The 576,716-nt window shown below is 36.3% G+C and overlaps 1 protein-coding gene and 2 long non-coding RNA genes across 3 annotated transcripts in view; 1 reads left to right on the top strand and 2 right to left on the bottom strand.

Moving 5' to 3' along the window:
- The window catches only part of LOC110257538, a 25,402-nt gene extending 21,507 nt beyond the window's left edge, over positions 1–3,895 (bottom strand). The window contains exon 1 of the long non-coding RNA XR_002340290.1: positions 2,599–3,895. This is a non-coding gene — a long non-coding RNA (uncharacterized LOC110257538). The remainder of the gene's footprint in view (positions 1–2,598) is intronic.
- LOC110257537 lies at positions 49,674–60,516 on the bottom strand. Its single transcript, XR_002340289.1, has 3 exons — positions 60,156–60,516; positions 51,012–51,084; positions 49,674–50,261 (listed from the first exon to the last, which is right to left on the bottom strand). It is a non-coding gene; the product is annotated as an uncharacterized LOC110257537 (long non-coding RNA).
- Positions 90,648–575,401, top strand: KCND2 (potassium voltage-gated channel subfamily D member 2). Its single transcript, XM_021078791.1, has 6 exons — positions 90,648–92,938; positions 560,323–560,485; positions 566,676–566,771; positions 567,671–567,763; positions 570,597–570,844; positions 572,723–575,401. Exons 1-6 carry the CDS (start codon positions 91,824–91,826, stop codon positions 572,898–572,900), a joined length of 1,893 nt encoding a protein of 630 aa, XP_020934450.1. The 5' UTR covers positions 90,648–91,823; the 3' UTR covers positions 572,901–575,401.

Below are 576,716 nucleotides of genomic sequence, written 5' to 3'. Positions count from 1 at the left end.
GATTCTCAAGACATTTGGGGGCCCTTAAGAAGAGAGTAATTCCCTCAAATCTAAAGATGAGCAGAATCTGTGACAAGACCTTGCTATGGCTTTCCTGGCCCTGAGAGGCTTTTTAAAAATTTAGTCTGAGATTTCTTATGAAAAGTGTCAGCATAGCCTATGTGATCAATTAACCAGAATTATTTTGCAAATAAATCTAAATTTAGCTACTTGGTAGAAATGAGGGTAATTTTAGAGACAAAAAGATTATGTTTCAGTGGATATTAAATTCTAGTTTTGTTAATTGAGGTCTATATTCTACTGCCTAAGATATTTCCTAGATGGTGCCTTGTTGCTATGTTACATTATGATAAAGTTTAATTGATTAGAGTGTTTGTTTCTAAAGTTCATCATAGGAATCTACTTTTGGATGAAGATTAAATCTCCATGACTTGCAACCAGGAGATTATGCATACTAGAAAAGGTATCATTTAAAGAATTGTCTCTAACCTAGATAAAAGGACACTTTCTAGGTACTCTTAACTACCTCATGCACAGTGAAAGAGGGAATTGCTCCCTGAATTTATATTCCCCACTTAAGAAGGGCCTCGTAATGGACTGGTCTATAGAAAGAACTACTGACCTCAAATGACACCCAAACTAGGATGAAAGAAGTTGACAGCAGCGGTAGGCAGCTGATCCAAGAATCCAGACCAGGTCTGTCCAACCCATCCTACTAATTCATTTGAACTCTTTACCAAATAATGTTTGTCTGCCTAGCAATAGTGAAAGTTACTGTGTTACTTCTAACTATACTACTGTCCTCAGTGTTCAGAATGGAAAGAAAACTCCCAAGAGAAGTTATCACAGAGTAGAACTACTCATGACATGTATCACTACTTGTGGTAGGTCTACCGCTAAAAAGCACATGTGCAAGTTTGTGTGACAATTGGGTATAAATGATAAAATGTATAGCCTATAATGTTTCCCATTAGCATACCTCTAAGTTTGTCTACTGTATCTGATTAGTTTTCCCCAGTGTAGAAAACAAAGTAAATATGTATGTGTATGCACACACACAAACAGACCTAGCACCAAAGAACAGCACAGGCAGCAGCCACCCTAGCACTAGTGGACAAATATTTTGATTATCAATGCTTTCTATCAAAAGATTTGAAAACAAAAAGGGGAAATGATGGAAGAAATTTTCACATATTGAGGTATGGGGAAGTCATTTTGGCTTATATATGACTTAAACGAAAATAGCCTATTTTGTGGCTATCAAATATGCATTGCACATCTGCTTTACCATTAAGGAAAAGAATCCATTTAAAAATCAAAATAGAGTAACTATGGTTCTGGCATTTACAGAGAACTTGAATTTCTGTATCACACTCAAGGACACCACCAGCCATTCTCAAGACAGTATCTGCTAGCACCTTCCAACTGCAGCCTTATGGTCTGAAGATCTCCCTTATAATTATGAAATCTCTTACTTTAGGACCTATAGCAGCCAAAGAGACAGCCCAAGCCTTAGCCTGCCAACAGAAGGCACTAGATTCTTTAGCCAGAATAGTACTAGACAATAAAACTGCTTTGGATTAGATTTTAGCAGAAAAAGTAGACATGTCTTTAGTGGCCAATAGCTCCTGTTGTATACATGTTAATACTACATCAGAAGTTAACACCTTCTTAGATCAAATTAGGTAACTGACTACCTAGTTACAACAAGTCTCCCCATAAGTGGTTGACAGGTTTATTCTTCTGAATTCCTCAGGGGATGAGATTGTCCCAAAGATTGTAAAAGTTCAGGTTATCACTCCTCTTCCTATTTCTAATCAAGTCTGTTGCACCAAAACAGTAGACAAAGGGTCTAAAGTATTAAGCAAGATTCAGATCCAAGACCTGGAACTCGAGAGTATTTCTGTGTCCATTCCCAAATTGAGGCAGGACTGGGAACCTCTTTCAGCAGGACGTACTGAGAGTAGTCATCACCTCCTTCCCTCAAAGATTTGGGAAAAGTTAAAACAGGAGTGGGGATTGAATGAAATCCTCTCAAAACTGAGTTCCCTTGCCCAGCTTTTGATTGACCTCTACCCAAAATCCTATTCTCTTTCTTGTTTCGCCCCTGTTCCCCTTAGGACTGAGGAGTATCAAAGAAAAGGGGGGACTGAAACCAAGCAGGATCCTGTGGAGCCCCCCAGCACAATTCTTCTGTGTTCCCCACCTCCTGCTTGTTGAGAAAGCTTTATATCCTAAGCCTCCCTGAGTTCAGATGATGAACAGGCTTAAGCAGTTAATCATTTAAGAAAGGCCATAAATAGAAACAAAGCAGTAGTAGTTGAGCAAGGAACCTAAAAGTCACATTACAAGATGGAGTCCTAGGACCTTGGCTCTCCTTTAGCAGAACAGATAACAATGTCTCATACACATTAAGTTGTTTTTACAGAAACCAAACCCAGACCAGGTGGAAACTGCTGATCTCAAATACATAGATCCAAGACTGGTTGGAGTCAGAAGGTTATAAACACCACTCACTACCTTACCACCAACCAATCAGAAAATTGCTGATCATGCCGACAACCCTCTCCCCATAACATTGTTTTTAAAAACCCTCACCTGAATACTGCGGGGGAGTTCAGTTCTTTTGAGCACTAGCTGCACATTCTCCTTGCTTGACACCCTGCAGTAAATATTGTACGTTGCTTCACCACAACCTGGTGTCAGTAGGTTTGCTGCATGTTGGATGAGCAGATACAAGTTTTGTTCCATTTGGTACCACAGAAAGAATCCAAAGTAATTACAATTGCATAAAACATCATAAAAGGTTAACATGACAAAAGAATTAAACCAATCCCTACATATTATAACCCCATATTGTAATCCCAAAGTTTCAATTTATACCTCTTATTCTGACTCTACATTCAAACTTTCTTGCACTGGTTTTCATTATTTTGTTTTCATATTATATCTAGAGTAGAGGAAGAAATGCATTCACTTTGCCTTTTCAGGAGCCTAAGTTTTGATTTTTAGTAAATAAGTGTTCATAACTTTAAAGTTGAAATAAGTGACCGGTGGGATACTAAAATGAATGCAATTTTAAAGGAAGTATGACAATATAATCAGTAAGTTAGGATAGCTTATGAAAGAAAATATAAAGACAGTTGAAATTTTAAATGGTGAGTGCAATCTTAAAATGGTAGTTGTGCTGGATTAACTTTTTTAAAGCACTAAATAGCATATTACTTTCCTAAAATATCTAGCCATAGAATCTATCTAGAATGCAGCACAAAGTAAAAGTGTGGGGGGATAAAGAAGACAAAGGAGATTAAGAAATGGAAGCAGATATTATAAATCCCTCTAAAAAGAGTGAAAGAGAAAAGAGAAAATAAGAAATGTTCTCTGTAAAGAAGTAAGAGGCTAATACTCCAAAACTGGGGGAAATGTGCGCAGATGGAAAAGACCAGGAAGTGCTGGGCAGAAAAATAGATACAAACATACAAAAATGTGTAGATTTGTTAATATCAAAAAAAAAAATCTGGACCCTTTCAGACAAAAGAATATTAAAAATAAACTGGAATAAATTTGGCATCAGACTTCATCAAAATAAAATCTAAAATATTTTACAAATGCAAAATATTTATGAAAATATTTAATGAATATTTGAGTATTTTTAAGAAGAAATAAGTCTATACCTAAAGCATATATGAAGTTTAAAATAATTCAAGCATGAAAAATTCTAAAGAGTATATCACCTATAAATTCTTAATGAAAGAATTTCTAGAGTATATAATTCTTTGATGCAAGACAGAAATAGGTTTTGTTTTTGTTTTTTGTGTATTTTTTTGTTGTTGTTGAATCAGAGCTGCAACTGAGGCCTATGCCACAGCCACTATGGCAACACTGGATTGTGAGTCGCATCTATGACCTACATCACACTTTGCAGGCACACCAGATCCTTAACCCATGGAGCATCCTCACAGATACAATGTTGAGTCCCTTAACCTGGTGAGCCACAATGGGAACTCTGAGAGTTGGATTTTAGGAAGAAAATGAGCAATGAAATTAGAAAAGCTAATTTGATGTATAAATACAAGTAAATGGGACAGATTAATAAATCTGAAAGTAAACTGACCAAATCAGCAGGCTAAGTAAAGACTAATGGTAAGAAGTGACAACTAACCAAATTTGACACAAGATAGCTAAGAGAATCAAAGGGTGATTAGTCATTGTTTTTCTAAGAATACAGATGCCAATTAATTCTACATACACTTTGAAAATGTAAGTTTAAGTATTTTTGAATTACGGCTTTCTCCAGATAGAAGCCCAGGAGTGGGGTCACTGCATTATATGGTAGTTCTATAGTTTTGAAGGAATCTCCATACTGTTTTCCAGAGTGGTTGCACCAGCTTACATTCTCACCAACAGTATAGGAGGGTTACCTTATCTCCACACGCTCTCCAACAATTATTGTTTGTAGACTTTTTGATGATGGCCAGTCTGACTGGTGTGAGGCCTTACCTCATTGTAGTTTTTGATTTGCATGTCTCTAAATAATTAGTGATGTTGAGCAACTTTTCATGTGCTTTTTGGCTATTTGTCCATTTTCTTTGGAGAAAGGTCTGCTTAGATCTTCTGACCATTTTTAATTGAGTATATATATATATATGTGTGTGTGTGCATGTATAAATATATATATACACACACACTATATATATACACACACACACACACATATATATATATATATATATACACACACACACACATATATATATATATATATAAAGCTCCATGAGATGTATCCCTTGTCAGTCACTTTGCAAAAAAATTTTTTTCCCATTCTGTGGGTTGTCTTTTTGTTTTGTTAATGGGTTCCTTTTATGTGCAAAAGCTTTTAAGTTTAATTAGGTCCCATTTGCTTATTTTTGTTCTCATTACTCCATGTGGTAGATCCAAAAAGATATTGCTGCAACTTATGTCAAAGGTTGTTCTATGTTTCCCTCTAAGAATTTTATAGTGTTGTCTTACATGTACATCTTTAATTCACTTTGTATTTACTTTTGTGTATGTTGTTAGAGTGTGTTCCAATTTCATTCTTTTACATGTAGCTGTCCAGCTTTCCCAGCACCACTTATTGAAGAGATTGTCTTTTCACCATTGTATATTTCACCTAGTTTAGTTGACCATAGGTCTGTGTGTTTATTTCTGGGCTTCCTATCCTGTTCCATTGATCTGTACCATACTGTCTTATTAGCTGTAGCTTTGCAGTGTAATTTAAAGTCAGGGAGCCTGATTCCTCCATCTCCATTTTTTTTTCTCAAGATTGCTTTGGCTTTTCAAGGTCTTTGTATTTCCATGAAAATTTAAAAATTTTTTTGTTCTAGTTATATGAAAAAAGCCTTCAGTAATTTGCTAGGGATTGTACTGAATCTGTAGATTGCCTTAGGTTTTTTAGTCATTTCAATGATCCAAGGACATGGTTTGTCTTTCCATTTCTTTCAACATCTTCAACTTTTTTCAACAGCATCTTAGTTTTCAGAGTACAGGTCTTTTGCTTCCTTAGGTAGGTTTATTCCTGGACATTTTATTCTTTTTGACTTGGTGGCAAATGGGATTGTTTCCTTAATTTCTCTTTCTGATCTTTCCTTGTTAGTGTATAGGAATGCAGATTTCTGTGTATTAATTTTGTATCTTGAAACTTTACCAAATTCATTGATAAGCTTTAGTAGTCTTCTGGTAGCATCTTTAGGGTTTCCTATGTATAGTATTGTGCCATCTGCAAATAGTGACAATTCTACTTCTTTTCCAATTTTGTATTGCTTTTCCTTTGTAGCCAGGACTTCCAAAACTATGTTGAAGAAAAGGGGTGAGAGTGGACATCTTCGTCTTGCTCCTGATCTTAGTGGAAACGCTTTTAGCTTTTCACCACTGAGAATATTAACTATGGGTTTGCCTGATATATGGCCTTTATTTTGTTGAGGTAGGTTCCCTCTATGTCCACTTTCTGGAGAGTTTTTATAATAAATGGGTGTTGAATTTGTTTTTTCAGCATCTATTGAACTGACCGTATTGTTTTTATTCTTCAGTTTTCTGACATGGTGTATAACATTGATTTGTGTATATTGAAAAATCCTTGCATCCTTGGGATAAATCCCACTTGATCATGGCATATAATCCTTTTAATGTACTGTTGGACTTCATTTGTTAACATTTGAGGATTCTTGCATCTATGGTCATCAGTGATAAAGGTGTGCACTTTTTTTGGTTTTTGGTGGAATCTTTGGTTTTGCTATCAGGGTGATGGTGGCCTCATAGAATGTGCTTGAGAATATTGCTTCCTCTGCAATTTTTTTGGAAGAGTTTCAGAAGGATAGGTTTCAATGCTTCTCTAAATGTTTGATAGAATTCGCCTATGTAGCCATCAAGTCCTGGGCTTCTGTTTTTTTGGAGGTTTTTTAAACTCACTTTTTCAATTTCAGTATTTCTAACAGGCCTATTCAAATGTTTTGTTTCTTCCTGGTTCAGTCTTAGAAGGGTATGTCTTTCTAAGAATTTGTCAATTTCTTCTAGGTTGTCCATTTTACAGGCATATATTTTCATGAGTAGTCTCTTACGATCCTTTTTTATTTGTGCTATTAGTTGTAATTCTTTTTCATTTCTAATTTTATTGATTTGACTCCTTTCCTTTTCTTTATGAGTATGGCTAAAGGTTGATCAATTTTATCTTTACAAAGAACCAGCTTTAACTTTCACTGATCTTTTCTATTGTTTTCTTAATCTTTATCTCATTTACTTCTGCTTTGATCTTCATGATTTCTTTCCTTCTGCTAACTTTGGATTTTGTTTGTTCTTCTTTCTCTAGTTGCTGTAGGTGTAAAGTTAGGTTGTTTATTTGGGATTTATCTTATTTCCTGAAGTGAGATTGTATTGCTATAAACTTCCCTTTCAGAACTGCTTTTGCTACATCCCATAAGTTTTGGATCCTCATATCTTTGTTGTCATTTGTCTTTAGGTATTTGATTTCCTCTTTGATTTCTTCACATTGGTTGTTTAGTAACATATTGTTTAGCCTCCATGTTTTTTTTCTTGTTGTTGATTTCTAGACTCATGGTATGGTAGTTAGAAAAAATGCTTAATATGATTTCAATTTTTTAAAGTTTACTGATGTTACTTTTGGCCCTAGTTGTTATCTATCCTGGAGAATGTTAGGTGTGCACTTAAGAATCTGTATTCTACTGCTTTTTTATGTTCTATAAATATCAAGTATATCTGATCTAATATATCACTTAAGGCCTATGTTTATTGATTTTCTGTTTGGATGATCTGTCCATAGATGTAAGTGGGTGTAAAAGTCCCCCAATATTACTGTATTACTGTTGGTTTCTCCTTTTATGGCTGTAGCAGTTGCCCTTCCATCATGTGGAAGGAGCACATATCTTTTACATGAAAAATGGACAAAAAAACCAAACTGATCAGGAAAACATTGCTCAAACTCTTGTTGCTAGAAAAAACTTTTTCCTACAGAAGTCCAGCCAAGCCAGGAGCTCTAAAATCTGAGCTTCTCTAGTTTCATGGTTAGTCTGTCTCTATTGCCCTGCCTTTGTTCCTCCTCCCCACATACACTTTCAATCCATGTACCGTTGAAGTTAGCCTAGCACTGCAAAGGCACTGGAAGGAGACTAAGCATATTAATCTTCAATTTGTTAGAATATATATAGAAATATTCCAGTTCAGATATACTTATTTTAATTTATTGTCCATAGCTTATAATTGTTAGCTCTGAAAAGAACATAAAGTGGACTATGAAAAAAGGAGGCTTTAAGTTCTAATGTCATTCAACACTCAACATACTAACTTTCTAAAACAAGTAACTTACCTGAGTTTTTTTTTTTTTTTTTTTTTTTTTAGTAAAGGAAAAATGAAAAACTGGGTGAAGAAAACAATAAGAAACCAAGCATATTTAATGGGAAAAAAAATCTATGATATAAACCCTCTGAGACATGTTACAAAGAGAGCAAAGGAAACATGTTACCAATGACACAGTAGCTTATCTAATAAAATAGAATCAGAAACAGCAAAGGAGAATAGTTATTGATGAAATCTATATTCTCACTTCAAACACTGAGGAAAATGACAAAGAGATTAAAATGATAAGACTAAGATAATAGGTACAAAGAGACTGATGATCCAACAGAAATATCCTAAAATGGAGAATACATCAATGGAAATCTTAAAAATGAATTCAGAGAAATGACACAGCAAAATTTCCCTGAAATGAAAAGTCGCATAAGTAGATTAAACATGCCAATTATGCCAAAATGAATTAAAAGATAAAAATCAACATTGAATTATATACTAGATGTTAAAAAGGTCAAATATTTTAAAAGTATACTTTAGGTAGAGAAAAAGTCACTCATAAAGGCAAAATCAGGCTAGACTCAGACTCAGTCACAAAACCAGATATAGTACAGCAAAGTTTTGAGAGTTATGAGGAAATATTGTTACCAAGAAAATTATGTTCACCCTAATTCATTCAAATATAAGAACAAAAGGAATATATTCTCAAATATGATGAAACTCAAAGAAGACAGCATTATGAGCCCTTTTGGAAAAATTGCTTATTGAAATTTAGTTAAGAGAAAGTCAAAATACACAATTCAAATATACAATTCAGAAATGGAGAAGCCATTTAGAAGGAGTGGTGGTATTTCTTCACATAAATATAGAACAAAGATTTTGAAACATGGAGAACTTAAGATACAGACCACAAATATAAGTGCTAAAAACTCCAACTAGGTACAAATAATTCTTTAAAAAAGTTGTAGGGAGGGAGAAATTGGAGGGAAAGTTATAGTTATAATAACCTCATCTTTCCGAGTGGGGAGTTAATAACAACAATTATTAAATATAAATATAGACTGGTTATCATAAAGAATAATGCATTATTAGAAAACAGAAGATTTTAAGAAGAAATGATTTCAACCCACTAGAGAAAAACTAGAGAAGAAGTTGCATAAGTAGATTAAACATGCCCACTAGAGAAAAACTCTGAAAATGTCTGTTTTCTCTCCCGAACCTGACATTATCAGTCCTTTCCTCCTACTACCCCACAGGAACTGCTTTTGCTAACATCACTAGTGAACTCTGTTGTTATCCTACCCAAAGGCCATCTCTCAGCCTGCATTTTATTTGCCCTATCTCTAGCATTTGACCCTTGGATTACATACTTCTGGCAAAACTTTCTTTACATAAGCTATCAGAGTGGTATCTGCTGATTTTTCTTTGACCTCATGGCCTATAACTTCTTAACATTTTAATGACTCTTTCTCACTGTAGCAGCCATAAAGTTTATAGTGTTCCTAGATTATGTCCTTGAAAAACTTCTCTGTCTACATTGACTTCTTTGGGAATCATATGTAATTTCCTCAACACACATAATAAATTAACGCTAATATAGTGTCAATTTTACAAAGTTTGCATCCAGCCAAAACCTGTCTGAATTCTAGACTCAGATATTCAACCATTTCCTTGACATCTAAATTTGAATATCTAATAGACATCTCAAAATTAACATGTCAAAAGTGGACTCCCAATAGCACCCCATTCCCCTTTTCTCATGATATTGCTCATCCAGTCTTCCCCATATTAGTAACTGGCAACATTATCTTTTTCATTGGCTCCTCTCTCTATCTCATCTGCAATTACTCATCAAATCCTGTTTGCTCTACATTTAAAAGATAACCATCTCTACTGCAGTTTGTACAAACCACTATTGCCTGTCACCGTATCATTCCAGTGGATTTCTTACTGGCCTCTCTGCTTTTACCTCTGTTCCTATAATCTACTATAAGTAGAACATAGACAAAGAACCTATTAAAAATTAAATCATTTTGTTTTCCTTTTTTGCTCAAAACCAACATATATTCCTACTGGTCTCATAGTAAAATGTAATAAGAAAATAATAATACAGCTCTCATTTTTTTTTAGCCAATGTGAATCTGACCTTGTCATTGTAGTTAATAAATTTTGGTCATTTGGAATAAAGGGAAGGCCTCATTGAAATCAAGACTGAAGAATACTAAACCACTATAATAGAAAAATATGTAATGAATAACAAGACAAGAATGTAATGATTTGCTGGTTGTTTCTAACCATACTGAATCTTTTACAGACAATGATTTATAAATTTGAAGTAAAAAATCTTGGCTCAAAATCTAACCAGGAGGCGAGGGGTTTCTCCAAGTTTGTGTAAGAATTAATTGTAGCCACTGCATTTAATCTACATTTCAACTCAATTATAATATCAGCTATATTCACAGCTTTGAGCAGATTCATATATGAAAAAGGCTTGTAAAGAGACAGAGGAATCAGAGCATCTCTTTGCAACAGAAAAAAAATTCCTTTTCTATTTTATGAGATCTTAATACCTTCTTTGAAGATATGTGATGATGCATCTAAGTCACTTTCCTGGCAAAGAGAAGCACTTTTAATTCATTACTTCCAAACAACGTCAAGGGTTCTAGAATCAGAAACCAGTTTTCCTCAAAGGAATATTATAAATTTAAGCCCCCCAAAAGCAAAAACTCAAATCTCAAGATTTCTATCACTTTATATAATTATCACTTTTTTGTGGTGGGAAACTTTCAAGTATATATTACTGTTAACTAAAGTCATCATGTTATACATTAGACTCTTAGACATTATTCATCTTATAACTGCAAGTTATATCCTATAACCATCGTCTCCCCATTTTCCCCATCCCCCAGCTCTTGGCAACTACAGTTCTACTGTTTCTATGAGTTTGGATTTTTAGATTCCACATATAAAAGAGATGATACAATATTTTTCTTTCTCTGATTTAACTTACAATAACCTCAAGGTCCATACATGTTGTCACAGATGACAAGATTTCCTTTGTTTTATAGTTCGATAACATACTCTGTATACGTGTGTGTATCACATGTACACACATTCTCTTTATGCATTCATCCATCAGTAGTCAACTTAGGCTATTTCCATGTCTTGGCTATTATGAATGATACTGCAATGAACATGGGGGTATAGATCTCTCTTTGAGAGAGTGCTTTCTTTCTTCACATCCATAGGAAGATGTGGGATTGCTGGATCATGTGGTAGTTCTATTTGTAATTTCTTGAGAGATCTCCAAATTGTTCTCCATAATAGGTACACCAATTTACATTCCTACCAACAGTGTACCAGGTTTCAATTATTTTCATATCCTTGTCAGCAATATTACCTCTTGATTTGTTAATAGCCGTTCAAATAAATGTGAGGTGATATGTCACTGTGGTTTTTGACTTGCAATTCTGTGATGATTAGTGATGCTGAACATTATTTCATATGCCTATATAGGTCATCTGAGTGTCTTTGGAGAAATGTCTCTTCAGTTCTGCTGTCCATTTTTTCAGATTTTTTGGTTTTTGCTATTGAGTTCTTTACATACTCAACTTTCCTCTCTCCTTCTGTTCTTTCTGTGACATCTGAGGCTGAGCTCAGCCCTAAATGTAAAAGATAATGTTTTAAAATAATGTTTTAGAAGAAAACAAAGATTATCTGCAGGCCTGAGGTATGCAAAGAATTCTTAAAGCACAAAAAACTATGAGCATATAAGAACTCATAAATATGACCTCATCAAAATTAATAAATTGTTTATCAAAATAAACCAATGATTATGCCATATAATAGATTCTATATAAACAGACTCACAGACAGAGAACAGACTTGTGGTTGCCAAGGGGGTGGGGGGAGGGAGTGGAATGGACTGGGAGTTTGGGGTTGGTAGATGCAAACTATTATATTTAGAATGGATAAGCAATGAAGTCCTACTGTATAGCACAGGGAACTATAGCCAGTCTCTATACTGGCTGTGTCCATCATCAATGGACCATTTTGGAAGATAATATAAAAAAGGGAATATATATATCTATGATTGGATCCCTTTGCTGTACAGCAGAAATTGGCTCAACACTGTAAATCAACTATACTTTAAAAATAAATCATTAAGAAATGATTAAGCCATAGATTTAGAGAAAACATTCCCAACTCCTATGTCTGACAAACCAACCCATATGCAGAATATATTTAAACAAACTTAAAACTTCATAAATTTAGGACCATTTGAACAGGTAAAATTAGCTGTGTTGACTTACAGTTAAGTGTAAATTGAATTTGGATAACTGTAGTAGACTTCATAAATAGCCTTCAGTCTTAAATTATCCTTTGCAATATGACTTTAGAACCTTTCCCATTGAGAGGGGCTTGTACTATGACTTCCATTGGCCAATAAAATGTAGGGTAATTATGATGTGCCATTTCTAAGCTCATGCACCAGGGAACCTTGCATGGTTCTTCTCTTATGTAATTTTGGCTAGTTTCCATGAAAATGAGCTCAAGCACACCTGCTGGAAATTAAGAGACCACAAGAAGAAATGATCCTTCTCACTTTAGGCCCTCCTAGACCAGCCCAACTTCACCCACTCAGCAGCTGACTACAAATGCAAGCATGAGTTCAGCAAAGATCAAAAAACAAAAAAACAAAAACCTACCCATCAGAGCCCAGCACAAATTGTTTACTCACAGAATTATAAGCCAAACAAATGATTGTTTTAAACCATCTTTTATAAAGCTAGCTCTTTACTTGTTAAAGATCTATTCATATATTCTGCTATTCTTCTTTATTTTTTTTTATTTTTTTTTCTTTTCCCACTGTACAGCAAGGGGGTCAGGTTATCCTTAGATGTATACATTGCAGTTACAGTTTTTTCCCCCATGTGTTAGAATTCACCAGGGAAGCCATCTAGGTCTGGACTTTATGGGAGCAATCCCTCTTTATTGTGTTGGATTTGTCCCCCTACTGTATTTCCAGCAGTTAAAGCAGAATTTAGCAATAAAATGCTCTCAGAACAGTCTCCCAGCAGGAAATGGGTGACACATACAATATGAGATAATTCAAGGAATGTTTAATGAAGGACAAACTCAATAGATATGATGAGGTAGCAGGGATCATAAGGGATATTTTAGGTCTACATTTAGGTTCTAAGTTCTAGCAGCACTAATACTCGTATAACACTGATATTCAATGGATTGAGGGAATAGCGATTACTAGAATCTGGAAGAAGAGAGGAGGTATGCAGTCCTTTTAAGGGAAACACTCAGCCCAAAGAAACCAAACAGAAAGGGAGGCTCAATTGAACTTTCCTCCTTCCTGCTTTTCTGTCATGTCTAAGTTTGAGCTTAGTTGGAAACCAAAGGGTAGGGAAACTCATTCACATGGTTAAATAGATGATCCTCTTGGGGCAAAGAACATGGCACAAAAAGGGTATATAAAGATATGGGAAAGCAAAATGATACTATAGCTGGTACAGCACTCAAGAAAATACTTTTTAATTATATATTTTAATAAATTGATTAATGGATGGATGTTGCTCTATAAACTACTGCAGTCACTCTGAAGGCAATTTAGAAGCATTCATTGGAATTTAAAATATTTGATTTCATGTTTCAGAATCTAAAAACGTATAGTACAAATGCACCAAAAGGTAAGTTCTGGCACAGTCCTGAAGAGACAGCTTTGGGTGCCATCTGGGATTAATGTAAACTTTAAGGAAAATCTTTACATTTATCTACAACTTTTTCTTAAAAATTGAAAGGATGTTTTGTACACATATTGTTTGGATAATTAAAATAATTTTAATTTTAGAGAAACAATTACAATAATTGTACTAGAGACAAGATGAATTCATTCTTGCCATTAATCACTCCATCCATGTGGCTTTTCAGTTCCTGGCTTCCAAAGGAAAATTAACAGTATAAAAGATTACATAGTATTGTCTAATGAAATAGACCAGTTAAAATATTTCTACTAAGCTCCTCCCAGTATTCAATACTATGCTTCTATAAAATTTTTTGTATGAACTTCCCAGTAAATGACAGAAATAACATTCAGGTTACTATCTTATCAGAAGTATGAAAAAATGCAGAAGCATTCTTCATGAAATTTTCTTTCACCAAGTAGTTAAAATGATAGACATTACTATTTGACATCTCAGTGAAGTAATTAATGTAATCCAGATACACTATATTCAAGTAATATAATCTGAATAAAGATACTGTATTTTCATTATTTTTATACAATATGATTTATTAAGGTATGATAGGAACATAAACCTCACCTTTTTTATTAAACATTCTCACCAAAAACAATGGTAGTCCAAAAATAAAACTCACACTAAGAGGTAGTAGATGCTGTTTTTCAATTGTTCATCTTTCATGTATGGGTAGAAAAAGTAATTGATAAACTAACACATGGGCAACAAGATATGATTTAAAACAAAATGAGATTTTTCATTTTTTTAAATGTATCCACCTCTTCTCACCTTTGCAGTTCACGTTTAAGCAATCCTTAATAGAATGCATTTCTGATATCTATAGCAGAGATAATGTTTTACAATCATTATGCATATTTTAGAATAGCAACATAACCAAACTACTTTTGGCATACCATACAAAGGCAATTATATTTTGATGGTCTTCAAGGGTTTTATTACTGAAAGCACCAGATGGAATTGTTGTTGTACTTAGAACATTACTGAAGCATGATTTTTTTGTAAAGGGTTGTATTTAATCTGCTTACAAATATGAAAAACACAAGTCTGAAAAACACAAATAGCAGAATATAAAAATGAGGTTCTCCCCCTTAAATAAAAAACATTAAGATTATGAATAAATAAGCTACAACTTTTGGATTTCTTACAAAAATGTAACTTCTCATATCCATAATTTTTGATTATATTATTTTGATAATAGAATATTCTAAGTGCTAGTTTATCTTCCATGTCTACAAACATTTGCAAAAATATCAAAGTTTAATACATTAAACCTTTTAAAATTTTTCAGGTGCAACAGCCCACCCTCACCCCCGGTAAATGATCTTAGAAAGTGGCAAATCTACATTCATACTGCCTCTCTATACCCCCTGTATATTGCCTCAGATGGCAAGGAATGTATGTGTATCCTATCTGGTTTTTTTTTTTTTTTTAAATAGAACTTATGAATAAAGTCAAGTCTGAAAGAATTTTTAAAAGTAAACATCGTAGAAAGTTTGTCGACTAAGTCAAATAAGCCATTATTTTAAATAGTCACATAGAGAAATAAACAAAAGTATAAATCAATTCGATAACTCACTATTGGAATTTCTAAAGATATAATGAAAGGACCAGAGTCTTTGCTGAGTCCTGATCTGGCATTGCCAAGAATGGAAAGATAAGAACATGGCCTGAATCCAAGATGTCAAATTCGACTGCATGGTGTCAGAAATCTACCCTGGGTCTGGTTAAACTGATAAGAGAGGGAAACCTAGATGATCTTCATCAGTGCAGTACGAGGAGGGCTGACTAGATTGATAGGGGCATTCAGTCAGGATGCGCTATTAAAATTTTTTTTTAAATCAAGGTAAGAGAGTAGGTGGAGTAACAATTGTCCACTTGACTGGAAAAACAATTGTCCCAAGTCAGAGGCACTGAGAATGTGATGGGTTGAATGCTTTAGTACAGTAGGATTTTACTCCAAGGAGACTTAGAAGTAATCATGAGTCATCCATTAGTAATTACCTGCAGTTTCTTTAAAAATCCCTTTACAGATCACACCATGTCTTTATTCCAGACAAATAAAAAATGAATATTAACTGCATTATTGATGCTTGAGTCACTTCTGGAGGATGAGGTAAAAAATCTCAGCATCAGGAGGTTTTAACAGAATCTTGACAATTTCAAATCTTAGGCTAGTGCCCAGGAGAACAGGAGTTTTTGCATGGCAATTGTTCTCCCATTCTAAAGGCAGATTTCCTTTAGGATTATTTTCCTTATAGAAAATACATTATTTACACTTTCTTAACATATGAACTCATTCCAAATAGCTTTATAATGTTGCATATCTTCCCCAACTTGACACAAGAATCACTTCTTTGTCCCTAAGTAGATGTTACAGTCTCTCATCGTTTAGGAAATATGATACTCTTTATCATCTCCTTGCCATAGGAAGGAGATGGCTTATATTCCCCATTGTTTTGTTTTAAATGAATCAGTCAGTGTACCTGACATCACCTAAGATAGTTGTTATCCAGATATTACAAAGGACAGTGGATCACTAACTGGCCCAAGATCAAAGAGAAGGAAGGAATTTGTACCCATATCTGATTCCAAAGGTTTTTCTTTTCTAATAAATGACAATTTTCAAATAAAACATTGAATTTAGTACTTCAAGCTAAAAATAATGTTTTACTAGATTGAATAGTGTCCCATAAAAATCCACATCTACCCAGAATCTCAGGATGTGACCTTATTTGGAAATAGAGCCTTTGAAAATATAGCTAAAATGAGGTTATATGGGTCAGAGTCAGCCCTAAATGCAAAGCTTTATATCCTTATTATAAGGTCATGCGAAGGCACAGAGATACATACACATAGCACAGAGGGAAGAAGGCCATGTGAAAACAGAGGCAGAAATTGATGCAGCTATAATCCAAGGCATGCCAGAGATTCCCAACAACCCCCAGAAACTAGGAAGCAACAAGGAAGAATTCTTTCCTGGAATTTCAAAGGAAGCATGGCCTGGCTAGTACCTTGATTGCAGACTTCTAGAATGTAAGAGAATAAATTTGTTATCTTAAGCCACCAAGTTTGTGGTATTTTATAGGCAGCTTTAGGAAATTAATACAAAGCCCAGTTAACAGAGAAGGTATGACTTGCCTATCACAGTGCTGCTAGAAATAAAAGTTCTGTTAATAACTTAGAGGCTTTATGATCTAGTTATTTCCTCAAAATCATAATTAAAATTATTGATTACCAATCATAGTACTTATTGTTTTTTGTTGTCTATTGCCTCATTTGACTACCAGATTCCTCCTGTATAGCCAAACCCAAGCATTCAACCCAACACATTCTCAGTGCTCAAACATTTATTGGAGAAATGATTTAATGAAAGGTTGGCAGAATTTATCACTGAAACTCTCCGAGTATATGTACGGAAAAGCTGACTAGTTCAAAGTCTTAATAAAATTTTTGGCAAAACATTCTAAGCAAATATGGGACTTATGTCACTGACTTTTCCTTTTACATAATATGAAAAACATAAAGATGATGAAATGGCTAAATAACTAAACTCCATCATTTTTACTCACAGCTACTGCCACTTGAAAGAATACTAGCCAAAGTGGCAGACAAAGTAAGAATGGAATATACGGTTTAAGAAAAATTAACTTTCAGATTGCCCCATCTCAGTAAAAGAGAAATATTACTGGCAATAAATGCACACAGGAGTCATGCCTTTGGCATCTTCAAAATCTTAGTAACAACAAAAGATGGAAAATTAAAGCTATTCAATCCAAGTTGATACATTTCTCCATAATATTTAAACTTTAAACAAATGCAAAAACAAACAAAAAAATATCATTCTTTGCAATTATGAAGCTTCTCTCATCCAAGGAGCTACCTGGGAAGATGTGAACTGGCTTCTAGAAGAGAAGTTGATTTCAAGAATAAAGGAAAAGAGCTCTAGACAGGACCAAGATACAAGAGGTCTCCATTGCCCTTAGTTCGGTAGTTATTTCCACAACCACAGCTTTAGATATATCTGTATGCTGGGTTTTTGTTTGTTTTCTTGCCTTTTACATTTATGTTTACATTATCTCTTTAAACACTGTGTCTTTCACAGCATGTGTTTTCTATAGTCAGTAAAACTCTTCTCAGCAGGCAACTCACCATCTTTAAAACAGGGAGAAGAGATCGGCTAAATCTACTCCTACGCTTTTTCTTAGTTTTAGCCTTCTGTAAAAAAAGAATCCTCTCTTCCATTCATAGATTGAACTTATGCAGTAGCCGTCAGCTCTTCACCCCCCCACAATTTATCACTTTTAATCAATCTTGAACAAAAAGATCCTATGTCATAACTGGACAGATGATTTAAATTTTCTTCTCATTAGCCCTCTTGTTTCCATAGCTGCTCTTAACCCTAGGAGCAGAGTGTTAGGAGTCACTGAGTGTGGCTGACATCACGTTTTGTGGGTGTTCAGAGCATCCTTGATGCTAACAATGCAGGACAAGATAGATCTGTCCTTGTACACAGTACTGATCTTCAGAGACAGATTATTTCCTTTTGTTTTCCAAAGTGCTAAAAAACACAATCTTCTTTTTTAACACCAAGCTGTAGAAAAAATAAGTTGTCTGCAGTTGAACATTAATAAACACTCTACTTATATTTTATTGAACTTGATTAGATTATCTCAAAAGTCTCAGTGTTTTTGACAATTTAAATAAGAAAATACAAAGTGGGTAAAATGTTTCATCTGCTTTGACATATTATACAGGTATTCCATAATTGAAATAAAGCAATGTATACAGACATTGCAATCAGTGATATTCTTGTGTAGAGAGCATATTAAAATAGCAACTGAAATCCGCATAGCAATGTATTTAAATAGAATACTCGGAATTCCCTTTGTGGCTCAGCGGGTTGTCAACCAGACTGGTATCCATGAGAATTCAGATTTGATCCCTGGCCTCAATCAGTGGGTTAAGGATGTCATGTTGCCATAAGCTGTGGTATAGGTCACAGATATGGCTTGGATCCAGCACTGATGTGGCGCAGACCAGCAGCTACAGCTCTGATTTGACCCCTAGCCTGGGAAATTCCATACGCTTCAGGTGCAGCCCTAAAATGCAAAATAAAAACAAATAAAAATAACCCAGAGGACAACTCAGCTTCTACATCTTGTACCACTTATGAAAATGTAACCTGGCAGCAGGATCAAGATCATGGAAGAGTAAGACATGGTGCTCACCTTCTCCCACAAACATTAAAAAAAAAAAATCTACATGTAGGATTGGCACAGAATAGCTACTGAACACTGGCAGAAGACCTTAAACCCCCAAAGAGGGCAAGAAACATTCCATATAACTGGGTAGAAAAGGAAAAAACAAAGAGAGAAGAGAAGAAAAAGGGAATCAGGACAGGACATGCCCTCCTGAGAGGGAACTGTGAAAGAGGAAAAGAACCCACACCCTGGGAGGCCACAGCCCCAGAGGGAGAACCTCAAAGCCTCAGAGAAAAGCCCAGAAGTTGGACTAAGTAGGGCAAAGCAGAAAGAGAGCCACACAGACCATTGGTACCACCACCCTCAGACACCACAGCCTGAGGCACTCAGGCTGGCGCTGGGCACTGAGACTCAGGCTTTGGAGGTCAGTTCCCGAGAGAGGACTAGGGTAGGCTATGTGGAGACAGCCTGAGGAGCTAAGGAGTAGTATGCCACAGCCGAGGGAGCACAGGAGGAGACTTGGGTCTCCAGGAGAAGCAAGGTGCCATTGTTGGGGAGGGCAAGAGGAGGAGGGACAGGACCACCATAGGAACATCCCTCTTGAGCATGCATGTGCTCTTAGGCAACAGAGCACCTCTTGCATGGGCTATGGGTGGCAGTCCCTTGGATGGCAGGGTACCTCTTGCTAGGGCAATGGGGGAAAACTGCCTTAGGCATCTCAGACGCCAAAGGTGGGCATTGCCTGCCACCACTAGGGGTCCATGAAGGCACTACCTTTGGCCCCAGGTACCTCTTGGCTCACCATGGAGGAAGGCACTACAACCGAGTGCCACCAGTTGCAGTCGCTCCCCTGGGAAAGCACATGCCCTGTTGTTGCTGCTGCCAAAGGTTCTGGGAATTGCCTGCACACCCCTGAGGGTCACTGCCACTTCCCAGGGCCTGCAACCAGGAACAGCCTGCACCACCTCCCTGTGAGTCCTCACCACTGTCAAGGGTCTAGCAAGCAGATACTGGCTACTAGCCCTGTCCATTGCCTCCATCTTCCTGGAAGCAAGCACAGGCCTTACACTGTCACATCCCATATCAAGGGGTTAAGAGCCTACACATACTGAGGAAAGAGACAGAAAGCATCGAAACCAAAAGCAGCCCCCCTCATCACCCCCCCATACACACACAATAAGCCCTCACAAACTACCCAGGGGCTCTCTTGCATATAAATAGCCCTCCAAGACTACAGAAGTTGTCTTCCCTAAGCTCACAGAATAAGAAAAATATAAGCAAAATGAAGATGCTTGGGAACCATTCCCAGTTATAAGAACAAAATTAACCTGAAGGAGCAAACAGTGAAACAGACCTCTGAAGCCAAACAGACACCAAGTTCAAAGAGGGGATAGTGAAAATTCTGAAGGAATTAAGAGTAAATATGAAGGAATTAAGAGTGGATAAGAGCAGTAAATCAGATTACTTTAGAAAGGAACTAGAAAATAAGGAGGAGCCAAGAAAAATTAGAAAATTCATTTGCAGAGATGCAAGCCGAGTTAAAGGCACTAAAGAGCAGAATGAATCATGCAAGGAACACATCAGTGACTTGGAAGAAAGAATAATGGAAATCACCCAATCAGGACAGTGGACAGAAAACCAAATGGAAAACAAACAAAAGCAATATGAGAGATCTATGGGATAATATAAAGTGGGCCAATCTGTGCATAATAGGTATTCCAGGAGGAGAAGAAAAAGAAAAGGGGATTGGAAATATATTTAGAGAAATTATGGTTGAAAACTTTACAAATCTAAAGGAAACAGGCTCACACCAAGACATATTATAATAAAAAGGTCAAAAGTTAACAAAAGGATTCTTAAGGCATAAAAAGAAAAACAGAGTTAATTAAAAGGGAACTCCCATAAGGCTATCAGCTGATTTCTCTACAGAAACACTAAAGGCCAGAAGAGAGTGGCAAGATATATTCAAAGTTCTAAAAGGGAAAAAATTTCAGCCTAGAATATTCTACCCAGCAATAATGTCATTTAAAATAGAAGGAAAAATGAAGAATTTCTCCAACAAACAAAAATTTTAAAAGCACAGCAGTACTAAACCCATTCAAAAAGAAAACTGAAAGTGTTTCTCTAAATAAAAAAGAGCTAAGAAGAAATATATTGGAGGAGATTGCAGCTGGAAAATAATCACTTAAAATAATCCAGTATAAAGATTTAAAAGGAAAAAAAAAATCCTATTGTAAAAGCAGTGACAATGACAAGGAACAGCAAAAGGAGAAATAAGATGTTTAAAAAAAAAAAGACATCAAAAATCAAAATGTGGGGAAGGGAAGCAAGAAAATCTAGATTCTATTTTTTAGAATGTGTTTGAACCTATATGACTCTCAGGGCAGATAGGGGTTAAATTACTTGAAAAACAGGGCAACGAGCAAATCAAACCAAAAATATGCTCATAAGAACTAAAAAGAAGAGGACACAAGAATAAAAGGAAATCATCCAACCAAAAAAAAAATAGGAGGAACAAAGAAGAAACATAGAATCAATTGGAAAACAAGTTTTAAAATGGCAATAAATACATTATTTATCAGTAATTACTTTAAATGTCAATGGGCTGAATGCTCCAATCAAAAGACATAGAGTGGCAGACTGGATAAGAAAAAGCCTACAATATTTTGCCCACAAGGGACTCACCTTAAGGCAAAGGACACACATAAATTGAAAGTGAGGTGATGGAAAAATATATTTCATATGAATGGAAAATAGGAAAGCAGGAGTTACAATACCCATATCAAACAAAACAGACTTAAAAACAAAGGCCATAAAGAAAGACAAAGGATACTATTTAATGATAAATGGATTAAAGAAGAGGATATTACATTTGTCAACATATATGCCCCAATACATGAGCACCCAAATACCATACGACAAATCCTAACAGACATAAAAGGAGAAATTGATGGGAATACGATAATAGTAGGAGATTTTAGCACCACGCTCACATCAATGGACAGATCCTCTAGACAGAAAATCAGCAAAGCAACAGCGTCTAAATGACACAATGGAACAGGTGCACTTAACTGATATTTCCAGGACATTATTTCCCCCAAAAAATCACAATACATATCCTTTTCAAGTACACATGGAACATTCTCAAGGACTGACCATATACTGGGGCACAAAATATACCTCAAAATTTAAGGGTTTAAAAATTATTTCAAGTATCTTCTCTGATCGCATGGCATAAAACTAGAAATCAACCATGGGAAAAGAAATGAGAAAAAATGATTACATGGAGACTAAACAACATGCTACTTAAAAAAAAAAAAAAACAACAAAGAGTCAATGAGGAAATCCAAAAGGAAATTAAAAATACCTTGAGACTAATGAAAATGAAAACACAACCATTCAAAATCTATGGAATGATGCAAAAGCAGTAGAGGTAAGTTCATAGTGATACAGGCTTCCCTCAAAAAAGAAAAATCTCAAATTTATAACCTAACCTACCACCTAAAACAATTAGAAAAGAGGAACAAACAAAGCCTAAAGTCAGCAGGAGGAAGGAAATCATAAAAATCAGAGAGGAAATCAATAAAATAGATTTAAAAAACAGGAGTTCCTGTCATGATGCAGCAGAAACGAATCCGACCAGGAACAATGAGGTTGTGGGTTCAATCCCTGGCCTTGCTCAGAGGGTTAAGGATCTGGCATTGCCGTGAGCTGTGGTGCAGGTCGCAGACGTGGCTTGGATCTGGCATTGCTGTTGCTGTGGCGTAGGCCAGCAGCTATAGCTCCACCTGGACCCCTAGCCTGGGAACCTCCATATGTCATGGGTGCGGCCCTAAAAAAGCAAAAAAAATCAATAAAACCAAGAGCTGGTTATTTGAAAGGGTAAACAAAATTGACAAACCGCTGGCCACACTCACGAAGAAGAGAGAGCAAACCTAAATAAAATAAGAAATGAAAAAAGAGAACTCTCGATGGATACCACATAAATATGAAACACCATAAGATAACACTACAATTATATGCCAATAAATTTGATAACCTAAAAGAAATGGACAACTTTTTAAAGACATACAGCGCATCAAAACTGAATCAAGAAGAAATAGATCATTTAAACAGACCCACCACTAGAAATTAAATGGAATAAGCAATAAAAATACCCCCTACAAACAAAAGACCAGGACCAGATGGCTTCACAGGCAGATTCTACCAAACATACAAAGAACTTATAGCCATCCTTCTTAAACTTCTCCAAAAGACTGAAGAAGAAACACTCCCAAAGACATACTATGAAGCCACCATCACCATAATACCAAAACCAGACAGATACTACCAAAAAAGAAAATGATAGGCTAATATCTTTGATGAATATGGATGCAAAAATTCTCAAAGTTTTAGCCAGCAAAATCCCAACAACGCATAAAAAGGATCATACACAATTCACAAGGATGTTTCACCATATGCAAACCAATCGACAACATAAACCACATTAACAAAAGTCAAAACCCACATGATCAGATCATCTTGATTGATGCAAAAAAATATGACAAAATCCAACATCCATTTATGTTAAAAACTCTTACCAATGTGGGTATAGAGGGACTATATCTTAACAAAATAAAAAGTCATTTATGACAAACACACAGCCCGTGTAATGCTCCATGGAGAAGCACTGAAAGCCTTCCTGCTAAAATCTGGAAAAAGACAAGGATGCCCACTCTCACCACTTTCATTCAACATAGTATTGGAAGTCCTAGCCACAGTAATCAGACAAACAAAAGAAATAAAATGTATCCAAAACTGGAAGAGAAGAGGTAAAATTATCACTGTACGCAGACAACATGATACAGAAAACCCTAAGGACTCCACACAAACACTCCTCAAACTGATCAACAAATTCAGCAAAGTAGCTGGTTATAAGATTAACATTCAGAAATCAGTTGCTTTTCTGTATACTAATAATGAAATATTAGAAGAGTAATATAAAAATACAATACTTTTTAAAATTACACCCCCAAAAATTAAATGCCTAGGAATAAACCTGGCCAAGGAGGTGAAAGAATTATATGCTTAGAACTATAAAATATTAATAAAGGAAATTAAGTAGAATTCAAAGAAATGGAAAGATATCCCATGCTCCTGGATTGGAAGAACATCATTAAAATGGCCATACTACCCAAAACAATTTACAGATTTAATACAATCCCTATCAAATTATCCATGGCATTTTTCACAGAACTAGAACACAAAAATTTATATGGAACCACAAAAGACCCAGAATTGCCAAAACGTTCCTAACAAAAAATTTAAAAAAATAGCAGGAGGCATAACTTTCCCAGACTTTAAGACAAAACTACAAAGCTACAGTAATCAAGAGCGCATAGTACAAAAACAGAAATATACACCAATGGAACAGAATAGAGACCCCAGAAATAAACCCAGACACCTATGATCAATTAATCTTCAATAAAGGAGGCAAGAATATAAAATGGAAAATACAGTTTCTTCAGCAAGTGGTGTAGTCAAAACTGGACAGCTGCATGTAAATCAATGAAACTAGACACCCTTACACCATGCACAAAAACACTTAACAGGGCTTAAAGACTTAAACATAAAACCAGACACCATAAAATTCCTAGAAGCGAACATAGGCAAAGTATTCTCTGACATCAACTGTACAAATGTTTTCATAGGTCAGTCACCCAAGACAAGAGAAATAAAAACAAAAATAAACCAATAGAAACTCATCAAACTTACAAGCTTTTGCACTGCAAAGGAAACCATAAAAAGAAGACAACCTACAGAATGGGAGAAAATAGTTGCTTACGATGCAACTGACAAGGGCTTAATCTCCAAAATATACAAACTACTCATATAACTCTAGACCAAAAAGAAAAAAAATTGAAAAGTTAGCAGAAGCCCTAAATAGACATTTCTACAAAGAAGACATACAGATGGCTAACAGACACATGAAAAAATGTTCAACATCACTAATTATTAGAGAAATGCAAATCAAAACACTAATTATTAGAGAAATGCAAATCAAAACTACAATTAGGTACCATCTCACACTGGTCAGAATAGCTATCATTAATAAGGCTGCAAAAAAAAAAAAATGCTGGAGAGGGTGTAGAAAAAAGGGAACCCTCCTGCACTGTTTGTTTGGAATGTAAATTGGTATAACTACTTTTGGAAAACAATATGGAGGTCCCTCAGAAAACTAAATGAGAAACTGCCATTGATCCAGCAATCCCACTCCTGGGCAAATAACCAAACGCATCTTTCTTTCAAAAAAGATACATGTATCCCTATGTTCATTGCAGCACTATTCATAATACCCAAGACACGAAAACAACCTAAATATACATCGACAGATGAGGAATTAAGAAGATGTCATATATATACCCAACGGAATATTACTCAGCCATTATAAAGAACAAGATAATGCCATCTGCAGCAACATGGATGGAACTAGAGATTCTCATACTAAGTAATGTGATGTGAGTCAGAAAGAGAAAGACAAATACTATATCACTTATATGTGGAACGCAGTATGTGTCACAAATGAACCTATCTACAGAACAGAAACAGACTCACAGACATGGAGAGCAGACTTGTGTTCACCAAGTGTGAAGAGGAGGTGGAGGGAGTGGAATGGACTGGGAGTTTGGGGTTAATAGAAGCAAACTTAATTTAAAACGGATAGACAATGAGGTACTGCTGTATAGCACAGGGAACTATGTCCAATCACTTGTGATGGAACATGATGAAAGATAACCAGAAAGAGAATGTTTAATAGATGTATAAATGGTTTACTTTGCTGTACAGCAGAAATTGACAGAACAATGTAAATCTAATAAAAATTTTAAAAAAAGAAAATGTAACCCTAGGCAATTTAACTTCTTTGAGACTCAAACTCTTATATGAAAACTCTGAATAAGAAGCTATGCCCTATCAAACTTTATTAACTCATAACTATGTTGTTAGCATTAAATAGGATGTTAATGACATGAAATAAATGCATACTTAAATATAGATATTTCACAATTAAAAATTTTTGGAGTTCCTTGGTGGCCCAGTGCTTAAGGATTCAGTGTTGTCACTGCTGTGACTTGGGTTTGATCTCCGGCCCCGGAATTTTCACATGCCATCAGCAAAATAATTTTTAAAAATAAAGCACATATTTAAAAAACTGACTAGTATTCCCAACATGTCAAAAATAATGATCTTCTCCATACTTCTCCATCCCTTAGTCTCACTTCCCAATAGTCAGCAATTAGCAATGCTCTCATTCCTTCTGCCATTAATCTCCATATTTCAAAGTAATATGCTTATATAATTATTCCCATATTTATAAATTTCATAGAATATTGATATTCTGTTACGAGTCACTTTTTTTTTTTCCCCTCTTATGGCCAAACTCGCGACATATGAAGTTTCCAGGCCAGAGATTGAATACAAGCCACAGAAGTGGCAATGCCATATCCTTTAACCCACTGCACTGGGCCATGGATTGAACCTGAACCTTCACAGCAACCCAAGCTGCTGCAGATTCTTCACTCACTGTATTACAGTGGGAACTTTTGGGTCCTCTGTTCTACCCTAGATTTTAAACCCCAAACTTACCCTATTCAAACCATCAAAATTGAAATTTTGGATGGTTTCAGTACTATTGACTATATAATGTACTAGGATTAAGTTTCCAGTCATAAAATTTTGTTTATCGACTTCTGTAACTAATTTTTATATGCTCTAATATATCTGTAAAAGCATAATTATTCCAAATGCCCAAGTACCTCAGATTCCTTTTTTACCCCTTGGATAACCCCCTTCCTTAACTGTCTTCCTACTCTAACTTCTTTTGGTCAATATTAGGAATCCCTTCCACGGTTCACCCTGGGGAATATCTTGTTTCATGAATGCCATCTCCTTTATGTATTTTCCTTAACATATTTTCCAGTCTCTTCTAAAAGAGGGGTTCCAGCAGACATACTGTTTTCTGATTCCCTGCATACTTAAAAAATGTTACGTTGCATCCTGTTGCTTGAGGGAACTTGGCCAACTATAGCTCTCTCTCTCTCCTTACTGTATGGTCTCTCTCCTCAGAGGCTGTAAGCAACATTCAGCTATTGAGCATGACAGTTTTTTTGTTTTGTTTTGTTTTACCTTTTATTCTGTTCTACTGTACAGCATGGTGACCCAGTTACACATGTATGTATACATTCTTTTTTCTCACATTATCATGCTCCATCATAAGTGACTAGACATGGTTCCCAGTGCTACACAGCAGGATCTCATTGCTAATCCATTCCAAAGGCAGTAGTCTGCAGACTAGCACTACAGTCTTGATTCAGCTGATAAGTATGCCCAAAGGCATGGACCATAGTGCCTTCCAGCATAAACCCTGTCCTTGCAGTGATACAGATAGGTGGCAGAAAAAGCACTGTAAATCTGCTAACATTGAAAAATGTTATACTCACCAGCCTCCATGCAGTGAAGGTAAAAATAGAGGTTTACAATACCCAGAAGTTCCCAAAAGCACAGACTAGAATTCTTCAGAAACAAATCATTCTTTCTGCCCCAGGTTTTGACATTATCAAACTTTCTATCCAATGTCTCACCTAGGGTAGGGCCTCAGATCTTACTCCTCCCCCCAAATCAGCCTGCTCACTTATAATGTCGTAACATACTGAATAGGCTAGGGTTTTAGGCTGTTTTTCATGCCTCTACAGTCATTTCTCATCATGCTGTGTATCTCTTTAAAAACTCTGCAGAGAAGGAGAACATCCTTCTCTTAATATATTATAGATGACAGCTCATATTAAATGGAATCTTTTTTTTCCCCTACTGTCAGTACTTTGGGTACAATTTTTTAATGCAAATAATTTTCCCCCTTCAGATTGTTAGCATACCTCTAAAATGCTGTGTGAAGTTGAAATTGCTTAGTACATTTTATTGTTGATTTTACTCCAATTTCTTGTCCATGGTTTAAAAATGAAATACCTTCAGGGATTTGAAGTCATTATTCCACTGACTTCTAGGACCCAGTATTGCTATTCCACTCCAATTCCTAGTTCAAATGTTTACTTGCTATATCAGTGTGGACTTCACTGAAGAGCAAGCAATAGTAAGCTGATCTTTTTTTAGAGGGCATCCAGAAACTTCAAGGTAAAAGGGTAAAATAAACCATTCAGATTTAGAAATATCTTTGCAAGCAGACCTTGGGTTTCAATTACTTCTATTTTTGCTAACTTAACCTTTAATATTTTATAAGTATACTAAAAAATAAAATTTATAAACCAAACACATGTAGACAGCAAAAGTGTCGCTTTAGTAGCCAAAGGATTCTGCATTTTCTAACTTAAATAGAAATATATATATGTATACACACATACACACACATATATATATATGACTGGGTCATTTTGCTGTACAGCAGAAATCAACATTGTAAACCAATTATACTTCAATTTAAAAATTAAAGGAAAAATGTGATTCCTTAGAATAAAACTAACCTTTTATCATTAAAACATAAAATACCAATAAGTCTGGCTAAATTAAATATGAATCAAATCTGTTTATTGGCCTGTTTTCCTGCTTCTTGGTAACTGCCTCTGCTTATCACTTATTTCCTTTTCCATGAATCCAACTCAAAGATACCTATGAGACTAAAACTATTTTAAACAATTGAGGAAAACGGTTAATTGTAAAAGAGAACTAAATATGAATATATAAAATTCAAAATTAAAAAATACATAAAAGTACATATCCAAAATCTTATATATTGACCATCTAAACAGTCTTAATTCACCAAACAACTGGTCAGATTTTAACCTCATTTTCAACACATTCTCACTGAGTAAGAGTGAGGGTAAGAAATTTCCAAGTTCCTGCCCTTTCTGATCCATTGATTTGATCTATGACCTTTCTGTCTTGACACTGTTGAACCCCAATTTTACAATCTATAAAACCATTCCTTCTAGATTTACTATTCGACAAAATATTCTGGTCTTCATATACTTTAGAAAAAAATGATGCAACCAACCTGCCTCTTTACAGTATGCAGTTCAAAATGATGCATGCCTTCTATATTACTTATGTCACTCGATGATCTAAAATTTATTATACTTCAGTTATTTTTATGTATCTTATATAACTAAAATATTGCATTAGTGGTGACTGCAAAAGAATCTTCAACCTAAATTTAAATAATTTAAAGTAGAATTGGAAAACTACCGAAAACATCGTGAAATATATAATACCCAACATTCCTACAATAAATTTTTTTCTCCTCTTGGGAAAAAAGGTTTTATGCTAATAGCAGTGAAGAAAAAGATACTATCTAGAATTCTCATCACAAAATACAACTCTCATGGACGCCTTCCATAGACTGATATACTTCTGCCTTTGATATTCTCTTTGCAGTTATGAGCATTTTTAGTTCTCAAATACATGTATTATAAAGCAAAGAAACTGAAAGGAAAGTTTAGGGATAATGAAGATTGGGCTTTTCCTCCCAAGATGCACAGAGTAAATATTTTGTATAAATTTGGTGCAAAATATTTCAAAGTTGAGATGTGCTATCCTCTCAACACTAGTCTATTCATGCCTTTGGATGATCTGTGCAAGCATTGTAATGGAGACACTTAGCACCTTCCCAAACTTTATTTGTCCTTCTACAATCCTAATTATTATTACATGAATGTAGCAATATCACAAGAGGATTTAAAAATTATTTAATTCATAATTCAGGATTGTCATGAGATCAGTGTAATTGAATATTTAAATATTAGACAGTAGCTTCACAATGAAAAAGCACTTTCAATTTTGTTAAAAAGTGGAAACTTCAACATTTCCCTTGTTTTAATCATCGATATTTTTTCCCTTGAATGTTAAGTCAGTATAACTAGCTAGGTAGGACTGTTAAATTAAGAACGCAGAAAATAAGCACATATGCCCCCAGTATAACCACCATTCTACTTCAAGCATATTTTTGAGAAAGGCTTCCTCACTAACCATAGAAATAGGATTAAGATAGTCGTGTGAAGTAAGGAAATTTGTTCAGCCTAAGTATCTGGAATCCTTGCCCCCGTCCCTAAGGAAACTAACAGTACCTCCTGATTCTTAAAATATTTATAGGCCATTTATTAAGAACCACAAAATTTCAGTAGGTAGATTGAAAATAAAAAGATATTAATGTTCAATACCTATGCATAATTTAGCAAGAATAAACTTGATTTCATAAAATAGACATTAACTAGGATATTAATTCTATATTAATTTTATAGTTAAATAATACATTTGTATACAGTTTATCTATGCTAATACAAATACAACATAATTCGTATAAATGAAATACAACTGAGTCAAACAACTGAAATACAATATAGATAGCTAATACAATATATTTAGTAAAAGAAATTTAGGGAGCAAAGCTTTCCATTGATGGAAGTATCTCTGAGTTTAAAAATCTAAAATCATTTTCCTAAAGGGTTCCTCCTAAAGTATCTAATTGTAATTCTGTGACCCTAAGCGATAACATACCTGTATGAAATCAATTTTTATTTAAATATGACCCAAATTTGAGTCTTAAGTATACAGGTACAGTACCCCTAGAATCTATATAATTATTTGTTTGAAGGGTTATCAAGAGGAATAACTATTTCTCTAAAATATAGACATTTTAGGCTGACTTTTCAAAAAGCAATGCTTTAGATTCTCAGAGATATTCTGCAGATTTCATGACTTAGATTGAGGGTTAAAAATATTTAGATACAAATGTTATACTACAATAAGAAAACTGTGAACAATGTTAAGATTTCATCACAATTTATTGATCCAAGATTCATAGCTCTTGATTAAATGGTCAGGAATGTCCGTCAGTTAACCAGATGACTCACACATCAGGTTACTGATTTACTTTTATGTTCAGTGTTTTGATGTTGTTTCAAGAGTAAAGAAAAGACGGTTCCTGGTAAATGAAATCCTAATTTGTAATTGTAAAATTGTGCGATTCAGGGCTGAGTTATCACTTTGCTTCATTTGACCAAGCAATTAAGACACATATTTTAATTGTGCTGGATACTTGCCCTCTTGCCATAACATAATGTCCTCAATGCTGCCTACATGGTTTTATCATCCTAATTATCAACAGCCTCAGCAAAGAGGCTAACCATTTATCATCTCCATATTTCACTTATGTTCTGACTTTTTGTGTACCCCCACCACATTTGAGACACTTCTGATAGAGGGATTTTTCCAGGCATCTCTCTATAAGCAACAGGACCATCTTAGGCCCTGATGTCTTTGCATGATGTATCTTAACAAGTACCAGAGAGAATAAATTGTCTAGGGTTTGCATGTACAGCTACTATATAACATTACGATAACATAAGGCTAGGCAGATCCCAGCTTTATATGATGTATGCCTAGCAATCAAGATTTTTAGAATTGACTTCAGTCTACATTAGCTCCAGGTTGCGATTCCCCTGTCAATTGCATAAGATGGCAATTTTGTTGAAAATTTGGCAATTGTTTGGAATTTAATCTTTTTAATTTTCAGTGTTTTGATTTTGATGAATCTTCACAGATACTCTAGGGGGAAAATTAAATACCATAGAAGCAAAACTATCATAGTCAACTAGCTGTCGAATGGAGATATGATTCCTATTCCTATTAACTGATGCTGACCTCAAGATTCAAGTACTATATTAACATAGAATTGGTTGATAATCTTTAGTCTGGGCTAATATTGGAATAGTTGTATGTAATGTTTTATGGAGTATAAGATAGAAATTTCTTTTAAAACATTCACATGCATGTATTCACACACATCCACACAAAATGTTCTATTTTATATGCACTATATCTGAAATCCACATTGGAGATAGTAAATAACAAAAACATTTTTCTTGAATCAGCAGCTGTCATGAAGTACAAATGTGTGGATTTTTCCAGAATGGATAGGAAATGAAAAATAAGGTAACAATAAACACAAGGACATCAAAGAAGGGAAATCAGAAAATTTCAAAATAATTATAGATTGTTTTTCAGAATACCTAGAGGCATACAGTCTATCCCAACTGAATCATAAAGAAATAGAAAATCTGAAAAGACCCTTTATGAGTAAGGAGATTGGATTAGTAATCAAACATAGCCCAACAAAGAGAAATCTAGGACCAGATGGCCTCACTAGTGAATTCTATCAAATATTTAAAGAATAACTATTGTAAATTCTTTTCAAACTCTTCCAAAAATTGAAAGGTAGGGAATACATCCAAACACACTTAGGCCAGCATTACCCTAATACCAAACCCAGATAAGGACACTAAAAGAAAAGAAAATTACAGGCCAATATCCCTGATGAACTTAGATGCAAAAATCCTCAAAAAAATATTAGCAAACTGAATTCTACAGCATATTAAAAGGATCACACACCTTGATCAAGTGAGATTTATTTCTCAAATGCAACTATGGTTCAACATTTGTAAATCGACTGACCTCATACAGGATGACACAGTAAGATGAACTTGAATTCACCTCATCTCATGGGTATACCAAAATTAAAACTAATTTCAAAGCAGTTATTTATGAGAAATATAGTCTACCAGATAGTATCTCTAAAAACTAAAGATATAAAGAAACCAAAAGGAGACAGGTATAAGAAGCAGAGTCACAGAACAGTCAAGGCCCATACCCTTGGGTGAGTGACCCACAAATGGGAGAGTAATTAGAACTTCAGAGGTCCTTCCTAAGGAGTGAGGAGACTGAGCACCACAATAGGCTCCCAAGCCTGAGTGTCCTGCACGAGGAAAATGAGCCCCCAAAATATTTAGCTTTGAAGGCCAGCTTACTTAGGCAAGATGTGGAAGGATATGGGAAATAGAGATTCCATTCTTAAAGAGTTCACACAAAATTCTCACACACTGCAGGAACCAAGATAAAAGCAGTAATTTAGAGGGAGGCTGGGTCAGACCCACCTGCTGATACGACAGAGTCTCCTGGAGAGGCAAGGGTCAACTGAAACTCACCTTGGGGACAAAGACAAAGGTAGGCTGCCTTTTTGGGGAGCTCATCCTACCACGTGGACACCAGTAGTGGAAAGTGACATTTTGGAGGCCTCGCTCCAGATTTTTAACCTTGGGACACATCCTTACCCCCACCAACCAGCCTGTTGGGTTGTTACTGGTTGGCCTAAAGCCAGACAACTAGCTGGGTAGGGCACAGCTCCACTCACTGGTAGGAAGGCTTGCTATAAGACCCCCGAGCTCATAGCAACCCCCTAGACATAGTTCTATGCACCAGAGGGCCCAGCTCCCAGCCCCACACACTAGCACACAGGCACTAGACCCAGGACCCCCAGGGCCCTGCAGCCAGAGACCTGTTACTCAGTGCCACCCACTAGTGGGCAGACACCAGCAGCAGGACATCATGGGCCCTAGCACTACTCATCATCAGGCAGAATACCACCCCCAGAACCACAGCACTTGGTTTTACCTACCAGTGGGTGGCCCTAGGCTTGGGAATCTCCTGGAAACCAACCCTATACACCATAGGATACACACCAGCCCAAGAATCACAGCAGCCCCACAGCTTGGATTATCAGGACCCAGCCAACACACCAGCAGGTCAGCACCAGCTCCAGGATTCCCCAGGCTCCAGCCCTGCCTGCCAGCAGGCCAAATCCAGTTCTGGGACACCTTGTCCCCTGGATCTAGGCCACCAACGAGCATTCTGACACCAACTTCAGGAGCCCCGCGAGCCTGTAGGCAGAGACCTTGGGCCAGGCCAACACCAGTCCCAAGACCCCCAGGTCTCTAGCTTCCCCACTATTAGGTCAACACCAGCTCTCAAATAGCTTCAATTCCTTAGCCAGCCACCCTAGGACTCAGTTCTCACTCATCAGAGTGCCAGCATGAGCTTCAGAACACCTCAGAATTTATAGCCAGCCATGTCAAGAAACAGACCCAGGAAAATCAGGCCAACACTAGATTTGGGAACACTACTGCCCCCATCTCAGAATGCAGCTCTCCCTTCCAGTGAGCCAGCACTAACCTGAAGAACCTCCCCCACAACCCCAGATTCTGCAGTTGCATGTCTCATGACCCAGCCCTAACAAACACTGGCTGGCAGTCTCCACACCAGGCAGAGCCCAGATACCAATTGGAGGGAGGTTAGCCATCCCTACCAGACAACCTGCAGTACTCAGACCACAAAAGACCCAAGAAGCTCACATAAGGGGCACCACTAGAGCATACAGCTCTGCTGGCCAGAAGAGAGCATGCTTCTGGGACATAGGGCTTCTCCTATAAAAGGCTATTTCTCCAAAGTCAGGAAATGCAATCAACATACACCACACACAGAAACAGAAGTTGCAAATTAAGAGAAATGAGATGACAGAAGTTTATTAGACAGATGTTCCAATAAAGTAATAGGATAAAATCCTAAAAGAAAAATTAAGTGAAGTGGGGCTAGGCAATCTATAATAAAGGGTTTAAAGTAAGGATCACAAAGGTGATCAAAGAGGTAGAAATTATTAAAAAATCCAAACAGAGAAGAAGAAAACAATAACTAAAATGAAAAGTACATTAGAAGGAATAGTGGATTAAAATGATACAGAGGAATGCTGGAAGACAGTGGTGGAAATCAAAGAAGCTGAACAAAGAATAAAAAGACATGAAAACAGTTTCAGAGACCTGTGGGACAATACCAAGCATACTATAATTCACATTATAAGAGCCCCAGAAGGAGAAGTAAGAGAAAGGGGCAGGGGACATATTTGAAGACATAAATAGCTGAAAACTTCCCTAACCTGGTAAAGTAAGTAAACACCCAGGTTCAGGAAGGGCAGACAGTGCCAAACAGGATCAACCCAAAGAGGACCACACAAGAAAGACACACTGTAATTAAAACGGCAAAAAATAAAAATAAAGACTATTAAAAGCAAGCAAAAAGCAACAAGTTACATACAAGGGAACTCCCATAAAGGCAAGCAACTGACTTTTCATCAGAACCTCTGCAGTACAGAAGAGAGTGACATCATATATTTAAAGTGATGAAAGGGAAAACCCTACAACCAAGAATACTCTACCCAGCAAGGCTTTTCTTCAGATTTGATGGAAAAATCAAACGTTTACTGATAGGCAGAAGCTATCAGAGTCAGTACCACCAAATCAGTTTCATAAGAAAGGATAAGGTGACTTCTCTACATGAAAAAGAAAAGGCCAGCACTGGAAACATGAAAATTAGGAAAGGAAAAAAAATCTCATTGGTAAGGGCAAATATACAATAATGGTAGTAAATTAGCTACAGACAAAGCTAGTTGGAAAGTTAAAAGACAAATGTAGGAAATCATCTGTATCCACAATAAGTAGTGAAAGGATAAACACAACAAAAAGATGTAAAATATGATGTTAAAACCAGTAAATCGGAGGGGGAGTAAAAATGCAAGGTTATTAAAATACATTTGAAGAGATCAGCTACTTAAAATAATCATACTTAGTGAGATTGCTGTATCTAAACCTCATGGGAAACGCAAACCAAAAATCTATAAAATATATGCATACAAAAGTGAAAGGAACCCACTATTTAAGACAGTCATCAAATAACAGGGAAAAGAACTATAAAAACAACCCCAAAATAATCAACAAAATGGCAATAAATGTATATGGATCAATGACTTTAAATGTAAATGGACTAAGGCCGATGGCTTAAGAGATTTGTGTTCCACTGGTATGACCATTTAGCAGCTATTTTTGTTCCTTCAATAGGATTGATGAGTATTATCAGCCATATTTAAGCCTTAACAAAATCCACTCAACAGGCTTTAAATGACAGTAATCAGTCTATTAGCCTACTGAATTCTGAAGTTCCTATGCTGCCTTAAGTGACCTAATCTTGACATCTTCTTCAAAAATTGGTTTGGTATAGGAAGCTCTTTGCTTAAATGTTTACTTATAACTCTATTAATGTTATTAGCTATATTGTTTGTATTTTGCCTGTTTTACAAGAGTATTGTTTCTTATATTACCAAATGTTTTGGTCTTCAACAAAAATAATAATGACTAGGTTACCTAAAGCAGTTGATTGAATATATAGTTCTTTACCAGATCACTGATTTTAACAGTAAAGCTCTAAATATGGGAAGATGCAACAGAGGGAATATTTTCCTGGACCAAAACAGACTAGTAAGACAGGTGGTCTGGAGATATTTCGCTACTATTAATAAGGCCTAATCCAGTAATAGCACACTAAGTGGCCTATTAACAAAATCTTTGCCAGACCTAGGAATAAGCATTCCTAGCACCACAGGACAAATGGTCATGAAATGTATCCCAAACCATGGTGGAATTTGTGGGACTTTAGGGGAGCACTGTGAACTAAAGTTTGACATTTTTCATCTGCCTCTACAAGGGTTGAATCATAAGCCACCACAGCTACTGACATTCAACACCCCCTGAAAGGAGCTCATGGTGGAGATGAGGAGTGAGGTACTCTGTGCTCTGCAAAAACTGACCTTCAGATAGTTATTTTCAGGAGAAGGCTTTATGAGCCCAATTCTTATATCTCTTCATATCTAGAGAAGCACTAAAATCCTTTATGATGACGTCTGCTCCTCATCACTAGCAGCAACCTTCTGCAAAATGTATGCTTGGATTTTACATACCTCCCCTTCACCAAAATCACACATATACTGACATTCCCCCCTAACTCTTTGGAGTGGTTTTTCACTATCTGAAATGCTGCCTCCCAGCTGAAGTCCTTATTTTGCCACAAATAAAACTCAACTTTTAGGTTGTGCATATTTTTTTAAGTTGACAATGCATATATATGCTGCCTATAAGAGTCTCACTTCAGATCTAAAGAAAGACACAGACTGAGAGTGAGGGGGGTGAAAAAGGTATTTCATGCAAGTGGAAATCAAAAGCCAGGGTAGCAATATGTATATAAGACAAAGTAGACTTCCACACATCAGCTGTAAACAAAAGACAAAGATCGACATTACATAATGATCAAGCAATCAATCCAAGAGGGCAAAGAACAGTCAATATATATATACAGAAAATAGGAATACGTAAATACATAAAGCAACATTTCATAGCCATAAAGGGAGATATTAACAATAATGTAATAATAGGAGAGTTTAAAACCCCACTTACATCAATGGATAGATCATTCAGACAGAAAATCAATAAATATTAGCAGCCTTAAATGATACATTGGATGAACTGGACTTAAAGGATATACATAAATATAAAACATTTTATCTAAAAGCAGAACACATTTAGGTGCACATGTATCATTCTCTAGGATTGATTACATGCTAGGCTACAAAACAATACTGGTAAATTTAAGAAAACTGAAGTCATATTAAGCATCTTTTCTGACCATAATATATGAGACTAGAGATTCCAAAGGAAAAACTGCAAAAAAAAAAAAAAAACATGAACACACAGAGACTAAACAGTATGCTACTAAACAACCAATGGATTACTGAATCAAGAGAAAATTAAAAAAAAAATCTAGAAACAAAAGGAAAACACAACAATCTAAAATCTATGGGAGGCAGCAAAAGTTGTTCTAAGTTTTTTTTTTTTTTTTTTGGTCTTTTTGCCATTTCTTGGGCCGCTCCCATGGCATATGGAAGTTCCCAGGTTAGGGGTCGAATTGGAGCTGTAGCCACTGGCCTATGCCAGAGCCACAGCAACTTGGGATCCGACCCACATCTGCAAGCTACACCACAGCTCACAGCAACACCGGATCCTTAACCCACTGAGCAAGGCCAGGATTGAACCCACAGCCTCATGGTTCCTAGTCAGATTCCTTAACCACTTAGCCACAATGGGAACTCCTAAGAGGAAGTTTTGCATGATAAAAATCTACCTCAGGAATCAAGAAAATCTCAGATAAAACAACCTAATTTTATACCTAAAAAAACAACGTAAGAACAAACAAAACCCAAAATTAGAAGGAAACAAATCATAAAGATCAGAGCAGAAATAAATAAAATAGGGACTTTAAAAAAAAACTATAGAAATGATAAATGAAACTAAAACCTGTTTCTTTGAAAAGACTTTTTTAAATGATAAACTTTTAGCCAGACTCATCATGGGGAGAAAAAAAAAAAAAAAAGGCTCAAATGAAAATCAGAAATGAAAAAGAAGTTAGGAATTCCCATTGTGGCGCAGTGGTTAACGAATCCAACTAGGAACCATGAGGTTGCAGGTTCGGTCCCTGGCCTTGCTTAGTGGATTAAGGATCTGGCATTGCCATGAGCTGTGGTGTAGGTTGCAGAGGTGGGTCGGATCCCAAGTTGCTGTGGCGTAGGCCAGTGGCTGCAGCTCTGATTTGACCCCTAGCCTGGGAACCTCCATATGCCGAGGTAGCGGCCCTAGAAAAAGACAAAGACCAAAAAAAAAAAAAGTTAAATTGGACATCATGGAAATGCAAAGGATCATAAGAGATTACTATGAATAACCATACACCAATAAATGGACAACCTTGACGAAACAGATAATGCCTAGGAATGTGTAATCTCCTAAGACTGAACCAGGGAGAAATAGAAAATATGAATAAACCAATTGCCAGTAATGAAATTGAGTCAGTAATTTAAAAATTCCCAACAAAAGTCCAGGACAAGATGGCTTCACAGGTGAATTAGTGAAGGGCAACAACCCTATGCAATCTATCCTTCTCAAACTATTCCAAAAAATTATAGGAATAAAACCTTCCAAATTCATTCTATGAGGCCAGCATCACCCTGATACCAAAACTAGACAAAGTAATCACAAAAAAGAAAATTACCGACCAATATTACTGATGAACATAGACATAAAAAAAATCCTCAGGAAAATATTAGCAACCCAAATCCACAATACATTAAAAGGATCATACACCACAACCAAGTTTTATTTATCCCACTGAAGCAAGGATGATTCACCATCTACAAATGTGATGTATACATTAACAAACTGAATAAAAATCATGATTATCTCAATATACGCAGAAAAGGCTTTTGAAAAAATTCAACATTCATGATAAAATTTTAAAAATTCTCCAAAAGTTGGTATAGAGGGAAGATACTTCAACATAATAAAGGCCATATATGATAAGCCCACAGCTATCATCATACTCAACAGTGAAAAGCTAAAAGTTTTTCCTCTCAGATCAAGACAAGGAAGCCCACTCTGACCACTTTTATCCAACATAGTATTGGAGGTCCTAGTCATAGCAATCAAAGCAAAAAAAAAAAAAAAAAAAGAATCCAAATTGGAAACAAAGAAGTAAAACTTTTATTTTGCAGATAATACTATATGATATTTTATGACATGATACTATATATATAAAATCCTAAAGATGCTACCAGTATACTACTAGAGCTCATCAATGAATTTGGTAAATTCAAAAGATAAAAATTAATATACATAAATATATTTCATTTCTATGCATTAACAATGAACTATCAGAAAGGAAAGTTAGAGAAACAACCCTATTTGCAATCTCAACAAGAAAAATATTTAGGAATAAATCTAAGGAAGTAAAAGACCTGTACTCAGAAAACTATAAGACACTGATGAAAGAAATTGAAGATGACAACAGATGAAAAGATATACCATATTCATGCCTTGGAAGAATGCTATTAAAATGACTATACTGCCCAAAGCTATCTACAAATTCAATGAAATCCCTATCAAAATACTAATAGCATTTTTCACAGAACTGGAACAAGTAATTTTAAAATTTGTATGGAAATACAGAGACCCAAAAAAGCAAAAACAATCTTAAGAAAAACAGAGCTGGAGGCGTCATGCTCCCTGACTTCAAACTATTCTAGAAAGCCACAATAATCAAAGCAGTATGGTGCTGGCACAAAAAAAGGGGCACACAGATGAATGTAATACTGTAGAAACTCGAGAAATAAACCCATGCACTTACGACCAATTAATCTGTGACAAATGAGGCAAGACTAAACCATGAGGAAGGACAGTCTCTTCAACAAGTGTTGCTGGGAAAACTGGACCGCTACATGTAAAATAATGAATTAGAATATTTTCTCACACTATATACAAAAGTAAATTCAAAATAGATTAAAGACATAAGTGTAAACCTGGAAATTATAAGACCTTTAGAATAAAACATAGGCAGAACACTCTTTGACATAGTCATAGCAGTATTTTTTGGATCCATCTTCTGAGGCAAAGGAAACAATAGCAACAACAAAATGGGACCTAATTAAACTTGTAAGCTTTTGCACAAAGGAAACCATCAAGAAGAAAAAAACAGATGAAAAGATATACCATGCTCTTGGATTGGAAGAATGAGTATTTCCAAAATGACTACGCCACCCAAAGCAAATCTACAGATTTAATGCAATTCCTATCAAATTACCAAGGACATTCCTCACAGAACTAGAATATTTTAAAAATTGTATGGAAACACAGAAGACCCCATATAGCCAAAGCAATACTAAAAAAATAGCACTGGAGGAATCAGCTTCCTGACCTCAAATAATATTACAAAACTACAGTAATCAAAACAGTATAGTGTTGGCACAAAAGCAGAAATATAGATCAGTGGAACAGGATAGAAAGCCCAGAAATAAAACCAAGCACTTGTGGTCCACTAATCTATGACAAAGGAGGCAAAACATACAGGGGAGGAAGGAGAGTCTCTACAGTAAATAGTGCTGGGAAAACCAGACAGCTACATGGAAAAGAATGAAATTAGAATGTTCACTAACACACTAGACAAAAATAAACTCAAAATGGATTAATGAGCTAAATCTAAGGCCATATACTGTAAAACTTCTTGAGGAAGATATAGGCAATATGCTCTTTGACATAAATTGCAGCAATATCTTGTTTGATCCACCTCCTAGAATAATGACAATAAAAACAAAAATAAACCCATGGGACCTAATTACACTCAAAAGCTTTGGCATAGCAAAGGACACCATTAAAAAGTGAAAAGACAACCCACAGAATGGGAGAAAATCTTTGCAAATTATACAACTGATAATGTCTTAATCTCCAAAATATACAAATAACAAAAAACCCAACTGAAAAATGGGCAAAAGACCTAAATAGATATTTCTCCAAAGACGACATATGGCAGGCACATGAAAAGATGATCATCAAAATTAGAGAAATGCAATGAAAACTATGATAAGGTACCTCACACCAGTCAGACTGGCCATCATTAATGCTGGCAAGGGTGTGGAGAAAAGGAAACCCTCCTACAGTGTTGATGGGAGTGTAAACTGGTACAACCACTACGGAAAACAGTATGGAAATACCTCAGAAGACTAAATACAGAACTACCATATGATCTAGCAATCCTGCTCCTGGGCATATATCCAGACAAAACTATAATTCAAAAAGAAACATACACCCATATGTTCACCACTGCACTATTCACGATAGCCAAGACATGGAAACAACCTCAATGTCCATCGACAGGTGAATGGATTAAGAAGATGTGGTACATGTACAATGGAATACTACTGAGCCATAAAACAATAACAAAGTAATGCCATTTGCAGCAACATAAATGGAACTAGAGATTCTCATGCTAAGTGAATCAGAAAGACAAATACCATATGATATCACTTAGATGTGGAATCTACCATATGGCGCAAATGAACCTATCTATAAAACAGAAACAGATTTGCAGACGTGGATAACAGACTTATGGTTGCCAAGGGAGAGAGGGGAAGGAGTGGGATAGACTGGGAGTATGTTGTTAGTGGATGCAAACTATTACATGTAGAATGTATGAGCAATGAGGTCCTACTGTATAGCACAGGGAACTATATCCATCTCTTGGGGACAATAGAAGACAATGTACATATATTTATGATTGGATCACTTCTCAACAGCAGAAATTGACACAACATTGTAAATCAACTTTATGTTAAAAAATTTAAAAAATAAAAACACTGCTGCATTAAAAAAGAAAAAAAGGCAACCTACCTGGAGAAATTATTTGCAAATTATATGACCAATAAAGGATTAGTATAAAAATATGTATAAACAATTCATACAACTCAATATCAAAAAACAATTAAAAAGTGGTAAGATTTAAATAGACATTTCTCCAAAGATGACAGATGGCCAAAAAGCACACGAAAAGATGCTCAACATCACTAATTATTAGAGAAATTCAAATCAAAACTATGAGTCATCACCTCACACCTGTCAGAATGTCTATCAACAAAAAGACCACAAATTTTAAATGTTGGCAAGGATGCAGAGAAAGGGAACCCTAGTACACTACTGGTGGGAATGTAAATTGATGCAGCCACTGTAGAAAACATTATGGAAGTTCCTCACAAAGCTAAAATGTATAACTAATGTCTGATCCAGCAACTCCACTCCTGTATACATATCCAAAGAAAACAAAAACACTACTTCGAAAAGATACATATATCCCTAATGTTTGCAGCAACATTTTTCACAATAGCAAATATATGGAAGCAGCCTAAGTGTCCATCAACAGATGAATGGATGAGGGAGAGGGAGAAAGTGAGTGAGAGAGGAATACTACTCGGCTATAAAAAGAATGAAATTTTGACATTTGCAACAATATGGATGAAACTGGAGGGTATTATGCTAGTGAAATAAACTGATGTATCATCACTTATATGAGAAATATAAAAATATATAATAAATGAATATAATAAAACAAACAGATACAGTGAACAAACAGCGGTTACCAACGAGGAGCAGGAAAGGGAGACATGCAAGATTGGGGTAGAGAATTAAGAGGTACAAACTACTATTTCTAAAGTAAATAAGCTACCAAAATGTATTCAGCAAAAGAATATAGCCAATATTTTATCATCACTTTAAATGGAGTATACTCCATAAAAATTTTGAATCACTATATTGTAAGCCAGAAATATATTCTAAATCAACCATATCTCAAGAAAGAATAATTTATATAAAATTTTCAAACAAATTAATGTGATAACATTAACAAAATGAAGGATAAAAATGATATAATGATTCAATAGATGCAGAGAAATTTGACAAAATACCACATCCGTTCATAAAAATTCAACCAATTATGTATAAATGGATATATCACAACATAATGAAGACCATATATGACAAGACCACAGCTATCATCCTTCTCAATGTTGAAAGACTAAAAGCTTTTCCTCTAGGATCAGGAATAAGATAAGGGTTCCACTCTGCCACAATACATACACAAAATAGTATTACAAGTTCTAGCCTGAGCAATTAGGAATGAAAAAGAATTAAAGGACATCCAAATTGGACATCTGTTTTCAGATGATATGATCTTATATGTAGGGAACCCTAAATAGTCCACCTTAAAACTGTCAGAACTAATTCAGTAAAGTTTCAGGATTAAAAAAAAATCAATATACAAAAATGTGTTGCATTTCCACACTGTGAGGACAAAAGAACAAAAATATATCGAATATTAATTGTTGATAGTAAATGCAGGGGTAGTGGGCAAACTTGTCCTATAAAATTTATAAGAACATGGCTGAATTTAAACTATTATACCAATTTCAAACTGCTATTCCAAACTACTATTCATGGCTGAATTCAAACTACTATTTTCTTCATTTTATCTTCTTTCACATATATTTGCATGATGATAAGATTTTATGGGGGAGGATGTCTATTGCTTTTTCCGTCTATAAACTTAAGCAAAGGCATCTCTTCAAGGTAAACAAAGGGAATCCAAAAGAAACGACCACTCATACAAGGTGGGGCTGGGGGCACAAAAGAGAGGAGGAGACTGGCACTTAATATGCATTGTTCTGTGCCTCCTGTGTTCATTTGAGCAATAGCTGAAGACAGCTGGAGAAAACAAACAGAGGAATCCACAGAGCAGGCTGCAGTACCCCCATTGATAAGAGGTATATAGCTGGGATTCCTGTAGGTCAAGTGTAGGGTATTGTGGCAATGGGAGGGGTGGCCTGGGGGAGTGAAGAAATCTGATCACAGACAAGGTGTAAAGATAGTGCGCTGTGCAGCTGGAGGTTCCCCGTGGTCCTCCCATAACAATTATGCATGCTGCTCAGCATGTGGAACGTTGCCCCACAATGTGTCCTGTTAGATTGTTAGTGAAGTCATCTTTCTTTCCTCTTCTCCACCCCAACCCGCTGGAAAGGGGGGAGGCATCTAGTATGTCAGGAAGTGGACTTCCTTGCATTCCAGGTCATGTGAGCAGAAGTCGATGCAGATGGGAAAAGAGGAACGACAAAGATTTAAACTGGGTATGAGTTGGAGCTTTTAAACAGACAAGTTTATGAAAATTGTAAGATTTAAAATCTATAATACATTCCAAAGGCGTCACATAGGAAGAAAAATAAGGAACTTCGCCAGCATGATAAAAGGCTGTGATCAAAGAAAACTAAAACCATTTATTTTTTGCAGCCCACTGATTTCATAGTTTAATAATTGCTTAAAGTAACTGCTTGACAAGAAGATGAATAACAGAAAAATAGCCTAACATTAGCACCTGTACCAAAACGCCACATAATTTTGGCTGAAATCTAGGAAAGGACTGTGCAAAATAATTTCATTCAGATAGGTTACTTAGGTCAATTATTTAATAACCTAGGTATAAGGATGGAACTTTTTACAATTTGCATTTCATGACAGGCCCTAAGTTTTTAGGCATAATTGGTTTCTATTTCAGTTAAGGTAGCTAACATCTAATACCTAGCTTTAGAATTTTAAATACTAAATTGTTCCATCTATAACATGGAGATTAAAGTTTTTAACCAGTTATCTGAATAAATATAAAGCTATTTCTTAGGACAGCTTTGGCCTAGTCTACAGGCCTCCTTGAAACTTTGTTAGGTTAGAGGGGATAACGATTCCTAGAAGCAAATGCAGGCTCATGATTTTACGACTTCAATTATGCCTCTGCTAAAGCACAGGCATCACCCGCCAGGCAGTAACTAGAACATGTCTTTACCCAGATCTTCATGATTCATGAGAGCACAGAAATCTGAGGCAACTCTCCTAGAGCCAAACTTCCTGAGACAAAACTCCAGCATTGCCTCTTCCAACAAGTTACTTAAAAACTGTATACCTCAATTTCCTCACTTTTTAGAAAAGGAGCTGATAGCTATTTTATTTTACAGTGTTATCATAAAGGGGAAAATCAAATAATGTACAAAAGTAATTCAGAATATTAACCAACTAGTTTTGAATCTGGTATAAGCAGCTCTTGCCAAAATCCAAATAAAATAACTATTTAAGACAAATAAGGGGGGAATTCCCATTGTGGCTCAGCAGACATGTCCGATTAGGAACCATGAGGTTGCAGGTTTGATCCCTGGCCTCACTCAGTGGGTTGAGGATCCAGTGTTGCCGTGAGCTGCAGTGTAAGTTGCAGACACAGCTCAGATCTGGCATTGCTGTGGCTGAGGTGTAGGCCGGCAGCTACAGCTCTGATTAGACCCCTAGCCTGGGAACCTCCATATGCTGTGGATGTGGCCCTAAAAAGACAAAAAAAAGAACAAAGGGAAAAGTGTATATAGTTCTACCTTCTTCTAAATTTTATTCTTGTTTTAATTCTTATACCTACACAATATTATTTTAAACACCCTGACATCTTTCTGGATTGTATTTCAATTCCTATTTGAGTATAAGAAATGGGTAATAAGGACTGCATAGGCATGTCCTTTTATAAATATGGACATGATACTTCTATAAATAGAAAATTATTTTTCTTCTCCTAATGAAAGGGTATATACTACCTTTTAACCAGCAACAAGACTATGTCCTTAAAAAAAAAAAAAACCAACAAGGAAGGAGTTCCCATCATTGGTTCAGTGGAAACGAATCTGACACTAGCATCCATGAGAATGCAGGTTTGATCCCTGGCCTCACTCAGTGGGTTAAGGATCCAGTGTTTCTATAAGCTGCAGTGTAGGTGGCAGACACAGCTCAGATCCAGCATTGCTGTGGCTCTGGCATAGCCCAGCAGCTACAGCTCAGATTTGACCCTGAGCCTGGGAACTTCCATATGGCATGGGTGCAGGCCTAAAAAGACAAGATTATGTCTTGTTCTTTCAGTTTGATAAATGGGGAAAAAAAAATATCAATTGAAACCCCCCCCTTTTTTTTTTTTTGCTTTTTTAGGGCCATACCCACGACATATAGAGATTCCCAGGGTAGGGGTCTAATCAGAGCCGCAGCTGCTAGAATACACCACAGCAACTCCAGATCCGAGCCATGGCTGCAACCCACACCACAGCTCACGTCAAGGTGGGATCCCTAACCCACTGAGCAAGGCCAGGCATTGAACTCACAACCTCGTGTCTCCTAGTCGGATTCGTTTCTGCTGTGCCACAATGGGAACTTCCAGATTGTAATTTTTATATAATAATCTCTCCCCTTCTTCAAACACTTTACATTTTATTATTGCAATTAAAAGAATTTAAGTTAACTCAAATCCTGTTGTTGAAGCAAGAGGAATTTAAATTTTAAAAGTAATTTAGAGGACTATGTGTAAACTAATATTGAGGTAGACTTCCCCATTCTATAGACCTATCACTTTTTTGTAGAGTAAAATGTAGTCAATTCACATTAGATTACCAGTAATCTACATAAATAAAGTACAGATCAATATCTAATACAATTTGCCTATGATAAGTTGCCCAGCTAATTTTTCTATTTCTGGTGACCTAGAAATACACACACACACACACACACATATTGGGGGGAGGAGAAAGAGAAAGGGAGAAGACAGAGCTTAATGATTAGGTTCAAATATCATAGATTACAGCTTCCACAGTCAGTCGTGGGCTACGAGTTAGTGAAAATTATCTTTTTGTCTCACTGCAAACTTCCTTAAGAACAGAGGCCTTGGGATTATTTTTAACTGACAGCATACAGTTAAATGGATTTGCTTTCCTTAAAAAAATAAACTCATATTTTTAAAAATAGTATTAAATACATTAATATAAGCCTTGGTATTACACAACCCCTGACTGAATTTCAACTTGTCCCTGGTTGGGAATTTCAAAGAAGATTCACAGGACACAGAATGTACTCAATTCACTTAAATTCAAAGTACACAAAGTAGTATAACATTCAGACAAACAGCAACCACATCAGGAATTCGTGAAACATCTCCGGTGCAGATTCGAGGCTCTCTGCTTCAGGAAGAACATTCCTTTGCAAGAGACGAATTGAAGAGCATGGGGACCACTTTAATTTAGGAATGGGGCCCCTCTCATCCCTCATCTAATAACCCTTCTTGGAGAATGTGCCAATTCCATACAGCTAAAACCCACCAACTAGAGGTTTAGCAAAGGAACACTTCTGATCCCTGAGTATAACCGGCTTGATACAGCAAGAACCAATAACATTCTACATCTTAACTCAGTAATTTTCAGAAGGCAGAGGTGCAAGAAGGCCAATCCAGTCATATTGACAGATCTTCCTGGAGTTCAGACCAAATGAATGAAACATTCAAAACTAAATTCTTAAGAATTTAAGCATTACCTACAGATTTTTTTGGTTAAAAACCCCTAGACAATTTAAATTGAATACAAAATTTTTATTCGGGGTGCCTTTTAATATTTCAAACATCCTAAATAGCAAGTAAAACATACTGTAAAAACAAGACAAAAATACTTAAAATATTATTTATATATAACCATCAAATATACTTCATTATATCAAATATTTCATTCATAATTTTGTTTCTAGATTTTAGTAACTTTTATAGTTCTAATAACATAAATTAGATAATTAGATACTTGCTAAGGGCTTGCAATATTTTTACTAGAAGTCAAGGTAAAAGAATATCAAATCAATCTAGCCATGGTTCTGAGTTACCCATCTGCTGATTTTTGGTCAAAATATGGGATTATTTTTTCCTTGGAGACATTTGCCATCATGCTGACATCTACTTTAATAGTGAAACTTACTAAAATATAAAATGTGGGCACCCAAACATGGAAAGCAAATTCTGATGAGTGCTCGATTTAAAAAAATGTGTTAAAATTATTAATTTGTTAGATTTTTGTTCAACCATTATCAGTTGTGTTTTTTGAAACCTAGTCTGAATCTCAAAATATGTCATCTATACCCAACTTTGTTTTACCAGGATTATAAAATCCATTGCCCTAACATCATGATATGTTGACATATGCTGCCGGCACCATTAAGATTATATTCATGCCTCATTAGTATTTTAAGATAATAGTATCACTTAGAAAATTCATCTCCTAGGAGACGTGGACTTTGTGTCTTATCAATTTTCCTTTCTTGAGACATTTGGCCAAGGAAGCACTTTGGTCAAAATATTTAAGCTTTTAGTATTTGCTCACTGTGTCAACCAATGCTGATTAACTGCTGGACCCCAGAACAATCTGTTCCAATTGATATTACCATTACTTATCAAGTTTTTCACCTGAGACAGTTGTGACTGGGACAGTTATACTCAGTTCCCAGTCTTTACTGGTTCATGCACGTTCTACAGCTTTTTGTATCACAACTGCCTTCTGTAATCACAATTACTAGTACATCTTTCTATTTGAGTATGTACTCTCATCATGATAAGTCATGTTAGCTGTATAATAAACAACCCTCATATACTGGAGGATTGACAATATAAGTGTTAACTGTTTGCCCATGCCAAAAGTATGAGATAGTCCTCAGAGTGTGATGAAAAGGTTTTAATATGTGGAGAATCTCAGAGAGCCAGTACAACTGACACTTGCCCATTTTTAATCCATGGCTTCAAATTCACATCTAGTCAACAGACCATGAAAGAGATTGTGGAGCAACTCTTAACTGCCTTTACCATAAGTGACACCTCTCTTCTGCTCACATTTCATTGGTGGCAACCAGTCTTGTGACCCCATCTGTAATCAAAAGGACTAGAAAACCATTTGTGCTCAAGAAAAGGGAAAAATCTAATAAGGATCTAACAAATCTTTGACCCAAATTTCTCGTTCCAAATAATTATTTTTTTTACCATTATCTTGATAGAAAACTTGTCATGACATTTCCAGTGGAAGCTTTCAAACCACTTCCTGAAAAGATGTTAAGTCTGAAAAAAATCCTTTCATTCTAGGCAGTGATAAGATATAAAAGAACCCTACTGATCTTTTCTTTACTCAAGACAGGGATTCAGTTAAGCTCCCAATTCCTTTCAAATGGAGAATACTTGTAAAATCCAAGGTAAAGGCACCAGGGAGACCTGGGCCAAGATTGCTGCAACTGCTAGGTCAGATTTAGCAGTGACATAATGAAAGACACGTATTTAAGATAATAAATTGAAATGTATTTTTAAATTTAATATATTCTGTCACTATACATTTTTCATATAGTAATAAGGTTTTATTGACGGCTAAGAATTTCTGCAACTTTTGACCATAGTTATTTTGGACTTTAGTTAAAGCCTTTCTGGGTTCAGTTGAGAGCATAATTAAAGTATTTCCCAGTGAATGATGCTTGGGTCCAGTCATTTTTGAAATATACCTTTCCACTTATGACTATAATGAGAAAGTTGATCCAACGCTGGTAGGTACAGCAAAACTGTTAAAATTTTCTTTATAAGATAAATGGTAAATTGTACTAAAGACATATCCCCTTAAAGGAAAAATTCAGCTTACAATGCTATCACAAGTTGTTATAAAATTCTAAAACTAAGTTTCTGGTTTCCTTTTTCCCTTCACACTTTGATCAGAAAAGCATCATCACTTATTTTTATTACTGAAGCCTGAAATTCTAAGTTATTTTGTGTATTTCACTTGCTGGGCCTTTTCTGTTCCAAAATTCATTCATATGCAGAATTACCCATGATATTCTGAAGAAAACAGGATGTCATTCTCTAAATGAAACACTTGGAAGGAGGATTATTTCTATTTCAAGCCGCCAGTTTATTTTAATTTATTTGCTGATGGAGCCAAGATCTGCAAGAACAGTCCCACATTCTCATGCTGATTCTAAGTGCAAAAATCTGCATCATGACCTTTGTATTAACAGACACAATATATCTTTAAAAATAGAGTATTCCAGCTGTATGTGCCAGGGCCCTAGTGGCTTCAAATCTAAACAGACAATATTACTACAGAAAAGCGTCAGTCTTGAGAAGAGTGGCTTTCACACAATTGAATGAGAGGGGGAAAAAAGTGAACGCTGAGCTTAAAATACATTGTCAGAGTACCAGCACCCAAAATAGAGTGAAAATGTATGCCTCAACTTACACAGTTTTTGTCTGTCATTCATTTCATGGTTTACCATCATTCTTGAGTGAATATTATCAAGAAGGTGCTTTTGTCTCCATCTCCCCTGCATACCCTTCTGTATCTCCATGAACAATCCTCAGAGGTGTCTTAGAGGGAGCATTTGCTATTCACTCTTGGATTGCACAGGCTCCAGGGATGGGGGTCAAATCAGTGATTTAGCTGCCTTTCTCTCTTCTCTTTCTTACTCTTCTCACTCTTCTAGAGCCACAGAAGATAAATAACTACTAGCAGGTTTAGAGTAAGTTATAGGACATCAAGATACAGCTGATGGCTTGTTAGAATATAGATTGTCACTCATATATTCTTAGAGGCCAATGTAATCATTTTAAAGAGGGAACTGTTCAAATTGTTCAGACCAAAGAGGTTCTTAAAGCAGTTTGGATCCTCTCAGAATGTGGGGAAATAGATGCCAATTACAATAATGGTTAACAGCATATAGCATTGCAGATAGGTGATTTCTCTCTTTCAATACATGAACCTTTTAAGTTAGAGGGCATAGGTATTATCTACTGTTCTCAGCTGAAGAAATGAAGATTTAGAGAATTTAAGTGATTTAGCCTGTCTTGAAGTTAGTATATGCCCAAGTCGGCATTTAATAGAATACTTATGATTCAAAATCCTATGCATTTTTTAAACACTATACCAGTGATTTTCAGACTGTATTCTGCAGTAATGCAGGTCTCTAGAAAGGAACTTCGAGGGTCTTCATAAGGAGAAAGCAGAGGGAATCCAAGCAAGTGGGAATGCCAATATATCTTACCTGACTTCAATCAAAGCGACACCATTTATTTTGTTTGTTTAAATTGGGATTTGATGTTAAGATTACATTTTCAAAACAACACAGTTCCAATAATGCCAGTTTTCAGGAGAAAACATTATTTCATATTTCATTTTCCCAATCAAGACTACCCAAAGTGATAAGGTAAAAAGTTCATCTATCAAGCTTACCTAGAACTTGACACCTTCAGGTTGTGAGACTTAGGCACTGCTGGCTACACCAAGATGGAAGCTCTAAGTTTACCTAGAGAAACACAAGAATTATTAAGATGAGGGTACTTTAAGACTAATAAATTTGTGTACATCTCTTCTGTGTGAGCCTCAAGATCAAGTTGTAGTTAATTTATTAGATTTAGCAAGTGTCCTAGGCACCTACCAGGGTCGGGGGGGGGGGGTCTGCACATTAGTTCTCTTATGAGAAAAGCAATAGATCCTTCCATTTCAGAACCCTAAATCCTGGCCACCTCCGACTAAATTAAGGTTAACATATAACTCAACTTGGGTCAATTTCACAATTCCACATATAAAAACCAAGTAGATACAGCAAGCTGAAGCAGAAGTCACATTAGTAGTATTCCTTCACAAACTACAAAACTGCCCAGGTTTCTTCCCATTCTGAAGTTTTTTCAATGTTTCCTTTGATTCATCCACATTCTCTTTTATGTTTAAATTAGTTCAAGCTTTGGTTTTTCCCTTTTGCAACCAAACAATATTTTATCCAAGAGAGTAGTAATTAAAAAAAAATATTTGTGGAAGCAGTTGTGTTCTATGATTCAGGGTTTGTTTTTTTCTTTTTATCCTCCCTTATTAATGAGCATAAGAAAAATACTGTTACCTTTTACAGAAAGTCAAAAATCCATCAACAAATTTAAGAATTTTCTTAATTTGTTTCCAGTGTATTTTTATAATAATTATGATCTAAATAATTAGATTTAATAGACTTTCTCTCCGTAAAGTCTATTAAATAAACCACAATTAAATGACAACTTTTTCAGATACTAAATTCAATTTCTCTTTTCTCAACTTCTACCACTAATCCTAGAAATGCATTTCTGTATTTGAGGACTTTTTAGTTTTTGTAAGGTTATTACTCTGCTAAAGTATTTGAAAACAGACAATCTACTTAATTTTACAATATCGTCTCAAATATGATCATTACTGCATACGGCATTTTATCTGAGTACATTATCTAAAATAAGACTATACTGAAATGATCACCATATGAAATCTCATTTTTACATCACATTATTAGCAGAAATGTGGACCATACAAAGTGAGTAGTTGTATATAAAGGAAGGTTTTACTGATGATGATTAAACTTCTGAAATTATATTGTATTTCCCAGTACATTATTTTATTAACATGGGGAAAAGAGGACACTTTGCACATCTTTTAGCACCCATCATTTTTCACTGAAGCAGACTATTTGAAAAATACATTTTACATGGTAAACTGCTGAACTGGGACATTCTGAAAGTCTTCTAATCATTTTTATGGTTTGTTCTTAATAGTTTTACGTTACTGCCTCATATTCCCTTGGTTCAGGTACCTATCAGTTCTCAGTTGATAACGTCTCACCTGTCCTCCATATCTCTGTCTCCACCCTTTATTGTCACCCCAAATCCAATTCAACCAGTACCCAACTTCCAATCCTCATAAACACCCTATTCACTTCTCAACCTATTAAAAATAGTTTAACATCATTTTAAGACAACAATTTGGAATTCCCGTAGTGGCTCAACGGAAAGGAATCTGACTAGCATCCATGAGGATGCAAGTTCCATCCCAGGTCTCGCTCAGTGGGTTAAGGATCCAGTGTTGCTGTGCTGTGGTGTAGGTTGCAGACATGGCTCAGATCTGGCGTTGCTGTAGCTGTGACATAGGCCAGCAGCTACACCTTCAATTTGACCCATAGCCTGGGAACATCTCAATGTCGTGGGTGTGGCCCTAAAAAGAAAAAAGAAAACAATTTAACACTTTGGGAAGCGTTCAAGAGTCTCCAAATCGATACTAGCTTTTCTAATACAAACTACATTTACAGGGTCAAGCATTTGTAATACACTTTCTCAAATCCCCATAATAAACATGGTAAGTACACTTAGCTTTTCCACTTTGTCAGCTGAAGAAAGTGAGGCCCAAAGAATGTAACCAATTTTCCAAAGTTAAATAACGGAATGCGCAGTGGCATCTTTTTGCAGCCGAGTACATCTGGATTCCATAAAATACTTCATTAAAAAGATTCCCAGTTCATATAAATTTAGGAAAATAATGTATAACATATCTTGGAAACTCAAAGGTTTCATTAGCATTTTAAGGAACTGACTAGTTCTACATCAAATAATGCTTTTCAATTTGATTAATTCAGCATTTTCCAAACATACTGGATCTTTTTTTTTGTTCTACTAATAGCGTCAATAGTAGCTTAAAAAAGTATTTTTGTCTGCCTGGCATACTTTCACATGCAGTTTCATGGCTTCACTATGAACTTTTTTCTCCATGTGGCCAGAGTTGTGCTGTATTGACACAGAACTACCCAGGCTATTCAATGAGAGCACCACACACCATGGGACACAGCGATTACCTCAAAGCCAGCAAATGACCTAGGCAAGACCATGTAGAGTCTTTCTTAGGCATTTGGAAAGTTACCTTTACGAATCATCTTTATATGTGTATAGAATATGTCAAAGTCAAAGGATGCAGAGAGCAAGTAACTAAAACCCTGAGGTTCAACTGTCTAAAGTAAACTTGACCCTTGAACACCACAAAGGACAATGAATTTTCTCTTTTGGATTAAACTAATTTGAATTAAGTCTATCATTTGCAACCAAAAATAGTCCTGAAAAATAAAACCTTGTAAAATTTATGTACTATCCAATGTACTTTGGCAAACACTGCATACTCTATGCTAAAAGTTAATGCTTTTAATCTTCAGAACATCGTAGAGCTCAATAACCAAATTTTCTAGATTATGTGTTTTCAACTATCATTTCTCTGTGATAGGATACATACTTAACTACATATGAAAAAGCTGCTAGTTTTTTTTGTATCATTATATTTTTTTGTATCATTATATTTGCCTTTAATAAGCCTGAGTCATATTACCATTTAGCTAGTTCATACAACCTTGTCTTAGAGCAGATTCTCTAGAAGTTTAGTCCCTGGGTGGGAATTTTTGAACCAGTGATTTGAGATATTATTCTCAAATGAAACATCTTAAAGGAGTGAGAAAGATGGGAAAGGGGAAGGAGCTCAAAACATATTCACACATGCAGACAAAATCCAGCCTCAGTCTGATCTCACAGGGAGTTCCAACACAAGGATGTGCACAGAGTCATCCTACTCTAACGCAAGGTGCCTCCCACCTTCTACGGAGAATTCTAGGGAGAAGCGTTTAACTGCAACTGTTAACTGCCAACACTCACAGAACTTGGGAGATGGGTGACCTCAGACCAGTAAAGGGGATCTTGGTAAGGCAACACAACCACCAACTGCTCCCCAAACACACTTAAACTGCACAGTATAACCTAGAAAGGTTAACGGACAAATTCCAAGTTAAATTCCAGCTCTGGAATTTCTGGATTACACAAACAAGTTGCTTCACACCTCTTGGCCTAGAAACATTCCTTTATCATGACTCAAGATAATTAAAACTTTATGGTATATAGTAGATGCTCAATAGCTAATGACTGTTAATATGTACATGTAAAATCATGCACTTAGTCGCTTTTCTAATCTACCAATTCAGAGACCATGCATTTGGTATACAAAAAATTAAATTCTTTACAGCAGCCTCTTCAAAAAAAAAAGCCAAGATGACGAATAGGGTTACATACTTGATGAATGCCAAAATGCTTTACAATCTTTTTTTTTTTTTTTTTTTTTTTTTTTTTTGTCTTTTGTTGTTGTTGCTATTTCTTGGGCCGCTCCCGCGGCACATGGAGGTTCCCAGGCTAGGGGTTGAATCGGAGCTGTAGCCACCGGCCTACGCCAGAGCCACAGCAACGCGGGATCCGAGCCGCGTCTGCAACCTATACCACAGGTCATGGCAACGCCGGATCGTTAACCCACTGAGCAAGGGCAGGGATCGAACCCGCAACCTCATGGTTCCTAGTCGGATTCATTAACCACTGCACCACGACGGGAACTCCTTTATTCTTAAACTCTAAACTAAAGCAGAAGCAGTTTCTCTTAAAAGTCTGTCATTTCTTCTGGAAAACCCTAAACTACCTCCAAGAAGTCTTTTATTTGGCCATTTTGAGTTTTTCCTTTTGTATTAGTTTGCAAGGGTTACCATAATTAAGTACTAAAAGCTAGATGATTTAAAATATATCTTCTCACAAGTCTGGAGGCTGGAAGTCTGATAACATGTTGGCAGGGTTGGTTTCTTCTGAAGCATCTCCTCCCGGCTCTTAGCTGTCTTATACATGTTTTCACATAGTCTTTTCTGAGAGGTTTGCCCTAATCTCTTATAGGGGCACTAGTCACGTTAGATTAGGGACCACCCTAATTATCTTATTTTAGCTCAATTTTTTTTCTTTTTAGGGCTGCAACTGCATATGGAAGCTCCCAGCTTAGGGGTCAAATTAGAGCTGTCGCTGCCAGCCTACACCACAGCAATGAGGGATCCAAGTGGCATCTGTAACCTACACCATAGCATGGCAATGCTGGATCCTTAGCCCACTGAGAAAGGCCAGGGAACAAACGCACGTCCTTATGGATACTAGTCGGGTTCTTAACCTGCTGAGCCACAACAGGAACTTCTCATTACCTTCTTAAAAGCTCAATCTCCAACTACGGTCACATGGTGAAGTACTAGGGTTAGAACTTCAGTATATGAATTGGGGGACACAAGCTGGACCTTAACGCATTCACTTGTCCTGCAGCTACTCCGCAGGTCCTGAGACATACTCTGTTCTTTCCAGAGTAAATCCTATCAGCCTTTTAAGCTTCATGATATTGCTTGTTACTCTTTATTGTGATGTATAAAAGGTAGCCCAGGTATCAGTCTGGCAAAGGCAAACTACTGGGCACTTCTTGAGCAGATGAGAGTTAGCAATACGAATGGTCATGAATTAAATTTTTTGTCACATTTTATAGTAGGCTAAAACTGTAAAAAGGATCTTACAGTGAAACATCGAGATTCAACATTGGTAGCGGTGATATGTAGGTTAAAACCTTACCAGGGAAGTGAGAGAGAATTGAAAGAAAACTTAGCCTGTGAACATGAGATTATTAGCTGAAGATAGTAGGACTACTTCACCTTTTTCTTGGGCAAAGTTTTGTTTTAATTTCATATCCAGAGTGTAAAATAGACTGAACTCTTACAGAGACGTTATTTACTTTTTAAGTTATTGAGAACCCTTGCAAACAGATATGATGACTGGAAAGAAAATTACTCGATCAAGATTTTGTTTACATATATATCATGTCATGGGTCTAGAGAGGTTAGTGTTACATCTGCCTGAAGACAATGCCAGGCTGGGCAAACACAGGTCAGAGTATCTCCGACATTTTTTGTAGTGGAAGAGTCAGCTACTGGGCTGCCTGCCAGGCAAAAGAAGTCACTTGTCTGAGTAGAACTGTGTATTCTACGACTCAGAAGAATGGAAATCACTGTTGAAATAGCTTAAGGATCAAAATCCAGAGCCAAATAATGATGAGATGAGAGGTAGAGGCTATAACTTTACCAATTATTCAAAGCAGAGAGAGACCTAAGAGCTGTTATTAATGTTTTTAACATTCATTTCTTCTATAATGGAGAAATTCACCATATTTTCTTATTAAATAAGTCTTCCAAGATCTGCTGGATTATTGATAAATAATCCAAAGCTCTCCATTCCTTTATTTCTTCCCAGTATGAATTTTTTAAAATGAGCTCAATGGCTCAGAACCCTCAGAATCATTAACTTACCAGTCTTTATTTATTAATGTTCCTTCCTTACATCCTGTGCTCCCTTTTCTCCCAAGTATTTGTAAAATTCTATTCTCTTCAAACCCTTTGGCTACCATGAATTATTTCTGCCTTTTTCTTGTACTGAAAACTACAAATAATGTAACATGTCTTTAAGTTTCTTTTTTCCCATTTTCAACATCAGCTTTTTAAATAAGAACCATAATCCGAATTTTAGAAAATACTAATGATTTAATAGTACAATTTATCATAATTACCTACATTATCTCCAGGCTTTGAAAAATATAAACATTTGAGACTTGTGCAATTTATGCTGCAAGTATCTACACACATAAACTTATATAGAATGGTAATTCACATGTTGTTGACATCATATACTAATACTGGCAATATGTGCTGGGACTATTTTGACAAGGTATTTAAAACAGATCCTTGTCAATCTCCCTTAAAACATTTTCTGGGGTGGTGATGTGTGCCACCTAGATTCCCCTTCTAAAATAGGGCAAAACTTCCCCCAGCTGATTGGAATGTTGGCGACTGATGGCTGTTACCTGATTCCATCTCAGAAAATTGTTCTCAGCTAAGAAGAATATGCTTATTTGAGGTCCATCTCCCTCCTGAAGGTCAGCATGCAGGCAATGACTGTTGATGTTGGGATAGAGAACAGCTGGTGCCCTTGCCTCGTGTTGGAGCAATTCTAAATTTGTTCCATCACTAGAGCTCCCAAAGGATAGAATGAGACCTATGGGTCTCCATCACAGTTCAGTTCTTCTGTTTAATCTCATTTCCTTTTCTCTTCCACAGATGTTGACCCTGAGGGTAGTCCATTGTAAGTTTTCAGCCTAAAACTCTCTGCCTCAGATTTTATAATCTGTTTCCTAAGCAAACCACCACAAAACTGATGGTACCAGGAGTGGTCAAAGGAAGCAGGCTCTCAAAGAGTTTTGGAGCTGGACCACCCGACACCCAGGTGCAAAAAATAAAACCCCATTGGTTGCTGACTGTTGCCAACTGATAAATTTTGCAATAGTATTTTAAGATATATACCAGCAGGTTTAATTTGTTCCTTATTGTATCTTAAATTTAGGTCCCATTTATGTACTGGAGGAAGATATTAAAAATCGGGTGGTTAATCACTGAATAAAAAGTGTGCAAGGCAGAAGTCCTTCTTAGTAGCATAAAAAGACTCTCATCTCCTAGAGCCAGAGGGCAGTAACGATAAGGAAGAAACCCATGACTTAATTATAAAGAGTAGTAGAGTTCCAGGGAAGAAAGGAAAAAAAATCTAATTAATTGGTTCACTAAGTAGCAAAGTTTAGGGAAGGTTAAGTATTAGCCCCATCTACATACCCCATATTTGCTATGCCAAGTGTGGAGGGGGAAAATAGAATATTAAGACCTGGCTTGAGCAAACATGTTTTAGTGCATTCAATCCTTGAGACTCCAGAGAGCACTGAACTTCTCTGGACCTACCAAAGGGGACCACCCCTTAGCATCAGAAGGTAGAGCTACCTTCTTGTTAAAAGCTATAGTGGAAGCCTCTGGCTTTCAAAACATTATGTGTACCCTTTCACACTTCCCCTCATGGCCCACCACCAATTAACAAAGCCAAGTCACAACAATGGGGAGAATCTGGACATTCTCCTACAACACAGGATATAATGCTTTAGCAGGGGTCTCAGGAAACTATTAACATGCTGCTCTTGAAGTGGAGAATGAAATCAACACCAAGCTAAACAGAAATGCCTGTGGTAGATGCTGAAAGGATCCAGGGCTCAGAAGGAGGAATATTAGAGTGAATATACCCTGTAAGACTAGAAAATCCAGTTGCAAACTGTTTTACTACTTGGGGTGAAGGGTACCTAGGTACTAAAATAGTACAGAATGCACTAATGAGAGGAACATAGTATGACTGTAAATGTCAATCGTTGTTGTCCTCTGTTGCAGGGAAGAGTAGTACTGTTAAGAGAATCAAGCCCACTGATGGTAATGAGGATTGCACCACCCCCATAACAGAGGCCAGATGGAAACATTTAACCAGAAACAAGTAGGGCGATAGTTCTCTTAATGAGAAACCAGGTTGGAGAAAAAGCCAAGAAAGCCTGATTGCAAAGAGGAATGGATGTGCTTAATAGAATAACATCTCTAGGATCAGGAAAGTTGGTCCCCCAGTGAGGTCATTGTTCAATTTATACAACAGATGGAGGAGGGTGAGAGAGAGACAAGGGGACACAGGGAGAGTGAAAGAGAGAGGGAGAAAGGGGAGAAGAGGGAGAGATTTATCAGGAGAGTGAAGCCCACTATCTCAAAGTCATGACCCTTTGTCAAGTTTACCAACCTAAGCCTATTTCCCTCCAGACTCAGATCTCACTCACAAAAAGTACTTAAAAGAGAACCCTGCAACACCACATCAGAAGCATGTAGCCTAGATCCTCACAGTATTTACCACTGTCACCCTCAAGTCTCTATTTTTCCTCTGTGGCCACATAGAGGTAGGGTGCAGTATCATGTCCCCAGATGACAGAGGAGGAAACAGCCAAGATTAGTTCAGGGTTGGATTAGCTCAGTACGTGGATACAGGCTGAGAAGATTTGCTGCTGTACTCTGGGCCCAACTGAAGACAGCAGTAAGGGGAATTCTCTCATTGAGCAGAACTTCAAGTGGCATGTTTAGTTATCACTATGAAAAAGGCCCAGAGTTCCCGTCGTGGCGCAGTGGTTAACGAATCCGACTAGGAACCATGAAGTTGCGGGTTCCATCCCTGCCCATGCTCAGTGGGTTAAGGATCCGGCATTGCCGTGAGCGTGGTGTAGGTTGCTCAGATCCCGCGTTGCTGCAGCTGGGCTGTGGCGTAGGCCGTGGCTACAGCTCGATTAGACCCCTAGCCTGGGAAACTCCATATGCCGCGGAAGCGGCCAAGAAATGGCAAAAGAGACAAAATAAGAAAAAGGGCCCAAGGTACAAATACCTAAAACACATGCAGTGACAAAGACTGATTTGGTGCAGGCTAGAAAGTAAAAACCCCGAAGATCAGAGATAAGGAGGTACAGGGAAGAGGCATGTTAATGGCATTATTAAACTAGGCACAAAGGGTGAGTTTCCTTGTGTTTCTTGTTACCCTCCACTGAAAAGTATCCACTATAGAATGGGTACTAAACCAAGACGACAGAATTACTTGAACAGTAATTCTGATTTGATCAGTCAGCCTCTTTTATCGTCTGCCCGGACGCAGGCACAAAAGATTCACCCAAGACTCATGGTAGTAAGGATGGAGGCCATGAGAGGACCAACTGCATAAACTCCGACTCCACAAAGCTGATTTAGTGCTAAACATACAACTTGTCAGTGCTAAAGCCAACACTTGTGTCCTGCTACAGCACCCCACCTGAAGGAAACAAACGTACCCCTTGGTGTTACCAAACCAGGTTCCTCTTGGTGGAACACAGCAAGCTGAGATACCAAAACATCGAGGTTTGCAGCAACGTGAGGGTTTACTTACAAGGCAGCCAAGCAAGGAGACAGAACAAGCCTCAAAACCACCTCCCTGAAGGCAAGGGGAGGGGACTAGGAGTATTTATGGGACGCCCAATAAAGGAGCAGCGTGGTTGGTGTGTGGAGAGCACGGGAAGCAGGGAGAAAGGTGATTGGCAAAAGGTGCGGTGATTATCTTTTTGCGCAGGCGTTAACACAGCTACTGGCTCTGCACTTTCAAAAGGTCCACCAAACGGCCACTCAGGCGCATGCCCAGTTGGAGGACTCATGATCCTATCCAGTCTTAACCAGCTCAGCAGGAATTAGGTAGATTCAGGTGATTCCACGTTCCTAGAACCTGGAAAACAACTCAGGCAAACATCATGTTGTTTAGGCTACCTGCCATTTGGAGGACATGCAATTCTTAAAGGTCCTTCATGAGTTAAGGCAGGTGAAATGGGTTTAGATTAACTCATGGTTTCAGTAACACATTGATTACATTCAACTCCTACTCTGAAAAACCCAAAAGTTAATTTTGAACAGAAAGAATGTTTACTTTTTCTGCACCACTATTTTAAAATTATTTAATCCACTGACAGACCCAGCATGGCATTGCATTGAACTTGGACAAAGGAACCACTTTATACCAAAGGGGTGCAGTAGTATGCACATAACTTTTGAATCCTCTGGTTTTATCTGATATCACACCTCCTAGCAGCTCTTGACCTACTATGTGCTCAAGAGGTGTAATATATACATTTAGCAGCCATGCGTGGAAGTAAAAAACAAAAAAGCCTATACATAGTCTTATCAAATGTTTACTTTTCATGTTAAAGAGTAAGTAAATCCTCCGTGATGAAACACCTAGAAAGAAGAGTGAGGATTTCAACCATGAAGTCTTGGACTTACCATTTGTCTTTCCACTATGCATCACTGCCTTTCCATATTTACACCAAAATCAAAGGACTTAATAAAGAGGCAGAAAAATAGCAGTGAAACAGCGTGCAAAACATCGAGCACCTGAAACTGGTTTTGCTTCCCTGAAACAGGCTGTTGACTAATCAAACCTCGAGTAAGTTTACAGAGACACCACTGCGCATGTGCAAGACGGGAACCGTGTCTCCAAGATGACCCGGAACCTAGAATCTTCAGAATATGAAACTCAAGGAATAGAATGTTGCCACCTGAGCCCTTTATAAAAAGAGAAATTCCTCAGTAAGGAAAAATCCAGTTTTCAGCAACCTGAGTAGCTTGAGTACTACACATGGCTGATTTGAGACTAGCTAATCAGCTTCTGTCAAGTTTGAAATTTCCATAACCCCATAAATGTTACCCCGACCCTGGAAGAGGAGACAGATTTGGGCTCTGCCTCCTATTTCCTTGCCTATTAACTTCACGTTAAAGCTCTTTTCTCAAAAGTGGGTGCCATAACACTGGCTTCTAGGAGCTTCAGGCAGCAATCCCTTGCTTGGTATCAGCAGAATGAGAGTCTCGCAGGAATACGTGATCATGATTGTGCCTCAGGGCCTCATTTATATACAACAATGTTCATATTTGTTTCAATACTGACAAACTGGAGTTAATCTAAATATCCATCAATAGGGAATTTGTTATATAAAATATGGTATATATACTGATGGATAAGCATGCAGCCACTTAAAATTTTATTTTTCTACTGATTGATTTACCCAGATTGTACGTAGTTAGTGGTAGAACCTAGCCTAGAACACAGGGTGTTTAATGTCTGATCCAGTGAGCTCTTGACCATATATTTCGGATTGGTCTTGATCTCTTTAGATATAATACGCAAACACCATCACTCTCCCATCCATAATCCATTACCTGTCCTTCCAAATTATGTATTTTTAGGTTGAAAGTCCTGATTAGTAATCATTTATTTGCCTATAATTCACAAATAAATTTCCTATCTTCCATTATTAAAAATAAATACATGTTTTTATTGTTTCTCAAAGTACATAATGGCATAGTTATCACTATATAGCAATATAAAAAAGAATAAACATAATTTGTATAATATGGTCTCACAAACACTGGGTATGAACATGATTGATAAAATTTGGTGAATATATTAGTTCCTTCTTATACTTTTCCATATTTTTCAAATAATTTTTCAATTGCATAATTTGAAAATAAGGACTATATTAAAACAAAAATTTTAAAAAGGAAGAAAGAATGCAAAAAAAAAAAAAAGCTAAATGATATAAAGCCCTACCCAAGATCGCTTGTGTACCTGATTTCCAGCATTTTAAACACATTTTTGGAAATGGTGTTTCTCTGTTGAGCATATTTCAATAATCTCTAAGTGAATTGAAGTAAATAGCATTTCTTCTAAATGAATGCTAGCAAAGTTGTTCTCCAGGGGAAAAAATTTCCTTGAAGAAAAAGCAGGGTCCATTAGGATTTAGAAAGAACACACAAGTTAGTACACTAGGTCAAATGTAAGCAGAAATTGCTTGCCAGGCCTGATACTGCCTCCTTCAATCTCCTAATTCTTACCAAAGAAAGAGAAATGGATGTTTGTCATGCTCTTTCTCAATTAACAAGAATTAAAGCTCCAATTGATATATATAAGAAAGAAAGAAGGACTTAAATCAGGCAATGTATTAATTAGAAAGCCACTTTAGTCTACAGCTTTCTGTCTGTGTTCTACCCAAGTGAGTTACATTGAAAACAAAGCTTTTCCCTGCAAATTTTAAGCAATTGGCATAAATACTTAAACACACACATACATACACACATACTACACTGGACATGCATGATAATTATATGCCTCCTCTTTTCATGTGATGATACGTTGTAGTAGCTACATCAAAGAACCCAATCCTCTACTCTTACCTCACCACTTACATGAAGTAAATTATTGCATTTTCTTTGCTCATTTATATAATTAACAAATCTTGTCATATTAATAAATACTGTTACCTAAATAGCCACACTAAAGTTCAAAATAGCTTTGAAATTACTACCCATAATAAAACAAGCCATAAAATCAGAAGGCAAGGAAGTGCTTGTTTAATGTCTAATACACTTAATCATATTTTAAATTATTAGATTCCCAACAGAAATCCATTAGCACACTCAAACAAGGATATACCTCAAGGACTGTTTATAGAGGGGTTATTTATAAAAAAAAAAAAAACAAGCTGAGGATAGTGTAGTTACCTGGAGTCAGTAGTGAGCTTGGAGATCAAGGGAGGATATAGACTTGTTGCTAGAATCTGAGAGGAAAGCAGCTTACAGAATCAATAGCCTTGGGAGGAAGAGAAACCTTCAACTGAGAGGTACAGCCAAGCGAAGGCATCCTGGCAGGGGCAAAGTTAGATTTAATCCCTGATCTCACTCTCCAACTTCCATCTGACTTTCTGCTTTGCTTGCCCATTTTCAAAATCCGTCTGGTCCAGAAGGCAAGGAAGCTCATAGATACAATCTATAAAGTTCAGTTCTTCAGGGCAGAGAGCAAAGGGAAGCATGAAATGTTTATCTGGAGGGACAGAAGGAAACATCCCTCACAATCAGTGAACATGAAAATATATAATGGATAATGACAATAATAACAGTTTATATTTAGGTAGATCTTTAGTTAATATATATGTATTTTTAGAGAGTTCAGACTGGTTTTTTATGATTTCTTCATCTAATACAATGTCATATGATATCCAGAGTGGAATTTAGTTTTCTAGAAGCCTCTTAGATTTCCAAGAACAAAGTCAGAAAAAAAAAAAAAAATGTATGTTACATTTGTTTAACCAGTGAGGGAAAGTCTACATTTTTTTCTTCTTTTTTTTTTTTTTTTGGCCATGCCCACAGAATGTGGAAGTTTCCCAGCCAGGGATCAAACCCCTGCCACAGCAACAACCTGAACCACAGCTATGACAATGCCAGGTCCTTAATCCACGGCACCACAGGTCAACTCCAAGAAAAGTCTATATTTTTAGGGGTTAGTTTTAATTGCTGCCAAAATTATTCATGTTAATAGTTATGTAAAGTTTACCGTGAAAAATAATACTTCCGCCTACCCTCCTCAATTAGCCCTCTTTTAGAATTTTTCTTGTTCTTTGTTGTATTAGCATTCTTTTGACCTCTTGATTGTCCAATTTCAGGTATTCCTTGGTAAACCAATCCCCACTTATCCTCATGTGCTCCAGTGCAAAGGTCTGCTGTTGTACCTGCTCTTCTTGGGTCTGGGAATTCATGCCAGCTCTGATGAAGAGAGAGGAGATCTATGGATCTCTGACTATGGCTAAGATTTCTGACTGCTTGTGAAACAGACTTAAAGGAATCCTCCTTCTTTCAAACTCCTCTCATTTCAGAAATACCACTGGGTCATGAGAATCCTTGAGAGTTTGGGGGATTGTATGATATAAATTGGATTACTTTTTGGTATTCCCCATTGCTGAATTAATTCTCACTCTTGACAGCATGCTGAGTAATTTACCACTTGCCTTTCTGCATTTCAGCATTGAAAACTGTGTTGCTCAAGTTTCTTTTCCTTTTCTCCCGACTTTGTGACTCTGTGTCCTAGCAAATATGTCCTTTTATTGGTTTAGTGGGTTTTCTGGAGAAAGCAAAAGAATATGTGAGATTGGTTTGCCAACTTTAGCTGAATGTCTGCTATTTTTTTCTTGTTGTTTAAGAACTAAATATATTCATAGTTAGCAAAAATGCTAAGACAATGTTACAGTCCACTCAACAACTACCTTCCATATTTTATTTTGTTACTAATTTAACAGGCACAGACCTTTTTAAAAAAAAAAATGGGGTTAAAATTCTCTCAAGCTCATCCTGCTTCTTTTCCTTACTTCATTCATAATATGGGCAACTCAATATTTCTTAATATTTATTGATAATGAGAATTATTGCCCTGAAGTTTAGTAAAGATAAACTTCACCCAGGTCTTTTTGCTAGTACCTTTTCATCTTTCCCTCCTCAAAAATACACTTCTACTCTGACCTTTGCATTCCAGGATCTCGGTATTTTGGCCTCATTGCAGTTATTTTCAAAACTTGCCAGTTCTTTGTGTTTGATTTTCACCTAAGTATGGATGATGTAATCACATATATCCCTCTCACTGGTCATACAACTTTACATTCACATGGCTTATGTGACGTTGCCATATTCAAAATAAGCTACTGAATATGCTATTTCAGAATAAGCATGCACATACATTAGCTCCTTTTCCCTTCCAAGATATGTCTCTTTCCCTATCCATAAATTTTCCTTTAAGAAAGTATCATTCTTTGGATGACTGAGGTTGGGCGGTAGACCTTTGCTTGTTTCCTTCTTCATTTTGCTTCATCTAACATGCCAATCAGTCCTACCATATAGTTCTTTTAATAGTCTCTCAAGATTTTCACTTCCTCTGCTTTCTCGATATCACTGTTCTGGTTCATCTTCATGTCACTAAAATCCCCTCTCAGTAAACATGAGGCCATTTAATAAATTTGTGCTATACTGTCTAAATGATAGATTTTGCACCTACAATAACCCAAAGTGAATGTTGGAAATGTTTCAACCTCAAATTAAGGTAAAACCTGCTCCTATTAATTTAATCTATGTAAGTATCACAATTTATTGATATCTGAAAGGAGGAGAAGAATCAAGAACTAAGTGAACAAATAGTGTTTTATTATTATTACATCATCAATTTAATTCATATGGACTTTGGAAAACCCTTTCCCTGGTATCTATTAAGGTAAAAGCATATTAATATTGATGCAACATTGATTAATTTATTCTGTACCTACTATGTGTCAATTACTGTCCTGGGTTTGGTTGTGCTTGGATAAGGGATAAATAATAAATAATTTAAATAATAAAACTGGAATATGACCTCCCAATGTTCCAAGTCTAGCAAGAATGACAAGCTCTTACACAACAGGATGTTATATGGTGTCCAAAATAGAGGTAGAGACAAGTCAGATGGGGATAGAAAGAGGATAATTTTAAACTCCATCCAACAAGGTCCTGCTGTTAAGGAAGGCTTTCCAATGGAGGGAGGGCTTGAAATGAATATGGATTATTATGGGGGAGGGTATTCCAAGCAAAGACATCAAAGAGACAGGATGACATGTTTACACAGCTGTGTATTAATTATCTTTTCACAATTCATCTTTGTATTTCTGTCACCTGGGATTCACAGCTCATACCTGTACTGATTAAAATGTTTTTGAAAATTTATTACATTTTATTAATTTAAATGGATGCACCATACATGCTAATTAAAAAAATATATATATACTATAGGCTATTGCCCTTGGTTTCTTGATAGGTATAATTTCTCTTTGATCTTGAAACTATGCCCTGTATGTTGTAGTTCTCTCCTTCTGAATGATGAATCTCCCTGTTGAAAATGACCGAGACTCATGCAAATGGCACATAATAGAACAATCTGTACAGTATGTATGCAAAGTAGGAGGTTTTGTAGAAAGAGCTCTGAACCAGAAATCAAGAAACCTAGGTTCTATTCCCAGACTTCTCTCTAATTAGTGGAGTGACCTTTTTAGAATCAATTATCATTTGTGTCCCATGTTCTTAAAGAGTGACTTGCACTAGATAACGACTACGTTTCTTTTCAGCTCCTAAGTTACATATGTCAGTAAAATGACAAATGGACAATTTCCCTTGCCTCTACTCCTTCATAATTGTGTCTGGCAAGGTTTGACCTTTGTTTCTAAAGTCAGCACAGAAGCCAACTTGTCTCTCTTCTGAACTCCCATAGAATTGTATTTCTAGCTCTTAAGGTTTAGTGTAGAATAAGACTTAGAGTACAGGCTCTGGTGCCAGACTGCCTGGTTTTATGATCCGGTTTTGCACTTTCTGGCTGTATAATCTTGGAAAATTTTCTTATTCTGTTTATTTGTTTCCTCAACTATTTATGAGGATTCTAGTAATATCTACCTTATCAAGTTGTTGCGAGGCTGAAATGCGTGAATGTTCTCAAAGTGTTTAGAAGTGGCCTTAGCACAGAGTAACTGCTCAGTAGAGAATAAACTCTTACTAATTAAGATAACATTCACCTGTGACTGAGTGATAATGTACATGAATATTTTTTGACAGCAAATATTATGTCCTTTCACTATTTTTTTGCCTTGGCATTAATCACTGTTTAACCTACTACATATAATTTATCTATTATCTCTGTCCCTACTAGAACATTACTATTGCCTAGACATGTGCCAAGTGCACAGTAGTACTCAATTTCAATTTCTGAATTAATTTACAAAAACACAATAAAAAATGACACTCAGAACATGCCCTGTAAAAAGAACTGGTAAGTTGCAATGTAAACAGCTGAACCCATTTGTAGATGTAGAAAACCCTGAAGTAAAATCTTGTTTGCGCCTGCTCCATAGCACACATGAATTCACTCTACTTAGATGTCTGATGTAGGCATGTGGTGTCTACTCCCTCCCCCACAAAAAATCCTTGAATGGGGCCCTGATTTCTTTTTGTCCCTTGGAGTATCCAATAAAGGACCTTCATCTGATCATTCATCCCTGTATGTGAGGAAAAGCTGGGAAATAAGAGTCACGAATAGAACCAGCTACGCAATTTGTGGGCCCTGGCACAAAAATGCAAACATGGGGACCCTTGTTCAAAAACATAGGAAGTTCTAAAGTATAAAAATCTTTCTTTTGCTTACCTCCTCTTTCCATGCATATGCACCCACGCTGCATCAGATTTCACTTAAAAGGCACCAGTTCAAAGATAAAATTAAGAATTTCAAGACAGTTACAGCAGAGCCTTAAACCAGAGAATTGAAACCTGCAAATCTGCACAAGTGAAAGTTCCACAAAGGTGAATTTATAATTCAGAGAGAAAGAGAGAGAGGGAGAGATGGAGAGAAAGACAGGGAGGAGAAATAGAATGGAGAGGGAGGGAGCTGATGAAGGTGTTCTCCAAACATATCAACCTAGTGCTTTAAGGTTGCCAGGGTCTTGTGCTATTAACGACAACTTAAAGAGGGAGAAAAAGATATAAAATTGAGCTTAGCAGAGTTCTCCAGTAGCTCAGTGGGTTATGGATCTGGTGTTGTCACTGTTGTGGCTGGAATCATCGCTGTGGTTTGGGTTCGATCCCTGGCTGGGGAATCTTTGTTGCAGGCACAGCCAAAATTAATTGAACCTAGCATCTAGCATATTAAGTTCATCATGTAACTCTTCCCTTGTTCAGTGGTCCCCCAACATATCTGGGTAAAAATCTAAGTTTCTGAATTAGTTACAACACTCTGCTGACCTGAGCCTCTTTTACTCTGTCCTCAAGCCCTACCATTTTCTTCCTATTTCAGTCTATTCCGAGCACACTAGCCTCCCTCCTGTTGCTCAAAAAAGCCACTGCAGCCTCTTGTCTCCTGACCTTAGCATTTTATCTTAAATTGGCCTGGAATTTTTTCCCAAATGTCCACATGACCCATTCTTTTACTTTTCTCTTATTTCTCTGTTAAACTGGCACATGTTAGAGAAGTCCTCTCTGACTTTCCTAGCAAAAAAATCTCCCTCCTTCTCTGCCTCTTTTTCTGTCTCTGTCTCTATCACTTCTATCTCTCCCTACTCCCTCTTGCTTCACCTCCTTATAGCATTGATCACTACCTTTGTATTTTTATATTTATTTATTTATTTATTGCCTTATCACAGTAAACTCTAAGTTCCGGGAACCCAGAGACTTGACTTTATTCACTGCTATATCCTCCTTGCATAGAACTCTGTCTACCATGCAGTTGATGGTCAATGACTATTTTGAGGCATAAAAAAATCATATGAAGTAATATAGTCTATAGTCGCTAGAGCTTTATAATAAAGAGATAGACAAAAGAAGTAGAGAAATTTAAATAATATTATGTATCAGGTCCTGGAGACCTGATGCCATCCACCTTAATAAGATTTTTTAAAAATCAAATTACAACCCAAAATAACCATAAGGAAGGAAGTAGTAAAAAGCAAAACCAACAAAAATGCAAATGAACAAGAAATAGAAAAAGACAATGAAAAGTTATTTCCTGGAAAAATCCACAGAATTTACAAGCCTGTAGGTAGAATTATCAAGATAAAAAGAGATAAGACACATTTCAATATAATGAAGGAAAGAGAAAGGTCACTACAGATCCTACTGACATTGAATAAAATAAATATAAACACATTATACCCAACAAATATTTGATTAACTTTTATAATATTCATAATTTCTTTGAAAGACATATACTGCTACACAAAGTTCACTCAATATGAGAGAAGTAACAGCACTCTATCTATCTAAAAAGTGAATTTTTAATTAAATATCTTCTCATAGAGAAAACTCCATACCAAGATGGTTTCCTTGGTGAATTTTATCAACTTTTAAGGCAGAAGTTAAAATTTTTACAGCTGTTATAGAAAACAGAGGAAAAGAAATCTCATTTTGGAGTTCACTGGTGGTGCCGCGGGTTAGGGATTCAGCATTGTCACTGCTGTGGCTCAGTTTATAGCTGTGATGAAGGTTTGAGCCCTGGTCTGGGAACTTCTGCATGACTCGGGCATGACCAAAAAGAAAAAAAAAAAAAAACTCATTTTATGAGGCCAGCATTATCCTGATAACAAAACCAGACATAGTTAGTATAAGAAAAGAAAACTAAAGATCAGTATCTTTTCTCATCCTGGATGCATAAATCTTTACTAAACATTAGAAAATCTAATCCAGCATTATGTAAAAGGGAAAATAAACCATGAACAAGTGTATTTTGGTATGGCATGTCAGTTTAACATTCCAAAATTAAATAGTGTATTTTATCATATTATCAGTACAAGGGAGAAGAACCATATTATTTCAAAAGACACAGAAAATTACTTTCACAAATTGAATATTCATTCATGGTAAAAAAAAAATATCCAGCCTATTAATAAAAAGGAATTACTTCAACCTAGCAATGGTAATCCAGGAAAAACATGGCACTTAACATGATATATAAGGGTAAAGACTGAATGTTTTTTCTCCATTCATCAGCAAGACAAGAATGCCCATTTTCACCACGTCAATTGAACATTATGTTAGAGACTGGAACTAAGAAAGGTAAGAAAAATAAAAATTTTACAAGTTGGAAAAGAATTCAAGTCATCTTTATAAGGAGACCAGAGCAACATGTACATTGAAAATCTAAATCAGTCAGTCAGTCAATTGATCAGTTAAATAAGCAAGGAAGCAAGCTACAAAAAAGCTACTAGGCTACTTAGCTTAGCAAGGTTTCATGACACAAGGTCAAAACAAATTAGACTGTGTTTCTATATACTTGCAAGGAACAACTGAAAATAAATAAATTTAGGAGTTCCCATGTGGCTCAGTGGATTGAGGATCCAGCATTGTCACTGCAGTGGTTGCTGCTATGGTACAGGTTCACTCCTTGGCTGGGGAACTTCTGCATGCCATAGAGGTGGAAACAAAATAAATAAATAAAACATTTTACAATAGCATTCGAAAATACAAAATAATTAGGTGTGAATTCACAAAATTCCCTACAAATTACAAAACACTGAGAGAAATTAAAGGAGATCTAAATCACTGGAGAGCTACATTATATTCATTTATTTTAAATTGACAATTATTCTCAATTGATCCATAGATTCATTGCATTCCAAAAAACAATTCCACAGTCTCTTCATGTAGAAATTAGCAAAGGATTCTGAAATTTATATGGATATACAACAGATCTGGTGTAAGCAAAACAATTTTGAAGTTATGAACCTAGTAGGAGGACTATAACTACTTGCATTTGAGACCTATACACTACCTATAATAAAGCTGCTACTGTAGTCAAAGAAGTACAGTGCTGCTGTTAAGGATGCAGATCAGCTACAGATGAATAGAACAGAACACAGAATCCAGAGATAGACACACATATATGACCAATTAATTTTCAAAAGGTACCAAGGTGCTTTGATTAGGAAAAACACATCTTCAATAAATGTTCCTGGAACAAACTACATATCATATAGAAAATAATAAACTTTGACCATTACCTCATGGTCACACACATGCTACACACACGAATTGGCTCAAAATGAGCCACATATCCAAATATAAAATCTAAAACTAAAATAAAAGAACAAAATGTAGGAGAAAAACCACAAAACTTTGGAATAGGCAAAATTTTCTTAGGACAAAAAAGCATTAACATGAAAAGTAACTGATAGACTGAACAATAAAATTACAAACTTTTCAAAAGAATCTGTAAAGAAAATGAAAAGGCAAGTCATAGAATGAGAAATGTACAATACATGTATCAAACTTTTAATTTACATAATGAACTTTTTTAATGTTATAACTCAAAAATGAGTAAGTAACCCAATTAAAATAGGCAAGGGATTTAAACAGTTGCCTTGCAAAAAATGTTAGAAAAGTGGACAAAATGTATGTGAAAATACTCTACATAATCTGTCATTAGGGAAATGCAAATGAAATCCACAATTAGATACAAGTACGTACTCATTAAAATGGCTAAAATTGAAAAGATTTACCATACCAACTGTTGGTGAGGTTGTGGAGAATCTAGACCTGAACCACTTTGTAAAACAGTTTTGGCATTTTGCTAAATAATACATGTCATAAAACCTAGCAATTCCTCTCCTGACATTCATGCAAGAGAAATGAAGATCTATGTCCCCCAACACTCATGAAAAAAAAAAATCTTCCTAGAGCTTTATTCAAACATCAAAGATATGTCCAATGAATGCTTTTACAGGAAACTTTAGAAATGAGAAATTTAATTTATAATGAGAAAAACCAGATCAGTGATATTCTGTGGATGATTATGTACTTATAGGGGCTTTGAATTGACTGAGAGGATCCATGGGAAATATTTTTGGGTGCTGGCAGTTTCCATAGTTTGATTGTGGTTACTTATTAAACTAAGTACTTGTGGGGAAATTGTATTGTATCTCAGTCAAACTGAATTTACTTTATTTTAAGAAGATTTCGGGGTGTGTTTTTTGCGTATGATATTGAATGAAGTCAACTGATCATCTCCAAATTTATCACAGCCTTTCATATCCCATGGTGTGAACTTTGCCTAGACCAGCCCTGCAACTAAGCTAGTCCTTTAGCCCCGTTCTTCAAGCCGTCCTTCTCTTTACTAAGATTCCAAGATGCTTCCTAATGGAAGTCTCAGATTTTTGGAAGAAAAAAAAAATTCATGTCCTGGGAGTTTCCACTGTGGTGCAATGGGTAAAGAATCTGACTTCAGGGGCTTGGGGCTCCACAGAGGTGTAGGTTTGAGCCCCTGGAAATTTCCACATGCTGCAGGTGTGACAATAAAGTAAAAAAATTTTTTTTAATTAAAAAAATCCATATCGTCACATGCAGCAGCATTTCTGATGTCGTATTTCCTCTGGAAATAAATTTGCTGATATTAAAGTTTGTATTTAGAAGATATATTCTGTTTAAGCTCTTCGTGTACTCCACTGTATTTCAAATGAGAATTATTCTGATTGAATATTTTAAAAACTGAAATGCTGAGAACTCTAGAAATAACCCATGGTTATATTCTATATAACCTGAAATATATTTCAAAGGTATCTGGAGAAATTTATAAAGAAATTCTATCAAAAATATAAATTTAAATTAGAATTATCTTCAAATGTTTGACCCTCCTTTCTCTTCCCAGAAATTACCTCCTCTGCTAGGTCCATAGGCATAATCATGAATTAGTAATTAGGCCAATATAGTCTAGACTAGACAAGTTGTGTAGTTATTAATCAACTTCCTGTATAAAACATTAATAACTTTTACTTTATTTCCATCAAGTATTTTTGATGGAAAATCCATAGTATTTTTTCTAATAATTATATTTGCCCTTATTAGAAGTGTTTCCACTTTATTGTAAAAGGCAAAACTCAGATAAGTTTTTCTCATACTCCATCAGAAAGTGATATAGGGATTAAAGTAGAACATATCCAGTTTCACACTCCCTAAAAATGAGAATTATGTGGTATGTGATGCTGGCTGATTCCGCTTTTTAACATATTACCGAACATACTACCGAGATAATTTATTGTGGAATTCAACTGAGTGATACACATAGTAAAGAGAGGCTGTTGTTGGACTGAGTGGCTTATATTCATTTTTGTCTATATGTCCAATTAAAAAAACCTTTGATAAATTAGTTTCTAATCATTACTTTCTTGTTGCATATTTTAAAAATCTACATTTATGACTTAGTATAATATCCGTTCAATTTTTCAAACTCTCACATTGCCATTTTGTAAATTGTAGAATTTTTATTTTATTCAAATAAATATAAAATTGCATGTAGCTGGAGATATCCCTATTGACTATACATATGAACAGGCTCAACAGCTTAATGGAATCCCTCTAAAGATTATAAGACTTTGCCTAGACATAAAAATGAGCATGTTTTATAAACTGAAATTGATGAAAGACTAGATCTATGTAGAGTCTAAATACTTTGCAGCTTGTTACGTGAAGTCAAATTTTCTTTCCTCTCATAAAATATATACTTTCTGACTGTAAGTATCAACCCATTAATGATATTCTACTCACGAATAAAAATAATGCTGCCAAAAGTGTGGAGGAAGGAGAAGTATGTAACAGTCTAATGAATTTGGAAAATTATTTGCCAGCCCTAATTCCAATTTGAAATAATATAACTAATTATATAGCATAAATCCATATGCAAGCAATGCTTTAAATTTATATTGGTAAACTATTTTATAGTGCCTTCTAAGGCACTATAAAGTCCCTTAGTCAATTCTGAAATCTTTCATTAATATCTATGCCTATAAACATGACTTTAAATTGATGGCTAAAGTCAAAGTTCTTTTAAGATGGTGTTTTATTACCTTTTTGTAACTTAGCTTGCTTTAAATTATGTTTAACCACTTGATAAATGATTCTCATGTTTTTCTTTTCTCAAGGAGTAACGTGGAATGGAGCAGTAAAAAAACACTGTATTTAAGGGTAGAAGACCTACTATGGGTGTGTCAAGTGAGATGCAAATATACGGTGAATACCATTCCATCCGTGCAGAATTTAAAACAGAGTAAATACTATTATGCATGTATAAGAGTCTATGGAAGTAAAGAGGAGGAAGCAGGCAGTTTATGGCTTTAAAGAAAACTTTTAAATAGTCAGAGATACATAAGTTAGAAGTTGCCAGATAGAGAAGAATGGCATTTAAATCAGAGACACAACAGACACAACAACAAAGAAATACAAAGAAAATCTGGAAATGGCAAGTATCCTGGCAGCATGTGTGTGTGTTAGCGTCATTTGCTGGTTATGGGGAGACAAGGAATGTGTGCAGATTGCAGGAAATGAAATGCAACCACTGCAGAGGGCACTGTGACTTTATGTGCCGGATAATGACGAGCTCTTCAAAGTTTAGCAGAGTTGTGCAGTACATGTTTTGTTCTGCTTTTTAATTTTTAATTTCCAATATAGCACTGTGCACTGTAGACTTTGGGTGGAAAAAGAACTTGTGTCAGGGAGGCCGGTTAGGAGACTATAGCCTTGGGCCACATGGAAGAAAACTGTTCCTAGAAAGAATAGGGATGGAAAGGAGTGCCTGCATGGATTTGAGAATTACTTTGCACCTTGTTATAAGCACTTCACCTTTCCTCACAAAACTAGCTAGTAAACTTTTCATTGACTCAACACAGAGACACTAGACGTATTTCAACTCAAATTTTACCATATTCAATTAACCTTTCTCATACACCCAAGGGCCACATTGTTACTTCAGGAAGAAATGCTGTTTTTTTCCTCATCCAAGCTTTCTACCTCATATCTAAAAATGACTCCTCTTGTTAGGATCACTCACACTCTAATATATATCATTATGCTTCTCTTTATTTCCCCACCTACATCAAAATTCATTTCTCCTTCTTCTTCGCTCCTGTGTATGAATGGCTTATACCTTCTGTTCTAGCTTTTATTTTCTTTGTAACCTTTACTATCTTATGGAATCCTTGAGGGTAGGGCTCCTGTTTTGTTTGACAAACTGTGACACAGATTTCTTTGATCATAAACACTGGATAAAAATATGTTGGAAAAAAAAAAGTGACTCAAACTCAATCCTAACCTCATCATTTTATCTTCAAGTGATAAAAACTGCCACATGATACCTGTGTTATAACACAGAAATCCCTAGTCTATGGTTTTTATGGGTATATTTATCTTTATTCATATTTATATACAAAAGATAAGCATACTTTGAATTCCATCCCTAAATGTGAGAGTTAACTCTTGTTCTCAAATATGTTCATGTATAATCTTTCATATTTATTTTAATTTTGATTGTATGAGTTTTTTCATAATATCTAACTTTTACATTGATTTATTCAAGTTATCATTACTACCATAGCAAACTATTGCTTATATCAAGTTTGACTACATTTAGACAATGTTACTTCAATGACTAAAATAGAACACTAGAATGAAGTTTATACTTAATTGTATCATAGTTTATTTAACAAGATTTGAGTAATTAATCCTGACAAGTTACTCTAACTGTACCTTCATTATAAAAGCTCTTTTGATAGGAGACCTTATTTTGATTTTTTTTTTTTTAATTCAAGTCTTTCATAGAAAACAGCCTTATGGTTACCAAAGGAGAAAGGTGGGGGGAGGGATAAATTAGGAGTTTGGGATTAGCAGATACAAATTACTGTATATAAAGCAGATAAACAACAAAGTCCTGTTGTATAGCACAGGGAACACTATTCAGTGTCTTGTAATAAATGGTAATAGCAAAGAATATGAAACAGAATATATAAGTTCACTTTTATAAGAATATATACATCACTTATATGTAAGTGACATAGTACATATATACTTATATATGTTCTTATATATCACTTTTCTGTATACCAGAAACATTGTAAATCAGCTATATTTCAATTAAAAAAAATTATTCAAGTCCTCAACATGTGGCCATCCATTATTTCATAGACACTGCAATACTTTATACCTCAAAAATGTGGTAATGTTTTCCCATACATTACAGTTGTGATATTTTGTACTTTATAAAAGTGGCTATAACAACATTTTTAGGCCCAGACAATCTTCTAGTATCTTACCCCTCTTGCATCAAAGGTTGGAATCTATGTCCTCTTCCTTGACCTTGGAAGAGCCTATTGAGGCAATAATAAAGTAGAGGAGCACGATGTGACAGCCAAGTTGAGACATGAAAGCAATAAAGCTTCTGTCTAGATCTTGTTCTGGATGCTTGCCCTGGGAATCCAGCCATCATGCTGTGAGGAAGACCTGGCCACACTGGGGAGGTCTGCATGTCTGAGCCCCCAACCAATAACTAGCACCAACTGTCAGCTACATGAGTTTATGTCACATGGCTTAGAGACAAGCCTTCCTCGCCAATCCCTAACCACACTACTGATTATGAACAAAATAAAATGACTGTGATTGTTTGAGGCCATGCAGGCTTGTTAAAAAGCGAGAGTATCATGGAAAAAAGTAAGTAAAGCATTTATAAGAGGTACATCTTTCATTATAGAGCATCTCCTTTTAATGCGAATGTAACCTCCAGAACATCAGTGTTTACTCTGTTCGGTTGGCTTCTGTATTCTTGGTACTTAGAGCAGGACTTGGCTCAGAGTATTCAGTACATAAAAGAATAATAAATTTCTGATGAGATCCATATAAATCAAGGATAATAAAGGCTTTTGAAAAATATATGCAAGCAAAAATATTTGCAAAGTGAAATGTGTCAGAATGTTCCCCCAAATTCATGAAAATGTTAGGATACTTAAGAATCAGCAAAAAAAAAATTTTTTTGTATATTTAGGGCTATAAGAATCTCAAAATACAGCACATATCCTTTACATTCAAGTCACGTTTTGTTTCAAATATATATTACTTAGGCTTACCCTCAACAGTACTGCTAAGTTGGTATACCAATTTTTGATTTTGTTATCTACATTTGTTCATTTAATATTTTACTAGTACCTGAGATATAGGAATTTATTTAAATATCTTTAAAATGTATTTTCGTGTGCTCTTTCAAATATCAGGTAATACCTGTAATTTTGATTTCAATGTGCCATTATCTTCCCAGAGCAACTATTCTTCTGAATTCTTGATTTGTAATATAGGTTGCAAGGTGTGTCTTTCTTAATGTTTTCTCCTAGATGAAAAGGTCCCTGCAGATATTAACCAGCCAAAGTCTCAGATTCAGCAAAGATTCAGGTTTTCAGCCATGTGTTTTTCACTTTATTGACTTAATGCAAAGCATATCTTCTCTAAGCAACACCAGGCTTTAGGGAAAAATTCTGTAACTATGAAAAATGTTTTATTATTTACTCTGCATTGTGATGCAGAACTCATTCCAAGGATGATTGACAAGCACAAACATTAACTAAATAGGCAAAGGCACACAAAACTCAGTGTGAGAAAAATTATTGAGTAAAAATTCATTGAATATGATATTATAAGCCATTTTATATTTCTATAATGTAAATTTATCTATGATGAACCTTAAAAACCTCTCACAAAGATATTCAAATATGTCCTAAAAAATAGCAAAAGTATTCATTGATTTCTTGTCGTATAATAATTGGGCTCAGTACATTCAGAGAAAATTCTGCAATTTAAATATTTTTAACTGAAACATTAAAATATCAGAAACATCATCCTACTTATGGAAATACTTTGTTGAACAAAAGGAAATATTCATGAATTAATGTAAAATCTTATTGAAATATATTTCTTTTTTATGTTATTCAAATAATTATCTAGATATGGCAAATTCCTTAAAATATGTCAAATGACAAGATTTGTGTTTTAAAAACTAGAGAGATGGTTAATGTTAAATTGCAAAGTTCATAATGTTTCTCTTTGCAATTATCTACTTTGGGAAGTTTATGGAATTAAAAAAATAAAAAAATAAAATAACAACATCAAAAACCTACCACATTTGGATTTAGTTCTAACCTACTGCTCTTAATATTTTTCCCCAGGTGGTCTAGCAAATAATGATGATAAACAGCCTGTTTTTCAAAGCAAATGTTTAAGAGCCTTATCCATACAGACACTATATTTTAAGTTGTTGGCACGGTACTTTATATTGCATACAATATATGTGACAAATTTCATTTTGTAGATGTATTATATTTGGAAACATATTAAGGTGATTCTTAAACTGACAGATACCCCAAAACACATAAGACAAAAGCTAATATCACTAGTAAAGAATGGTGAATTTATTGCCTCTTCTAATATTTATCAGAATTTATGAATAGGATAAAAATGTACCAGTTTACTGCAAGGAACTCTTAAGTTGAAGAGAACTTCAATATTTTCTCTTTTAGAAAATGTAGACTACTGGGAGTTCCCCGTTTGCACAGCAGGTTAAGATTCTGGCGTTGTCAGTGCAGTGGCTCAGGTCACTGCTGTGGCATAGGTTCAATGCTGGGCCCAGGAAGGGAACTTCCACATGCAACAGGAATATCCAAAAAAAAGAAAAGCAGGAAAGAAAAAGAAAGTGTAGAATGCTAAATAGTTAATTGGCTAACAATTTTCCAGACTAATAATTTATTAATAATAACATAAATAATTTTACTCAAAAAATGTGAAAAAGGATAAAAACCCCTTATTCTTTTACTGTCACAAGTATCAGCCAAAAGCACTGAATCTTTCAATTTTATTTACTCTTTATCCTGAATACTTCATAAAGTATTAAGAAGTGATACTAAATAGAGGGGCTTCTGAGACCTACTTTCTGCTTGGTATTTTCTGACACAGCTTCCTTAAACTTACTGCTTAGGAAAAAAAATGAGTTGTAAATCCTCATTTTTTTTTTCCCTGCTAATCTTCCAGAAATGCTCTGAATACCTCCTTCACTTGACTAAATTTGACTCAGGGAACTTACAATTCAGGACAGTGGTGTGTTGGGTATCTCCAAGCCCACGCCCACCATCAGAGATTGACTAGAAAGACTTAACAGGAGTCAGCAGATAGGTGTACTCACCACAAACATTTGATACAGCACCGGTGTTAAGACTGCACGGCTGGATCATACGGGAAAAATGCATAGTGTCTGGGGGAATCCTGCGGTGGCTTTCTTATGTCCTTCTATTCCCTGAGTTGCCATACAAAGTATCCTCTTCATCCTGTAACAAAGTACAGCAACACCGTGTGATGTTTCTGCTCGTAGAAGCCCACGAGAGACCTAGCTGGAGGTTGGTCACCCAGGCACCCTCTGCCCAGCATGTAGGAACACTTCAGACACCCAGAGAAGAATAGCGTTCAGCATAAATCATATTTTTACACAGTCTAGACAGGGTGAATCTTTTAACTTCTGACTGGGGACCAAGTTTCCAGATGCCAATCAAAGGCCAATTTTATTTTTTTAATCATTTATTGATTTCCTTATTTAATTATATATTTTTGGGCCGTACCCATGGCATTTTGGAAATTCCCGGGCCAGGGACTGAACCCGCACCACAGCTATAGCCAGAGCTACAGCAGTGACAGTGCTGGATCCTTAACCTGCTGGGCCACGAGAGATAATGAGATATAGGACTCTCATTGTCACAGAAAGGCACTCCAACCATGGTAAGGAAGATCAGAAAGCTGGGCAGGAGTATCAGAATGAAGTCATATCTGGTAAAATGGAGAGAGAAAGAGACAGAGAGAAAAAGACAGAAAGATTTACAGGTATATATTTAAATTATTTATAACAATAGGTTACATATTTATTGCTATTCTTCATGGTACTACTATTTGAGTATGAGAGAATTTTAAATATTTTTAATGTCCCTTAACCAAATATATTTTGATGAAAATATATTTCTCTATCAGGGAGAGAGAAGTTATTTAGGAACTAGAATATGAGCCCCAGTGAAATGTATTATGACTCTTAACATCTAACACATTCTTAAAGTTTTTTATTTTCCCCCTTTTAAGGTTAAATTCACTGCCTCTGAGAGAATGAGAAGTGAAATTAGAGATCTAGAACAGGATACTAATATCTAAAAATTTAGTACTGGAACCATCATCTCTGGTCTTCCATTAAAGCCATATTATCTTGTGCACAGAAAGCCTACTGAAACATTTGTCTTAACATGCCAGTGTGGAGGTTAGCTTCTTCTTTTCCTAAATAAAATTTCCTCCTATTTTCCTATTTCTTATTTTTATTTTCCCATTTACTGGGCACAAAATCAGTGTCACATATCTTTTCCTCCTTAGTTTACTATGCCCGGCATTCAAATAATCATATTACTACTTTTTTTCTCATAATTTGCCTTATGTCCATCCTTCATTTGCTATTTTATTGTACATTTTATTTAGAGTAGCTGTTTTTTTCCTATCAATTTCTTCTCTTTTTATCTTTCTCCTGCATGCAGCTATAATGAAATAAACATATTTGGTATTTTCTCTTTAAATCAATTATAGAGATAGGCACAGTCAAGAAAAGATGGAATATCTCTGAACTGCTTTCTCCTCTAACTTGGCGATTTCTTTTCCAGGCAAGCAATACCTGCTTCCCCTACCTTCACCTCACATCATGCATTATTCAGCTTCATTTGTCATATTTTATGTTTTAAATTTATATATTGTAAAATATGTTTTAAATATTTATGTAATTCTTTATGCTTCCTTCTTACTACAAAATCTTCTGTTAGGGTAGAAAAGCTGAGCTTCCCAAATTTTCCTCTTTAGTACAATTCATGTTTCCTAAAAACGGTACTGAAAATAGACCCCTCGGAATTCCCGTTGTGGCACAGTGACAATGAATCCAACTAGGGACCATGAGGTTGAAGGTTCAATCCCTGGCATTGCTGTGGCTGTGGTGTAGGCTGGCAGCTGTAGCTCCAATTTGACCCCTAGCCTGGGAACCTCCATATGCTGCGGGTGTGGCCTGAAAAAAAAGAAAAAGAAAAAAGAAAATTAGACAACTGTATATCAAAACTGCAAAGGCAATTACTTAAAAAGCATTCCAAGCTTGCAGTCCTCCCCCAATCTATATCCCAGAACTCTGGATTGTGATGATCATTGTACAACTATAAATGCAATAAATTCATTGAGGAGTTCCCGTCGTGGCTCAGTGGTTAACCAATCTGACTAGGAACCATGAGATTGCAGGTTCGATCCCTGGCCTTGCTCAGTGGGTTAAGGATCTGGCGTTGCTGTGAGCTGTGGTGCAGGTCACAGACGCAGCTCGGATCCCACGTTGCTGTGGCTCTGGCATAGGCTGGTGGCTACAGCTCCGATTCAACCCCTAGCCTGGGAACCTCCATATGCCACGGGAGCGGCCCTAGAAATGGCAAAAAGACAAATAAATAAATTCACTCATTCATTCATTGAGTAATTAAAAAAATAAAGAAAAAAGAAAAAAAGAAAAAAGATTAACCAATCCTTTAAAAAAAATAAAAATAAAAAAATAAGTCAGTAGGAGTTTTGCCCCAAAAAAGGCTTTACACAAGGAAAAGAAAAAGAATTTAAATATAAATAAGTAGAACAAACTTTAATAAGCTGTCTCAGTAAGTAGTTACCTGAGGGACTGGAACAGCTGCAATGTAAAAAGCTATTTAATAACCCTCTATTAAATAATTTTCTTTATTTAAATTAAAACCAAATGCAGGCGAAGTTGTAAACAAACAAGATTTACATACTATCAATTTCTAAAAGTAGGGCAATATAGCAATCATCTATTAACCAAATATTTAAAAGTATTATATTGCTCTGCTTTTATTATGCTCTACTATTTTGAGTGATTTATTTGTCAACTACATAATTGTGTGTAGAAATAATGAAGCAAATATACTTTGTGTAGCAAAGTGGCTTGCTAGAGCATATCAAGTAGTTTTAAAGAAAGTAAACAAATTAATTGCTAATTTTCTCACAGAATGTGGCTTCTTAAATGATAAAAACCTTACAAGACTTCTTTCAAATTTTCAATGACTATAAACTATAGAGAAGTAATTTATCTTTTTTGTCAGTGTTAATAACATATGCAAGAATTTACTTTTCTCCAGTTTCAGATAAATAGAACTTCTGTTTCTTCAGAACTCTTGCTGCTTCTTTCTCATTTGTAGTCACAATTCTCAATTTATGGCACTGGAATTATTCCATAGCAATTAATCCCAAAGTTATAACTATGATAATGAGTTCAAGAAGCAAATTTATACGTTCCCTCTTTTCCCATTTTTAACAAATAAACAGTTTCTCAGAATAAAACGTGTGGGGAAAATACTCTGAAGTAAAACTCAGAAGCAAGGTTACCTTCGAATTGAAAGACATTTCCACCCTTTTTTTTCATCCTAGATGTCAAGCTTCCTGAGGGCAGGCTGACCTTGAAGAGCTTGGGTCATACCAATGTCCAACTTGATGCCTTGCCCATTGTAACTGATCAATAATAACAATGTGTTAAAAACTAATTTTTCCCTCTATTTTGCCCCCTGCTTTCTTAAATCATAGGGGCAACATATGCATCACCACTCATGAGCTCATGAATATTTTAACAACAGAAGTATAAAACATTCCTTCATCATAACAGGCACCCCATGAGACAGAATCTAATCTCATGAGGGTTAGATTTTGTACAGCTATTTACAAAATTTGTTAGCTTTCACAGAGTTCCAGTCACATAGAATGTGACAGGGTTTCAGGGCAGCATAGTGGGAACTTCGAAAGTCTAGTCTTTTTTTGTGATAAAAAATATATTTAAGATTTTCTGTATATGAGGAATAAAGCTCCTGAAAATGGGTTGCTTTTAATAGGAGATGTTCAAAGTCTAAAACCTAAAAAGGGGATGATCCTTTGAAGAGGAATTTGAAAAGGACACTTTGACAGTACTAATAAAGGGAAAAAGAAGTTAAGCTCAGGTTGTCAACTTATCTTTTAAATAGTGGTCCAAAAAAAGACATGGGGTCATTGCCCTTTCCTTGATGACCATATTTTGGTATTTTGGGGACACTGTGAGGTATTTGAAATCACAGGTGTGTTTTAGGCATTTAACTAACCTTACCTATGCTGTGACTTTCTCATGCCCCCTTTATCTTACTAGTATGTCAGCTTTTATTTCTTAGGGGAACAAAAGCCAAAAAAAAAAAAAAAAAAAAAAAAAAAAAAGACATCTGTACATCTGTACATCTTCCAATAAATAAAGAATCCAAACCAGAATTACCACTGGATAAAGTACAGTTGCTAAACACAAAATAATATGGAACCTAGAAAGCTGATAAAAATAAACCATGTATTTTTCCACAGAATCATAGTATTTGTGAATTTGCAATTTGTAATCAAATATTTCAGAATAAAAATGTTGATTATTTTCTTAATACTTAACACTAAAACAAATGTGTTGTTTTTTAAAAAATTCAATATATAAAATTTGAAGCTGCTAGACCTTAAGATTTAATTCACAACATTTCAATTACTGGCTAAAGGTTTTGCTTATTTTACCTGTTGGTTGAATTTCTTAACTCAGGACTTTTTCCTTTTCCATATGACATGATACTATGTCAAAATAACCTAACAGAGGGTTATTAGGAAATGAGTGGATGTATTCAAATGGTACATACATCCAGTTATAAGATAAGTCCTGAAGTTATGATGTGCAGCATGATGACTATAGTTAACAACATTGCACTGCATATTTAAAAGTTGCAAAAATATAAATACGGTATAGTTGCAAACAGATCTCATCACCAGAAAAAATTATAACTATGTGTGGTGATGGATGTTAACAAAACTTATAAATTTATTTTGTAGATCATTTCACAATGTATTCATAAGTTGTTCACTTAAAACTAATACAATGTTATATGTCAATTATATCTCAATAAAAACATAAGAATTAAACAAAATAATCTAATCTACACTCAGAGCTGTCTCAGAAGAGGGTCTAAGAATGTAGCATGATATACCGAATATCTATCTGTCTCTCTAGATACTCTAGATTTTAAAAGTTGCTTATCACTCTGGAAAGTTGACATAACTGGTTACAATATGGGATGAACAGCTGCAGTGCTCCCCCCTCTACATGGTCACTGACTGATTTCCTGCCCTGACCAGAGACCTCACAGAGATGTGCCATGGGGGATGAGTGAGAGAGAAGGGACCTGTGCAAATTCATCCTCAGTACTGAAAAACAACAAATTGGCAAAGAGAATTAACTGCTGCAGATATTGGTGTGTTTATAGACCTAAAAGGATCTGTGATTTAGAGTCAGAGGGCCTGGGAATGAGTCAGCTTCTGTGACTTAGATGTACAACATAATCTTATAAAATCACTTAATTTCTCAAAGAAGTTTCCTTTTGGTTAAAATAAACATAAGAATAACATCCACCTCACAAGGTCTTTTTAAGAATCAACTATAGTAAGTACATTGAGAAGGCAGTTTTTCATAGCTATACAAATGTAGAGCATTAGTCTCATTGTTAAAGTAATTTCTTTTCTATAGTACATATTGGTATTAGATCAGCTTGATTCTCTATGAATCTTTTGGAAAATTATTATGATAATCTATAATGGAAAAGGGTACATGTTAACAATTATTTGCTCATTCATTCATTCAGCATTCACCGTATTTCTACTGAGTGCCAAGACAACAGAAGATACAGAGATAAAAGACCATTGCCTTTCTTTAAAGAGGTTAGAGTCTAGTGGCTAGGAAAAAGAAGGAAAGACACAAATCTTGTCTAAGCTATTCTAGTCTCCGGTGGAGCATTTGAGATGGACATCACTTTGAAGGGTTTAGGAAATAGTTCCTGGAGGACGTGATTCCTGAGCTGATTACTTGAGACATGGGAAAGAGAAGCATGAATTGAGATCCAGATTCCAGATAAAATACACCTAATTCTGAAAACTAAAAATAGCTGAGCAAGACTGTGACTAAGCCAGTATTAGACAGCCTGCGATGGGGCTTAACAGGTAGAGTAAGCTGAGAACCTGAAGTGTTCTAGATTCTCTGCTAAGGACCCATTTCTTAAAAAGGTGGAATACAATGGAAAGCAGTAGTGACATGATTAGAAGTGCATTTTTTAAAAATCGTCTAAATAAAAGACATGCACACTGCAAAGGAAGAAAAAATATTGACTTTGTCTTCAGGTAACATTAATTGTCCACGTAAAAAAACCCAAGAATTAATATGGAACTGCAACAAAATTGCAGTTACAAAATCAATACACAACCAACTGCATTTCTATACACTAACAATGAACATATAGAAACCAACATTTTTGAAAACATACAATACTATTTATAATTGCCTCAAAGAAAATGAAATATTTAGTTATAAAGACAATAAAACATGTACAGGATCTGAAATGCTGATGAAGGAAATAAAAAAAAAGAGAAAGAAAGACCTAAATAAATAGCGAGACAAACTGAGCTCCTGTATTGAAAGATTCAACACAGTAAATCATCATGTCCATTTTCCCAAACTGATTTATAGTTGTAATTCAATGCCTATTAAAATCCCAGAAAGATTTTTTTATAAACTTAACAATTAAATTTTAAAATTTATATAGAAAGGCAAGGACCTAGAATAGCTAAATCAATTTTGAAAAAGTATAAATTAGGTAGAAGGAATAACTTTACTTGATGTTAAGAGCTGTAGTGGCTCAGGTCGCTATGGAGGCATGGGTTTGATCCCCAGCCCAGCACGGTGGGTCAAAGGATCTGGTTTTGTCAAGGCTGTGGTGTAGGTTGTAGCTGAGGCCTGGATTCAATCCCTGGCCCAGAAATTTCTTTATGCCATGAGGCCGTGAAAAACTAAAAAAAAAATGCAATCATAGTAGTCAGAAAAGAGTGGTATTAGTGAGGGGATAACACATATCAGTGGAAGAAAATAGAAAACCTAAAAATAAACCATAAAAATACACCCAACTGATTTTTGAACACGCTGCAAAAGCAATTTGATACAGGGAGGAGATGCTTTTCAAGAAATGGTGTTGAAGCAATTAGCTAGCCATGGGGGGAAAAAAAGAATCTTATCCTAAACTTTATATTTTATACAAAAATTAACTCAAAATAGGACATGAACTTAAATTTAAAATGTAAAACTACAAAACATTTAGAAAAAAATAGAGAACTTCTTTGGAACATAGGACAAGATAGAATTGTTACTTTTGACACCAACAGCATGATCAGTAAAAAGGAAAAACAGCATGATCCATAAAAACATAAGAAAAGGAAAAATTCAATATACTATTCTGTTTTTATGTATGTTCACAATTTTCCATAATGAGTTTTGGAGTTTTTTGGTCTGCTTTACAAAAAGGAAAATTTGATATATTGGACCTTAACAGAGTTAGATCAAAAAACTTTTGCTTTGCAAAACTTCCTGCGAGGAGGATAAGAAGACAAACTATGGACCAGGAGAAAATATTTGGAAACAATATATCTGACAAACGACAATTATTTAGAATATATAGAAAGCTTTCAGAACTTAGCAGTCAAAAAAAAAAAAAAACCCACAAAAAAACTAAACAAAGCAAAAACAAGCAATCCAATTTAAAAATAAGCAAAAAACAGGAACATACATTTTGCTGAAGAATATACAGATGGCAAATACGTGCATAAAAATAGTTCAACAAAATCAGCCATTAGGGAAATGCAAATTAAAATCACAATAAGATGTCATTACACACTATCGAATGGCTAAAAAAAAACAGAGAAAATGCCAAATTGGTTAGGATGCTGAGAAACCTTATTGGTAGTATGTACAATGGTATAGCTTCCCTGTGAAAGATTATAGCAGCGTCTCAGAAAACTAAGTATATACTTTCCATACAACCCAGCAATTGCACCCTTGGGCATGTAACTCAAAGAAATGAAAATTTATGAACATATGAATGTTCATGGTAGCTTTATTCATAATAGCCCCATACAAGAATGAACGCAAGTGTCCTCCTGTGGGTGAATGTTTAATCCAAGTGCTATACCAGTTGGCAATGAAAGGATTGAGCTATTGACAGAAGCAAGGACTTGGATGGATTGCAACACAACTCAACTGAGTGAAAAAGACAACCTCAAAAGGTTACATATTGCATGATTTCCTTCATTAACATTCTTGAATTGACACATTTTAGAGGAGAACAGATTACTGGTTGACAAGAGATAGAAAAGAGAAAGTGAAGGAGATAGCTGTGGTTATAAAAGGGGGCCCTTGTGATGGAAATCTATGTTGACTGTGACAGTGGTCACATAAATCCACACGTATGATACATTTAGACAGGACTGAGTATAAACACACAAAAACTAGTGTATATAAAACTGGTGAACTCTTAAGTTCTATGGATTCTATAAATGTTGATTTCCTGGTTGTGAAATTGTACTACATAGGCAAGAGGTCACCTTTTAGGGAAACTGTGTAATAGGTACAAGGGATCCCTATTATTCCTCACATTTGCATGTGAATCTATAATTATCTCAAAATAGTTTTTAAAAGTCAGTAAGTGTAGTGTAAGGATAGAATGGTGATGAGCATGGAATATACAAAGGTCCTTGGATGTTTGTGTTTATTGGGGGCAAGTACTGAAAAACAGGACATGAAGTATGGTGACAGTCAAGTTTCTTCCTTGAGCTTTATTCACCCCCAGGAGAGAAAACAGGAATATAAGACTAGAGAAGAGAAGTGATAAATTCAATTTTAATTTTGGTGTGTTTATTTTCTAGTAGCCAAGCAGAGTGTGTAAAACGATATAATACAAGGAGAAAAAAAAAAGGAATTTCTGGACACGGGAAGAATATACAGTGTTCTACTGTATTTTGTATACATACATTTCATATAGCATTTCTACACATGAATGAATATAAAAATATCGGGTACCAACAAATCATGAAACGGGGATTTTTGAACTCAGAGGCAAGAGTAAATGTATAGAAATATCCTTGGGGATTTCCAAAATAGCTGGATAAAATGAATTGCATTTCCATTATGCATTAAAATTAACAGGAACTAAGTTATTGTCCATGTGTGCCAAGCTCTACATTGGTATTCAGAAGTATTATTCTGCTTAATCCTGACAGTAGGCCCAAAATGTTGTCTTATCGTTTATAATTTTGAAACAGAGAAGTTAAGTAATTTGCCAAATAAAACAAAACCAAAGAGTAAATTATTGGGCTAGGATTTGAATCTAACCTCTAAGCCCACATCTTTCTACTGTTTCAAGAAGCTAGTGGAGAGTTGGGGAGAACAGACCATAAAACCTTTTAAAAAAAACTGCGGGCTCTATATTCTTGCTTTCTTAGGGGTTTTGTAGGGTTAAACATTTTATTTATAAGTGTTCAGTTTCCTACAGAGACGTTTTAAAGGTTCTATTTAGGTCACTTGCCTCATGTCTACAGGATGGCATGCCACTTCGGCATCAGTTGATTTTTCATGGCTTTCCATTCCCCCAATATATCTGTCATGTCTGGGTTAGGAAGGAGTTAATTTTCTTATATTAATAGGTAAGTTATTCCCTTTTTTTATTTTCCAATTAACATGTTGTTGCTGTTGTTTTCAGGTATTCAGGCCATATAGATTCGTTAACAAGCATCTTTCAGCTCAACTAACACAAACAGATAAACAGTGGGTGTCTTCAGTTCTCTGTTCTCAAACTTACGTGGAGCTTTAGTTCTGACTCCATTAACTACTAACTTGGGATTCCCTAAGCCTCTTCATCAGTAAACAAGTAAACAAACAAAAAATATCTTTCCATCTCCGCAGAAAATCTTCTGCATTATAAGGTTTGTTTTTCTCCTTCTCTGGTGATTTTCTATATATGCCGTTTTTTAGTTCGCATCTTTTCTTTGAGGTATTCTATTTCAAATTTTTAAGGTGGACACATTATGCCTAAGATATTTAGGGCCTGAAAGTCAATTCAATTTACGACTATACACAGCCACTCTACAAACCAAGAAGAGTAAAACCAAGCCTTGAAAAGGTAATTTTCAGATAGAAATTAGGCTTCTCTCCTTCATCAACATATATGAAGCGCTACTGTTTTCAAACACTTATTTATATTATTACTATTATTATTACCGTCATCATTACCAGTACTGCTACTACCACCACTCAGTGATCTAGATTTAATTTTAAAAGGCATTTCAACAGAAACTCTCCACGTCTCATTTCATATCCATCAAAATGCAGGCTTAGGCCTGACTAATATACCTCCTATAAATACTAAAAGGAGTGGGGAGTGGATTTGAGGATATTTATGTGATCTGATGCTCTGGTGGGTCAGTTTTGATCCTTCACCTTTCCAAAGCGTCCAAACCTGAGATGTCGATTTAACTTTTCGCCGTTTTCGCCATCTAGTGGTTATAAATGTTACACGTTTGGTTTTAAGGAAGATTCCTAATGATTGGGGGGCGGGGTACACGAAAAACAAAACGGTTGGCCGGATACACGAAAAACAAAACGGTTGGCCGCGACAATTTCCTAGTCACTCGCATCACTTACCCCTCACAGGGACACCTTTAACTACTTTAACCATTGTAGATGTGCGCAGACATATGCAGGGAGAATGAAGGGGACACACACTTACGGAGACACACGGCCCTTGACGCTGACATTTAGAAAAGGGTTCTAAATCCTTCCTGTCATTTGCAAAGGACGGGAAAAGGAGTTGTGGAAAAACCTAGACCAAGGAGACTGTCTGACTTTTCCGCAAGTTGGACCGAGGACATATTAACTTCTGCAACGTTAACATCTGGTCTGAACAAATAAAAAGAAAGAGGAAAAAGCACTTAAAAATTCCGCCGTGGGGCTTTGCAGGTCTTGCTACCCGGTAGACCCCAGAAGACAACCAATTCCTGCGCGTTCCGCTCCGCTCACCCTCCTTCCCAGCCTCTCTCGCTTTTTTTTTTTTTTTTTTTTTTTTCCCTTCCTATTTTTTTTTTTTTTTTTTTTTTTTTTCCCACGCTCGCCTTGAACCGGGACCCAGGGAGGCAGAAGCAAGGCACCGGTCCCCTTCCTCCTCTCCTCCACCAAACCACCGCAGCCGAGCGCGTCAAGCTTCCCTTTGTTCAACGAAGCTCCTTCTCCTCCCGGCAGATCCACCTGGATGCTCTCCCTCGGTGACATTTTGCGCCGGGGCTGGTGGGTGGCTGGGGTGGAGCGAGAGGAGCCCGAGGGGGCGGGGGCGGAGAAAGGTCAAGCTGAGGGAAAGGCAGGAGACGCCTTTCATAACCCGCGTGGCGGGGCGTGCGCGCGGTTATTTATTTATTTTCTCCTTATTTGTTGATCGCACGAGCAGAGCGGTGCGGGGAGCCCGGGGAGATGCAGGACCACCCACTGGCGGGGAAGCAGCTAGCAGCCCTCCCGCGCCCCCGCGCTGCCGAGCGCCTCTTGCCTCCGCGCTCGGGTGACTGCCCGCGCCCGCCCCGGCTCCGGCCCCGCCGCGCCGCCGCCCGCCCGGCCGCCCCGCAGCCCCGCAGCCCCGCAACCCCGCACCGCGCCGCTCGGGCCCGGGCGACAGCCGCGGCGCAGTAAGTTGGCAGGAGCTAGTCCCCTCCGTTCTCGCCTCCCCCGCACCTTTTGAACTTGTTGCTGCTGCTCTGCTAGCCTGCGCCTGGCTTTTGGAAGGTGAAAAGGAGGAGGGAGGCACGGAAGGATGGGGGAAGGGGAAGAAGAGCTCGCTTGAGCTTTATTTATGCTCCCCCGGCGCATCGGATTCGGCTGCTCGCGAGCTGCTTTCTGGGCTTTTCCCTTTCCGGGTGCACGGCGAGGAGAAAGTCTCTATGCAACTCAGCCCCGGCGCGCACTTTGCCAGGTATGTACCGCGGGCGAGGCGCGTTCTACGCGGAAGCAGAGGCTGCTGCCGCCGTTGCCGCGGCGGCTGCCAGCTCCCGGGCTCTGTAACTGCCGCACTATACCTGAGCTGAACTTGAAAAGAGAGTCAAGGGGAGGTTGGGCGAACGTTTTTGGCTGACACAGGGGGTGCTTGTAGATGGAGGGAAGGAGGATTTATTAACGCCCCCCAGCCGTGCCCACAGCACAGCATCAGCACCTCTGCAAATACGGCCCGAGGAGTAGAGACGGCGACCGGCTCCCAAAGAGACATGGGGCAGCGGCTGTGACCGCATCTCGGAAGCTACAACAACAGGTCGCCTCTTTGAGACTCCTTTGGCGGGAAGGGCCACTTGGAAAGGGAAGGTTTGAAACAGCTAAAAGGGAAGGTGGAAGGGCTCTCTAATTCGTCAAAAGAATACCACTGACTGTCCTTCGTCTCTTCTCTGTTACACGACACATACTGACCCCACATTATCCAGACTGTCAGGGGAGAAATCAAAGACACCTGTTTGAAGAAATTGCGGTATCTAAAGTCATCTTATTTGTACTTATTTGTGCCAGGGGTGGCCTGGTCCAACTGCTGGAAAAGCTTTGATAAGGTTCCGTCGGGGTGATTCTGAGGACATTGTATTTTTTCCCCTGTTACTCCAAATACCTGTCTTTGAGGGAAGCTTGCCCTTCTGCAAACTGTGACTTCACCAGGGAGCCCTATCTTGGAATAGGGGTGATCTCTCTGGACCACATTTCTCACTAGTAATTTGTTTGAGGGGAGGAAGTGGGTGATTGTGGCTACTTTGAGTGACCCACTGTAGAGGCTTGCGTGCCCTTCTGGCCTCCACTTGAAGGAACCATGGCGGCGGGGGTAGCAGCGTGGCTGCCCTTTGCAAGGGCAGCGGCCATTGGGTGGATGCCTGTGGCCTCGGGGCCCATGCCAGCTCCCCCAAGGCAGGAGAGGAAAAGGACTCAGGATGCCCTAATTGTGCTGAATGTGAGTGGCACCCGTTTCCAGACATGGCAGGACACTCTGGAACGTTACCCAGACACTCTGCTGGGCAGTTCTGAGAGGGACTTTTTCTACCATCCAGAGACTCAGCAGTATTTTTTTGACCGTGACCCAGACATCTTCCGCCACATCCTGAATTTCTACCGCACTGGGAAGCTCCACTATCCTCGCCATGAATGCATCTCAGCTTATGATGAAGAATTGGCCTTCTTTGGCCTCATCCCAGAAATTATTGGCGACTGCTGTTATGAGGAGTACAAGGATCGGAGGCGAGAGAACGCGGAGCGTCTTCAAGATGATGCTGACACCGACAACACCGGAGAGAGCACGCTGCCCACTATGACGGCTCGGCAGAGGGTCTGGCGGGCGTTTGAGAACCCCCACACCAGCACGATGGCCCTGGTGTTCTACTATGTCACAGGGTTCTTCATTGCTGTGTCCGTCATCGCTAATGTGGTAGAAACAGTGCCGTGTGGGTCTAGTCCCGGTCACATTAAAGAACTGCCCTGTGGGGAACGGTATGCGGTGGCCTTCTTCTGCCTGGATACAGCCTGCGTCATGATCTTCACGGTTGAGTACTTGCTTCGCCTGGCGGCAGCACCCAGTCGCTACCGTTTTGTGCGTAGCGTCATGAGTATCATCGACGTGGTGGCCATCCTGCCTTATTACATCGGGCTGGTGATGACGGACAATGAGGATGTCAGTGGCGCCTTTGTCACACTCCGAGTCTTCCGGGTCTTCCGGATCTTTAAGTTTTCCCGCCACTCTCAAGGCCTGCGCATCCTGGGGTACACGCTGAAGAGCTGTGCCTCGGAATTGGGCTTCTTGCTCTTCTCTCTCACCATGGCTATCATCATCTTCGCTACAGTTATGTTCTACGCAGAGAAGGGGTCTTCGGCCAGCAAGTTCACCAGCATCCCTGCTGCCTTCTGGTACACCATCGTCACCATGACAACACTAGGGTAGGTGCCACCAAGGGAAACGGGGTGGAGGTTGATTACGTATGAAGTGGTTGTGGACCCATTAAGGTTATGTAATTATTCAGAGGAAATAATTCTTCTCTTTCTTAAGTGGGTTTAAGAAGGTATTATCGAGATGGTTTTGAAGAACTCTTTTGATGGGCGAAATGAGTATGATATAGTGATTGAGGTATTTAGGAAGTTGCTGGCAAATGTTGAGTACTGATGCTTGAAAGTGATAAATACGCAAAGAAATTTTAGAATTCCTGAATATAGGGAATGATCCTCGATATTAGATGTACAAATACATAAAGATATAATGAATGAAAAACACAAAATTTCTGTCCAGGTAAAGGTATGAAAATACACACTACATATTGAAATGCCTAGAAAGTGCTTTAGTGTATTGCAATGAAAAGTTTACATGTATATTTGAAGTATTATTTTCATATGAATACTTTTGGCAGTCCTTTTCCATCTGAGAACCATAATTCTCATTTTACAGCATTTTAAAACGTAGATTATAGATATTACCAAAGGATTTTGTAATATATATGCACATATTCATATACATATGCATTTTAATTATGGCTGATAATTATGCAGTGTTTTAGAATATCAGGGCTGAAATTGATCAACTCTACAAAATGCAGTGGAATGATATTTGCAACATATTTAAGATTCTAGGTTCATAGTTTCAAATAAGGAAGCACATGACTGCTATCCATACACTGCTTTTTTTTTTTTTTTTTTTTTTTAAAGAAACTACAGATCCCATCAGGCAATGGACTCATGCCCACTAAATACACATAGAAGGCATAGCAGCATCTCTTGATGTTCACTAAGTGCTGTTTGCATTATAGAATTTGGGAGCCTATTTCCTTCTAGAATTCTTTTCTTCATTATTTTATTCGGTGGGAATGGTGTTCTGCAACCAAGGGACACATTCTGTATTAATGTGGTTTTTTCAAAATAAAATTTAAGCTAGAATGAAGATTTCTAGATGATTGAAGAAAGATGAAATTATTAATAATGTTAATCAAAAGTGCAGCAAAGTAGCAGCATTTATATATTAGAGAATCTAATAAAATAAAATGGTAAGAGCCTTTTACTGTTAGGAGTTCTTGGATAAGCCAGGTAGTGATGTTAGGGTCCTTTTCAGCTTTGTGCTGCTTTTCTTGCATAGTTAATCAGTTCAATGAGGATTTGGTAATGGCTGTAAGAAAAAAAGTTATACCCAAGGCTGCTTCTTAAATTTTGTGTTTCTGGCTAATTTAATTGCCTTCTTTAAATGACAGTATGGTTAAAGTCAACTTAATTTTATTAGACATATTGTGTTGAACAGAATTTCTCATGTTGTCATATGGCCAATAATGGAATATTTTATATGTGAAGAAGTTTTGGCTAAGTTAATTAAGAAATTATGGTAAAGTAATACATAATGACTTATGAGTTTGATCTCATCTCATGTATTTTTGAAGACCTACTGGTGGCTTTTCAAAAATTAATTAGTGAAAATTCTATGTCCTGCTGCTTATATTTCCCTTTTATCTTGTTGGTAATTTTGTGACACATTTTGAAGAATATGCAAAATACCTTAGCAATGTAGGTACTTGGATCTAACCAAGAGGTTTGTGTGTATATATTTGGTCTTTGTTGTCTTTATGTCATTTGAAATCTGTATTAAGGACAATTGGATAGTGCAAATCATTATCAAGACTTCAAATTAGAAGTACACATGAATTAAAAGAGAACCTGTGTTAAGAGGAAATAAAGGAAGAGAATTGAAAGGAGATCTGTTTTTTAAAAATGTAGTGTCTGTGGCAGAGTTTTTCGTGAAGTATCAGTAAGTCATTGTAATACTATACTCTCTATATGATTGAATATAGACATTATTAAAATAAATGTTGATGCGATGCTAATTTTACCTGGCTAGGAAGTTCTAGACATGAGAAGTTAGTATTATTTTAAACCTTGTTTTCTGAAAGGACTTGCAAATTTTCATTTTATTTTGAAGTTTATTTTTGTTTTCAGGAAAAAAATGAGGAAATGTTAGCCATTAAAGACAGTTTTTATAATATAAGTAAAATCCTTAGAAGCATCTACTTTTTGAAATGATTTAAGAAACTGAATCATAATACCTGAGTAAAATCTATGAAATTGTTTTAGCCTACATTTTCTATATGTTGGTATGTAAGAAGAATTAAATATATACACTTTCTCAGAACTTGGAAGCAAAATGGGAGTTACTTTTAATACTTAAGTTCCACTGAGGTTGAAAATTTTAATTTTCAGGAAATTGAGCTAATTAATGATCCTGATGAAATATAGCAGTCATACTATTTTTAGATTTAGGAATGTTGGAATCGAGATACAATCCATTTATTGGAGAATATATATGAGCATTTAACAAAGCATATGCTTTATAATGTAATAAAGTTTCTTCAGAAAATGTCTTCTGTTTCTCATCAAAATATATTTATAGTGTTTTATACTTTTCTAGGAGAGAGATTTTTTTTTTTTTTTCCAATTCCTGCCTTTGTGGTAGCTTAACTTTGGTTACATTGTGACTCAACAGCTTTATTTAAGAATAGAATATATTCAACAAAAGCAATGGCTTGAGTTTATTTTTTTTACACTGTAGCCTAATATGATGAAGTATAAGATACAAACTTTTTAGGCAGTAGTTGAAGCTAAAATCAATCTGTGTCTGATTGATGACCAGGAATTTCCAATTACACTCTATGAGCTCTTTTTACATGGCTATTATTTTTAATGGAGCTAATGTTCATCAATTTATGATAATAGGAGTGAGAATGGAATCCTAGACAGTAGTTATCAAAAGTTCCAGTTCACACAGAGATTATCTACATGAGAAGAAAGAGCCAAGAATTTATTAATTCAGGACTGGCAGAATTATCTGCAGCCTCTCAGGTCATTATAGACAATATTCAGTTGTTTTTTTGGTCTGAAGAAATGAGTGGGTCTGTCTTACTATTACATGTGTATTCATCTAGTCATTTTTGCACTCTCCTGAGATAGCAAATATATCATTATTCTCTTTTAATTATGCTTATTATATAAGTAATTATTTAATTTACCAGTAAAATGAATGCTTTAAAATATGTTTTTAAGCCTACCCCTTTACTATTAATTCAAGTAGGAAACTCAAAAGCATAATTTTAAAAATCAATGAGAGAATGTCAGAAAGATTTTTTAAAACAGTGTTTAAATTGAATGGCTGTACGTATCTGTTCTTCCATTTCATCCTTTCCTTCTGAGCATATTTCTTGACCTGCATGGGGCCCTGAATACTGCCTCCCTCCTTTGCATAATGTAAATTCTAGTTACTGCCCTAAACTGCTTTGGGGGAGTAAGAACCTGGAACTCTTGTCATTATGACCTCTAGGTGATGATATCACTTTGTTATTTTTTATTCAGGTGGTAGTATGTAAATGTTGTCAAGTTTCTGAAATTTTCAGAAATCATCAGTAATCAAAAATGATTTTGCAAACATATATTTAACAAGGTCCAGCTACAGTTTACCATTGTACCTTAGGTTCATGACTTGTGAATTAGAAGTGGTACCAGGAGATGCATTAAATATTCAAGGGGCTATTATTTTAGGCAATACCTGCATTCTTGGTTATGATTAGACTCTTTTTAGAAACAGCAATTGGGGAGTTCCCGTCATGGATCAATGGTTAACGAACCTTACCAGTGTCCATGAGTTCGATCCCTGGCCTCGCTCAGTGGGTTAAGGATCTGGCGTTGCCTTGAGCTGTGTAGGTTGCAGACGCAGCTCGAATCCGCATAACTGTGGGTTGTGGCATAGGCCGGCAGGCAGCTATAGCGCTGATTGCGCTGATTGGACCCCCAGCCTGGGAACCTTCTTATGCCACGTGCCCTAGGAAGAAAAGACAAAAAAAAAAAAAAAAAAAAAAAAAAAGACAAAAAACCAAAACCAAAAACAGCGATTGAATTTACTCATGACATAAAACTTAAGAAGTTGAGAAATGTTATTTCTGCAGTCCAGACCACTTCAATTTTAAAATGAAGTTGTTTTTATCAAAGTTTTCCAAATGGGAAAGAAAGATACTACATGGCATTTCTGTAAAGTTTCATGTTTAGAATGAAATTTTATGATTTTAACTTCATACATCACAGATCATCATCTGATTTCTGGACAGATATAGGAAATTGAAGATTTCATTTCATTTATAGTGTGCATTCATAAGAAATAAATATGGTAGAATTATATCTGTGCTTCTAGAAAATATAGTGTAGTTGTCTACTTATGTGACTCTCAAAATTATATTTTACTTTTAATATTTTGGTAAATTGCTACTTTAAGAGACACAAAAGCAAAAAAGGTTTTTCATTGTAATCTCCCAACAATGTATCAGAAAAATGACTCTTTTTATTTTTATTTATTTTTTGCTATTTTAGGGCCACACTTGTGGCATATGGAAGTTCCCAGGCTGGGTGTCAAATGGAAGTTGCAGCTGCCGGCCTATACCACAGCCATAGCAACATGGGATCTGAGCTGCTCCTGTGACCTACCTACACCACACTTCAGGGCAACACCAGATCCTTAACCTACTGAGCGAGGCCAGGGATAGAACCTACATCCTCATGGATCCTGGTTGGGTTCATTAACCGCTGAGCCACTAAGGGAACTCCTGGAAAATTCCTCTTTTTTAGAATGACATAATATAAAGTATATATGAAATTGTGTATTTACCAAGATTTCTACTTTTTTCTACAAGCATTTGCTTGGTTGCCAGAGAGAGATATATCAGGAAGAGATGATATGTGTTCTCTTGGCATAGCACCCTAGAAAATGGGCCACTATCTAGTTTTCACTGGATCTCTTGTGATTTTTTTTTCTTTTTAGGATTTCCCTTTATACTACAGGTTAACTTGGTCTTATACATATTTTATTTGTATAGTTACTTACTTACTTACTTCATTTAATTCTGATGTCATGTATTTTGTATTTGTGTAAACTTTCCTCCAATTATACTCATCTTTGAAAACAAGTTGATGATGTTCAGATTTCTTATTACTTAATTTCTGAATTCTTGGTGGCAGGAAACTTAGCTGTTATCTATTTAAAATCTATCATTTTACACATACAAGATTTTTCGTGACTTGCTCATAGTTACATTATTAAGTATCAGTACTTTCTGAAATATCTTTTTTTTTAAACTCATTTTTTTTTTTTCCTAAAGACCTTAAACATTATCTAGGAATGCACCATAATAATTATCTGGGGATTACTGTTGATGCTATAGCGATGAGAAAGGGCATAGATTTGTTCTTTATTCCATTATTATAATGCGTTTCTCTTCTAGTTCTGCTCGCTGTGACTCACTCTTTCCACATTCGTCAGTATCACTGCTAGCTCTGCATTTATTCACACAGTAGGAGGGTCTATCATGAGGTGCTCAGCTGATAGAACACTACCATGTGTTCTCATCTGATGAACTTTTAGGCCACTTGGGGGCAAACTATCTGGCCAGATGGGGAACAAAGTAAGTCTATTATTTTGCCTGGAGTTCCTACGGTGGCACAATGGAAATGAATCTGACTAGTAACCATGAGGTTGTGGGTTTGATCCCTGGCCTCGCTCAGTGAATTAAGGATCTGGCGTTTCTCTGAGCTGTGGTGTAGGCTGGCAGCCTATTCAACCCCTAGCCTTGGAACCTCCACATGCCATGGGTGTGTCCCTAAAAACAAAACAAAACAAAAAATTATTTTGCCTGAATTACCTAAAAAAGAGTTGGCCTGTGGATTGTTAAAACTGTACTGTTTAGGAGTTCCAGTCGTGGCTCAGTGGTTAACGAATCTGACTAGGAACCACGAGGTTGCAGGTTCGATCCCTGGCCTTGCTCAGTGGGTTAAGGATCCGGCGTTGCCATGATCTGTGGTGTAGGTTGCAGACGCGGCTTGGATCCCGAGTTGCTGTGGCTGTGGTGTAGGCCAGCAGCTACAGCTCCGATTCGACCCCTAGCCTGGGAACCTCCATATGCCGCAGGGGCGGCCCAAGAAATGGCAAAAAGACAAAAAACAAAACAAAACAAAACAAACAAAAAAAACCTGTACGGTTTAACTTCTCTTTTACTGAAAGATAAAAGAGGTATTATTCTTCCTTCACAGCTGTAAGAGTGATTTCACTCTCCCCCTGCCCCTGACTCTCCATATGTCTTATATTGTTTTCTGAGCATGAATCTGTATCTATCTATCCATCTATCTATATAGAAATGGACATTGTTCTTTCACTAACTTCAGCAGCTAGATTTGACCGTGTGAGGAATGACCTGGTATTGAAAAGACACCCAGCAGTGAAATGCCATCTCTGCCATCTGTACATTTCTGTGTACATTTGCCATTCTCCTTGCATTAGTAGATTCCATTTGGAATTTTTTGCCCTTTAGTTTTCTCCCTTGAGAGCCAACCTTTATACTGACCTTCTCCATGAAGCCTTCTCAGCCTCCCGAGCCTGCATCATCTATAGTTGGAATTACACATGACATTAGTAATAAGTACTATTTTTTATATGATTTATGGTTTTACTTCTTGCCTGCCTAACTAGACTGAAAGGCTTTTGAGGTTTGGGTCTTTACCTTTTGGGGACTCATTACCTCTTTAATGTGCTGCTATTCAATCAAGGTGTGAGATGATATGTGCAACCCATGGAGAGGTCCTTAGCCATGGACCAGTGCCATCTCAACATTAGCAAGAATCGACTAATCTAATCTTATGTTGATGTTATGTTCAACAAATCTGATGTTCAGTGTTAAAAAAAAAAAAAACCTTGAAATTTATTATTTGAACATTTGGTCTTTGAATGTTTTATTTTATTTTTTTCCGCTAGGATGGGCTGTAACTCATTCTTCTCTGCAAAGGTTAGAATTAATGGCTGTTGATGGCTGTTTCCTTAATCAGTTTGCTTTCTGGTGAAGACTGGCTAACTGCAGGGGCCTCCAGGAAGCTTATGGAGATACTGTATAGTGGAAGTGAATCTGCATTGAAATTTATTGCCTTCTCTTTAAAACTCAGTCCCCTATCTAAGTATGAGTAGCCTAAGGGGCCCATGGGTAAAAAAAATACCTGGATACCTGGATGACACTAAGGTACTAGATAAGTGTTATGCATAAAATGAAATTGTTTAAAAACACAACTATTGTCTCTAAATGACATATGGATGATGTATTCTCTGTCCGGGAAGACGTTCTCATTCTAAGCGGTTTAAAGGCAGGTATATGAAACATAAATATACATGTAGGTACATATCCTGGCGTGGTGCGATCTATTTTGTATTGGAGATTTTGACAAGTCTATTATGTAAAGAAGGTCTGAATCATAAAAAGTGTGGGGAGGATGGGAAGTAAGTTATCAGAAGTTAATAATGAGAAAAAAACAACATAAAAGAGTGTGATGACAGTTGAAATAATGTTAAATAGAATGGGAAGGTTTTGTTCTAAAAGTAAACAGTCTTGTCTTGTTTACTCTTACATGGGCCTGATTGTTCCATCTTCCTCACTTTCTTTACTTTTAAGAATACTAGTGAGAGTGCTTTTGGGAACCCAAACCTTACCAGTAACTTATGCTCTCAGGAAATCAAAATGTGACTCATATAGAGTTTAATTTAATTTAATAGACTTTTGCTGTTCACTTACTACCTTTCACTGACCACAGCCATAGCATGACTGCCACCTTCCAGACCTTAAGAACTGTGTATCTTGTAGGAAAGGGGGAATGTGAATGAAAATATATATTATAATTCCAGGTAGTGGCGGGTGCTATGAACAAAATAATTTAGAGTAAGAAATGTGGTAGTTTGAATAGGGGACAGACAAAGCCTTTCCCAGGGGAGTATTTGAGCTGACAGCCAGCTGAAAGACCAAAGGGATGCCTGTGAACATCTGGATGAAGAATTTAGAAGTTGAGAGAAAAGTAGTACAAAGACTACAGGTGGGAGGAGGCTTGCTATATTCTCCCAAAGGCCGGTGTAACTGACACAAAGCCAAGGAGGGGCTTAGCAGCAGATACTCTCTGAAAGGTAGTTGCGATGAGATGAGGTAGGACATTGTAGATCATAGTAGAGAACTTTGGTTTCATTTGAGACATCTTCAGAGACACGAGACGGTTGTGAACATGATAGGCAGGCATAGGGTGTGGTTTCTATATTAAAATGAACACAAGCCTTGACACCTTTAAAACATTTTAAATCCCCATTTTTAACATTAGTTTCTTTACCATATATAAATTCTTTTCTTTGCTGGATCCATTATACGTATCTTAACTTAAAATTTATATCCAATTATTCATGATATTTTCCAGAAAAATGGGTATTTTATGAGTGCATGCTTAAATTTTTGCTACCTGACGAAAATAAATCTTGTTCAAATGAAAAAATTGAGTCCACATTTTAGCTGAAAAGACAAAATTGGTTCTCTATAGAAATAGAGCTAGTTGGGAAATGACTGAAGAGAGTTCTTTATTTTGAATATAGATTTGCAGAGTTGTCAATTCTAATGTTAGTGTTTAAGAATCTCACATATGTTTTGGATTCTAATTAAAGAATTTTCGTTTCTTTTTTTTTTCTATTTTGCAGTAGGTACATATATATCTTTTTCAGGTGTTTTGTTATTTTTGTGAGTTTGAAAGTAAAAATGGTGTACGTGTTTTGAAATCTGTGAAAATTACCAGAGGATATGTATTTTTAAACCCAAATTAAATAGGGCCTGTGTGTAGCAAATGTATAATGAAAACCAACAGAGGCGCAATGCTTTATTAAGGTTCGCTGTTCTAGAGAGTAAAACATAATCATGAATGGATAATTGGACAGAATTTGGGTTTGGGAGGACAGAATTGAATTAACAGCATAAAAGTTATATACATATATAAAAGTTATATACATATAAGATACATATATATACACATGTAAGATACACACACACACACACACACACACATATCTTTTATGTACGTAACTTTCCCAGATGAGCCACTTGTGAAAATACTCCCTATACCTAAAGGAACCAGTGTGACATCTCACTTGGACATGCTGTTTTCATTAAAATATTTGCCCTCCAGATGATTCTGCATCCTACCCAGAAGTTCTACCCAGAGGCTTGATTCCTGATGGAGCAAACTAGGGTTCATGGGGGCTGTTACAAAGGAAGTCCTAGAATATCCTATCCTTTGCATTGATGAAGTTAATAATGCCAATCACACTCTCATATTTGCTATCTTTTATATATTTTGAATGAAGAACTGGTTTCCTTTCATTGTGCTACAGAAGTTAAGCTTTCCAACCCTATAGCAATTTTAATGTGTTTTGGAGAAAAATCCCTATGTATATTATTTTGGATAACTCTTTGGGACTTATGAAAATGTTTCCAGTTCTTATTAAATGTGATGTTTTTGGAATGAAAGATAACCATATGTGCTTATATTCTTCTTAAATTAGATGAACCCAGAAATAGACCTTAGGCACTTTGTTGGGTCAGAAAAGAATGTACTTCTGGACTTTCCCTAATGTCTGATTTTCTGCTTTGGTATAAAGGTATTAAAATCGTGGAATGTTGATGTGCAGTGCTCTTTGGACATCATCTTGTAGAAATTTCTTTATACTTGAGGAAACTAGGAAAAATAAAAATTACAGAGCTAGCTAGTGGAAGAATAGAAGCTAGATTTCTGGGATCCATTGAGGTCTCATGCTTTTTAGAACACAATGGATTGAAAGTCTTTTTTTAAATCCATATTTCTCTCTCTACTGTGTATCTGTTCTTATCATTAAATAAAATATTACAAACAAAACCAAATAGTATATATGCATGCTAAAAAGGCCTGTAGATGATTATGGAGTTTCCTTATAATATAATTAAACCTCTAGTAATGACTTCATATTATATATATGTATTTATATATGTATATTCATGTATATGCATATATATATAGATTATATTTCATAGTCCCACATAGATTATAAGTTATATGTGTAAAAATGAGTGAAGGGATTATGAACTAGTAACTCAGATAATCAAATTCATGTATTCTGTCTCATTTTATCGTTCTTCCCCTGGTAATCTACTAATTGTTAAATCTTGCTGAAACTGAAGAAAATTCATTATTGAAGTTTCAATTCGGAATTTTAGACAGTTATCTAAAGCTCTGTTTTTGTTGTTTTTAATGTCAGTGATTTTGAAAGCAGTCTGTGAAGCTAATATCAAATTGTTTGACTTGTTTTGGTCTAAAGAGCAGAAATTGAAAATTCAGAATATAAGATACATTTATATTTTCATCTGAAAATATGTTATGTTTTATTCATTACATGAAAACACACAGTAAGGCTCACATGTAATAATATTTTATAATATTTTTCAATTGAACATTATAACATGGAATATATTTTGAAGTGATACTATCAAGCTTGTTTGATTAGTACATTTCTACTCTGAAAAACATATACAAATTTTGTTTTAATAACTGGAATTATTAAGGGGAAAACAACCCCTCTAATTCCCTCACATTTTCTGAAAGTTAATATTCTGGAAAATTAAGTAGTAAGCACATACCTATAACACTTTACAGGAAGTCTTCAAATGAAGCTAAATTGATAAACTATAAGAAAGAACCTTCCATTTCTTTTTTTTTTTTAATTGTTATTTCCCCAATACAATTTTTTTTTCTACTATACAGCATGGTGACCCAGTTACACATACATGTATACATTCTCTTTTTTCTCCCATTATCATGCTCCATCATAAGTGTCTAGACATATTTCTCAGTGCTACAGAGCAGGATCTCATTGCTAATCCATTCCAAAAGCAATAGTTTGCATCCATTAACCCCAAGCTCCCAGTCCATCTCACTCCCTCCCCCACCCCCTAAGCAACCACAACTCTATTCTCCAAGTCCATGATTTTCTTTTCTGTGGAAAGGTTCATTTGTGCTGTATATTAGATTCCAGATATGTGCTATCATATGGTATTTGTCTTTCTCTTTCTGACTCACTTCACTCAGGATGACAGTCTCTAGTTCCATCCATGTTGCTGCAAATGTCATTATTTTGTTCTTTCTAATGGCTGAGTAGTATTCCATTGTGTATATATACCACATCTTCTTAGTCTAATCATCTGTCGATGGACATTTGGGTTGTTTCCATGAAGGACGTTACATTTCAATAGAATTAAAGACTTAAGTCTTTGATGCTAACCACTTAGAGAGCTAAGTCAAAATATATTGCTTTTATTTTACTCCAGGTACATAGAATTTAACTAATTGTTATCCTTTTTCACTTCTATCATTCATCCATTCATGATCCTCCTTATTTTATTTATTTAATAACTTTTAATGGTATAATATGCACAGGTGAACCTACTACCAAAATAATGCTATGTTTTTGATGTTTATCTACCACTAATCATAAGTACTTCCTCTCCATTCTGTCTCATTGTGCTATAGATAGCCATCATCCTGTATCCTGTATTTATCATTCTAAAAGCTGTATTTTTAGTTGGAAGATTTGTTAACTTTATAAAAGGATATCATACTACATGCACTCTTTTTGGCTCTCATGTGTAATGTTATATAACCAAGGTTCATCCATATAGTTGCCATGCACTACAATTCATTTCTATATAAATTTTTATTCCATTGTGTGAATATACCACAGTTTATTCAACCACTCTGTTGATGATATTCGGTTTGGTTCTAGGTTTTTCAGAAGAGTTCTGATATGCAAATTGTTGACATGTAAAAATGTTTCTCTGTTGTATATAACTGTGTATATAGATTGGTAGATCATGGGAATGATTGTACAACTTTTTTTTTTACAATTTGCCAATAAAGGCAAATTTTTCCAAAGTTGCTGCATTGATTGACACTTTCACTAGCTAAGGATAAATAAATAAGTAAATAGATAAGCAAGTAAATAAAATTTCCCAAAAAATGACTTCGATGAGGCAGCGGGACTCAGTGATGAGCAGACGTGGATATGGTTAGAGGTAGGTTAAACTGAAGATATTAAGATATTAACCACTTAGAGAGCTAAGTCAAGATATATTGCTTTTTTTTCCCATTGATATTGCTTATAACTTGATGTTTTTGGAGATTAGAAGTCAATATAGTTGTAGTAATTGTAACTGGCATTTTATTAAACTACTTGACTTATGGTTGGATTCTTTTTACTTCTTAGCCTGAAAAGGTTTACTCTGATAAACATTGCATTTATATTTTTATAATATGAAGTACTTTATTAACTTCAACTATGTGTTTGAACTCAAGGCCAACCCATATCCAAGCCAATAATATGAAAAACATAAAACTTGAACATGTCTAACTAGGCTTTGCTTTACTCATCTTTGTGAAATTAAAAATGAGTATTTAAGTTGATATTCAATTGATTTTTCTGATATTTCATAGTATTTAAAAAATGTTGCATATAGCCTTTTGCAAACATATACCATCAAGAAAGAATTCACATCCTTTCCATTCATATTGTCCAATTTATCAGAACATTGCTGTAGTTAGAAAAAAATGTGCTAATTTCAGGGCATCTCTTAGGCATTCAGAAGGGGATACATCATTGTGAAATCGGATAGAAGAATAAATGTCAACAGGAAATTACTTCCATTTCAGGAAATTCTTAATTATGGAAATCAAAATGAACATTATTTACAATCCTTCATAGATAACCTTGTAATTTTTTTCATGTTTGCAGTAAAAAACACTTGTTTTGAAAAGCATAATGAATTTACAGTGTATTCATGTTCATCTCTTTTTTAAAAATAGAGCATTGGTGCTTTAAACTTTAAAATTACATGAATTTGATACAAAATGTCAGAAGACATCGCTGTAAATATTCTCATAAAAATGTAATTTAGAAAATGACTATAAACTTTTCTTTATGGAAATAGGGTACTTTATTCAGGATTGGCATGGTCCAAGGGTAGTAATAAGTAAAGTGCCTATTGATTTCTCAAAGAACTTTATTATTTTTGTGTAAAGCATCCAGATATCTATAATAATCACTAAATGAAAAGTAAGATTCTTTTATTTCAAAAAATTAAAGAGAAGTATTTTTTTTTAGTCAAGTAGTAAATTTTGGCACTATGTTATGAAATATATTAAGCCAAATTTTGAATAAATTAAGAAATCACTTTACAGACCACTCATTCCTTTTATTCTGTCTCCTTGTTATTTCCCACATCATTTGGTGCCCTGTTTCTGGATTGATATTTGTTATGTTAAATATTACCAAGGTATGTGTGAATGCATAATACTTATATATATTTAAGAAACACAAATATGTTCATCAATGCAAAATGTATGGATATGTATGTATCATACACATGTGCGTATGTTGATATGCACATACTTCTTTTATTTTTCTGGGAGGACACAAAATTGAAAATCGACCAAAAATCTGGACATGTGGGATATAGGAAGAATGATTTTATATTTCATTGTTTACCTTTTGTATTACATTTTTTTCCATTAACCTATAGAATTTCTCTTTGAAGAGGGCTCTCTTGTCTTTATTTTCACATTTTTCTATGTAAAAATAATACTAAATGTTATTTAGAATTAGATACCTTCTCTTACCATAACTCTTTGATAATTAACAACAACAAAAAATCTGTAATATATAGACCGTTAAGTCAGAGCCAGCTTGGATTTGCAGTGACATTGATCAAGTTACTTAAAATCTATCTGAGATTCCCCATCTATAAAAATAGGTTAGTAATAGCTACCTCATAGGACTTTTATAAAAATTCAGTATAGATATGTTAAATTCTTAAAATGTTACCTTCTATATAGGTGCCATACAAGGAATTGCTACTATATTATTATTATAAATATATGCTATTAAGTATATTATTATATGTATTACATATTTTATTGCATAAGAGAAAGTAGTAAAGGAGCAGGAGGAAGCTTTGGGAGGGTATGAGTATGTCTGTGGCCTTGGTGGTGACAGTTTCATGGGTATATACTTATCCCCCCAACTCATCAGATTGTATATATTAAGTATATACGGTTTTAAAGAGAGAGCGAGAAGAAGAGGGGGAGGAGGGGGAGAGAGAGGAAGAAAGGAAGGAAGGAAGAAGCAAAGAAAGAGAAACTCCTGATGAGAAAAAGGAAAAAAATCTCTAATGGGTCACCCAATAAATAATTAGGCAGGAAATAATTGTTGAAGATGAGGAGCTATTGATTGAAGACACACATTAAATCGAGAGGCATTTTCTATTTAGAAACTTGAATTTTGAGTCACCTATAAAATGTTTTGTTGTTGAAAATTTAATAGGTAATAAATTTTAGTTACCAAATTGTAAAAATCATCTCTCTCTGGCAAACTTGTTTTGAAATTATAAACTTAATCAATCATACCTTTATTCTTTTTTACTTTGCCAATTTTTAAAGAGAATTTGAAACAATTTAGTGTCAAACGGACCAAAAAGATTAAATAAAGAAGTGCCAAGTATTAAAGATGAAGGGGATATGATGGAGAACAGAAAACTCTGTTAAGTAAAGCTTTACTAAGCATAAATTCAGCTCTGGATTTCCTGGCAGCCAAAGAAAGGAAGGGAAGTGTTGCATATTTCACAGTTTTATGTAGCCAAGAAAGGAAAGTATCTCACTTTATAGGGTTTTTTTGTTTTGTTTTTTGCTTTTTTTTTTTTTAGAAGAATAGAGTCTAAGAGGAATTTATCATGTGGGTCTTTATAAGCAGGTTATTTATCAACATAATGATCAGAATCTGCACCAGCAGTTTCACAAAATATTTAGAAGTATTTTTATTTGACCCTATAGTATATACATTTTTATAATGGAAAGTATCTAATAATATCATAAGAACATAAAGGTATTTTCATAGGAAATTTAAATTGTTTGATACAATATATAACTTCTAGATAATTGCAAGATTCATTTGTAGAGTTTACAAAATTCGGAGTGATATTATCTAGTGTGGATGAAAGACCAACAGAATTAGGACCACCTGGGACACTTACTAAAAATGTAGACCCTTAGCGTTCACCTGATAATTTAAATAACGCCTGGAGGTGGGAACCATGACAACTGCATTTTCACTTCTCAAATAAAATTTTAAGAACTGGTGATCTGGAAGAATATATGCTGAGGATATCTCTAATAGTCTCATCTGGAATAGTATTGACCTTGAGCTGGTATTTTGAAAGGAAGTAAAACCACTATTTAAAACAAAGGAGCAGAAGTACTAGTTTTCAATATTACATAATGAATATATATTAGAAAGATAGATAGGAATTCATTAATCTTCCCTAGAGGTGATAAATGGATTCTTTTTTGCAAAAGCCCCGTCCTATCTTGTGCCAAGGAACAAGGTTTTGTGCATAATGCAGAACTAGGGTTCTGCAGAGCAATGGGAATAAAGAAGATACAACTCTTTCCTTTCAGGAGTCTGGGATTGTGAGTTTGTAAAGTCACTGATTCCTAAATTATCAGGTAAGAGGGGATTGAGCTTTGCTTAGTGAGGGCACAGCTAACTGACCAATAGCTATAATGAAGATAAGGAACATGGGAGTCTTAGGTCAGAGTCTCTGAGGAAGGAAAGCGTTTATGAGAAGGCATGACAGTGCCAAGTATAAAGACAATGTAAATCTCATGAGACTAGAATTTTCTTTGAGTACTTTTTCTCCTTTTCCTCTTTTTTTTTCTTTCTCTTCTATATAAGCAGAAAATTGATTTGAAAGGATTTACTTTCCAAAGAGGATAATTTTTAATCACATGTTAGGGATTTCAACTGTGGAGGACCTAAAGATAGAAAACAAATTACTAGTGCATTCTTAGATTATAATTGAGCATAAAGGAAGTTTTATGTAAAAATCCCCAGAATGGCTGATTTGAAGTTGAGTTTTCTAATTGGGTTTTCATGGCTGCTAGCCTGTCCAAAATGACTTCGTACTCTTTCCTGGTAAATTTAGGGAAATATGTATGTAGTAAACCTTTTCCCATGAGGTCTAGATGCAAAGAGAATGGTCTTGTGAAAGGCTGATTGAAGATTCAGATGGCCAGGAATTGAAATTCACTTCCCGTCTTTGGAGGGTGCTGTCCAATTAGCTCGGCTATAGGATGTCTGGTTATTAACTTTGGTAAAAGGAAGAAACTTTTGGTCAAAGTTATGACTCAATCATAGAAGTCCTGATACATGTAATCCCATGGAAATTTAAATGTCCCTTAGTGTCAAGATCAAGAGACCTGCCATGACATTTCGAAATCTTGGTTTGAAGTGAGATTAGTTAGAAGATGCAGGTTTATTCCAAGTCAGATAAATAGGAAGGACAGTCTTATAAACTTTCTGTAATGTCTCTTTTCCTGAACAAAATATGTATGGGAAGAGAAAGGGAGAGAAGGGACCTGGGAAAAGAAAGAATGAATAAATGAATGAATGAATGAACGTGTAAGGAGATAATCTGACTCTTACAATGAGACAGGGAAGAGTCTATTGGGCCCATACTCTGTGGCAGGCACCACCTTCATAGACATAGCAATGCTATTTTTTTTTTTTTTGTCATGCATGGTCTGTCCTCCTTGCTTTGCCACATTTTCATTCCCATTGGCAAGAATGATAAGTGAAAATAAGCTAATTATTCAATGAAATGGAAAAGATGAAACAAAAGTAAGGCCTCTCCTTTAAAAGTGTGTTTTAGTTCTGACAGCTAGAACTAGTATTAAAAAATTAAGCAAAATTTTTTTTGGTTGAAATAGGAAGATGGAACCAAAAACAATAGAACATGTTCAAGAAGCAAGTCTGAATTTAGATATGAAGTTCTTCCAGGAGAAAATCAGAGAATAGTCCATAAAAATTCATGTTCCTGATCAGGTATCCCAGGAAAAGAACCTCATGCTTCTACCAAAGATTTGAGCCTCGAGCCATGAAATAAACAAGTCTTTTTATTTTTCTGCAAAAAGGATCAGTGGACTGGCAAGGGCAGCAGCTGTCCTTTTCCTGCCCCATAGGCCAGGCATAAACATCAGGCAAATATCACACACATACCACACGTCAAAGTTCTGACCTGCTATTGAAATCTGAAATATTAAAAAGCAAAATGGAATTTAAACTTTTAATCCAGAATGTATTTTAATTGTGTCTATAATTTTTGGTCACCTTTATTTTAGTTGATTTAGAAGAATCTGTTTTATTAAAGAGCTGCCCATGCAATTTATTTTTAATAATTTGTTTCTAAGCTCACACTGTATTTCTGTTTATTTGCAGTATCCCTAGGAACCAATTAAAAAAAAAATCCATAGATCTAAAATGCTCTATCTGTAGCCTTGTGTGTAAGGTGCTTCAGTATGCCTGCTGACAAAAATGCTCTCGTTAAAGAACCTCAGACGTTAGTGGAAATCTCCCCTGCGGGTTTTATAACAATGCCTAGAACATTGCTTGCAGATCATAGATCCTGAATAAAGATTTTTTTTTCCTTTTTACTGTAGTTAAATGTCCAACCCACTTTAGGTGCTTAGATCACTCGCAATACTTTCTAGCTACTTCTCTCTCGGCTATACATTCTCTGACAAACATACATCTGCATCCAGAAATAAAATTCTCACAAACGCAGTCTTTAGAACAACATACATTAAAAAATTACACATGAAATAAACATATACAGTGTTGACACTTTTGAATATGCTGATATATTCCTCTGTAAAACTAATTTTCCAAATCTGTATTAATTTTCCTTAACCTTCTAAAGAAAACCCCTACTTTCCCTACTATTTCTCATCTCGATGCTGTTAGCTGATAGCTATACATATCTACCCTGGGCCATTCTTCTGCGTTTGTGACAACAATTTCCAGATTTATGCCATCAGGAAATATTATGGTCTTGGCTTTTACAGACAATCAGCATAAGAAATGGCCATATAGAGAATATTTCCAAATCTAATGCAAAACCATTAGGCATAGAGTATTCTCTAGCTAGCACATTACTCACTATCCCACATATTAAGAGCTATGGAAGTATTATATATATATTTTTTTTTTTCCTTGTATGCTAACTCCATTAGAATTTGAATGTTTCCTGTATGACTGATGAGAAGAGTTCTCAGGCATGTCCAGGGTCACCAGTAATGGGTGCCATGGCCAATTAGTGATGTCAGCCATAGTGGGGCATAGAGGAGTGTTTCCTTACCTGGCATAAGTAGTCTCAGTGGCAGAAAAATGCAGAGTGTATTCTGGGCATGGTGCATAGATTCCTTTGGCACTCAACTATCTGTTGAATGTTGACTCAACAAAAATCTGGAATCACTTGTCACATTTTGAATCTTCATAAATTCTGCCATAAATGAATTTGAAAGTAATTACTGCAGCACAAATAATAACCCCTTTACTTATAAGTTATATTTGGACTCATATTTGTATTCTTACTTTTCTTATGTGTTTTGACCTCATAAGGGATCAGTAAACATTCTTGAAATAATTGAAAGAATAAATTAAAAATATTGATCTGAATGCATAGAAATTCAACTCATTTATGAAATTCAGGAAATCATTCTAGCAGGAGGTTGGAATAGAGATTGAATTAGATGACCTTTGAATCTTGTTTTATGGTCTTAACACAAACACCCCATATAATCTGTGACACATGACATATAAGTTTACCTGTCTGTAATATTGTTCTCTGTAGCTATCTTGCCATCACCTCAGCATTGATATTTGTCAGTAACCTCTGAAATTGGTGTATGTCAGATGTTGGATACAGTTGGACATGCTGGAACATTATTGTTTGACAGAAATAACTATGAAAAACAGAAAAACACATGCACAGCCCAGAAAACAGAAAAGCACGTGTACGGTCGTATACAAAACCTAGCAAATAAACACAGAATCAAGCTCTCATTTAACGCAATTTATTGACTATTGCAATGTGCCAGGCAATATGCCTGGCACTACGGAGAAAAGATATACATGTGAGAGAATAATTTCTGGGCAGAACTGGGATTTTAAATCCTGGCTCTTCTCGCTGGCTGACTCTACAGAGCCTGGATGCAGTTTAAAGATATATTTGTGTTTGCATGATATAAAATGTGTGGGGAACTTTCTAATGCTCTGAAATGAGCGATTGTTTGCCTGGGTTGGAAGGAACAAAAGTCAACCATCAATCCTTGTAGTTGAGTTAGAGTCTGGAGCATATGAAATTGCAAGGATGTTTGGCCATAGTTATTCTTCTGTCAGAGTCTCCCCTCCTCCTTTGAGGCTTGTCCTAGTAAGTAGGGAAGAATGGCTAGAATGCATGGAAGTGAACCTTTGAGTTGATTTCTGTAGCTGTTGTTTCTGTCTTAAGTTTTTGTTGGTGAAACGTAATTGATATGTGCTTTTTTCCAAATGGTTTAAGATTGCCTATATCCATGGTCGTTTTATTTATTTATTTATTTATTTATTTATTGTGTCTTTGCCTTTTCTAGGGCTGCTCCTGCGGCATATGGAGGTTCCCAGGCTAGGGGTCTAATTGGAGCTGTTGCTTACAGCCTACGCCAGAGCCACAGCATGCTGGATCTGAGCCGCGTCTGGGACCTACACCATAGCTCATGGCAACGCCAGATCCTTAACCCACTGAGCAAGGCCAGGGACCGAACCTGCAACTTCATGTTTCCTAGTCAGGTTCTTTAACCACTGAGCCACGACGGGAACTCCCGTGGTTGTTTTAAATGATGCAAAACGTAAATTGATAAATAGTGCAGTCTTACCATTAAGAATATTATCATATTTGCTCTCTAAAATAAATACGTTGTTTCAGAGATAAGTACACTGGAATATATTAAATGTCTTGACTGTAAATGTTCTAGTTATATTTTGAAAGACACATTTCTATGAGAGAAAGCAATTAATTAAAATATGACTTTTCGATTTTCCTAGTGCTTCTTCTGTTGTCCTAGTTAGCTTTTACTCATTGGCAGTGGTATCCAAACCCCTCTTGATTTCATGTTATTTGTTAAGCCATCATATTCCAGGATACTTTTGTAATTCAGTAACACAATCTTAGATATAGATCCTATTTAAGTGAGATTTTTCAAATAGTATTTCTTTATATTCTTAGAACCATAGACTCTTGACACCAAAAATTTCCTTGTAGGTTATTTGGCACAAATTTCTACTAATTGAAGGCCTCTCTTTCTAATTTATTCTCTATATTTATTTGGCCTTCTGTGACCTTTGTTGAATCTTCTGTTCAATTGGAAGTTTAAGGCAGCCCATTTCTTTGCAGCACAACTCACATTTTTATCATTTTTTTTTTTTAAGTTGAGCTGACATGGAACACCTTCCTCCATCACCCATTCATCCAAATTAGGTTTTAGGTAGTGAACAGTGTATGTTTTCTTTTTCACATCCTTTCCAGGGCCCTACTTGAAAAAGAGATATCATGTGCCCCCTTAGGCTTTTCTCTGCTGGGGTGAACTTCCTTAAGTCATTCAAACTTCGTCATGTAATGTGATTTCTGGACCCCCTGTTTGTCTTGATCTCAGATCCTCTGGAGTTGATCTGACTGGAGGAAAGTACATGGAGATCATGACCTACAGTGACACTAATATTGTGTGTCTTTGAATAGACCCTAAATGCAGTGACTCGTATCCATCTTGTGGTAAAATTATAGGTCTTTTACTTGAAATGTTATAAAACCTCTCTTTTCTTTCTTTATACTATTTACTACTTAAGGATAAATTCTACCAGATTTTTTTTTTAATTCTTGCTAAATTTCATTTTGTGAGCTAATAAAAATGCATTGTTTGAATGTTACCTAGCTACATGGCTCAAACTTCTCCATGAGTCTGTTTAATTGTGTTATAAAAAATGAAACAGAACACACAGTAGACAGTGTTCTTCCGGGAAAGTTACAAAGGAGTCCTTCTCATCAGTGGAAGTATTTATCCATATCATTGTACCCCAAAGCATCTATCCAGTGCAAATAGACATTTCGAATCCAGTAGAGGAGGCAGAAGAAAAGGAGCGAGTACATTAAAAATCCTAATTGAATTGTTCCAACACCCAAGGGCTCTTCTGGTTCTGTTTGACCAGAGGCTGAGGTACATTCAGGTTTCTGATGATTTTTCCCTTCACTTCCTGGGAGGATCATCAATAATGAGCCTATTAAGACACCTGGAATGGAGAGAGGCAAAGGGTCAGACACAGGCAGCTTTCTCCAGTTCCTCCTTATGTGATCAGATTCATTCCAAAGGAGAAAAAGGAGAGTTTGTCATCATCATTATCATGACAGAAGCTTGCATGTAATGAGGAATTACCCAGGGTCAGGCACTATGCTCAGGTCTGTTTCACATACACTTCTTCTTACTCCACGTCATTCTCCATCATAGGCATTACTCTTATTTCACAGGTAAACAAAATGTGATTTAGAAAAACTTGATGCCGTCTCCAAAACATACATTATCCACAGAAACCGCAGGTCTAGACATTACTTATATTTGTCAAATAGCTGGGAATATAAATGTTTTTCTAGAGGTAGGAGTGCTGTAGAAAGGTTGGATCACCCTATGTCAGGACCAGCACTGACAAAACTAAATTTCCTGCCCTTGAAGTTTATTTACAAAGACTCAGAGTGTTCTAGGCCTGTGTTGGTTTGTGACTTGCAGTTTTCCTAATTGGAGACTCTCAAGATGAAACACGATCTTCGTCCCAGCCTTTCTCAAACTGTTTAGTGAAAAGGTGGGTAGGTTGTAGAGCCTTGTTTACTTTATCTTATTAGAGAAGGAAAAAACCACTAGGATGTTTTCTAACATCTTCTGTTTGAAGTTGTCATCTAAGCATCTTTGAAATAATGCATGACTGAATAAAATATGCATTCAGTAAAGCAGAGAAGAAGATTATGTCATTACTTTAGAAATAGACTTATGTTGGCTACAAGAAGCTAGTGTAGGCTCTCATCTGACTTGCTTATTAGTATGTCATGTCAGCAGTAATGAACATACACTGTCAAAATGATAAGAATTTACATTGACTGAGTGGGCAAACAGGAGTTCCCACTGTGGCTCAGCAGGTTAAGAACCTGACATAGTGTCCCTGAGGATGGGGGTTTGATCCCTGGGCTTGCTCAGTGGGTTAAGGATCTGGTGTTGCGGCCAGCATAGGTCTCAGATCCAGTATTGCAGTGGCTATGGTGTAGGCCTGCCACTGCAGCTTCAATTCAACCCCTAGCCCAGGAACTTCCATACGCTGCATGTATGGCATAAAAAGAATAAAAGAAAAAAAAAGTGGACAAACAATTTTTTCAATAATCTTAACTTTTTTATCTTTCTGAAAGTAACTTATTACATTATCTCTCATTTGTAAGATCACTAGATTATTAGTGTCATATAAAATAAAAAGGTATGATTACAAAATATATAAAGATATCTTCATTAAGTTAAAATTTAGAGACAACATACATTTATGCTATAAAAAGCATCTTAGAATGGTTTCAAACTTTGCTTAAAATTAATTAGGATTTGGAAGTTCCCGTCGTGGCGCAGTGGTTAACAAATCCGACTGGGAACCATGAGGTTGCGGGTTCGGTCCCTGCCCTTGCTCAGTGGGTTGAGGATCTGGCGTTGCCGAGAGCTGTGGTGTAGGTTGCAGACGCGGCTCGGATCCCGTGTTGCTGTGGCTCTGGCGTAGGCCTGGGGCTGCAGCTCCGATTCGACCCCTAGCCTGGGAACCTCCATATGCCGCGGGAGCAGCCCAAAGAAATAGCAAAAGATAATAAATAAATAAATAAATAAAAATAAAATTAAAAAATTAATTAGGATTTGATTAAAAGCCAGTCCTACAATGAAACAGTTTTTAAAAATCACTAATGTAGTGAAGATTTGCAAGGAAAATATGATTGTTAGGTAAATGCTTTGTCCTGATACTGTATATTTAACTTCTCTACATTTCTATTATATATATTGTAGCTGTGTACATAGATGCACACACACACACACACACACACACATAAAAATATGTTTGAAAGGTGTCTATGTTTATTTATCTTGTACTCGCTCTTCCCTGTGTTAAAAACTCTTAGGGGTCAGGACCTGTATCTAACTTAATTTGATCTAATACTCTGAGCACTGAATACATTTTTTGCTGATTTTTGTGTTGGTTTTGATTAAAATATGCAGTATACTATTTATAAAGGGAAATTATCTTACTTGGAGATAATGATTTTCAATATGTAGCACTAAGAATTCATATTGATGCCAAGGAAGCAAACTCAATAAAACATTAGTTTATTCAGCTTTGGCTGTAAGAATATTAAAATGTTCTGTTTCAGTAGTTATTAAAAAATATCAAGATCCTATCCTTTCATTTATTCAGCAAATATTTGAGTGCCTACTCTGGGCATGCTCTTACTAAGTGTTAAGGATACAAAGATTAATGAGGCATAGTTTCTGCCTTGAAGGCATATGTCACAGTGTAATCTCTCCCTCTCTCCCTCTACACACACACACACACACACACAGACACACACACACTACCCCCTCCCCAAAGAAGATAATTGTCTATTACAGTGTAAAGAGTACAGTGTTAAAAGTTACGCCAAGGAATTATAGGAGCCCTGGAGGGGGACATCTAATCTAGCTGGGAGTTTCATAGAAGGCTTGCCGATAGTCTTGAATGAAAAATTTAGGGTTAAGTATGGGCTATGGAAAGAAATGAGGGTAGAGAATGGGAAGATCATCCCAGATTCAGGGAATAAGAAAACCAAAGGCATAAGTAGGGCATTTTAACAGTAAAATAAATATTAGATATTAGGTGTTCAGTGTTCACCATGTTCTAGTAACTATGACAGTGGTTTTACATGGGTCCTCTAATTTTTGTCTTCCCAATTGGAAACACTGAACATTCAGGTGTAACCTAAAACAACCTGACTTTTTCCTAACATATAGTCCTAAAGATTTAATTCTGTTTTTCACACACTGAAAAGGTTGGCATAACTCTTTCTAGTGCTGGAGTATTTATATATAGTCATTCAGTCTCCTTTTGGCAGGTCGGGATTGCATTCATGTACAGTATTTAAGAAGTGTAAGTGTTGCATTTGGAGTTGATATTTCTTCCAGTTGTGGAAAGCTGGGTTTTACCAAACATGTTCTTCTGACTGAAGGGTTAGAGGTTATACTTATAATTGTGACTTTTGCCTCACAAAATTTCAAAAAGAGTCAAAGTGCTGGATCTCATTAAGTAATTCCCCGGACCATGGAGAGAAAATCTCTATTTCAATTTAATGTCTTACACGTGAATTTCTGAGCGAATTCTCCTGAGAAACACTTTGTCCTAATACTTCGTTTTGTATTATCCTTCATTTTTACAAACACAGAACTCAGTGTATGCCTATACAGCGATCATATGGGAATATTAATTGTTTATTTGAGAAAACCTCTTTTAGTGCATAGTGAAGTGGTCTAAGAGTGAATTCTTCATGGTCATCCTAATTATCTGGGCGGTACTCATTGCATACATTTGGAAGGATACTTTGAATGCATTACTGTACTCTGCATAGTTACTGAGAGAAGCCGTTTCCTAATACTTAGGGAAATGAAGACTCAAACATTTGAAGTATCTTTGGATCTGTTGGCTAGGGTAGAGGAAACCAGAGCCAGACGTGAAAAAGAGACATCAATTCAAGGAGCCAAGAAAGAACAATTAGAATTCCCAAACACTAAGCCTTTCATCCAGTTAGCAATTATTTTCTAAGAATTTTTGGTTTGACTCTTGGTTTTTAAGAATTATAATTTTGATATGATAAGGAGACACGATCCCACTGTTCTTTTTATGAGTAGAAAGCTCTTACTTGACATTTATATTTCCATGATGCCTCTTTTAAATCAGATTATTTTTAAAATGCCTTTTCTGTATCTCTTCAGAAATAAGTTTTTTAAAACATTTCTATTCGTGGCTAGTTTATGGATAGTGATCATTTCTCATGTAGTTTCAAGCCTCCTGGCCTATAGCTGAAATATTTTGGATGCTGTGTGTGTGTGTGCGTGTGCGTGTGCGTGTGCGTGTGTGTGTTTTCTAGGTTTGTTCTATTGAGTAAATGTTCTTAAGTTAATACTCTTTCAAAGTGTGGGTTGATATGTGAAATTTCAGTTCAGTGTGGTCCAGTAGTACTTTCTGTGATGATGATGTTCTGTATCTTTTGTTTAAAACAGTAGCCACGAGGCCCATGTGGCTACCGAGTACATGCAATGTGGCTAGGATGACCAAGGAAGTGAATTTTTAATACTCTTTAATATCAGCTATTTAAAATTTAAAAAGTCGTATGTGGTTAGGAGTCTCTTTTATAGAGCAGTTCTAGTTACTGCATTTTAACTGTGACTAGTAACATTTTGTATTTCTAAAGATGTATCATTGAGATATTAATTTAGACAGACAAGCACATCATAAAAAGGTGTCTGTAGATTGTGTCACATGCTTCTCCAAGGACTACCCTCTCCCTAGGTAATTTTTTTTTTTTTGTAAAATTGGAACAATCACCAAAAAGGGAAACTCATTTAACTAGAATACCCTGATCACGCAACTATGCTATGTTGTTGAAAACAGAAAATTGTCTCATTGAGAACAACCAGAAATATAAGCTGTATCAGTCCACTGACTAAAATTTTCTGGCCACTTATGCTTTTCAGTCTAGCTGTTTAGTGATTGATGAGTTCGTGATTTTAAATTGAATATTCAGAGTGATTCAGATGATGAATGATTGAGAATACCTCCTTATCTCGCCATACATTTTTGGTACTCCTGCTAATAAACTCTAAAAATAAGTGTTGAGAACCAGCCCAAAAAAGTTTTCTGAGGGGAGGATGTTAATTTAAGCTTGTCTTTTAATTTCTGCTTTAATGCATTTAAAACAAGTTAGAGCAAAGTAGGAAATGTTTCTCTAAGAGCCTAATCTTGGAGAAACCACACAGAGCATTGAGACCCATTTTTATTCTTCTCATGCACGTTAATAGTAATTGACTACTGCTATTAGAAAGGGTAGCTCTTAAGCTATGTCCATATGGCTGTTAGCTCTTGATCCATGTAAAAGGGTTAAGATAGATTTGCTGGTTGAGGTAGTATGTATCGTTTAGCCTTACCTGTTATTACTATTTGGTTCTGTTTCATCTTGTTTTCTTAGTAATACTTCGTACTGTCAGTAAAAGAAACCATCAGGCAAATGTCATTCATAAACATAACTAAATAAATGAGTCACAATCAATGAGTTAAGAGCTTAGTAAGGAGTAAGACTGTCCTAGCTATTACACTTTCATCTTTCTATGTTTGTGTTGTGTGTATGCATGTGAGAGAGGGAGAGAGAAGGAGAGACAGAGAAATTTGCATGTGAAAATTCTCCTGGGTAGCTGAGGTTTTCCCTATCTTGTTATTTTATTATTATTCACTCATTTTTAAATATCACCTTCTTAGATTAGATTGAGACTTCGATTTAGCTATGAGTAACAAAAAACCTGAAATAAAAATGGCTTAAAGAAGAGAGAGATTTTGTATTTCTCAAATAAATGAAGTCAGTATTCCAGCGCTATTCTGACTATTTCTTCTTCAGAGACACGGCCTTCTTTTAATCTAGTTCTTTACCAAATTTAACACATGGCTTCTACTTTATGTTCAAGATGGCTATAGCACATCTGCATTCCAGAGAGGAAGAAGAAGAAAAAGAAACGGGCGAGGTCCTTCCATTCGGTGCCTTTCAAGAACTTCCTGATAGTTTCCACAGTCAGTTTTTGTTTACAGGCCTGAATATGACCCCCCCTTCCCTGTGAGGTAGCTGATCAAGGGCTTTTGAGAAAAGAGATGGAACATTTAACTTCCAATAATAAGATTTCCTTTTGAAGGTTAATGTTGAACTAGCATGACTTTCCTGCCTTATTTTAGAAATAGGCTATTATTTTGGTACATACTAGAACTAGTCATGATATATACAAAGCTCTGCAAATGAACATATAGAAGTGGCTCTCTGCTGTAGCAAAGTTGGCTTTAAGAAAGAGGCACTGTAAGAGGGATTGGTCCCATTAAGGGGAACAATGAACCCTAATAAAAATGTACTTGATAACAGACAACTTCTCTTAAAACAGTTGGAAAAAATTCACTTTGCTAAGTTGAATTAACTTAGAATGGACTAATTCGTGTTTGTAGGATATTTATAAATTTATAATTCCGTTATATTGCATCCAGAAATAAGAGGCAGTGATAAAACTTAAAACTGATGATGAACTCCTCGCAACCAGTAAATAAAAGAACCAAATGGTGTTTCCACAACAAGGAATCATAAATTCATATAATATCCTTGAGTATGGGATTTGCATTCTGATGCTGACTTGGCAGAAAGATTTAGAGAATAAACTAAGGGCATTTGGATTGCTATTTAAGAATACTGGTAAGTGTTTTCATTTTGAAATTATCTGAAGCATATTGTTTATCTTTAAAATATGTAATGAACATGGAAATTACTCAGGAAAAAAAACACTGAGTGGTGAACATATGTTAAAATTATATTTTCTTTTAAAGTTATTTTTATAGTGACTTAGCTATTGTAAAATACTCTCAAAAATTTAACAACACAAACTGTATTTCAGTGAAAGTCTTCATTATCATCTAGGAACTTAACTGCTAAAAACTATTCTCTCTCCCATATACTCCAAGTACACTAAGACTCTGATATCTACAGACCAACCTCATATTAAGCACAGTAGACGAGGTTCCTATGGCCCACATTACTTTTAGGGGGTTCATGAGAATGATTTACTTACTTTTAACATAAGAAGGAAAAATGGGACTTTTAGGTTAAAATTTAAATATTTAATATTTATATATTCATATTTATACCAACAGTTGTAAAATGTCATTTTTAATTTTTTTTGGTCTTTTTGTCTTTTAGGGCTGCACCCTCGGCATATGGAGGTTCCCAGGCTAGGGGTCGAATTGGAGCTGTAGCTGCTGGCCTACACCACAGCCACAGCAACGCCAGATCCAAGCCTCGTCTGCGACCTACACCACAGTTCATGGCAATGCCAAACCCTTGACCTACTGAGCGAGGCCAGGGATCGAACCCGTGTCCTCATGGATGCTAGTCATTTTTGCTAACCACTGACCCACTACGGGAACTCCTCGTTTTTAATTTTTTTAAGGGAGGAAAGGGCCAACGAAAGTTATAAAGTCCACTTGGATAATCAGTTAAGAATCTGAAAAATACCTCCATCCATTGGACATGAAGAATTGTACATAACAATTAACATAACAAACAATAGCTAAAGCTTCTGTAATATTAACTACCGAGCCAGTGATGTTGTGTTTTATATTCATTAACTCATTTCGTCCTTACAACAAGCTTCTGGAGCAATTAGTGTTATTGTAACTGTTCTATTTTATGTGGTCTAGACCATACCTGCTTCTGAACAATAAACATAAAAATCCTGCAACCACTGCATCATTATCTGCTCAGTAAAGCAGTGATGCAGAATTAGTCATCAGGTGAATATTTAATTTTTCCTTCCACATTTTCCAAAGATCTCTTTATTTGGGGGTACATCGCCATCCAAAAGCTTAAACAGGCTCTAAAGGTTTTTTTTGTTTTTTTTTTTTTCCTTCTGTTGTTTATGAGCTTAATGAAATATTAGAATGATTTTTACTAATTTCTTAAATCCTGGCATCCCTTACTTTCTTTATAAAAAGTACTATAGAAGTTCCCATCATGGTTTAGTGGTTAGCAAAACTGACTAGCATCCAAGAGGACAGGGGTTCAATCCCTGGTCTCGCTCGATGGATTAAGGCTCCAGCATTGCCGTGAGCTGTGGTGTAGGTTGCAGATGTGGCTTGGATCTGTTGCTGCGGCTCTGGCGTAGGCTGGCGGCTATAGCTCAGATTAGATCCCTAGCCTGGGAACCTCCATATGCCACGGGTGCGGCCCTAAAATAAAAGACAAAAAAAAAAAAAAGTACTATAAAAATTACTTACTGCCACTATTTTGGGTCCAATTTCATGGTAGCTCAGTTTCTTCAGAGGAATAAAATATGGCAACTCTGAAATTGAATTATCCCAAGGCTGTGTGAGTTTTTCAACTTAGAAATTTTGCTTGAGTTGTGTATATAAGGAAGTATTTGTATAACTCAGATTTAAATAGAGAGTCTAAACTGAATGTATTTTAATTAATCAACAAAAATGACATGATTGTGCTGCTGTCATATTACGCATGACCCCCATAATGCTAACTTGAATAACAGAACAGGGCAAACTGAAACAAGTAACTAGATGACTATTTCTTACTAAGATGCGTGTTTGCTAGAATCATATTGTGTAATTTCAGTATTCCTGCATTACTTGTTTCATCTCTAAATATAGCTTTAATTTACTGGTTAGGAATTAGAACACCAAAGCTACACAAGAGCTAATATTTTGACATGTTGCTATGAGGTTTTATCTTATATATTTACATTTATGATATACAGAATACAGGGAACTATTTATCTAGTCAATTCACCTGCAATAACCAGTATCACTAGTGAAGACTCCCTAAAAGTTCAAACTAATTCTCTAATAACTTATCTGGCTGCATTATTACTGTAATGGAATGAATTATTGAATAGTCTATGCACTTTAAAAAATAATAATGGAACACGAAAACTGCTACTAAAAAGTCTTACCATGTTTTATGTATGTGAAATCTTTAATCTAAAAGAGTGATGTAAAAAACAGCATATTAATTTTGTTCTACCAGAGAGTGTAATGTCTTCTTTAGAACTCATGCACAGACTGAATTTAAAAGCATATTTCTGAACTGAGAAATATGGAGTGTGTTTTAATCAGAAACCATACCAGGATCACAGCCAGTTTATCAGAATTAAGCATATATTTGGAAAGCTTGAGCAGATTTTTGGAGGTTACCTTGTCTAATGCTCTCATTTTACATATGAGCAAAATAAGATGCATAAAGGTGAGATGGTCTTTCTAAGGTTGCACAGCTGTTTAGAGGCAGAGCTAGAGTAGAAGTAAAAACTAGATATTAGAATTTCAGTTTCATCCCCATCCTTTACAGTACACTTCGATACTTGTGCTACATGTTGTCCAATTCAGAGTGCTGTTGCTAATATATTTTACATTGTTTGGCAAACATGTGTTATAAAGAAAAGATGAGAGATGGAACATTACAAGTCAAAATGACTTGAGAGCTGTCTTTTGGCAATAAAATTTCTGTAGATTATAGCAGGGCGAGATGAGGCAATTACTTCATGAAAGGAGGTATCGTTTTCTGGAAAGGTAGATAATGAGGTTTATTCTCATAGATCTATGATCAAACATCTATAATTGTGAAGAAAACAGCTAGTCTTACCTCTGTGGATTATGAATCAACTAAATTGGTAATCTTTTCCCATAGAAGTAGAGAACTGCATTTCCAAACAGAGCTACTATTTACTTCTTCTGAAATAAGAGGTTTTAGGAGGCTAAAGATCAGATCATTAAATACTTGTCCTTGAAAACATAGAAAATTCATTACAGTCCGGCTTTCATATCCATGGGTTCTGCATCCGAATGCACAATGCCATTTTATATAAGGGGCTTAAGGATCCTCAGATTTTGGTATCCACTGGGGGCCTGGAACCAATTCCCAGAGGATACTGAAGACAAGTTTGCTTATTGCTTCTCAATACTCTTCCAAGGACAAAGTTTTGATTTTGGCAGAATTAAGGAAATGTCTTTTATGACTTCAGCCTCTCTTTGGACATTCCAAGATTTAGAACAGTTTTCATGAATATTCATCTGGAGCAGGAGAAAGTAAGTTCAGTCTCTGTCCTCCTAAGTGTCTTGAGATGGGTGAAGTAGAATATGCACCCTTCTGCTCTCATTATGAATACACACACACACACACACACACACACACACACACACATCCTTCTTCTGTCTGTCAATGTCCCTTTAAAATAATGTCTGTGTAAGTGAATAACTGAAAAATTGATCTGACCAAGAAAAAGCACAGTGGGATTCTTTTTTTCTCTTAGGGCTATTGGGAGGATTAAATATTGTAACACATGTAAAATAAAGCACTTAGTCAAATGCCTGGCACAGAGTGAGTGTTCAATTATTGTTATTAATTGTGGTTGCAGTGGTACCTTTAGCTGTTGAGTTAATAAGGCTTTTTTTTTCACATAGCACCAAAAGATATTCTGCAACACCTGGGCCAAACTATACTTGCACTAGCAATGAATGAGAATGCCCATTTTATCTGTCACTACCTCATCAGCATAAATATGCACTGCTTTCTTGGGCTTTTTTGCACCTCTGATAAGTAGTGAAATATGAAATAAATCCATTGAATCATAGCACAAATATAAGTAATAATATGCATTCTATCTTGTGCGTAGGTAGGAGAAATTCAGTATCTTAAAACAAAATAATATAGCAAATACAAAGAATAATGACTTTTAGGAAGATGGTTATTGAGACAAATTTTCTTAGGTAAAGAACAAATCAAATAACACTTTTTTTAAGGTTCCATGTAGATGGAGACCTAGAGCAGTGTTTTCAAATTATGGTTCCCCAGATCAGGTCCACTGGCAAATGCAAACGCTCCACCCCAGAAAGTCTGCCTTAAAAACTGGGAGTGGGGGGGTGGAGTTCCCATTGTGGCACAGTGGTTAATGAATCCTACTAGGAACCATGAGGTTGTGGTTTTGATCCCTGGCCTCGCTCAGTGGGTTAAGGATCAGGTGTTGCCGTGGACTATGGTGTAGGTTGCAGACACGGCTCAGATCCCGCGTTGCTGTGACAGTGGTGTAGGCTGGCGGCTGCAGCTCCAATTCGATCCCCAGCCTGGAAACCTCCATATGCCGCAGAAGCGACCCTAGAAAAGGCAAAAAGACAAAAAAACAAAATAAAGCAAAACTCTCCAGCTTATTGACGCCTGTTAAAGTTAAGAACCACTAATATGTAAAATGGCCTCTCTCACTCCCTTCTTCCTTCCACGTCTCCTTTTGAGCCTCCCTTTGCTTTACTGCCATCTCTTCTCTCTCTCTCCATCCATTTCCCTCTTTCTCCCTCCATTCTTCCCTTTCTGTCCCTCCTATCCTCCTCCTTCTGTGAATTGGTGATCAGATCTAGGCAGTTCATCATTATTAAACCAGAGAAGTTGACTAATTTGACCTAAATACTCAGCCGATAATTAAAAGAGCCTGGCAAGGAGTGTCTGTCTCCTCGCCTTCAGCCCGACATTCTTTTCACTGCACCAGTCTGTTAATAGGTTGAAATGCTCTTGAAGAAACCTCCTTCTATTGTCAATATTATTGTCCTTGGAGACATTGTCTCTCTGAATATAATAGAATTTCAAAGCTTACTGATTTAATCTTTCATGCTTCAGATCCAGACGCTGTGCTATATTCTAGGTGAAAAATTGCTATTTCTTTATTATTAAGGGAGGAATTGTGTCTTCCTAGCTATAATTAGTTACATCAGCCTTCACATCAAAAGGGTAGTAATTTTCTGAACCAGAGCTTTGAAAAGTAGCAAGAAAATAATTTTACAAGTGTCTTTTTCAAGAGCATGAAAATTATGAGGCTGTAGGTTCAAACTGTTCAGTTGAAAATGTGTCCAAGTTAAGCCAGACATAAATTTATACTCTTTCTAACTTTTTTTTCTTCTTTTGGCCCTTACTATGTTGCTGTGACATTTTATCTTACCCTGAAGGAATCATGAGGAGATGGCCAGATAAGTAAAAAAGTAGACAACCTGTAATAAAGGAAATAAAGCAGGTGACATCTTCAACCCAGAGACAATAAGAGATTTTTTTTCTCTTAAATCTTAATGAAGCAACGATAAAGCCTTCCCTGACTTGGTGCTTCCCACTTCAGTATCCTTTATGCTCAACCAAGAGCTCATTGTTCTCAAACAATTCCACTTGCATTTTCCTGCTCGAAATCCTCCGTAGCTTTGCAACATCAGTGGGTTCATTACTCTACCTTCAACCCTCCAAAATATTTCCTTCCTAGATCTCTATCTTTAAATTTAAATTCTCTTCCCCTAATTGAAGCCAAACTTGTCAGTACCACGTTTAGCCCATGTTTTCCTGGAGGCATCTTGAGAATTAAAGTCATTGTAAGCTCTTAGTAATAAACCTTGTTACCGATAACTTAACTTTGATTTTGTGAGCAGAGGCTTAAATTCTGAATTTGAATGCAGTCCAGTATGTAAGACTATTCAAACTTAACCTGGTTTTCACCTTTGGCAAGGTTTGTAACATCTTTAAGAATGGTACTAATATTAATATGTGGGCAAAAATATTTTTAGGGTTGAGAAGTTTGAAGATTGTTGATATATGTAAAATGACTAGTGTATAGTAGACCCAGACCTGTTCCTCCACCAAGAATTTTGTGGCCCTTTCCTTAGTGTTGGAAACCCTGTGTCACCTTATAATCAATTTTCAATATCCCCTCCATAAAACACTATTTAGACACTGTCTTACAAAATATACAGATATTTTTATGACCACACTTCACTGTATTTATTAGTAGTCAACTATATTCTTTTCCAAACCCAATTAATGATGTCTTATTAAAAATTAATATTTTATGGAGTTCCCGTAGTAGCTCAGTGGAGACGAATCTGACTAGCATCCATGAGGACACAGGTTTGATCCTTGGCCTCCCTCAGTGGGTTAAGGATCTAGTGTTGCTGTGAACTATGGTGTAGGTCGCAGACGTGGTTTGGATCTGGCATTGCTAAGGCCGGCAGCTACAGCTCCAGTTGGACCTCTAGCCTGGGAACCTCCATATGCCTCGGGTACAGCCCTAAAAAAAAAAATAATATTTTTGAACAGTCATTTAGTCATTGTTTTGCACTCTTTATGATACCCTTTTATAGAAAATATTCAATAATATTTGATGAATTAAATGTTATATTAAATAAGTAAAATTTACATAGCAAAGTTTTGAAGACAGTGAAACAAAACCAGTTGAAGTATTACTTGGCGCTCTCTACATAAATGAAATATTTAGCACAAGTCCGTTGCTTCTGTTTCTTATCACCATTGTAAAAAACAAAGCTTTTTATAAAAAATATTTTTAACTTACTGAGGCCATGTTCTTCATCAACTATATAATTATCAGATTCCTCAAAACATCTATAAACCTCCAGGTTTCTGTGTGTGTATGTGGGGGAGGGAATCATGTGTATAGAACTTTTTCAAATATTGACTTCTAAAACTTCTGCATATTTTCCCTTTCCTTCAACCCCAATTTTTGATGTTTATAATTACTTAAAAAAATATGGCAAGGCATGAAAAAGCATCAGGGATAGCTCAAGATGGGACAGAAGAGATACATCTAGGAGTAGGATAAAGTAGAGAAATAGAGAATATTTATAGCACTTTTTAGATGGGTAGCTTAATGCTTTACCTTCCAAGATATTGTATTATCACAATCTTCAGCTTAATAAAAATGACTAGAAAGTGAAAATTTCAAAGATGGATAAAATAGTAAATCGCAAATCACATATGAGTAGCAACTCTTAAGATTAGGGATACATAATAACACATAATCCTAAAACTGGAGTTCCTGCTGTGGTGTGATGGGTTAAGGATCTGCTCTTGTCTCTGCCACAGCTTGAGCTTGACCCCTGGCCCAGCTTCGTGGGTTAAGTTTCCTGCGTTGTTGGAGTTGTGGTGTAGGTCACAGGTGTGGCTGGAAAATTGTCCCTGGAAAAGGAACTTCCATATGCCATAGGTGCAGACAAAAAAAAAGTCTTAAAACTGATAAATAGTTCTAAAGTAATAATAATATATAATCCTAAAACTAATAATAATCCTACAACTAAGACCTATGGCTTCTGATATTTCTAAATATCTGAGATAGAGTTTACAGAAGAGAATTTTGTAAAACAATAATTTCAAAAATACTTTGAAATGAATGAATGGATCTTAATCATGTTTAAATATCAATTATTTGTATTTAAAATGGGGACTCTTTGAAGAACATAAAATAAAATGGTGTAATATATAAGCTGTTCTGTATTAAATTGTTAGGCTATCTAGTTGACTTTATAAATGAGTTAGGTAAGATATTATTAACCATTTCTATAACAGAAACTATACAGAAATATTAATTACCACCCTGATGAAAGTCTTAGTCAAAACAATATTTATGTTAATGGTTATTATTGTATCCACTGTAAAAAATACATGTTTTCACAATTGCCTAAATGTATGTTTACTACTATTAAAATCAAATAAAGGTGGTAAATATTCATTTCTTATATAATTGACTAAAAAAATGGTAGGGTCTTGAAAGTTACCTAACTATATGTTAATAACATTGAATATTTCAGACAAATCCAAGGGAATATTATTTGTTCATAAATGATACACAACATCAAAATTATTGAAACATGCATGTACCAAATATCCTCCAGATTTTCACAGTGTAGTCTTTCATACACATTATTAATCTGAGCCAATATCCCACCCCAACCCTGGCAAAAAATAAAATATTTTTTTAGAGGAAATCAAACTGCATTTTAAATAGTGAAAAATACTCAGACCTAACACTATGGTTTGATTAAAATTAAGATTCATTTTCATGGATTCACTTTTAAATCCATGATGTTTTTAAGATTAGAAGTAAGTTTTCATGTCTTCTCTCATATGTTTCTTTCCTCCACTAGACATTTTTTTTTTTCAAAATCTCATGTGATCAGATAAAGAAGCCTATATCCTTGGGGGGAACTTCACTTTTACAGGGGAAATAAAATTTTCATATCAAATAAGGGGGGTGTACATTATTATAACTAGCCTTTTCCCTGTATTTATTTCTTTCAACAATGGAAATTGTCGGGAAAAGATAAGTGATGTTAGAACATAGCTTGTGAGTATTTTTGTCGTTACTCTTTTCCAAGGGGGTTTCAAAGCATAGAAATATGCAGACAGTGAGGTGCGTGCTTACTCTGTTTCTCTTATAGGTTTCCTGTCACTTGTACTGAAATACTATTATCTCCTAAACATAGTATATTCATAGCATCTTTGTATTTGGGTTAAAAACTACAAGCATGATATTTTTCTCTTTTTCTTGAAAATAATTCCAAGAACTGGAAATTCTGCAGCCACCTCCCTTCTGAAGTGAGACAGTCTTGCCAGTAACAGAAGAGGGTGGAACAAGTGGAGAGAGGTGTTTAAACATGCCTGTGTGTCCGGTATCTGTTGTATCACAGCATGCGTTACTCGTGCTGCATAATCTACTCAGGAAGCATGCCTCAGCCATCTGAGTGCAGCATATCAATGTGTAAAAATTGGAGTTGCTCTGTAGAACTGCAGCAAGCTTTAATAGATGCTGCGCAAGCTTCTGAGACCAGGCACCGTGAAGATTCTCTGGGCTATTTCATTAACAAATTGTATCTCTGCAGCCTGCATTTCTCTACTTATTTATTGAACAGATAATAGGAAATAACTACTTTCTTTGTGAAGTCGTAAATAATATGGCAGAAGGATATTAAAGGCACTGAGATGTGACAGAAGAGCTAAAACTTGTGGGTTTTGGAATTTTATGATGCAAGCCTTTTTTTCATGAGTACATGTAAAGTAAACAGATATATTTGAGTTGTTTATGTGGGCAATTACCAATTTAACATTGCAGCTGCTGAAATGCCACTATCTTAAACCCAGAACTTCTTCTTGTACTTTTTCCTGGAATACCACGTGCTGAAGGGCTTTACTAAAGAGGGGGGAAAAAAAAAAGTTATCTCTTAGCCTTATCCACAGTCCAGCTTCAAATGGTATAAAACCTTTTATGATTATAAAGGTGGTTTTATGTCTGTGCTTCTCATAATCACTGTATGGCTCCTATAAAGGTGATAGGAGGGCACCAGCTCTTCTGGTCTAACATAGCTTTATCCTGTTTACTGAAATAGTTCCAAGCAGTGCCATGCCGAGATGATACATTACCATTCTCACGGCTACCAGCATGAGCGCTCTTTTGGTTTGTCTTCTGAGGGCTTAGTAGGATTTTACAATTATTTTTTTAACAGTAAGGGACCAAAAAGTCAAGTAAAGGTAAAATTATAGAATTCCGGTTTCCAGGGTCCTAGGCATTGCATTTTTTATTATGAAAATTATCTCAAATTAATATTGGTCCGCATAATTTGTTGATTCAAGCATCGTTTTCAGTTGTTACTGATTACTGAAACATGATCTTAGATATATGATCATTTCGGTTTCCTTATCAAGAAGTCGTATTCATTTTGTTCAAAGAAGTATGGGATAGGAGAAAAATGGCCTTGGAGGTAGGTAGTGCATCTGAAATTAATTTTGTCTTTGACCGATATCAGCTGCATAAATGACATGTTACTTAACTTCTCTGAGACTCAGTTTTCTTACCGGAATACAACCAAGAAAGGTTTCTAGTAGAAGATTTATCTCTACTTCTTTCTGAGACCTCATTCAACTGAAAGCAAAGACTGGGAGAGGAAGTGACAACAAATGAATGTTTATTACAAGTGTTATGGGATGGGAAATGTAGGGACAGTGGTAAATGACTCAGTAGATCAGGTAAGCTGAGACCTAAGTGTTTTCTAGAAGGAACACCAGCAGAAAACAAACCAATGTGGGGAAGAGGAAGGGCTTGGGTGGGGGTGAGTGTGAAAGGTCTTTCTTAGGGATAGTTGTGAAGTACTTAGAATAGAGCTTGAGACAAACAAGCAGATAATAAATAAGCAGACAAACCAGTACTTAATATTATATTTGAACTATCTACTAGAGAATCTCTCTCTCTCTCTCTCTTTGTTTTTGTTTTTGTCTTTTTAATGCAGCACCCGAGGCATATGGAAGTTCCCAGTCTTGGGGTCGATTTGGAGTTGCAGGTGCTGGCCTATGCCACAGCCGCAGCAACACGGCATCTGAGCAAGCAATGTCTTTGCCTTACACCAAAGTTCATAGCAACACCAGATCCTTAACCCACCTATCGAGGCCAGGGATCGAGCCTGAAACTTCATGGTTGCTAGTCGGGTTCATTACAGCTGAGCCACAATGGGAACTCCTAGAGAAAATCTCTTACTCTTATGCATGTTACTTTCTTTTTTTCTCTAGGGATCTATCCAGTTAACATTTAAAATACTATTTCAACCTTCTATAAATGCTTTTCTTTATATGGAGCCTCACTTCTATTCTGTTGCACCAAGCATCTCTTTTTATAAAAGTTTTCTGGATGAATTTCCAAGGAGAATAATTATCTTACTTTTTTTCTGGGATCAAGAAGAAGTAGTTGCTTGGATGCACTGCATGAAACCTTGGGTTGGAAGTTTAATGATTCATGTAATCCCCAGATCAGCCTTTTGAGGTGGTGTTACTCATTGGTCTCCTACTTTCAGAGTAACCTAGCCCCTCTTAGTCCCTCTAATCCCACCTCTTGCCACTTTCTAATTTAAAACTGTTTAATAACAATTTTGTGTATACAGAAATCCAACCTTTTTATTTTGGCCTTCAAGAAAAGCTCTTCATGGTCTGCATACCAGCCACAGGTAATTCTTTACTGCAAACAAGATTCTTTCATATGTTTTTGTCTTTATACATGCTGTTTCTTCTGCTTTTCAGTCTTTAAATTCTTGTTCACTTGAAAGATTTCTATAATTTCTTCAAATTGTATTTCAGTGTTTTCTTCTTCTATGACTGCTTTCCTTACTTTCCCAAGAGGAACTGGTGGATAGTTTTTTTTTTTCCCCATTTGCAGAGCACATGGAACCTTTCAAAGAAAAGGAGAGAAAACGAGAAAGAGAATAACATTAACAACACACAATGTTAATTTTAAGATTAAAAAGAGCTTTAAAATGTGTAAATAAAGAATAAATGATGTATCAGACACTAAGTCATTTGCATTAACCTAAAATTTTGAAATTTATAATTCTCTTTCAGCTGGGAGCACACCATGTATTATTTATAGTTTCTAAGGACAATGAAGAACAATTTAACCTGGTTTATCCTCCATTATATTTTTCTTTAAAAGAAAAAAAATTTTATACATAGATAATTGAGACCTGCCAACTATTATTTGGAAAAAGCTCACATTGATATCTGGCTTAAATTACGCAGAATGACACAATCAGAATATTGATTCTTTATGTGCCTTTATTTCCCTCGGTAGAATTACTAGTAAATATAATTGTGTTTAAATGATGATGTGATTGAAGAAAAGCTAATGTATGTTATAGAAAGTTAAAGTATATATTGCAATTTATATTTTGCTTGGTTAGTGGGTACCTTAGACTCATTGTATTCTTATTTTCATAGCATGTACAGTTTTTTTTTTCTTTTTTTCTCTTGTTTATTTAGATTCCTGGTAAACAGCATAGAGGCATGCCACATCCTCTCATTTAGCAGAACTGTGCTCTTTGGGAAAATTTGCTAACAAGTCCATGATTCTTAGTAGAAATTTTAAGAAGTTGAGATAACAATGCATATTTTAAATATCTTTTATGTGTTTTGTAGATAATTATTCAAGTGGTCTATGTAATAAGGAAAAAAATCAGAGAAAACAATGTAAATATTTTAAATATGTCAGAATGTCCCATTATAATGATAGTAGGTATTTTAATTAATTATAAGGACAAATGGGATAGAATGGGACTTTTTAATTTGAGGAAGGCTTAGGAATGAACCCAAGGTTTCTAAACTGTCTCCTTTCGGTAACAGCAATGACTGATACTAGGTAAACACCTACAGTCTTGCTGTAACTGTCTTGAATGGATTATTTTATATTCTTAGAACTCTTAAGCTACAGGGACTTCTTTTACTCACATTTTTTAGATGAGTAAACTGATACATAAATTTAAAGCAATTTCTGAGTGCCTGCAGTTAGAATGTGTTTGTGTAGAAGATATTTAGAAGGGGTCTTTGATTCAGTTGTGGATATTAAAAATTAACATTCATGGCTATGACAACAAACATGCTTACATAGGACCTCAAGGGATTATGTAAATGCTTAACTACTTTCTCAAGTGTCATTCATTGCCTAAATCATTAAATGATAGATCTGGCTAAGTCTTGAATAGATGAGCAAAAAGAAGCATTTATCACCATTGGATTAACAGAAAATCAACTCAAATGAATTGAAATTGATAGTAGTAAGCATAATAACCACAAAATAATGTTGAATAAATGAATATACATGAATGGTAAATGGATAGGTATATGGGTCTCCATCAACTGTTTTAAGAAGATCCAAAGGGCGCTCTCTCTCTCTTTTTTTTTTTTTTTTTTTTTTTTTTTGTCTGATGGGATCCTTCCCAACATTTTCATAGATCTTGGGTTTCTAACTCTCACAGCATTTCCTGATCTAGAAAGATCTAACATGGCACAGGGCAGTTAAAGAAATGTTAGGGGCTCTTCCATTGTATACATTCGAAAAAGTGAATTTACTTAACGGTAATTTGTTGACTCATTTGAAACTTTATTAACCACCTCTGCACCCAGGAAGCCAAGAATTATATGCTTATGTACACATTTCCATTTTTCTTTGTGATCACATGAAAATTTCACTGAACTGTATTGTCTGGTTCAGCAAAATGTTGCATTGAAGTATACTTGCATATAGATGCTTGTGGAATAGAACTTAGCCTCTGTTACTGTTGATTGGGAGATTATCATAAATGAATCAATAAAGATAATTGTTCATCTTATTCTAACAGATACTATACTTCTATTGTATAAGTGTATACATTTATGCATGAAAATTAGTGAATAGCTTGTTTCATTATTAAGGGAAGGAATTTTGGGGACTAAAAGCAATTTGTTCTTAAATGTTTCCTTGTGAAAAGAAATATATCTAAAATTTTTAAAAATATGTTGTACGTCATAGACCACATTAACAAAAGAAAAGTCAAAAACCACATGATCATTTCAATAGATGCAGGAAAAGCATTTGACAAAATCTAACATCCATTCATGATCAAAACTCTTACCAAAGTGGGTATAGAGGGAACATACCTTAACATAATCAAAGCCATTTATGACAAACCCACAGCAATTCTCATACTTAATGGAGAAAAGCTGAAAGCCTTTCCACTAAAATCTGGAACAAGACAAGGATGTCCACTCTCACCACTGTTATTCAACATAGTACTGGAAGTCTTAACCACAGCAATCAGACAAACAAAAGAAATAAGAGGCACCCAAATAGGAAGAGAAGAGGGAAAACTGTCACTGTGTGCTGATGACATGACACTATACATAGAAAACCCTAAGGACTCAACCCAAAAACTAATTGAACTGATCAAAATTCATCAAAGTAGCAGGATATAAGATGAACATTCAGAAATCAGTCGCATTTCTGGATACTAACAATGAACTATTAGAAAAGGAATACAAAAATACAATACCTTTTAAAACTACACCTCACAAAATCAAATACCTGGGAATACATCTGACCAAGGAGGTAAAGGACTTATATGCTGAGAACTATAAAACATTAATCAAGGAAATTAAAGAAGATGTAAAGAAATGGAAAGGTATTCCATGCTCCTGGGTTGGAAAAATTAATATTATAAAAATGGCTATACTGCCCAAAGCAATCTACAGTTTCAATGCAATCCCTATCAAATTACCCATGACATTTTTCACAGAACTAGAACAAACAATCCGAAAATTTATATGGAACCACAAAGCTAAAGCAATCCTGAGGAACAAAAACCAAGCAGGAGGCATCACTCTCCCAGACTTCAGGCAATATTACAGAGCCGCAGTCATCAAGACAGTGTGGTACTGGTACCAAAACTGAGAGACAGACCAATGGAACAGAATAAAGAACCCAGAAATAAACCCAGACACCTATGGTGAATTAATCTTTGACAAAGGAGGCAAGAACATAAAGTGGGAAAAAGACAGTCTTTCCAGTAAGCATTGCTGGCAAACCTGGACAGCTGCATGTAAATCAATGAAACTAGAACACACCCTCACACCATGCATGAAAATAAATTCAAAATGGCTTAAAGACTTAAATATAGGATAAGACACCATCAAACTCCTGGAAGAGAACATAGGCAAAACATTCTCTGACATCAACCTTATGAATATTTCTCAGGTCAGTCTCACAAAGCCACAGAAATAAGAGCAAAAATAAACCAATGGGACCTAATCAAACTGAGAAGCTTTTGTACAGCAAAGGAAACCAAAAAGAAACCAAAAAGACAACTTACAGAATGGGAGAAAATAATTTCAAATGAAGCAACTGACAAGGGCCTAATCTCTAAAATATGCAAATAACTTATACAACCCAACAGCAAAAAAGCCAACAACCCAATGGAAAAATGGGCAAAAGACCTGAATAGACATTTTTCCAAGGAAGATGTACAGATGGCCAATAAGCACATGAAAAAATGCTCAGCATCCCTGATTATTAGAGAAATGCAAATCTACCATGAGATACCACCTCACACCAGGCAGAATGGCCATCATTAATAAGTTCACAAATAACAAATGCTGGAGGTGGTGTGGAGAAAAGGGAACCCTCCTGCACTGTTGGTGGGAATGTAAGCTGGTACAACCACTATGGAGATACCTTAGAAATCTATACATAGAACTTCCATATGACCCAGCAATCCCACTCTTGGGTATATATCTGGACAAAACTCTACTTAAAAAAGACACATGTACCGACATGTTCATTGCAGGACTATTCACAATAGAGAAGACATGGAAACAACCCAAATATCCATTGACAGAGGATTGGATTAGGAAGATATTGGATATATACAAAATGGAATATTACTCAGCCATCAAAAAGAATGAAATAATGCCATTTGCAGCAACATGGATGGAACTAGAGACTCTCATCCTGAGTGAAGTAAGTCAGAAAGAGAAGGACGAATACCATATGACACCACTTATATCTGGAATCTAATATATGGCACAAATGAACCTTTCCACAGAAAAGAAAATCATGGACTTGGAGAATAGACTTGTGGTTGCCAAGGGGAGGGAGGGAGTGGGGTGGTTGGGGAGCTTGGGGTTAATAGATACAAACTATTGCCTTTGGAAGGAATTAGCAATGAGATCCTGCAGTGTAGCACTGGGGACTATGTCTGGTCACTTATGATGGGGCATGATAGTGTGTGAAAATAGAATGTGTACATGTGTGTGTAACTAGGTCACCATGCTGTACAGTAGAAAAAAAATTATACTGGGGAAATTATTAAAGTAATGATAATAATAATAATAATAATAATAATAAAAGATGTGGTCCATATATACAATGGAATATTATTTCACCATGAAAAGAATGAAGTTCTGCAATTTGAAGCCACATGGATGGACCAAGAGATGATCATACTAAGTAATGTCAGAATAAGAAAGACAAATACTATATAATATCACTTATATTCTACTGGAATCTAAAACATGGCACAAATGAACCTGTCTGAAACTGAAGTGGACTCAGACATAGAGAACAGACTTGTGGTTGCAAGGGAGAGGGAGGAGGCTTGTGATAAAGTGGGATTTTTGTGTTAGGAGATGCAAACTATTGCATACAGGATGGCTAAACAACAAAGTCCTACTGTATAGCACAGGGAACTATCAATATCCTATGATAAACCATAATGGAAAATAATATGAAAAAATACATTGTAATAATATTAAATTTAGAAAGCATAGCAGCTATAGTTAATTGAACTCCAGCCACGTTTCTGTCTTCTGTTTTTCCTTTCAGTAGTAATTATAAGACATAGATAGATAGCAAAGATAGGAAGACTTCTTGAAGTGGTAGCAGCTGAGTCTTTGTTGAATTCCTGTTGGTTTTCAAATTGCTTCTAGGTCTGTACCTGCTGGTAGCCTGCCTAAGTTTTGTTGTTCTTTAGAAAATTCTGCTCAAGATGTCTATAGGGAATTTTTTATAAATTTAAAGAACAGTGTCCTTCTTTGGAAATATGCAATATTTTTAGAATCCTTGATATTATACTGTAAGATATAAGCCAACAGTTTACGCATCCCTGTCTAGGAAGTTGAATAATAAGTATTCCTGGGAATTTAAACCTCTATTTTAAGCCTTGGAAAGGACACTCTCATTTCTTTTGTATAAATTCAAAAAAAGCATAGCCTGATCTTTGACTTACTTCAAAAAGATCCCTATAGCAGGGTAGAAAAAAATGAATGAATAGAGGTGGAAAGAGCATTAGTTAGATTGAGTGAACTTACTTCCTATTTTTTGAAATTGCTTTTGTAAAAGATTATAGGTAATACGGGAGATATATTTGTTTACTTTCCAAATGAATTTTTTTGTTTTTGTTACTTGATCGTTTAAGGTCAAATACAAGCAAAGACCATATGGACCTTTTCCTTTTCTCTAAGTCTTAGTTTAAAAGGCTAATTAGTAAGATAGGTAATTTATAGACAGTATGAGGGAATAAATGCATAATCAAATTAATACTTAGTAATTCTTTGGCATTTCATATATTTTACTCTGATTAGCCTACAGTACCATAAAGAAGAAATTATAAATCCCATTTAATGCATGGGGAAACAGACTTTAGAGGCTTGACTGGCCATTCATTCAGCTAATATGTGTCAGGACTGGGATAAGCAATGGATCTATAAACAACATAAAGAATGCCAGAATAATTACAAATTTGTTGCCTCTATACATTACAGTGTAAACCAGTGCATGGTTATAGCCAATCACCAAGATATATGTTATGTGGCTTAAAATCCATAATAATCTCTATGTAGAACACAAGCAATCTACACTAAATATGAAAAAGTGAAATGTTATTATAAAAAGTCGAGTGTTAAAATTGCATCTGCCCATTAGCTACGCTGGAAGCTTAAGTCTCAGAGCTCTTATATCCCTACATGATCATCACTGATAATCACCATTTTAAGGGAAAACACATACTTTCTCATACACACATGTACACACAAGATGTATGGAGACTATGAAAAGTAAAATTATTGAAAAATATATTGAAGTAAATGATCAATTTAGTAATTGTTCAAAACTTTGTCTAATTGCTTTGTAAAGGGGGCAAAAAGCATCTGTTCGTAAGATTTATTTCAGATCCATGCAAGCTTGAAAGAATTGAACTTTGCTGGGCATCTCATTAGGGCTTCTGCTGCTTCCTTCTCTGCCCCCCACCACCATACATACATGCTTGGCTCCCACTCACAAAAACAGAATTGAGCAGGCTGAGAATTTTCTGTGGAAACTGGTGCATTCACAGGAAACTGTGTTTGAGTTAATAATGATCATCCTTTAATCTGAAAAATCCCGGTTATACATAGCATAGGATATTCTCAAGCTCTTTTAAGAGTTTAAGCCTTTACAGAGTATTTTAGGGTGACACAGCAAAATGAAACAAGGGAATGCTGTGATACTTGAATATTCCACAGTAAAGTGGAAGACTCAGAAACAGAATGGTACCTAACATTAGTCTCCTCCTGCAGTGAAACTCGGTATCAATCACTTAGCTAGACATAGAAAATAGCATATTTATTGTGTCTGAAATATTGTGATGCATTCTGGTGCCATTCTTCTGGCACACACTATTCAGCAATAGTCCCTGAAGCCCTCAGAATGAGGGAGTGCCTCTGACTCTGATAATGTCTCCTAGATCACCTCGTTGGAGCTATCATGGCCCTCAACCACTATTGCAAATTTAGGGAAAGTCAAGCAGTGAGGCATCCAGTGCCTTGTAGTCTTTTCTGGTCTTTTCCTTGAACTCTTTCTTTCTTTCTTTCTTCTTAGTATTTTTAGAAATATTGACGAGCTTCAATTTGGGAGTAAACAGATTACTAAGATCCAGTAACGGTACACATTTTAAAGTGCACTAGGTTTAAATCAAAGGAAAATTTGTGCAATAAACTATGGGTCTTTGGCATCTCTTAGCCATTTAGTTTATTTTGAACCAGTGGACTTTGTATATTTGTTAAATAAATGTTTATACATAATTTGTTTACCTCTCAAAGGAGTATTTCTAGATATGAAGATCCAGTTAGCATATAACATTGATGATATTTTAAATGTCAGTATTTAGCATGATATTTATAATTTCCTTCTCCTCTTACATTTTCACACAAATTACCCTGTTAGGTAAATTATTAAGTAAATTTAAAATTATATTATTCTCATTGAAATTAGATATTTATTATTTTGTTAGATATTTTAGGTGAATAGACAAATTTAAATTAAAATCTCTGTGGTGAGTTTACAAAACTAAATGATCTTATCAATGATGGCTTAATAAATATATTTCAAAAGTGATTAAAAGAACAAATGAATAGTACCTAAATTTTCTTCCAAAATAATGTTGTCAGGTTTTATTATCAAGAGTAGCGTGTGGGTTATGACAGTCCATAGTTTGGGAGGTATAGCAATAAGTTCATAATTCTGATTTATGTGATGTAGTACTCAAATGGAAAACAAATGAATTCATCAATCAAACCTAATTTAAAAAATTTTTCAGACTCTGAAAATTCTTACGTCTTCCCTTCTTTGAGTTTTTCACCATAGTGCCATTTGTAACCAACAGTTGCCTATTCTAATTCCTAGCTGACTGAGAAACAGCAAATATTGGTGAAAAGCTACAAAGTCACTCTTTTTGCAGGGATCCATACGATCAAAGAATTTCATGATTCTGTCTCCCCAAGTAATTGGGAAAAAAAAGATTCTTAGAGCTGTAATTTGATATTGTCACTTGGGATTTCATATGCAAACAAATGAATATGGAGGTAGGTAATGCTGATACACATTCTTAGATAAAACTGCTTTCTCTAAAAGTACAAATCAAACAACTAGGAGAAAGAGGGCTTATCAGGATAACTCTAGTTTTTAAAAAAAAATACAGTTAAGTTATTTTCTCTTCATGTTACATCATTGTAGTTCTTTATAATGGCAACAATTTTGATCTATTTTTGACTTTTGATGTTAGCAGAAGTAGTTTCAATGGGATTGCGAAAAGTATGTCAGAGCTCAAGACCTTGTTCCTTTAGTATTTGGAGAGAACTGTCTAAGCTGAAGACTAGCAATTCATTTCTATAAACATTTCTACAAATTAATGAATATTGTTCATAGTGTTCATAACATACATGAGCTTTGATCTCTCATAGTTGGAGAAAATGAATTATTTGAATTAGTCATGATTAAAAATTTCATATAGCAGTTTTTCCCCTTAGGGAGAATTTAGCAGTCGTGTTTGCTAGCCTTTATCTGCTCATGCAGAGTTTTGGAGGGATGATAGATTAGCAGATGTTGGGATTTTTATTATATTTGGTATGGATTTCTGAACCTTTGCTTAACATACTGGAAATTAGATGATTCAACAAGACCTGAAAAATTAGTAAGATTTAGGACTGCCGAATCAATAATAGATGAAGAAAGCCAACTAGAGAAGTCATCAGACTACCTGATAATCAAAGAGTAAGAAAGTACATTAGGATGTGAACAGATTTCAGCAGCAATAAGACTTCCTGGAAAACCATCAGAAGAGAATGTATGCAGTCTCACCCAATTCTGGGCAGGTTCATCATAGTAAGTGGGGCAATCTAAGTACATAGCATAGAAGCTGCTAAAATTGTCTCCTGGACTAGTTTGGAAGAGATAATAGCAACATAGTTTTTCCTAGACTATTCAGAATTCTGGGCCCTACTGGAATTCTCTAAGACTCTCAGTCTTTCACTTCATTATGCATGATATGTGTGCTTGGCGACATAAGCATAATTTTTCTAATCAACTACTCTCTGAGACTATTTTTCTCAAGCACTTTTCACCTAAGCTTAAATGTTCTTATATAAGCTTTTGTAAATCCAAGGAAACCTAGCAGACATCACATAGCCTCATATTTTGTGTCACGTTTTTCATTGTTGTCACAGTTATTAGAGTGTGAACCTGGATTTCCTATCACTTGTTTGGCATGAGGCTAAGAAATATATCCATTGCAAACTTGCAAGAATTGAAGATGATTGAACCATTAGATAACATTGCCAAAGCAGTTTTTATAGATACATCAAAATACCAGACATCTGGAAGGAGTAGGTACACCTTGAAACACGAAGAAGAAAAGTATAAAGAAATAAATGCATCAAGATATCAATCATTGGTTTATGTAGCTCTGAGGGGGAAAAGTTGGAAATATTATTTGTTTATTCCAAAAACTTTAAATATATCCACAGTTGATAAAGTCATAGTGCATTATAAAAGAAAACTAAAGGTATCTCCAGTTTTAGAAATTTAAAAGATAAAACCATATTCTTTTTTGTCTGCTTTAATATGTCTCTTAAGATATGGAAATCCAGGTGCTCCTGGCTTCCATACCACTTTTCTTTGCACCTATTAAAATTCCAATTTTGCTTTGAGAGAAAGAAAAATGATTCCGCTTTTAGGATTATTTAGCTAGCTATGTGATGCAAAGGCAATTTTCAGATTTACATTCTTATCACTGCTTCTGTAAGCTCAATTATTTTAAAAAGGTTTTTCCAATTTCCCCTAATGTTTTTCATAACTACCTTGAGCTTACATTTAAATCAAAACTCATTTTTGAAATAATTTATTTCTCCTAGACTTTTTAAAGCTTTCAACATCGTACTCATATGAAGTTCCTGTTTCTACATGTGAAATTTGGTATAAAGATTTTTTTCTTCCAATTCGTTTACTTGAGCCAAACTCATTAATGTAAATTTTAGGTTTACATTTAATAGGATATTTTCAAATAATAGGCTCCTTATTCTGGTTCTTATGAAGAAAGACTAACTAAACTTTAAAATGGTAAAATTTCAGTTTTGTAAGATTAACAAGTTCTAGAGATCTGCTTTACAATATAGTTTCTATACTTAATAATATGTGTTACACACTTAAACATTTGTTAAGAGAGTTAATCTCATGGTAATTGTTCTTGGCCAAAAAAAAAAAAAAATGGCTATGGGTAAAGCTTTTTATTTGGCAAAGAATGGTATAGCTCTTTATTGTACTGAATTATTATGTTTTATGTCTGACATTTTAAAAAAATCAGATTTTTGACATACTAATTGCAAATAATTTTTGTAAATCATTTATATATTCAGTGCTTTATTGAGCAGAATATTATGTATCAAACTTCTGTAAGAAACTGTTAGGAATACTTTTATATCAGTCTGTTTTATGGTGAATGCTTAATGTTCTGAGAAAAAGCCATCAAAACATGGCATCTGATCCTCTAAAAAGCATCAATTGTAAGTTAGACTATTTTATATTAATATTTCACTAACCTTAAAGATATTTCAACCACAATATATGTGCCATACCTACCTAACCCATGGCAAGTTTGTGTCCTTACTTGTAATTACATTCTCCAAAAAAAGGATTGCAGATGCTTTCTGCATTCAGCTGTCCACAGTGTGAGTTATGTATCTTTTTGCTGAGAACATCTTGATCTAATTAAAAATACCCATTTACAATATTTGGTCCTAATATGACTTGCAAGTTACAAGTCATCAAAGATTTAAAGACAGATTTAGAGTACAGCAGTGAGACTGTTTTTCATCCTTCAACTTCATTCTAATGGGGGGGGGTCTTATATCTTATTTTCGGGCCACACTTGCAGCATATGGAGGTTCCCAGGCCAGAGGTCAAATAGGAGGTATAGCTGCTGGCCTGTGGCACAGCCACAGCAACATGGGATCCAAGCCACGTCTGTGAGCTATACCACAGCTCACGACAACGCTGGATCCTTAACCCACTGAGCAAGGCCAGGGATCGAAGCCATGTCCTCATGGGTACTAATCAGGTTCATTAACCACTGAGCCATGACGGGAACTCCTTCATCCAATTTGATTTGTGCGAATTTATGATTTGGCTGAGATTACAGTACCTGGCTTAGAAATTAAATAGCCTTTGGAGATTATTGCTACTGTGCATGTGTAATTAAAGTGTTCTCATTATTGTCTATAAAGCTGTACAAACCTGCAGTTTTACGGGAAGAGTGTAAAGCCAGGTGCTTTCAAATCAATCAGTTGGAGAGAATTCTGAGATGTTCCAACCATTGGTTTTGCGAGTAAGAAGTACAGTCTTCCTGCAGTCAGGCTAGATGGATAAAGTAGTAAAAGCTATGCCATATTAATTAAACAAGCATTCATTAAGCACTGTGTACTCTAAGGTGCAAGGGCTGTGATGAGAGATGTGAGAGGGTTAAGGAATGTTAGATTTGGGAAGAACTTTAGGGAAAATCTTGGTCCAATTTTCCTACTTTATTGCTGAGACTTGGAAAATGTGAGTGACTTAAATTCTCACATCTAAAATTAGGGTAAGGACTAGAATTAGAATGCACCAGAGAAAACAAAGCATGTGAACCTAAGAACTCAGAGTAGGTGTTGCGTTCACTAAAGATAGTAAAGTGTAACTGTACAAATTACATAGCGATACCAAAGAAAGTCAAGGAATGAGTCAATATAAAATTCGTTTTTATTATTATATCTAGATCATACTCTTCATCTTTTTCAGAAATAATATCAGTCACTATCCCTGGTTCCCTATGAAAGAGGAATTCTCTGTTAAGGTCTTTCCTAATGACTAAAACACACACTGAATTAATTAACACTTTCATAATACTTTAAATTTAATCGTAACATTAACACAACTCTCACATGTTTATGTAGCATATCTGTTTACTCTAACGGCAATGCTTACTGCTCATTTGACTTAAAAATACCTTGAAATAACTCCCTAGTGGTCTAAATCCAGAGATTGAGAACCAAATAAAAGCTGATGAGAAAGCTCTTCCTTCAATGGTACATGTAACATTTTTAGGGCTTCAAGATTGTCTTCCAGGCCTCACATCATGAAGAACAAGGAAACACTTTTTTATCAATCCAAACAAAGAAAATTCACAGTCAGGACTAGCATGGCAGATTCAAAAGATGACTTTCAAAAACGAATATTGCTCATTGAAAAAATGCTTTAAATGTTTATAAACAGATCATTATACATATACCTCAGAGCAGTCTGAAAATTAAACAAACCAACCTGATGTCACTATATGGTAGACTTCAAATTTTATAAAGTTTATTTGAATTTTAAATTATTCACCTATAATTTAGAGACAATTTTATGCTCTCATTATCTGTTAGATAATGTCCTTTCACCTGTTATTTTTTACCCTTCTCCCTCCCTATAGCATTACTACATGGGAGCATTGGAGCATTTACTTTTATGTTTTCTGAACTATGGTTCCCTTCCATTAACCTAGTTAATAGAGATGATTCTAAACCTTTCTTCCTGAATGAACCCTCGGTTTGCAGTTGGGTCTTTTTCTTGTTTCTTATAGGGATCTAAATATAATACCTGGCATTCCTCCAGAGTAACAAGGGACTAGCTATAGAGCTATATTTATTTTTTAAGGAAAACTTGTAGAATGGGAATACACTGTACCAAATTACACTTTTACTTTTCTTAAGCAAAAACTAAGCCAAAAATAGGACACAGACTTTACATTCACTCCTCTATTCCATAAACTTCATATTTTACAATTGGCTTTGTTATTTACATCACACATGGGGTTCGAGCATTTAAATTTCTTTGTAAGGTAGAAAAGCTTTTCAAAATATTGGTTTTGAAATTGAAGGAGAATGGACGCTAGAAGGAAATTATTTCTCTAAATTCTTTCAATTTATAAATTCTTTCTCTACATCCTTTCAATAAATAACACTACAGTTAATCCACCTAAATGCGTTATGTTTTTCATGTCTTCTCTTTTTCATGTCTTCTCATTGAAACAGCAAAATCATGTCAAAATCACTTTGAAAAAATTAAAAAAAAATCTTCTAGACAATTGTGTTAAGTCAATATTTTAAATATTTCGAGAAACTAGACAGGTTTAATATAATTATATTCTTTATTCCATGAGGTGTTCCTATATAAACATTTTTTCCCTCCATTTAATGTAGAAGTCATATAATCAGTATTATACTCGATGTTTCTGTTTATTCCAAATAGCGTCATGTTATATTTTAAGACATGAAGTATTTTCCTAACATTCAGATTTTAGTTGGTCAGCATCCAAAAGGTTCTGACATGGGTTACAATGAGTGTATGGGGGGCGTGGGGCTGTTCCTTCCACACTCATATATCAAGCAATGCTGCAGACACCAGCTGGGCGTGCTACAATCAGATTCCACAGGTTGAGGGAAAAGTCCTACAGGACTGGCCCCCCTCTTCCTGCTTCTTTTGATGCCGGTCACAAGCTTAGTTTGTTACCGTATTTAAATCAGATGTTCCCATGACCCCCTCTTTAGGTTTGATTAATTTGCTGGAGTGGCTTGCAAAACGTAGAGAATTTAGGGAAACATTTTACTTACTAGATCACTTTTTCTTATAAAAGGATATAATTTAGGAAACCGCCAGATGGAAGAGATGCCTAGGGCAAGGTATGGGGAAAGGGCAAGGAGTTCGCATGCCATCTGCAGATGCATCTCCTTACATCTCCAAGTGTTCACCAACCTGGAAGCCCTCCAAACCTATTCCTTCCAGGGTTTTATAGAGGCTTCATTACAGAGGTATGGTTGATTAAATCATTGGCCATTAGTGATTGAACTCAATCCTGGAAGTTAGAGGGTGAGGCTGAACGTTCTAACAACCCTCTGATCACATGGTTGGATCTACTGGCAACCAGCTCCCATCCTAGGGCACTTTCCAAAAGTCACATCATTAACATACAAACAAAAGGCACCTTTATCATTCTCAACACCTAGAAGATTCCAAGGGTTTTGGGAACTGTGAGCTGGGAACCAGAAGACCAGACATATATGAGAAATCTATTTTGGTCATCTGAATTAACGAATAAATGTTTTTTTATAAGTCACATATTATAGTATTAAACATTAAAGTACATATATTACTTTAGGCTCTGCAAGTACAAAAAGAAGAAAATCATTTTTTTAAATTTTAATAGGAAACGTACTGAAATTAAAACTCATCAAGTCACCCAGCCTACCTGAGTGATTCTTTCCCCCCTAGAGCTTTGTCAGTTGGTACTACCTGCGTAATAACAAACATTGAGTCATTTTAGAACATATGTGCCAGTCACTGGAGATACACAGAAATTAAGTACCTGACAAACACATTAACATAGTAAGGTAAGTGCTGTAATGGATTAAATAGAGATACAGGAACATTGCAGAGGAAAGGGTGGGCATATCTGCAGAGGGGGATTAAGGAAAGATTCACAAAGGAAATGCCACTGTAGTCTGGCCGGTAGAAGGCACGTGACCCTGCCAGGTATTCAAGATTGGAAAGAACAGCCAAAGACTAGCAGATAAGTGTGAGAATTTGGTCTGTCTGTGTGGTTCAGGGTATATGTGAAGTTTATAGCAAAACCAGGGTGAAGACTTGTAGGCTGCAAATTAGGGCGATGACTCTCCTCTGTACCAAAGGACTTCTGCTTCGTCCTGTCAAAGATAGGGGCTCACCAAGGAATTTCAAGTCAACAACTAACAGTGTGGTTGCACTTTGGAAAATTGATTGAAGTCGATTGAAATTGAAAGCAGGAAAGCCAATTAAGAGTTTATTGTAATGGCTGAAATGGAAGAAAATGAGCGGTTGATCTGCCTCTGACCTGATGGGGTAGAACAAGACAAAGGATGTGAGAGCAGCAGTTTCCTTGAAGAGGAGAAGTTCAGGTTTGGTTTGGATATAGTAAGACTAGAGAGGTTGTGGAGATGCTTTGGTACCTAGAACATAATACTTTCTGAAGGAGTCAAGGATTGTTCAGTGAGCCTGTGTTGCCATCCTTAGAATTTATGTCCAAAGTGCAGGGTTTGAGAGTGTTCACTCCATAATACCTTCCAGTGTTAAGTATCATCATTTTCATTCGTGTATTCATGCATTCATTAGTTCATTCAAGAAATATTCATAGATTTTGCTAGTTAGGTATGTGGATGCATCATCAAAAGACCATGGTCTGGTCTTCTGATATTGGAATTTAGCAGGGACTACTAACAGGTAAACTAACAATCACAGTGCTGTGTGACTTCATTGGGAAAGGTAGTTTTTTTATTTAATTTGTACTTACGTGATTATTAGGACAGACATTCAGATGACTATTATGGAGTTTTATTTCTATCTGTGGTTTTTCTGTATATGTCTTTGGACCATCTATTTGTTAAAAAGTAATGAATTTACACATTTATCTCAAGCCTTTATTTTTGTATTATTAACAAGTTTTGTTTATTGAAAGTTTTGTTCTCCATATTTTGTATTTGATTATTATCTGATTTTATTCTGTTATAAAACCACTAGGACGTGTTTACACTTTAAAAAAATACTTCGGGGAGAGATGGAGGTTACATATGTGAAAGTACTTGCATTGTGCCTCACAGAGAGTTTGCATATCCATGCCTTTTTCCTCCTTTCTTTGACTTTTCTTTTAGTCCCTTTCTTCACACACACAATCTAGTTATATCTAACTCACTCTCTCTTCCATACTTTATTATGTCTTTGAAAGAGGAAACCAAATTTTGGATATCTTTCTGTGCTCACCAGTCCCTGTCACAGTCAATCATTCGCACAAGAAGCATTTATTGAGTGCTCAGAGTATAACATTCTGCAGATGTTAAGATACATAAAATATGCCTGAAGTGCACGACAGAAGCTCAAAAGAGGTGACATTGGCAGTAATGAGAAAAAAATGAGTAGAAAATTGCCCCCCAAATACCCAGAAAAAGTGGGTCAGGATATTACAAGCAGAAAGACTAAGTTGAAAGATTCCTAAGCATTAAATAAGTATATTACAGGCAGTAGAAGGTTGTCTTTGGCCAGAGAACTGTACACACAGAAGAATGTCCTGTTGGGTGGGAAAGGTAGCCTAGGTCAGATAGTGAAGAATCTGCTGTGTCTTACTAAGAAACGTAAGGTTCTTTTGGATTTTTGGTTGTTTGGCCTTGAGAGATGCCTACCATTTAAATCAGGAGAACGATACGGATATACATTAAATGTTAAAAGGTGCCTCTTTGCATGTTAGAGGGAATGACTAAAGTGGAGAGATGCTGAACATATTAATACATGGTGATTTTACTGCAAGGTGGAGTTTTAAACTATTTTATTTTTGTGTCATGTGTGTACATGCTTATATGTGATTTCTGAAAAATGCCTATTGCATAAGTGTGGTTCGTCGGGAGGAATTCAGGGTATCTGGTAAAGATGCAGAAATTTTATAGAAAGTATATTAAATTTGGACAATTTATTGCCTATCTGTATTGATGATGAAAAATGATTATAGAATATTGAGACTAGGACATCTGCTGAAAAGGAATGGGAAGATGAGAATCATTTTTCTCCTCTAATCTATCCTTGATTCTAACAACCCTTTTTTTTCCCATTAGTATGAGTACTGTTAAAAGATAATTACTAGTAACAGGGAAAAGTTTGTGTAAAAAGAGTTAAAGTAGATGCAGTCACTGAAATGTATGTTTTAAAAATTGAAAACATAGTGGAGTTAATAAAGTGCACACTGGCTATAGATCTAAAAATTAGCAATGACTAAAACTAAAACAAAACAAAAGCCAAGTATTTGTCAAGTAACAGAGTCGTAGGGTTAATATTTAATTTTGGGAGTGCCAAATATGCTTTTTGTGAGATTTTATATTTTCAGAAATGTAAATGATAAATTGAGTTTGACAAATGTGTACAAGAAACATTTTCAGAGTATCTCTGAGTTGAAAGAGGGATATGAACGTGGAGTAAGAGATTAAAAAGTGGAAAAAGGCAATTTAGACATTAAAACGGAAGAAAAGAAGCAGGCTGATGGAATAGTTTAATCCCACACTAGGAAGGTTTTGGAAGCTAATCTCTTAAATGACATTTCTAAAAGGTCCTAAAGAGAAGCTATCATAAAACATCTTGAATATCTGTGAAGTTACCATTTACTGGAAAAGGAACTAGGAATGGGAGGAGGCAGTAGTGGCTAAGTTTGGTGGCTCAAATTAATTGTTCCTATTTTACTTACTTGGTCATTCTTAAATTTTCCAATATGATGGCTTGGGAAAGAATCTTTGCTACTTTGGGAACCAGCTCCAGTTTTTATTGTAGACCTGAGTGAGAAATAATCTAAAATCTCCATTTTACCATTAATTAGTTTTCATTACTAAGGAAAGATCTTAATTTTAGATGAAATGAATCATTATTGTGGTGAAAAATTCTTTTAAAAAAGCGTAATTGGAATCAGTGGGGTATGTAAATTGGTCTAGTTCTTAACACTTGTTAAAGTCAAATATAAGGTACCTTTATAGGCTTATAAGTTTTAGACTTTTAAGAAAATTCAACACTGAATTGTTCTCGATTCCTTACTTTGCAGTTGAGGAAACTAAGACTTGGGAACATTAAACACCTTACACGAGATAGCTTTTCCAATCAGTGACAGGATTAGGAGAAAACCCAGCTTCCTTCCCTTGTCCACGGCTCTTTCTGCTACACAGCGTGGACAGGGTGTCATACATTAAAGGTCAGAGTATTTTAAAGGGAACAGCTCATAAAATGAACAAAATTATTTCTAGTTATTATAATTTTACTTATTTGTCTTGAGATTGTTATTTTAGTCTTATTTTTTTTTTTTAGTTTTGCCACTGACATCATCTCATATTTAGAAAATTTCCACATCCTGTTCGCTGGGTGTTCGATCATTGTAAGAATGAAAGATGGCACTCCTCTCTTTGTGAGCTAGTGAGTTGGTGATACTTTCTATGACTCGAGTAACACTCAGAGGTATCATTGGCAAGATATATAATGGCTTTGTCTTTTGATAACAGATAATTTGTTGAATAAATGACTCTTAGGTGTTGGATCAAAGAACACTTAGCTTTAAATCCTGTGCCATTAAACTGAAAGTTTTAAACTAAATCCTAGATATTACTAAAAGTAATATATAGTATAAATATAATTGTCTGATTTATAATAAATTATAAAACAATTCTGAAACAAAGTCAAGTCATTAGCACAGTGGCTTTAATTTAGGTTCAAAAGAAAACCTGGAAGGGAAACTGTTACTATTTAAAAATAGAATTGGCTGTAGGAGAATAACAGTGTCAGCTGGGTGTGAGATCACTGGAGATTAATATAGATGTAGAGGGTTGACATGTGCTGCGATGTGGGGTCGACCTTTGGTCATAAAGGGGCCCAGTGCTCACAGCAAGAAAAGAAAGCTGACATCAAAGGAAAAACAGGAGAATAATAGTTCAATTACCAGTGAAATTAGGAACCCTGGTTTTCAAAGTTTTTCTTAATTGCACAAATTGATTTCTCTGAAGACATGAGTTTGATAAATACCATGTGACTGGGCCCACATAAAAAATTGTAAAGGAGAGACTCTCTCGACACATTTTCTTTTCTTCTCTCTCTCTTTTTTTTTTTTGCTTTTTAAGGCTTCACCCATGGCATATGGAGGTTCCCAGGCTGGGGGTTGAATCAGAGCTACAGCTGCAGGCCTGCACCACCACAGCAAGATGGGATCTGAGCCGGGTCTGCCACCTACACCACAGCTCATGGCAATGCCAGATCCTTAACCCACTGAGTGAGGCCAGGGATCAGACCACAACCTCATGGATTCTAGTTGGGTTCGTTAACCACTGAGCAATGGGAACAATGGGAACTCCACATTCTAAGTTAATATATTATTAAAATATTATTTGTGTATAAACTTAAATATTTATATTGAGTAAATATATGACTGTTTATTCATATGTTAAATATGCACTTACTTGATTGGAAAAGACTGATACAGATCACATCTGCTCACAGATGTTACCTACTTTTCTTTTGAACTGCCTGAGAGGAACGCTCTGATAAATTGATTGTAGCCTTTTTAGTATAGTTCGTTAATAAATATTTAATTACTTTATGACAGAACGGAATAGAAAAATGATGCATGTTTTATACTTTGATGATGGACATCTGTTCAAAAAAAAAAAAGGGTGGGATGTTCTAACATAAACCAAAGGGTTCAAAAGGAGAGTGATTACATAGAATATTCCCCATTAATCTATTTTTTAAGTGACTTGTTCAGTCACAAAAACAATCACAAATGTGCCTAAACATCCATGTATATTTATAGATATGGAAGTAAAATCAAGAATAATTGGTGGTCTTCTAGTGTAGGAAAAACGTCTTTATTTCGATTTCAAAATGGAGAATTAGAAGAACTCTTCAAGACTGTTTTACAGACAATTATAATCAGATTCTACCAGCATAAGAATATAAAATAATAAATCAAAATAAATTTTCATTTTGTTCTCTCACATATTCTACAAGTATGTACCCAGGGACTATGTGTTTATCCCCTGTGCTGCCCACAAGAACATAAACTGCAGGGGAGCAGTGACGTTGTGTGCCTTGATTGCTGCCTTATACCCTGCACCCCTAACTGTGCCTGGACAGCAACAGGCATTCAGTAACTTTGATGAGTGAATGAATACCTGGTACCGAACTGCATGACAGGTCTATATTGGTAACCCACACAGGCCTAACTGGCTGCCTTAATGTCCAGCTGAGGGAGTGAGGTCGGATGAAAAAAAAATCAAATAGTTACATAAGTGAATATTTCATGACAGTTGTGCTAAATGCTGTGAGGAAAAAAAAAATGCCTTTTTTCAGATTTGAAAATGTTATTTTGTTGAAAATAAATTTCTCTTTCAGGTGGTCATCAAATATGCAATTGACAAGGCTTAGCCTAAGTTACTTAAATTTAGCCTTGAAAGGAGAAAAGACAAAGAAAATGGAGTCTATGACATTTCTGGCAGTTTCTATTCTAGAACTAAGGGTGTGAGTTTGAATATTGTTACCCATGGTGACCTGTTAGCATAAAAGGTCTTTAGAGATTGAAGGTGGTATTACACAGAAGCTACATCAAACCTTTAAGATGTAGATGTCCCAACATGAGTTTTCACACACTCTAGGAGGAAACTTAAAAGATCTCTAAATTCAGGATGTGTTTGTAAATGTTTCTATCTCCACATTTATCTAAAATGTTTCTTATATAGTCTAGTTAACTTTAGAATTCCATCTCCCTCTCTTCCTGTATCAAGAATTACTCTCCTAAAACTGTAAATAGGAGGATTTACTATTCCAAGACTATAGATAAAACTTTCTTTGCTAGAATCAATTCCAATTACACAACTAAATGAATTTATGAATTAAGGTTATAGGAAATAATCAATTTTAATATGAGGCACATAATACACTGTTTGATATGTTTATAGTCTTCCTTTCATTTATTCAGCTGTTTCATCACAAAGGAACAGAAAATATGCAAACTCGAATTATTATTATTATTATTATTATTTGTTGGTCCCACCCATGGCATGTGGAAGTTCCTGCACCAGGGATTGAACCTATGCCACAGCAGTGACCCAAGCAACTGCAGTGACAAAACTGCATTTTTAACTTGCTGCACCAGAAGAGTACTCCACAAACTCTTTTTTTCTTCCTTTTTATTTTGCTTTTTAGGGCTGCACCCATGGCAATGGATGTTCCCAGGCTAGGGGTCTAATTGGAGCTGTAGCTGCTGGCCTATGCCACAGCCATGGCAATGCCATATCTGAGCCGCCTCTGTGACCTACACCACAGCTCATGGCAATGCTGGATCTTTAACTCACTGAGCAAGGCCAGGGATCGAACCTGCATCGTCATGGATGCTAGTCAGATTTGTTTCCGCTGAGCCCTGATGGGAACTCCCTCTAGCTCTGTCTTTATTGATAGAGTTTTCATTGTTTATTAGTTCTGTAGAATACTACACAACTCTTATGAGATGTTGTTATAAAGAGACCTCCTAAGTGCTTCGATAGTCAAATCATTATTAATTTTTACTCAGTATTTGGTAATGTTTTTGAATATTAACTTTGTTCCAGGCTCTGTATATTATCTCCTTTAATTTCCAGAACCACCCTACTGAGTAGATACTCTTATTAGTCTCATTTTACAAGTGAGGAAGCTAGTGCTTATAGAGAGAAAGAGTGCCAACAACCATACAACTAATAAATATCAAGGTTGGGAATCTAAGATTATTTGTTGCCTAAGTAAGCTTACTTGAAGACTGTGCTATGAATAGATAGATCTGTTCAATTATAGCATCAAGAGGAGACATTTTATCTTAGATAATGAATGAATGAGTGAATGAATTAGTACATAAAATTTATTTATATCAACACTAAAGAGAAGCAAGAAAATATTAAGAAATGTGGTTCAAATTTTAATCTATAGATTGCTTATCTGTTATTTTGAGACTTGGGTTCTTAACTTCAAAATGGGAAAATAATTTTCTGGGCTTATGTAGAGGATGTGTAGGCATACTACAGTCTTAATTTCCCTCCTAGTAGTGAGCTTAAACATACATTCAAATTTGTTTTACTTATGTGTTCTTTACATGTAAATTATGTGAGTTAATAGATGATCTTTCAGCAGGTATATATGTTATATCTGTGAAATTCAGCTTTCAGTACTTTTGAACACATCATGTTTTTATCTTACTAAAATCATCTGGGAAATACCATAAAAAATACTTCACCACGAATTGTTCAATTGGTTACTTATTTGCCCTGTCTTAATTCAGTTATGAATCCCCTTAATCTAGCTAATGGGCAGCTACTGCAATCTACTGTCATGGAAATAAAATAATATCATGTGGTAAGATGAAGCTACAAGATAATGAAAATATAACTAGCTTAGTATGTATTTATACCCACGCATTCTTTTCTGATTCAGAATCCTAATATGAATTTTCCTTGCCATTTCAAAATTAAGTTAAATCTCCCAAGAGTTCATTCTGATGCTGTTTTCATGAAAATTTCAAAATTTAATGAATTTTAAAGGAAAGAATTCTTGCTTTTCCCATAGAAAATGGATTTTTTGTCCAGGAGAATGAAGACATGTATTTTAATTGTCCTTTTGGCTTTTCTGAACTAACCTCCCCCCTGCTTTCTCAAGTCCATTTTGACAATGACTACACCATTTTGAGCTCCAGATTTTACAGTGATTTGATAAAAATCTTTCAAATTATCCTTAAACTGGCCACTCTGGGTGCCAAATAACTGATTCTGTGTATGGAGTGAAGGAAGTTCTTTTGGTTACTATCCACCCAATTAAGAGTTTTTTTAAAGAGTCCAGTGAATTTTAGAATTTAGAAAAATATGGAAAATGCTTGCTGATTGTGCTGCACATTTGTCCAGGATTCAGGTTGTTTAATTATTCATGACTTTAAAAATGCATATATTATAAAGTTTTTCATCCTCAATGATTATTAGAATGCTCTGTTAATATACACCATGAGAAGTGTTTTTCATTTGTAGTTTCCTTTGTTTTTCTAAAACGAGATCTATAGGGAGAGTATATTGATCCAGTCTCTAGAATGATATGGCCTCAGTTGAAACTCCAGCTCTCCATTGAGTAGATAGGTAAACTGTGGGCAAGTTGCTTAAACTTTTTATGTGTTACTTTCTTGGTCTTTAAAATGAGAATCACGGAGTTCCCGTCGTGGCGCAGTGGTTGGCGAATCCGACTAGGAACCATGAGGTTGCGGGTTCGATCCCTGCCCTTGCTCAGTGGGTTAACGATCCGGCATTGCCATGATCTGTGGTGTAGGTTGCAGACGCGGCTCGGATCCTGAATTGCTGTGGCTCTGGTGTAGGCCGGTGGCTACAGCTCCGATTCAACCCCTAGCCTGGGAACCTCCATATGCCGTGGGAGCGGCCCAAAGAAATAGCAAAAAGACAAAAAAATAAAAAATAAAAAAAATGAGAATCACAAAAATACCTACTCTAGATGGAATTTGAAAGATAAAATAAATCTATTTTAAATATGCAAAAGAGTGCCTGGCATATTAAAAAATACCAGTATGCATTTACTAACATTACTATTCTCAATATAGACTTTTTCATCAAACATAAACACAAAAGCTGCTGAAATAAGAAAAAGGCTCAAGAAACTGTGGTCATATACTCATATCAAAAATGATGGATGAATTCTATTTTAGAATGTGAAAAATGGTAGAATAATCATGCAGGTGCAGAGACATTAATATATGTAGATATTTGGCCATTTCGTTACTTTTCTGCTACTGTTTCTAAATAAAGCATGATGCTTTCAGAACCTCAAAGAGGATTTTAAAAATAGATTATAAAGCATCAATGTCGTTAACTATGTAAAATCCATATACATATTTAACTGAAATTAAAATGAGGAATGAAACAGGTTCCAAACTGATCTGAAGATAAAGAAAACCAGAATATTAAGTTGAAAATAACCTTTCAATGAAAATTACATTATGTGGCTTTTTTGTTCTTTTATAATCAGTTTTCAAGATTTCTAAACAGTATTCATTTTCCTGTGTTTTAGCTTTTTACACTATTAGCATTAACAGCTGTACAGCATGAAACATTTAAGGAAATAATATTTTTCCAGATTTAAATTTTAATCATGTGTACTATTGAATTTCCTGCCTTTAGGATTAGAGATAGATAGTAATAGTCAAGTAAATTAGTATGTTTTAATTGTAATGTAGTCACTTTTATGATTCAGATTGGCTATGAAAAAGGATCAGGTAAAGACCCTTTGCTTTTCCTTTTTTTCCCCCTTATCTTTTAAAAAAATTATTCTGTTTTTAATGGTTGTGTACTTTCATCTCGATAGTTTTCAAAATTATATTGTCCTTGGTCTGGGATCTCAAGAGTGCTATTTCATTATGAAATATGAAAAAAGAGAGAAGGAGAGAAATGTGTGTATTCAAGAGAGGGATTAGAAAGGTAGACTTTGCTGATATTTATCATATTAGTAGAAAGAGCAGAAAAGTGTTTTTACTTTGTCTTAGCTTCTTTAGCATTGTAAGTCATTGAATAAATGAATAATGATTATAAAATAGTAACTATGCTGGTAGTTTATCTAGAACAACATATAAATGTATAAGATTTTTTCATATTAAAAGAAAAATGCCGCCATAGTAAATTATCTCGTGGTTCTTCAGAAGGAAGTGAAAGAATTCATGGGACTCAAAAATCACCCCGATCCTTTGGCTGGACAATTAAGTACCATATTCTAAGATTTTAGAATACCTTGATTTTATCCTATTCTCTCTATTCATAGCCCCCTCTTTTGCTTTTTGGTTCTCCTTTAAAAATTTTGTTTGTGTCCCATTCTCTGCTCTACTTTTAAAATCTCCACCCTATTATCTGCTCCTCTTTGGGGATGGGGATGTTGAAAAGGCTTTCTTCTTTGTCTTCCTACTACCTGATCCTTCTGCTGCTTTTAACCTTTAAAATACCAGCACTCCCTCCACCTGCAGTCCTAGCCAGTTTAAATTGATAGCATTGATTATCCCTAGTAGCTACTGCAGTGATATTGGTAAAATGTAAAGTCGTGAGCAAGTTAATATCAGAAGCAGCTCTTTCTCTTCCACCAAATTAAAAAAGTCATAAAATATTTTTCTTTAAGATAACAAAGACAGGCAAATATTCACTTGTGGAATCATCTCGAAAATGTTCTTAACATTAAGCCGATGATCAGCTCCTATTGCAGCATATCCAAACTGATTTTTCAGCATTGCCTGATGTGAAATATAAGGCAATTTGCCACATATATTTTATTCATGCTTAAAAATCAATGATACACTTAGGAAACAAGTTTGAGGGGACTAATTATGCCGCGTAAGGAAAAGTAGGTAGATGTGGCTGACATTTCATGGAAGGGTCTTTATTAAATGTAAGAAACCCAAATGCAGTTAGCTTTTCATTTAATCAAATAGTGTTTCCAGTATAAATGAATGGCTATTGAAGCCTTTATATCCAGTACTTTTTCTTAAATGCTTCACTGAATGTTTAATAGCCTGGCATCCCAGTTTGGAGCTTCTTTTAAAGGAGTCTTTCATAAAACTTGGGACAGAAAGCTGCTCTAGACGACCACATGGAGAGCTGTACAAGAGAAACAAATTATAAAAGCTCAGTGTTCTTTGTTTGCTTAAAATTTCTTCCTTTCCTCTTTTCATTTTACAAATAAATCGATATTGATCACTCACCTCTTTTGGCTTATAGAGCCTAAATAGTTGACAATTTTATATAAAGGCTCACATACAGTCATTTCCTAATAAGTGAAAAGAGAACTAGACAGGTCTTTTGAAATGAAGCAAACAGGAAATTTGCCAAGATAATAAAGACAACTTACTTAGCAGATTCAGAATCATTTCACTTCACATACCCATTTTAAGTTTTTTAAATCAACACACCCATCTACATTTGATGTGAGCAATCTTTGGTGGTTTGGGTATCTTCTAGACTTCATCTTCATAACAAGCATTCCATACAGTATTGTCTGACAAGTGAAAGATCATGAGGCTGGAGAACAGATTCCTGGGTCTTACTGTGCTTCCGTCACTTATCATGCTATTCCTGTGTGTTTCAGAAAATTGAGGTTCAGGGGGATTAAATTATCTATCAAAGAGGGTTAATAATTCATTCCTGGAATTCTTCACAGATTTCTTGCAAGAGTTAATTGAAATATTGTTTGTTTTCAAATTATAAAGAGTTTATAGTAATCAGAGATTATTATAGCTACAGATTAATTGATGTAATTATGTTCAAATGTGTTTTCACTCCCTGGCTGGGTCTTATGAAAGCTGAGTTTCTTTTTACACTCAGATCAGCCACCCTGCAGATGGTTGTTGTCAATCACCAGAAGAAAAAGATGATAAAATGTGGACAGATTCTTAGAATTCAACCTTATTTGTTGAAAAGCAACCCAAACTTTATTCAAGTCAATGAACACAGCTTCTAATGAAGCATTTTAGGACTTTTGCCATAATGGCATAGTTTGCAGGGTAAGAAAAACACAATTTAAAAGTCATGGAAAGAATTTAAATACATATTTTTTTCCAGAAAGCAATCCACTCATTGCATAAATTTTGACTCTCTGAAACAACTAATTATATTATAATTATTATTGTATTTTGATCAATACAGATACTTTAACCTGCCAGTTCCAGCCATAACAACACTTTGGTACTGGATTCAGTAGAACAGCTATTAGCATTAATAAAAATAAATTATTGTTGCCAGAATTCTTCTTTATTTCATGTATTTATAGACAATTTTTTGAGAACCATCTTCCAGAATACTTTGCCAAACATCTCTTGGTACCTTAGATCTTAACAACTTGTTAGTAAGTTTAAAATTTTTAATTTTAAAATGTCATATAATCATTTTTATTTTATGTAAATTAGTTATAACCAGAATTTTCCCACTATAGTATAAGGATGAACAGAAGCTAGGTTCTTGAGATAATATATCTGTTTAACATTTTAAGCTACTTTTATTTTGCTTTTCTGTTGCAATGGACAGTCTTTAAGAGGAGCAGAGGAAAATCTAGATTTAGAAGAGGAAATAGGAGGTCTTGAATCCCTATCACACTAACATCAATAGGAGTAAAATACTGTGACAGATTAGTCTAAGGGCAGAATATCGAAGCATCAAAATAAAAATTTTGTTATTATATTTATTGTTGTATAAACATCATCACAACCTAATTTTAGAACATATCCATTCTAAGCTCCTTATCCACTCCTTCCTTCCCCTTACCTGTCCCCTTTGGTAACCATAATTTTTTCAAAGTCCATGAGTCTGTTTCTGGTCTGCAGATAAGTTCATTTGTATCATCTTTTTAAGATTCCACATATAAGTGATATCATATGATGTTTGTCTCCCATTGTGTAACTTCACTTAGTATGATAATTTCTGGGTCGGTCCATGTTGATGCAAATGCCGTTATTTCTTCCTTTTTAATCTGTGCTCTAGTAAGTAAAGAAAATCTAGTTTTCCCCTTCTTCCCAATTCTTTTCCCCAGGTAGGGTTCTGTTATGGTTCAGGAACCTATTTTCCATGATGGATGTGACAAGCACTAGATCTGGAGATGGCTACTTGAGGATGACAGCTTGACTGTGCTAAGTCCCTGTCAAGTCACACCGCTCCCACTGAGGAGGTGAAGACTGGGAGAGTGGGACTGGGTTTCAAGAAGGAATATAGATAGGAGACATAAATGGCCCTGTTAGCTAGTCAGGGTGCTTGCTTTTTTTTTTCTTTTCTTTTTCTTCTTTAATTTACTTTCTCCTTCCCTTCCTTAGCAGCATGGGGATTGCCATTCAAGAGTGAAACTCCCCCAAAGTTACTTCACGGGAAGCACAGTTTAATTGCTACATTCATTTTAATCATGGGTTTTCCTATTTAACTCAAATACTTAATCAAACTTAGGGAAGCATAAAGAAGCAGTATCACAACCAGTATTGCTAAGAAGTGAAAATTTTCTCTACTGCACAAACTCAAAGCCAGATATTATAATTATTTTTTGCTGACTCTATTGTTAAAGATGGGTTAAAACATAGTTACTATATTTAAAAAAATTCTGATCGCATTCATTTATCTCAAGAAATATTCAATCAGAAGCCAAAAAAAAGTCTTATCAAGAATATTATATTACTTATTTCAGGACAGAGCGGGAAACAGTATTGGATAATGGCTGTATATTTTTCCAAATCCGTGAGTTTATGATTCTGTTGATAATCATCCTACTGTCCCACTCCAGTCTCCTAACCTTGAGACTTCACTCTAGATTGTCCATACTGCCATCAAAGATTTTTTTTTTCTTTTTTACATTTTACGTTTTAGTTTGAGTTCTTTCCAGGTTCTTTGATACATTCTGTCTTGTCCTTGCATATGTAACTTACTTCCCTAGGAAGACATTGTTCTTTGAAATCAGGTTCCATGCATGGTAAAATTTTATATAACTATTTCCTACACTTTACTAGCATAGGGGTATATTAGTGGCAATAATATTCATGTTAAAAATGGATAAGTAGGAGTTCCCGTTGTGGCGCAGCAGAAATGAATCCGACCAGTAACCATGAGGTTGTGGGTTCAATCCCTGGCCTTCTCAGTGGGTTAAGGATCTGGCATTGCTGTGATCTGTGGCGTCGGTTGTAGACACGGCTCAGATCCCACTTAGCTGTCGCTGTGGCGTAAGCTGGCAGCTGAAGCTTGGTTTGGACCCCTACCCTGGGAACCTCCATATGATGTGGGTACAGCCCTCTCAAAAAAAGGATAAGTAATTACACAAATCATTGTGAGTTTTGACCAAGCCAGTAAAATTCTCTATATGTAGAGGCAGTTCGAGTTATTCCAGTTCTTGAATTAAGCACTTTTCTGAAACAATTCATGTAGTGGTAGAGGGCAGACAGGATGAGAAAAACGTTTCTTTTAAATGAATAGATTTGCCCAGTGCATTCATCCAGTACAAGTTGGTTTCTTGTTAAGATCTCCAAGTAAGTGAAGATGGGAGTGGAATTGACAAGACAGCCCAGACCTATATTTTTTCAAAGAGTTGCTAGACAATTCTCATGAACATTAAAATAGAAAAATAAAATAAAATAAAACAAACACTAACCTAAGAACTTATTTTCTCTCCAGCAAGGATTTGCTTACAGTCTCAAACTCTGTGTTCCCACTTGAACAATCACAGTTGACTATGTACCACACATAATTTTGTTAGCACTATTTTGGTCTGCTTTTTCAGTTGTTTCCTTTGTAGAACTTATATAAGAAGGAAAAGAAAGAAAAAGAATAGGTATCCTCACAAATATACATACTTACCACACTGCAGGATGTAATATTAAAATAATATTTAGCTTTGAAATACGAACAAGCATATAATACTGTTTTTCTTCACTTGGCAAATAAACTGCAGTTCTTTTATTTAACTTTTGCAGGTAGGTAATTTAAACCATGAATGATACTGTGAATGAATCTCCATGGAGGTAAGAATTTTTGCAGTGGAAGTTGAAGTCATTTTTTAATTTATTTAAGCAAAGATCTTCAAACCTAGTATGTATATGACATGAAACATAAGAATCTATCAAAGATTCTGTTTAATGTGGTTCTCTCAGCTTCATGTATATGGTAAGAAGGGTAGAGTACTAGACTGCAGTGAGAGTCGGGAGACCTGGCTTCTGCTGATGAACTGGTTTTTAACTTTTCTTCACTTCTCTTTCTCCCTCAGTAGAAGCAGGAGGTTGACATAGATTCCCAGTAAATTCCCTTCCCATTCTAAAGTCAGTTTCCACAGCTTTAACTTTCTAGATGCAAGAAACTAGTATTTATATGTGTATAAAAGATATGTAAGCAAATGCATGTATATAAAATATGTCTATAATGACAGAACAAGAGCACGAGTAGGAAAAATACTGGAGAGACTCGATTTACAAAAAATTTAATCAGGTGTGTTTTTTGTTTTGAAAACTAAGTTTTCCTGTTTTCTAACAAGGTGTCAATAACTTGGCTCCTTCTGAGAAATGATTCTAAGACACTGTGTTCTTTCAAAGTTTTTAAAGTTTTTATTGAGCTGCACAGAATAAAGTCTATTTGAACATGATGTGCTGTGACATGGTGCATCAAAAATGTCAAGCTGTTTTACATTTCGGAGTCTCACGGTAATAAAAATTGTCCTTTTATCCATTAAACGTCCATTAAATATATCATCTTTACAGAAGAACTCTGATAGGAATATCTTTAGAAATTTGAACAGTTTAATGATACCACTGAGCACATTGAGTTTGTTATTCATGATGGCTATGTGTTTTTAGGCATCCTAATTGTAACTATTTAATTGTCTCATAATTTTATTACTTTTTTATTCATTTGTATCATACCACTCTACAGTGAGAAGTCCAAAACATAATTAAAATTTGAAAAACTTCACAATTTAGACATAGTGTGTGGGTTTGGGTTTTCTTTCTTTCTTTTTTTAAGTACTTCTTTTAGAAGTCGAAAGTACAGTGACTTTTCTAAATGATATACTCAGCCTTTGAATTATTTTGGGAGGGGAACCTTAAAGAGCGTTTTTTAGCTACATTATATCTGTGCTTGCTTTCATTCTTGTCTTCATCTTTCTAATGTGAACAGGGATTCCTTAGAGCATAGTATAATGGTGTTTTGAAGTTGCCAGTGGAATTTTCTACCTCAGATATTTTGTGAATTCTCTTTCCCCACGCTTAGGATCACTTAATGGTACTACTTTATCAAGCTCATTGCCTTGTAATGAGAAAAGTTACCAAAAGGTTTCAATTTTAAAATGAACGAGTGTTTTCCAACTTTTTTTGAGGGTTGTCTTATATGTAGAGTCTTGATGATGCTTTAGAATTGATTCTAGTTATATAAATATTTTTAACTGTCAGTTTTAAAGAGGTCATTTGGTATATTTAGTAAATTTCATTTCTTTATTTATATTTATTTTTGTGTTTTAGGGCCTAACCTGAGACATATGGAAGTTCCCAGGCTGGGGGTTGAATCAGAGCTAAAGCTGCTGGCCTACACCACAGCCACAGCAACTCCAGATCCAAGCCCCCTCTGTGACCTACACAACAGCTTATGGCAATGCCAGACCCTTCATCCACCAACTAGGCCAGGTATCAAACCCGCATCCTCATGGATCCTAGTCAAGTTCATTGCCACTGAGCCATGATAGGAACTCCAGTAAACAAATAATTAAATGCACTAAAGGTTTTCTATACAGAGTTGAGTGGGATGAGAGCACTATCTAGTAGGCAAGAGACTTGGTTTAGGAATCTATCATTTCTAGTTTCTTTAATTGCTGTAAAATATTGGGCAACATTAACTTACCTTGACTTTCAATTTTCTCATTGCATACTATGCCAAAAATCCCCTGTTACTGCATTATTCAGGACTAGACTAGAACATTACTACTGGAAAACATATAGAAGAAACATAAACATCACATACATGATTGGATTAATCACCTTTAAGGCTCTTCACAATTTCAAGAGTTTTTTATTCTATGCACAGAATTATTAATTATCCTTTAGGTGTATATTGTTTCAATTATCAGGGATAAATTCCCAGTTCTCTTTAGAACTCTGTGTGTGTGTGTGTGTGTGTGTGTGTGTGTAGTGTGTAGTCTGACCAAGCTTATACTTCGTTATTTGATAACATTATTTATGTATTTTTTGAGCACATCCTATATGTCTGTACTATTCTAGGGACTAGGGTTACCTTAGGGGAATGTACAGACACACAGAGACACAAAATATTTAGATGACAGAAAGTAATAGATTCTATTGAAAACATAAAGGAGAGGCAAAGGCAAGTAGGTTGGGTTGCATTCTTCACTTAAAGGGTCAAAGCTGGCGTCACTGAGAAGGTGTTACCTGAGCAAAGACTTGAAGTAGTTCCGGGGAATAGGCAAGCAGATATCTGGAGGATAACATCCAGGAAGAGTTATGCTAATGCAGACCTTAAAATCCTGCTAGGTACGTCTGGTGTGTTCATTGAGTAGTAAGGAGTCAGTGGCTAGAGATAAATGAGTGAGGGAATAATTAGATCAGAAAGGAAGTGCAACTTGACCTTATAGTCATGGTAGTGCCGTTGGTCCTTGTAGTGACTTGAGTTTCACCCTAAGAAGAGGAACTAGTACAGAGTTAGGAACAGAGGAAAGATTTGATCTGATTTAGATTCTACAAGGGTCACTAGGCTATTGTGTTGAAATTGTTTTACATAGATGGAAGCAGGAAAACCATTTAAGAGACGATTACAGTAATCATTGAGGTAATAATGATGGCTTGATATCAAGGTGGCAGCAATGAAAATTTTGAGGAGCGATTGAGTTCTGGATGTATTTTAAGACATTCTAACAGGATTTCCAAAAACTTGGATGTGGATGTGAGAGGGCAGAACACTAGAATGAAGCCAAGATTTTGTTTCTGCAGCTCAAAGTATGAGCCATCCATTTAAATGAGAAATAAAAGACTGAGTTGAGTAGGTTTGCAGGGACAAAGCAATGAGTAGTTCAGTTTAGACATGCCACTTTGTCTCTAGTTTAACAACTCAGTGGATGTGTCAGGTAGGCGATTGCATACCTGAGTTTGAAGTTCAGAAGACGTGTCTGGGCAAGAAGTATGAATTTGGGTGACTTGAACATGTTGTTATTAAAAGTTACATGTTGACTGAGGTCGCAGTGTGGTGGATGCAGACAGAGAAGAGGAGAGAATAAGGGACTGAGATGGGGGAACTCCAACATTAAGATCTGGAAGAGGAAGAGAAACTAACACAGAAGATTGAGATGTCAAAATAAAATTATTAGAAGAGAACAATGGAGGGTGTGGTATCATGGAAGCAAATTGAAGAAAATATGGCAAAGACAATGTAATTGATGATGATAAGGATGATAAGAACTGACAAGTAACCACTGTATTTAGCACTTTAAAGGTAATTGATGATTGTGACAAGAATAGTTTTGGTGTAATGATCAGGGGAAATCCAACTAGAGAGGACCGAGGAAGAATAGGAGAAACGGAATTGTTATTACTGAGTTTAGTCAAAAAGCTCAAGATATTTTGCTGCAAAAGGGAGAAGATAATCAGAGTTATAGCTGTAGGTGAAATGGAGTTGAAAGGAGGATTCTTTTCGATTGGGAAAAAAAATAACATTTTTGCTGGCGGTGACTTGCTCTACTATATAAGAAAAATTAATAATGCAGAGAAAAGTGAATCAATTCCATGGTGCAGTTCTTGGAGAGGTGATGGAAATTGTATTTAGTGCACAAGGGAAGGTTTTAGAGACGAGTACATATTTATCCCCAGAAACTTAAAAGAGAGCAAAGTGTATCGGTTCAGTTGTGGGTGGTTATATGGCTGTGAGAATTTCTGAAGATTCTTTCTAGTTGCTTCAGTTTTCTCAGTGGGGAAAGAAGCAAAGCCATCAGTTGGGAGAGTGTATTAGTATAGAGGTGTTGAAATTTAAGTACAAGGAGAAGGTATGAAAAATCCGTTAGGGGAGTGGAAAGTACATGTACCAGTGAAACACAGTGTGATTGCGGGCAGCCTTTGGGGTCCTCCAACACTTTTTCAAATTGAATTTAAAGTGAGATCCTTCAGAGTTGTGTGTTTCTGCATGCATATTTAACTGCTCAAGTGTAAGTGTTGAGGAGGCCGAGTTAAATTCCAGCAGGAGTGTCATTTTGCCTAGTGAAGGGAGTTGAGGGACGTTGAGATGTGTATCGTTCAATTGACTGAAGATCCCTGTGGGATCAAATGACTGTGAAGAGTTGAGATACTCGAGTAAATGAGCTGGAAAGGGAGGAGATGATGGTCAGAGAACCGAATGCATGAAACAGAGATGGTGAAAGTATGGGCATTACTTGTAATGCATAGATCTAGAAACAGCCAGGGAGTTAATTGGCTAAGATAATAGGGAGGACAAAATGTTTAGAGGAAAGAAGGTGAAGCAATCAAGAGGCCACATTTCAGGAAGGGCTGTACGTGTATATTAAAGTTGTTGATAATTAAATCAAGACTCAGGCTGGAAAGGGTGATAGGCAGGAGCCAGAGTAGTTGGGGAACATGGAAGAGTTAAATGCAAGCTCATTAAATGACTGCAGCAGTGAAGGGAATGAGCAATATAACCAGATGACAGGAGATTAAAAGCCAGGATGTGCAGAGAGGAGGGAAGACAAATGGTACAGAAATGATCATTGTAATGGAAGTAGCCACCTTTCATAAAAGAGAATCTCTTACGTGATTTCCAAAACTTTATCTAGCATAGTGTTGAAACTCACTAAATAATTATAACTATTTGATTTATGTGTTGATATTTAGAGTAGAGAAGTAAGTACTTCAAACACAGTGTCATGAGAAAGTACGTAGATGAGAGAATTCGGTGCTCGAGAGAAAAACTATGAAAGAATAAGGCAGGTGTGGGTTCCAATCACGGCTCTACCATTTGTGAGCGGAGTTCTTCGTTAAGGTGTTTTATCTCTGCGATGAGGGTAAAAATAACTGGCTCACAGAGTTGTTGTGAGGGGTAAGTACCATGATTTATGTGAAGCACCTGGCACAGAATAAGCATTCAATTAATGTTAGTTCCCTCCCTCAAAGTAGAGATTCAAATATTGAACATATTTACAGGGTGCTGTAACAAAGATAGACTTCTGAGGGAAATAATTTCTATTTCTATCGCCACTGATAAATGATTCATGAACTCATTCATACACCAACTGTGTGTTATTTCAGTGACTTGAGAATGTGTTCATGGACTCAGAGATTTTCTTTTTTTCAAATTCCAGTTTTATATTACTTCTTATAAATAGCATCTAGAGAGAACACCAATCAGAAGAAAATCTGGCCATTATTCTGTTTTATTGTGAATACTAAGGCAAATCTTAATTTTTTGTTTTATTTTTTAAAATTATATGGCTGTATAATTAGCATCATCATCGACTAGTATGTACATATATAAAATAACTAAATATTAAAAGGTTTTATGAATGGAATTCATATAATGAATGATAACTTTAAAAACAATATGCATTTTTTATTAAATGTTATTAAATAATTGTGGTTGCTTTTGCTTATATACAGAATTTTAAAAAGCATTCATAATATTCCCAGTCCTTTATGATCAATGAGGAAAGTAAAACACAACCCAAGAAAAACAAGGATACCTTTGAAAAGTGTACACTGGGGCAGAGGGAAGAGCTTAATTCCATTCCTTCATTCATGGAAGTACTTATGACTTTTGCCTTCACCTCAAAATTTATAGTCCTTGTTAGATCCAGGTCATCCTAGCAAAACACAGCAAGTTTGGCTTGTCAAGAAAAGGTCCAGTATGTTTTTCAAGATTTAAAATGGAGAGTAGGAATGAACTTGTATATTTCAAACAGTGAAATTAGTCTGAAGGGGAAATTGGATTTAATTACTAAGGCTTGAGAAATCCTCATCTATAGAAAGGATAGATGAGCTGGACCAGGCTAATGCCTATATCGGATACTAAGATGAGAATTTGTGTGATTATTGAGTAGCTATATTTGCAGCTATGTTATTTGAAATCATCAGTAATATAATGTTGACAATATATTTCATTATATTTATAGCAAATGCAAGTGTTGTTCTGAGTTGTGCAGTTTATTTTTTTATTTTTATATTAATTGAATGGAGAACTATTTTAATGTGATATTTAGTGTGGCTTCTCTTTTTTCTAAAAACAATGCATAAACTGCTGAGTATTTATGCTTATTTCCAGGCAGGGGTTTAACACCTCAACTATCATTTTAGACATTACTGATAAATTCATAATTTTAGCCTTGGAAAGAACTTCTGAGGTAGTCTAGTCCTAAGGAGTCAAGTGACTTTTCTAAAGAATAGCAGTTTATCCTAAATCTAAATCTAGAGATAGATCTTCTAAATTCTGCAGTTTAAGATTGTTATGAGGGAAATCATATTTTTCTATCATCTTAATTATACCAACTAACATGTGCATATCTTACATAGAGAAGGTCTTGACTAGATTGTCTTATTACTTTGAAAAATAGCTTCATTTAGCTGCAGTTTAAGGAAAAATAGAATAACTAATATGACACACAAGTGGATATACATTAGAAAACAAATTATGGAGAACAGACTATACCGCCTACTCAAAACTGAACCAGACAGGATAAAGCATCTAAGAACGGATATTGCAGTAATGAGAGCACAGCTGCTTAGGATTCTGTGAAAATGTAGGAGACATTATTCATGGAACAAAGAAAAGAAACTAAAGAAAACAGCTTTAAAGCAGCATCTTCATATTTAGCCTCATACTGGATATTTTACATATTTTAATCATATCTCACTTCCTTCCAAAATGAACATGATCGTTTATAACAAGATAATGTTACAATAGTGTGATGCAAGGATAAGACAGGATGGGGTATTTGTGTAATAATAACAGATAACTCACGCTAGATTACTAATGCTAAGAGGAAACTTTTCTTTAGGACAAACTTTTGGCATTTGACTGCTTGGCATTCAAATCAAACAAGAAAAAACTATATATTTTATTTTTTGGTAAAATAATATATTTCTCAGTAAAAAAGAAGGAGCACGTGAGCTTTTATCTCCCATAGTTCTGATCTGTAAGAGGATTTTGCAATTATTTAAAGACAGTCTTACAAGAAATAGCTTCAGCATCATCCCATAAATAAATAAACTTTTATTTCTTGCCTGGCTCTCTGGGGAGTTCTTGAGACACACAGATGAACGGGCAGCATCCTTACCCTTAAGGAGCTCACAGTTAGTAAAAAGGTAATTGGGAAGAAAACTCAATAAATGAGTTGCTTGTGAGACATGCGAGCCCAAAGGAAAGAGTGGTCAGCACCATCAGAGAGAGAAGACCTCATGGGGGAAGAAATGTTGAATCTATCTTAAAGTGTGACTAGATCAAAGATTAAAAGAGAAATGAGCAGAACTTTGTCTTAAAAATGCATAATTTTATGCAAATATTTGTGAGAGAACCTGTGAAGAAGCAAAACAGTATAGTCAGATGCCTAAAGTTTAGGAGAATGAGTGGATTAAAAAGTATTAAAATTTGAGGAGTGAGTGTTTGATTGGTCCCTTTGACCCTATCTGAACATAGGTGGTCATTATTTTTCATCTAGTGCTATGCTTTTTCACCACATAAGTAGTAATATTGAGATATCTATCTATCTATCTATATATATATGTATATGTGTATATAGCTAAAGCGTGGGTTATTTTTAATATGGAAAACTGCAAATTGCTTTAAATTTACCATAGTAATTATTTTTAAGTGTAATATTCAGTATTCTTTTTTCCAAAGAAATATCATATTTTTTATTAAATATTCAAATTATATCGATCCAGACCCCACATTCTTTTTTTTTATTACTCAATGAATTTATTACATTTGTAGTTGTACAATGATCGTCACAATCCAGTTTTATAGTATTTCCATCCCATACCCCCAGTGCATCCCCCCCCCAGAGGTTTTTCAAAGCCTATGTCCTTTTTTTGGTATTCGTAAATATATTTAAATTGTTCTGCAAAGAAGTTCAGTGTGTCCTTTTTTCGGTATTCATAAATATATTTAAATTGTTGTGCAGCCAATCCGCAGAACCTTATCATCTTGCCAAACAAACTCTATATCCACTAAACAGCAACTCCTTTTCTCTTCCCTCATTCCCTGGTAACCACCATTCTACTTCCTGTTTGTATGAGTTTGATTACTCTAGGTCTCAGGATATAAGTGGAATCATATGATAAATTTTTTGATTGACTTATTTCACTTAGCATAAGGTCCTTAAGATTCAGCCCTGTTGTCAGAATTTCCTTCCGTTTATAGGCTGAATACTATTCTGTTGTATGCATATACCACATTTTATTTAACCAACCATCCCTCGATTGACATTTTCAACTTTTAACTACTGTGAGTAGTGCCGCAATGAGCATGGTTTACAAATATCTCTTACAGACTTTACTTTCAGTTTAGATACATATCCAGGAGTGGAATTGCTGAATATATGGTAATTCTATTTTTAATCTTTTAAAGAATCACTATGCTGTTTTCCATAGCAGCTGTACCATTTTACATTTCCACTAACAGTGCCGAAGAGTTAGTACTTCTTCACATTCTCCCTAATACTGATTATTTTGTGTTTTTCTGATAGCAGTCATCCTGATGGGTAAGTGATACTTTATTGTGGGTTTGATTTGCATTTTCCTAATAATCAGAGATGTCGAGCACCTTTTCATATGCTTCTTGGCCACTTGTAATACTCTATGAAAAGAAATAGCTATTCGACTTCTTTGCCCATTTTTAATTGAGTTATTTGGGGGATTTTTTGATTGTTGAGGTTTAGTTCTCTATATATTCTAGATATTATCAGCTTCTTACTAGATATATGATTTGCAGGTATTTCCCCCATTCTCTAGGTCGCCTTTTCATTCTGTAGATTGTGTCACTCAAAATGTTCTTTGAATAAGCCCAAAGGAAGTCTAGTAGTTGAGGTTCATGGACTAGGGAAAAAGAGTCCTTGTCCTGAAAGGATAATGAGAGCAGGAGTTATTACTTACTTCTTCTTTAGCATATTAGTTATAAATGCTCATCTTGATAAGGATGAGATTATGGCTTTTAAGTCCATAAACCCAGAGGAGATTATGTTGTCCCCATGCCATATTTAACTAAAATAAAGGCAATTTAAACTGTAAAATTCTAACTTTTCCAAATATGAGAAAAGTACGTATTTATTAAGTAGTTTCTTCAAAGTTTTCTGCTTTTATTTCTCTTTATCTCTTCTCTCTCAATTCCTCTCCCTCTCTGTTTCTGTCTCTCTCTCTAAATTTCTCTTCTGCTTTTTTTCTTTTTCTTTTTAGGGCTGCACCTGTGGCATATGGAGGTTCCCAGGCTAGAGGTCCAATCAGAGGTACAGCTGCCGGCCTACGCCACAGCTCATGGCAACACTGGATCCTTAACCCACTGATGCAGGCCAGGGATTGAACCCACAACCTCATGGTTCCTAGTCGGATTCGTTTCTGCTGTGCCACGGTGGGAACGCCTCTCTCTAAATTTCTTTACACTGCTCCTGCCTTACTACTGCGTTGGTCTCTCTATTATGTAGTCTGGCACACTGTCTTGATGAAAATGTGAAAGAAGCTCCTTTTAGATATTTCACTGACTGGTATTATTAATAAGCACTGTCATTTACTTAGTACACACTAAGTGCTATTTTGTGCTCTGCTCTGGAAAAGAGGAAGGTATGTGGTTATTTCCTCCGTAGTTCTTTCCCTCTAAAGGCTTAGTCCTGTGAGGGAACGTGAGACAATAAAACTGGGCAAAATATGTGTGTGGCCTTCATTGTCCCATAACTGTATCTGATCGAAGCTATCGTATGAGCAACATTTATCCTACTAGTTAAATCCAGATCTTAACACTGTTTGGAGTAAGTTGTTTCTAAGAGGGCTTAAGTTCAAAAGTATCAACTTGCATCTATATCATCTGTTGCTTTGGTGATTTTCCAAATCCTTGTTTTTGTCTTCCAATAAATAGCTATTAAACTCACAATTGGGCTGTGAGTTAACAGGCTTGGGGCTGTGTATATACAGTTATGAAAACAAAGAGGCCTCATTCTTACCCAGCTTTTTTAACTTCTGCATCTGGGCCCTTCACTTAATGTGGATTTGTAAAACTCAGGGGCAGCTGCTCTAAGGAGCTGAGAAGCCACAAGAAGGAACCTCTCACATTTGATACTAAAAGGTACATTTTCTAGATGAAGATAAATAGGAAATAATCAAGCACTTTAATGCTGCCTCTTTGATTTCAAATATGGTGAAGATTTAGGTGTCCCACAAACCACCATTTAACAGAATAAAGTGATTGTTAAGGATGGGTCTGGCCACAGTTTTCTTCCTGTTATGGGCTGAATGTTTATGTCCCCTAAACATTCCTGTGTTGAAACACTAACTCCTCAGGGGGTAGTATTAGGACATGGTGCATTTGGGAGATGATTAGGTCATGCTGGCAGAGCCCTCATGATTGATATTAGTGCCCTTTTAAAAAGATACCCCAAGGAGTTAGATCACCCCTTCCACAATGTGAGGGTACTTTTAGAAGGTGCCATCTGGGAACCAGAAAGCAGGCTCCCACCAGACGAGTGTTCAGAGTTCAGAACTGTAAGAAATAAATTTTTGTTGTCATAAGCCGTCTAATCTGTGGCATTTTATTATACCAGCCTGAACAGACTAAGCCATCTCTCTAAGAAGGCTAACAGAAGCATGGCTTCTGGAGATGCTGGCTTCTCTTGGGCATGGGGAGTAGGGGAAGGGTCTTTCTGGATGGAACTTTAAGAGGTCTTTGGTTTCAGAGTACAGGTCTTTTGCCTCTTTAGGTAGGTTTATTCCTAGGCATTTTATTCTCTTTGATGTGATGACAAATGGGATTTCCTTAATTTCTCTTTCTGATCTTTCATTGTTGGTGTATAGGTATGCAAGATATTTCTGTGTATTAATTTGGTACCCTCCAACTTTACCAAATTCATTGATGCACTCCAGTAGTTTTCTGGTAGTATCTTTAGGGTTTTCTATGTATAGTATCATGTTATCTGCAAAGAATGATAGTTTTACTTCTTATTTTCCAATTTGGATTCCTTTTATTTCTTTTTTCTTCTCTGAATGCTGTGGCTAGGACTTCTGAATCATATTGCATAAAAGTGGTGAGATTGGACATCCTTGTCTTGTTCCTGATCTTAGCAGGAAAGTTCTTAGCTTTTCACCATTGAAGAATGTTATTAGCAGTGGGTTTTGTCATATATGGCCTTTATCATGTTGAGATAGGTGCATATATACTGTAGAATATTACACAGCTATAAAAAAAGAATGAAATAATGCATTTTGCAGCAACATGGATGAATCTAGAAATTATCATACTAAAGGAAGTAAGTCAGACAAAGACAGATATCATATGAGATCACTAATATGTGGAATCTAATAAAAAATGATACAAAAGAACTTACAAAACAGAAATAGACTCAAAAATTTTGAAACCAAATTTATGGTTACCAAAGGAGAAATGTGGGGCGGGAGAGATAAATTGGGGGTTGGGATTGACATGTACACACTACTCTATACAAAAAGATAACAAGAACCTACTGTATAGCACAGGGTAACCTACTCAATACTGTGTAATAATCTATATGGGAGAAGAATCTGAAAAGGAATGGATATATCTATGTGTATAACTGATTTTCTTTGCTATATACCTGAAACTAACACAACTTTCTAAGTCAACTATCCTCCAATAAAATTTATTTTAAAAGATTGAAGCCATTGCTGCTGGTGTTACTAAAAGCTCTCATGATTATTTTTGTTGTTCAAGTGATATTAGAAATTGAAAAGGCTATCAATATAGAATCCAAAAAGGTGCATGATTGCGCCTTGATAAAGATAATATACACCTTGCTGGATAAAGGTCAGGTCTTCTTATCTGAGTCAGGAGTTTAGCACTAACCATTTTTGTACATGCAAGATAGCTGAGAAATAGTTCCCCTGATATGAACAGAGATCAGAACAGCCAGCCTGCTCTCTCCTCCATAAAACCTGATGAAAACATACCTTACAACCTCATTATGAGTAAATGCATTCTTCTAGTTCTGACATTCATTCTAGCAAAGAATATGAGATGCCAAAGTTAAAGGGTCCTATCTTGCTGCATCGAAGGAATGCTGCTTTAGCCATTATCAAAGATATGCTGAGGAATTAATCATATCTCTACTTTTAAGAAATATAAGAGTGTATATTTCTAAGTTTGTATGTATTTATTTAACTGTTGCTACTTAATTCCCATAGTTTAATGTCTTTAGAAGGCAGGTGCCATGCCCTTACTCATTAGCATAACACTGGCAGTAGAGCAGCATTTGAACATGAATAGCCTGCCTAGAGAGCCCAAAATAATATACCAAATAATCAGTATTTGTTGAATATGTGAATAAACATGTTGAGATACATATTTATGCTATAAGTTCCAAAGCATAATTTTAATCAATCCCCTCTAGGATGGATGTCATTCCACTCTGCTAAGATCTCACCACATCTCCCATTTATGGGCAACTAATACTAATGTCCATTTCCTCTTTCTCAATCCTCTTAAGAGATTTAATTTCATTCTTCTCTATCCACCTAAAGAAGACTCACCATGCTTTCCTGATGCCTCTCGTGTGATTAATTAGAGGGACAACTCAAGTAGTATGAGAAATATGAGACCATGACCGTTACCACCACTGTCACCATATGTCTGTCTGAGCTAACAGACAACACACACACACACACACACACACACACACACACACACCATGTTTTCCCAGGGAATGTGGACATTGTAATGTCTTTCTTTTATTTTTATTTTTATTTTTGGTAATGTCTTTATAAAATGAATACAGCACAGAGTTCCTGTCGTGGCTCAGTAGTAACGAACCCAACTATTATCCATGAAGATGTAGGCTCCTTACCTGGCCTTGCTCAGTGGGTTAAGGATCCGGCTTTGCCGTGAGCTGTGGTGTAGATCATAGATGCAGCTCGGATCCCATGTGACTGTGGCTGTGGCGTAGGCTGGCAGCTGCAGCTTCTTTTGACCCCTAGCCTGGGAACCTCCATGTTCTGCAGATGTAGCCCTAAAAAGAAAAAAAAAATAATAAAATAAAAAATGAAAAAAATTCAGGGGTCTTTGATGTTTAGCTCAGTGAGGTAAAATATGAGTAAAATGGCTTAAAGTGCAGCCACGGGTCTCAGGTAATCCTTAAATAGATTTTCATTGCAGAAATACTGGATTTTGATTTTGTTTTTCTTTTTTTCTCTGGAGTGTGGGTTACTACGCTGATTACTCAGATTTGCCCTGCTGCTAAAACTTTCTTAAGGAGCCTGACTTAAGAGGAGCTTTTGAACGCCTATGTTATTGACGATACCTTGAAAGTTAATTTATTCAACAAATGTTTTTGAGCATCTGTTATAGCCCAGACACGTTCCATATACTTTTTGTATCATTAAACAAACCTACAAAGACTCTTGCCTCCTTGGGAATTTAATTTTAAATTTTATTTATCATTTATGTTGTTGTTTTGCTATCTTTTACTCCTTTTAGTCTGTATTCCATTACAGATGGCAGAAGAACAGTGGAATCTTGATGTTATTTATTAATCCTTCAATCTAGTGCTTTTTAAAGTTTCTTTACAAATGCAATAGACAGTAATTGAATTAATTATATATTTGATGTGTAGACACTATATTGTATATGAATCTGTCTCCATTATTTAATGAACAAGAATTTTGATAACTTGATATAACATCACATGAGTGAGATTTTACATATTTTGCAGTTAATAATATTTTATAACTTTATCATTATCATTTTATGAGTTAACTTTATTAGCATTTATAAAACTACTGAATTATTAAAGTCCTCATCTGTTGCCTTTAAATGCAGGTACTCTAAGTGTTTCATTCAGGAAAACAGGCATCATTTTGACTGAGTGAGCATAGTTCATTTTCTCAACCAGTTCATTTATTACATTGCAGAATCTCATGCTAATACAGTGTTAGGATTGTAGATTCCAACCTTCATAATTCAAGAAAGTAAAAAGTTAGAGTCTTTGTAACAGAATTAATTTTCTCACATTTCTTATGCCTTATAATAAAGTGTACATTTAGAACCCCTATCAGCAATTCTGGAATTATATATAATCTGTGCTGGACAAGTTAATGTTACTAAGAGGATCTTAACTTTCATATTCTCTGATTTGTTTTTAAATTTACAGCATTAACAGTGCACTAATGGAAAGATTTTGCTCTAAATTTTCTGTTTTATGGAGCAGGCATGAACAGATAATAAAGGTAGAAAAGCTGATAATGATTATTTCAGCATGATGACTATTTTATTAAATATTTTAGATAAAACCTTGTGAATTTTTAATCACTGTGTTTGATTTCAGAATGTTTGCGCTTATAACATGTCCATGTTATTTCTACCTTAGCGCCTTAGAAAATTTCAACTTAGAGATTTCTATTTACATGATAGCCTGTAACTGAACACTTTTTAACATATACTATAAGTAAAATCAATTGCCAACTCCTAAATTGCAGTTTCATTCATACTTCTATTTTGACAAATAGTGATTTAAGCAATGTATATGTATTTAGTCATTAAATCACTTATAAACTTCAACCACAGAAAAATGAATACAAAGAAATACCTACCTTAACCTGGTATGTCCCTATTAAATGTTTTTACAAAGATATTTAAATGTAGTTATTAAAATACAAATGGCTTTTAATTATTGACAGAGAGTAATGGCTTCAAACAAATGATATTTTTATTCAAGTCTTGTTATTTATTTATATTAAATATGCAAATTATTCTATTATGGTAGAAAAGCCATAATATTTAGAAAATATTTTTATGTATTATATATTACATATCATATAAATTTTATATTGCATCTTATAGTTTACATTTTATGTTACATGTTGTTTTATGATGTATGTTTATAGTACATATCATATGTTATATATATTATATGTATGTTTTAAAAATTTACTCATTAGTTTAAATTGGATCACCTAAAAAAATCTGGGAGAATGCAAACACACACACACACACAAACACACACTCACACAATCCAAGATTATGGTCATCACAGACTCTCTCTAAGCCCCCTGCAGTGTTGGCAACAAACGTAAGGTACACTCTGAAGAAGCATGTAGCAAAATTGACACTGTAATTTAATGATTTTATTTATTGGCTCTTGTTCAGCATTTCAGGCAGTTGGGATCAGGGCTGTGGATTTCATGTGATTTTCATTTTCAAAGTTTAGATAAATGCAGAACTGGTAGGCTGTTGTCTTCATTGCATGAGTTGATTGTTTCCAAAAAGTTGCATGCTGATAAATATATCTCCACCTGTCTGCCATGGACACAGCCAACTCCTGGTACCATATTCTCTGCCATCTTCTATAATAGTGGTTATTTACTGGGTCACAGATCTCTTTTGAGAATGTAAAGAAAGCAATAGACATTTCTTCTGTCCAATAGTTTACATGGATATTCACTAAAAATGACATGCAATTTTATAAACACACCCTATCCATTCTCAAGCCAACAAATGAACATGATAAGACTTTTTGCTTTTGTGAATCTTTAGAAGAAATATGTTTTTAAAATGGCTTAGAATTTTGCCAATTGGGTACAATATGTCAGCAGGTTAATCCTAGTATATAATTTAGCTTATATGTGTTTATATATTTACAATACATTTTCATATGATAATGAGGTAGACTCTTTAAGAATTGAGACATATGACAGAAAATTTAAAGTCTACATTTCTAGATAATTTAGAGAAAACTTTGCAGTCATTAACTGATAATTATTAAGCATCAACTGTGTTTCAAATGTTGTGCTTTGCCCTCGGATAAAGTGAAGATAAATTAAGTTTCTAACTTCAAGGAGATCATAGTCTAGCAGTGAGAAAAACATGTCAGATAATGTTCATAATAAAACTGGGAGAATTTTAAGGAGGGAATTAACAAAATACTAATCCATAATATTTATTAACAACTTGATAGATGTCAGGCTATGTAATTTCTCTCTCAACTCATCTAGGTTAACACTCTGTGTGGAGTATCTCATTCTATCTTTGCAACCATGTATGATAAATATTTTTACTAATTTTTTCTTTTACAAAGGTGAAAACATAACGCAGAGAGCCTGCCTAATTTGCCAAGGTCGCTCAGCTGAGCAGTGGCAAAGAAAGGATTTGAGGCCAGTATATGTGACACAGAGCCTCTGGTTCTCAAAATTCATCATCAAAATTTGCTTTTTCAAAAACCAGCTTTAGTAGGAGAATAGAAGAATGAATAGGAGGAGAAAGAGCTTAGGGGAGGGAAACTAGTTAAAGGGAAGTTTTTTGAGATGTTTGAAGGCTTGAACAGACTCAATTTTTATAGTGTTGGACAGAAATGAATGAATGTATGAGATTAGACTTAGTGACTAATTAGAGGAGATGAGGTGTGTTCCGGGTGGTATGGCCATAGACATTAGTGACTAATTAGAATAACAGGTTTAAGAGGAAAACAAATCAAGAGTGACTCCTAGGTTTCTGGCTTGAGTGACTTATGTAATTATGGTATCAGAGCTAGGAAGTAAAAGAGGAGCAGCTTAGGGGAAAAGGAAGAAATATGACCAATAATCAATTACGATTCTTGAAACAGCCATGCTTATGACATATGGTAGACCTTTGAACATATGGGTTTAAAGAAAGGGTTTTGAACTTATGCAGGGTGCTCGAATTGTGCTTCGCAGTCCCCTGAGGATCTCTGAGATATTCTTAGGGAATCCATAGGTCAAACCTTCTAAATAATGTTCTAAGACTTTGTCTTTGTCACTGTGTTGATATTTGCACTAATGCTGCAAAAGTAATCATAAGACGTGCCTCCACACAAATGAAGGCAAGAACATCAAATCTTCACATTCTTCATCACCACCTTTTCACTGTTTAAAAATGAAAAGCCAGTTTTCACTTAAGGATATAGAAGTGGTAAAACTTACTAATTTTATTAATTTTCAGCCTTTTGAGATTTTTACTATTTAAATAGTCTGTGTGATGAAATGGCAAATATTACAGCGTCTTCTATTTCCAACAAAAAAATCTGGTTGCCTCAAGAAGAAACATCTGTGCATTTGTTCAAGTGGCAAGATGAAGTAGACACTTTTTTCATACAATACAATTTTTTTTTGAAAGAACAATTGACATGCCTCTCATGGTTATCAGATATGGTATTTGACAGACATTTTCTCAAAAAATGGGTAAGGTGAGCCTGTCATAACCATTACAATAAGTTTTCCGGCTTCCTAATACTTAGAGACTTTTCTGATAATGTTGGTACCAATGATGAAAATGTGTTTTTTTTTTTAATTTGTTATATAATGAAATGTGGCAAGATTTGAAAAACGAGGGGAACTCATATTTTACAAGTGTCCAGTGCAGGATGTTAACAAAATTATGCATGGGCAAAAGATCCTTTCAAAGTGCAAGACAGAAGGATAGATTTTAATGTAAGAGAATAAAAAAAGTTCATTGATGGAGTTTGAGATTCCTTGCAACTACTCTTTTAGAAACTACCTTCACCTTCAATTTTAAGGGAATATTAAAACTTAGACGCTCACCACTGAGGTTTATTTTATGTAATCTTGTGGTTCTTTGCATGTGATATCCATTGCATAAATGTGCACACACACAAGCATACATATAAAGAATCATGTGGTTAAGAAAATGCTTATTTGGGAGTTCCCGTTGTGGCTCAGTGATAATGAACCCGATAGTGACCATGAGGATGCCAGTTTGATCCCTGGCCTAGCTCAGCATATTAAGGATCCGGCATTGCCATGAGCTGTGGTGTACGTTGCAGATGTGGCTCATATCAGGCGTTGCTGTGGCTGTGGTGTAGGCTGGTAACTCCAATTCAACCCCTAGCCTGGGAACTTCCATATGCTGGGGGTGCAGCCCTAAAAAAAAAAAAAAAGAAAAAAAAAAGAAAAAAGACAAGAAAAAGCTTTTTTGATGTAGAGAAGGAAATGCTTATTTGATATGGGGAATATGCTCTAAGGGACTTTTTATTTATTTTGCTTTAGTAACTTTAATTAGTAATACTCTAGAGAGAACTAATAACAGACATTTTATATATGAGATGTACCTTAGATAAACTGTAATATTCTTTAGTTTTTGTAAATATCCAAATATATGTTCTAATGAATAATATTGACATATTTTTGGAAGGAATGAAGAAATCAAGTCAATATCCTGGTAAACTTATTCATTCTTATAAAACTTTACCTATCCAAATAAGCAGGAAGTGACCCTCTCTGCCTTGTTTGCTTTTTTATTAAAGCTCACTGACATACATGTATCTTTTAGTAGGAAATTCATGCAGCAGAAACAACATCTTTATCAGTTTTTATCATTATTTATAATTTCTGAAGAAATTTTATTTGATAGTATTTCCAAAGCCTCCCTGAACTTTTCTTATAATAAATGATCTCCTTCACTTGAGCAAATTTGCATAATTAATTTGTGCTCAGATACTTACAGAACATTGTGTTTTTGTTTTTCCGAAGTTCTTATAGTAAGGAGCATTTAAAGTGTTATATTTTAGAAGTAGGAGCTTCTAGGATATCAGATAATTCATTTAGATGAGGAAAAGTTATGAGAAAGGACAAACCAATCTCAATGGGAGTATGAATTCCGTGATTCCTGCGTGTTAACCTTGAACCGAGGGAAGGCACCGAATTCTTTATGCCAGCTCCACATCAGTAATGCGCTAATGGAAAACCACTGAGATGTTATATACTCTCTAAGCAGACGGAATGCCATCCCCGGTGATTATTTCATTATAGCATTTCTTACAAAATCATGAAATAATGTGTGCTCCCGGAGGTATGCCATTAACATCATATAAACTATAATTACACTGCTGAGAGTGTAGCTACTTTAAGGATAATAGCAAGTAGTAGGCTCTTTCTTTATAAACATAAAATCTGAAGACATTGTAATGGGAATTCTAAATCAGAGATGAGTATTTTGAATGACCACAGGTCCTACAGTGGTGAATCATGATAATAGGCAAGATATGAGATGATCATAAAATTGAAATCCTGTTGCCATGACTTAACTGAAAACATAGCTGAAAAGAATATAAGACTTCAGTTTGGCTCAGTGTTTGGGTGTAACCAAGTGTGGAATTTTGAAAAGCCATAGTATTGGTAAAGCCAAGAAATTCCTGAAATGGGAGCAGGGAAAAAACTCCTTGATTTCCATTTCCATGTCCTCCCTGGCTATCAGCTCTTTTTGGCTTGCCTTATTTTCTTATCCAGCATGGACTGAGAATCTAATATGTCACAATACTTTCCTTCGCGCCGTATCTTCTTTTAGTTTGGCCACACTCTTCAAACTGATCTCAAGTCCCTTGTGAATCCAGTCATTCTCTTTGATGCTATTTCCAGGCTAGTTAGCATTGCTGGGAGAAACTACATGCCCCTGTGGATAGATATCTTGAAAAAGTTAGGGAAGCAGACCAAGCTGCGTTTTTCAGTACTGATTTGCCTCCAAGTAAGTCTTTTATTTTTTGTTCTCTGTACTTTACCAGCACCTATCAGACCTCTTCATACATTGACCCCCTTTTGTCAGGTTTATTCTTTCCCTAACTTATTCTTTTTCTTATTATACTGTGTAAAATTGTCAAAATAGCCAACATCTATTAAGCAAATGTCTCCAGAAATTAGAGTCAGTGCTTAACAATTTCTTTTAATTCTAATAATACTGGAAGTTAAGTGTTATTGTTATCTAATTTTTAAATGATTAAACTGAAGACCAACCTACATAGTTATTAATTGGAGGAGCCCGGATTCAAAGACAGGGTTTTATGACGCCACAGTCAAAATCATGTCCATTACAGTGTGCTCTTCCCGTGTTATACTGGGATTCTTCTGTGATTTTCCCTCTCCAGTCTGAGGAGTAGTTTAAATCTTCCTTAAAGGGTACTTTTCCCTCATTCATGTTTACAAACATTTCATCATCTAACACCATTACAACAAATCAAATATCCCAAGCAGTAGGAGAGATTTTTTTTTAAATATATAATTTTATTTCCTGCCTTGCAGAGCATCACAGTCAAATAAGGGAGATATGAAAAGTATTCAGTAAATGCAAGTCATGTATTAGTTTTCCAGGGCTGCCATAACAAAGTACCATGAACTGGGTGCCTTAACCAGACATTCCTCTCTTATGGATCTGTAGGCTGTCATTCAAGATCAGGGTGTGCACAGTGTAGCTTCCCTGAGGCCCTTCCCGTCAGCTTTCAGACACCTGCCGGCTTGCCGTGTTCCACGTGAGCTTCCCCTAGGTGTGTGTACTCAAGATGTCTCTTACTCTTATGAGGCCCAACCCTTTGATTTAATTTAAGTATGTTTCTATAGGCCCTATCTCTTAATAACGTCACATTGTTGGGGAGGGAGAAGTTGGGCTTCAACAGATGGATTTTGGGAGGACATAATTCAGTGTGTATCAATGATTTGATAATTGTCTTGGATGAATTTTTAAAAAATACTATGGGTATTTAGAAAATGGAGTTAGGTATAGTGTGGATGGAGGTGATTTTGACGCATATGCTAGAGAAGAGGAGATTGAAAACTAGAACGTAATGGATGATTATAATCTGAAGAAAATTTGACACAGGAGAAAGAATATTTCTTACGGTGGAAATTGGCTATAAAACAACATACTTCTGGAGTTCCCCAGTGGCTCAGCAGGTTAAGGGTCCAGCTATGGTGCAGGTTTGATCCCTGGCCTCAGAACTTCCACATGCCATGGACATGGCCAAAAGAAAAAGCAACATCCTTCCATAGGAATTAGTGAGGTAGGTATTTAACAGGCTATGAAGATGCGTAAGTACAGATGGTGATGGCTTTGGAAGAGCCTCTCACAGTTGGCATTCAGAGAGTCTTCCATCCATAGCCAAATCTAGCTGAGACCTAGGGTGTTTTGTTTTTAATATCAGTGCATAAATCTAAATTGGATTGATCCAAAGCTAAAATGATCTGTTGTTGGTAGATGAGGTAAACCAAACAGTTACCATTGTTGCATTGAGTTCACCCTTTTTTTCCCCCCTTTTTTGTCTTTGTAGATCTGCTCCCACAGCATATGGAGGTTCCCAGGCTAGGGGTCAAATCAGAGCTGTAGCTGCTGGCCTTTGCCAGAGCCACAGCAATGCCAGATCCAAGCTGTGTCTGTGACCTAACCACAGCTCATGGCAATGCCAGATCTTTAACCCACTGAGCTAGGGCAGAGATGAACCTGCGTCCTCAAGGGTGCTAGTCACATTTGTTTCCACTGAGACAGGACAGTTAACTGTGAGTTCACACTCTTCATTTTAGTGCTATAATGACTGAAAGGTAAGGCTTCATCTTGTCTTTCGTGCATTACCTCGTTTCTCCTGTCCTGAATCCTGTACTTCTACTAGCTAAGTATCAGCGGTATCCTTAATGTGTAGACCCTGTATTGAAGTCTCCCCTTTTGCATTTCTCATGAATTTATCTTGCCCCAAGTGCTCGACCCATCTCCTCTTCATTCGATTCATTGTTTGGTAAAGGCTGTCTAATTGTCAGCTTCTGTGAGGCTGAGCCTTGCCTGAGGTCGGTAATCAGTGAATTCCTAAACTCTATTTAGCAAAGTATTTGAGAGTATGCTGTTTTGCACATATCTTTGGATATTCCCTGGAGGTAAATTTTGTCTCACAGTTAGAAGCAAGGATCAACATTGGCTGGATCATACAATAGACACATTGTCTGTGGCCTTGGTCAGATACTTAAAAAGAGAGAGAAAAAGAGACCCTCCCTAACCACAAGTGGCATTCATTCCTGGTTCCTCAGTCTTTTATCTTTCCCACTGTGCTTCATGAGGAATTCGTAGTAGTGGTAATTTACAAACTGCAATAAATCAGGTTGTGATACTTCACTGCTTCCACAGTGGAACAGATTGAGGTCTGTTTGAAGCCTTCCTTATCAATGGAAGCATTGGGAAAGATTTTACATCCTGTGCTTAAATAATTTCTTGACTTTTCTACCAATAAATGTGCCCCTCCTCTCCTAATAACACACCTTCTGTATATTACAAGTAAAGTTATTCAGACAATATGTGAGAAGGAGGGAAATTGTTTTACATTTGCCTCTCTGATGATCTTTTGAACAAAAAAACCATGGCTTGTACCTCCACCAGTGTAGCCACAAAATGCTTGACATCTCCAAGCATTTCAGATATTATGAGACTGCATGATATTTTAAGATCTTATGTATCATCACAATGTTGAGTGTCCATACAATTTTTAAAAAAAAGGAGTTCCTGTCATGGCTTAATGGTTAACGAACCCGACTAGTATACATAAGGATGTGGGTTTGATCCCTAACCCTGCTCACTGGTTTAAGGATCCAATGTTGCCGTGAGCTGTCATGTGGGTTGCAGACACCACTCGGATCTGACGTTGCTGTGGCTGTGGTGTAGGCCGTTGGCTACAGCTCTGATTCTACCCTAGCCTGGGAACCTCCACATGCCACGGGTGCAGCCCTAAAAAGACAAGAGACAAAAAAGACCCTGATAAACAACCACCACCACAACAAAAATAAAACAATATGTTACATCTATTTTGTGTAAATGGTAAATTTTAATTCTCATTGTTCCCTTACCTTTTTCCGTAAAAATAATTACTAGTACAAATAAGAAAGGTAGACTTTAAGAATGTTTCCTTTGAAGAGGAAAAGTGCTTAATTTGGGAACAAGTTCTGCATCCTCAGAGCTCTTAACCAAATGCTCTAAGGGGGGAAATTACATAAATACGGCCTTTTCCTTTGGAGGCAGAGTAACTCTCCGTGTAGAATCCCAGTTAGGCTACTGGGGAAGATGGCAGTGATTACTACCATCAGCTTGTGTTCCCTATGTCAGCTCAATACGACATACATTTTTACTGGCCTTAATTATGTATCAAATCTCTGATAGGTTTTGCAGGGAAAGGGCAAAGGGGTACCTGTCTTGATCTCAAAGTGTTAGATGAGGCAATGTTTTGGTCTAATAATGTTCTGACTAAAGATTTTGGCAGATCTTCTAATAGTGAAAAGGTTTATCAAAGCTATCTCCACCTATCCTTCCTCTTATTTTATGTGCCACCCCCTTATCACGTTATATCATAATTTAACCTCTGATCTGGAAGCTTTGAAAAACTATCATATTTAAAAGCTACATGAATTTAACAGGCTCTAACCAACCTCTGTACAAAGATGATGCCTTTGTGCCAAATTATTTGGCTCTATATGGCATTCACTATGAAAGTAGACTGAGTGGCTCTAAATAAATTTTTAATTAAACATCTGATTTAGATGATTTGAGACAGAGTGAAGCTTAATTTCTTTTCTCTGTCTCATTAACTCTTTTTTTCCCATATCCTTTCATCATTAAAGGAAATGTAATTTGGTCCTTGCCTTTAAGATGCTATTATTGTATGTATTTCAATTTAAACAAAACTTATAGTTTAGAGACAAGAAAACAGCTTTCAGAAATGGAAATAGCTTTTTATCCATTTCATTGCATCAAAGACTTAAAATGATGTGTTCAATTTTGCTTTCCTCTTTTTACTGTGCATTATTTATAAGCCTATTGTCTGTAAGCAACAGGTAAGATCCCTTTAAAACACTTGTGCAGACAATATCATCTATCTTTGTTTAAATAAAATTAAGTTCAGCTCAAATACCCACCCTTTCCCTATAAACACGCATATGGTAGGACTTTCTATATTGGTCATTCATTGCAGCAGGAGAATCCATGCTTATCTGTGTGACTTTATGCAGACTTGGCAGTGCTTACACAATCCCCAAAGTGGTCCTTCTATTTAGACTGTCACAGCAGCCTTTATTTCTCCAGGTTGAAAGTTACTATGCAACCTAAGTGTACAATGAATGCCTGTCTTAAACCTTGAAACTAAAGGCTGCTTAATGAGTTGCCTTTAGCTGATTCTCTCCTAAAAATATTTCTTTCTATCTCTGGAAAACAAAATAAAAATCTTTTTTTCACTCCTCGGTATAAGGAGAGCTCAGTCCCTAGAAATAATTTCTTATTGCATTCTTGAAGATAAGACAGTTTCCTGTCTCTTTTTTTCCCCTAATGAATATAGCTTAGAAATAAAACGTAAGTTAATTTCTCTGTAGATTATCTGCCTACATTAAATTTTCAATAAATCACCTTCCTGTGCCTAAAAGGACAATTTGTAAAAGCCATTGATTTGGGGCCGGAGACTTGGGATTTGAAGTGTTCAGGGCAGAAGAAAAGAATGAGCAACACTATCGCATGGTGAGTGAGTTGCATGTTAAGCGTGTGCGTGAAAAGGACGAAGCCGTGATCGAAGACTGAGAAGCAGAGAGGCGAAAGCAGAAGTGTCTGAAAACACAGCTTCAGAAATTGCACATACTGATTTGCAGTAATCGCATTAATCCCTCTTTGGCTCATTAATGTAATAAGAGAACCCGATTGAAAGGAAGTTCCCAAGTAAGTTCTTATTCTATTTTAAAGATTATTGTGCAGCCCACTATTTAATTACCTTAAGGTAGTCTAGTCTATTTCTCTACTGTCAGAACTAAATAGAAGGATGTACAGTTCCTGAAAAATCTAGTACCTTCTTTGTGAATCCAGCAAACATAATGGCTATGTGAGGACTTCATGAAAAAGATAAATGATAACCAAACCAATAACCTCCCATTTTATGTAACCATAGAAGGTTATAATTAAAGCTATACAGTATTACTTAGCTAGGTGGTATTTAATCTGTCTTTATTTTCACTTGATTCCAAATTCCTCAGTATGAAATTAAATCTAAACCTATAGTAGAAGAAAATACTGTTGTAAATTTTTTTTCTAAATTATGATAGTCCAGTACTGTATCCATAAATAATTTTTTGGAACTATTGTAATGTCATGGTTTTTATATAGCCCAACTCTACTCATCTAAATGTCTTTAAAAGTTAAAAGTTACATTTTTTTTCTGGTTTAAATCCCAGACCATCTTATTGGTGCAAATCATTTATCTGCTCGATGTTTTACAGTGCATGGTCCTATTCATCTTGAGGTTAACTGAAGGTCTCGAAAGGCATTTAATTAGAAAGGAGAGGAAAAGAAAAAGTTTTGTTTTCAAGGCCAGGAAAGCGGTGACCCTATGCTAATGGTCTGGTATTTAATTATATTTCCAAATAAAAATATGTAAATAGAATGTGAATGCTGCAGCATGTGAATAATGGCAAAAGCAGGAAATCAACTGAGAGGCTGTGTGCTCTAATAGCTTGCAGGGTCTCTGGGTTCTAGCTCTAGCTCTATAATAACTAGATGACTGACCTTTTGAAAGTCATTTATCTCCTTGGGCTTTAGCTTCCTCAAGTATAAAATAAGAGGTTGCTGTAGATTCTGCATAAGTTTCCTAAAAGTCTTTAATTCTCTGACATAGGCTGTATGTTAATGGGTTCCCGTCAGAATCACTTCAACAATGAAGTATATTTTATCTTTAGAAATTACATAATGTACTTTCTGCTTTTCTATTAAACACTACCATAGGTTGGACCAGTGGTAAACAGAAACAGGAAAGGTCCAAGCAGAATATTTTCCCAAAGTTTATTAACTAGGAGAAAGAAAGGGGAAAATGAAAGTGGAGAAGAGAGTTGTCTAAATTTTTACAAGGTAAAAATCCTTGAGTGCCTAGTAAGTATCTCAAGCTACCTATGTCCAAATTTTAACTTCTGATCTGCACAAAATCTCCGCTAGCTATACCTTAGCGATCTCAGGTAATAGAAACCACATCCTTCCAACTTCAAGGTGAAGCATCTTGGATCATTCATGATTCCATGCTCTTTCTCACAGGTCACATGTTATCTGTGACTCTGTGTTCTAGATATATCGACAAAGCAACCACTTCACACTGCTCCCACACTGGTCCAAACCATTGTTATCACTTACCTTCATCATTGCACTGTCCACTTAACCAGAATCTCTGCTCAATCCTTGCTGCATTTCAGTGGCCAGAGTTATCTTGTCCAAACCTGAGTTTGGAAGTTCCCTTATGGCTCAGACATTGTCATTGCTGTAGCTGTGGTTACAGCTGTGGTGTGGGTTTGGTCCCTGGCCCAGGAACTTTCACACGCCACAGGAGCAGCCAAAAACAAACAAGCAAAAACAACACACACAAAAACTGAATTTGATCATGTTACTTCTTTGCTCAGATATGTGCAGTAGCGTCCCATTTGAAATGGAATAACATCCAAAGTCTTTATAATAGTCAACAGGACCTTACATGATCCTCTCCCATCCTAGCAGTCTTCTCTTTACTTCTCTGCCGTTATGATATGTCTTTTGCCCACTCTGCCTCAGCCTCATTGGCTTTCTTACTGCTTTTCTTCCTCCTGGAGCACACAAGGGGCCTTTGGACTCACTGTCCCTTTGCCTGGAACACGTTTTCCCAGATATCCACTTGGCTAACTGCATCACCTTCAGAATTCTGCATTGTCATGATACGGCTTCCTGCACCTTCATCTGGTTTGTTCACTGATGCATCCCAAGCATCTAGAATAGTTCCTGGCACAAAGTAGATACTCAGAAAAAAGTTTGTTGAATATATTCATCTTAGGTACTATATTTCTACCAGTGGAGCTTATCTTACTTTCTTAGTTGCTGATCTCACCCCCAGTGTGTCTAGTTTGTAAATTCAGCCCTGACATCAGCTCTGTACTTTTTTTTGCCAAGTTCTCGTAGGAGGACCTCACCATTGCCCAGTGTGTCATCCACAGCTAGGTATTAAATGTTTCCCAGAAGGCAGCCTGGTCTAATAAATGGAAGCATTTTTGATACCCAGGTTTCTCTGGAGAAAAGCAGTGAAATGGAGAGTAGATCAACTTTCAAAGCAAAACCATCCACAGACTAGGAGACACACCTTAAGAATGGGATAAGCTAAGAGGAGGAGAATGAAGAGCGTAAGAAGCAAAATAGGAAAGTTACAAATTATGCAGAGAATATATAAGAATACACAGTTGCTATTATAGACATAGGTATAAAAAGAGACATTTAGATATATGACAAGATGATGATGTTATGATAAAGCTAAGGTAAAATTCACAGTTGTTACTTATCATCTTGTATTTTGCTTTGAGATAGGAAGGAAGGAATAAAGGAAGGAAGAAGGTGCTAATTGAAGAGTAACCGACAAAGCCTGCTTTTGAGATGTATCCTGAGCCAAGGGGTTGCTTTCAGCCGTGGCGGCAGTTGTTCAGGGACGGGTAGATAGTCAAGACCAGACATCAGACCATAGCAATCCAGCAGCTTTTCGCATTGGGTCGGGACCCAAGGGACTAAGAAGACCGAAAGGCCAGGTACAACACAGGCCGAAGGTCAGTGTTTCAGCTGCAGATCCTGTTCCTCTTTTCAAATCTCTACTCAGAGCTCGCAGAAGATGCAGGTATGTGTTGGCCTTTATTGCAGGCATGGGTTAAGTCAGTGCCCTAAACAACCCTGCCCTCTCCTGACGGAGGTAAGGGCCGAGGTGCTGGGCCTGTAGGAGATGAATGCAGAGATGAGAAAAATACTGGCAGGTCCATTTTGCCATCACTTAATACTTTCTGATGTGCTTGGTTAAGGTTACAGAAAAAGAAGTGGAAAAGGTACTTGCAAGAAAAGATAAATGAGTTTTTTCAAACTGGATGTATGTGCTGTAAATAGAAGCTCTAAACACAGTCTTGATGTACATTTCTGTAAGTATGAAAAACATTTAGGTAAAGCATCTTGTATGTGTTAAAAACAGCTTGTAAACAAGATAGTTGTGGTGATCATCCCTGTGCTAGTTAACATCTCCCGGGCAGCCCGGCCTGGGGGACTTTGCAGGCTGCAGACAGAGCATGGTGTGGCCACAAGGTGAATGACAAGTCAGAAACCCAAGCAGGCAGGGCCAGAAAGGACTGAACTAACAACTATTACCAAGCCTCAGATGTGGTAAACTGTGAAAGGCTGCTTTCAGCTTAATCAGGGCTGAAAAGAAGGCAGGCAGCAGACATAAGGGAATTCGATCGTGGGCCTATTGTTAAGTTATCATCTGGACTTCTCCCCTTGATCAGTTTTGGTTGACTTTCCTGGAGGACAACTTTGTGCAAAGAGGGTGAGTCACTGAGAGTGGCCCCACCTGCTTCCACTTTAAGCCCCACAGCATCTTCTGCAGGGTTCTGAGCCCCATCCCCATCCTCATGGAACGCGGTCCATATAACACACGCCCATCCTTATAGATTCTAGGAACCTCCCAAAGGAGACACTCATGTACCCAGGCAGGGGCACTGTGCCCGATTCTCTACAACATTGTGTCTGCGTGAAAGAGGAGGTACCAGAGAGTCCAGAATCCCATCCTGGCTCCTCACAGCTTTTAGATGGTACATCGAGCAAAGGCCAGTAGGCAGAGGGGCTAATCCTTAGACACTTGCTAGGTAAGGCACATGTTATGGCCTGGGAAGAACTTCATTGGTTTAATACCCAGGCACACTGGCCCTCAGACACTGTCTGTTGAGACGGACGGAGGGACCCTCATGGAGCATCCCTCCTAGGAGTCCCAGCCATCACCTATCTGCTGAATCCCATCATCCTTGGAGGCCCGGTTCTGTTCTCACCTAACTAGGTAAGCCTTCTCCAAAGCCCATTTCTTTCTAGAGGACCTGCAGTCTGTCCCACTCCCTTGGCAATAGCCACATATGCCCTCAAAAGGAGTGGTGTGGCCTTCGTTCCTTCTCCCAGGGCCATGCGCTGCACAGAGTAGGTGCTCAGTGAACATCTGTTGATCTGTTTTGGTTTTGTTTTGGTATTTGGGGGTTTTGGTGTTAACATTCAGTAATACCACATTGATTTAGTCCCTAAAGTGTCAGAAAATTGAGACGTGGTTTGCGGTATAAAGTGATTGCTATTTGGTACAAATTAGAGTGTTTTTTCCTATTTCTAACTCCAGTAAATAGAGCCTGTGTGTTTAAAGAAATATTTTTAGTTTGCTGTGTGTGATTACATAATGGAAGCCTAGTAATTTTTTTCATTAACATTCCATTTTGTGTCTTTGTTTCTGATTCAGGCTGTGGTTTAGGGTATTCAAATGACATTCCTTAAAACTAAGTTCTGCAGCAGACTTGAACCTGGTGTTCCCCACGCCTGTATTTCTGACCTCCCTGTGCCTGGGGCACTTCACCTAGTGGCTTCAGCAGGTTGTCTCCCACTTTACAGGTGTGTTAACAAAGCTGTGTTATCAAGCAGGCCCCCTGTGGTTCAGCCCTTCCGAGGGAGGCAGTATGTGGCAAAGGGATCAGCAGCATGGGTGAGGTGTCTGTGGGGTAGGTGTCTGTACCAGAACTACAGGTGTGAACTCAGAAAATTTAACCTTCCTAAGCCTCAGTTTCCTCAAGTGTAAAATGAGGATACTAAGTGCAAGATTAGAAACAGCACCTGGCACATGGCTGGTGCTCAGTAAGTCATCTTATTGTGCGAGGGGGCCCATGTAAATGTCGTTGGGTGCCTTGCTTCTTCTTCAGTTGACTTCATTCCAGAGGGAAGCCATATCTACCAAAGCCAGAATCTTAAGCTCTGAACAAAGACTGACTCTTTCCCCGCCCTCCCCGCCCAAGTCTGAGTATAGGGTGGCACAGCAGGAGCTAAAGCAGTCCACAGAGAGGGTAATGTGACCCAGAGATACATTGCAAAAGATAAAAATGCTAAAAAGAAGGCCTGCTAAAGAAATGGTAAATACTCTCAGCCATATTTGTGGCCAGAATAGCCACACCCTAGGAATAAACTACCTTGCCCTTAGTAAATACAGATTCAAGCTACAGCTGAGACCCAGCGGGAACAGAAAAGCACAAGCAATCATGTTAAAGAATAAGAAATGACAGGGTGACCAAGCTGCTGCTGGCCAGGGAAGATTTACCCTCTCTCTCCCTGGGAAGGAACCCATGGTCAAAGCTAAATTCACACATTTCTAGTATGTGCGTAATTAGTTGAAAAGCTCAATTTAGCAGTTTGGTAAATTCCATTAGCAGTTTATGTAGGGTATGTAATTAAGCTATTTTCAAGCAAATCCTTTTTGGCTACAGGCTCCAGTTGAGAATCCTAATGGAAGATGATGGTACATATAATACACCTCAAATCCATTCAGATTCTAGAAACCTGGAGCAGATACGAATGTAAGAGTCAGATCTGGCCATACTTGATTCTATATGAAATTCCCATCTGATTCTGAAATCACTATGAACTTGGGCATGTTACAGCTCTGATGCTGCTTCCTCATCTACAAACAAAGGGTGGATGATAATAACTGCCTCCTAGGACTGTTGGGTGAAATATATGGGGTGCTGTATAAATGGCTTAGCACAGAGCTCAGCCAGTAGGAGTGTGGCCTCATAGAAGCGTCTTGGCTGAAGTAGAGAATTAAAACCAGGAAGTAACAAGAAATGAGAGCAGAAAGATTGCCCAAGTGGGGAGAGCATCAGATGGCAAGGCCACTATGCAGAGGAGGGAAGTTGAGACAGAGCAAGACTATGAGACTCTTTGGAGCCATGGTTAATACCATACAAATCCTGTCAGTCCGGAAGATGAAAAAAGTTCTGGTGGTGGTAGTGATGGTGGTTGCACACTGTGAATGTTCTTAAGGCCATTGAACTATACACTTAAACATGGCTAAACTGCACATTTTATGTTATATATATATATATATATTTTTTTTTTTACTCCGGTGGAAAAAAGACCAAGATAAAAAAACCTTGTAAATGTAATTGAAAGAAATTAAGTGTAGAATTTTGCACTAATTTAAATAGGAGTAAAATAAGAATGTTTAATAGATGTTCAAAATTATTATTCCAGAATTCTTTTAAAATGTTCAAATGGAGAAGGAAGGTGCTATCTAAAAAAGCTGGTAGAGGTTGACAACTGCCTTTACTTGTAAGTGATTTTAGACAACTGTTAATTAAAGTAGAGATGGTTCCATTTAGCAAATAGCATCACAGGGAATCACATAGTCCTCTGGAAAAGGAAGCTGTATCTTGACAGATGATGAGCTGTGATGATTAAACACAAGCTGGGTAATGTGTCTGAGGAGTAGTATGCTCGGAGTCAAAGAGATTTTCGTTCTGAGTCCACTGTAATTTTTGAGGAAGGAAAGCCAGGGGATGATGCTCTGTTAAGTGTATCTCCATCTAACTGACTTTTGTATTCCTTTCCCATGGAATTTTCAGCACTGAAGCCCAACTTCCAAAACCAAGAGGTCATTTGGTGTCCTGAAGTTAGACTTCACCCCTGAGGAGTTACAATGTAATAACTACAACCAGACACAATATTTCGATGTACCATAGACAACTTTATGCCTTCGTGATTTTATCTTTTGACTTCCTCTCTTTCGATGAGGCAGCATGTTCATCCGTCTTGATATGGCCCTGAGATTGGAAAGGTGGGGAGTCTTAATGGAAATAGAGGCAGAATATGAGAAAAGAACAGTGTGATGAAAGAAAGAGAAGGTAGAAGAGAAGGGACTCAGCCCTAGTCTGCACTGTGCAGCCAAGGCCCTGCAGACAAAAGTGTGGCTGTGCTGTGCTGGATTGTCCGGCTGGCCAACTGGGTGTGTGATGAAGGCACCAGTAAAGCAGAAATTATTTTAACAAATGAAATTACCTTTGTTTTAAAGTTTTTAAGTAAGTGTTAAAAGGATCACCCTGGTCTCCTTGGCCTAATTTTAGGACTTCATGCTGTTTCATGATGTTGGATTCTGTAACACAATTACATATGTGATCACTTTTTCAGTTCTTTAGGGTGTGGGCATGGAAAGTAAACAGGGTTTGGGATTTGGGGAGAACCCCTTGACTACTCCAGAATCATGGAAAGACCTTTTTTTTCCCAAGCTCTAAGGGTGAAACATCCCCTATATGCTGCCCCATCTCTGCTCCTTGGCTGGAACCCAACACGTGAGGAAACAGTGGGTGTTGTTAGAAGACAGCTGTCCTAGAAAACAGCGCACTGGTTTTATCTAAAGTTCCCCAAACTTTTATCTATTCATTTGCTAAAAGCATAGACAGAGCCAAATTATTTCCAGAATTTGAATCATGGTCATTTCTCTATGACCTTGGGTGGATTACCAGCTTTTCTATAAAGTTTCCTCATCTGTTAAATTAAGCGGGCTACTAGTTGTTAGCCTCCCCCATCTCTCCCTCCCTTCCTACTTCCTTCCTTCCAAGTGAATTGGGCAATGCGTGGGAAAGTACTTTAAGAATTCAAAATGTGGTGTATAACTTCAAGGCATTATTTCAATTTCTAAGGGAGTCTAGGTTAACAGGTATCGAATGCATGTTGTGTGCCAAGCACATACACGTGTTTATAATGCATGTGTTTAAAACATTGTATATTATATCATATAATTTATAATATATTGTACAGGCTTATTAGTACATTGACAAAGCAAATCCATTTGCTACCTGGGATTCATGGAAGTAAGGGGATATATTTAAGGTCAAAACATAAATAGCTGAATTCAGAATTCAAACCCAGGTCTTCCTGATGCCATTCTGTCAAGCTTGTTTCCTGTGGTTTTCAGAGAAGCAGATTCATGAGGTGAGCCAAAAGGATCAAGGCCGCTGGGGTTTTCCTGTTCTGTTCTGGTGGAATATAATGGCTGCTCTTCTGTTTCCTTTGAAAAAAGACAAAAGGGGGTCTGAATAGCTGCTTCTGTGGGGTAGAGCTAGGAGATAATTTTGGAAATGCTGTTTCTTTTCCTTTATGATATCAGTATCACTGCAATATCTCATCTAGAATCTGGAAGTTTTAATAATTGTTCTAAAGTAAGTGTTTCAGGGGAAGTGCTTCTATGGGGGATTTTAGGATATATGTATTTTTAAAAAGCCCCACAGATGATTTAAACAGACCTTCCTTCCAATGAAAACTTCTATTCTGTGGGTTAAATAATTTTTAAAAACGCAAGGAGCAGGCAGATGTCCTTGTGAAATTTCAGAAGCGTCATTCTGATTATTAAATAACTATGGGATGGAGTCTCAGAAGAAAGCCCAGAGACTCAGCGTGTAGGGTCAGAAAATAGTGACCAGTTAATTTCATAATCATTTTCAAAAGGACCAGGTAGCAACGAGGACATTGCTGTTAAGAGCTAAATCTTTCTCTTTCATTGTCCTATCAAGGTGACCAGGGAAGGGCTGCTTCATCAGTCCTGACAAATATCTGCTTTAAAGGTTTAGGTTCTTTTGGCTTTTTGTTGCCAGAGTGTAAAAAAGCCTGGGATAGTTGTTTTATTTGATACTAATTCAGCCAGGCAAGCCATAACCAGGAGTGTCACATCTCAATGTCTGAACAGGCTGCTCATCTTCTGCCGTGATTGGTTTCAGATTACAGTACTATGTCAAGGTTCATTTGGTCCAGAGCATTTCAGCTTTAGCTTTTACCTATCACTAGCTCCAATGAAAGAAATTTCTAGAATGTAAAGGTTGGGAATTTCCTAACCTTTAATAATTTCATATTACTCTTCAGATCCAGAGATAATTTTTCTCATTCGTGTTTAAACTGCTAATTGCTAGGTGAGACTAGGGTAGAGAGTTTTTTTTTTTTTAGTATAATTTTCTTGGGCTTCAACGTATTTCTTGACAATTTAAATATTTGTTGTGTGGAAGCCAAACTACCACATTAAAAAACAACAATTCAGGCATCCTTGGTGTAAATTTTTTAAATCTACTTAAAGTGCTTTTTAGTAAACATGGAAATGACCAAATATCTTCGCTATTCTGAGAGTTAACTTTGTCTGCTAGAGGAAATCTGATTGTAACTTAAGAATCTTTGATAGCATTTTTATTTCTAATAAAATTTACAAATTAAGTCTTACCCAAAGTGTATAAGCTCTCTATACCTTCCACTTAAATTTTCAGAAGCAATCATTTTTACGAATTCTCCTTTCCCATTTTTAGTTTGGTTAACAATCCAAAGGAGTTTTTACAGCAAATTTGACTGTAAATCAGATCTCTTGGAAGTAATTATTAGTTTCCATTGAAAATTGAAGAGGGGATGAAGACTAGAATGAAGACACAGGATGCTTTCCTGGAAGAGGAAGGACAGAACTAAATTAAAGAAGGTATTGGGGAAAAACTGCACCCCTAACGTGCTCCTCACGTGTCTTTTACTTTCTCAGATTTCAGTTATTCATTGTCTTTAAAAGATTGTGCTTTCTGTGGATAAACTGCAGCTGCTCATTTCCTAAAGGAAACTGGAATTACCTGAGTATGTTGGTTCCCCTCCTTTCCCCACAGTAGAGTTGATGCTTGGTGTTGGTTTTAATTGTTTTGTTTCCCTCTTCTTTGATCAATGTACATGAGCTAGAGTTTGAGAGTTGACAGTATTCGGGGGGTTGAGGTAAACGGGTTAAAATGGAAAGAAATTTTGAAAAGCATAATACCTTCAAATTCATATTTCATTAGGATCAACTCCAGCTATCCTAATGTCCACCAATCCACTTTGTTATTGCCTCAAAAACACCCCAAACCCACAAACAACCTGCAAAGCATGTGGCTAATTAGTTAGCTCATATTTTGCTTCAGTTTATTTTCAGCTCTGTGAAGTTAGAAAGATGTCACAGCAGTGACTTGTTTTATAAGAAAAAAGGCACTATTTTAATCTTCAAAACACAACAGCTTGCGGGGGTCAATCTTTTAAAGTATATGCTTCACTGGTTGCAATTATTAATCAGTTTCCTTCAGGAAATGTATGAAATTAAATATTAAAGTACAGATCTAAATAGTGCTATCGTCTCAGGGCTTCTGAGAGCATGATTTTCTTATTAGCCTGAAATAACTGACCTTCCTCAATCTAAATGTAGAATCTGCATAAATACAAAATCCCTCATTCTGTCTCTCTCCCTCATCATTTGGACTTTATTTACCTGTTAACACTACAACTATTTTAATAGGCACAGTTTCTTAAAAGCTAACTTTCCATGATGGCAGAGTTAACTGCTAAATAAAGGTTTTGTTTATAAAAAGGAGGTTTTCACATTATGCTCATTTTGTTGTTGGTTCACTCAGCTAACAATATTTATTTACCACCTGTCTTGTGCCAGGCACTGCTCAAATTGCTTGGAATCAGTGAACAAAACAAAACAAAGCTTGCCCTCATGAAGCTTATCTTTTTAATGGAAGATAAAATATATGACTATTATGCATATATCATAAGCAAATGACATGGTTTGTTAGGAGGTGGTAAGCGTTGTGGCAAAACTGAAAAAGAAAATGTAGACAAGAGTAAGGGGAGTCTCAGGTGCCAAGTGCATGTGAGGGTTGGCAGGAGAGTTGCAGTTTTAAGGAGGATGATCTGTGTGCCTTATTAGGAAGGTGGCATTTGGAAAAGGATTTGAAGGAAGTGAGGAACTGAGCAGTGGGGATACCTTGAGAAAGAACATTCCAGGCAGAGGGAGGCGCTAGAGTAAAGACTCAAGAGCAAAAGCGTTTCCGGATGGTTTGAGGATGAGCTGAAGACAGTTTGCAGGGAGTAAGATGAGCAAGAGGGCAGTAGCCGGAGATGAGATTAGACAGGGGCCAGAGGGCTGTGGCCCCAGGTAGAACTTGGAGGCCATAACTGGCTATGTGGGGACCTAATGTTTGCTCTGAGAAAAATCGAGAAGCTACTGCAAAATTTTGAGCACTAAATAATACCATTTGATCTATTTGGATTCTGGATACATTCTGAAAATTGAGTCAATAGGGAATTTCTAATGGATGAGAATTGAATTCAGAAAGATGCAAAATTACATGTATTACCTATTAAAATCAATAATTTCAGAGCAAATCATAGTCATAGACCTGTTTCTTCTGAAGGAAAATAAAACAAACATACTCTCAAATGATGGGGGTGGGGGTGGGGTATATCTGAACTTTAGCCAGCTGTATATATCTCATGAAGGAAGATAATTAGTAGGACTTAAATAACTATTATTTTACTATCATATCGTTTATCCTTTGTTAGAGGACATATGTAGTATCATATCAGTTTGCACATTTCTCCCATGAGGTAGCAGCTCCTTGAAAACAAGTTGGGTGTATTATCTGGCAGCATGCTTGGCAGCTAGAAAATAAAAGTCAGTATTCATGGAATGAATGAGTGAACAAATGAATAAATGAATGAACTGGCGAACTCGAAGCCTGGTGACTTTATTTGATCAAAGATGTCCTGAAAGCAAGTGGTATCCCGGTCATTCTAATAGTTAAATTTTTTTTTTTTTTTGCATTTTTTTTTAGGGCTGCACCTATAGTATATGAAGGTTCCCAGGCTAGGGGTCCAATCAGAGCTACATCTGCCTGCCTACGCCACAGCCACAGCAATGAAGACCTACACACCACAGTTCACAGGCAAGGCCAGATACCTAACCCACTGATCAAGGCCAAGGATCAAGCCAGCATCCTCATGGATCCTAGTCAGTTTAGTTAACCATTGAGCCACAACGGGAACTCCCATTAATAGTTTAATTTTTGGTCTTGGTGCTTCACTCCATGAAATCTTGAAAAAAAATATTGAATGAAAGATTCTTTAAATTCTTTTTTTTTTTTTTTTTTTTTTTTTTTTTGGTCTTTTTAGGGCCATCCCTGCGGCACATGGAGGTATCCAGGCTAGGGGTTGAAGCAGAACTATGGCTGCTGGCCTAGCCACAGCCACAGCAACTTGGGATCAGAGCCTGTCTGTGACCTACACCACAGCTCATGGCAATGCTGGATCCCTAACCCACTGAGTGAGGCCAGGAATCGAACCCACATCCTCATGGTTACTAGTTGGGTTCGTCAACCTCTGAGCCATTTTGGGAATGCCTTTTTTTTTTTTTTAAGATTCTTTAAATTGTATAATGCTTCACAATTTTCAAAAGTTTTGCACACATTTTAAATATCCCATAATAACTTTTTTTACCCCCTACCTCCATCTTTCCCCTCCTCCCCTTCCTTCTCCCTACTGGTAACCACTAGTCTGTTCTCTGTAGCTGTGAGTCTGCTTCTTTTTTTTTTTTATTCATGAGTTTGTTGTATTTTTTAGATTCCACATATAAGTGATTTGGCTTATTTCACTTAGCATAATACCTAAGTCCATCTATGTTGCCGAAAATGGCAAAATTTCATGCTTTTTATGGCTGAGTAGTTGTCCATTGGATATGTGTACCATGTGTTCTTTATCCATTCATGTACTGATAAATGAGTTGCTAATCCCTTGACAATTGTAAATAGTGCTGATGCGAACAGTGGGATGCACGTATCTTTTTGAATTAGTGTTTTTGGTTCCTTTTTGGCTCTTTACCCAGGAGTGGAATTGCTGGGTCATATGGTAGTTGTATTTTTGGTGTTTTGATATATCTCCATACTGTTCTGGACAGTGGCTGCACCAGTTTACATAACCACCAACAGTTTACATAACCACCACTTCCTCATCCATCAACAGTTGCAATTTGTGTTCTTTTTGATGATCACCATTCTCACAGGTTTGAGGTGATTTTTTTTTTTTTTTTGTCTTTTTTTTCTATTTCTTTGGGCCATTCCCAGGCTAGGGGTCGAATCAGAGCTGTAGCCGCTGGCCTACACCAGAGCATCATTGTGGCTTTGATTCACAGTTCCCTAATGATTAGTGATGTTGCGCACACAACTCAACATAAAAAAACCCCAAACAACCCAATTAAAAAAGGGGCAGAACCACTTAGTCTTTTTTTTTTGACTCGAGGGCAAGCAAATGGCCACTCCGTGAAATCATGAATGGATCTGTGGACTTGGTTCTTCGCCACAGAGCAGGACTGTGTGCTAGAAGGCCTTCCACTGGAGTGGGCTGCCTAAGGGGAAGTGGCTATTCTTGCGTGTCATCTTTTCTGGGGTTCCTCTTATAGCCCAGCAGGTTAGGATCCAGCATTGTCTCTGTGGCAGTGCTGATTCAGTTCTCTGACCTGGGAACTTCCATATGCCAAGGGTGCAGAAAAAAAAAAAAATTTTTCTATGCCAGAGAACATGTGTTTTTTTGCTTGTTTGTTTGTTTTGCTTTGTTTTCTTGTCAGAGTTGCTAATGTGGTTAGTTGTTAGACAGAAGTTCCAAGCTATGTGGTAGAAATTTTCTTGAGATTTAGGATAATTTTATGATACTTTTATGATAATAATTCACCCCATTTATTTCTTTATTTTATTTTGGCCATGTCCATGGCATGCAGAAGTTCTGGGCTAGGGATCAAACCTGCTCCACAGCAGTGACCTGAGACATAGTAGTGACAACAATAGATCCTTAACTTACTGAGCCACCAGGAAACTCCATACTGTTTAGTTCTTGAAGTACTTGCTTTGCTAAAGATTCTCCACTGCTCAAGAGACTCAATCTAATTTTTCTTTAAACTTCATGCTTTTCCCAGTCCCTCATTTCTTATACAACTAGAATTATTATAAGTCAAATAGATCTGAAAAGGGAAAAAAATGTGGAATTCTCTTATGAGCAGTTACTTTCAAAATTTAATATCACTGTCATTATATCACTATGTAATGGATAAATGTTAATACTTAAAAATCTGAATTTATTTTATTTTTGTGAATTTACTTCAGTGTATATATGTGTGTATATGTATTTTGTTTTGGTTTTTAAGTTGAAAACATCCTCTTAGTTTGTAGATCTAGGAAAAGAAATCACAAAATTTGGAAAGATTTTCAATTATTTGCAAAGAGTAAACGGTCTAATTGAACTGTGGTCCAATTTTATAACAATTCTCTTTTGCTTTCCTTTTTTGAAATTATCAATCTAGAATCTTTGCCCAAATAGTTAAAACTGTGAATAGAAATTTATCTTTTTGTTATTCTGATACACTTCAATCCTGATAGACAATTTTTCTAGGGAACAGGACTGCTAAGTTTGGCACTGTCAAATACTCCAGGATCAAAGCTCTCTGCTCAGTCTCCAAAATGGAATAGCTGCCACCAGCCTTTCAACTATTAGTCTTTATGAACTTGGACTTTTTGGACCCAAGTTAGAAGTCTGTCAATTGAATCACCTTTGTAAAGTTTTACTTTAGTTAGGTGCCCTTAGCTTCATTTCCCCTCAGGGATTCTGTAACTTCACTAGAATAGTCTCTGAAAAAAAAACGATACCTTTTCGTGAATTGTGCCTGAGTTCTACTGGAATTTTCATATTGGTTGCCAATGCTCTAGTTTCTTCCTTCCATATCTAATTAATTATTAAAATTCAGGATATAATTTACTTGATTTTTATAGAGATTATTTCTATCCTGGCAATTTTTCATCTTATTTTTGCCTTCCTCTGATACTAGTACTGGATTTTTTAATAGAACATTGGTTTACTTCCTTTTTCTCTTATAAGTTAGAAAATGACAGTAACCTGATCCTTTTGCTATGTGGCCAGGAGAGCTTGCACCTAGGCCCTCTTCTCATTTCTGACTGGTATTAAATGACACAGAATAACTAGTGTGCATTCATCATCTCAAATTAGGAAGCAGGAAACTCTTTTGTAAAAAATGATTCATATGCACATCTAAAAAGCTCTTTACCCTCTCCTTAAAATTGATTTGAGTTGCCTCTTCATTTTTATTTATTTATTTATTTATTTATTTTTGTCTTTTTGCTATTTCTTGGGCCGCTCCCGCGGCATATGGAGTTCCCAGACTAGGGTCGAATCGAACCTGTAGCCACCGGCCTATGCCAGAGCCACAGCAATGCGGGATCCGAGCCATGTCTGCAACCTACACCACAGCTCATGGCAACGCCAGATCCTTAACCCACTGAGCAAGGGCAGGGACCGAACCCGCAACCTCATGGTTCCTAGTTGGATTTGTTAACCACTGCGCCACGACAGGAACTCCGCTTCTTCAAAGTTACAATGAACTTAATTGTTCTTCGGGCATATCTGTGCTATTGTTAAGGAGGAGCCTTCCATAGTTTTGGGTTTGAGCAATAGCTAGTTCTATGTAGGGAAGAAGTGGTCATAAATATAAACACGTAAAGCTTTAAATATCTAGTCCTTTGTAATTTGAACATTTAGATCTATAAATAGATTAAGTAGTAGACAAAATTTACAACTCCGTATGTTAACAAAACTTGTTTGGCTGGCTTTTTATTTAAATATTTCTTCACTTCTGTGGGTTTCGTAGGGAAGAATAAAATAATTTTCTCTCAATTCTTCCAGGTTCTTGGCTGAGACCCCCCCTCCCCTCACCCGGCCCTGGGTAATCAAAGACAGATTAACAGAAGAAAAAACAGTGGAAGTTTTATAACATGTATGTCTCCTCTATACATGGAGATATTCAGCAAAGCCAAGTAACCTCTCAAAATGGCCCAAGCCAACACCTTAAATACCTTCTCCTGTTAAAGATAAAAGATCTTAAGGGGTAGGGAGCAAGTTATGGGAGGTTTTCAAGCAATAGCACAGTAAGCAAGTATATGATTGTTAGGTAGATTTAGTCTAATCCTTCTCCATTGATAAGAGTTTCTTAAGATTTAGTCATCTTTCCCTTCTGGGTACCAAAAGGAAGACATTCTTACACATGGAGATTTCCCTTAAAAATGTGCATAGCTATTATAAAAGGGTAACTTCTACTTGATGTTCAGATCTCCTGAGTCTTCTGTTTCTTAAAAAATAATTGGCTCAAGATAATCCTTATGCCAAAGAGACATATTTGGGGGTGGCAAATTCTGTTTCCATTCAGTATGAAGTTTCAGCTCAGAAAAATGTCATGGGAGTTTTGCCGACACGTTTTCCTCTCCACTATTGAGGAATTGAGGCAGTGTTATTCAAATTAAACAACTCTGAGGTTTTTCTATCTTTATTAAGAATTTTACAGAAATATTTGAAATCATATGGAAATTAAATATAAGTATTATGTTCTATAATTTATAGACCCGGACAGTTAATAAACCCAGAAGTAATTTTGTTGAAAGTTCAGATTGAAACTATTTTAAAATGTTGCCAGAAGTATAAACAATTGAAATATTTGATCCTACTACTGGCTTATTTGTGGTTAGAAATATTGGTTTCACGATCAGCATAATTTTGTTGAAAGTTCAGATTGAAACTATTTTAAAATGTTGCCTAACATTGCCTTTTTGAGCAAGTTTTTACCATATTTCCTCTGTCCTAAGGAGAAACTTGTTTTTTTTTAGCTTGTGATAGTATTACTTATATTTTAATTAAATGTAACTTTTGGCAATTATCTTCATGATTATCATATAATTGTTTGACCTTTATATTCTTACTACAGTAGTTACCCTGTGGTTGATATTCAAGTAGCAAATGTTGAAACAGAATTTTAAAGGGAACTAAAAGGTATATATTTGTGACCAAAGAGATTGTATTTTAAAATAAGCATTTTATACTTCTCCTTAGTTGATTTACTTCCTTCTATAATATAGTTTAGTGTAGGGGATGAAAAAGAAGGGAGATTTGAGCTAAAGGTTAGCTTAATTAATTATATTTTCTATTACTATTTTAAGATATTTCTTAATAAGTTGAATTATTGCAAGTAATTACTGTATAGGTCTATATAGGTCTCTCTTTACCTTGGCTTGTGTCAATTTCATCTTCCAAATTGCCAACAAGTTAAGCTTCTTAATATATACTTTGATCTTAATTAAGAGATTTCTTTAAAGATCACACATTACTTTTCAGATAAATTTAGAATGTTTAATAGCAACCTCAGTCCTTTCTCATATGCCCCCTTTCTCCTTTCTTTTATCCTCAAAGCCTGCAGGGCATGTTCTAAATTACTAAAGCAGTTTTCCCAAAAGCACATAGCCCTTCGCTATTTCCATACCTTACACATTGTATTCCTCTTGCCCGATGAACATCTCTCCCTGCTTTTGCTCTACTATATTCTGAGTGCTTTAAGATATAAATCTAATAGTTGAGCCTACCCTCCATATCCCCAGATGTGAAACCCATGGATAAGGAGGACTGGCTGTACTGTGCCGTTTTATGCAAGGGACTTGAGCACCCCTGGATTGTGGTATCCATGGGGCTCCTGGAACACTGTGTGGGGTTCCAGGAACCAATCCACCCTTTGACTGTATCTGTTCTGGTGAGCCTCACCAATCCTCATTCAGGCCAAAATGAAACTGATAGCACTTACGACCTGAACCTAGCCAGATCCCAGACTGGGACTTGAACCCACAGTTTTTAAATTAGAATCACTGACCCAGTGTCTGGACTTACTGAGGTTCAGGTTCTTTGTGCCTCAGTGCAGAAGGAAATCAGCAAGGAACAAAGTTATAGGCAAGAAGTAGATTTATTAAGATAAAGTGCTTGTGAGAGATGCAGACATGGAGGCTCTGTCCCAAGGCTTAGGTGAGCTATCGTTTTATAATCCAAGGGAAGAGGTGGGGGTGGGGAGACCACCTCTTCCTCCTTCTTCAAGTAGCAGCTCCTCCTTGGTATCTGGTAAGACAGTATTTGACTGTATAAGGTCAAACTAGGACTGTCATGGTGCTTATTCAAATCAGCAGAAGGGTGGTCTTTAAACACCTGCCCCTGCTCTGAACTTGAATGCAGACCTCCCCCCATCCCTCACCCAATGACCTGAGGCATATCTTGTGCCTCCACTAGTCAGGCAAGCCTGCCTCTTTCTGAGCAGTTATTAACTTACAGTGATCTCCCAAAGTCCCCTAGGTTTCCCTCTCTATCTATGGTCCCTTTTTGGGACTTCTGCAACTACCTGTATAACTCTCCTGCTCCATCCCTGTCAAAAGTACTAGCTCTTTTCAGTGTTTACAGTGCCTTGGCCCTTTCTGGAAAAGGAGCTTCTATCTCTGTATTGTAATTACCTCTCACATTGGACCTGAGCTTCTTTAGAAGAGAAGTCACTTGCCATGTGCCCAAGAATTGGCATAGGGTTGGGAACCAATTAGGTGCACAATGCATGGTTTTGTTTTGTTTTTCATTTTTTATTTTGTTGGTTTTTTAATGAACAGTATACAATTTCTGAATTAAAATCTCAAAGTGTATTTATAATTTGTGTAAACACTGTTTCAGTGGAGCGTACACTTTTGAACGCATAAGGACACCTATCCTTTTCTTCACAACGCACTATTAAAAATAACACCTTGTTAAGGATTATTATCTGAGGACTTCTGTCCATACTACTTCTAATCAGAATATACTTAGAAATTCAGATTCCTGTATGTAAATGCTTTGTAGCATAATGCTTATCACATACCAGAGAAAGTCTTTTTAGAGTGAAGAATCATTGTTCAGTTCTATTCCTTGTCAGTTTAAATGTACCATAACAATGGAAATATGCCTTTTCAATATGCTGCATGAATTTGTATCAAGGCTTGATGACTGAACTGTCAGAAATTCTAAATTTGTCAGAGACTGCATTATTTTTATGTAGATAAAAAGATACAGTTCTCCATTCTGTTACATGAATTGTCATCATAATATTATAGTTATAGCTAATGAACCATTCTCTGGCATTTGAAAAGCCAGTTAAGGTAGAGTTTTCCTAATGAAGCTCAAGTTTATAAAGGAATTAAGGTCTGTTTGAGTGTTGTGATGATCATGAAATTATTTCTTAATATTCTAAAATAATCCCTTTCTGCCCCCAGTTAAAGCTGGCATGACCTACAAAAAAGTAAAAACTCATATTTGTTTAATCAAAATAAGTATGTCGGGCTTTAAGGGAAAAATATAATCCTGTAAGGAAAATTAATTATAATAGCAAATATTTCTTATTGAAATCTGAGTACTTGGCTTAAAATAGTTGTGGGTTTTTTCTTAATCATTTAATCTCAACCAAACCAATCCTTGGTATATATTTCTAATATAAGTAGAAGTACCTTCACACTTGATATGTTCTTTGTGTCTCTCAAACAAGATACTTTTTTAAAAGTATCAAACAAAAGTTCCCAGTGACTTTTTAACCCGTATGCTGCTCCCGCTTCTTGAAATTCCATTGCATTTTAGCTGAATTTCAGTTATCACAAGAAGTTGAGTGGAAGGAGGTCACACTTACATTGTGAATCAAGAACCCAGTTACAAATAGACAATTCTTACAAAAATTGTTTAGCACCTTTTGAAGAAATAATTTTAGATTTTCTTTGCCTTATTCAGAGAGAAAGTTATTGAAAATCTCACATATGTTCATGTAATGGTAATTGTTATCTCCCTATCATTATTTTTTCAAGACTTTCTTTTATTTTTTTAAATAAAATACAGATATTTAAATATAAATATGAAATAATTTATAACATGACTATAAATGGAAATGATACTACATTTTATAAATATATATATGAATTATATTAGAAGCCCTCGACCTGAACTCATCCACTTTAAAATACAGACTTTTAGCCACCACCTGTTGACACCATTTATTTCAATTTATTAGCTAATTCCACCTTCCAAGAATCACGAAAAAATTTTGGCTCTATTAGTTTTATCTCAACAAGCCCCTAAAATGACCAGATAAAAAAATGCATCCATCTTGATTTCTTTTCAAATTTCTACGTTTATTGTTTCTTTTAAAGCATTTAGACGACTCACGAAATTTTTTATTTTTGTTCGGCTGGTAGTATTGGCAGAATTTACAGCTCAGGATTTTTCCCTCACAGAGGAGATGACTTTTTGTGGATCTCCTATTCAGACAGTGTCTCTTAACGTTTTGGTTCATGTTGAAGTCAGGCTGTTTTCGAATTAGAAGTAGGTTTTTGTTGTTGTTGTTGTTGTTGTTGTTGTCGTTAGATGTGGTATTGAAGGAAGTGATGAAATTGAAATCTGAAAAACAGGGTTCAAATTCTGGCTCAGCCCTATGTTAGCTTTGTGATTTTAGGCCATTTGACTTCTGTAAGAAGATAAATTTGTCCTCCTAAGCCTGAAAGTAATCATATTGACTTAATTCCCTCTGAGAATTTTTAGAAATTTTAGAGAAATATGGGATATTGATTTACTTTCAAAAGGAAATTATGATATGTAAATGATGCATTTGTCACAGAATATTATGGTTTATACCTTAATTCGATACCTGGAAAATACATCCAGAAAAGGCAAACATCTAGACGTGTGGTGGGCTCAAGGTTTCAAAAAAAACCTTTTTTTGGCAGTGTCCGCAGCATGTGAAAGTTCCCTGGCCAGGGATGGAACCTAGACTGCAGCAGCAGCCCGAGCCACTGCAGTGACAACACTCGGATCCTTAACCAGATGTGCCTCAAGAGAACTCCAGGATTATTAAAATTTGATTTTCTCACGCCTTGACTAGTTTTCTATAATATATCCTGTTTAATTTCCAAAATCAGTGAGTAGCGTGTTAGTAATTTTCCTAGACATGACAGAATTTTTAAAGATGCTGATTTTACATGTAGTTCCCCACTCCTTGACCTTAATAAAAAAAAAAAATGTATAGGGTAAGAGTTCCCTCGTGGTGCAGCCAGTTAAGGATCTGGTATTGTCACTGCAGCAGGTCAGGTTGCTGCTGTGGTGCAAGTTGGATCCCTGAACCAGGAGCTTTCATTCGTGTGTGTATATATATATATATATATTTATATATTTATATATTTATATATTTATATATATATATATTTTTTTTTAAGGCGGTTTTTAATTTTTTTTTTTTGTCTTTTTGCCATTTATTGGGCCGCTCTCCCGGCATATGGAGGTTCCCAGGCTAGGGGTCGAATCGGAGCTGTAGCTGCCAGCCTATGCCAGAGCCCAGCAACGCAGGATCCGAGCCGTGTCTGCAACCCACACCACAGCTCATGGCAACGCCGGATTGTCAACCCACTGAGCAAGGGCAGGGACCGAACCCTCAACCTCATGGTTCCTAGTCGGATTCGTTAACCACTGCGCCACGACAGGAACTCCTCAAGGCAGTTTTTTAAGGAGTCAAACATAAGTTTATATTCAGGCATGTCATTTAGATTCTTAAACTCTGTCTTATCTTTTATCTTTGTAAAAATAGGAGCCAATATTATTATTTTGCACTATTCTTTTAAAGGGCAAATATTCTAGGAACTTCAGTGTTCTGTGAAAGTTCCATGGCTTTGTACATGCCGTCCTGCCTAGCATACTCTTAATCTATCCACCTGGAAAATGTCTATATTTATCCTTTCAATTTATCTCCTAAGGTCTGGCATCCTCAGTAATGCCTTCTATGAGGCAGTCAGGCAGCTTCAGTGGCTTTCCTGTGCTCACATGACAGATGAAATGCGGTCCCAAATAAAACTGTTAAATAATTTGTTCATTGCTCTCTTTTATTTTTCTTACCCTTTCCCAAATAGACTGTATACTTTTAAAGGAAAGAAAATGATGCGTAGGACATGTTAGATAATTAGTAAATGAATGAACAGAGGAAACACCTAAACCTAACATTTAAGGAAAACAAAAGTGTAAGTTTAACATCGCCTTCCTCTTTATTCAAAAAAAAGAAAAAAAAATATATACACACACCATATATCTGTGGTTAAAATTATATACACATATGTATACATATCCTATATATCTATATAATTTGAATTTTGCAATAAAGCTTTAAAATTATTTTTATATGCAATAGTTAAAAATGTGCCTTATGATTACTACATGCCATGATTAACATTTTGAGGAATAAAAAGGTGATCTGTTAAAAGTACAGAAATCCATTTTTAAAAAAAAAAAAACGATGTATTATGTTGCTTTCTTTAAATAAGTACAAATTTTGACAAAGATATTTGTAGGAGTTCCTGTCGTGGCGCAGTGGTTAACGAATCCGACTAGGAACCATGAGGTTGCGGGTTCGATCCCTGCCCTTGCTCAGTGGGTTCACGATCCGGCGTTGCCGTGAGCTGTGGTGTAGGTTGCAGACGCGGCTCGGATCCCGCGTTGCTGTGGCTCTGGCGTAGGCCGGTGGCTACAGCTCCGATTCAACCCCTAGCCTGGGAACCTCCATATGCCGTGGGAGCGGCCCAAGAACCAAGAGATAGCAACAATAACAACAACAACAACAAAAAAAAAAAAAAAAAAAAAAAAAGATATTTGTAATATGAACTTTAGACCAGCCTCACAAAATTTGTAGATCTCTTTTGATTAAACTCACACCAACTGAATTGGAGGTTTTTTTCCCATGTAATATTTTGTGGGGATTGGTAATAAGCTACCTAATTGAGGTATCTCAAAAAATTATGCATCTAAACTAGGAATTTCTTTAGCAACCCTATTTTTTTCTCTAGGGACACAATTCATAGGATTTTACGTGAATACAGTAGCTTAACTGAATACAGTATGATGCAGAACAATGATTGTATAAAAGTCTTGTCTTAGCTCTAAAAGATGTTTGAAACACTAGGTATTGTTAATAGAACAAAACTGCATGCAAAGCAGATTCACAAGAAATGGGATTTTTTTACTGGATTACCTAGCCATATAAATCTTAGGGGTACTTTCTGCTTTAGCGATAACTTTAAGAGCTCATTGTTGAGTAACAGCTCGAAAGTGCCAACATCTCAGAAGTGTGGCAAGAAATATAGAAAGTTTCTTTGAATAATTTGCTTTTTGGTTTGATTCTTACTTTTTAAACAGTATGAACATCATATACTGAAACTATTCTAGGCACCAAGAGGGTGATAAAATCTTAGTTGTAATATTCTATTTCTCAGTAGCAAATGGCTCATGTCTTCTCCTGTAATCTATGTGGGAAATTTATGTGCATGTTTAAGAGGAGAACTCATTTGTTACTGAAAATACAATAAAACTGAAATAAGTGGCCAGGAAATGTTAATCGTTATTTAAAAGCAGGCAGATTTCTACCCATGCAAATTTTTGATTTAAGAAATGTTTAATATGCTTTTTCTTCAAGGTTAACTCTTTCTTAAGAATGGAATAAGAAAGACGCTTCTGACACATAGCATAGTTCAGGAAAACGAGACAGTGTATATTCTATGAACTGTGGAATTTCCAATCTAGTAAGATAGCTGAGTTTAAAAAATACCATTGCTAATATTTTGGTTATTGGCATGCAGCCATGGAAAAAGTCCCTCATCCATATGTAATAACATATGTTAAGGAAATATAAATAATTATTGAATTATTATTATTGTTATTATTATTGCAATTATTTGTTTGATGGAATGGTGGCACAGAAAAATTAGATAAGGTGTTAGGCTTTATGTCACAACTGATCAATTTCAGCTTAAATTTCATGACCCTAACTTCCTTTCCAGTTGACTGTACTGCTTTGAAAAATGATTTGTTAAATAGTTTATTTCAATAAAATAAGATCTACACAAGTATCTTTGGGTGGCTGCCAGAGAAAATTTCAAATTGGCCTTTTTTGAAGTCATGCTTAATCAAAATCCCCACACGCACAGTCCATTTCTGTCTGTGGTCTGGAAATCTTTCTAAAGATTTTTTGTTATTCCTCCTTGTTGAGTACACATGAAAGTGGATTTTCCAAATGTCTCGAGTTAGTCAGACTACATAATGTTCTGCCTAATAAAATGTAATTGGGGGAAATATGTGTGACATCTGGGCAGGGGCAGGGAAATACTGCTACCCTCCCCTCTTAGCCAGATTCTCTCTGCCCTGCTGCTGCAAACTGAAAGTCTCCTTTCCAGATGGCGGAGGCACAAAGTCAAGTTGGCTTGGATCACTAGGTGTATAGCATATACAGTAGCCCTAGGGTACTATAGACACTTTGAATCAATGAAATATAAATTTCTCATTGACGAATTATGACTTATGATACTAAGCTTTGGGGTCTGTTTGTTATCACAACATAACCTATACTGTTTTGACATATATCTTTTTTCCTGAAGGAAATTGACAAATGATAATTATAATAAATACATTTATCTTGTATGTGAAAATATGAATTTATGAGAAAAGTATGGCAAGCAGGCAAGCATCATGCTAGTGGTAGATCCCTTTTGTAGATCCCTTTTAGAAATGCCTACTGCACAAAGCAAAGGATAGTGATAGCCACAAATATTTTACATGGGAATATTATAAAACCTTACAGAATGACTTTACCAACATCCTTTTAATAGCACTAGAACAGGACCAATAAGGACCGCACTTATGTGACTATGTGTTGTAGGATGGCATTGTCTTTGTCCATTCATCTGTGTCTTTCCTCCAGTTGTTTATAAAGTACTGTATTTGCTCTAAAGTGAGTAGGATCTCTAGGTGGGGGGACTGTGGGGGTGATGAATTGGGGCCTGACAATGGAAGATCTGTGTTGGCTTCTAATGCAGCACAAATTCCTAAATAGTATGACTTTGGGAAATGACAAAAGTAGAAGCTAAGACAATACACAGGAATTGAAAGACTCAATTAATAGGTTTGCAAACCCAAGTTGTCCTTAGATGGAAAATATTTAATAAATTTCAGTTCTCCTGTAGAGTCGCCATGAGTAAATTTTAGAGCTACAGACATTCTCATGACCTAATATTAAATATTTTTATAAGGAAGATATCTAGTTTTCTATAGGCATTGACCACTTTAGGGTTAAATCACGGACACAATACACAGAAAACAGCGACAAAGAAAAATAGATATAAGTCCTTACCCGAAACCCAAACGAGGACAGTAATCTGTCCTACAATATATAACCAGGTTTGCAGAATTTAAATATGCATATTTATTTAGTATTAAAAATTGTTTTAGATGTACCTTGAGAATATTAACAACTTACCAACAAGAGTGGGTTTATTAAATAGATTATTTTAAATTCACAAAATGATTTCTTCGGGAGTTTTCAAGAACACCAAAGATTTAACAGCGTTGCTCACAGGAAGTTTGAAGATTAAAAAAAAAAATTCTCAGACTTTATTGCTAAAGAAATCAGGTAACAAAATATTACACCTAATACAATTCTTATTTCATGAAGGTAATTATATACTGTAATTGGTTTTTGCTAGAGGGAAGTGATTTCAAGTTTTATTGTTAATAATAAGATACACAATGAAAATAAGACATGACAGATTTATTTGTGGCTACATTCTGCCAAAGTCTGTTATCTTCTTAATCTGATATAATGGAAGGAATGAAAGAAAGCCTTTTTTAGTGCTAGATTAAAAAATTAATAGTAAATTAATGAGGATAGAATAATTCATAGAAATATTATTTATCATTTCAGATATAACTGAGGAAAATTCAGCTTTCCTCAGCAATAAGATCCTTTCAAATATTAGCCAAAAATAGAGATAAAAATTATGAAGAAACAAAGTATGTTGAAATTATGAGTAAATAGTTTCTAAAATGTGCAATGGTAAGGTTTAATTAGATTGAAATTTTATTTGTTAGAAAGCATTTTTAGATATGAAAGAACAATTTATATTTAAATAGGACTATGCCATTAAATTTTAAGAAAGAGAAAGGAGAGAGCTAGTACTTTCTCATTAGATTTAATGGAAAACTACCTAAACAATTTTGAAACTCAAAAGTTAATTTTTGCATTTATAAAGATAAGAGTATAGTCAGTGATTTTATGTGATTTATTTACTTTGCAGTTGGTCTAGAATCCAGTCACCTTTGTCATGCTGAACACATTTTCATTTTTCCTTAAGGAGCTTAAAAAATATGTAGCTGATTATGAAGCATACATCCAACTAGGCGAAAGTTTATTTTTTAACATTTTTTTAGTTCAAGAAAATAGAGAAATGTTTCATAATCTAAAAATATCCAGTTTTCTCTTATTCTCCCCACATAAGCTTCTCGTTGCATAAAAATTGAATAGGCAACTGAGCTCTTTATTGGTTAAATATTGATTAGGTCATTTAAGAGCATAAATGAAAATTTTATATAGCAGAACTTTCCATGCTGGAAACAAGAGCACGGTAAATTTTGTTAAGCTACTGGGAGAGTGTAAGCATAGGAAAGCATTCATCTTAGAATGCTGATAATACATTTTATATCCCAAATGAAATACTATTACTTACCACTATTAGAATTCAAATATAAACACGTAGTAGCTTGGTGATATTTTTAAAAGTTCTATTGCATATGTTACTAAAATTTCATTTTGGAACAGAAATATCTGCTATGTTATCCCCATTAACTTCTTACCTTTTGCTGGCTCTGAGTTAATGATCAACATTAACACACAAAGATAAATGTAAGTATCTTCCCATGAGCATATTTTTCTTGTCCTTTTTTGCTTCTTTCACTTTTATTGAGATATAACTGATGTACAGCATTGTATAACTTTGATGTATAGTGTAATGAGTTGACTTATAGACATCATAAAATTATAATTACAATAACTTTAGTGAACATTCATGATCTCATATAGATATAAAATGAAAGAAATACTCCCTTATGATGAGAACTTTTAGGATTTACTCTACACCACAGTGTTAATATATTCATCATGTTATGTATTACATCCCAAGTACTTATTCATCTTAAAACTGGATGTTTGTGCCTTTCAACTACCTGCTACCCACCACCAACTCCCCTCCCAGTCTCCTCCCCACACTCTCCTCTTGTGCCCGCAAATCTGATCTCTCTCTTCTTTGAGATTGTGTGTTTGTTTTTGAAGTATAATTGACCTACAACACCACGTTACTCTCTGGTACACAACAGAGTGATTTGATATTTTCATACATTTCAAAGTGGTCACCATGATAAGTCTAGTTATTATTCATCCTTTCATATAACTAACAAGTAGCTTTCGGTAAGTAATAGTCAAATTGAATTATATTGTAGTATTGGAAGACTTTGGGGCACTTACTGAAAAAATCCTGTGGAGAAATTCCAAAGATTATTCTTTAGTTAATGTTGTAGAACCTTTTTCAGTGTTCTTAAAGAATATTTTTGGTTTTAATAAACAGTATATGTTGCCCATCATCTTTCTTCTTTCCTCATATTCAGAGTTTGAAATTTAGCGCTGAGTCACTCAGTGGATGTGTTTGCCAGTCTCACCATGGCTCTCATCTTAAATGACACTTTTCTGACCACTAGTCACATCTAAGTTTGCAACTCTGACCTGTAACCTGCATGATTCTAAGGTATATGTGTGACTTAATTGTTTTTCTTCAAGAAAATATTTTAAATGAGTTCTAAGGTTTAGGTGTTGAAGAATTACTCTAGAATTAGTTTTGAATGATATCCTATCACAGTTCTTTCAATAAAATCATTTTCCCGTGGGCTCTTAATGCATTATTTAGGCTTTTACTTCTCTTTCTCTTCCTTTCTCCTTTGTTTTCTCTGGCCAGATTTTCTTTTGGTCTTATTAAACTCTGTATTACCCAGTAGAATCCAGGCTGCTTTTATACTTGAATTTATAGTTTCTTGTCTTATTATCTTTTTAGCACACTATAATTCTTTATTTTTTTGGACAGTTTACTTAATAAACATATGTGAAGAGTTCCACTGTGGCGCAGTGGGATTGGTGGCCCCTGGAGTGCTGGGTCACAGGTTCAATCCCTGGCCTGGCACAGTGGGTTAAGGACCCAGCGTTGTTGTAGCCTACAGCTGCAGCGTAGGCGGCTCAGATCTGATCCCTTTCCTGGAAACTCCATGTGCCATGAGGCGGCCAATAAATAAATAAAATTAAAAAAAAAAAAACACGTGAAAAATATGAAGATTAATGTTTTCTTCTTTTTGGTTAGCAAGTGGTTATTATGAAAATTACTAGAGGCTGGTAACTGTATGAAAAGCTACTAGTGCACTCATCAAATTAAGCACTAATGTGCTCTAAAATTTATTCAGAAATCACCCACCTGTTGACATATGGTGGCAAAATGAGTGACATGACTTGACCTTAGCAAAATATCGTTGAATATATAAAAATAGACTAGACAACATTTGACCCTGAATTTGATGTTGTATAAGTATATACATGTAAATAAATATATGTGCACATACATACACACACACAGATGGGTTTACCATATTTTCCTATATATCTCAACTCAGAAGAAAAAATAGTAATGTGAATTTTAATTAAAGGGACATTCTCTAGCAGTATTACCTGACATTTAATTATTAAGATGAGGGGTTCCCATCATGGCTCAGCAGTTAATGAACCCGACTAGCATCCATGAGGACTCAGGTTCAATCCCTGGCCTCACTCAGTGGGTTAAGGATCTGGTGTTGCTGTGAGCTGTGGTGTAGGTCATGGGCATGGCTCGGATCTCCCAAGTTGCTGTGGCTCTGGCTTAGGCCAGCGGATACAGCTCCCATTCGACCCCCAGCCTGGGAACCTCCATATGCCATGGGTACAGCCCTGAAAAGACAAAAAACCAAAAAAAAAAATTATTAAGATGACAGAGTGTATATCACCCTTCATATTTTACTCCAAATCATTGTAATCATATGCTGGCTTACAAATATTCCTCGACTTATGATGGGATTACTTCCCAATAAACCTATTGTAAGTTGAAAATGCATTTTTTTTTTTTTTTGTCTTTTTAGGGCCACATACCTACTGAGCAAGGCCAGGAATTGAACCTGTGTCCTCATGAGCCTCGACAGGAACTCCTAAAATACATTTAATACACCTAGCATATTAACATCATAGGTTAACCTAGCCTGCCTTAAATGTGCTCAGAACACTTAACATTAGCCTGCAGTCAGGCAAAGTCTTCTAACACAAAGCCTATTTCATAATGAAGTGCTGACTACTTATATGTAATTTATTGACTATGTACTGAAAGTGAAAAACAGAATGGTTGCATGGGTACAGAATGGTTATAAGTGTATTGGTTGTTTAGCCTTATGATTGCCTGGCTGACTGGGAGCTGTGGCTCACTGCTGCCTATCATCCCGAGAAAGTATCATACCACATATTGCTAGCCTGGGAAAAGATCAAAATTCAAAATTGGAAGTATGGTTTCTACCTAATTGCTTTCACACCATCATAGAGTTGAAAACTCTTAAGTTAAACCGTCATAAGTCGGGGACCATCTGTATCACATTCTGTCTTCTCAGTTATATATCCATTGATAACTTTTATAAATATATATAAACAGGAAGCAAAAGACTGTCAACAAAGCTAATACTTAAATGGTGGTACAGGAGTTCCTACCATGGCACAATGGGATCGGCTGTGCCTTAGGAGCACTGAATGCAGGTTCAGTCTTGGGCCTGGCAAGTGAGTTAAGGATCCGGCTTTACCACAGGTGCTATGTAGGTCACAACTGTGCCCTAGATCTGATCCCTAGCCCAGGAATTCCATATGCCAACTGGCAGCCGAAAAAGAATACATACATACATACATAAATGATACAGTGTTAGTTACTAGACCCACCAGCACAAATTACTCCCTTTCACTCCTTCCATGACACATTCTTTCAGTGTGCGTCTGATCATTCTATGCCTCAATAATATGTTCTATAGTTTTACAATGAATTTTTGTGGGATTCTTTTTTTGGAAGTTGGATATGTATCAGTTATCTACTGCTATATAACAAGCAACCTGCAAAACTTTGTAGCTCAGAACAATGATCATTCTTTTTGCTCATGGATCTGCTATTTGGATGGGATTCAGCAGATCTGTTTGGTCTACTGTATCTTGCAGCAGCCGGGGCATCTCCATTGGAGGCTGGAGGGGCCGTGTCCTAGAAGGTGCCTTCACATGGTTGTGAACTGGTTCAGCTATGCAGAATGCTACATACCACTTGAAAAGATCCACTGGATGGCTAAATCTAAATATTTTACACAGACATACAAAATCTTTTTAGAACTTCAATATTCCTGCTTTGGAAGATATTAGACACAATGTAGGTAACAGGCTAAGTGAATCTTTGCTGAAAAATAATATTCCCAGCCATTTTGAGAGCAACATTCAGAGCAGGTTCATATCACTGCCACTTGTATCGAGTGGTCAGAAATTAATCACATGGCCATACTTAGCTGCAAAGAAGGCTGGTAGTGTGGTCTTAAGCAAAAAGGCCTTATTCCTATCCAAAACCCTATTCTTATGCAAGAAAGAAAGAATGAATATTTAGTGAAAACTAGCAGTCTTTCATAACTTCCTAGAGTGTTTATTCTTTTTTTGTGTAAACAAAGACATTAGTACATAACTTCACTTAAAGCATAGATCCTACCACTTTGTAAGGATGAATTTTTTTAATGCGTAAATTCCCTATGTATCTCTGAATATCCCATGCCAAGAGCTATGCATAGTCAAAAAAAAATAGGTGCTTAATAAATATTAGTTGAATGGATGAATTTTTCAACTTTCAAAACATCCAAGTTATCACTAATCATATTTACCTATCTGCAACTTAAGGAGAATTAGCAAATAGATGAATACTGAAAAGGGGCAAATTTAACTTCTAATTTGGCATAGAAAAAAGACTACTCAATTCCTCCAAATTCTTAGTCTGTAAAAAACAGCCATTGAAGCCAATAACTCAGGCAGCAAAAAAATATACAGTTCCAAGGGATATGATGTTTTCATTTGTAGACTCATTACTGTTCTAGAAATAGCTGAACTGTGAGCCATGCCTAGCCAAAGACAACATTAAAGGTTTTGAGGAAAGAAAAATGTTCTTGATATGCACAGTTTTATCAATCCTATACCAGTATTTTCATATGTTTCTCCTTTTCTTTACAATTATAGCTCAGTTGGCTTCTGCACTGGTTTCTAGTCATCATGCATTGAGGTATTTTCATTCCAGCACAGTTATTTTTGGGCTTAACTGGAATTGAGTGCAGTGACCACCTGATGATACTGATTCCCTCTAGCCTTCTTTGTATTCCAAGATGCAGCACACATTATTTTTGGTTGACACTTCTTTGTATAGGTCCTAAGAATTCTGTGCATGCCTCTCCTTTTTTGCCCAGCCTCAGGAGTCTGTCAGAATGACAAAGCCATTAAAATATAGGTTGGATGGTAGGACAGACAAAGTCAGAATCGTTTATACATTATTTCCATCAAGAGTCTTTGCACTCAGATTACAGTTTGGAACATGACACTAGACTAGTTCAAGACATGGATGTATTTCTCAAGAATTGAATCATATTTATTTATTTCTGAGGTTATTTATGAGATCTTTTATATGATCCCATGTAATTGATGTATCACAGGTTAATAGTTTCTCTTGCCAACACCTTTCTCCTCTGGCTGCTGCCTTCCTACCTTTCCTCCCTTAGTGGCTCTTTGGAGCATAGGGTTACCCAGGACTTCTCCAAGTATTTCAGGGCTGACTGGAACTTCAGGAAGGAATCCTGAACAGTTCCGTGCAAAGGGCCCAAATTCATTTTCCGTGCAAAGGGCCCAAATTCATTTCTACCCAGTTATGTGGAGGGTTTCTTGCCCTTTTTGGAGGTTTAAGTTTTTCCAGCATTCAGTAGATGTTCTGTGTGAATCGTTCTACATGTAGATGGGTTCTTTTGAGTGTGCGTGGGAGAAGGTGAGCACGACTTCTTACTCCTCCGCCATCTTGATCCTTCTCCCAAAGGGCCCAAGTTCAGAGTGAATATGGTTTCAAATATTTCTTGGTAATCAGTTAGCAATACTTCTTTCTTAAAAAAAGGCAAAAGAGTTAGAATTAAGGTTTCCCTTTCTTTTATATTTAGAAATTCAGAAATCTTTATGGAATCCTGTCTTCCTTAGTTTTTTTTTAACCCAAGAAATATAAACCATTTACATTTATATTCTACTGACAAATCTGAACATTTCCAGAAATTACACTGTTGAATGAAACATATGATCATTCTTACCTCCTCAGAAAGAAGTGTGTCTTAACATTCATAACATTGTCTTAGTATTGCTCATTTTAAAGCTATTTTCCAGAAATTTCTGACAAGGAAATGGAGGAGAAAATATGGAGGAATTATATCCTACTCAATATTTTCATAAGTATCTACAATCAAAGTATGATAATAATTAAAGGCTATTTTTGTCCTTACCAGCTTCAGTTCTTTATTCAATGTAATTTTTCCAGTGAGGCCATTCTAACTGAACTAAATCACATGCCCATCACGACTCACTTAATTTTTCTTCTTGGTAATTGTCACTGACTAACATACTATGTATTTATCTGTTGAATTGCTTGTCATCTCCCTTCCCCCTCTAGAATGTAAGCTCCTTGAAAACTAGAGACTTTTATTCTGTTTTGATTATTGCTAAATTCCCAGTGGCTAAAACAATGTCTACCACATAACAGACTCTCAATAAATATTTTCCATGTAAATAACTGAATGACACATTGAACATTATATATATGACATTTATTTAAAATGCCATGTTATTTATGAGATATTTAAAGTCATAGTCAAAAAATTTTGATACTGGAGTTCCAGCCGTGGTACACTGGGTTAAGAATCCAACTGCAGTGGCTTGGGTAGCTGCAGAGGTGCGGGTTTGATCCTCGGCCTGGCAGAGTGGGTTAAAGGATCCAGTGTTGCAGCAGCTGTGGCATAAGTTGCAGCTGTGACTTGGACTCAGTTCCTGGCCCAAGAACTTTCATATGCTGCGAGTGTGGCCATTAAAAAAAAAAAAAAGAAAAAAAGAAAAAAAATGGTATTAATTAAAGTTTAGTTGACTTTATTTTGCCTCTTAAAGAAAGTAAAGATAGTGACTTGGAAAAATTACCAAAAATGGTAAAAAGTATAATTTTTTTTCTTTTCTAATGGACAATTTAATGAAGAGTATACATTTATTTTTAAACATTTTAACATTTGAGTGGCTATATTTTTGTTTGTATGTCATTGCATTAGCCAAATGGGGACTTTTGCATTAAATTTCTAAGCACATGGTATTCCTTGTAGCTATACCCCTTCTCCCCTAGGCCTTCTCATTATGGAGGTTATTAAGAAAGCAGCATGAAATTCAAATTGTATTTCATAGACTGATTAGGAAAATAATTTTTCAAAACGTCCTTTTGCAAATGACAAAGACAGGGAAACCTTGATCACCAGAAGTTTAGACTAAATGAATACTTTGTTAACTTTTATTCTTTATCAGTTGGAAATTTATTTTTTCAGTAAGCAGTGAAACTTCTATGTGTTTTGACTTCATGGTGCAAAAATAACCTCTTCTGAGTTAGTGTCTATCTAATATGATGCTGGAGATAATAATTAGTATTTTTACAAATTTACTATTGCTATCACTAATGATAATTTTTCACTGTCTTTTTGTCATTATTGTAGATAAATAACAGTAATCAACATACATTTATACACTCAAAGAAAGTATATGAGACCCTTAGGATGAAATTCTGATATATTTGTGCTAACTGGCTGTTGCATGTTTTCCATAAAGCTAGATTATTGTAAATGTGTATATATTTTTAAACTTTGACATATTTACTTTTTTATTGAGTGGGGGTTTTTTTAGGTGTTTTTAAATTATTTCTTGGAAAAATGGAATTTTAAAGCATTTGGTATCTGTTTCAAATTATTGGTCAAGTAGAAAACTCAATGGTGATGTAGAAATTAACCTCTGACAAAATTAATTATAAATTATAATTAATTTATAATTTATAATTAATTCTATTAATTTAATAGAAATGAATTATGAAAAGTATTTTTACATAATTGAATAAAAGCCAGCTCTTAAATTTAGTTGTGTAGGGTTCTCCATAATCAGTGAAATATATCTGCTGATGCAAATGAGAATTTAGTAAGAGACATTTTGACCGAATAGTATTTTTATGTTTAAGATACAATATTAAATAATGTAGTAATCAAAAGATAATTTAAGATAATATAAGCAAAGGATAATGGTTATGATTTTTAGTTTTTTTTCATTTTGTTTATCAATAAATATGTCTTGGTTCATAACTTTTTACTTGTTTAATAATAGATACGTATGAAACCTAGATCTCATTCATCATCCCCTGGATAATCCACATTTAATATTTGTATGGATTAGAAGTGGAAGGTGTTGCCCTTTCTTCTCTATTCGTCCAAATATCAAATATCCAAAATATAAAATATGAAAAACTTAGTTTTTAAAATGTTTACAATGTTTTAAAAGAGAATATCTCTTTAAAGTGAGATGTATTAATAGTTTCCAGATTCATTATGTGAATAAAATGAGTATTTTTGCCTTATATTTTCTAATTTGTTCTCCAGGCTCTTTTATGTAAAAAGATAGTTGTCACAACAAAGCCAATGTTAGTGACTTTCAAAATGATTTCCCTACTGGGCTGATTCTAGAATTACTCTGCCAGAACTGTCATAAATACCGTTCTTACTCTTGTCATGTTTGTGTTACAGTCAGTTCATAGGCACAGAGCTGATTGTTCTCATCGAACTGTGTGTAGGATACTAAAGTTGACAAATACAAATATTATAGAGTTTAGGATATTTTATTAATCCTAAACTATTTATCAGACTTCCCTGTCTTATATAAAGTCCAGTGGTAAGAACATATGTTTGAAAAATATTGTCATATAAAATTCATAATTATTATCATACTATGTTGCTTTCACTTTTTTTCCCTCCAGACACTGTAATGGAGATGTTCAATACTCAGTATGAAAAATGAAAGTTAATAGGATAAATTTTGATAACCTCAACTTCTCCTCTGTTGTCTTCTTAACTGTCCAGAATACCCAGACCTTTTGGATTCATGGACTTTTGAGTTCATTTCCTATCTAATGGAATTTAGTATATGACCTTGAAAAATATTGAATTTTTTTAACCTTAGAATAAATACGTAAAAAATGGGGTTAATAGTACATAACTGAGAGACTTGGGAGAAATAAATCAGATACCAGTATGTTAATTGTCTAGCATAGGAAGTACCAGGCTCAGAAAGATACTGTGAATATTCGTTCCTGTTAATTAATAAGCATTGGAAAATCATTTAAAATTCTTTATATTTAACTCTTAATCTTAGATACCTTCAGAAGGAGAAACTTCTTAGTATCTAGAAGTGCATTGACTTCTCACATCTCTTTAAGCAAGTGAAATGCACATGTGTACTGTTCAAAAGTTTTACATGATGTTTGCAAAGTTTTATATAGTTTCATTCCTTTTTATCACATGTCAATATATCCTTGATAGTCTATAGTTTGTTTAAATATTATGTATTTTATGATATTTGATTAGGGAAACTTGTGAAGATTTAAGATTTAGACATTTCAAGCCAATTACTTTGTTTTGGTGCTTAGGTTACTTTCAGCATTTTTCATGTGATGATTTTCTCACAGCACCTCACTGGAACATCTCCAGAGAAAGCCATCAAACAACATGACAAATAAGGCCCAAGCCTTTCTACTTCTGAAGTTTGACATTTATTCTTAGACATTTCTTGTGATTCTGTTGTGTCTAGTAATCCAAAGAGAGAAAATTCTCTAATCCCCATAAACTACAAACGGTGAAATTTTTGAAAGGAGAGCAACTTTTCAAACTACTTTTAAGAAACATATGACTTCAAAAGGGAGAGAAATGTGATAAATTAACAGAGGCAGGTAATATATTTCAGGCATATGCAATTGTTCAAGTTTATGCTATAATGAATTTATATTAGGAAACATAATCAGGAATGGAAGGGACTTGAGTGCCTATCTGTTAGAGCTTCCTACTGTCAAGTCACCACTTAAACCATCTAAATCAAATGAAATGTTCATATATGTCTTAAGATTAATGTGGCTTTTACCTGCCTTTGGCTGAATGAGAAGAAAAGGAGTTTCTTTTAACTCTGTTGGAAGCAGGTAGATTCTTCTTTGGCTACTTGATTGTCAGAACCATGCTGTTGTATGCCATTCAAATTAATGATGCTGAGTTTAGATTCCCTATTCTTGAAACTCTCTTACTTACAACTCCTCAAACCTTTATATACTGGATGTTTAGCTATGCAGGAGTTTATTGCCAAAGATTTCTAGTTTCACCTGTCAGTGGAAGTGACATTATTTCTGTAAGAATTTGGCTTTTTTTTTCCCCCTTCTTTTAAAAAAATCTTCAATATATGGTAAACTCTAAAAGACTATTCCACCTTCTTTAGTTATAATTTTACATCGTACATGGTAAACATATTTGAGACAGTTTTCAGTAACTATTCTAATATTTAATTTCGAAGTCACTATAACTCAAAATGTTTACTCTTGAAATGCCTCCAGTTCTTTGACTTCTTATTTAATTTTTAAAGGAGGGACTTTAGGAGTTCCCGTCATGGTGCAGCGGAAAGGAATCTGACTAGGATCCATAAGGATGCTGGTTTGATCCCTGGCCTCTCTTAGTGGGTTAAGGATCTGGTGTTGCCATGAGCTGTGGTATAGGTCGCAGACGCGGCTTAGATCTGGCATTGCCGTCGCTGTGGTGTAGGCCAGCAGCTGTAGCTCCAATTCGACCCCTAGCCTGGGAATCTCCATATGCCTCAGGTGCTGCCCTAAAAAAGAAAAAAAAGGAAAAAAAAAGTAGGAACATTAACACTGGTTTGGAGTATTGAATGTGTATTTTTTCAAATAGCATAGAAATTCCATTTTTTTTCTCCCTAACAGTCACACAGAATTTTATTCTCTCCCTGTAAGTAAACTGCCTATTTTTTATGGGGCCGCCTTTTATGTTCACTTACAGAGAAAATCCCAGAAGTTAAGCTATACATTGAGGTAAGTAGATTACCCATATTTAATAGCTGAACTTCCAAATATAGACAGATTAATAGGTACAAGTCCACAGTCTGATCGGGCCAAATGCTGGTAATTACTTGTTTAGTTTGATCTATGTAGATAGCTAAGTTGGTCAATGTCAAACCCAATATTCACTCTTTGACCTAAATGTATATTCTGTGTTGGTCACATTTATTATAAGATCAATTGGTTTTCCTCCTAATTGTTGAGGACATTACATGAGGTTCTGTATAGAGCTTCACAGAATCAACCGGTGTGCCCCGGCTAATAGTTTCCTGATTTATATCCTCAGGGTCAAGAAGTGTATTCTATGTTAAATGTCCAGGACACCCTGCTGACTTAGCCTGGAACAGTACCAAATGATTTATTCTTTTGGACTGGGTATAATAGTTAGATTTTAACCTTAACTATAAGACTTCATTACATGATTTCTTTTTCAAAAGAACAGTAGTCAGCTACACTGAATTTATATTTTTCAGTGAGTTTGTGTTTTTAACTAGCTGGATTGATTATTATGTATGAATTCTTATTAACATCAGGAAGGAGTGTGACTTCCAGCCAACTCAGTTAATTAGAAGATAAGTGTTTAGTGTTCCTGAGTTTAATTTAGCTTTGGTGTGTATGTGTGTGTATGCGGGTCCTAATATAACACTCTAAATAATTTCTGTATGTTTAACAAACCTGAGGTATTAGTCATAGGGAGATTCAATGGCAAAAGCAGGAACCCTTCAGGTTCATCTCCAACATACCACAGAGTACCACGACCAGATGATAAAACAAACAGACACCAGTGGATTTTTGTTATTGTTATTTTACTGAAATGTCCTGTCTTGCTACATGAATTTAGTGTTCTTGTTTTATCAGTATTTAGCAGGCTCCTTTAGCTCTGGAAAGCCAAGCTGTCCATATGTTATTATTTTAATTTGCTTTAAGTTCATCTTTCTGAGTTATTCCTGCATTGCTTCTTTGATTTTTTCTTTTTTTTTGGCTTTTTAGGGGCACACCTGTGGCGTGTGGAAGTTCCCAAGCTAGGGGTCAAATCAGAGCTGTAGCTGGCGGCTTACACCACAGCCACAGCAATGTTCAGATCCGAGCTGCATCTGCAGCCTATACCACAGCTCATGACAATGCTGGATCCCCACCCACGGAGCAAGGCCAGGGATAAAACCCACATCCTCATGGATACTAGTCACTACACTGCAATGGGAACTCCCTTCTTTGATTTTTGTTCTTAGTTTACATCTTCCTAGGAATGAAGGCCCTATATCTATGTACATATTTCATTCTCCATAGAATAAATAATAGAATGTTACCTTAACTCTTCATTTTGTTGTAAGAGATTATGTACCAGCCAGTATAAAAGTGCCCATTTTAACAGCTAAAATTAGAAAAATTCAAGTTCAATTTGTAGTCTTCTCATTAAACTCATTTACCAAAGGAGAAAATATCACTTTGATAAAATTTAAAACATATCCAAGAATATTACTACAGGCCCTGGCATGTACAACTGTGTATTTTGAACAGCCATCATATGTTACGATGACATATAATTTATCCAGTCAGTAGTTGGTACTCATCCAGTCAGTAGATGGTATTTCTTTCCCTTATTCCACTGTTATATATAAGGAATTTTGATTGCAACACAATGTAGAATACAAAGTTAAAAATTCTATGGGATGTGTTTCCTTCTCTTGTATCATGGTCCTGCCAAGTCATGTGCTTTAAAGCTCTCAATGGTGGTACCATAAGCAGTTTCTACATTTGCTAGGTTGAACAGTGCTCTTCATTTTCTTTAAAATGGGCTAACAACTAAATTATAACTTTAGATAGTCTATTTAGTTGGCGACCGAGGCCAAAAGTCTAATGAAAATCAGTGGAATGAACATATTCATGTTGTAGATTTAGCATTTCTGTTAGATGGATGATGATTATGTCCTGATAATTTATATTTGTAAGGGTTTCAAATAAATATAAAGTGGTTTATAGCTATTGGGTTTTTTGGTTTGTTGGTTGGTTGGTATGAACAAACCAAGGTGATTTATAGAAAAATAAATCTCATCCAACACCTCTTTCTATTGAGAAATAGAAAAAAGACATGTAGATTCAATAATTTGAAAACTGCTTTGAAGTTGAAAAAATGTCATTAAGGATAAAATAATAATCAATTTCAATATTAGATGCAGCTGCGTTATTATAAACTGAGTTTGAAAAGTTTTGTTTATAAAGAAAAATTTATTGGCAGAGAAAGACTTCATATACAGAATATCGTAATAGCCTGTTCAAATAATCATGGCAACTAATATGACACCCAAAGTCCTCAGTATATTCTAAACAAAGAAAAATAAACATTATTAACTAAGTATTTAATTGATTTTCATAGTGATTATCATGGTAGTTGTGGTCAGTTCATATTTATTGCTGTTGGTCATCCTTCCAAAATTTCTCATTTTTTACCTCTCTACTAAAATCACCAACCAAGCAGCCAATAAGCCAGGCAACCAGCCTACCCACCTACCTTCCTACCTACCTATCTATCAGGTAAGCAAACAAAAAATTAAAACATTTTGTGCTAAACACACAAACTAAAAAAGCAGTGTCTAGCGCTTTATTATAAAGGATGAAAATGCAAATTAATTAGTGTGTATTTTGTTCACTTTTGCCCATTTTTGTTTTCCAGAGTTATCTCCTTTAGTTATTAGGGTCAACACAAAACCAGACACAAAGGACCCTTTACCCTTCTCATCCAACACCTCTTTAGCGCCTCCAGTGCCTCTGCTCTTGCTGCTTCTTTTGGAACATTGATTTCCTCCTCCAACAGTTCAGCTTAATTCACGCTTTAAAAACCAGTTCATCTCAAGTCTCCAAGCTTTCCCCTCCTACCTCCATAAATTTCCATTATACCTTGTAAATACATGTGGTTATTTTCCTAGGTGCTGTTTAGTAGCTAGAATTTGGGATTCATGAGGGCAGTAAAGTATCTTGATTATTAACAAATTTAGCGCAGTATTTATTGACACCTATTAGACTCATCTGTAGGTTATTGAATGAATTAATGAAAAGAATGCCTGAAAGAATAAAATGGTATGATTGCATTTTTATTAATAATTTAAAGTTCTTGAGGTTCTCGTAAAAATCATCATTTATCATACATCTGTACTTATTTTATGACACATAAAATAAGTATGGCATGTTTTCATTAAAGTTTTACACACACACACCCCCAATTCTACAGCTAATGCTTGGAAAAATAATAACCGGTTTTAAATCTCTCACATTGAAATAGGTGATTTGCTGTGCAACATATAAAGAAACATATTTTGGCAAGCATGGTGACCACTTTCACATATTCCCCAGTGCTTAATACTTTTTGTAATGATTCCTAAATGTTTGTCCACAGCGCCTCCGTTTATAAGGCATTAGGAATATTTGACCTTAAAATAGGATGCATCAGAAGGAATAAAATCATTCTTTTACCCTTCGCTTTTTTTCTTTTGCTAAATTATTCATTTGAGATCAGAGTAAATGTGAAGCATGACCTGATTTCTAAGCGTGTTTTATTTAGAAATCGTGTGGTGAATCTATACATCTATAGATTCTTGCAACATAACATCTACTTTAAGTGATAGCAGATTGATTTTATTATCAAACATGTGAGTGATGTCTAACACCATTCTAATTGTTTGATAAACTTTGACTTTATAAGATTTCTTTCCTTTCCTTTTCTTTTTAAAATTTCTTTTCTTTTTTAATTGGTCTTTTTAGAGCTGCACCCATGGCATATGGAGGTTCCCAGGCTAGGGGTCGTATCAGAGCTGTAGCTGTGAGGTCAGGGATTAAACCCACAACCTCATGCTTCCTAGTTGGATTCATTTCTGCTGCTCCATGATGGGGGCTCCTAAAATTTGTTTTCTAGTGTTGATTTCTTTGAAGTATCTTCCTAGGCTCCACAATGTATATTTTAGTCAAGTGTCTTTCAATCCTAGTATCTCTACTGTTTTGTAACTCAGGGTTTGCTTAATATATAATTAACATTTCCCCATATGATTAAATATTCTACTGTATTATCATGCTTGTTAAGAATTTCAGATATCTTAAGCTTTTACCAATTTAAAAATATTGCTGTACTAAACAAGATTAGGGTTAAATAATTAAATACAATTATTTATGGTGAACAACTTCCTAAAAACTGAATCATTGCTTCCAAGAGCTTGAACTGTTTTGAAATATATATATGTGTATCTTTCCTTGCCAAATATATTTTAAGTAATTGTATCTTAACCAGCTTGTTGTAAAGTTGGCCATTTTCTGAATGCATAGCAGTACTGGGATAAATGTGAGTTGGTGTATAATTTCCTTTAACAATGAAATAATGACAGTGTCCTAGTAGAAGTGATAATTGAAAGTAACACTAATAAACTTTGAAAAAGCAAACTAAGAAAAAATGTACATTGAGAACTATCATAGAAATAATACAGAACTTCTAGGGAGTTTCCATGTGGCTCAGTGGTAAAGAACCCAACTAGTATCCATGAGGACACGGGTTCAATCCCTGGCCTCACTCAGTGGGTTAAGGATCCAGGATTGCTGTGAGCTGTGGTGTGGGTCACAGATGCAACTCAAATCCTGAGTTGCTGTGGCTATGGTGTAGGCCAGCAGCTGTACCTGCAACTAGATTCCTAGCCTGGGAACTTCCATATGCCTCTGGTGTGGCACTAAAAAGAAAAAAAAAAAATCTGTTCAATGAGTATTCATTCACTCAGCATCCATTTGCTTTTGTAAAATATTATTTACTAAACATATGCGGTATTCCAGGCACTGTACTGGATGAGTGGGATAAAAAGATCAATGGACTGTGAATTTAGCCTTGAACATCTGTAGAGTCATTTACTTATGCAAACAGATTCATTTTTGTAAAACATGAGTGCAAGAGATGCCTGAACAAAGTGTTCTCTGAGTAAGTGAGTGAGTGAGTGGAGAAGTTGAGGGAGGCATCATAGAGAAGCTATTTGAGCTAGTTCTTGTATATGAGTAGGAGTTTATCAAAAAGTAAAGGAAAACATAAGAAAAATAAACACAAACAAATGCATATAGTACAGATAATGAATAGTTATGTGTTTGGTTTTAAAATGAAAGAGAAATGTGATTTGGACCCACATTGTAGAATCCTAAGTGACCCATCTCTTGCTAAGAAGTTGCATAATTAGTGTAAAAAGCAAACAAAATGGTTTTTTTTTTTACTTTGATACATTTATATATTGTAGTATGATTGCTATTGAAGCAATATGTATCATATTACATTATTATAGTACGGTGTTATTAACTATATTTGTTATACTGTGCATTAGATCTTCATGGCTTATTCTTTCCTACTAGTTACAAATCTGTACTCTTATTAAACACCATCAATCTTACTCTCCCATCTGCCATCCCCTGGTAACCACCATTTCACTCTCTTTCTTAAAGGCTTGACTTTTTTAGATTTTATATATAAGTTATATCATATACTTCTTGTCTTTCTCTGTCTGACTTATCTTTCTTTTTAGTACAGTATACTCAAGGTCCATCCGCATTGTCATAAATGATAGGATATCTTCCTTTCCCATGGTGAATAATATTCAGTGTGTGTATATTATACCACAGTTTTAATCCATTTATCCATTCGTGGATATTTGGGTTGTTTCCATATCTTGGCTATTGTGAATAATGCTGCAATAAATATGGGTGTGCCTATATCTTGCTGAAATCCTGTTTTCATTCCCTTTGGATATATACCTAGAAATGAAATTGCTGGATCATATGGTGTATCTGTTTTTAATTTTTTGAGGAACCTCCATATTGTTTTCCGTAGTGGTTGGTCTAATTTACATTCCTACCAATAGTGTATAAGGGTTTTCTTTTCACCCATCCTCGCCATCATTTGCTGTTTCTTGTCTTTTTGATAATAGCCATCCTAACAAGTATGCAGTAATATCTCATATAGTTTTGGTTTGCATTTGCCTGATGACCACTGATGTTGAGCATCTTTTCAGGGGCCTGTTGGCCATTTTCATGTCCTCTCTGGAAAAATATCTAATAGATTTGTACATTTTATGACCAGATTGGGGTATTTGTTATTAAGATATGTTAATTCTTTATATATTTGTGGATATTAACACCTTATTCAAAGTATGATTTGCAGAATTTTTTCCCACTCTATAGGCAGTAATTTCATTTTGTTGAATGTTTCTTTTGCTGTATGGAAGCTTTTGAGTTTGCTGTAGTTCCATTTGTTGATTTCTACTTTTTCTATTTTTGCTAACAAGAGGTTTTTAAATAAGAAAGTGACAAACTGTTCATATAGTAAAAATACTCTAAGACAATGTGGACTAGAGAATAGACCAGAGTGGAGGAGAAACTGTTGGCAAGAAAATAATGAGGAAACTGTTTAAACAGGCTACATGATGGAGGCCATGTCTTAGTGGCAGGGGCAGTGGTGAGAAGCTAATTATGGTACCCACTGAATGTGTTGGTTGAAGAGGAGGGAAGAAGGAAAGGTTGTGCAAAGAAACCTTGTTATAGAATAAGCTCCTTTACCGTTGTACTACCTGTGTTCTCCTGTACCATCCTCTGCTGGGATCCTGAGATAAAGGGATCCCAGGAACATGAGAGGGCCAGTAAATGCACTGAATTTATGGACAGTGACTTGGAGAGATGAATATCCATAGTCTTCATCAGATTCTTATCTCAGATTCATGGGCAAACTTTTAAAAATTAAGTCAATGTATTAAATAGGTACTTCTCTGGGAAGAGACTCCATGCTTTTTTATCAGATCCTTTTAGCAGATTATAACACCAAATAGCCGAAGACCGTTGGTCTCTCTGAATACCCTTTTGTTTTCACAGATTTTCTTTGTACTTAGGTCCAGTGATGAGGGCAGGGGTGCAGGGCAGTGTGGCAGAAAAACACGTAGATTTAAGTCAGAGAGACCTGGCTTGGCACTTCAGTAATGCCGAGTGACCTGGGAACAATTGCTTAATCTCTCATAACTGCAGTTTTTCACTTGGCAAATGGGGAGGGTAACATCTAGCTCAACTATGGGGATAGTCATAGGACCCTATTAGCCCAGCACTTAGTTGAATGGCTGGTCAAGAGAAGGCATTCAGTAGGTGACAGCAACAATGAGCGCCGTTGTCCTTATCATTACACTTAATAAATGACAATGCTAAGGCTCACCTCAGTTCTCTCCCCTCCATGAAGCTTTTTTCACTCCCATCTAAAGTCAGTTTTGTCCCTGCGTCACTTTGCTGTAGAGCAGAAATTGACAGAACATTGTAAATCAACTATTAAAAAAAAACCTCCTTCCTGCATAAAATAATAAGATCAATGACTTTGAAAGTAGAAAAACTCTACAGAAAAATTGATGTAATCCTTGCAAGAAATATAAAAGAATTTCTTTGGGACAGAAATTATATAGGTCAGAAACTCAGATCTACATAAAGAAGTAAGAATGTTAGAAAATGAATAAATGAAGGTAAAAAGCAAAAATAAAATAAAATAGAATGAAGTTAGTCTTGCCCTTTTCTAAGCTCTTTGCTTGTACTTCCTCTTGACATCTACCTTACTTTTACTGAGATTATAATGTATATGTCTTCTGTCTCATCCAGTTTTACTGGATATTAGGGCTTTATTCATCTTGAATTCCCTTTAGTGTTGGCTATCAAACATCCTTCATAGCAGAGGTACAAAATTTAAATATTTTATGTATAACACCATATTCAATACTTTCATCTTGTATTTGGTTCAGTGGCAGCTTGTCCTTGATAGCACAGTGGATTCTGTGGGCAGAATCTATTATATATTCATGGTGTTTACATTACATTAGAGAAATAAGTTCGATCATGGCCTTCTTGCACTTGAGAAAACTTGGGTTTTACTCTTTAAAAAATAAATATTAAATGTCCTGTCACTTATGTGATATTATATAAAAATCTTAAATCTGTATATAGTGTTAGAAGTGTTGTATTAAAATATCCCATATTTGCTAAAACTTCACATACCTCAAACACCTGGAGAAACCTAGCAACAAATAATGTAGAGGTAGTTCAAAAATTTGGTTTTTACAAGGTCATTCGTCACATAATAATTTTCATATATATTTTCCAGTAGGCAATTTATCCCAGCCTAATTATGTAAATTAAAATTTCCATAAGGCTGTGTCTATGCAACACTAACAACTCCATTATATTATCTCAGAACAGTATACAGCACCTCACTGAGTAGCAGCAAAAATGGAGGATAAGGCATTTTGCTTGTCTTAACTTGACTCTTCTGTTTTGATTTTTTAAAGTTACATCTGAACACAAAAATTTTCCATATCGACAATTATGCCATTTTAAAATCTCTATATACAAAAGGGCTATGTAATAGGGAATAACACTCTGGGCTCATTGGAAAATTTTTAAAGAAATGTTTTATGATTTTTTTTAGTGTATAAAGAAAATAGCAAACAACTGAGACTTCATTAAGACAAACTCATGTTATCACAGTGCACAGCTGTCAAACAACTCTTCAGAATCATCTAAGCCTCTCATGGGCTCACAAGAGCCCTGTGTTTATTTGTCATAGCACCTATCACACTCTATTTCAACCATCTATTGACTTGCCTCTCTTCCCCACTGGAACACATTACATTCTTTACAAACTGTCTTTACATTCCCAGAGCTTATTCCATACCTGGCCCAGGGAAGGCAATAAAGTATTGTTTACAGAATCAATAAATGAAGTAAGTAATTATTTAATTCATTAAATGACTTCTGTGTTTTCCAATGTTTTTAAACTTTACTTTCAGAAACCTTTGCTTGGGAACTTAGTTTTTAAAACGCCAAGTGCTAACTCCTGCACACATGGATTCTACTTCTATAGGTGACACAGCCCGAGAACATGCGTCTCAACAGGGCAACCAGTGTTTCTGACTCAAGAGCAAAGATCAATCTTTAAAAACGTTAATAAGATATCATTCATGTGATTAAGAACTCTTCTTGCTCAGATAAACTTGAGCAAAATCCCTGGGCCTTTGTTCACGGATTCTGAATTGAGAGAGTCAAAGTGAGCAAGGACTGAACACAGTGTAATAAAAGGCCCGAGGGGATCTTGGGCACACTGGTGAAAGCCTTTGCTCAAACTTCCCTTGCTTCTGTGTCCGTTAGATGTTTCAGGTTAGTATAAACAGAAGGTAAAGGTAAAGACAAGTTTGACAATGTGAGCAGTTGGCAGGACAGCCTAAGGATCTGGATCAAGTCTAGTTTTGCCAGTTGGGCTGCACTGGGGTCAATAGCCAATGATTCGAACCAAGAAATAAGCAGGGAGCAAAATCGAGGCCAGATAACAGAAGAGCATCTCAAGATACAGACCGTGCAAGCATTCGGACACCAGAAAATAGTATGAGTGTGACTTCCGATACCTGGACAGGCCCATCCTTCCTCAGTTCCTATGTTAAGTGACTTTCCTGTTGTTAGTGGCTGGGAGCTAGCACAATGTCTGCTACTCCCAGAGCTGGATATACTTCTTAGGTACTGGGCATGGTGGAAGGTTAGATCTTTTAAAGAATTTATATTTTCAGATTCACTAGAATCTTTGAGAAGTATTAGTCAAATTTTTGGCTCTAAGCCAGATCTAATAAACCAGTATCTCCACAGAAAACACAATGGGAAGTGATTTATGAACATTCTTTAAGTGGTTCAGGTGATTGCTGGTGTGGGAGCCGTGTCTTTGAAAAGATAGAGATACATCTTTTTTTTTTTTTTTTTTTTTTTGTCTGTTTGTCATTTCTTTGGCTGCTGCCTCAGCATATGGAGGTTCCCAGGCTAGGGATCGAATCAGAGCTGTAGCCACCAGCCGACACCAGAGCCACAGCAACTCAAGATCCAAGCTGCGTCTGCGACCTACACCACAGCTCACGGCAACGCCAGATCCTTAACCCACTGAGCAAGGCCAGGGATCGAACCTGCAACCTCATGGTTCCTAGTCGGATTCGTTAATCACTGAGCCATGACGGGAACTCCAACAGAGATATTTCATAGGTATTTCATTAACGAAAAAAATTTAATTATATTTATAAGGAGCCATACCCACCACCCCCGTCTTTAACCCCACGTTTCTATCTCCTCTCCTAATCTGTCTCTTTGTAGCCTCCTGTCCAAAATTACTTTGTCATAGACCTGCTTTTTTTTTTTTTTTACATATTCTAACCCTCTAACCATAAGCGTAATTTCCTCTATGCTGTTTCCATTAATTTTCGGCCTAAAGAATTATTTTTCTCCCCTTTATTCCTACAGCACAATTTATATCCTAAAGCACTTTCCAATTGCATGTCATAATGTTATACACTCTCTCCCACCCACTTTTGCACATGTACCCACATAGGTAAGGTGTTAGTGGGCCTACATTTCTAAAAACATCAGGAGTCAATGATTCTGTTTGAACAAGTGAGCAAGGTCATTATTAATCTAAAAAGGTAAGAAAAAAGTTGTAGAGAAAATTGCTTGGAAGGGCTCAGAATTGAGCAGGATGCCTAAGACATTTTACATTCTGACTTGTTTTAACAAAATTCCACAACCTTGTAATTCATTTATAGATTGGTTATAGCCTCCCATTGGCTCAGTGCTCCCATGTATTCAGCAACTGTAAATAATAGGCAGCATCCAAGCTTTTAAAATCTTCAGATGAAAGGAACTATATTGTGTGCGTCTCTATCCCACAAAACAGATGGGACAGCAAGCACAGTGTCCTGAGCCCAGTCACCTGCTGCAGTCCAGCTTTTTGAGAACCATGAATGCTGATGTTCCATGCATTGAAAATTGTTTTTTCAGTAAATGTTTTTTTTTTTAATTGGAATATGGTATGCAGACAATTTTATTTTAATGCGAGAGATATTGGAGAAGGCACTGTTAGATCAGTTATACCACGTGGATCAATGCCACAGTAGTTCCTTTCTTTGGTTATTGCAAGCTAGTTGCTATTTTAAGGTTATTAGTCACATACAACTGTACCTAAGAGTAAAAATTTTCATTACCATCCAAAGATGCTTCAGTTTATTGATTAAGAGGGGAAACAGATAAATCAATTCCAACACTTTTTTTTTATGTTCCTAGGGACTTAAAAGATACCTGCAATTTTTAAAATATTATTACAGATTATCTTCTGTATCATTTACTTATATCTACATATTTTAAACTATTAGACAATTGAACTTGCAGTGGATGAGGTAGTAATCTGAATAAAATGCTTAGTGAAACCTTCTCATGATATTACAGTTGAGTTATGGAACCAGCACTCACTACTCTTGGCCAAGGGTGTTTAATTAGATCAGCGTGATAAATAAAATTTGGAGGCATTACTTGAAATATAGAATATACCTAATTTAGATTACAGTGGATTTTCAGTTAAAAAATTTGTATTTGAGCACTTTGTCATTTAATCATTTTATTATATTTGATAATGTTGATATTTATTACTGCAGAAGCACAAACAAGATTGCCTAAGGTCAAGTTACTGCTGGGCATTGTATGGGGCATGTTCTCAGCATTCTAGGACCCCAAATTGCATTTGGTCAGACCAAGGATGGATAGATAGATAGATAGATAGATAGATAGATAGATAGATAGATAGATAGATAGTAGATAGGTAAAAGAAGAGGTAAGATATAAGGCATTTATTTTAAGTAACACATCTCACACTTATTTTTCATACAACTCAGCTGACAATTATTTATACCACGTAGTATCCCCTAGTCTGTACCTTTAAATGGTTATTTAAATTCATGAACTTTTTTTTTTACCTTAGAGAAGATTCATTTTCTTGTTTTTGTATATTTATTTTCTAGAATAATTAGATATTGTAGATAAAGGGAAGTCCTTTTAAGTGCTAAAGTGTTCATTTTATTCCTCATTATCATTGTGTTATTTTCAGACGTAAGCATTTTAAAATGCACTTTATTTTGTTGATGTCCTGAAAAGAATAAATCGAGTATTTTTTTTTTTTTTTCTGTTTGGAGGCATCATTGTGTGTATCAGGTTTTGTGATAATTTAAAAGGAAATTGTCAATGTAGAATGGATATGATGGAAATCTCCTGGTTTCCTGGAGAAAATGCCTTCTTGATCTACTTTTGTGTTATTTTAATTTTTTCTCCTAAAAATGTGTGAGGCAGTTAGGTGATTTCCTGCTCCCTTTCCACTAAATTACTGCTAAATTAATGAGTGAATGAAAGGCTAAAGCGTACTTCTTCGAAGGGGTAATCTCATTCCGTAGAAAAATTATTTATTACTGTTATATCAATGACCCTGAGTTTGTCAGTATCCTTTCCGACGTCATCTCCGAGTTCCTCATCACCAGTGTGAAGGCTCACCTACAACATTGCAACCCTCCTCTCTATTGCACTTGCTTTGATTTTGTTTCCAGTGTAGGAAGAAGTATTTTTAAGTTCTGTAGTTTTTGATAGAGAATTACATTCTTAGGGGTGAAGAGCTGGAGTGTGGGCAGGGTTTTTGTGACATATCAAAAGGTTCATAAAATTAGAAATCCCCTACTTAATTTTATGGCAATAATAAAATTAATAATTATCTGGTAATGTCATGTTATCCTGAGACACCTTCAATGTAAATTATAATTTCATTTGTTTTGTGAACATTCCAGGAGTCAGGCTGTATTAAGAAATGAGTCTTCAACAAGATTCATGAAATTCTTTTAAAGCCTCAAGGTTTTGCTTACTATCTTTGTTTCAATGTCTGATGTAATTACTCCCTTTCAGATGCTGAAGCTTGATTTCGTGACTAATACAGCTTAATAAGCCGTATCTACTTATTTGTAAAATGCTATTTTAGTGAATGTGATAGCAATAGTAATGGTCCCCCCCAAAGATGCGTACATCCTAACGCCCCAAATCTATGGTTATGTTATGTCACGTGGCAAAGGGTTGATCTTAAGACAAGTAGGTTGTCTGTATTCTCCTGTTGGACCAAGGGTCCTTACAGAGGGAGGAGAGAGGCAGAAGGGTCAGAACTGGAAAGATGTCATCCTGAGAAAGGCTCCAATCATTGCTGGTTTTGATGCTAGGAGGAGGTCATGGGCCAAGGACTTAGAGGAAACTTCAAGTCCCTGAAAACGAAAAGAAAATGGTTTCTTTCCTAGCACTCCAAGAAGGAATGTAGCCAAATGAGATCCATTTCAGATTTCTGACCTCCAGAAGTGTAGGATGATAAATTTGTGCTGTTTTCAGCTTCTGGGGTTTGGCAATTTTGTTACAGCATCAGTAGAAAACTTAAAAAGTGAGTATTGGAGTCAAAAATAGGAGCAATATTATGATGTTTCATGGAGAGTCAGTTATGCAAAATTACTGACTTCCCATATTTGGGGGATTGTGTGGAAGGGTGCTTCTCTGAAATTCTGCATCATTCAGAATCTTTGAACTTATAAATAGCTATCCTTTCTGAAGCCTAACGCAGAGACAGCATAGAGAACACTTCCAATGAACACATCAATATTTTCCTATACTTCTTTTTTAAAGTAAAGTTATGCAAATGTTTTCCTTTTTTCCATTTATATTGACTCTTCACTTTATTAGACATCAAGTTAGAAGTCTTATAAATTTTTTCTCTTTCTATAATATTCTTGTTATAATATAGTATGGTTCTTCTAGCTTAGTATGTCTGCTATGGCATACAAGTAAATAGACCATGGTGCCAGTTCTGAGTTTTGGCTTAGTGTGTCATGATGAAATTTCTTTAAGTCTTCAAGAACCACTGACAAGCCTCTGAGGCTATTGAGATACAGTTAGTTTGGATGCTACATATGCAGACTAGCCATATGTTGAGAAGACTGATACATAAAAATAACTACAGTGACTAAATGTGCCAGTTGGGAAATGGACCTTGACTCAATTTAGGATAAGTTCTTCTTACCACAACCCCTGTTCAATATCTGAAACTAATTTAACTCTACAGATGAGAACCATGAAGACTCTGACTTGGAGTTTGGAGATTCACCATGAAGTAACTCTACTTTGAGTTTATTTATTGGTTAATAAATAGGGTTTCTCAGCTTCAGCACTGCTAACATCTGGGTCAGACAATTCTTAATTTTTTTTTATTATAGTTGATTTACAATCTTCTGTCAATTTCTGCTGTATAGCAAAGTGACCCATTTACACATATATATGCATTCTTTTTCTCATAATATTTTCTATCATGTTCCATCACAAATAATTGGATATAGTTCCTTGTGATACAGGACAAGACCCCATTGTTTATCCATTCCAAATGCAATAGTTTGCATCTACTAACCCCAAACTCCCAGCCCATCCCACTCCCTAACCCTCCCCCTTGGCAACCACAAGTCTGTTCTTTATGTCCATGAGTTTGTTTCCTTTCTGTAGATAGGCTCATTTGTGCCATATTTTAGGTTACACATATAAGTTATATCTTATGGTATTCATCTTTCTTTTTCTGACTTAGTATGAGAATAATCTCTAGTTCCATCCATGTTGCTGCAAATGGCATTATTTTGTTCCTTTTTATGGCTGAATAATATTTCATTGTGTATGTACCATGTTTCTTAAACCATTCCTCTGTCGATGGACATATTTAGCTTGTTTCCATGTCTTGGCTGTTGTGAATAGTGCTCCAATGAACATAGGGATGTGGGATGCATGTATCTTTTTGAATGAAAGTTTTGTCTGGATATATGCCCAGGAGTGGGATTGCTAGATCATATGGTACTTCTGTATTTAGTTTTCTGAGGTACTTCCATACTATTTTCCATAGCAGTTGTACTAATTTACATTCCCACCAACAGTGTAGGAGGGTTCCCTTTTCTCCACACCCTCACCATTATTTGTTACTTATAGACTTACAAATGATGGGCATTCTGACCAGTGTGAGGTGGTACCTCATTGTAGTTTTGATTTGCATTTCTCTAATAATTACTCTGAAGTTGAGCATGTTTTCATATGCCTGTTGGCCATCCGTATATCTTTGGAGAAACGTCTATTCAGGTCTTCTGTCCGTTCTTCAATTGGACTGTTTGTTTTTTTGCTGTTGAGCTATATGTGTTGTTTATATATTTTGGAGATTAAGCCCTTGTCGGTTGCATTGTAAGCAACTATTTTCTCCCATTCCATAGGCTGTCTTTTTTTTTTTTTTTATAGTTTCTTTTGCTGTGCAAAAGCTTGTAACTTTGATTAGGTCCCATTGGTTTATTTTTGTTTTTATTTCTCTTGCTTTGGGCAACTGACCTAAAAAAACATTTGTGTGGTTGATGTCAGAGAATGTTTTGCCTATGTTCTTTTCTAGGAGTTTTATGGTGTCTTGTCTTATGTTTAAATCTTTAAGCCATACAGTTCTTTATTGTGGGGGGGGGGGTTGTCCTGTGAAGTGCAGGATGTTTATAAGTGTCTATGGCCCCTGCCACTAATTAAGAAGATGTCACTAACAAACCCCTACTCTGTAACAGCCAACAAGGTTTCCAAATGTTGCCAGATATCCCCAAAGGGGCAAAATCACCACTGGTTGGGTTGCAGTACTGGAGCACCTAACCTTTTTTGTGCAACTGGATTCAGTTTTCTAACACAGTTTTTGTACCTGGACTCCATCTTAACAGCACCTTTCAAGGTACGTAAGTTTTTGTCACAAATGGGACAGCCCCAAATGTAAATACTATATTTTGCCCAGATCTCAGCCTCCACGAGCAGTCACGAGATTGTGCAGTATTCTTCCTCCATCTTCATTTCCCATGAACCATCTATCTGTAAAACTTGCCTGATTAAATATTCTGCCCTGCTAGATTTTACCCACTGGCTTCTGGAGGTGTCTTCCCTGATGGACCCAGCCTGATGGATACCCATATTTTTTACCCCCTTTTCATCTGTAGTTTGTCCCATTCTACCAGAGCCTCATTTCTGGAAGTCCGATTTATTAAAAACAACTGACCTGTCCTCATCTCATTTTCACATATACACCACCACTACCAACAACAGTGGAGGCCTGCGTATCAAATATGACTCTATTTACAAATAGCAGAAACCAGGTTTGAGAGAGCTTAAGTAGAAAAGCAATACAAAGCAAAGCAAAACAAAACAAAACAAAAAAACAAATAGGAATAACTGATTAAATATAAACTGTCTTAGAAAATCAAAACATGCAGAATGTCCTCAGGTTTTCATTCAAGAATTGAAAAATGGTCAGGACCTTAGGGAATGGAAGACCATCCTTCTTGGGTCTCTGTCTCCTCCACATTCCTGATCCTCTCTCTTTTTTTTTTTTTTTTTTTTTTCTGCAGACTGGCTTTTTCTCAGACACATGGCAAGATGGCTGAGCCAAAGCTCCCAGGAGTTCATAAGATCTACTTTACAGAGATTAAACCAAATTGAACTATATATTTATGACTGTAGGTTTATGAGGGACCCTTCTCACAGCCAGGTGAAAAGATGCCTCAGAGGTGATTGATAGCTACAGACTGGTTCAGAAATTTACCCAAATTTTCTGGGCACCAAGACAAAATATAGTTCTCCATTTTTTTTCTATGATTGAAAACAATTCTAAATGCATGCAGAATTTTAACTGTATGAAAGCAATCAAAGTAAGATATATCATCTTTGGGAAAAACCACATTAGTATAATTATGTATCAATACTCGTATTTCCAATTTCATTTATCAAAGAGACATTTTAGAGGCCGTTTTGCCCAGGTGCAAAAAAATGACTGTTTTCTGTTTAGGGAAACAGAAATTTAATTTTTCTTCTACATAGAAATGAATAAATAAAAATATCGAGATATTTGAAAAGAATTTCTAAGGATTGTTGAAACTAATGTGAAAATAAAAATTTATTTCCAAGATAAAAAAGGGTAGTACAACCTTTGTGTGAAGCTACAAAGACGATTTTTTTTCTGTAAAGCCTGTTTATTCAGACCATGCTTGAAAACGAGTATTTCAGCAGAGAGCATACAGGAAATTTCAATATATTAAGACAAAAAACTGAAAGTTTGGACCTTTATGTTTCCTAATAAGGAAGCTGTGTTTTATTTTCTGACAAGTTCACTGACAGAGCTTTAGAGGTAACGTAACAGTATCTGCACTTACCTGTCAGCCGGGAATGAGTCACTCCTGAATTTACTAAAAATGACATGATCAACATGGCATAGTAATGAACCCTGGGGAGGATTTTAAGATACTATATGCCACCAGACCCTCTCATTAGTGCCATGGGTCTTATTAGTACATGTCTTTTTTCTAACCTTTGTGTTGCTAGTAGAATACAGGAAACACTGAATATCTTTACATTTGTGACATCTCTTTATGTCACATCTCTTATTAAAAAATACTGTTTATAGCTTGTTGAATTTTCTAAACATGTTTAAAGATGAGGAAATAGTGTAAAGCAAGGAAAAGAGAAAAATCCATAGACTTCGTGGGGGGGAGAAAAGCGTGCTAATACGCTGGGTGGGAAGAAGTGCTTGCTCCTGGTCAGTCCTTAATATCTGGGGAGGCAAGATCCCATAGGGGCAAGAACCTGTGATTTAGGCTAGGGTTCTAGACCCAGCTCTGCCAGCAATAACCGGTGTTTCTCTTAACCTCTCTCAGAATCATTTTTGACCTGTGTGATATGGGCAGAGTTGTAGGATTCTTTGTTTATTAGCCTTGGTCTTTTTCAGGGCTCTTTGTGAGTGCTTCCTCTTGTATCCCCCTCTCTCCTTTCCTTCCTTCTTTCCTCTATTCTCTCTCTTCTTTCACAGACATCAGTGGATGAAATAACAAATGCCACGTGTAGTGATAGGCACTATAGTTAAAATCAGGGACGTCATTCCATATACGTAAAGAGAGAGATAATATTGTAATATGCACATGGATTCATTCACCCCAAATTCATACTTGACTGTATAAAAACATCCTTTGGAGCATGGATTTAACAAAGTTTGCATGCTGTTTATTTGCGGTTCACAAGATGTTGGAGAGACGCTGCAGGATTTGTGATTTAAATGCCTCCATCTAAATTTCATAAATTTTCTTGAGAAAGCAAAGGATCCACATTTTTCCAAAGGACCAGAGATAAAAATATTCAGTAGAGCTTTCGTATTTTAAAGGCCAAAGCATGCCACAAAGATTGTGTTAAAGGAAGTCCAGTACATCATTGGTTATTTTCAGTTTGAAAGTTAACATTTACCATGTGCTCCTTCACGCCAGCTTGACAAAGCCCGTCACTGCCAATACGTCGTGTGGCCAATCCAATCCCAGGGGAGTCCCGAATGGCTTCTGATATTTCCTCAAGGGTGACTGAGAGTCGGGCAGGTCCAGGTGTTACTGAGCGGTGTGGATTGATATGGATTCAACTAAGCCTTAGAAACAAGGAAGAGCAATGGAAAATATATCTTCTTCTGATGACGTGCCCGAAGTAAAAAATAGTTCTTATGTGAGATTAAAGGAAAAACATATTTCCATGTATATTTACGTATATGCTTCAGGTAAAAATGAGCAAAAAGGCACTAAAATATATCATTTACATGCACACCATTATAAGGTTATATCTGCCAAATGCATAACAATAAATGTCACCTCAAAATCAAAATTAAGGGAACAACAGATTTTTAAGAAATCTGATTTGTCAGGTAGTTACTGAAGTACCTGTCATCATATGACTAATTTGTCTTTCTAAAGGCATAATCATGACAGATATTAAATGTAGAATGGAGGTAGGAGTATTCAGTATTTTTCAAGGTAGTGCTTTAGACATCCGGAAAGCTCCCGAGGAAATACCATATGTTAGTGAGACTATAAATTGCATTGAGTGTTTATTGGTTCCTGTTGTGGTATGGTAGGTATTGGTTAATGATAAAAATGAAGGAAAATTCATTTGTTGGTAGCTTTCCTTTTTCAGCTATGTGCTTTCTGGTAGGTGTATTTGTCTTGTGGAGGAGGCAGAAAGGTGCTACTTTACAATTCAATTCTAATCACAGACAAAGTATTTTAATGTAATTTATTTGTTCTCCGGTGGAACCGGGGAGTTATAAAATATCTGATGAAATACTTATGATGCATCAATAGTTAACTGTAATGGATGAAATTTGTTTTTACTTCTTGAATACAGTTATTTTTCCCTCTCAAAGGATAATTATTTCAAATACAATTCAAAGCCTTATCTTTAAGATATGCATTATTTCTTCAAGGAATCTCAAAGTCAACCTAGTTTGTACAACAAGAAATATGTAAATTCCCCATCATTTGAAATTCTTTTTCACTGCATTAATATAAAAGCTTATGATTTTAGCAAATCCCTTCTGCTGGTGTAGAAGCAGCAACAAAAGATTAGCCATTTATCGTGTGCCTGCTGTATGTACTGCCCTGGATGAACAGAGAGAGAATATAGGTCAAAGAGTTTAAAGATATTTTTTTGAAAAGCAAAATGTATGCATGCTAAAAATGTAAATAACTTTCTAGCTAACACAGAAATATGTGATGAAGTAGTACATGATTAATAACAAAAGTAATGGCTTAGGCAGTAATTGCTAAAGGAGTTCATAGGAAAAGACCACTTCACTGAAGAGGTGAGCCACACATTAATCCAAAGGTAGGAATTGAGCTGAGTAATAAAGGATGGGTCAGGGCCAAAGAGGCATTCTAGGCTAAGGGAATGCCCAGAGCTCAGGCAGAGAGATGAGAAGTAAAAATTATTTTTTAAGATAAGAGTATGGGTGTGTGAAGAGTATCTGTATGAGGTAGAATGACTAGAAACAATTAGCTTATAGTCAGGGAATTATAATTGTCTTTTGAATGTCCGGCTAAATGATTTTTTTTTTCTTTTCTAGGCCCACACCCACGGCATATGGGGGTTCCCAGGCTAGGGGTCTAATCAGAGCTATTGCCACCACCGTGTGCCACAGCCACAGCCAGAGCCACAGAAATGCCAGATCCGAGCCACGTCTGCGACCTACATCACAGCTCACAGCAATGCCGGATCCTTAACCCACTGAGTGAGGCCAGGGATTGAACCTGCAACCTCATGGTTCCTAGTCGGATCTGTTAACCACTGAGCCACAAAGGGAACTCCATTTTCTTTTTTTTTAAATTTTGGCTAAATGATTTTGATTTATCCTTTAAGTAAATATTTCTCTAAATCACAGTCATCAAAACTTCAAAAAATTCTACAAGATGCAATTGCTACTCCAGGGGATGGAGTAAAAATGGGGTGAAATTTAAAAGTTCTGTATATTTGGGAAATTCTCAATTAGAAAAAACAGTAAACAAGTTCCCATATAACAGGTTTTCATAGAGCTCTTAATATATTAATGTGCACTGTGAGACTACAAGAGCAGGATATAGGCTAAATGAATCCCCAGACATGTTTGTAAGATCCCTTTCTTGTGAGGCATCCCACAGAATGTATATACATGGAACAAAATTTAGGAAACACTGGTGTTGATTGTTGTTGAATAGGAAGACAAAAAAATGTTTGATTAATTCAAAGTTTATTCAACACTACTGTATGCCAACACTACATTAGGGAGTAAGAATGTAGAGATAAATTACACGTAGACATTATCTTCAAAGAGCTCCAGGTGTAGTCCTAAACTAAGAAAGTAGTGTACCATCACTTAATGAATGCAATAATAAGACTTTGAAGAGGGAAAGACAGCCATACTGTAGTGTCTCGCTTCTAACCAGTTTGTGTCTTTGGATATAGTACCTGCCTTTCCTGCAGCTCCATTTTTCATCTATAAGATGGAGAAGGTAATACCAATTTCATATAGTTACTATGAGGATTAAATGATAATGCACACAAAGCATCTAAACAGTACTTGTTATATAGAAGAGTGCTTACTATGAATAGAAATTACATAATTAGCATATAATATCAAAGCATAGCAGAGCAGTGACATCCACACTTCTTTTGGGATGTGGGATAGAAGTTCATGAAGTGAAAGGTAAAGAAGAAGTGTCAAGGCTAAAGCAGAAACAAAGATGACCCTGTAGCGGCACAAGCATGTGAAGCACCTTAATATATTCTAGATATTTAAAGTAATTTTATATTACTGAAGGGTATTATATGAAAAGGTAAGAAGTAAAAGTTGAAGAGGTCTGCTGAAGAGTTGTAACTTGATCTTGCAGGTGATGAGGAGTCAAGGAACAGTTATAGGAATATTGTCATATCCAGATTTATATGACTGGAAATGAAAGGTCATCCTGATAACTAGACAAAGATGTTCCTATAATCATTCATTTAAGAAATGGGAGCCTAAATCAAGACAGTGGCAGCAGAAATGGACAGAGAAGGTCTAAGTCAAAAATATTTAAGGAATATAATCCTAAACTCTTGATGATTGAAGGGATATGAAGGACAGGATGGATCTGAGAATGAACGTTGAGCTTGTAACCCTGGAGAGTGAATGAAAAGCAACCTCACTAGTCAATTCAGAGAACAAAAGAAGAGCAGAATGGGGTGAAGTTTAGGAATAGTGCAGGAAGACAATGAGATGAATCTGTGGTGAGTGTTGGGTTTGAGGTCCCAGTAGTACATATAGAGGAATCTATCTGAGAGATACTCAGACAAACATCTCTCTCCCATGAACGATCAGATCTAGAGATAAAAGTTTACAAGTCACTAAATGCTGGGACACAGCATATGAGGACTTGAGAGATGATGAGAACTTATACAGACTATGTGGTAAGATAGAAAGATCATCAAAGGACATCATCTGGGGAAAATGAAGAACATACAACAGAAAGAGATTAAGACTAGCATTATCAAAACACAATATTTGAAATTGGTCAATACTTGTTCAACTCAAAATAGGACTTCCTCTTCTTTCATGAGTCAGTTGTGACCAATGCTCTCTCCACGCACACCTGCCCCCCCTCCCATGCACAAATACAGACTTTGGTGCTCTTCTTCACTTAGGAGTGGAAACAGAGATTGATATTTTTTCCCTTCTTGACATTATTATATGGGTTTATTAAATAATTCCATAGTACATATTTGAAAACTATTGTCTACCAAACTGCCCTTGATGTACCATATATGGATTCTTTAAATCACATGACCTGAGCTCAAAAACAGGAGCAAAAATGCATTAGAAACAAGAGACAATGGTATGACAGAACTACTTGACTCATGTTTCCTAAGAGGAAGAAAGACTGAGATGCCGTGCTAAGAGCAAATGCACATACTCCTTTTTTATGTGTTGTCTTTTAATCAAGACCAAGGCAATAACATAGTCAATATTAATTGAAAAGACAGTGAGCTGCTGGGTGACAGTATGACATTGTGGAGTGGGATGGAGTTAAATAGGTCTGAGGTGGATTTATAGGATGGCCCTATTCTTGGTAAGAAACTCTAGACAAATTATTTAACCTCCATGAGTCTCTGTTTCCTCATTGGAAATTTCTTATGAAATAATAACTACCTTATGGGGTATTTAAGATGATTGAATTAGACAGATAAAGCACCTAAAACAATCCGTGATGTATTACTGACCTCCCAGGGTATGGTGGTTAACAGGTACAGATGTGCTGAGGTAGGAACTCCCAAGCCTTTGAGCTAATCCATGCTAGGACTGAGGTGTCTGCAGGCCACATGCCTGTTACCAACAGATTAAACAGACTGAAAAATATTATTTCTTATCAGTGCCATGACATAAAAAGGCTAAAAGCATAATTATATGAATCAAAATATATAATTTTTAAAAGTTATGATAACTTAAACACTACACTGCTAGTTTGAGTAGGTGTCTGATAAATGTATTTTCCACCTATTTTCAGTTGTGCTATTTTTAGGGCAACTACTGACATGGAGTTCTGGTATTAAGATTACAGAACTCTTTAGAATTAATTCTCCTGCTTGAGATCCTGCCCTGTCAATTTGAAAAAAAAAAATCAGCTTTATTGAGGTTTAATTTGCATATAATAAAATTAATTAATTTTCATTGTAAACGCTGTTGAAATTTGACAAATGTATACTCCTTTACCCACTATTCCAGTCCTGATAGAGAGCTTTCTATCACCTCCCAAAATTCTCTTGAGCTCTTCCTACCAAATCCAAAGCCAGGTGACCATGACTAGCTTTCTATCATTATAGAATTTTTATAAAATTTTCTGGAATTACATATAAATGAAATCATATACTATATATTCACCTATGCCTGTCGCCTTCAACTTAGAATAATGTTTCTAAGGTTCATCCATGTTGTTGTTGTGTCAGTAGTTTGTTTTCATTTTAAGGATATACCACAATTTGTTTATCCATTCACTGGCTAGTAGTCTTTTCGCTGTCCTTAATAGCATATTATGCTGCTATGAACATTTGTAAACACACTTTTTGTAACTATATGTTTTCACTTCTCTTCAGAAAATATGTAAGTTTAGGATTGCTGGATTGATTGTGTGTTTGACTATACAAGAAGCTGCTAAACTGCTTTCCCAATTTTTTGGCCCCATTTTGCATTTCTGCCAATAACATATGAGAGTTCTAGTTGTTGTAACATCCTTACCTTTACCCAAACTTGGCATTGCCAACCTTTGTAATTTGAGCCTTTCTAATGGATGTGCAACAGTGTTTCATTGTGATTTTAACTTTTTCCCTAAGGGCTCTTAATTTTAAGTATCTTTTTATGTGTTTTTATCTGTATGTGTAGTTAGTTTTGTTGAAATGGTATTTAGATTTTGCTCATTAATTTGATTGGGTTATTTGTCTTCTAGTTATTTAATTGTAGTTGTTCTTTCTATATACTGGCTACAAGTTGTTTTTTGTTTGTTTTTAACAAATGTCTGTTCTGCAAATATTTTCTCCCAATCTGTGATTTTCCTTTTGATCTTCTTAGTCTTTCTAAGGGCAAATTTTTAAAATTTTATTCAAGTCAGTTTATCATTTTTTTCTCTAAGATTTTTTTATTTTTTTTTAAAGAAATATTTGTCTAACACAAAGTTACATTGATCTGATATATTTTTCTAGGAGTTTTATGCTTTGATGACCCTTATGTTAATTTTATAATCCATTTCTAGTTACATTTATATTGTATGAGATAAAAACTCAAGGTTATTTATTTATTTGAATATGGCTGTCTAGTTGTTGAGAGTGCTTTTTGTTAAGAATACTACTCTTTCTTATTGAATTACCTTTGCTTTTTGTTGAAAATCATCTGGCCACACATGTAAGAGTCATTTTTTAGATTCTGTATTCTATTCCATTATGGACTGCCCTAACAAAAATGCCTGTCTTTATTGTAATTTTACATTTATTCTATATCCTTATAGTATAGCATTATACTGAGTTTTTATTTTTTCTTTATTTTTAATTTTTTTTATTGTTTTATACTGAGTTTTTAAATGAAATAGTGTAATTCCTCCAATTATGTTCATTAGAATTCTTTTGGCTATGATAGGCCCTTTGTAATTCCATGTAAATTTAGATTAACTTTGTTACTTTATACAAAAATCCCATTTGAAATTTTGATTGGTATTTTGTTGATTATGTAGATCAGTTTGGCAAATATTGGCATCTTAACAATAGTTAGTCTTCTAGTCCATGAACATAGTATACCCCCAAACTTACTTAAGTGTTTTTTACTTTCTCTCAACAATGTTCCATAGTTTTCATTGTAAATATCTTGAGTATATTTTTATGTTTATTTTTATGTATTACATGCTTTTAGATGCCACTATAAATGGCATTTTTAATTTAAAGTTTCACTTGTCCATTATCCTTGAAGATTGTTGAGACAGTACCTATGGGGAAAATCACACATCTCTTTGCTCTTGCTTTTCCTGATACCTGGTTACACGTTGAGTAATTATTTTCTTGCTATCACTATTTTCAAGAATTTTGCCTCAGATGTAAATATTAGTAACCTTAATACTTTTTTACAGGTCAAATTTAATACTAGAAGAAGTTAAAAAAGAAGAAATATTTCTGTTCTAACTACAGTTGTCTATCAAGTTAGCCTAGTCAGATCCACTCTTTGGGTGTGACTGTATGTCTTTAAAAAGAGCTGAGGGGATGTGTACACAGAAAGAAAAGACCTTGTAGGAAGAGGAAGAAAGAGCACCAAGACATCGAGGAAGTATTTGAAAATTTACTAGCGGAGTTCCCGTCGTGGCGCAGTGGTTAACGAATCCGACTAGGAACCATGAGGTTGCGGGTTCGGTCCCTGCCCTTGCTCAGTGGGTTAATGATCCGGCGTTGCCATGAGCTGTGGTGTAGGTTGCAGACACAGCTCGGATCCCGCGTTGCTGTGGCTCTGGCGTAGGCCGGTGGCTGCAGCTCCGATTAGACCCCTAGCCTGGGAACCTCCATATGCCGCGGGAGCGGCCCAAGAAATAGCAACAACAACAACAACAACAACAAAAGACAAAAAGACAAAAAGAAAATTTACTAGCAAGAAGATAACATCTAGTATTTTTTTTTTCATTTCTATATTTTCTTAGTGAATGCTCAAGTATCTTGTAATGTGCAGGTTGTGTTACTTATTTTGCAGAAGAAGAATATTTTGGAAATTTTAAGTAACAAATGATGTAGTAGTATTTGGGCCTTGTGAATGCTATCTCTTTTAATTGTACTGTTTTCCTCTCAGGTTACCTAGGTAGGGCTTTTGCAATTCATGTAACTAATTGCATAAAAGATATGCATAATTATCCCTCCCTGAGTATGATCTAGTAGCCAGATGGTCAGCAGATAAAACTGGATTAATGTATTATACTTCCAACAATATCATGCAACATTTTATTTTTTATTTATGTTCTGCCTGGTCTAAAAGAATCTTAAGAAGAATATCTCATTGGGATTGGTCAATCAGGAGACAAGCAAAAAAGGGATTGATTTATAGTAACTTAATCCCATAATGGATAAACTTTATAACTAAAGATACACATTTGGTTTTTTTTATTTATTTGTTTTTAGGTATTCATAGAATAGTTTTAATGAGTTGTTAGAAGAACATTTTATCAATGATCCAAAAGCCTTCGTTATATACTTTTCAGAGGTTAAATTTAAAAATAACATATATGACTTAGCATCTAATAAACTAATGTCCTTCTGAAGTAGAAATCTTTTTTCATGTTTTTATTCACTCTTTCCTCACTGATAGTGTTAAGAAGTGATACATTTAAATCAAACAAACATATAAAAGATAAATTCAGAATTGGCATGAGCTCAGTGCTTTCTGAGCTATTAATTTCCTCAGGAAATTCCACATGTTTTGGGTTCTGCATTCACATGTTAAGTAAAAATTCCCTGCTTTTGGTTAGTTCTGTTGAAATCCTAACCAATGAAAAAGCTTGCACATTTCCTGCAGTAGAAGTTTGATATGATATGGGTAGAGTAGGAATTGTAACTACTAGCACCATCCTCTCAAAACTATAACTAAGAAGAATTTTTTGAAAGAAGTAGGATATTTAAAGGAAGATTCAACATTCACAGTGTCAATGTTGGTCATGTTCATAGTGGTTAGTTAATGGAAATCTGCTGAACAATCCAATGAAATGGTAAAGTACTAGGTGAGTAAAATAAAAATTTCAAGAACTGTTGACGACTATGATTAAGCTATCTACAGCACCAAACATGAATATGCTATATAGATAATTTTTTTCAACTAGAAAATAAATAACTTTAGAAAAGTTATCAGTTGCTAAATAAACCATGATTTCTTCTGGGTTAATTTGCCCAGATCCGTATACATTTGCATATTATTAGAGAAAAACATATGGTTAATTTTTGACACGTGTTTCATAAATAATATCAATAATTGTTCACTTTCCCAATATGTATGTACACGCACATGCATATACATTTATATATCTAGAGAAAGAATAATCTCAAGCTATTCAGTACAACATATTGAAATCATATTTTAGTAGCAATTTGATCCTTTTTGTGTAAGTTATCCTTGAAATCTGAAGAAGCACTGTACTACGGTCTACAGTAAAACAGCAAGAAAAAATTCTTCATGTAGATAGGAAGAGAGAAATTCATGTTATTTCCTGTCAGTTGACATTTCCTATCTGAATATTTTGAATAAATGCTTCTAGGTGATTAACATTGGCTAGCTAGGGTTTTTTTTTTTGTTTTTTTTTTTTTTTCCTGTAGAAGATTTAGATAAATCAATGCTTCCAGGATGCTTTTTTTGGCATTATAATATATAGTACTGTTTTATTCCTTAAACTGATTTATTATGTTTCAGATATTTCCTAAGGCAATTTCCTTTTTTTCAGAACATGTACAGTAAGTTAATCTATTGGACTGAAGTTCAATTTTTCCTCATGAAGTTCAATTTTTCCTCTGATGATGCAGTTGTAATTCTCTCCTGTTAGAGAAAAATAGACAATACAGAATGAAATTGGAGTCCTCAGTTGGAAAAACTTCTTCATTCTTTATGATTCTTGATATTTTTTATTTCATATTGAGAATAATCTAATTGTGCCATGCCTTAAAAATAGTAATAACAAAGCCTCATTCTAATAGTTTATATAGAAAATAGGGTTCCAAAGGTAGAAACTTAAGATATTGTACTTTAAAGTGGTTTAAACAGATTATTCTCATTTCACCTAGATCAAAAGCCATTTGGGATTATTCCAGAAAGTTTCCAAGAGTCACAGAATAATTACCAATTATCCTGTTACCATTATTCCCATTTGCCACTATGGCTCATTTAATTAATATTTATTGAGTGCCCTTATTTCAGTTTTCTTCTGCAGCCCTATTTCTGCATTGATGGTTGGTGCATGTTGATATAAATGACCCTCATGATATCCTAGTTGCTAGAGTCTAGTGCCTCCTTTTAACCTCCTCATCTCCCGTCAACTTTTTGCTGTAATTCAGGCAGTCAGCCTCAGAGCCATGCTCCCTATCTCTCAAAACCATATGCATACTGAGGTACATGGAATGATTGACCAGTGGAGACCTACTGAATAGCACAAAGAACTCTACCCAAATATTCTGTGATAATCTATGTGGGAAAAGAATCTGAAAGAGAATGGATATATGGGTATGTATGATTGAATCACTTTGTTGTACAGGAGAAATGACCACAACCTTGCAAATCAACTATACTTCAATAAACTTAAAAAAAAATCACCTCCACTAACTTAAGCATCTTACTTTGGGAGTCTACCTTTAATTATTGACGTATTTCCACCATATGATGATTTTCCACTTCAGTCACCTTAGGTTCCTTGCTGTTACTGTAATTGTCCTCTCTTCATTTATCAGCTTAACTGTTGCAGTCCCCCCATATGATCATTTTTCCACCCCATCAGGACATCTGGCACCTTCTTAATAAGAGGTCTCTCTTTTTTCATTAGCTGCTCTCACTCTTTCTTCCTATTTTCATTTTTCCTCTTAACCAGCTTGAATTGCATGGATCATCATGTCACTATGTTCATGTCAATACCCCAAATTCCCTTCCCCATCTTTGACCTTCTGATCACCAACCTCCAGTTAAGCCAGCTATTTGTTCTATCTGGCCTGTTTCTGTGCAGCTGGGCTCAGTTGGATAAGTAACCATGCAGTTTAAATTAGTGCCATTAGAATTAGTCAGTATTGATTATCTGGATTGTTATTGCCATGTAATCCTAAGACATTTTCCTGCTCCCACCATCTGAAAATTCCAACATCCCTATTACTCTGTTCCTTCCCTGTACATAACTTGGTCTAAACAAGAAAAAAACAAAAAAAACAAAAAAAAAAACTTCTTGATGGCAACTTTCTCAAAACCTTACTATCATACTCTACCTGCATTTACACTGTTCACTCTTTTTTTCTTTGTCTTTTTTTTTTTTTTTTTTTTTAATGGCTGCACCTGCAGCATATGAAGTTTTCCAGGCTAGGGGTTGAATCGGAGCTGCAGCTGCTGGCCTATGCCACAGCCACAGCAATACTAGATCCAAGCCACATCTGCGACCCACACCACAGCTCACAGCAATGCCAGATCCTTAAGCCACTGAGCGAGGCCAGGGATGAACTTGCGTCCTCATGGATACTAGTCAGATGCGTTTCTGCTGAACCATGATGGGAACTCCTCTCAGCATATTTTTACATCCAAAGTTTTGGGGTCTTCTGCTTAGCTGATAACACCTTCCTTCTTGCAGTGCTCTTTGTTTATTCAATACCAACATAATTCTGTTTGTTTTCCTCCTACCTCTTTGTATCCACCTTGTCAATGACCTTTGCTTGCTTTGTTTCCTCTACTTTTCTGTCAATTCCTGGAATTTTGTAGGCTCAGTCTAAGGCCTGTCCTTCCCTTTCCATTCTATATTTCATCCTAGGTCAATTAACCCAATGAATGGCCTCAGCTCAAAACGGTTTATTCATGCCAATGACTGAATATATTTCCAGTCCAGTTTTCTCCTGACCTCTAGATATTACCAGTTAGATGTTCAGAAGGACATCAAATTCAGTGTGTTCAAAGTTATACAATATTGCACGCCTGCCTTCCTCCTGCGTTCTGTTCCTTAACAGAAGGGACAGCCATCTTCCTGTTTGCAAAACCAGAAACTTGAGAATTATTCTGAACATCTTTCTTTTATCTTTTATTCAGTTCTTTAGCAAGCCTTGTTGCTTTAGCCCCTAAAAATGTTCGAGTCATTCCATTTCTCATCACACACCTGAGTACATCTTCTCATGCCTGGACTGCTTCAATAGTATCCTGTCTGGCTTGCCCACATCTTCTATTAGGGTTCTCTCTTTTTTATACAACAGCCAGAAATAGTTTTAATTATTATTAACCTTTCTTTCTTTAAAACTATTCTACTCGACTTTGTGCTCCAGCAACACTGTTTTTTGTATTTTGGGGTTTTTTTTTTTGTCTTTTTTTGTCTTTTCAGGGCCGCACCCCTGGCATATGGAGGTCCCCAGGCTAGGGGTCTAATCGGAGCTGTAGCCACTGGCCTACGCCAGAGCCACAGCAACTCGAGGTCCATCTGCAACCTACACCACAGCTCACGGCAACCCACTGAGCGAGGCCAGGGATGGAACCCGCAACCTCACGGATCCTAGTCGGATTCGTTAACCACTGAGCCACGAAGGGAACTCCAACACTGGCTTTTTTATCAGTGTATTTAATGTGTCCACCTCCTAACAACCTTAGAACCTTTGCACACACTCTTGACTCTATTTTAAAAGTAACCTCTCCCTGCCCCCATGCCCCCCCCCCCACACACACACTCCTCGCCTGTTTGTTTTTATGGTCTTAGCTTAAATATCAGTTCTTCATAGAAATTTCCTTTAGCACTCCAGATACTATTAGTTTCCTGCAGTTGACTTTCACAATTTCTTGTACATGTTTTCCATAAAATCTGGTTTAACAACTCTAAGAATGTATTGAAATAATGACGCAATTCCATGAGAAACAATTAGATCCATTCAGCAAACATTCACTGAGTGTCTATACTGGACCCAGTCTGGCTCCGGGAAATCTCGGAATCTATCAGAGAAGTCATCCACATTTTAAGAAAATAAGCGAAATTATACTTTCAAAGAATCATACAGCCCTTATTTCAATTGAATAAATGTTTTCCTAGTACTTACTATATGCCAGGCACAAAGGAAAGGCATAAACCTGGCACTCAAGGGACTCAGATTATCAGGGAAATCCTTTTTAAAAATTATAATATAATGGACTATATATAATGCAGGTATTAAGAAAGCTTTCTATTGAGGGGATGGTTGGGCAGGCATGATAAGCATTTTAAAATAAATACCCTCCTAATAGGACATCTAGTTCCTCAATCCGAGTTATCACAGGAATGATTGTGCTCCCCTTGGCAAGAAAAAGTTTAGTCTATGGAAATGAAATTTCAAAGGGACTTGCACAAAATCATAAATGTGCTTTTTTGGTTGTTAGAATAAATCTGAGCTAATCATGCCCCATCCCCCTCACTCCTCCAAGCCTTTCATTTTTTCAGATGACTGAAAAGATTTATTGAGACCTTACGGCTGTTCACTCCCTAATAAAGTTCTCCCTCAGTCATCCTGCTAATTTGGTTGACTGGTCTATTTTTAAAAATTAGCAGTTTTCAGAAACAGCCTCCAGTATTGTGGCTGTGAAAAATCTGTTGAGAAGAAATAAAAGGCTAAAACAAAATCTAATACTGTAAGCAAGTATAAATTTTTTGGAATGATATACGATCCTGTGTTGTGCCAGTTTGGTCCCTGAGGCAGAAAAAAAAGCAATCTGGTTTTCTGAAACATTCAAATTTCTCACCTAAGCTCAGCTAAGAATACATCATTACGGGAAGCAGAGTGGAAAGTCACCATTTTATCCTTTAATTTACAGTGTCAGTGGGAAGAGCACAACACAGAATCCAAGTTCAAAGAAAGAAAAAGATCTGGCTTATGGTGGATATAAACTTAATTTCTTTGTGCCAGGTATCCAGGCCACGCTGTGTAGATTTAACACTAGGCATTCTAGACTTCTTTTAATGGCCTTTTATAAATTTTAGAAATATAATAAAATATTCACTTAAAAGAAACCACTAAATAGCCACTTGGTAAAAGCTGATCCAAGAAAAGATTTCAGTTGGATTATGAAGCACTTCACTTGTTTTAAGATAGAACAACTTTTTTTAGATTGTCCTTCATTTAATACGAAAGGTCACTTCTACTTCTACCTCGGTTGTGATATTAATCTCTCTTTTTCTTTCTAAATCCTATTAAGAGAGCATAGGAGCTCAACTTTATCATCTTAATGCCAAGATCTCAGCAAGCATTTATCTAGATATAAACAAGGATGCCTTTCAGAAGGTTATGTTCTCATTGTGGTAGTGAAGAAAGGGGCTCATACGTTAATTACCATGATTTCACAAAATATAGTGTTTGGTAAGATTTATAAGCACCTTTTATTATTTTCCCAACCTGATAAGCAAGAAGAGTTAAGGAGAATTTATCTTGTGATTAAAAGATTCAGCTCAAGAACAGACTATGTTCAGCAACCAAGGACTACCTTGAACTGGACTTAAATATGCATGTAAGGCAGCAACTGATCTCAACCCTAGCACGCTGTAAAGGAAGAGGGTAGCTTTTAGACATACCCATTCCTCAGATGCCTGACACACAGAGCTTCTAGTGAAATTGACCTCAGATGGGGCCCTGACATGGTTAATCTTTGATTAGCTCACCACATGATGCTTTTAGCAGCCAGCTAGGCTTGAGAGCCACTGGCAAGATGCTTGACCCCAACTCACCACTCTCAATTAATTGAGCTCTCAGCAGCATTCAGGTTGAAGAAACAACTTAGAGTAACTGAAACTCAATTCTCAGCATGCTATCTAGCCTCCCACTCCTATCCCCTAGAGTTGGACTCTTTTTTGAACTTAATTGTTCCACCAAAAAAATCCATTGCTTTAGTATCCTAACCATTGCTAGAATAAGTCATTAATTTATTCAGGCAGGAAGGTTGTTCAGTGAAAAAAAAAAAATCATGAGTTAAATCACTTGCATAGCTAAATTGATACTTGTTCTCTGCTGAATAAGTCAGATAGCCCTTCCTCAAATCCTCCGTTGGTGAAATAATTTATCACTCTACCACCGAATCCCTCCGCCTTTTAAAAAATATATAATTGCGTATGAGTGACTCCCTGCATTATATTTTCTTCTAAAAAAGTGCTGTTCCTGTTGTCAAATCAGAACATATTGTACTTCCTATATATATCACCCACAAGTCATTTTTAAACCTGGATCACTGTCTATCCTGAAATAAAAGGTCTACTACTAGGGAGGGGCAACTTTTTCCTCCTGCATCTTAAAGCTTCAAATTCCCATCTGCTGAGCATTGCTGAAGGGGCTGCTAATGAATTTCTCATAGTTTCTGCATTTTTTAGGAAGCAAAATGAAACTGGCTGGTCAAAGAAAAGGAGACTCTTTATTTATAAATGACTTCTGTTAAGTCTAAATATATTTAGAATACAGACGATTCTCATTTGTCCCGGCAACATGTCACAGGCATTTGTATATACAAAGCAATCTCCTGTTAATGCAGTTGACTAAACAGTAGGATCCAATAGGAAGCCTCTCTTGGAACTAATCCAAAATATGTTCTTGGCTATTGGAGCACCTCGACTGACAGTGCAGGAAATGGCAGTGATGGGAGATTTTCTATATATAGTTGACCCTTGAACAGCATGGGTTGGAATTGCATGGGTCCATCTTTATGTGGATTTTTTAAAATAGTAAATACTGCAGTACTACACATCTGCTGTTGGTTAAATCCACAGGGGCTGAACTTCAGTTACAGAGGAACCACAGTATATAGTTTTTCCTTTGTGTGAGACACAGCTCCCCTAACCCCTTCATTGGTTATGGGTCAACTGTATGTGTGTGTGTGTGTGTGTGTGTGTGTGTATGCATGTATATAAGTGTTTGTATGTGTATGTGTATGTATACATACATATATATACACACATTCATATATATACACATATGTACATACGGGCATATGTACACATAGGTGTGTGTGTGTGTAGTCCTGTAATGACATAGAAAACTTGAAACTGAAAATACCATCATATCTGATGGCCTTGACCAATACCAGTAGTCAGCGTCTACGAATGAATTCCACTAATCATCAGGTTTTTGGAACTAGGTTAGAAAAAATAAACATGGTTGACCTAAATAAACTCCCAGTGACCCTCACTGCCTGAAAGACAAATTGTAGAGAGATGTTTTTTTCCCTTCCTGATCCCTACCATCCAGACCCTAGGGAGAGAGTCAGGAACTGAAGGTCATTGGTTTTGCAAAATGGTAAAAGTATAGTTCTCTGAATTTGAGTTCTGGCTTTTCCAGAGTCTTGCAGTTTGACCTTAAGAAATTTTCTAATCTGTCTAAATATCTGTTTCTTTTTTATAATTTGTGACAAAAGAGAGATACATTAGTGTTGTTATGAGAACTGTATGCAATTAATCCATGCAAAGCCTTTAGTTAGTGCCTAGCATAGAATAATTTCTCTATAATTAGTAATGATTAATATTTCACCCTAAGAAAGATATTTTTGTAAGTACACATTATACCCATTTTATTTTTACGTCTATTTAACGATGAAAAATTACAGGAAAAAAGAGAGAAAAAACTTATAAATAGGAATCCACCACCTCCTTCAGTCAGTGGGTCAATAGAAGAGACAGTGTAAGATTGCCTGATTGGTTGAAAGTGGTCAATAATTATTTGCAGAATTAATGAAAATAGGGTTGATAGGAGAGGAAAGGGCAAGGGTGAGTTTTGCTATGGTACACCTTTAAAGAGTAATTTCCCGGGTACTTAATGAGATCATCTTCAGAGAACTAGTTGGGAGATGGTCATACCTACAACTGCAAGCTCAAAGTCAAGGACAACTTCAGTAGAAGAGGTGCATATCCATCTGGAGTGGAGAGAGAGAAGTGTCTAAAAAAGGCATATGATCAGCCTGCCAGTAGACAGTGAAACAAAATCCATAATCTTGTCATCTTGTCTTCTTGATGACTGAGGAGATGGGATGCATTTTCATTTTCTGAGGATAGGTAAGAAGGAAAAAAAAATGAACCAAATTCAAATTAAAAAAATAATACTATAAAGACCAAGGAAAGAGAACAGCATCTTCAAATGATTGCTGGCAAATATATGCTTCTTAAAACTATTAACATAGGAATCAAGCATTTACTATATAATTTAAAATACTTGAAATCATGAGCTATGTGAGATAGAAATTTATAAAAGAACAAATTGGAGTTCTGATTGATATTGTTATATCAATATATAGCAGTACATTATACTTTTTGCAATAACAATTATAACTTGATAGGTATTTGATCCTATCAAAAATACAGTGTATCAATAAAAACGCCTAAAAATAAGAATGAGATATCCCCCCAGTTCCTATTGTGGCACAGTGGAAACAAATCTGACTAGAAACCATGAAGTTGTGGGTTTGATCCCTAGCCTCACTCAGTGGGTTAAGGATCTGGCATTGCCGTGAGCTGTGGTGTAGGTCGCAGATGCAGCTTGGATCCTGTGTTGCTGCAGCTGTGGCGTAGGCCGGTGGCTGCAGCTCCGACTGGACCCCTAGCTTGGGAACTTCCATATGCCGTGCGTGTGGCCCTAAAAAGCAAAAAAGAAAAGCAAAAAAGAAAAAATCATGAGCTATCACCAAAATACATTTCAGTTATGAGATTATACTTGACATTGGTAGATTTCTTAATCATGGCGTATGCAATTCAAGTATCTGTGGTTTTAGCTGGTGACAGGTATGGCTCACCCAGGGGTGGTGCTCAACCATCAACAACAATAATGTCAATGTCCTTTATATGGGACTTGAGTACTGTTAATATTGTCATGGTAACTGTAAATGTAAATAACTACCTCTCTTCTAGAGATGATGAAACTTTGTCTCAGAAAGGTTAGACAATTTGCTTTGAGGTAGAAGCAGAGGACAAAGCCCCTGTCTGTGGCCTGGACACAGCAGCCTTTCCAGGCACGTGACTTGCACACGTGACACCTGCACTGAAACTCAGATTTCTATTTTGGAGACTGGAGTGCTGGATGTGTTCATCACAACACTAATCTGTAAGGAAAACAGTGTGAAAGTGTTTTGAACATTTTACCATATCATTGGGTCAGACTGTGATGCCCCTGGGAATCTTGCCCCAAAGATCCATGAGTGATTGTTCATTTTCAGCCAGGTTGAGAGCTCCCCATTTAGAAACGCTATTTAATGAGAATTGGGCATGAGCCACTCAAAATCGCATACTCCTTATCTCAGTTTATACAGCATTCCTGTTTTTAGTTACAACCCTAGGAATACCCATCATCATTTCAGGTTTATTTCAGATATCATTTCTGTTTATTGAGGTACTATGCCTTGAATCACTAGGCCATTCTGCTTCTTATAGCCTAGATAGCAAGGTAGAATCCCTCCATCCACCATCCTGGTACCAGCCAGCCCAAAACAACTGCTCCTCGTTAGAAAGTGGTGGGAACAGTGGACTCACAAGCACTTTTTAAGGAGTCATGCATGATGGGGGGGTGGGGAGAGAGAATCATGTGTCAGAAGCATGGTTGCTGGGAGATTTGGTGTAGAGATCCAGCAGGGTGGCAGGATGGCAGAAGGCTGTTCAGTACATCCTCCTTGCACAATTTTTAGGAAAAGTACTAAGTTCATGAAATGCTAAATGTGGAAAAAGAGTGAAGGGGCGGATCCTCTCATCTGGGCCTGACATATGTACCATGGTTGAAATTTTGCACACTCTGATGCAGATATGCCAAAATCTGTACCCTATTTATGTTCTATAAGTGATCTAAATATCCTCATGAGCCTTACCATTCTGGCTGGTAGAAAATAAATACAAGCTTCTCGAGCTTTCCTTATTTAAAACCTTTTTGTTGTTCTTCAAAACATTTCGGAACAGTCTCCAGAAGATATGCAATCCGTTCAGATCCCACTCAGTGCTGTTTTCCCCCCCTTTTCTCCCACCTTCAGTGCAGTTATCCTTACGAGATTAGAAAATGATCTGTTACCCTTGGGCTAGTGTCTGGGTCTGTGCTCGTCTGACCCTCACGTGGTATGGTGGCTCATGTGATACGGGGTGCTCTCTTCCGTGTGTATCTGGCCTTGGTTTCTGCCAAGGCCTTTCTCTCCCTCTTTAGTTCTCATGATCTCCCTGTTAGGAAGCCCCACCCCTTAAACCATCTGCTGGGAATAACCATGATGTTCTCATCCTTCTCATCTGGTTCCCTGGACTCCACCTCCTTTTTCACAGATGCTGTAAAACCTGAAGCTAAGAACTTGCCATCTAATTCCTGCTCTGGGTTCCCTGGTCAGTAGCCTTGGACCCTGTGAGATGGAGAGCATTTTTTCTCGTCCATGAGTCAAGTGAGAATATCAGTGTCAGTTTACCTCACTGCCATTTGGAATCGGCTCAGGGCGTTCCATGTTTGCAAGGAAGCACACGGAAAGGCAGTCTATCTCAGCCCTCGTTCTCCGCTGAATATTCCCTCAGTCGTTTCTGAACTGCTTCCACGTAGCTTCAGTGCCCTGCTGAATACAGGACTTCTGTCAGAAGTCTTGAAATCATTGTGGGTAACGCCTTGAGAAGAAAGAAGCATCAGCAATAGGACTCTCCCAAACTCATCGGCCAGTCTCTACCACTTTCTTCTTTTGACCCTAAGTGCAGACCTTGGTGACCAACCCCTGCCTAGACTTTTTCTCTGCCCCCTGCTACCTCCTCTAGATCAGAGGGCATTCATTTACACACCTTCCTGTTTTACGAAATCCCTCCCCCTTAGTCTCCTTGCCTCCTCTAAAAGCAGCAGGTGCCCTTCTTTCTAATTTGGGGTCATTCATTTGGAAGGATTGCTCGTCAAGATGATTTATTCTTCGGCTTAATACTATTTAAAAGGGTTTCCTTGTGGAAATGACTCCACATTCTCCATTACTTATTATTTATTGTATGTAAGTGTATTTAAATAAATTGTTGGATTTTTTTTAAAGGCCTTCTTTTTATGTTGGATTTAAAGCTAGAATCTGAGAGAGGCAGTTCTTTGGCAGTGTCAGAAGTAAATTGTCAGGCTAAATCTTCAGATTAGCCCCAAAATAAGAGCATCCTACAACGTGTCAGTCTTATGGATCGCATCTAAATTGATGCTTGGCTTTGTTTGTTTCTTTGTTTTTCCTCCCATAAAGCTGCTTACAGAGTCTCCTTATGGTCTGGCACAAGAATCTACACCATTTAAGATGGGATACAGTTGAAACTGGACTAACTTGTCTTCCTTTACCTTCTGTGACCGACAGGAAATATTTCTTTCTCTGGAAGAACCCATTACACTCATGCTGCATTACTGGCTCTTATAACGCAATGATACATTTTATTGCCTTATTTACTAACCCTTCCTGTTCTGGTACACACTGCTGGCATTTTAAAATTTGGCTTTTTATCAAAATGAAACTGCTTCTGTTAGTGATTTTACGCTTTATTTTCTATCAGAGCATTTTGACTCAACTTGTACAAAATAAGATGTAATAATTTTGTATGGAGTTCCCATTGTGGTGTAGCAGTTAACGAATCCGACAAGGAACCATGAGGATGTGGGTTCGATCCCTGGCCTTGCTCAGTGGGTTAAGGATCCAGCATTGCCTTGAGCTGTGGTGTAGGTCACAGACATGGCTCAGGCCTGGTGTTGCTGTGGCTGTGGTGTTGGCCGGCAGCAACAGCTCCGATTTAACCCCCTAGCCTGGAAACCTCCATATGCCATGAAAAAGACAATAATAATAATAATAATAATAATAATTTTGTATGTAATCACCCGAGCCTTTTAAGATAAACTTGCTCATTAGGTTTAACTATAAAGCACCTCTCTTAATTCTTCCCATTTGATAAAAATATTTAAAAGGTAGGTTATCCTCTAGGCTTTTGAGCAAATGGTCAGTTACTCTGTATTTCCTTTAAGTCCTGGCTATAGCTGTGCCACTGACAGACTTATGACTTATGTTCATATTGATGACAAAGTTAATATTATTTCATCAGCAACTTAAGTCTCAGGTTGGTGGAGATTAGTAGCTACAAAGAGAATCTTTGGGATCTGAACTTTGGGAATTCAAGTCCCAGCACAGTCACCTTTGGGTTTGGGACCCTGTGTGTATTAATAATGTCTTTAAGGTTGTCATCTCCAAATTGCAGGTGATATTTACTACTTGACAGAACTGAATGGAGCCCTGCATGAGCTAAAGTATATAGCAGACTTTGGTTCAGCATAAGACCCGTACGAAAAGAGTGAATATGTTATCTAGTGGTTTGTTAGATACAGTTTGCAGCTACTAATTAAAGTGGTGATATCAGCATTACTATGCAAATCAATCACAAGGAATTAAAGTGGTGGGATATTTGGGTCACAGATCACTTCTAGTAATGATCATGAGCCTAGCTCTGGGAACCAAGAACAGATTCCAGAGGAAGAAAGATGTATTTGATCTGGAGCTACACAGCTTTTTTTTTTGGCAGGGCCTCTGGAAATAGATCCCTGTTTAATAAACAGCACATCCACACAAATGAATTTGACCTCATCTTCCACTTTATAGGCAGAGTACAGGAATCAGCCCTGTGTGAGAAATCTGAACCTAGTTACTGAAGAAAATAACAGGAGGTATAAAAGTAAGTGAAGTTACAAATAAGTTGCCAGCTTACTTGACAATAGATGTGAAGTCAAGTTTAATCCATCCCTTAATCTAAAGGCAAATTAGTGAAGGACATTTTTTTTTTTCTCCATAGCCTTAAGACGGAACTAACTATATTTGTGCTTTAGTGTGACATGCATTTTGCTAGTTTATTTTCACAATTAACATCTGCTGCTATCATATATTTGGCTTGGAAAAAAAATTTCAAGGCAGAGTTTACTAAACAGGAGAACAAATTGATTCCATTTTTCTAGTAAAACTTCAGAATTGTTTCTCTCTCCCTATTCTTTTTCAAAGATGTATATAATTAGTTTTCTTTGTATTGCATATTTGCATGTTCTTTTTCCTCTTCCTTATGCTCTTTTTGTTATGTTTGTATTTATATAGCAAGTGCAAACTGAGCATATAATGGGATAAAAAACACAGTAATAAATAGTCATTTCTTTGCTCACCCCCTCCATCTAGGTTACTAGAAATGCATTTTTGCCCTACCCACTCCCATCATGTAGAACATTTTGCCACTTTGCAAAGGGATATTGGAATGAATACGTAGGATACCACACACACGCACGCGTACTGCCCAGGCCACAGATATGTAATGTTTGCACAAGACAATGATTTTCAACATTTATTCAATCATCAGCTATTGGAGGGAGAGTTAACACGCAAAGGAATATGACATACAGTGATGAAATAGTTGAAATAAATACGTGAATTCTGTCTTCATGGTGACCCCAGTGCCAATACCACCTATTTAATTTGCACCTCCCACTGGTATATGTTCTCGCTCCTTTGATATTGTAGAAATGTTCCATCCTCTGGCACGGGGTTTTCTCTGTAACTCAGCTTTATTCAAATTCTCCCTTTGTTATTTAGCATAACAGCACCTTGCTGGGAGCGTGCTGCAAAATCCCATCTTATGATTCTAGATTACTCCATTCACTGAAGGCACATTATTCTTTTCAGAGATGTGCTGGAAGCACGTTAATCCTGGCTCTATTGTCATGCTGGATCATATTTCCACCTGGCTTGTGGGGAGCAGACAAATCAACCTTCTCAATCATTTCATCTGCTACACTGCTCTTTTGTATATTTTTTAAAAAATTCCCTCCTAAATTTCAGCCCATTTCTCTTACATCCCTCTCTGTCTCCCTTACATTCTTTCCCCATTCCTGTTGCCTTTTAATCATTTTTATATTGCCAATTTCATCTTGGAAGTAAGAGAGTGACCTGTAAATAATACTTAACTTCTCTGTTTAGCTATAAATGATCTTAAGCATATCAATAATTGATCATATCTTTTAAAATGTATAGGAAAATATCTCCCAGATCTAAAATGAGAAGAGCACATGGTTAGGTTTGTATGCAATTATAATGCCTCCCTAAGTGAAGGGAAGAAATAAAATAAAATTTAAACTCTGTCTCTTATACTATTTTCTTTCATTGAAATATATTTTTCATATGTTAACCTCTCAAAAAGGTAAAATCTTATCCAAATGTCATATTCATAACTTTTTTTATGGATATTCATTTAATAGAAATTAAATGGAAGAGAGAATTTAGGGTTTCTCCCTGTTATAAGAGACTTATATAACATTGAAAAGTGATTTACATTTTTATGTTTTCAAGATGCCGATGATCAATTTAATCTTGGATTTGACTCTCAAAAGTTAAATAACAAAGCTAAGTTTAAATGCTGTAGTCAGATTTCCTGCAGTCTTAGGACACACTACTCTCTTTGGAGAAGTTCGTAAGGGGCAATGTACTCTTTATTTGCAGGTCTCCCTTGCATTTATAATACTACTTTTGATAAGTGGAAATGTCTCTGTGGGGAATGTCTTCATTGTCAAGTGTGTGGGGTGAATACAGAAAAATGCCAGATTGGCATAGTAAGCTAGCCATCTTCTCTCAAGGTAGCTTTGATGTCGAGAGCGGTCTCCGAGCAAATCCCCCAGTGTTTCCCAGTGCCTTTGTCACAGTTCATTTCATGTTTACTTCCCCTGAGTTAGTGTCATTTTACTGTTTTGATCATAAATCGGCATCTGCCAATATTTCACACAAATTTAAATTACCTTAGGACCCCACATTCCTAAGGCGTAGCTCTTTCTCCCAGCCCTTTCCCACACCCCCTGCTCAGAGGTACCCTTTTGGAAGCAGGGGCTTGTCACTCTGTCCCTGTGGACTGCACTGCACATTCAGTCATTCAGTGGACCAGACGTCATGGTGAATTTTAGCCCGAGCCTTGGACTGACCACATTTGTTCCCCACGTGGGAAAGATCTTCAGACCATGAACATCCGCGGGTGGGAAGGAGCGAGCCTGGCGTTTCAATATTCCACCACTACTCTAGTGGCCTTAAGTACACTGAATTGATAAATGGATTATTGCAAGCTGGCAACAAATGTGTGCTTTTTACATGTGAAGCAAATATAAAATCTAAGAATATGAAATAAAAATATAATATTTTTTTTCCATTTAAAAACTTGAGATTCTTGTTTTGTTTGCTACTAGAGTAATTTTTATTGCATTGCTGCTGTGACTCTTTTCTCAATAGAGATAAGTTACCTAATACTTGAAAGAGGTGCCTCTATTTCTCCCTCTTTCTAGTCTTTGACATGTCCGAATGTCTTTCAAGATTATACATTTTTGTAGCAATAATAGCCTTCTGCGTGATCATAAAATTGCCCATTTCCATTTGTATAACAATGAGCTGCATTATAAGATAAATCTGACAAACTTTAGGGTAATTAAGTTAGCTTACTTCTTATTTAAAAATATTGGGAATGGAAAAGGTATAAATATAAAGCAATTCATATTAAATTCTTAAAGCTGCACTTCTTGGTTTGAATATTATAAATGCTTGAACACAGGGAATTAAAATGAAGCATATTTATCATATTCAGTTTGATATTTTATGTGATATATATCAACCCATTCTTTAAACTTCTGCTCTGCAATTAAAAATCTATAAAACTAAGTCAACAGGTAACTGCCTTAGTTGATTATGTGATGACACTAACTGTGCTTGCTCTCATATTGCTTAATATCAAACAGGGGCTACATACGATGGAACAGTTAAGTTCCAATATCCTGTGATAAATGATATTTGATGAAAGAGGCACTGATGAGATGGAGGCAGAATTGAACAATGTGTTGAAACCATAGCATAAAGGGGGTGAAAGTAGGAAATGAATATCAGGAGAAAGGAAAGAATGTTCTACTTAGAGAGGATAACATATGTGATGGCTGCGAATCTGGAGAGAAAGAATACCGTGATTAAGAAACTCAAGATGGCTTTGACTTTATCATGAAGTCTGATATAGATGTGGTAGATGACAAAAGAGGAAAAAGTTAAGGAGGGTCAAATTAGAAAGTATTAAACTATGAGAAAGCATTTGAGATTTCATATTGAGGGAAACGGAGAACTACTAAAGACTTGTGAGTGAATCACTGACCTCTGGCTCTAGGAGGAGGAATTAACTGGAGGGAGGCAAGATTAGTGCACTACATAATGTTTAGACACAGATTGAAATAAGTTGATTGAGGAGTTCCTGTCGTGGCGCAGCAGAAATGAATCCGACTAAGAACCAGGAGGTTGCGGGTTCGATCCCTGGCCTCGCTCAGTGGGTTAAGGATCCAGCGTTGCCATGAGCTGTGGTGTAGATCTGGCATTGCTGTGGCTCTGGTGAAGGCTGGCAGTTATAGCTCCGATTAGACCCCTAGCCTGGGCACCTCCATATGCCGTGGGTGTGGCCCTAAAAAGACTAATAATAAATAATAATAATAATTTGATTGCGAGATGTTTTCTAAATTAAGTAAGAGCAGCAGTGATGGATTTTCAATCAAAAGAAAAAATCAAAATTAATTTATAGCTTAGTTTTTTGCCTTTAATTCAAGACTCTGAGAACACATAAGCCGCTGTAATATTTCTTAAAAGTCCTATTTTGCCTCCAAAATAGTTTACATGAGATTCCTTCTGAGTCTGCATCCCTACACAGGGAATTCAGATGATTCTAGACTGCGGTCTTAAGGAAATATGTATGTGGTGGTACCCACCAATGAGAGGAGAAGTCAGGAGAAGCTCAGTCCTAGAGGGAAGAAAATTAGGTCAGTCTTGGATCTTTTGAATGTTAGATTTCTGGGGAACAGTCAGACTCAAGGTGAGGTTCATGGACCTCTCGGGTTCGCCAGGACATTTCTGGGGATTCCCTGGGTCAAATCTAGTTTTATAACATTATTAAGATGTAATAGTCTTTTCCCCCCACCGTGTTGGTCTTTTTATTAATGGTGCAAAAGCAGTGATGGGTAAATTCTCTATAGTTTTGCAATAGTCACTTGTAGTCATTATATTCCTCACTTGCAAAAGAAACCTTTAAAAGCCAGTAAATTACTAATTGTAATAAATGTCGACCCCTGGGTATTCATCTTTTTAATAATTTTGGAGCCAAATGGGAGGTATATAAAAAGAACTTGCACTTCATATAGATTGTCTCCAGAAAGGGAAAAAAGAAAAAAAAAAAGTGTTTGATTATATCAGTTTGATTATATATGAGTTGAACTAGTGAATTTTTTTCTTGTAGCACTGTTTTCATCTGAAAGAACAACTGACAGACAGACTCTGATTGTTCAGATTTGGTTATCTGGCTAACATATCAAAATTAAATAAAATGGGCTCTTTACATCAAGGAAAACTGCTGACAGTTTTTGTTGTTGATAATAAAATTCAAATTTTCTGGTAAAAACCATAAAGTTGGAAAACTGGTGTCTGTCACTATAAGTGTAACATCTAATAAAGACATTTGTGATGAGATTGAAGTAGTTTTAAAAATATGACTTTTTTATTTGGTATAATGAAACATGTCAACATTTAGAAAAATCTGTGTGTCTCAATGAAATAATATTTTCCAAATGCCCTATGCATGATTTTACAAAATTATGCACAGATAATGAATCCATTCAAACAGAAGCTGAACCAATGGATTTTAATGTTACCGAGTCCTAAAATTTCATCCATTTGTTTATTAGTTTGCTGGGGCTGCCACAACAAAATAGCACAGGTAGTGTGGCTTAAACAACAGAAATTAATTTTCTCACCCTTCTGAAGGCTGTGTGTTCAAGATCAAGGTACCAGCGGATTTGCTTTCTCCTGAGGCCTCTTTCCTTGGCCGTGCTGTGCCCTCTCACAGCCTTTTCTCTGTGTGCTTGCATCCCTGGTGTCTCTCCCTTTCTTCTAAAGATACCAGTCATTTTATTTTTTCATTTTTTAAAGTTTTATTGACGTACATTTGATTAACAATGTTTTGATAATTTCTGCTGTACCAGAGTGATTCAGTTATACACGTATACACTATCCATTGTTTTTCAGGTTCTTTTCCCACATAAACTATCACAGACTATTGGGTAGAGTTCCCTGTGCTATACAGCAGGTCTCTGTTGGCCAATTGGACCCATAGACCACGGTGTGCATATGCCAATCCCAAACCTCCAGTCTCTCTTCCCCGCCACCTGCCCTTTTGGTAGCCATAAGTTTGTTTTCAAAGTCTGTACGTTTCTCTTCTGCAAATAAGATTATTTAGGATTCCTATCATTTTAGATTAGGTCTTCATGTTTATAACCTCATTTAATCCTATCATTTCTTGGAAAGCCCCACCTCCAAAAATGGTTACATTGGAGGTTAGGGCTTCAACACATAGATTTGGGGGGGACATAATTTGATCCATTACAGTCTGTTTTGAGATTCCATATTGAAATCAACTTTTAAGCATCTACCACTTGCCAAGTTTTGGAGTGGTATTAAACAAAATCCATAATTACCTGACAAGGCTATTGAAACTCCCTTTTCCAAGTATATATTTTGGTGAAGCTAGAGTCTCTTCACATACTTCAGCCAAAACAGCATATCATAAGAGACTGAATGCAGATACCCAGCTGCCTATGTTAAGCCACACATTTGCAAAATGTACAAAGATGCCACTCTTCCACTAAACTTTTACTTTCAAAGATATGTATCATAAAAATATGCTTTAAAATACACAGAATAATTTTCACTATTATTTTTAATGGATTGATAAATTTCTCTATTAATATCTAACACGGTAAATATCAATAAATACAACACACATAATCGAAAGCTCTTTGGGTTCCTCATAACTTTCTAAGTGTCCAAAGGATTACTGAGACAAAAAGTTTAACATCTGCAGCTTTAAAATATCAACACAGATGTTAGCTATGAGGGTTTAGGACTTGTGGTTATCCTGAAGATGATTCATCAAAGTGAAAGAACAAGGAAAAAGAAATCAGCAACTGATTTTTTATATTTTATAATTATTTTATGCTTTTTATTTTTTCTATTATAGTTGATTTACAGTGTTCCATCAATTTCTACTGACCGACAAAGTGATCCAGTCATACACACACACACACACACACACACACACACACACACACACATTCTTTTTCCCATATTATCTTCCATCATGTTCCATCACAAGTGACTAGATATAGTTCCCTGTGCTATGTAGCAGGATCCTGTGTTTTACAGCAGGATCTGATTTCTTAAAAATGCCTGAGAAATACCTGTATTTAAAGGCCAGACACAGATGCTGACTCACAGACATTGAAAAACTTACAGTCTCTGGAGGAGACAGTTTGGGGGGGTGGGGGGACGTGCCTGGGCTGTGGGATGGAAATCCTGTGAAATTAGATTGTTATGGTCATTACACAACTACAGATGTGATAAATTCATTTGAGTAATAAAAAAAAATTAGAAAAAAAAAGATGAAAAAAAAATAAAAATAAATAAATAAATAAATAAAGGCCAGACAGAGAAGAATGAGCTGGAAAAGAATGACAAGGAAGACCTACTTTTTGCTAGATGCTATGCTGAGATCTAGGAACACAGAAACAAACAAAACAAGCATGGCACATGCTTTTCACTGAGCTGATAGTTCAATGGGAAAAGTGTGGACAAACACCTCCTTTTTGAAGGGCCAGGAAGACTAGTTTTAAGGAGGGAGTGGTGAGTGTTAGTGACCACAGAGAATTGGGTTAATTGACAGAAAAGTACTTCCTGTGGCATCAAGGAGGTTGGATATGGTGAATTTGTTGAAAGCAGAGTCAGTGGGTGAAGAAGGAGTGCAAGACCCTGCGGCTTCTGCCTTTTCCAGCATTCAGGGGATGGATCACCTCCCAGCCCTGCCCAGAGTCCTGGAGGAAAGGGAAGCTTCTGGGTTACTCAGCCTCATCATTTTTTGGTCCCTGTACCCCTAAGTTTATAACACTTTAACCATCTCTCCCTCTCTCTCTCTCTCTCACACACACACACACACACAAACTCACACTCACACACACACACACACACACACACACACACACACAGTCCTCCATCCCCGTCTCTTCCTGAGAACTTAGATTGGTATGCAGTGGATAGAAGGGTTATTGCTTCATTCAACAGCATAAATCCCTGTTGATCACGTCTAATTCCTAAAACACATGGCCTCAGGTTGAATCTGCATTTAACTCGACTAAATGTATGCTCATTCATCCTAGATGAATCCTAGAAGATATTTTCTGAATCAATCAAAACATTAATATTTTCACTGTGACAGACCTTCAAATATTTAAAGACAATCATTACTTATTCTTTAGTATTTTGTTCCCCAATGTAAATATCACCAATTCTTTCAAGCAATTCCCAGGCTACAAGATTTTTTATTACTTCATCCATCCTGATAGCTCCCCTCAAGACATGTCTTGGTATATTAATGCTTCTATAAAGATTGCCCAGAATTGCATGCTGTATTTTTTCAGATGTGTCTACAATTATATATGTACATTGGAGCTATTGCCCCTCTTGACATAAACACTGTATCTCTCTTAATAGCTTAAAAAAAAATCATATCAATGTACATTTATTTGTCTAGCATGGCAAGGGTAATGCTCAGTTTTGTAGTCATGTGTTTAAATGGAATACTACTCACAACTGTTATGGAAGTTCCCATCGTGGCACAGTGGTTTAACGAATCCGACTAGGAACCATAAGGTTGCGTGTTCGATCCCTGGCATTGCTCAGTGGGTTAAGGGTCCAGCGTTGCCATGAGCTGTGGTGTAGGTCACAGATGTGGCTCAGATCCCGTGTTGCTGTGGTTCTGGTGTATGCCGGTGGCTATAGCTCTGATTAGACCCCTAGTCTGGGAACCTCCATGTGCCACATGAGCGGCCCTAGAAAAGGCAAAAAAAAAAAAAATGTGTGTGTACCTATCATACATATCTATGTATATGTGTATACACTGGCCGTTCTTAGAAAACCACTTGAAAATATCTTTTAAGAGAAATGGAAATAGCCATCACATTTTACCATGTAACACTATTCCTGATGATTAATTTTATAGTGATGATTTTAACAAAAGGAAAACTCCTCTGCAGTTGCCTTAGTTTGAACATCATCGTCTCCTCCTTGGAGAATTATTCATCTTATCTGCAGTCCCTTCCTTGTTTGTCTGTCCACTGCATCATTTCCAGGCCTCTTAGTCTAAGTTGCAATTTAATCATCTCACTGAGCTACTTCAAAACCCTTCATGGTTCCCCAACAATTGCAAGGCCAAATCCCCTAATGTGATTTCCATGGCCTTTCACAATCTGGATCCCTCCTATTTCCACTTCCATCTCTTACTGCTCCCCAACTGTCCCTCCAGGCTTCAAACATGCCAGTCTTTCACCTCCAGCTGTGACTTTTCAGACATGCAGAACGGGGATTGGGGAAGGTCAGAGGGGGTTAACAATCAGTATTTTCTGGAGGCTTTTTAGCTGTAGGTGCTCCTCTCCCATTTCTCAGAGATGTTTCCATCCCCCTACCAGGGGTGGTGACACCTTGTTGAGCATGGCTATAGTGATAAACCATTGTTAACAATGCGCGAGTGCCATGACCTCCAATTGAATTAAAATAGGTGAAAGCTGGAATAGCACCACTCTCCCTGTCTGTGTGCTGTGTAAAATCCAAATCTTCAGAGTTTTGTTCAAATATTACCTCTTCTCTGAAGCCCTGTCTGTCTCCTGTCGTTAGGGGCTCTACACACATTGTATTCACCTATATCAAACAGCTATGACTTGGTCATTTTGGCTCTCAGGAAACTCACTGTGATATGGTTCAATCTATTAGCAGATCTCTGGGTACACATCTCACTGCATTTAATCCTTCATTTATAAATAAGTTGGTCTTCCACTTAGACTGTTCTACTCTGGAGCGTAAAAACCACATCATGTCCCTGATAACCAGCACTGTGGCCTGGGATGTAGTAAATGCTCAACAAATGAGCGTTGAAGGAAATGATGACTAGGAAAAATATTCAACCTAATACTCAACAGTAGAAGATATAATAACATTTTATAATCATCAAATTAGTTCAGTATTGAGAACATGAGCAAACATGCAGTAATACTTAAAGCAACAGGATTAAAGTATAAGAGGACAGTTTATGTCAGTAGACAAAATTTGAAAAGAACCGTGAACTGGTAGGGTAAGGGATGAGATTATGATTATTTTTCTAATTTAAAAAATGTTTATTAACTTAATATGTGTGAAAGAAATACATTTTTAAGCTTGCACTAAATACCAGTTAGGTATGTGTCATACTAATTTGTTCACTGTTGAGGGCCTACGGTGTTTTAAATCTTTTCCTCTCCTTATGATTTCATAATGCAGATGTGTTATAGGTAATCAGTAACCATTTGTTAAATGAATGGAAAATTTAAGTGTCCAAAAGATATGTAAGGGAAGTAATTGCTAGAAAATATTTTGTTAAGGGGTTCCAATGAGCCAAAGCGAAACTCGTTTCATTGCATTTAGAAGCAGCACTGGTGAAGCAAGTAACGGTGGGTCCAATACTGTTGGATGCCTTACCCCGCAGAACCCCCATGTGTATCTTAAGGGTGATTTTGAGGCCAAGCTTCATGGGAGAGGTTGATTAAACCACAGGAGGGATCTACCAGAGAATAGATGTCAAGTTCTCATTAGTTTTACTTTTCACTCTTTTCCCCCTTTTGTGCAGTGGGTAAAATTATCAAAGGAATAAAAGCAGGTGTGTCCTTGCCTGGAACTCCCATCTTTTTCAGCGCTGCCAGTGTAGAGTTTCCATAGAGGCCTGGGGCCCCTGAAGAATCATGCATCTGATCCCTGGTTGTGAACACCCTCTCTCACAAGCAGGGCCCTGTAGTACTGGGGTCTGAGCAGAAGCTATGGTTCTAGAAGAGAGCATTTCTTCCTTGTTTCTCTTTCCTGCATCTTATTCGTCCCCCTACACCAATTTTCTCCTCTGTGAACAATGCAGGAATTCATATGCAATAAAACACAAGGGCAGCTGCAATAAAAGGAGAAAAGGTTGAATCAAGAACTCCTTTGGTGGTTGACTTTATTGCTTGTTTGCCTGTGGACAGTAGCCTCTTGTGGGGACACAACTAGAGACAGTCAAAGCCCATGGGTCCCAATATGATGCTTTGACCTAATTAGTTTATTTTCACTGCTGTGTAAAAAGATCTCAGAGAAAAAATAGACCTTTCCAGGTGTGAGCTATTACCCTGAAATAGCATTTCCCACCTGCACAGGTCTGTGATCATTGTCCATTAGTAGATGTCGGAGGACACATTGTCTTCTATTTAAGACTCACAGGGCTGGCAGATTTTATTTTTTAAAAAAGGAATGTGATATCTTTGCATGATAGAAAACTATTCACATCTAATCTGTGGGGAAAACATGAATAATTTATCTTGCAAATATTAAAATTCACACATAGAATATAAAAAAAATACATTTTAGGCTAGCTACCGTCCCATTCCTTCTAGTTCACATTATGTTTTAGAAAGCCAGTATTTCTTAAACTTTGAAAGTAACTGGAAACACAGTAAGGAAATCATCTCATTTTTACAGGAAATAACTTAAACCACAGTGTAATGATGGTTATAACAAATGAAGACCCTTATTAAAAATTAATTGTGCATTCCTACAATTTAGAACCAAATGAAACTTAGACTGGACATTAATAATACTAATAACCTTCACAAACACAACAGAATTCAAAAGGGATCTGAATCACTAAACTGAACTGCAGTTCCTTCTGGAGTATATAACCATTGTATAAATGTATAGCTGGTCTCCACAGAGCCCATCACGTCTTCCCTTTCCCATTTTTCCTTTTCTCAGTGGAGTATGTTTGAGTACTGGAGCAATGGAAGGGTTTGTCCTAGCAGAGTTTGCTGCACCATTAAGGCACTGTGCATTATATTAAGGAAAATTAAGATCTAGAGTTTCGATCTGCAGCTATGTGATACCTGGTCTAATCAGAAGAAAATGTTAGGAAATTGGTCTAAGAGTGAAGTATGAAGGATGAAGTGTTGACCATGATAAATGACAATAGGACTTCAGACTTGAGCCTCACAGTGCTGAAAACCAAAATAAAGAGACAAACAGGAAGAGAAAGGAAGACCATAATACTTATTATCCTTCAGAGACTAATAAACTATTGCTTGTTATATATAAAAAGATTACATTATTTCCAGTAAAAATTAGCTGTCATCACTGTTGACAAGCTTAAGGGGAGTATAAAAAAAGAAAAAGTAGAGAGGAAACCCAGGGAAAAATAGACAAAAATTATCATGATAGGTTTTAATATGATTAAGGAATGAAGGGTAATCTATAAATAAAATAATGATACATAGTTTTGTTAGGCAATAGATAGTAAGTAAATAAAATAATTCATCATAGTATGTAAATGCAATAATTAGAGTGCAATATTTGGTTAATAAGAATTGCCTCTGTGTCAGTCATAGATTCATAGCAGAGAGAAATATCAGCGTATAAGCTCAGGGTTCAAGTATGGAAAAAAACAATTTTCTGTATTTTTCTCTAGCTGATCTTAATTTGTATTCCAGGCTCCCGTTCCATCAAATGACTGAAACTCAATCTCAATCAGCCTTAGCCGACTCTCCTCCAGGACAGTGTCTACAAATTGCCAGGTGGGGGGCCATCTGGCCCTCAGTGTCGTCAGCTATCCTTGCTGGCACCCACTGAGACGTCCTTCTTCCAGTCTGGTCTGTGGTCACTGGTCCTTGCAGGTTGCCACTGCAGCCTCCTTGTCTTCATTCCAAGGACACGTTAAGGCTGCTGGCTCTCTGTGCATTTTTCACTGGAGAAATTTTGCTTCTCTTGTCCTGCTGTAGACTTTGGAAAACTCTGTGAGCTGCTCTTAGCCCACACCTAGCCAAATCTTGCTTTTAGAGAGCCCCAGTTCGTGTGAGGTTTTTGTCATTATTCTCCCAACCCTGTGTTTGTTCAGTAAAGAAAGCACTCTTTCTCAGTGATGTCACAGACATTTTGATTCCTTTTTTTTTTTTTTTTTTAACCTCTGTCTCTTTTTCCTCCTAGCCTATGGAATCTCACCCTGCAGAAGGGGCTGACATAGGGAGAATAACTTTTTTTTTTTTTTAACTCACTCTGCATTCTTTGAAATCTTTTGAATTTTGAAACTCAAAATCTAGTAGCTAAGTATTATTTCCTTTTATTTCTAAAATGTTGTTACTAATTGATACAATGAGAATGGAATAGTCTAACTATCTAAGTTAGGGGAAAAGGTATAAAATTTAAAAAAAAAAAAAAAAAAAACAAATACCAGAGTTCTCTTGTGGCACAGCTGGTTAAAGATCTGGCTTGGGTCTCTGATATTGCATGGGTTCGATGCCTGGCCCAGGCCACATGTTGCTGATGCAGCAAAAAACAAACAAACAAACAAATACTGAGAACAAAAGTCACATTAATAATATAATATTCTAACTGCCTAGAGATAATTTTTAAGTAATCAGATAAAAGTAAATATATAACATGTATTTACAGAAATGCTACTGAACAATATAGTGATATACTTATTTCACCTATTGCCATATCAGATACTGAATAAAATACAGAAAATATGTTTCTAGATTTGAAACCATTTTTTCTACAGTAACCACTGGAAGGAAACTGAAGCCATCAAATTAGAATGTAGCTCTGTGTTGTCAAAATCTGAATGACTAGGAATTCCTGTTGTGGCTCAGTGTGTTATGAACCCAGCTAGTATCCAAGAGGGTGCATGTTCTATCCCTGGCCCTGCTCAGTGGGTTGTGGATCCAGTGCTGCCATGAGCTGTGGCATAGATCATAAACATGGCTTGGATCTCAAGTTGCTATAGCTGTGGCATAGGCTGGCAGCTGTGGCTCCAATTTGACCCCTAGCCTGGGAAAATCCATATGCCACAAGTGCAGCCCTAAAAAGAAAAAAAAAAAAAAAAAAGCATGGAGTACCTCAGAAAACTAAATATAGAACTACCATATGAACCAGGAATCCCACTCTTATGCATATATCCAGACAAAGTTTTCATTGAAAAATGTACGTGCATCCCTATATTCATTGCAGTGCTATTCACGATAGCCAAGACATGGAAACAACCTAAATGTCCAATGACAGATGAATGGATTAAGAAGATGTGGTATATATACACAATGGAATATTACTCAGCCATAAAAAAGAGCAAAATAATGCCATTTGCAGCAACATGGATGGAACTAGAGATTATTCTCATACTAAGTCAGAAAAAGAAAGATGAATACCATAAGATATAACTTATATGTGTAATCTAAAATATGGCACAAATGAGCCTATCTACAGAAAGGAAACAAACTCATGGACATAAAGAACAGACTTGTGGTTGCCAAGGGGGTGGGGGAGGGAGTGGGATGGACTGGGAGCTTGGGGTTAGTAGATGCAAACTATTGCATTTGGAATGGATAAGTGGTGAGATTCTGGTATAGCACAGGGAACTATATCTGATCACTTATGATGGAACATGATGGAGGATAATGTGAAAAAAAAAAGAATGTGTATGGATATATGACTGGGTCATTTTGCTGTGCAACAGAAATTGGCAGAACATTGTAAATTAACTATGATAAAAATTTTTAAAAATCTGAATAGCTAAACAAATGTGAGCCAGCTTATCCAGTACTAAATTTTAGAATGCATCTGGGAACACATGTCTCTTAGGTAATACTCCCTAGAAATCACTGGTCTGACTTAATGAATTACAATTTGAAGAGCAGAGATTCTCAACTGTGCTACATAATGAAAGTCTGAAAGACTTGGCCTTTGTTGCTCATAGAAGGTAAAGTATATGCTTTGGAAACCAGAAGAGCAGCTTTCATGCTCGGCAAGTTATTATGAAACTGAAGTGACTTTAGAGGACCAGCCCACCTCCAATCAAAAGTGTTCATAGGCAGCTTCATTTTCTCCAGGAACAATTTGGGGTGTGTGGCAGCAAGTGCTTTATTTAGTATTTATTAGAGGTATTAAGTGTTTAATTTAGTACCCAGAATCTCACAACATAGGTAATAGCATTAAGTGAGAAAAATTCAATCTAGATGTTATCAGGAGTTGGCCATAGTGAACATCTTATACTTGGTAAGATTCTTGGTGTATCCATTTGGTAGCAATGTGTTCACTTTTTTCAGCTTTAAATGGAATCATTTTCATATAGGTCAATTTAATAGTGTTAGTTAACGATAAAGACAATAATCATGTGTAGAATATTTATGCTAGAAAGGCAAGAATAAAGGAAAGAGGAAGGAAGGAAGGAAGGGAAGAAAAAGGAAGAAAGATAGATGTTTTTATAGCCTTAGACCTTTAGGTAAGAATGTGATAGGCACTAAGACCAGATTGTTTTCATCTTGGCCACTTAGTGATCAAAATAGTAATAAAACCATGGAACATACATTATAAAAGTTACTGCCGTTCCATTAAATATAAAATAATTTGTAATCATAAAGTCCTACATTTACATATATTGTGAGACGAGGTCTGTCAGGACATCCCTCTGTCTGCCTAGATTTCTGTGTCCCAGCATTAAAAATAAGATTTTATTGTGTGTATTCACTCTGACTCATAGCTTGTTTTTGTTAATCTTCAATTCATTTATAGACAGTTATTGAAATTATAAACCACATTAATATTGGTTTAAACAGCTTTTCCCCCCATAATATTCATGTATTCCTCAATTCACAGATATTTATTAACCTTATTTTGTCAGAACCTTGTTTTAGAAACTTCAATTTTGTTCAGAGTGGCTGGGTCTTAGTTCCAGAAGGTCAATAATGGAGTAGCCATACCTGATGCTGCTTTGCTCTGTATATGAAATATTGGCCTGAAAAAATAAAACCTTCATTTAATTAAGAAAGCAGACATTATATATTGAAAGAGATTGCACTTTGAATTGCCTTTTAGGGGAAATTAGGTATATACTGTGCTTCAAGTACATGCTGTAGGTGCCATGTTTAAGGAAATAACTGAAATAGATTTTTTTCAAGATCTAGATCCTATGAATTACAATAGGATTTAAAATTGGTTTTGAGTCAAAGGATCTTCACCTAGTGTTTTGTTTTGAAACATTTAATCAAAATAATAGTTTTAGGGAGTTCCCCATTGTAGTTTATCGGTAACGAACCTGACTAGTATCCATGAGGATTCAGGTTCAATCCCTGGCCTCATCAGTGGGTTAAGTATTTGGCATTGCCATGAGCTGTGGTGTAGGTTGAGATGTCACTTGGATCCTGCATGGCTGTGACTGTGGCATAGGCGAGCAGCTGTAGCTCTCTGATTTGACCCCTAGCCTGGGAACTTCCATGTACTACATGTGTGGCCCTAAAAAAAAAAAAAAAAAAAATCAAATAATAGTTTTAGGAGGAATAATTGAGTTCCAAGCTCAGATGCATCTTGGCTCTATAAAAGTAGATGCATTAATATAAACCTCTGAGAAATACTTGAATTTCCATTCTTTAGCATCAGTTCAGTCATTTATTCATCATTACTAAATAAATACTAAATATTAATTTCATCCTTGTTCTGTGTTGGTCAGGCTGGTAGACCTGGGTAAAAAAGTACCAACAAGACTTCTTCAGAACTTATCCTCTTGGTTTATATGGTTTATATATGTACCTGTGTTTTCGCTCTCCTGAAATCATACCATAAGAATGTACCATCCTCCTTGGTTTATCAGATATTTCTATACTATAGAATTTTAGGGGAAATACAAACTTGGTAATGAGATTTGCATGTATTTAGTTCCTACAGAGGCTCTTCCAGGTTCTCTCTTGCATGCTACTTTGCCAAAAAGGGAGTGTGTATGTGCATGTTGGGGAGCTTTTATTTATCTCCAACTAGAAGTTAGAATGGCACAAGTTAACATTCATAATTCAAACTATTTTAAATGCAATTCAATCATTGAAGATTCAGAAGGCACAGAGGCTTTTATAGGGATGCCTTCATCCTTATGAAACATTATTTTCAATCTCCTGTAGATGTCCTGAATGTTAGATAGTAAGGAATTCCGTTTGATATATCATCAAATAAACCATATCGAATTGAAATTGAATTCTCAGATTCCTCGAATCGTGTTTACTTTCAGTATAGAACTATATTCATCAGAACCCAGTATAGAAAAAGAAATTCTTAAACTAGCTCCGTGATCATTGTTAGCCCTCCTTAAAGAATTGTTGAAAACAAATATTATTATATTTTATACACATGTTCTAAGGAAGGAAGAGTAACAGGGATAAAATAAAATTAAATCTTTGACTTTTAGCTGAGGCTGTTTACAAAACTAAAGCAGATGGCTAGTGATTTCAGATGAGGGATGATAAACAGTTTTCAAAAATGCAAGAATTTATCTCATTTTATTCATCCAGATAGAAATCAAGCTTTTATTTCATTACTTGTAAGTTTCTGAATTAACTTTGCCGCATAGACATTGAAGGAAGAAGGCAGGTAATGAATCACTAATAAATTGCTTTAAAAGGAGAGTAGTTAACCCAAAGTGTGTCCTTAGATCTTCTACCTCTCATGTATTTTCACTCATCTTCCTCCCGGACAGGCACTTCCAGAACTCCTTATGTAACCAGCTCCCTACCTGACCTCTGACCCACTGAATTGTCCTCACATATGCCCCCTCCTGAAAGGACTGTAGAAATATTTTCTGAATTTCTGGGTTTCTGTGACCCTGGTGAGCTTTTATATATTCCTGGGTTAGATCTTTCCAGGATTTCTCTTCTTTGAAGCTACCTTGAATTTTTCTATCCTTGCAAAAAAAATCTCCTTCACTCAAAGCAGTTTTTCCATAAAGCAAGAACCAAAAATGCTCACATTTTGAGGGTATGCTTTTTCTGTGTCCTTACTTATCCTTCCGTTGAGTGAGAGGTGGTCAGAACCTTTGTGCGGTTCATTCAGCTTCCTGTACCCACACTGATGGGTTACATGGAAATAAAACAAAACAAGAGCATGTCACATTACACTACAACTAGCAATTTCACGGAAGACAAAGTAAATCAAACCAATTGCCTGGCTTTGGAGAGACAAAACTAGTTAATGAAGGAAAGGATAATTTTACAGATATCTTGAAACTAAATCATGTTCTGTAGTACCAAGGGGACCTGCATTTGTATCCTGAGTCTTTGTAGTTGTGTGAAATGGTCCAAATTATGTAACTTCTCTGTTACAGTTTGTTCACCTATTTTAATAAAATATCCCTAAATGTTAATAGAAAAATTAAGTTGGTATGAAATTTAATTTGTGATTATATGGGATGTATGTGAATATGTGGCACACAGTAGGACCTTAATATATATTTCTTTCATTTGTTGCAGAACAAAGGCCATAATTCTGTTCATTTTATTCTTCAGAAAACAGCTCCTGATTTTAATTCTATGAAAAAAATGGCAGGATGGGCTGTATTTACCTTTTCTTTATATAAAGAATGAATATCAGCTCTATATTCATCTATAAAATAACAAATGACTTGTGAAAATAAATGGGTATCTAACAGGCGACCCAGAGAAAATAGAAAATTTGGGGGTATAGAAAATATTGGGGTATAGAAAATTCTCTTTTAAACAACATGTGACTATTATGTAGAAGATTTTCCTGCACCTAGTGAGACAACAACCACTGCAGAGTAAGTTTGAGAAATGGCTCATTATGGAACTAAGGAAAATATCATTGTGCTTCAAGGAATAAGCTTATCAGAAAATAATGTATGTTCTCAAGATTTATAGTGACTCCACTGTGCCCATGGCTGTAAATTTCTTTCTGGCACCTTGACTATTGTTGTAGGTTTGTGTAAACTACCAGCAAGTTGGCAGCCAGATGATAGCCAAGAAAATTCTTCCCAGTTTCCATGTCTTATCTTCTCCCTTCAGTTAACTGACAGTCAGGGAAGCCCATTCAGAACTGAGGAAAAGGGCCAGTTCTTGGTAAAGTGTATCACAGACATTGGAATATACTTTCTTCCAACTGAAACAGAGACTGTATCACCACAGCCCTTTTCCAGATTCCACAGTGGGGACACTGCTTATTACTAACAAAGAGAATCTCCCCTGGACTGTACTCTGTGGAACCCCCATTAACAATGAAATAATTGAAGGAAGGAAGCATTATGATCTGGGATCTGAAGCTTGCAGTCTGTGGGTCTGATGCAGCCAGCACAGACCTTACGCGCCTCCGTCAGGGTAATGGTTAATAACATTGCATGCAGAGAACTTTAGTCAAGGTACTCCGTCACGTCTGCTATAGTCCCCTCTGCAACCTGTTATCTTAAATTTGTGGATCTGAGTTTGTATCTCTTGATGTAGAACCAAGAGTTGCAAACTCAGCTCCTTCTTTTATTGAGTTAAAGAATGAAACGTTTCTTTAATTGAGAAGAAAAATAAGTAGAGCTATACAGAATTTTATAAAATACAAAATGCAATACAAAAAATAAGTGGGATCCTAAAAGTCAGCAGAGTGAAAAAAAGAAAATAGCAAATCCTTTTTGAAGCAACATGTAATTAACCTATTGAACATCGTGATTTACATAGTGGGAAAGGAATTAATTGCTGGGTGTATTTAACATAACCCCCATTAAATTTTTGTAGGCACTCATCTAAGATGTCACAGAACATTTTTAAGAACACAAATTGGCTCTGTAACTGGTTCCAAATGCATACCGTACAGAGCTATCAGTGTCCTCTGTGTAGAGCTGGCCAGTGCGGTTGGCCATGTGTGTCCATCATCTCCAGCTTTTGCTTTAAAGCAAACTCAGGAAGAAACAGTCTTAAGGTATTTGAATTTTTCATTAAAGATAAATTAAATTAAAAGAAGAAAATTAAGGTCCATACATGTTTTCAGGATTATTAACTGGCCACCTGTGTTTTGTTCTGGGAGAGAAAGAGTCTACAAGAGTGTGTGTGCAGATGTGTGCATGCTTGCATGCACACATGACTCAGTCTATCACTTCCAAGTATTTCTGGGCTAGTAGCTCTTAGTCATGAAGAACTGGAGCTGTGTCAGGTTTGACAGACAACCTCAGGTGTGTAGCCTCACAGCACCAGCTCCTGTGCTTGCTTTTAACAGCTAATCAGGGTGAGGTGTGCTGCTGAAATTGCATTTCTGACGCTTGCTTTCCCGCTATCTCCCTCAAGGCAATATTATTGTGACAGACTAAAGAGTAGGGTGGAAAAAGTTCTGGCTTTGAAAGATTAGATAGGATTTTTTTCCTCTTTTCAGGCCCTAAGCCATCAGAAAAACTTGAATGTTTTACTGGTTAACAATTTCCAAAGGTGGGGGGAGGGGGAAAGAGTTGTCCTACAGAGGGAAGTTCTTAGGGTCTCAGCCTCTTTCCATGGAGAAAGGGACATGGCCATCCTTTACCCTTATTCCTTATCACTGCCTATAAACTGCTCCTGACTCACCTCTGCATTGCCAGTTGTCCTCCAACTCAGTCACCTGGCCAATGAATTCCAAACTCATCTTGTTGAATCATAATATTCCTTATTCTCAACACTTTTAAAGACCCATCCTATCATTCCTTAGTTATGAAACTTTCAGACTCCCCGCTGTCAACCAATTAAGACGCACTCATTTGTGTGGCATCTGATGTCCTGTGTGATATGGGAGCCCAATTTCCAGTTTCCGTTTCTTACTGCTTCTTTACATACGCTGTCTCTTTCCGTTTTTCTCAACTGGAGCGCTTTTGGCATTCTTGCAGGGACATTTATTGTGTGGCACTGGTGACAGACTCTTCAGCCTCTCTGGCTTCAGCGCACTTAATACCAACAGCACCCCGTCAGTTACAGAGACAGAGGGAAACGCCCCACCCATTTCTACACCCTCAGTAGGAGTGCTTCTCTCCCCTTCCAGATCTGTTCTTGAACTTCTCTTGCCTTCCTATCTTCATTATTCATGATGCTCCTTGGCTTAAAATGTCCCTCCTTGTCTTTGTACCCTAACTCATGATGCTTCAATGAAATTACCTCAATCCCTAGTTCAAAGAGATTTCGCCTCCCTGAATTTCCAAGGCAATCCATATTCATTGCGTGCTTACACATGCCAGGCAGTCTTGCACTTGCTTTATATGCATAATTTACACTTAACTTTGTCCTTCTTGGCTCACAGTGAATGGTATTGAAACTTACTCATATCACAAAGACCCAAAGGCTCCCCCTCCCTACCATCCCTATCTCTTCCGTCTTCTTCCCACCAGAGGGCAAGTTGGAGGTTAAGTGTAAGCTTTCTAATTTTGTTAGACCTTTAACATTCAGCAGTTTCTATCCTAGGTATGAAGCATATTTTTCTAATTTTCATAAAGGCAATATATTGACCTCATTGCCTAAACTTGACAGTTTCTTTTCTTTTTCTTTCCTTCTTTCTTTCTTTCTTTTTTGGCTGCACCCATAGCATATTGAAGTTCCCAGGCCAGAGATCAAGTCCAAGCCACAGCTGCAGCAGCACTGGATCCTTAATCCATTGTACTGGCCAGGGGTCAAATCATGCCTCAGCAGTGATCTGAGCCATTGCAGAGACAACACCAGAATCTTAACCCACTGTACCACAGTGGGAACTTCTGCCATTTTCTTTTAAAAATTTTTTAATTTAATTTTTTTTATAGAAATAGAATTGATTTACAATGTTGTGTTAGTTTCAGGTGTACAGCAGAGTGATTCAGTTATACAATACATACACATATACCCATTCTTTTTCAGATTTTTCCCAAATAGGTTATTATAGAATATTGAGTAGAGTTCCCTGTGCATGGAGTAGGTTCTTGTTGATCAACTGTTTTATAAATAGTAGTGTGTATATGTTAATCTCAGACTCCTAATTTATCCTTCCCCCCACCTTTTGGTAACCATACGTTTGTTTTTGAAGTATGTAAGTCTGCTTCTGTTTTATAAATGGGTTCATTTGTACCTTTTTTTTTTAGATTCCACATATAAGTGCAATAGTATGATACTTGTCTGTTTCACCTCACATAGTATGATAATCTCTAGGTCCAACCATGTTGCTGCAAATGGCATTATTTCATGCTTTTTTGTGGCTAATATTCCATTATATATAATAAATACACATACACACATATAATGTACACATATAATATGTATATATACACACATATTATACACACACACACACACCCCACATCTTCTTTATCCATTCCTCTGTGGATGGACATTTAATTGCTTCCATTTCTTGGCTATCGTAAATACATTGCCGTGAATATTGGAGGGGGTGCACATATCTCTCCAAATTATGGTTTTCTCTGGATATATGCCCAGGAGTGGAACTGCTGGATCATATGGTAGTTCTATTTTCAGATTTTTAAGGCAACTCCATACTGTTCCCCAAAATAGTTGTACAAATTGACATTCCCACCAATAGTGTGGGAAAGTTCCCTTTTCTCCACATACTCTCCAGCATTTATTGTTTGTAGACTTTTTGGCGATGGCCATTCCGACTGGTGTGATAAACTTGCCATTTTCATATCTTATCTTCTCTATCAGACAGTTACTCCTTAAAGTCCAGGCATCTGATTTTTTCTTATTTTCTAAGGGCCCTACTATAGTACATGGAGGTCTCGAAAAATGTTTACTGGTAAAATATGGATACCAAAAAAATGACTAATGTTTCCAGTGTTAAGAGCTTACTTTAAAATCCAGAGAAGTTAAAAAAAAATCCAGATCTGGAATATCAGTTTATTGATAGGGGTGGGGGTGGTTGGGTGAGAACAGCTTAAAAAATTAAAACTAAAGCAACTAAATGAAGATAACTTCAGCTGTTCTAACAAACCCATAATAACAATGTCATACTATAAAACCAACATAAAATGCCAGTAAAAATTTGATATTTTGAGGATGTTAAGGGTAACGATTCAGAGCACATTAAGAAGGGCAATTGCACAATCCTCATTACCATCAATGAAACTCATATGGTAAAATTCACACCTCCTTCAGTGAAAGTATGACCTCAACTGTCATCGGATATGTTACATTTTGTGGTGTGTGATTTTCTTCTCTAATTTGAGGCAATTTAATTTTCTTCCCACTTCATGAAGAAATGTCAGGCTGAAAGACTAGAGCATTGATGTTGAACATCTTTCTTCACACATTATATTTACAGTAAAATTGATTCTGTTATCCAAGATAATACCAAATAAAAAGCAAAAAAACTGCAGTATTCTTTAATATATACTCGCATTTGAAAATCAGAATTTGTACACAAATTACAGTCATACTTAGAGAACATATTAGTAGAAAGTTAAAATTTTAAAAACAAATTTTAGGAAACAAATAAGAAAATCCATTATTGAAGAGCAATAATATTATGTTATTTGTCTTAATCTAAAATTTAAGGATGGAATATATATTGGAAAAGAATGAAAACTTGGATTCTGTGTTCATTTTAAATTTTATAAATCAAATACAGAATAATGGTTAAAAGGACAGTCTCTGGAAATAGATCATTTACAGACTGGCTCCACTAGTTACCAGCTCTGTCATCTTAATTGAGTTATATAGCACTGCTGAGCCTCAGTTTTTTAATTGATTAATTGAAAGTGCAAGAATTCCTATCTCATGAGATTGTAAGATTAAAATGAATTAATACATTTTCAGCACTTGTAAGAGTGCTTGGCTCATGGTGATGTCCAATAAAAATTAATTATCAATATTATTATCATAAATATGATTGATTATTAATAATTATCTTATCATAAATATAATTGATTAATTAAATATGATAGATTTATAGATACTATTATAAATTGGAAGACATTTAAGATAAACAAAATCTTATATTTGCTTTGTTATTAAGGTCACTCAAAATATATTTGCTATGATTCTTCTCTTTCATTGTGTATTACCAAAAAGGATATCAATGTATCATGTATGTTATAGAATTATTTTACAGGGCTCTTAATTTCTAAATATCAATGATTAAGCAAGAAAGGGACTCATTGATATACACACAATTTTTTATTTACCCCCCCTTAATCTAACACAGGCATTCTATCTAATTGCTTGAGTATAGGGACCTTTTCTTATTGAATTTTCCCTTTTTAATACCTAACTCTGGCCTCAACACATAGTAGGTACTCAGTAAATATTAATTTAATCAGATCTTTTTCAGAACGGATATTCCATTTTATTTCTGCACTTCTGCATTTAGCCAATACACCCAGCCATCCTTAAGCATGCCCTTGACTTTTGTCTTTCCCAGCAAAGGAACAGTTTGAGTTCCATCACCTCCTGATTTCTGTACACTGTTTCTAGTCTACCCTAATCTACCTCAACTCCCTCACAGCCAGATTCAGTGCAGTCAGATTTAGCTCCTCATTTATTTGGTTTCATGTTGAATTTGTCTCTTTGACTAGAGCATATGTAATATCAGGACATAAAGAAATTTAAAGTTTTAGTGCAGTTAAATAATGCAGTGTTTTACCATATAAAGTGGAAGCAATTTTTTAGGTAATACCTATCTTTAATTGAGGTAGACACTATTTTATCCCTATTTATATAGATGAGGAAACTGAAACTCCAAGAGGTTAAGTAATTATTCAAGATCACATAGGTGAGAAATGAACAAGCCAGGATTCAAAGCTAAGAAGGTTGGCCCCCACAGCCCCCGTTGTCACTACCATACCAAACTGCTGGCAGACCCCATAAGTGCCATCTCCTTTTTTCTGAGAGCCCTTCTGTGTGGTAGTCACTTTCTTGGTCTCCCGGAAGGCAAGAATGGATTATATAACCTAGTTCTGGCCAACAGGATTAGAAGAAATGCCTTCTGGGTCTTTAATTTTCTACACTGGCAAAAAATAAAAATAAAAAGATGTGTTAAAAGAGGCCCAGTTTTTTCCCTAATTTTAGATATTGATGTGTGAGGATGCAGTGCTTAGAGCTTCTGTAGCCATCTTGCAACTGAAAAGAAGGTCAAGAGAATGACAGAATCACTCAGCAGCTGTATGTATTTAGGCTTGTGTTGTCTTACAAATGTCTTGTACTGTGAGACTAATATATATGTATATATTTTTTCTTACTTAAGCTACTTTTTGTTGGATATAGTTACCTGCCGTTCAAAACCTCCTAAAAGATTAAAGTATACTTCTCTGTGATTCCTTCCACTTTTAGATCTTGTCATAAAATATATATTTACTTCTTTTAATTAGCAAGATTAGTATTCCTTTTCTGAATATTTATGAGCATCTTAAGTTCGTTCAGGTTTTTAAGATTGTATTTGTAAGACTTTTTGCCCTATATATACCAATTCTTTTCATTCTTGGCCAGACATGAAGTAAATAACAATAATTTTATTTTTTCCGGTTTCAGTTTAACTAGTTATTTGATTAAATCACCACCTAGAATCATGAATTACTAGTTTTAACAAATGTTCTAAATTACATTGGCAAATTTGACAAAGCCTTGATTTTTAAAATATGGATTCATTTGAATTATTTGTCTTTTTCATATCATATAATAATCACTGGTAGGAAAGTTAAAGTGTAGCTCAGTTTCATCCCCTTCTTTCTATTTAAACTGAACTGAAATTAAACTTGTATTATGGAGTTCCCCTTGTGGCGCAGCAGAAACGAATCCGACTAGGAACCATGAGGTTGAGGGTTTGATCCCTGGCCTTGCTCAGTGGGTTGAGGATCCAGTGTTGCCGTGAGCTGTGGTGTAGGCCAGCAGCTACATCTGATTAGACCTCTAGCCTGGGAACCTCCATATGCCGTGGGTGCGGCCCTCAAAAGACAAAAAATAAAAACAAACAAATAAATAAACTTGTATTAGTATGTTAGCATCTGTTACGTCTGTTATGTCTGCCACATGGACTTCACCAGCCCCCTCTCACCCAAACAAATAATCATACATGAAGAACTATAAGTCCTTCCTTCACAGGTAAAAAATTTGGTTTTCAAACAACACCATACCTGTCACACTGCTCTACTGGCCTTTCCCTGATCAGATTGAAAATAAGAATTAATCACTAATTAAGATTTTAGATTCTCTCTAAGATAATGTAGTCCCAGTTTGCTTTAGTTTTTTTGCTCGTTTTTATAAAACATTGGTTCGTTAACAGCTAAACATTTTTCATACTTGAAAAATGGATCTTCATTTAAAGCTAAGAGTTAAATTTCACTGTGATAAGCTAGGATGTGAAGACTTAGATTTATTAGCATTAATAAAAGCAAATGCATAATTTTTCAATTGTTAAAATAAGAAAACCATCCCTTAGGGACAATTTCAACTGAAGAAAGGAAAAAAAAAAAAAAGAAAGAAAAGAAAAAAGTCCTTAATTAAGCCCACCATTCAATCTATAATTTACCTGCATTGCCGGTGACGTCAGAGTACATAACACTACAGCTTGCTGAGCCTGTTTCAAATCTGAATCTGTAATGACAAAGTGCCAGTTTCAGCCTGAATACAAACCATTGAGCAAAACTCAGAGGCTTAACTCTGTCACTGCAGTCACTCTCTATAATATGAAATTTTGAAAAAACAAATCCAAATAGGTAAGAATCCCCACAGTGAGACATGAGTGTCCTCTGAAGATTCCATTGCGTGTATTACTTAATTATGTGTTTGACTCAAGTGAAGGACTACCCATTCTCCAGTGAAGTACATCATAGGGATTCAGTAAAAGTTTGCTGTTTCAAATGTATGATCTGATTTCAAGGTACTAGAAGAGATGGAGGAAATACAGTTTGGCTCAGGGTAAATATAAAAGCATCTGCGGTCATAGGCTGGGGTCATGTTTGGGATAGAGCACATTTCTTTCATCTCATATTTTCATAAGGAGATCGAGACTTCTGACCCATTGCCCAGGAGAGAGGATAATAAAGTGAATGTTTCTGATTCCTCTCCCTGCTTTGGAGAGGAGGGATACCCTGAAGAGGAGATGAAGGGATTTATCTGGAGACTGAGGAAGCTAACATTCATTGCACCATGCCCCAGGAATCGGGTGGGGGGGGGATTTCCTTTAACTGAAAGTAGACAGCAGTCCTCTGCAATTCTCACTCTTATTTGCACTCTTCCTTCTTTTCTCACAGCCTCTTTCCTTCTCTTTCTTGCCTCTTCCAAGCAAAGTATATCCCCTCCCCTTTGCTTCCTATCTGCCTGTAGCTCAGACAAAACTTTTCCATTGAAATGGTCCATTTGGTTTGAGGTAGGAGGCATGAGTTTTCTATTGTTGCATGTGACAATAGCAAGAACAATGCTGTATCAGATTGTTGTGTGGTTCTCTGTGTCTACTTGCAGTTGGTTGGAATGTAGGAGGAAAAGGGTTGACTGCTTGGCTTACCGGAAGATCAATAAATCAACAAATCTTAGGGAGCATCAGCTCTCAGGAAAAAAAGATACATTTAGAAGATACATTCTGTGGACAGAATAGGGAATTTGCACGACAGGCACTTTTGTTATATATTTCTGTGCAGAAGTAAGACATCAATAAAAGTTTTGTAGCTTATGTAGATGTTTCTTACACAAATAAAATAATAATAAAAAACAATAGATGTTATTGATATGTGGCCTGCCCACATATAGGGAATTATTATTTTTTAATAGAAGAAGAGTTGATTTACAATGTTTTGTTCATTTCTGGTATACAGCGAAGTAATTCAGTTATACATATATATGCCTACTCTTTTTTATATTCTTTTTCATTGTAGGTTACCACGAGATGTTGCGTATAGTTCCCTGTGCTATATAGTAGGATCTTGTTGTTTATCTGCTTTATATATAGTAGTATATGTAGACGTTTGCATCTGCTAATTCCAAACTCCTAATTTATCCCTCCCTGTCTTTCCCTTTGGTAACACTAAATTTGTTTTCTCTGTCTGTGAGTTTGTTTCTTATTTGTATATAAATTCATTTGTATCACATTATAGACTCCACATATAAGTGATAGCATATATTTGTCTTTCACTGTCTGACTTACTTCACTTAGCGTGATAATCTCTAAGGCAATTACTTTTATCAGCTATTGTATATTAATCCCAAAAGACAGGGGTTATAGAGTGTAGAGCCTTCAAACCATGCTCCTTAAAGAGAAGATTGACAGTCTATGTTTTTATCCAATTCATATGCCTAGATTTGGCTATAAAATTTCATTTGAGCAAATAGTAATATGATGCTTTTTGTTTTAAAATTACTGGCCTAGAAAGGCTATTCCTCTGTAAATAATGACTAGATGAGTGACATTGGGTGATTTCTGATTTCTCTGAAACCCATTACTATAAAATAAATGGCATTGGCTTGGATGATCTTTAATAATCTGTATGACACTCAAAATCTATTCTTTAGTTGGTATTAATTTTTAGCATTGATTGGCACTTCAAACTTTAATCGATTTACCCTTATATTTGGTTTTCCCAATATTAATATCTTTATATCGATACAGTATCCAGAGAAATTCAACTATTTATTTCTATATTCCTGGCTTACTTTCTCTCTGGGAATATCACAATAAGTAAATGCAGTTTCATTACTATGAAACTGATATTAGTTACAAATTTGAAATTTTCATGTTAATAATGTGTATAAAGCAGCATCATAAATACAGATTTAATCTTGTACTTCACCTTGAAGAATGTGTTATTGAAAACTGTATAACATTTTATCAAAGAGAGAAGATGCCAAAGCATTTGCTCTCATTGAAGTGCTTATGTGCAGTTTTGTATGGAAAGAATCCATACTCTTTATCAGGTTCTCAAATTGTCAGTGGCCCCCAAACCAGAAACTATTTCCATTACTTCTCACATACTTCCTGTTGAATCTCACCTGACCTGCGTTCTTTCCCTTCAGTATGTTCCTCCATAGTTTGCAAGTGATGAGTAGGAAGACAGAAGTAGGGATTGCAAGCCACTATCTTCTATTTCATTTCAGCATAGTGCATATAAATTTCTAAACTGTGATATTCATATTTATTGAGCACTACATTGGTTAGGATTCTCTAAGTAACAAAATCAAGTTTGGCAATTTAAGGAGAAATATATTATGAAAAAATACTGGGACACTAAGAAGTTTAGAGAACCAAATGTAGGGCCAAGAATTACACCCAAAACCATTCCTCAGAACTAGTCTGATAAGGAAAAGGCAGTTAAGGAAGGGGCATGCTGACTGTCCCCTGCATCATGTGTACTAACTCTCCAGGCTCTGTTCTCTGTGGCTGTCTCTGCAAGGAGGACCTCAAATCACAAGTCTGGTCCCAGGACACAAGGGACCTGGAGAAGCAAATATTTAATATGCTTACCTTCTTCACGTCGGACAGTCTTTAATTATCAACCAAGACTCATTAGGTGAGAAAGTTCCCACAACCTGGAAATGGATTCAGATGCTAGAAGGCCAAAATGAATAAAATCGTTTATTATTCTATGTCTACCATACCCAAATGGCATGTGTCAGGTCCTGTCCCGGCCCTGAGAAAATGAATAATTCATGTTGCTCGTTTTTAAGAGGAAGAGGGTCTAATTAGGGTGATGGGCAAATGAAAAAATTGAATCTTACATGATGGGAGCTATGGGACCAAAACCCCAGACTGAAAAGATGAAAACACATACTGGAATGTTTGAGAATTGTCCAGTTATTAACTTTAAGTCAAGAAAATGAATGGAGCACTCTTTCTACACAGAAAATCCTTGGATTTTCATCCTTGACTCTGCTCTTTCTCTTATACTGGTGTCTGATTCCCCAGCAAATCCTGTTGATCTTCCTTTAGCTTGTGCCCAGAAAAGTATTATTATTATTTCCTAACCTAAAAGTATTATTATTATTTCCTAACTACAGTCTTTGCAAATCAAAGTGAACAATTAAAATGGAAGTCACGGCATGTCCCTCTGAACATTCCAGTGGCCCTCAGTCTCTCCAGAAGAAAATCCCCAGTGCTCAGTGTGGCCTGCAAAGTCCTGTAAGACTTGGTCTGTCATCGCCACTACTGCTGCTCTGGCCACTGCCCTCCTCATTCCTGTGTTCTAACCACTTTTGCCTCCTGGCTGTTCTCCCTGCATGGGAGGTGTGTTGCTGCCTAGGGTGCTTGATTTCACTTTGTTCTTGTTTATTCCTACTTCCTAGAATGCTGATTCCTAAATTATCTGCATAGCATGTCCCTTTACTTCTTTTGGTCCTTACTCCCTTAAACCTTGTTAGTGAGCCATTCTCTGAACACTATTTAAGATTTCATGGCTATTACCACCCCCAACATGGCACTCCTCATATCACTTCCTTGCTTTACATTTTTCCATAGCAGTTATCACTGTCTAGTGTTTTACATCATTTATTTATTTTGTGTTCATCTTTTATTCCTCCTCCAGTTAAAGGTAAGCTCCATGAGAGCAAGGATTTCTGTCTGCCTGGGTAGCATGCCGTCTGCAGTGCCTAAAACCCATTAAGTTTTTAGTATACTGTAAACACTTAAAATTATTTGTCAAGTAGACGATTGAATAAAGACCCTAGTTGAAGGGTAATAACACATACAGAGTTCCTCTCCTGCCATAACATTTTCTCCTTGTGCCTTAGAGTTTATTTTCCTAGTCATTTAATTTTAGAATCTTTTATTGAACATCCTATTTCTATCCTAACCCCTGTGAACTCAGTCTAGGAACTGTCCTTGTCTCCCAAATAAATATCCTCTTTTCTTGTCCTCCAAGTATCAGAGATAAAAGAACAAGGACGTAGAGCAATTAATAAACTGAGACCATATCCTCCTACTTGTTTTTCTTTCAATGTCTCCTTCCTTTTGTTTCTCTCTGATAATGATAATCATCCTAGAATTTAATCTAGGCAGAAACATAACTGCTTCCAGTTAGGAGAGAAGGCTTCCCTTCTTCACACTTTGGAAGAGAGAGATTCTTTTCCTAAGTGTGTTCTAGGCCACCAACTTCCTCCATAACTAAACATAACATTATTATGTCTGTATAGACTTAGTTGAGCTCTCCTTAGAGGATTTTATTAAATGAGGACTATAGACTAGGCACCCTTTAGGAGCTTTCAAAGTTGTAATGTAATTTAATTCTAACAGCAATATTAGAGCTCTAAATTATTATCCCCAAACTGCAGTTTAGAAAACTGAAGTTGGACAAAAATAGGCATTGTGCCCACAATCAGCTCTCTAGTGATGGAGCTTACATCCAAGCTCACACCGGCTTCCTTTGCCACTTTCCTGCATCCCATTGCAAATATCTCTTCATGCAGCCTCTCTCCTCTTTCATCATTCCAGTTATATTCTCAGCCCTGTAAGGCATCCTTAAATTACTGAAACACTTAAGAGAATTTGTTTCATCGCCAAGACCTTTAGCTTTTTATTTTAACATTTGTAATTAGAATCTAGAATATAAACCTCAGAAGCAATTATCCATTTTGAACACATGAAGGAAGATGAGTTACAAAAAAAAGAAAAAGAAAAAAAGAAAGAGAAGAACAAGAAAAAGCTAAAAACAGCCCCAGTGGAAGTATCAGGGGCATTTATTTACTGATGCTGATTGTATTTTACAGGTTAAGGAGAAACTAGAGGCAATCACCCTAATTTGACGGTGCAGCCTGCCCCTGACCACTTTACTTTCAATCTAAACAAAAAGCATAAAGAATACAAAAACTTTTAAGAGGCTTGACACTCTTATTTACAAATTCAACCATGACAAGTAATTCTTTTTCTCATAGACTACTGGAGGAAATTAATACCTTCCCAGATAGTTAATGGATTTTTTTTTTTCTGCTGCTTTGATACATTGCTTGGAAAAAAGTCCTACTCCATGCTGGATTGTTAAACCTAATGCCTGACTTTTGTTCTCTTGTCACCCTGCACCCTCCTTGTTCCTGGATGCCAAAATACACCAGAGACAATGCGATGCCTGGAGCCTCCTTGGTTGAGGTTATGGTGTCATCAGCACCTTCTGCCCCAGGCATTCCTGTTTAAAGAACTCCTACAGCTTCTACAATGATCTGTACCATTGACAGCTAGCAGCTAATTAGCCTTGGTGGGTTGTCAGCTGCCTCTGAGGTCACTCACTTCTGTCCTCTCTGTGGAAAATAGCCACAAAAGCAGGTGCTTTGTCACTTGGGCTCCTAGAGTAAATTATAATGACTTTTTTTTCTCAGGTGGAAAAAAAAAAAAAAAGGCATTTTTTTCCATCATCTTTATTAACTTCAAGTAGCTGGGAATTTAAGACATTTTGCCATCTTGCCTCCCCCTCCATCTTCTCTGCCCCCCCTCCCCCGCCACTCCAGTTTCATTTTTAAGAGGCACAGATTTTTTTCATCAGTACCCCCTGTTAAAACCTACTTGGCTCTGTCTCTTAGTTTCCTTTTCATTCATGTTATTCTTTTTACCGTATGTATGGTTTTAGATATTTGGGGAGGTTGCTAAATATTTGAGTTGCTATTTGAAGTTATATAATTGACAGGGACTTCTACTAACTGTCAGAGTTTTCTAAGAGGTGCAGGATGCATTTTCAAAGAAGACTATAAATATATATGTAGATTAATGGAAATTGTGTTTTTCTGGCAATATAGAATTCTATTTTTGTTTTTTTTTTAAAAACAACAACAGATTTCTGCCCTCATTTATTTCTGCTTTTGTCACCTTTATAAAATCACAATCTTCCCACTCCTGTACTTGTGGTTTTCCATTGCAGATCTAACAAATCAGTGGGTATGCTTAGTAAATTCAAGAAATTTTAAAATGTGCATGAGAAAGTTGGAAACTATCTTGCATTCCTCTTTAAAAATAACCAAAAAAGATAATTATTTTCATCAACCTAAATTGAAATTAAGATACTTAGTATATTAAAAATGTCAGATATAAAATAATAACTTAAAGTTCTTAGAGTGGCCTGGGATATGTAAGAAGGCACCAACAAAATTTTAGTAGTGATTGAACTCTCTACAAATCATTTAATTAATGGTGTTTCCTTAGCACACTTCAAAATGTATTATGCAGGAGTTGCCATTATAGCTCAGCAGTAACGAACCCAACTAGCTTCCGTGAGGATGCAGGTTCAATCCCTAGCCCCACTCAGTGGGTTAAGGATCCTGCATTGCTGGTGAGCTGTGGTGTAGGCTGCAGATGCAGCTCGGATCTGGTGTTGCTTTGGTGCTCTGACTTGACCCATAGCCTGGGAACTTTCATATGCCATGGTTGGAGCCCTTAAACAATAAAATTAAATTTTTAAAAATGTATTATACAAAAAAGTGCCAAGTAAAAAAGGTAGATTTTTTTTTTTCTTTTGTATGCAATGACTTACAGAGTTCAGGTCTTTAGCAGATACTTAAAATTTGTTATCTGAAGTGAAATCCTATAAACAAGGTTAAGAAACCTGATAAAATTAATGCAAATATACTCATTAACCTTTTAAAAGCGGATGGTTCAACATGAAAACTCACCACTCAACTCTTTTTTTTACTTTATTATTTTTTTGCTTTTTAGGGCTGCACCATTGGCATATGGAAATTCCCAGGCTAGGGATTGAATCCAGTTGGAGCTACAGCTGCTGGCCCATGTCAGAGCCACAGCAAGGCAGGATCCAAGCCATGTCTGAGACCTATACCACAGCTCTCAGTAATGTGGATCCTTAAACCGATGAGTGAGGGCAGGGATCGAACATGCAATCTCATGGTTACCAGTTGGATTGGTTTCCACTTGCCACAATGGGAACTCCCACCACTCAACTCTTGTATAAAGTGTAGATTCTGAGACTCATTCGGCTTGCCTTCTTGAGGATTTGCAGTTACCAGAGCATTTTAAAGAGCACATACAGTGAAAACTCAAGCTATAATCAGTTCTTGCCAGGGAAAAATAATACTATTTGTAACAATGCAGTTGTAATTGATTAATATTTATGATTATATAAAGCCTCAAAATGCTTTTGAAAATATATCACTATAGGAAGTAGAAGAGTATACACCTTCTGCCCTAAGCCCTTTGTCTTGTTTGTTTAAAAAATTGTCTATCTAGTTAAAATGAAAAAGATAGAAAATATTTTTTTTTAAATCTACCTTGTTATTTTATTTTGTATTAAGTAATAGTAATTCCTCTTTTATCTTATAATGTACAGCTCTTTTCCATGAAAGGAAGATAAAAACATAACTAGTAGAAAGGTACAAGAAAGGAAAAAATGAAGTTTATAATAAGAACCATAACACAAAATCATACCATTGTAATTCATTTTGATATTTTCAGTGGAGTTACAAATATTGAAAATAAAAATAAATAAGTGCACAAGTTGTTGCTCTGCTTTAATCCTGTTTTCTATTTATCTATTCACCCCTGCTTACTTTCTTACCATCTGTATGTCAAACTAATATAGGTCATACTGCTACTAGTTACAAATCACAAAATCTCAAGCTTAGTACAACATAAGCTTAGCACAACATAAGCTTATTTGTTCTCCTGCGAAGCTTTGTGGAGATGAGTGAAAGTAGCATATAACTTACTCGTTTGTTCCTGTAGCCACTTTTTTAATGTAATCTTTCCCATACAGGCTGAGATAATTGAATCATGACTTGATTTTAAACTTTGGCAATATACTGTGTCCTTCAAGACAGAGGAATTATGTCTTTCCTTTTCAATTATAATGATGTAAACTGGAGGAATGTATTAATTAAATCTTTCTTAAATATATCAAAGTAAATGCAACTGATAATATTCTTAAGTGCTCTCTTTTAAACTGGTTTTGGGATTAATTTTTCACATTTGTAATCTGTAAGGTCAGATACAGAGGTGTGTAAATGAGCCTTAAGTGTTTATTTTTATTCTTCAGATTATTTTATATTGCAATGTTTAAAAGGTAATACATTGTGTTAAACAGAATTCCTCTCCACTTTTGGGTCATTCTATCTGGTTCTCTCCTATTTTGATATGACCTAGTCTAAAATGAGAGACACATTCCTTAAAGTGACTAGTCCGTGTAGTTTAAACAAAATCATTCGGCTGTCAGTCTTCTCTTTTTACTCCTGGGTAGTAAATTATAGGTTGAATTTACCAGGAGCCACAGTATTTGATTTGCAGAAAGAAACAAAGGAGGCATCTTTGATTGCAACCTCTCTTTACCATTTATATCTTGCTTTATCAAAATTGAAGGTGACATTGCTGATTATATTACTCTAAGAAAAGGACTGCTGTTCATGGGTTGGACTTTTTACCACACAAGTTAAATCTTTGCACAGAGGAGATAATGCCAGTTTCTTCTTGAAGGGTAAGAATTGAGGCATGGATACTGTAGTAGAATATCCTGACTGAATACATGGGATAATGCAAAGGTTTCTCATTCCTTTCTCTTGCACTTGAGCCTGATTTTTCAAGAAGAACATGTCCTGAGTTGCCCCAAAGTATATCACAGAACTGCCTGGTTTTCCCCTAACTGTCAATTAGACTACTCTGCTATATCAGATTGGGTTGTCAGGCGTCCCAGCTCTGGCTGGGTCCATTCTTGCAATCTAGTTGTATAGTTTTATTTGCCTAGATAAGGTTATAAATTCCTTTCCACATAGCCAAACCAATAGTATGGCTAATTATTTGTCACATGAAATTTTTTATTTCATTTGTTTATTCCTTAGATAAACTGCAATGCCTACCTTTAGGAGACTTAAAAGCTAGTGCTTGAGGAAGCAGATGCAAATCAAACTACCCAACTAGCTTATAAGAATGGACCTGCCAGAGCCAGGAGTCCTGACAACCCAATTTCTTTTTGGTTTTGTTTTCTCTTTTTAGGGTCATACCCATGGCATGTGGAGGTTCCCAGGCTAGGAGTCGAATCAGAGCTGTTGCTGCTGGCCTACACCACAGCCACAGCAACACCACATCTGAACCATGTCTGTGACATAGACCACAGCTCACGGCAATGCCGGATCCTTAACCCACTGAGCGAAGCCAGGGATTAAACCTGCATCCTCATGGATACTAGTCAGATTCATTCCCGCTGAGCCATGGCAGGAACTCTGACAACCCAATTTGATGTAGCAGTGTGGTCTAATTGACAGCTAGGGGTAACTGTACTGTAGTGTAGAACGAGGAGTGATGGAGTGATTGATTCACTGAAATAACAGAGAGCTGGGGCTTGCTTAGCATGTTAGCTTTTTGGGTTTTTTAAATATTTTTATTGCTGCCTAGAAAATCACCACAAACCACAACTATTTATTATCTCACAATTCTCTAGGTTTGACGTTCCATTGGGTTTGCCTGGATTTTCTCCTCTAGGTCTCACAAGGCTGAAATAAGATGTCAGCTAAGTTTGGGTCTTACCCAGAGGTTCTGGGGAGGAACCTACTTCCAAGCCCCTCAGCTTGTTGGTTGAACCCAGTTCTTTTCAGCTCTAGGTCTGAGCTCCTGGTTTCCTTACTGGCTGTGGATCTGGTAGCTACTGTCTGCTCCTGGAGGCCGCCTGCCTTCTTCTTCATGGGGTCCCCTTCATCTTCAAACCCAGCAATGGCATTTGAAGCCTTCCTGCTTCATAGGTCTCTGACTTTTCGCTTCTGCTACCAGCCAGAGAAAACTCATTGCTTTTTAAGGATTCAATTTAATACTTAGATTAAACTTAACTGGATAATTTCTTTATTTTAAAATTAATTAATTAGCCATCTTAGTTATAAGGGAAAAATCCCTTTTGCCATGTAAGGTAACATAATCCCTGGAGTGACACCAGGGAGCAAAGGTTGTGGGGCCATTCTAGAATTCTGCACACTGAGTTAGAGAAGCCTTAGTTACAGAGCTAAGATTGAACCCCAGGATTTGGGAGAGAAAGGACAGAGACAATGGAGCACTAAAGTTTAGATCACACTGTGAAAGAAACTGGAAAAGCTAAGTGTGGTTATATGGAAAGTCAATACCCATATTGTATGGGGAAGTGTTACGCAATTGCATAGACTTTAACTCCTGTGTAGCGAGGTGCTAATACCATGTGGCAAACTGTGTAACTGATGTATCAAGAGGAGGATACTCTAGCACATAAAGAATGAGCAGAGGAAGGGCATCTGACTCAGTTCTCAGTAGCTGGAGGTGTCCAGAAAGGTTTCTATGAAGAAACTGGAACTGAATTTTGAAGAATAGGCACATCTTCCAGGTAAGTGGATGGGGAAAATGAGTGGGACCACGAAGAGAAAAACGGAATATCCAAGAGGGATAGGAAGTGGTATGTGTAAGAAGAAAGGGGAGTTTCAGTATTCAGCTGGCGAGATCAGTTTGTGTAATGTTCATTTGGAGATGTGTGAACTGAAGAAGTAATAATGCCCAGCAGTCAGGCCTGCTTTTGTCTGAGGTTTGGAGTTAGAAGTGGCTAAATATAAAGATGTGAGCATCACCTATGTATTGATAGTATTTAAAGTTAGGGGTTTAAAAGCATCTTCCCAAAGGAGTGCATGAGGGTATAGGAGTTGAAATCAATGTGCTATAGTAAAGGAATAATGGAAAGTAAATAGGGGGGAAAATATGAGTAGAGGCTATTCTTTCAAGGAGCTTGGTTTAGAGGGTAATGAGTGTTATAGTATTAGTTAAAGAATGATGTATCTTCTCGAACAGGGTTTCTTAACAGCCAGTAGACATTTGGGGATGCATAACTTTGCTATGAGGAGTTGTTCTGTGCATTTTCAGAAATTTAGCAGCCATCCCTGAGCTCTACCCACTTGATGCCAGCAGCATATCCACTGCAAGCTGTGACAACCAGACTATCTCCAAGCATTGCCAAATGCCTTCTGAGGGCAAATTTATCCCCGGTTGAGAACCATGGCTCTAGAAGGCGTTCATTTTAATTAAACAATCAATAAGCATAACTGCAATTAGAAGAGGATACGATTGAATAGTGAGAGGTGCAAGGGGGAAAGAGAAGCAGTCTGCTGATGGGATCACTGGGAATAAGAACTTTCAAAGACAGAGGAAAATAGACTCAGGAAAAAAATGGAGAGTAATACTGTTCATAGGATTAGGAGGAAAACTCAGAGAGGCTGCCAGCCAGTGATATCATAGCTTGTGATATTCTTATCATTAGATATGTTAAAAAGGAAGCCAGTTGTCTCTGTTCCCAGCTGAAGACAATCCTCCCACTTGCGTCCTGGATTCCTACCTTTCTCACCTGGTCGAGATCTTTGCTCTGGCTGCATTCCGTCACTCTTCCTCAGTAGCAGACCGTCCCTCTCTACAGATTATTCCTGTCGTAAAATGATTCAAGCTTCCATGGAGACAGTTCTTGAGCCCACAAACAGGAAAGGTTAAGTGCAGTTCTTTCTTATTACTGCTGTAACAAATTGTTCCAAACTTAGTGCTTAAAACAACAAATTTACTTTCTTAACATGTTTTGCAGCCGAAAATCTGCAATGAGCATTACAGAGCTGAGATCATGGTGTCGGTCAGTGCCGTGTTCGTCTGAAGGCTCCAGGGCAGAGTCTCTTCCCTTGTCTTTCCCAGCTTCCACAGTCTGTCTTGATCCCTTGGCTTATGAGCTCTTGTCTGTCTTTAAAGCACATCGTTTCAGGAGTTCCTGTTGTGGCGCAGTGGTTAACGAATCCGACTAGGAACCAGGAGGTTGCGGGTTCGGTCCCTGGCCTTGCTTAGTGGGTTAACGATCCGGCGTTGCCATGAACTGTGGTGTAGGTTGCGGACGCACGGCTTCAGATCCCGCATTGCTGTGGCTCTGGCGTAGGCCTGTGGCTACACCTCCGATTCGACCCCTAGCCTGGGAACCTCCATGTGCCACGGGAGCGGCCCAAGAAATAGCAAAAAGACAAAAAAATAAAAATAAAAAATAAAAAAAATAAAGCACATCGTTTCAGCCTCTGCTTCCATCATTCCATCTCCTTCTTATGACTTTGACTTTTTGGCCTCTATTTTAGAAGGATCTTTTTGATCACATTGAGCCCATATGAATAATCCAGGATAATCTTCCCATCTCAAGATCTCTAACCCTATCACATCTCCAAAATTCCCTTTTACTGTGTAAGGTAATATATTAGAGTTGCCAGAGATTAGGATGTGGACGTATTTGGAAGGGCTACTACTGTATGGTGAAAGGAAGACTATGACGAGGTGATAAGAATTATGCAGGTTAGATACATGAGATGGAGGAGGAAGAATTACATTGGAAGGCATTTTGACTAAAAGTAAGACAAACCTTGGTCATGATAAGTAGAATAAAAGAGACCAGCCTATCCATCTGTTGCTTGGTTCTCAAGACCGAACTAGAATAGGACCAGGGTCCCCAAGGACAGGTTAATGCACGGTGGTAGTTAACATTCACTCCATTTCATTCTCATTTTTATCAATCTACTAGAAAATCTAGCAGTTTAATTTCTGGTACATTTGGAGGCCATCAGGTGTTCTTTAAATGCAGCCTCTCAAGAAAATAAAGTTTCATCGGAACCATCTGGCAAGTCTACATCACAAGGGAACAGAGTGGCAGACCCAACCTGCTTGGGATACACATTTCATGCAAATGTGTTAGGGCGCAAATGCTACTGATCTCACATCTCAAATGGTCAATGGAGGTCGCTTTATTGCTATGCCTTCTATTATTAGCAATATGAAATTTCCAATCTGTTTACTTCTCTTTGTTACCTGAGATCAGTTTCACAATAAGCTACACACAACATATTCTACTAAGCTCTGACTCAGGAAAGAAAATGATTGTAACCAGAAGTGGGTGTTGATGTCTAATACATGTAAATGTAGCAAAAAACCATTAGACAATGAAAGTTAGCTCCCAGATGGTACTACCATCTGGAACATAAATCCATAAAGGTACTTCTGTAGTATTTTTGCAATGAAAAATCAGGCCTTACTGAGAATTTTTAATGGCCACTTACGAAGTTCACTGTTAACATTAGTGTTGATAAATGACAATTATACATGTATATACACACTTGCATTCGTCAAGGAAGATCTAGACGCTCCCGGCCTCTGTTAAAGAAAAAGTGTGTTGTAAACTAATTGGTCTCTGGGAGAATGCATGCAGCTGCTTTAGTAACTGGGATGTGAAAAATTTTAATTCCATGTAAGTGCAGAAAGCAACATTCATCTATTAGGACTTTTTTCTTTGTTTTGTCTTTTTAAGTCTTTTGCAAATATTAACCAGGTACTTTACTTAATTCTCTTTTACATTCTCATTTCACAGATAGATGAGTAAGAGAAAGACAATTAGTAATTTATTTGCAGCTTTAAAGTAAATAACACATGGAGTCTCCCTGCTATAATATGATTTTCTCTAAAGCAGACAGGGAAATGAGACTGGCTTTGTCTGAAGGCTATTAAGGAGTGTCCTTCTTAATGTCATTACCTCATCTGTTATACAGTCTGCAGCATCACCCAGGCAGTACTGTAGTAATGGTTCTTTCTACTGATTATTTGCATGAAAACTCCTTAATTTATACTTGTAACACTTCTTTCTGTAAGAAAAAAAAAATCAAGTGACTTCTACTTAGAAACAAGTTTCTATAGGATGTTTTTAGGCAATTGTACTCCTTTATGGATATGTAAAAGGCCACGTAAAGGCAAGCTGATCTATATGCTCCTATTTTATTTACATATTTATGTATTTTTTAACATTGAATTGGTTCCACTGTTGCTGTTTTCTGTGGGATGAGAGTTGAAGAACTTTAGGGCTGAATTTCAATGTGATCTGAGAAATGTGCAATAAATAGCAGACAGATTGATTTCCTAGAAACCTGTCATAATGAGATTGCACAGAATATCGGGCCCGGCTTCAGGCTTACTCTTCATTGATCCCCAAGTGATATGGCTGACCATGAAATTCCACTTGTTTCCATGTTAGAACCTACTTAGGAAACACGGCCCCTGGATGATAATGGCAGATTCGGAAAAGATCTTTATGTATATAGTGTATGGAGACACATACACACACAAAGTGCCTCTTACCTCAAAGTTCCCCTCTCACCTTCACCCCCTGTATTAGAAAATTCAATTGAAAACTTACTAACTTTTGATCCCTTATGCATTTTATTGTTATAAATTCCTCCAATGCCAGACATGAGTAATTCACAAAACATAGATGAATTGGATCCTCTCATTTGTGAAGCTCGGCACTTCATCTTTGTCATACCTCTGTAATGGAATAGGTTTAGTTATTAGCTGAATATAATCTTATAAAGATGTGTATTTGAAAGTAAAATGGAATTCATGTTTTCATCCATGAGTGGCATATTTAAATTCTGTTCACAGTGAAGTGCTACATATAATTTCATTTTGGAATTTTAAATGTCCTTAGTGGATGCATAGCTTTTAGCATTAAATGTGTGCTGTGTATCCATTCTTAGCTCTCCAGTGCCAGAGAACTTCAACAGAAGGATATGGGAGAGTCTAACCACACTAATATTGTTAGGGAAATCATCATTAGTCAGTGCTCTATTTCAGTGGTAGAGGATTGGGAGTTCAAGTCCCATTTCCGTTTCTGTCTGTATTTAACTGCCAGATGCATAGGATATTTCCCCAGAAAGGTTCAGTGGAATATGAAAGAGTCAGAAACCAAATTAGCAGCCCTGGACTGTGGCCATGAACTGGGGTGAAATATAGATCAGCACAAATGTCTCCCATCTTCTCTTTTAGACCAATTGTGAGTGTTTTTTTGATTGAAACAATTATAAAACTGATATGAGTTGGCGAAATTGAAAACTACCAAAATAACTGCATGGCACTAGCTTCGATATTCCTCACATTGGGGACTGAAAATCTATCTTCTGGTTCATAAAGTAAGAAAACGTGAGAGCACTGAACTTTTAGATCCTATTAGTAGTATAAAAATATCACACTTGGCATTTTGGTTCATTATGCAGATTAAGAATATTGGACAAGCATTACTCTGAGATCTGAGATCATGGCTAGTCATTTATCTCTGAGGGAAAAGGGTGTAGTAAATATTCATTTCACTTTGTTACTGAGAATTGAGCATAGATTCCTAGAGTGACATGATATCTGAAATTGTTTCCCTTTTAATAATAACAAGATTAATGTTCCTTCTATACTTGTGTGTGATAACTGGTATACATAGTAACTCTCTTCCTAAGAAACACTCATGCTATTACAAAATAATAAAGCTCAAACTTTGCATAGCACCATTTCACCACTACCACCACCCACTCTATCTACTCAAAGATATAAAATCTATTTCCTTTGTGAAATGGATTGTGCATTGTTAAATTTGCGCCAACTAGGAATACCCAGAAGTCTGGGCCTTTTATCCCCAAAAGCTCCCATTTCATTTTCCACTCAGCTGTCAAGCATTTTAACATAAGTGCATTGCATGTGCTCTGCCTGTTTGTGTCTTTTCCAGATGAGCTCATGTCAACTTTTTTTAAAATGCAGATTAAGAGGTCTTACGTCCTAGATCTAACCATGACATTTTTTAAAATTTAGCCATGGAAAGTCTGTTCTTTCTTTCATAGATGTTTCCTCCCATCGTTCCTCATCGGATTTCCATCAACTTTTGAATTAGAGTATGTGATTTTGGTGGTGGTGGCGATGGTTGTTTTTGCTTTCAAAGGAAATGGCAAATAGAAATGAGATGGAGCTAACTCCCCTTTAACTTACTCTCCAAAGCTTAGTGAGTTTAGGAGCTTATGATTCTATAAGAATTAATAATTGGAAAAGGCATGGAATGGGAACTACCATAGTAGACAAGGGAGAATAGAGAGGGAGGAAGGATGTTATGGTAACTCAATACATTTGTTATGATATCATACATGTGCTATTGTATGACATTATATATGTAATACATAATATAGTCGAAATGCATCCAGTCTTCCTGTATGAATTGAATTTGATGTTCTTGGTAACAGTTCACAGTTAAGCCAATGTTTGAGTTAATCACAGAGCTTAATAACTTCCCATATGCATTCCATTAACTTAAGAAAAAAGAGGAGTTCCCATCGTGGTGCAGCAGAAATGAATCCAACTAGGAACCATGAGGTTGTGGGTTTAATCCCTGGCCTCGCTCAGTGGGTTAAAGATCTGGCATTGCTGTGGCTCTGGCGTAGGCCGGCGGCAACAGCTCCGATTAGACCGCTAGCCTGGGAACCTCCATTTGCCACAAGTGCGGCCCTAAAAAAAAAAAAAAAGAAAGAAAAAAGAAAAATGTGTGTGCATAAATATGTATATTCCCTTTCCTTATTTATGTGATATATTTATATATAAAATATTAATTTTACATATTAAAATTTAATATACATATAATTATATGTATTATATATATCATATAAACAAAGAAATTTTTGAATGAGCCACTGTGTTTTAATATGATAAGAAGGATTTATTTCTTTATTAGGAGTACTTCTTGAGAATCCAATGGAAAATTATCTTTTTTGCCTACCTATTATCAACTCAAAGGTATTATTTTTTAGATCTTATAAATATTCAAAGATAAATCATTGTGGCAGATGTACAAATAGTAGCAACTTATGGTTGTCTTAACTGGAATTATGCATTCCTCCAAATGTTTAATTGAAGGAGAATGTTCTTTTAAAAATATCTCCAAGTTATCCCTAAATAGAAAATACAAGCAAGAAATATTGACCCCATGCATTTGATACTCCAAGGCATACCTTTTTTGACTTGAGCAGCACTCTAATAATGAGTGTTTAGAAATTTGAGCTCCTTATGGTCACCGTCTATCCATTTCACTCATAGTCCAGTATTTAATCTCTCTGAGACTTTAATTCACTATCACCTTATAATCACTGTCCTCAGAGACTAATGTCATGAGACTAATGATGGCAAAGTAACATTATTCTGAAAATTAAGCCTATCAGATAGGATGCTGAATTCTACTCTCAGGTACAGAATAGCAGCATGTACATCAAACATTCCTTGCATACTTTTTAATATTGAGTAATGTAAAGTGTTGGAAAGAGTTGTAATGATACAGTAATGTTCAGTAAAGCAAAATATGGGAAATAAATTACTTTCAGCTGGATGGGAAGATTATGAATGGTAAAGTTTTTAGAAAACATGTGGCAGGCGGTATAGCCCAGTCATAGGGCATTCGACTACAAAGAACATGTGGCCAGTAACAAAACAACAGACTAGAAGAATAAACATTTATTGTGTGTTGAATATTACCTCAGTTAATCCTCCCTATATTATGGTAATTATTATCCTCATTTTAGAAATAAGGGAATCAAGATTCAGGAAAGTGATGTCATTTATCTGAGGTTTTATTGCTGCCAAGTGACAAGTAGATGGAGGTCTTGCTAAAAGGAATATGCCAGGATAGTATGATCTCAGGAATGAGTGAACAGCAGGCCAGGAAAAATGCCAGAACAGAGAGTACCTGGAGTAAATGTTTGTTGTCACAGTGGAAAGCGCATCAGCTATGGAATAACATTGTGCTAGTTGTAAATCTCTGTCATCAGCCTGTGATAGGCAGTTTAATTTATCAAGCCTCAAGTTCTTATAAAACAGCAATAATTATGTATTTTTCTCATCAGATTGTTGTGAGGCTTGAAATACATACACACACAAACTCACAGACACGTAGAAACACACACACACACAGTTTGTTTTTTATTTGTTTGCTGGTTGGTTGGTAGGTTGTTTCTTTTGTTAACTTTAATGGAGGAAGCTTGGAGTATTGTGAAAAGTTCAAGCTTTAGAGCAGCCATAAGAAGACTCTGTAAACTAGACTCTTGAAACTTAGGAATCATAAGGATTCAGAATGCTGTGAACAATGAGAAATCCAAAACTGGCAGTAATGGTGAGTTTGTGAAGACAAATCGTGACATTAGGAAAGACATTCAAGACCAGCTCTAGCCTTGGACCTGAGAACCACCATGAGGTTAAAATTACAAGGAGTGATTAAGAGTTGACAAAGAATCATGAATAGTTAATAAAACCAAGAAACAAAACCCAAAAGAAATTTATTTGTGAAAACATAGGCAATGGTGGTTAGGGGTGCCCTAATTGCAAAGGTGGCTGGAGCCTGACTCAGAATGTGGAGCTTTCTGGTCACAGCAACCCTTAAGCCTGCACCGGGCAAGCATGCAGGCCCAGGCTTGCATGGAGGCAATGCTGAGGTTTGGGTAGAAAAGAAAAAAAGAAAAAAAAGGGCTCTGAGGTACACATGAGAGCTGGGTGTAGAGCTTGTGATTGTGCCTGGTGATGGATGGAAGATGAATCAAAGCAACAGTGGGTTATGATTAATGTAGAGGATTGAACCTTGCATGGCCACTCTCACAAGGAAAAATGCATCTGGTGACACAACAAAAAGCATCATTTTTGGAAGGCATCCAGGTCAGGTTTCCTGACTCAAGGGCTCTGCACTTTGACTGAAAAACTTTCTGCCATGATGATTCAGCTAAGTCCTTCTAACCATTCAATGTACTGTCCCAGTGCCGTCTCCTTGAAAGGGCCTCCTCTGATCACCACGCCTAATAGCTCCTCTTCCTCCACCCTGAGTTATTTTTGTATCAGGATAGCAAATGTCACTCAACACCAACTCATAGTCAGAGGTAACATAATTTCTTTTTATATCTGTAATTAACCTAGCCTACTTTATGCTTACCCTATGCACTGGTTAGCAAGGAAAAAAAATTAATCCAATCAAAAGGGTTTTTTAAATTCAGTAATTTTAACAATGTGGATGACTATTCAGCTTTTATGGAAAACAATGCTCAGTCTTTCAGCAATTCCCCCCTAGCCCTGCTTCTCTTCTCTAGTCACTGGATATATTGGGGTAAGGAGGAGGCTTTGTGACTGTATCATGAGAAGGGAAAGGAAGATGTAGTATATATATTCAGTGGACTATTACTCAGCGGTTAAAAAAGAATGCAGTAATGCCATTTGTAGCAACATGGATAGACCTAGAAATTACCTTACTAAGTGAAGGTAAGATAGTGAAAAGCAAACATCATATGCTATCACTTATATGTGAAATCTAAAAATCAGACACAAGTGAACTTGTTTGCAGAACAGAAACAGACTTACAGACTTTGAAAACAAACTTATGGTTACCAAAGGGAAGAATGGGAGAGGAGGAATGCACTGGGAGTTTGAGACTGGCATGTGCACACTGTGTTGTATGGAATGACTGGCCAACGGGGTCCTGTTGTACAGCACAGGGAACTCTACCCAATAGTCTGTGATAATCTATACGGGAAAAGAATCTGAAAAAGAATGGATGTGTGTGTGTATATGTGTATATATATACATATATATATACAGTTTCTCCAGGAAAGAAGTGGTGGGGGGTTCAAGATCATTTACTTCTCTACATATCTCATTCTAGTCATTGCCAAGTAGGACTTCCATCATCTCCTCACCTCAGGGCCTTCACTTTTGACCATAAAGGACTTGATTTTAGACACATTTCATTCTATGAAAATTATTTCCGTAAAAATGCTAATTCCTCCCAGACGTTTTTTACTCAGAAAAGTCTTATGTTCAGAAAGTTAAAGAAAAAAAAAGCGGGGATTAAGAGTTTCTAAACACTATGCCCTTAAGAAGCAAGAGGTAATTACATTTTTCTTTATTTTCTTTGATTTGATTCTTAAAGTTGTACACAAATACATAGGCATATATTCCAGTGTATATCAGCAGAAAAGATAAACCAGCATTTTCCAGGGACGGCTATGCACCGGGTGCTGATCTATCATTTCATTTTATCCTCCCTTAAGGAGGATCTTTATAATGATCCCACATACTGCTTCCTAAGACGAGGCTGAATGTCTTGTCCCGTTCTTTACAATTCTTTATAGCTGAAAATTTGAATACTTTAAAAATATCAAAGAGTTTTAATTACGTTTTCTCTGTGAGATCCTCACGTCAGTCCTGTTGGCACGGAAGGTTGTTGAGAGCTGTTTAGGAAGTTGAAATGGAGATTCACAGAGTTTAAATGACTGGATTCCGTATCAAATAACAGCATGGTCATAACCAAACTAAGACGTGTTTCTTAATGCCATGAGAAAAGAATGCATGAGTTTTCAGAAAACAGTTGTTTCATGCATGTTAACCTTCATTTCTATGTCTTTCTATGTCTTCAGCTATGTAAGTGGTTGCCAGAACACGGTGTGGGAGAAATTAATTCTAGTTCCTCAGTTTTCTCATCAGTGTTAACAGTTTATCTGATGAGGAGGTTGTGAGATTTAAAACACATAGACCAACTCAAACAGTGCCTGGCACAGAGCAAGAAATAGTTAGCTGTCACTAGAGTGTAAGCTCCTGGAAGTGGACATTCTTGTCAGTTTTCTTCACTAGTCTATAACAGTATTTAACCTGGAAAGATATTTGCAAATTTATAGCAATTAAACACTTATTGAATCAAATAGGTAAACTAGACAATGTGGAGCTAACCAGCCCATCCCATTCTATTCATACTATGAAACTTCTAGGTCAACTATTACTTTTTTTTAGACTTGACCTGCCCTTCTTATTAAATTGTTGTTATTCTGGTATATGGTGAGTGTGTGTGTGTCTTTGTGGGAAGGATGAGGGGGGCAGGTGGGAAATAGTGCTTTTATATGTAACCTTACTAGTTGTATCCTTACTCGTCCTTTCAAAATATCCATCATACCCTTCCCCTTTTCCAAAGAGATTCGTGTTGACTAATGTTAGAGGCCACCACAACCTAATAAAATAGAAATAGGAACATTTCAATCAGTGAAAGGAAAAGAAAGAACTATAAATCATAAGAATAGTTGCTGTATTTGAGCATCACAACGGACTCCATTGTGCAGGCTTTAACCTTTACAGATGCCATCCAGCAGGACTTGCCTCATCTCATGACCAAAGTGGTGATTAGGTAGCCATCACCACAGGACATTTTTTGAAAAGTAGTTAGTTTATTCCATCACACCAGCATATTTCTCCCTTTGGCCTAACATCAGCCTATGAATGTAAAGATACAGATACGTGAGAGGGTAGCCACATGATTACTTAAATTTGTTTATAAGGACCTCACTCTAGATTACTACCTTACTAAAAGCTGTCTAGTTTACTATATGCTAACTCTCTTACTATGTAGTAAGTAGCTTAGTGAAGCATCCTGAATGTTAGCATTTAATTTTAAGAGAAGAGAGAAAGAGAATTGCACAGAAATCTTTTTGGTCTTCTATGGTCTGAGACAGGTACTGTAGAGGAGCAGACTAGACAAATTGGGATGGCATTTATCTAGAGTTGGGTAAATTAAAATAATATAGGGCCAAGTGAATATTTCGGCAACATTTGTTGGATTCCTCCTTCAGACTTCATACTTGTGAGGTCAGCATGAGTATCTATAATTAGTAGAGGACACATGAATTGGAGTCAAACTAGTAGTAAGAGTTGCTTTCTTTTTCAAATTTCTGGTCACTGGCCTCTTTATTTATCGCTTGTCACTAGCTTTTCCCTTCAAAATACCCTTTTATATAAATGCTAAGAATAGAATAGTAATTACTATTTTATTCATTTATTTATTATGCATTAGACATTAATTCATCAAACTTTGTAGCAAAAATAAACAGGAAATAAACCTCATAAAGTCAATTACATTTATAATCCTTATGCTCTTAGGATTGCCCCAGATGTATCCAAAATGAGAAATATGTCCTAAAACATTTGCAATAGTTAAAAGCATACTACAAACATAAAAGATACTGTGCTATCATATTGTACTTGACATTTTTAAATTGTGTTTTATCACACATAAGTTTTCACTATGTCATACATTGAAATTTACCTTTCATCACCCGTAAATTATCACTTAGTCATACTAGCTATCCCATTAATATCAGCAATAAGTTCCGCTGATTTTCAAGTAAGGAAAAAAACTTATCAATGAAGTAATATTTTCACTTTACTGTAGGGATGTTACTGGAACCAAGTTTTGCTCCCATCTTCATTTTTTCTTTATGCCAAATGCCCATGGAAAGAGTGGAAATTAATTTATCCTCTAATATGAGAAAAAGAATGTATGTATATGTGCAATTGGGTCACTTTGCTGTACACCAAAAATTGGCAGAACATTGTAATCAACTACAATAAAAAATTTTTAAAAAGAAATTAATTTATCTTCGACTTAGAAAATGAATCATGAAAAGATTTCTTTTCCTGATGTAATATGGAAAAGAAATTTAAAAATATTTAAATCTAATGATCTAGGTAAAGATTTGTATAATTTTTTGAATAGTATAATTATAGCTCTAAGAAAAACCTGAGTTGGGAAAAAAGACCTACTAACAATGCATATTTCTGACTCTATCACAATTTCTTGTACTGGCCTCTGGCAATAGTGTTTTCTATCAGTCTCCAGAGACAGGCTCTTTTATCTCTGTTTTAGACAACCCAGAAAAATAACCATACCAGGATTTTGTAATTATATCCAAGTAAAATAGAAGGAAACTTGAGCCTCCCTAATTTAATAATGTATTAAACCATTAATATTTTTCTCCCTCATTATGCATTTTTATAGGAAGGAGAGTACCTTAGAGTCATCTTCTTGATTCAAATGATAAAATTCATTTGAATTTGATACTAACCAGGGAAATAAGTATTTTCTGCATCTTTGCTGTAGGGAACAATTGAAACAAATGTATTGAAATTCATGACTCACACTTGACTACAGGCAATATCAACTTAAAATTCAAGGTTGGAGTGTTGCAAATGTGTTGTGAGGCTTCGTGCATACACTTTCATCAGCAAGAAACAAAGGAAAAGCAAAACCTCATAAATTTTTTTCCTGAGAAGCTTAAAATACATCCTTTTAATGCATAGGTACAATGTGTTTGTTTATCGGAAAAACTCTAAATATATATTAGAGATTTGTTTGTTTTCGTTTCAAATATGGGATATAGAGCTACAGTAATACTTCAGTTTTAATTACAGAGGTAGTAGATCACTGTTATCCTTTACATTTCACCATTGTATGTATTCTGGTAGAATATTGATCATCTACTGTACAACAGTAGGTTAAGATGAAAATTATACTATTTATAAAATTTCAGCATTCGTATAGCATAAAATTAACCTAGTATTTTAAAAAGAGGTATAAGATCAGAGTTCTCATTGTCACTCAGCAGTTTACAAACCCAGTTAGTATCCATGAGAATGGAGGTTTGATACTTGGCCTCTCTCAGTGGGTTAAGGATCTGGAGTTGCTCTGAGCTGTGACGTAGGTCACAGATGTGGTTCGGATCCCATGTTGCTGAGGCTGTGGTGTAGGCCAGCAGCTACAGCTCTGATTTGACCCCTCGCCTGGGAACTTCCATATGGCCCACATGCAGCCCTCAAAAAGAAAAATAAAAAGCATATTACTAAACATCTAAATCTGGCTTTATCAACCCATGGAAATGAAATGGTACGTTCTTTAGCTTGATTTTGAAATACTTTTTAATTTAGTAAGTTTTTGAGTAAGTATTGTAAGTTCAATAGTAGTAACTTTTTATGGAAGTGGAACTTCAAGAAACATTTTAAAAATATATTCTAGTGTTTTCCAGGGATTTCCAATTAAAAAAATTTTTTTTTTCCATTATAGCTGGTTTACAGTGTTCTGTCAATTTTCTGCTGTACAGCAAGGTGACCCACTCACACAAACACATATACATTCTTTTTTCTCATATTATCATGCTCCACCATAAGTGACTAGATATAGTTCTCAGTGCTCTATAGCAGGATCTCATTGCTTATCCATTCCAAAGGCAATACTTTGCATCTATTAACCCCAAATTCCCAGTCCATCCCACTCCCTCTCCCTCCCCCTTGGCAACCATAAGTCTGTTCTCCATATCCATGATTTTCTTTTCTGTGGGGATTTGTTTTATTTTTATCTCTACATTTCTATGGTAATTTTTTTCATAAAGATTTTAAAGATAACTTTTTGACCATTAAAAATCATTAATTGATAATATGCAGGCATTTGTCATATTTGAAATCAATTTAATTCTCCAAACTCTGTGCTAACTTTAACATTTCTAACTTTAGAAATATATGGGGAAATATGTCTTGAGTTCTTTTTGGTAATTAAAATAAACTTGTGACATTTTTCAGATACCTAAAAAATTATGTCTAGGAAACTCTTAGAAATCCATAAGCCAAAGTCTTTCTTCTTCCTTTTAAAGGCCCAATTGATCTTTTTTTTCACATTCTCATTCATTTCTCATTTCACACAGCATGGAAACTTGAGGTCCATATACTACTCAAATCTGTTTTAAATGTGAATCTAAGGCACCTTCAAATAAGATTCTCATCATATTTCTTGAGTTCAATCTATAAACTTATCTATAAATGCTCTTTTCCTAGAAGTAATCACTGGATAACTTAATTGCATTAATTAAGCTCTACAGCTGATATAATCAAATCTGATTGATTAATCTTGCTAAACTTGAAACTACCATGGTCTTTGGGGCAGTGAAGCTTAGTTGCTTACCTGAAAATCCATTCTTCTTTCCCCTTACCTTATTCACTAAAAGAGATATTTAGTGAATAAGGTAAGGGGTCCTGGTCACCAACTAAAAGAGATATTTCACAGACTCCCTTGCAGCTCTATTTTGAGAAACCAAGTTAGGTAACTTTGAGGAAATATTTTTAAAAAGAGAAAGTGTACCTTCTTACTGTTATTTTATTGCTGCTCATCCTATTTCTTGAGTTCAATCTATAAATTATTATTTTACTCCTGATCTAAGGATAGATAAGATGTCTCCAGCCCAAACTGCCTATACTTGGGAACATTCCCTATACTCAGATAATTGTATTTATTGGTAATAATAATAATACTCATTAGTGGCATGTATTTGTGTTCTGAGAACAACGATAAATTGCTTATGATTATAACAAGGTTACTTAGGACTTATAATTGTCTAAATTATGTTGTATTATTATTTTCATTTAACATGTGAGAAAACCAAGCCTTAGCAGGGTTAAATGGTTTGAGAAGGTTCACAATGTTGCTAAAAGGTATAGCTGAGAGATAAACCCAGAGCTGTCTGACTTGAAAGGTCTGGTTCTTAACAACTGTATGGCAGGGCTTTTGGAAATAATATTTTATTTAAGAATTGACTTTTTTATAAAGAACTTTAATTAGCCCTTTTTACTGACTTGATCAAAGACTTTAAGAGGAGTGACGTGTTTTCACGAGGTCTTGAAAAAATGTCTCTTTCAACAAGGGGAATGTGTAAGATAGAAACAAAAAAAAGAAATAGGATGATTTAGAATTTGTACAGATTGTGTTCGAGATGCCAGAATGACAAGCAGGAGGAAATACTCAACAGGCAACTGGAACATGAATCTGGATCTTCAATTTCAGACATATATATCTGAGAGTTATTTGCATGGAAGTGATAGTTCTCAGTAGAAATATCTGAGATTATCTGAAAGGAGTAGTAGAAATCTAAAAAAAAGAAGACTGGTAAAGGAGTCTTGAAAATATCTGTATTTAAAGAAAGGGAAATGAAGGAGGTAGCAGTGGTAACTTAGAGGATTCATGAAAGTGAGAAAGTTAACAACGTGAAGTGTAAAAGTTACCAAGGAGAGAAACAGGGAAGAAAATAATAGTTATAGAAAATGTTATGATACATTCAATAGAGTGGGATTCAGATGTTGAAAATTAGAAAAGTACTGGTAATCTTGAAGAAAGCCAATTTCAGCCAGCTAGTAATCTGAAAGGCTGATCGTGTTAGTTAAGTGTATATCAGTTGAAGAATCAGACATACCAAATACAGAATATTATTTCTAGAAGTTTGACAAGAGTGGGAAGAATGGTATGAGCAGGTATCTGAGTGGGAGGAAGAATCCAGAGAAGATAATTTTGTTATTATTGTTTTATTTTGCTTTTGAGAATTTCGTTTAGCATGGAGAAATTTGATTATGTGATAGCTGAAAAAATAGTCAAAATGTTTAAACGTGAAGATAAAAAAAAGACAAAGTAGAAATTTATGAGGAGCAAGGTAATTCATTAGATAGGGGAGGTGAGGATAAGGCAGGTGTGGATACAGAACACTCATGTGACTGTTATGTATCTGTTTCTTTTTGAGTTAATTATCAACTAATCCTTCCTTTCTGCTTCTAGATTTGAAAAGGGCTTATAGCGTGCTAAGATTTCCAGGAGATGGACAGGTGTCACTTGTCTTCTTGAGACCACCAATTGTGGAGTTGTTTTCTATGATTCTATAAAGGCTTTACACCTATTTTATTTTATGCAGCTATGGAATCTAGTTTATTGCATAGGAGGAGAAATATATACCTCCCAGAAGCAACAGATTTCTAATATGGAATTCACTGCTGTTGAAATACATTCCGACTAATTTTTTTCCCCCAAATTAGAATAGTCCTTTTCAACATTCTCAGTTGAACTTGCTTACTATACCTTTTAATACTTTTTCTACTCTAAGTGGTTTCTATTTTTTATAATTTATTTTTATATAACATCAATATAATATAAAGCTCTTGGAGAACCTTCAATTAAAAGATGGAACCTACCATTTTATTTTATAAACTTGTCAAGGTTTTAGTGTTAAAAGAAAAAGTTATCAGTTTGAGAGTTTTACACCTTTGGGGTTTTGTTCTTCATAATAAAATAAATTACACATGTACCCTATTTCTAAAATACAACCTTATCTGCATTTTGTGTATGTATGTATACGTATATATACGTATTTGTATACATGTGTATGTGTCTACACATGTATGTATACTTTATATACACATATAATATAAATATATGTAAAGAAAAATTAAAACAAATTAAAAATGTTTTAGAGACATTTTAATCAACATTTTGAAGATGTGTGATGTTTATATTTTTAGTTTTAAATAAACTAGGAAATAATCTTTCATTTAATGTAATACTTGTACCTGTTAACATTTTATTACAGTAATTGGTGTGGTTAGTAGTATATTCATGGTGAAGTTACTGAGGTAGTATTCTGGATGTTTTTTCTTCACTTTATAAGACTCTCATCTAAATCTCAAATTTTAAAAACGCCCAGGGTTAATTATCCAAGAGTAAGGAAATCTCCACTGTCCCTTCAAGTAATGCCACGAAGGAATTGACTCCATGACAACATGAAGTATCAAAGTGTAGGAATGAAATACAGTGCCTGCCCAGGACCTGGACATTGACATGTGACCATAGCTTTTAACAAAGCAAAGAAGAGAACAGTAGTCCCTGATTTGCTCAGAAAGAAGAGTGACCTTGAAGTGTTTCACAGAGGACTTGCCTCGACTGGATTGCCTATGGACAAAAGACAGGTACTCTATGTGTGGCAAACACTAGAGAATTTTTTTTAACCAAATAGAGAATAGAAAAGGGAAAACTGATAACAATTGCCACTCATCAAAGATGCTGTCCTTTCCATTCTTTCTAAAAGAGTAATTTGCAGATCCTTCACAAATTTTTATTCTTCTTCCTAGATGTTGTTAAGGGCCACACGCTGTGTTTCTTTGTTTTTGTGTTTTCCATCTCCCTTCTCCAGAAAATAAGCTAAATGAGCAAAGGAACCTTGGTGTTGTTCACTGCTGTATTATCAGCATCTAAAATATATATAATGTGTTGAGTAAATATTTTAAATGCATAAATGAACAAATCTGAACTATTCGAATTCATTCATCCATGAGGTGATGCATTTTTGATGTATAATATAATAATTTGTGACAAGCTGACTTTAATTACAAGCTGTATGATAATGGAAACTAATATATTTTCATGCTATAAACACAAACTTTGAGATGTATTTCTGGGGGAAATTTTTTTGGAAATTAACACTAGATATGTTTGGTATAAAGGAAGATGTATGTTTAGCTATCCCCCATCCAGAAGGTCTTCCAAGGTTATAATAATATAAAATAAAAAGGCATAAAACTAGGGAAGTCAAGGAGAATTGGAATAAAAATGATGAATGAGAAATATTGTAGGAATTTTGGAAGCCCAAAAGTGAGTAGAGGAGTGGGGGTTGAGTCAGAAGACCAGAAAACATGAAACCTAAGCCTGCAGGAAGAAGCCAAGAGGATGTAAGGTGAATGCTGCAGAATTCTGGAAACACTCAGGAATTGCCACTATCGAATGCTTCTGAAAGTGGAAGGGTGATGTAAGGCAGATTGATTGCAAGTTAAGTTAGGGAGGAGTTCGGCAGCCGACAGGGGTACTAGACAAGGGCCAGTGGTGTCCTTTCCACAAAGGTTGAATCAGAAAGTCATTATGTAGATTCGTGGACTGCAGATGCAGGTCGAGCATCAAAATGAAAACAAAGAGAATGAGTGAAAATTACCATGCTTGAAAGGTGAGAAATGCCAGGCTGCTTCCTGTCTCTGGCTCACTTCTAGTCTTCTTTCTGGTTTGGATAACTCACCTGGTTTGGATAACTCACCAAGTTATATGAGTTACAGTACAGTAATTGAGACAGTGCAAAGAGAATTTGTAAAATACTGCCACCTACCAATGCTGTCCTTTTAAACATATATATAATAAGACTGAAGTATATGGGACTAGAACTTGAGGAATGCTAGACATTAAAAAGCAAAATCAATGTTAACTTTCAATCCTAATTTAAATGAATTGAACTATTAAAAAAATCACAGCTGCAAAGGCAACATGCTACCACAGAACAATTTCAGTGCTCTTGACTGACATAAGCAAATTGGAACTATATGAAAGATCAGGGCTGCAAATGGCTGGGAAAGCCATAAATTGTAAAATCAATAACGCTAAGCTACTGGAAGCCAACCTGAAAAGCACGGTCCAGGAGTACTCTAATGATCAGCCCAGCTCCCACCGACGCCTGGCAGCCATGGTCTATAAATTGTATTTCAACAGGTTTGGCCTTCTTGCCAAATAGGCCTACAGCTCTTACTAGAAGTAAGGTATGTTCCTTAAGTAAAGGAGGATAATAAAAGAAAGATACCCTTAATATTAGAGTAAATAACAATTTGAATCTCACTATCAGAGACTGAGCTAACTCACTCTTCTATGTACAACTAAGCCCCAAAGTCAAGATAGTAGAAAATGAACAACTGTTTAAAATATGGAATATCAAGAAGAATGACAGAACTGGAAGACATGAGGTAGAATAAGAAAAAGCTGAAGAGAAAATAGAAAGTCTTCAATTATCTCCCAGTGTCACTAAATTTTGCAGAACTTAAAGACTAGGTCTGATTGCATGGGTCACACGTTGTCTCCCAAGCCTTCCTAGTCTGTGGGGTTATGTGGAAAGTCTGTGTTTGGGCAGCATCACTGTCTCCCTGCTTGATATTCTTGGAAGGGCAAGGTGGTGAAACCACTCTCACCTCAACTGCCTAGACATCCCCTTAATTAAGACATGTTTCAAGTCATATGGGAAGGATCTGAAGATATTCCATATTAAGTACAAAAACAGATTCAAAATTAGTTGTCCCTTATGCAGGCACCCATACAAAATATGTGCAACTAAAAAAGGGGGCCAGGAAAGTCATACCAGTGGCTTTATTTTCATAGAAGGATTAATAGTATTCTTTGTTGTTTAAAATGTTTATAAATATTGTACTCATTTATTTATCAATGCTAAAGATATTGTTTGTGAAAGATATTATTTAAACATTAAAATAAGATTTGTTAAGGTAAAATAAAATAAAATCTATTTGGAAAAAAACATTACCCTCATTCTTTTTATTGAACTTAGTTCACATTTATTTATTAATTTTGTGTTCCCGTTTATAGTAATAATATAATAATAATGTCTTTTCAGTCATTATTCCGTATTTGTAAAGGAAAACAAATAAATTTAGAAAACATTATTATCCTTTAAATAGAAGTAATATTTATAGGAAAGACAACAGACTCACTTGTGACATATCTTAGATATCTAGCATACTAATTAAAGCCAAAGTATATTTTCCAGACTTTTTAAAAACTAAACAAGCACATACTCAATGTTACTGTAAATAATCTGTACAATTTTCCCCAACCATTTGAAAGTACAGAATGTTTTATCATTAGGATAAATCAACAATTACTGCTAAATATTAACGAGTATCCTAATTAAAATTACCACTCTGGTAGAAATAACTTCAGTCTTTTCTGCATATATATTTTTTTGTGTATTAAACACAAGCCAAATAATCCTATATTCCCATCTAGAGTAGTTTATATTTGTATGATTAATACATCATATCTAAAATATTTAGTCTAAAGAGGAACTAGTAAAAATGACCTATATATCTGTAGATCATTTTATTATTGTTATAAGTTCTCTTTCATTGATACATGAATGAGTCAGATACGGGTATAAATTATATATGTTAATGTTATTTACATATTATACTTATACAATATACAAATTAAAGATTAATAACTTTAAAAGAGATAACAGTTCTATTATTTGCTTAGTCAAATTTTTGTTTTTCTTTTGAAAAACAGGCATTTATACAGTTGATGCAGTCATACAAATCAAGCCAAAACCTCCAGTTGAAATAAAACTCATCATAACATGCTCTAAATAAGTAACTTTCACAGAAATTCCACGTCCATTTCAGAGATCTCCTACCCCTCCCCGATGGATTGTCCAACTTGCTGACAGAGGCATATTCTATAAAGCTATTTTTCCATGTTGCATTAACAGTGATTTCAATAGAGATGAAAATGCTTTCATTTCAGTTGCTGTTATTCACTCAGTCACACCCTTATCAGAATCAGTGTTAATCTGAGAAGTGGTAGTATTTTACATAAAGCACTTGGCTTCTTGTCCCATCCCAGAGGACATATGAGTATCTGAGATTTAAGGTAGTAAACATTGTGGATCCTAAAAATTTAAGAAATTAGTAAAGATTGCTTAAATTTCCATTGTCTATGCTCTATGATAATTTTGCTAGAAATACAGAAGATATCTGAAAGCATTTTAGATGGCAACTCTAGTACCCACCCTTATAGGTGGGCTAACCAGATGAGCAAAAAAGCAAAACAAAACGGGGAACTTGGCAAGTCATCATGTTGTTCTGTGAACAAAGAATCACCCTTAAGAAACTACATGTAGGAGTTCCCGTTGTGGTGCAGCGGTTAACGAATCTGACTAGGAACCATGAGGTTGTGGGTTCAATCCCTGGCCTTGCTCAGTGGATTAAGGATTCAGCATTGCCGTGAGCTGTGGTGTAGGTCACAGATGTGGCTCGGATCCCGCGTTGCTGTGGCTCTGGCGTAGGCTGGCGGCTACAGCTGCAATTCGACCCCTAGCCTGGGAACCTCCATATGCCGTGGGAGCTGCCCTAGAAAAGGCAAAAAGACAAAAAAAAAAAAAAAAAAAGAAAGAAAGAAAGAAAGAAAGAAAAAAGAAACTACATGTAAAACCTAGGCTTTATCAGGGCCACCTGGAAGCCCGAACCCCTAGGAGGGCTACCAGCAAGCTCTGTATCCCCAGCTCCCCTGGGCAGAGGAGAGTCTGGCTTGGAGCATATGACTCTCAAGAATCAGAGCTTTCAGCAGCAGCCTAGCGTCCATAAGCTTGGGTAGAGAAAAAATTACAATTTCATTTACCCCCAAATCTCATTTATATTTAGCATTTTCCTCAACTGTGAATATGAGCAGCAAACACAGTAGTATCACTCTACTGCTGTATCATCACAGCACATTGCATCGTGGTTGTTGCTTTCATATAGAGTTAAACTCATCACTACTTTGTCATCCAGGTAGTTATTAGAACCCAATCCTAGATATTTTATATGATTTGTTACTAACAAAACATATCGTGATTTTAGTTTTTAATGAATGTATCGCTGACCTTCAGTGTTACTGGGTTTTGCTGTAATCCCATGTATTTATTATATGCATTTTAGAACTCTATTGAGAATAGGAACCCATATATTTCATTAAAATTCCAAAAGAGTGCATCCACATAAACAGCGATGATGTTCAAAATGCAGACCACAAGCTAAGCAGCAGCATCACATCACATCAAGTCTAGATACTGAGTGATTTTTATGCCATACCTGTGTGGCTCTAGTCTGTACCTAAAGCACTCCCTAGGAGATTGCAAAAGTGCTAAATAGCCACAAAGGGATTTGGAGTGATTGCATGAAAGAATTATTTACAAAAACAAATATGGATAGCTCAGGAAATAATATTTCTCTCCATATTCAGTGTTAGTCATCACCATCTGGCATAAAATTTGCTAAAGCAAGTAAATCTGTCATCTCATTGCTGGAGTTATATGGGGTTTCAGAGAATGATTGGACAAAGTACGTCGGCCCTATCTACAAACCAAAACAAGGGACTTAGTGAATGCTTAGTGAATACTAAAGACCAAATGACCAAAGAACTTTTATTATGCTTTCACATTGACAGCACATAGGAGAGAAAACTTGCCACCCATGCTTCGAATATAGGATTAATAAAATACCTCCAAATCCTCAAAAATAAGAAAGCAGAGGCTTTCACATGTGTTCATCAATAAGCTGCTGAATCGTGTTTAAGAAATATGGGGCACATGTCACATTCTAAGTGTTGATTTCATTGGGTTGATGATACTATGGAGGACCAAGAAAACGTTCTTATTGGTCATTAATATAGTCTAAATATTCTTAAACTATATTCCCTGAAGTGTAAATGTATCAATTAATTATGAGACAAGTAGCAAGTGGGTGCCAGCTATTGGCAGGGCACTAATGTGTCATTCCTATAGCAACACTGTAGACATATAATTACAGACATACTAGTATCATAAAGAAAGGTTTTCTAGTAATATAGAGAAATTTTTCTTTCCTTTGAAGAGATACTCTGGTGGTAGCCCATAATTTATAAAGGTAACCTCTTTTTTATGTTTCATGGAATTACAGCAAAAAGGCTCACCTAAGGCATATGGCAATAATAGTTTATATTCCTAATATTTAACAGAGAAAGTTCTTGCAGATTCACAGGAAATAATCATATCTTTAAGTGTTAAAGCCATAGAAATAATATCAAATCTCAGCAAAATATCATGGTTTTATTTTAAGTATTATAAACACATTAAATCGTTAAAAAAATTCTGCTATCTCGTCATTTTAAATTTAGTTTTAATTCTCCTTTCATATAGAAGCAATTAGGAAGTGTTTGAAAGTGCTACTACCTATTTATTTAATGAATGCTATTATGTAATTGATGTAAAGAATTATAATCTAGCAATTATAGTTTTGTTATGTTTTAATAAAATATAATACTGAGAGATTTCACCTAACAGTAGGTATTTTAATTTACATCTTTGGCCATTTAAGTCATGTCTAATCAAACTTTCCATGAATAGTGCTATGCAAAGTAGCAGTTAGAATTTCAGGTTTTCGAATGGAAAAATGTCTTCTCTGTGTCTTACATTAAGTCCATTCCAAACATCAGTATTTTCTCAATCAAACTATTTCATGGTCTTCAATCAAATAAGAATGTAATTAATTTCTCTAGATATTGGAACACTTCAGTTCCCATCTCTACTTATTCTTCTGGAATGAGAATCTACTAAAAAGACACACAAGCACACATCTTATTATATACTCCTTTATAGCTACAAAATCATAACACAATGTGTGATTTAAAAAGAAAGTCATAAGGTAGGTGGATATCTTGAATTCACTTTATAGACAAATTAGTGTGTATCACACCATAATTTGGTAGCATCTTTCTACTAAAATATTGTTCTATACACATGTATATATGCATATTCACATACAGATTATGAATGTGTAATATATACATGTATACATGTGTATATATATATATATACACACACACACTTCTGTTTCATTCCCACATCTTCCCATCCCATCATCCCATAAGCATCCTATAAAACAATGATTAATCTTTTCCCTTCTTTTCTTAATGATTTAAGAAGAAATTTTAGCAAAAGAAACATGCTATCTGCAAAAGAAAGAAATATATAGTTGAACCACAGTGATGATCATTGGAGATAAAGCAATAAAGGAAGTGCAGTCTTTCCTTTCAAGGAATTGAAAGTTTAATAGGATGAAGATAGACATCTGAAGAAACACTATATGATTTCATAAAGAATTTATGCAAATACAAAAGAAAAAAGCAAATAGAAAAATTTACAAAAGCCATAAGCAGACCCTTCTTTTTCATGGAAAAAGAAAGCACAGAAATACCATAAAGCTATAAAAATATTCTCGGTGCTATCAAAAATAAGAGAACACAAATGAAAACCACAACAGAATAGCATTTGACATCCACTATTATTTGCGAAAATTAAGAATTTTTATAAGGCCAAAAGTTGATGAAGACACGAAACAATACAAACTCATCTATTACTCATGAGAGTAGAAATTGATACCATTACTTTGGAAACTCCTGAATATTTGTATCAGGAAAAATGATCCAGAGTGCTCATAAGAGTACAGTCGGAGTAGTGTTGAACAAGAAACATCTCAAATATCCACTCAATAAATAAATCACCATGTATTTATACAATGGTGTTTTAAGTCAACAGTAAATATTACTGACCTGCAAATAATTACATTCAAAATAGATGGATCATAAAATAGTAAAAACATAAATAAGTAAAAGATATTGGTTGATTGTGTATGGAACAGTGTCATTTTTAGAAAATTTCAAAATCAGCTCATGGAGCAATATACTGTTTAGGGAAACATGTATGGGGAGAAAAAGCTAAATTTTAAAGAAGTGAAATCATAAGATAAAGCTTAGCATAGCTGTTTCTTTTGGTGGGGAAGATGGAAGAGGGCATCCAGAAGAAGCAGTCAGGCAGCACCAAGGAGAGATAATGTCTAGACATTAAGCTAATTGAGGAGTTCTCAGGTAGGTGTACATTATCATTAAGCCCCTTCTTTACTCTGCACTACGTATGCTTTTTTTTTTTCCTATATAGTATGACATCATGTTTAAAAGGAAATAGTTTAAATAAGATATTTACATCCCATGAAAACATGTCTCTAAAAGAGAAATATTTAGAAAGTATTGCAGAGGAGAGAAATCACCTGGAAAGCTATATTTAGGTCTAACATAAAAATAAAAATTAGATAGTGCATGGGTCTGTATTGGAAAACATCTCATGGCTTATGGACAGTTTTTCTTTACCTTAAAAATGCATTAATGCTCAGAAGAAAAGCCCTTTAAACAATTCTAAAAATACCCAGATTCCCTACTAAATAGCCCTGCTGTGGAAGCCAAGTGGTATTTTAATCTTCTAAAATATGGTTGGGGATGTATTCTAATGCAATTTAAATTCTGCAGAAATTTGTGCACATGGCATGCTATTTTATTTTTCAGAGCTCTAGACGAATGCGTCCGTATAGGAAATGATTATATCACTGCATGTTAAAGTGGATAACATGTCTCAAAGTAGTCAAAATATATGTAAATCAGTATTTCAAGTAGGACCTAATGGAACCATTTAAACAGCTTGTTGAAGTTTGACCCATAATTGTGATTGTACCAGTGTGTTGTCAATTTTACTTCCCACTGCTAGTTGATCACCAGAGGACGTAAATAGCCATGGAGTGTATAATTGGTGCTGTGTTGCCACAAGTAGTTATTTAAATTCAGCTTCTCTCTACTCCCCTGAAATCATGTGCATTAGTAATAATAAAGCTGCTGAAATAAGTAGATGTTTTGGAAATATAATCAAATCTTTAAAGCATGTTAGTTTTATTTATTTTTCTCCCTAGTATACTAACCTGGAGACCCTTCATGTTTACGCTTTATAAAAGCTAACATCCAAACCTATTCTACAAGCAGTAGAAAACATTGGTTGTTTTTACAGTGTTGTTTGGAAAATGAATGACATCAAGCATTCTATTTCAAAAACAAAAATATCACCAACCGACTCTTGGAAATTTTACTGCAGGATTGAGTGACAACTGTTTTTTAACCAATTCAATATGATTTCCTCTTTGATAGAGACCTACTTTATCATTGTGAGATAAGAAACAAGCCTGTCAAACCAACTTGTCCGGGTCACTGTGTCCCTTTCAATCAGGAAGGTTGGGGCTGTAATGTTACTGACCCAGAACTATGCAAATTGTTCATTAGCATAATGGCTGATGAACCTAATGCATTTTAATGCCATTAACTTTTCCCTGTCCCCAGGAAGGGAAAGAAAATGTAAAAGTCACAATTTTAGATCTGTCTTGGGTAGATTTTTGGTGGAGATTCTTTTTTTTTTTTCTGAATTTCGTAGACAAAAAGTCACTCCTAGAACCTACTTCACTTGTTGCTAAAGTTGAAATTGAGATGTGGGTTACCAGAAAGAAAGGTGACGGTGACAGTCCGAAACACTCTGCCCATGTCCTGCTCCACCCACCTTAGGAGTGGGATCTGCCTGAGATGAGGCAAAAGCAAAGTCTCAACTCAGCAGCTGTATTTAAAGCAGCAAGAAGAATAAAACCTTCCCAGGCCTTGAGGAAGCAAAATATTCATTCACCCTGTTGTTTAACAGGTGGCAGGCATGTGACATAGTCAAAGAATCGCTGGAAGGAGATGATTTAACACAAGAGACGGGCAAAATCAAATAAAGAAAAGGTCAATAGAGACAGGTAGCTTCAGAACAAATTACAAGTAAGAGGAGTCATTTGCAAAGGTATGGAAATCAAGAAGGCAGGCCAGTTGCCTTTCGAAGGGGCTGTTTAATCAAGAGAGGAAAGGGGATCTTCTCTGGCTTAGAGACCTCCTTGGGCAAAAGCTGTTCTGTAAAGCACATCGCTCTAAGTTTCATTAATAGATAAATGTTGGAGGACTTGGATCTCTAATCTCAGACTGACTTGGCAGTGTCACTTGTTCTGAGTCGGGGAAGGCCATAGTGTCCGATGAGAAAGGCCATGTATTCTAAACTGACCTGTGGTTGCACAACCTGTTATTGCCACCTGCTCCTTGAAGCTTTTCCTAATCCCTGTCCACTGGCTCCAGCCCTTCTTTTCTCCAAATCTCTGTTGTACTTTATAGCAGATTTTGTACTCTGGTTTATGTTTTAAATATGTTTGTTTTACCTTCTCTATAAGATGCTAACTTCCCTATTAGTTGGAATTACAGGTAATTTGTACACACACCCTGTACTACCTTGTATAATCACTGGTTGAGCTGAAGAAAATTTATTACTCAACCCAATGAAAAGCTATTAATCTGACTTAATGATGATGATGATGGCATTTGAATTTGACCAGGTTCTTTTGCAGATAAAAATAATTTACAAGAACTGTCATTATCTGAGACTATAATAATATCCTTTCTCTGTTAAGTGTTATGTGTAGCATGTAAAAATACTGATGAATTATTCTCTTTGTTAACTAGACTGAAATGTGAAGTGAAATTAAAGGATACTGCTAACATTTAGAGATAAAAAAATAATAAGCACAGGAGAGCCTCTGTTCTATCAAGATCTCTTTATTAGCATATTTATTCACTGCCAGCAAGTTTCAATGGTTCCTTTCCTATGATGTATATTTTAAGAGATCGTCTTGTCCTTAGGGTCCCTTTGGAGGTCAATTTGGCCAAAATTGGAAAATGAAATTATTCATAAGAGCAGGATACTGCTCGGTCTAAGAGAAATTTTGAAAGAGGTAAGTCTTTAGAAAAAAGTTGTGTTTCACAAGATTATATTCACATGTTTAAGTTAGGATTGTGTTAAGAGGATTTTAAAAGATTGCAATTTATACTTCCCTTGTGTTAGGAGGTAAATGTGACTTCTTCAAAGAGTCCTCAGGGACCCAGGCACCTTCCAGCCAGGCCAGGTGTAACCATCATCCTGTTCCAAGATGGCAAGTGTAGCTCCATCCATTACACTCAATGTCCACTGACCATGGGAAGGGTGGCAAAGGTTGTAACACTGCTGTGTTTAAGGAAGGGTCTCAGAAGCCCAGAAGCACAGGACAGTTCCAACTGTATTTTATTGACCTGAACTCATTACCTAGTCAAACTTAACACACAGGAGCCTAGGAGGGTAGTTTTACTTCAAATAATTATATGCACTCAGGTAATACTCAGGGATTTGGCCTTGGTAGGAAAAGAGGAGTATGGCTATCAGAGGACACCTAGCAGCCTCTGCCACAAAAGAGTACCCATTAAAGATTTTTAGAGAAATAATGAACAGAACAAGAGCAGAGGAAGCAATGAGATCTTCATAATTTTTGCAGTTTGCCATAAAGATTCTTATTTAATAATCGCTTCAAAGAAATATCCATTTATCAACATTTTTAAGTATCAGTTACCACTTTGAGACAGGCATGTGATAAGACCAGGGGCTATTAAAAGAGCATTTAATAAGTCAGATGAGGACAGTATATTAAAAGGCACTCTGGAAACCCAACCAACCCTGTTAGTGCCTATCCAGAGGAAATAAATTTTGCCCATAAGGCTTAGGTTAACCAGTGTATAAAGTTTTTGCACTTTTTAATTGTTTTTAAAGAGGACAACTGTACTGCAGAAGATACTCTTTCCCTGCATGGTCACTTGAAGATATGGTAAAACTATTAATATATTATATTTTGGCTTCAGAGGAAAATGTTTCTTTGGGACTAGCCTAAGAAATCTGTGATTTTGACTCGCATTCAAAATTATGGGCAGGAAGCAGTTCACCCGCATGAAGCATGTATCATAAATTACATTCTAATTGCCTAACCTGTCAGGTTTCTATACTGCTAAATATTCAATTGAAGCAAAGAGAGGAAAACCTCATTATACACTAAGCTGTATTTAGGTGGATTCTCTGATAAGGGAAATTTTAACAAAGCCTGCTCCAACAAACTTATGGAAATTATGAACGTTCAAATTATATTCATGTGCTTTATCCTAAGTGAATTATAACTCAATTAAAAAACAAATAATAAATATATTATCCTATTAATTTTGTTTTATATGTAAAGATCCAAAAGGAAAGAGAAAACCATATTTCCTCATTTTTATCCTCACTAGCAAAAGACATTTCATTTCTGATTTTTGTGTACTATATTGGGGGATCTGTACAAAGTACATTTTAAAAAGTGCAGCCTTATTTTTCAAGACTGTAAAGCCGTTTTCTTTTTTTTCTTCTTTTTTTTTCTTTTTGCTTTTTAGGGCTGCACCTGCGGCATGTGGAGGTTCCTGGGCTGGGGGTTCAATCAGAGCTACAGCTGCTGGCCTACACCACAGCCGCAGCAACGCAGGATCCGAGTTGTATCTGTGACCTATACCCCAGCTCATGGCAACACCAGATCCTTAACCCACTGAGCAAGGCCAGGGGTTGAACTTGCAACGTCATGGTTCCTAGTTGAATTCGTTTCCCCTGCACCACGATGGGAACTCCAGGCCATTTTCAAGTAATAATTTTCATCACAGAAGTCCTTATAAGTAGATTAGAGTTTTTAATCACATTTTTTTCTTTATCTAGAATGTCCTTCACTTTGTTCCAGGCCCTTCTGCCTGTGCCCCCTCAGTTAGAGCATATCCTATTTTCAGAATCCAGTTTACATGCTGTCATGAAAATATTTTATGTTGCCCCCACCTGCTTTCCACATGTACTTGTCTGATTTATCGTATAGCACATACTTTTTGGTATAGAATCCTGACCTCATCTTATCTCTTGTATTACATGACTCATTTTTTGAGCACCAAATCCATATTTGATCAATTCCAGTACCACCACTTGGCCCCATGTAGCACCAGGTACCCAGCACATAGTGAATTTCAAAGAATGCAATCATCATGGATTCAAAAGATATCAGTACTTAAATAAACACTGGACTGTACTGGCATTTTCATTACACTATGTTTTGTACGTGGAGTTGTTCAGTTTCAAAGAGTTGATTTGCTCTGAGTGTTTCCTTATCATTGTTTTACTAAATTAGATACTGTTCTCAGAAATTAGAGAAGGTCTCTAACCTGCATTTTTGGCAGTTTTTGGTGTGCGTTAAGAAGGTTTTATTTAGGAGTTCTCATCGTGGCGCAGTGGCTAACGAATCCGACTAAGAACCATGAGGTTGCAGGTTCAATCCCTGGCCTTGCCCAGTGGGTTAAGGATCCGGCGTTGCCATGAGTTGTGGTGTAGGTCGCAGACACAGCTCAGATCCCATGTTGCTGTGGCTCTGGTGTAGGCCGGTGGCTACAGCTCCAATTTGACCCCTAGCCTGGGAACCTCCATATGCCGTGGGAGTGGCCCTAGAAAAGGCAAAAAAAAAGACAAGAAAGTTTTATTTAAACCAACAACAAAAGCTGGAAATGAGAAATGACTGAGTATCCTGTAGTTCACCAAACCCTAGCAAGGAAGGGCCATGCTAGGTACAGCTCTGTTTAGCACATCATCTCCAACAGTTATCTTAAGCATAAGTCAGTGTTCTTGTCCCATGAGCACTTTGCTTTTCAGGAACTATATTAAGAGTTCTTACTATTTTCTTCTTTTACCAAGCAATAAAGTACAGTGTGTTTTCTAGGGTATCTAACTTGCTAAGCCCTTACTCTGGGAACATTATTGCAAAATTCATGAGGAATGTCATACTTCCCAGTGTTGGAAGTTCTCCTCAGGTGCTTGTACATCTTTGATATTCTTCCAAAGAAGTATTATTTTGGATCAGAGGTTTAGAAAGACTTAAAATATCCTGGGATAATTCAATCCAACCCCCTTAAAAAATTGAATGAAGCAAAGAATTGAACAGACAACGATAGCAAAATAAAACCAAAACTCTAGATTATGCAACTTCCCAAAGGAAAGCAGAATTTCATCCTTAGGTTATGTGAATGTTTCCCTCATTTCATGGCTAAATTTTTTTTTAAAATCATATGCATCTATGAGTTATGATGAATGTGAGTGTAAGTATTATTACTGAGAATATTCTCCCTATAGTGCCAAAGCATGTGAATAAACAACGTGACTTTTGATTCACTTTGTTTTACCACACGTAATGGTTCAATTTGCATTTGACGTCTGGCTAGAATTTGTTTTTTTTTGTGTGAAAAAAATGCAATGCTAAATTTGCTAGGCTTTGCAAGAAAGCATCAAATGCTAGCTTAAAACCTAAAGCCATGTTTTCAGTATATTTTCTGAGTAAGATAAGTTACTCCAGAATCTGTTAGTCCATGTTCTTTGTTTCTTAGTTTCACCAGTCTTTGTACTTTGACGTATGTCATCTTGGGGAACAAACTCACAGCACAGTAATGACCTTGCCAAGGACCAAGAGGTGTGTCTTAAAGAATTATAATCTCTTGTAACTCGATTTATGTGATTATTGTGTAAAACAGAACTTGTTCAGCAATGATGGATGGCAATGCTGCAGGTATTGACTAATCTTTAGAAATATTTATATGACAGGTCCCTTAAGGTTTTGTGCATTATAGGAGAGAATAACTGCATACGGAAAAGGAATGAGCTGTGATTCAAGTTCTTGAGCAATGCACTTAATTATCATATTTCTTCCATGCCCAGTCTAAAAACTGAGTATTTGCCAGTTCTGAAGAAACCAGTGGCATGTAAATAAAGGACCTCTGCCCTTTCATAGCATCAACTTTATTAAAAATACTGTGATTTTGAAAAAAACAGAATTATTTGTATAGGTGAAGAACTTATTTCAAATCAAAATCTACTTGAATTATTTAGCTTCTAAACTCAACCTGTTCTGTTATACATTTCCAGACTGGGAATATGCAGGCAGACACAGACACACAAACAAGAAACTGGCCTCTGCTGACAAGTCTGCTTTGTTTTGGGAATTCCAACTCTTGTACATGAGATTATGCATTTCCTTTTGTGGCTTTCGGTATTTTCCTGAGTGTTTCAGATTTGTAAAAATCTTACTTTTAAAATTTAATTTCTCTTTATTATTCACTTCAAGTAACTAGAAGGAAAATGTCTTGACAAAGTTAGTTTTTCAAAACATATACTGCTAAAATATTTCATTAAATCAATTAAAGGATAGTCACGATCTGTAAAAACGATAAAATGTCTGTAAGCAGTGGTTCTTTTTGTTTTGTTTTGTTTTTTATTAGTGCCGCACCCACACATGGGGGTGCCCAGGCTAGGGGTCGAATCAGAGCTGTAGCCACCAGCCTATGCCAAAGCCACAGCAATGCAGGATCCAAGCCGTGTTTGCAGCCTACACCACAGCTCACAGCAACACCAGATCCTTAACCCACTGAGCGGGCCAGGGATCGAACCTGAAACCTCATGGTTCCTAGTCAGATTCATTTCTGCTGTGCCACAACGGGAACTCCTGTAAGCAGTGCTTTGAATAAGCCAGATAAATTGGTATATTCAAAAATTACCTTTATTTTTGTAGCTGCTGTCCTTTTAAAACTTAGTCAGGAGAGGTCTCTCTCTAGCCAATGGTTGAAATGTAAGAGACCATAACTGTACCTTGTTTAAAGCAAACTCAGTCCCATGTAAGAATCCGTTCCATATGATAATCAAAATTTACCCTTATTTAAGGCTAATTTTCTTATCTCCCAAAGCTGAGGCCTGACTGAGGCTGGCTACTTGCTTGGTGAATTTAAGGTGCTGCCTTTCCTATCTCCTTCTCCTCTCCCAAGCGTTCGTTCCTCTTCCACCATCTTGTGAGTTAAATTTTCCGACCTCACCAGAGTTGCAGAAGAATGGAGCAAAGAGGAGAGGTAGAGATCTTGATTGGTAGATGGCGTCACCTTCCTTGAGCCTGGTAGATATTTAGACTCTTTCATAGGCCCCTTAACCTGGGGTCTGTCATCTGAAGTTCCCTGAGTGTGGATGACAGCTTCTCTACTTGCTGTTTGCTTCCTGCTTCGGCAGCAACTAGGAATTCACTAGTCCATTTCTGACTTTGGTTGGCTGAGGTGGTCCTATCAAATACCTATAGAACCAACCGTAGGGAGCCAAGCTAATTCCAACACAACAGCCATTCTTCTTCAGTTCCTGTCTTATCTCCTGGCTGGACGTTGATTCTGGTTCTTTGTATCTCCCAACTTTAGGGAAATGTATAAAGGTTTTCCAAGTGGTCACATTAGACATTGTTTCTCCTGACGTGCATTCTCTCTTCCTCCTTGGTGGAAAGAAGCTCTCAGAGTATTGCTCTCTAGGAAATTTGCTCTGTAAACCTCCCACTTCATATCTACTTTCCTAACTATGTTACATGCTTGATGTAGGTAAGGCACAATTGTTTTTTCCAGTTTTTATTTATCCATTTTGAATTTCTCGCAAGGTGTCACCTCTTACTTGTCTGCTACCTATTGCCATAGGGTCCAGGATGAAATCCATGTTAACATCTTGTTAAAGCAAATGTAATCGACTGATCTGCAGCCACTTAGCAGTTCCTTTGCAAGCATCCTAAAATGGATCAAGTTCATGGAGGAAAAGAGAGAGGAGGAAGGGGAGGTTTCTATGTTGAATGCATATCACGTGATTTTTCTTCAATTCCTATTTGATTTATAAATAAATAGTGGCATATCCAAGATAAAAGTAGCAGTGATGTATACCAATATTGCACAGTATGTTTTAAAACTTGAGATTACAAATTCATTTCTAAAATGAGAAAGTCAAAAGCTGTGGCCAAAAAAGCCCGTGAGACTTGTGTGTGGTCTCCGGTCCTCACGACACAAATGATTTTCCCCATAAGTTTTCAAACTGTCTGCACTTTCTTCTACCGTCCTCCCACATACTCTCTTCCATTCCTCCACCTTCTCCCCGCCTCTTCTCTTCCCCTTTCTGCATGTTGTCCTTTGCTCCCCTTCATTTGCTTCTGAAGTTCAGCTCCTCATTCTTCAGTATTCTTCTGCATTTGGTCCATTCTCAATCCTAAAGCCCCAGCTATTTAAAGCTGAAAAGATGTCCAGATGTTCTTACTTACACACAGGTGGGTCCGCTTTGTATGAAGCCTGAAGCCTGATTCAGTTTGGGGCGAAGAGGACATGATGCTAAGCAGTAGAAATAAAATACAAAATAATGAGTGTAAAGTTCAGGACCTTGGAAAGGACCCTTGCAAGAGAAGGGCCCTGAAGCTTCATTAGCTTTGCAGCAAATCCGCCTCTGCCTCCGTGCATAAAAAGCCTTGAAAAATCTTTAGCTCCTTTCTTCTGTCTTTCTAAAACAGTCATAATTAGATAGCTGCTTCCCTATGTCTTTCCCTTAGGTTATATAAGAATAAATAATGAAAGAAACTTGTTCGTTCAGATCTTCAAGATCTGCTTCTTAAGTGGGTGTTAAATATAAAAGCTACATCGCAGTAATTAAGTACCTCTTTTTTGGTATGCACAAATATATTATAGTGTACAAAAACATAATTTTGGCTCATTCAACACCCTCACACTTATGTAACTAATAACGATGCCAAAGTAATATTACTATGTCTCTTAAAATAATTCTTTAGTTCAAAACATGCAATAAATAGAATAATTTTTGAGTTCTTAGGCAGTTCCTTATTATGCTAACAAAATCATTTCAACACATTGAAATATGGAAAGTGTTAGCTTTCTATTGTTTCATCATTATTTTACATAAATCTAAAAATATAACCTCAAATATATGGATCTATTTTTATCATTCATTGAAAAAAGCCTTTCTGTTGCTTCTTATTGTAAATAACTACATTTACAATGCTTGTCCCTCGTGTTATATTTGATGGCAGTTAATTGTTAGTTGGTTTTAATTATACATCATAGTCTTTGTTCTGGAGACAATCCAAAGAGTAGATCATCTTGGTGTGTAATTTACTGAAACAGTTTCTAGGCAAGCTGCCATACTAAAGACCATGTGGTACAATTGTCATTAAAATTAGAAAAATATTGGTATACATGTTTGAATTAAGGATTAGGGGGTGGTTCTATAAATTATGGAAAGCTCTGCAAAGTATTACGAAGGTTTGAGTTCAGCCAAAGGCCTAATTTCTAAATATCATTGCAATACACAGATGTCCTCCTTGTACCTGTGGTAAGACTTTGATAATCGCTGCTTCTGCTGGTAGAATTTTGATGAATATTGATAGAGTTTTGTTTCACAGGTGAGTAGGTGGGTAAATATTGTTAGCATCTGGATATTGGATAAGACACTAAGAAAAGTGTCTCATTACAAAATACAGATCATTTTACCTTTTTAAAATAGAGGGCTCAAATTCTGGTTAATATTCTTTTTCACTTAAAGATAACATTTTACCCAATTTAAAAAATGGTAAAAAGCTCAGGCAGTATTAATTTCAAAAATGTATTCTTCCAAAGTATACAACTGCTCTGCTGGCTACCATTGAATAACATCATTAGATGCTATTTTATTTTTATTATTTTATTTTTGAAACTCAGTAAGAATATATCAGACAGAGACTAGCACAAGCTGACTGAAGATAAAAACACTATGCACTCTTTTGAAATAAAAGATGTGTCTTCCCTCTCCTTCTTCCTCTTGACATCTATCTTAGGAATCTTCAAAAACAAATCTCAGGGCAGAGAGCAAAAGAAACAAAGCAAGACACAGAGACAGAACTTGGGTTTGCTGAAATAAAGCATTGAGCTGCAGATACGACTCTGAAAATCTCAATCAGTTGTTTTTATTTTAGTGTTTGCCAAAACATTATTCTTTTACAGTAAAACATGGGAAAATATAGAGAAACAGTGTGTTTGCAGTAAAATAACAAAAAAACATATTTGGTCTAAAATGAAATTTTATCATGGTAATCAGAAATCTTAAGTTTCAATAAAATCTCTCTTGTCCCTGGACCTGTGTCACCTTACATACTCTGCAGCTTTGACAGTTTCCCCACCAGGCCTTTCTAAACCCAGGGAGATGTTTACATCATATATGAATAGCTAGCACAGTGGCAAGAATTCTGGACTCAGAGTCGATATAATAGATAAATGAGAAAAACGTACTGATGGTGTCAGGTCATAAGGACTGACCTGCTTACTCATGTCTAATTTGATCCACCATTCAGTGTCTGGGTGCTGTTTGCCTTCTTAACGTCCAATTCATTTTTTGACCTTTTAACCAAAAAAGCACGTTTGACATTAAAATCTGTTTTCTTATCAGGAAAGGTAAATAAATTATTTCCTTTCAAAGGTTTTATTCTTTGAATTTAAGAAAAGAATTTTAAAAGTCTTTTCTCCACTATATTTGCTTCCAATAAATTAAACTAATTGTGCATTTGAATCCATGAAGAGGAAAAGTGGTGATCTTGGGTTCTCTTTCAAAATTCTGTTTCTTAAAATTTTTTTCCCCCACAATATTTGGAGGTAAGAAGAAATACAAAAAGAAAGCATATATATTTTAAAGTGAAGAGTGTGGAATTATAGTTTTATTCAGTAAATATTGAGCTCAATTCATGTGCCAAGAAATGTGCCAGTACAAAAAATAAATATGATTCCTGCCCTCGAGCAGCATATAGACAAGGGCAGTGGCTGGTTAATTGATGGATTAGAGCATCACACTAAATGATGCCAAGATCCATAGATTCCACTTATGGACCAATTAGCTTGTCTTTGTTCTATGGCCAAAGATTGCATACAGATTAGATACTTTCACGGATTTCTGCATTTCTACTCTATCTCTTGCCAAAAAGAACTTGAAAGAGCATGCAGTAAAGATATAGAGAGTACAGAAACTCAGTGAAAGAAAATGGAAAAGGTGTTTTGATATTGTATTTCATATAGCCATTCAAATATACAAAAGATGCATTTCTGTTTAGCCCTTGAAACACATTAAAACCAAAATATGCTGATTAATTCAGTAGTCTGGAAAATTTTTGTAACAACAAAATGGTTTTAGTAAAGAAATTTAACAATTCCCTATTTCATTTATTTGAAACTACACCTTAAATATAGACTCTAGATTTAGGATAACAAATATAAATATCCAAAGATAATAATGTGCAGATGAGAGATTTCTTAGTTGTAGCTATACTATCTGTAGAAGCATTTTCCACAATAGAATTACCAGTTAAGTCCCTTTTAATTTTCTAATTACTATCTACATTATTTGCGTAAGTCTTTAATTATTATAGCAATCATAATAATCACCATTTTAGTTATTCATTTTCTATGAAAGCCCACAAACGAGAACTAAGGATGGAACTTCTGATAAATGTCAGAGTACCTATCTATGCATTTATATGTACATTACATGTTAACATGTTACATATACATTGTTTTATAGTAAATTAGGCAGTTGATTTAATTGGTTCAGGTAAACATTTATTCAAAATAATTATTTGACCTGATTTAATAAGACTCTGTATGATCATAGGCCTTATTCCTCACCTTTTCATAAAATGCATTAAACATTTTATGAAAATAATTTTTCTTATTCTTGTTCTTCTAGAGCAGGGACTTGGAAAGGAGGAAAAGATTTAGACGGATCTATAACAAATTCTTTTATGAATTGGATTTCTACTTATTAACCAAATTTGTATTGAATGGGGTTGTCAGTTGATTTTTCTGTATCCACATATGTGGCAAAGACTTCTAGGTACCCTCAACATCTGTCCTCTCCTTCTTCGTTACTAATACTACCCTGACTTTTAGTTGGGAGCACAACCACATGGAATAAAGTCCACATCTTTCAGCCTTCGTGAAGTTAGGTGGGACAAAGAGAAAATAGTTCTGCTAATGGGTTGTTGGCAGAAGTCCCAAGTTTGCAATATATAAGAAATTTCCGGAGTTCCCGTCATGGCGCAGTGGTTAACGAATCCGACTAGGAACCATGAGGTTGCGGGTTCGGTCCCTGCCCTTGCTCAGTGGGTTAACGATCCGGCATTGCCGTGAGCTGTGGTGTAGGTCGCAGACAGGGCTCGGATCCCGAGTTGCTGTGGCTTTGGCGTAGGCCGGTGGCTACAGCTCTGATTCGACCCCTAGCCTGGGAACCTCCATATGCCACAGGAGCGGCCCAAGAAATAGCTAAAAAGACAAAAAAAAAAAAAAAAAAAAAAAAAAAAAAGAAAAGAAAAGAAAGAAATTTCCCACCGGTCCATTCTCTCTTCTCCTCTGTGTTGGTTGAAATGCATATCTGATGACTAATACTGCAACAGTTACCTTGAAATATAAGGTGGACATTGAGAAGAGGAGCTTGTGGAATATCAAGATAGAACGTGTCTGCATCTTTTTTATCACAGTTTGAGGGCGAATAAAGAAATATATTCTTACCTTACATAAGACAATGGGGCTTTTTTTTTTTTTTTTTTAGATTTTTTTAACTTGCATTCCAAACTAATTATACTTAACTTATAAAAGGATTTTTGACATGAGATGACATTATTATATAACATGTTTAAGTTGATTTTCATAATATATAAGTTCACTGGGGTAAATGTCAAATCTTTGAAAGTTTATTTTGAAGCTACATTGCCTTTAATTTAATAAGCTTGTTCTCTTAAGAATCATTAAGTGGTATTATGAGTCTGTATTGATACTTTGATTATTTTAATGAAATTCAGCTTTGTTTCCTTATGAGCCACAATGCAAACCAGTGTGCATCTATGAGATTTTAATGTTTTTTATTAAAAAATCAAAATCATCAACAGAATTGATAATTTTTAAAAAATATTTTTCTTAATAGCTTTTTTTCTTTTCCTTGTCTTTTTAGCGTTGCACCCATGACATATGGAGGTTCCCAGGCTAGGGGTCAAATTAGAGCTGTAGCCTCTGGCCTACACTCAGTCACAGAAATGTGGGATCCAAGCCACATAGGCAACCTACACCACAGCTCACTGCAATGCCAGATCCTTAACCCACTGAGCAAGGCCAGGGATCAAACCTGCGTCCTCATGGATACTAGTCTGATTCATTTCCACTGAGCCATGACGGGAACTCAATAGTTTTTAAACAAATCAAACTTGTTTCTTATAATTACAAAGGTCACTATATATTACGACCATTACATCCTTTGCTGATATACACAGTTTTACATTCTACTAGAAAACTGATTTTAAAAAATCAATTCTATATTTCTGTTCTCTGGGGATCCGAGATTTCCAGTCAGAAATGAGTATATAACATTATCTAAAACTCTAAACAAGAACTCTTTTTTTTATATTATCAAAAATGATCTGATAGATTTTGAAAATTTCATACTCAAGGGTTAGGTTGCTGGAAAGATGATGTCAAGGAAGGTAGGAGGAGGTGTAACTCTTCCATTCATTCTGCCCTCTGGCTGCAACACACCACCATTCACAGTAACATGGAAAGAAATTAAATCACGTTTGGAAATAAATTACATCTTCCAAAATGATTGCTCCAGCAGTCTTTTTCTAACGGTCTTTCACTAATGATCTAAAAGAAAGGCAAGGTGATAGATGTTAACTAGACTTATTATGGTGAAAATATGTCACAGTCAAGACGAATCTAAGGAAAAATGACTATTGAATGTAATGTGGTATCCTAAATGGGATCCTGGGACAGAAAAAGGATATTAGGTAAAAACTAAGGAAGCCTGAATAAAACACGGCCTTTAGTTAATAACACTTTATTAATTATAACAAATGTGCTACACTAATGTAAGATGTTAATAATAGGGGAAATTGAGTGTGGGGTATATAAGGGAACCCTCTATACTCTGCAGTTTTTCTATAAATGTAAGACAGTTCTAAAATGAAAAGTAATTTAAAAATACGTTAAAATATTATGTTGTCTAGAGGTAGGCATTCCAAAAGAATCTCTTATTTAATGTTGGAGTTCTCACTTCAGTTACAGGATTCACAAGCATCAAACGTTTACCTCTTTTAGCAACACACTAGAGGGATCCTATGGCTTGTTAAAGATCAAATGGCATTTTAATTTTTGGGATATTGTTTTTGTATTTGTGTGTAGAATGACAAGTTCACCCAATATATTAATAAGTGGCTGCAATGTCATTTTTATGTAATTTCGATGCAATGTAAAACAATTTCCAGTTGCAAAATTATTCTTGATTTTAAAGGGAGGCCAGAAAATTTTAATTCACTTGCCCACAATCACCAACTGTTAAGTATTGAAACCAGTTTTCAACTCAGGGAGCCTGGATCCTAAGTTTGATCTTACACCGCCTTCTGGAATCTTGTCAGTGCATGACACTATCAAAGAAAGCATTGTTTGGGGAACTTAAAGCATAAATCTGAGTCCAACTTTAACTAAAAGTCCTTAAAGCTCTTTAGCTCAATTCATGCATTGATAAATGTATGCAATTTAGCAAGATGCCAGTTTCCCAAGGACTGGTTGGGTAGGGAACTATTTAACATCATACCTTCTCCATGAAATTTGAAAATTCTCTACCCAATGAGCACTAAATTCTTTCACACATTCCAAAATTAGTTGACAACTTTAGCTTTAAATATATTAATTTTCTAGAACCTTTTAAGATGTTGGGCATACCATTCACAGATAACATTTAGCCACCCTAACCAGTTTCCCTGCCACCTCTTAAGCCCCTCTCTAACAATGCTCCACGCAGCAGCCAGCAAGTCTTTGCAAACCTAAATCGCTGCTCTACCTGTACCTTCGAAAGACTTCTCATTTTCAGAAACAAAACAAAACAAAAACAAAAAACTTATATCCTAAATTGCTCTGTAAGGCTTCACCTTACAGAGCAATTTAATTTATCACCTGCCCCCATCTCTCTCTCACACACACACAAACACAGACTCTGCATGCACACATGCTTCTCAGAGCTTCTTCTCCCTTGTGTACTCCTTACCAATCATCTCATTATTTCTTGACGTGTCAAGAATGCTCCAACTCAGGGCATTATAGTCCTCTCTCTGCAGCATTTCTTCACCCGGAGAACTCCGTGGCTCATTCTCACTTTTTCACATCTCTTAAAAAATTTTTCCTAAGAGACTTTCCCCGGTCCTCGTATGCAAATCTTTGTTACCATGCTTTGCTTTTCCCCAAAAGACTTGTCATCATCCAGCATCATTATACACTTAGTATTTTATTTCATTTTTGTTTGTCCTGCCGCCCCACAGGTATGTAATCTTCTTGAGGGAAGACATTAGATTCGTTTACTGGCTATCTTCAGCACTTGGTCCATTACAGAGGTTCAGTAGATATTTGTTGAGTGAATAAAGGAATAAATGAGTCTAAAAAGTGTTGTATACCTTATGCAGTATGTAGTTGGATACACTTACCAGTAATATTTCTATTCTTCCTTGGCAATTTATACATTCCAGGAATGGTTTCTACATTATTTGAATACAGTAAATTGTTACTATCTCAATTTCTGCACAGCGGAGACATATGACTTTAAGTTTTGATAGTGTCATTTTATCAGTGGGGCTGTGTGTGTGGTTTTTTTTGTTTGTTTGTTTTGTTTTTTTACTTTTTTGAGATCATGTCCTCAACTGTAATATGGAGATGGTAACATCTATCTTGCAGATTTCAGTGAGGACATAATACCTAAAAGACATTAAATTAGAGTTTTATAGAAATGTCAGGCTAATATACAGCTGTTCATCATTAAGAGTATTTATGCCCCTAACAGAGGATCCCAGACCAGCCCACTTGTATGATATGATAACAACCTCACCTCCCCACCACTTTCCAAACGTGGCACAATGGAATTTCTTTAGTTATGCTTCCTTTCCATTCAGATGATTGGAGCAACCTGAGATAAATTGCCTTTGCCCTAACCCAGATGTGTGAGTTACCAACTAGTATTATTTATTCATACCAATGCTCCCTTCATTGACATTGAATAATTGAGTGTTGATTGTGTTTAGGAAGATCAACAATCCCATAGTACAGTTCACTTTTCAAAGCAGAAAACTCGCCAACCTTCAAAAGAACAAAGACTTAATGCATTTCAAAAACACTGCAAATGCAAAATTTTCATCTACATTGAAAATTGGTAATATTAATGAAAAATATAGGTTAAAAATAAAGATTAATAGAACGGTAGAAAGATTTGTGATTGTATGTGGTTGTTAATTTTGTTACAAATATTAGATATTAAAAATTAATTAACTACAAATATTAAAAATTTAGTTATATTAGGTTCAATTTTTAAAATTTATAAAAATTTGTTAATAGAAAAGAAATATTGACTCTATGGGGCTACATTAGCATCACATTAACTTCTTCTAACCTTCAGAAATTAGGGAAAGGTAGCAATTATACTCTTAGCAATTCACTTTAGAATCAACCAATTAATCATTCATTGCCCATGGCACTAATAAGTCATTAGTCTTGTGGGGGCTCATTATATGGAGCAATATGTAGACAGGTTCATTTAGGTAATCCTTTCTGAATGTTGATGAGGTTATTTGTAGATGATACATGCATGTTAGGATCAATTATAACAAATTAGTGAGGGTTTTCTTTCTCCTTTTTATAAAGGCAGGAAGAACAGAAACTCTCTAAACCGTTAAGAATTAACGGTCTTGAGATATCTCTGAGGTTTCTTTAAAGTAGATGAATGGAGCAATTTTCCAGTGAAACCCAGTTTTTATATCTTAATCTATTAACCTGTGCAGCTCACAAAATTCAAATGATTGTACACACACATTCTTTTGAAGTATGTGATGAAAAATGCACATTTGGAAGGTTTTAACTCTAGAAGACCTTGCAGCCAACCACTACAGGCAATCAATAGTGGTGACAGTGCATCACTATTTTCCCCACACACATTGCACATATTTGTTTTTATTATCTTAATTCCTTTAACTTTTAAATTCTCTTTGCCACTTATGATTCAGATTTAGATTGTATCTATGTGAGATTAAATAATTTAACATCTTTATAGATTCAAGTACTCCATTTTTAAAAACAAGTTATTGGACTAATTTATTTCACTGAAGTGACCCTTCAGTTTCATTAAGTTCATAGAATTAACCAGTTGCTTTGGTTGATTAATATTAGGTAAGTAAATGAGTATAAAAATAGAAATGGAACCTTGTTCTATTTTAAATATTTGTTTCATTCAAGTGTTATTTTTTCCCTAATCACTACTCATTGTTGATCTATTTGCATATGTAACTGTAGAAAATGCATCCTTAAGATAAAAATCACATTTAAAAATGTTCATTTAATGTGAACATTAAAGGTCCTGCAAATTAAAATTACTTCATACTCCAGGAACTATTTTGAAGACAGTTCGAATTAAACCATACCATTACTCTAGCAAAACACCAAAACTAACTTTTAATGTGTTGCGACTAACAATTTAAACTCACTAATGTGAATTCATTAATAATATTGGCCTAAACCCTGCCCTTGGATGCCCACATGTTGCTTCCTTTGAGGTCAATGGAACATAGATCGCAAAACCAAGCAACTGATGAAAGGATTTATTTTTTATCTGTAGCATAGTCACACTTAGGGAGCTATAGTTTCTTTGAAAAGAAGTTGCAAATATAAACAATATAAGCTAACTGTCATTTTCACATTCAAAACCTGGTATGATTGATGGTTTTGCTCATGACTGATGACCTGCTCACATTCTTACCTGTCCACACCAAAAACCTGGAGGGCAAGGAATACTTTGTAACTGTCAAAAATATGAAAAAACTGTCAAAAGAACATGAAATCAGTTGTGAAGCAGAAGTCATGGTTCAGTTTGCTCAAAGACAGTATATAAATTGCAAATGTCCAAGTTATAAGCACCCCACTAATACATGTCACACTATGCCCTGGGGACTGATACTTCTTTCTTATGGATTAAATCAAGCATTACATTGAGTCAATTATAATTTATAGTCCTAGCTAATAGAAATATTTATAAAGTAGTTTTAAATGGCATATCCCAGTAGCCAATCATTTGGTTTAAAGCCATAAAAAACTTTAGCTTATTTACAGTTTATTTTTATTGCAACAAATTAGATAGTGAAGTCATATGCCGTGGGAGTTATTGAAGTCAGGGAGTTCACTCCTATTTAAAATGTACTTTTCTTTCATTCCACTTTTTCAAACCTGTTGTTCTCTTTTTACATTATTTTATAAAATCAAAAGGCCTCCAACCAGTACCTTGTGTTTTTTGCACAGCAAAAGGGATGGGTGCTTCTGAATTGCTCTCACTCTTGTGTTCACTTGCCCTTCCTCCCACCAAAATGACCTCCTCATCTTCCCTACATGGGCTCCTGCTTCCTCCTCTATTTTCCTGACCATCAATGGCAACTCATGTCAAAGTTCACACCCACGGCCCAGCAGAAATGCATGTGTTTTGTGAAGCTTCCCCTGATCACTGCATCTGGAAGTGTTTGTTTCTTTCTCTGAGCTTTTATTGCTGTATCAGTTGGGATCCAGTCAGAAACACAATCCACACCAGTTATTTTCCCAGAGAGAGTTTAATTAAGTCTTTGAGGGGAACGTGGAGGTTATGAAGAGACGGTAACTGCAGGAAGGAGGAATCACCATTAGGGGTGGGAGAACCTAGCCCTAGAGATTGGCATTAGGAGGATCTAGAATTTTAGAAAGTCCCCATGGGAGGGGACCCACATCTTCAGGAGGGGACATGTTTGGCCACTGCTGGTGGCTCAGAGGAGGTCCCCCCAGAGAATTAGGACTTGGAATCCTGAGAATGAGACTTCCCAACTGGCTTCACAGATTGAGAGGGAAATGGAATATGGAACAATGTGAGGTTGTTATGGTGGAGAGGCCCCTGCTGCGGTGATATTGATCAGAGCAGGAAGCGAAACAGTGAGCTAGCATTTTTCTTCTCCCTCCTTCAGCCATCCACTCTTTTGATTGGAGAAAACTAACAAGGAACCAGCTGGGGAGTTCCCAAGTGGCCTGGCGGGTTAAGGATCCTGCATTGTCACTGCAGCGGCTCAGGTCACTGCTGTGGCGTGGGTTTGATCCCTGGCTGGGGAACTTCCTTCCACATGCTGAGGGTGCCGCCAAAAAAAGAAATAGGAACCAGCTGGGAAGAGAGAAGCCAACTCAGCATCTCAAAACAGCAGAGAAGGTCAGATTCGACACTGAGAGTTAATAACTTAGTAACCAGCACCTTAGCATTTTAATTATACCTCTTTCAAATACTCAGCATTTTCTTCCTTCTAATACAGTGTTCTGAGTTATCTTATCTCCTATCGATTTCTAAGATCCTTGAGAATAGTATCTGGATGTGATTCATATTTTGATCTTCCAAGTTTCAAGTAAAATTGTTGATTATGTGAATTCCCCCAAATCAAAGGCCTTTCCTTTTCAATTAGAAGTGCTGAATGTTTCTTAATAAAAGAAGATCATAGAAGATCAGCTTTTCTTTTCCTTGACACTTCAAATAATTTTTCTAGGATTTTATTGAGTATTCTTATGATAATACATGTAGCCAAACAACTGCAGACAAGAGAGTGTTCTTTTTTTAAATTAATCTTTTAGTAGTCTATATAATGATTCAGATACCGCTTCAATGTTTCAAAAGATGTATTGTTTCTCAGTCTGGCTTTGCCCCTTTCTCCTCTTTGTACTAAGAGAAAGAGCAGAATCCAAGAAAGAGACACTTAGGGTGTCCCAAAGCTGAGCCAACTGAAGGAAGAGGCTGTGTAGGATAGAGCATAAAAAAGTTGGGGAAGAAACTGAGGTTCAAGATGGAGAGCTGTATGCTACTAACATCCAGAAATGATTTACTGGCCGAAGTCTATGAATATACTGCCTGACTCTCCAAGTACTAAAAAATGAGTGCATGAGGGTGAAATCAGCTGAACTCTATTAATATAAATAGCCTGTATTTAACTTGACAGAAAATGGAAACTCTGCTGTTGACCCACAAATAAATATTCACTTATACAAAATACATAAACATAGTCTCAAACATGTGGGCCGTTACATATTACACTTCAGAACTTCAGGAAGATTTTTTAATGGATGGAAAGGTTTTAAAATGAAGTCTTTCTACAACAGCTAAAGAAGTGTTGCATAAAATTCTGCATAAAACTCTAGAGGTTCTGAAGTTATCCTGAGGTATGAAATCAGTGTTATAACTTGTCAAAATTTTATTCGCTCCAAAGGAAACCATTGGTTCCAGTGAAATAATTTTATGTATAGTATGTCGGGTTCTAATCTACAAAACAATGACAAACTAGGAATTGATTATTCATTTTACATATTATTGACTACATAATTCCTTTTATTAATGTAACCTCATTGCATATCTTAAAAGCAATTCCATTTATCAAAATTGGATTTGCATACAATTTTATAGATAATGATTTTTCGTGAATTGATCTGTATTGCAAGAGGCACAATCATAGCTAAATCTGATGAGAGTTAGTCCTTGTTAATGATATATGCAATATCCTTTAAAAAATAAGGCAAATGTTATTCTCGGTATAGTTGTTGAGTCAGAATATCATATTCTATAACTGTTTCTGTAACTGTTGTTCACAAATACTATCCATAGCTGAAGATCAAGTTATAATTAATATCAGGAAGCTGTGAAGTGTCAGCAGGATCATTATTTAGTATCCAATTTCTAAAAGAAGCAGTGCAGGGTAACAGTAAAATAGCATAGGATTTGGCTGAAAATACAGTCTCCTTCACTTATGACCTCAGAAAAATTATTTGACTTTTCTGAACATCTCAGTGCACAAAATAAGGGGATCAACATCCATCTCTTAAATTTGTTATGCAGATTTTAAAAAATTAGGGGCCCAAGTGTTTAGCACACAATTTCAATAAGGAGTGGTTATTATGAATACACTGTGATTGTCAAGTTTAACTATTTTTTTTTTGTCTTTTTTTTTTGTTGTTATTGTTGTTGCTATTTCTTGGGCCGCTCCCGCAGCATATGGAGGTTCCCAGGCTAGGGGTCGATTGGAGCTGTAGCCACCAACCTACGCCAGAGCCACAGCAACGGGGGATCCGAGCCGCGTCTGCAACCTACACCACAGCTCATGGCAACGCCGGATCATTAACCCACTGAGCAAGGGCAGGGACCGAACCCGCAACCTCATGGTTCCTAGTCGGATTCGTTAACCACTGCGCCACGACAGGAACTCCAAGTTTAACTATTTTTTATCTGTCATCATTACGTATTCACACATAAATAACATAATATATTCATTTCAGGATTGCATTTAAATATACATCCTCTTGTATTTCATAATCAATTTTTAGTATATACCTCTCCTTACCTGAAATCTTAATGTGCTGGTCAAATAGCTAATTTTTTAAAAATTTACACGAGTATGAGTTACAGGTCTTCCAAGAAGATTCAAGCAGGTGTCTCGCTCCCTGCATCTCTTACACACTTCTCCTCGGGCATACTCTTTTCAGCCGTTTATTGGTTGCATGTTCTCTGGGCTCTGTCTGCATAGCTCAAGAACATGCAATCATCTATGCTTAAAGAAAGAGCTTGTTAAATGGGAATCGGTGACCCTGTCTCTACAAAAGAAGAGCATCAGCTCTGGGGATTAAAAACTGGACAGGAAATTGACCTGATGCAGCATTATACTAGACCCTTTGTGTGCGTTATCGCACGATCAAAATTTATTATTCTGCTGTAACATTTTTCTAAGGCAAATCTATACTACCCTTTCCATCCAAGGATTCTTTCCTAGCAAAAGAAAATTGACTGGCTACATAGTGTTTAGTCATAATAAATTTCATTATAAAAACATTTTTAAAAAATTCAGTTGAGGTAAATGTTCACTGCTTAAAAATAAAGTAAGCTAAAGGGGGGAAAATGAAGCCAATAGCTTAGGCTTCATTTAAAGACTAAGGTGTTAAGTCAACAATATCTTATAATTTTTCCCTTTGTGTCATCTGGAAAATTATCACAGTTCTTAACATCTTTTGAATTCAGTAGATTTTCCCTAAAACTCATCAATGCACTAAACCATCCACTAGAACAAATTTCAAGAATGAAGTTGTGTGTATAGATTATATTTATTTACTCTACAAACATGTGGATATGAAGTGGAAAAATAATGAATCTGAATTTCATTATAGATAAGAAATGTGGAATCTGAACAAAATAAATCAACATTGAAGAACGGGAATGATTGGTTTCAAAATATGATAGCATTCTATCATAGGATAGACATGGCTTCCAAAGATGGCCATGCTCCAATTTTTGAAACTTTTGGATATGATATGTTATATGGCAAAGGAGAATTTGCAGATATCATTAAAATTAAAGATATTAACCTGAATTATCCAGGTCGGCCCAATCTAATCACATGAGCTTGTAAAAGCAGAGTGCTTTCTCTGGTTGGAAGAAGAAGGAATGTCACAGAAGAGAGAGTCTGAGAGACAGGAAGCATGAGATGGACCGGTCAGGCTGTTGCTAGTCTGAAAAGAAGAGGCCCACATGGCAGGGAATACAGGTGGCCTTAAGGAGCTGAGCACAGTTCTTAGCTGACAGCCATTAAGGAAAGAGGGACCTTAACCATACATCAGGGAACTGAATTCTGCTTGTAATCTGGATGAACTTGGAAACAGGTTCTTCTCCAGAACTATACCTCATAATTGCACATAAGAGCCTAGGCCAACGAACATCTTGATTTCAGTTTCATGAGATCAAGAGCAGAGAAACTAGCTAATTCCACCTGGGCTTCTGGCCAAAGAGAACTGAGATAATATATTTACATTGTTTTAAGCCACTAATTTCATGGTAATTTGTTGAAGAAGCAATAGAAAACTAGTATATATATATATATATATATGTTTCCCTAGTTCTCCTTCATATGAAAGTTATTTCTTTAACAGGATCAGCAGGCAAAATAAAACTTTTCAAATTTTTTAATTTTTAAAATCTATTCTTATATATCAGGAGTTTTTACACTCAAGCCTGATTCATTTCCTTGATATTTATTTAAAATAGTTTCTAAAATTCTTACGTGATTGAAGTTAATGTAATATTTATGCAATCAAAGTTAATGTTAAGACATATAATGATTTTATCAGGTAAGCCATGAATATAAATTACAAATTATCATAATTATTTAAAATCACAACATTTTCCTGGTGAAAATATTTTTTCCGAAGTAATGATTGTTCCTATTAATTTTGAAAGTACACTTTCACAATGAATATATCAACAATAGTTCTTTATAATGAGTAAGTAATAATAACCATTTAAGAATAAAAGTGATTACAACATGGGTGGAAATTCCTTGTTTTAATGGTTCTGTCTGCCATTTATGCATAATATGAGTTAGCAGTGGATATGGTATTTAACAAATATTGTCATTTCAGTAATCCTAATTCTAAAAACCTATTTTAATGAAATACTTCCAAATATGAAAAAGTTATGCATAAGTATAAGTATTATATTCACTAAAATATCGCTGTGATAACAAAAATATTGAACTAGGCTGTAGGCAAATAGCTAACCCAAATTCTGGATACAAAGTCAATAAAAAATTATGTATCTAAATAAAAGAGACCTATGAGTATATAGAAAATCCTAAGATTATGACTTAAGTGAGAATATTACTTAAACATTATTACAGTTACTTAAAACTTTTAGTATTTGAAAATGAAGAGAATTCATACAAATATTAATAGCTTTTTGAATAAGGGAATTATAGTAAAAGCTCTTTTGTATTTTCAAACAATTTATGGTTATAATTTTATGATTTTATTTAAATACATTAAAAATTGATTTCATACCTATTTCTTAAACTCTGTAAGTCTGACTGACATCTTTCTTCTCACATAATTCCGTAGCTCAGTAGAGTCTAAGCTTGGGCAGAAATGGGCTTACATTATGCTTAGAGTAAAATATAAAAAAAAAGTTTGGAGAGCAGACTTGTGGTTGCTGGGGAGAGGGAGTGGGATGGACAGGGAGTCTGGGGTTGGATGTAGACTGTTACATTAAAAATGGATGGACACTCTGTAAACCAGCTATAATGGAAAAAAATAAAAATCATTATTAAAAAAAAAGAAAAAATAAGAACTGACCAACAAGAAAATAGAAAAAAAAAAAAAAAACGGATGGGCAGTGGGATCCTACTGTACAGCACGGGGAACTGTGTATGAAGGGTCACTTTGCTGTACAAAAGAAATAGAAGTACATTGTAAGTCAGCTATATTTTAATTAAAAAAATAAAAATACATGTATAACTCAATGATTAAAAAAAAAAACTTGAAAATGAGGGAGAGAAAACCGACCCTTGACATTTTGCTCATAGAAATCAATGAGACCCATTCTCTCCAGCTCATCTTTACCAGTCTTACCAGTCCTGGTCCAAGCTATAGCAACAGTCACTCTGTCTTCCTTCAACCCATTTCTCCCACCTCAGTGTAGTCAGGGTGATGGATTTCAGAAGGAGATCTGCTCATGTCTCCCTGCTTACACTTTGTAATAGTTCTCCTTGGCTCTGAGGTTAAAGGATAAAATTCTTTGCTTAGCTAACAAGACTGAGCAAGGCCTGCCCCCGCCAGACTTTCTAGCTGTCTTTCGAGGCCCCCACATTCTCACTCTCTCCTCTTCAGCTTCATCGTCCTTCAGAGAGTATCCAAACATGGCAAGTCTTTGCTCAGACTATTCCCCCTCCACCACTTCCCAATCTGTTTTACCCAGTTATCAGCTCCAACGCCCAGGATCTCTGTTGTATATGCACTTATCTAACGCTCATTCCTTTGGAGCCTTCTTTAAATTAGTTTGTAATTATACTTTCATTTTTGTGATTATTTGACCACCTGTCTCCATTAACATAATGAGATCACTAGGAAGATTAGGTTTGTCTTTGTTATCTGGTGCTTAGAACAGTCACATATAATAGGTGCTCAGTCAGTAAATGTTTTTGAATGAAATAATGGGTAAGTGAGTGATAGAAAGTGATACTATAAATTAGCTCATATATTTAAATCAAAAGCACCTTTAAGTAAAAATCAAATTTCTAGTATAATATAGCAAATGAGTGCTGAAATACTTCAAGTATTTGTTTCATTGGCACAGTTAGCATTATTGCATAAATGGCTCCATCAGACTAGCTTAGTCTAATCCCTGAAACGTTTGAATCAACAAGTTGTTAAGTTTTTGTGTTCCTTTTCCGATAAGTCCTCGGATTCCAAGTTTGCTTTTGAAGTGATTAGGTTTACAGGAAGAAATGTGATGGGAATAAAACATGAATATGCTGGCTCAGTTGTCAGTTTTGCTCATGTTAAACAAGTTAGTATTCTGATTTTATATAACATTTTATGTATGTGATATGGCCCTAAGAGGTAGGGCTGTTTCAACATTGTGACAGAATTAATTTGGGGGATTTGGTGGGTTTAGCCATAATGCCGAACTGTGAAAAATTTACTGAACAAAGATACTTTATAATTTCTTACTGGATGTGGTCACCTGGCCTTTCTCAAACCATGCACAACCATTTACAATGTGCCTTTTAATGTGGTATGCCAATATTCCCTGGCTTCTACACAAGGTGAGAAAAATTTCTATGTATCTATATGTATAAAAAGAGAAGTATTCATTGAACAAACATTTCCTAAATGGGATAGAGAGATGAAGAGAGTTCTTGACCTTGAGAAAGTTAGAGGAAATAAGCATGAATCAGTGAAATAAAAAAAAAAATGCAATAAAAAAGCAACAACAGCATATGTGCTTGAGAAAGCTTCCGAAAAAAGAATAGCAAAAACATAAATTCTGAATGAAGAAGTGTGATAATGTGATAGCTACTGGATTATGTGACAGACATGAAGCTAAGATTATTTTATTATATTAGACAAATGATCAGCTAAACCAATGATATATTTAATTTTTGTTGGTGATAAGACGGTAGTAAATGAAGGAAAGAAAAAAAAAATGAAGAATCCAGAACAGTTTTTTTTTTTTTAAAGCAGAAGAAAGAGTGTGTATTTGGATATAGATATTATTTAAGATAATTGTGGATGCTCTAACAAAAATCTTCACATTTTTAATGGATGAACATAACAGACGTTTACTTGGCCTTCGCATGTCAAGCTGGGTGTCTTTCCTCCATGTAGTGATTCAGGAACCCAGTTTCCATCCATCTTTGATCTTTTTCTGCTTTTAGGTGGCTGAAGATAAAACAGAATGGAGAAGGTATGCACACTTAGTAAATAATCTATACGTATTCCACTGGCAGCAGCCAGTCACAGGGTCACACTTGGATGCCAGGTAGACTGACTGGGAAATGTAGTCTGTAGACAACATTATAGAAGCAGGGTCTTTATATGAGAGTCATTTTCTACCAATTAAGCTTTGTGAAAATTATTGATGCCACGAAAGCAAAACCTCTCCTCCTAGCAGCTTAGCATAAGAATACTGTAAATGTGGTAAAAGGAAAATAAATACATTCTAATTTAAATAACTTCACCCCCGAATGTACAATTTTTAGTTTCAAGAAAGCCTGAAACTTAAGAGCTTTGCTCTTAGAGTATAATATAAGGTAGTCAATTTAAAAAAAATCGTTTCTGGGGTTATGTTCCGAATATTGCCCATAATTTTCACTTTAATTATGAATTTAAAAATGCAGGAATAATTGCTAAATCTATTGAACAAGCATCTTTTATTTGGAGCAGATATATTTTATAAGTATAATTAGATAATCTTAAATTTATAGAATAGTTTTATCCTCCTTGGACTTTAAAAAATTTTAACCCATTGTGTTTGATTCAGTAGCGAAAATATTTAGATATGGTGTCACATTCAGCAAAGGAATATAAAAAATTTAATTTTTAAATGTATTTAATTAATGTTTTGGGACATTTGTTTCCCTTTATCTAACATGTATGTCTCACGTATCTCATAGGACTGTCACAAGACTCAAATTAATGGTATGTGAAAGTTGTTGGGACATTAAAAGTGCTTTATAAATACAGTATCTATCTATTTATCTATCTGTCCATCTATCTACCTGTCTATCTACCTATCTATCTGTGTGTGTGGGTGTGCAGTTTGTGTGTGTGTGTGTGTGTGTGTGTGTGTATACACATATATATATACACATATCATGTACACATGTGTGCACACAGATATTCTAAAGTGTACTTGAAAGGTAGTAGTGAAACAGCAGAATAATCTATTAGATAAACTGGAAGAAAGGTCTATTTTCTTATATGACTCTTGACATCCCCCTGTCCCATATCATCAGCTAATTAGTTGCCTAAAGGCAAGTATTGCACCCAAGGATCTCTCAGGGTGCCATCCATCTCTATTATTCTATGAAAAAGTAAAATCATAATGATATGGAATTGCACTTCACATACAAAGTTACAACTCACCCTTTCTAGTCTCCACTTTGATTTTTTTTTCAGCTTTTGTTCTCTGTTTCCACTAAACAGTGTTCCTGTCACTCTTCCTAATCACTCTCTTCTAAGCTCCATTTGCCCTTCTGTTCCCCAGCCTGTTGTTAGGAAGTGAAATTATTTTCTGCTGTAACCCTCTATGTTAGCTTTCATTTGAAATTTTCAGAAAAGGTCTTGCGTAAGCACTATTCAAAAATCCAAGTTAATCTAGCCATTTGGACGCAGAGTGCAGATTTAGAACAGAATGCGCAAAGATTGGCTCCTCCACCCAGGACTTATGGCGTGACCATGAGTGAATCACTTAATCTTGTCAGGCTTTAGCTAAGGGAATTACCTTAGTTACTCACTCTAGGATAGAGAAATTGAAAGATCAATGGGATAATATATGTAAAGTGGTCTTTGGAAAGAAGCAGAAGGGTAAACAAGACTTCTTCGCATCCTCTCCTGCTTTTAGAAATGAGTCACTCTAATGTGCTCTGTTACGATTGCCATGTAAGTGGTTCAAACATTGCTACAAACCCTGGGAAAAATGATTGTTCAGCGTGTTAGAATAACAGTACTAAGAATCATCCCTGATGGACCAGAGAGGTTAAATAAAAGTCATGAATATTCAGGTTCTTTATGTTCTAAATGCCACTTTGATAGTGCTGCTTTGTAACATTGGATAGATCACCTAGTGGTAAGTCTCAGGTTCTGTGTCTCCAAAATCTGGTAAATTTAGTGCTGGTCTCATGAATAATAAAGCAAATCTCTGTAAAGTGCTCATTTTATAGAAATACTAAATAATGAAAGAATTCCTTGTATTCTATTTTCAGCAATGTTTCTTCCCTCATTACTTAGACACACTTGCCTTTTTATTTTTATTCTGAACTCATAGTATTTTTTTTTTACTTGATTGTGCCTAAATTGAAGCAACCAGAGATGGAAAAAACCCAGAGCCTATGTTGGTGAACCATACAGATGAGGAGGATAAAAGAGCCTCCAATCCATGGGCTTCTGGAGTACCAGGAAATGCCTTTTAAGTGCTGGCTGTGCACACAAATAGATTTAAAACACAAAGCCACATGCAAAGCTGAGGGAAGCCAAACAGCCCCTACCAGAAACCAGCAAGGCTTAGAGTCCTAGCTGCAAACCGTCCACTAGACCTGGAACATTTTCACAAATTATTATATTAGGCTGGACCATGAAAAATAATTTATGGTCAGGAACAGATCAAAGGGTGGCGAACAACCCTGATTGCCAAGAACACTTGTAAATCTTGCAACAGATACACAGTTCAGAAGGTTTACTACCCTCTATTTCTCCCCTCTTCATCAGCTAGGTTGGTAGGATCGTAAACCTAATCATTTATGCTAATTTATTTCTCCTGCCTGCACAGCTGCACTTTTCTAAGTCCTGACACAGGAAGTGATTTGAGTATGCCTGGGTTTCACCAGTCTGACTATCTAATCAGGAATACCATTGTGTAAACTGTAGCTTTAAAGCCTCCTTGCATCTTCATCTCAACATTTACATCTTTAAAGATACCAATGCTTTCTAATATAATACTGGTTTTTAAATTCTAATATGATACTGGTTTTTAAATTCTAATATGATACTGGTTTTTAAATTCTTATTATAGTTATATATAGCTCTTATAATTGTTAACCAGATTAGTAAGTTACCCCTGTATGTAAATTTGAACTACCTGAACCACTAGATACAAAGACAATATAGGTCCAAATTCCTAGCTCTATTCAGGGTCATCTCAATGCCAGATCTTGCATAGAGTGTTTCCTGATTCTTGTAGGGAAAAGGAATGGCTAGCCTGGAACTGCCAGAGTTCTCCCTGAAGCAAACCACTTCCATCTCATTTTACAGCTATGTGTACCTATCTCTTCCACTTCCACTAAAGTTCTAAAAGTACAAGGCTCTGGTTTATTCATCCCTGATTGGTTAGAGAAAACAGAATTTTCCGAACACCTGCATATAAGATGAAAACCAGACCTTTATTATAGTTTATAAGCAGAGTGGACATAGCATTTAGTTCACCTTTTTCAGTGAAAGGAGGCATTGCTGCTAATTTCTTTTTTTGTGGGTGATAAGAATCATACACCACTATTGTCCTGGGAAAACTGGAAAGTATGGTCACTGTACTTAACCCAGTTCTTTGTGTGATGACTCTCACATGCCCAAACCTCTCCAGAAGACTCGGCTAAAATGGCAGTTCTCAATAATCCTTAAAAAAAAAAAAAAAAAAAAAAAAAAAAAAAAAAAAAAACTCTCAGAAGGAGCATTAGCTCTCTAGGACTGTGTACATCATTAATTATGGTGTTCAGAGTAAGAGTTATCTTTGAAAATTAGTTAAAATCCAAACTGGTCCCAAATATTACATTCTGGTCTAAATATAAAAATAGGACATAAAATTGCATGGCATCAAAACTGGCCTCAAATTTTCTCTCTCTAAAGTGACCAGTGGGTGACCTTTACACCCAGACTCATCAATAATGTTTAATAAATTATTAAAAGGTAAGCAGTTAAACAGCTGAGAAAATCACTATCTGTCCTAAATTAAGCCCCAAATATTTCAGATGTGGTACAATGTATTGTGATTGTGTTGTTTCCATTCACCATGTTAGGTGCGCGTTTCAGTTGCTAGAAATTATGTCCTCTAACCTTACTGTTCTGTTGTAACTGGGCTTGGTTTTCTGCTATTGAACAGTTTTCTGCAAAACTCCGGGGAGACAAAACGTTATATGTGCTGTGAATAATGAAACTGATTTCCAGACACTTCAGAACAAACTAGTCTTATTTTGTTGGGTATATAAAATATTTAAAATACAAATGATTTTATCTGAGTACGTAGTAGTCTGTGTATATGTGCTTGTATCTTTAAATGGACAAGCAAGTCTATGATTCACATAGTTTTTTTAAGCTGACGTGATTTTTACATAAAATAATGAGCCAGGGTATACCAATTTAACACTTAAAAATATCTCAGTGAAAAGTGGAAATACTGCTGTTTTGGGTAAGACAGAAAAACTTGTTGCATAAAGAGAAGTGAGAAATGAAAAGCAGAGGTTTCATCAGAAAATTTTTGAAAATCAATATTTTTTAAATTACAAAAATTAGAGCATCACTAATGCCCTAAAAGGCCGAAGTCCAAGGGAACTTAAAAAATGTGCTGAGAATAATAAAGCAGCAGGTGCTAAGAAATAGGAGTAGAACCTGGTAGTGAAACAAAGCATGCAACAGTTACATTGCTTTTAAAAGTTTTTGCTTCAGTTCCATGCTAGCTTTTAAAATATATCCTAAAATGCTTTTTTCTCTGACACCTAGTCTTCAGACTGTGCTAAATATGTACATAACCTTCATTTGTTTAGAAGCATAACTTCATTTTCCATAATTACCATCCTAACTGCTATTACAGTCAGGCTTTGTGAATTCATACCAGTGACAGGGAGACAATGGCTAAATTTTTGCAAATTACTAAGTATGTGAACAAATATAATAAAAGTCATGGATAGTTCATCTCAGGATGTACTTGACTCATTTATTTTGACAATTTTAGTGTAGCTCTTAATTATCCTGATAGTATTGGGAATAGTCAATATCCTGATGCATATTTTATGCAACTTAACATACAAGAGATGCTTTCTTGACACAAAATTGCTTGAGTTAACTGGTTTAGGACACCAAATTATCCTGAGATAATTAATAAGATTAACTTTCTCAAATAGGAGTGTATTCAGCATTAGGATTGCAAAGCCATTGTATACAATACTGGCCTTTGAGGACCTCACATTCTAGTGTGACTTGGAATTTGTATTTGTTTTTAAATGTTTCACAAGCTTCATTTATTCCCAATTTCCTTCTTTATTCATTCTAAATTAATGAGGTATAGTTGTAATTTATCTTGAACTATGTTTTAGGCTAAACAGCATTTATCTCATGTTACCATTGGTATTACTGTTAGTTTTAGATAGGATAAATTCCCAGAGTCATTGATACCTCTTAAATCTTTCCCTAAATGTTTATTTGCTGTTCTGTACAAATTTAAGTTATCACTTGAAGAAAACCTTTAAAATCATATCTATAAACTGTGATTTAGGGCATAAGTTTTAAAGTTTACAGCTAAAAATGGAAATTGAGATTTTTAGATTCTAAGCCTGAGTCATAAAATGTACCAGGGCACAAGACCTACCCCCTTTGAATCTCCAGAATTGTAATTAGTTTTTAAGTTCATACCTTACTCACTTTCTGGGAATGTTTTCGTATTATTTCAGAGCACTAACTTTTATTCAGAATGCCATGACTGTATAGCCTTAAATCAGCATAATAGAAGCTGGTGTAAGTGAAGTAAATTCAAAATCCCTGCTTACAATTCTGAGGGCACAATTAAATATCTGGCAGGAAATCTCTGTCTTCCCCCGAAGGGCCACACACTTGGAGAATTCACGCTTTTGCAAGATTTGAATTGACTCACAAATCTGTCTATACCCTTTATGTATTTTCCAACGTTACACAATCTTTACTAAGGCAAGCAAACACCTTGTGTAGAGCCATTTATCCATTCAGTCATCATTTTCCAAATTAATGAGTGAAAAAAGAAAGCCTATCAAAAATGTCCTGTTGGCCCACACTACCTCAACAAAGCCAAACTGAGACCTCTTATATTTGTTTCTATGCACACAATCCTGTCTGGTGTTTTACTTTCAATTTTCCCATGTTAATAAGCTCATTATAACCTAATTGTGTTTACTGTGTTATTCTAATACTCATCGTCTAGACAGGCATGTTTGCTTCCTCTTTTCTTCTCCCTTAACAAATGACCATCTCCCGTGATGATCCTAGGATTTCCTGAGGTCTATAAAGCCTTATTCATAGGCGAACAGAAGTCACTACCTTTTCCTTGACCCAACATGTTCTCATTAGGTCATACTTCTTACCATGCTAACATATGAATGTGATCTATATACAGTCTCTTATGAATTTTTAAAGTACAATTCACCTGTCATTATTTCCTGATTCTGATTCAATTCAGAATTCAACTAATCAATATGGACTGCACATTTTAGAGACACAGTGGGATATAGAAGAAGAAATCGATCTTAAATGAAAAGGTTTCAGATGAATCTCGACTATGAAACGTATGTCGCCTTGAGGAGAAGTAATTTCATTAAACTATCCTAAGGTTGTCTCCTCACCTACAAAAAGAAGATTATACTTAAAGGTAAAAATGTAAGGATATATAACATTACCTTGCAATAAACTTTTGAGAGAAGTTTCCATTTTCTTTTGTTCTGGTTATTCCTAACAAAGGACTCCAAATACAATGCTCAGCACCCCTGTATACTCCCCAAAGAAAACAGATTTAATTAGTCTGAAAATTTTGATAAAAGCAGCCTCATATTTTGTTAATCTTTTTTTCTTTGCAATTTTTAAAAATATCATGTGGAATCCGAAAAAAGGACAGACTGAACTTCTTTGCAGAACAGATACTGACTCACAGACTTTGAAAAACTTATGGTCTCCAAGGAGACAGTTTGGGGGGTGGGGGGATGTGCTGGGGTTGTGGGATGGAAATCCCATAAAATTGGATTGTGATGATCATTGTGCAATTATGAATGTAATAAATTCATTGAGTAATAAAAAAAAGCATGTGTCCAACAAACCAAATAAATAAATAAATGACGTAGAAATGAAACTATTGTAGAGGGGAAAGATTTAATTGAATCCTTAGACATCGTTTTGATATTTATTTATTATAGAAAAATGTTTAAATTTATAATTATTCTACTTCTTGGTTTTTAAGTGCCACAACATTCATACTGGCCCTGCTTCTTTTTCTCAAAATAGGGATTTGATTTTTTTTTTCAGTCTTTCAATTTCTATTGACATTTTATTCATTGCTAGAAAGACAATACGCTGCACCCCAAAGAGCCCTCCAGAATCAATTTTGAGAAGGTAATGCCTCTTTCCTATACCTAAGAACACATAAAATATTTGACTTTAATTCAATAATAACAACAACAGATCAATTTAACTTTCGTAACCAATAGAGCTTGTGATAATGTAATGAAGTACATCAGATTCTTTGAGTAATTACGATGGCACTTTATCAGCTCTGCACAATGTGCTGGCTGAGGAGTCACATCAATATATTTACCCTAATATATATTGTTACACAGTATGCAATAAATTCTCTATTTTATGGCCTTCTGGGAACTGAGGAAAATGATTCAATTAGCAAGAACACGTGAACTGGGGGAAATTAAATCAACTTTAATAAAAACATCTATAAAACATGTTGCAAGCAAAGTATAGTGGTCATTAGGGACCTCATTCCTGGAAATCAATAAAACATTTCAAGGGTCATATTTTTATAACTTCTTCTTGCATGTTAGTTGGACTCAGCTCAAGGGCATCCCAAAAACTGAAGACTGCCAAAAACCTCAAGACTCCTGATGTTAGGGACACCATAGCTCAAAGACGTTGCTCGGTAGGCATTAGCCGTGCAGCTGGGCCTGAGAAAGCGTCACAGCACGTGATCTGTGAATTTAACACATTGTTGGTCGGAAACACGTGTCAGTGAGATGGAACTCACAAATATTTTGTTTTCCCTAAAAACTCAGTTTCCTTGACCAGAAATGGTTTTCATCCATTTTTACCTATTCAGATCCTGCTCCTCATTCATGATTGTGGGAGTGTAGATGGTTTCTCTTGCCTTTTTATACATTTGTGTGTTTTTTTTAAATTTTCCTAAAATACCTATGTATTTTTGATTGCCATTACAAAATGAGTAAATAAATTCAAGCATATTTTAAACAAAACAAAAATGCAAATAATAGGAGTTCCCTTCATGGCGCAGTGGTTAACGAATCCGACTAGGAAGCATGAGGTTGCAGGTTCCATCCCTGGCCTTGCTCAGGGGGTTGGGGATCCGGCGTTGCCCTGAGCTGTGGTGTAGGTCGCAGATGTGGCTCGGATCTGACGTTGCTGTGGCTCTGGCTTAGGCCGGCGGCAACAGCTCCGATTCGACCTCTAGCCTGGGAACCTCCATGTGCAGCGGGAGCGGCTCAAGAAACGGCAAAAGACATAAAAAAAAAAAAAAAAAAAAAAAAAGCAAGTATAGGCATGTCTTCTTCACTGCTTCTTCTTCCCCTCACCTTTATTTTTGTTTCTGCTATTTCCTCTCAGGTAATTGCTATTCACGGTCTGTTTAATGTTCTTCTAGAAATACGTCAAACTTATATAGAGAGAATATATGTATATTGTATGCTACTATATATATGTGTGTGTGTGTATGTATTCTTCATAACTGAGATTATATGCATGGTATTCTGATGTTTTCCCTACTTAATAATATATATACCACATTCTTATAATAGCTCCATTTTATTGCCTAGAGTAAATATACTGCAATTTCTTTAACCACTTAGGCGAATGATTTGGGTATTTATTGATCCCAAGATTATACATAATTTCCCTATAATTTCTTAGTATATTTATATATTGTCTTCTAAGTCGACAGTTTTTAATAATCAGACTTTTTTGGGAGGATGCAGTGAGGTTGTCTTGGTATGAGCTTACTTCAGTATTCCAACATATGCTAATTAAGAATTCAGTAAAAAGCCCATGGTCTTTTTCCCTTTTCTCTGACAACTGCCCCCATCTCCTTCCTCCAAGAAGGACTGTGGTTATTGAGGTTTCTTCAAGGGGACTCAATAATGTTGGAAGTCATGTCTTTCTTCCGTGTTGAGCTGCACGTTTCCTAGCTCTGATGGACTTTGTAATCAGTGTGTTCCCAGCTGAGTGATATCTGCTAGAAACCCTTCACAGTCATCCCTTCGCAGGATGTGTTGAAGGCACATCCTCCCCACCTTAACAGGACTTAGGAAGAAATTGGCTAGACCAGTAGAGATAAACCGTAAAGGTCCTTTTGTAGACCTATTCTTACATTTCTTCTGCCACTTCAGAGAAAGATAGGCAATAAGCCATCTTAAACCAGTGTCTTGTATTAGCTTTATAATCAATGCAGATTATTTAAAAAATATATATTTAAAGCTTTATGCATCTTTCAGGGCCCAGTTCAGGGAGCCACCTGCCCCTAGAACATTTTTTTGATCTTCCCCCTGGCCAAATGGACTTCTTGTTTTTATGTTCCTAGAGTTTGCTGAAACTTCTACTGCAGCATTAATCGCATCCTGCATTGTCTTATTAGAGTATGTGTATGTCTTTCTTCCACAGGGACCCTTGGTTAATTAAAGCTCAGAACAATGGCTAATACATCTTTACACTGAGTCACACTCACAGGAAATATAAGGACATATTTACTAAATGAATAATGGATGGATATATGGCATATCTATGAAAAAGAGTGAATAATGGGTGCTAAGGAGCAGGCAGGTTTATAGAACAGTGATATTTATCCATCTGTTTGATCACAGAGAGTTGCTGTGACCCAACTGTGGAAAGCGATAAAATAAATACATCTTTAAATGTAGCCATGACTTTTATTATTGTGCTACACAATAGCATATTACAACAATTCAGATATACTTACTTTTGCTCTGTGATTTTATTACTTTTCTGCTACAAAGACAAACATTGTTCCAATACTCTCAGACCCTCAGGGAAGGAAGAATGGTTTTCACAGTAGTTTATACAAACACAGCTCTTTAAATTGGATCAGGAAAGCTTCTTTATAAATGACAGCAGTCATAGAATTTAGACTCTCAATTGCAATATAAAATTAAATTTTCAGTTTTTCCTAGCTGCAGAGAATGATTTAGAGGTTAGATTGGAAAGGAGAACTTGTTACATATGTAGAAGAGGTTTTAAAAGCTATTCATTATAAAAAACAAATTGATGACATTTTAGAAGGTCATTTCACAATGAGTTATTCTAGTTTGGGGTCCTTGAATCAATCCACATGTACAATTAGGACAAAACATTAATTCATAGGCATGTAAGCTAGTATGTGTCATTTAAAAATAAACAAAATTGTGGTAAGAGTCAATATCTTCAAATTTTTTTTTGGACTCTCTCCATCTTAATATACTCAGACTAGCTGGCACCTTCCAGACCATGGGGCAGAAATTGGCGCACCTTATTCAGATAACTCACAACAAGCAAACGAAACAGAAAGATGATGCAAACTTCCCTGAAATGATAGCACTGTTCTATGCAACCATGGCTACAGTATTACAGAATTTCCTCACTCCATACTGGAGTCAACTCCTTGGCAGTAATACATATGATAACCCCCTGTTCCAATTTGACTGCCGTTCCCATCTTCATTGTTTCTTAACATTGACCTCCATGCCACGTGAGAGAATAAAGCTATAAGATTTAGGGGACCTTCAAATTGACAAACATGTTTATAAACCTCGGTAACTAATTACTTCCTAGGTTTTTTTTTTTCCTGCTAGCAAGTAATACAGAATTCAATGCAAGAAAGGTAGATTATGAATTGGATGTCTCTTGAAAACAATATTTGGACAAATTCTCTGTTTAATATTTTTCCTCCTTGGTTGTTGGTAGCTTTCACAATCAAAGGACTTCAGTGAAGTTGGGGTCCAGCCAATGTGTGCAGTGAATGTTTGGGAGCACATTGGCCCTTTTTGAAACTAAGTCTGGGGCATGTTTTCTGTATCCTGCATGACCTGCCCTTCTGAGTTTCCCACAAGTGTCAATGGTATTAAAATTTGAGGTTAGACAGCATCTACATTTGAGCTAAAGTGAGAAAGATGTTCTCCTAGTGGCTTATTCAGCAATGAGACTGAGTATCTGAATTGTTGGAATGTAAAAGATGCCGAGCCATTTCACCTTTACCTTGTTCTTCTCTTCTAGAAAGCTTTTCATGGCAGCCCTCCAGCTGCTTTTCTTCCAGTTGAATTGGAAATGCTCTATTACATTGGCTAAATTTCAACTATGTCAGTAAAATCCCAAAGAGCAAATCAAGCTAGCAGCAAAAGTGCCTTTCCTAAATAAATAGACTGCTGACCCCCAAATATGAGAAGCGACACCCTAGATCAGGATTATTTCATAGCCCTTTGTAATAAAGGCAGTTATTTTCTTTCCATTGTTTAACTCAAGTGGGAACTTAGTTTAAAGGAGCATCCTATCTCCTTGGACTGAACACAGTTCATGGAAATATTTGAGGAGTGTACACCTTGTGCTGCCAGTATGGCCAGTTGTTGCTCTAAAATGCCAGAGACTGGCCTCGAAAGGGAGGCAACCCAGGTTCCCCTAAGAAACAATCAGGATTGAGTCAACCATGTCATACACCCTCTGTCATCTCAGCCTCTATTAAAAACAAAGCAAACAAACAACAACAACAACAACACAAAAACCCTCCACTCCTTCTTCTGAAACAGACTAATCAAAGTTTGGGGTTTCTGTTGATTACATCCACCCCCCCCTTCTTTGTAGTAGCTAAGTAATGTTGTCTTCACTTCTGAAGACATCACTCATTGAAAACACCTCCTGTCATCACTCTTGGTGGAGGTCTTCCATCTAACACCCAGAACCTTGGTCATCTCTTCTAATGAGCTAGTCTTCTGTCCCCCTTTCTGCACTCATTCCCAGAGTCTCCTTAGACCAGTCATTATAGGCAACGTCTCTTAAAATCGCAATTTCGAATATTTCACTATCTGACCATGACTTATCACCTCTCCACCTCACTTCTTCTATTAGCCCAATTTCAACTATTCTCCAACCCTGCAGATACCAGCCATTCATTGGCCCTACTCATTTTTTGCTGTCCCTCACCCCCACTTAACCTTACTCACTGCCCTTATACGTAGGTTAGATTCCATGACTCACTATTATAATTGTTACTCCCTTGCATACTCCCTCATGTTCCTTGCCTGTTTGTTCCCTTATCAAACTCACCTGTCAAACCTGAGCCTTAGTTAAAAATCCATCTCTCCTCCTACTGCCAGCCCACAGCTGAGCAGTTGAACACGGTTGAAGAAAACCAACGGTTGTACTGACTGAAGTTAAATATGAGGTCACAGTTTTATGACTCAGCACTGCCCAGAAATCCTGCTGCATTTCAATAGTTCATCCATGCTCCCACCCTCTGAAATCACTGTTTGATTTCTTCTCTTCTCACCTCAAACCTCAGGTGTCTCACCCGCCATCCTAACTTTTTCAGCTGATTACCTTGATTTTTATATCCTTTAAAGAAAATCCGTCAGGTGGTAACTTTCTAATTCTTCCACCACAAAACTACCAACCTACCTACCAAACTACCATATACTCTGCTTGTTCCTGTTTCAATGGAAGAGCTGTCCTGGTGCTACTGAAATACAGCAACTTAAACTGCATCCCACCCCTTTCTCATGCACCCAAAGTTTGTGCTTTTGGAAATAATTCCATTTGCAGAATTCTGCACCTTAATTGATTATTCTCATCAGCACACAGACTTTCTGTAATATTTCCACCACAGGGGGAAAAAAAAAATCACTTGATCAAATATCCCTCTCCCGCTGCCACTCTTTATAGAAAAAACTATTCAAAAGTTTTGTTTGTATTACTTTATTTAAAAAAAAATTTTTATTCTAGTTGATTTACAATGTCCTGTCAATTTCTGCTGTATCTAACACTTTCTGTCTCAATATTTTTACAGATCAGATGTCAAGTTCACTTTCCTCCCGTAAAGTTCTCTGTTCTAGGTTTCCTGTGAACATCAGCCATGCTTAGCTCTGGGCAGTTCAGGCTCCATTTTATTTGCTAGTTCCTCTTGACACAGTTCATTACCGTCCCTTGCAAAAGACCTTCTAGATTCAGCTTCTATGCCACATGTCCCTGGTTTTCATCCTATTTGACGAATTGCACTTTTAATCTCATTTCTTGGTTCTTTTTTCCCTTTCTAAGAAATGCTGGCGTTCTGCAGCTCTCTGACCTTGGGGCTCATCTCTCTCTAATCCGCATTTTCTCTCCAGGTGATCTTATCCGGTCTTGTGGCTTTAAATATTGCACATACTTTAAGACCTCAAGCTTCAAATTCTCTTCTGAGTTCCACATGGCTGTCCAGTGGGCATATGGAACAGAACTCGTGATGTATGGGATGTGGGGATTAAGTCATGTTTTTTAAAAACCTGAGAAAAGGCAAGGAGAATGGTCATTCCGCTCACCTATGCAGTGATTTATCAATTATATTCTAAAGTTTTCTCTGATTTCCATGCATCATTGTTTCTTTTAAATTAAAAAATATAAGGTATGATAATATTCTTTGAAAATGTCAAATATCAGGAGTTCCCATCATGGCTCAGTGGTTAATGAACCCAGTTGGTGTCCATGAGGACACAGGTTTGATCCAAGGCCTCGCTCAGTGGGTTGAGGATCCCACATTGCTATGGCTGTGGTGCAGGCTGGCAGCTACAGCTCCAATTCAACCCCTAGCTTGAGAACTTCCATGTGCGTCAGGTGGGGCCCTAAAAAGACAAAAGACAACAAAAAAATCAAGTATCAATACCTGTGATCATGTGTCATGGCTATAGAGAAATAAATCAAATAGGCTCACATCTAAGCAAGTTATAAAGTACAGATAATAAATCTTTAAGTCACTTAAACCTAAGCGAAATCATTGTTTTAAATATCCTAATATAATTGATGTAACATTAGAATTGTTCTAATATCCTGGTTCTAAAATCGTATATTCTTTTAATTAATAAAACCATTATGTCACATAGTTAGTTGTGACATATCAGTTTGAGAAAATCAGTATTAAATACTCACAACAGAAAATGATAGTGCCCACTAACTGAAATAAAAAGATCATGTATTCCTTTCAAATTACTACCAAAAAAAAAGCAAGATTACTGAAATTTAGTGGGAGGATAATGCATACAAGAAGCTTAAAATAATAGTGAAAACATGACAAAAAGGTAAGATGAAATTTATCAACTATAAAAGCAATTGATGTCTACTCAGGTCCTTTGCACATTTTTCCCCAGTTGGTCTTTTCCCCAATTGGGTTGTTGGCTTTTTTGCTGTTGAGTTGTATAAATTGTTTGTGTATTTTAGAGATTAAGCCCTTGTCAGTTGCATCATTTGGAACTATTTTCTCCCATTCTGTAAGCTATCTTTTCATTTTCTTTTTGATTTCCTTTGCTGTGCAAAAGCATGTCAGTTTGTTTAGGTCCCATTTGTTTATATTTGCTCTTATTTCTGTGGCTTTGGGAAACTGACCTGAGAAAATATTCATAAGGTTGATATCAGAAAATGTTTTGCCTATGTTCTCTTCCAGGAGTTTGATGGTGTCTTGTCTTATATATAAGTCTTTAAGCCATTTTGAGTTTATTTTGTGTATGGTGTGAGGGTATGTTCTAGTTTCATTGATTTGCATGCAGCTGTCAAGGTTTGCCAGCAATTCTTGCTGAAAAGACTGTCTTTTTCACATTTTATATTCTTGCCTCCTTTGTCAAAGATTAATTGACCATAGGTGTCTGGGTTTATTTGTGGGTTCTCTGTTCTGTTCCATTGGTCTGTCTGTCTGTTTTGGTACCAGTACCACAATGTCTAAAAAAAAAAAAAGTAACTGATGGAATAAAATGCTTATTTAAATATGTATGTATGTGAATATATTTTATATGTCATATATAAGACAATATAACACTAAAATAATTATGGATAGTCATGAGAAAGGATACTCACAGGCAATGTAAAATTAAGATACATGATAATCTATTATAGTCATATTATAATAATATCTTGAGAATAATGCCTATGAAATCACAACACAAACACACACACATATTCCCCTGGGAAGATATAAAGTACTTGTTTGCAGTAATTGATAAGTTATTTTGACTCTGCTTTTTTACGTCTCTGTATTTTATACTTTTGTTGGTAAATATCATTTTATTGTCAGCAAAGGTTAATATCAATTCATTATTTAAAATAATTATGGCCCACCTTTAAACCTTTAGTCTCTGCCCATTTGCAAAGTATTTCATCTTGAATTCAAGGACTTCCAACTCCTCCAATTACCAACTCTCCAAACGTTTTTCTGATCTATTATGTGAAATCTGCTCCAACCAAAGAGGTCTGTCTTCTGATCTTCAGTCATTGTGCAGGTTTTTACCTTTAACCAAACATGTAATGCCTTCAAAGTCCAGTTCACATTTTCTTTCCTCCATGAGCGCTTTGAGACCATTATAACCTTTGGAGATTATTCTCTCCATAGATTCTCAGAGCATTACCTATACTGTCCATCTGACACTTTACAAAATATTTCTGGCATAGTTTTTTTTGTTAAGTAATTATGTTGTCTAAGTAGTAGATATGTGCTTCTAGCTCAGAGTTCTACCTACAAAAGTCCTTAACAAAATTTGTATTGTTCTATATGATGATATGTATATGAGCTAACATAATCCATTACTCATGTTTGAAAATAACTTCTACTAAACAAAGACTTGTATTTGTTCAACCTCAGATAAATGTGAAATATGTTGGTTTCATAAGAAACTAGGATCAGTCATATTAATTGGATCTATCAACATCTCATCCTTACTTCTTCTTGTCCAGATCTGTCCATTGTCCTTTCCATCTTGACTATATGAATGTTTTCATAGATCTTTCTTTCTTTTTTCTTCTTAAGCCTGCAGCATATGGAAGTTCCCAGGCTAGGGATAAAATCAGAGCTGCAGCTTCCAGCTTATGCCGCAGCCACAGCAATGTGGGATACGAACTGCATCTGCGACCCACACCACAGCTCACAGCAACGCTGGATCCTTAACCCACTCAGCGAGGTCAGGGATCAAACCCATGTCCTCATGGATACTAGTCAGGTTCATTACCACTGAGCCACAGTGTGAACTCCTCCACAGAGCTTTCTTTTCAATCCTTTAGCCACCATAAATATGGGGAGTTAATAGCTTGAATGTCAGTTACATAACATAACTCTAGTTAAAACACAACTGATGCAGAATAATTAATGGTCTCCTTTTTGAAAGTGACTAGTTCAACAAAGGATTGAAAAATCCTGGTCATAAAAATGAAATGGTAAAGCCAAGAAAAATTCTCCATCTCCCTGATGCACTATGTCATTCGTAGCTCAAAGATTTTGAAAAAAAGGTCTCTATTTTATTTGATGCCATTCCATGGTAGTCTAGAAAATGCATATTAAAATGTCATATATAAATCTCCTATCCAAAAGCTGTCCGAATAATTTATGTAGATACTCCCTACTCAAGGAGGGAAGTGTAACTCCTCCCCCTCGATTGTAGGCTGTGTTTGGTGGCTTGTTTCGTTAACAGTGGAGTATCTACAGAGAAGGGTCTAATTATATGTTGGAGAAACATGAGAAGCACTATCTCAGACATGTCATCAAGGTTAGCATCATCAATGGAAGTCTCGTTGATAGCATGTATCGTGATATGATGAGATGAGAAGGGCATTTTACTTCTGTGGTCTTCCTCCCCCAAACCCTAACATCACTCTAACCTCAGGAAGAACAACAGACAAACCTAGATTGAGGGACATTCTGCAAAATACCAATTCGTATTCCTCAGAACTGTCAAGGTCATCTGAACAAGGAAAATCCGAGAACCTGCCCCTGTCTAGAGGAGCCTAAGGATATGTAATGACTAAATGTAAGGTGGTATCCTGGATGGGATCCCAGAACAGAAAATAGACATTCGGGAAAAACTAATTAAATCTGAGCAAGGTGTGGACCTTAGCTAATAGCAGTTGCCAGCGTGGTTTCTTAATCATGACAATGTACTGTAGTAATGTAAGATGTTAGTAATATTTGAAAGTGGGGGATGGGTCTCTTGGGACTCTGTCTATTTTTGCAACTTTTCTGTGAATCTAAATCTATTCTAAAATAAAAAGGGTCATTTTAAATTTGTACAGTCCAATATAAAATAACACTTAATGTTTATGGGAAATATTCCACATCAGGTAGAGTGATAAAAAATAATTTTCAGTCTTTGCTATGTAATATTCTTTAAAGGAAAAGTGTGCTGGTTAAGGAAGAATGTATTCTAGAAAGTCATCCTATCACTACAGCAAGATTGTGTTTTATATATAGTCTTTGGTTTGAAAGAGTTGTAACTGCTACAAATACAGCTGAAATACATGTCTCAATAAATAAGAGGGAAAGTGGATGAATCCCAGTAAAATCTTACTATTATAGGAATCTTTTGGAGAATTATGGGCTATTCTATATCCTTTGAATGTCTCCATTCTGCAGTAGCTAAAGCATGACTTACTCCCGTCATTATTCCTTTTCACAAATAACGATATATACACATTCTGTGTGCTTGCCTCATCTAGCATACAAAGTTCAGCAATGCAGGTTTATTCTGCTGATTTGTATACTTTGAGTTTTAAATGGCTTAATAGTATTTTCCTCTCTGTTGTTCCATTACAGTATTTGGTTTCTTTGAAAACAAATAATTATTGGTTAGGCTATCTTAAAAACTCCTACTTAATAAATGTTTTGTGTAACATTTAGATGAGGATATGTCATTTATTTCTAGTAGAGTTTATTTTGAAGCTGGAAGGTAACATAGAGTTCACTTGCTACCAAACTTTTATTCTAAAAAGCAAAAAAAAAAAAAAACCCAAACAACAATAACAAAAAACTGAGGCTAAGAAGGGTCATTCATTTGCCTACGGGTACACAGTTCATTGCAAAACATGTACTGGAAACCTGACTTCTGCTGTTCTAACACACTTGTCACAAAGTAGTATTCACAACATTTACCCAACGTTTTGGATTTTTTTTTTTCTTTTTATGGCCACTCCTATGGCATATGGAAGTTCCCAGACTGGGGGTCAAATCAGTGCTGCAGCTGCAATCCTATGCCACAGCCACAGCAACACCAGATCCTTAACCCCCTGAGCAAGGCCAGGGATCAAAGCCACATCCTTACAAAGACTATATCAGGTCCTTAACCCACTGAGCCACTGTGGGAACTCCTGGATTTTAATAAAGTTATTTAAAATTATAGTTTTCACAATTTTTGACAAAATATGTCGATACTAATGTTTTTGACAAATGGAGCAATCTAAAATGCTACTGTGTTGTTTGCGGATAATAACAGTATATATCCAGAGCAGGCTGAAGGATCCAGCTCGAGATAATCCATGATCCCCAAATCCTTCAGCATGTTCCATAATGCTGAATTGCTGCTGGGTTGTGTGCACACATGTGTTGGGGGAAGAGCTGAAAGATAATGGAGGAGAAAATACAGTCCGCTATTTTTTGTCTTTCATTTATTGTTGTGGCTAGAAATCCCTAGGTAATATGGCCACTAGTTAGATTAGCCATCCACTGAAACAGACAATGATTATATATATTAATTATAAGTAATGTAAATATTACATATAAGCAACATATAACTATAAGTAATATGCATCAATCATAGGTAGGTAAATCCATAGGTTTCTTACAATTACAGGTAGATAAAGCCATAGGTAAATCCATGCATATCTTATAGGCAAGAGCAAAGGGGAGATAATTACCAAAAAGTCAAATAAGTTAACATTCGATAGCTGTTATAGAATGCATATACATATATCTTTAACTTTACTCTTTCTCCTAAGCAGTTAATTTGCATATTTGCCTTGGGAGTTTAGGGACATCTATAGCAACTAGCTGGGTTTGGTTGCCAAAAGCCTCTAAAGGCATGAAACCAGTCACCTCTGAAGAGCCCTTTGGGGCTTATGATCAGTTTGCTGATTCCTTACAAGAAGTATCCGTTTCTGTGATGCAGTTGATAAAAAAGCAAGGTAGTCACTGCAATCCTGCCAAGAAACAGTGAGCACAGGCAGGAGGACCATGGAAAGATCAGAAAACGAGGCTCTCAGAGGCGCTGACTGGCATGCCCATGTAATTCCTGAGGCTACAACTCAAGCCTCACCCAAGATGGAACCCACTGACAGGGACATGGAAGCACGTTTTGGCTATTAAGCCTTAACCCGAACTGACTATTGCACAGCGAGGCATCCCTGTTAACCCTGGAGTCTTCATATCACAACTCAGTGATGTATAGTGTCCCAGGGATGAAAATAAGGAGAGGAGAGAGCTTGCTTCTCTCTTCAAGAAAGTGCCTTCAACAAGAAGCGCAAGCTTCCACCATGGTGAGCCTGATGGAATGGGAGTTAGAAAACCAAAGACCTGAAGCATCAGATAAAAGAGTTTATACTTGTACAATGTTTCAGCAGTAGCAGGTGTTATATAACAAGTAAAATGCTATTTAAGTTTACCTTATGATGCAAAATTGTCAAAATCTCTTTAAGGCTATCTTTGTAAATTGTGCAATTTTAATATGAGTATAGAGGTATTGATAGATCTTCATATTTATGATGTATTTTTATATAGGCTTTAAGTTTTATGTCTTAATATAGTTTTTTAAATATTCTCCAGCTGGCTTGAGAAGACCCATATATATCAACATTTTTTGTCATACCTTGTTGATATATTAGTTTTGACTGTGTTTTTAAAATATGTCAAAATTTAGGCATGATATTACAATTTTTCCTAATTAGAGCCTCAGACATTTGGATGATGCCAAAAGCTTAGATAAATATTCATATATGGAGTAGTGCTCAAATTTCATACATTTCTTAAGCAGGCAATGACAAGAGAAGTTGTACACAATAAACACAATAAAGCTGCCTCCTAGGAGGATTTTTGTGTCTACAAGGCAACTTTCATCTACTACAGTTTATAGGTCAATCAAAATAATAATCAAATTCATCAAAATAATTGGCTTGACTGATTTCCTGGAATGGGATTGAATCTACTTCGCTAAAAAAAGAAATGATAAGAGGAGTTCCTGTCGTGTTGCAGGGGAAATGAATCTGACTAGGAACCACGAGGTTGTGGGTTCGATCCCTGGCCTTGCTTAGTGGGTTAAGGATCCAGCGTTGCCATGAGATGTGGTGTAGGTTGCAGATGCAGCTTGGTTCTGGCATTGCTGTGGCTCTGGCGTAGGCCAGCAGCTATAGCTCTGATTAGACCCCTATCCTGGGAACTTCCATATGCCACAGGTGCGGCCCAAAAAAGACAAAAGGACAAAAAAAAAAAAAAAAAGAAATGATAACGGCTTTCATTGATAAATTATTTAAATGGTCAATGTCTGTCTGTATAGCTAAATAATATTTTCTAAGGTTAAAAATAGTAAATTTACTGACTTGATAGTTTTGAATTAATTTGAAATTATTTTATTCTTTTAATTAAAACAATCCAGGATGAGAAGTTCCCATCATGACTCAGCGGTAATGGTAATGAACCCAACTAGTATCCATGAGGACTCAGGTTCATCCCTAGCTTTGCTCACTGGGTTAAGGATCTGGAGATGCCATTAGCTGTGGTGTAGGTTGCAGATGCAGCTTGGATCTCACGTTTCTATGGCTGCGGTGTAGGCTGGCAGCTGCAGCTCCAATTGGACCACTAGCCTGGCATTTTCTGTATGCCGCAGGTGTGGCCCTAAAAAGACACACACACACACAAAATTCAGGATGGTATAACTTAGAGTAAATTTGTTCATTATCCTCTCTTCACCCCATCCTGTGCTCGATTTCACTCCCTCTGCTACTTTTTTCAAATGTAGTGAAAAATAGTAATAGGAAAATAAAGACAGAAAATGCTATTATTAGATCCAGAAATTATGAAAGTACTCATCAAATTGCCATTAAATTTCTCAGCCTGTACTCTCAGTTTCTGTCCTTATCTCAACTTAAATGTGGGGGAAGGGGAGAACCCTAGCTCCTTTGAGTATCTCTGCTATAGAATAGATCTATTGTTCCCGAACCTGGCTGATCATTAGAACCGCCACTGGGAAAGCTGTATAAGGTATCCTGTTTGAGTACATTTATTCAGATGATGGAGGAGATGGAGAACTTTCCCATTTTGACAAGAGTGTGGAATGTACCTTCTGCTCACACAAAAACGAGCTGCCACATGACCTCATGAACTAAAGACTGGAGAGCTTACAAGTCCACAGTTCAGAATCCTCAGCCTGCAGGAGGGTTTTCTGAGCTCATGCATAAGGCTTGCATATTCTAAGCATATAAGGCCTTAGAGTTGGCAGCCACCAAGACAGGCCCTAGTCAGCTTACTTTCCAGCTGCCTCTGGCCACAAGCCTGGAAACACCAGATGATCTGAGAGCAGGAGGAGGCTCTTGGCCTCAGTGGTTTGCATAAACATGGTGTGTGTGATAATTCTTCTGGTCAGGAGGAAAGACAAACAGGCCATGTTATGTCATTAATCATCAAAATTGTATGTACATGTGTGTATTAGATAATAAATTCACAGGCATGGGACAATTCATTTTAAAGTATTTTATAACCAATGTCATGTTGGGCCTTCTATTTAGCATTTTTCTTTATAGTGAAGGACTAGGTCATTATAATATTCTGAATATTTGACTTAAATACATGTCCCATTTTACAACCATTTATTGGTTTAATGAGTTGTTTCTGTGACCTATTTTATTAAATATTAGAAATGTTTTGATATCAGGAACATGGGTCAACTATTTGCTTATGACAACTTTATAAATTAATGGAGCCAGAAATAGAACTTAAAATTTTAGATTCTCAGGATTCAGTCCTCCAATTTGAAAGGCAATAAATAAATCAAAGACAGTCTCAGCCATCAAACAATAATATCAATATATTGGATTAGACTCAAATTCATTGTAATAAGCATTTATTGTACATTGGGTAATTTTATTTCATTTTCAAGTGTCAACACATTTTAAGTGCTTTAAAATCAGTTTTATAACTGGCTTTAGGAGAAATAGTCACAACACTTGACACTATTCACTTGGCTAATTAGCATGTTGTATTATAAGAGTGAAGTAGTTTTAAAAGAAATTGACTCATTTTATTCCTCTCTAAATAGCACAGGATTTCTAATGTATTGATTCTCCATAACTGTGAGAAAAATAATAACATTACCCCCCAAAGTGTCTCAACTTCTAGCACAGCAACAGCATTAAGTGATTAGGACCTAAAGCTAACCTTGTTCTAGGTCAAATGCCCTAACCAACCCTTAGTGTTCTTTTCAGTTCACTTCAAAATATTTCCAGATTTTTTTTTTTAATGAAATGTGGCCTGTCCGTGTCTGATCCCTCTGGGAGCCAGTGGGATACACTTACTCCTAAATAACATTAGAGAGATCTTTACCTTTTCCAGGAATCTACTGATAGCATCTGATACAATCTGGAAGCCTGAGCACATGGGTTAGGAAACATGGCTAATGTTGCAGTGTTGTCTGTTTTAACAACTCCTTGCATTAAGATGCCACAAATGGCTTCAATTTATTGCTCCCTTGCTATGTGTCAGACAAAGTAATAAATAATTCTAGTTGTTGTAGCAGGTCCTGCAAGGCGAGAATTATTCTGGTTAACCCGGCCATTTGAACCTATTTGCCCCTGACCAAAGAAAAAGATAACATACAGGAGCTCATACACACACACATACACTGCCCTAATACTGGTCTTTAAAGGTATTGAAAAGTATCATAGATGTTCGTTGATGTTTTCTTGCAGAGTGTAAATGATCTTCATTGCATATGTTAACAGAAATTCTTCTTGAAAAATCTAAGCAATGCTATCTCCAAAATTTCCAATCTCTTTGTTCTTCCAACATCAGGCTCTCTAACCTGGGCTCTCCTCTTTCCACTCCCCTCTCCTGTATCCTCCTCAGTCCAGTCTCCTGCCCTCCAGGATTCCTTTATTCCTCTTTAGTATAGCAAGTCTTGCTTTATCCTCTCAGTTGCCCTCTTACTATCCTTTTTCAATTCAACAAAAGGCTAGCAACTATCTGCTTTCGGAGATAGGGGAAGGAAGGTGTGTGAACCCTTATATTCTAGGGTTCTTTGTCTCATATGAGAAAATTGAGTTGCTTATAAGGGAAGTAGCTCATTCAGTTGGTTAAGTAGTTACAATACTGCTAAGTATTTTACATGAGTTTGAAAAAAGAAGTGGTTAGATTTTTCAAAGTTATGTTTTTCCACCACATAACACTGTCTATTGTGGTGGAAGTTATATCCAGATGTATGAACATTTAAAAACCAAAGATAGTTGTGTGTCCATATGGGATGTGTCCTTTATATGAAGCTCCTATTGACTCTCAAAATTCTATCAGTCCCTTTTATTTTATCTTTCTTTTTAAACCAAAGTTGCACAGCTTACTTAAGTGTCTAATTTGAAAAGAAGCCGAGGAATTTTTTTCTCAGCCAGTCCACCTTCTGAATGATAAATATCACTGAACATAACCAACTCCTTCATTTCTGATTAAGAATCTGCATTTTAGACAATTATCTCCTAAAAAAAAGTGTCACCTTGTATGAGATTTTTGGTAGCATGCGTGGTTGGGATAGATCATCACTCTAAGCAACTAATCTGAAAACTGACAGGCAATGGACAGGGAAGTGATGATCTCATGACTCCTGCGAAAGCAAATATTAGTGATACTGCCTACTTCCGTGACCAGTTTGAATTGTGGATTTTGATAGGTAAAAACATTAGCATGCATATGGAAATGTTTATTTCTCCCTGAACTGGCTACCTCCAAAAAAATGTTTTGATTATGACAGGAGCATATTATAAAAAATAAATTTCTTAAAGGGATAATATTCTGGGAGGAGGCAAATTATAATAGGTTAGGAGCCGTAGGAAACAGGAACACTAAAAAACTCCAGTTGGGAAGATTCGCAGAAATTCTAAGGAACGGTTCGTGCTTGGATTCCATAAGATGTGTAAGACATTTAAGATAAGACACAACCTTATCTTACATACAATTGTGAGCAAGGATGTCATTTAATTTAGATATATTCTTCAATATTTTTCCCAACAATGGATTTTTTTGTTTTATCTAAATTTTCTATAAAGAAATATTTTCAGTCAGTAACCATTTATAAATTAATAATCCCTATGCCACCACAAGATACTGGAAGTATTTTATAAAGGATTAAAATCAACCTAAAATTATCAGTGGTCTCTTGACCTTGGCTTTGCAATTGGTTGATCTTTAAAAATATATATATATATCTATGAATCATGGCTCCATCTGTAACATCAATTTAATAATGCCAGGATCAAATTTTGCTCTCCTGCATTTCTGTCCTTGATAATAATTACATGTGTTCCCACAAACTCATTCTCAATGACTTTTGCTCATTTCTTAATTCCTTAGTGACTGAAAAAGTTGGAGTTCAAAATCACCTGATTTTCTTGGGAAGTCAAGTGATAAAAGATGATAAGAGCTGCTATGCGTAAGTCTGCTGAGAATTCCCTAAGTTACCTAAGGTAATAAGAACAAATCTGAATATCAAAAATAGAGATAACTCCTACTTATAGAAAGCCTCTGAGAATATTCAATATGAGGAGCTCCTTCATGGTCCTGAAAACTGTTTTAGAGATCTTTTCATATTTCTATAAACTTCTTCCCTCTTTCCTTTCCAGTCAGACAGTGCCATGGGTGTAAACTAAATATTTAGATTCTAAGACTAGACATGTCTCTGAAAGGAAACATGTCTTGCAAAAGTAACTTGACTTATGCTGTCAATATGTGCAGAAATTACTTCTGCTTCCCACCCATCAATCTCTTCCTTTCTATGTGGCTACCCCTGCAGGAGTCAGACACTGAGAATGAGATAGTAGAATTGAACACCAAGGCAGATATCTTTGCCCTCACTGAAGTTAAGCCAGATCTCAGAGAAAGGATTGGAGAGCCTCTACTGATACAGAATTATTTGAACATTTGAGTATTAAAGCCATGTCTTATAGGCTTTATATAAATAACAAAATGGGGATTAAATATCTGGAGAAAGATTTTCATTATGTAATTTATAAGGCTAAAACTTCCTTTCCTGGTTTTGTAAGGCTTTACTCTTTAACATAAACTATTTACCATGACAAAATTAAAAGGAAAGAATCAGAACAATTCCTGTGATAAGTTAGCTTTATAAAGAGAAGTCGCTTTTTTTATTTTAATTTTTTCTCATTAGTCTGATTTAAATTTTAGGTATAATCTATATAGAGTCTCTTTGTGCCTCTAGTTTGCAGATAACAGGTGAGCCAACGTAGAATTGATATCCTAGCAAATGAAATGTGGGGTTTAGTAAGCATGACTCTGAAAACAAAGTAGGAGTTATGGGTGTTGAGCAGTTTAAAAAAATACCCAGAGTTATAGAAAAAAAATGACATTCAGAAAATAAATGAAGAACATGTTCTAACCTCTCATTCAGCAACTATTGTTACCAAAAAAAAAAAAATTGAATTTGAAATAAATCTTCCTTGAGTAGTAAGCCGTTAGAACTCAAAAGTCATTGTTTTTAGAATCCAGGGTTATTAGCTTCTTGACTCTCTGAGCTGACCATGTACCAAGAAATATGCTTAAAGAAGGGGAAAAATCATAATCTACAAGGAGGGATTGCTCAAGAAATTTAAATAAAACATGCAAAACTAAAATGTACAATAACTTATTAACAATAGATATAAATATTTAATTTTCTTCCCCAAATTTTGGCAAGATAAATATCAAATGGCATTTTTCTGGCCTCTGTCTCTGCCTCCCAGTGGGACCCAATATTTCAGAAAGTAATGATCTCTATTTTGAAAATCCAGTTAATTAGTGGGTCTCAGTAACAGTTCTAACCTTGTTAATGCAACAGTGTAAATGGGTTGGGAAGGAGGAGATAGATGAAATGGGGATTTCAGTGGTAATACTAGTCTTTTGAATTTCAGAGACTGTGTGAGAGAGAAATCATCTTTCTGCCATTTTCAAAGTGATTTATAGCCATTATGTCACTTAGTTCTCTTAATAACCCTATGGATTAGAAGGAAGATTTACATACTTCTGTTTTTGAAATTGGAGTTCCAAGAATAAAACATTTGAGTTAATTTCCCCAAATCACATGTCTACTGAGTCATAGATGCAAAAGTAGAAGCCACCAGGTCCTTATGACTGTAAGTTCAGGTCTTTTAAATTCTCTGACTCCTGGAAAACATCTCCCCACCCAAATTCACACTGACAGTTTCCAAATTGTGAGTTGGACGGTTGGGTTGATAAATAGTTCCTTGAGTACTCAGAAGATAATTGTCCACATGGATAGCAACGCAACACACAAAACAGACTGAAGTTACATTTAGCGCAATAAGAGAAATTATCCATTCTACATTCGTATCTAGTATACTATGTATTTCATGTTATCTACAATGTAATCTTCAATATAAATCTCATGTCTTTAAACACTGTCAATTTAAAATAATACTCATATTTTTCCATTTTCATCCTCTCATTCTTTCTATGAAATCTAGATCTGTTATCAAAACTAGAAATAACAGTCATCTTATAACCAGTGTTCTTCAGTAATTACAACTATAAGCTCTGGCACTAGAGTCAAAACAATTAATTGAAAATTAAGGAGTTCCTGCTGTGGTGCAGTGGGTGAAGAATCTGACTGCAGCAGCTCAGGTCGCTGTGGAAGCCTGGGTTCCCACCTGGCCCAGCGTTCTGGGTTAAAGGATCCAGCATGGCCACAGCTGTGGCATAGGTCGCAGCTGCAGCTCAGATTCAATCCCTTTCCCTGAACTTCTGCATGCCACAGGTGTGGCCGTAAAAAAAATAAAAAGAAAAAAAAAAGTAAAAAACAGGAAATTAAATATACAGTATACATAGAGTTAAAAGAAATCCATCCGAGTGCTCAATAGTTATTTATATTTAAGTCTTCATTCTGTTAAATTAAAATGACACTTAAAAAGCCAAAGAGAGAGAGGCAAATTGTGAAAGGGTCCATTTTAGCCAGCCTTGGAGTTGGCCAAAATCCCTTGGACTTTCTTCATGAACTTCAGTAAGAGCTCAGTGACTGAAATCATTGTCCATTCTACTTTAACAGTATTGGATGATGTTCTGCCTCTGATTTCACTTTCTAGGAAAGTGGGGGTTTTGTGGGTCATGGTGTCCCTAAGCCTCCATTTTCTTTTCAGTTTTTACAGCAAAAGAACCTTCCCTTTCTCTATTGCTCTGGCAAAATGACGCACAGAGACTCAGGGATATGCTTGGTGCAGTCCCATAGAAGCTATTAGAACTCTCAGTGGCCTCTGCTTTTTCTTTTTGTTGTTGCTATTAAAGGGTCCAGAGCATCCAGGGGCGATATGGATTTCAAGGTCAGCCTGAGGATGTGGATAAATTATTCACTCATCTTAAAAAAAAGTACTTTACTTAAAATAACTCTAGGCAGCAAAGAATTACACTGCCTTTCTATGCTTAATTTTAAGCGCAGAAAAAGACTAACAGGTGCTTCCTGAATGTTCTTCGTATTGTCAGTGGTATAGAATGTCATCACGTGATTGATGTTACGTGAGTACTGACTTGAGACTTGAGTGATATATTAAGAACACGAGGCAGTCAGCTTTGTTCACCTTTGTGTGTCCTACAGATATTTAGATACAGAAAAGCCTACATTCTTTTTCAAGCATGGAGGGAAGCAGCAGTATTTCAGACAGAGCTCTGGCCTCAGCCTCTGTCACAAACAAGTTGTGTGACAGTGACCAAGAAGCCTACACTCTTGGGGACTCAGTTTCACATTTCTATATTGAAGCAGCTGTTCCACCTTTATGACTTTTAAAACATCCTCCAGCTTCCTCAGTTCTATAAAGAAAAAATGTTTCTCTAACCAGCCACTGGGTGCGCCCGAGAATTGGCTGAAAGAAGTGGCTGGTGGGATTTCCAACAGAGCATGCGTTTACTTGGATCGTCAAGACCTAGTTCGGGAACCATCAGAGGAGACTGGAGACTCATTCAAGAGAACCAAGCACTCACTTTTGTGGAATCTGCTTTACTTGTGGGTTTTTTCCATAGTGTGAAATTTTGTGTTGGAATGAAACTGACCCAAGTCAGTGTCAGGTGGAGGGGAAGGAATGGAAGGAGGAAGTAGAAACTTATTTCTGACTAGATGAACTAATTAAAGTGCTACTACTAGGGAGAGGAGCAGGATTCTTCCTCAGTTTCAGATGATGGTATCAATGGCTGGGCCACTTTGCTGTACAGCAGAAATGGGCATAACATTGTAAATCAATTCCAGTTTTAACAAAAATGCTGTCGTCAGTTTCTGGGTTGGGGTGAGTTAGGAGAATCTGAAAGCTGGGCTCCTCCAGAATGGCTTCCATTTTCCAGCCTGCCTTTCTCCTCCCACCCAGCACATATTTCCCAAGGAGACTGATTTTTCTGAGATCAAACAAGGGAGGTCTTGCCTCCATAAAGCTCTTAGTGGAAGGGAAGTTCCCACGTCAGTACCTTAGCAGTACATGTTCATTAAATATTTGTTGGATGAATGAATTAAAAAGAAATGAAGGAACAGGGCTGTTGTAGCTTTCTCTTGGGAAGTATGCTGTCAGATTCAGTCATTCTACCAGAGCCTGCTGAGGGGGAACTGATACAGAAGTTATATTTCAGTGAGAAAGGAGGAGGGGAGTGTTACCAGTGGCAAGTTCCACAGCTACACGTTGCTGATGAAGACTGTAAAGGGGGCGGGACTAGGAAGGCTGGCAAGAGAGGTGCTGAGTCCTGGACAGGAGGCAAAGCAAGGGACACGCCTTGGAAGAATGACCACAGAGGGACATTCAGCTCATCCGCACTGTGGCGACATTTCACTTCAATGACCGTTTCTGTTTGATCATGGCAGTTAGATGTCGTCTTTTTACTAGACTTTGAATTCCAAGGAAGCATTCTGTTGCAGGGATTGCATTTTAACAGGGTTGGTGTCTCAGGGAAAACTGACCCTACATCCATTTAGATGCCAAAAGCCACAGAAACAAGGGCTGACCCTTTCGAAGTGAGAGCAGAAGTGGCCCATCAGCTGTAGACGTGGAGATTCTGAAGAGAAGGCACCATTCACACTAGATTATAATCAAGCCATGCTGGCAATTAGAAAGCACACCATTTTAAAGGGAACCTCTATCCTGATTATCCGGTTTAATGAAACCCCCTCTCTCTCTGTCCTAGAGATCAGTCACAATTTATAGAAATTAGCCATTTGCTGTGGAGGACACAGGGGGAATATGTAGAAACGTTACATGGGGAGAGGAGGAAGAGAAAGCAGAGAGATGGAGAAGAATCATGTTCTCTAAACATCATAGCACACACCCGCTGAGGCTGGCGACTTTGCACACTTGGTGTCTGTGTGTGTTGATTAACAGAGCTATAGTGATCCGTTATTACTTAACTGATGTGTTGCTGCAAATTATAGCTGGAGCACTGTAGTGGGTTACAGATACAAATAACATTTAAAATAATTTCTTTCCTTTATACCTGGAGGAATTGTGAACTCAACAGCAGGCTTTCCCTTTACTCTAAAAGCATCCATCCTGCTAACTGAGTAAAATAGCTGTTTTTTTGGTTCATGCTGAGTTTTAAATGTAATGTGTTAGAAGGTGTTTATTCTCTCACCGATTAGCTCCCATTATCATTAATGGGAGTTGCCTGAACAAGTGCTCCATGAAGGAGTGAAAATATTATCTTCTCAAGGATGCTTTTTAGGGAGAAGCTTTCTTTCAATGAATTCTTTTCTTAAACTCAGCTCTCATAAGTGTGACATCCTTTGTTGTCCTGTTAGGTTTTTTTTTTCCCCTATGGTATTGGCAAATAAAATAGAGAGCCATATCAAAAAAGCGATTATAATAAAAGGCATAAAGATAATAAAGGAGAGTTGGAAGAGTAGATTGAAGCATGGATAATTTAGCAATCTCCCCTGAGTGCACAGCCAGTCTCATGCAGAGCTGGAGTTAGAAGCTGCCTCTGCAGAGGGATTTTAGGATTGCACGGCACCCGTCTTCTCACCCTCCGTAACCAGCTCTTACTCGTTCTGCCTGTTCTGTTGCCTTTTGGGAGGATAATATTAACACTGGAGTTAATTTTTTTTCCTTTTTTAAAGTTTAAATACCCATAAAAAGCAAAATATATTATCAAAATGTTTTAGTGAGGCATGCAAGGAATAGAATTATTATTCCCATTCTACACGTGGAAAAAAGATTCACTGACATGTCCAAAATTGGTCAGAAATGATTATCTCTTAGCCTGGTGATCAGAATAAAATGGTTAGAATCATCCCATGACTTCATTTCCTATTTTGCTTGAAGCAGGGAGACCCATAAGATATGGCCAAACTAAAGAGAATAAATAATAATCATTTGGTCAGGTCTCATAGTGGGCTGATGGATCTGCGGATTTGCCCAGTGGTATTTGACTGTGCTTGATTCCATTGCATGTTAAGAAACGGGAAATGGTTTTGCAAGCAAGCACTTTGTAGTCCCCCACAGGAAGCGCGCACTATTTGTATTCACAATGCTCTCCAGGGTCTCCAGGGAGCCCTTTCAGGATAACACATGCCTTCATAAGACTCTGCCTCTAGAGTAAGAACAATTTGCCTTTATGCTTGTGGAATCTTCCTATCAGTTTGAGAGAAAGCACATTCTGTGGAAGGAGGCAAAATAATAAGTCCCTTTCCTATGGACTTTCCCTGTCAAATAAGCACATGAATGGAATTGTCAAAAAAACAAAAACAAAAACAAAAACCAAGCTCGAAATAGCACTTCTCAAATGGAACTACCTCATTGTAAGATATTAAATGGAGGTGTTGTGATCAGCAGTGGACCAGCTCTAAGGAAAGAATGGTGTTGTGTTAGAAGCCCACAAGGAAAGGAGAGTAAAGAATAAAGAGAATTTGCAATGATTTATTGTACAGAACCCCAGACTGGGACATGCCAGTCGATATTCAAGTACAAGAAAAGCTCGTAAGTTTCTTTTCTATTCATTCAGAATCATTAATAAACTGGCAGGACTCATATAACGTTCTTCATTATGCTATGTTCAAGAGAGAGACTCTGGAAAAGAAAGGAGACAGAATAGTTACTTGGAAATATTTGAACAGTTTAAGAAAGAATGATTTCCACGATCAGTAAGCATATTTTAAAAAATTCTTCTAAAGTAAATCCTACACAATTATGAACCATTCCTATCTATCAAAAGCAGATCCCTGGGGATCCCTCTTAGTGAAAAACTCAGCATATGGCTACATTTCTCCTACATTTCCTTTATTTGTTCATATATAGTTACTCATTCATTGATCAATTGTGCCAGACCCTGTATGAGGTATTAGAGATATAAAATTGAATCATGCAATGTGTGTGGAAAAATATTAATTGCATTTCTATCTGGTGATAATATTGAACCTTGGAGTTGTGGCTTTTTATGGGATAGAACTCATCATTTTTTGCTCAGTGCACAGGAAGACACACCACCACATTTTCTTCATAGTAAGTTAGCTTTCACACTTAAAAAAAAAAAAACAAACAAACCACAGACTACTGTTGTAAAAGCCACATGATTTCCCATTAGTTAAAGCAGTAGTGGTATAGATTATTTAAGGCACTCTTACTTTTTTCCTCCTGTCAACTCTTTCTATGCTATGAAGGATAGCAGTGTTTGATGGCAGTAGCCTGTAATCTGTGTATCTGGTCGTTCCTTCATTAATATTCATTGGATGTTTGTTATGTGCCAGGCCCTTGCTGTGCTCAGGTACTGAAGAAATGAAGATGAGTGGAACAAAATCCTCACCCTCAAGTAGGCTTTGGAGTTATAGAACTTTCAGGAAGCCACCAGATAACCAGGAGACAGCATGTTAGTGCTGGTTGCAATGCATTTCTCTTTGACCTTCATCTGGGCTCACAACAGCCCTGCAAACAGTCAAAACACAGAATACAGGAAACCAAATGAGAAATAGACTCTAAGAAATTAGACTGCAATCGCTCTCTACCCTCTAGGGAAATAAAAGTTCTATATAAGTATATGCAAATCCTACAATGGAATGTTTCCTCATAATCCCAGATATGTGAATTATAGGGAGATTCAAGTGTATTAAAATTTCAGTTTTATTGCACTGAAAGAATTCACAGACGTTACCTTCTATTGGATTAAGAGAATGGGCAGTGTGTCTATTTATTGGATATAAAGGAGTAATTAATTGTGAGAGATTTTGTAAGTCCACATTTTTACAACTCATACTACTATTCCTGCCCATTGGCCGCCCTTCTGAACAGCTTACCCTTTTGTCCGTAATTTTTTTTTAAAGCTCTACTTTGTTTCTACAATTACATTGTAGGTCCCTTGACTTTGTGGCTCCCGTACTTACTACAATATACTCTGTACCCTGGGTACTCAGGATGCTGTTTCTGCTACTACAGCTGCTGATGAGGCTGATAAATTATCATCTCCATCCATCTCTAAATAGAGAAGCGGCCTGCATCTGTTGGGGATGATTTTAGACCATCCTGCGAGCACAGAGATTAGATCACTCTGTAAAGGAAGATGATTCTCATAGTATTTATTGGCTGAAGTGAGATTTTAAAGAGATGGGCTGGAATTAAATACAGAAGAAAAGGAGATTCTAGCAGTTTCTACACCCATGCTATATGGCTCAGAGAATGCTGTGAGTGCAAGCTCCCATCCTGGACATTGCTAATTTTCCTTCTCTCCCTCCATAAAAATATAATGTGCAGATGACTTAGGCAAAGGCTGGAGGTCTTCTGGGTCATCTCATCCTCTGACTTATTGGCCTTGATAAGCAGCTCACACCCTCATGGGCTTTTACATTTAATGTGCTTTGCCTGGGAATTATCAGTGTTTTGTTATTACTCCCAACAGGATTAGCCTACTTTCCTGCTGAGCTGGAAAGGATTCAAAACTCAGTGTTCACCATAAGTACATACCAAAGAGTAGAGTAGCTTAGGACCCAACAGGCAGTAACTCGCATAATAGTTTAGAGAAATAACTCAATTAGATCTTTTTAGAGTAAATATAGTATGTCCTTCCTGCTACTGTTATCAAACCAAACTTGGGTCCATTCACCTGCTGCCAGTAAAGCCAATCTGGTGACTCTGGGCTGTGATGAAGGAAAGTTCAGTGTTTATTGTAGGCACCAGACCAGGAATTCAGGGCAGCTAAAAGTCAAAAAAATCCAAACTTTCCAGTAGGCTTCAGGAAAAAGTTTCTAAGGACAAAGTAAGGGAGGGGAGTCACAGAGTGTATGATCAACTTGTGCACAATTTTATGATTAGCTAATGGTGAGTTAACAGGGCAGTATCACAAGGGTTAACATGATCAATTCTCCATTTCCAGCCAGTCTTAGAGACATGTGCTCATGGCCATCATGTAGTTAACTTCTTCCATTTCGTGAGGTTTTTAACAACTGTAAGACACCTCAGAAACTGGCATAAGATACCATTGTCTGTGTACTTCAGGGAGGAACTAAAGATTCTGTGACTGCCATGTGGCTGATTTACTGTTACCGGTAAATTGTTCTCCTAGCCCAACTGCTACTCTTATGGCTACATGTTCACATCCTTTCAATCATTAATTCTTGAGCCAGGCTTTTGTGATTTGTGGGAGACCAGGGAGACTACAGTTTTTCCACAAACGAGAGGCAGGCAGAGACCATGGGGGATCTGTCTGTCCCAGGAAGGCCCCATAGGGTTCTGCTCAGGCTTCTCCTGGTCGTTTTCACATCATCTCCACTGTCAGTCAGAGCCCTGGTTCTCAAACTTTAACTGATATCAGAACAACCTGGAAGGCTTATTAAAACACAGATTGCTGACCTCTACCCCCAGAGTTTCTGGTTTAGTTGTTTTGGGGTGATGCCAAAAATTTTAAATTTACATTTCTGACATTCCCGGAAGAGGCTAATGTTTTTGATCTTGGGACTACACATCTAGAACTCCTCCGTTCCAGAAAGAAATTCTCAAGGATCTTTAGACACAGAAATGAAACCTAGCTAGCTAGCTGCTGCTTCTTACATGACAAGTTTCACACTCTTGCCTTCATAGTTGCCTGATTTTTCTTGATTTCTCCTAATGTCCTTCCATCCATTCATTTACATACTCAAAGGCAGCAGTGGATCTAAGAATGAAATGGTAAGAATCCACGAAGTCCTGATTGATCGTGCATTTAGATGTATGGTGTGCTTCTTTCACTAGAATCTGAATTTAGATGTAACTGTGTGCCAAGGAACAATATTCTGTACACACACCCAGAGATCTGCAGGCCCTTTATCTTCTGATTCCCTCAAGGGGACAATGACACCACATAGTCCCGGTGTCTGCTGCCCCCTAGTGGTTAGTGATGCCATCCCCTCCACCTATATTGATTTTAACAAACTGTGAACTGGGGGAGGATTATGGTTTGGGGTGATGGTAATAAGATTGACCAATTGTTTTCAATTTGAGGGAGGAAACATAGACATATTACTTTTGCCTGATTTATAATTTCTTAGTATAAAGTAACAATGATTGGCAAAGTCATACTCCATGGAAATCAAATCTGTCAGATCAACTTCTTACAAATTCAAGGCAGTGAACTTTCTACAAAATCCAACTGTTTGCTCAGGATTTAGCTTCTTATAACTGTAGAGATTAAAATCACAGTGTAAAGGAGGCTTTGGGTGGTTCAAAAGGAATGTAATTTAAAGGCATATTTAAATAGGTACAGTGTAAATCAAATGGGAAGATAATGACACTTGTTTCAGGGACCATTTAAGTCAGATTAAGTTTCCAATTGAGTTGCTCAATATTCCTGAATATGAGCCTATCTGCCAGAAAATTTGTACAGTACATAGTTGTTAAATGAATATACCCATAAACAAATTTGGAGATATTTTTCCTTATGGACAAAGAAAATGGCTTAAAATGCACTAAACATACTCTATTGTTAATATTCAGGAATTCTAATTTTTAATGTTCAAGCAAGCGGGAGTTTAAAACTGAAAAGAACAGCACTGGAAATCACTGGCACTTCAGCAATTCTTGAATTAAAGGCAAACCGGAATGGACCCTTGTGAGATACAAGACAGTGCCGATTACGTATACAAACTCTTCTATGCCATCATCTCATAAATGACTTCAAAGAGATTGATACTAAGTGAAAAAATAGTGACCCCCCCCAAAAAAAATCTTCCAACATTATTTGTTGTTCTCCTATCCCTCCATGGCTCAAAAATGAAGGGTATAAAGAACACCAAAATGAAATAAATTCTTCTGGTGAGCCACAGACTTTTTTTTTTACAATGAATAATCTTTATATCAAGCATCGTTGTGGCTGCACACACAGAGAGCCTCCAGGTTCAACTAGATTAAAATGACCCATTGTTGTGTGTGTATCATGAGGAAGAAGAGAACAGGAGCCATCCGGGCAGGCTCTCCTCAAGGAGCACGAGAGATGTGTGCTGGGAGAGCAGAGGGGTCTAGCTAGATGGACACCACGGCCACCTTGAAGGCTCTCCCCTCAGGACAGTTGATCACTAGCAAGGAATTTGCTTCTATTTTATCACTAGTTCAAAGTCTTTTTCTGGCAGGTTCTTTTAGGATCGTGTCAGAGATGTGGCCATCGTGCTTTATTCACGATGACATTTTACTTTATTGGGATGCAGATTGGGGACTTGCTACTAAAGCACAGATTTGGAAGAGAGAGAATTTATTGCACACAGGCACCGAGAAACACTATTACCTGAAAAAAAAAAATATGTGCTGGAAAACGACCTGGACTTACAATATTAATAAAACAGATCTACCTGTATAATAGTCATGAAATATAAATCACTCTAAGGAATTTGTAACATATTAGCATTGCATAAAACCGAGTTACCTTGGCAGAAGCCTATCTCTCTATTATCTTCATCCTAGCCAGACATCTTGCAGTGTTGTTCACTAGTATTTTACATGTGTTGATTCACATATTGTTAAATCAACAAGTGCGTTAATCTGTAAAAGGTCTCAACTCTTGAACATTTGCAACCCAGGATTTTATTTCTGAATCTTGCAGGCTGGCTGCTAGGGTTGCATTTTTCCTATGTAAAATAGCAGATGGCTTGTTCCTACCAATGAGAAATTCTTTCCAATCTCTTTTGTATCATTTTTAAAATGTATATAGGTATCTTTAAAACCATATATGAGATGAGAGTGTGAAATGATTTGTATAAGTAATACCTCAGAATCTCTTCTGTACCTTTAATCATGCTGTTGGTCTTGCTTGAAATGTCCCTTCATTGCCTCCTTCCAATACAGAGTCATCCGCTCCAAAGAGTACTCCTAAACCTCTCAACACAGACACTTTTCTTGTTTTTCTTACTAATAACCTATTTACTGTACTAATAACATACGCACAGCTATCCTACTAAACTACCTCCATATTTTTAATCTGCATGTCTCTCCACCTATAGCTAAGCTCCATGAGAGGTTCAGTACTTGGCTCTCTCTGGTTCCTGAATTCCACCTAACAGAATATTAATACTTAATAAGTGCTCAGTAAAAATCCTTCGCGTTAAATTTCATGTCAACACCCAGCCTAATCCTAGTTTATGTGGCAGTTGTAGAGCTAACAAAGAAGTAATGAGCAATTAAGAAAGAATAATTCTTGTTCTGTGGTTTTTTAAAGTACCAAACTCCAGAAGAAATATAAGATTTGAACATCTGTAGTTGCCCTAATTGGCTAGCTTCCTACGACCTGGCTGAGAAAATTAACAATATAGGCCTCCTAAATTTTTACTAATGTTTTCCCCCTGATGCTCCTGCTATTAATATTTTTCCATAGCTCTACAAGCTATTCAGAGGCCTTTAGGAAATTATCATATAGAAGTTCACAGCATGTTTCATTGTTTTCGTATCGTTAGGAACCCAACTAAAGGGTACACCTCCAAGAAATTATGATCTGATTATTATAAGGTAAGATTTTTTTCCAAGATTAAATAATAAAATTAACTGAAAAACTGTGCAAGGATGAGAATATAAATGGCCCTGATGAGTCACAAAAGGAGAGAAGAGGCGTTGCAATCATAGGTACTAGGATAAGACAGTGGGTGAAGGACAACTATCACACCCTTAAATTATAGCATGCTCGGCGACATTCGCAGCTCTGAAAACCTTTCCTCCTACACACAGACACATCCTCATCCTAACTCTTCACCCTCATTACGGGGGGAGGGGGGGACATTAACACGTTATTTTCGGCTCAGAATTAAATTAATTTTATCTATCTATACATAACTAGATATTCTAGGAAGGACTAAATGGGATCTGTAGGATATATGTGAACAACTAATTAGCCACTCTGTTTCGTACAATGTCTTCACTTGAGTGATTCTTTCATTGAAAATAATGGTCTATGTCCTATGGTGAAGCAGATTGAGTCGGCTGTTTCGTGAGCTTTTCAAGTGATGAGCTGATGAACTTGTCTTTTATATGCAGGATAATTTGGGCCTTAAATTCCTTTTTTTTTTTTTTTTAACAATTGTCTGTTCCTTCAAAATAGCTACTCCCTTTGTCTGTGTAGACACAACTTAGTCTGGTGAGAAGCACAAGCAAATACTTAGGAAATCATTATATCCAACAGGGCACAATCATTTCAAAGAAGGGAGGAAGTCCAGAACCTCATGACAAGACCCTTTGGTTTATAAATTATCTGAATAGATAAATAATTGATAAGTGATATAGTCTGAGTTCACATAGTAAATACTTTCTTCTTTTGATGGACATGTAAACCTAAATACTGGTTAAAAACATTGAAAATGTAACTACATCCCTCAGAAGTTGAGTCACCTTTTATGAGGTTATGACTGGCCTTCAGTGTATAACTTTGTTCCATGATGAATTGCTAGTCATTATGCTAACTTATGTAAACATTGTATTAAAACATTTGGGAGTTCCTGTCTTGGTTCAGTGGAAACGAATATGACTAGTATCCGTGAGGACACATGCTCAATCCTTGGCCTCACCAGTGGGTTAAGGATCTGGCATTGCCATGAGCTGTGGTATAGGTCACAGCTTGGACCTGGACATTGCTGTGGCTGTGATGTAAGCTGGCAGCTACAACTCTGATTCGACTCCTCACCTGGGAACCTCCATATGTTGTGGATGCAGCCCTGAAAAGACAAAAAAAAAATCCAAAATTTGAATTCTATTTTATGATGATAACCCTACAAGTACTAGTACTGGTACTACTACTGTTAATTGTTAGGGTTGGCAGAGTACTTTCCATTTTCCAGGCATGTTGCACACTTTTGAACTGACAATTTCAAGGAGTCAGCACTACTCCTGAAGAGTAATCTTCCCATTCTGCAGATGAGAACCCAAAGGCTTAGGCAGATGGGAAAATCCCCGCAAGATCCTACAGGCAGAAAGAAGACCAGGAACTCAGGGCTAGTTATCAGCCACCACCCTTATTTTCTAAATGAAAAAAAAAAAAATAGGCAAATGAGGTAAATGGCCTGATAGGGACAAAATATATTATATTCATGAGAAAGTGGGACCATATGTTTGAAATCGAGACTCGGTTGGACAGTTATTGTTGCTGGAATTCGGCCTCCGTCTGCCGGGGCCAAATTGAAATGCAGAGACAGAGTTTAGGGTAAAGGAGGAAAAAAAATAGTTTTATTGCTTTGCCAGGCAAAGGAGGGTCACAGCAAGCTAATGGCCTTAAAGACTGTGCCCCCACCCCTGAAACAATTGTGAGGAGTTTTATAGTAAAAAAGAGAGAAATAGGTTTTCAAATAGGAGTCAGGATTGGGGAAAACATGCATTCTTCTTTCTTTGGGGGAATCTTAGTCATCAAAGCTGGAGTCAGATGTTCACGATGGTCTTTTGGGTTATTGCCTAGAATAACAGTACTTGCGAAAAGGGCGTATTGATCAGAGACTAAAACAAACCAGGAAAGTTCCTGAAAAACATCATGTGCCAATAATCTTTAACCCACTGGCAATTGCACTCAGGTTCCTAATCTGTAGCTCACGGGTGATTGTGTTCGGGATGCAGTTAAGACTCTAAGCTGTTCAATTGTGAAGTATACATTTCAAAAAAGAAGCATAAAGAATATAACTTTTCTCTCAGGTGTATGAGGCACCTGCATCATTATAACTGTGAGATACCTGTGTTTCCAGGCACGTGGTGGACTCAAGTCAGATACAGTGAGCATTCAGCTTTAGTTAACTATGGTCTTTGAAACTTGATATGCTTATCTCCCACATCCAAATTTGAGTTCATGAATTAATTTTCTAATGCTATCCATCAGAAGATTCATCAACACCTTAATAAATAGTAACTGATCACCTAAGGAGGTATTGTGAAATAGCCACAGTCCTTTGGGATAGAAAGTTCTCACATAGGAGTTCCCTTTGTGGCTCAGCAGTTAACGATCCTGACTAGCATCCATGAGGATGTGGGTTCGATCCCTGGCCTCGCTCAGTGGGGTAAGGATCCGACATTGCCATGAGCTGTGGTGTAGGTTGCAGACGCAGCCGGGATCCCACGTTGCTGTGGCTGTGGCATAGGCTGGCGGCTACAGCTCCTCCGATTCAACCTCTAGCCTGGGAACCTCCATATGCCACAGGTGCAGCCCTAAAAGACAGAGAGAGAGAGAGAGAGAGAGGGAGGGAGGGAGGGAGAGGGGGAGAGAGAGAGAGAAAAAGAGAGAGAGAGAGAGAGAGAAAGAAAGAAAGAAAGAAAAAGTTCTCAGATAAAGGACAACACTACATAAAATAAACAATTTAATGTTGCACTCAAAATTACTTTCTATGGACCACGATAGAGTTGGAATGACTTGCCTATTCCTCTGCTGAAATGATAACATGACTGTCTTTCATAAAATAATAATTTTAAGCAAAGAATGCATGTGGGCCAAATTGTTGGGTCGTTCTCAGTTAAAATTTAGCATTAATATGACTGACTTATAAATAATTCAACATTCATATAAACACTCCTGATTTCCACAGGAGAGCCTTTTTCCCAGGGCCCAGAAATCATTTTTGCAGTCCATTTTTTTTTTTTTACACAAAAGCTTGCCATAGATTAATCAGCAGAAGAAATTTTAGGTATTCAGTAGTTTTAAAAGGCTATATTTAAAAGACTTGCTACTTGAAGTGGAATGATGAATCAGATTTGATTTAAAATATTTGCCATTTAAAAAACCTCCAGTCACATAACCTCTGGGAAAAGTGACAATAAAATATTGGAACTAATCATTTTTAAAAGCCAATATCTTCTTAAATGATAGGGATTCAGTTTCTATAGAGTGCTTCCTGGGCTCAAGGTCAAAACTTTAATGTGGTAACCGGCTTAAGCTAAAATCTTTTGCATTTTTTGGAGAGAACGGTTTGGGGTTTGAAATAGATACAAATGAATGCTAAGATAGGGGAAATCTTGCAGAATTAAATTTAAAAAGCTGTCTCTTAGAAAATTTTGTCTACTAGCCTGTCTCATTGAACTAAGCAGCAGGCTGAGAAACCAAGATCATTCATTTACTATTCCCCTCCCTGAAATTTTCTACATGATGTGTTTCCCACAGTATCTAATATTTGAAATGTTGACTCATTACTCAAATCTATTGAAGTCATAAATGTTAAATAAATGCTAAAGAATCATTGGGATAATTCTTGTCCAACTAACTAATTTTAGTGGATAGGAAAATGGATCAGAGAAGCTGTATATGACCTGCCCAATGTTACAAAGATAGTAGGAAGCAGCATGTTCAATTATGATGCTAAATGTCGATAAGCCTGTAAGTGAGTCATTAGTAATATCATATCAGAGTACCTTTACAAAGAGTAAGACTGATTAACAAATACACCAATGTGTTGGTGTACTAGTGATGCATCTTTCAAAGTGATTACCTTAAGAGGATATACAAACATTGCAGTGATTGCCAAAAAGGGTTTTGGAGATCCCTTTTCAGGGCCAGTTTTTGCAATATGTATGCATCGATTTAGCTATTCCTTAATAATGACTGGAAAGCTACTATGCATCAGGCACCACAAGTAAAGAGGTAAAAGCCACTATGTCTTTGTTCTTAAGGACAGAGGTAGAAGTAAAGATGAACAAAAGGAGACAGTAGGAAACGCAGTTAATAAAACTGGAAGATGGACTGGAATTAAGGCACACAAGAGAAGGTGTAGGTTAATAATAACCTATATCTACTGTGTCAGGCATAGTTCTAAGGATTTATGAAAATTATTTCTCAGATCAACATATAAGACCTACCCAATCTCATCTGTATTTTACAGATGAGGAAACTGAGACTCAGAGATAATGAATTTTCCCAAAGTTGCAGAGCTGGGATGAGAACCCAGGAAGTTCAGCTATGGAGTCCACATTCATAATCACCAAGCTTTTATAGAATGGTTTTGATGACTTGACCACCTAAGCAAATGGAAGTATTTCTAAGTTGGGTATGAAGGAGTATAGCTAGTTTTATAAGGAAGGGGGAAAGATGGTTTTGGATTTTGGTTTTGTTTTTGGGGGTTTTTTGGGGGGAAAGATTCAGGAAATTGTTATGGAGTCAAGCATCTTTACATGGTGGTCAGGGCTGCTGGTATCTTGTTGGGAGTTATCAGCACAAAGGTAGAAGTTGATAATATGGGTGTGGCCAAGTTTGCTCCGAGAGAGTATACTGAGTGATACGTGAGATTCTCTGAGGTACAGACACCCACAAGTGAGGAAATAGAGGAGAAAATAAACCAGCAAAATTGATTGAGATGGAAAGTCAGGAAGAAAAAGAATAAAACATGAGCATATTGTATTAAAAATTCAAAGATTAGAACATGTTCCACTGTGTCAGCTTCAAAGGCAAGTCAAGGAATTGAAGGATAAAAATATAGCCCCTGAAATTGATAACAAGGAGGTAAGGAGTGAAAGAATAAAGAGCCGTTGTGTGGTAGGGTGAACCAAGAATTTGTGGAAAAATAGTTGGGGTTGAGGGAAGCAAAAATGTATTGTTTCCCTGGATAATAACATCTTGATTTTGATATAAAAAGACTTAGTCAAGTTGTTCTCTCACTTATAAAAGACAGGCTCTTACATTCAGAAGTAAAATAGTCTCTTAAAGGACAATTCTTTGGCATCATTTGAGACATTAAAACTATGAATTACAAACTCTAAGATTAATGCCATAAAATAAAACAGATATATGTTAGCAAATGTACATAACCACAAGCACTGAACTTGACCCTAAAGATGAGCAAATATGGGCATAATGGAAATGATTTGGTGAACAAAAGTAAATACGTTGAATTACTACAAGATAGTTAGTGACAGGTACTGTGTGCTATTAGTAAATTCAATGAGATGAAGTATCTTTGTGAAAAGGTATGTGGAAGCCATACTAATGTTGAGGGGGAAATTTCAGCCTCTCCACAAAATGAACAAATCTGAATTTGAAATGTCAGGAGATATGAAATGTGTGTATTCTCAGTTTACCTTAGACCTTAATCAAGCCATGTATTTTTTATCACAGTGAGAGGTTCTAATATTTCTTTAAAATAGAGCCCTGGCATATATATTAGAGGAAAGTTCTATATAATTATTTTCCCTAGTAATCAAAGAATTCTCCTTTACATGAAAATATCACCTCTTAAAAGTTGAAAATTCTGTAAGGATACATATGCTGTGATAAAGAAAAAAAAAAAATAGGAGTGCCTGTCTAGCTCCATGAGCTCAGTCAAGAGCTGTTTGAAAAATGCTGTGACATGTTACAGCCACATCACCCTTAGAAATGTAGTTAAATGTTCTTCCATTTCCACTATTAGGAAGATTATGCACTTAAAAAGTTCAAGAATAATTTTGAAGAAAAATATTGTGGTAGTGAAGGACTTTTCTCTTACCATAAAAGCCTTTTCTCTTGACTTTCCTATAGCAGGTTGCAACACTGTTCGCTTAATTGCCCAGCATGTGACATGCCCTTCTGTACTCTTTATTTCCCCATCACCCACATCAATCACTAAAGCCTTTCAATTCTCTTCCCTTTCTATAGGCTACACCAATCTATCATCTCGTGCTCCACTGTCCCTACCTAGACTGGGATGATCATTCTGTAAGCCTTCAAACGGGTTATGCTGCCTTCAGTTCTGCTCTTTTCCCAATCCATTCTCCACCAGGGTAGAGATCATTCTAAAATGTAAATGTAGTGTCTTTAGTGTCTTAGCATCACCAGAAGATTGAAGTCCCAATTCCTCAACATCATCTACAATCCTTCATGATCTGATTCCTGTTTTCTTTCACCTCTACATTCACACCAAACTTAACTACCTGCATTGTTTCACATAGTCCAGGCACACTCTTAACTTCAAGGTTTTGCTGGAAGTTAGGAACTTTTCCCTCTGTCTGGACTACCCTAACTGCATCTTTCCCACTTCTTTACCCAGCTAACTCCTACTCATTAATTTGTCCGCACAAGTGTCTTCCCCTTCAGGAATCTACCCCATAATGTCCCAAAGCTGAGTTTGTTATCTCTTATAGGCTCTCATTTCAGTCTGTACTTACCCCCCTGGAATATTTCTAAAACTACATTAAAATCACCTGTTTATATAATTACGTTTCTACTTGTAGCTACCTAAGGAGTGTGTCTTCTTTACTTTTAGATGTGTTCTAACAGAAAAAAGGAACGAGTGAATGAAAACAGCCCTTCATTTCTATACATAATATACAAAAATAATTGGACAAATAACTTTCTCTCTGCAAGCCTGTGTTTGCTCCTCCATAAAAGTACAGGATTCCTGAAAAGATCAAAAGAAATAATTAAGCCTGAACTCATTAATAGTAATAAGGCAAATATATACTGTGTGCGATATTGATGTAATTTTTGTTCTTGTTAATGATTACTTGTGAAATTGATGCCATGGATACAGCTGCTTTTATGATCAACTTGAGACAGCAAGCTCTATTCTTCTTGTGCAGAACTGCATATTGCAGTTCTGGGCTCTCCTATCCACATTTTGACAGCCCATCAGTCAAAGGATTCCCTGGAGAGAACCACAATAGTAGCCCATGGATTAATGTCTGGTTGCTAAAAGTTTGCATCAATAAATTAGAGCTGTTTGATTAATAAAGATGTTACTCAACAAGGATATAAATACAAGTACTTCTAACATACAGTCCCTGAGAGAGAGAGAGAGAGAGAGAGAGTAATAGAATTAGACTTAATCTCAAACACATCCGAGTTAATTTAACTCTTTAGGGTTTTCTCCATACTTGCGGTTTGGAACTTTCAACTCAGGAGACTTTTCATACATTCTAGGAAAATATATGCTAATATCAAGGGAAAATATATTTGTTATAAAGCATGAGAAATGTCAAGACTGTCTCCAATAATAAGTAGGTAGTTGTGTAAGACCTTCAACATCTGATTCTCAATTTTCCTGTGCCTAATTATTATGTAAGATTTATAATAAAATATATAATTAATGTTCCTACTGCTAGAAATTCTGATTCAGTACTCTAGTTCAGGGCTGAGGAATTTGCATTTTAATGAGAACCTCAAATGATTCTGATACAGGTTTTAATCAGTTCATCCTTTAGAATCCTCTCTACAAAATGTACCCATCATCATTCTTATTTTCTCACAAAAGTCTTTTTAATCATACTTAATATATTGCTGAACATGCCTGTTCGTGTAGAGTGACATTTGTAGATGGTTGCAATGGGGGGTGAGGTTTTCATTTTCAAACCTCGTATTCATCAGGCTCAATTTAAGTTCTAATAATATAAATAAAATATTTCTCTTACATTTTAAGTAGGATTCAACATATTATGAATAGGTACCCACGGATTAGACAAAGACAAAAATCACTTTCTTATGATTATCGTCCTACTAGTGGCATATATTAGAACACAGGTAGAAAGACCTAAACTGGACACGAGATCTGCCGCACTACTATTTCTGTGACCTTGGACGAGGCACCTCTTGGCTGTAGACCTCAGTGTTATATCTGGGCAAGGAGAATGTACTAAATACTCTTTAAAATGCTTTCTGGATTGAAGCTATGAACGTTTCATTTTAATTTACAAGAAAAACATTTTTACATCTGGCAGTGATTGCTAACCTAAATTTAAGGAGGAAATGTAACACATTTTGAAAAGCATCCCTGCTTTAGACATCTTATGTGTTACTTCTAGTCCATCCATCATAGAAAAGAGAGGAGATAGGACAGTAAAAATGGGCATTCTTGTACTGAAACAGCCCCTCTGATTGCGTCTCCAGTAAAGAGAATGGTAGCAAGGCCATACTGAAGATCCACCCAATGGATAAAATGATTAGTTCATAATATATTTGTGTTCATAGTTTTTCTGTGAAAAGCTTAATTCGGATACGAGTACGTTCTAACACAATTGGTTTAGTGAATTCTCTGTAAGAACCTTTCTGCAGTCATAGATCATTTTCTGAATAAGAATGAGGCTTCCTGAGATTCCATGATTTCTAAAAATGAAATGCATGTCTGTTAAGTCAGGAAAAAAATCCTCGGGATTCTCATTGTACAGTGTTCCTTCTTTGAATGATAAAAATGTGACTGTTTATCCTTGCAGAATACCTGAGAAGGAATTTTCGAGACTCTGCTTCTGCTCTACCTAGGAAATCAAAGTCTGCGTTGTTGACAAATGCTTTTAATTTTCAGGAGTCCTGTCTAGGTGAGAATGATCGGTCAATTTTCCAGTGATCTCCCCAAGGATTACAGAATTATTCTCTAATTCCTGACTATATGTGCCATCTTAATCATTAAAGGAAACCAAAGGGACTTAATATGGAGGGCTCTCAGACCAAAACACCTGTCCACAGGGGATAGCTGATGGTTGTCATGGATAGAAAGAACCCCTAGGAACTTCTCCTAAAAAAGCATTCTCTGTCTCTGGGGCTTGTAATTTTTTTTTCTCTTACTGACATATGTATGTTGAGGGTGTCACTTCGGCATTTGTATTCTTCTACTCTGGAACAATAGAGCATTGCATGGATTAAGGGAAAGGGAAATAATTAAGAAAAGAGACATAGTTTTCCTCATTGTTCTAAATTACTTGATGTGATATAGTCCAGATATTAATACATCTTATATTTGTGTCACCTCTTTAGCAAGAATATCTGTTACTATCTTATAAGACTCGCTGAGGCTCAAGGAAGTTTAACAAATCAACACAACAGAACAGAATACACTCACATGTGTACATACACGCACACATATATATAAACACAAAATTATGGTTTCCAAATCTCATTTCCATATATTTTTTCTTTCTATTGTTATTAAGACGTTGTTTCTTCCTAATGTTTAAGTTATTCATCTTTTTCACACATGACTTTCACAGAGAACTTTATACAAATAAATTTAAATACATTCATTCCTAAACCCCTACCAATGGACTAAGATGCTGGCTCATTTTGAAGTTTATGAATATGCTTTACTAATGAGTGCATTGAAAAACACTAAACATTTTCTTGGTATGTAAGCCTGTTTTGCATTTTTAGAAATAGGAAATCATTTTTCATCAGAGCATCTATTATCAGACATTTCTCTAAAGGAGAAAGAAGCTATAAAATAATCCCTATGTTCTTGCTCCTGTCGTGCTTGTCTATGTTCAAAGACCATTAGAACCAACCCTTTTATTATCTCTTCAGCAGTCGTGATGATTGCTGTGCTTTTGAGTAGAATATAAAGGTTCTTCTTTATAAAGAAGAATTCTGTAATAAATATAACTATACTCTGCTACCTGATCTGTGAACAGCCGTATATATTTGTAGGCAGTTAATGTAATTCCTTACTAATCCAAAATTTCAATAGAAATAGTATCCAGTTTGTATTTGCTATATCATTCCCTCCACTTGATACAAATGACTGCCTCAGGTATATTCATCGTTTTGAGATCCATGTATCTGTCATCTGAAAAATAGCCAGGGATCAGAGAAGAAAATAGATTTGTCACAATTTTGAACTCGGAAGTTGATTTTCTTTCAGGTATACCCACAAAGCTTAAGCTACCGTTTTCTATTTCAGAGAGCAATATAGTAGAGCACGTTCAGAATTTCAGGTCCCAAGGTGAAGCCCCAAACTCCCATGAACTCTTGGCAATCCCTTGTCATTATAAGCAGATATTTTCAGAGAAATACAAATATCTAAAATGAGTAAATGCTTCTCTCCTCCCAGTGTAAAGCATTGCTTATAATGGCTTCCTGACATGATAATTATGCAGTATAACATTTTCATTAAGATTTATATTTCTGCCGGCCAAGCTGGTTGCAGATTTTAAATCTTGCACGCCAACATCATGCTTGCCATCATGCAGGTAAAGAAAACCAATGCTTGTGGAGGAAAGTTAGATATTTGTAGATAAGATTGCAATCTATAGCATCAAACCAGGTAAGCACTAATTTCTTTCATCTTTCCAGTTACAAATAGGATGCATCGATGATGAACATACTGCTCTTGAGTTTCACCAATGCACCCATAAAGGATTAATTTAGCACTTCCCTATGTATGTTTTTGGTAATAGACCTACATAAAAAATGGTTGATACAAATCAGTTTCCAATTTAAAGCATTGCAAAAATATCCAGGAACATTTACATAAGCCTGCTCAACATAAGTGGAGGAACTAAGTTTAATGACTTTGATGCAAGCAGCAAATAAACCCTTTTTTAACCCTGAAGATTAAGACTGCAGAAAATTCAGTGGGGTTACATGAAAACTGCTCCATATTCAACTAAAAATCTCAGGCTTAAAGCTCTGTAAGTATTTTGTGATGACTTCAAAATCATTTGACTCTAGAACTACTGAGTTTCTAAAGAGACTAGCCAGATTCCTTTTTATCCTTAGCAAAATGTGCATTCTCATTTTTAGGATAAACTGATCAAGAAAAAACTATTGCTGAACTGCAAATAATTCAAATGACCGTAAATGAATGAGAAACTAAGAGAACGCGATTCCTTTCAAAGCACATTTGTATCTTACTTTAGGACAAAGATTTTATTAAAACTAAACCCCAGGACTTTCAAGAGCATTATCTAAGAAATGTGATGCATGTCCCAATCAGAGAAACATTGCTTGGAAGTACAATGAATAGTCAGGATCAGAACAATTGGTGTTGAGAGGTGGATCCAAAGTGTATGAATCCTGGGCCAGGCTCTCTGGTCTCTAACATTCTTTGATTTGTTATCTTCAGGAATCACCAAACTCTCTGTGTCTTCAATCCCATCACCAATAAAATGGAGGTGGTAAGAGGACCTCCCTCTTTGGGTTGTTAGGAGGATAAAATGACTTAATTTAGTAAGTGCTACGTGAGTGTTTGCTACGGTAAAGGGGATGAGGGTTATTATGAATTTTGCGGCATTTTGGAGTTTATTCTTCATCTCCTCCATAAAGTCAGGGTATGGCAGGGTCTTTTCTTTTTTAATTTTGTTGCCCCTGACACTTCCTGGATAAATACACAATAACTTTGGCTGAGTGAGTGAAAGAAGTTAGTGTCTTCCTTAACCATAGTGTTACTTAAGAATCTTTGCAAATAAGCGGATGCTCTAATTCCGGACTTCATTCCTGGATTAGTCAGTTCCTGCAGTAATGATGAGAGAAGCAAAATACCCTCCAGCACTGTATGCCTAACACTATCATTTCTAACTGTTGCCTCAGAAAATTATTTATCTAATTATTTCCTAAGTGCATCCCCTTATTTATGAATAAAACCTAACATCCCAAATCATCTATTTCACTTTGGGGGATGTTATTATTAGTACAAATCAAAATTAAGAACTCGGGCTGGAGTAAAGAAACCTTCGACATTCTTATTTACCACCTTCTGCCACCCCTCCCCACACCCACGAAGAATGCTCCTGCATCACCAAAAACGAACACAATCACTATTTTAAAAACAAAACTGACTTTGCATCAATAAACACAAAGTGCTGTCATAACAGAAAATTTTCCTATGTTTGCCAATTATATACCTAGCAGGCATTACTTAAAGACAATCCAGTAGGGAGAATAGGAAAAAAAAGGCTTTTTTTTAGCTTAAATGATTTTTCTGGTGAAATACAGTATGATATCTCTCTAAGGTAATTTTGTAAACTCTTGTTTATAAATTGAGATTCTAAGATAGAGGACAGTGGAGGTTGATGGGCAATTGGAGAGCAGCCTGCTCTGGCCACAAGACTGACAGGTTGATTGAGCTGTAATGGAGACAAGGGACCTTTCAGTTGGGGGATTGATTTTTATTTGACAAATGCTAATGATGATTGAAAAAAGGTGACTGAAACACCCTGAGCACTGTCTCCATTAGGTAATAAATTAAGGATGTTTAGAGAAGTGCCAGTCTCCCTGTTTGTGTAAATACCTGTTTTAATTGATGTTCCTCCCACCTCTTAACCTTTGTGTAAATAATTTGTGTTTGTTAGAACAGAATTTCAGAAAATCTGCGTTGTACAAGGAAATTAGATTTTCGGAAATTGGTGACTGAATTCCAGTGATATTTGAGTCTCCCCCTTTTCTTCAGTTTTTCTATATTTCTGTTCATCTTCGTGTGATCTCCACATTTTTCACTCGCGCTCTCTCAAACGATGAGTTTATTACGAAATCTTGTAATATTCTCTTCTATATCCGTGAATAAATAAGATACTACTTTTCTCACCAAAGATACTTCTCCATTAGTTAAGGATTTGACCATTCCTATATTCATTATAGTCTTGGCTCTATTATAGTTTCCTCACGTTGTTTTCTTCCTCTTCCAATATCTTAAAATTCCAATCACCAGGCAGTATTTTTCACAAATATAACATCCGTGCTGGTCTGAACACTAAATGTAAGTTTTCCTTTCCTGGCTAATATCCAAAGTGATATAAACAGTTGGTATTTCCTTAAATATGTCTTGTGTAGTAATGTTAAAGAGGTTTGAAAAATAAAAGTGCCACCGTGATACGAAATACTGTTTTAACTTGGCCAGTTCTAAGGACTTTTATCTTATCGCTCCTGTCCTCCTTACCATTTCTGTGACCACACCTACTTCCATTCCTCTGCCACTCACACCTCACCTCACCTAATAGCTTCGTCAAAGCAGAGCTTATAAGTTCTCTCCATTGTCACTCATATTCAGATATTTGTGGTAGTTGGACTGTGTGTCCCCAAATATCTTTGCTCAGCTCAGCATTTTGTATATTTAGCCCTTATTTGTAATGAATAAGTCTACCTATCTCCACAGTTTGTACTGAAGGGAGAAGCCGAAATATGAATAAAATAGAGACAAAGGATTTAGAAAATAAACATTATTAGATTTAATAAGTGAATTGATACTGAAATCGGATAAATAATATGGACTCTTGGCTCAACGTGGGCACAGTTCTTTAAGCTCTGTGCAAGGCATAGAAGAGTGATCCAATATGCGTTTGTGGGAAGGAGGGAAAAAATTTAGAGTGGAGGAGGGAGGGCAGAAAGGAAAGACAGAAAGAGAAAGGCAACAGATAAGGCAACCTGGCTTTTTGGAATCAGTCCTAGATTGAAGACAGGCTAGCTTTCCAAGCCTCTTTCACTCTATCCTAGGGAAATGGATGGAAACAATTCAAGTTTAGGTCTTTATTTTACACAAAGCATCATGGCAAGAACTCCTTAGGGTTCTTTTGCCTGTTCAACATCTGTTTTCTCTTTAAAAGCTACATAACTCTTTCTCAATGAACCATCTTCCACAATATGCATCACCTAAACATCTGGCTAAATAAAACCAATTATACTATTAAAAGTAAAGTAGAATTTGCCAACAGTATGATCCAATTGCCCAGTCTTCTTCAAAGGCATTTGTATTCCAAACACCATCGTATGTTGTATGTATATTGTATAAGCTTGTTGGGTATGTTTTTCACCTAGAATATTTTACCTCTTTCTTTTCTATGATGTCTTTTTCACTCTTACTCTCTACCCTCAGAAACCTAATTAGAATGATAAAACTAGGGAATAGCGGCAGAAAGGGGAATGATAGTGAACAGAAATGCTCAGCTTCCTAACCAGGATTTTTCCAGTGCTGTCCTCCTGACCAGCTCCTTGTTGGTGGTGTTTGTCTGCTTTACCTTCATCTTTGTGCTGGTTGAGTAAGTGAAAAGAATGACGTCCCCAATTCTTACCATCTAGGCTTAGGCAGAAGCTGAAGATGGAGCTCTTACTTGATTTTCCCCGTGAGAACGATGTCTGCTTCAAGTAAATGAAAATACAGTTCATTGATTACTTAAACAATGTGCAAAGACCATCTGTTCCAAAAATATTTTTTTATGTTAATAGGAGAGCATTAAATATCTAGGTGCATAGACTGTAGTATTGGATTGGAAAATGATTTCAAAAGCAATTCATTGTACACTATCACTATTTACAAAGACATGTGGATATGTTTTCTACACACAGACCCTCGACTTACAATGGAGTCAAAATGCATATAATACACCTAAATGACTTAAAATCATAGCTTAGCCTAGCCTACCTTAAATAGGCTCAGAGCATTTGCATTAGCCTGCAGTTGGGCGACCTCATCTAACACAAAGCCTATTTTATAATAAAGCATTGAAAATGTCATGCAACTTCTTGACTATTGTACTGAAAGTGAAAAATAGAATGTTTCTGAGTGTGGTGGTGGTTGCCCTTGTGATTGCATGGCTGACTTGCAGCTGCTGGGCGCTGCCGCTGTCCAGCATCACAAGAGGAAGATCTTACCCCAGATGGCTAGCCTGGGCAATGATCAAAATTCAAAATGCAAAGTACAGTTTCTGCTGAATTGGCATCGTTTTTGCACCATTGCAATTTGGAAAATCACAAATCAAACCCTTGTAGGTCCAGGAGCCTCTTTATTGAGTTTGTATGTGGTTTATTATTTGTACAAATGCTTATGTTTACATCAGACATTATATTGCCTAACTTGATGCCACACACTGTGATGACAGTTACAGTTTAGGAAAAGTGTGAACATCATCTATACAACCAGTCTAATAAATGGTTTGGAATGAGAACTAAGGAGGCACATTAATATTTGTATACACACATAGGCAAACACATTTGCACACACACAAAAACGAAAACAAAACCAAGATCTTTTCCTTATTAAAAATACTATTATCCTTTTTATTGATAAAGTATTTACATGTTTAACATTAAATCCTTCTTGATTTTGATGACAAATGATTTGTTAGTTAGACTGAAAGAATCCTTCTAGATTATGAGTCCCTCAACATAAAGTATTCTACCTGAAAAATTCTGTTTTCTTCTCAGTTATAATTCTTTAAATTCTATCTTTAAAACCTCGGAGAAAGCAACAAAACTGTATTACTTTATTCTCCCACAACAGGCAAATTTATACATTCAAGCAAAATAACTATGTCACATATTAATAAAATGCTTCGCTTTTTTTCATTTTTTTATATTACACATTATCAAACAAACTTCAGAAGAAATTGTAGAATGTTCATTGGAAGCTAGCCTCAAGTTTTGACTGAAATGTTGAAAGTCTACCAGAAACACAAGAAGAAACAAAATCTCCAAGCTTGGCTCATCTGACGTTTCCTTAAGCACTACAAACTGAAGTGAGATTTTTCCTGAAACAATGGTTCTGCCATCTCTCTTTTTCCCCTTTAAGTTTATTTGACAATTACCATTCTATACTCACCCAAGGAGGCTGCTTCTAGTAGTCCAGGGCACCTAAAGACATTTTTCATAACAAACGATGGGAAGGCTTTGGAAAACAGATCTTCAGTTGACATTTGGAGAGAGGTTTCATTCATTTAAAAAGGCTTTTCGGTGCTATCAATTTGTGAATAATGTAAAAGCAAGGAGCCTTCAAGGGTAAATAAATATCTCTGTCAGAAAAGGAAAGAGCCATTTGCATACCAGATATGGTCACAAAGCCCAAACCTTAATATGTAGTCAAGTGAGATACCAGACACTAAGCAAGATAGCAGCTCTGTAATAGTCCACTTTGATAAATTAGAATTGAGAAGTTATTCTGAAATTAAATCAAGAAAATTTAGAATCCTGTGATAAATCCTATCTTCACCTTTCTGTATACCATTATCATTTTAAATAACTTAAATATGGGCATTAAAAATACATGTATGTTGCCTTTCTGCTTCAATCTCTGTGATGTGGTCCTTATGCTAGTATTAGGCATTTAAAGAGAGGCCAAGTTAAAGATCCTCTTAGAATGAGGAAAAAAATAAAACTAATTTAAGTAAATCTTAGGAAATATTAAGTTTAAGGTCCGTGACTTTTTCGTGTTCTTTATTATATAGAGAATAATATTTATATTTTTCCATCACAGAATTTAATCTCGAATGTTAAAAAAATAACACCGTGGGCAGTTGTTTATAATGTAGTTAAAGGTATTCAGTTTTAAATAAAGGATTACCTTTTAATTGCCTCCAAAAGGAATCGATGTTAGGTGTACATTGACCAAGGCAGCTTGAACTCAGTCATCGTCAAGTGTATTGTGACCATGCAAATGAACAGAAATACTTGACAACAGTCGAGTTCCACATATCACATGTGAAAATAAAATGAAAGGTGATTAAAAGTACTTGAGCACGTGAAAAGGAACGAATGAAAACCCAAATGGCACTTCCTGTCCTTGATAAGGCCTTTGGTTACAATATCTGATAAATGACCCAAATATTTAAAAGAGATAACTTGGACATTGAGTAAAAGGCTATTGCAGCAAAGGACAAAGTATCAAAGAACTAAAATAAGTGATCAAAAATTTTACACTGGTGGTTTTCAAACCTGGCTGCACTTGAAATCACCAGGAGTTCCTGTCGTGGCTCAGCAGGTTAAGAACCTTGGCATGGTGTTCATGAGGATGTGGGTTCCATTCCTGGCCTCGTTCAGTGGGTTAAGGATCCCGTGTAGTCGTAAGTCAGCAGCTATAGCTCTGATTCAATCCCTAGCCCACCACTTCGATATGCTGCAAGTGTTAGCCTTAAAAAAACAAAAACCAAAAAACAAACCAAAAAAAAAAAAAAAAAAAGCAATGCCTGAGTCCTACTCTCAAAGACTGTTTTTATTGGGCTGGGGTGCAGCCTGGTCATTGGGATTTTTATAGCTTCTAGGTGATTCTAATGTGGTACCAGAGTTAGAAATCACTGCTCTAGGAGTTCCCAACGTGGCTCAGGGGAAACGACCTGACTAGTATTCATGAGGATGTGGATTCAATCCCTGGCCTTGCTCAGTGGGTTAGGAATCCAGCATTGCCATTAGCTGTGGTGTAGGTCACAGATACGGCTCGGATCCTGCTCTGCTACGGCTGTGGTGTAGGCTGGCAGCTACAGCTTCAATTGGACCCCTAGCCTGGGAACCTCCATGGCTGCAGGTGCGGCCCTAGAAAGAAAGAAAGGAGGAGAAAGAGAGAGAGAAAGAAAGATCACTGCTCCAGATTGTTTCTCTAATCATACTCACTCTTTCTCATTCTTGCTCGTTCTATTCAAATCAATTTTTGCATGTTCAACAAAACAGTGATAGTTTGATCTTTGGAGGGACTATGTGATAGTTTTCTGGAGTTGTTTTTCTTTGAGTATCCAAAATGTCCTCCCTTATAAATAGAGCTGATCCTTACTACAGGATGGATTCTTCACTCTTACAAAGAGATAATATTAAATAAATAAATAACTCCTTATAAAGAGTCTCCTTACAAAATGAGTCTGAAGACTTAACATCTCTGCACCTGGCCATATGGTGCTCAGAGTTTCAGGAACCTACACTTAGGAGAATATGCTCTTATTCAGCCCAGAATCTCAAGCTGTGTTTGGACCAGAAGCAAGCTGGTGACTCTGTCATCACAAGACAGACAAGCATACTCCTAACTCCCATGCCCTTGGAAGAGACTTTTCCCATCTCTTACTTCAGCTTTCTCCTCTCTAGAATAAATAAGTTTGCAAAATCATGCCTATAATTCTTAGCAAGTCTCAGCTTGTACACTTCATTGTTGTCACATTTTAGTGAATTTCTTTTCCTTTGTATATGCATATATGCATTGCTCTATTATTCAAAGAGGGTCATGATGTATACAAAGTTTCCCCATTGTCTCCCAGCTTATATCATGGCTGGTTGTGAACACATTATGCTTATTTATCCTGGCAAACAGAAAAAGTTAGGACAAAATATTTTCAAATATCACACAATTTTAAAGTGCAATATTTTAATCACTGAACAGTGTTATGTCTTAGAAGAGAATTAGCTCTTATCCTACTGTTAAACATTTAGGTTGCTTCCCATGTTTTTGTATTCATTAATAATGTTATGAGGAAAACTTGGTGCCTTTGATTACCTCTAATTATTTCCTTGGGCTAGATTCTATGGGATTGCCAGTTCAAAGAGTATGAATATTTTTGGAATTCTTTATTCATATTGCCAAACTGGATGTCAAAAAAAATTTGTTTGCAAATGTAAATTTCCCCTAGCAACTTGTGAAAGAGCCCCAGATAACACACTGTCATAAAAATGAGGTATCTTTTCTGTTCAATTAAATAAAGTGAATGAAAGATTTACCTCTAAACCTGTTTTCTTCATTCTCCCATGAGATAGACTAGTCCATCCTTAAGCAAGTAGTGGAAAGTGAGACGACTCCACAGGTGATTATAGCCTGATAAGAACTGATGTGCTTTTTCCACAATATCTTACTATTAAAAAAATAAAGAGGATATTGGTCTCAGTATCCTTATGAAGAATATATTAAAATGCAATAAGAATTTTTTTATTTTGCCATGGGAGATTTTATTTATTTTATTTTTTTAATTGTGGTGAATCGTTATTCCCCCAACACATTTTTTTCCCCTACTGTACAGCATGGTGACCCAGTTACACATACATGTACATATTGTTTTTTTTGCATATTATCATGCTCCATCATAAATGAGTAGACAGGGTTCCCAGTGCTACACAGCAGGACCTCATTGCTAATACATTCCAAAGGCAATAGTCTGCATCTGTTAACCCCAAGCTCCCAATCCATCCCACTCCCTCCCCCTCACCCTGGGCAACCACAAGTCTATTCTGCAAGTCCATGATTTTCTTTTCTGTGGAAAGGTTCATTTGTGCTGTATATTAGATTCCAGATATAAGTGATATCACCTGGTATTTGTCTTTCTCTTTCTGACTTACTTCACTCAGGATGAGAGTCTCTAGTTCCATCCATGTTGCTGCAAATGGCACTATTTTGTCCTTTTTTATGACTGAGTAGTATTCTATTGTATATATATACCACATCTCCCTAATCCAATCATCTGTTGATTGGGTTGTTTCCATGTCTTGGCTATTGTGAATAGTGCTGCAATGAACCTGCGGGTGCATGTATCTTTTTTAAGGAAAGTTTTGTCTGGATATATGCCCAAGAGTGGGATTGCTGGGTCTTATGGTAGTTCTATGTATAGTTTTCTAAGGTACCTCCATAATTTTAAATGATCACTTTCATATTTTAAGAAAAACTAAATGATAATTATGGGAAATTGGGAAGAACAATAATAGCATAGCTGGAAGGTCATTTTGATTCTTTCCTTTTACTTTTTGTTCATAACTTCTGAATGTGTCGATAGTGAAACTGAACTTGGATCTGCTTGCCCACGCAGTAAACTCAATTGACTGATGGGGTTGTGGTGAAGGAAAGTGCAGTGTTTATTGTAGGGCACCAAGCAAGAAGTCCAGGAAGCTAGTGTTCAAAAGATCTGAATTCCACCAAAAACTTCCAGGGAAAGGTGTTTAAAGACCAGGTAGAGGAAGGGGCTGCTTAGTGTGTGATCAGCTTGTGGATCTACTTCTGACAGGTTGGCAGTGAGATAACTGGGAGTCAACATCATCAACCTTCTGGTTCCAACCAGTCTAGGGGTCTATAGGCTTGTGGGCAGCACACATTAACTTCTTCTATCTGATGAGGGTGTCAGTATCTACAAAACAGCTCAAGGATATGGCTCAGCATATTACCTATAGCCCTTGAGGAGGAACTCAAGATCCTTGTCTTTGTTTAATGGCTCAACTCTTGTTATGTTGTCTTGCTTGATTGTTTTCCTGTGTGAATCTTCTCATTTCTCTGACTAAAGTTGATTAAAGCTTTTCTACAGACAAAAGGCAGATGGAGGACATGGTGGGGGTGGGGGAGTCTGTTCTGGGAGAACCCCATAGGGGCTTGAAAAGTGACTTTCTCTTGGCTGCAGGGATGAGAATGAAGATCTATTTGCCTTCTATGTCAGCCCATGCTGAGCAACACTTAATTAACTATGCCTTTCTGACCTCTTATTGTCTTTTAAAATTTTTTTATTTTTTACACCTATAAATGTAATAAAATTCATTAAGTAACTAAAAAAAGAAAGACAAAAGCCTTTCTGACCTCTTAAAAAAACAGTATTTTCAAGAAAAAAATCCTTTCAGGTAAGTTTTTATTCATTCACAAAATATTCTCCTGTGAAGCAATGAAACTCCAACTTAAAATTCAAACTCATTTTATATCACCATAAAAAGATGCTAATCTAGCATGTTAAATCTTTGCACTTACAGTTGCCCCATGAGCCTACAGTTAGCCAATAATTGCTTTGTAATTGTTTTCTATCCTCAGCAAGGTAAGATATACCATTCGAGAAATAAAGTTTATAAAATCTACATTTGTTCTTATAAAATAAAAACTATCCCTAGAGATCCATTCCGAAAGGAGCCCTTTAATAAAGATGTTTTCCCAAAGACGTACAGAGTCGATATATATCTAATTTTGCTTCAAGTTAAATAAAAAGCATTTATTTTAGACATAATAAACCAGAAGTAAACTATAGAAAGTGTGTAGTATAAAATTGACCAATTTCCTTCTGTGCTAAGAATGCTAGAATGGAAGAAAAGTTAAGCATTGAGAGAATGCTGGAGGGGGCCTAGATGCAGGATATGCCAGCAAGTCTGGAAATGCTATTAGTGGCCTAAGGCTGAATGTGCTGGCTCAGTCTTTGATACTGAGAAGCATGTGGTTGAAGACTGAGTCTTAGAAACCTCTCTTATTCCCTTGGTTACACCCATGCCTACAGATAACACTTCACATGAAAATCCCACTGTCTCCATTCCATCTCTCATAGATATTAATCAGTCCTACTATTTCCATCAGGGTTTCTGCATCTGTAAACCATAACTTTCCTCAGTACGGCAGGCAAAGCTGGAGAAAAAGAATAGGAGAAGGAGAGATGGTACAGAAAACAGGTGAACTGTCCGTCTCCTCTTCCCAGTTGTCTCCCTTCCTCTTCCCCTGGTTCCCCCCTCCTCTTCCCAAGAGAAACAGTCAGCAAGGCAGACCTAAAAATTGAGAACCAGAAGAACTCACTAATAAGAACTAGGACACTGAATCCTCTAAGTGATAATTATTCAGACAGTCTTTTACTGTTTACAAACACCTGCCCCTGTTCCAAACGTCTAGTGTTTTCTTTTGATGCTTGAACACATTCACAATTCAGCCTTTTCTTAGAACTTATGTTCTATTAATAAGAAAGACACGGTTTTTTTACATTGTAAGAAGCCTTTTTTTTTGTCTTTTTGCTATTTCTTTGGGCCGCTCCCGCGGCATATGGAGGTTCCCAGGCTAGGGGTCGAATTGGAGCTGTAGCCACCGGCCTACACCAGAGCCACGGCAACTCGGGATCCAAGCCACATCTGCAACCTACACCACAGCTCACTGCAACGCTGGATCGTCAACCCACTGAGCAAGGGCAGGGACCGAACCCGCAAGCTCATGGTTCCTAGTCGGATTCGTTAACCACTGCGCCACGACGGGAACTCCAAGAAGCCATTTGTTATGTTTGACAAACTACTTTAATATCTTATGCTCTCTGCTTCGTAATTTGCAGCCAGAATCTTAAAATAATTTCCATAACTTTACTGTATGGGCTTGTTTATAATCTGACAGTGATCTTCCTGTAAAGGGAGTGAGCTCCCCATCTCTCACAGCATTCAAAGAAAGGCCAAATGAACTTCATGTTAGGATGGCTGAGCATGGAATCCTAAGTCAGTAGAAGACTGGACTAAATAATTTCTCCATTTTATGTCCACTCCAATAAGTCACTTAAGGCACTATTTCCAAAATCATTTGTGATGACATACAGCAAAACACCTACTGTTAAGTCTGCTAAGCTGGAATTTGAAACTAAAACTTTTGAGGACTCAAGACAAATGATTCCTAATGTAATGCCTTATTAGAAGGAATAATAATGAGGAGTACTTGGCAGTTGTCTAAGCCTATCCATGCTGTTCTGAACAAATTTGCTAAGTGTAACAGTTGTCAACAGATTGTAGTTTTTATAGTCCGTTGAAGTTCTCTTTCTAAAAGCAAGTTAATAGATTGTTTCTCACTTTCCTATAGAAACCCTAATGAAAATAGTTTCTGAATATGGTGAAATTTATATCACAGACAGCCTTGCACCCTGTGGGGACTGTAAAAAAAGTGTATGGATGGAATTGAAGAGCCTGGGACAGAACATTCTCATTGCTCCATGCGGAATGAAATATAAATTCTGATGGATATCTAATTAGAGTATAAAACAAGGAGTAAAATACAATAACAAGGGGCAGAAATAGCAACAGTTCAGTTCTTCACTGTGTAGAGAGAAGCAATCCTCCACCTACTTTTTTCCTCACAGAAGAAAAATGTGGCTTGGAGCTTTATTATTCTGCTCAAATCCAGAGGAGGCATGATGAACAAGCAGCAAGCTATTTGCCTGGAATCCCAAACTGGTAGATCTTAACAATTTATCAAAAGGTAAAAGAAAAAGAAAAGAAAGCCCTCAATACCCTTACTATTTAAGGAAAATATATATCACTCTTCATCTAGAAAAAGCAGTGTAATTGCCTCCCCCCCCCCATCTCATTAAATTTATCGGAACCTGGCCCACGGCCTCTCCCAGCCCCAATACTGCAGCAATGTTGACCTTTCCCTTCTTGCTGCCCCTCAAAGAGCCAAACACCTCTCTATCATGGTTTAAAAAAAGCGTGTGACTCTTCTCCTACCAGCTCCTCTACCATTTTTAAAAATTATTTCCAGCAAATCTAAACTTTTCAGTTAAGGTTTCATTTTGCCATCATATTTACCTTCTGCATTCAAACATTCTGCAGTTAGGCTTTTTGTCCTCATCCTGTGCTGATACTGTTTTAAGGACACACTTGATCATCAACTCATTCAATGAGTCTGTGTTTTCCTTCACCTTTTCTGCTGCCTTTTCTATTATTGGCCTCTCCCATGCATTAGGTTCTGTCACATCGCAAGGCCTTGGGTCTCTTCCAAGCCCTCTGACTCCTCCTCCTCTTTTGCTAGTATTTCTCTCTCCACCCTTCCTGTCAAGTGCTTTTTATCCTCAAGGTATTTGCCTTTGTCCTCATTTTTCTCTTTACCTCTTCATCCTCAGAGATCTTATCCACTTCTGAACTTCCAAAGATTAAGTCAATGTCCCAGCAAATCTTTAAAGAATGAGAAAAAATACAAGTAAAGAGATAAATACATTTCCCCTGAAAGCGTCTCTTCATCTTTTGGTCAATTTTGGTCTTTTCCTTGGCCCCAATTCTAACCCAACAGGAGTTTTATTTTTTATGTCATTCATTTGCTTTCCTTCCTTTCCAGGCTCACTTTGGACTCTTACATAACCCACAGAACTTTGAAAATGGATTTCTAGAGTTTTCTTAGCGTTTAATTCTGGCTTCTTGTCTCTCGTCCTGTCTGGTTTTCATTGCTCTCTCTTTTTGTGTGTGGCTGCATGTTTTGTGTGCACATGCCTTCTTTCCCGCAAGCTCCTGGAGGGCAGAAAGCATGCATTTGCAGTATAACCTGTAGAACCAGCAGAGTGTCTTACTCCTTGTAATATTGAATAGGTACTTGGAACCATGATGATACATGATAAGACCTCAGTCACTCTTAGGATCATGGTGAAGGAATATCCTGTATCCTTTCCTCCCTTACTTTAAACCTCTCTGCTCATCAATATGCTCCTCCCACCATGCGGGACCACTCCACACTCATCATCATTATCTCTAATTCTTCTTGATGACAATTTTTATTTATTTCCCAAATTTGTATTTGAAAATATGTTTGTTCTAATGCATCTTATATTATGATATAATGGTTTTCAGCTTTTGAAATTGAACTTTGAACTCAATTGGAGCAAATATGTACATATATCTACACACAAATATGTAGGTACATGTGTAAATATGTATTTATTATGTTTTGTGTTATTTTGCTAGTGCTGCCATAATAAAATACCACAGACTGAGCGGCTTACACACCAGAAATTTATTTTTTCCATTTTGGAGTCTAGAAGTTCAAGATCAAGGGGTTGGCAGTGCTGATGTCTTCTGAAGTCTCTCTCCTTGGCTTGTAGATGACAGTCATCTCCCTGTGCTTTCACTTGGTCTTCCTTCTGTACCTTGCTGTGTCCAAACTTCCCCTTCTTATAAGGACAACAGTCATATCGGATTAGGGCCCACTAAAATGACTTCATTTTAATACAATTGCCACTTTAAGATTCCCACCTCCAAAGAGTCACATTCTGAGATACTGGGGATTAGGACTTCACCATATGAGTTCCAGGAGACTAACATTCAGGCATAACCACCGTTGTGTGTTGGGGGGGAGTGCGTGTGCATGTGTGTGTGTGTAATGAAAGAAATTCAAGTAAAAATATGTGAAGATAAGAATGTATAAGAAGACATTAAGCTTTAAAAAAGTAAAAGAAGAACCACACAACAATGTAATCGACCATTCAGGCTAATGTCTGAAGAATTCAGCTGGGAAGGGGTCAACTACAGGATATCAGGGAGGTCAAGGGAGTCACTGTTGTCATCTCCGAAAGAAAGGAAAGTGGCTGATAAAGCCAGTGGAATTTCAAAGGGTGTTAATCATAACAATTTTTATTCCCTTGGGAAATTCTCATGAAACTGAGGTAAATATGTGGAATGCACAATTGACAGAGACATATGGAGCGCATGCTTTCCTAACATGAATAAGCTTTGTATCCCCTTTGGGAGCATAAGTTACATTTTGAATTACCTCATAGCACATATGCTGCCCTTGTGTATCAACAGTTTAGCATTCCATGCAGATCCGTTTCCCACAACTGTCCCTAGACTGTGGGTCATTTATTGATTGTGTTTGGTCATGGCTTTTACTGATCATTTTTCAGTTTTACATTCAGGTGGCTCTTACAGCACATTTTAAAGTTTCCTTGCTGATATCCCTGCTGTTATTTCTTAGGTGACTCATGTTGTAATTTTCCAAACGGACTCTCGTAACAGAAGAAATGCATTCACTCAGCAAAGATGGATTTTATGTTCAATGCCATTCTAAACTATCAGTGAAAAAAATTGAATGTGTTAGTATTTGAAACAAGTCTATTGGGAGCAATATAAAAGGCCCCGGTTAGGAATTACGTCCCTACAGAACATCCTCCTGTTGGAAAGAGTCACCCCACCTCCCCCAAACTCTCATAAAAACATAATGTGACTCTCAACAATCCTAATCCTTACTGGTTATCTTCAAGACAGTAATCCACTTGCTTCCACATCTCTGTTACCCACATAGGCACCCTTTGGGTGAAAGATGAAATATTAACTAAAACAATAAAAACTGAAAATGTGCAGTTGTATTGGGCTTGTTTAAAAATATCTTATTCATTCTCCTGATCAGCCTTGAAAACAAATTCAGTGGCTGAAAAAGGCGGGAACCATAAGTAGCCAAACTTTCTTCAGTATGTTTGTATGAATTAGAGCAGTGACTTTCTCACCTGGCTGATACACCCTTTTCATGATGGCAGGATAGGAGCACATTTGGGTTGGGTAGGGCTTTTTTCAACCTGCGTATGTACCTCAGAGTTCCTGATACATACATAATGCCCCTCTCCTTCTTGGGAATGACCAGGTAGGACAGTAACATAACTAATGCTTCCTTTTTGTGCACATGATGGGTGGGGACCTAATGAAGAAAACATACCGGGTAATATTAGAGTAATAAACATTCACTTTGGCAAAGACACGTCTAGCCTTTGGATGACTCACAAGGAAACATGGAGGGAAGAACTTAGGCAGAGAAAGAGGGGCAGCAGGGAAAGTAAGGAGCGTTACCATAGTTGACAAGCTTCGATGTCCATTTTGAAATTCCTAAAATAGGAGTTCCTGCCATGGCTCCGTGGTTAAGGAATCTGACTAGTATCCATGAAGAAGCGGGTCTGATCCCTGGTCTTGTTCAGTGGATTAAGAATCTGGCGTTGCCGTGAGCTGTGGTGTAGGTTGCAGATGCTCCTCAGATCCCATGTTGCTGTGGCTGTGGTGTAGGCTGGCAGCTGCAGCTCTGATTTGACCCTTAGCCTGGGAACCTCCATATGCTGTGGGTACAGACATAAAAAAAAAGACAAAAAAAAAAAAAGAAATTCCTAAATTATATGGGAAAGTAGAAGTTTGTGCATGTGCTCACTAGGTAGGCACGGATTAGGCAGACGGAATAGAGGGAAAATGCAGAGAAGCATGTTGTCCCAAGACATGGTAGAGGAAGCCAGAATGTGAAATTCAAGTAGACTGGTAGAGACTTAGTTTGTAACATATTCAAGGAGATAAGACAGTGAAAGACAAACATCATATGATATCGCCTGTATGTGGAATTAAAAAAAAAAGATGCAAATGAACTTATTGGCAGAACAGAAGCAGACTCACGGACTTTGAAAAACTTATGGTTTTGGGATTGGCATATGCACACTGAAGCATATGGCATGATTGGCCAAAGGGGACCTGCTGTACAGCACAGAGAACTCCACCTGGTTGTCTGTGATAATTTATGTGGGAAAAGAATCTGAAAGAGAATGGATATGTGTATATGTAGGATTGAGTCACTTTGTTGTACAGCAGAAATTATCACAACCTTGTAAATCAACTCCTTCAATAAAAGTTAAAAAAAAAAAAAAAGGAGGTAAGAGATCACACACTAGGCAAGAAGGAGAGAAAGGAGGGTAGGAAATGAGTAGAAGGCAAGTGCCATACATAGAAGCAGGTAAAGAAGGAACTCCAGGAAGCAGGGCAGGGAATCAAGAAGCTGAGCCAGGGGACTCTAAACGTGGTCAGTGATACAGATCAGTGCTTAGCTGCTTGAACCAGGGACCTTTACCAAAAGTCATATTTGGTAGCAATGGTAATGAATCTTAATCCCTTACCTGTTCATCTCTAGTAAATTAGATGATCCTTCCTGAGGTCTCTGAGCTATCACTGCACATCCATTTAGTCCACATTAATGAGAAAGTTCCCAGGTTTCACCGGGTTGAATTGGCAGCTTTTAAAGATTGATCTTTAAACAGCCATATGGTTCAGTCCAGCTCAGTCTGTATGTTCTGAGCTCATTCTTAAAATCTTTTCTCAAGAAAATTACCACAGGCTACTCTCCTTGATTCTATACAAGCTTTTTATCCCAATAAAAGTATTACATGATCATATTCTTAAATATGTTAAATAGCATACAGTATAAAACTTGCAGTGGCTATAAACATACACGTGTGCCCCATAAAAGCCAGGCAATTACAAAATAATACTATACCTTCTTCCTATGAAAATCACACCTATATATTCCAAAGTTAAACTAGTGATGTTGGCTCTTATTTATTTTTTCCTGAAGACTTTTACATTCCCATTTTCTCTATTAAACACTGAAATTCTTGTCATTATTGGGTTTTTTGGTCTCTTATTGTCAAAGGACAAAAGAGATTTTTGGTTACACTTAACATTTACCAAAATCTTTATTTATAATTAAACTTGTAAGATATGGTGTTATTATCAGAATTACTATAAATCGAATCTGTATCAGAGATTATCAGGTACAAATAAAGAATGTTCTGTCACTTTTAAGCAGTTTTTCCTTTTCTCCACTGTTTAAAGTCTATACATTTGTGCATTTTGTAGACTGTCAAATAGCAGAAGATATCAGTGATTTGCAGTGTTTTATTGTTAAGACTTTCACTGCTGTCTCAATGGTTTCTTGACTTTCAGAGGATTTTTTTCTTCGTCTTCTTCTCACTTCCTACCAGGGTAGCATTTTAAGTAGATGTTATAAATCTCTGCCAAAGGCACATTCATAGCCCTGCTTGAATGGTTTCATTTAGACTAAGACTCCCCTTACTTTTCAAGTCCCTTCAAGATCTTTATCTCGATGAAATAACACTTTGTTTTCATTAAAGGATTGAGTGCAACTTTCTAAAAAAGCCCCCAGAATAACTAAATATTGATGACTTCTTTGATTTTGGAATAGATCCAATATCATGCCGCATTATTAAATTAATTTCAAATTTCTACATGAAATCCAAACATAGCTTTTAAGTTAGTTTTTTTTTCCCCCAAGGAGAGAAGGGGACACTTTCTGAATATATACATTTTTAATACACCTACTATTTTGGCTCTATAAGTCAAACACACTTGATGCCTGGATGCTGTAAACATTTTCTCTAAAGACAAACGAAATTCAGATAGCTTGTTTTGCAGTTGTGGTCAAATATTTTCTAAGACGCTAGTGATGCGTTTAGTATTTTTTTAAGCCTCCGAGACCTCTAATTCAGGCCACAATTTTTTTTAATATGCATCAAATCTAGCTGAGACATGTACTGAGTCACAAATTCAAAAGGGAAGAGGGAAAGAGAAAACTCTTTCCCAAATTCCATCCCTAACCTAGCCAAATAGACAGCATGAATACTATTTTTTGAAAGATGTCATAATTTTTCAAAATTTCAGCCTCAAGGCAGCTATATACTATTCTTCTTGATCTGTTTTACAATCAGTAAGAATGGTTTATTCATGTGGTCATAAGTGACAGGGAAATGCATATCATAATGACTTACAGGATTTTTTTCCCCAGGTGAATAGATCTCCTAACAGATATATCTATCTTTGGGGCAAGAAAAAAAAAAAATCAAGTGAATCACAGATGAGGTAACCTCTTCAACATTTCTTTTATAACATCAATCACTCTGTTCCCTCCATATAACGATGAAAAATAACTGCTTTCAGTTTTATAAAAGCTCCTATCTTCACAATACCCCATTTTCATGAAGTATGACACTGTTTTTGTAATAATTTGTGTGGTCCCTATTACAGCTCCTACTCTGTGCTGTTGCATTTATTCTTCTCACTTTAAATTTTATTGTTTCAATAATAGAGAAAATAATTTAGTAGTATTTACAAATGCTAATTTAAAGACAACACCTATAGATTTTGCAGCAGACTCAAAGAGCCTCTAAAGTCTTCAACCTATGTTTGGGAGGCAAAGTGTTTTACATATAGTTTAAAAATATGTTTGTATTCATGTTCATTTCTGAGTACTAGAATGTCATTCAAAGAAAAGATATCCTCTTTGCCCAGTAAATAACAAAACTCTCTGTTTTTATTTTAACACATGCCCTCATCTCCTTAGCTGAATGTTTACGGTTGTCATTTGTAGGATATGATTCTGTGGTTCTTCAGTAATAAAAGCTCACATGAAATTTAATGAGACTTTTAGTGAAGTAAAGTGAGGAATTAGTGGCATTTCTGATTTTAAGTGCTTGTCTTATTATTTCATTATATTCTAACAGGTGTGTATAAAGTAATGCAAAATCCCTATCTCATTGTAACTCACATTCTGTAATGCTAAATTCCAGAATTAAAATGATGCAAATGATACTGTGCCCCTTTGAAGGGCAAGGACATATACAGTAATCATTGATTTTTATTGTACATAGGGATAATAGAGGGGGCTAACTATGTAAAAATTATGTGTAAAAATTAACACATACACAGACAGGAATCCTTATCTCTATCCAGTATGTTAAAAGCGAAGTGGTTCAGATGAAGCCCAATAGGCAGGAGACTGGATTCTACACTAGGAGCAAAGGGCTTCAAGGTCTGGTTTCATTCTAGGATGTCTCAGAATTGGTACCCAGGACCCTTGCGGAAACAACGCTGAGCATGTTTTTCCTGAATGAGTCCCTCAGACTGGAATCTAGGATCCGAACCTCAGACACCACTTGGTTTGGGCCCATCATCTTAAAATTGAATCTGATGGGAAGTTGACTATAGAAAGCAGTGCAGACACCGTCCACCTACTATTTATTGGCGAGGATGAAACTTGGTCTGTTTCACAGCTGCAGTCGCTCCCCGCTCTGCTTGGTATCTGTGGGTTTCAGAAACACAAGCTTATGAAGAAAACTACATTCACTCACTAATTACAATGCAAAGTTTAAAAGGGTGTGGAGGATGGCATGGCAAACTAGAAACAGGAAGAGGACTGAATTAATCTCATACCATCGTATATTTATAAATTATCCTTACCCAATTTCTTTGGGGTTGGGACCTAATTATCCATCGCCTATCTGGCAGTATTTTTTTCACTAATGCTTCACATAGCATTGTTGTGGGGTTTCAGAGTATTATGTCTTGCGCTATGTTTGAAAAATCCAAATTAAAATGTCATAAAGTAAAACAAAATGTGTGTTGTCATAAAGCAAGGCAGTAACACATTTATCAAAAACACCTCACAAGCCAGTCCAGAAACATCCTTCTGAGGACACAAAGACGACAATTATTTAACCTAAAATTAAGAGCTAGTCACATGTGTAGGCAATGTTTATTTGTACAAAGCTGAACTTAGCCATGCAATAGCTTGAGAATCTTCTTTCTTTCTAAAATGAGAATTTAACTTAAATAATGGATAATAGGTTTTAAGTGCACACTAGACTGTGTACTACAATATGATAAATTTATAGTATGAAATAAAGATCTGAGGTATAGATGAGTATGTATAATACAAAATAAATAGAAATTTAGACTTTAAAACTTAATTGTTACAACTCTTACCATAATATATATTTAATATGTAATATAAATACATAAGTATATTGAAGAATTTAATAGACTGTTTTGAGAGGTGAGACTGTAGGTTTTTAGCCATAGAACCAGGAACATTTGACAACCATTTACTACGATGAAAGCATTTCAAAGGGACAGTGACTGTGGACGTGCTTGCCACCTCACTGAGCCTAAAATCTTCAAATGCTAGGACAAGGCAGCAGACAGTAAAATGAAGTTTATGACTGTTACTTTTTATTTTAATATCCATTTTAATGCAAAAAGTTTGCCTTTTATGAGTTCAGTTTATTTTACAATAATTTATTCTCTAGGAGAAATAAACACCACAATTTCATTTTTCCAGCGGAGAACTGAAAACTTTTTAAGTGAATTCTTTTAAGTCAGGTGTCCTGTCTGGAGTGAGAACTTGGGCAAGTCACTTGATCTCACTGTGCCTCAGTTTATTCTTAGGTAGAATGGGGATAACGATCGTGCTAACGTCATCGAGTTGAGTGGACAGTTGAGTGAGAACATCTGCAGGCTCAATGTACGGTTTTATCATGACTGCTACCATTGTTATTGTTGCCATTTTATATACTTCCAGGCACAGAGAGGCCTCTGAAGTTTAGTTGTGTTCCTTAATTTCCAGAGTCTCTTAACTTCCTTCTCTTCACAGTAGATTGTTTCTCTCTTTGATTATTTACCAAAAAAAAAAAAAGAAAAACAAAAAACCCAGATTCTTGTCAGAGATGTCAGTCTTTGAGTCCTTGCTGTGTATCCTTATCAAAAGCCTAATGTTGGCAAAGATTAAGGAGAGATTGAAAAATTCTTCGTCCATTTATTGGAGGGATTCTGAATATAAGGATTAAGCTTCTGGAAATACAGAATTCCACTAGACCTATCATTTTTAAATAGAAGCTTTTTTTTCATTAAATATATTAAATATATTGAAACTGTAATTTTGTGTCTATATTTTTGGAGAAAGAGGTTCCAACACAGCTTTAATCTGATTCTTAAAAGTATAGGGGGCTCCAAAGCCACATTTTTTTGGTGAGACTTTCTAAATACTCTGATTTTACCATAGGATCAGTTCAGGCCCCCATAAAATTATATATGTAGACTGTAGTGGTTTGGTCTTTCGCAGAATTTTTTACTGAATTAAATTTGGTGTTATGTCATTGTCATCTAGTTTCAATGGCATTTATTATGTAGATCATTTTTTAGGATTATCTTCACAATAACCTTCATGATAATCTTATTATGGCGACTTGCTGAGAGAAATATTACTTATGTCTCAGTGTCAGAAAATGTTCCGAAAAGTTGTCTTTGTCTTTCTCATAAGAAAAGTAAATACGTTTTTCTTGAAATGTTAGAAAAGCTCCACTGCCATTTGTATACGGGTTCTCCATGTTAAATTAATTATGGATGGATTGTTTTCCTAGCATGATCCTGCTTCACCTGGATTTCTCATACAATTTCTTTGAAAAAGTCAAAAATGAGTAGCCCTTTTCCCAGTATATACCACTGTCTATGTTCAATGACTTCTAGTAAAGTTATGCCTCAGATTTCTACCCATAGACTTATGATTACTAATGAGACATTTCTCTACAAATTTAGTAAATGCTCATGAGATAGTTGGGGATTTGGAGTTGAAAATATGTAGCAATATTAAAGTGTACTCTTTTGATGAATAAAATAATACAGCAGAAAGTATTGTGAACATACCATAGAATTACAAAACATTGACACAAACCATAATTTAACGAAGTAAATTTACCCAACTTTCTTGCTTAATAAAGAGTCCCGACCACACTCAACCTTGTATTTTTCAACCTGTGGTAAAGAGCTCTCTAAGTTTAGTCAGTCTTTTAGGTAGTCTGCTTTGACCATCTATTAGTCCCACGATCCTGGGACGTCTCGGAGCCTGCCTACCCCTCAGTCCTCTCACAGCTTGTTGAGAAGAGTAAATGAGACATATGCCTGGAAGAACCTCTGCATAGTGTTTTCCTTTGTGGTGAAGTTTGATAAATCTTAGCCATTGTTATTAACATGTAATTCCTTTGCCTTGTCCTTAAAGTTAACAGGCATTGCAAAATGCAAACCCATTTCATTAAGCTGAAATACATACACTGAGGGTGAACGGTTTCATATCCTAGCAACTGGTGGCTAACGAGATTTTATAAACAGTAATTAATGAGATTCTAGGCACTGAGTAAAATTTAATGAAAAAAAGTTTTCGTTTAAAAATTGCTGGCCAAAGTATCCTAGTCATCCAATTTTAGTTTAACAGCAGTGGATGCAACTGAGGGCCTTTCAAGAGGCAGCTACTACTGTGGCTGTGTTGACAGGTGTGTTCAGTCACCAAGCACACTGTCCAGCTGTACACACAAGTGTAACAAAACACAGTCTTGCAACAACAGAGCCATGGTTTCCTTCTTCCATAAAGAAGGAAGTGGAGTGGAAGGCTTCATTGTCATTTTACTTATGTACACAATTTTAGAGAAAGTGGGCAAAGTTTCTTGTAAAATTACAAATTAACATCTTCAGTATGCATGCGCCTTTATTCACGATCTCTTTATTGCAGCTTTAATATAGTTCAAAATAATTGTACAAACTATAAATATGAGAAAATATTAGTGTGTCTAGCCCTAACAAAAGTAAGTTCATTTTGATCTGAAGAAAATTAAGGTGCACAGTCATTAGAGTACTTGTAATGCTACTCAGAATTTCTTCACTAAATTCATTTGTTATAAGTATATCTTATGAAGATATTTATGAGTGTAGAAAGGAGATAGAAATGTCTAGTGGGATTGCAATATTAGTATCAACACTCTTGATACTAATATTTTCTGGGAAAATATTTACCTGTTGTCATTATCCATTGAGAAATATTAAATATTACAAGCAAATGTTTTTTGTTAAAATGTTCATAGGAAATGGCTATCTCAAATACCAGAAAGAAATGGACTACAAAAATTCTTTCAAAAAGGTTCTGTGCAGACTTTGCTTAGTTTAGCTAGACACTAAGATGAAATGAAAGAAAAGCTCCTACCTATCAAATATTCCTTCCCAGAGCAGGCATTGGAACCCAAGTAAGACGTAATATGTGACAGCTGATCCAATCACATACTAATTTATATCCTCATTGTTTGTAAAGAATACTTGATTTGGAGTAGAATAGCCTCCTGATTGATTCTCCAAACAGAATTAACTTCAAAATGCACAAGCAAGGAGCTAAGTAAATTTCTTTACCAGGTGAGGTTCATAGGCATTGTCCTTTTACATATTGGAGGAGAATGTCACAGAAACCTTTCTTTTTTTTTTTTTTTTTTTTTTTTTTTGTCTTTTTTGTTGTTATTGTTGTTGTTGCTATTTCTTGGGCCGCTCCCGCGGCATATGGACGTTCCCAGGCTAGGGGTCGAATCGGAGCTGTAGCCACCAGCCTCCGCCAGAGCCACAGCAATGCGGGATCCGAGCCGTGTCTGCAACCTACACCACAGCTCACGGCAGTGCCGGATCGTTAACCCACTGAGCAAGGGCAGGGACCGAACCCGCAACCTCATGGTTCCTAGTCGGATTCGTTAACCACTGCGCCACGACGGGAACTCCACAGAAACCTTTCAAGTATAAACTCCCTGTCACTTCCCACAGTTGTTAAGACCAGGTCAAGGGATAGAAAAACCACTTCCTAGCCACCAGTACCCTTACCAATAGCCAGGTAAGAAAAATTCATACAAATAGTTTTGGTAGCAAGAGGATTCTCCTACCAAAGATCCTATTACTGATGTTCTAGAGCAATAGATTTATGGAATCATAAAATGGAAGGATGATGTGATTATATATGATATGTATGTGATATATATGATGCTGTATGTATAATATATGTGTGTGTGTGTGTGTGTATACATATCAGACATAAATAAGCAAAAGATGTAATAAGACCATTACCTACATCCAAAGTACAAATGTGACACCACTGAAACCAAATGGTAGTTCTGCGATCCCACCTCCACTTCATTAGAAGGAAATCAAAACTTTTGCCTGCTGTCTTGTCCATCCACCTAATTATTCTATGAGGATGGACAAGGGAATGTTTTGTCTCCTATCACCAGAGCATCAGTCCTTCTATTTGAATGTTCCACTGACCACTATTGCACCTGCTGCCTCTGTCCAGTTGCCCACACTGGTACCAGCCTCCGCCAAATGGCCAGCCTGTCACGCTTCTCTGTGACTCATGGGGATCTTCCATTTCTCATAATCAGATAATTCAAAGGGCAGAGGTTTTGGGACTCTAATACCTAAGAATATTCTCCCAGCGGCTCCAAACCTCTTTTAAGCCCCTTGGGAAGATTGTCTTATAAAACCTTTTAAAAATAGACTTGAGGATCTGACCACTCTCAAAGTAGATCTCATGACATCTGTGTTTGGAACAAGTTCCCCACAATAAAGACATTTGGTAAGAGTGCAAAAAAAAAAAAAAATAGTTGTTCAATTAACCCCAGGCAGATAGCACAACCCTAATACCCAGATTGGTTTTTGGAAATCAGAATTTACACCACAATCCTTTTCTTCCTGTGCTGTGACACCTACTTCATAGCCCCAAACATACAGAGAGAGCAAAGAAATCCTCAAACATTTGATAACAAACCTGAGTTTGTTGTTTCAGAAGTCGACAGTGTACCTCTAGGGAGAGATGTTGCCCAAGACTCCTGCATCCCAGGCAGAATAATCTCGCTTCAGTTCCCACCAAACCCGTAATAAAAATCAGTACTTTAAAAATCCCTCTTAAAGAAATTGTTCTGGAGTTCCTGTTGTGGCCCAGAGTGGTATCCATGAGGCTGGGGGTTCGACCCTGGCCCTGCTCAGTGGGTTAAGGATCCAGCATTGCCATGAGCTGTGGTGTAGGTCGCGGATGGGTCTCAGATCCTGCATTGCTGTGACTGTGGCAGAGGCTGGCAGCTGTAGCTCCAATTCAGCACCTAGCCTGGGAATTTCCATATGCTCTGCATGTGCCCTCCCCCAAAAAAAAGAAAAGAAAGAAAGAAAAGAAAAAGAAATTGTTCTGTCATTGATAATATCTCAAACAATACATTGAGGCTTAAAGGTCACCAAATCAAAACAATCCCATTTATATTTTTTGATCCCATCTTTAAAATGATCAGATGAGTTTCCCTTCAAACTACAGTGTAAGTTGCTCAAAAGGTAGGGCTTTGTTGCTACAACACCCAGCTGCATAGAAGGAACTCAAGTAATATGATCTGGAAGGAAGGAATTCAGGAATTAGAAAAGAAGGAAGGAAGGGAGGGGAAAAGGAAGGAGGGGAAAGAACGGAGGGAGGGAGGGAGAGAAAAGTAGAGAGACTAAGGGACAAAGAGTAACCTCTGAGTGAATGAATGAAGGACGCTTGTCAACATAGACCTTGTATTTGCGTTTTTTGAGAATCTATCTTTATGAAGCCAGAAGGTAAAGATTCTCACCCTCTTCATTTAACATTAAATGAATTTTTTTCCAGATAGTCTCTTTTTGATAATTGCAACTCTGTCTTTTATTTACTCAGATTCACTGTATTTCTGAACAATATAAGGCAGGATGTATCCAGTTCTCCCTAAAGAACTCCTTCATAATTAGGTTAACTTTGGGGCTTTTTAATGAATTAAATATTAGCCAAACTCTTGCCAAAGTGCTATTCATGTATGAAAAGTATGATACCAGCCAATACATGCTTAGAAAACAATAAGGCAGAGATAACATTGGTTCCAAAAATATGTCAAGGAACCATGTGCATGGTTGTCATGCCAATTTTCCAGGTAAAGAAAGGAACTGCAGCACAACCTTGTAAATCAACTATACGTCAATTAAAAAAAAAAGAAAGAAAGCAGAGAAAGAGGCTGAATCTCCATTAAGGCCCACCAATCATATGTGTCAAAGCCAGATTTTGAACTCAATGTGTTTGACTTAAGCGTATGTTCTTTCCAGGTGAATATTATTAGGAATCTGGATCAAACTGAAAAGTGCATTGGCATATAGCAGATAAATAAAATCCATATAATGCTACCTCGTAAATATTTATTGCAACATATTGTGTTTCCCATGTGTTAGTTCCTATGTAGTTGCTACATAATCAAAAACCAGTAAGATCCAGTGTCTGTCCTGAAGAAGTCCATGTTCTTCAAGTGGAGGCATAAAACGATGCTCATGTGATTATACTACATTTTGTTAAGACCTTAGATGGCGGTACATAATCATAATTAACATGTGCCTAGAAATTCTATTTGCCAGGCACTGTACCAAAGACTATATATGTCAACCTCACAGAAACCCAGAAAACTGAGACTTAGAAACACAAAATAATTCATCTGAGACTGCAGTTCAAACTCAGGTCATCTATTTCGGGTGCTCTTGCACGTAACTACTGCATTTCTCCCAGTTTAGAAAGTAAAGAAGAGACTGGAGCTCAGTTAGGTTACTGCAGTAATCCGTGTGAAAGAGGATGAGCATCTGAGCTAGAATGGCAGCAGTGGGACTGGAATGGAATTCCACGAGAGACACTTGAGAGAGAGAAGTAAGAGCACTTGATGCCAGACTGGATATGGACAGGAGGCCATGAGAGGTGTTGATAAGAGAGAGGGAGGAGTCGAAGATCGAGGGCTGTGGCCCAAATGAAGAGAAGAATGATATATCCTCAACAAAAATAGAAATAAAGGATCAAGAGAGATTTGTGGGGAGAAAAATGGGTTTACCTTCTTTAAAACTTTATTTTTTAATGTTTTTCTATTTTGGCTGTCTGTGGCATATGGAATTCCCAGGCCAGAGTCAGATCCCTCTCTGAGCTGGACCCTGAACCCACTGTGCCAGGGCAGGTATCAAACCTGAGTTCCAGTTCCACATGAGACACTCCAGAGATGCTGCAGACCCCTTTGGCACCACAGCGGGAACTCCTAAAACTTTTTTTTTTTAATTGAGTAAAATATTCTTTAAATTCTATAGTGCTTTACAATTTTCAAAAGTTTCATACACATTTTATATAATTGCAAGATAACCCTTTTTTACCCCCTACCCCAGGTTGCCCCTCCCGCCTCTCTCTCCCCACTGGTAACCACTGGTTTGTTCTCTATGTCCCCGTTAGTGTGTATCTTTTTTGTCTTATTCACTAGTTTGTTGTATTTAATTTTTCAGATTCCACATGTTAATAATATCATACAGTATTTGTCTTTCTCTAGGTTTAATGCTACATTTTGAATTTAAATAAAAAGTTTCATAGATGCAAGAAGATTTCTAATCATTTAAAACTCGGGAATTAAAAATGACCTCAAAGACAGATCGAGCAGGCAAGTCTGCTGTTAAAGATGCTGCGGAAGGACACACATGTTGTTTAGCTGCCTTTAATGAAACTCTGTATCACCAAATGAAGTGTATTGCTCAGAGGGTCTTACACCCTTGGGGTGTGCAGAACTTCCTGGACCTTAAGGGGCTCTGCAAGTCTCATTACATAGAAGACCATCTTTTGGGAAAGTGAGACAACCTAAATCATTCCCATCCTAAAGATCCTGGGAAAGGTTCTCGGCACTCGACTGTTCTTTTTATTTTAAATTTCCATACTGGTGGTTCTTGGGGAAGTATAAATACTTTTAAATTTCGTGAGAGTCAGAGTCTAGTCAGTTCCATGAATTGCCATGTTCTTCTTAGAAGACAGCGTGTATTAAGTTGCAGAAGCTGTGATTTAGGTAGGAAAACATCAGCCTCTGTCTCTAGGGGACTCTTCTTTCAGTCAAGAGGACCATCTGGCCTTAGTGTGGGAGATCTGTTTCCAGATACTAAAAACTGCCTCCTCAAAAGCTTTTCGCCTCCTGTGAACAACATGTAAATTTTCCTCCAGAGAGAGTGCTTCCACCCCAAACCGGCAGTACTTCCAGTTCTGAACTAAAAGGTTTTATTTATTATTTCTTTTTTCTTCATAGCTATCTAAATTAAGTTGTTCCACTGGAGAAAAAAATTGATCTTTCCTTTGTGACTTAAAGTTTAATATGATTGAATCTTGTGTGAAAACGTAGGACCATTGGTGGGAATATTTGTTAGCTCAGACTCTAAGAGGTAGTTCCTTTTACTATGGAATAATTATCTCAGTGCTCAATGAGGTTAATGGCTGATGTGATAGCTCCATATTCTCACTGTTAACGTATTATTTTATGCAGGGAAGAAACATGCTCTATGTAGTTTTTTAGGTGGGATTGCTGAGCCATTTGATAGCCGTATGTTTAAGAAACTAACAACTTTTTCCAAACGGGTTCTGCATTTTGCATGTTAACAAGCCATGGAGAAGAGTTTCAGGTGATTCACTCTCTTGTCAGTGCCTGGAATTGTCAGGTTTCTTTCACAGGGAATATGGAGGTTGTTTTCATCTTCAAATTTATGTTCATTTTAGTCAAATAGTTGTTTGGAACTTTAGCTCATTTTTTACAATTGGGTTGTTTGTTTGCTAATTAGGGAGAGTTGAGAATTGTCTGTATATCCCGGATGGAATTCTTTGAGTATTATTTTCCTACAAATATTTTCTCCAAGGCTCTTGCTTACCTTTCATTTTCTTAAACGGCTCTTAAGCTTTAAAAGTGGGAGTTTTTAGCTTTTATGAATACCAATTTAGGTAAGTTTTTAATCCCATTAACGATCATGCTCTTAATGTCATGTTATTGAAATCTTTCCCTTACTCAAGCTTATGAAGATTTTTTTATGTTTTGTTTCACAATTTTTTTGTTTTACATTTTACATTTACTTCTCTGATCCATTTGAGTTACATTTTGTATGTGGTGTGAGGTATAGATTAAGGCTAATTGTTTTGAAATGTGGGTATCCAATTGTTCCAGCACCATTTATTCAAAAGATTGTCATTTTTTCATTAAATTGCCTTTTCACCTTCACGGAATATAAATTGACCATGTATGTGTGGGTCTGTTTCTAAACTCACCATTTGGTTACCATTGTTATACTTGTCTGTCCTTTTGTGAGTACCACACAGTCTTGATTTCTGTAATTTCATGGTAGGTCTTGAAATCAGACAATGAGTCCTCTAAAGTTGCTTTTCTTCTTCAAAATTATTTTGACTATTCTGGATTTTTTGCATATGTACATAAATTTTGAAATACTCGTATTTATTTCTACAAAAATCTTCTGCAGAAATGTTTACCAGGATTACACTGAATCTCTAGACAACTCCTGGGGAGAACTGACATTTTAACAATACTGAGTCTCCCTCAGTATGTTTCTCCACTTTGATTTCTTTCATCAGTGCTTTGCAGTTATAAGCATACAAATAGTGCACAATTTCCTAAATTTGCTCTTATGTATTCCATGTTTTTGGTGCTATTTTAAATGGTACTCTTTTCAATTTTCAGTTGCTCGTATGTAGAAATGAAATTAATTTTTGCATATTGACTTTGCATCTTGCCACCTTGCTAAATGCAGTTATTATTTCTAGTAAGTTTTATGAAAATTCATTGACATTGTCTATGTAGATAATCATAACTCTGTGAATAGAAGTTTTTTTTTCTTTATTTCTGATCTGTATGCCTTTTTTTCTTGCTTGATTCACTGGCCTCCTGCAAAATGATGAAATGGAATGACAGGAGCAGACATTTTTACTGTTTTCTTTCACAATTAAATATGGTGTTGCATCTAGATTTTCAGTAGATGCCCTTTCCTAGGTTGAGAAAATTATCTTCTATCCCTACATGCTGAGAGTTTTTATCACGTGATGATGTGAATATTTTCAGCTTTCTTTCCTGCATCTATTGAGATTATCATCTGGGTTTAATTTTTTTCTTTAATCTATTGATACTCTAGTAGAACTTTGTAAAAGTTCATATTGGATAATCACAGGATGAAAGCTTCATGTCAGAGAAAGGAATCTTTCCAGAAGTTTACACACTGCATATTTATAGGGTTAAATCAGACTTCAAACATCTAGTGACACTCCACTCTACTAAGCAAACAGATACTGAAAAGCCTTCTTAGTCTCAGTAAATCCTAAAGAAATCACCAAATATTAATTTTAATCATTTAGTTCTACTCTTTCAAGTTCAAAATTTAGAATAACTAAAATTAAATGTAATTCCATTAACTCATAGTTTTATTGGATGTGTAAAATATTCAAATGTATCTCATTGGAATAATTTCCTCTGAAACCTTTCTGTGGACAGAGTACAGATATTTAAGAATGCCAGCATTTCCAAATGGATCTCAAACTTCATTAGCTTTTAATTTCATATAATCTACTAAGTGTTCATTCAAAAGAAAACCAGCAGACTGTGAAAGTAAATTGTAAATTGATTTTTCAAAATAGAGAGGACTAACAACGATGTGTCTAATTACCAGATGAGCATCATTGCTTCTATTAAGACATCATTTGCCATCACTTATTAGAAATTTGGGAAAGTTGATTGTAAATTTCCATTTTTCCTAATTCTATATAATTTCACATGTGATTTTCAGAATTTAGCATAGTATTCAGAGATGGGAAAATATCTTAATGTAGTTTATGCATTATTTCAATGAATGTTCATTATTTTAACAACTGAATAAATCAATGAATTGTGTATCCTTTTTGCTGAAAAATGTAAATATTCCATTATGAATAATTCTCTAATCTCTGTCCAATTTTATTTTTAAGTTTTTGCTTTTGTATATTTTTAACTGAGTAACCCTTTTACTTGATAAATCAGATACATGTTTTTAGTACTATATAGTCAATCAATAAGTACTTAAGTAGTTTTTTCCCTATGCAAATTCCTATGCTAGTTGCTATGAATGCAAAGATAAATGAAACACAGTGTCTACCATCTTGGAATGAATTTATATGCTATTCTACTGACTGAATCAGATGCATAAATTATAGTTACAATGATAGTCCCTTTCAGAGTAGGGACTGCATATATTTATTTATATTTATGACCATTGTGTTAAAACAATACACGTTGCATAGCACGCACTTATATACCTAATGCCACACTAGTAGAACCCTAAAAAAATATGGAGCGGACACGGAGGATCCAGTGACCAGTTCTTCCTAGAGAAGTCTGTTTGCATGTGGTAGATGCAAATGATTACGTTTGGAATGGGTAAGCAAGGGGGTCCTACTGTAAGGCACAGGGAACCATGTCCAGTCTCTTGGGTTAGAACATGATGGAAGATAGTAGAATAAAGAAAAAGAATGTATATATATATATATATGTATACATATATATATGTATGACTAGGTCACTTTGCTATACAGCAGGAATTGAAGGAATGTTGTAAATCAACTATACTTAATTTTTAAAAAAATTTTGAAAACAAATCTGTTTAGAGATATTGGAAAGAAAGAGAAAGAACGAACAAAAGAACGAATGAACGAATGAATGACCAGCATAAGCAAAGGTCCTAGTAGACTCAGCTGACTCTGCAATGTAAGACAGTTGTTGCAGAAACTGGCTGTTAACAAGAGCTAAACTGTAGACAGCGATTGGACATTTAGCCTTCTTCCTTAGGATCCACTTCTCTGCAGGAAATGCAGATGGCAGCAAAGGAAATCTAAGCATATATTAAATTTTATATTATAGAGTGTATTAAGCTAGTGACATATGATTTAAGAGTTGTACGTTACAACCGGTTTTTAGTACTTCAGAACCACCTGATCAATGCTTTCTGCATCTTCCCTTTAAAAGTCCCCATAATAGATCACTACTAAAAGCATTAAAACTTCTCACCAACAGTGAACCCTAGTATCCCCAAGAATACATAAACTCTTCTTGCTTAACTAATTTATAGGTCCAGCTGCTCACATGTGAGGCCAATGTAAAAGTCCATTCAATGATTTTTTGCAATTCGATCACCTTGAAGAGGTAGATAAGGAAAAATTTTCCAATATAAAACTGTCCAGCAAAGATAAGAGCATATAATTTAGGACACTCAGCAGCAGACAGCGTTAGTTATTGCTGTTCCCTATGCACTGAACAAAAGCTGCAGAGTTCCATTCCTACTGACAGAATTATGGCCTCCACTTCAAGCCTTTTGTGGTACAGATGTAAATAATAAAGCCATGTAAACAGCAATAAGGGGAAATTTCAACATCCTCCACGTTGATCAGATTTTCTCATTTTAGAGGATTCATAGGTGTTAAATGTGTTATTGGACCTCAATGATCATTTAAATGTGTCAGAATTCCTGGTGTTGAAATTCATCTGTCTGTTACCTCTTTTTCCTACAAGTACACCACCAAGCTTCCACAGACATTTTCCTTGTTTGTTTTCTTCTTGGTCATTGCACACCAACTGAGTGTGCTTCCTGCCATCATATGTCCAATATGCCTGGACAGAGCTCTGCGGTTCCCAGATCCCATGACTCAACCTCAGCATTAGGAAGTTGTGCAAATGCTGAGCAGAGAGGGATTAAAGCAGATAATATAGAATGAGGGCATCCTAGTTAAGCTATGATAACAGAACTTGAATATTTTCTAGTCTATGGAATGTTTCATTAAAATCGTAGAGTAATGAGTTTGCAACCTAAAACACTCAGGAGATATGTGGAGACACAGTCCCCTTTAGAAATGTATCCTGGCTCCAAAAAAACAACTGTCTCAAATCTTTTGAGGAACAAGTGTCCAAAATTCAGAAAGATGTCTACTTAAAATGTTACATAGCTCATCATTTTATTCTCCAGTTGTTTCTATGGAAACATTTTAGAGGAAGTCTTAAAATAAACTAGAGAAGATAGAAATAAAGACACAGATTCTGAAATAGTTTGTGAGAGTAAATATTGCTCTTAGAAATCTATTGAAATGTTTCTTTCTACTCCTGAGAGAAAGATGAGAAGGAACTCAACACAGATTGTGTGAAGGGTTCACTTATTATTAACCTACAAAGAAATATTTAAATAGAGCAAAATCTTTCCTGGAAAAAAATTATGTAGTCCCTGGAAAATCCTGGTATCACGGAGAAAGTGGTATCTACATTGGAAACTAAAAGACCAACATTTTCCCGTTCATTGACATGTGACCTACTTGAATTTACTTAAATTCTTTAAATGTTCATCTCTTCATTTATAAAATTAAAGCATAAAAAACCCCACAGTATGAGAGGCGTCATTAGTCCTATTTTCAGACAATAGATCAAAAAGGTAATATACCTTTCTAAGATTATACAGATATAAAGTATCAAGAGCAGTATCCAAACTTAAATCATCTGTATTCTTTCCATTGTATTTGGCTTTAGGCACTTGAAAGTCTTGAAAGTCTTGAAAGTTTCTCTGGTCCCTGTCATATGAAACCATTTGCAAAATGTTCATTAATAGTGATTTTTATCGCTGCTGTCAAAGACGGCATTGAAAATTCAGCTCTACGTGATAGGAAATACAATATAAATCATACCTTTTTCCCTGCACTGATTCTTAAGATTTAAGAATTTTTGTTTAGTTTTAGTGGGAAATTGGTATAATAGATGGGCTTTGTAATTGTAATTAAAGAGGCCAGAATCTTATCACATGTTGCCTGTTTGTCCTGCTTCTTATTAAACCTTAGTTTCCATAGCTGTAAAGTGGGAGTGATCTCTTGAGCCATACCTAATAAGATCCTATAATTAAATGCAATTTAAACAGGCAGTGCAAGGCCTGACACATTTAATGAATGCTAAAATGTAAATGATTACCATAATTCTGTAAGTATTATTCTGTTAGTGATTACTGTTATTCTTATTAGGTAAGCCTTGATAAGGATGCTTTACATTTTTTGTCTTTTTACCTTGATATTTTTAAATGAAGGTGATGTCTCTTAGAGAATCCAATTTATATGCAATGTTCTTTCTGGCAGTTAAAGCAGAAGCAGGTGCTCCTTTCATTCTCTTGCCTCCAGTATGCAAAAGTTTGATTTATTTTTATTTATATAATTGTGCTTTACTCATTGTGGAAAACAGACTGAATACTTTTCAGTACTGTGTTAAGTACAGAATGTAACGGGAAAATTATCTCTCTTATGGTCACCATCTTTCACCTAATAACTGTAAAAAGAAAAACATTCATAAATGTGACCTCTTAATCATTCTAGCATACCTTTGACTTGGGTAGAATATTACTTATTATTCACATAATTTATCTGTCAAATTATTCCTACTATATCCATTTGAAATTTGCTCCTAGCAGTTTTTGGAATGACATTAATGCAACTTTTTGTTCTACATTTCTATTTAGAATCATTTAATAATTCTTCCTTGAGATCTTTTCACATCAATACATATAGGTCTGTATCAGCAGTTCTTCACAGGCCAGTTTGACCCCCATGCAACATTTGGCAATGGCTGGAACAGCTGCACAACCATTATCTAATTCCACAACGTCTTTATTATCCCCAAAAGAAACCCTATACCATTAGCAGTCATTCCCCACTCTCCCCTCCCTCAAGCCCCTGGCAAACACTAATTACTTTGTCTCTGTAGATTTGCCTATTCTGGACATTTCCTATAAATGGAGTCATACCATATGTGGCCTTATGTTTCCAGCATCTTGCACCTAGCATAAAATTTTCAAGGTTTATCCATGCTGTAGCATATATTCATACATCACTCAGTTTTATGGCCGAATAATATTCCATTATGTGGGTATACCACATTTCGTTTATCCATTCATCAACTGATAGACATTTGGCTTGTTTCCACTCGGGGGCTTTTATGATTAATTCTGGTATTAATTAGCATTCATATACAAGATTTTACGTGCACATATCTTTTCAGTTCTCTTGGGTATATAATTGAGTGGAATTGATGTGTCATATAGTAACTCAATGTCAGACTCTTTGAGGGACTGCCAAATTGTTTTTCAAACTGGCTGCAACATTTTATCTTTCTGCTAGCAAGTGTAAGGGTTCCAATTCCACAAATCCACATCAACACTTTTTATTTGTCTTTTATATTAGAGCCATCATACTAGGTGTGAAGTGGTATCGATTTTCATTTTCCCTGTGGTTAATGATGTTGAGCATCTTTTCTCATGTTTACTAGCCATTTGTGTATCTTCTTTGGAGAAATGATTATTCAGATCCTTTGCCCATTTTTAATGGAGTTTTTAGTCTTTACTGCATTGTGTTGTTTATATATTCTAAATACAGATTTAACAGATATATTTTTTCCCTTATCAAATTTTTCTCTCTTATCAAATCATTTTAACCTCCCATTCCATGGGCTGTCTTTTCAGGTCCTTGTTAGGGCCTTTTGAAGCACAAAACTTTTCATTTTGATGAATCCAATTTATCTTATTCTTTCCATTGTCTGTGCTTTTGGTGTTATATCTAAGAAACTATTGCCTAATCTAAGATCATGAAGATTTACACCTGCATTTTCCTGTCTAAGTTGTGCCATTGTAACTCTTATATTTAGATATTTGATCCACATGAAGTTAAATTGTGTATATAAGGTACAGAGGGGTCCAAGTTCATTCTTCACCTGCATGTGGATGGATATCCAGCTGTCCCACTACTCACTGAAAAGACCATTCTTTTCTAGTTGAATTTCCATGACATTCTTGTGGAAAATCAATTGATTATAAATGTAAGAGTGTATTTCCAAACTCTTACTTCTGTTCCATTGATCTACACAGATCTATCTTTATTCCACTGCCTTACTGTCCTGATTATTGTAGATTTGTGGTGAGCTTTGAAATGGGAAAGTGTTAGTCCTACAACTTGGGCTTTATTTTCAAGATTGTTTTGACTATCTTAGGTTTCTTGAATTACCATATGAATTTTAGGACAGCTTGTCAATTTTTGCAAAGCAGCCACCCGGGATGCTGATAGAGATTATGTTGAATCTGTGGAATAATTTGGAGAATTTTGCCATTTTAGCAATCCAAACACAAAATGCCTTTCTATACACTTAGGTGTTTAATTTCTTTCTATGATGATTTGGAGTTTTTATGATACAAGTCATGCTTTTATTGTTAAATCCATTCCTAAATATTTTATTTTTTTCGAAGCTATCGTAAATGGAATTGTTTTCCTAATTTTGTTTTTTGGATTATTTATTACTAGTGTATAAAAGCAAAATTGACTTTTACAGATTAATCTTTTTTCCTTCAGTCATCAGACCTTGTTTACTGGCTCTAATTGTGGGTCTGTGGGGGTGTGTGTGGATGTGTGTTTAAGGTTTTCTGTATGCAGGATCCTGTTATATGCAAATAGAGATAGATTTACTTCTTCCTTTCCAGTGTGGATGTGTTTTATTTCTTTTTCTTGTCTAATTGCCGTAACTAGAAATTTCAGTAAAATGTCTTTTTCATGATCTTAGTGGGGCGTGCTCAGTATTTCACCATTAAGGATGATATTAGCTGTAGGTTTTTCATAGATTCCCTTGATAAGGTTGAGCAACTTCCTTTCTATTCCTAGTTTGGGGAGAGTTTTTATCATGAAGGAGTAGTAGATTTTGCCAGATGTTTTCCCACACCTATTGAGATAATCATTCATTTTGCTCCCTCATTTATTAACATTGCTTATTGCATGATTAATTCTCAAATGTTAAACTAACCCTGCATTCCTGTCAGGCTGCTAGCTTTCACTGTGATTACTGTTGGTTTTAAAGCCTTTATGAAGCTGGGGAGAACAGAATCAGAAAAGATGAGTTAAAAACAAGGAAAGGTCACTTTTCTTATGGAGAGTCAACCATTTATTTTCCCCTGAATACATGCTCTCCAGATGGTTGCAAGCCTTTGGATAATTTCCAGACTTCTGCAAAAGTGTATTTTGACATCGTTTGTCAGTGGTATCATTGTTTTTATGAAGGTGAGATTTTCAGAGGTTTTACCCTGCTGTCCCACTGCCATCACTCTATTAATGCAATCTTTTTCAGAAAAATTTTTTCATCCAGTTTATTTTTTCTTCCAGTTAATTAATCTTAGCAGTTAAATTTTTTTATTCTAATTTTTCTTCCATCTTAAGGATAATATCAAATATTCCTGAATATTCCATTCAGAATATCCGTCGGGTAAAAAACCTACAGACTATCAATTTTATTTTCTGGTTCTATCCACTCTCTCATAAACCACATTACTATTTATCTCTGTGTATTCCTTTATCCCAGGTAAATATTCATTCATTATATCCATTCTCTGAGATGTTTTTTCAGTGAATTCTATGCTTAAGGCACTGTGATGGGCTTTTTAGTGTATACAAGATTATTCTCAACATGATAAATAAGACGTGTGCAACTAAAATATATATCAAACATGATAAATTCTTGAAAAGGGATACAGATAGTGGGATTTCAAAATAGGGTGAAGGACTCTTGTTCTCACCTTAGAGAATAAGTAGGAGAGGTTCCACAGAGGCTGTGCAGTTTATTTTGGACAAAGCATGCATAGGGGTGAAATGTGCAAAATGAAGGAAGATTTGAGACAAAGGAAGCAGTAGAAACAATGGCATGGACATTACGAAAACACTAGTCCTAACCAGGAAAAGGAAGTAGGTCTGTTTGACTGTTGCTTAGAGCATCTGAAAGGAAGCAGTGATAAATAAGGTTGAAGAAAAATTAAGCCTAGAGGAAGCACTGCATTTTATACCCACATTTAAGGAATGCGGGTTCTTCTTTTATCTGTAAGAGGCATAGAGCTGTTGAAGATTACTTGGTTAGATCCACACTGCAGAAAACTTAATATTCATCTGTCTATAATATTTGAGAAATTTAATTAGAGGATACACTGTGATCAAATATAATTCATCATCAAGATAAGATATAGTAGTATAAAAAGATGGAAAATTATACACAAAATCTAAAATAGCATAGTGTGTAGGATGAAGAAGACATGGAGGCACCAACCTCCTGATTATTTTACAATCTAATTGTTTTAGATATTATGTGCTTTTCAGAGGTTCTTAAGGACCTATAATCTTTCATTACACATATAAGCACAACTGAAAGTCCCAGGCAACAGGATACCATGCAGAGATAAAACTATCCAGGCATTTCTTCCATGTGCAAGTATATAGAAAATCTTTTTTTTTTTTTTGGCTTTTTGTCTTTTCTAGGGCCGATCCTGAGGCATATGAAGGTTCCCAGGCTAGGGGTCCAATCGAAGCTGTAGCCACTGGCCTACGCCAGAGCCACAGCAACGCGGGGTCCGAGCCGCGTCTGCAACCTACACTACAGCTCACGGCAACGCCAAATCCTTAACCCACTGAGCAAGGCCAGGGATCGAACCCACAACCTCATGGTTCCTAGTCGGATTTGTTAACCACTGTGCCACGACGGGAACTCCTAGAAAAATTTTTAATGTTATTGCTACATTTTCTATTCACAGGGTCCTTGGTTGTAGTACTTCCAGCTTTTCCATCCTAATTCAGTGTCTCTGATCCAGCACAATAGATTAATTTGCCTCTCATCTTTTGTTTGCAGCAGTTCAAAGCTGAGCTTCAATATAAGCTTCGAAGTCCTCTTTCTCTGGTTTCTTCTGTCATTTCACTTCGGCTATTTGGGCTTCCTGCAATTTTCTATTCTTTACTCCCAGCCCTCCAGAGTTACACAGTTTCCAGCCCTTTATTCACTCAGCCACAGCATCAAGAAGACTAATAATCTTAACAGTTAACATTAAATACGGCCACCAACTCTTCAAAACACCTGAAGCTGAAAAATCCTTTCACAGTTTGAACTAGTGGCTGATACTGTCACTCTATCAGACTTCCAGAGGTCTGGTTGGCTTTCATGATTAAACTGCCTTCTTAAAAACAAAACAAAACAACTACACAACACAAGTAACTGACCAGTTAGATGGCATGCCCTCTAAGGAGTCACATCTACACAAGCTAGTTGTCTGCTATACAAAGGAACTCTGGCTCTTTGTGGGATGCTTCCCTACTTGGGCTCAGATGTGACCTTGGTTTCCAGCAGGTTAATCATCTCAAAACACTATTCTGGTAGTGCAAAGCTGTTCATAACATTCTGGATATTTTTCTTCTACAGTTAAGAATGCAATAATTCAAACAGCTACTGAATCCCTGTCTTGAGGACTTTGATAATGTCCACAGCATATTAAGTTGAGGGAGACTAAAATCATGTAATAAAAAGGCTCCTATTTCCCCTATGATATCTTAGAGCATATCCAATTGACTGAAATGGTTAGCTTACATTTCTCACTTTCTTTGATAAGAATGAGGGTTGCACAGCATTCTGTCGACCCTGACATAACTGTTCACACTATTTTGGAATAGCCTTGGGAACTTACTAAATATTTCCTGGCAGTCAGATTTACTGAGACTTTGCCAGAAACAGAGCCACCGATGGGGTCAAACCAACACTGGGGAAGGCCAATGCATATAATTTGGATATCTTGAGGTCACCTACTGTTTTTCTAGAATTGCTGTGCCACAAACACTTTTGTGTTTGAGCTTTGTGAAGTTTTGAACCTTGATGACCCTGCATATTTTGTAGTACACACCATTTCTGAAGACTGCTCCCATCTGCTGTGTTTGCAATGGGATAACCTGAGGCCAGGATTAGTGGTTCCAGTTTAAGAAATCTGCTTACCACTAGATTTCTTCCACAGAGGTCCAGCTACATAATTTTCAAAGTGAAAATGCAGGGCCTCTTTTACAGAAATTATTTTTAAATTTCAAGACAGTGATAGCTGAGCTTTAAACCATGTGTAGGGCTATTCTAAGCATAGGACCCTATATGATGGTACATCTCACATAGCCATAACGCCACCTTTCTCCCATGTACTCTTTTGCTATAAATGAAGAACAGAATGAGAATCATCCACCTTGGACTTGTAAAGTCAACATCCTGATTGTAGAAAGGCTGTTTAAATATACAGTCCTGCTGTGCAATGATTTGGAAATAGTATAGTCATTATCCCACAAATAACAGATACCTATTTGTGTGCTCCCTGTTTTCAGATGTATTACCATATTTACTTTTTACAAAACTCCATAGACTCAATGGCATAAGTGGCTAAACCACCGAAGGTGTGTGACTGTATTGCCTTTACCTTGAAGCTGCAGGAAGGATAGTGAAAGTCTGAGGCAGGCCTCTGCAGCAGCATCTCTTAGGTGAACCAGCTCTACTGCTTGATCTCCCCAAGGATGGCAGAACCATTGTTGAAATATTTGAAGAAAAAGAAGCCAGATCCATCCTCAATAACTGAAGAGCTCACAGGGCTAGAACCAAATGGTTCATGCAGGGCAGCTGGATTTAACCACCTCTATCCCCACATGGAAGTGAAATGAAGAATTTTATGGACAGGTGTTTGTCCCACTCGGACATGCACATGAATCACTGGGGATATCGATAAAATGCAGAGTCTGATTCCCTTGTGGAGTGGGACCTGATATTCTGAATTTCCTACAAGGTTTCCAGAGATGCCTGCACTCCTGGCTGCAGACTGTGCTTGAGAGGCAAGACCTGAGAGGAAACAAATCAATCACCTGCCCTGAAATAAACACAGGATAGATATACTACTTACTATGCTATCACTATTCATGAGGAAACTAATTACTCTCAGAGCTTTGTATAGTCATTCCACGGTTATATCACTTTTGAGGAAAAGGCATTTTGCTCTTTTTTTAAAAAAAATGCATGTCTTCACACTGAAGCGGAACATAACAGCATGGTGTTCATCTGCTCACCTTGTTTTTATTGCTCGGTTATGTAGATAAATGTCTATTTCTAGGATTCGGAACCAGCCTGCCCTTGTGTTCTCTTCACCCACTTAGCTATTGTTCTTAGAACAACTCCAACCCCCATCTATCAAAAGCCATATCTCACATCAGTTCTGAAAATGCCCATGTTGCCAGCCCAAAGAAATCACACACCATCTAAGTTTTACTTTGGTCATTAAGGGAGGATAATTGCTTACTGGGTACCAGCCAGCGCTCTGGAAGCATGGAGCCCTGCCGTTAAATGGCAGTGGGTGGGAGACAAAACTGTGCTGAAGACAAGTCTCTGGGGTCCTCTATGCTGTGTGACTTCATAAATTCCAGTTTTCATAGAGTGTTGAATTATTGCATATATAATTCATCATTGTACCTTTCCGTGCTTTTCTAAAATGTGAAGCTGCAGTTTTGTTACATATTCAAAACTTCATGTTAGGAAACAGAATCTTAAAGAAAGCTGAGATAGTCAAGCATGACCTTTCAAGGTCATTTGCAGCAGTTCATAGACCTCCCCCAGCCCAGCCATGGAGGGTTTGTGATTTGGTGCCCTGTGTTTTCAGGGCATGCAGGGTAGCACTGAATATATATTTTTTTTTTTTTTTTTTTTTGTCTTTTGTTGTTGTTGTTGCTATTTCTTGGGCCGCTCCCGCGGCATATGGAAGTTCCCAGGTTAGGGGTTGAATCAGAGCTGCAGCCACCGGCCTACGCCAGAGCCACAGCAACGCAGGATCCGAGCCGCGTCTGCAACCTACACCACAGCTCACGGCAACGCCGGATCGTTTACCCACTGAGCAAGGGCAGGGACCGAACCCGCAACCTCATGGTTCCTAGTCGGATTCATTAACCACTGCGCCACGACGGGAACTCCTGAATATATTTTTTGCTGAAAGGATGTGAGTGGGTTTGGGATATTTATTTGATTAGAGTTGGGGTGAAAGGGCAGTGGAGAGAATTGCTCTTAAAACTCTGGCCTGTGCCCAGAAAACCCTGATTGAATTGTTCAGATTAGAAAGGAACAGATGAATAAAGAGGCAGAGATTAAAACCTGAGAGAGAATATAAAAAGATTTAATTTCCTTTCTCCACAATAAAGTGAAGAAGGGACTTTTTTCCAAGATGAGTCTCTCGATAAGATGACCTTTTAAGACTTCCTTTTAATGATATTTAAAATATCATCAAAGGTTACAAAACCCTAGAATCATCACAGTGGTTTTCCTTGAGAAAACCACTCACAGAGGTGAGAAGAGAAAAGGAAGTTTCTTAGGAAGAAATCTTTGGCCCATAGTGTTTAGACCACATTGGCGGGGATCTGCAGTAACAGCTCTGTTGAATTTTTTTCTTACCAAAGAGACTGTTCACTCACAGCCTGTCCAGGTTCTCCAAACACTGAAATGTGCCTCATCCAAAATGAATGCAGCCACTTGGTTCTTCCAGTTTTCCCAGTCGACACTATATAGAACATTTAGCCAGCAGCTCTCTCTACCCAAGATGTGTCTTTGGTGAATTGCTGACTACTAATGAGCAGGTAGAGAGCTATTGCTCCGTTGCTAATTTGTCCCTGAATTAGTATTTAAAGCATTGATAAACAACTCAAGCTGAATCTGAATAAGCAACTATATCAGAAGAACATACCACAAATCCCCTCTGCCCAAACACTTAAGCTTATAGTTCATGAAATAAAGAGCTAATGTTACCCTTCGGTTCCAGAGACCTGTCTCCTCACAACACTCATTTTGTGTACAATAGTGTTTCCTATTAAATAAGGTAATTAAGAGTCATTCAGCAGTGAAGGAAATAACACATAAGATGTGCTGCAAAGGTGCAGAATAAATTATGAAGGAATATGTGAAAGAGAAAACAGAAGTATCTGTCTTCCTGCATTTCGTGTGAGACATGCATATTTGTTTTACAGACTTTTTCACATTATTCCTCAAATAATTAGGTTTTTTTCCCCTTTTATAATGTTGGCCTGAATACTCAGGCTAATTACCAAAGCCATATTAAGATCATTTATAATTCATTGGCAAAATATATAAGTCCTAAGAAACACGTTATTTCAATCATGGAGGTGTATGTAGTTCCTAAGCGAATGGAGCCCTTCTTCTTGTGTATGTATTGATTTTTGGTTACTAGCCTTAATGATTTTTTAGTCTATTAAGAAACCTGACAGGGAGTTCCTGTTGTGGCTCAGTGGTTAACAAACCCAACTAGGGACCATGAGGTTGCAGGTTCGATCCCTGGCCTCGCTCAGCGGGTTAAGGATCTGGCGTTGCCGTGGTGGTGTAGGTCACAGACGCTGCTCGGATCTGGCATTGCTGTGGCTCTAGCATATAGGCCAGCGACAACAGCTCTGATTGGACCCCTACCCTGGGAGCCTCCATATGCCATGGATGCGGCCCTAGTAAAGACAAAAAAAGAAAAAGAAAAAAAAGCTGGTAAACTCATGAACGTAAGTTTATGAAACTATAATCACCTGTCTCAGTCAGTTACTTCTTTAGGCACTTGAAGAAAGATGTTAAAATAATTGAATTTCTACTGATAAATTAGGAAAGAGTTGCATGTTATTCCCAGACTTTGTTTCACAAATCATTTTATAAATTTCAAACAAACTGCTCATTATAACACAGTGTGCATATGAATATAAGAAAAGCAAAAAATAGCCATGGAATTTGAGAGGAATTCAGCACTTTATATAGTAGGAAACTGGATGTTTACCTTAATCTTCAGATCCTTTTCTGAGGCCATGATTTGGGTTGCAGGGACATCAACCAGCTATTACACAGTGATTCAGAAAAGCAGCACACTGTGGATACTCAAATGGTCAACTGGTCTACCCCCTACCACTAGCTAGCTAGAAAACTAAAACCTCAAAAAGAAAATTACAACCATTCATACTATTAAAGACAGTTAGGATTTGGCATTTGTTTTATTCCTTCCCCTCCAGAATGAACGAATCCCAATTTTTTGAGTGGCTCCTTGTATTATACCATGATATAATTCATCCCTGGTGTAGAGGGGATATTCTGGCTGATCAGGCAGGTACTTCATTTTGATCATTATGGGATCTTTTGTCATTTTCAGTAGTAGAATCACAGTCCTCTCTCTTATTTTCTTGGTGGTTAAAATTTCTAAAAGGCATCTCCTACTTCCCAACAAAGATACTAACCAAAGTTGAATTCTGCATTTCATATCCCAATACATTTAAACTGAAATATATACTCCTGTTGTTGCTGGAATCTAAAAATTATTTGTGTATAAAATGTTTTTTAGGTAAACAAATCTCTGATAAAGTATTTTAACTTTTGTTGGAATAATTTTAAAATATTGTACTCAAAGCTCAGTGAGTTGGCACAAGTGCTTCAACGAGAATCATTTTGAGATTTGCTTGATTTGAACCTCAGGGCCCTTTCATCTATAGATGAAAAGTCTCTAGAACTAAAATTCTACCTCACTAATTTTATTTGCAGTTGTAGATTCTGCTGCTTCATTCAATTCCTTTGCCCAAAATCTTCCAGATATTACCTCACAATGCCCTCTCCCCACACACACGCATTCCTCCCCACTTATATTTATATGTTCTTTAGCTGAACTCAATTAAAATGTGATGAATGTTGGATTAAAACTTCATTTGCTAACCTAATGTGTGCCAGGAGGTAGTCAGCGTCACAGGATAAGCATTGTAAAAATGTTTTCTGTATCGATTTTTTTTCTAATGTTAAGTAATTATATTCAGCACTTTGTACTAAAATGAACTAGAATGCCTTATGGAGAAAATACAACGTTTGCATAATTTTTAAAGTAAAACAAGAAACTTCCAGAGGGAGAAATTTACCATTTTCTGCCTAGGAGAAAATGTAATGGGAAAGTTTAATAAGTGCTAAACTTATCATGTTTCACCTTGACCTTTCCTTTTCAAACAATGTACATGAACAATTTAAACGCATTTGTCATGGCTATATAGAATTCAGAATTAGAAGAGACATGTAAGATCCTCTAAACAAGATTTCACATACAGATGAAGAAACAAAGTCCTAAAAATTTGAATGCCACTTTTAAAATCAAATTCACACAACTAGATAGCTACAATGATAACCATTTGAGGATTTGTAGCTGTGATTCTGATTTCTCTTCTCCCAACTACTGCATAATGTTTCGTGGACATGTTTGTTATTCTATGCTTTTGCTTCAGAAATCGGCAAACAGAAGGATGACTTAGCCAAATCATCATGACAGAAACTGGCCTTGCCATTGATAGTCCTTCACTGAAATCTGACTCCAGGATCATTTATAAACAGAATTTAGGTTGGCAGTTTGCAAACCCCACTGAGAGTGGCTCCATTTCTGAAGGCCAATGGTCTAATTATAAGATATTCTTATACAGGAATGTTTTGCTAGCCTAGACCAGGAAAATAATTGGAGTAAAGAGATCCAAGGAGATATTGTCTTAAATGAGAAATAGCTAACAAGAAACACTCTTCCTTTCAAGGCAATATGCCCGTTGTCTACCTAGGGGTTGACACTTGTAACTTTCCTGGGTGCGTCCTTATTGGTTAAGGAGCAACTCCAGCTCAGAGTGACAAGATGCTAAAGTGCTACTGTTTCTTCCTAGTAGCCAAGCTCCTCTCCACATTGTTTATTGTTGTTCCTTTAGAATTTATCCTATAAATTCTGTGTTTACTAGAATTTAATTCTATATAAATCACCTTTTTAACTGCCTTGCTATTGTGCTAGAAAATAGGAGAGAGTAAAATGCAGCAAATAATTACTTCTCCAGAGCTTGGGTTCCCTAGTATCGTCATTTCGTGGCATAATCTGAAAGTGCATCAGTCTACATGGGTCCTTTTCTAAAGGACACATTTCCTTCTCTCAAGACTAAATCCTTTGCCTTGAAGCCACTTGATATTCAAGGATGACATTTGAAATGACTGTGATTATATTGCCTTTAAAAGTGCAGGGAATTCTTATTTCTTGGAATTTGGTTATGTATCCATCACACAGGTTGAGTTTTTCAGTGAGTTGAAGTAAACACATTTTGGGGGCTAATGGCAAGAAATATCTGGGATATTATTATACTGGACAGCAAGTTAGTTCAGTAGATCAGTATGGCTGGAACACGAGGTGTAATAGAATAGAAATAATCCTGGATAATTTTGTGGGTCTTGAATTCACTCTCATTGGAATACCTCTGACTCTATTCTATGCTTAAGTGAAACATAGATAGTTTGGAGAAAAGAAAATGATAATACCCTCTAGTCAGTTTTGTGAGGATGAATGGTAACAAGTAGAGGTTGGGGAAATAGCAAAATCACTGGGTAGGGAGGCATTTACCCTTTACAGTAATAGAGACAAGAAACAGTGGTACTCATTCAACAAATGTTTTTATATCAATTAGGTGACAGATTCTGTGTTTGGGTTCTATGATGAAGAAATAGACTACTGTGACTTTTGTCTTTATGGAGTTTACTTTCTAGTATCCACTAATAGACAAAAAATAAAATCCAATTAATGCTGGAAGAAAATGAACAAATTAACAGAACAGAAAGTAATCTAGGAGAAAAAACTTTAAATACGATGATGAAGAATGAGCTTTCCAAGAAGTTGGTGTGTCAGCTAATGGGATGAATGGGAATCTCAATAAAACCAAGCAGAAGAATACCTCAGAAGAGGGAGAGAAAGCTTTGCTTGTTCAAACTACTCATAAAGGATCAGTGCAGTTGGAGCTCAAATGATTCTGGAGAGAAAAACAAGAAGGGGAGGGAAGTCATTCTGTAGAGTCATCCAGGAGATGACAAAGACTTGAGATTTCATTCCAAGTGAAATAAAATGCAATAGAAAGGACAAATTGCAATAGAACCTCATCCTTAGAGTTAAGATTTACTTTTAAGAGACCCTTTGCTGCTCTTTAAATACTGGTTTGTGGAAAGGAGATGGAAAAAGAGAAAGAGGCGAGGTAGTAAATGTTGCAGTGAGCTGAAGTAGGCTCATAAAAACAGACATGAAAAGAAGTTCTTGGATTTGAGGTTGTATCTTATAGATAAAATGATGATGATTCAGAGTTGTATGTTTAGAAAAAGGGAGTAATCTCAGATATCTGACTTCAAAAACTGGGTACATTTATTAGGAAGAAAAAGAATGGACATGCTTAAGATTATGTTTTCACCATATTAAGCTTGAGGTGTCTAGATACATCCTCAGAAGGAGAGAAGCACCATCACTCATGTGATGACCAAGGGGCTGGGAGATACTCTCCCAGTTTCAGAGTTTCTAGAGCCTCATCCATCCCTGCACTCAGTTTCCTCTCTTCCTCTGTTTGTATGACAGAAACATTCACCTGGGACCCCTCAGAAAGTTTAGACATCATTTTTTAAGTCATATCGACTATGCTAAAATGAACATTACGGCAACATTAGGAATACATCACAGTGGAGATGAAGGTTTTTTCCTCTCCTTTGCATATTGTTAAGTGTTTGAAAATGTCATGTTATCATAGCAAAAATTTTATCAACATTATCAGAACTTACATATCCAAACACATACTTTCCCTTCAAAGCAATCCCATTAGGAGACTGCATATTTTCTCAAGAAGTGCTAGTTTTATTGACACTATTTCTGGAAACTTCCCTTGAAATTGCCTTCGGAGATTTTAGAGAGAATATTTTTAAATGATGTTTTCTTCTCTAAAGATTAATTAATTTTCAGAAACAACCAAATTTTCCCTAAGCAAAGTATGGTGTATAAATTGAGGATCAAAATTAGACAAAGGTTATAAAAAGCCTGTATAAATCAGATAGACGCATTTTCCCATATGGCTCATAACTGGCTGAGAAGACAATTACAAAAGAAGACTAACAGAATAATTGAAAGTAGTTGCAGTGTCCCATATTGACTCTTGGTTTCTGCATAATAGTTTGACATTTTCTTAAAACCCTAATACTTTAAAATCACACCAAACATTTCAATGAATAACACTAATTAGAATCGATTACTGTGAGATTCTTCACCTTCATGGCACATATTCCTAATAACTATAACCAGTGTTAGCCAATTCTATTACAAAGATGTTTCTATTTAAATTTATATGAAATGGAAAAAAAGGAAAGTAAGCCCTTAGCTATCAAGTGGCGTTCTCCTAACCACTGTAAAGAGCAATTTAGCCTTGAATGACTCTTTGTGGAGTTCTCTGTTTTGCTGTAGTTCTGAATCTTTGTTATACATGTTGTCAGAGAAGTTGACAGGCACATTGTGAATTTCATGAGTTACACCCAGACCTGGAGAATTTGACCTTTGATACAATGAGTTTTATGGAAAAGAAGTGCCACTCTATACCATCTCAGCCCTTTATTGCAGACCAAGACACTACCAGTGGCTGGTGCAGATTTCTCAACAGGTTGCAACTATGAGCATTTAATCTCATTACTGAAAACAGTAACTGTGGAGTTAATATGTGAGCACTCAAGTGCACCTTAGTCCTAACCAAGGACTCTCCAAGGTGGCTCAATGTGCATTGTACCCACCAGTCTACTACCAAGAATTTCTGCATGTGCTAAGTGTGGTGCATTCCAGATGCAGACTTTGAACCTGCCAGGTCTAGCATTGCTTCCTGGTTGGTCGTGAAACTTTCAAGAGACTTATTGTCTAAAGGGAGAGTTGCCTTAGTTTCATGGTCAATTTGTGTGTATTTCTGCTTTTCTGACTTTTATTGTGGTTTTGAAATGTCCCTCAGCCTTGACTTCTCTTTATCCTTCACTGGACTATCTATGGTATCAGGGCAGTCTTAGTTGCACTTATGTTTTCAGTGTGTGGCATAGAGCAGGTGGCAAATAAATCCTTTGGATGGAAGGAAAGGGAAGGAGGGAGGGATTGGAAGTTAAGTTTACTTGATTTCACAGACTTGCAAAAATTTAATACAGGCAGTCTGCGTCAGACTGCCTGTATTAAAACCTGTTTGCCATTTACTAAGTAATCTAAGGAAAAATTATTGTCTCTCATTGCACTAATTTGCAACTAAAGTTTTGCAATTTAGTTGCACTTATTCCTGCAACTAAAAATTTGGAATATTATTTTTACCAATCTATAAAGCCTATTGTAAGGATGAAATGAGATAACACATATAAAGTTGTTAGTATAATACATGTGCACTGTGTACTGTTCTAACTGTAAATAGCTGTCTATATTTTAGCTTTTATCTTGAGAGGATGTCATGAATCTATTTCAGTATCTGATGGCTATGGACCATCTCCTCAAATTATGTCATGATTTTATTAAGACTTTCAAATCTCTCCATGTATTATTAAGAACCATTCATTAAATTAGTCACTTTTTTTCAACTGAAGTGAAATCTACTTATTTTGTAGGGCCAGGAATAGTTTTAATGAAAGAGAATAGAGTAAAAAATAAAACAGGAAATAGCTTGCTTCTCATTTAAATGACATAAACAAAGGTAAAGTTTTCATGAAACCTCGATTCAGGGATGTGTGTGTGTGTGTGTGTGTGTGTGTGTGTGTGTGTGTGTGTAGGGTAGGTTATGCTATAACTTGCATCCTTCAGACTCTAATGCCTAATCATCTTCTTAGACCTTCCTGTTCTTTGTTCCACCCTCTGTCCTTGAGACTTAGCTCTTTCTGGTTTTTTTGTTTGTTTGTTTTTTTGCTTTGCTTTGGTTTGTTTGTTTTTCATCTTTTTAGGGCCATACTGGTGGCATATGGAGGTTCCCAAGCAAGGAGTCAAACAGGAGCTGTAGCCGCTGGCTCACACCATAGCCACAGCAATGTTCAGATCTGAGCTACATCTGCGACCTACACCACAGCTCATGGCAATGCTGGACCGTTAACCCACTGAGCGAGGCCAGGGATCAAACCTGTGTCTTCATGGATACTAGTCAAATTTATTTCCACTGAGCCGTGATGGGAACTCCTGAGCACTTTCTGTTTTTAGTTCCACCTTGTCTCTTACTTCACAAACATCTGAGCACAACATGCATATGCAGCTAACCATAGGGTTAATCATTAAAAAATGAATTAACTAACCCCGGTGATCACATTAATCATCATATATTAACCCCACCAGCCACATAAATGTCATGTTTGAAAAATAAGGTGTATGCATCTGAATCCCAGATGTGCCATGTGGCTCACTTACGCTCCAGAGTTTTCACTGTCATACTACCCTGAGGCTCTGACCTGGGAGCATGTTGTACACGAAATGTGTATAGCAAGTAGCTTCTAGCAACATATTCTTCTGGATAACATCCAGAATACCAACTGTATGCCACACATTTTGCCTTAGAGTGAAATCGTAATGAATATATATTCTAGAGTTTTGTAACAAATTGCTTTAAGCCAATGTACCTACTTTCCAACTTAGAACCAGAATCAATCTATGATTCAACCATGAGGCAAGTGATTCTTCTATTAGACATAATTCCATTTCTACATTTAAAATATTTTATATTTAAACCTTAGGCTTAAATATATAATATTGTGTCCACAAAAGTCTAAAAAGTTTTTAGATGATGTAGACATAATTTAAACTCTGCCTGAATGAACATTAATCCAATTGTCTTCTTCCTAAAAAATTATCTCATCAAAAAGTGTAGTTTTTCACTGAGTCTAAACTGAATTATAGCTACATTAACTTTATGATCCCTAATTATAAACATGTATTATTTATAATTTATAATTAACATAATTAACACTTAGTATTTTTAAGACTTCGGTTGTTTTACAAGTAAAGACATAAATTATTTCAGAAAAAAACGCAAGCGTTTATTGTCTTTCTTCTAGTATATATTTTCTCTAATTATCACATTAGTGATTGATTTACACTGAACTAGGATAGGCTTTTTCAGTTACAGTTTAATTTAGTGTAAATGAACTCTAGTCAGCAAGATTTTGCTGTATCTCAGGCTAAGAGACATCAGTTTAAAAAAAAAAAACACATAAACCAAGTATTTCTGATGTCCTCTGTTCTCACATTAGCGATTTTAGGAAGATTTGCCAAAGGAATCCCAGAAGTAGAAAGTCATTTTTTATTCGCTTTCTCCTATCTTAGATGTTTGTTTGAAGAATGAAATAGTTATCACATTAGGAAATGAAAACATGACTAAACTTTTTACTCTCACATCTCCTGGCCTATGGACAAGGTATGGACGTGTCTTGAGGGTAAGCATCTTCAATCAGCTTCAAACATAAATGTTCAAAATGTGTGACTTCATATATACTATGTGAATGGTTGAAACAAAACAGCTACCTGTTCATGCATGAATTTAAGAAATCAGAAACCAGCCAGTGGTGTAATAAATAGTATTTTGTGCATGTAAACGTACAAAATATAATTTACAGGTACAAATAGAATTTGTAACAATGGCAACAGAAACTAAACAACCAGAATATAGTCACATGATATGGTTCCTTAAAGAGCATTAGTCCAACAGTCAGGAAGCCTTAATTTTATTTTTCTCATTGTCAGAACTATTCTTGGCTTGTTGTAATCTTTTGAAAACTGAACATAGAATTATGAATTTGTGAAACAGAAATACAAAGGCAAGATTCATATCTGCGCTATTCAAGAGAGTATGTAGGAAAGAGGAAGCTGAAAGGGATTTGTTTTGTAAATAAATATGGTTAAGCTGTGGCTTTATTTATAAAGCTAAGATTTAAGCAGTATAAATAATCTTCTGATGTCTTAAAAATGATCATTTCTATCTAATTACATGAAAAAATGTTTATATTACCTCAAATGATGAGATTCTTGAGAATAATTTTAAGTACAGAAATGGGTCTATTAATTATGAAAAGAAAATAATACTTAAGTAATATTTTTAAAATGGTACCTTGAATTTTCATTTAAATGCTGTAATTTATTCTCTCATGTGAAAACTTGGCAGAATTATAACTTCAAAAAAAAAACTCTTACTGTTAATAGGCATTTAGTCATTTTTCATTTATTTCCAATCTATAAGGTCTTATCCATGAAAGAATATAATCTAGAGATCAGAATAGACATTGAGGACATGGAGCATGCTTATCTTGCTCACTGCTATATCTCTAGCACAGTTCCTAGGAGCCAGAGCTCAGGTAATGTCTTGTTCACGTATTTTGATTAAAGTAACAAAATTAAATCTAAGAAAAGCAAACATGAAAAATTATTTATGGTTTATACACAGAAGAAAAAAATCCTACCAAGTATTTCCCCCAAAACATTCTATTGCATAAAACTTTACATTTCTTGGGAAAGCTAAGTAAATTTGTATCCAGTTTTTGGCTGGGAATTTGTAAAGACTCATGATTTTAAGAAATAGACTACTTCTCTCCACTGAAGGAGAAGAAACTGACTTGCTAAGTCCTAAGTTCTTGATCCAAATAAGTTGAATGACAGTGGGCAAGTAAAAACCCTCTTTGCAAAGGCCTAGGTCCTGGGTAAACCTAGACTCATCTTGGGTAAAACTGAAAAAGAGATTTGCAATATATCCCTATGGTGTTTGGTCACCTTCGGCCTCTGTCATTCTGCCAAGTCACTCAAAAACATTTCATCTGTGCTTCTTTTAAACACAATGAAGGAAGAGGTGCCAATTTTTGCAGTGATTCTGGGGACAGTGCTCCTGCCTCTGTTGCTTAACCCAGAGACTCACAAATACACTCTGAAGTCTATGATAAATATTTTAGTTATTTTGTGAGCAAAATTAAACAATACAGACAGTAAAGCGAGCTTTTAATTAAAGTATTTTTTAATTTTAAGGTCTACTCTTTATTAAAATATAATTTCTTTCATAAAACAATGGTGATAGTAACTGTTAGGGTTTTCTTCTAAAAAGTAATAAAGTTGCTCTTTTTTGTTGTTGTTGTTACCAAGTACAAATAATTCAAAACAGACAGAGAGTTGGTAGTAGAAAAGCACATCCTGAGACAGAATGAAAAGAATAAAACATAAAATGTTTCATAGCTTTTTTTTTCTTTTACATCTGTACCTGTGGCATATGGAAGTTCCTGTGCTAAGGGTTGAATCAGAGCTGCAGTTTCAGGCCTACGCTACACCTACAGCAATGCCAGATCTGAGCCGCATCTACAACCTATGCCACAGCTTGCAGCAACATTGGATCCTTAACCCACTGAGTGAGGATCAAGCCCACATCCTCACGGCAACTTAACCTGTTGAGTTACTTGGGAACTCCTGTGGCATAACTTAATGCAAGAAGAAAATAAGATTAAAGGGATAACTTTTACTATCTCCATTTACAACTGCCATTGACTGCTGAAGTCAGAAAATCTAGGAGTGCTATGAATGGAGTTCTTTCCTTTTTTGTTCATCTCTTCTGAATGAGTCCTGCTGCCTCTGATCCTTCTGTGAAGAATGGCATTCAGCTGTATAATAAATGAAGGGTTGCCTCTTTTTTTTTGTAGAATGAAACTAGCCTTCTTTCTCAAAGACTTCTTTCTTTCTTCAATTCATTATGACCTGACCAAGTTATAAAGGAAACTCTTACAGTGAACTCTATATGCTGTACTAGATTATAAGAAAAAAGAAAAATTCCATTTATTCCAAAATAAATAACCCTCTACTTAAGTAAATGGCGTCTTGCCATGTTATATTGGATTTTAAGCAGCCTAGAACTTATGTGTCTGAGTTTGTTTTAAAAGAACTCAGCATATGTTAAGCCTCTGTAGAAAAATATTTTAATTATTAAGACATCAACTTTAAAGTTTAGAGATCATGAAAACTAATACATTCACGTTTGTAGGATTATTTTAAGAGAGGAAGTCTGACATGTTGTCTATGGGACCAAGGGTCATTAGGTAATTTAACTAATAGTAAGAAATTCTTGAAAAAGTATTATGTATTCAGTCTCATCATTTCTGTTAATAAGTAAACTAATAAATTTATTAATAAAACATGTCCCAACTTCCTACCATAATCAGGAGATTATAACATAATCCTAGAATACTCAAGCTCATGTCACTTTTTAATTCTCTAAGATTTTAAAATAACTCTTTTTACACACACACACACACACAAACACACACACTTTAGACCCCATTCCTTTACAGCTAAACATTTTTGGCTAAACTGACGCAGTATATACCTTCTTTTGTCAAAATTGCAAAAGTTATCCTCTAGAGAATTATGAATTTTCAGAGAGCAATGAAATATTTACTTGATTCCTTCAATCAGTTCTATAGCAAAATCAAAGAAGCATAATGGTGAAGACTTCAAAGTCTTCAAGATCAAGTTGGAGAAAAATAACACATACTCAACAGAAAAGGTAATACATGAGTAATGAGATCAATGGCAAGTTTAGGAAGGGGAAAGTCCAAAAGAAAGAACAGAGAAAATAGACATGGATTTAAATCCTGGCCTGGATGATAGCTGGCTAGCACATAATCTCTTTGAACCCCCTTTTCTTCCATGTATGAAATGAGGATACTAATAACGATATAGCATGATCATTGTGGGACTTGGCCTATGATTGGACCAAGAATATGCACTAGAATCAGCAAATAAGTGCTTTTTGTTGTTAATGGTACTTCATGGCATAAATAGTTACATTTGGTTGTGATCTTTCTCTTCCTTCAACACTCCCCCACCCTGGAAACTTTGTTATGTTTCTTTCATGACCTTTGCTTTCACTCTGCCTTGACTATTTAAGGCTCTGCAATTAGTGGGGAACTCTATGAGAGCAAGTGTGATTTGCTCATGTTTGCATCCTTCATAATGGTGCTCTTCCAATTTTAATTACCGAGGGATCTCGTTACCAGGAAGACTCAATCCTGGCATAGCAGAATCTCGGATTCTGAGATTCTGCATTTTCAACAATGCTTCTGGTTTTTCTGAGCACACTCTTAGTACCAAGGCCCTACAGCATTTAAATCACTGCCTTGCATAGGGAAGATATTCAATAATATTCCTTGGGTTTAAAAGATAACATGAAACACATGACTTAAATTGTCAAAGTACGTACAGAAACAGTCACTTTTAGGATGTTCAGAGGAAGGAATTGCAGAAAGCTTTATGAGTATTTACCCAGGCCCTGAATACAAAAATATGAATAGTCAGGATGGAGGGTGAGCAATCTAGGCTCATGGAAGAATATGAGCCAAATTGTGGAGGGGGTGAAGCACAAGGAGTATTTGGAGATTAATATAATCAGTGTACCCAAAGCATAAGATTTAGTTTAGGTTGAAAATAAGTTGGAACATGTTAGTTGAAGCAAATGTTTGACTAATAAGCAATGAACAAATACAGAGTTCTGGAGCAGATTGTAAATTGATCATTATGCTTTTAGGAAAGTTATTCTTGGTGGTGGTGTGTAAAATGGTTGATGAAGAGACAATGGAAGATGGGCAGTTCAACAAGCTCTTAACTTTAGCTTCTAACTGTGTGTTCAGTTGAGCTTCCAGGATGTAACTTTGACATCAAATTAAAGACATATTTACATATCATTCCCTTTGTATGTTAAGTCACATTTTAACTAAGCTTGAACAAAATTAGCCAGAAGTATCAGTATAGTTTGGTGTCAAGATAAATTTGATTCATGGATGCTTCTACCAATAGAAATCATTAATTAGGGGCAGCTTTCTTGAATTTGAGCATCTCTAGACTTTCGAGATTTTCAGCAATTTCACCACCAGAAAGGTAAATGACAAAATAACTGACTGCATTCTATTGGGAGATTCGTATTTGGTACATACAAGTATTATTCTCTCACATATAATAATATTATTATAAACATGAAGAATTATGAAGAACCTATGGGAGGGGAGTAAGCCAATCAGACATCTTCCATAAAAAATTAAAGTGTAAAAGAAAACATGGCACTGTATAATAATATATTTAATGATAGTAGTGATATTGTGGAAAACAGTTTTATTATACTGTAAAAGAATCAACACATATTTTGATCAGATTTATAAAGTTAGCAGCTGAGAAAAATCACTCATTAATGTATACCTATTCTTTTTAAAGGAAAATTAAGTTTGTTTATTAAAGAAAACTAGATCTTGTTCTCACTAAATAATTTTTTGGATATTCGAGATGTATCATATTTTAAATCCCTGACCATTATTTTGCTTTAGGTAATTTATAGCTGGTGTGGGTGCTGATGATTTTCTTGTACATAAGAATATAGCTGATAAGAGAGGGTCATGAGAATAATGTCCTTTTTTTGTATCACTGGGTCTCCTTTTCTTTTAAGGTGCATCATTTTTTGTTGTACAACAGAACTTGATGAAACATTCTAAATCAACTATCATAATAACAATTTTAAAATGATGCAACGAATGTATATCTAAAAGCATTTAATTTCAATTTTCCCTAGTATGGGATTTATTTCCTGGGGGAAATAGAATGAAACTTAGCCCATATTGTTTGGTCTTAACATCTAACTCTAGAATATAGCCGCCATAAAATTAATGGAAAAGTAGCCTCATAAGTGATGTCTAAGATCAAGTGATTTAGTGCATTGCATCACTTAGAACCAATGAAGCAGAGTAAGTAATTGGCAGCAAAAAAAAATTAAAAACATAGTAAAATAGCAAAGCAAAGCAGCTGCCATTAACAGAAAAATGTAATGATCTCATTAAAGACATTGCATGCAGTCTCCATTCCAATGTTCACATCTCTGATTTTTCTATAAGATTTCCAAAAATATATTTACTATCACATAATTTTAACTTAACTGAAATGTAAAATAAGAATATGTTTTAGAACTTTATTATAGGTTTCATATTTATGTTTCAGTGTTCCAAATCGACGTTTCAATTGATTTCTTGCCTTGCCCCCTTTTTTATCTGAGATAAAATCATTCATTTAATTCAAACTGAGAAGTCTTAAAGTAAGGATCCATTAATCTGTACTACATATGAGAAGAAAAATTTATTTACTTGTGGAAAACTCAGTAGACATCATGAGGAAATTCGAAGATTATTGGAATTAAGGCATATTTAGAAGCATATCTAAGCTTTTTAAACTGTGAAATCTGAAAAGTTCATGATAATAACTTTCTTATGAGAAAGTTGAGAGAATCATGAATGTGATAGATAAAACAAGAAATGAGAAATTGAAAATTTTGATATTGATGACTTCATTTCACATTTTACCATACTATTATGATAAATATCAATATTTGTCCTAACTGCAAATGGAGAAGAAGTTTTTAAATTACCTTTATAAAATTTCTTTGAAAAGATGCAATTTTAAATATGTAGGTAAAGGACATATGGAAGGATAAAGGTACACTTTAAATTTTGTGGTATTTTTTACCTAAATTGAGAATTTTCAATTGTTGTAACAATTACCTTTTATAGCTTCTGTTTTAAATTTAATATCACTGTTAAGAATGTGTGGTCTGGAGTTCCCATCATGGGGCAGTGGAAATGAATCCAACTAGGATCCATGAGGATGAGGGTTCGATCCCTGGCCTCGCTCAGTGGGTTAACGGTCCAGCATTGCCATGAGCTGTGGTGTAGGTCGCAGATGTGGCTCAGATCTGCCACTGCTGTGGCTCTGGCGTAGGCTGGCAGCTGTAGCTCCAATTAGACCCCTAGCCTGGGAACCTCCATATGCTGCGGGTGTGGCCCTAAAAAGACAAAAAGACAAAAAAAAAAAAAGAATGTGTAGTATACATTAATATTTAATCATTTACTTTTCTTGCATTTTCTGTTTCATTGCTTTATAGATAGTTTGTAAATTTGCCTGATCTATTTTTGTTTATACATACTAAAACAAATTCCAAAAAGATTGTTTATGCTCTAGATATATAATAAATCTTTTAAAATCTCACATTGCCATTAAGTATTATGGTGGAGAATCCATAAAAGAAAAGACATAGCTTCTTTTTTCGAGTATCATCTAATCCTTTCACGATGATACAAGGATTCATAAAAGTAAATGCCAGTTATCATTCTGTATATTAGTGTTTATTTCTAATGAAATTGTAGGTTAAAAGAGTAGTCATAACAGGTAGTACTAACCAAGGGGATCCCTCAAGTTGATGAGTTTTGCATACGGTACATGGATGGGTGCCAGAAGGTGGTGGCACTTACAGTCTAAGTGCCATTGTCAGTCAACACTTTTTGATTCCAAGAATAGTATCAAAAGCTGGCATATCTCTGAATCAGTTCATAATTAGCAGCACCAATCTCCTCTGGAATATGGGAATTTATTTAAAAATAAATGTTACAGTAGCCTCCCTTGCACATTAAGATGCAATTGTAATTAAGATTTGAAAGCTGATTCACTGTGTAACCTTGGGCAAATCATTGCCTTTCCACTTGTAAGTTTTGTTTTGTTTTGTTGTTTTTTTGGTTGTTGTTTTTTTTGCCATGCCCATGGCATATAGAAGCTCCTGGCTCAGGGATTGAACCCATGCCATAGCAGTGACAATGCAGGATCTTTAACAGCTAGGCTGACGGGAAACTCTTGATTTTCTTGCTATTTTTAAAAAAGAGATTACAGCTTCTGTCCTATGCAACCCATAATGTTTGGAACTCCAAATGAAGCTCACAGTAACTATGCTTTGAAAAGTGTAGTACACCAAAGAAATATATCTCTCTAAGAATCTCTTAACTGGGTCACCATGCTATACAGTAGAAAAAAAAATTTTATTGGGGAAATAATTAAAAAATAAATAAATAAAAAAATAAAAAAAAGAAAACCTCATGCTTATTTGCTCATGATCCCCAAGTTGCCGTGACATGCACTACCCAAAGTCTTGGTCTCTTTGACTGTGTCTAATATTGCGTCTGGAGCTGGTTGGCATCAACTCCCATTTGTGCACAATACTATTTTCATCATACACCACAAAGCTATTATATTCCAATATAACTTCGAGTAAGCACTTAGTACAGCAGGAACCTAAATGGAACTGGAAATTGAATCCACTGTTTCCACAAACTCTTATTAAAAATCTGCAATGTATCCAGCCCTGTGCTTGTCATGGGAGCACAGAGAAGAAAGACAGTGCCTGCCTTTCTGGGTCTTTTCCCCTAGTTGGAGAGCAAAGCAAATGAACATAGAACATCCTTCTTTCAATACAGTTATTTCAAAAATGGATAAAGGAGACATGCATATTTATTTTAACAAAGAGGTATTTGATTGGAAAGGTTACAATATGATTCAAAATGTTGATTTATATCAGTTTTTCAGATAAATGAGTGTTTGAAAGGTAAAGTTCCTGTGTTACCCACTATGGTTTATTTTAGTTCTAAAAGATTCATCCTTTAATTTGATTCACTTCTCTGTGTCCTTCTAGCAGTCACATGAGTAAGCTCCTCAGAAAGCTCGCCTCTTGTGTTAATTAAAGTGGTATGTTTTGATCTATACTACAGCTTAAAGTGGCAAGTTTATGGTTATGGCCTAAATAATTTAATCAAAGATTTTAATGCCTATGGAATGGTATATACCCACTGTGCAGGTGCATTTATAATAGATCATGTATAGTATTATAGCCATATATTAATTTATTATAAATAGGTGGATTCTTTTACTTGCAGAAACACCTAATAATTGCTGTTTCCATCACCTTTGCTGGGAAGGCTTAAAGAATCCAAAGTTAAAACTTTAATCTATAATAATTAGTAATTTGAGAAATTAAAGAAAAAAGTTTGTTAGGCCTGTAAGTTTGATACAAAAAATGTACCCACTGGTCCAGAGATCTTTAACCTCTCATGAGTAGAGAATGTACAGAAGCTAAAGGTGTAAAACCAAAGTGCAAACCCAAAACCCATGCTATTTTCTGAGCAATGGGATCTCCTTAGGTGTGGAGCCCAGATACTCTTAGGGGTCAAGGTGGAAGCTGCAGGTTAGCTGGAAGACTATTACAATAGAATGGATGAGAACTGTTTGGCTGACACTGAGAGAGTGGTTGACATGGTTAGACTAGACAAGATTCTGTTGGGTGGACTGTGGTATGAGAGAGAAGGAGTAAGGGATGACTCTAAAATTTTTGGTCTGAACAACTGAATAATGGAGCTGTGTTGGAACAGATGGCTGGAAATTAAGTTTGGTTTTTTAACATATGAAGCTTGAGATGTCAATTGAGCGTCTAAATGGAAATGTTAATTAGGCTATTGGATATGAGTCTGGAATTGAGGGGAGAAGTTGGGGCTGAAGTTATAAATGTGGGAGTCATCAGTGTAGATACCATAATTAACACAGGAGGGAGTGCATCAAAGGAAAGAATTACCAGCACCGACATTTAAGGGAGGTAAGGATGAGCATATGATCTTGGCATTTCTCTCATTAAGGGGGACATTCTCAAAGGATGGTAAACCAGTTGTTTTGCTATGCTCAGCAATGAACCGTGTGTAGATAGGCCATTAGCAAGTCGCTTTCACAATGATGTGGCAGACCCAAACATTTCTGACCCCCATACACTGAGACAGTTACTCTTTGCCAGTACAGATTCATTAACATGTTGGAAATGATCAAGTCACTCTAGTATACTCACACGAGTGTAATTTTTATAAAAGGAAACATGATACAGAATCTGGATGCATAGACAGTGATTTGAAGAATCAGAATTGCCATTGCATTTTTTTTTTTTTTTGGTCTTTTTGCCATTTCTTGGGCCACTCCCGTGGCATATGGAGGTTCCCAGGCCAGGGGTCTAATTGAAGCTGTAGCCGATGGCCTTTGCCAGAGCCACAGCAACACGGGATCCGAGCCACGTCTGCAACCTTCACCACAGCTCACGGCAACACTGGATCCCTAGCCCGCTGAGCAAGGCCAGGGATCGAACCCGCAACCTCATGTCTTCTAGTCGGATTCGTTAACCACTGAGCCACTACAGGAACTTCCTGCCATTGCATTTAATGGGTTAAAAGTTTTCTTTTTCTCCAAACGATCCAAAATTTTATTTCCATTGTTCTAATTATACAAATATCCATGAAATTCCCATCGTGGCTCAGCGGAAATGAATCTGACTAGTATCCATGAGGACGCAGGTTCGATCCCTGGTCTCACTCAGTGGGTAAAGGATCCAGTAATGCCATGAGCTGTGGTGTAGATCACAGATGAGGCTCAGGTCCTGCACTGCTGTGACTGTGGTGTAGGCCTACGGCTATAGCTCTGATTCGACCCCTAGCCTAGGGACTTCCATATGCTGTGGGTGTGGCCCTAAAAAGAGAAAGAAAGAAAGAAAGAATCTAGTTACGATTCAACAAATCCATTCCTTCAGCTATGAATGAAGTATCTAATGCAAGTATCAAATATGAATAGTTCATTATTTTAACTTAACCTAGAAATGGGGGTTATAAACTCTTCATCATAAAAATGTACGCATTCTTTTTTGAAAAACCCTTACAAAGGAATAACAGATAATGCTTAAAATGATAGATATCTTATATGATAAGTATTGTCCTCACTTTATTCATGTATTCAGTCAGTATGCAGGTAGAGAAACTGTTATACCCAAAGTTCAGATCCTTTCTTTTCATAACAGCTTATTTTAAATATTTTATAAAGGAACTATTAGGAAAACATAGTAAATAAAAGTATCCATATTATACTAACAAAATTACATCTTCTTGCTCATATCATTAAGGAATTCCCAAACTACTAGGAGAATGAGAATTGTGATATCTCTTAAAGGCTACTGAGTCATATGTGCTTTTCACAATATGGTTTTCTAGGATGAATGACATAAGTTCTAAAATGTTTAAGTTAAAATGTTGCATTTTCACTTGTTCTTGTGTTAGTATGAAAATGATTCTTGCCAGAGGCAGACTAGAACAATATTTTAAGGAAGGAATTGAAATTAGGTGTACGTGCTTACTAATGTTATGAGAATAGTGCTAAATACATCTGCTAGCTAAATCTGTAAATTAGAAAATCTTTGGTTTAGTGAACACATCAGCCTTAAGGATCTGCAGTTTAAAAGAGATTAGATGTATTTCCAACAACTGCTTCCAAAGCGTTGTTAGAAAGGAAATGAAGACTTATTATCTTGAGAAATGTCTAAAAATTTTTTCAAGGTAATTTTTTGATCCTTTTTTTCATTCAAATGATGTTAAATCAAACGTAAGGTATCATAAAATACTGCTTTTATAGATTTAATTAATAATTTTACCCTCTTTATCAGCTGTATCATTATTTATCCAACTCTTTTTTCTGAGATGCTGATGTATTTGTCTAGAACTCATGAATACACTATTAAATTAGCCTGGCATTCAGATAGTTTCAACATTTCCATCTGAGGCCAGTGATTTTGAAAATCAAAACTAGTATCTAAAGTTATTGAAACTCATTGCTTTGCAAATGCTTAAAATAATATAAATGTGAAAGGCCACATTAAAAATGCAAGTGCTTATATGAATATTTTTCACTTTTTAGGAGGATACACAGAGAAATCAACATTAGAGTTTTCCTCTGGAGGAAATAAAATTGCATAGTCTTACTGTATGAATGCTTTTTTTTTTTCTTTTTAGGGCAGCACCCACAGCATATGGAGGTTCCAGGCTAGGGTCAAATCAGAGCTACAGCTTCCAGCTACACCATAGCCACAGCAATGCTGGATCTGAGCTGGGTCTGCAACCTACACACAGCTCACAGCAATGGATCCTTAAGCCACTGAGCGAGGCCAGGGTTGAACCGTAACCTCATGGTTCCTAGTTGGATTCATTTCCTCTGTACTATGATGGGAACTCTGATGAATGCTATCTAAAAGAGCATGTTAACTACTTGTAGAGTTAGAATTATGGACAAAATTGGAAAAGAATGACTATTGCTTGGACAACATATCACTATGCCTAGTGATGTTTATATCTATAAGTAGAAATCTGGAAAAGTAACTTTATGTATGCTAATTAATTTATCAGTTCCTAATACAAGCATCAAACACAAATAGTTCATTATTTTCAATTTAAACCTAGAAATGGAGATTATGAACTCTTCATTATGAAAATGCATACGTTCTCTTTTTGAAAAATCCTTACAAAGGAATATAGAGAATGATTAAAATGATAGGTATCCCATATGGTAAGTATTGTCCTCATTATATTCATGTATTCAGTATATGTAGACTTAAAAAAACAAGTCGTTGGTCATTGTTTCAATTCATGATGCCATGGCTCTCAACTCAATTTCAGGTTCTTGTCATTACTCTAAGACCTAAGTTTTCTTGAGGATAAATGGATTTTTATATATTTTTAAACCTCTCTGGGACATAACATAGTTTCTATATGATTAGAGAAGAGCAGTCCAGTAAATTATACTCACAATGCAGCATCTGCTATTAAGTCTCTCAATTTTCTATTTCTAAAAAATGGTACAGAATATATCATAATTCTGCAATTTGCTATCATTAGAATGTAATTTCAGCAATGTATATTACACACATGCTGAACAGTAGGAACAGGGGCATACGTCCAGAAAACAAATAATTCTGCTTACGTTTGTATATACCTTACATCTAAGAATCGAAAGCAGTTAAAAGAAATGGAATTTCAAAGCCAGAGACAACTTGTAACTTCCATTTACTACTTTCTAGATAGATGAAGTCCATCACATACAGAACCAGAAAACTGGCTCTATCTGGAATTCTTTGAAGAGTGAAAGGAACATTCTGAATACACACATGGTTTACTACTGACATATGAAGCTTTCTTTTTTTATTACAAAATGATAAAAAAAATTAACTTGACCAAAATTCCCACACCTGGGAAAATTTTTTTATTTATTTAATTCATTTGATTTTTCTAATAAAATAATTGTGATTTATTTATTACCTTCTATACTATATACCGCTACATATTAGACCACTAAATCCTTACAACATCATGAGATATAGTTGCCATCTCAAGATGAGGAAATGATGCTGAAATTTAGGTAGCTTGCCACAAACCACACAGTGAGGAACTGGGGTTAATATTCTGTTTTCTACTTTAGCAGAGGCCTTTGAAGTTAGACTCCCTGTTAGACAGGCAGCATCTATCTGCTTGTCTGTCTAGAGTCTATTTGCAAAGAGACACAAGATTCTCCTGACTGACCAGGCAGAACTCACTTTCTTTAACTGAATTGAGGTGAATCTCAATTAATATAAAGAGAGACTTTATTATTATTTATTATTTTAATAGTTATTTCCCCAATAAATTTTTTTCTACTGTACAGCATGGTGACCAATTACACATACATGTATATTGTTTTTTTGCATATTATCATGCTCCATCATAAGTGGCTAGACAGGTTCCCAGTGCTACACAGCAGGATCTTGCAATCCATTCCAAGGAATTGTTTGTATTATTAACCCCAAGCTCCAACACCCCACTCCCTCCCCTTCATTGGCAACCAGTCTGTTCCCCAAGTCCATGATTTTCTTGCTGTGGTAAGGTGCATTTGTGTTCATATTAGATTCGATATAAGTGGATATATATGTTATTTGTCTTTATTTTTCTGATTACTTACTCAGGAGAGAGTCTCTAGTCACCCATGTTTGCTGGAAATGGCATTATTTATTCTTTTTGATGGCTGAGTAGTATTCTATTGTGTATATATACCACATCTCCCTAATCAATCATCTGTTGATGCATTTGGTTGTTCCATGTCTTGGCTATTGTGATAGTTCTGCATGAACATGCAGGTTGATGTGTCTTTTTAAGGGAATTTTGTCGGATATATGAGCAGGTGGATTTGCTGGGTCATATGGTAATTCTACATATGATTTTAAAGATATTCTACTGATTCCATAGTGGTATAGCACTTACATTCCACCCACAGTGCAGTGGGTTCCCTTTTTACACACCCCTCCAGCATTTGTTATTTGTGGACTTATTAATGATGGTCAAACTGACTGGTGTGAGGTGTATTTTGTGGTATTTTGATTGCATTTCTCTATAATCATTGATCTTGAGCATTTTTTATGTGCTTGTTGCATTCCTTGGAGAAATGTCTGTTCAGTTTTTTGCCCATTGCAATTGGGGTTGTTTGGTTTTGCTGTTAACTTTTGCTGTTTGATTACTTCACTGTGTGAGAGTCTCTAGTTCCATCCATGTTGCTGCAAATGGGTTTTTTTTTTTTATGCGGTAGTATTCATTTTGTATATGTCTTTTTCATTTCAGAGAAAAGAGAATTGAGAGGATGATAGGGTGAAGGATTTCAGTCTTTCATTTGATTAATCACATTTGTCTTATAACTGTTGTCCTTTCCTAGAGCTTTTGAAAGGAAACAAGTACTAGTTTATAAAGTTTCTTATTTTTGGCATGCTTGGCAGGTAGGTTCAAAGGTATTAGTCCACTTGGGGAAGGTACTTATCAATACGAGAAATCAGTTTCAGATATTGAAGCACAGACTGAATTACAGTGTATTTATTTAGAGAAACAGCTCTAATGCTGGCATTCAATGGATGGTCAAGAGAGCAATAAACCTTGAGAAAAAGACATGCTGTTCCTAATGCTAGCCTATCCAGATAGTAATGAAATCCAAACTTAAGTAAGCACAGGTTATCAGAATTATCTATTAATTCCCCTCCCAATTCTGAGTGAATTATTCCTCATTTTATTAGATAAGAAATGAAAGTTAAGAAAGTTTAAGTGCTTTATGAAATTGCTTGAATGACTATGGCTAAGATTGAAACCCAGAGGATTTAATTCTGTAGCCATGTTCTCAACTATTTTATTCCCCTGCTTTATCATATGGTGTATAATGAGAAAGTAAGTAGTCTCTTCTTAAAAATGTAGTTTTTGCATTACTGTAATAAATATATGTCTGACCTTAAGTCAACTTAGGTTATTTAAGAGATACATTCGAGTTTTAAATTGGGTAAGATAGCAATTTCATTTGAATTTCATCATTGGCAAGTATTTTGAAGTTATTTGAGTATAAGGAAAACAAATTATTAAATGCATGAATATATAGTTATAAAGATAAGATCACAAATAGCATCTAATACCATATCCTTGATATTTGTAGAATCTTTTTAATTTGGCAATAGTATTGTTTAAAGACTATAAAATTTGAAAGCTACAGATTCTAGGCTTGTAATCCAACCTTTGAGCTAGGTATTATTTATAAATGGGAGTATCAACATGCAGTATTAATTGAATAATAATGCTTATTATATGCCTTATTACATCAAAATTTTGTTCTAGGTTTAAGTGAGAAAACATGTGTGAGCAACAAAATTCTATCCAAGGATTAGATGGTATTACTTGTCATTCAGAGACTGTTCTGTCTTCTCTACCAAAGGTCTCAAACACATTTCATATTTAATAACAAACATGAATGACTCCATTAGCATGTCCCCTGGCACAGGAATTTAAGGAGACAGCTGGCTAATGCTCAAAACCAGGTTTTCTAGGGTTCAGCAAGCTCTTTAAAGCAAGGTGAGGGAGGGTGTGTTAGTTGCAACTTGTCTGTGCGGAATCCTTTGTTCTTGCAGCTGTTCACTAGGTCATGTTTGATGTTCTGTAACCTCCACAAGACAAGTGTTATTTCTGTTCTGCAACTTTATATCTGTAAATGAATGGACTCCTAAAGGTCAGAGCCTGAAATGGGCTGTCTGTATATTTCAGGCTATAGGCAACATTCATTTACAAAGGTGGAGCCAGCATGAGACAAGGCAGCGAACAAATCTGATATGGAGTCCAATTAGTTCTCCTGTTACACCCCCTACCATCATTTCTCATCTGACACTTACAGTAATCCTAAGAGCCTCTCTGGCTTTTCTGACTCACCTTCTTTCTATTTTCACTTTGCAGCCAAAGTGAAATTTAAAATTACAAAAGTGACATGTTACCATCACTAAAAGCTGTAGTAGTTTCCACTGGCTTAGGTAAAGTCCAGTCATGATAGTTTCCATGAACTCTCCCTCCTCCAGTCCTCCCCACTCAGACTATTCTCTATCCAGGTCTCGATGTCAGTGACTTTGGAATTGCTGCAGAAACTCTTTTCACTCAGGCAATCATGCTGCTTCCTTTTCCTGAAACTCCTACCTTTCTTTTGGAATGATACCTATTGATCCTCAAAATTGCTTGTTGACATCATTTCTGCAAGGATTTCCCAGCTCTCGAACCAGGTAATCCCCTGCTGTGGAAATAATGATACTTTATTTTCCTTTATGAAAATCGTCATGATATTTATTTTCTTAGTTTGTAATGTTGCTTTTGTTGGTGCAATTCCGTACCCAACACACGGGTCAAACGAAAAATGTAAAAGTTTGGAGCAGAGAAATGTTTATTGCATGACCATGCAAGGAAACTGGTGGCCATTCTCAAAATATTCCAACTCCCAAAAAATTACAAAGCATTTTTAAAGGCAAGGTGAGGGAGGGGCTTTGTTGCTGTTGCAACTTCTTGGGACAGAAATCCTTTTCTATAGCTGTCCACAGAGGTCAAGTCACTTGTTGTAGCTCCAACAAGATATGTGTTAAACTTCAAGAGGAACTAAGAGAGGATACGGGAGGCCTGCCCAGGAGGTCTAGGGTCTGCTTGATTACACCTTGTTCAATATGTCGCCTAGAGTCTAAAGCAGGTCATCATAAGTATATTGATATTCAAAACTAACTGATAAGAGACAAATGGATGAATAAATATTATCCACTATGTGGCTGGGTCACTTTGTGTACAGTAGAAAATTGACTGAACACTATAAACCAACTGTAATGGGAAAAATGAAAATAATTCTAAAAAATTTAATCAGATAACTTTGCTGACAAAAAATAAATAATAAATAAATAATCATACTAAACTTCAGTTAACAGATAGGAATCAACATATTTCATCCTGAGGCCTTTACAAGACTAAGCATTGGCTGTGGGTGCTAACTGACTGTCAAGTATAGTGTTTCTATAATGTTTGCAGGCAGGATAGTACCTTATTCTCATTATCCTGAGAGTCAGAAAAATGCTGAGAAATGTAAGTCTACACAAATTGATAGATGTTAGGAAAGGGTGACTTGTTTGCAAACTGCGAAATATTGACAATAAAGGAGATCACATAATCAGATGGCTGTTACCTACTTCAGAGTAGATGCCCTGGAGCACGTACTTTTATCCTATGGATGTTCCACTTTTTATGATACTGAGACTCTTTTTAAAAAATTATATTCAGGGATAAAAATTTCTTGTAATTTCTTCAACAATTTTAAGGTATTTTAACCTTCAGTGTATCTTTGAATTTTTAAAAACCATTCAAATTTAAGAGCTACAAATGGTAATATAATTACAAAGATGAAATATTGGTTTTGAGCTTGAGGGGAAAAAAATAGAAAATAACAACTATTCTGGATGAGTCTTAAACTCTCCGGAACAATTCCTCAAGAGTTCAAAACATTTAGCAATAGAACAGGAAGACTTCAAATGATATATTCATTGTTTGCCTAGGGATAGTTAGTTTATTTAAAAATCAATCCTTGACAAAAGCATTATTGTTAGGCTCTAAAACACAGCTGTGGTTTGATTCAGAAGCTAGTACTACTTCTTCTGAGTAAAGTGGTTCTGGGCTTCACTTCACTTCCATGGCAATTCTCTGATTGATGGTTTATATAGTAGCTGATTATCACTTGCATATTTATTTATTCTTTTTTTAAAATTTGTTTTATTTTTTATTTATATATTTATTAAAAAATTGTTTTAAAAATTAAAGTATAGTTGATCTACAGTGTTATGTCTATTTTGCTGTTCGGCAAGTGACCCAGTCATACATATATACACACATTCTTTTTCATTTTATCTTTCCATTGTGTTTTTTTTTTAAGTACTTTATGAATGTATTACATTTATAGCCGTACAAATATCAACCAATTTTACAGCATTTCATCCAAACCTCAGTGTTCTAACCCAACTGTCCTTTGGAACCATAAGTCTGAGTCAGTATCTGTTCTACAATAAAGTTCTTGGTTCTTTTTTTGTTCCACTGTATGTAGCATTTGATGTTGGGGTCTGTTGTCTAACCACTTCACTTAGCATGGTAATTTTAGGTCATCTGTTTGCAAATGCGTTATTCTTTCCTTTTAATGGCTGAGTATATTCATTGTGTATATTAAATCTTTATTTATCATTTTTGTCGATGGACATTTAGGTTTATTCTGTCTTGGCTTTGCATTAGTGCTGCATTGAACATTGGAGTACATGTGTCTTTTCAAGTCATGGTTTTCTCTGGGTAGATGCTAGGAGTGGGATTGCTGGATAAATGGTAGTTCTGTTTTTAGTTTTCATATTTTTATTCTTTATCTAAAAAATATGCAGTGATAGAATATTTTAGAGGAGGGACATATAAAATATCCCAATTTTATTTTGTGGGGTGGGAGTCAGAAGGATCCAAGATATAACCACAGAAGCAAAGTCAAGCATATAATAGCATTTTGGAGGTTTAGTGAAAGAATCCAAGCGAGCTGCAAAATCTTCATTACTATTATATAATAAGCATCTTCCTCATTATAAAATATTTATGCTTGCACTAAAGAGTCTAGAGCATGTTTCTTTGTATTTTAATAATGCTTCATGGGCTATGTTTGCTGTGAATGCTCTTATTTTTTGCATAATTAAGTAATGAAGCAATTAGCACAGCAGGCACATGTCAACTAGATAGTGGTTAAAATTGGTGATTAACTAGATTTTTTTGCTGTGTTTGCCAATATCCTTCTTCTTACCAAATGAGGCTGCACTTTCTTGCTAGGAAGAGATTGAGTTCCTGCATAGTTGAAGCTTGCCTGGATAATAATGTAACTAGACGCATTTTTGCAAAATGTCTTGATGACATGAAAGACTGTATTAAGAGCTGTCTGTGAAGGAGACTTCTAAGAACATCATTTAGGTTAAAAGTTTTTGAGGAATAAGCATTTTGCAAGATATCTAAATTGGCAGCTTAGTCCTCTTAATCTACAGAGCAATAAATATGGGTCTTCAACTCTTTTACACAACACCTATCCGCCCTCCAGCAAATTGACAACCAATACTGTACTGTTAAGGATTGAAGAATATGAACACAACAACTGCACTTATAATTCCATCTTTGTGGCTTCATTATGTAAACCAGAGAGAGAAGACAAAAGATGAGTAAGAAGTGGTATCTTCCCTTGAATAATATACAGTCCATACGAGTATCTAGATTGATTCATAGGTTTAAGTTACATTCAGAACATGTAATAAGTGCCAAAATGAAAATATTTGCTAAATTTTGATGGGATACAGGAATTCTTAAATTGAGTTTCCATAACCTTGAAGTGCAGCTTCCTTTTCCCTTTCCATAGACTTCAAAGAAGGGTCCAATTAAATAAGAACTTGGTAAAGATAATGAAAAAGACATCCAGCATTAAGTCTGAAAATCAAGTTTCTCCTCTGCTTCTTGTTGGGTAATCCAAAACCTCTTTGAGCCTAAATATGTGGATGATAATATTATCTGTTTACCAAAGTAACAGGGAGTTGTAACAGGCTCAAAACAGATAAAGAATTTGGAATGGATATTTTTTCCTTTTCATTTTATTGAGATATAATTGGCATACAGCACAGTATTAGCTAAAGTGTATAGCATCATGATTTTGCTTCCATACAACATCATGTGATTACCACAAGAGGTTTAGTAAACATCCATCATCTCATATGGATACATGTGAAATAAATTATTTTCCCTTTGATGAGAATTTTAGGATTTTTTCTCTGAGAACTTTCATTTATACATATATGGTGTTAATTATCTTTACGACATTGTACGTTACATCCCTGGTACTGCTTATCTTATAGCTTAGAAGTTTGTACTTTTCAACTACTTTCATCTAATTCCCCTCCCCAGACCTGCCTGTGAGTGAGTTTGGTTGTTTTTGAAGTATAATTGACCTATGATACTGTGGGAGTCTTGGTACCAACATAGTGATTTAATATCTCTATACATTTCACAGTAGTCACCATGAGCAGTATTGTTGTCATCTGTCACCCGAGATATTACATAATTACTGACTGTGTTCCCACACTGTACGTTTTGTACTTGTGACTCATTTACTTTGTAACTGAAAGTTTTTAACCTCTTATCTCCCTCACCTGTGTCTCTCTCTTTGAAAATTACTGTTCATATGTTTTCTGTTCAAAATTATTGTTCACATTTTTTCTTTAAAGTTTTAGTTTCTAAACTATTTCTAGGTGATCATCGACTTAAGGAGTAAAAACAATTAGTGCAGTTCTTTCATTGGCATCAAACCAAAGATTCATTTTATCATTTTATATAAGCATTACCTAAAGTCACAATTTTCTGGCCTTTCAATGCCTCTTTTTATGTGATAGTTATTCACTTGATTATCAGTTTATGAAGTCCATCTGTGATGACTTTCTACTAAGTCAGAGTGGGAAAATATGTTCTCTAAATATCTTAAATAATTGAAATGCTTGAAGGGTCTTATCCCTACAATAATCCAGAAGGATGATAGGCATCACAGAGTTTCGGGACCTGTGAAGAGATGAGCTCTGGTGGCTTTGGCCGAGAATTTGAAAATGAAGACCCATTGGAATGCCAGCCTCAAACTCAAATAAAGTAAAAGGAACAGACACTGGAAGATAACCATTCTTCAAAAATACAAACACAACTGATACAGGAAACAGTAAAATTGAGATATTAAATCATATTGGCTTGTGAAGTAGAGGAGAAATAAATTGGCTACAGTGAAGTTAAGGTCAGAGCAGAAAGTTTGACAGGTGAATTTAGGATGAGGGTCTTCCCTCGGGATTTCTTAGATGTGTATTGTTCAAGAGGATCTTTCCTACAACATCTGGAGCTGTTTTTAATCTTTCTCATTTTACTGTTTAAGCCCAAAACAAAGTAATGAAGAGCTGTAAAACAGCTCCAATGCGGTCTGTCTGTGACTAGCTCTCTATCTGAGTTTCCAGAGATTTGAGATCTGTAGGACACACTGAACCACAAACCAGCTGAGGGCAGACATGGTCAGGGAGGGAAGTTTAAGATTACTCCTAAGTAACCTCTAGAGATATGCCAGTTCCATACATAAGAGGTGTAGTAGAAAACTACTTTGCAAAAAGGAGAATTTTCCTGACATTTGGGGAGAGATGGGGATTTTCTACATAACTAACACCTAAATATTGACTTTACAAATGTTCGAGTTTATTCTCGCCAGTGTTAAATTTCGTGTAAATCCTTAAAGGACCCTTTGGACAGAATATGATCTTACCCCTTAGGAGAGGGATAGAAATGTATATTTCTCAGTGTGATGGCGAATCATTTCTTCCCCAGGATTTTGAGAGTACGGGTCCCATTTGTAAACAGTGCTTTCACACAGAGGAGGCTTACATACCTCCTTCCACTTCAAAATGGAAAGTTCTCTCTGGAAATCAAAAGAGTACTTGCTCCCAGCAGGTGCTTCAGACATGCTTTAGGCTTGTATAGAAATGAAAGGGACCATTAAAGTGCCATAAAGGTACAGATTATTTACAGCCAGCCCCCCCCCCTTGAGAAAGGGCATGTAATATTCATGTATGTGTGTGTGTGTGTGTGTGTGTGTGTGTAGGGGGGGGGGGAGAAAGAGTTTGATTTATAAAAGTAAAAATAAAAAATATATAGGTCATCACTTTGCCAGATTCCTCTGTAGAGATGTTCTGCTGAAAGTGTTTTTAAGCTCATTTTCCCAGAATGAATTAAAATAGTTTTCCTCTGGTGCCTATTTATACTTGAAAGAACTTCAAATGCTAGCATCCACACACACCTTGGTATTACTGAGTAAGGCCTGGAGAAGAGATACCACAACAGCTTTGATGGCATTGATTTGCAGAAGAGATCTCCTTCTTGATGGTAGAAGACAGCAAATTCTATCAATTTTCTAACTTTATTCACAGAGCAAATGCAAGTGAAAAAGAAAAACTCTGGAAGATCACAGAATCAGTAGGTCTGTTTTTATGGTGGAATCTTAGGGAACTTCACCTTTCAATATGATACATTTTAAGTACCAGAGAACAAAAGAGTTCCCTCGTGGATCAGTGGAAAAGAATCTGACTAGCATCCATGGGGATGCAGGTTCGATCCCTGGCCTTGCTCAGTGGATTCAGGACCCAGCATTGCATGAGCTGTGGTGTAGGTCAAAGATGTGGCTCAGATCTGGCGTTGCTGTGGCTGTGGCATAGGCTGGAGGCTACGGCTCTGATTCAGCCTAGCCTGGGAACCTTCATGTGCCCTCGGGTGCGGCCCTGCAAAGACAAAAGACAAAATAAATAAATAAATAAGTACCAGAGAACAAAGCTTAAAAAACAGTTACGCTGGTCTTTTATAGTGATAAAACAATTCTTTCCAAAGGAAGAAGAGGCATAACTATGGGCCTCTGTTCCTTTGCTTTAATATATGCTACTTTCAAAAGTCAGAAAAAAAAAGACAAAAAAATGTGATACCACATTTGTGGAACCTAAAATATGGTACAAATGAACCTCTCTACAAAACAGAAACAGATTCACGGACATAGAGAACAGACTTGTGGTTGCCAAGGGGAGGGGTGAGGAAGGGGGATGGACTGGGAGTTTGGAGTCGGTAGATGCAAACTATTACATTTAGAATGGATAAGCAGGGAGTTCCCATCATGGCGCGGTGGAAACGAATCCAACTAGGAACCATGAGGTTGCGGGTTCGATCCCTGGCCTTGCTCAGTGGGTTAAGGATCCGGCGTTGCCATGAGCTGTGGTGTAGGTCGCAGTCGCTGCTCAGATCTGGTGTTGCTGTGGCTCTGGCATAGGCTGGCAGCTACAGCTCCGATTAGATCCTAGTCTGGGAACCCCCTTATGCTGCAATTGTGGCCCTAAAAAGACAAAAACAAAAAAATAGAATTGATAAGCAATGAGGTCCTACTGGATAGCACAGGGAATTATATCCAATCTCTTGGCATAGAATCTGATGGAAGACAGTATGAGAAAAATATATATATACATAGTGTATGACTGGGCCATTTTGCTGTACAGCAGAAATTGACACAATACTCTAATAAAAAATTATCATTCAAAAAACATTTTTAATATGCTTCTCTCAGCTCTAGTGGGAAGCAGTGCAACTCAACTTCCTGGAAAAAAAAAAAAAAAAACTATGTTTCCCCATTCTTCCTATAGTATTGACCATTTACAACTGCATGGGCATGGTACTTTTTTTAAGAATTCATGTGAATACTTATCCATCATGCTGGAATAGTATACACATAAAGGCAGTTCCAACTCAGGAATGGGGAAATATAAGCATACCTCACTCCAATCTTCAGTAGCAGATATAGGAATTTATCTAATCCAACTCTCCCATCCTTAAAACTGAAAGTGTGTCTGCTTGTTTTGTTATGTATTTAAGACATGTTGGCAGTTATTCTGTGCCACTTAGCAAGTGTGGGCACTGGAAGATCATAAATGCCTCACACAAGAGATGTTTTCTACCTCCAGGGGTAGAGTTTGTATCAAAGGCTTAGCAGCATTAATATCCCATTGTATTTTTGATATATTTTGGTTTACCTAATAATCTTAATACTGCAAGAAGAAAGAAAGGTAAATGTTCTGTATGATTTTCATACCCACACATTGCATCATGCCACTTCCGCCACATTCATTTTTCAGACTTACGGATATTTTAAATGTAGCTTTTTTAATAACATTGAATGCTCTCAAAGATTGATTATTCAGCAGTATTTCTTCCTTCCCTCTGTGGTTTTAGCCTACCCTGTGGAGTGTGTTGATGAAAAGTCTTGTAATATATTGAGCCTTCACTGCAATTTATTGTCCTTTTTAGATGACATATATAAATATCCTAAATGAAATGTTGGCACCACCATCAAAGTACTAAAATATGTCATCATTCCTCTCCAGCAATTTCATATTTTACGTGTGTTTGATGTTAATGTGAATGTTATATTCAGGCTTAATAAATACATGGTAGGAAGAAAAGTAAATGTCAATAGGATCTTTGAACCCTTTCATTAAATGGTTGTGTTGCATAAAAATCCATCATAAACATAAGAGTCATTGTAAATCTTATCAACAGTATATACAGTTCCTTATATTTAAATGATTTATATTTGTATAAATGTATATTTCCATAGAGAACAGGCTAAAGTTATAGTGCAAATTCACAAAAAAAACATGTCTCACAAGAGGAAAAGTTTTATGTCTGTTGTTTTGTGAACTTGGTTCTTACTAATAGCTCGCAGTGTAAATCCTTCACTTGAATTCCTGCTCTGCAAGAGGCTGCCCAGTCCCTGGCAAGATCTAGCTGAGGACCAGGCTGGTGATATGATTTGCATGTGTTGCTCTGTGGGATACATTTCTCATAGGAGGATTATAGAGTGAAGGCAAGGGAAAGAGAGACAGCTGAGAAATGCTACCTCTGCAACCTATGTAGGATATCTAATTATCCAGAGAATGAAAATGGAATCTGATTGAAGTCCTCGGGGCTTCGTCTAGGCCAACTGCTTAGTTAACCTAGCAGATCCAATTACCTAGACTCTGTGTAGATCTGGCATCAGCTCATTCAGGGTCTGTCATTTGGCAGCCCCCAGCTAATCCTGTAATGTTGAACCCAAGGAGAACACATGGGGGAAATGAAATGAGATAGTCTTTCAGGAATGGCTATTCCAAAATGCCCTGTGCCCTCCAGATTTCCTGGAGACAAGCAGGCAAGAAGATTTCCAGCCAAGCTTTTCCCCCACTGGCATGCTTTTAGACACCCAACTGATCTATGACTTTGTGTAAATCACGCTGATAATGGACGTTTTCCCCAAGTATCTGCCTCTCTTTTCCCCTGGGTACCTGAATCCTACTGACTTATTGAACTTCTGAGTGAGCGTCTCAGGAGAAATGCCCCCCAGATGCAATGGATAAAACTTCAAAGTGTCCTGCTTAATATCCATGCAACGGCATGAAATGAAATGTCATTATTAATGTCATTATTACATCACTGAATTGGATATTCCTTTTAATGGGAGAATCTTATTAAAACTTTTCTGAGCATTTTTTTTCCACTTGATACTTAAAAGTCTATAAAAATTTCCTAGAAAGAGTAATTAGTGTTCTGTGTTATGGAGCATAAAGATAAAAGATATTGGGGAGAAAAAAAGAAAAGCATTCATCTACTAACATGTAACCTGAAAAATCAGCTATTGTCATTCACCCACAAGATAGACCTCCTAGGACTTCCTTGTCCTTATGGCTGCTGGGATGTTGATGCCTTAGTTTAAGTTCATATAACAAAATATTAAATCAGAATTTAGTGAAAATATTCTTGGATGTTTGATATTGAGAGCTTTTTTTCTAAAGGACTTCATTTTCTCTATATCTTTCTGAAAACTGACTATCGTGATTGCCAGGTTTTTTCTTTATCCTTTCCCTGTTTGTATCACAAAAATATCCCAGGATCAACTATACTGATCTTGCCCACAAAGAGCAATCTAGATCTAGATCTGCACATTCATATAGATTAAAAATGCAATTTTTTAGTGGATAAAAATCTTAGCATACATATAATATATAATATAAATCTATGTGCAATATTTTATATATTGAATGTTTATATTTTGTAAAATGTCTTCTTATATAAATTTTTTATCGTATAAAAATACTACGTGGCTTCCATTAAACACTTTATGAAGAAATCAGAATGTTTCAGTGGATCTTATCAGGCTTTTTTTCTCTTCTGTTACATATTCCATCTTTTTTTAACATATTTTTGACACTCTTTTTTATATTCTTTTCCATTATGAATATTGAGTAGAGTTCCCTGTGCTATACAGTAGGGTCTTGTTTTTTATCTTTTCTATATATAATAGTGTGCATTGGCTAATACCGAAACTCCTAGTCCATTCCTCCCCTACCCTCCCTTCTCCTTGGCAACCACAATTCTGTTCTCTATGTCTGTGAGTCTGTTTCTGTTTCACAGAAAGGTTCATTTCTGACATTTTTAAATGCCATATATGTGATATCATATAGTATTTGTCTTTCTCTTTCTTACTTCACTTTAATATGAGAATCTCTAGTTCCATCCATGTTACTGCAAATGGCATTATTTTGTTCTTTTTAAAGGTTGAGTAGTATTCCACTGTATATATAGACCACATCTTCTTTATCCATTTATCTCTTGATGGACGTTTAGGTTGTTTCCATGCCTTGGCTATTGTGAATAGTGCTGGTATGAAATAGGAGTGCGTGTATCTTTTTGAATTATAGTTTTGTCCAGACTATATGTCCAGGAGTGAGATTATTGGATCATATGGTAATTCTATTTTTAATTTTTTGAGGGATCTTCCTACTGTTTTCCACAGTGGCCGGACCAACTTACATTCCCACCAACAGTGTAGGAAGGTTCTATTCCATCTCTTTCAGTTGAGAACCATGTTTCATTATAATAATTAACATTTCTATACTACTCAGAATTTACAAATCATTTTCACATACATTATCTATTTAAATCTAACTATCTCTCTCTGAAGTGGTCATTATAGATTGAAAAATAGAATCTCAGAGAGGTCAAGTAATTTGCCAAGATTACACATCTAGAAAATAAAATACTAAGACTTGAATCATGTTTTGTGATACCAAAATTTCATTTTTTCCATAATATATATAATATATATATTTTCCATAATATATAAAATACACTTTTCAACTCTATAATGATCATTTCCACTGTATGGCAGACTCCGGCTTTCAGAGCATGTTTTCCATAATATCTGTCATAAAAATACTTCAGATGCAACTCTATCAAGCTTTTGCAAATAGTAACTGTGAAAAAAAGTTTGCTAATTAAAAGAATGGCACATTAAAAGCAGTATATACTGGAATATTTACTGAATATGGCACCATTTTGTAAAGCCATTCTGTAATTCATATACAAATATTTTTTGTGCCTAAGTAGGAAATTAAGAATATTAGCCATGGAAATGCAGTTGTAATCTCATGAGTGACATTAACCTAATAAGAATAAAATGTAAAAGTAGGAGTTCCCATCATGGCGCAGAGGAAACGACTCCAACTAGAAACCATGAGGTTGTGGGTTCGATCCCTGGCCATGCTCGGTGGGTTAAGGATCCGGTGTTACCATAAGCTGTGGTGTAGGTTGCAGACATGGCTCAGATCTGGCGTTGCTGTGACTGTGGTATAGACCGGCAGCTACAGCTCCGATTGGACCTGGGAACCTCCATGTGCTGTGAGTGTGGCCCTAAAAAGACCGAAAAAAAAAAAAAAAGTAAAAGCAGGCTTCATACGTTAGGCTTTGATTTCCAAATGTTAACTTAGAATGAGAAATATTCTGATTTGTAAAGTTAAATTTATCATACAGTATTGAAACTTCCATATAGTTCTCAAAACTATTAACTTAGATATATGTAATATTCAATTATAAAAGCAAGCTCTATTGCTGCAACTGCGTATGATTTGATCAAAGTAATAGACATTTATTCTTTGTAGTGTTTCATTGTAAGTGTCTACTAGGTGTTTTAGGAAAATAGATGCCTCACAATTTCAGGGTTTGGGGAAATCATTTCAACACCTTAGAAGCCAAAGTCCTTTTAAAGACTTAGTCTGCTTGGAAGACTGGCAAATAAGGATCACAATAACCTTTATTTCAAAACCTGCTTTTAAATATACCTCCTATTCTATATATACCCACAGTACACTATGAAATAATTGTACAAGAATGCCTTATGGAAAAATTTTAAATACTTTACCCATGAGTGAAACAGAAAAATAATTATAACTTATTCTCAAAAATGGAGAATGTTTACATGCATTTTCATTTTTAATGATATAAATTCAAGGCATATTTAAAGATAAGTACTTCATCATATAACAGTAGTAAAATATTATTCGTTTTCTATGTTATTATTATTATTATTTTGTCTTTTATTTTTTTATTTTTTTTAGGGCCATGCCCACAGCACATGGAAGTTCCCAGAATGGGGGTCGAATGGGAGCTGCAGCTGCCAGCCAACACCACAGCCACAGCAATGTGGGATCCAAGCCACATCTACAACCTACACCACAGCACATGACAATGCCAGATCCTTAACCCACTGAACAAGGCCAAGGATTGAACCCACTTCTTTCATGGATACTAGTCGGATTCTTAACCCACTGATCTATGTTACTGATTTTATTAGCTACTTTGGGGACATTTTTATTAGGAAAAACATAAGTAATCTAGGCTTATTTCCTCATGTTATCTCACTAAAAACCATCTCAAAATGAACTTTGTGAAAGTACATATGTTTTAAAAGTGAGATATATGTAAATGTTAGCTAACTTATATCCTAGTTTTTGAAAAACTGAGTGAAATCCCTATAGAGACACAACCTACCATGGTTGAGAGGTTAGAATAATACTTAAAGGCTAGGACAGGAATTTCAGAATATTATACATAGAGAAAGATAATATGATAAGACTATCATATGACTGTTATATATGCAAAAACCATTCATTTCAGGAACATTCCTGTTTTCAGCTCTACTGGAAAATATATTAGTCACATACTAAAGCTTATTAGTTCCATTTCTAAGGCCCAGAGATTCCAGCCAGGTTCTATTACCAAATAAAATTTGATGATTCTAGAAAGGTAGATGCTATATATGATAGACCTGTTAGCTTTACCAAGGAAACTGCTGGGATAAGTGATTTAAAAATCAATTTCCAAACTCCTAAAAAAGAACAAAGTGCCAGGAAGTGACCATATTTAATTTCTGTAATAATAAATAATGTTAACATAAAGTATACCAAAGCAAAGAAATCATTAGCAAAGATTTTATTTCTGGCCAGGATGACAGCATCCAGTTTCATCTCAGCTAGATTAAATATTCCTTGTGGGCACAAAATGTTTGTCTTTCCCACAAAGATAAGGGTGTGTACATCACAAAAATTCATTTCATAATTTCATAATGGCTTTAGGTTCTGTTTACTAATAAATGCTCATTACTGTTAGAAGCCATTAAGAAGGCTTTTACTTAAGAGTGAGACCTACAGAAATTATTTGTGTATCTGATATGTGCCCCTCACCCTGTACATCCTAGACCAGTAATAACTTTTGTTGATAGTTCTTCTAAACCCTTGCAGTGGCTGTGTATGCTGGCTGGGATTGGATCCTAAACGTATAGGCTAGAATCAGAACCTGTTTTGGCCACATTTGCATTGACAGTTCACAGTGTCTGGACCAGGATAAACAATGAATATTTGTTGAATGGATTCAGTTATTCTACTTTATGTGTTGCTAGTTTGTTTGTTTTCCCTGTGAAGTTGTTCTGCCTCTAAACTTTGTGTCCTATATCTTCCTTGAACTCTCTTTGTGCCTTAAATGCAATGATCTGCATTTAAGAGGGCATTTGTTATATTGGTTAAATGACTCAGGAAATTGGTTTAGTAAAATAGATCCAAGTTCAGAAGTAGTGCCAGTCCTCAGAACTAAATGAAGAAATCGAGCAGAACTGTAGCCCTGGGCTGCAGTTGCAGATCAGCTGGCCACGTGATACATGTCAGGCTAAAAGGGTGTTTGTGTCCAATGGCTGGGTATCCTACATTCATTTGTACAAAACCATAAACTTAAGGGACACCTCGCAAGGTCTGTTTTCCTTCTCTTTTAGGAAGAATTGGAAGCCCTTGCATTTAGTGAGGTGAGCACATAGATATACCATGTAAGCATCCATGGTCAGGATGCAGCTTTGTTATCTTTGGTGCAGATCTGTTCCATGAAATCACTTCTGCAGCAGTAGGAAATGAAACTGGGACCTGCCAGGATTATTTTGCAGTCTAGACATTTCCCTGTGACAGTCTGACCCAAGATTTTCTTCCTGCAATCACATGTGACAAATTTAACACAGACCAGTAAATGACTCTCTTTTTCTTAATAAGCAATGAAAAGAGACCCGACAATCATTCATCCAAGGACGACCATGCTATGGCCTTGGCATCCTGGATCTCCAAGGTCTGACTCCTGTCTAGTTCCTGTCTTTCCACGATAATGGCTCCTGCTTCCCTTTTCCCAATAGCCCAGCCTTGTTTCATTGTTGGATGCAGTCATAACCAAAGACATCTTTAAAATTAATTATTTCTCTATTAGTGATTTTGTGGGTTGTAACATTTAAAATTAGATATCTGCCTTTCAATTTTGTTTATTTTGTCTCAACTCTCATATTTATATTTGTTTTGTATGATGTCAGATTTTTCACCTTTTTATCTGATTTCTGCCCATACCAGCATGCAGCAAAAGACCTTTCCCACTCCAAGATTATATGAATAGCTGCATAGCTTCCATTTTATGGGGGGGAAGGAAGGAAGAAACTAGAGCTAAGTATCTAAATGACGAAGATATTTAAGCAAAATACAAGGTAGTGTACATATATTGTACCAGTGAGGAAAATAATTAAACCATTTTGTTTTCATCTCAGCAACAATATTCAAGACCAAATTAGTGCAAACCACATTGCTATAGACAACAGTAAGAAAAGTACATTTTTCTGAAAACCAAAATACAAGCCTCACTTTTGTTTTTGAACTTTCCCTTTTGATTTTATAAGCTCAAGTGTGTTTGAGCCTATGGAAAGAAAACTCAAAGGACCATTTTTTATTAAACTTTCAGATTCATTTCTCACATACACAGTTTTAAGAAACAGCCAAAATGGTAAAGTGTTCACTGAAAGCGATATTAGGTTGAGAGTATTTCTTTTATCTGAAGCATTGTGAAGTAATAATCTCTATACTACCAGGTCATGAACTTGACTTCCCCTATGATTTATTTGCTTTTCTATTTTCAGCCCTACCCTCGTATAGTGGTGCTCCCCATTGATTGAGTATATCTGAACTCAAAGGCTTGTGATCTTAATTTGCCTTCAGTTAAACATCATATCAAGCTCCAGGGCACAGAGTTTGCTTTCACTGTATCAGCCCCAGGCTACCTGACTGCCTTGAATGCATTGAACCCAGCTCTCTATGGCTGGCTAGAGGCGTGAGGATAGTACCTTCAAAGAATTGAATCACAACTGCCATGACTTTTAGGAACAGAGGAGGCTCTGTCACCATGGACAGTCCCTGTTCTACTACTATTCCACAGCAACCCACGGGCCACATGCCATTGTTTTTATTTCACTCCTGGTAAACTGTCTTCTGTGTGTCATACACTCCAAGGTCCCCCTCATCTTTCCATCCCCTTTACAAACACCTTAATAATTTCTTAGGAAAGCAATCTAATTAGTTTGCTCTCATATTGAAAATAAAGCTCCTTTTCTTTCTAGTCAAAAAGGCAAGAGTTTGTTGAAAGATTTGGTTTTGGGAAAAAAGACTAATTATTTTTATTTACATGAATGACCTATCCATCATTCATGCCTAATTGTTGTTTAGTACAATACTGTGAATAGACTTCATCCAGTATTTGTCAGGTTAACTTTGTTATAAGTTTCCATTAATTTTAATACTCAGTTCTGTCTATATGTGTGTATATGTGTATACTTTCTGCTATTTATACTTTTGTGTTCACCTAACATGGGAATCTATTCACAACTACTAATAAATTTAGTGGAATAAGGAACAGAATATATAGATTTTATTCACATGTATGTGATATATATAGACTTAGGTATGCTCATTGATATGGATATGTTTTTTGTGTATGTATAGAGAAAGATACATACAAGAATCTTACCTTGCTTATGCATGCATGTCTAAGTACAGTCATATTGGCAATGGCAGTTATATTTTATTATTTATTGAATAAGTAGATGAAAGATTTCATACTTTTAACAAGAGATGCGATTAAAATATCTTTTTCTTCTGTCCTAAATTACCAGTCTTTTTATCTAATATTTCTTCCCCATGGAGAGAGACAGAAAATGTGATGGCCCATAGGAAAGTCCCAATCAATATTTACAATTAAGATAATGAATAAGTAAATGTACTAATAATCACAGGTTGGGATGGATGAGTATGTATAATGCAGATCCAAAAAAAAAAAAAAAAAGGAGTAAAAAGATAATGAAGAGACATGGGGCCTAACTATGGAATACCCTGGAAATGGAAGTAACAACTAAATGCAGAGTCACAAGTAGAAGGAAAAGAAAAGAGAGAATTTAAGGAATATATTTTATTGGAAGGAAATAAAAATCGAGGAGAGTGAGGAGACAGACAAAGGAGAAGGCAAGGGCATAGTCACTGCAAGATGGAGAAAGGAAGAGAAAGAATCTGGAAAGGAGCAGGAGGCACACACAGTGGTGACAGGCACATGCAGAGAGGAAAGCAGACTGGGCGAACATGAAAAAGCCCCGTTATTGTGGGAACAAGGAACACTGTATTAACTCTGTGCCTCCAATATATGCAAAAGGCTTTTGGTTGATTTTAAACTTCAAATTTGACATTTTCCTTAAGCTTTTAAAAACAAGAACCCATGGTTATTAGAAGCCCTAAAAGCCATAAAGAGTTAGACTTTTACCTGCACTATGTATACAGACCCCTGCAGCAACCCTAAGACAAAACTTCCCTATGTATTCCAACTGGAATAGCATTTCCTCATAAATGACTACTGTGTTTCTTATAACTTAAATTTCTGAGAAATACTACAGAGTCACTGACAACTGTGCTTGAATTTCTTAAAAGTCATTTTTGTTGAGATGATATTAATGTAATTTAAAAATTAACATACTATCTAATCACATTAATGAAGCTTTTGCTTAGCAAGTTGAAATGCACCTCTTATAAAAACAAGGATTTTCATAGACTTATTGACACTGGAAGAAAAGATCTTAAAGATAGACTCATCTTAATCCCTCATTTAAATGTTGAGGAAAGTGAGCCTACAATTGCTAAGGGATTCTCCCAAGGACATATAACTAATTAGTGGCAGAATAATTGAGTAGAACTCAAAATAAAACTTCTTTCTTCAGTTACAATTAAGACATGTAGTCTTGTGATTCTTTTTTATATAGAGCTGTGTTATTATCTAAGAAATGCATCATTACTCACACATTAGCACTGATAAGATTCTTTTTAATCCTATGACATTTTTTGTAAATAGAGATAATCGAAAATTGAAATTCATTACAAAGAAGAAAAAAAATCTTCTAAGTCAATAATTTTCAATGGATGAACAACAGGATATTTCGAGAATGCTTACTTTAAGTCGGAAAGTGACAGAGAGGGGCAGAGAGGATGGGGGTAGTAGAGAGAGAGAGAGAACCCTAATAAACTATATTTTCTCCAAAGGGCAAAGATATTTCATTGAGAAATAAAGTAAATTAATTAGCATTGGACGTAGATTGAATTGTTTCATATTTATGAATTCATGAGAATCAAATAAAGAAAAATATTATCACCGGGATTCCATTTGACTAAGGTTTCATGTATTGAGTGTGAACTTTTAAAGGAGAAATTAAAACTATCAGAGTTTTGGGAGGTCATAAATACTTTTAAAACTTCCTTAGTCTACAGAAATTATTCAAGATTTCTTCTGTGATATTCTGATCTAGTTCTGCTAGCCACGTCATTGTCTTATGGGGGACAATGTATATTTCATAGTAGATCTGGCTTCTTAATTATTTTAATGGTTACTCATCTAGACATTTTGATCTAATTGTGTTAACACAGTTTACCAGTGTGGTTAAGAATTCAGAATCAATAGTCGATCCAGAAATCTCATAGAGCTATGACCTACAGACCTATAATGAATAATATAAAATAAATATTTGATTTCTTTGGCATAGCTTGATAAGCTTTGTATAGTTATTTCACATTCAGTACTTTCATAACAACGCAGTATAAGTAAGAAAAATCTCAATTTGAAAAAGAAGTTAGACAGAGGTGAAGTGGTTTGCCTAAATTAATATAGTGAGTTTGTTCTGAAGTTATGATTAGAATTCAGTTCACCTAATTCCTAGCTTAGAGCCTCTTCCATCCAGGAGAAAATAAACTCCAAGAAGGCAAGAAATATTGTATGATTTGTTTATTGATGTATCTCTACCAAACTTCTGAGCTCGTTGTGGGTGTTTTAAAAGTTCCATGTTGAATTCATGACTGATAAATCTACATCATTCTGCTTCTCATAGGTATCCTGTTTCCTGTTTCCTTTTTCTGAATTTTAAATTTGAGGTCCTAAATCATTTTAAGAAAAACAATTATTACAGGTACTTTTTCCTCCACCTTAAAATTAGTATCTTTTTTTGAGTCTTCCCGAAAGGAAAACATTTGGACCCATGAACACCTTGTACATTCCTGATGAGTCTGCCTATTTTTTGGTGAATAATATGTTTCAATCCTGCTTCTCAAAGCAATTGGAAATATATTTTTTTTTCTTTCTGATTATGTTTGTGGCATGTGGAAGTTCCTGGGCCAGGGATCAAACCTGAACCACAGCAGCGACCAGAGCTGTAGCCATGACAATGCCAGATCCTTAATCTGCTGAGTCACAAAGGAATACCAGGAAATCTATCAATTTTAATGTAAGATAAATTGCCATCTCTACCCCCAAAATTATTCAAAAGCCCTTCTGTCACAGATAATGCAGTCTAATTGGACATGGATCAGAGTAAGAAAAAGAAGAACTAAAAAAGTAGAAAGACAGCGTGTTGCTGCTCTAGATGCCCTCCTGCCTCTTGACTTCAGTTCTCCCTATTTCTCAGTGATTATAAAAACAAAGAAAAACATTGGAGAAACCCATAGTTAACCCATAATTTAGAGACTGTGGTAGTAGAGATAACTAATCAAAAGCCCAGATTTCCTTATGGAGTCCAAGAGACTGGACCTTGAGAACTAAGAAGACATTTATGAAAATGATCTTAATTGAATTATGTTTGGGGTAAATGGAGAAGGACTATCTCCATGTGGTTCCATGAGCTATCTCCTAAGGTTGATGTTTGGAAGGCTCAACTTCAAAACCATTGTCCATCTCAACCCTAACTTCAGGTCTTTCTGCTAAAGAGAGGAAACTAGCTATGGCTTGAGTTTGGAGGGAGGAAGAGATTAAGTATCATACCACAAAAGAAAAACAACTTTTCAGTTTTTCAGAACCTTTGTCATTTCCTCATCTTGTTATAATGTTTACCCCATCTTCTTTCTCCTAGTGATTAGTCAGGAACCCTTAGAATGTAGAGGATGTATTTTTGGTGACAGCAAGAACAGATATGACTGGAGAAATTCACCCTCTCTACAGTCATTCTTTATGGAGAAGAACTTCCAGGGACAGCAGAATACCCAAATCTCACTAAAGTAAAGATTTGAGATGGATTCTCAGTGACTCTGCAGGACTAGGGTAAAAGGACCACTCAGTGTTCTAAATCAGGCCTGAGAGGTGCCCTCATTAGTTCATTTGTTCCCTAGCAGGCAGTATCTTGCCTCATCCAAAGCTTGAAATCAGTATATAAAAGTTTTAAAATGTGAATTCTGCCTTTGCAACTGCCTAGTCATGTGACCTAGAATGAACTATCTCTTATAGATGCCTATTAGCTCATCTAAAACAATAATGTTATTTATAGTATCATAGATTTATTGTAAGGATAAAAAGATATGTTGCCCAGCATCCATTTATTCATAAAACAAAGAGTAGTTAACACACCTACTGTGTAGCAAGTTTTGTGCTTTGTATTGAAGATACACAAAAACTTGAATTCCTGACCTGAAGGTCTTTCAGTCCAGAAAGGTACCTGAGGGGTCAATAGATACACAACACACAGTGAGAAGGGGCACAGTAGAAATAGAGCACTGTGGGAATTATCTATGGGAAGAAGAAATCATTAACTTTGCTGGGGAAAGGCAAAAGCCATAGACTTTTAAAAGATATGTTTTGTATTATTCTGTCTACCCAACTTTATAAACTGTGGTTTAAATGTATTCAGACCATGTCCAAGTCTAACTTCTCAGTACAGTGTTTCTTATATGGTTAGTGTTCAAAAATGTTCATTATTAGCAATTATTTTAATGTCCTTTTCTATGAAGTTGTGTTGTTTTATTACAGAAAGGCAGGGGTGATTGAAATCCCTCACATGGTTCTTCAGCCAGTTTTAGTAGCAAGTTTTACTTGATTCTTTCTTCAAATCCTAGAATGACTCCAAGAATGAAGGTTATGTGATATTTTCAATAAGAAAAAAGTATTTTAACACAATGCAAAGTGTCATTCATATTTAATTAAACAGGTATTGAGTGGAAATACAGTATTTTCAACATAAAAATACTCTATGAATGTGAGGAGTAATAGACACTTGTATCCATTGCAGGCTGGCATGTTAAATGGTACAATTTATAAGGAAAGTGATTTGGAAATATCAATCATAATTTATAATTCACAGAATATTTGTTTCATCAGTACTAATTCTAAAAATGTATTGTGCAGGAGTTCCCATCGTGGCTCAGAGGGTTAAGAACTCAACTAGTATCCATGAGATGCAGGTTGAATCCCTGGCCTCATTCAGTGCGTTAAGGATTCGGCATTGCCATGAGCTGTGGTGTAGGTCACAGATGCAGCTCAGATCCTGTGTTGCTGTGGCTGTGGCGTAGGCCGGCAGCTGCAGCTCCCATTCGACCTTTAGCCTGGGAAATTCCATATGCTGCAGGTACAGCCATAAAAAGTAATTTATGTATAAGTGAAGTAATATATGTATAAGGATACTTATTGTAGTGGTTGTAATAGCAGAATATTTGAACCACATAAATGTTCAGTGCAGTAGCAGACTGGGTTATCAAATTATTAGATAAATTTTAGACACTTTGTCAATGTACAGACAGTTATGCAATGGAATACTATGCAATGATTAAAAAGAATTAGCATAATAGGCACTGATAAAATGTCAAGCAAAATGGCAAAGTGCACAACTGCACATGTAGTATAAAATCATCAGTGCAGAAATATATACCTATATGGGTATAAATATAGATATGGCCTTTAAAAATCAATATGGATAAACCCACATTCATTTATACTTATGTATTAATAACTTTCACAAAAGGATAAACAAAAAATAGTTACAGGGAAGGAAATAAAATCAAAATATTCACTTGTCATCACATACACTTTTCTTATTTTTAAACATGCTGTTATGTATATGTATTACCTATTCAAAAAGCATTAAATGAGTTAGCAAAAAGACACACTTAAAACACAGAAGGTCTCCCCAACCATATTTTTAAAAATTACCGTGGTGGAAAGTTTGTCTGTAAACTCACAAGAGTTATACATGTTAATCCATTTTATATTTATGTAGAAGAAAGTTTGAATTTTTTCTAAAGGGAGAATATTTTAAAAATTCTTTAAATTACTTTTTTCCCCCAGGAAGTCAATAAACTTCAATTACTCTACTCCAAAACAACAGCATCAGCTATAAAAAAGGGATGAATCCTATATTTGATAGCATAAATGAGGCATAATAATCAAAGGAAAAAAACTTTTGAAAGGAAGAATGTGTGAGCTACTGGATCCTTGGGACGCCAGCAGTAATTTACATACCATTACTTATTCAGGGTTGCATTCCTAATGACTCCTTAGGAAAAAAAGATAATTATTATACTGTAGTGATTACTCCTTTCATCATACAAGAGAAACAATGCTGAATAGGCACATCTTAAAGAAATATGACTCTAGTCTGTTGATATAATTATTTATATACAATTTCTAAGGAGACTATATTAACAGCAAAAAAAATTTCTTAAAGGAGCATTGAACTTTTCAATAAACTCTTGTGTCCAAGTTTTTCTAGAAAAGGTACACAAAGTTTAATTCTAGATTCGAATTGTTCATAATCTACTAGCTTTCTCATGGATACTTATTAAAAAAGTGTTACTGAACTGTGCACTTAAAAATGATTAAGATAATAAATGTTATGCTATTTTTTAACCACAATATTAAAAAAATTATGGAGGGTGGGAAGAATGAAAAAGGGGAGGAAAGATTTTATCTTTATTGTGAATAATTAGCTATACCCTAGTTACAAAAAGCCTATAACACAAGCATTAATATTTGCCTACGATTGTAATTGCCATTATCTATCTATATATCTATCTATCTAATCTAAGCAATCTAATTTTAGAGAGCAATACTAAAGAAGAAAGTCTATGTCTTGATTGCACACTTCAGACCACAAACTTCTGGTATTTTAGCTGTTTGAAATTATTTTAGTTCATAATTTTGCAGAAATATTTTAACAAAGAGGGAACTTGTAATATTCCATTAACTCTTCTTTATCCACTTACAGATGATCTATATCATGTCTGTAGTAGTAAATGGTGTTCTATACCAGCGTGTATCTCTTCATGGCTGATCAGACTTTCCTGGCCATCACTTGGGGTATATTTATAAATATAAATTTATTAATATTCCAATCCAAACAAAATTCAGAAGGCGAGAATGCAGAAAATACTTAAGGTTATATTCTAGAGGCCACAATGTGTCGATGCTTTTTAGATCAGGCACATCGCTGCCTCTTTACATTACCATGGGCTGGATTTAACTCCTAGGTATTTAACCAAATGAACCATCGAAAACCATTTCCTTCCATAATTTGTCACTGTAAAGCAAATACCTAAATCTGAAAGGGAAGGAAATGGACCTTTCATTATATTTTTAAATACACAGAGATGCTGAGATTGAGTATTTAGAATTCACATCCAAGTATATCTATAATGTATTTTAATAAGGTCATGAATAATGAAGTAATTTTATAGAATGTGGAAAAGCCGTGAAGTGTAGCATTCAAGTGATATTTATCTATGAGGTGTATCCATTTTATGGCTCTCTTTTCATAAATTTCATTTCCACTTGTGGAGTTGTGTCATATGCAGGCTAATTAATATGACTTATCCTGTGGCTAGGCAGGAATGTTTTTCACTTTTCCTTTATCCATTCACCTTGTGCAAAATTATTATTCCCTTCAGCACCTCACTTATCTCTCCCATTCACCCTTGGGAGCCTCTCGTGCAGAAACAACTAGGAGGTGTATACAGGGGAACAGCAATCTGGCAGCCTCATCATAAAATGTGATATGATAGCCATTTCCCTTTCCAAGGGACCTATCCAGCTGAGACTGTATGAGGCCTCTGGGCCGCACATGCAAATGCAGCAAACTCACATCCCAAGAAAACTTTTTGCCGAAAAGGCAGGAGGAAATAATACCTCTTTAAACGAGCTTACACAGCGGGGCAAACAACATTCTATTTTCTGGAAGTTCGTCTTGTTGGAGAAATAACCAGCGATAGCCATGTGGCAAGAGGAGATATTTTTACTGGTCCAGATATATATAGAAGTGGAATTCAGTTCCATGCATTCTTTGTTATTATAATTATTTTTGGCCAAGCCCATGGCATGTGAAAGTTCCTGGGCCAGGGATCAAACCCATACCACAGCAGCGACCAGAGCCAGGGCCACTGACGTGACAATGCTGGATCCTTAACCTACTGCTCCACAAGGAAACTCCCAGTTCCATGCATTCTTTGTGCTAATTCTAGGAAGCTTATTCATCTCTAATATGCAAAGGCCATTTTGGAAAATTGAGTAGATGCTGTCAAAAAACATTAAAACAATGTAATCATATGTTATTAGAAACATTATTTTTGCCCATAGCAGATGTGAAAACAAATATTGATATACAATACGTATACATTTTTCTCTTATATCATGTTACTGCCCTCATTTTAGCCTATAGTTGGCTCTTAGCAGATAGGACTCTTTTATTCTTTTTTTTCTCATTTATTTATATATATTTTTTTTCCTACTGTACAACATGGTGACCCAGTTACACATACATGTAGACATTCTTTTTTTTCACATTACGTGTTCCATCATAAGTGATTAGACAGAGTTCCCAGTGCTACACAGCAGGATCCCATTGCTAATCCATCCCGAAGGCAACATTTTGCATCTATTTACCCCAAGCTCCCAGTCCCTCCCACTCCGTCCCCTTCCCCTTGGCAACCACAAGTCTATTCTCCAAGTCCATGATTTTCTTTGCTATGGAAAGGTTCCTTTGTGCCATATATTAGATTCCAGATAAAAGTGATATCATATGGTATTTGTCTTTCTTTTTCTGACTTACTTCGCTCAGGATGAGAGTCTCTAGTTCCATCCCTGTTGCTGCAAATGGCATTATATCATTCTTTTTTATGGCTGAGTAGTATTCTCTTGTGTATATATACCACATCTTCCTAATCCAATCATCTGTCAATGGACATTTGGGTTGATTCCATGTCTTGGCTATTGTGAATAGTCTTGCAATGAACATGCAGGTACATGTGTCTTTTTTAAGTAGAGTTTTGTCCAGATATATGCCCAAGAGTGGTATTGGGTCATATGGTAGTTCTATGTATGGTTTTCTAAGGTATCTCCATATTGTTCTCCATGGTGGTTGTACCAGCTTATATTCCCACCAAGAGTGCAGGTGGGTTCCCTTTTCTCCACACCCCCTCCAGCATTTGTTATTTGTGGACTTATTAATGATGGGCATTCTACTTGGTGTGAGGTGGTATCTTGTGGTAGTTTTGATTTGCTTTTCTCTAATAGTCAGAGATATTGAGCATTGTTTCAAGTGCTTGTTGGCCATCTGTATATCTTCCTTGGAGAAATGTCTATTCAGGTCTTTTGCCCATTTTTCCATTGGGTCGTTGGCTTTTTTGCTGTTGAGTTGTATAAGTTATTTGCATATTTTAGAGATTAGGCCCTTGTCAGTTGCATCATTTGAAATTATTTTCTCCCATTCTGTAAGTTGTCTTTTTGGTTTCTTTTTGGTTTCCTTTGCAGTGCAAAAGCTTGTCAGTTTGATTAGGTCCCATTGGTTTATTTTTGCTCTTATTTCTGTGGCTTTGTGAGACGGACCTGAGAAAACATTTGTAAGGTTGATGTCAGAGAATGTTTTGCCTATGTTCTCTTCCAGGAGTTTGATGGTGTCTTGTCTTATATTTAAGTCTTTCAGCCATTTTGAGTTTATTTTGGTGCATGGTGTGAGGGTATGTTCTAGTTTCATCGATTTGCATGCAGCTGTCCAGGTTTCCCAGCAATACTTACTGAAAAGACTTTCTTTTTCCCATTTTATGTTCTTGCCTCCCTTGTCAAAGAGTAATTGACCATAGGTGTCTGGGTTTATTTCTGGGTTCTCCATTCTGTTCCATTGGTCTGTCTGTCTGTTTTGGTACCAGTACCACACTGTCTTGATGACTGTGGCTTTGTAATATTGCCTGAAGTCTGGGAGAGTTATGCCTTCTGCTTGGTTTTTGTTCCTCAGGATTGCTTTGGCAATTCTGGGTCTTTTGTGATTCCATATGAATTTTTGGATTGTTTTTCCTAGTTCTGTAAAAAATATCATGAGTAATTTGATAGGAATTGCATTGTATCTGTAGATTGCTTTGGGTAGTATGGCCATTTTTACAATATTAATTTTCCAACTCAGGAGCATGGAATATCTTTCTATTTCTTTACATCTTCATTAATTTCCTTGATTAATGTTTTATAGTTCTCGGCATATAAGTCCTTTACCTCCTTGGTCAGGTGTATTCCCAGGTATTTGATTTTGTGAGGTGTAGTTTTAAAAGGTATTGTATTTTTGTATTCCTTTTCTAATAGTTCATTGTTAGTATACAGAAATGCGACTGATTTCTGAATGTTCATCTTATATCCTGCTACTTTGCTGAATCTGTTGATCAGTTCAAGTAGTTCTGGGGTTGAGTCCTTAGGGTTTTCTATGTATAGTGTCATGTCATCAGCACACAGTGACAGTTTTCCCTCTTCTCTTCCTATTTGGGTGCCTTTTATTTCTTATGTTTGTCTGATTGCTGTGGCTGGGACTTCCAATACTATGTGGAATAATAGTTTATTCTTAATTTATATTCATTAGCCATGTGCTTTGCCTTGTGGCTGATTCTCAATATTTGATAGATCTATATAGGCTTATATAACCTTGTTTTACTCAACCAGTAAAACACATTCTGAAGGATCTTGATAATATTCATGTTTAAGCATGTTATGGAACCAAGAGAAGCTAATTGGCCTGGATGCTGATTAACCTAATCCTAATCCATTTTCCGCTAGAAATTGATCAGTACCTTGAATCAAGTTCATATGATATTTTAGACAAGAGGCTTTCAATAGGAAGTTATGTGAGTAGTGATAGTTGTAAGCCTCAAACAAGCAAGGAATTGAGTCTGCTTTGTTCCTACTATATCCCCAATATCTTGAATAGTTTGTGTGTTTGTACTTTCTTGTGGTTTAGATATAGACCGCGATGCAGAATGATCCCTAAAACATGAAATCATATGAGTGATTTCATTGTTTTAACCAATCAGAATAATTTGACAAATATGTATGATACACATAATGTCTACTCAGTGACATTGCATAAATGATAAGCAGTTCATTACATATGTGATTGAAATTAGCATTATTTTAAATAACCACAATCAGTTGTTTTTTGTGTGTTATTCTCCCTTCATTTGACCAGTTTTGTGGGGTCTACTTTGAGGGCTGTTTTCCCTGACATTATGTGAAAATTAAGTCATTATATATATCAGCAGTGCCATCATATACTCTGACATTCAAACCTTAAAAGAAAAAGGTCCTGATCCTTTATCTTCAGACAACCAGGGATAATTTGACAGGGTCCTAGCTCCACCATGCCAAGATGTTTCCTTTGCTCCAGGATTCACTCTCTTAACCATTACTATAATCCTCTTACTGCTTTATATTAAAATGTTATGTGACACATCATAAAATATTTAATTGAAGGTGTGCTCCTTATGTACAACATTCCAACATTCATTCAACAGTTGTCCAGTACAGTACGTGATAGGTACTGTGGGATGGCTCAGTAGTAGCAGGAATGTGTTGAAAAAATACAAAGATGAACAAAACTGAATCCTTCCTTCAAATGTAAACACCAGTAGGAGAGGTAAAATATACACAGGAAACCTTCCTGACTTTGTATGAAATAACCCTCAGTACATATACTAATGGAATGAGTAATGACTTAGTCCATTTGGGCTGCTATAATAAAAGTGCAATAAACTAGGTGGCTTCTAAACAACGGAAATTCCTCTCTCATGGTTCTGGAGGCTGAGAAGTACGAGATTGAGGCCGCAAGATATGTCTGGTGAGAGCTCCTTCCTGGACATAGATGACCATCTTTTCCCTGTGTCCTCACATGGTAGAAAGGGCAAAGGAGCTCTCTTGGGCCTCTTTTACGAGGCCCATTCATGAGGGTACCATCAACATGACCAAATCACCTCTCCACTGTCCCACTTCCAGATACCATCACATTGGAAATCAAGTTTCAACACATGAATGGTGGGGAGGGGTGATATAAACATTCAATCAATAGCAGTAATTTCCAATGAGATCGGGGATTTATAAAACACCAAACCGCTGGGTGCCTAAAGGTAAAGGGTGGGAAGGGAGGAGAAGCAAATATGGCAGCAATGGGGAAAAAGAGAGCAAAGAAAGATTACTCAAAGTTGAGACACTTCCGAGTTTCTCTCTGGCCCTGTCGTATCTCCATCCGTGCCAAGGTACGTAGAAGGTATGTCTGTACCTCTAGGATACGGGGATCTGAGCTTCCTAGTATCCTCCAATGCAGCTGAAGGGAGAGCTCCCTCTTTCCAATTCTTTTCTAACTCACCTCTGAGTTATAAGTACAGCTGTAGTTGACACAACCACATGGACTCCCTGATCAGAGACCTTAATCCAACAAACATGGCAATCAAGGCACCCCCTGCAAAGAGGTATTTACATGTGGAATTATGTGACATATTTAAATTCTGTGTATACAAGGGTGGAAAATGCCTGGCACATGCATGGTTGCCTCATACACTTAAATTATGATTGTGAAACTCTTCTTTGATTAAGATGTTGTAGTGTTGATTGCACAGCATGTGGAGAAAATAGTAAGTAAATTTGCAACTGTCCTTGTACGTCAATCCAATGAGTCATTTATATTTAAACAGAAAAGTAATTTCTAAAAGGCAAAAATAGCACAAAAAAAAATTCCTTTTGGATTTTCTAGTTGCTTCAGAGATGAGTAGAAAAGATTATCACCCCATAGAGAGTCTGCAGGTTCCTTGCGGGTGAGATATTATGAATGGTTGTGACTGGTACAGTGTGTTACAAGGCACACATCTTCTTGTTATGGACATGGTATAATTTTAATTGTCATTCAGATTCTACTATTTTTTTAAGTTGGTAACCAGTGTCCAAAAGGAAAGCAAGTTTTTACTCTCATCAGTCCCAAAATCTTTCTTCCAGTTAAAAGCAGTGAACATTATAATTCAGTCTTTTGATTAAAATGCATACATTCATTCTTTTTTAATCTTCAAAAGAGAAACAACGACTGATCATGTAAAGAAAGCTTCCTAATCAAGAGGAATGCCTTTTCTCTAAATTAAAAAAAAAAGTAGATGTGAAAAGAAATCTTCAATTAAGAACGGATCATTTCTTTTCCCTATGTATCTTGACCTCCTATTTCTTTCCAGTTGGTTGGATTTTAATAGAAATAACTTTATGTTAAGTTTGTTTAGCCTTAATTTGCTATGAAAACTCAAAACATGATATTATGTATTATTGGTTAGGATAGGGCTGCTAGAATGGCTTTGAAAAACCATTATACACCAGCAAACTCAGACCATTATAATGCGAACAGAGGCTTGCTTGCATACAAAAGTATCAATGGTTAGCCATTAAAGACTTTTAAGAAGGCTATGTTGTAATAACTTTGTAATTTCAATCAAGAATACATTACTTTCAGATTTGACTGAAAGGTGTATTTGTAAAAAGTACATTTCTACACCATTTAAAAATGAACTATCCGATAGGCCTTTTTTCTAGAAACCGAGAGGGGTAAGAGGAGTGATACGGATTACTTTCTCTCAATCCTATTTTCTAAGGGAAACTTTCTTAAATGGCATTTAGATGATGCTTTTTCTCTTTAATACAGTTTATAAAGCAAGTGGGCTCAAAATATCTGAAGCCATATGATGACTTTGGGGGATTGGCATGCGGAGAGGATTGACTTTCCTAACCTACAAAATGTGTGATCTGCTTTGCTCCTAGAACCACAGACAAAAAGCTACCCAGTTATATCTCTATTTGTCTAAAAGTTGGCTGCCAAGAGACAGTTTATTATTTCATTTGAACACAAAGTATTCTATGATGCTATTAGTAATAATACTCATGGCTAAGCGACACATGGTAGAAGAAGGAGAGTAGCAGGTCCACGAGACCGTGTCACACAAGACTTTGGTGGATGACTCTTCAAACCATCACCCTGGTGATGCCTGAGTAAATGAAATAATATGGTGAAGGATTTCTTGATGATGACCTACTCTGCCTGAACTTTTAATAAGCTTTCACCCATTGTTTGGACAGTTCCTATAGAATGTTCTCTTGTGTGACTACAGTGCTTTCCACAGAGAAAATTGATAGATGCTGCAAACATTTATTTTTGGTAAAAGTTAATTGAATAAGCATTATAATCTTTTAAATTGTTTACAATTTTTTAATTTTTTAAAAATTTTATTATAGTTGATTTACAATAGTCTGTCGATATCTGCTGTATAGCAACATGACCCAGTTATACGTATACATACATCTTTTTCTCACATTGTCCTCCATCATGTTCCATCACAAGTGACTGGACATAGTTCCCTCTGCTACACACAGGATATCATTGCTTATCCAATCCAAATGCAGTAGTTTTCACCTACTAACCCCAAACTACCAATCCATCCCACTCCATCCCCCTCCCCCTTGGCAACCACAAGTCTGTTCTCCATGTCCATGAGTTTGTTTTTATTTTTTCAGAGATTGGTTCATTTGTTCCATATATTAGATTCTAGATATAAGTGATATCCTATGGTATTTGCCCTTCTGACTTACTCTACTTAGTATGAGAATCTCTAGTTCCATTCATGTTGCTGCAAATGGCATTATTTTGTTCTTTTTTATGGCTGAGTAATATTCCACTATGTATATATACCACATCTTCTTAATCCATTCATTTGTAAATGGACATATTTAGGTTGTTTCCATGTATTGGCTGTTGTGAATACTGCTGCAATGAACATAGGGGCGCATGTATCTTTTTGAATGAAAGTTTTGTCTGAATATATGCCCAGGAGTGGGATTGCTGGGTCATATGGTAGTTCTGTATTTAGTTTTCTGAAGAACCTCCATACTGTTTTCCATAGTGGTTGTACCAGTTTACATTCCCATCAACAGTGTAGGTGGGTTCCCTTTTCTCCATACTCTCTCTATCATTTGTTATTTGTAGACTTATTAATGATGGCCATTTTGGCTGGTATAAAGTGGTACCTCATTGTGGTTTTTATTTGCATTTCTTTAATAATTAGTGACGTTGAGCATTTTTTCATGTGCCTGTTGGCCATCTGTATGTCTTCTTTGGAAAAATGTCTGTTCTGGTCTTTTGCTCATTTTTCAGTTGGGTTGTTTGTTTTTTTGCTGTTGAGTTGTATAAGTTGTTTGTATATTTTAGAGATTAAGCCCTGTTGGTTGCATCATTTGCACTATTTTCTCCCACTCAATAATTTGTCATTGTTTTTTTTAATGGTTTCCATTGCTATGCAAAAGATTTTAAGTTTGATTAGGTCCCATTGGTTTATTTTTATTTCTATTGCTTTGGGAGATTGACCTAGGAAAACATTTGTAAGGTTGACATCAGAGAATGTATTTCCTACATTTTCTTCTAGGAGTTTTATGGTGTCTTGTCTTATGTTTTTGTGCATGGTGTGACGATGTGTTCTAGTTTCATTTATTTATATGCAGCTGTCCAGTTTTCCCAGCACTACTTGCTGAAGAGACTGTCTTTTTCCATTTTTATATTCTTGACTCCTTTGTCAAAAATTAGTTGACCATAGGTGTCTGGGTTTATTTCTGAGTTCTCTCTTCTGTTCCATTGCTCTGTATGACTGTTTTATACCAGTACCACACTGTCTTGATCACAGTAGCAGTGTAGTAAAATTTACCTGTGCACCATATTATCCCCACAAGAACTTAAATTACAAAAAGAAATTTAAGACCTGGAGATAAGGGTACAAGAAAGATCTAGACCGGATCCTTATCTCTGACACCTATTTATTTTTTTCAATGGACTCCAAAGACTTTTAGCTTACTAAATGACTGCCAACACATTGACTGATTCACTGGAATGCTTTCAGGCTGGAAAGAAATTTTTGCAGATGCCCTGACTTCTTTTACAAGGATGACTAACTAAGTATATAACCAGAACTATTTTATGGATAATCAGGAGTGCTTTGAAGCTCCCCATATCATCCAAGCCTGACCCGAGCCTATGAAAAAGCAAGTCCCTCTAGACTAATACCTGATATATTATGTGAGTTGCAAGGATGCTTTGTAAAATGTGCTGGGACATGATGAGTTGGAAGTGCTTTAATTTCTTCCTCTTTTAATTTCTTGAAGCACTTCTGAAGTACTTATAGAAATAATCACTTATAACTTTTTTGAAAACTACTGGAAACCATTTTCACTCCATATCAGTTCACCATATTAACAGAAAGGAGAGGTTACAATGAGATCAGTTATGATCAAGTTTCACTAATAAACAATAAAAAGAACAAAATATTTTTTGATTTTTCATAAAGTGATTTTATGCCTTCCTTACTTGCTTCATCTTTAAGTGTTTTTTTAAGTTTTATGAAAGTGGACAATTAAAAAGATGACAACCCTATTACAGTCCTCCAATTTTATGATTTTGCTAATCTAAAAACTTTAAGAACAAAAGCAAAATGTTTTTAAACTTTTTTTCTGAAATTTACTAAATTTTTAAACTTAAGAGCAAAACAGCTAGATATAACAATAAAAATGCAACATATAAAGAAAAATTTGGATCATTTATCCTCGCCATTCTCCAATCCCATCTTTCTGAATTAACCAATATTAATCTATCTATACTTATGTTCTCACTTTTCTCAATGTTCACAAGAATGTGTTTACATACATACATATGATTAAAGTACATGCCTACTTATCTGTACTGTGACATATGTTTCTAACTTAATGCTACCTCATGGATAAAATTCCCAAGTTAATGCAGCTATGAAAGAGATTATCATGAAAACACTTGCTTTGCAACATCTCTTAAACTTCCAAGACAGCCTCCACTCTGTCTTTCAAGAGTCAGCAATTAATTTCCTCACCATTATCCACCACAATTTAAACTTTCAGAGCACATTACGGCATTTGTGTTCACTGATCCAATTATGGTTCCAGAGTATTTGTGTAGGAGAATGAAAGTGAGTTAATGTCTCTATAACTTTGATGACCTAGTGTAACAGCCTTCCTTTCAATACGAACCACCTTTCCAATATAGACACTTTTATGCAAGCATATATGTGCACACTTGCACATATGCATGCATGTACACACATACACATTTTGATTTTCAGATACATAATTTTAAACAATTTAGATTTGTCTAAAATATAGTCAAACTTTTTTTGGTTTTTTTGTTCGTTTTTGGTTGGTTGGTTCTTCAGTCTTATAAATAGTTTTGCTTTAAAAACAATCACTTCTACTTTCTCAGCATACCAACCTATTTATTCTCCTGCCTTGATCAAAATTGTTTGTAAATCAACCCATTAAATCTTTGTATGAAGTCATCGTATGAACGCCTTAATTCTTCACCAGACTGATCCAAATTTGCATCTTTGTATTTTGAATTTAATACATTGCTATACTCATGGTAGGATTTCTTTAATAACTTACTGAAGGAAGGAGGGAAAAAGAAAGTAGAACAGAAAGATGAAGATATAAGCCATAGAAAATGCACATTTAGCATTAACACTTAGAAGTTGTCACTGTAGGTTTTCACTGTGTGCTAAGGATAGTTACATTGATGAGAAAATAGGGCTCATGATCCCCTGGTTCTAGCCCTAAAGACTTGATTCCACTTCATCCAGGACTTTTCAAACACTGTGGCTGTCATTTTAGTGATTCAGTGATCAGTCAAAGCCAGAGATCTCTGTAGGAGAGATATTTGAAGGTGGTTAAACTCTGTAGTAACTTTCAAACCAATAGTAGTGAAAGATTTATCAATTTAGCTTTTTAAAGTCTCATGCCTCATTCCCTAAAAAAAAAAATAAGGTCATCCATCTTCAGAGACACTGAATATCATATTTAATTAGCATTTGTTCTGGATTACTGCTTTTTGGTTGACAAGATCCTTGAAGCCCTATTTTAATTAGCCAAAATTTAAAGCCTGGGGACCCCAAATGCTCATGTTTCCAGAAAAGTTGTTTTGTGTGGATGTCAGTGGCACTCCAGTTCATAAACTTAATTGCCTTTTGCCACTCAGATTATTGAGCAAACAAGTGGATATGTTGAGGGGATGGTGGAGCAGAGGGGAATAACTTTGTGTATCACCATAATAAAATAATCTACTGAGTCATTACTGGTTTGTTAGTGAGAAGATAATGATTTGTCTTTTGTCATTTTATGTTTTAAAAACACACCAGATGTTTAGGTTGAACGTGATGCATCTACCTCTCTCCTAGGCAATACCCATGCTCAATTCGTTTTACACATACAACTTTGCTTGATATGTCAATGCACTTTTCATTATCTTAAATTGAGTTAATTCCTCGTTAACCAGTTTACTGAGTTCCGTGCCTATATAGCACAAAAACAGATTCAAGTCCCTTATTTTCTTCCAAATATTGTCAACAGCTTTTATTCCTTCAGGGTACAGAGGAAAGGTGTTGTGTTTGTCCGTGGACTTGCTGGCAATAAAGCCAACATAAAATTAGTTAAGGAGGAAGAAAGGGAATTGGGAGGTTTTTCTGTGCTGCCTTTATGAATCTAAAAGAAATCACTGGAGTCATTTACTTTCCATTCTCTTTACGATAATTGACTCACACAGCCCATCTTTTTTTCTTCAAATACTTCTACAATGATCAAACTAGATTGGATCTTTCTGTAGTTGTGTCTTATTTTACAAGCACAATTATTCAGATACCAAATGGGAAAATCATCCATAAGCCTGAATACCAAATCAAGTATAAAGCTGCAATTGCTCTATTAGTAATTACAGATAGTATTTCAAACGTGGTCCATATTTTTGCAAGTAACCGAATATGCTAAGTATTAAGTTCTTGATTAGACAAATAAAATTTCAAATCAACCAGAAAATAATACTGGAGGGGAGGACAGAATTATTAAGAAAACTATTATGGGGTACAGGTCTCTCAGAAGTATGAAATAATTTTATTTTTTAGAGGTCCAGCAGGCTTGACAGTTATTCACTTGTGACTGCATAATGCCAGTCTAGCATTACATCACAAAATATTTTAAGTATTGAATCAATCTGGTAAATTGTTATTCATACATATAAATATGCCATTTAGGGGGAGGTTGGGAGGGAACATTTAAAAAACGTGATCCACAGCATTAAAAAACAGAAATGATTTTTTAAAAACATACCACGCTCAGCAAGAAGAAAAAGTGCATCCCTACCACCCAGGATTGAGAACTGTAGTTGGTCAATTTTGAATACCTACTATGTGCTAGGTACCCAACTAATGTCTAATAATACTGAGTTAATTTACTTGAGGAATGTACAATGCAGTACTTACTAGAATGCAGTTCTCATAAAACAGGGCCTCAAAATGTAAATAACACCTTAGGTCACCCTTGGGAACTTCATATTGAAGTTTTACCTCCCTATTTACTCAAGGATAAATTAGCACATGTGCAAGTGAGAATGCCCCAATTTTCCTGTTTGTTGTCCAATACGAGCTGTATGTAAGCCCTCGTAGGAGCATCTCCAGTGCCTACCACCTGGATCCAACCCAGAGTTGCTAGACGAAGTCAGCAGTTAGCCTAACTCTTAACCACTAGGTCCCTCCATTCCATCTAAGAACGAACGCCATCAAAACATAATGCTTCGACTTGTCTCTCTTTATTTACCAATTGTACCAAATTCTCGGGGTCATTCAAGGGGACAAAAAAGCACTAATACTTAGGAAAATAATGGTAAAGAAATTTTAGGGTCCAATTTCCTCACTAGATATCTAATGTGTTCTTTTTAACTACTCAGAGGGAGTGAAAAAGAAAAATTGAGGAAAGAGTAGGAGTATATAGAGAGGAGGAAACAGAAAGAAATAGAAAAAGAAGGCTGTGTCAGTCCTGAAGAAGACTTCATAAGGAGAAAATACATCACAAGCTGAATCCCAATCAGCTATCTACTTACTATTTGGGCTTAAAATGGCTGGCTAATTTTAAGCTTCGCCTCTTTTTCCCTAGTAGAACAAGGCTCTTACTATAGCAAAGAGCATTATGTTGATGTTTCGTTTCTAATCTTATGTGGAAAACCTATATGGTTGCTAGTTCGAGCAAAGTTGTCCATTAACAGAGATTCCTAACTTTGAGGGACATTTGAGGTTCTGCTAAAACCTGCCGATCTCCCCAGAAAACAGATGTACATACATGTAAAGAATTTTGCATATAGCCTTAACGTGGTCTCAGAATCCATGCAGCCATTGATGGATCGAGGTGTGAGTTAACATGTTTTCTATCATAGGTGCATTTCCAATTAATTACTTACAGAATAGAAAAAAATATGAATTCTAAACTTTGTGCATGTAAGTTTCACAAGTAACATAGTCAACATTCTGGGTCATATGAATGTTTATGTATAATAAGAATCTAAGAAACACCACACGGGGTGAGATGAATGGGCTTGTGGCCCCCATACATAGTTTCTAAGAGTGGTCTTAAGAAAAAAATTGGAGAGCATGAGAAATACCCCACGATTCCTATTTTATCTAAAATACAACAGTCCCTCAAATATATCTAACCTCCTAGTTATTCATTTTCTGTCTCTACTTAGCAGACATGAACACATTCAAACTTATCTCTTTATTGAACTTCAGAAAAAGGGGAACAAAATAAGAAGGGAACAAAGAGACAGCTGGGCACGACACATCACTTCACTTCGCCCTCAGCTTCTTTCCCTCTCAAAAATTACAAATCCTCTTCTCAGGTGTGAGATGATGACATAGGAATACCAAAGATGACATGTTAAACCACAGTAAACATATTGTACACTGACAATGCCAAATAGAAGCAGAAACAAAGTGCCTTTAAATATCTCAGTAACTAAAAAGTTTATTATTATACCCTCGTGACCAGAGGAAGGGTATACACATTAAAATATGTATGTCTCATATCCTCCAAATAAAATCAAAATTCACTAAGGCACTTAAATAATGGCTTACTAGGGGAAAAAAAATGTGTTAAGAATAAATGTTTCATGGGACAAAGTTGTGCATTTAACCAGTGTGCCTGTATTACCAAAAGGAATGGGTTTCTTCCTTGAAAAATTTCACACATCAATGATAACGTAAAGTTCAGTAATTATCTTCTATCTTCTATCTTTCTAACACTATGTGGTGCAGTAATTCTTCAATGTCAAGATGTAAAGCAGCTGGGAATTGAGCAAAAATTAACACACATTTCAGATAGGTCATGATCTGAGAGTATCTGAGCTCAAGTGAAAAGAACTCGGGGAAAAAAAAGAGAAGAGATTGTCTGAGAAAAGAAAGTCATTATTTCAATGGGCCTTTAAAATAATTATCTCTGCTTTAAAAATGCCCCAAAATAAAATTCTAATGAATTCTATTAGTCCTTTTAGAAAGTGTTTCTGATTTTTAAAATGTTTCTTAACATAAAACAATCAAGGTGGCTGGTTGAATAGTAAAATTACATTGTATCAGTTTCAGGATATTAGTTCAAGTCTAATAAAATTTTAATAGAAATATGTTCAATGACTTTAACTTGCTGCTGAATGAATAGTACTCTGCAGGATTTGATGGTATATGACTCGAGAAAAGATTATAAAGAAGACGTATAATGCACTTTTATAAAAGATATTTGCAGGAAACCATTAGATGATACAGAAAATCAATAATGCCCTAGTGCCAATTTCAGCGACATTAAAATTACAGTGCTCGTTGATATTTATGATGATAGAGCTACCAAATCATTTCATTTTAATCTTTCACTACATTGGCATTTTTCTTTGTTATTTAGGACCAGTTGCAAAATTTGATCAGTTCCTTTTAAAAGTGTTTTATAGATGATCCTGTTTCTAAACAGCTCTTCTCAAAGAACTTTTAACAGTCCATTCTTTGATGTTCAGCATATAAATAGACTGGTAAAGTTCTTTCCTTTTAGGGAAGCCGTAATAATTGTAAAATAGTAAGACATTCAAAATGGATCTAAGCAGAACCAACTAAATAGGATTTAATAAACAGAGTTACTCAGCTTGCTTTATTTCCTAAAGGAAAAAAGTAATGATAGTCTAGCATCATTATCTCCCCTGTGTAAAACTGAGGTGAGAGGAATAGTACTGAATTTTCCAAGAGGAGAATTCTTTGTAGGCTACAAATAAATCTCTTGAATTTCATCCTTGTCCTTCTCCAAGGTCACTCAGATTATCATACAAAGAGGAATATCCAGCTTACGTTTATTTGGCTTCTAAAGTAATCTTGTGTGTTTCTCTAGCCTGCTAAAATATTACCACCAATGGAATTTAGATAAACTAGAACTAAAAGAGAAAATAACGGATGTGGTGAAATATTGTCACCGTTTGCTAAACTGGTGCTCTGACAATAGGAAAACTGGAGCTATTTGACTACGTACCTCTGTTACTAGGTTTTTTCTGCAGGTGAGGAGATATGAATAGACAACCCACTGGAAGCCTGTCTAGAATTCCTCTCTAACTTGTAAAGGACAAGAAAGACTTTAATGATTTCCCAAATTCTGAGACTTTCTAGTTGTAGAGTATAGAACTAGCAGCTGCCAGAGGCAGTCTTCTCACTGGTGGCTTCCATTAATTGTGAAGTTGGCGGTACTCATAAGAAGCTGAGAGAAACCCTTCAGATCTTATCCTGCACCGAAAGTCCCATGAATCATCCTTTTTTCCATAGTAACCAGTCTAGCATAGTCCAACTAATACAAGAGCCTTTCTTCAGCTCCAGAGCCGTTAATATATAGCATTCTTTTGTATTGTATTGTATTGTATTGTATTGTATTGTATTGTATTGTATTGTATTTGAGCATAGTTGACTTACAACAAGGTGCATCAGTTATACATATGTCCACATATATTCCCGTAGAGGTTATTACAAATTACTGAGTGGATTTTCCTGTGCTGTGCAGTAGGTTCTTGTTAATCATCTATTTTATACAGTGGTGTGTATATGTACCCACACTGCCAATTCCTCCCTATCCCCAACAGTTTTACCTATGGTAGCCATAAGATTGGTTTGGGAATCTTTGAGTTTGTTTCTGATTATAAATAAGTTCTTCTGTAAATTTTTTATTAGATTCCAGATGTGAGTGATATCATATGATATTTGTCTTTCTCTGTCTGACGTGCTTTACTCAGTATGCTAATCATTATGTTTTCCTGATGGATTGATACTTTTCATCACTATGCAGTGTCCCTCTTTGTCTCTAGTAATTTGCTTAGCTCTCAAGTCCATTTTGTCTGATATTAATATAGCCATGTCTGCTTTAAAAAAAAAAAAAAAGCTAGTGTTTTCATGGTATATCTCTTTCCATTCGTATACTTTCAACTTCTATGTGTGTTTTATATTTAACATTTTAATCTATGCAAAATTTATTCTGCGTTAGATGAGAAGTAAGGATGAAATTTTATTTGATTGTATTTTTTTTCAAATATTCTGTATTTCAGCACCATCGGCAAGTGACTAATCTGTTCTGAAATTATATATATATATAATTATAGTTGTCCCAAAGTGGATGTTTTCTAACTTCCCCCCAAACTAACATGTTCAAAATTAAATTCACTGTATTTCCCACAAAATCTGCTTCTTCTCTTCTATTCCCATACTGATGATAGGCATCTCCATCTAACTGGTTACCCAGCCAGACATCTAGGAGTTGACACTGATACATTGAGTTTCTTCAGCTACCATTCCTATTTGTGTTAAGGTCTCAAATTCATCCTCCTTCCATATCATTATTTCACACTTGAATGCTTCATCAGCCTCCCTTATGGGTCTCCTGTCTTGTGTTGCCTTGCTCTAATCAATTCTTTGCTCTGCAGCCAGAATGAGCTTACCAAAATGCAAATCTTATTATGTCCATCCCTTGCTATAAATCCTTCAGTGGTTCCTCATAGCCTACAAAATAAAACCCAAGTCCTCATTATGGCAGTAAATGCCCTCCCTGTCCTAGGAACAACCTCCAAAGTTATCAGCATTTCCCAGTCTATATTCCAGGCTTTCTGAATTGCATGAGTTTTTGAATGTTTCTTACTCATTCCTCCTGCCTTTATACAGCCTTCCCTTCTTTACCTGCCTAACTTTTTTCCTTCAAAGGCAACAGAGATAACACATGTAAATGACCTGCCCCAGGCCAGCCTGATCTAGGTGCCCCTCTAGTGGCAGCCAAAAGCATTTTATTTATAGTCATTCCATCATAAACTTTGCCTATGAATCTAAGGCACTAGATTTAAAGTCTGAAAAACCTTGAATTTTTATCTTAGTGTCTTATGTGAGTTCAATCAAGGTAAATTGATAGAATAATAAATTAAGGAATGAAGATATGTTCAGGTTTATTCATGTTAAATTTTATCTAGAATTTCCTGAGGGAAAGCCATTAGTAGACCTAGTTACAGTCTACATGTCAGAGAAATTTTTAGACAAATATTTTCAGATAAACAACCAATTCCCCCCAGTTATTAAATTTTCCCTTCTTCTATTAAAAAAAAATGCAGCCACATCCCAAAGGTAATTTATTGGTATATCTTCCTAGTTCTACAATTCCATAAACTTCTAGCTACATGGTCAACCACATGTGCCCATAAGGCCCAATTTAATTTTACTACAGTTTACTTATATTCTATCAAGGGTATTTAGATGGGGGGGTCTCTTCTTTTCTTAAAAAAGTAAAATAGTCAAGAGTGTGTTTATAATAAAATTGATTTCAAAATAGATACACCTTCAATATATGCCACTTTAAAAAGCAATTCCTTAACTTTTACAGAATTTTTGTGACCGCTTACTAACTTGATCTTATCCAAGCCTTGATTAAAACTTTTAAAAAATGAAATCTTTTCTAACCCACAGCTTTTTTTTTTTGAAATATGACTTTCTTCTTTTCCTACAAATCTTTTATCAAACCACAATTTTTCACCTATCTAGTTAATTAGAATCAATACAAAATTTCCACTTGGTTCACACTACTGAAGCTTGCTAACTCCTAGGGTTTTTAATCTTACAATTCTTTATTGAATAGTTACTATTTTGCTGTGGTGAATGCAAGCTTATGTGCAGCATATGTTTGAGTCTCTGGAATACATATAAGGATGAATCTTAGAGAGACTTCCCATATGTCATATACCTATTTCCATCTCAGACCTATCTGCATGCAGCTGGAACTGCTGACGTCAGGAATGAGAACGACCTCAAAGGTCATTGCACTCTCATAACACTTTGCTTATTCCTCAGTGATCTCATTTATCATAGTATTATAATGAGCTGTATATAGCTGCCGTCCCCTTGACTAGTTTGTAAGTTATCTGAGTGTAGCATCCACTTAACTTATTTTTCCATTCTCATCACCAAAAATAACCTAGCATTTAGAAGTGCTCAATAAATGGTTGTCGTATTGTTGGAACAATTTTCTTTGATTTTTTTTTTTTTTTTGGTGGAGCTTATCTTTAAAATCTTCCCTTTCTTTTTTGCAATTAAGTAAAAATCTTATCATTAACTGAAAACATAGTTTGGATGTATTTCAGTTTGTTTAATTGCAGTTTGGACATCATAGAGTCCCTCTATGCTCAGCTCTAAATCATTGAACTTAAACACATTGACTTAGTTTCTAGATGTCTTTAAATCGTATGGATTGTTAGTCTTTTCTCAGTTGTAGAGTTACCTGTAGCATTTTCTGTCTTTGGCTTAACACTAGATTCATTCATTTTAGATTATATGAATTCTACATTGGCCACATATTTCTTTTTTTAATAGTTATTTCCCCAATACAATTTTTTTCTACTGTACAGCATGGTGACCCAGTTACACATACATGTGCACATTCTATTTTTGCACATTATCATGCTCCATCATAAGTGACTAGACAGAGTCCCCAGTGCCACACAGCAGGATCTCATTACTAATCCATTCCAAAGGCAATAGTTGTATCTATTAACCCCAAGCTCCCCAACCACCCCACTCCCTCCCCCTCATATTTCTTTAATAATATCTTGAATATTATAATCTGATTCATTTGAAGATAAAGATACTTCAAGACATAAAAATGAGTTAAGAGGTGAGCAAAATTCCTGATCAATTATTTACATTTCTCTCGGGAAACACCATGCATATATTTGCCATGGCAACCAGGCTTATTTTCTAGTTTACTTCCAACATTTCCTTCCCTTGTGTCTCTGGCTATTTCAAAATACAGTGACTAAATTGTTTACACATCCAACTGTTTGATGATGCAGAATAGAAAGCAAAAAAGAGGAGTCTGGGTGACCACAATCTACATAAGAACTAAGAATGGTACCTTTATTTGTCATAATCTAATTTGCTCTGTTATTGAAGGACAGAAACCTGAAATTATAAAGTCATAACTAATTAAGTTGGGTCCTGATTAAATAAGCATGCTGTTAATCCAGGGGGTCATCACTATGGAAAAATCAAGCAATGCAGGGTCACAGTAAGTTGAAAACTTCTATTCTTGTCTTGAAGACTCTGATAGTGATCAGGCTGCCAGGATTTAGGAGCAGAGGATGACTATATAACAGTCTTTGGAACTGAGTAAAGGCAGAAATCACTGCTACTGACTGGGCCTGGTTAAAAAAAAATTAAGGCTTGATTTTTAGTAGCAATAGAGACACTGCTACCAAGAGGATGTCTGTAGGTAAATGGAAATATACAACGTTTACCTGACTGACATCAGAAGAGCTATGAGTAGCCAGTCACCTTGGAAAAAATCAGTTCCGGGGAAGAATAAGCCAATAAGACAAGAACTGATAAAATCCAAGAAAGGATAACGAAATAGATCACTTGTGAGTCCCAAAGACCCTCTATCCAGCTAGATTTCCTGAAATAGTTAAGGTCAGAGATGGGTCTGCTATTGAATTCAGTTTTCATAACCATCTATAATTGGTGATGAGAATCAAGTATGTATAAAATATCCAATGCTGATCTAAACGTCACTTTAAATTACAGAAATTTGAATATCCAGCAGATAGGAAATAGGAACCCCTACTTCCAGAGACAGTCAAGAGCGAAAATTAGATGAGGCCTGTCTGTCTTTGGGACATCCTCTCCAGTTGTTATGTGTGATATTAGTACTTCCGTTTTCATTTTCAAAATGCTCAGATAGTTCAAAGACTTTGACAAATGTAATCTTATGTTTTAAAAGGAGATTTAAGAGCATTTCTAGGTCAGTAAAAATATGTATAGCAAATATTATTTTAGAGTTCATGAAACTCATCAGTAGTTCATATAGTTTAATCAGTGTTTCATCTATATATTTTATTGGAAACATCATCATTAATTTGTGAACCATTTTGTTGAATTGTCAGGGTAATAGATGGCCTTAATGAATTGAGACCAAGGCTGATCCTTCACTCCATTTACTGAAAATAAGCCTTATCTGAACAGAACATATGCCCCGTATTTGCATGGGTTACATTTAAACTTCATTGTGATTCTTGAATATTAACTCTAAGATGGTTAGCATTATCTGACCTTAGCAAGAACATTACTTACCATTTATACCAGCAGCTTAAATAAATATTGTTCATTTCCAATTCCCTGTTGTATTTGATGGTACAGCATTTAGTTTTACAGTTTTTATTCCCTAGAACTCTTAGATCATGTATATGTATTATATATGTGCATGTGAATGCATTTATTAAAATTTTCATATTTATAGTTGTTAATATGTTTATATATTCCCTCTCAATAAGAGCATATTATGAACATAAAAATCCCATTTGGGGTATGTGTGTGTGCATGTGTGTTAGTTCACAACATAAAATCTTTTGAGACTCGATCCAGTTGTACTTGACATTAGAGTTACACTTGTAAGGCAACAGTGCTTTATTAAAAAAAGTTGTATTGCTGCTAAACCTTAAGCCCTTCAAAAGTGTAAAATCTGGTAGAGAATATACACAAACAACATGACTAGGCAGTTACGCTGCTTACATAAACAGTGAAGTTTCCATACTTGTATGAATTTCCAACCTATATATATTATTCCATCTGGTAGCCTATCCTCAGGCTTCATTTTATCACCCAACTTTTCCCATAAAGTTTCTTGAGATTTTTATTGAAAGAAACAATGAAAATGCTAATTAGTTATATTTTTCATCATAATCTTTTTTTTTTTTGTACTGAAGGAGTTCTCTCCTTTTCTGTTCCTACTTCTGTACTCTACTTCCAATGAGTTTCATTGCCTCAAAGCTATCATTTTCAGGCTTCTAATATTGTTTTTTGTTCACAGGGCTTAATAACTGCTTTTTAATGGATTTTGTTTACCTCAGAGGCAGGCATTTTAGAGAATTCAGCTTATATTAGGGCAGGATTAAAAACTTCTATGTGGCTTTGGGGGCTTCTTCCCTCAGAAAATTAAAATGGTTTCATCTTTTGACTGAAAGAGGAAACTGGAATGATTCCTTTTAAAATGAGACACTTGGGATTTGAAAGGGATCACAAAAGAAGACAACCCTGTGTGTATTTAAATCCATAGATGACGTATTTTATGCACATAATTAATTTATGTTTTTTTCTCACCTGCTTAAAGAAATTACTGCCTAACCAAGCACTAGAAGCAGAAGTTCTTTTGTTCCACTAAGAATAACTGTGGAGACCAAGTGGTACATTCTCTTTGAAAGCTTTTTTTTAATCTTAAATTTTTTCCATGTCTCTGCTCCCTTTAATCATGAAAAAGTCCATTTCATAAGTGACTTAAATAATGCCAAGTTCAATGCCCAGAAGGGATCCTATCATTTATTCATTTGCTCACTTAAATATACATTGCTCATGTGCCCCTAATAAGTACATAGATGGATGGGAAGACCCAGAGTCCTCTCTTCATTATGTGGCTACTCATAGATTAAGATAGAGGGAGAAGTCTGAGATGCCTTAAAGTGGGGTAAGTAGATACATGTAAGAGGATTAAAAAAGAAAGGTATGGAGTTCCCGTCGTGGCGCAGTGGTTAACGAATCCGACTAGGAACCATGAGGTTGCGGGTTCGGTCCCTGCCGTTGCTCAGTGGGTTAACAATCCGGCGTTGCCGTGAGCTGTGGTGTAGGTTGCAGATGTGGCTCGGATCCCGCGTTGCTGTGGCTCTGGTGTAGGCCGGCGGCTACAGCTCCGATTGGACCCCTAGCCTGGGAACTCCATATGCCGTGCGGGAGTGGCCCTAGAAATAGCAAAAAGACAAAAAAAAAAAAAAAAAGAAAGAAAGAAATGTATTCAGTTTTCGACATGATTCCTTCACGTGTGAATTGTTGTCACCTCCAGGACAGTTACACGGACAGCAGTCACTAACTGATAGAATAAAAATAACAATATTCAGTGAACAGTCATCAGCGAGAGCAAACTTCCATAGTACAAACAAGGCATGAACAGAGGAGGCATGTGCGAAGAAGTTGAAATACAAAGAAGAAAAATGTATTGTCCCCACTTCCTTCCTGTGTTTGGGAAGACAAGATTAATAGAAATGAGCATTTTCTCTTCTTTTTTTTTTCATCTTCTGAACTCTTTGGCACATTACTAATATTTCTTTCCCACATTCATCAGTATCTGCCTTGTTTTAGTTTTACTACATATAACGTGTTAATATCTCTGATCCTAGACTGTGAACCCCATGAGGCCACAACTTGTGACTGTTTCATCCAGGTATAATGCCAGGCCCAGCATGCCTTACAACAGCGGGCACAGAACAAATCCACGATGAAGGAATAAAACAAATTACGAGGCAAAATAACTCATGCTAAGTGCCCCATAGATGAGATCTTTGACCAAATATCATGTTACAGAGTACTTCTCTGGCCAGCAGACCGTATTTTCCCCCAACCCACAATCTCTCTAACCACTCAATTTGCAAAGTTCTTTTTGCTGCCTTTCATTATATTAAATATTGATTTTTTTCAGTCTAATCAATACCACACAAGCTCCTTGGGAGAATGGAATTTGTTTTATCCACTGCTATGAAAATCCCTTCATATGAGAGCATTGCCTACTCCACAAAGAAGCATTCAATAAACACTCCCTTGAATAAAGAAGGGAAGAAATAAGGTTGTAGGGAACAATGATAAGATTAATTTTGGATAAAATAAGTTTAAAGCATTGACAAGTCATCCAGATAATAGTTGCTCATCTCTGAAAGACTACATGGAAGGGAACAGGTCCTGGAATTCTCCTTGTGGTTCAGCAGGTTAAGAACCCAACATAATATCAGTGAGGGTGTGGGTTCATCCCTGACCTTAATCCCTTAAAGATTAAAGATTCCTCATCCTTAATCCCTGGGTTAAGGATCCAGCATTGCCGTGAGCTGTGGTGTAGGTCATAGATGCAGCTTGGATCTGGCATTGCTGTGTTTGTGGTAGAGACCAGAAGCTGTAGCTCTGATTCTGCCCCCAGCCTGGGAACTTCCTTATTCCACAGGTATGGCCATAAAAAGAAAAAACTAAAAAATAAATAAAAAATAACAAGTCCCCTTCATTCTCGAGGCCCCTGATCGATATGCCAACATGGTACTAAGTGTTGGCATAGCTGCTGGACTCTCAGTCACGGTGTACCATGCTGGTTAGTGCTTTTAGGTGAAACTCCGTGGTTCCCATTCAAGGACAGAGATTAGTTTCACATCTGGAGCAACGTGTTTATGGCTAGTGCATCTCAGGCTATATAAACAAGCAGTCTTCCAAAGGAGAGTTATTTCAAAGTGGCACTTGGATGGCTTGCAGGGCTCCTAACCAGTTCACTGCCCGAGACTGTTCATTTCAGAGCACTGGCCTGAAATTAGAAGTTCTGAGACTTCTGCTGCTACTAAATACTGGAGGGGCCTAGGATGTCTGTGTTCCAGTTTCCTCCTCTTTGAATGGAGGTGTGGAGCGGATAGAGGTGGCATACATGGATTATAAAATCCCTTCCAGTTGTAATGCTTTAGATTCTTGTATCGTCACGGAGAAGCGTTTTGATAGAGAAATGGGGAAGATGACAGAAAGAAGCAGGCTGATCGTGCTCTAACTAAATGCATTCATGCTGCAAGTACAATTCTTCACCTGTGCCGACATCTGGTGACATTTTTTTAGGAATATATTAAGTGTATAAGTAACAAATAATTTCTGTATCCACTTGTATAAAATGAAGGAGTAAGCATTATGGTTTTGCTCGAAAGTTACTAAACTTCTGTCTACTCAATTTTTATCCAACTATCCTATGCACATAAATGAGTTTGGGGCTACATAATTTCTCTCTATCTTTTGGTTATCACTATTTGCATTTTTATTGTTGACTATCAAGAAGCCTATTTGTCAGCAGAATTGCTAAGAAAAAAAAAAGGGGGGAGAGTAGGTGGATGCTGGTTTTATATCAGAGACTGTGGATTCTTTTAATACCATATATGGAAATATCCTTTATTGAATGTCCATGTGAAAGGGTTTTATTTATCTCATAATAACATAATTAGGCTAACTAAGCAGCTAAGTTAGAGATAATTAAATGAAACTCCCAAAAAGGCATAGTTAAATTTTAAGTAGATAATAGTGCAATGGAAAAGATACTGGTTTTTTTTAATGATAAAATCCTACATAATATAATGAATGTAAATTAGCTTTAATTGTAGTTTATTGTCTCATTTTCAAAAACATAATCTCAAACTCTGCTAGAACATAAGTTATCATAACTTGAAGCAATTCATTTCATCAATGCAATAGTAATCTTCCCTTGTTTTCCTTTTTCCAAGTTAAGGGATTTAATCATAATTTCACAAGATTTCTGAATGTTTTCTCTAAGTGTAGGTTGTTTTCATTACATCAACTATTTCCCTCAAGACATGTGGAGGAATAAAAGATAATGTTAGCAAATATGAGAACCATAATATTCCATAATACATCTATTGCTGCACACAATAAATTATATATCAGGACATTTAAAAATTAAAAATCGTCAATCTTTCAGATACATTTTCAGTAATGGTCACTTTTCCTAATTAATAGAATACAGAGTAAATTAAAATCTAGGACTGTGCATTGAAATAAAATGTAAAATGGCTTAAGATTCCTATGATGTGCTGTTCCTTCTATAAAACACCAGTATACGCAAAAAGCACAAAGACTTCATGGAACCAACCTAAAATGACCCCAGCTCTCCACTAATGATATACAAACTGATATTGATTAGCCACTTTAATGATTATTGGAAGTCACAGCAGTCTTTCTTTTATAACTACATTATATAGCTAAAGCTGGGAGACTTCAGAATGAAGCAGTGACTGAGGATTATGATAATGGGAAACATGGTTATAGCTATATCAAGATAAGATTTTTATGTAACCAGCTAAAAGTACTTTAAGACGTATTTATTGTCACTCTCTCAACAGGAACTCTGGGGTTAGGCGCTTCCATGTTTGATTTAGTAACTTAAAAATGTTTGTTCCATTTTCCTGCTCTGTCTTCTTTTGGTGTGTTGATATTTTCCCTACTTAGGGTTTTAAGATAACTATAGCAGCTCTAAGACCTATGTCTTCATAAAACAACTTCCAAGTGAATAAAGAAGGATCAATTTTATCATTTTGGGGGGACTCCCAGCAAGCTCCCCTACTATCTTGTTGGCCAAAACTGCCTCCATCGCCCATCTCTAAGCCAATTATTGGTGGAGACAAATAGTATCACCATGGCTGACTTAGACTACCTATTGGTTTATCTCATGAAACACTGGTTGGATACCACTTTTTCAGAGAAAATGTTGGCCCATCCCCGAGCAAAATTGGACTTCTGGAAAGAAGAAGAAAGAGGCATAGCTGCAAAGAAAACACCTATATCTGCCACCAAAAATGAATACGAGTCCAATTTTTCACCTGAAAAATATAATTAAATTCTGATTTAATATAATGAAGTTCTGACTTTGAGTCTATCTGGAAAGTAGAGAAGCTACCTGAGGAAATTACTTCCTCCCCCCAGCAACCTGGGCCAAGTTTTATATCAAACACTAAGCATAGTGCCTGTCATTCAGGGCATATTTGATGAATAAATGAAGAAGCCCTCTAGCTGTTGATTTACTTTCTCTGAGGATAACACTGCAAATGGAGACAAAGGAGAAACTTTAGTCTACTATGGACATACTAGTTGGCATTTCTTAACCAAGTCAGCAAGAGGACACACAAATAACGATGTGTCCTAGAAGCTCTGTAGGGCATCGCAGTGAAAGATGTCGGGGGAACTTAGAAGTGCTTTATCCTCTGGGAAAAGAGAAAACCTCAAGAGAACTACTTGGAAAGATGCTGGTAGCATTTTTATAGTCAGTGCAAGAAGCAAGCACTCAGAATAAATGTGAAAAGTTCTGTTTTCTAAGATATAACAGAAAGAGTAATTATTTAAACTATTTAAATAATGTTATAACTGGCATTTCATACATGTACAATTTGAACCTCTATAACACAGTTAAGGCATGCTATGTTCAGAGGGAAAAAAAAGATGACTAATGAGCAAGAAAATTGGAGGAGAGCAGTGTAATCAATGACCAGATCAGAGTAGCATAGTTATGACAGAAGCAAGTTCTAGTACAGAAACTTTAGTATAATGGAGGATGATGACTGAATAATCAAAAGTTAAATCCCTTTGATTTCTCTTTAGGAAGAAAAAGAAATTAGAAGTGGAAATAGAACTTAAGAGATTCAGCAGGCTTGATGATGGAGACTTTAAATGCAGAATGGAGTAAGGGTGGGAAATGGTGAAGTAAACACAGGTGATTCCACTGCAGCTTGTTTTAAAATACCTTGTACTTTTTAAATGTTTGGCTGGCTTCTGATTTGGGTCATTGAGATAGTAGGGGTCATCTCTAAATAGACTTTTTATGTAGTAAAATAGTTGTAATAAGAAAATGGAGTACTTCATCATCCCCTAAAAGCAAAAGGGATATTGCTGACTAACTAGAAAGCCTCCGTCAAGACAAGGCCCAATTTTGTACAAAGGATTGAACTCTGTGTGCACGCCGGTGTGGGTAGCCTTACACCTGGGGCCTTCCATATAGCAGGTTCATCTTTACTAAAACACTCTCATGAAATTCAAGTTAGCACAATGCATTTCAGTGCCTCGGGCCTCTTGGCTTATGCAATTGCATGTAAGTACAAGTTATTTTTAAGGAGTTATAGATTAATAGAAAAAGTTATAAGAAGCACTCCTAGAATATCCTCATAGGGTATGTAAGTTTCCCTCTTAGATGAGCTCTGTAGCAGACTGGTTAGTAGTTTTCCTTTTAATCCCATTAAAGTTAGAAGTTTCACAGGTCAAGCCAACTTTCAGCCACACAGGAAGTTGACAGGTCTACTCTGTATTCTGGGTAGACCTTAAGTATCTCTGGTTGACTTTCTGGTAGGCTTCGAAGCAATTTACAGTAAGACCGAGAGGTTGCAACATAGATGAACGCTGAGAAAGGTGGAGTGCCTGTGGATGTCTCAACCAAGACTGGGAGAAAAGTGACCCGCTCCATTCTTCATGGGGAACATCTCTTGTTACTGATTTGCTTGTTAGAAATTGGGCAGTTAACTAGGCATTCAGAACGTGTAAGCTCTGAGGGTTCTTCAGCATCATGAGACCTCTTATGGTTCAATACAGGCCCTGAAGCAGGAGTCTGTCCAAGTTCTCATAGACACTTCCTTCACATCAGGTTAGGCGTCTAGCCAAAATGCGTGGAACAGTGAGAAGTTGATATGGTAGTGTCGGATGCCACAGTGGCAGTGGCAGAGTTTAGAACTCTGAGATAAATGCCTGATCACACAGCTGAACGCAGAAGCATTCAAATTCAAGAGTAGCCAACTCCTCTAACTCCTCCTCTATTTGTCACGGCAACATCTGGTCTCGTTCAGCATTGCAGTGTCAACTCTGTATCTGCTGTCACCAACGCAGTTACGTTTCTACTCCACGGCTTTGTTTGAATCCTGATAAAATACGTTTTGCTCTATGTAAAGACGAAAGCTCTTTGAAAAAGCAGTTTCTAAGGAGGAGTCCAGCAAGCCAGGTTTTTTTGTTTGTTTGGTTTGTTTTTTTGTTTTTTCAAATTTCTCTCCTACTAAGACAAAGTCAAAAGTGATGCCCTTCAGATGGAAAGAGAACCTTTCTTACTCTCTTCCCTGGTGGTCAGATGTTGTCCTGTTAGAATCTGTTTCTGCCTTCCTCAGAGTCCTTTATAGGGAGAAGAGGCAAGAATCCTGGATCTCAGAGAACACATTCAAGAGACTGAAAAGATTAACGTTCCCCTTCTCCCCGCACACACTCCTGTAAGTCAAGCAGAAAGCAGTTAAAAAAACTTTCTCTCTAGCAAAGTTCAAGACATTAGTTCCCGAGGGATATAGCCTGGAGATCTTTACATCAAGCATGTTTGCATTTCCGGAGCCCCACGGAAGTATATGTGGATTCTAAATAAGATTAAATGTAAATTGCCCCAAGGAATATGCTAATCAATGTGTTCTCATAGGAGGAAGGCACAGAAATACATCATCCTTCCAGTGAGTGAAAGAGGCATTGAAGTTTACCTTTTAAGATACTTCACCTTTTAAAAGAGTTTACTTCTTTCAAAAGAAATAAAGGTTCAGTTATTTAACTGTAATTTTAATAGTGAAAAAGGGTAGACAAATGAATGTTTCAGGTATGGAAAGCTTGCAGCCTTTCGTCTGGATGGTGAAGCTGAATTCCTACTAAAGTCTGGAAAAAGAATTCCCAAATCTCAGGGTCAGACAAGTATAAGGCTGAATGTAGCTTTGTCAAAACTTTGGGCTGCAAACACTAAAGGTACCAGATATATTTACCCTTGAGTTTATAATCGAACGTTAAGAAATTGCAGGTGACCCATGGGTCAGTTTAGAGAAGAGTTGCTTAAATTAGACCAGGAGTTCACAAAACTTTTCCTATAAAGCACCAGGGAATAAATATTTCCAGCTTTGCAGACCATACACGCTCTGTCGAAACAACGCAGCACTGCTTTGTAGCATGAAAGCAATCCCGGAAAAAACAAACAAACCGAGTGTAAGTTCCAGCAGAACTTTATGGACCTTGAAATTTGAATTTCATACCACTTGCTTGTGTCATGAAATATTCTTTTGATTTTTTCAGCCATTTAAAATTTTAAGAACCATGTTCTTAGCTTGCAGGCTTTACAAGAATATGATGTAAACCAAACTTGCTCATGGGTTGTAATTTGCCCAACCTTCCTCTTCTTGATGGAGGGTTTCTCAGGCCCTGGAGATCCTACCCAGAGCCATGAGAATTCCTTGTCCTCATCTTTGAACTTCTTAAAACTATGTCTGTCAACCTCAGTCTTTGCTTCATTTTGAGACGTCATCTTCATTCCATAACATAATCTTTAAATAGAAAAAAAAATAAGAATAATTCTCAAGCCTGGTTATGAATTTAAAAATAGAACTACCTGCACCATTCTGAAAATACTTTTGTCTGTAGTTCCTGATGTGCGTACTCTCAAAAAAGATCTTGTATAAGACAGAGTGTGAGGAAGGGAAGTCTTACCCATATGCCAATAGCCAGATCCTGAATATGAAAAAAAAAAAGAAAGGGAGATGGGGTTGCAGATGGGAGAACTCAGGGATGTATCCAGAAGAAGACTCCACATAGTAATCTTCTCTTCCACCTGGCACCCCCTCTGCTTTACCATTCTTCCAAATGCTGCAGAGAACCCGATCATGGTTATAATCCACACGAAGTTTCTTTCTATTACAGAGTCTTGTTTTATGAGATGTTATGGGACCAGTAGCTCCAACAATGCAAAATAATGGACCTAACTCAGATATTCATGTTGTACTTTCACTTCCTATATGAGAAAAATGCAAATTGGGACACAAAATTTGAAAAATTCAGTAAGCACTACATGGAATGCCATGAAACATTGGTGTTATTTTCATTTTTGCTTGTCACCAATTTTGAATTATAGTAAATAATACTGCAAAAAAATTTAATTCTCCTTTTTTTTAAATGTTTACACCTTAGATACTTACCTTGAAATAGTGTTTAATTTTGTCTTGGAACTAAAATAGTTCTAGCTCAATGATCTAATTTCACAGTTTCCTGTATTTGTATTTATAAAGACTGTGAGTCTAAAAATCACCACCTGTGTAATTTTGACCTAATATTTACTCAAAATATATATAAAATAAATCCCAAATCATAAAATTTATGATGCAGGTTGCCTCTCATTTTATTTTTAGATCAATATTCTGGTTTAGTAATTATGATTTATATAACAACTTGGTCATAAATCAGCACTATTCTTTTCTCTAAGACTGCTTGGGTAATGTATTTGAAGATTACAAATTGCAATAACGTGCTTCTTTGTAGCATGGAATTTGTGTGAGTTGACTTCATTTTGCAGCCTGTTTTTTTTCTCCTTAGAGGGAAGTAAATAAATGTGTGTAGAAGTGCTATTCAAATCAACAAATACTTCCTGATCTTCTCCTTGGCAGCTTGGAAATCACAGTGCAAATTTTTCTACATAATCCTGGCATTAGAAAATATTTCATTTTTTTCAACAATTTTTTTTATCAAAAATGAAAATATTATCTCTTTTCAGTAACATTCAGTAGACAAGCATGTACCCTGGGACTCATCCATGAAGAGCTAGTATATTATACAAGTGTGAGACCCGCAGAAAAATACCTTCTTTAGAATGACTTTTAAATTGGCTTTATTCTTTTGAAAGTAAAAACACAACATGCATTCACGCAAAGATAGTTGTATTACTGTTTCATGTAATATTTCTTATGAAGGAAAGAAATTTCCACATCACTCCCAGCAAGGTCTTGATGACATTTAAGTAAAGACCTACTGGCCTTGGATACCTAGAGAAAGAATTCCAGGCAAGTGCAAAAGCACAGAGTCAAGGGCACATCTGGGGTTTATGAAGACTAGCACGGAGTCCAGGGTGTTATCTGGGCATCAGATCATGTATGCTTTGTAGACCCAGTGGCTTTGGTTTCACCCACTGTGAGGTTAGAAGACAATGCAGGGTTTTAGGCAGAGCAATAAAAACTATAAGACATTTCTAACATCTGCTTTATCAGGATCTCTCTGGTTAATACACTAAACTTGACTGTGAGGGACAAGGTACAAGCAGGGAGACCAGTAGGGAGGCTATGGCAATAATCCAGGAGAGAGAAGACGGTGACTTGAATCAGAGTATTGGCCTCGAAAATGCAGAGAAGAGAATGGGCAGCAAGTATTTTTCAGACGTTGAGCTGACACGGGTTTTTTTTAGCCAATTGGACCGTGAATATAAGAGAGGCTCTGATGTTTTTGGCCTGAGCAACTTGAGGAATGATGCTACCTTTAAACTGCAAGAAACAGGGAGCAACAGAACCAGAAGGGAGGGCTAGGAGCGGAGTTTGGGACACGTGAATGTTGAGATGCTTACTGGACATCAGATGGACAGGACACATAGGTGGTTGGTATGTAAATCTGGAATCCAAGGACAAGATCTAGTTTGGGCGTCATCTGGGAATAAATGTTAGAAAGCAGGTCATGATATGATCACCAAGAGAGTGAGTATGAGTGTGAAAGGGAGGTGGTGCTGGTGCTGAGAGCTGGGTGACTCCCCGGCAAAGGGGTCCTTGTTACATGGGAGCTGAGGAGCAGGGTTCAGTTAAGAGAAAAATCAGCAGAACACGGGGTCCTAAAGCCAAGTGAAGAAAGTGTTTCAAGGAGGAGCGGTTTCATCTGTGTCAGACACTGATTAGACCAAATAAGATCAACACTTGAGTTAACCTTCGGATTTAGCCACTTAGAGGACATTCGAAGGAGCAATTTTGGTGAGGTGGTGGGGAAGGAAGTCCAATAATGAAAGGAGATGCACCAGGAAAGCCCAAGGAATGTTGTTGTAAAGAGAAGGAGAGAAAAGAAGAGGCAGCCAGAGAAGGAAGCAGAGTCACGAGGGTTTGGGATTGACGTATGCACACTGAGGTTTAAGGAATGATTGGCCAACAGGGACCTGCTGTACAGCACAGAGAACCCTACCCAATATTCTGTGATTATCTAATGGGAAAAGAATCTGAAAGAGGGTGGATGTGTGTATATGTATAACTGAATACTTTGTTGTATAGCAGAGTTTTATCACAACATTGCAAATCAATAAACTTCCATAAAACTTTAAAAAATAAAGAGAGGAGCTTCTCTTTTGTTTGATAATGGGTAGTTGGAGGAAAGATAATGAGAGAGAGAGAGTGTGTGTGTGTGTGTGTGTGTGTGGTATGTTACAGTAAAGCCAACTCCTAGTGCAACAAAGTGCATAGTTCAATAATCTGTTCCAGGAGTGACTTCTGAAATGATGGTCTTTAACTGTGGTGCTCTGTGAATCACTTAATTCCAGATTTTTTTCATTAAAGACCTTTGGACGCTATCCTTTATTTTTCTCTCTCAGTTTTATCCATAAAATAGTCACTGATTATAAGGAGAGTAAATGGCACCCTAGATTTTATGTTTATGTGACTGGCAGGACCCCAATTCCCCAGCCTTGGCAGGCAGGACAGGTGAAGAAAAGAGATTTCCCAGACACGGCCCTTTAATATAAAGTTAATTTTTACCCCAGACTCCAAGACCTCCTGCAAGGAACCCATACCTTCTAGGATGAACAAGAAGAGAATTATTATCCAATAAGAGAGTGTCTTGCTGCTCGGGACTGCTGACTTTTGTCACTTCGTGGCAGGAGTTTTCATGTAGATTGGGACTTTGAATTCTCTATTCTGTCCAAGCCACAGGGCTTGGGGGAGGCTTCAGCCCCTACAGGGCATCCCATACTGTGAAGCTGCCTCAGCTCTATTCATTACGATGAAACTCCTATGAGGGAAGAAGCTTTATTTTCTATCCAGTGGTTGTAATGTGATTGAACATGGAGTTTCTGGGCAACCCGCTGTTTTGAACTCCAAAGTACATTTTTTCCCCCAAAGGAACAAAGGAATTTCTATCATTTAATCAAAGGAAGAGTAAACCTATAAAAGCCTACTAAAACAAGTACTGTCCCAAAAAATGAGCCAAAGAAGCATAAAATACAAACATGAAACAGAAATAGGTTTGGTTGTGATGTCTCTTATTCAAGTTACTGACTGATTCCCGAACTTCAAAATGCAGAAGTACCAACATTGATGTGTTTTCAAGATCAATTCACCAACAGATAAACAGTTACATTTCCTATCAGCTCTGTGAGTTGTATTCTAGCGTCGTCTTTCTGTTTATACTTCTAGAAGAGGGCAAAGGAAAAGATAATCATAATCCTATTATTCATTTTCATAACACCATCTACTCCTGCTTTATACTGAATAGTTATAATTGTTTACACTTGCTGTGTCCCACTTTGATTAATGTTTATCTCTTTTATTTGTTAGGTAATCAGCTGGTGAGGACAGAGCTTGTTTTTCCACTTTGAGGTACCAACTTGTCCTCAGTGACATAGTACTTAGCAAATGGGAAGTGGTTTTAAAGTATTGTGCAATACATAGTAAAAAAAAAAAAAGAAAAAAAAAAAGAATGAGAGGAAGGAGGCAAGGAAAAGAGGGAGAGGGAGAAGGAGAAATAAAAGAGGAAGAAATAAAATAGGGAAGTAAAATGTGGGACTAGTGCATGTCTATCTCTGTATCAGCTGTTTTTATATAAGCCGCCTCAAAATGTAATCTTCACAAAAAAGTATTATTTTTCTAACTCAATGAATTTTATTATATGTGTAATGGTACACGCATCATCGAAACCTAGTTTTACATTTCCATCCCAAACCCCTAGCCCATCCCTCCTCCACAAACCTGTCTCCTTTGATAACCATAAGTTTTTCAAAGTCCATGAGTCAGTGTCTGTTCTGCAAAGAGTTCATTGTATCGTTTTTTAGATTCCACGTATAAGTGATAGCATATGACATTTGTGTCTGTCTAACTTCACTTAGTATGATAATTTCTAGGTCCATCCATGTTGCTGCAAATGCCATTATTTCATTCCTTTTTATGGCTGAGTAATATCCCATTGTGTATACGTACCACATCTTCTTGATCCACTCCTCTGTCGAAGGACCTTTAGATTGCTTCCATGTCTTGGCTATTGTATATAGTGCTGCAGTGAACACTGGGGTACATGTATATTTTCGAGTCCTGGTTTTCTTTGCATAGATTGGATAGATGCCCAGGAGTAGTAAAGTATTATTGTTCCTATTTTACAGAAGAGAAAACCTGAGGCTCAGAGACATTAAGGTCACACAACTGGCAAGTGGCAGCTCAAAAACTGTCCTAAGTCTCTTTCCCTTTTACTCTCCTGGGACAACAGGAGTACCGATATGACAGAGAAAGACCAGAAAGGAGATGAAATATCAAAATATTTGAAAATGGACAAGAATGATCTTCTCTCTTCACTTACTGAATGAGACTCAGAATCAAATCTTGGCAACCCATGTTGATGCCTCCTTTCCCAAGTTCATCCGTGCCGGTGCCTCCAACTTGGTACAAGGATGGTCTACATTTCCCCAAACTTTAAAACTTGGTCTCTCTTTCCTATCTCCATCTTGGCGGGCAGGCCCACCCCAGCTTGATATTTTGGAGAATAGCCCTTTCTGTTAGACACCTTTACCGAGGTACGGTCCTCATAGGAAGCCTTAACAAAGTATTTTGCCTTCATGTGAATGGTACAGTCTGGTGCCCGGGATTAAGTCAGACACAATCTGTAAATCAATATGACATCTAAATCCTTCCTTCTATTGGAAATGGCGAGACACACACTCAAGCCGGAGGATAACTCTCTCTTCCTTTGTGAAGCAGGCCGCAATGTCAAGTCCATACTCAGCTGCCTTCTGTTCCTGTAGAACTATTGATAGTTTTTCCATAGTAATGTTGCACAGCCTCCAATTATGAACAAGACTAAACATACCATGAGTTAGGACCACTGCAATCCTATTTCTTATTGATAGTACCACCCATCATGATGCCTAGAGTTCTCAGAGATGTTTGCCCTTGCCCTGGACTGGTTAGGAGAGGACTGTGAAATTGCAGCTTAGCATGGGGAAAGCTTAGAAGTCACATGACTTAATGTTCCAAGTAAGAAAATCTCGGTAAAATGCAGATTTCATATATGAACTTAGATTACTAATGCTTCCCAAATCACTTGCCTTTGCATTCTTAACAATCAGCCCATTTTCTATTGTGTTTATCTTTGCCCAAGAGTTTCCTCTAGGCTGGAAGGCTTTTAGTGTCCCTGCCATCCTTCTTAAACCTTCCTTAACTTTCAAGGTCTTGTTTACATCTCATCTCTCTCCACTGTATTTCTATAGACTTTTTGGTCTTCCCATCACATTTTAGCACTTTATAAACTGGATTGATTTCTAGATTCCTGCCTCCCTTCAAAATTTTCAAATTCCATGGGGATTTCTTACTTAATCTTTTATTGAATAGCATGACGCTAAAAACATGGTAAAACATAATTTTGTTTTATTGCAATGAAAACAGAAGAAAAGATCGGCTCATACCACATCTACCCCAGAAGTTTTCAGCTTTATTGGTTCATTTTCATTAAGAAACAAAAACCTATTGCCCTTGGAATGGATTAGCAATGAGATCCTTCTGTATAGCACTGGGAACTGTCTAGTCACTTATGATGGAGCATGATAATGTGAGAAAAAAGAATGTATACATGTATGTGTAACTTGGTCACCATGTTGTACAATAGAAAAAAATTGTATTGGGGAAATAAAAATTTTTAAATACACAAAAAAAATAAAAAGTAAAAATTCAAATTTAGTTGGAAAAAAAACCCCAGATACAGAAAAAGTGTGTTTCACTCTAATTATAATTACAAGAATTTTGACAACAGAAATAAGCTTAATACTTTATATTTTCTCTGTTGACAAAACAATGAGATCTCCCACTTAATGTCAGACATAGTTTGTGAGAGAGGGCAAGTGTAGGAACCCACAGGATCTGCTGCTTTTCAGGGAGAGGAATAGGCTAGATTTAAATTAGCATGATCTTGGAGTTCCCCCTGTGATGCAGTGGGCTAAGAATCCAACTGCAGCAGCTCAGGTTGCCGCAGAGGCATGGGTTTGACCCCAGCCCTGTGCAATGGGTGAAAAGATCTGGTGTTGCTGCAGCTGTGGCTGGGATTCAGTCTGTGGCTCAGGAACTTCCATATACCATAGCTGTGGCTATTAAAAATAAATCAGTAAAATAAAATAAATTAGCATATTTTTCCCAGTGAGATTAATTAAAAATTTTTTGCTTAGAAAGCAAAATCTCTCAAAAATTCATATGTGGACGATGTCAGTGATAACCAACAAGATGGTGAAGGAAGGACATATTTATTCATAGATGGAAATAACTAGAAAAGGGTGAAATACAGTACCCTTGAGTACTTACATTTAAAATTATGATTTGTAACAAACACAGTATTTCTTTTTTCCAATTTTATTGAGTTGTAATTGACAAGTAACCTTGTATACATAAGGTATAAATATGATGATTAGATATGTGTATATATTGTGAATGATTACCACAGTAAATTTAGTTACTAACCATCATCCCATATAGTTACAAATTTCTTTTCCTTGTGATGAGAAATTTTAAGATGTATGCTCTTAGTAACTTTCAAATAGACAATACAATATTGTTAAATATAATCATCATGCTGTAGATTATATCCCCAGAACTTGTTTAATTATAATTAGAAGTTTTTACGTTTTGACCACCTTCATTCAAATCCTCCACCCCTCAAACCCTGCCTCTGGAAGTCACCCATCTGATCTCTATTTCTAAGAGTTTTGTTTTGTGAGATTCCACATATAAGTGAGATTGTACAATATTTTGTCTTTCTCTGTCTGACTTAGCATAATGCCCTCAAAGTCCATACATGTTGTCACAAGTTGTGGGATTGCCTTCTTTTTTATAATTGAATAATGTTTCGTTTTCATTTTCTATATATATGTATATTTATATACACGTATGCATATGTATATTTTATTATGTGTATACATGTATGTGTATACATTTTCTTTATCCATTCATCTATCAGTGGCTACATGGACACTTGGGTTATCATTGTGTCCTGGACATTGTAAAGAATGCTGCAGTGAATATGAAGATACAGATAGCTCTCTGACAGAGTGACTTTGTTTCCTTTGGATATACACCCAGAAATGGAATTGCTTGATCATGTGTTAGTTCTATTTTTTTAATTTTTGGAGGAACCTCCATACTCTTTTCTACAGTGGCCATAAGAATTTACATTCCCACCAACAGTGCCCAAGAATTCCCTTTTCTCACATCCTGGCCAACATCTGTTATCTCTTGTCCCTTTGATGAGAGCCATTCTAACATGTATGAAGTGATATATTCTGGTTTTGATTTGTATTTCCCTAATGACTAGCAATGTCGAGTGCTACTTCATGTACCTATTGGAAAAATATCTTCTTTGGAAAAAATATCTATTCAGGTCCTTCGCCTATTTTTAATTGAGTTATTTGTTGTTGTTTTGCTGTTGAGTTATATGAGTTCCTTATATTTTGGATATTAATTCCTTATCAGAGGGTTGGTTTAAACATATTTTTATTCCATTCCATAGGTTGCTTTTCATTTTGTTGTTTCATTTTGTTCATTTTTTTTCTTTTCCTATGAAGAATCTTTTTAATTTGATGTAGCCCCACTCATATATTTCTATTTTGTTGATTGTGCTTTAGGCATCATATCTAAAAAGTTATTGTCAAGACCTGTGTCAAGGAGGTTTCTTCCCCCTGTGTTTTCTTCTAAGAGTTTTATGGTTTCATTCTTCATTTAAGTCCTTAATTCACTTTGTGTTGATTTCTAAGGGTGATGTAAGTAAGATAGAGGTCTCATTTCATTCTTTTGCATGTGAATATCCCATTTCCCTTATACTACTTACTGATGAAACTGTCTGAATTAGCATGGTTTTAATCATTCTCAAATGTGCATGCCTTCTAGTGAAACTATAATGAAGAAAGAGCAGAAATTGGCAAGTGCGTGTGTGAAGCTATTAAATTCATTTATCGAAGATGATGATGTTGATGACCAGGATACTAGCAGCGCAAATGGAGAGTTCGTTTTCTTCTGTTTATTCACAGAGTCCTCTGCTTTCTCCCTCTGCATTTATAGCCCTTTATATATTTATTTTAGTAAAGTTTAAGACTTATAGCCTTTATATATTTATTTTAGTAATCATATAAGACTAATCAGAATACATAGGAAGTATCTCAAAGTAGAAGTTCACTGAGCAGTTTATAGATGGACGTTAATTGACCACACTGCCATGAGTTGATTTCAAAAAGAGGTGCAAAAGGAAGTGCCGAAATAAATCAGAGTCAACACTCCTCATACAAGGAGAACCTCTGATTGGAGTTCCGTATCATATCAATCCTTTGACTTAATAGTCTCAATAGGAACCACTTCTGGGGGCATCAAACAAAGCAACCAGCCAGAAATGTCATTTTCCCAATCAACTTTTCTATTGCATAAAACTACCTAACTCAAACTGTAATTTACTTTTAGAAAAATCTGGTTTTATTTTTCCTAGACAACCCAGTGTGATGCTCTTTTCCCACTGGGTTTCAGACACTCTCTGTTAGTGCTGAATGTGTAAAAGGATATCGTTTCACTATATATTTTTTTTTCCTCAACAGAAAAAAAAAACTTGGCAGAACTGAAGGATAAATTACCATTTTGTTAAGAGTACCAGGACCAAGTTAAGTTAGCCACTCCCATTGCTAATTAGGAGTGGTCTGCAAAGGCCCCACCCAACATGTAATATTTTAATGAAAGTATATTGTGACCTCTTGAGTCATTTTTCCATATTAAAGTTGGCTATGTTACAAAACTGTGTGAACTGAACCTAAACCTTAAATTGTCTTACCTGATGAGTAAGTAAAATGCTTACAGATTATCAAGCAAATATAACTACTTAAATATTTGAAATATACATTTATGTACTTTTGCAAATAGTGATATTATCTCTCTTTTAAATCTTGAGGATATTCTGTTTTTATAGAGCCTTGAACTGCTGAATCAGTGAAAGTGTTATCATTCTCACATAAAGAGTATTGAGGGGATCAATCTTCCCTAAGTTCTGAAAAATGAGTGAGTTTGCATTCTAATTACAGATATGGTTTATGCATGTTCTTCTGTCACGTGAGATTACCATGAGGTAAAGTAATCAGAGGAAAACGTTTTATTCGGCATCTGATCATTTTTGCATTACTTAACTGAGCATCTTTCCAGTGTTGATTTTTCAAATGCCAACCTCTAAAAAGTTAATAATTTTTTCTGTCGAAATGAATAAAATAATTCCCCTTTAGATTTATCTTTGTGTGAGAGGAATTTTTATTACAATTATTTGTTTTGGAAGCTAAGGAGAGCTCCAGGGTATTTTTTTTTAAAAGCACGAAGATACCTCATAATAAAGAGCCCCTGGTCTGATATGCTAAACAGGTTTTAACAGCTTTTGCAGAGTATAAATTTTTCCTATGGACTCTAATATGTAAGTCATGCATGCAGTGATATACAGATTGTCCTTTAGAGAGGTTTCATAAAAACGTGAGAGCATGTAAAATGCAAAAGAGTAAGGAAGCGATAGATCTAGCCACGTGGTCTGACTGCAAGAGAATGACAAGTAGAAGCTGAGAGGCTAATGACAGGATAATGGTAAGAGTAACAATCAACAAAGCCATGAAATATAGTTAAAGTGGAAGTAGCCGCCGCTACACAGTAAAATATAGCCAGCAGGGCCTACCACTGAAGAAATATTTTTAACATCATATATCAACTACTCTCAAATAAAATTACTGGACATTTTTAGAAAATAATAAAGAGCTTTTATTTATAGTTCACCCAATTGTGGTTGTGGATTTTTAAATGTCACTACATTTTTACCTTGAAAAAATGGCAACGAATAATTATTTAGATTACCTATAGCTCTCATATTTTAGGGAAGCAGAGTTGTTTACAGAAATTTAAAGATATATTTGGGAGTTCTCGCTGTGGTTCAGCAGAAAGGAACCTAACTAGTATCCATGAGGATGCTTGTTTGATCCCCGGCCCCACTCAGTGCGTTAAGGATCTGGCCTCACTGTGAGCTGTGGTGTAGGTTACAGACACGGCTTGGATCTGCTGTGGCTGTGGTGTAGGCTGGCATCTGCAGCTCCAGCTGGACTCCTAGCCTGGGAACCTTCATATGCCATGGGTGCGGCCCTGAAAGGCAAGTATCTACATTTGCCCCTTTGTTTATCACAGGGTAACTACTGCAGTTTACCTAAGAGTGTGCACGCTGCAGTCTGCCTGCTGGACTTAACTTTCCAGTCTTCTGGCTACTGGTGGTAACATTTTAGACAAGTTCCTAAACCCCTCTGTGGCTCAGTTTCCCAGGTCGTTTCATGATAATCATCACCATTATCATCGTCATCATCATCTGCCTTATGAGGTTGTTAGGATTAAATGAGATAATACATACAAAACAATAAGAAACAGTGCCTGGCACATATTATGGCCTCAGTAAATGCCAGCTATTCATAACTACTGTGAGTTATAACTTAGTCCACATATTATCTCAGCTTGAAATAATGAAGTCATTTGTGCATAAAATCATTCAACAAATATTTAATGGGAACCTATGGGAATAAATCTTAACATCAGACCCAATAAGTAAGCTGGGTTTCTAACCATAAGGAATTTGGCAACATGTATTTCTCCCTCACTACCAGGAAAATAGTGTTTTAGGTCCAAAAGATAGTGAAACAAGAAAATACTACTATGATTCTTCTGCAGTTCTTTCCTATACACCTAGATATTTCTTTAATGTAACAAAAATCTCTAAAATTAATAGGAATTTACTTAGGAAAAAAAAGATCAGTTGAGGTAGGAGATGATTAAAGTTTAACAAATGAAAAATGGGATGAAATCCATGGATAATGTATCCAAACTAGGGCTCTGTTTGCAAAGGTTAAGGAAACATTCATTTATTTATTCAAAAGGATTCCTTGAGTTAATTTGTATGAATCACTGTAGCAGATTCCAAAGACACAGAGACAAACAACCCAAAGCCCAGTTCAAAAGGAGTTAAGATTTATACGCAATTTAATAATGACAACACAGGGTGAAAATATTAAACACAAGTAAGACCTTGGCGTTATGGGGGTAAAGAACAGGAGCACAAGAGAGGGAAAATCCCCCTTGAACTCAGGACTCTTTCTTTCAAGGCAGAGATGAAACTTAAAATTAATCTTAAGGGATGAATGAGTTGTCCAAGGCAAAGAGGGATAGACGAGGAAATCGAGGCTGTCATCACACAAGAGCAAAAACTGTTGGAAGAGAAAGTGGAGGCAACAGCTTGACGTTTAGGTGGAGGAGTTGAGGCTTAGATTTGTGGATTTTTTTTAAGGATTACAGAAATACAACTCTAAACTTCAGGAAATAGAATGTACAATTATGAGTCATCAGAAAATAGATGGTATGTGAAGTGAGAAAGAAAGAATCTCAAGATAGAATCCTAAGAAAAACAATGTTTCAAGCATGGAGGGAGAAAAGACAAAAGTGACTGAGCGTGAGGGGTGGCTACTAAATTGGGAGATCCCGGACAAGAACCGTCATGGGAGCTGTTAGCAGAGCTCCGAGGTGAGGTTCAAAAGAGAGGTGGTCAAGAAAAATTACATTAGAAAAGTCTCATCAAAGTGAGGCTAGTGAGCTTACACTTACCTGTCTTGAAGTTTATCTCTGAAGGAAAGGACAGTAACGTAGATGGACATTGAGTGTTGAGAAGAGGTGGGGTTTTTTTGTTTGTTTTATTTTGATCATGTGTATTTAATGCAAATAATGAGCCTTGGGAGATCCCATCGTGGCTCAGTCGTATTGAATCCAAGTAGTATCCATAAAGATGTGGTTTGATCCCTGGCCTCACTCAGTGGGTGAAGGACCCAGTGTTGCCGTGAGCTGTGGTATAGGTCGCAGACACGGCTCAGATCCCATGTTGCTGTGGCTGTGGGGTAGGCCGGCATCTATGGCTCCAATTCAGCCCCTAGCCTGGGAATCTCCATATGGCACAGGGGTGGCCCTGAAAAGCCAAAAAAAAAAAAGCAAATAATGAGCCAGTAGAAAGAGAGAAGCTTTGTATGGCTAATTCATGTAAGATTAATTATACTTCAGAAAAGAACATTTTTCTCAAAAAGAAAAATTTTAAGAACTATTACAAAGTTATTTGTATGCATACTAATTCTTTCCCTCCAGGTAGCACCATGCCTTATGGAAGCTGTGTGGGACATTATCCCAGAGGGAGAGCCCTTTCAATTTACAAAGCCACATTTTTATTTATGACCATCATATGAAATTATGGCATGATAAATAAGCTATTTCTCTTCATTTTTTTTTCCTCTTTAAAGTCAATATTCCCTTTAGAGATGACCTTACAATGACGACATACATCATAATTAACACATGATGGCCCCTGTCAACATGCAAATTTTTGAGCACTTAAAAAATACAAAAATTTGTTTTTCAAAAGTTGGCAACAGTTTTAATCAGGGTGGCAAGGTCCTTAGCAAAGCAAAAAATTTTGAAATCAGTGTTTTCCATTCTGTGGATGCAACACAAAACTATCCTAGATTAGTTCAAATTCATTTGCTCATTAAAGATTTAGTGAAGGTAAAAAAGCCCACAGGGTCCTGCAGAGTCAGGAAGGGGAAGTATATAGCTAATAAAGGTAAAGTTAAAAAACAAAACTTCTGTCATGTCCATTATGATCTTTGTTAAAATTTATCTTGACTGTGTAACTAAAACAAGATAGAAGTACCTTTGACCCTGAGGATAAAGGTAAGACATAAAGACTGGTACAGAGACTCTGCAGTCTTGAGAGACCCAGTCTCCTTCGAGATCACTGCTCTCCCATCCTTAGGATGTGCACTTGTCCTCCTGGCCAGAGAAATTGCTAGAGTTTCATCTTCTACATTTATGTTCCAGGCAGTAGAAGGTAGGAAGAGAAAAAATAAAGATATTCCCTTGCATTTTAAAGGAAAATTCCCCCCAAAAAAATGCTTTCCAACATATCTGCATTTATTTCACTGCCTAGAACTTAGTCACATGGACATATCTCGCTGAATTAATGACGGAGTTGAATGGCTATAATACATGGCAAAAAAAAAAAAAAAAATGAGGGTTCCTCATGCCTACATTGTTGGTGGGAATGTAAGTTGGTGCAACCATTATGAAAAACAGCATTGAGGTTCCTTAAACAACTAAAAATAGAACTACCATATGATCCTGCAATCCCACTCTGGGGCATATATCCAGACAGAACTGTAATTTTAAAAGATACGTGCATCCTGATATTCACAGCAGCCTTATTTGCAATAGGCAAGACATGGAAGCAACCTAAATGTCCATCAACAGAGGACTGGATGAAGAAGTTATACACACACACACACCACACACACACACACAGGACTATTACTCAGCCATAAAAAAGAATGAAATAATGCCATTCGCAGCAAAATGGATGAACCTGAGATTATCATACTAAGTGAAATAAGTCAGAAAGAGGAAGATAAACATCATATGGATCACTTAAATGTGGAATCTAAAGTATGATACGAAAGCACTTATTTACAAAACAGAAACAGACCCAGAGACACAGAAAACAAACTTATGGTTATCAAAGGGAAAAGGGGGGGGGAGAGATAAATTGGGAGTTTGGGATTAGCAGATCCAAACTGCAAACTACTATGTATAAAATAGATGAACAACAAGGTCCTATCGTATAGCACAAGGAGCTATATTCAATATCCTGTAATAAACCATAATGGAAAGAAAAGGAAAAATTATATATATACATATATACATATATATATGAATCACTTTTCTGTACACTAGAAGCTACCACAACATTGTAAATCAACTATACTTCAATAAAAAATACAGTTCTGTTTCTGTTACTAAGGAAATATTAGCTCCATTGGCTTTATAGCTATTTCTACTACATGATTCCATTCACAATGATTAAAAGCTTCCTAAAGTCCCTCCCTGCCCAGGAGGAAATGAGACAAGAAGTAAGGCAGGCACTAGGTGAATTTAAAATGGAAATCAGGATGGCGGATTGGTTATGTTCTAAAGGAGAGCTCATTTTCCTAAATCAGTTGCCTGCAAAGTTCTATCATTTCACTTTGTGATCATCCTTTGTCTGAGCTCTCTTTGCACAATTCTAATATAACCATGAAAAGACTAGAACTCTTAGGCTCAAGTGTGAAATGTGGAATCTAGATGTTCTAGTTGGTCCAGTGAATGGGGGAGCTAAACTGGCATTATTGAGAAACTCTTGAATGGCTGCTGTCAAAGAGAAAAAGCATCTGAACATGAGTCAGATTTTCACACATGCCAATTTTCACTAGAACATGAGCTGAGTACAACCATCACTGCCACCAACTGCCTATTAAATTAACAACAAAATGATAGCTGCCTCTACCCCTCATCAGCAACTTCCTTCAGGAATTACCCAAGGTCAGTGTTCTTCCATTCTTACTACTTCATGATAGGAGTCAGCACTGAGCCGTCACCCTCCAGATGGTGACATTCGGGACCTTGGCAAGCCGCCTTTCAAAGGTTGTGAACCCCAGTGGAGAATAATTACCTGGCTATTGAACTGATTTTTTTTCACCCCTTACAGTTAAAATTATTGAGAGCAATGTGGCTATGTTCACAGAGAGTTTGGCTGCCAATTTCTTTTTTCCTATCACTACAAGTGGAGAATGACACGTGCCTGCTCATCTCCTGTAATGTTCAGAAGAACAGCTGCCACACAGCACTAGAACAGAAATTGGGGCCCTAAGTTCAAGAAGGAGAAAAGGAAGTGCCTTCCTAGAGTGAGAAAGTGGGTCCTTATTAGAGGCGTGTGGGACTTGCAGCCGGAAAAGTGCTGATCCATGCAGGTGGCACTGGCCACACTGTAGTGTCAGCAGTGTCGCATCAGCAGGTCAGATCAAACTTCCACGGTAATCAACAAGGGTTCTGACATGGCTGGCAAGAAGCCAGGAGGAAACCAAATCCCACAAATCCTGTCTTGCAGCTACACAAAGCCACTTTATGTCACTACCAGCCTAGCACCGTTGGATGTCTCGTGAAACCTTGGACAAAGTGCTGTGTTCATTTTAGGGAGTCATCCACACCTCTGATGGTTTCCCTGTTGTCTTTCTACAGCCAATAATAAAAATAGCAATAGCTAATGCTTATTGAGCTTTTACTATATGCCAGGCGCCGTGCTAAATTTATATTCATTTCATTGAACATCGTAATGGCTATCAGCCAAATGCTCTCCAGTCCTGTGTACGTTCCTTCTAATAGAATCCTGATTGAAAAAGTCTAGGTAAAGAATATTACCTTTCATAACCTCTATCTGTTTATTCAAGAAGAACAAAAATCAATATCAGTGTAATCAACCATCACATAGCCAAGTAGCAATTTTTAGAAAAAGACACTTCTAAAATATCCAAATTTCATAATAAATTCTGGTTTATTTTTGGAGGATGCATGATTCAGGATGGTCGAATCCCCAAGACATTTTCCCCCTAGGGGCTGAAGTAAATCTTGCAAATCTGTGAACTTCAGTTTAAAATACAGAAATGATTCTTAAATCCTAAAGCCCTAGTCAGGTGTGCTGTTTTTCTTATACCATATCTTTTCTTCCAAGGCTATTCGCATTCAATGAGAAAATGCACAGTCTTGAATATTTACGTACCAGGTTCTGTTCAAGGAATATTTAAAAGCTATTGACCAGATATTTGATTTCAGTGGCAAGGTATAATCATTCTACAGATGGTAAGACACACGAAATAATAAGAGCATAACATAAGCTATGTCTAAATGCCTATGTTTTGAATTTTATTCATATTAACTTTGACAAAATTTATAAAATATTTACTTTTTGTAGTCAACCAAGGTCTAGGTTAAATCCTATTTTACCCTTTATCATTTGGGTGGCTCCGTGTAAGTTAATTTATGTGAATTTCTTTGTCCCTATATAGATATCATACCACTTTATGCATGGATTGGAAATAATATATGGAAAACACAGCAAGTGTTGTGGATAGCAAGTATTATTGTCATTTTTCTGCTTTTGACAAAAAGCAGAGAAATGACAAAAAGTAAATCTTTTAAAATGAATGAACATATGGGATAAAGTTAAACCATTTTTTAAAGGAATTCATATTTAAAATTCTTTAATATCGCCTATTAATGTATTCTTTTGGAAACAAAATATAGATTATTAGATGTGAATTTATCAGATGAATCATTTTTATTCAAGCAGAAACAGTATTAAACTATGTCTGGGATTCTCATACAGAATGGGTAAAATTTAATGGAAGGAAACCAAGAGATCCCAGTTCTTGGCTCTGCTCCAGCACTTATTCTGGAACTTTGAGCTGTATCATCTGTAAGATGTCAATGACTTTAAAATAAAAATAAGGGATTGACTTAGATGATCTCTCTGGCTTCTATCAACCAACAGTCACGTGTTCAAAATCACATATAAAATTCCATCAGCAGAAATTAATTCCTTTGGCTTTAGACATTGGTAGGCACAGTCGTATAGCAGGTAGAAGGCAGTTTGAAGTCAGACAAAGCTGAGTTCCCGTCCAGCTTTGCTTTCCAGTTACATGATCTTTAGCAAGTTACTCATCTTCTCTGAAGCCATTTTCTCACTTTTAAAATGTCGATGAAAGCTACCTGCTGGGGATGCTGTGAAGACGAGGGATGGTGGAGGTGCTCAATAATGGTGGTGTTCAATTAATCATAGCTCTTATTTTCCAGAGTCCTCCAATAAAATGCAAATTCATTGAGAGGGATGATTTTTTCTGAGTTTTTTCTCTGCCAGGAGCAGAGAGCCACTCAGATAAATGAGAGATGGGAAGCAGTGGTGTTAAATGCTACGGAGAGATCTATGGATTTCAAGATGGAGTATCTTGGAATGGGGGACAGAGAAGGAATAAAGGTCTTGCTCTCTCCCCTTCTCTCTCTCTCTGCTCACATGATGTGTACCCTTCTGCTCAGTTTCTCTCTCCTCTCTTTACTCATTCCAGCCCTGGTACCCACAGGTCCCTGGAACCCCTTTCTGTCTCTCTTATCCCCGTAAAAGCTTCCCTACTGACTATCTTCTATTCCACTTACAACTGTGGACTAAAATGTAGAAACAGAGGCTGCAGTCATGCAGCTTGCTGTTTATTTTACAGAGTTGGATGGTAAAAAAAGACCCTTTGGAAGGGGTATATAGCGGAAGCTAGTACCCTACTGCAAAACTAGTACTAAGCCTAACGTAAAATGCTTGTTAGCACCGTAATGTTAATTTTCCAATGACATGTAGAGACCAAGTCAAGAAGTGATATAGCCTTTGGGGTGCCTAAAGATTATATAATTTTGAAGACCCTTTTAAGACAAACATGCAAAATGAATGCAAAATTTCATAGAGAAGTATTTATTTAGAATTATGGAAGTATAGCAAGTTATACATTTTAAGAAAATTGAATAGTAACATAGATCACAAAATCCAGAAAATATTTCTATGATTAATTGTTTAACACATATCTGTAATTTTTCCTTTACATTTTGGGGTTGCATACTTGTCACCCACTTCTTTGCATAATAATATTATTTGTAGTATTTTCAACAGAGAGAATACAAACAGAATTCAGTCTTTTATTTAGCATAGTTGATCAACATTTGGTTTGATGTAATTGATAGTTGAGGTGCATCAAACAGACATATTTATAATTTATAGTACTATTACAGATTTATTTCCTAAAAAGACCAGAACTCTGTCTTTCTAGAAGTGTAACTAAGTGCAATTCTACTTTAAAATTCTCATTAAAAATGTATGAGGCAGTGTACCCTGCGTTATCAAGTCTATCCTTGACAAGAGAGAACTTGTCTTCTGACTTGGCATTAATGGAAACAGAATTTTGTGCTTACCAGTTTGCACATGTGATGATTGGAAGAATTTTCCAATTCTAGCCAATTTTCCAATTGGCTAGTCTGGAAGAAGCCCACCTATTTCTGTTGCCAGGTGATGTAGAACATATTTCTATATTGATTCTGATTCTAGCCTTGCACCTTCAGGTCACATACAGAGAGGCTGGCACAGAGGGTGGTAGGTATATTCCTGGAACAACTGCAACCCCAGAACAGCTATAGCAATAGTAACTATTCATGGAAGTGGCTATGAATCACATAAATGTAGCCACCAAGTTCAAACTAAATATATATGCAACTTAATTCTTTAGCCAGGTCCCGAAATGCTCCAACACTCTCTGACCACAGGGGAAAGTTGAAGTAGAGAGAGACAGCAACACTAGGCTGTGGTGGGTTCAATATCTTACTCTGGAAAATGAAACAAAAATATACTCAACCCTGTGAACACACTGGTAAGCCCCCTTCAGAGCCCTGAAGTTCATGCTTTGGTATCTGCCTCTGGTTGGGGTGAAAAGCAAATTGTCAAGAGCTCAGGATGCTGCAGAGGAACAAGACATGCTGAAATAGAAGGAGACTATTCCATCAGCTCGAGGGCTCTGAGGGATCAAGGAGAGAAGGCTGTATGAGAGCTGGGGACGAGGGGCAAAATGACAGCAAAGACCCCCCTTCACCCATGACAGTATTTTGCCCAGGGATAGTTCTCCATTTGCTGATATTTCCCAGATGTTTTTTGCTTTGGCAAGAAGCTAGCTAACTTGACCTCAGACCTGGGATTCCATCAGGGAAGACGACACAGAGCCTCTTTTCAGATAAAAGAGGCATACGGGAGACACTAATTCCATGATTGGCAGAAAGGGAGAGACAAAAGTGACAACTCAAAGAGAAGAAAGATACTTTTTTTTTTTTCATTTTCATAACTGTTGCTAAAATCAATGACAAGGAAATGAAAACTAAAGACAGGAAGGAGAGATCTTCACTAGTTTTCTTTAATTGAAGCGCTCTTGTGCCCGAAGGGAGGTGTGCTGTCACAGCACAATGAAACAAAACTGAGTCGGACAACGTATAGATTCAGACCATGAACCACCGGCCTCCCAGGTAAATCCATTAGAAACCGATATGTGTGTATAAGAAAGAGCTTTGCCGAGAAGAGAGAATTAATAGAATGGAATTCTATTCCATACTTAAAGGTCAGCTAAATATCATTAAATGAGTGAGTATATTGAGAATGAACTTTCTAGAAAAATATTTACCTACACATTGCCTAATATGAATGGGTAATGAGAATAAAGCTAAAACTCACCTTATAGACTGACTGGTATCAGCCTTCTAATAATGATAAATCTCTCGTGTGTTCACTATTTACTATTGCCAGGACTGTACAAATGTTTTTTATGTATATCAGACAATCTTCTTAGATGCCTTATGAGGTAGATATTTTCATTTCTTTCCTTGCCCAACTCTTTTCCCAATTATCTCCTACTCATCTTCTGTGTCTCAACTTAAATATTTCACCACTCAAAATAAATTAGATCTCAACACCCTCTCCAGTTTTCTTTTTCAGAATATCCTCATTTTTCTTCCTAGCCCTTATCATAATGTGTAATGATGCATTTATTTTTTTGCATTGGTTTAATTTCTGTCTTCCTCTCTACCATGTGTGTTCCACGAGGCTAAAGAGAGTCACTTGTGTGCTTTGCAGTATACCCAGTAAGCTCAATAAATAAGATCGATTAAATAATTAAATGATGAGAAAACCGAGGCTTAGAAAAGTAAGGCCATGGCTAAGTGGCAGAACATGATTTAAATTAAGCAGTTGGTAGCTTCATAGCCTTTGAAATTAACTACTGTGGTACTGTGTTCATGCCACTGAGGCTACGTAATTCACAGAACCACATGCAGAATAAAAATGCAAGCTTCTATTCAAAAACTAGGGAGAAAAGGTCCCTTAGATGTGTTAAAATATAAAGCTTTTCCCCATCTTCCAGTTTCCCTTCATTTGTCATTATTTTTATTTGCTACTTAATGTGGTTCTAAATAAAGAAAACTTACAACTTAAAATTATTACCATGATTTTTATTGTTCCTCTTTATATTGTGCAATACCAGCGTTAAATATAAATATGACTATTCACTCTTATATGCAGAAACACCCACTGACACTATTTGTATTTTATAACTCAAATATACGTGTATTTTGATTGTATAAGAACCGTGGACGTGCTGCAGGAAACTCACTGAATTGTTTTCATGTCACTTCGTGACTGTGTTCACATTATACCAACACTGTCTACCTTCAGTTTAATGATCAAGGAAGGGCTGAAGGGAAAAGCTTTGGGTTGTTTCGGGCTTTCCTGTCTTTCCCCTTTCTATCTAGGTCATCATTTTCAGCATCAGTGGCTGGCGAATGGAGGAAAGAAACAGGAGTAAAAGGAGATGTGGTGGAGGTTCTTTGCTTGTTCACACTTCTTAGAATGCCATTTCTTCTGTGTTTGAAGCACATTCTGGTTCAGGAGGAAAGCGTGACTTTTCCTGGCTGTCAGCACCCCCACTTCCTCCGGCGTGGATGTAACACTCATCGCGTACTTGCTTTGAGTTGGTTGAACTCCCACATGTTGTGGATGCACCAGGATTCTGTGCTCATGGGACCAGGGCTCTATGCAAATAGAGCAGCAAGGAACAGCTGACGCCCATGCTGTGTGCCTCTCCCCTGCTCTGGCACAGGCTCCATCATCCCACAGTAATACACGTACAAAACACAGCCACGAAGATAGAATTGTTAAGAATTTCGAGGTGGCAGCAGCAGAACATGAAACGAAGCAAGGGGCCTTTGTGAGCACATGGCTGTGTGCAAATACAAGGTCACACACCTGTGAGGTCGGCCCTGCATATTCTCTGTATCTACTGTGTGTTGTTGCTTTGTACCTGCTGGCCCTTTAATCACACTCCACATTCACAATAATGAATCATATTATAATAAGACAAAGATCCCTACTTTCAGGACACTGTGAGGACAAGGAAGAATGACAAATAGTCCCCACGTCTCTTTTCAAACTTGTATTGTAACCCATAAGGAAGGCAGATGCATATGTTTGCACCCCAGGAATAAGGAATTATTTTTATTTGCAGACATTTATAATTGCTTTGCCATTGACGGAGCTATTAAATATTCAAATCTGAGCAGGGAGCAGGTAATTTAGTGCAGCAATATTTTCTCCTCTATCTCATTATTAAAATTGAATAAAAGTTAAATTATACAATCCTGCAATTGCAAATATTTTAGCCAGGAGGACATTGTACTCTTCAGCCCCTTTGAAAAGAGAGACAATCATAAACAAGGTCAACTATCATCACAGTCCTTGGGGCCTGGGTTGATTTTGCATTTTCCCCCAGTTTCTCCCGACATGAATCCTAGGTCTGAAGGCAGATGCAGTAGAAACCACACCAAAAACAAGTTTTTTGCTTATTTACCATCATAATTTGGGACTGTCTTGGCTTAAGAAGCCATTCTAAGATTGGTACTTAGACTGTCTCAAGAAAATTAACAGGCGTTCCCATCGTGGCACAGCAAAAACGAATCTGACTCAGATCCATGAGGACACAGGTTCCATCCCTGGCCTTGCTCAGGGGGTTCAGGATCTGGTGTTGCCACAAGCTGTAGCGTAGTTCACAGATGTGGCTCAGATCTGGCCTGGCTGTGGCTGTGGTGTAGGCCAGCAGCTGCACCTCCGATTCAACCCCTAGCCTGGGAACCTCTATATGCCATGGGTGCAGGCTTAAAAAGACCAAAAAAAAAAAAAAAAAAAAAAAAGAAAGAAAGGAAATTTAACAAACTGAGGTTTTCAGCTCTCTTTGTCTTGTAAACATTAGGTAATTCATACAGAGGCTACGTGGCAGCAGTAGGATTTGCACCCAGGGCTGCCAGAACATGCGGTCTAACCCAATTCATTGTCAATATGCTCACTAAAGCCAGAGATACAGTAATGCTAATATCTACATGCTTTCGCAGAATAGAGCTATTGTACACATTCCCCTCTTTGTTCTGATTTCTTAATGCACATTGGTCAGCTAGCTGTGTTCTTAGGCGTGTTTTTAGTGTGTCTACACTGTTTCTCATGTATTTTCTGCTTTTCGGCCACTATTTCTCTGAGGATGTACACTGTATATTTCTGTAAACTATACTATAATGAAAATTTTATACTAAAATTTTATACTAAACTTTTTCCTTCATCCACATGCACGACACCAAAATATAAAATGTAGATAATATATTACATTCATACACATTTTACTGTATCATATAGAACATACAAATACTTACCTAAAAATGACAAAGTCGTTATCAGTTGTCTAAGAGATGGCATATCCTTTCCTCAAAGATACTGATTCCAGTACTTGGTTAAAGATTCAAAAGTATTGATCTCATCAATATAGTACATTTAGCTAAGTTTATATTCCATATGCTGTATAACGTTTACTACTTATTTAGGAAAACTGAAGGTCAGTATATGTAAAGCAATGACTTTAACATTATATTTGAATGATGTGAATTTACAAAGGTTCTGAAAACCACTCAATGTCCGTTAGCTATGAAGATGTTCTTTTCCAAATTTAATTTAAGAAATATCAAAGTCTTCATTTTGAAAGAAATTATGTTTTCTTATGAAAACAGCTAGAACCAGAGAGGCCATAGGAAGGGTCATGCCAGCAAAGGGACCCAATAGGGCTCCCTAAATTGAATCACAGAAGGAAATAGCCTTTCTTGTCATTGAGGATTTGCCATAACTTCTTAGGAATAATTAAAAAGATTTTAAATGGTTTTTGTGCTTGATTCAAGTTCTGTTCAGATTTAGTTCAGAGAATATAATGGTTCTATTCCTCAAGGCTTTGGTTTCTGGGCAAACACAGTTCATAACAGATTTTTAAGAGCAAGTTCAGAGTTCCCTTCGTGGTGCAGTGGAAACAAATCCAACTAGAAACCATGAGGTTGTGGGTTCGATCCCTGGCTTCGCTCAGTGGGTTAAGGATCTGGCATTGCTGTGAGCTGTGGTGTAGGTCGCAGACACAGCTCAGATCTGGTGTTGCTGTGGCTCTGGAGTAGGCCAGCAGCAACAGCTGTTGTTAGACCTCTAGCCTCGGAACCTCCATATGCCATGGGTGCAGCCCTAAAAAAAGAGAGACAAAAGACAAAAAAAAAAAAAAAAAAGCGAGTTCATTTTTTATTTTGATTTATTTTAATATGAAGGTTCACCAAGTTCTGTATTTAAAGCTAAGAGCATGATTACTTTTATTTAGTCTCAGGGTATAATCAGGCAACACAAGAAATGAAAAAATAAAAATATACAAGCCAAAGTGGACAGTAAAAGAGCTTATTGTGTAATAAAGACTCCAAATAAGGTTAAGGAAAATTAAGAAGACTAAGTGTTTCTGCTCTAGAGTGAATAGTTGATGTCTCAGGTGCTTCCTCCCAATTTAAATGATTAAAAGTTGATGTGATCAGGCTTAGCCAAGGCTTCTTGCTCTACATTTTGTCCACATGGACCTTAAAAGGACTGAGATGGAAAGCTCTCTCTCTTTTGCTACGATGTATCTAATTTGTACTTGTATCTATGGAGCCAACTGAATTTTTTTAAAACGTTGGTTTTGTGGCTTTCCTTTGAATTTTAGATTTCTGAACTGCATTTTTTTAACTTAGCTTTATAGTCTAAGAAGAATATAAAAAAAGAACAGAACAATGCCATTTGCAGCAACGTGGATGGAACTAGAGACTCTCATGCTGAGTGAAGTAAGTCAGAAAGAGAAAGACAAATACCATATGATATCACTTATATCTGGAATCTAATATAAGGCACACATGAACCTTTCCACAGAAAAGAAAATCATGGACTTTGAGAACAGACTTGTGGTTGCCAAGGGGGAAGGGGAGGGAGTGGGATGGACTAGGAGTTTGGGGTTAGTAGATACAAACTGTTGCCTTTGGAATGGATAAGCAATGAGATCCTGCTATATAGCACTGGGAATTATATTTAGTCACTTATGATGGAGCATGCTAATGTGACAAAAACAATGTATATATATATGGGTGATTGGGTCACCTTGTGTACAGTAGAAAATTGACAGAACACTGTAAACCAGCTATAATGGAAAATAAAAATAAAAATCACTAAAAAAGAAGACTATAAATGAAAAGGATATTAGATAAGGAGAGCAAACAGAAGTCCATAACGAAAAGTGCAAAGACATTTCCATCTAAGATAATAATTTTTTTTATTTTAAAATAGAAAAAAACGAAAGGAAGGGTGATCTTAAATTGGAAGTTCAAAAACCAGCTACAGGTCCGCGAAATGATGGCTGACCCTAAATTTCATAAACAGATTCAGGATCCACCCCCATTTGCTTCTTGAAAGACAGGTATTTCACCTGCAAGGTCCAGAATGCCTGGGTTCAGGTTTCAGCTCTGCCGCTGATAAACATGCAAGGCATCTTTTGTGAAAAGGGCCAAAGAGCACACCTGAGCCCCTGGAGGAATGTGAGGTCAGGCTCACCTAACTCTTTTCATGTCTCCTGTGATTGTCCTCGCAGGCACTTAGCCTCTTGAAGCTTTCTTTCTTTTATCTGAAAAACAGGAGTAATAATAATATCTAGCCAGTGATGGGCTTCTGAACTTTATAAATATGATTTATAAAAATATGATTTTACTAGCTGATCTCCAACAGCAGAGTCTGCCTGGACGAGATGGTTTAGAGTAATAACCTCCCTCCCCAGCTGGGAAATACAAAGCGTGAATATGCTCATCCCCACATTTTACAGATAAGCAGATCGTCTCAGAGAGGTTTGACTATTTACTCCGTGTCCACAAGTCTGGTAGGAGACAGGGCTGAACTTAACTGACCCCCCGATTTGTCAAGATTAAAGTGAAATATCCCACAGTCTTGTTGCTTCAAATAAAATGCCATCAACTAGGAAGCAGTCATAAGGGACATGATATGCGAGTGTTTGATAATCAATAACAGTAGACTCTCTTTAGCAAAATCTGGGCAGGTTACAAATCTGGGCAAATGTACCGTCAGAGATGGACATGAATTATGACAAGCATCTCCACATAAAACCCTCATTTAAATGATCCTGTCATCTCTTACTAATCTAAAATTTCATTGCATCTAATTTTTCCTGAAACAAACAGAAGTGCCAACTGGGGCTCACAGACCTCGTTGTCAATGGGAGGTTTTGCTGTAATGTCATTAGTTATATGAACTGCACAGCTAATATGTGAGGGGAAGGGCTTCAGAGGGTCTGGAGTGCAGTGAGACATTATTCTTGTTTTGGTTTGGTTTAGTTTTTCTGGAATATCAGAAGCTCATTCAGACCTTGTAAATATGAAAAAAAGTAACAATATTGGCTTGATAGCAAGCATTCTCCTCTGTGCAATAGCTGATTCCAGGAAAGCTAGAGAGTGAAAAAGGTTTTTGCTCATATTTGGATAGTAGTAGATCTTGTACAGTACTTTCTTGAGCATATTGATCATTATTAGCCTCTAATGATAACAGAAAACTAATTTAAAAATATCAAGCATTTTATATACAATTCTGAGTGCTACAGTCATTCAGTTTCCATAAATAAGCTTCCTACCTGCCTCCACTGAAGATGGTACTAATCATTGAGAATTTTAATTTACCATCTAGAGTTAATCAGATAAAGCTTTATGTGATAAAGAAGTTCTGACAAAGAAAATAAATTACTGTTTTTATCTGATTATGTAAGCAAAAGCATGTGTTGGTTATAAACACAATGCAATTAACATATAAAAGGTGTTCAGCTATAATTCATAGATTTGTTCGTATTACAATCCAGGATGAACCTACATTGTGCTTGCAAATGCAAATAGCTATCCATGGAAACAACTAATCACACTGGTGTAACTTACTGGTATAGTTATTATTTCTGTTCTTTGAACTCCTATTTCCTGAATTGTATATTAATTCGTAATCATAAGAATTTAGCAATATTCAGATGCGTTTTGTCTTTTACTTCTGTTATCTAGTTTGCTCACATTTGATATTTATGGAATTTACCTTCCTCTGGGAAGGGGGGTATGTTGCATAGCGAAATAGAAGATGAAAATGAAAAATCTCATCACAATGGCCATTTCTAACCTTTGAGAATTGAGACATCTTTCTCTTCTTGTTTTGATTTTATAACATACACCCATTTTTAATGAGAGCAGAATGCCATCAATACACTCTTCAAGCGAATTAAATATAAATTAAATCACAAAAAAACTTTTTGGAAATATTTCATAACTCTTGACATAATTAAAGACTTATTGGGATACCAGAAATCAGTGATTTGTGAGCCAAGATCTCAGAGCTTGAAGATGATGCAGACCAAATATACTAAGTAGAACTCATATTCATCTCTTTGGCTTTCCTTGGCGTTCACCTCCTGGAGCCTTAGAAATAGAGCCACTGCCATTGCTGAGCAAACTTGGCTGACTAGAGAGGATCTTGGCTGGTAGAAGCAGTTACTGTGGATGATATGTCTCCGCTTGCATATGGCAGGGATTTAGCAGGGTGTTCAAAGTGAGAGTGTCTCTGTTGTCCTGGGTTAGTTCTGTTTTGGTTTTTGGTTTCTGTTTTGGTTTAGTTTGGTTTGGTTTCAAAGTTGATAAAGTTACTTTCGAGGGAAAAAAAATAGAAGTTGTGTAATTAGATAAGGGAAGACAATATTCATGGGTGGTTTTGCCCCCCCCCCAAAACTCCTGAACTTTACATACCCAATTCGTGAAAGAATAGGAAATATTACTCCACTTACCTTCTTTGCTTCCAGTGAATAACCTTTAACTGCTGCCTGCTCTTTGTATCTGAATCCATTACTCCATGAGAGTGAGCTACTCCTGTTCTCAGAAGAAGACATGACCATATGAAGATTGGATGTTATGTATACAGAGGCATGAGAACAACTAAGACAAACTCAATAAAACTATCCTCAAAGTCACTTACTATGTCAGGACCCTGGAATTGCAATTATTGCAACATTACTTTTGTTTCTGGGTAGGAAAGTTGAGAAGAGGTTAAAACAGCACATCACATACATTATGAAAAAGACCATAAAACTTAAAATTAACACAGACCACCCTGGCCCCACATCTTCTTTCATGAATGCCACCATGTTCCAGCATGTGTGTAGTGACAACTCTTGATAGGTATCAAAATACTCTCTGACTTGTCATGAAAGCCAACATGTAACTTTCTTTGTATGTTCTCTACTTGCTGTCTTTCCTAAAAACTACTTGTACTTTTGCCATTAATTAATTTTCTGTTTTTGTCATTAATTAATAATGAGAGAGTTAAACTTATATTTTACCTAATCAGTTTGGTTTTAAAAAATAAAAAGACTTCATTTTATTTTATATATGAAATTTGTTTGACTTCATTTAGGTAAATAATTAGCTAAGAGAATATTCTTACTTTCCCACTCCCCTAATAAGCTGAAACAAAATTCCACTTGAAATTATATTACTCGGCTAGGGGGAGCTCGTAATTACCTAGTTTCATTCTTATTTCAAACCTGTGTAACCTTTGGGGTTGTTTCAACAAGGAAACCTCACTAAGTAAGAAAAAAAATGTTTCCACATCTTACTCCTTCTAAAACATAAAATAATTAGCATCAAACTATGTATAAACAGTAAATTAAAAACCATGAATAAAGTTGGGAAGTTATATTAAAACACTTTTTTTTTTCTGATTTCACGTCATCAAGTTTCATTTAAGAAAAATAAAACACATTGGCCACGTTTCCTTTTTGACCTCCCTACATTAATTTGTTTATTGGCTCTCTGCTCTCTTCTTTGCACTGAGCAGGTTTCATAAATGCATATTGACATGCTAGTATAGGCTTATGCGGAAGGGAGAATTAATCCTCCGTTGTGTAGCAGTCAAGTCCTATTTAGTGGTTTGTCTGCAAAGATCAATACAGGGTCTCTAAGGCATAATGGCTGCTCCATTCACTCTTGCTAGACAAACAAATGCCCTTTTAAAAGTCAGTTCAGGAAAAAAGCTTTTTCTAGGCACAACCAGCCCTGGGTAAAACTTTTAAACAGTTCAAGTTTGGATTTCAGTGCTGCAGGCTTCATTGCTGGGCCTGATTCCCTTCTTTGAACATGACTTCTCCCCAGCCTTTCCTATTAAAGTCTGGCTCCAATAAAAAATGTAGATTTATGTATATAATAATGTTAAGTGTATATTTATATATCAAATTATACATATAATAATTAAACTATATATAATTATTAAATATATATATATATTTAATCCCAAAAAGACACAAATGAGTTCAAAGCCTTAATTTGTTACCACTCTCAAGAATAGTTGCACTTCAGCAAAGAGAAGGACTCTTGGGCTCTAATTGTGGCATTTAAGTAATTCACAGAGCATGAGAGCTATGAAATTGGCAGGAAGGTAGCTCAGTGTCATCAGAGGCAGAAACTTACTCCACTTACTTATAAGACCATCCCCGGCTGTCTTAACAATACAGTCTTTCTCTTTATCATTTGGCTCACTCTTTTTTATTGTTCTAAGATTTAATTCCAATCTGCCTCCTTTCCAATACTTGTGGAAATATTTCCCAAGTACATGCAACTCCCCAAGGAATCCCACAATTTTTTTCTATTACAGCGGAATTGGCTTAACTATTTTCCTATGTAGCCTCTCTTCCTACTAGAAGTCAGTAAGGGCAAGGACTACTGCTTTTCGTCTCTGCCTTCCCAGACCCACAGTATTTGGAACATAATACATCCTCTTCCCAACCCCTGTACCAATATTACCTAATGCATAGACAGCAACCAGGACAATCAACTCATCTTTCCCTTTCATCTGCTATACATGCATAGACAGACACCAGGCATCCAGTGGTGGCAGAGAGGGCTGTGATAGGAACAAGGCAGATGACCTGTATACAAAGGTTCCTCTACTCTCTTCCCTCCAGAAGGTGTGTTTCCTAAAGTCAAGAAATTACAAAATGTTTGAAGAAATGCGTTTAACAGTATTTAGCTAATGTTTCGTTGCATGGCTTCTAACCCTCCTACAGGAAAACAACACTTAACCTTTCCGAAGTGAGTTGATTACACAAAGAATGGCTCTGCAAAGTCAGAGCTTGATCATCTATGACCACAACTGCAGTCCATCTCCCATTTCTGTACCACTTGCAATTTTAGAAGTGTGTTTACACATCTGAGTGGGTAGGAACAAATCAAAAGAATATTTCTTGACACATAAAATTGTATGAAATAAAAAATATGAAATAAAAACCTCAGCGTTCACAGAAGAACACTGACATTTTTATTGGATTATAGTCACCCTCATTCATTTATGGATTATCTAGGACTATTTTTGCACTAAACAACAAAGTTGAGTAGTCATGACAGAAGCCATATGTCCTGCAAAGCCTAAAGTATCACCATCATACTCTTTACAAAAGAGTGCTCTAAATTAGCATATTAGGAACAACATAGGCAACCTAATGCTATGATTTACATCTTTAAAAAGTAGTTCAGAAGCAATTGCAAATGAGGAAAGGAGATTCATTTAGGATTGAAGAGAGTCAACCAATGGGCATCCCTTCTTGGCGTGAATAGGAGAGGTGTAAACAAGATAATTAGCAATGTTTCCAGGAGCAGTTAGATCAGACAGAGAACAATGCAACAACAACCTTAGGCATCTTGGAGGTAGGAGGCAAGTACATAAATATTTAGAAATCTGAGATAATGAGAGTTCAACTATTTCTTTATTGCTCTAACTTCCTTCCTTAACTGTGAGATCTTTGGGGAGGGTGGAAAAACCAAGTATTGAGTTTGTTACCAGTATCAAAGTACGTCACTCATTATAGGAACTGGATAAATTTTTGAGTAAGAAAGGAAGGAGGGAGAAAAGAAAGGAAGAAAATATATTTGAGAGGCATATTTGCTTTTAGCTTTTATCATTTACTTTAACTCATTTTTCTTTTTTATATGTGGAAGTTCACTACTTTAAGTGCTTTTATCTAAGCAATTTTATTGGTATGTATAAAACTACCAGCAAATGTTTCAGAAAATATTTCAAGGAATGTTACTTCTGCTGTTGCAAGTTTCAGCCTCATTTTCTCATCATGAAAAATCAAGCACCATTGATCACATGGTGACTCCTCTCAGAGGTTAAGGCGCTGTGTCGTAAAGGCTTTACTCTACAACTGTAAGTAAACAGTTATCATAAACCCTCATTAGTGCTAGAAACAGCAAGTTGTCAAGCAAATTTTAAAAGATTATTCTAGCTATCCATGTTAATGCATCTATAATGGAAACATTATGTTTTTCTTATTTTTAATTTAAAGTACACATAGTATATTACCATTTTATGGCCAAACCCTCATCTACAATCTTATATTCTCCTTTAAACATAAGAATATCTTTCTTTGCTTAAATTTATAACACCAAGCTCTGATATGTTTAGCTGTAGACTTTCATTACTATAATAATAAATAAATAAATAACAACTGAAGCAGATACTTCTGCAATGAACAGGTTTGTGAGCAACAAAACTAATTGTGGAACTCTATCCATTTTTGAAGGCAACTTGATTTTACATATATTTACCTGTCCTTAAAATATGCTTTAATTTATTCCTAATGGCATTCTCAATGATCTGGCGAAGGATACAGCTCTGAAATGATTTATTCTAATTAAGAGCCTCTTGTCAGCACTTACTCACCACGAGGCTTGGAAGCCCCAAGGGACCAGCTTTTATTACACATTGTGCTCAATTTCATACAAGTAGAACATTTTACAATCATCAGATCTAATTGGACATGTTTATAAGATTGCTTTGTGTTTGGCATTTTTTCCCTCACCCCTTCAAAACAGATATTTTGGTCCTTTTGCTTATTCTCAATTTACAGTGGATTGAAACACACATCTTTAACAGACACTGAAATGCCTCCAGCTTGCCCTGGAAGTTCCAGTTGTCCCTTAGTCCTTAAGGTAGGAAGCCTGATGTGCTTGTGATGTTTTCAGAAATAGGTTGGCATGATACATGGCACTGCTATCCAGAGAAGTCCTATCAGCTTCGCTACCAGGATTCTAAGTCTGCTAAAATGTAATTTTCTGCTTTTAGGAGAGTGCTGGAGTCAATTAACCAAATAACAGCTCTGCGTCTGGGTTATAACATCTTGGAATCAGAAGGGACCTTAGCAGTGAGCTGTGGTGAGGTGGGAAGAGACCTGATGGGGCGGGGGGCAGGGAAGAGTTCTGGGTTCCAATTGGATTCTGCCTTTTACTAGCTAGACCCCAGTGGGCTGCATTTCCCAGGCTGGTCTGTGATCTGATTTTCTGACAGTTTGGCCAATGGGAGATTGGAAGGGGCCAGGGGGAGGAGCCTGGTTTCCTTCTTTACATCCTCTAACCCTCCTCAGTAGCTCAACTACCTTCTTATAGTCCTGGTGAGAATCAGCCTCCATCAGGTACTCTGCCCTTGAACTATCAAGTTTTCCCCTCCCTGGCCCCTGTGACCTCATGGTGGGCTGCCTCCAGCTGCTGCCACCTTCTGGGTTAGCTTCCTGTCTCAACAAAGCCTCACCTGTGAAAAGAACTCCCTTCATGTAGTCCATTAGGTTGTAAATACTTGAGGTGGTTTCTATTTCCCTGCCTAGCTAGACCTTGAATACAAACAGTACTATTTTTAAAGTAAGATATTGTGCCTATAATCTATCTGATTTCCAGGAAAATTAAGTAGGTAGGAACATACAAAGAGATGTTTAAAAGTATGCATTTAAAGTGCTTGGAATGTGAGATATATTCTGGAATTTTTTTAATTTTAAATTTCTAGCTTCAACTTATCGTTACGTAATTTGTTTCTTCTGTTTCCTTAAAATGAAATGTCAGGAAAATAATGTTTTATAGAAGTTTCTTTTTAGTTGTTGTATGTTTCAACAGGTGCAGCTTTTTGTTTCATTTTAATTTTTTGAAGCCAGATCCTACCAGAGTGCAAACACAGGAGCATTTTCATATAGAAATCTGACCATTTAGAACTATAAAGATAGGGACATGTATTTAAGACCTTCCTCATTTATGTTTATTCAGTATATGCCTTAACTTATATAGGTAAGAGGAAAAACTCATTTAATCAATGCCTTAACCTGGAAAACCTTGAGATTCTTTACAAAGAATCTCAACACGGAATGTATATAGTATCTTCATTCAATTTTAGGATATAACTTTGTCTCACATTGAACAGAATAGAATTGTTCTCCAAAAACATCTCTAATGTAAATATAGGCCTTTGGATTCTCATCAAAAGCAAAGTTTGTTTAAGGATATAGAAACTTTCTAGGTTAAATTGAAAACCAGAATTTTAGCAGAAGTGCCCGGCTGTCTTTGGGAGGTTAAAGCACAGCTTCTCCAATCTCACTTCCTTTTGTATTTAAACAGCTGTGACCATTTACATGAGACATAATCACACTAAATTATTTACACGCAAAGAATTTTGGAATTTTTAGCAGGGAAGAAGTGACTGTGCTCCTCAGTGACTGGGCAGAGTGATGCACAGTTAAGGAAGTTACAAGGCGGGCATTCGACCTGGCTGGAAGACTTGTGAGAAACCGCTCTGTGTTGGTGAGCTCCAGACTGGATTCCTTCCTTCACTGCAAGACATGAGAGGCCCAGCCTCTGCCCAGGATGGTCAGCTGAGGAGGGGTGTCAGGCATTCATGGGATTGCTGTTAGATCATGCTGTAGAAAGAATGTGCAACCCCCAAAAAATCCACATGTTAAATCCTAACACTCAATATGATGGCATTTAGAGGTAGGATCTTCGGGAGGTGATTAGGTCGTGAGGGTGGAGCCCCCATGAATGGATTAGTGCCCCAAAGAGCTCACTGCCTATGCCGCCACGTGAGGACATGGCAAAATGACAACCATCCATGACCTAGGATGAGTTCTCACCAGACACTAAATGTGTCAGCACCTTGACCTTGGACTTCCCAGCATCTAGATCCACAGAAGTGACACAGCTTGTGTTTGCAGCACCACCATTTCATTCAGACACTGCTACTTCCAAAGCAGAGCCTAATTCCCTGCCCAGAGAGAAGCCAGCCAGTCTTATCTCCAGTACAATTAGAATTGTGTATATTCTTTTTTGTAAAATTTAAGAAGTAGGTAATAGTAGTCCACTCTCACAATTCTCCATTCCTTTCTACTCTCTGTCTTTGCCCATCTTCCTGACCCTTCACCTGCTATTCCCATTTCTCTGCTCCCCATCCCGCTGCTCCCAACCACCTTGTCTCTACTTCCTCTGTCCCTCTGCCTTTGCCATTAGAAGCCTACTTTTGGATCCCTGAACAGCCAGCAGGTTTTAAACTGTGTAAATTCAGGTGGAGAAAGAGGAAAACTTTCACAATGAACATCTCCACTTCATGCTTTTATTTTGCCCAACTGAATTTCCCCCCAAGACTGGCACTGCGGGTATCTTCCTGGGGATGAGCTCAGCCTTCTTCCCATGGCAAAGGCTCTTCAGAGTCTTTGAGTGGATTGTGAACAATGAATAATTTTGGTGGTGTCAGCAAATAAGATACTGGTTGGTTGTAGGACAACAGACGTATGAGCTGAACTGTGGAAATGGCATTGGGACTTGGAAATGGCCTTGGGACTTGACTCCTTGGGTGATGGCCTGCAGAGGAGCAGCAGTAACTTGGAACCATGCACAGGGGAGAGCTTCCTCCAACAGGGTTACCTTTCAAAGGACAGGAAGAAATGGAAGCCCCATCAGTAGGGAACTGAAGAAAGCGCCCAGTGTGAGGGTAGCTCTGACAGCGTTGAAGATGAAAAAAACCCTTGGGATGCAAAACCAAAAAACGTGAAATATGGAAGCTTGTACCATCAGGTCAAAGCCAAAATGACCAGGTATTTGCTGGGACCTTGACTTGTTTCATGAATTAACTCTTCTGGTGGAAGACAAGCATACCTTCTCCAAGACATTCCCAGGGCTTAACCAGAAAGGACCTCATTAAGACAAATGAGTATCAAACAATGAAAGTTTTAGAGAATTGCTAACACTCACTATCTAAGATTAGCAGCACCCATGAAAAAGCTAGAGAGAGATGAGAAAGACTCAGCCATTTCCAAGGATGATATGTAAGATTCAGAGACGCATGAGTCATATTTGTTCAAATCGTTGGACACTTGAGGATTGCAAAATCTGTCAAATTTGAGGGAATTTGTATTTTTTAAGTCTGGCCAGATACAAGTTGGTTAAGCATGTGACAATGGAAAATAGGTAGGAACTGAAAATTGTCAGGCCTCTTGACTTCTCTGTTCATTTAAAATCATGAAGGTTAAAAATAATGTCTCTGGGTATAAAAAGTAAGGTTAATTGACAGTGTAGAACTAGGTTATTCTGGGCATATCATCTAAGCATCTGAAGAGGAATTTAGACAAATTGAGGAGATGAGATGCTGCTGGGCCTGAAGAAGAAAAGGAAATCGGGTTAAGAGAAAAAGAGTGATAGAAGTGTATTCTCCTTCACTCCCTCCTATATTTATTGTTTACCATCAGATCTCTCCCTGGAGGATTTATTTAAGCCATAAACACTTATTGAGTTTTAGCTGTTTGCTCAGCACTTGGGCAAGATCTGTGCTGGTCTTGGGTTTATAATGATGACGCGACCCTTGGCCTCCTGGACCTCCTAGTTCAGTGAGAAAAAAAAAAGACCTGCAAAAAACTGCTCCAATATATTCCCAATTGTGCTCTGTTGGTTGCAAGCAGCATTGGAGGCACTGAAGAGGGAGGGCAGTACTCTAACCGGACAGAGAGAAAATTGTCAACAAGTGCTTCAGATAAGAACCGATGCCTGAGTTTCATCACTGTAAATTAGACATTCACCCAGAGGATTTATGCAAAGGGGCGTATTCTGGAACAGTGTATATAAAGGCATAGAGGAATGGAAAGAGGAATGGAAAAGATTCATTTCAGTAATAGAAAGGTATTTGCTCTCATCAGAACATAAGGTGTGTGTGTTGCAGGGAGGAGTCATTGAGCGCTGGAGGATGGGATGGCTGAGGCATGAAGAGCTGTGTATATCATGCTAAGAAGCTGGAGCTTTTTCCTGCAGGTGATGGAGAGACAAAGAAGGCTTTCATGCAAGAGAATAACATGACCAGACTCTAACACATGTGAGGGTGAAAGGATAGCTCCAAGCAACAAAGACTAGGATCCGAAAGCAGGGGAAAGTATTTCCGATGATTCCACAGCTGGGAAAGCCAGCTCCAGGGGTGTGTGTGTGTGTGTGTGTGTGTGTGTGTGTGTGTGTGTGTGTGTGTGTGCTTCACTATAATCTATTGTACATATATTTTCATAACTTTGTTTGCAATGAAGAATAAAGTAAGCGTACGAATGTCAGCTCTGACAAAATACTTTGAAAAAAACAAAATGTTCTTTAAAGAAGATTAGAAAGACTTTTACTAATGATATTAATGTACATTAAAAAAAGTTTCATTAGGATATTAGATCATATCCATATGTTTTCTTTGTAGCCTTTAAAGTCTCATTTGGTTATTTCATAGACTAAAACAAGAGAAAAAAATAGAAGACAGAAAAGAATTTTTTTGAAAAAGGCACAAGCTAGAGAAACAGTTAGTAAGCACCACTGAAATCTCGTGTGGAGAGCTTGGTGTATAAATGGGAGTAAATATGCTAGAAGCATCTCAGTCCTGTCCTCAGCTTTCCCCTTCTCTGTCCCACAAACCCAATCCTTTCATTTCGCCTAATTTTCACAATGAGGGTCTTGGTTAAAGGGTTTCTTATTTAAAATAATGCTTCGGTGACATCTCACATTGCAGAAGTTTACTTATCTTTCTCCAAGAAGTAGAAAATGCTGTCAGAATTCAGTTCCCTCTTTTTGGAAACACCTTAAAAAATAGATCATCTATGAAATTGGTGAGGTTTTTGTCCGGTTCAACTCTTTCCAGGGGAATAAGATGCACATAATATATCCTAAATATTGAATTGTGTGGGCAAAGATAAGGAAGAAGTACAGTCAATTTACTGGAAATACTGCTCTCTCTCCCTCTCTCAGCTTGTGAAAACCAAAAAAGATTCTGGTTTGTTCCCAAACTTTCATTTAGGTTTTTATGCCCCCTAGTGGTCATTCAGTGTTTCTGCAATTGTAAAATGCTGATAGCTTTTGCATCATTTCCTTTGCGCCCTGTGTGTTCGAACTGTTTATACTGACAGTGGATATGCTCTTAAATATTTCAACTATAAATTTTAAACAGTATTTGGACCATTCCACTTTGGATAATTTAATTAAGGTTCTGAAAACTTTTAAGAAAGTTCTCGTGAAGGCAGAAGTTATCATGGAGTTCCCTGACCCACATGAATTTTATGTATGAATTCCTTATTAATCCGTCGTCTCCTGGCTAGGAATCTCAAATTAAGGGGTTGGTGGTTCCTCTAGCTGCGCCTTTCATTTCGTAGACACTAATGTTATTAATGTTGTGAACAGTGGGAAAAAGTACAAAAGAAAAATACACTTTAAAATATTAGCTCAAAATTTGGCTTAGCTTTAAACAAGAGAGGACAGACTGCTTTAAATTATATATTAGCTAATGCAAAAAAAAAATGTCAGGCTTTCAGCACAGCTAGGATAATATAATGATTGATCCTACAGGCACAAGAGGTGGAAACAAAATCAAGGCAGCGTTTTAGGCAAACATTGATTTTAACATGTCAAAGAGAAATCTGTCTATTGTCAAAGTAATACCAGGGCCCCTCTGGCAAACAAGTTCCGTATCGCAAGCAGGTGTTATATAGCAACACTTAAAAAAAAAGCTGTTTGCTATTTGCAAACATTGCAGCTACTATAAAAAAAATTATCCATCAAATGGTGATCCTCCTAGAATATTAAGTTGATGGTAGAAAAATTCATGAATAACATAGTTCCTGAGACCCTAAGGGGTAGAATTATTAGTTGAGAAGTGATCCAGATTTCAGGTCAGAAGAAATTATTTCTCAGCCTTCTCTGACTTTAACAGTCAGGTCTAGAAGAAAAAATCAAACACATAGGTCCGTAATTAAAACACACAACACACTCACACACAATCAATGCTTTCACCAGGATGTTATTATACTTACTTTCGTCTCGTTATTTGAGGACACTGCCTGAGTCCATTTGGGCTGCTATAACGAAATAGCACAGATTAGGGAGTTTATAAGCAACAAAAATGTATTTCTCAGAGTTCTGGAGTCTGAGAAGTCCAAGGTTATGGTGCCAACAGATTCGGTGCGGTAGCTGGTAAGGGCCCATTTCCTATTTCACAGACTGCCCTTATTTCTGTATCCTCACACGTTGGAAGGGGCTAGAGAGCCTTGTGGGGGTCTCTTTTTATACAAGCACTAATCCCATTCATGAGGGTTCCACCCATATGACTTAATCACCTCCCAAAGTCCCCACCTCCTAACATTATCACAGGGGAAATTAGGGTTTCAGTTTATGAATTGTATGTGAAGGTTGGGGGGGCTTCAAATACATTATAATCATAGCAGATAGCTGCTTTTCAAATAATACCCACAAATACTGATTTGTGTCCCACATGAAATTGATTGATTTTTTTTTTTTGACACTGACAGAGTAATTGAAATACAGTATTTATTGAACTAGCACCTTTCCTATACAACGTGCAGAGTGTGCAGGCCTTTGGTGCAGCTGAACGGGATCCATTCACTCTGTCCCTTACACCTAGTAATTTAAGACGTTTGCATTGTAAAAAAAGAAAAAGGGAAAGCGATTGAGTTACAGTAAGCATCGAGCTTTATCTTCAAATCAACATTTCCTTCTTGTTATATGAAGATCTTTTCTACTTTCATAATTATGCATAAAATTCCTGGGTTTTTGTTTTCTTTCTTGGTATCCATGGGAAAGAGTTTCACAGATGGAAAGTCATGCCTTCGCTGGGGAGGTTTGCCTTATATAACATTTCTCCTTTATCCAATGAACTTACATGTATACTCTTCAAATGAAAAGAGAAGAAAAAATAGAAACTACATGAATAGAACTAGGAAGCTAGCGGTATTGTGTTCTCGCTGGGTGAAAAATTCAAGGAAATTGTTCTCCATTTGAGATCTAAATGTGTTTAGCCATATAATTTCTGGAGAAGTGCCAAAAGTGGAAAATTTGAGTAGATATTAGTAAAATTTAGTTTACAGTGCATTCTGTTTAAAAATTATGCACACTTTCAACCATTTCAATATTACTTGACAAATTGGGAAGATGGATAGATAAAGGATAGATAGATAGACAATAGATGATATTACGTTCTATTTAATTGTCTGAATTAACCAGATTTACTATTTCTTTTTCTTTTTTTTTTTTTTGGCACTGAGTGCACACTGGAATTCAATTCTTAGCATGCAACTTGTGGAGAATATTTGAGTTTAAAATCTTGAAGAACCAACTATGGAAACTTTTCCAAGGAATTGGTCCTCCACTCAATATGATCTCTAACATATGGCAAAATATGCAATTTTAACCAAGTAGTTTTGGGTAGTAAGTGCAAATTTAGAGTTAATGTTTTTATGTGAATGACACCTTCATATTGTACCTTTTTAACTGCTGTAAAGAAGAAAGGGAGCAATAAACACAAGGTCTGGCAGATGTTCGGGGTGAAAAAGGAGCAGCAAGAAACTGGAGGGAATCTATAGCGAATGTAGGAGGATGAAGGGAAAGTTAGAAGCAGCTGAGGAACGTGGAAGTATAGGGACAGCTTCCCTTTAATTAACAAAGTTTAATTCTGCTCACTTCTATTATGTAAAACTTCCTGGTAGTTATTCTTTTATATTATGTTATCCTCTGTAGAGTTTTCTTCTGCCTTTTAACAATTCAATATTTATTTTATTTGACCTTAGTGGCCCCTCCGAGTCTTTGAATCAATTTTATTTAAATATAGAGAAAAAAAATGTCTCTGAGGTAAGAAAACCACATCCGCATAATATTTTAGTGTAGCCCTTTTTGAAAATGGATTTTAGAAGACTTGAGACATAATATTAAATTCTGAAGAAAAGCAGAAAGAATAGAATATGAAATACTGCTGGACTGAGCATAAATTTAAGAATAAGAAGTCAGGAAAAGTAGTGCGTGTTTTTACATGGGAAATAAAAAAGTAAAATACCAACCAGTAAACAAGTTGGCTAGGATAAGAATAATCATTAAAAGATGGCAGTATTGTAGGCAATACACAGACTAGAAATGATCATTTAGCCACAATAAGTGTCGCTTCTCATTATGCAGCTTCCTGTGCTAAGCCTTTCTTCCACTGAATTTCAGAGAGACATGATTCCTGATGTCTGTGATGTTATTTTGCTTCTCACTACCAGTTGGAGTTTGAATACTAGTTTAAAAATCCTTTGTTAAACAAAGGAAAGCGTCTGGGTTTGCCCATTCCTGGCAAATTCTGTGCCCCATTACAAGTTTGCAGATAAAAAGTCCCCATTTCGATTCTCAAGGTCATTCCCAAGTGCGAAGAGAGACCAAATGGACAATGGAAGAAGAGATGCAGATCACGCCGTACCTTTGTCGTGATCCTCCAGCATTGTCAAACTAGTGAACTCTGCTTTAAACCTTACAAATAACAGCCATTTAATCTTTAAAAGGAGAAGGGGAAAGAGGGAGAAGAGCGGACCGATGGGGTAATATATTCAGTACCAAGAGGTGTGTGGAAGGAGGCAGCAGGTGCTCCTCTGGAATCAGCCAAGCCTTGGGCTGTCCTTGCTGGAGCAATCCCAGGGCAACCTGGACAATCTCAGCACCCTGCCCGTTCTGCTCCCTTGTACTCTCACCATCTCCCTCTGCCATGGGAACCCTCCTAGTTTTCTACAGTGTTGGAAAGATCTGTCTTTACACACAAGAGTAAAAAGATAAGAGAAGACATTGCTACCAATGAGCATTCGGTTCCCTCTGCCTCTTCCCACCGGAATCTTTGCAGTCCTGGCCAGACGCCTCAAGTGTTTGCTTCCGCCTTCTTGATTGTGAAGGAAATGTGGATTCTAAAACAAATGTGACAAAATAAATGATAGATAGAACTGCAGTCGATGCAGATTAGCATAGCTTTACGACCTTAAACCACCCCTTTTGTATCTGTCATCTCTTTTCTCTTCTGGATCCTTCTAAGCTGGGAATTTGCTGCCTTTCAGCAAGCTGATTCGTATGCTAAATTGCTCCGTTTTTGTTACAACATGAACAAGATATTTCATTTTCCCCCCTCTGAGGAACAAGTTCACTGTCTACTTTATTTATTCAAATTACAATCTCTGTTTATATTCACAAAGGATTTGCAAAGATTATCTTTCTAGTTGAGTCCCAGGCACCTCATCAAAAGTTGCTTTCTCAGGGAAACCTGCTTCATCAATCGGCCCACAATCCCTTTGACGGAATCCCTCCAAATCTCTTCTCTGTCTTCCTTTAGGTGTGGCTTTTCTGAGGACGTGATTGCCCTCCTCCCTACCACCACCACAACCTGCTACCCGAGTTTACCGATCTTCAGTCTCTTTAAAGTCTTACGGAGTTTGGGTCCAGATCACACAGTTTAGCGCTTCATTTTCCCTAGTTATTATTTAAGTATGCCGGCCCTGCATCCTCTGTGACATCATGAGCCCAGAATGCAAAAAGTAGCTGTTTCATAAATAGTAGGTTTAAAAAAAAATCTCTCTGAGGGAGTTGCCTGGTAGCTCAGTAGGTGAAGGATCCAGCTTTGTCACTTCTATAGCTCAGGTCGCTGCTATGGCACAGGTTCCATCCCTGGCCTGAAAATTTCTGCAGGCTGCGGTCACAGCCAAAAAAAAAAAACAAAACAACAACAAAAACAAAACAAAACAAAACAAAAAAACCTCTTTGAGAGATTCAGAAAAAAAACTCGATGATGTTTCATTTGAGAAACAGTTTCTAGACCCTAACTGTTAAACAGTAAAATCAAATCACTTTTTTGAAGAGCTGCTTTTATATATGCATGATGTACAGGAGGATATGTGTGTTATAGACTTCTCCAGAGTCTACCGCAGAGTCAGTCAAAAGGGAAAGATGTTTATAAGATTTGCCCGGGCACTCAATGGGAACTTTGGAAATTGACTCATGTGCACACAGCATTGTTTAAAAAATTGGAGTTCCCGGCGTGGCGCAGCGGTTAATGAATCCAACTAGGAACCATGAGGTTGCAGGTTCGACCCCTGGCCTTGCTCAGCGAGTTAAAGATCTGGCATTGCTGTGAGCTGTGGTGTAGGTCACAGACACGGCTCGGATCCCACGTTGCTGTGGCTGTGGCATAGGCTGGCGGCTACAGCTCCAATTCGACCCCTAGCCTGGGAACCTCCATATGGTGTGGGAGCGGCTCTAGAAAAGGCAAAAAAAAAGACACACAAAAAATAAATAAATAAATAAATTGATCTTCGATTCCATTGACATAGCTTTATGGTAAGAAAGTCCTCCGGTCTTTTGTGCTCACCTTGTAATTCTTTTGACTATTCCCTCACTAACATAATCTTCAGAATATGATTTAGCTTCCCCGATGGACTATTTATGGAAAGAGACCCTGTTTCATACAGATGCAGTATCCCAGTTTGGGGGTTGTTTTCCTAACTATAAATTAATCCTGTCATTCTGATGGCAAAACCGTGTGGAAATTTCAGTTACAGTGAATTAGCACAACTGCTGATCATGCACAAACACTGACAAGAATGAGTCCCTGGGCCTTCAAAGCAGAGAGGACCAGAGCCTGGAATGGGGTCACCAAATGCAGTACTAGTCCCTATAGCCTGCTGTCACTCTTGGCCTTTCCTGGGCCAGGTTTTCTGCAACTTCCAACTCTGTATTGACACACTGGTGTTTTCCCACAAAAATCAACTTAAGTGGAGTGATGGCTTCCTGAGTCACCCTTCAAGATACAGTGTATCCCCATACCCCTCAACTCCCTGAGTCTAGGATCCAATATCTCAGTTCCTCTGACCCCTGTTTCTAAGGCCTCAACTCAGTGCGCTGATGTAAACAGGGAGAAGTGAGAGCTCCACAGATGCAGCTGGGTGGCTTCTGCAGTACCACCATCAGAAGATCTCCTTCATGCCATTTGCTGGTGATCCGGTGAATTAAGGATCCATCGTCCCTGCTGTGGCTCTGGTTACTGCTGTGGCACAGGTTCAGTCCCTGGCCCAGGAACTCCCACACACTGTGGGCATGGCCAAAAAAAGAAATTAGAGGATCTCCTTCTTGAAATAAATAGAATATGCCACGTATATCTCAATAAAAATGTATTTATCAAATCAATATGTTATACACCTGAAACTGATATACTGTTATAGATCACTTATATCTCTTCCTTGTCCCCTTCCCAGGGAATGAAGTCTTAGAAGAGCTGTGTATCAGTACAGAGGAAATATATTCATTTAACCAATAGGTATTAAGAACCTGCTTTGTGCTAGTGAAATACAAAATAGAGCAGCTCCAGCTTCATCAAGATTATATTCTCATGTCCGTGGGGCATGTGGGGAACCAGGGGATAAACTCGTTACCAAAGCAGAGAGTATCGTGTATCAAGAAGTACTTGAAGTAATGGCATGGGAAGATGTTATAGCAAAAGACAGGGCACGCAAGGAGTAGTATCACTGTGGGTCCGGTGGCCACGAGATAACTTTCTGGAATGGAGACATTCACGTCTCAACCTGAAGAATGATGATCTGCAGGCTGAACATGTAGCAGGAAGCCAGCTGGCCAGAGTGGCCAGAGGACAGGGAGCTTGGTGGAAGATGATGCAAAATACAGCCAGAAACTAAACGATGCAGGCCTTTGGAGACAGAACTGAGGAGTTTGGATTTATTTTAATTTCAGGTTTATTACAAGGTTTAAGCAAAGTAACAACAGTCCAGTCTCCATTTTTAAAACTATAACTCTGGCTGCTATGTTGGTGTGAACGGTAAAGTGGGAAATGGAGAGATGAGACTTCAGGAGTTCCCATCATGGCTCAGCAGTAACGAGATCTGATTAGTATCCATGAGGACAAGGGTTCAATCCCTGGCCTCCCTTAGTGGGTTAAGGATCCAGCTTTGCCATGAGCTGTGGCGGAGGTCAAAGACGTGGCTCAGATCTGGCATTGCCATGGCTGTGGTGTAGGCTGGCAGCTACAGCTCCCTCCAATTCGACCCCTAGCCTGGGAACTTCCATATGCCATGGGTGCAGCCCAAAAAGAAAAGAAGAAAAGACACTTCAAGTAAGATGTGCTAGTCATGGCTCTGCTAAGTGATGATGATGACTTGGATGGTTGTGGTAACATGGGGATTGAGGAAAGAGATCCAGATGGAGTATGGTTTGGTCAGAGACCATCTGAGAAGTGAGACATGTGGACGGAGGGTGGGGTGGCTCTTCATAGAAATAGTGTATCAGCAGCATAGAGATAGTTTTAAACTATGGGCTTGGATAGTATAACATAGGAAGAGGGCTTCTATGGAGAAGATAAGAGCCTGAGACCCAGATTACTCCAAGATGTAGAAATCAGATAAGGGAAAAGGATTCAGAAAAGAAGATGGAGAAAAAGAAGCCAATGGAGTATAAGGTCACTAAGGGAATTTGCTACCATCAAAGCCAACAGAAAGGAATTTAAGGAGAGAAAAAATTAATCGAATACATATATGAGACTGAGTAAGATAATCTTGGGGAAACGGCCACTGGATTTCACAAGTGAAGGTTAATGGGACCTTGGAAAGTTCGTTTTTTAGATATTGTATCTGATGAATAGAATATGGTGTACCATTTTTTCTATTTAAATCTCATAACCAGTCCAATGTTAAAAAAAAATTAAGTGAAAAAGGTGCTATCTGGACTATAAAATTCAGCTGGAAATATTGAATTTAAATAAATGTAAAGAACAATGTCATGTGATCTAAAGGACAAATTGAACTGCTCTCGTTTCATCATCTGGCTTAAAATATTTTCTAATCAAAGCAATGTCTAAATGTTGGAATCAGTTTCTGCAAGGTTGAAAGGTAATTTTTGTATTCAGATATTCATAATATCTGGTTTATTAAAGTCTTAAGCCATGCATATTTTAGCCACAAAGTAGCGATAGATTGGTCCAAAAACTCATTTGACTTAAAGCTAAAAACTATTCGTAGGAGATGGAATTAACTTTCTGTGACTTAAAACAATATATCTTTTTCTCTAATCCAAGGTATGGTGACATGGTACCAAAAACCATAGCAGGGAAGATTTTTGGTTCCATCTGTTCGCTGAGCGGGGTCTTGGTCATTGCTTTACCTGTCCCAGTGATTGTATCCAACTTCAGTCGGATCTACCACCAGAATCAACGAGCAGACAAACGGAGAGCACAAAAGGTGTGTATTCAGTTGTGTACAACCCTGATTTAGCTTCTCCCACTTTTTGGTTTAAAAATCTCCAACTAGCTATTCGGTATTCCACATTTGGTCGATAGTTGCCTTAGTCACACAAGCTAAAATTATACTGCAGTAAAAAAGAATCTTAATATCATCGTGGCTTAAAACAACACGGAGTATTTCTTCATCAGGCTCCAGATCCTTACCGGTGGTGTCGTAATGGAAACTCCATCTTGACAGTGTACTTCGGCAATGATTCAAGCAGGGCTAAAAGAACGCGATGAATCACATGCTGATTCCTAAAACCTCCTCCTGGAAGTGGGCCAAATCACTTCCATTTCTACTGTGTTAACCAAAGCAAGTGACACAGTCATGTGTAACCTTAAAATGGGCAGGGAAAGACAATCTTCTCATGCAACAACAAAAAAAGAAAAGGATATTTGGTGAGGAGCACTACTGAGAGTGGTAAAATCATAAATGGATCTTGGCAAATTTATCAGAATCAGATTTCTAGGTCTGATTCATCTAGTCTTTGTCCATCAGGGACCAAGCTGGTTCCAGTAGATCGGGGCTATTAAAGGACACCAAAATATGTCTCGGATATCCTACACAGTTGACACAGGAAGTGGGAGACATCTGATCATTAGTAGCGGAGTTTTATTTTTGGCCCCCAAGTTGACTGCTTCTCTGAACTTCACATCAATTAACTAACTCCTCTCAGAGTAAACAGGTTGTATACTCCTCTGCGAAATGGAAAAAGCAGTATGTACCTCACAATAAGATTAAGACTGTATGTAAATGCATGTATATCTATATAAGCAGATCATAATATTAACAATACCTAACCTTGACTGGTGGCTTTACTGTGTGCCAGGTATTGGTTTGATTTTTTTAAAAAAAGTATTCATAGAGTCTTCTCCACAAGTCTAGGAGTTCATTACTATTATTATTCCTGTTTCATAGATGAGAATTCTAAACTACCCAAAATTTGAAAAAAATCTCAGGTCACTCAATCCAAGGATCTGCCTACTGGGTTCATAACTTAAACACTACCTCTCAAAAAAACTGACTAATGTGAGCATGCTTCCCCTCCCCATTCTTCGTCTAAATAATCTCCTTGAGAGTCAGGACCCTTGTTGCTCAGAAATAATTACAGAAATCTTTTATAGTTTCCTCCAGGCTATGCCACCAGATTTCCCAGCTTCTTCATGGATACCATATTATATCCTATAAGAAGAGACTGGAGTTTTGAAATATCCAAAAGCCCCACTCATGGCCAATGACTAAAGTGAAGGCACAGTCACGGTTATGTGGCATAGCTATAAAATATCATGAGAGATTTTGTTGTGGTTCATACATGGCTTTCTGGATAATTCTGGAACAGGATTTTAACATGCTTGGATCATCTCTTTACTAAAGCAGAAAAGTATAAAATCTCATAAAATAACTCTTTGGAAAGTTCAGGTTCATCCATATGGTCACACAGCATACTAATTATCCAGAGAACTTGTTTACAGCCATTGTCAGAGATCTGCTGCCTTTAGGAAAGAGTCACTCTGTCAGCCTTGTAGTTTCCTGCTTTACAGAATCCCCCACCTTTAGACAAGTATCTGGCCTTTAACTAATTGCTGTAGAGGAGAGTGATAAATATAAAAAACCGGATAATCTAGCTAACAAGGAGGGGTAGAAAAAAGGCACCCTCCGGGCAGTTGTAGCCTTGTGCACCACACCCTTGCGAGAGCAGAGATTGAAGGAACTTTGGCCACGTTTGGCCTCCATGAGGGATCCGGGCACCACAGCTGTGGCTGTGCCCACACACTGCAGTCCCTCTACTGGGCACACATATGTGTGTTTAAAATAACAGAAATCCTACAAATAATTTAGCTGTCCAGCCTCCATCCATCTCCGGTCTTGAAATGTCTTCTTTAATATGAGCTACCTATCATTCATTCTCTCAATGCCAAAAAAGAACTACCTGCACAAAAACGTAGGAAGTACAAGTATGATTTAAAATGAACCGGTCTTCAAAATATCTGTATTTTTCTCAGTTTTGTCCTCTGCAACAATCTAATCAATGAAGAAAATCTTAGAATGTTTTGAAAGTTTTTTGTTAGGAATTCCTGTTGTGGTGCAGCAGAAACAAATCGGGCTAGTATCCATGAGGATGCGGGTTCGATCCCAGGCCTTGCTCAGCGGGTGGGGGATCCACTGTTGCAGTGAGCTGCGGTATAGGTTGCAGATGCAGCTAGGATCTGGCATGACTGTGGTGAGGGCCAGCAGCTGAGGCTCCAATTCTACCCCTGGCCTGGGAACTTCCATATGCCATGGGTGTGGTCCTAAAAAGCAAAAAAAAAAAAAAAAAAAAAAAAAAAAGCTTTTTTGTCTAAATAAATTTAGAATGCAAAAATAAGTAAATATATTTTAAAAGTACACTAAATTAAAAAGCATGTCTTATGAATGTTTTTATGTATCTTTAAAGTATCTCCTGTATTCTGTTTCTGCCATAATGCAATGAATTTGATATATCATGACTACTAGAAAAATTGACATAATAAAGCCAAATATAATCATCTAATGTGATATGTCCAGTAAATAGTCTACGACCAAGAAACTAAACATTGTCTTCTAAGAAAGAACAGTGGATATGGAACTAAATAAGTTACCAAGGGATATTTTCTATTTTCCTTCCCAGTAAAATTAAAAAAAAAAACGAACAGTAAACACTCATTAGGCTAAGGTAGTTTAGATTTATCTGGAACTGGGTGATTTGACAGGTATCAAAGTTAGGCAAAAATAACCAGCTAATTCAGTCAAGCAAGATGTTCATTTAGAGATAATATTAGTTGAATAATAATATTACAAAATATTTCTTAAGCCTGAATTTTGCTATTTAGTCCCACTGCCAGCACAAGCTCAAGCAAAAAAATTATACAGAATAAAAAATAGACACACTGAGGTGCTTTTTGGAGATTTTAAGTAAAAGAAAAAAAAAAAAAAAAGACAGTCATGCATATTTGCACTTGATCTTTTCAATGAAAAGAGCAAGTGTTCAGTCTCTTAAGAAAAATGTCTTCACACACACACACACACACACACACACACACACACACCCCAGAATGTAAGGGCTGAATTTGAAGAGACGTTTAGTCTCTCTTCTTACTCTCTTTCAGATTTCTAAATCTTACTGTCCCAAGTCTTGCAACTTCAGTGGAACCTTCTTTTGACAGACCAAGTCATAGTCATGTCTCCCTTCCTCCCAAATCTTAGTTACTTGCTATATCTGTTCTCTGTTTGGCAATTCTGTTTGACTTTATTTTGACTTGTATCTTTTTATGAATGTTATCTTCTTAGCCAAATTTTAATATATCTTGAGAGCAGGTACCATGACTCATATTTTAATGCCTTTTACTTATTTCCATTTATTCATCTACTATTTCTGGTATTCTAGTTGAAGGCTGGCATTCAACAGACATTTGGCACAGGGCTCCACAAGACCATACAAACCAATTAACTCATGTAATATTGTAGTAAAATGAAAGAAAAGTCATGGATTAAACTGAGATGGGAGGTTCTTTTTCTAACCCAGTACGTGACTGAGCAAAATAGCTATTCTGTCTCTAAAACAACAGCTTCTTTTTTCCCTAAACTTAGAACTGCCTTTCTGGTAGGGGTTGCTGTAATATGTAGGTTCTCCATTATGGAAAATATGTCATTTTCTTTATTGGACAGTATTTTTGGTTAATGTGCATGTCTCATTTATGAAAGAAATATTTCCTAATACTGAGGCTAAATGCTTGGAGAATGACATAGGTGAGACTAGTAACTATGATATAGGCACTGTAATTACATGCAGTGGTTGCAAAAAAAGAAAGAGAGGAAGGGGGAGGAAGAGGGAGGGAGAGAGGAAGGTGACGAGAGGAAGGGAACCAAAAAAAGGCATTGAATGTTCCAGGAGACCAGTGAGACTTTAGCACTGAAGTCTCAAACAATAACCCCTTTCTGGAAACCAAATGTATATTTATATTACTTATTTCTGAATTATTACGTCAATTCTAAGTCATTCTCAATGTGCTTGTCACTTCCCATTGTTTTATTGAGTCTGTGCTGAAATTCTGGCTGCAATGCACAGCTCTTGAAGTTAAACATTTTCCACCTTTCAACTTCATTCTCTAGTATTGTCTCAGTATTTCGAGTGATCTAAACACTCTCCCACCAACAAAGAGTGAAATTTCTCTATTTCCTCCATCACTGATAAATATGATCTTTGTACAGAGTATTATTTTAACCTGGAATCAGCACACAGGAAGAAGAAATTCATGGAGGAAGAGAGAAGGGTTGGGATCAAAGCCAGATGATATCTTAATTCCATTTTGAAAGCTTCAAATGTCTCAGTGCTACTTTCAAATGCTGGGGAGGGGGCACTTTGGTACAACTTTGGAGGGAAGTTTGGTAAAACTTTTTTAAGCAAAGCACATACACAACACCCTTTGATCCAGGAATAATTCTGCTTCTAGAAATTCTTCTTGAAGATCAGCTCATCATGATGTTCAAAGCAGCCAGCATTGCTTGTCATAGCAAAAAAAAAAAAAAAAAAAATGCCTTAAAAATTACTTTTGGTTGGCTTGCTAAATAAATGATGCTTCATTCCTACAGTGGCACATTACACAACCATAAATAAATGAGATGGTTCTATATCTATAGATACGAGGGGAGTCCCACCTGTATTAAATGAAAACAGCTAAGTGCAGAAAAAGTGTGCAGCACATTCTCCCAACTGAGTAAAAATGTGTATATATTACCTATGACTATATATAAACTTGCTTTTATATGCCTAGAATATTCTGGTGAGGTTCTTTAGAAATTGACTCTGAAGGATGGAGTAGGTACATCCAGAGACATCCTTGTTTTTCTTGTACTTTTGCAGTATCAAAATTTTTTATGGTACGTATATGATAGTTTTCCATTTTAAAAAGTCTAGGTAATTATAAGTGTTTTATTAAAAAGAAGATGCCAGGGCTAGAAACTAAAGATAGTCTTCCTCTGATTTGTTTACAAAGGGAAAAGAAGGAGGCATTGTAGGGTATTTTAACAAGTACGTTCTTATGCAAGGCATTGCTAGATGTGTTTCCCACGAATAGAATGGTTACCGGACAGTGCTTTCTAGGAAATGAAAAGCAGACTTTTACCATAACTGTCTGGGGCAGATATGCAACGGCAGTTTTAACGTAGAGCAGAATCTCCAAAGTCCAGATAAAGTCAGTTCACTCAGTCATATCACCTGGGGGACCTCACTGTAACTATGAACAGTTGAAGGGATCCCCCAAATGAATTAAAGAGCATTCTCTTTGCCTAAACGCTTTAAAAATGAAAACTAGTAGTACAAATCTTTTAGAGTGGCTTGCTATGTGCTTCATTTCAACAAGTTCAAGAGAGAAATAGAAATCAAATGAGCATGCTGTCCTGTGAACCTGCGCCAGTAGACAAAATGGAAACATTTTAAGAGATTTTTATTTTTTAAGAGATACCATTTTGTTCAGTACAGGGTCTACACTGGCCCATTTAACTAAATAATTGCAAAAACAAAATTTGATATTTGATGATGCAGATACAACTGAATATGTTGTGTATGTTTGTGTGTGTATGTATTTTAAGGAAGGCCTGAACGAAGGAAGGGAGGAAGGAAAGAAGGAGAGACACAGGGAGGCAAGAAAGAGAGAGGGGAGGGGAGAGGAGGGGGTGAGAGGAATAGACAGAGAGAAGAAAGGCAATAAGTTCCTGGAACTTAATTACTAAATTTTAAAAAGATACTAGTTTCAGTGGAAAGAAGTTGGCAGCTGGTTTGCTGATGTTCATTTCAGTAAGTTACTCAGATTGGGATCAGTGAAAATATAAGCAATACTGCTATTTTTCCCTTGACACAATTGACAGAAACAACACTGAAACAACTCGATCTTACTGTAAAGACTTAATTCTTAAATGTATAACACAGTGCCAAAGTGGTTGATTGATTCACTGGTAAATGTTAACTAAAATAAAACACTCAAATGGTGAAAGTTTACTTTTCAATGGTTACATGTGAAAAGCGGGCATGCTTTTTAAAATCCGTGTGCTGATTATTTAAGAGTGCACTCCCTGTTTAAGAAAACCAGTCATAGATCTAAACAGGACCTTTCTTTTTTTTCTCCTATAGAAAGCCAGACTGGCCAGAATCCGGGCAGCCAAAAGCGGAAGTGCAAACGCTTACATGCAGAGCAAACGGAACGGCCTACTCAGTAACCAGCTACAGGTACAGTCAAGCATTTTACTTCCTTTAATGTTGTTTATTGGTGCACTGTTGACTTAGATCTACTTAACCATGTGATTTTATTGTGAGTAATTGCGAAAAGGGCTATGAAACAACCCAACTGAGATCTTTAATAATCTAGCCCTGTACCACCTTACTGGCTATTTCAGACTAGAAACTGGTCTATGAAATATTGCCGGTGAATCCTGATTGATCAGGCAATATTTTTGCACTATCTCCTGTAAACATGGGGAAAGGTCAAAAATTCTCAGGGACTCAAATTCCTAGTTTGTTTGTTTTTTTTTTTTAATTCCAAAATGATGTCTGTTCCTTAAAGTTCATTTGGGTGATGAATGGGGTGGGGGGACCTGAGGCAGTGACGTGATATCTTGTTTTACTCCTTGCTGGAGAGGGAATACCATTCAGTGTTATAAAGTTCACTGAGTATGAAATGTGATTTGAGAAACTTTTCTTTTACCTCGAAACTTCCCTTTAATATTCAGGATTCTAATCTTTCCTTACATAATGGCTTTTGTGTCGGTGAGTATGCTGGTGGTTTCAGGATTATCCAAGTCCTAGATTAGATATTATTATCCCCAAATAACAGGTCCCAGTCTTTCAAAGGTAGTTGGTAGATGAATGAGTAAAAGAGAATTACATTTCCAATTCAGGGAGGCACGTCTAAAAGGCCAGCCCGCTAATGTGACGAAAAATGTAAATGCCGATTATCACACACAAAAGCTACTCTCCATTTGATCCTTTTTCGTTAAATAAATTAATAAATAAAACGCTGCCATTTAATCTCAGGAAGTAGGCCAGATCTCTCTGTGGAAATATGCGGCTGAGGTTCTCATTGTTTGCAAATAAAATAGAAAGCCCTTCTGTCTTCTCCATGTTGACAGTCCTCTGAGGATGAGCAGGCCTTTGTTAGCAAATCCGGCTCCAGCTTTGAAACCCAGCACCACCACCTGCTTCACTGCCTGGAAAAAACCACGGTAAGGAAAAGGCAGGACTGCCTGCCTCTGGAACTCAGACAGTAATCCCCTCGGGGGTTTTTTGTGACTACTTAATGCTTCCAAGTGGTATTTTACTCTTTGCATTATTGGAAAACATACTAACCCTCCCACACACACAAAAAAGTCCTCAATTATTGAAATTATTTTGAAAGACTATAGTGATATTTCAACTTAGAAAGTATCTTAGAGGCTTATTTAAAATGTTTTTATCCTCAGTGGTGAGCTTAACTCTCGTCTAAAATATCCATTTAATGCTGATGGCAAATTGTCTTCCAATAGCTGACTGTAAGTCCTATAAAATATCTTGTTCTCCTGATTCTTGAAATGCTGATTAAACAGGAAAAAAAAAAAAGACATTTAAGTGTTCCTGACATCTGGATAAAGAGAAAAGCAACAGCAATAACAAAAGAAAGAGAGTCACCTAATATACACAGGTATAATGAACAGAGATAGAAAATAAATACTGTTTTCATAAGAAAAATGACCCATTTAAGTATTGGCATAGCCCCTTGGGGCTGAGGATTGAGGCTGCATCTCTCCACTTATAAGCTCCAGTTGGACCTCCCTTTTTAACAAAGGTGTCTGTTCCCTGCTAGCATGTCCAAAGGGATCATAGCCTATAACCACAGAGCAGAATAAAACTTTCACCGTGTTTGAATCAGGTCTGCCTTTTCACTCACTAGAGACACACATTTGTATTCTCAGTTCCAACGTACTGTCATCCATTTAGTCATTTACCTATATAGTCACTCTGCAAAGAGCTATTCCTTGCCTGTTACATGCCAGACAGGGAGCCAGATCCAAGACACACCGTGAAGTCAGGGGTGGCTTCTGCTTCTTTTGTGCCTCCAGGTTTGGGACAACACGGATGGTACTGGAGAAGGACTGTGAGCAGGGGAAGCAGCGGTGGGGCCACAATGGTGGGGGGGCAAAGAGGGCAGAGCTAGAGGGCACAGGATGAGGCAAGGCATCCTGGAGGTGCTCGAGTTGAGGCCCACAGGACAGTGATGAGTTAGGCAAAGAAATGAAGTGGCTAAAAGTTGATAGAAGCACTTGAGGAAAACTGGAACTTGGCCTGAGAGGAGGGAAAAGAACCTTAGGGTGGCCAGGAGCGTGTGCCCTGGCACCGTGGAGGCGCAAGGAAGGCAGTGGCCAGAAAACCTTAGGTGTTTGGAGGCATGAGAAGAATTTTGATCTTTAACTCATAATAAATGGAAAAATTTTTGAAGGCTTAACAGGGTAGTTACTAAAATTATATTTGTATTTTTAAATAAAGATCTATATACCTTGTTAGGATAACTCTTTGAAAATTTAATGCTAACAATAATCAAATGTATTTATCCCTAATTTTCTTTCTTATTATTTTCATTTTTTTAACAGTTTTACCTTTTAGGGTTTTTTTTTTAATCAAAACTTATTTACACCAATTGATGTAATTTAAATTGAGCCACCTACAAAGATACATGGTAACCAGCCACAGAATGACTCTCCCCTTCCAATCACTGATGAGATAAATTAGAAGTCATGTATTATAACTTGATTATGTTTGTGACATGTGCATTGTAAGAGAAGAAAACAGATTGTGAATCCTTTGTGAGCTATATTTTTCGATAAAATTGAATATTTAACGTGAAACTCTGTCTTAACTGATCACATTTCCTCTGGAGTTTAAGTGGAATGTTAAATTTCCTTTACTTCAAAATGCTTGCCTCAGCAAAGAAATGGCAAAAAGAGTAACTAAAACAATCTATTTCCTATCAGCCAGTAAATTTCTTCAATTGTTTTACTAAAATTTTAGGATGAGAGACGGTTAAGTGAAATTTGGCATGTGCAGAGCCTTCCATGATAAGACCGTTCCCACCCACACAAAGAAAAAAATAGTAATTACAGACATTCTTAGTAGTTTAGACCAAACTTGTTCTCCCTCAGATTTTTGAGGTGAAAGTCTTGCCTATGCAATTCTTTATGTAATATTTTAAATGAAATGATGTCCATCACTCTTGGCTTCTGGGTTAGAAGAACCCAGGCAGAGATCATAGGTCCAGCCAGTGATATGTCACAGACATAAGAAGGGAGCCCTCAAAATTTCAGTGCTGGTTCCTTCTGGATCAAATATAAAGTGATACATTTTGATAAATATATTGTTCTTATTTAATAAGCCATATTTTTCTACGCACTGGGAAATTTAGAGGAGCATATAAAGGAATGGAAAGTGTCTTAGGTATCTCATTTTCTAATTAAAAAATATTTTCAATCCCATGTGAAAATATTTGCTAATACATAACAGACAATCTCACTTGGAACATTCTATTAAAATAATCTCTTTTCATAACTTCAATCTGTCAGTTTGTTTAAAAAATAAAGTACATGTGAATTTACCCATACCCCACGGGTATTATCCGTATTCATTTTCTAGGGTTTTTAATATTTCATTTATAACTTCCAGATTTTATGTTTAAATTAATAAATGATATTTCAAGATAAAGTTAGTCTATAAACGGATATTAAGTCAGCCTATGTGTATCAATCTCAAGGTCTAACTAGAGAGAGATTATTTTCACACAAACCCCAACCAGAAGTAGCTGTGATATTCTAATTACTATGAAAATGATATTTTTCTTACCCATTAGATAGTCTAAATGTATGTGGGCATATTTGAGGTCTAAAAAGAAAACTATTCAAGCTTTTCTTTAAAGATAAAAATGTGATCATATTGTAAGTCAATTACACGTTAGTAAAAAACAATAAAGAAGTTTTTTAAGAGTTAGTGTGTTTCTGTGCTTTCTTCACATTTCTCCCAACCACGGAACAGAATCACGAGTTTGTGGATGAACAAGTCTTTGAAGAAAGCTGCATGGAAGTCGCCACAGTTAATCGTCCTTCAAGTCACAGCCCCTCTCTCTCTTCACAACAAGGAGTCACCAGCACTTGCTGTTCAAGACGACACAAAAAAACTTTCCGCATTCCAAATGCCAATGTATCAGGAAGCCACCGAGGCAGCGTGCAGGAACTCAGCACGATTCAGATTAGATGTGTGGAGAGAACCCCGCTGTCTAACAGGTACCTGAGATTAATCTGTGTGCTTACACATCCCCGTGCTGCTTCTCCCAGCACACTCCCACCCGCTGCCTCCGCAGCCTCCCAAGCCTAGGTCCTTGGGTTTAGAATGAGACAAAACTGATCTGAAACAATTAGGCAAGTGGATCTACCGTAAGGTTGCTTAAGAGTCAAAGGTCATAGCTGTGTCCGTCCTAAAAGAATAGAAAGGCACTAAGAAGACCAGGCACACGTGAATGCATTTCTACCTCTTCAACCTCACAACTCTCTTGCCTTAAGTAGATACCTCTATACTCAGGAGTCCCCTTTTCACACCACCAAGAGAGACAGATTACACTGGCATTGAGATGATTGAAAAGTACTCCATGGCACCCCCAAAATATATCAAAATAGTCATGGAACAATGAAAAATAAAACTATACCCACATGAATCTTTTGAATCAATATACGGTTATGGTCATAAAAGTATTTTTGGCCCCGACAAGCATAAAAATCAATCCAATACCAGAGTTCCCATTGTGGCGCAGCAGAAACAAATCTGACTAGTATTCATGAGGATGCGGGTTCGATCCCTGGCCTCTCTCAGTGGGTCTGGGATCCAGCGTTGCTGTGAGCGTGTGTGGGTCGCAGATGTGGCTCGGATCTGGCATTGCTGTGGCTGTGGTGTAGATCCAGCAGCTATAGCTCCGACTGAACCCCTAGCCTGGGAACTTCCATATGCCATGGGTATGGTCCTACAAAGCAAAAAAAAAAAAATCAGTCCAGTACCAAAAAACATAAGCAAAATGCTGAAATTGTTTACTTCTTGTGAGTTTGTAGACAATTTAGGTGAAATTTTTCTATTCATATTTTCCCTTTGCTTCTCTTTACGTGCTTCTTGTTTTTACCAAAATCATGTATGTGTAATAACAAGTAGTACATTTCAACTAGACAAATCATGAGAAAGATCAGTTTCTACCTAAGTAATTTTCCTTTGTTCTTCAAATTGAATACATTACCTTTTTGGACTAACAGTCCATTAATTCGGTATGTTTTCTTTGTTGGCATCTAGCAATCTTTGCGGAAAACCCGATGAGATTCTGAATTCAGGCCCTGTTGATGTGCATAAACCGATGTCTCTGGAACCCGAATATTAAATGTCAGAGCCACGAAAGATTTCTGTCTCTGAGATACCCTACCTCTGTGTTGTTCCACATGTATGACAAAACAACGTAGAGGAGGAGAGATGTTCTAAAGAAAATCTTAGAACATAAACATTTTATTAAGTTTTCTTTGGAAAAAATAGTTAAAACGCCTTTACCTTCCCTCCTTATTCCTTTCCCTGTTCCATCTCCCTGCACAGATTATATAATTTGTGCAAGAATAGCTCTTGGGGCATCTTTTAAGTAATCATAACGACTCACCTTTTTGAGTTCTTAACTTTCGGCTGCGGCTAAGGGGAATGCCTTAAGGGCATCATGTATCCCACAGAGATAAGACAGTAGAATGCTTCTGTGGTCAACAGAGTGCAGTGTATCTGCAGGGTAGCCCCTTTTGCGATGGGATCCCAAACCTCTCAGAGGTCCTGTCTTAAGGAAAAGTATTTTACGTTGCTGCATCTGCACGTTGCAAAGCTCACCTCTTGAATTTTTGTAGAAAACACTTTGAGAAACACCGATTGAACCAAATCGAGCTGGCTTAGACATTCATGTAATGTTAATGGGCTAACTAATATTCGCATTACTATCCATTGAGGTTTGGCGTTTCAGTTTTTTTAAATCTTGTTGACTGTTCTTAGACATTTAAAATGTTACTTATAAACATGAAGACATGTATTCCTCAGGGGTAGGGGAAAAATTTCCAAGTAAACAACTTTCTTAAATCTATTTTTTCCCTCATCAGCCGATCCAGTTTAAATGCCAAAATGGAAGAGTGCGTTAAACTAAACTGTGAACAACCTTATGTGACTACAGCAATAATAAGCATCCCAACACCTCCAGTAACCACCCCTGAAGGCGATGACAGGCCAGAATCTCCGGAGTACTCAGGAGGCAATATTGTCAGAGTGTCAGCTTTGTAAGACAGTGGGAATCAGGTCTAAGAATTTGAACCCTGGCTGTGGAAAGAATCCCAACGTGGAAGAAAGAAGAAACCAGAAACGTGTTGCAGACAAAAACGACAGAGAAAGAAGGTTGGTAGTGAGACAGAAACAAAACTTCCAGACTTGAGGATGGAAACAAAACCACCAAATGGCATTTCTAGACAGAGTTGGACCTATTATACAGAGAAATAATCTGTGGTCCTTTGACTTTGTGAATGAGCACAATGAAATGCCGCCTATTGATGCTTCTTATGATCAGAACTCTTTTTTAATACAAAAAATAAAATGAATCTTTGAACAGAAGGTTCCAGTTGAATGCAAAACAAACAAAAAAAATACGGAAAACATTTTGATAAAAATTTTTCCTGTTAAAACCATAAACATTGGCTAGGGTGAAGATTATTACATACTTAAAAAAAAAAACAAAAAAACACAAAAAACAAAAAATTCATATGACACATTTGTATTAACTGAAGGAAACCATCATAGTGCATGCTAGAATTCTTTGGAGCCGTGATCTCAGTTTCCTTATGTTGTCTTCAGAATAGGCATGATAAACTATAATTGTAGAAAGAGGGAATTTCTGTGCACTTACAACAAGCTGATTGTTCATGTTCCATGGTGGGCTGTGCAAATAAACTCCTTTTAGAACTGCAGTATTTCTCACGGGGTTGCTCACTAGTAATTCTAAAGTGTTCGGATAGTTCAGTATTAATTATTGTTTTACCTTGCACCTAGATACTGTTACAACTGCAATAATTCATTGTACACCTGTTGTATCAGGAATCAGGATTTTTTGTTGTTGCTGTTTCTCCAGATCTTCATAGATACAGTAAGAGCCACAGAAAAACTTCTGGTGTGGCCAGGTTTTAGATAACTTTTTAATCCAAAACCCCTGTGCCATAAATGTTTTTCTGTAACCTTCTTTGGTCCACTGTATTCCTGTGACAGTGCATTATTTGTTCTTGTATTTCTATAGCACCTTCCTATTGGGTTTATCATCATCAACTGAACTAAGGTTTTGTAGTTCAAATGACTTTCCTACTTTTGTATTCCCCAACAAATTACCTTATAAGTAGATTATCATCATCAATCCCCTTGTCCAAAATTAGAAAAAAAGGAGTTGACATCTATGAATTATCTCTAACATTTTTGCTCTTATGGAAAAGCCCAGATACTGGATATATCACTGTGTGTTTCATGAAAAGAATGGACTGGGACTAATATCACAGGATCAGTGATCCCAGAATCTCACTTGATATTTATTTTGCTTTAGATCTCGAATACATTTTGAGGATAACTAATGAGAATTGAAATTCAGATATAGACTGAAGTGCTTTCTGTAGCAATATTTGATGAAAGCACGCTTTCTACACTGTTGGCGAAGGCAGCACAAATTTGTCTTAGAAAAGTTCCTGTATATTACAAGGAGCAGTTTTCTCCTCTAAATCAGGAGGACAGGCATTTGATGATGCAAAATTGATCTCTATGTACATTTAAGTGAAAAGTCTTGATATCTTTTCGCCTTTAAAATATATCAGCAGACATGTCTGCACGTGATAGTGTAAAAAAGTTTTATGTCAAATGAAAAGCTTTGTTCATTCCAGACCACCACTGTAAGGAATAAAATTTAGCTTCAGTACATGAAAAGAGTTAATAATTATCCCTCTACTATAGAGATTTTAAAATGCTTATCATAATTTATCATAAAAAGGAATTAATCCAACCATTTTCAAGTAAAGCCAGAAATTCTTGCTTCCCATTTCTAGAATAGCTTCTAGAACAATGCTGTGCATACAGTAGATTTATAAACACTTGCTGAATAAAAAATAAAATCTATTATCTATCGGGAAGAACTGGCTTTATTCCTAGTATGTGTTTTTAAAAGTTACTAATCTTCCTGAAGTGCAAATATTAACAATTATATTAACACCTGCCTCATGTCACTTTATGCTTCTAGAGCAAATATATAGTGAAACTTCTTTGATGGCACTTGTTGAAAAACATTTTTAAAAGTAAGCTAAAAAAAAAAAAAACCACAATCAGGAATACTTATGTCTTTTGAATCCCAATGAAAAGTTCTATTTTCATGTTCTTAATATTACATTTTAAAAACGCAGTTAGATTATTCAGTTGACAATTCTGCCTCCTTTTCAACTTATCATTTATCCAAAACCATTCATTTCTTTAGACTTTTGGAAAAGAAAAAAAAAAACCTTTTTGGTGTTTTCAGTGATTTAAAACTATACCGTGTTGGTGGTGAATGACTATTGATGACTGTGTTAAGTGCATCTGTATTGTAAGTGAAATGTAATTATTTCTGTGTACCATATGGAGTAACCAAGGTCATTGTTTTTGACAATTTTGTTTGAAATTCATATATCTTATTTCAAAGGATAGCATAATATCTGCATTATGCTGGAAAAAAAAATAGACGTTTGGAGAATACTTAAATAAAACATGTGCATGCTTGAACAGGACAACATGTTGCTCTTTTTTCTTAGATTTCCTTCCTTTCCAGAATCTAAGGTGTGCCACACTCTTCCTACATATTTGGGATAACTCTGTAACCTGGGAAAACTCAAAGAATTCATTGACCGTGAGTGACACTTAAATCTAGTCTAAATGATGAAGATAATAATTTTCTGCCACCAATGGGAATTTAGGCAGAGACTTCAATGGAAAAGTTAATATCATTTAAAGATAAAAGAGTGCTACTGCTTTAAATGATCATTTTTCGAAATGACCATGGTAGTCTTGGCAGTTACGCCCACGGCATTTGGAAAATCCCTGGCCAGGGATCAAACCCGTGCCACAACAGTGACCACACCAAATTCTTAACCCACTATGCCACAAGGGAACTCCCTTTTACTGTCTTTTTTTTTTTTAAGGTAGTATAGTTAAAATCAGTTGTTTTTTTATGTATGATATTTTCAAGTAGAATGCTTTCTTCAGTGTGTGACCCAGAGTTTATTAACCTGTACCCTAACTGCCACTTGCCTGTTGCACAGTGTGAACAAGAATGAAGTAAGGCTGATGTCTAAACTTTATATGCTTCTTTTTAAAAAATTTTTTTATTAAAGTATAGTTGATTTACAATGTTGTGCCAATTTCCACTGTACAGCAAAGTGACTCAGTTTTGTGTGTATGTATATATATATATTCTTTTTTATATTCTTTTTTCATCATGGCCTGTAACAGGATGTTGGATATAGTTACCTATGCTATGCAGTAGGACCTTGCTCTCTATCCAGTCTAAATGTAATAGTTTGCCTTTACTAACCCCAAGCTCCCAGTTCATCCCTCTCTACCCCTGCTCCTTCTTGGCAAGCAAAATCTGTTCTCTGTTTCTGTGAGTCTATTTCTGTTTTGTAGATAGATTCATTTGTGCCATATTTTAGATAATACATATGTGACTTCACATAATATTTGTCTTTATTTTTCTTATTTCACTTAGTATGATGATCTCTAGTTGCATCCATGTTGCTACAAATGGCATTATTTTTTCATTATTTATGGCTGAGTAGTATTCCATTTTATATATGTACCACATCTTCTTAATCCATTCCTCTGTCAATGGACATTTAGGTTGTTTCCATGTCTTACATGCTTCTTATTCACCACTGCTTGAGTTAAGCAAAGAGAAACTCTGAGGTGATAACTTTGGTCAAAACTCAATTAGATTCTTTGTCAAAATCTCTTTTCTATCTCTGGAAACAGATGACTTATTTGTCTAGCTATATATGCATGTCTATATATGTGTATGTGTGTATTAATATTTATACACATATATGC

The sequence above is a fragment of the Sus scrofa genome, chromosome 18 (assembly GCF_000003025.6).
Source record: "Sus scrofa isolate TJ Tabasco breed Duroc chromosome 18, Sscrofa11.1, whole genome shotgun sequence".
Lineage (NCBI taxonomy): Eukaryota > Metazoa > Chordata > Mammalia > Artiodactyla > Suidae > Sus > Sus scrofa.
Note: the sequence above shows the minus strand (reverse complement) of the source record. Positions and strands in the feature narration are given on the sequence as shown.

Coding starts and splice junctions, on each gene's coding strand:
- KCND2 (XM_021078791.1), top strand. CDS start 91,824: ATGGCGGCGGGGGTAGCAGCGTGGCTGCCCTTTGCAAGGGCAGCGGCC. Junction 567,764..570,596: donor ACTGCCTGGAAAAAACCACG/GTAAGGAAAAGG, acceptor ACCACGGAACAG/AATCACGAGTTTGTGGATGA. Junction 570,845..572,722: donor AGAACCCCGCTGTCTAACAG/GTACCTGAGATT, acceptor TTCCCTCATCAG/CCGATCCAGTTTAAATGCCA.